We start from the raw sequence: 576,716 nt of genomic DNA, 5'->3' as shown, positions 1-576,716 counted from the left end.
AGACACACATAGTCTCAGCGCATGCGCGCAAAAACAGACACTTCTCAAGTGCTCAGGCGCACTTATAGGAGTATCCACAGCTCCACATTCAACACATCGCAAACTTTCGAGTGCCACACAGCAGACGGCGGACTCAGCCGAGCCGTATCCAAGTCTTTCCTCATTCAGGTGAGATCCCCACATGCCCCCTTCAGGACAAGCGACACCACTCCGTGGCTACTCCTTGTCCTCTCCTAAGCCATTATTTGCAAACTACTTGCGATCACACATCCCTGATTTAAACCCCCCCCTTCCTTTTTGTCATCCCCTTGTACCACAGGGCTTGAACTTGAGATTTGAACAAGGCAACCAGACACGCACGTGGATGCCAGAGAACTATATGCATTGACCACTCCTACAGAACACATTCTGAACAATGCACCCCCATCTACCACTGGAAGCACAGGAGTATCCACACAGCTTCCGGGGACAGGTCAGTGGCGAGACTGACAGGGCTCCCAGCCCTTCGCTACTTGTTTTTAACAGCACTCGCCGAGTGCATTCATTTTAACCTTCCCCCCGTGTACTGTGACCCTTATGGAAAACACTTGGTACCCTACTCTAAGTGGAGTCTCCTTTTCTTTCCTTTTCCCTCAGGGGGACCTGCACATATAAGGCCCCAGAAGAAGATTGAGAATTACTATCAATCGAAACGTCAGTGTTCCCCGTGGCTTCCCACTGCAAAACCACTACCAAGGAACACACTGAACTTTCTTTATTCTTTAAACAGACGTCGGACCAGTCTCTCCCGGTCTAGGACCAGCCTTGGCTGGCCATTATTATTAGAACTACTTCTACACAGAAGTGAAAATAACCCATCTAGATTACTTTATGCAAAGAATCCAATTGCAAATATATTATTGGACAGCATTGTAACTAAGAGGTTGTGTTTCGATATGAAGTAATATGACATATACCTCTAATATCTTCTTTTGTTAAACATAAGGAGTTTCTGTATACTTTTTATGCAGACCTGTGAAAAGTTGACTTAGAAAACTGTTTACCTCCTCTTTTGTTTATACAACACAGTTCTTTACCAGTTTTTGATTGAATCATGTAATGTTAAAATCTTGGTGCCTGACTGTGCTTTCCATGCTTTCTTCTTTTCCTATACATTTGAATCTAAATTTAATGTTTGTTTTTATAAAATTTACAAGAAAAAGCCATTTAAGAAATAAAAATAAGGCTACCACAAAAAACCAAACATTGCTAATGGTTGTTTTCTCACCCCATGTTCGGGATCCCTGTACCTTTGCATGGGGAACCTAGGAAGGTTGAATTATCCACTGCCTCAAATTGTGTGCAGCATAAAAAACACAGGGAGGACAGGACCACCCAATGTATACATACTTTGACCATTCAGCCTGCTATATCCTGTCCGAATTCAGGGCTGTCTCTCCAGTTATAAAAAAAAGCCATTTGGAAAAGGGACACAAAGTTTATGAGAGCAGCCAGGCGGAGGATCTCGGGACCGGAGTGCAATGCTCTGGTCCCGGCGGTAAGTGGAGGGGGTGGGGAGGGGAAGCAGGACATTTTGGGGTTGGGGCCACAGGGAGAGGCTCCCTCTTGCCTCCCTGCAATGGGAACAAAAACGCTACCCGGGGAAGGGCCTCAAGTGGCTGAGAAAGCAGGCGGTGATTGTGTAATCTCGCCCACTGTTCCAGCCGCCTGATTTGCTGAGCGCCCTTCCCCGGGTGCTAATACAGTATGTTTATTAATGAGAGCCTGCAATGCTCTAGGCATCTTGGCAAGTAAGACTGCATCATCGGCATAACACGGGACTGGGATGTGTGTGCCACCAATCATAGGGACGTCAACGAGAGCAGCCTTCAACTTAGCCTCTAGAACTTTAGTGTACAGGTTAAACAGGAGTGGTACCAAGAACCACCCCTGTTTCAAACCCCTACCTATCTGTAAATACTCTGCACCCTCTCTGACAGGTCCAAAACGGATAGCTACCCGAGTGTCAAGGTGCAAAAGCTCTATTACCGATAAAAGGTGTGGAGGTATCTTGATAATGCATGCGGTCTACCTGTGAGACGCTGTGCCCTATTTGAAAACAAAAAACATTTTTGGCACGTCTTGGCAGCACTGTACAGCTAGTCTCAACGAAGAGATTTTAAATTGTCGAAGAGTCATCTTCTTCAGGGCCAACATATTTCAAATAAGAAATCTTAAGAATTCTGTGTAGATTCTGGCTTTAGATATGCAATTGAATTGCAAACTGTTGTATTAGTGGTTTTAGAGAAATAACATGGATCAGTATGCAAAGAATTAGCAGCATGGGTTGCTTTAAAATCCTTTTAGGAGCTGCTAGACTGCTCTTTAACATCTTTGGTAGAAGTTAATGATAACATAGTAGATACCGCAGGGCATTTTCTTTCTCTTGAGAAAAGGAATGGTCTTGATACTTTTACATGTGCACCAGCTCCTTTTTGTGTTTTGGCTATTAGGTGGCGCTAAAAGCCAAAACTATTGTCATTAACATAAGAGCTTTTAATAGGGGCTTTGATTGTTGTAGGTTTGTAATGCTTTTCAATGCAGATGATATATGAGGATGGATTTATGTAGTTTGGCTATGTGTCCCATCCGTTTAACCCCCTTTGCTAAGTGAAATCTATAGGATTTCCCTCCTATTCCCAACCATTTTCCCTCCAACCACACCTCATTTTGAACTCTTTGGCTGAATTTGTATTGAGTGGTGAAGTTGTCAGTCATTTTTAGTTCCAAAATGGCCACCGCCATGTGTTAATGTTATAAAATAAGTTATTTGACTTGATTGATATTTTTTAAAAACAGTAACTGCAGCTTTTAAATTATTTTATATTTTGCAATGTATTTTGTATTAAAAATAATGAAGTTACTGTTATAGTTATGTTTTGATCTAAAATGTCTCTGAAAATGCCCATTTAGTGATCTGTGGGGGATGGTGTAGTGTGCAGTATGTTAGTGATGTTACTGTGATTTCACTGGGTCTGCAGAATGTGCTTTTTTCGGCAAGGTAGCCATTTTCTTTCATCTCATCATGGTGTACTGAGGACAGGGTGCCTGAGCCTGCAGAGTACCCGGGCCATGCCCTACTTTCATGGCTCATGAGACTGGTGGCATCTGTGAGAAAAAACGTGCCTTTCTATGTTTATAACACAACAGCTTAAAAGTTGTTAAACTGAAGGATATAATCGTTATTATTAAAGGCAAAAAGATCAGTCTCAAGTCAGGTTTTGGATGGCCACTGTGCTTAGTAAGATTTGCTCACTTTAAATTTAGCACTACATTTTTTTTCCCTTTCCATTCTCTGAATTTTAATAATCCCTTTAGGTTTGCTCACCCACAACTACAAGGTCCAGAATGCAAAGAGGCTCGCCAGCTCCAGTGTTTTTTTCTAGAGTATTGCGCTCAGTGGAACCGAGCTCGGGATTGAACAGGCATGAGTGGAGGGATGGGTGTTTGGCGCTGGGAATGCCGTCCCACCCACGCAGAACCCACAGGTGGGTCCACCATTGAAACGATGGGCCTCGGGTGGCCATCTGTTTGATTTGATGTCCATGGAGTGTTGGTGTGCACCAGTAGTCCACATTAAGGAGTGCTGGGTGATCACTGTTTCTTTTATTTTCTGATAGCTTGGTGGGCAATTTTGGCGGCTAATGTTAAATCTGCTCATTTTGTGGGGCTTTCAGATTGTCTTAGGAGCTCACTTTCCACTCCCCTCCTCAGTGGTGGACTGGGCAACAGGCAAAGCTGGTGATTTCCAGGTGGGCCCGGTGGGCCCATACCATACAATATGCCTTTTATTTGGGTAGCCTGGCTTTCTGCTGCTCTTGACCTCTCCACCAGTGACCCCATTCCCTTTCTTCTATCTCCCATCACTTTCCACAACCATTTGAAGCTTCCAGTATGTTATTCCTCACTCTTAAATATGTATGTCAGTCCTTCTGTTACATTTGACTACTTTAAAATCCCTGTATAAGAACAGATGTGCTTTACAATGAACTGCTCAGACACATTTTTCCAAATTGTCCTAGTTGGCAAACCACTGAAAGACTAGTGAGAGATGCACGGTTTGCTCGTTACATTCACTTGCACGGTGTAATAGAGGGCCATTTTGAAAAACATTTCCAGGGTCACTTTTGGTTCCCAGTCCACCTCTGCCCCTCCTTGTTTCTCGGCCTCATGCGCCGTGCCTTCGCCATCTGATGTGGCGGCCTCCCTTTCCCCACCCGTATCGTGCGATTTCTCTCCAATGTTTGGGAGTTGTGATTTTTCAGGCCTTTGAGTCGTATTTTGTCAACCTCCGCCTTACCTCTTCATGGTTCCCCTTTAATGTTACATTTGGGGTTATGGTGCAGATAATTTGCTATTCAGGAGGTCTATGCACCAGCAGACATGAATGGGGGAAAGCATTAATGCAGGCAACCTCACCCACCTTCTCATGAATATGGGAGAAGGTCTATGTGAAATATTTGGAGAACACCAGCAGGGAAATCTTGCATGTAACGTGGGGATTCCTTGTAAACTGCACCGGCAAACACAGGAGGGGGATGCATTGCATTTATTTAAAATGGAATGAAATGGCTGGATGCAGGTTGATGGCGGCCTCCGCGCCGCTTGTTCGATGCCAAGTTGGTTTGTCGGTATGGTGGCAGTAGTGCAGCGGGTACATTGCTGAGACAGGGTTTGTTGTTTATGGTGGCACCAGCGCCTTTGGTTATATATTACCTGGTGCACTGCTGGGTTGCAACGACTGGGCATTGCCAACTGGCAGTGGTCCCGCCGTTTACACCTGATTAAGGAAACTGCATTGGGGTGTAGGTGAGCGAAAGGGTGCTTTTGACCCGCCGGCAGCCAGAGGTGGGCGGCGATAGGCTTTAAATCATGGCATATTTCTCGGTATTTTATTTTTCCTGCACTTATCAGACCTACCCAGCCTGCTGCCTTAAACCCAGGCTGCACTCCCTCTGTTTGTTGCCTTTTTTATTCATTGATTTATTATTATTTATGTTTTTTTTCCTCCCTGCTCCGCACTCTCCTTTTGTTCCCCCTTCCATGCACTTCTCCCTCTCCCCCTCTACCATGCACTTGCGCGTTCTCAATGTCACTGGGTCTAGTAAGATCGTTGTTTTTGTTCCTCCCCTGTTCCCCCTCCCTTGCCTTGTCGCGCTCGGAAACACTTGTGTATGAGTGCGATAGAAATACAATATCAATATCAATATTAATGTCATTAGGGAGGGTCCTTTTAGGTTATGTGAGCAAGGCCTGTAACGGCACAAACCTCATAACCGAGTGCATTTGATGTACACCGTGGGAAGACTGTTTGAATGACTTGAAAGGGGCCAATGATAGCAGACTAACAGTATGCAGTGTGATAGGTCAGAGGTGATTTACCGGTGTATGTACATAAGGGCCATGTTAACTTCCTTGTTTAAAGGGGTGAGCTTGCAAGCCCCCACCTCTAACATTCTTCAACTACATTGCGAAGTAAAATAATGCAAGAACTTAACTGCTGGGCATCTCTTAAGTGGACGATCTTCTGGGGCACGCAGCTTGCATGCACCGCAACAATCTAAACAGTGAAAATCCAACACATAGACACAGATCCTCACTTGACCAGACTTCCTCCTGGATATTTCTACCCATCCCCTTCGTACGGTAGACCCTCAGAATCAGAGAACATGGGTGGAAGGATGGATCTGGGTTGCCGGGTGACACATCCCACCTGGCTTATGCGCGAACAAACCATGTAGGTGCCTGCTGATCAATCCCGCCTTTTGCAATTATTTATACCACCAACGTGGCATGCTATTTGGGCCGCCTACCCCAAAGTGGGACCAGATTTGATCTTTTCAGAGCCAGAACAGTACCCCGTTACTTCATTACTGGGCACACTAGAGAAAGCCCCCTAGAATTGGATTATTTTAGCCCAGGAAGGAGATTTTCTGGTGATCCCGGAGGTTATACCGTCAGCACAAGTTTGGGGAACATACGTGTTCCACTTCTCAGATCTGCAGCCTCACAATTTCCTAAAAGTTTGCGTCGGCGGTAAGATTGCCTGCCCCTTCTAGCACAAAAGGGCTTGTGTAGAGCTGTAATGCCTACAACCAGGCTCCGGAATCCACATGGCGGCTTAGATGAGATGCAGCTGTGGGGAAAAATAACTTTATTCACCTAAACAACTCGTCCCGTATGATAGTTTAGTTTAGTTTCTTTATTTGTATCGCGCACGGAACCCTCAGGTAACTGGGCACTTCAGCTTGTGCTGAGGTTACAGAATTATCAACACAAAGATTCACAGTAAATACAGGTAATTTAACAGGAAATACAGGTGATTTAGGATGCAGAGAAATACATGGACAGAATAAAACAACAGAGATAATTGCAGGATGATCCGAGGTTACAGAATGTGGTCAAGGAGGGGAGCAACAAGATGCAGTGTCAGGCAGGGAGGTTACATTGGGTGGGGTAGAGTCAATCGGGCTGAACCAGGGACTGAGCAAACGAGGAGCTTCCCTAAGAGCCAGCTCTTTACTTTAGCTCTGAAGGTCCAAAATGCAGGTTCCGTCCTGAGGCTAAGGGGATGGGCATTCCACTGTTTGGCAGCTAGAACGGGAAGCTGGCTCCTCCTGCTCTTTTCAGTAGGTATCTCGGCACGGCTAGACAATGCGAGTAGATTGTAGTTTATCTGGTAGGCTGCTGTATGTTGAATTTATCAGATAGGTATTTGGGGGCGGTGTTAGATAGACACTTGTGGGTGATGACAAGCATTCGGAGGGCGATTCTGTCCCGTACTGGGAGCCAGTGGGTGTCCTGTCTGAAACTAGTGATGTGCATGGATCTTGGTATACTTAGAGCTGCTCTTAAGGCATAATTTTGAAGGACCTGGAGTTTGTTGAGGTTCCCTTCGGAAGTGTCTAGGTAGAGAGTGTTGCAGTAGTCGATCTTGGATAACACTAGAGCCCTGGCTAGTGTGATGCAGTTACTGGGTAAAAGGAATTGCTTGCAGGCGTTAATTAGTTTCTTAGTGTAGAAGACGCAGTTGAGTTCACCTGCTTCTTGAGGGACAGTGTGGAGTCTAAGTAGACTCCCAAAGTTTTGATCTCTTTGGCCACATCGATTGGGTTTCCATCGATGGTGATGGAACATTGCAGGGGTCTAGTTTGTTCAGGCGGGCTTGGGAGCAGACGATCAAGAGCTGTTTTTTCGTTGTTGAGGCCAAGGCAGTGATCTGCCATCCACACCTGGATTTCCAGGTATATCTCGTTGATTCCTTTACAATCATCTTCATAGCTCCCTGAGAAGGTAATGAGAACCTGGGTGTCATCCACAAAGTTGGTGTATGTGACACCCAGGTTGTCAAGACGGTCAAAGAGGAGCTTGGTGAAGATGTTGTAAAGCGTTGGAGAAACGCACAAGCCTTGTGGTACGCCGCAATAGATGGGAATCGGGTCCGCTGAGGCAGAGGGTGCAAAGACCCTAGTGGTGCGGTTGGACAGGAAAGATTGTATCCAGGTAGAGGCACTGCCGGAGAAGGCAGCTGCTGCAGACAGGTGATCATTGAGGATTTGATGGTCGACAAGATCAAAAGCTGCTGAAAGGTCTAACAGCAGGAGTATGGCAAGCTTACCGTTGTCCTTAGCCTCATCCATTTGGATTTTGAGATCCAGGAGGGCTGTTTCCATTCCATGTCTGGGCCTGAAGCCATATTGTCTGAGGCCTAGTAAGTTGTGATGCTCCAGGTGTTTCTGGATTTGGAGGTAAGTCACTCTGTCTAAGATCTTTAGGATGTAAGGAACGGTGGTGATGGGCCTATAGTTTGTGGGAATGTTAGGCTCTAAGTTGTTTTTTTTTAAGATCGGCATGACCTAGGCTTCCTTGAGGTTGTTGGGTACCACGTTGGACTCAAAGGAGGAGTTGATTAGTGCTGAGATAAAAGGGCCCAGATCCTTTGCACCTTCCTGAATGACTGTAGCTGGGCAGAGATCACCTTGGCATTTGGAGGGTTTGAGACTTTTGATGATTTTTTCCACTTCTTTAGCTTCGAACGGTGAGAAGGAAAAAGGTGGGCAATTTGGGGTATTAGGCAGTGGGATGGCAGTGGAAGGGGTGGAATTCTTGGCCAGGCTGCTCTTTTTCTGCTCAATTTTGGATTGGAGTAGAGCAATTTTGTCTACAAGGGCTTTCTGGATGTTAGGACACCAGATCGTGTCTTTGGTGCAGGTTTCCGAACGTGGTGCTGGGGACTCTAGTTCCCTGAGAATATTAAAGAGATCTTTAGTCTTGGATTTGGCGTTTTGGATACAGTTGTCATAGGTTTCCTTTTTTGCACTAAGGATGTGTGACTTGACAAGTACCCTTGGCTGAGTTTCCCCTGTACCCACGTTCTCCTCACCTGAGCTTTCCGAGTCAATGGTTCCTTGCAGTCCTCGATGTGCCAGGTAGTCTCTCTCCTTTTTCTGGTGCGTGTGCTTGTCACGGGGAGAAGCCACTGTGGCCGCTGGGTGAGAACAGCGGCACAGTGACCTCCTTTCCGGGACCAAGCCAGAAAATGCAGGGAAAAACCCGCAAAGGGGAAAAAACCCTGATAAGAGGTGCCAAGGCTTGTCGGTGAGGGCCAGTTGTTCCCAGATGAAAAGAAGGAAGCGAAGGATCTCCAACAACTGACGGGGGCAGTAAATGTCCAAGTCCAACAATAGCTGTAGGCCTGAAGCGCAGGCGGAGAAGGCAGCGGCTGAGGAGGCTGCAGTGGAGGTCGGTAATGTTCCAGAAAGGCACTGCGGAGGAGCACGGAAGGAACCCTCACGCTGACAAGGTGAGGGAACAGGAGAAAATGTGGGAGAGAGAGAGAGAGAGAGAGAGAGAGAGAGAGAGAGAGAGAGAGAGAGAGAGAGAGAGAGAGAGAGAGAGCACGAGAGCCCGTCGGAGAAAAGGAGAAAAGCACAGCTAGGGCCGCCCAAGGACGGCGGCGAAGAAGAAAAGGAAACAAGTACGGTGTTCTGAAAAGCCGGAACCCCGGAGTAAAGTATCCAAGGGGAAAATCCCCTGAGAAATTCCAAAGCGAGGTGCAGAGGAAGAGCGAAGGACCCAGAGTCGAAAAGTAAACAACAGAGGAGGGTTGCAACGCAACGACCTGCCGGGAGGCGGGGATTTAAATACTCCCGGCAGCGTCGCGTCCCGCGTTCGGAGCTGCGGAGCGAAACACAGAAAAAGGACTAAAGTAATCCTCCTCTACGTCCTCTCGAACTCCAACGCGGAAGAAATCGCCAGTCGTGGTGATGACCGCGACTGCGAGTGACAGTATGCCCCCCCTTAGAGTGCAACCACCCGGGCTTACCCGGGTGCAAGCGATGGAACCTAGCCAACAGCTGAGGGGCATGGACTTGAGAAGCAGGCTCCCAGGAATCCTCCGATACCGGGTAGCCCTTCCATGACAGGAGGTATTCCAACCGGCCACGAAGAAATCTAGAATCGCGGATGGCAGAAACTTCGTATTCCTCCTGGTTGGCAGCAGTGACAGGAAGATTCCGGTTGAGAGGCCGGTGATGTGGATCAGAGTAGTAGGGTTTAAGAAGAGAGGTGTGAAAGACAGGGTGTATGCGTCTGAGAGATGGAGAGAGTATTAGACGGTAGGCAACAGGATTGACCTTGGAGAGGATGGGGAAAGGTCCCAAGAACCGCGGAGACAGTTTAGAAGGTCTTGTCCATCTGGGAAGGAATCTGGTAGACAACCACACCTTGTCCCCGGGTTTCCATGAAGGTGCTTCCCTGCGGTGTTTGTCGGCTTCAGTCTTATTCCGCTGTCTACAAACCTTCAAGCTTAGCAATGCACTGTCCCTGGCCTCCTTGACATCTCTTAGCACCTCTTCTGCAGTCGGAGAGTTAGAGAACCTGGGCACCTCGGGCATTAGATAACGCGGGTGAACACCGTAGGTACAAAAAAAAGGGGATAGGCCTGTGGCAGTGTGCCTGGAGTTGTTGTAGACGAATTCTGCAGTAGGGAGTAGAGAAACCCAATTATCTTGACGCTGGGATATAAAGCATCGCAAGTACTGCTCTAAGGTTGCATTGAGTCGCTCCGTTTGGCCGTTCGTCTGTGGGTGAAACCCAGAGGAAAGGGCCCTTTCCACTCCCAAACGAAAACACAAAGCTGTCCAGAATTTGGAAATGTACTGGCTTCCTCGATCGGATATTATTTTGTCGGGGAGGCCATGAAGCTTGAAGATATCTCGGGCAAACGTCTCTGCCATCTTGGTGGCAGAGGGAAGTCCAGGAAGAGGAGAAAAATGGGCTAACTTGCTTAGAGAGTCCACCGTAACCATGATACATTTGCATGACTCAGACTCAGGAAGCTCCACTATGAAGTCCGTGGAGATAAGTCCCCATGGGCGAGTTGGTATCTCCACTTGGGTGAGAAGTCCTAGGGGCTTCCCCGAGGCATATTTGATTCTGGCACAAGTTGGGCAGGTCTTTACGTAGTTGAACACGTCTCTCCTGATGTTGGGCCAAAGGAATGACCTTGAGATAAGTTCCATCGTACCATTTCCGCTTCTGTGTCCGCCTAGACGAGAGTCGTGACACCATTTAAGGATCTTCTGGCGCAACGACCCTTCAGGGATATACCACCTCTTCTTGTAGAAGACCCAACCGTCCTTGATTTGGAAAGGGGAATCAGCTGAAAAAGAGATATGAGGAGCCTCTTGCGCAACAGCTGCCTTGACCTCCTGAAGAAAAGAACCCACCAAGGCTAGGATCCGATTTCTGTGGAACATTGGCTCAGACTTGACAGCTACCGTTTCCAAGTGGGAATCCTTGCGAGACAAAGCATCAGCCAGACGGTTGAGAGACCCAGGGATGTACGTGATCTGGAAGTCGTACTGCGAAAACAGGTAGGCCCATCTGGCTTGTCTGGAGTTTGAACATTCCATGTCCTGTAAAGCCTTTAGGTTCTTGTGATCGGTGCGAATGAGGAACCGATGGCGGGCACCCATGAGAAGGTGCCTCCATTCCTCACACGCCAGTTTCATTGCTAACAATTCTTTCTCCAGAACCGAGTAGTTGAGTTGGCTGGGGGAAAGAGTCTTGGAGAGATAGGCAACCGGATGCTCCACATTGTTAAAGGACTGAAGCAACACTGCTCCGACAGCTATGGCAGAGGCGTCTGTCTCCAGAATAAATGGAAGAGATTGGTTGGGATGTTGCAGAATCGGGGCAGAGCAGAAGAGGGTTTTTAGATAACAGAAACGCTTTTCCGCCTCAGTAGACCAGGAAAAAGGATAGGCCGTCTTCTTGAGTAGGCGGGTGATGGGGTATACCACCTCCGAAAAGTTAGGAATGAATCTCCTGTAGTAATTCGAAAGACCCAGGAATCTCTGGATCTCCCGGACGGAGGTCGGGGCCGGCCAGTCAAGAATAACGTGTACCTTGTCAGGATCCATGGCTATCCCTCCTTCTGATAGAACATATCCCAGATAATGTACCGATGGTACAGCGAATCTGCATTTCTCCTCTTTGACCATTAGATTGTTCACCTTAAGACGCTCCAAAACTCGTCGTACTTGTGTGATGTGTTCTCTCATGTTAGGGGAAAAAACCAAGATATCATCTAAATAGATGATAACCGAGATAGAAAGCATGTCAGAGAACATCCGATCCATAAACCTCTGAAACACCGCTGGGGCGTTCACCAAACCGAACGGCATAACCTTATACTCAAATAGGCCCAGGGGAGTACGAAACGCGGTTTTCCATTCGTCACCCTTGGCAATCCGCAACAGATGGTATGCGTTGCGAAGATCCAGTTTGGTATATACTCGAGCACCTTGCACCGCCTCAATAATGTCCGTAATAAGGGGCATCGGATACCGGTCACGGACCGTCACTGTATTCAGGCCCCTGTAGTCAATGCAGGGTCTAAGATCGGTGGAATCTCTCTTTTTAATGAAAAACAAAGGGGCTCCTGCTGGAGACTTTGAAGGTTGAATGAGACCATTTTCCATGTTGGTATCCAAGTATCTCCGTAGGACTTGTCTCTCGGTTTGGGTGAGAGCGAACATCCTTCCAAACGGAACCAAGGCATTGGGCTCCAGATCAATAGTGCAGTCCTCTGGCCGATGGGGTGGAAGTCTGGCATGGAGGCACTCCTGAAATACCTCAGAGAAGCCAGAGCAGAAATTGGGTAAAGCATGGATACCAACTTGGTTGTTGGAAAACACCTTGACTGGCTGCAGATCAGCTCGACCTTCCAGTAAAAAACAGTTGGTTGCGCAATACGGGGAACTGAAACTTATTTGATTTTCCGTCCAGTTGATCAGAGGATTGTGTCGACGGAGCCAAGTAATGCCCAATATGATGGGGAAATGGGCGGCCCTGATAATATCAAAACTCATGACTTCCTTATGTTGGTTAATCGTCAAGGAGAGATCTTCGGTGGTATGGGTGATGGGACCTGAGGACAAAGGTGAACCGTCCACCCCTTCCACCTTCTGACCTTCTGCCCGGGGAATCCTACGGAGACCCACCTTGTCTGCCCACAGGGTGTCAACGAAGTTTCCTGCCGCGCCACAGTCTAATAGGGCCAGTGTCTCCACCTGATGTTTTCCGAGGTTGAGCTGTACTGGAATGACCATCAGTCTGGAGTCCTCCTTGGTTTCAGAGGAGGTCACTGACAGAGAGACATAGGGACGATGAAGATTGCTCAAAGACCCTCGGTCGCTTGTCCCTACTGACGCCGAGGGTAGTCGTTTCCCGACCTCTTATTGGACAGCTCTGAACAGTCTCTGAGAAAATGTTGATCTGATCCGCAGTAGGCACACAGTCCTTTCTCTCTTCTGCGACGTCTTTCAGCTGCAGACAAGGGCGCCCTGGTGGCACCGATCTGCATGGGTTCTTCAGTAACGATGTTAGTAGAGCGACTAGGGAGAACGGGTACAGAGGGGTCTGTGATATGGCCAGGAATCCTTTGCTTCCGACGTTCAACTCTTCTCTCTTGAAGGCGATACTCTATATGAAGTGCAGCAGAAAGTAGATCTGAGAAGGTAGGAGAACGAGGAGATATGGCCAGTTCGTCTTTAATTTCCTCCTTCAGTCCTCTTCTGAAAATGGCATATTGTGCTGTCTCGGGCCATCCTGCTCCGGCTGCTAATGTCTTGAAAGAGGAAATATATGATAAAACATCTAACGAGCCTTGCCGGACATCCAACAGATCTTCGCAGGCTGTGAAGGAGAGCTCGGGTCGTTCAAAGGCCTGTTTGAGAAGATTCTGAAACCCCGAATAGTCTTGCAAAATGGCGTTTCCACTAGTCACCAATGGGGTGGCCCAGGACAGAGCGTTTCCAGTCATGTTGGATATCAGGAAACCTACCCGGGCCTGATCCGTAGCAAAGGTACGAGGTCTGAACGTGAAATGAACCAGGCTTGCTTCAAGAAACTCCTTCACCTTCTTGGGGGAGCCATCAAACTTCCCAGAGGACAGCGCCATGGGTGGCAATTCCGAGGGAGTCGGTTCCCTAGCCGTAACCATTTGTTTAAGCAAAGCGTTTTCAGTCTTGACCCCTTGTAGCTCCTGGGACATAGCTTGAAAAGCCTTCCACAGCTCTTGGACCTGTTCCTCAGCTGACATCGTGATACTCTTTGGCGTTGCAATCTGTGACTTGACAAGTACCCTTGGCTGAGTTTCCCCTGTACCCACGTTCTCCTCACCTGAGCTTTCCGAGTCAATGGTTCCTTGCAGTCCTCGATGTGCCAGGTAGTCTCTCTCCTTTTTCTGGTGCATGTGCTTGTCACGGGGAGAAGCCACTGTGGCCGCTGGGTGAGAACAGCGGCACAGTGACCTCCTTTCCGGGACCAAGCCAGAAAATGCAGGGAAAAACCCGCAAAGGGGAAAAAACCCTGATAAGAGGTGCCAAGGCTTGTCGGTGAGGGCCAGTTGTTCCCAGATGAAAAGAAGGAAGCGAAGGATCTCCAACAACTGACGGGGGCAGTAAATGTCCAAGTCCAACAATAGCTGTAGGCCTGAAGCGCAGGCGGAGAAGGCAGCGGCTGAGGAGGCTGCAGTGGAGGTCGGTAATGTTCCAGAAAGGCACTGCGGAGGAGCACGGAAGGAACCCTCACGCTGACAAGGTGAGGGAACAGGAGAAAATGTGGGAGAGAGAGAGAGAGAGAGAAAGAGAGAGAGAGAGAGAGAGAGAGAGAGATCCGTAGCAAAGGTACGAGGTCTGAACGTGAAATGAACCAGGAGCACGGAAGGAACCCTCACGCTGACAAGGTGAGGGAACAGGAGAAAATGTGGGAGAGAGAGAGAGAGAGAGAGAGAGAGAGAGAGAGAGAGAGAGAGAGAGAGAGAGAGAGATCCGTAGCAAAGGTACGAGGTCTGAACGTGAAATGAACCAGGCTTGCTTCAAGAAACTCCTTCACCTTCTTGGGGGAGCCATCAAACTTCCCAGAGGACAGCGCCATGGGTGGCAATTCCGAGGGAGTCGGTTCCCTAGAGAGAGAGAGAGAGAGAGAGAGAGAGAGAGAAAGAGAGAGAACGAGAGCCCATCGGAGAAAAGGAGAAAAGCACAGCTAGGGCCGCCCAAGGACGGCGGCGAAGAAGAAAAGGAAACAAGTACGGTGTTCTGAAAAGCCGGAACCCCGGAGTAAAGTATCCAAGGGGAAAATCCCCTGAGAAATTCCAAAGCGAGGTGCAGAGGAAGAGCGAAGGACCCAGAGTCGAAAAGTAAACAACAGAGGAGGGTTGCAACGCAACGACCTGCCGGGAGGCGGGGATTTAAATACTCCCGGCAGCGTCGCATCCCGCGTTCGGAGCTGCGGAGCGAAACACAGAAAAAGGACTAAAGTAATCCTCCTCTACGTCCTCTCGAACTCCAACGCGGAAGAAATCGCCAGTCGTGGTGATGACCGCGACTGCGAGTGACAGGATGGCAGATTTGTATGATGCAGCTGCTGCGATGAAAAGGGCCTTGTTGGTTGGATTGGGTGATTTTCTCCAGCGGACTTCTGCTGCTCTTTTGGCATTCCAAAGGATTTTTAGATCAGGTGTAAACCATTTGTTGAGGTGGGCAATTGGTTTGGCTTTGGCTAGTTTGATGGGGGCAATGCTGTTCACAGCGGCCTTGAGAGTGTTATTATAAAGATGCACTAGCTTAGTTGTATCCAGGTCCTTAAAAATGGTTGGGTGGAGGACGTTCTGGATCAGGGGTCATAGGTTTTGAAGTGTTAGGTTACGGTTAGTCCTGGTGAGGACTTTTGAGGCACTGTGGGGGGTTGGGATGGTCGGTCCATTCCCTTGGATGATAAAGGAGATGACCATGCAGTGGGAGCATTTTGGAGGATGGTTATAGAGCAGTTGAGGTCTGCCAACCAATCCAAGGTTCTACCTTTATTGTGAGTTAGGGAGGTAACACAATGGTTAAAGCCAAGCTGGGAGATGGTGTTTTCCACAGGTGAGGTATTGGTGTTGTTAGGATCGGCGATACCTAGGTTTAAATCACCAAGAAGTATTGATTGTGAGCTGGGTTTGGTATTATTGGTCAGTAGGTCAGATATGTCTTCCTCAAAGGAGGAGATGTGACCTGGGGGACGGTAGATGAGATGGATGAGGATGGTTTGGGTTGCTGAGAGGGGGAGCTTGACTGAGAGTAGCTCCATTGATGTGGGGCTGGCAGTGTGGGAGGCTCTGAGGCTGAGGGATGTTTTAGCGATGAAGGCTACTCTGCCTCCTTTGCTATTCTCTCTGTCCTTCCTTATTATTGAGTAGCCATCTGGGATAGCTAATGTGAGGGCTGGGCCAGCCGCCTGATGCAGCCAGGTCTCAGTGATTGCCAGGAAGTGAAAGACATTGGTCGAAATTAGGTCTGCAATGTCTAAGGCATGGCCGACCACGGAGCAGGCATTAATGAGTGAGCCTCTAATGATGGGATGCTTATCTGAACTCGGAATTTCAGGAACATTGGGTGTGGAGGGTGTGAGAGGAGGTGTGCTCGTGGGATGATGCTTGGGCAGGCAAGGTTGTCGGGTTCTCCATTGGGGAGTCCTCCCTGGTGGGATCCGTGAGCTGAGTCTGTGGTTCCTTGCCTTCACTGGGCATGAGGTCCAGGGAGCAGGGGGGGCTGCAAAGCGGTTAATCCATTCAGTGGGGCTGAGGGGGGAACTCAAGGGAAGGTGAGTTTTGCAGTTGTTGCCAGTAGGGGGCTCAATGAATTTGTAGGAGGGTTGTATTGATGAGTCTGGGTGCAGTGGGAGGTGGGTGTCTGGAAGAGGGGGTGCATTGAGGAGAGAGAGGACAGAGGTCATGGTTAGTGTGTAGTACACCATAGTACAGGGGGGTTTGTGGTATGGGGATGGTCTGCAATCACTGTTGGGGCATGGGAACGTGGGGTAGTCAGAGGGGGTTGGGAGCACTCGTATTGTTAATGTTATAAGGGGACAGCATGAGGGTGGATTGAGGGTTCTGACTCCCAAGAGGAGATGTGTATTCATTAACCAGACAATGTTACATACGCCATGGGTGCAGCGGTTGGACACTGACTAGATGGCTTCGCTGAAAGTAATTAGTTGGAATGCCAGGAGGATTAACAATGAGATTAAGAGGTGTAGGATTCACTCGTCCCATGTCAGACACAAGGCAGACCTAGCCATCCTGCTGGAAACGCATCTGATTCGGCCAGATATGATTACGTTAGTTCTGCTGCACAATACAAATAAATAAAATAAAATAAAATAAACTAGGAAACAGAAGGGTCAGTTCATAGGCACCTCTTATTCGTCATATGCTTGAGGGGTACAGATATCTCTGAAACACTCAGCAGACTTGATAATAAGGCAGACAATGGTGGACCCTGATGGGAGATTTGTGGGGACATTGGGGAACTGGATCGGGCGACAACACATGCTCCTACACGGATCAGGCAGATTTTTTCAGAGCCATGAGTAGCTTAATAATTGAACATAGAAACCATTGGGTATTGTTGGTAGGGGATTTTAACTGTGTCCTGAGTAAAGATCTGGACACACAGAGTAAGAGTGATTGTTCTCTGGGACTAGTCTCCAGAACACTGGCTAAGGTAACACAGAGTTGCATTTTTGCATGTTTGGCGAGTGAAGCACGGTTTAGAAACGTCCTTTTAGTTTTTATTCGGAAGTGCATGGCTCATATTCTGGTAAAGATTATGCATTTGTAGGCAAGGAGGAAATGGTCGATATTGACTGCTAAAGCAGAGTTTTTGGATAGAACATTATCTGATCGTGCTCCCCTGTGCCGGGAGGAGGTTAGAAAGGATCAGATCCCCCTGATACCAATGTGGAGATGTAATAATAGTATGTTGGTGGATGTGGCATTCTGCTTCTCATTGGAGGAGGAGTTACAACAGTTAATGGAATGGAATTGGCTCATTGCAAGCTGTAGGTGCTCAGAATGGGAGGCCTTCAAGGTCTTCATTAGAGGACACTGCCCAAGTAGGGCTATGTAATGTTGTACCTGCATTGGTGGTTGTACTTTAATGGACGACGGCAGAGTTGGAGCAAAGGGAGGGGAGAGACTGCTCCTGATGTGGTAAGTGAGGCGAGCACGGAACTGATCGAGGCCCAAGACAGACTGGATATGTGTGACTGTGCTGGGTATGCAACACAATAACATGCAAAGGGTGATATGGCCGGTAAGGAGTTGACTTGGTTTGCTAGGAGGGAGCGTGGGGAACAATATTGTGATGGGATGAGGAATAGAAACAGCATCTTAGTCACTAACTTGGATGACATATGCAAGGCGTTTCAAGGTTATTATGCGTACCTGTATGCAAAAAGGGACGAAATGAAATGGATAGGGTAAACAAACAAGGATGGCTGATGGAAGCTGAATTGACTAGGCTGTCGAATGAGCAAAGCAAATCCCTGGGTGTGCCTATAATGTTTCATGATGTGGAATGCGCAATAGGCAATATCTAACGGGGTAAATCACCCGGGATTGATGGTTTGACTGTTGAGTTGATTAGTATGTAGAAGGAGCTCTGTCCCCCAAACCTCTGGAGGGTATCTAGAAGCTCAGAAATTAGGCAAGCTCCCAAAACTATGTTGGAAGTGCTAATAGTTGTGCTACCCCAAGCAGACAGAGACAGATGCAAGTCTGGGTCTCTAGACCACTCTCTATGATAAATCTTGATGTGAAAATACTGTGTTATGTTTTGACTGGTTGGTTGAGCCAGGTGATGTAAGTATTGGTCCATACAGATCAAACACGGTTTATTCCGGGAAGTAGCACCATGCATGATCTAAAGTCGCTTTTCCTAGTGCTGGATAGATATAACCATTCAAGGGATGGTATAGTCGTGGCAAGTTTGGCTTTTGATTTGATAAGCTGAGACCTTCAATGGATGGTTTTGGAAAAGATTGTTTTTTTCTAATACCAATTTATATGATGGGTCTGAATGTTGTATGAGGGTGCTCCATCTAGTATCAGGGTCAAAAAGTTGTACAGAGAGAAACTCACCAAGGTTGTCGGCTCTCGCCTTTCATTTTCGTACTGTTAATCGACCCTTTGGCTAGAGTGGTTGTGCAAGAGATATAAGGCAGAGGGCATAGCAATGGGAGGGATGAATCATTGCCTTTAGCTGTATGCAGACAATATATCACTGTATGTAAGAGTCCCAATTAACAATTTGGAGTGAATGCTGGAATTGGTGAGAGATTATGAAACACTATCGGGCCTGGAAATGAATCGCTATAACGCATAATGCAAGCGTATATTACACCGGTGGTGGTTGCTAAAATGTAGCAGGGCAATGATCCCAGCTGTTGGCGTTGCAGGAAGGAACGACGGGCATATATGCATATGTGGTGGGGTGTGACATGGTGTATTGTTTTTGGGAACACGTGATAGCGAAGATGTTTGAACTAACTGGGATACGGATACAGGCAACGGTGAAGCAATGTGTGATGGGTTTAATACTTGATAAGAAGGGGAGACGGAATAGGATGATCGGAAGAGTACTGTCACTGGGGTTGATAATAGCCAAACTCACTATAGCAATTTGATGGAAGACACCTGGAGAGCCCAAATGCCGAAGCTGGTTGAGAGATATTAAGAAATGGGTAAGAGTGAAGTAGATATTAAGGGTAAAGAGGGCTATCCTGGAAGAGATATCGAAGGTCAGATTTAAGGTCAGATTTAAGAACCTCATGAATTCACTGAGCAGAATAAACATTTGGGGGAAGGAGGGAAGGCACCTGTGGCAGACGAATAAGAGAAGTGGGAAGGTGGCCGGTTGTAACATGGGAGATGACAATAGAGCGCAGGAGCAGGGAGGCAAAGGGGGGAACAGGGTAACTAAAAGGGTCTATGAGCTCCTTCAAATAAGAGAAGCAAAAGGAATGGAACGTTTGTTAGAGGTTGGGACCTTTGGTTTTGGGGCAGCTGCCCTTGGATTTATGTTGAGATGGGAAATATCTCCTACTTCGGCACATGGTATAGCCACAAATGTATGTATTATTTCCGATATTTGTTATCTTGGACGTGTGGAACTGCATAACAATGCACGATTTAAGGTTAAACTATTATACATACATTTTTTTTAAAGTATCTTATGCAATCCACAGTAAAATCAACAACAAAAAAAGAAAAGGAGGTATATGGAGCATACAGTCTCGTGGCACTTTGTGCCCAGAGAGGCGATCTCGAGAGAATATGCAGAGCATGTGGTGCGGCGCGTGAAGTGCGCCAGACTGTGAGCAGAGCACGGAGAAAGAGGCCACTCAGCTCCACTCTCCAGAACATTAACAGACAAGGCACTTAGAGACATGTATTCAATACTAGTATACAGGCCCATGTATGAGGGCCAAAGTGCAGGTTTTCATTAACACAGTAGGACCACTATATATCCTAAGGAAACAGCTCTCTCTAGTGGTGACTACAGACAAAGCAATACAAATTGGCATTGCCAATATATATCCTAAGGCAACAGCTCCCTCTAGCGGTGACAACAGGCAAAGCCACTGCATCGGACAAACATACAGGGACAAACAGGCATCTGGCCTTTTATTATATTGTAGGATGTTGAATCTGTGTATTTTTTAATAAACAGAGTATAACATTTCAACAGTGTAGGCCCTTCATTTGAGTACCATCAGCCACTACAATCTACTCAATAGAATCTCTTGCTAGGTGTTAGGAAAGATTTCCCTTTACTGCAACTTTCCTTCCATTTTTATGGATCCCCCAAACCTTTTGCTTTTAAGTTCTATCCTGACCTGTACTTTTTACAGTTCAGTGAAGCCTTAAGCTTCACTGCACGGGGCCTCATTATGAGTATGAGGTTAAGTGATAAAATTGGAGGTAACCGAGTTACCTCCAATTTTACCACTACACCAAATTATGAGGTTTGACTTTGAGTGGAAGATTTACCTCCAGCAAAGCCCTGGAGGTAAATCTTGCCTCTCCATGCCAAAAAAATGGGAAAAATTGGCAGAATTCTGCCACAGTAATTCTGCAAAGAAAGCCTCATTGGGTCCAATGGACCCAAAATAAGTGGGGATTTACACCGATACCACCACTTGCAATCTGATCAAGTGGCGGTAATGGTAAATCCGTTTGGTGTTATTTCAGAGGATTTCCCTCTGAAATACCTCCAAACTCGTAATGAGGCCCACTGTCTTTTGCTCATCTGTCATGGGGAAACTGACATGTCCTTCCGGCTGATAGTGCTGGGAAACATTGTTTCCCTTAGTATTGTGACATTGTTACTAATAACTTGTTATCACTTATGGTAACCTTTCATCATTGTACAATGTATCCTACAAAGCAATGCAATGGGGTACACTTTTTGTTTTGCCCCAGGCTAACACTCAGAGTATTTTTGGTTACTCTAGGTGTGCTAAATGGACAAGCTGGTGGAAGCAGTGATTTTTTACCATTTTTTGGTGCTTTTCGTTTTAGCCTTACTGCGTTTACCGTGTTTGGCTAATAACTGTGGCTAATGTCCAAACATGGCCATGCCACATGGTATTTTGCTTGTCCTTTGGCCATCTTGTTCTTTAGCCTTCTTTCTGGCCTGTGAGGCAAGGACAATCCTTATATGGACTTCCAGTGCGCGGGAAAGCAGAATCTTTTGGCAGGCTACTGGAGGGCTGTGTGTGTTTGCTGGCAGGATGTGGACTGGAAATGCCTGGTCCCAATACACAAACTGGTTTCAATGTGTTTGAGTGTTAGGCATGAGTGTTCCCTCCAGTGATCCTGATTGGACCACTGCTGCGGTCTGTGTGTGGCTAGTCCTGCTATTGGCTATTGGACGTTTTGGCTCTTACCTGGCTTTTAGGATAAGAAGAGGACCCCTGAACCCATTCTTCAGAGATACTGGAGTAACCTGAAGGAGCCAAGACTCCTGTCCAGCTGTAAGACCAGTGAAGAGCCCGGAGACCCGATTGAAGGAGGCCTGGCGACCAACTTCTGCTGCTATCCTGTTGGAGCCCTGTCTTGCTATTGATCTTCAGCAGTCCTGCGAGTGGAGGGAACATCCATTCCTGACGTCTTCTCAGTACCCTGTTAAGAAGAGCCGTCGGAAGTGTCCCAGGACAACCCTGTGGCCGACCATCTCTGAGATTGGGATACTGTGCTGCCGACATCACCGTTCCGTGTTGAGGCCTGGAACTTGGTGGACCCTCAGCTTGTCCTACAAGACTTCCCCCAGCAACATGTCGGAGTCCTAGCGTCAAAGGGATCTGAGATAGGAAGGAAAGGCAGACCCCAACAAGTGAGACCCCTTGCGTCACTGTGCTGCAGTGACCACCGTCTGAAACAGCTTACGTGCGTCGAGTCCAGTACTGAGAGGGGTCCTGCATTGTGTTTTTCTACATTCTTCATCCGAGAGTCCTTGCACCAGAGAAAGACACCAAGTAGAGATCAGTTCGAACCTGCAAAACCTGCGAATCAAGGACTGAGGCTGGTGCTGGAAAAAACAACCTCAGGCCTTCTTCCATCGACCTGCCAAGTCCTGGGAAGAATCAAAGTATGGGGGGTAAGTTATAGTTGGTCTTACCTGCCCCTAAACTCCCTTTAAAAGTTTTCATAACTTTTATAAAACTTTTGCCGTACTTTGGCTTTGCCATTGCTTGCTCGCGCAAGCCTTCCAAAAGTTGGTGACTCTTCTATTAGTTAGAATACACTGTCCTCTAACCCTTGAAACTATTCACTAGACCCCAGAGACCCTACCTTCATGGTTTCTTGCATCACAAACTGTGCCGGAACTTTCCTGAACGTTTGGGCATAAGGCCCCAGACAATTTAGGGAAGGACTTTTGAAGTTAGGGTTAATTCTCTATGGACCTGTAGTACATTAAACTAATATGCACTTTCTTTTACAGGTGTTTAATGAGTTTAATTGTTGCTATGCCCTACACCAGTGGCTGTATATATGTAATCTATTATTAGTGTTGTGTGATACTTCTACCTGTTAGTAGTAATTTGTCATAGTGTTGTTTGGCTATGAATAAATAACTGTATTTGTATACATAATCTCCAAGTGTAATTTGTGATTCCCATTGTGTGTACTCATTGGGGACCCTCTGCAAGCTCACACCTCTCATCACTGCTACCTTGAACTGGTTTGGCTACTGTTTCCAGAGATGTCCCTGTCATAATATCGGTTGGCCTTCTATACATCTGCCTACCACCCCAGAGTATAGAAAATCGGTCCTAACACTAGGGCATGCCCATATCATCCAGTGCCGATAACTGCCCCAAGCTGTCATGTGGATCAGGAACCAGACCTGTAATCGTTGCCATTGCTGTTCCGCTACTAGAGGCGGGTTGCACAGTAGAGAGGGAAGATTTAGAGGTCCTGGCTGAGCAATTGAAGATGGAGCCAGCAGTGACCATCCTCCGCCGCTGCATTATCAGTACAGTTCTTTATTGCACCTCCGTCGCAGCGGGGGTATTCACAGCACTGCTGCGGTGTCAGTTACGCAGCATGTCCGAGGCGGGAAGGGTTGTGGAGCGGTGACTGTGCAGGCAGGCCTGGAGGAGGGAGGCGGAAATAGGGGAAGATGTGGGGAATTAAACTTCTGGGGGAGTGCCGGTGGGCAGGAGAGGGGGAGCACATAGGGGTGAAGGGGAGGAGAACAAAAAGGCAGTGAAGCAGGACTCCCCAAAATTTGAGAGAGGGACAGTGGCAGGGTTTGGAGGAGACCCGACCCTTCGAATAAAGAAAAAGGGGGCAGAAGCCGTAACAAAGAAGTGGCACTGGAAGAGCAGTGTGGTAAAGACCCACAAGTCGCTGGTAAAACATGGAAGCAGTGAGAGCTCTCATCCGCGAGCTTCATTGATGGATAAACCTGCTGCAGCTCTGTCAAAATATAAACTTAAAAATCATGTTTACCATTTCTAAATTCGGGTATATAAAGGAGTTTGTTTTGTGGTGCTAAAATCCAGCCTCTCCACAGTGGGAGCGTCCCAGAAGGCATTGGATCAGCAGTGTGGGTAATCCCTAGTAGACGATCGCTAGATGGCGCCATGAAATAAAGCACACGCTTAGGTTTGTGGGAAGTAATACAGGGTTCAGGGACGCCCAGGAAAAAGGAGTCACCGAAGTGGGAAACACCACCTCACACAACACAAAGCAAACTCAGGCAACCCCACTGTGACTCAAAGCCCGGCAATCAGTCACACCATGATTGCACTGCCCAGCAATAGACAAGGGTTGAAATACAGTGGGACTGACTGATTCTGTACCAGTCAAATACGGAGTTGTTTGCCTTACTCTGTTGGTAAAATATAGTGGCGTTGATTCTATCTGGTGGTGAAATACGGTGTGTTTGCCTTACACAGGCAGTGAAATACAGTGCCATTAACTCCCTACGGTGGTGTAATACAGTGGCATTAACTCTCTATGGTGGTGAAACACAGTGGCATTAACTCTATATGGTGGTGAAATACAGTGGCACTAACTCTCTATGGTGGTGAAAACAGTGGCATTAACTCTCTATGGTGGTGAAACACAGTGGCATTGACTCTCTATGGTGGTGAAAACAGTGGCATTAACTCTATGGTGCTGAAACACAGTGGCATTAACTCTCTATGGTGGTGCAATACAGTTAAATTAACTCTATGGTGGTGAAACACAATGGCATTGACTCTCTATGGTGGTGAAATACAGTGGCACTAACTCTCTATGGTGGTGAAAACAGTGGCATTAACTCTATATGGTGGTGAAATACAGTGGTGTGAACTCTATGGTGTTGCAATACAGTGGCATTAACTCTCTATGGTGGTGAAATACAGTAGTGTGAACTCTCTACGGTGGTGAAAACAGTGGCATTAACTCTCTATGGTGGTGCAATACAGTGAAATTAACTCTATGGTGGTGAAACACAGTGGCATTGACTCTCTATGGTGGTGCAAACAGTGGCATTAACTCTCTCTGGTGGTGAAACACAGTGGCATTAACTCATTATGGTGAAGAAATACAGTGGCATTAACTCTCTCTGGTGGTGAAACACTGTGGCATTAACTCTCTCTGGTGGTGAAATACAGTGGTGTGAACTCTATGGTGGTGAAATACAGTGGTGTTAATTGTCTATGGTGGTGAAATACAGTGGTGTGAACTCTCTCTGGTGGTGAAATACAGTGGCATTAACTATGGTGGGGAAATACAGTGGCATTAACTCTATATGGTGGGGAAATACAGTGGTGTTAATTCTCTATGGTGGTGAAATACAGTGGCATTAACTCTCTATGGTGGGGAAATACTGTGGTGGTAATTCTCTCTCATGGTGAAATACAGTGATGTGAAATCTCTCTGGTGGTGAAATACAGTGGCATTAACGCTCTATGGTGGAGAAACACAGTGGTGTGAACTCTCTCTGGTGGTGAAATGCAGTGGTGTGAACTTTCTCTGGTGGTGGAATACAGTGGCATTAACTCTCTTTGGTGGGGAAACACAGTGGTGTGAACGCTCTCTGGTGGTAAAGCACAGTGCCGCTATCTCTCTTTCACTTGATAAAGAGGCCCGAGTGCTCTTTAGGTCAAGAAGTCAGTGTGAAAAAAAAACAATTAACTGCTAAGTAGACAGACACCATTCAAAATGTATATATTCGTGGATTAAATAAGAAAATATGAAATATACATTGAAAAGGCTTCTATTCACGTTTGATGTGTTTCTAAAGAAGGAAGTATAACCCAGAACATGAATTGCTCAAAAGCTCAGAATTTGAGAGTTCAAATCATGTGTTGAAAAATCAAAGTTGAGATGTTATGGCAAACCTTTACTGTAGATTAAACAGGCAGGGTGGGCATTCCAGAATCACGGAGCTCACTGCCAAAAAAGATTCGTCCTACTTCCACACTCGCAGAAAGATGGCACGCGGCTTATCTTAGAAGCCACGGCTTTAACAAAAAAAATGTGTGAAATACAGTACGTTTTTGAAGAAATAGTGTAGAAGTGTTATGTCGTGTAAAGTGATCTTATATAGGACTACTTCTACCATTTTGACGGCCCATTGCCATATCCCCAAACCATTCCTTCAGTGATCTGACATGAGCTCAGGTACTAGGGTATAAGTATACTCTTCAGGGGAGGTGTGAGCTGGCATAGACACAAACCAGACAACGGTAGTACTGGGGTCTCGAAACACAAGAATGTCCAACCAACGCTCCATAAAAATAGGATACTTTAATTAAACTAAAAAAACAAAAACACTGTTCAGAGACACTCTAACCCACCCCTGAAAGGGAAAACACAGAGAATCCAAACTTTGGAATAAAGGGGTACTCTCCTTTTGAAGACCGGGTGTATGCAACAATTTCAGCATTATATTCACCAACGCGATGTGCTTAAAAAGGTAGGGAGTGGTATCTTAATAGTCATTATGGCCCGTTAAAGCAGGCCAATACCTTTAGTACTTGGTCTTGGGGCTTAACAGCATCGAGCCAGGCTTCTATGCACTTGAACTGGGTCTAGTCACCATTAAGACATTCCGAGTCAGTGGCCCGCAGTGGATTTGGGGTAACAAGACAGTCAAGTCAGTTCAAGACAGTACAGTGATACGATATGGTTCTGTAGTGGTGTGGTGATAGGCTAGAATCAGGCGAACTGCAGGCAGACAATGAGTGGGCTCGAAGAGGTCCAACAATGCAATGCTGTGTTTCAGTGGCAATCAGATCGAAGACTGCTGGAGCATAGGGAAGTGATGGGCTGAGCTACGGGCTCGATGGATGGACAGCAGATCGAACAATAAGTGAATGTTCAAGGCAGCTCTGGTTGCTTGTAGCAACTTGAAAAGTATTTTGAAGCGGTTGAGCCGACTCAAAAAGAAATTGAATCTGGGGACAAAGGGCCCAGATGTGTTTCTTGGATTCTGGGTTCTGGGGGGGGCTACGCCCAGAGTGTCTAAGGGCCAGGTAGGTCCTTTCTTCTGCACTTCCCTGTAGGAAGTTCTTCAAGAGTACTTGCAGGGCTCTGTCAACTCCGGTGAGCAGGTTCCTGGTCTCAGCTGCAGTAGGCCTGCTCCAGCCTTCGGGTCACCCCAATTATTCAGCTGGAATGGTCGAGAGAAAAGTGTTGCCCTTTTCTTGGAGGTTCGGAGGTCTCTGTAGTCACTTCTATGGCAGAGTCCTTTGGAGCAGACTGCACTTCCAACACATTTTCAAATGTCTTACCTCTTCTTCAGATGTCCAAAGATGATTGAACATGGGGGTCCCACCCCCTTAAATGGGCAATCTTTCACAGCAGATGGGATCACTGTTAGTCATCTGTAAGGGTTCCAATCCTAGCTGCTGTTTCAGAATCTTCTGCCTGGCGATTTCATACCCAGAGTGCTGTGTCTGCAGGAAGTGGGGAGGGGGTTACAGGAAGTTTGGAAGCCCTGGGCAAATCCAAGATGGTGGGACCTTCCTGTGGACCAATGCTTCTCTCCTTGCGACTATATCTCCACCCCACGCTCTGTTTGCTTACATCAAATTGTCTCTGTTCATTACCACCTCGGTGTGAGTTCCTTTGGCCTAGCACAGACTGGCCTTTGAAGAACTGAATCTCCTCTTGTTCCTGTCTTTCTGGAAGGTGACAACCCTTTCCTAGGTAAGAGAACGATTTCTGCTAGGGTCTTGCCCAAATGGTTGCTTTGTGTGAAACGCGGTCCCAGACAGTGAATACACAGGAGGACCTGACTATGATGGTCTCTAGAACCCAGGCTGATGATAAAATGACACCAAACTGTTTTGGCCTGATAGTTGTGGATTCCAAGCGTCCACCATGTCATAACCAGACATGGTTTATATTTATATTTGTCAAGTTCCACCAGGTTCTGGGAGACCACAATCATATGGTTTAATTTGGATTGGGATTGCCCCACGGGTAAAGCATGTCCTGCTGTTGGAGTTTTGTGCTCCAGCATTCTGTTGGCAGGAACACCCATTTCACTTTGCTCTGCCATGTGGCCGGGCTGCAAGAAAGCTGCCAAGGGAAGTGACATGCTAGCGATGCGTTTTTAAACAGCATGGAGCATTTTCCAAGGCCGATCTGCTTGCATCATTTTATTAATAAAAGCTCAGGTTACTCTGCCCTCACATATGGCATTCTGTCACAGTGAACAGGCTAGTGAGGGGAGCAAAGAATAAAGTCACATATAGCAAGGCCTAACATAGCAGAGCAAGGCATGACAAGACAAGACCTGCAAGGCATAACAAAGCTTTAGCAGTCTTAGCAAAGATTGAAAAGGCCTAAAAAGGCCAAAACAACCTGGTCTCCTCCTTGCACTCCTATCACTGACCAATGCAGGCAATTCCCATTTCACCTGCTCACTATTGCACTGCCAAACATGCCCCCTTCTCTTTCTCTCTCTCTTTCTCTCTCCCTCCCTCTCACACACACTCACACACAAACACTCTTGTTTAGTCTCTCAAATAGATGCATTGTACATGTGTCCAACAAAGATAAGTGAATTAGAAGATGAGGAGCAGGTGCAAGTGGCTCTATGTCACCTGGCCTAAGCCCCGCCCACCTGGCGCCTTCCTGGTTGCCGCTCTTTTTCCCCTACTTAAGGAGCCTCCCAGCCTCTTTTACTTTGCAGATGGGGAGCAGGTGCAGGTGGGTCTAGGTCACCAGGCCTAAGCCCTACCCACCTGGTGCCTTCCTGGTTTCTGCTCTTTTTCCCTACTTAGCAAGCCCCGCCCACCTGGTGCCTTCCTGGTTGCCGCTTTTTTTCCCTACTTAAGGAGCCCTCCAGCGTCTTTTCCTTTGCAGATGGGGAGCAGGTGCAAGTGGGTCTAGGTCCCTTGGCTAAGCCCCACCCACCTTCATAGACCTGCCTGGTGCCTTCCTTGTTGCCGTTTCTTTCCCTACTTAGCAAGCCCCGCCCACCTGGTGCCTTCCTAGTTGCCGCTTTTTCCCTACTTAAGGAGCCCTCCAGCCTCTTTTCCTTTGCAGATGGGGAGCAGCTTCAAGTGGGTCTAGGTCACCTGTTCTAAACCCCGCCCACCTGGTGCCTTCCTGGTTGCAGCTCGTTTTCCTGACTTAGCAAGCCCTGCCCACCTGCTGCCTTCCTGGTTGCCGCTCTTTTTCCCTACTTAAGGAGACCCACGGCCTCTTTTCCTTTGCAGATGGGGAGCAGGTGCAAGTGGGTCTAGGTCCCTTGGCCTAAGCCCCACCCACCTTCATAGACCTGCCTGGTGCCTTCCTTGTTGCCGTTTCTTTCCCTACTTAGCAAGCCCCGCCCACCTGGTGCCTTCCTAGTTGCCGCTTTTTCCCTACTTAAGGAGCCCTCCAGCCTCTTTTCCTTTGCAGATGGGGAGCAGCTTCAAGTGGGTCTAGGTCACCTGTTCTAAACCCCGCCCACCTGGTGCCTTCCTGGTTGCAGCTCGTTTTCCTGACTTAGCAAGCCCTGCCCACCTGCTGCCTTCCTGGTTGCCGCTCTTTTTCCCTACTTAAGGAGACCCACGGCCTCTTTTCCTTTGCAGATGGGGAGCAGGTGCAAGTGGGTCTAGGTCCCTTGGCCTAAGCCCCACCCACCTTCATAGACCTGCCTGGTGCCTTCCTTGTTGCCGTTTCTTTCCCTACTTAGCAAGCCCCGCCCACCTGGTGCCTTCCTAGTTGCCGCTTTTTCCCTACTTAAGGAGCCCTCCAGCCTCTTTTCCTTTGCAGATGGGGAGCAGCTTCAAGTGGGTCTAGGTCACCTGTCCTAAACCCCGCCCACCTGGTGCCTTCCTGGTTGCAGCTCGTTTTCCTGACTTAGCAAGCCCTGCCCACCTGCTGCCTTCCTGGTTGCCGCTCTTTTTCCCTACTTAAGGAGACCCACGGCCTCTTTTCCTTTGCAGATGGGGAGCAGGTGCAAGTGGGTCTAGGTCACCTGGCCTAAGCCCCACCCACCTTCTTAGACCTGCCTCTTCCTTTCTGCTCTTAACTCTTAGATCGAGGCCGTTTCTCGCCCAGGTGTCTGAAGTGAAGGGGAGACAAAGAAAAGGGCAATTCCTGTTTGGATCTGTTTGGACCAGGAGGACCCAAGGCCCGAACCCCGGCACAGACAGCAGGTAAGCATGCACCAACATGTGTTTACTACATCTGTCCCCACAGGCAATCCCCATCCCCTATCATCCCCCCGTGATTTTCTGTTGTGCCCCCCTTCTCACACACAGGTGTTGCTTGATTCTTCTATCCTGCTCCCCATGTCCCCCCTCCAGCCTACTTCTGCAGGAGTCTGTCCTGATACATTCTGGTTTCACCATCACCGTCTTGTGGCCAATGCTGGATTGTCTTTTATGGACTACAATGATTCACGGTGTGTCAACCTTTCTCAACTCTCATGCTGGACTTCCTTTGCATCTTGTACTCATGGTGGCCCTGAATCATGCTGTTCCCATCTTCAACTTGTATCCTGGCTTGCAACATTATGTGTTACTACTGACTTCTGCAATTGTATTCACTCTCCCCTCTTGCTTCTCCACTCTTTTTGACTGCTTACTCTCTGTTCTCTCCTCATCTCCCTTTCTCCCTTTTCCCATCTCCTCCCCTCCTCCCCTTACATTCTTCTATGCACTTAATCTATCAGAGTTATCCCTGGACCTAGTGTGATAGCAACCTCGCCTGTCTCCTTCGCCCCCCTTACTTGTTTTCCCCCCTCCAGCACTATCTTACATGTCGTCAGGCCTGGTACGATAGTCACTTGTTTGTTCCTCTCCTCCCTTTCTGCACCCCTCTGCCTCACCTTTTGTTTTTCTTTGGCTCTACCAGAAATGTTGTCAGGCCTAGTACGGTAGTTGCCTGTCTGTTTCCATTTCCTTCCCACTCTCCCCCTCCCTTCCTTATTTATGTCTTAGCTCTTGCAGTATCTGAAATGCTGTCAGGCCGAGTACGATAGTTAATTTCACATCCTTACTGTTCATGGCCTGTAAGAATGTAATTGTATTTTCCCTTGTTCCCTCCCTTGCCTTGAAGAGCTTTGAAACACATTGGGCCTCATTATGAGTTTGGCGGTAGCCATGCCTGTTTGACATGCATGGCTACTGCCAAACTCGCCACCGGCACTGGCACCCGCAAATGGATAATTACCGGGCCATTACAAGTATTGCGGCCTGGTAATTACCCATTCCCAGGGCAGAATAGGAATGGAGAGCATGGATGCCGGTGCATCCGCAGGATTTGCTCGCGGGTGCCGCACAGCCTGCCAGGTCAGACCTGGCGGGCTGTCAGGCACCCCGAGAAGAACTCATAGTTTGGCGGTACGGTGCCAACGGTGCCGGTGCTGTACCGGCACTGTTGGCACCGTACCGCCAAGCTTATAATGAGGCCCATTGTGTATAGGCGCTTATTAAAATAAACTATCATATCATATCATAAAACCTACTAAAAGCACACAGGGTCATGTATAGGAGACATACACTATTTAGTTCAGAGAAAGAGCTGGCTGGGTCATTACAATCCCAAGTACTCATGTTTGCCTTCCTTAGTAGACAGGTTGGCAGACTCAGATCCACCTCAAACCTTATTAACTTGCTCAGGTGCTGCACTGAGTGGACCCTGGGACTTTTGCCCATCAGTGAATGCCTTCCTGGTAGTTTGCCATATCAATTAGGAAACTTGACTAGGAATAAATGAAATTAGAAACGTATCATCGTTTTCAAAACCTAAATATAAGTTACTTATCTATGACTCTTCTTGCCTTGCACTTCAGTCATGTAACCTCGTTCATAGATCAAGTCTAATAATATTTATCGACCAGTCCTTCCTCCTATTCTGGCCAAAGACATGGGGCAATACTCACATTGAGCACCCCTCCTTATAACAGTACGCATGTCTAGAAACCGGAGGACAATTAATGTTACAATTGATACTTATCAGTCTAAGGTCATGAATATTTTCTGTACAAAATATAAGTTGTGAAAAGTCATCAAGTATGACCATTTTAGATATTGTGGTGTGAGGCTCAAAGCGATTCCTTTCATTTGGGTGCATTGTCGCTCAGAAAGACATTTTGTTGTATTTGAAGGCGTGGTTGAGAAGGAAGCCTCAGGCGGAGAGGGTTAAGGAAAACTGCATTGCATGCAGAATGCCACTAACATTGGCTAGTGATGTTTCCCCGCACTCACCTTTATGGAAAAATCCGCAGACCTTAATGCATGTTAAATCATTTGTGCAATTTATTTACTAAATATAGTCTTACAGACTGATGGAGGCACCAGTATCGTGGGATAATGACCCAGTCACAAGTAGTCACCTAGAGCTGTAAATCGGGGTAACGTTATTAGCCCAAGTGAAAACGCCCACCCCCAAGATCTACAAGGCTTCCACAATATATAAGTAATTAGCAGTATATGTATAGGAGAGAAAGTACAACATTATAGTTTAAAAATGTAAAGAATATGTTTCTCTTTATAAGGTAAGCTGTTTAATTGTAATCCTGCTTGAACTGGAACGGTTTCAAAATGACCATGTTTTGGTTATAATGTAAAAGTACGCTATTTCACTATATGAAAGCATTTTTCCATGTTTTAGCTTTCACCTTGCTGTGTTAAATGACATATTGCAGGTGCTGTGAAAATAAGATACACATGGCAATTGAATGTCTTTTTGATGAAATCTTGCTGTGAAATTGCATGGCTGTTACATGAGTATAGAGAAATGGTTTCTGCTGTATCACAGTCTGCTTCTGAAATTACAATTCTCAGAATACAGTCAATAATAGTAGTAATTGACTGCATTCCTGGCATTCTAATTGGTTGACAATTAACCAATCAATAATGACTTCCATGTGCTAAGGGTATTTCAGTTCAATCAGTTTTTCCAGTTGTTTACCCCATTCTGACCACCATACTCGGGCACCATTGGCAGAATCACACATGGTCCTTAAAACATTTCACTATTCATGTTTCAGGCCTTATACCTTCATCAGGATTTAATTATCTCATATTCAAAAAGAAACTATTCAAAATAAACATTTGTTAACAATGGTTTACTCCCCTAAGTGGAATTCTAGGATAAGTCCAACTTGTGATAAAAAGGGAAGTGTAACATTTGGCCATCCAGATGATCAGGACTACAACGCCCATCAGCCCTGGACAGTACAGTCATTAGTGTTGGATCATGGAAGTTGTAGTGCAAAACATCTGGAGAGCCGCATGTGCCAAACCTCTGCCTCAAAGCATTCTATTGATGTCAGGTTAAGTTATATTTAATTTCAAAGAGAAAAATCCACTAATTGATCTGATCACTTTGTACATCATTTTATATATTGTCAGCCTGTCTCACCCGTAAATTAGCTGATGATGGCGATGGGTTTTCTACTGCAATCACAGTAATCTGATGGAATCAGGAACTACTCTAGTTGTGCTATCAGCTGTGTGCTTACCTGAAGACCATTTTACGGCCCATAAATATGAATTACAATGTGACTGCTGCTCATGTGTCTCCAGAATGGAAGGATTACCTGGAAAAAAGCAGAATCTGTTTTTCTTTGTTGTGGCCACCGGAAGGCGTTACTTCACCAGCTCCGGAGAGTATACTAATGTTAGGAGCCTCCAAACGTGCACCCCAGGCCTGTGTGCAGTTTAAGAAACCAGCACCTCGAGAAGTTAGTTGAGGGGCATATGTAATACTGTGAAACATATAATCATGTATTACTAGGTGTTTTGTCTGAGTTTGTGGCAGAGGGCCTGTGTAACATCATTAATCCAAGATGGCCCGCTACAATTTATGATTCAGAATTTAATCTATAACTCCTTTCAGAGTGATCGTACAAAATATTTTCCAATGACCTATTTTATTCACGCTAAAAACTGAATGAAGAAGGTCCTTAAAAGAATTTGATATCTTTTATTGTTTAGAAGTTTCTGTTTGCAGTTGGGTTTTCATGATTTCTAAAACAAAATGTCCTTGTAATTTGTAATAGGTTCTGGTAATTTCAAGAACATTTTAACATTATTTAAATGCAGTTGAAGCATGGCATTTGAATCTATCTTCCAGTAAAATCATTTTTTTTCAAAATATCTATACCTCCTGATATTAAAAGTAATTTAAAAGTTAAAAAAAGAAAATGGAAAGCAGACTATTCCTTGTCTATCTTAAGTCAGCAAAGAAATAAATCTTCACTTGCTAATCCAAAATGTTATGAAAAGATTTTAGAGTGCATTAAGAAGGGAGCTTAGTGGAAAAATGATGACAACTTGAAAATAAGTGAACGATTAGGCAACTTAACACCTGAGGAACAGAACAATGATAAAGCATCATGGCATTCGGAATGCTACACGCAATTGTGAGGGGTCTGAAATGAAAGCTGGACACAAAGTTATCAAGTTTTTGGTTTAGGACTTTTATTCACATGAAAATGGGTTGGGAAAATGCCTCTCTGACCCTATTCTGAGTGGAGTTTCCCTACTTAAAATCAAAAACAAAGGATCAGTCAGCGTCAGGATGTTAGAAACTAAAAAGCCGCCATTGTGTCCAAAACGTCCTATCCTGATGCTCAAACTATAAACAAAACAAAAAAGTGAGTAAGGAAATGCCCTCAACCTGATATTGGCCATAAAAGTGTTCACAAAAGATAATCAAAACCTCTCCAATTAAAATGTTCTCCAACGTGGAAAAGACCTTGGATCCAGAGGGCTCCCTTCCCCTGTATTCTTAAATGGGATGGCAATGTCTCTTACTAACAGTTCCTTTGTGTCTCTCCTGGACTAACAAAACTCCTGTTGGGCAACAGGTTCTGCAACAGTCTTTCTTCAACACAAGTTTCTTCTTTGTCTAACAAACACTGTCTTTCTTTAACATATCTTTGTAGCTTTGCAAATCACTGAGTGTACTCCCCTGCCAGGATTCTTTATGCACTTCCAAATGCCTGGTGTATTCTCCTGCCAGGATTTCTCATGTGTAGTTTCTACTGCCTGGTATACTCCCCTGACAGACTTATGTGTTTTCCAAGTGTCTGGTATTCTTCTTTTACCAGGACTTATTGTGTGTATTTCAACCACTTGGAGGAGTGTGGAGCATTTTACATTCCCTCAAAGTTGGTCAGAGGAAAAATGGTCTATTGTGCTGCTGACAACATTGACTTCCTCGAGGATACTCAATATGGTAAAGGAACTGTGCACGGTGCAGTTAGGGTGGTCTATCATGAGAAGGAGGAGTAGGGAGAGGGAACCCCCGAACCCTTCTGCCCAGCCAGTCATCCCTGTTCAGTTGTTCTGTGTCCCTGTGGCTGAAATGGCTGGGCGGATACAGCAGTCCCTTTTTTACGCTGTCTGGGTGGAGTGTGCATTGTTGCTGTGCTCCACCTCCCCCAGCACATTACCACCTGGCAGCAGCGCTGGTCATTGGGCTGGATTTTCCCGGTTCCGAGATCCAGCAAAATGTCTCCCCGGATCTTGGTAAACCTTTTACACCCTTCCAGGGTTTTGATTTATTTGATTTGCTTTTGTTGCCATTGTCGGAATTTGAACACACAAGTCAAGAGTCTTACTCCCTAGAACACTTGAACGTCTTGTCAGGGTGCATGTGGTTGCACTTTGCAGAAAATTTTTACGAAAGCTTTGTAGGTTTAAAATGTGTGCATTTTATCCTTTCATCATAGGAAACAATCCTCTTCTTCTGGATTATTTTCTAGGTGTTAATAATTACATAATCTTCCGAAATGGAAATGTTTATTTATGGGGGGCTTTAGAAAAATACTCTGCGTTCCCCAACTCACCCCCTTCTCCAACCAACCCCTTTCGCCAACTAACCCCCCACACACCCTGCAGCCCCAATCCCCCCCACTTCATTGGTGTGGTCCTCCAGTTCAAAATTCCCATTTCCGGCACTGCCTGGCAGAATTAATATGTAATAAATTTCAAGATGTTGTGTATTGTACATCATGCATTTTCTGGTCAATCACACAATTTCATCAAAGTTAAACTTCGCTACGTTCCTGGGAGATATGATATGACATTTATAGCGCACCTATACACAAGTGTTTCAAGGTGGGACGAGGCAAGGAAGGGGGAACAAAGGGAGGACAAGACAACGATCTTACTGGGCCAAGTGACTTTGACATCGCGCAAGTGCAGGGGAGAAAGTGCAGATGCCTGCTTTCTACCTCCTCCATCTTACTTTTGGTACACATTTTTAAGTGGGTGAAATGGGGAGGCTGCTCGTTTGCAGTGCAGGCAGCACGGCTGTGGAACTCACTGCTTCCAAATATGCAGGGGATTGAGGGACATTTGCACGTCTGTCACAAAATAAAGATGTTTTGATTCCCCCCGTGAGTTGAGGGTTGGCGACGGGGGGTTTCTCTGATCTCTTTCTGCTCGTGTCCTCTTGGGCCCACTTGTTCCAGCACCATGATGCCTCTGTCAGAGGCGATGGCCCTCATTACGAGCATGGAGGTCTGGGAAGTACGGTACCAGTAAGCATGCCAGTACCGTACTTCCCGGTCTGCCATACTACTGGCTCTGCTCGCGGTAACCATTCAACCCGCAAGGTTTTTCTTGGTGGGTGTAATGGCACCCGCGAGCAGAGCACGTCGGATGCACCGGCAGATGCAGAGTTGTGCCGGTGCATCCGATGTCTCCATCCCCATTCAGCCCTATGGGGCAGAATGGGGATGAGGAGGCCCTTGATTCCGGCACCCGAAAATGGGCAAGTACCGGGTCTGCCTAACTCGGCATGACCCGGTTCTTGCCCATTCACGGGTGCTGGAAAACTGCAACTCCGGCGGCAGCCGTGCCAGTTTTAACGGCACGGCTACCGCCAGAGTTGTAATGAGGGCCGATATGTTTTGCGCTTAATAAGTGTTAGACCATAACCATATGGCCCATTCCTCGTTGTTTTTAAAATGCACTAATGCAATCTTGCACAATCAAGGACGTATTTTTCTGTATAGGAAACAAAACGATTTTTTACAAAAATAGAATATTATCATAATTTTTGTAATAGGTGGTTAATTATTGATTTCTATGGTTTCTACACTATGCACTTATTCGGTACTACAAACAATTAGGAGAAACAGCAGCTCAGCTTAGACAGGTATTCCTTTCTACAACACAGTGCATCATTCTGAATTTAGGAGGGGTCATTTGTGCAAATTACCAAAAACAATGTTCTTCCTCAGACTACTCAGCAAATGTTATGTGATATTTTTATAGTGCCTAACTTCCATTGTCATGGTCTTGAGGTGCCTTAAGTTGTGTCTGAGTTCTACAGACAGCAGTCAGAACATACATAATAAAAAACAATGGCCCTCATTACATCTTTGCCAAGTTTACCGGCACCGTTGTTTCTGGACCGGCAAAGTATAAATCTGCGGGCGGGTACCGTTCCGCCTGCCAGGTCTGCCCTCCCGCCCGCATACTTTCACAGAAGCACCAGAACTGATATTACCAGTGCTAGTGTTTTTCCGTGGTCCCCATTCCTACAGAGCCCTATGGGACTCTATGGGAATGGGGAAGAACATGTTACCGGCACCTAGCTCCTGGTCCGCTGGGATTTGTAATGTCCCGGTGTTACCGAGAAGCTAGGTGCCGGTAACTGTTTACAAGTCCAGTGGCAACCTGCCGGTTTTACTGGCACAGTTACCGCTGGACTTGTAATGAAGGCTAATATGTTGCATTATATGAGAAGTACATTCCAAGGTAATGAAACAGTAGAGTTTTCTGAATATAAAATAAACTGCACTTAAGACTTATTCAGAGTTCCATTAATAGCTGCTGTGTAGACAGCTTAATCAAACCATTTTTTTGATTATATCAATGTTTTATTATGCAAATATATAAACCATTGCCTGCCATGCAAATCCTTTGCCTGCCAATACTTGTTTCGAGCCCTGGCTCTTCACCAGGGTATTCTTATAGCCATTGATAATACACATTAAAAAAGTAATCAAAATGGAAAGGAAAAAAAAGTTAAAATCCAAAAGTAAGAATTTACAAATCATATCAGTTATTGCAGAGACGTTTCCGGGGAAAGCAGAACTACACATCCCAAAATGCACTGTAAACCCCCAAGAGTGTATAAGCAGCACCCAACTTGAAGGGAGCATGTTGGCGTGTTCACCACTTGAATCCACAACATCTTGGGAGAGGCTCACCCAAGCCCTATGATCTACTGTGCCCCAACACTATTTGTGGGTGCAGTGAAAAATTTCTTTTATCATTGATGAGGTATAAATCATGCAACAGCTAAACAATATGATGGAACATGAAAGGCACTCTCCCCAACCCCCACCAAATGCTTTCAGTGCACTGTGGGGAATCCCGTCCGCAGGGAGGCAAGGTAATAAAATGGCCGCCAGTAACCTGATAGCAGAGGAAGAGCTCCTGACTGAGAGGCAGCAGCATGTGGCATCCATTACAGAAGGCCTGCACTGGCACCTGTTACTTTTCTGTGAAACTCTGTCTGTCTTCCTCCCATAACTCTTAGCATGTAAATCTTCGCTTTCCTCCCCAGCGTGGGGGTTGGGGGGGGGGGGGGTGAATGGATGAATTACATTAGGCGTGCTGCTCTGTAAGGAGAAGGAGAGATGATGAGTAATTGTATATGTGAAGCCGGTAAGCCGAGGCAGACTCAGGCCTCTCAAGATTGACTTTGTAACAGGAATATTGGCCTCTCAGAAGCACTGTCAGATGTGTCAACTTGCCCCGTGTCACCAGGGTCACCTTTGTCCTGTGTTGACGTTTTTGTTTAGGTAATGTCACTGCATTTTGGGGCTTGGAGTACCATATTTCAAATTGAAAAGCAACACTACAAGTCCCAACATGCATAGCGCTGTGGCTAAACCAGTTTAGAATGAATGAAGGTACTCCAGATGGATGACACGGGGCTAGTTGGCAACTCAGCATTGGCCTGGCGAGAATTCTCCTAGTCAGAATTTCCAGTCATATTTGAGCCCCTAGGGCTGTTATACAAGTGGAAGGATTGTGGGGTTCTGAAGTGGAGGATACGTGCTGATGTTTCCCTTTCCTCCTCTTGTCAAAAATACATTCTTTGGCAAACTATGCCAGAAAGAAAGTTAAGGGATCAAAACAAAACATGAAATTCGAGGTTCCTGCATATTTTAAAATGTAGCTGTTTATAACGAAACATTTTATTTGGTCAGTGACAGTCAGCACAGAGCAGAGAAATGTGAGCTTTTGCACAGCACAGTTCCTGGAAATGTCAAGAGTGTTTGAATAACGCTTGCTTTAAAAAGTATAACATTAAAAGAGGTTACACCGACCTGACAAATCATAATAATTACCAACACAACTTTGGGCCTCGTTACGAGTGTTCTGGTAAAAATGTCCCAGAAAATGCCAGTAATACCGGATCTGGCAGTTTTACTGGACCGGCACACTTTGAGTTTGCTGGTAGGGACATTTAACTGCCGGCAGGCCTGACCGCCGGATGTTTGGGACCCTACCGGCAAAAAATGGTCCCAATCACCGTCACCGGTAGTACGATTGGGGCAAATCCATTCCATGGAGTCCGAATGGAAAATCACTGCCGTTGCCGGCACCAGGATATTGGGTGCCATGACGGTAAGGCGAGTTTGCCGGTTACCCGCTGGTGAGACGGCGGGTTACCGGCAAACTCGTAATGAGTCCCAAAATGCCAAGATGTAGCGCTGAAAATGAGCATTGATTTTACCTTCTCTGTGCTAAGTTACCTTCCTATGGGACATACTCAAGCATTTATCTATCCTAGACCCCTTTAGCTCTGAAGGTGCTTATCAACCAACTTGGCCACCACCTTCATCTTGTCAGCACCTGGAAAGAGGCCCCAACGCTTGCTCGTGCTCCTTCCTCTACTCCTCTCTATGCTCCCCTGCTCTCCACTCTTTGCGCTTGCCAGGATCTGGAATGCCCCCCAGGAGTTAGCTGTGAAGGACCCGGGCTCTTACCTCTCCTTTGTCCCCTACAGCCTCCCCCTCCCCCATATCAAGATCTGGAATGCAGCCTCTGGGCTTAGCTATAAATGACCCATTCACACCCTCTACTCCACGGTCTGTCCCCCGCCCTAAGATCAGGATCTGGAATGTGGCCACCAGGCCGGTCTTTGGACGTCCTGACCCTTTCCCATACTGCGCTCTCTCACTCCCCTGATTATGATCAGGGATGCAGCGCCCACTGCACACTTGCAGTGAGCAACCCTGACCGCTCCTCTACTCCTTTCCCATTACACTTGTATCTTCCTGCCAGGATCTATAAAGTGGTCTACAGGCTTCATTCTGAACGACCCTGACCTCACAGACATTTTTAGTTTGGACTATGAAGTGGTGCTTTTGCCACCAATAAGCCGAAACTATTGCATTAAAGTGCAGATAGGGAGAAATGGCATATGAGGAGGGACACACAGTTTAAAGGTCTTGTTTGGTTATCTGCCCACCCATTGATTGCCTATGGTCATGCTAATCCCTATGGGCATTCCCACCCAGTTCCTGCCACTTCCCGCCCAAAACACCTCCTTATGGGAACTCTTTGAGCTCGCTTTAATCAAGCCTTACCATCAAACTTTGCACTCAAAGTGCCTGCCAGTGTTTCTTCAAAGCTCTCTTCTGAGAGTTAATGGGGGTCATTAAAGGTTTGCGGGTACCTCGTTGGTAATTCTGATGGGATACCAGCAAACAGACCTACCATTACCAGCACCTGATATCACCAGGATTTTACAGGTGCCGGCAACAGCGGCCATTCCCCATTCCATGGAGTCCTGGACTCCATGGAATGGGGAATTGCTGGTATTGTAGTTTGGCGGTGCAGGAATAGTTGTGGTAACAGAATTACTAACAATTTTACCTTAGTATGAGACCGAATTACTTAATTTGAGCTGTAAACACGCTATATTAAACTTGTCTTAACTAGATCTGCTTTCAGGCACTTACTATAAGCACTATGCATGCCCTTCATTGAGGTCCTGTTAAAAAGCCAACAGTTCTGGCTTGTGTATAAGTATTAGGCATTTGCCAAGCTATTATTAGATGCACAGGTACTAGAACAATTTTGCACCTGTATTAGTGGCAAGGGCACTATTATCAGTCTCCCTGTTTACATGCACGATTAACTGGGCCCTGGAAATCCCCTGCCACAAGAACGGAAGACCCAGCCATAGAGCAAAGTTCACTGTCCTTATTAACAAATCAATGACCGGGATTGCAGCATGAACAATGCAACATTCTTCAAGCGCTCCCAATCTCAAGATGCCTGTCGTCCAGTTTTTTTAAGGTCTGATGTCACAAGAATGACGTTACTTCCCAAAAACGTAACAGGGGAAGGGATTGGTTAGCGAGGTAAACTACACATATTTTCTATAATGGCTCAGTGCGGCCATAGGGTAAGCCATATCTGGTGGTTCCTCCTGAAAGCACCTCTATGTGTTACAAATAAAAAGTTTCAGTTTAGCTTAAGGTGATTGGCCTATGCAACATAGTGTGATCTTAGCGTGGAAGGTGGTTAGAGATTGGGTAGAACGGGTCTTTTCAGCCTTGGAACTTTGGACAGTTACCAGGCCAAGTGCAAGTATTCAAGGTAGTGGGAACGTCCCTGAAAGGGCTGCATGTTCCCAACAAGTTACCATCTCCAATCTCCTAGGCCTTGAGACAGAACATTCGGCTTTGAACCTGTGTTACGTTTGTATCCTCCTGCCTTGGGATCGAGGGGAACAGACACTGCAGTCTGGCTCGAATGAATAGGCTCTATCTATCAAGTTCAGTTCACGTGTGTAAAGACCACAAAATGGATTTCTCCCTGCTTGCAATTATAGGGGGTTTCAGTTTGTGTTCTCTATAGTTGTCCTATCTCTTCTGTTAACTTGAAACCTTTCTCTTTCAGTGTCCTTGGCGAGGCTGTGCAAAGTGTTTGCACTGGAAACCTGGTCTGAATGCTTCAGCAGAATCAGCCTGTACGCCTTCTCTGTGTGCTGAAGTCCGTCCTGCTTTTCCCATTCACTCCCATGTCCCCATGGCTTCCATCTTTGTTTGCATAGCCATCCATGTTAGATGCGGTTAAGCACCAGAAAGCAGTTCATATGTATTCTCATGCTTCTTGCAATTTCCATGTGGCAAAAGAGTATATGTGTGTCAGTCCTCTAACTATTTGAGTCATAAGCATATTTCCTGTATCTATTAGCAATAAAGCTAAATGTCTATGTGCTTAATGTCTAGCGTATCTCCGTCATGATGTCAGTCGTGACATCATCAGCGTTCTTTGAGATTGCAATCAGTCAACTTGTTCAATTGATGACAGCTGTATCTCTTCAATACTGTCAATCGTGTATGGTCTGAAAGGTTGTCTGAGTGAATAGCACTTGTCGCACCTGTAATACATCAGTGACGGGGATGAATGGCCCAGAAGCCATGTACATCTCTCGTTTCTCTGTCTCCGGGCTGCGAGTGGGATTCGATATAATCACTGCATACTATTTTTACCTTGTCTTTATTAAAGAAACTAGCTGGTGCACCTGGCATTACCCGTGTCCTGATTGAGTGGTGTCTCATGTGCCCTGGTGGATGTTGCTCTTGTCCTCTTGTCGGCAAGACTTGCTTCAATTTGCTCTGGTGTCTCATGTGCCCTGGAGGATGTTGCTCTTGTCCTCATGTCAGCAAGTCATGCTGCAGTTTGCTCTGGCATCTCATTTGCCCTGGATAAAGTTGCTCTTGTCCTCCGGTTGGCAAGTAATGCTGCTGTTTGTTGTTGTGTTTCAGGAGCTCTTGATATTGATTTTCACTTTGCATTCGATGGAGCTTTTCCAAGTGATGTTCATTTTTTGTGCAGCATGTTTCAGTCACTTAAAGGAATGGTTTGGTCAAAAAATATTATTGTCCCTATGGGCCGACCATGTGCTTTTAATCATAATTTGATCGATCGTACAAACATTTCCTATGCACATTACCCGAGTTTTCGTCTGTTCAACACAAGCAAAATCAGGCAGCAGGGCACGGCCATTTTGTGATAATCCTATCACTTGCCACATCGCCCTGGGTGACCTGCGTTTGCGGCACTAAATCATATCCCCCGCCCCTGAGCTTGACATCACTAGACGCGTACCGCCCATTTCACAACGCCAAAGCATGTCTCGTGTCAACATTCTCTGTGCCTCAGCTAATGACGTGTCGCCATGGAAACGGCAGGAAGCCTCTTTCCTCGACAAGTATAAACAGAGTGTTTCACAACACACAACAGCAGATTTTCTTTTCCATTCCATTCGCTGTATTTCTTTGAGTATTCTGTGACTTGTTTCTGTGCTCTGGTCAGCTACCTTCGTTGCTTGTAGCCCGTGTGAACAGATACCAGTACGACCGCTATAAATTATTTTCGTTTCTTTACAATACAATGGCAACAATAATGCCCTACCTGTACGAGCCCGAGTATTCCGAGGAGGAATTACTGGAAAAAGCAAGCTCTGTAGACGATGGGGACTTGGACAACAGTTGGGCGGACGTTTCAACAGATGAAGAGCCTGGGCCTAGTCGCATGGACAGTGTTTCCACCTGGTGTACCTGCAATCGGTGCGCGCTAATGCCAACCGAGGTGGAGAACTGCTGCTGCCGAGAAAACTTTGGATGCTTGTCCTACATATAGCAAGGCGATCCACAGCCGCAATGCGTTACCGAGCTGCCAGACTTCACGGCAGTCTGTCTCACACGGTCCGGGTTGAGAATTTTGATGGTGCTTATGCATGAACTTCGTGCAACAGTTCGCCCTCGTAATCCAAGTGTAGTTTGGTTGTGATGTCAGTTAGGCTACTACTATTTCCCGGTTGTCCCCTATATTCTCGTAACTTCAAGATATCATTGTGTTATCTGTTTAGTGTTGCAATTCTATAGTAATAGTCGCATAAAAGTCGTTCAATATTGTGCAGTGTCTAGTTAGCATTTGTCCTGGCAAAAATGCCATTGCATACAAGAATTGTCATTGACAACCAAGGTTTAATACACTTATCTTGGTCATTTAAAAAACAGATTGGATCTTTCTCTTTCATAGGTGGTACCGGCTGGTGGCCTATCGTTCGTACACATGGTGGCTACATGGGAGGCTTGGACACCGCGTTCGACGAGTAATACCCGCCTGTGTCGTTGGCGCCATTAGACAAACTTTCCCCAGTGACAGTTGGTAGTACAGGGGATTTTCTCTCGCCGAGCTGCAACCAGACCTTTACAATGTGTAGTATTTTTGTGCCATCAAAATAAGAAACCAAATAAAACACAACATATTTTTTATCAATGGTTGTTTCAGTTTTTAAGTGAATCAAGTGTGTTTCCATTCAGCAGTGTTCCGGTGCCTTGTCTGCACGCCTCCCGGCCCATCCATCCCACCCCCCACTATCAAAGGCAGTTCGCACCAGTGGATGTGCGCTGCCATGCAGGGCTTTCAGGGGCGCAAACGGCCAAGGTGCCAAATAACATGTACACTTCAAAAGGTATCCCACGCCCAGTGGCCATTGCTCACATGGCCTCCTCAGACCCCGTGTCTCCAGGCAGGCCTCCTCTGAAGCAGACCGCGCCCCTGCAATCCACATAAGTGTGTCTCCATTCAGCAGTGTTTCGGTGCCTTGTCTGCACGCCTTCCGGCCCATCCATCCCATCCATCCCACCCCCCACTATCAAAGGCAGTTCGGACCAATGGATGTGCACTGTCATGGGGGGCTGTCAGGGGCGCAAACGGCCAAGGTGCCAAACAACATGTACACTTCAAAAGGTATCCCACGCCCAGGGGGCATTGCTCACATGGCCTCCTCAGACCCCTTGTCTCCAGGCAGGCCTCCCCTGAAGCAGTCCGCGCACCTGCAATCCTCATAAGCGTGTCTCCATTCAGCAGTATTCCAGTGCCTTGTCTGCACACCTCCCGGCCCCTCCATCCCACCCCCCACCATCAAAGGCAGTTCGCACCAGTAGATGTGCGCTGCCATGGGGGGCTGTCAGGGGCATAAACGGCCAAGATGCCAAACAACATGCACACTTCAAAAGGTATACCACGCCCATGGGCCATTGCTCACATGGCCTCCTCAGACCTGTGTCTCCAGGCAGGCCTCCCCTGAAGCAGACCGCACCCCTGCAATGTACATAATGCCATGACATATACACGTCATTCATTCACAAACACGCCCCTTTTTGTTATTCTTTATAAACCACTGGATATTTACCATGAGAACATCCTTGAGCACTGCAAGTCAACTCATGAACGTGCTACTCTATGACCACTTTGAGTGAACTCGTCAGTGTGCTACCTGTGAACATCTCCCTGTTCTCCTGCCACTAATTACTCTGCTTGCTGAATCCAACTGTTTGTTGGTCAAGGTAAGGACATGTATCCTAATCGTATCTCCTTAATTTGTAAATGTATATCTATTCCGAAGTATCTAACTTTGTAGTGCTATGTTAATTTGTATCATTGCTATTGACTTGAGTTTCTTTTGTTATGTTATCGGTATATCAATTGTTATCATTGTCAATTGGCATCGTATTGCATCCTTCGCGGACTGTGCCTATAGTATAAGCATGTTTCATTTTCGTGTATGATAGAACATTCAAGGGACGAGTAACATGTTCTGATTTTCAACACATCAATGAATCGCTTGTGAAATGTATCCTATAATAAAGCCACACACGCTGCACTGGTTTTGCTGTGGTGCCCAAAAGAAAGTACATGCTTATGCAAAATCATTTTCGAATAATGTTGGCCTTTATGTTGCAGAATTTACAACAATGCCTGCATGTTCTATTTTCGGTTGCCCTTCGAAGACCCATGACAAATCCGAAGGCATTACAATGCATGTATTCCCTAAAACTGTTGATCGAATAAGGGAATGGGTCAGATGCTGTGGATATCCACTGGAAGACCTTGAAAGTAGATTCAACCAAGTCTTGGAGGACAAGAGGGGTCATTGATACCGCATCTGCAGCCTGCACTTCTCACCGGATATGTACGACACATCCTTGTACACAAAGAGGAATCAACTGAGAACAACTCGGAAATTGCTCCCAAACGCTATTCCGACTTTACTCGTGAAAATGCTGCCACAGGTGAGTCACGTTTCCAGATTTAGCTTTACGCCTATATTTTCGGTGTAAATGCCACTTATAGTACTTTCAATATTTATGTGATTGAATAGCCGTTGAAATAATGACTTTTTTGCTAAACATCAGTCCTTGTTTTGTAGAACCCACTTAGAAAAATGATTTACGGGGATGGATATCTATGCTATATTATGCATTTCAATAAGTGTCATTTTCTCTTATTCAGTCTCCTTACATGCCATTTTGTAATGTTGGAATTTCTAAATAGAATAATACTTTCCCTTTACCACTCCATGACTATCCACCGAGTATGAAGGAACAAGATTCAACATCCATGCCTTGCCTGCAGTCGTCAACCATTTCGAGCGCGTATCAGGTAATCTTACCTAGCTATTCTGTTCCAGACTGGTTTTATGTACGGAATTCTAGATAATGTGATCATATTTTTGCAACGTATAATTGCATTACACAATGTTTCTTTACCACTTTACTGTTGATAAGTACCTATGTGTTCTTTCAAAATTGTGTGTCCCGTTTCCAATCTTTTCGACATCACTAATGAAAGTACTGTATTTCAGGGAAATGCTGAAGCGTCCACTACAATACGAACACCCCTCGTAGTAGATCTGTTGTCAGAGGTATGGGTCTTCATAGCTCAATAGGACGAGATAATCCGATCATATTTTCGCAACGTATCATTGCATTGCACAATGTTTCTTTGCCACTTTACTGTTGATATGTACCTTTGTCGTCTTTGTCCCGTTTCCAATCTTTTCGACCTTTCTAATGCAAGTACTGTGTTTCAGGGAGATGCTGAAGCATCCACTACAATCCGAACACCCCTTGTAGTAGATCCAGTGTCAGGTGTATGGGTCATCATAGCTCAATAGGACCAGATAATCTGATCATATTTTCGCAATGTATCATTGCATTGCACAATGTTTCTTTGCAGCTTTACTGTTGATATGTACCTTTGTCGTCTTTGGCCCGATCCAATCTTTTCGACCTTACTAATGCAAGTACTGTGTTTCAGGGAGATGCTGCAGCGTCCTCTACAATTACATTATCCATTGTGGGTGTTCTGGAACCAGACCATACTGTTGCTCCAGAGCCAGAGGTATGCGCACTGACAGTACCATCAAATAAAAGAAAGTCGTTCTAATTATATGTGTAATGCCCATGACTTATTTTAAATGGATACTATTTTTTGTAGGGATGTATACAAGATCCATATACTGAACCGGAGGAACGTGTATCAGAGTCGGTCCGCCAGTTTGCTGATGTTAGAGTAAAGAAGGTTTCAAAGAAAATAAATAAAAATAAGGTTAGTTATAAACACTTTCTATTGTTGGCAAAAGTTTTGTGCCAAGGCCTTCATTATATGCTTTTTTTAATGTCATGTGTACAACACTGTATGTTGGATTTACACTGAACATCCCCTTTCCTATCTGTCCTGTAGTTGCCCAATCGAGTACGGACTATGCAGGCACAGAAAGCGATACAAATGACAGATGCTGCTTGCCAAACTGTTTTCACCATGGAGGAACTATTCATTGAGGCGCGTCGTGTTCACACTCGAGATGCCTATGTCCAATGGCCAGAAAATGAATTTAATAAGACCGGCGATTCCAGCAAAGTGTTCTTGGACCATTGCTACAATGCGCCCGCTCCACCATAGGAAGGTGCAATTGAATTTATAGAAGATAGTTTTACATTACTCGATGAGCACTTGACACAATCGACACCCACCAAAAGAATGCCCCCCAAAAAACAGTCCACATTGATGTTTTCTCCTATCCATCGTCAAGTAACAGATGTTGAAATGACAGAAACTGAAGCATCAACACTATTGACTGATGAACAGACAAAGATATCGACTAGAGTATGTCCTGTTTTGCTGATATGTCCACCACGGGTCAGTCCGAAACAACAATGTTGCCTGATGACAGTATTATAAAAGAGGCCAAATACATAGTATTCAACAGCAGCTTGATGGAGATTATAAAGAAACTGAAATGTGTGCATTCAGTGGGAGGGGAAGCATGTGGAAAGCCATTGGTGAACGTGACTCGTCTAACACAAGCCAGTAACCTGAAAATACATGCCACCTGTGAAAAGTCACATAAAGCATTTTCATGGTCCGCTCAACCGATGCTGGAGAAACTGCCATCTGGCAATCTACTGTGTGCAGCAGCTTTACTTTTCAGTGGCTCTAGTTTCACAAATTTATCCAGTTTCTTTCAGTTTGTGGGACTCCATTTCATTTCCAAAACGCAATACTACAAATACCAACGTGATTATCCATTCCCTGCCATCAGTGATGCTTGGAAAATTGAACAATTGGCTATTGAAAGTACATTACCCGACAAACGGTCAGGCTAGCCGGCGATGGACAGTGTGACAGCCCCGGATTTTCTGCTAAGTACTGCACCTACCATCTTCAGGACATGGAAAGTAAGAAAATTGTGAGTTCGGTGGTCGTGCAGGTGTCCCAATGTAAATCCTCGGTGGCCATGGAGAAACGTGGTTTTATAAAATCACAGGAAGATCTACAATCGAGGGGAATGCAAATCGAACTCATAGCCACAGGCAGACACGTTTCAATAGCCAAGACAATGACAGAGCAGTATCCAAATATTAAACATCAGTTTGATGAATGGCATGTTGCCAAATCAATTAATAAAAAAATCTCGGCTGCAGGGAAAAAAAAGGTTTTGAAAGTATTTCACAATGGTCTCAATCTTTTAGTAACCATCTTTGGTGGAGCTCCAAAACATGTGATGGGTCTGTGGAAATTCTACTGGAAAATTGTGCTCACTGATGCACCACTGTTCCAACGTTCACCACTGGACAGGAAACCAACATTTCCACCAATGTGAACATGGCCCTTTGTCCCCAGAGCAGGCAAGGAAGAAGAAGTGGTTGATACCATCTTCAGCTCCACACAAAGCCCTTGAGAAGAGTGTGTTTGATAAAACTCTATCAAGAGATCTGAAGGTGCTCACAGAATTCTGTCACACAGGAGATTTGGAGGTGTTCCACAATATGTGCCTAAAGTACAGGCCAAAGAGATTGCATTTTGGCATCCAGGGGATGAAATGTAGGACTTTACTAGCGGTATTAGCGCATAACGAGAATGTGGGCCGTGAAACAATCTAGGACAGCTGGAAATTTAGGGATGCTTCGCTACAATATGGCCTTTACAAAAAGAAGCAAAAAATAGGTGGTCAAGCCAGTATATGATGAAATGGAATTTGATTTTGTGAAAGATCTCATTGTTAATGTCGTCGAGATGCATAGTCAAGGAATCGCGCACAAATCTGTTCAGAGCACACATACATTGCCACAAAACATTGCCAGTGTCCCATGTCCACCCAAAGCAGAGCTTGTTAAATTGTTCAAATCCAGGTTGAAATGATGACCGTCTGTTTTTATTTTTGCAAAAAATGTTTTTCTATAATCTGTATAAATAAAGTATGCATTTTGCCTTTTGAAATCTATCCTCTCAGTCATTTTCTTAAAAATATATTACATTTATTATGATTTGCTTTCACATTTCACAGTTTAGTTGAGATACTGTGGGACCTTCATTTTTCATGTTAATGAACAATGGGTAACAGTGTGTAAGAATATTTGGGTTTTGGCAATTGACTTGCAATGAAGTTCTGCAAAAAGCTGAATAATTGCTGGACCTACAAAAGGGATTAGACCTAGGCCACAAAACATTCTAGGCACGCAAGAAGTACTGACTGTGAAAACATGCCATGGGGTAGGAGGCCATGAGATAAGCAGAGGTGGCCCTATTGGCAAATTTCACCTACAGCTGAGCAGCGCCAAGAACAACGAGCAGACCCCTGTTACCTGAGCCCGTGTTTCAAAATTCATTTTCTCATGGATGCGTTGACACGGGATGTTGCAAAGCAAGAATGTATGTTCATTTTGAGTGACGGTCACCAGCTTTGAATTTCGGCTTGGGAGCTGTGAGGCCCCACGCGTCCCTCGCACAGTACAAGGTTCTATTGTTTTTTTACCTTGAGAGGCAGGGACCATTCCGAAAGGGATTGAATTGAAGGGGGGTGTAATAACGTATGATATGATAAGGTTGCCCATTCTGAAACTGCACCTAGTTACATATAAATTCAGTTTTTGAGAAAACATTGACACGAACGGAGGATTCTGCATCACGGTCTGCATTATGCCTAGAGAATGGAAATTGCGAATATAATGTGAGTTTCTCTTTAGACGATTTCATACCAGAACTAATTGAAATACAAATAGCTGACCGTTATTGATGGGTGACATTGTACTTGTTAGTTCTGTTTGGCATATTTCAATGAAGTGCTAGTAATTATATCTACCGGGCAACAGGCAGAGGCATAGACAGGGTAGAGCCTGAGGAGCAAGGCCCACCCAAAATTTCTAGACGTTCACTCAGCAGCACTGTGTAGGAATTTACAGATTTTATTTATGTCACTGTGGTGGGCCCAACTACATTAGATTGTGTTTGATACACAATTAGACAATCCTGGCCACACCTCTGGCAACAGGGGCAGGCCAGCATCGAGACGCATGTAGACCACCACTCGTTTCTCCCTGGCTCTACGCTAATAAATCATTACATTGTTTTTGCACCTCGAATTCTTACCCCAGTTTACGCATTACGGTTAGTGCTCAACATTCTCATTCGCACTATCCGCAAAGCAAATAGCAGTACTTTGATATTACACGTTGTATTCTCTCGGTTCACATTGTGTCACCTCTGCGCTAATAAAGGAAATTAATAATTGTAATAAAGATTGGCTACTGAGACACTTTTCAATTTTTATCTTTTACAAACAGGTACATCGTGCCGTTCTGCGATTGTCATCTATTCCAGACCCCGATCGATGGCTTCTTCAACTGCCAGCTGCAGCTACATGTCAATCGCTGGATCTACTTGACCGTATTTTAGGACAGCACACAAGGTCCAATCTGTCCGTACGCAGTACCAGCGGCCAGGAGCAACATAACAACCTTTACGGTGCTCTAGTGTCAAATTGAAGCACCAGCCTTGCAATTCACTGTGCGACCGAAGTGCTTTGATTACCCAAAACGAACACTCTGTGTACCCAAAAGGAACGAGTGGCTCACGATAAACATTTGCGGATTTATTAAACGAGGGCAAAGAAAAAAAGTTCTATTTTAATTGATTAGGTCATACGCAGATTGTTATCGAAACATTTAATGTGAAATAAATGTACTTTACCAATTGTACAGTCTTGTTGTTTCCTCTTAAAGTACAGTTTCATATTCCTAATTGTGACGCGCCGCGCTGTGAGATGATGTGTGTTGTTTTCCGGGTTCCGCGTCTAGTCGTCTAGGTGATGACTGGGCGGGTTTGGCCACGCTGCCCAGCAACGTCATGGAGAAGGGCAGGGAATATAAATGATTTGGTGATGTCAGGCTCAGGGGCGGGGGATATGATTTAGTGCCGCAAAATTAGGTCACTCAGGGAGATGCGGCAAGTGATAAGATTATCACAAGGTGGCCGCCCCCTGCTGCCTGATTTTGCTTGTGTTCAACAGACGAAAACTCGGGTAAGGTGCATAGGAAATGTTTGTACGATCGATCGAATTATGGTTAAAACCACATGGCCGAACCATAGAGACAATAATATTTCTGACTGAACCATTCCTTTAATGACTTCTGCACATTTCAGAAAATGTCCAAGAATGATTGATTGATTGTGCTCTCTTTTCATGAATTAACTTAACTAAACTGTAACCTTGCCATTTCCCATATTTGGAGTGGGGTGATAAAAACATTTTTTAAATATTTGTTTTAAATTCCCTTTAAAAATTATTTAATAAACATTTTCAAACTGTATACAGTAGTAATACATTTCAAAGAAATAACCAACACATCAAACGTTTTGCTTCAGACAGTTTTGCAAATGGTGCTTCCTTCTAGTACCTACTGTAGTGAATTGGGGTGACCACCAGTAAATGAGCGTGTCTACGGAGTGAACTTTTTGCATCCAAATATAGACAGCAGTTTTGCCTCAGACAAATGAGGAATCTATGCTACATTTTATTGCAGTGGGTTCAACGGTGTGGATTTGTATAGCCGGACAAACATACACACATCCCAAAACATCTTTGCATATAAGATTTTTGCATCCAAACATAGACTACGATCTTGCCCCAGACAAAAGAGGAATCCATGCAAAATGTTGTAGACGTGGGTTCCACAGTGTGGATTTGTATAGCCAGACAAACATACGCACACACATACATACATTCATATTTATATGTAAAGATAAGAACAAAGCCTATCTTTCCCTCTCTCTATGGGGTATTCCCTACCTACTTTACTAACTAAGGTGCTTGTCACTCATGAGTCAATGGGCCTCATTATGAGTATGGCGGTCCGGTAACAACGGTGCCGGTATCAGCACCGTTGTTACCAGACTGACATACTCTGAAATCTGCAAGCGGGTGCCTTTCTGCCGGGCGGAACGGCACCTGCTCGCAGACCTTGGTGGTAGCACCGGCACCGTTATTAACGGTGCCGGTGCTACCGTCCTCCCCATTCCCATAGAGTCCTATGGGAACTCGAATCGGAATGAGGAGTTTCATTTTCCGTTTTTACCCGCATGGCTACTGCCGGACTCATAATGAGGCCCATTGTCCAAAGCAATAAGTCCGATGTCCAAAACTAACATATCTGACCCTACCACTAGTTTAATCAACTAAGGTCAGGAGAATGACTCCCTTCTCCTGATGGTTGTGTTTTTACACCTTCCCTTCTTTTAGGGACATGGTTATTATGACATTTTCAAATAGTCTCTTGCTATCCTTTTTATCCTTTTGGGACTGATAGTCTTTCTCACCTCTTTTATGGGGGTTTTCTTTTCCTTCATTTGAATTGTTCATTCTGGATTACATGGTTCAAATATTATTGTCTAATGCCTTCTTTTTTGGTGCTTTTGTTTTCCGGATAATTATAATACAGCTTTTCCCCGTATAGACTACAAAATGTATCCTTGTTACTTCACTGGTTTTGAGTTCAGAGTTGTCTCTCTCTGTACTTTTACACTCTTTATTATTATTATTTTTTTTGAATTTGTTAATCTTATTTAAACCTTAAACATTGTTTCCTTACTCCATTAGTAAGGTCATTATTCCTTTCTTAAATCCTCTTCAAACGATAAGAACCAATCCAGTAGCATGTTCCCTCAATTCCCTTTGGTTCCATCGTTACCTTGTTCCAAGATTTGTTTTACCAAAGTAATTAATTGATTAATTACATAAGTCTACTCCTAGATTTGTCTCAAGGTCCGGACCCTTCTTCTTCCTGATTCAGATTGACAGGCCGATTCATGGAATAATTAGCGCGGCGCAAGTGGCCAAAAACGTGCGATTCGCAGTGGAATAGCGAAAATCGCAGGGCAAGTGCGAAAATCGCACGAAAAGCAGCGCACGTCGATTCATGGAAGTCCGTGCGCGAGAAAACCACCGGATGTGCGATAAAAAAGTGCGCGGCGCACGTTGGCGCACAGGCCATCAAACAGCGTGCGCCAGGTCACAGCGAAAATCGCACAGGCCACAGCGAAAATCGCACATAGCGCGGCGCACGCAACAAAAGAAGGCGGAACACGGGGCGTAACACTCGGAATGGGGAACAACTTGCCAAAATGTGGGCGTCACGGGGGAAGCACAGGGTACAAGTGCGCGGAACGCCCACACGCTCGCCTACAACACGCATTCATGGAATAGAATAGGGCAAAAAAGCGCACGCTCAAACCAGCGCACAGGCACAAACACGACCGCCACAAGAAAGCAGGCGGTAGCGTCTCTGCGCCTGGAAGAAATGTGCGCTAAAAGGTGCGCCAACAAAAAGCACCTATATACAGCCATGATGAATGCCCAATACTGTGGCCCTCCAGGACAAATGACGTGCAAAGGGGTACCCACAAACACAGACACGCGCTGACAGAAAAAAAACGTGTGCGTGTATACCGGGGTGCGCGGGAAGTCTCACACGCGAATTGGCCGGGTACGTGGATTACAGGGGTGCGTGGGTAGTACCACACGCGATTTGTCAGGGTACGTGGATTGCAGGGGTGCGCGGGAAGTTCCACACGCGATATGGCCGGGTACGTGGATTTCAGGGGTGCGCGGGAAGTTCCACACGCGATTAGGCAGGGTACGTGGATTTGAGGGGTGTGCGGGAAGTTCCACACGCGATTTGGCCGGGTACGTGGATTTCAGGGGTGCGCGGGAAGTTCCACACGCGATTAGGCAGGGTACGTGGATTGCAGGGGTGCGCGGGAAGTTCCACACGCGATTAGGCAGGGTACGTGGATTTCAGGGGTGCGCGGGAAGTTACACACGCGATTTGGCCGGGTACGTGGATTTCAGGGGTGCGCGGGAAGTTCCACACGCGATTAGTCAGGGTACGTGGATTACAGGGGTGCGCGGGAAGTTCCACACGTGATTTGGCCGGGTACGTGGATTTCAGGGGTGCGCGGGAAGTTACACACGCCATTAGGCAGGGTACGTGGATTGCAGGGGTGCGCGGGAAGTTCCACACGCGATTTGGCCGTGTACGTGGATTTCAGGGGTGCGTGGGAAGTACCACACGCGATTTGGCCGGGTACGTGGATTTCAGGGGTGCGCGGGAAGTACCACACGCGATTAGGCAGGGTACGTGGATTGCAGGGTGCGCGGGAAGTTCCACACGCGATTTGGCCGTGTACGTGGATTTCAGGGGTGCGCGGGAAGTACCACACGCGATTTGGCCGGGTACGTGGATTTCAGGGGTGCGCGGGAAGTACCACACGCGATTTGGCCGGGTACGTGGATTTCAGGGGTGCGCGGGAAGTTACACACGCGATTTGGCCGGGTACGTGGATTTCAGGGGTGCGCGGGAAGTTCCACATGCGATTAGGCAGGGTACGTGGATTGCAGGGGTGCGCGGGAAGTTACACACGCGATTTGGCTGTGTGCTCCCAGGTATTACCTGTACACCCTCCACGGCCCCTGCAGGCAGCACACACCACAGGGGACTACCCTGCACACCTGCTCATGTCACCCACCACCCCCACCCCCCAGCAGTGCAGGGGCATCCTCCACCAGGCCCCCACCCATGTCTCCCACCACCCCCACCCCCAGCCACCAGGGGCAGCCTCCACCAGGCCCCCACCCATGTCTCCCACCACCCCCACCCCCCAGCCACCAGGGGCACCCTCCACCAGGCCCCCACCCATGTCTCCCACCACCCCCACCCCCCAGCACTGTGGGGCACCTGCCAGCAGGCCCCCACCCATGTCACCCACCACCCCCACCCCCCAGCAGTGCAGGGGCATCCTCCACCAGGCCCCCACCCATGTCTCCCACCACCCCCACCCCCCAGCAGTGCAGGGGCATCCTCCACCAGGCCCCCACCCATGTCACCCACCACCCCCACCCCCCAGCCACCAGGGGCACCCTCCACCAGGCCCCCACCCATGTCACCCACCACCCCCACCCCCCAGCAGTGCAGGGGCATCCTCCACCAGGCCCCCACCCATGTCTCCCACCACCCCCAGCCACCAGGGGCAGCCTCCACCAGGCCCCCACCCATGTCACCCACCACCCCCACCCCCCAGCAGTGCAGGGGCATCCTCCACCAGGCCCCCACCCATGTCTCCCACCACCCCCACCCCCCAGCCACCAGGGGCAGCCTCCACCAGGCCCCCACCCATGTCTCCCACCACCCCCACCCCCCAGCAGTGCAGGGGCATCCTCCACCAGGCCCCCACCCATGTCACCCACCACCCCCACCCCCCAGCCACCAGGGGCAGCCTCCACCAGGCCCCCACCCATGTCTCCCACCACCCCCACCCCCCAGCACTGTGGGGCACCTGCCAGCAGGCCCCCACCCATGTCACCCACCACCCCCACCCCCCAGCAGTGCAGGGGCATCCTCCACCAGGCCCCCATCCATGTCACCCACCACCCCCACCCCCCAGCAGTGCAGGGGCATCCTCCTCCAGGCCCCCACCCATGTCTCCCACCACCCCCACCCCCCAGCCACCAGGGGCAGCCTCCACCAGGCCCCCACCCATGTCTCCCACCACCCCCACCCCCCAGCAGTGCAGGGGCATCCTCCACCAGGCCCCCACCCATGTCTCCCACCACCCCCACCCCCCAGCAGTGCAGGGGCATCCTCCACCAGGCCCCCACCCATGTCTCCCACCACCTCCACCCCCCAGCAGTGTAGGGGCATCCTCCACCAGGCCCCCACCCATGTCACCCACCACCCCCACCCCCCAGCTACCAGGGGCAGCCTCCACCAGGCCCCCACCCATGTCTCCCACCACCCCCACCCCCCAGCACTGTGGGGCACCTGCCAGCAGGCCCCCACCCATGTCACCCACCACCCCCACCCCCCAGCAGTGCAGGGGCATCCTCCACCAGGCCCCCACCCATGTCACCCACCACCCCCACCCCCCAGCAGTGCAGGGGCATCCTCCACCAGGCCCCCACCCATGTCTCCCACCACCCCCACCCCCCTGCCACCAGGGGCAGCCTCCACCAGGCCCCCACCCATGTCTCCCACCACCCCCACCCCCCAGCAGTGCAGGGGCATCCTCCACCAGGCCCCCACCCATGTCTCCCACCACCCCCACCCCCCAGCAGTGCAGGGGCATCCTCCACCAGGCCCCCACCCATGTCTCCCACCGCCCCCACCCCCCAGCAGTGCAGGGGCATCCTCCACCAGGCCCCCACCCATGTCACCCACCACCCCCACCCCCCAGCCACCAGGGGCAGCCTCCACCAGGCCCCCACCCATGTCTCCCACCACCCCCACCCCCCAGCACTGTGGGGCACCTGCCAGCAGGCCCCCACCCATGTCACCCACCACCCCCACCCCCCAGCAGTGCAGGGGCATCCTCCACCAGGCCCCCACCCATGTCACCCACCACCCCCATCCCCCAGCAGTGCAGGGGCATCCTCCACCAGGCCCCCACCCATGTCACCCACCACCCCCACCCCCCAGCCACCAGGGGCACCCTCCACCAGGCCCCCACCCATGTCTCCCACCACCCCCACCCCCCAGCACTGTGGGGCACCTGCCAGCAGGCCCCCACCCATGTCACCCACCACCCCCACCCCCCAGCAGTGCAGGGGCATCCTCCACCAGGCCCCCACCCATGTCTCCCACCACCCCCACCCCCCAGCAGTGCAGGGGCATCCTCCACCAGGCCCCCACCCATGTCACCCACCACCCCCACCCCCCAGCCACCAGGGGCACCCTCCACCAGGCCCCCACCCATGTCACCCACCACCCCCACCCCCCAGCAGTGCAGGGGCATCCTCCACCAGGCCCCCACCCATGTCTCCCACCACCCCCAGCCACCAGGGGCAGCCTCCACCAGGCCCCCACCCATGTCTCCCACCACCCCCACCCCCCAGCACTGTGGGGCACCTGCCAGCAGGCCCCCACCCATGTCACCCACCACCCCCACCCCCCAGCAGTGCAGGGGCATCCTCCACCAGGCCCCCACCCATGTCACCCACCACCCCCACCCCCCAGCAGTGCAGGGGCATCCTCCACCAGGCCCCCACCCATGTCTCCCACCACCCCCACCCCCCAGCCACCAGGGGCAGCCTCCACCAGGCCCCCACCCATGTCTCCCACCACCCCCACCCCCCAGCAGTGCAGGGGCATCCTCCACCAGGCCCCCACCCATGTCTCCCACCACCCCCACCCCCCAGCAGTGCAGGGGCATCCTCCACCAGGCCCCCACCCATGTCTCCCACCACCCCCACCCCCCAGCCACCAGGGGCAGCCTCCACCAGGCCCCCACCCATGTCACCCACCACCCCCACCCCCCAGCAGTGCAGGGGCACCCTCCACCAGGCCCCCACCCATGTCACCCACCACCCCCACCCCCCAGCAGTGCAGGGGCATCCTCCACCAGGCCCCCACCCATGTCACCCACCACCCCCACCCCCCAGCAGTGCAGGGGCATCCTCCACCAGGCCCCCACCCATGTCTCCCACCACCCCCACCCCCCAGCAGTGTAGGGGCATCCTCCACCAGGCCCCCACCCATGTCTCCCACCACCCCCACCCCCCAGCACTGTGGGGCACCTGCCAGCAGGCCCCCACCCATGTCACCCACCACCCCCACCCCCCAGCAGTGCAGGGGCAGCCTCCACCAGGCACCCACACATGTCCCCCTGCCCCCAGGTCCTGACGATACTCAAGCATGGCAGTAATGGGCAGCATACCCAGCACAAACACCCAGGCAAGGATTGCATCCACCCACATAGTGAATGCAATTACATGATACAACCCCAATGGCAAGTCTGTAAATGAACACATGTCCGTCACACACACATACACAATGGGTGCAAGTGAATGTCAAAACCCATATCATGACATGTATGAAACCAATGAGAAAATACCACAAGTGAAAGTTAAAAAAACATGTATTAAAGATGAAAAATAAGTAAACAAATCAAACATACAACAATAGGGATAACAAAATAAATGGTCCATGTCCGAGAACAAATGTAAAAATAAAAAAAACAAAGTAATCCAAAAACAAATGTTGTCCAAAGCAATATCATGTGGAAGGAAAATAATGAAAAACCATTTCCTCATGGTGAACACAATAATTAATAAAAATAATGTTTCTTCAAAAAGCAAACTATATACACGAATATTCCAGGGTCCATGAGCCCAACACCATAAATGAAACCTACTACTACCTAATGAAAATAATATATACAAAAAAGTGGCCATTGTCCGAGCGGTCCAAAAAAATAAAAATTAATAAAGGAAACCTAACACTAACTAACTAAATAACTATATACAAAGGCAGCGGGCAAGTCCTGCGGCTCACTCGGTGATGTTGCTGGCCAGGGCATCATCGAACTCCATGTCGATGTCCTGGAGGTGGGACTCTGTCCTGGCCCCGAGGTCTCGCAGGGATAACCCCATGTCCAGCTCAAACTCCCTGCGAGCTTCCTCGAGGCACTCAGCCCGCCTCAACGCCCGACGCATGGAGAACTCCGCCCTGACCATGGTGAGCCGCTCCTCTTCCGCCCGCTGCCGCTCCGAACCTATCCGCTGGACCAACTGCTCCCACACGGAAGACACCACCATCCCAGGGTTGCCCTGCCCTCCGGCCGATGCCTGCCCCTCTGATCTTGATGGCCCCGAGCCATGATGCCTCCCACGTCGAGCCTGCTGCTGCCTCCGACGCCACTGCCTCTGCCAGCACGACGGCATCCAGGCTGATGGAAACCACCGACGCCGTCGTGCACGTGCCCTGCCCGATGATGCTGTCACATCTTCCATCTGCTGGGGTGCAGTTGCTGTGTTGTCCACCCCTGCTGGACCTCCGACTCCCAACTGTGGCAGGGATGGGATCCCCACCGAGCTGGCTGCATTGGTCGGGGCAGGTCCACAGGGGGCCCTGGTGGCATCTGGGCCGGAAGACGGCAAGGAGAACGACTGGTGTATAGCCTGCACAGAGGAGGAGAGGGCCGTCAGATTGGCCAACACATGCAGGAAACCCCCGAACATGGCCGATCCCAATTGGGCCACGTCGGCACGGTGCACTTCGTGATGACGTGCGTGCTCCTCCTGGGAAGCACGCACGGCATCACGAATCACAGCCGTGCGCATCGCAACCCCAATCAGGACCTTCTCCACACGGCCAGGGGTTCCCACGTCCGCAGGTGGAGGGGAGTCAGGTGACATGGACATCCCCTCTACCTGCGGACGGGCCTGGGACGGGGCATCCCTGCTGGTGCATGGTGGTGCACTCACAGGGTCAGGGACAGCGACATGCACAGGCCCCTCCACGGTGACCTGTGCTGCCTCCTGCCCCTGGCCCTGGACTGCACCACTTGCACCAGCAGGGATGCCCCCACCAGGCCCCATGTGTGCCCCAGTGGCGGCCTCCTCCTCCTCTGTGCAAACCACCAACCTGGATGGCTCCTCACCGTCTCCCACCGTAGCAGGCCCCTGTGGGGGCTCACCCACCCCTTCCGCTGCAGCCGTGGGGGCATCCCCGCCGCCTTGCTCCACAGCGCCGTCTCCGCCCTCTTCTTCATTAGCCGCTGCGTAGAGGGAGACAAAGAACACAAGCATCCGAGCACTGTACAATGGTCCCCTAGACAGGAAGCAATAGCAGATGAGCACCACTGTCAAAGTACACTTCCATCATGTCCCTCCACAACACATGGGTCAGTCCAGGCAAAACACACACAGTAACAGGCATGGTGCATGCCATGGACATTTCCATGCATGTCCAATGGACTCTTGAAACATTCAATGATATGTAACTCACATGCATCATGGCTATCACATGCACACACTTCACCTCAGTCACATCCATCTGGCCCCAAACACACCAAACACAGCGGATACAAGGGTAATTTGGCTGCTTCACTGAATCTGTGCATTGTCACACACATGTGTCATGCATCCATGGCATGCACAAGTCACAGACACGCAGGTCAGGCACACAGACATGGCTACCATATATGTACCTGGCATCAGCACCCATCCCTCACCCCCACCCATGTCCAGGTACAGAGACTGGCATGCTCTCATGTTCAAAATCTGCATAGGGCTCCCCATGCGGCATTTGAACACATGCAACAACCATGTGGGTCACACATCACTGGTCGCACATGCATTACCATGATGTCCCTGCACACATACATGCATACATGGCCTATGGCACACATACAGGCAAGTATCATAGAACCAGCACACCGCAACATGCCCTCTCTCACACAGTAATGCTTGGACACTTACCGCTCAACTCCAGACGGGCCTCCCTCTCAAGGATCTGGGCGTGGAGCGCTGGGCGTACGCGTTCCAGGACCCTCATCTGGATGGAACTCATGCGGCCCCGGCCCCCCTCCACGAGGCGCCGGGCCTTCACAAGGGTCCTGGACCTCAAGTCCTCCCAGCGCTTCTTGATCTTCAGGACGTTGCGGGTTGCCACCCCCTCCGCGTTGATGGCAACCACACAGTCGGCCCAGATCCTCTCCCGTCCTTCCTTGCTGGCGCGGGACGATCCAAAGAGGGCATCATACTGCCCCAGGACATGCTCCACCAGGACACCAACTTCGGTGGCAGTGAAGCTGGTGCCCCTCTGCCCCTCTGGCCTAGGGTTGCCACTGGTGCCAGATGTGGAAGTGCCCGACATGGCAACCCCAGAGGCAGGTGTGGGTGGGCAACTGGGTCCTGGGGCTGGCTGTGGAGCGATGTTATCCCAGTCGGGAGTCTTCAGTTCCAGCAGGGGTGGACACAGCAACTGGACCCCTGCAGATGGCTGATGTGCAGGCACCAAATGGCAGGGCACGGTGGCAGCAGGCAGGCAGGCAGGCAGCAGCAGATGGCACGTGGGAGGCTGCTCGGGGCACTGGGGGGCAGTAACTCGGCCTTCTGGGCAGGAGCGTGGTCTTCCGTGTGTTTTCGCGTGGCCAGCTTGATACGGAGTGATTTGGCACGTGAAAATCCTGCACGTCAGCGTGAAATCCGAGGAAAGGCCCTTAGCGCGTAAGCGCGTCAGCACGCATACGCGATTCTATTGGACCAGAGTCCCTCAGCGCGTAAGCGCGTCTGTGACGTGACCCGCACGGGTGTTCCCCACTCAGCACGTGATGACGGAGCACACGTGGAAATACTGCACGTCAGAGTGTCATCGCGTGTAATTGGACAAAAGTGCGCGTACACGCGATTGGCCTATGTACGTGTATTTCATGGGTGCGCGGGCACTTACACACGCAGGTACGTCAGCGCACCTGTATCCCGTGGTGCGTGGGAATTTCCACATGCTATTGGACTGGGAACTGGATTCCAGGGGTGCGCGGGTCACACGCTCGCCTAGAACACGCGCAAAGCATAAATTTGCGCACTTTAACAATAACAAGCTCAGACGCCAGGATGAACATACCGTTCCTAGCAGCAGTGGCAGTGGGCTACCAAAAGAGGAGGAGGAGGATAGTCAGGGCCAGAATATTCACACCCAGAACCAGCCTTTTCGGGATGCCTGATGACCAGGTGTATGGGAGGTACAGGTTTCCACCACACATAATACTGGACCTGGTGAGTGAGTGGGAGGATGACCTCACATCACCCACCCTGTGCTCCCAAGCCCTCAGCCCCCTGGAGAAGGTCCTCAATGTACTGCACTTCTTAGCCACTGGATCATTTCAGCGGACAAGTGCCATAGTAGGTGGGGTGTCACAGGCCACCCAGTCACGCTGCCTACACCAGGTCTTGAACATCATCACTGCACGCCCATCATTCCGCAGGCACATATACCTGCCCAGAACACCTGCAGAAAGGCATGCTGCCGCCCTGGATTTTTACGGTGTGGCACGATTCCCCAAAGTGCTAGGTGCCATCGACTGCACCCATGTGGCTCTACGTCCCCCCAGGGCATCTGAGCACATCTATAGGAACCGCAAGCACTGGCATTCCATCAACGTGCAGGTAGCATGTAATGCCAAGGGAATCATCACCTCAGTATATGCCAACTATCCCGGGTCCACCCACGACAGCTTCATTTACCGAAGGTCCACCCTAAGCCGGGACCTAGAAGCTGGGCGGCATGGCGATACATGGCTGCTTGGTGAGTATGTATGCCACTGCACATGCATGCATGTTGGATACTGAGCAAGGTCACAACCCCACCAATGATACCAATCACCACCTCCACAGGGGACAGTGGCTACCCTCTCAGCCCCCACATGATGACGCCAATTTGGAACCCCACCACGCCACCCGAGGTAAGATATAACACAGCCCACATTACGACCCGGGGCATAGTGGAGCGCACATTCGGAGTGCTAAAGTCACGCTTTCGCTCCCTTGACCGTTCTGGCGGGCAGCTGTTATACGCTCCCCCAGTAGTGTGCAGGATCATAGTGGCAGCATGTGTCCTGCACAACGTTGCAACACGCCGGGGCCTGGCCGTGGACATGGTGGTGGCCCCACATCCCCAACCACATGCACAGCCGCTGCGCATGGGAGGGGAAAGGGCACGGGGGGAGGCAGCCCGTACACAGCTAGTGGCTAATTACTTCACATAGAAATCACACCCCTGTGGAGTGCACACTGCCCTGGCACATTCCATCTGACAATCAATGATGACTCAACCTGACACTGATCCTGAATGTCTGGAGAATGAACCGTGAATACCATATCAGCCTGAGATTGTTCACCTGGAAGTGTCACAATGTGTGCATCCCTACCCACACAGACACCACCAATGCAGTTTTGTGAAGTTACACATTCAAGCAGCTAAAATGAATACCCACTTGCAAAATGCAACAAGAGGACAGTGCCATGTCAGCCAACCCAACCCCAGCACCGCCACATGACACACCGTGCCATGTCATGCTATTTGCAGGTAAACAAAGTAATTCCCACAACATGACACTAGTGTCACTATGTACAGTGTCCCTATTAGAAACCTGCAACACCTGAAATGCTCACAGCAATGCCGGACCAACAACATACTTGAGCACGTACTACCATTAACATGACATCACAAATGTTACATATTAGTAGTCTCACCACCTGGAAATGCCTGCACTCCCACCACTACCAACTGTGCAGTGTTGGCGCCATGTAGAGTTGTAGGTGCACTGCTGCCAACATGGACCCCATCTCCAGACTAGAGGTCCTTGTGTAGACATGAGGAAGGGACCTGCAAATTGGGAGGTAGACACAGAAGATGAGTTACACATCAATGCAACATGCAGTGTACAACACAACAGCAATATGCACTAGGAATGTATACACAGTATTGACTACAGACTGCCCACACAGCTCATGGGAGTCCAACGTCACTGTGTAATTCACTGTCACTTGGGCACACCCTTTGCAAGCCCATGGAAACGGGAAGCAGGAGGGGTGTGTGTGACTCAAACCCAAGCATCTGAACCAAATACATTACAAGCCTGCATGTGCCCAGCCACAATGCAGCGTATGCCCACAGGAACCACGGAAGCCAACAAATCGTCCCAAAAAAATAGGGAATAAAATAAATAAAAATAAAAATAAAAATAAGAAACAATCAAAAATGGCCATTGATGGGCCCGGGGGGGTTGGGGAGGCCACCCAGGAGGTCCGAGGACAGGATGCACACCAGAACCCACCTGCGTGGATCCTGGGAAAATAAAACACCTCCATGGGCTCATGGCCCACACGGCTACCCTGTTGTGGGAGTATCACTGCTGTCGCTATTGTCACCCTGTGCAGCTGCATCCGGAGGTGGTTGCACTATGGGAGGCAGCCCACGCAAGGCCCTAGTCTGCTCCTCCATGGCTGCAAGCATGCGGGTGTGGTAGGTCTGGTTCTGGAGGATGAGTGTGCGGAGGTCCCCATGCAACAACTCACGGGATGCCCGGACCTCCGCCCTCGTTGCCTGCATCTCAGCTGAGAGCGTACGGGTGAGACGCTCCAGCTGCTGTTCTGTCCTTTGGTGTGTTGAAGCCTCAAGCTCAACAAGAGTCGTCCTGAGGTGAAGGAGCTCCTGCCTCAGGGCTTCCCTGTGGCCCTGGGACTCAATGGAGATGGCCTCCTGCAGCGTCGCCAGTGCCGCCCGCCTGTCCCTGTTGGACCCCAACATGTCCTCCCTGTGTGACTGGCAGATGGAGTCGGTTGCCTGCTCTAGTCGCTCCATCAGCCTTTCTGGGGGGACAATGGAAGTGGCCACCCTATCCATGGCCTGAGCCATCATCTCGGATGATGCAGCCTGTTGGGTTGCCATACCGTAAATGGATTGCTCCCATGCGGTATTGCCAGGTGGCGTACGGCCACCACGTCGGCGGGCACCACACCTGTCTGGGGCAAGGCGAACTGCGCCTTGCTGTGCCGGCACTGCCTGAGGCTGCAGGACTGCATTCCCCCTCTGATCTGCTGGCCCAGGAACAGGATCAGATGTCGCGGAGTGTGACCCTGCATCCGTAACCACCAAAGGCGTAGCTGCCAACACTGACATCCCCATGGAGGGTTCTGACCCTGGTGCAGGTGGGTGAGACAGAACAGAATCCCTCCCTGGAACACTCACCTGCGACGGCACGTAGGTCTCATCCGAATCAACACCTGAGTACAGCTCGGGGGAGGTGCAGCCAGAGACACCCCTTCAGAGCACGACCTGCAGCACTTGTGGGTTCTCCCCCACCACCACACCACGTCCCTCACTGGTGGTTGGTCGGCCCTCGGACCCCTCCTGGGTCTGCACCATCTCCACAACCCCAGCAGTATCAGGTGCGTCTTCCCCTGCAAAGACATGAAAACAAAGAAATGGAAACAGGCATTAGCACCATGGCACACAATGAGGGCTGAGAAGCAAGAGAACCAGTACTTGATTGACACATGTCCCACATGACTAAAACCCTCCCATGCATGCACCCTCACTGCGTATGAAGTGCAGGCAAATGGCACACACTGATGGCACCAAGATGGAAGATGAACACATTTTCTGCATGCTGCCTGGCAGTGGCATCACACATTGGCCTGTGATTGCCAGGTGAAACACACATGCCATCACACAGATGGCATGTACCATTGCTATTGAGTGAAGATGGAGAGGAGGGCAGCACCTATTCATTCAGTCCAGTTCCCGCATGTAATCGCTTTTCTAATTCTAACAGGTCAGATTTTTCACCTGGAGCTGCCAGTCTGAAATGGTCCAATTGCACAGGGACATGTGTGTACAAATGATATCCAGGTAACAAAGTCACTCCACTTTACCATAGCCATGTCAGACATGTGACTAGTGGACAGCGACATGCCTAGTAAAAGTGGGGGAATGCAAACAATCTGACTGAATGAACAGTGAAAAATAAGCATCTATGTTGTGTCAAGGTGACACTTCAAGGGCAACTGTCGTGCAGTTGGGCTAGATGTCTACTGTTGGCAGAAGGGATACTGCTATGGCCAAATGCAGCTGCGCAGGAAGTATTGCATGAAGCACATGGCTGACCCATACGACTCAGGCGCACACACTCTCACCTGGCACACAAACAGAAGCCCTCACACACACACCATGCACATGGATGACACACACATGCATGTGCACTCACCGGACAATGCCTCGTAATCAGCCAGATCTCCCACGCCTTGGATCTGTTCCTCCATGACGTAGGTCCCAGCGACTGACTCATGTGGAGTGAGTTCCATGTCTACTACTGGAGACCCACCTCCAGTCACTAGAGTTGCGGCATGACTTGAGGCCAGCTTACTCTTTGCCCTGCGCTTTAGGTCATTCCAGCGCTTATAGCAATCATTGGCTGTGCGCCTCACGATTCCAAGGGCACTTACGATGTCCGCAACGGTCTGCCAGTGTGCCTGGCGTTGTGCAGGTGTGGTCTTGGATCCTGCAACAATGACCATCTCGTTGTCATGTCCGGACACATACTCGACAAGTGCATTCAGTTCGTCATCCGTGAAGCTGGGCTTCCTGGACGGGCTGGACTGTGTAGCCGTGTCTGGGGCATCGGCCTGTGCCGGACGAGCACTCTTCCTCTTCCGCTTGGAAGGTGGTGGTGATCCTGAGTGTCCTGCGCCGCTCTGGACACTAGGTGCAGGAGCCCTGGTGGACTCTGTATCAGGAGTGTGGGATTGCACACTCAGCATGGGAGTTGGTGCAGGCATTGGCTCTAGTGTGATGGTGTCAGGGGGAATGTCAGCAGCATGGACTAGGACCGACACTGTCCTGGCTGGGTGTGTGAGGGCTGGGGTGGATGGAGCCGCAGCTGCCCCTGCAGCCTCTCCGCCCTGCCTCCTTGGTGCAGCAGATGACCTTGCTGGCCCAGATGCACGTGGCATGGTGACATCAACGTGCACCAGTGCACGTGTCATAGGCCTGCTGACCTGGAAGTCAGCCATGGAGTCAGCCAGATCTGGTGCCACAATGGGCTGGTCCAACAAGGGCTGAGCATGGATGGTGTCAGCCACATCAGCCTCAACGGGAGGGGGGGGGGATTATGGGTGCCCTTGACTGGTCCTCCACACATGGGGGGACAGGCTCACCCTGCAAGTAACGACCACGTCCCCTACCGGATCCACCACGGCCACCACTTGTGGCTCTTCCACCTTTGCCACCCTTACGGAATCCTCGCCTCCCAGCCATGGCACTGATGTAAATGTGCGTATGGGAGTGGCTGTAAACTATTGTCCTGGGCAATTGGGGGTCAAAGGGGTTGGGTACCAGATGGTAATTGTACCCTAGTGCTCTTGCAAGGCTGATTGTAACCCCTGGGGAAAGATGACGGGTCACGCTACGCACAGGAGCCCCAAAAAAGGGAGATGACGTGCACGCAACCCCTCCTAGACCACGTGTGCAGAAAGAAAAACCTGCACTACGCTGTGGCACCCAGTAACACAAGAATGAACGTATGCGTGTCACACGCAGCCTAGAATGACCTCTGAAGGGGTAGGCTACACACGGGGCAAGCACAGATGTTAGATACGTGCGTGACTCACCGTCTGCCTGGTAAACGAGCGTGTAAAAGGAGCACGTTTGGTTGGCAACACCCCCGCCAAAAGAAGATTTGTACGCTGTCTGAGGAGACAGGACAACAGTAGAAGGGAACACTGTTTGAGGGAACAGGCCCAGGTAAACCAGTAAAAGCGAAAAAAGAGAAAAAGCTGTCAGAGGTAACAGGGAATACGAACTTGAAACGCCGTGAAGTAAATCGCGTGTGAAACGACAAGAAGTACAGAATTCACCCACTCGCTCTCCACGAAAAGCACGTACAAGGAAAACGTGTTCTACACGTACCTTTTATACAGGCCCACACGTCCAGCGTCACTTACGCGGCGTGTACGCGCTAGGGCCATTTCCACCAATTACATGCTTTGTCACTTCTGCGTGTAGGGCCATTTCCACCAATCACACGCTTTGTCACTTCTGCGTGTAGGGCCATTTCCACCAATCACACGCTTTGTCACTTCTGCGTGTAGGGCCATTTCCACCAATCACACGCGATTACACTCTGACGTGCAGTCTTTCCACGTGTGCTCTGTCATCACGTGCTGTGTGGGAAACACCCGTGCGGGTCACGTCACAGACGCGCTTACGCGCTGAGGGCCTTTCCTCGGTTTTCACGCTCACGTGCAGGATTTTCACGTGCCAAATCACTCCGTACCAAGCTGGCCACGCGTACGCACACGGAATACCACGCTCCTGCCCGGAAGGCCGAACTACTGCCCCCCAGAGCCCCGAGCACGCTCCCACCTGCTGCTGCCTGACTGCCTGCTGCCCCTGCACTGCTGGGGGGTGGGGGTGGTGGGAGACATGGGTGGGGGCCTGGTGGAGGGTGCCCCTGGTGGCTGGGGGGTGGGGGTGATAGGGGACATGGATGGGGGCCTGGTGGAGGGTGCCCCTGCACTGCTGGGGGGTGGGGGTGGTGGGAGACATGGATGGGGGCCTGGTGGAGGGTGCCCCTGGTGGCGGGGGGGGTGGGGGTGATAGGGGACATGAGTGGGGGCCTGGTGGAGGCTGCCCCTGCACTGCTGGGGGGTGGGGGTGGTGGGAGACATGAGTGGGGGCCTGGTGGAGGGTGCCCCTGGTGGCTGGGGGGTGGGGGTGGTGGGAGACATGGGTGGGGGCCTGGTGGAGGGTGCCCCTGGATGCTGGGGGGTGGGGGTGGTGGGAGACATGGGTGGGGGCCTGGTGGAGGGTGCCCCTGGTGGCGGGGGGGTGGGGGTGATAGGGGACATGAGTGGGGGCCTGGTGGAGGCTGCCCCTGCACTGCTGGGGGGTGGGGGTGGTGGGAGACATGAGTGGGGGCCTGGTGGAGGGTGCCCCTGGTGGCTGGGGGGTGGGGGTGGTGGGAGACATGGGTGGGGGCCTGGTGGAGGGTGCCCCTGGATGCTGGGGGGTGGGGGTGGTGGGAGACATGGGTGGGGGCCTGGTGGAGGGTGCCCCTGGTGGCTGGGGGGTGGGGGTGATAGGGGACATGAGTGGGGGCCTGGTGGAGGGTGCCCCTGCACTGCTGGGGGGTGGGGGTGATAGGGGACATGGGTGGGGGCCTGGTGGAGGGTGCCCCTGGTGGCTGGGGGGTGGGGGTGGTGGGAGACATGGGTGGGGGCCTGGTGGAGGGTGCCCCTGGTGGCTGGGGGTGGGGGTGGTGGGAGACATGGGTGGGGGCCTGGTGGAGGGTGCCCCTGGTGGCTGGGGGGTGGGGGTGATAGGGGACATAAGTGGGGGCCTGGTGGAGGGTGCCCCTGCACTGCTGGGGGGTGGGGGTGATAGGGGACATGAGTGGGGGCCTGGTGGAGGATGCCCCTGCACTGCTGGGTGGTGGGAGACATGGATGGGGGCCTGGTGGAGGGTGCCCCTGGTGGCGGGGGGGGTGGGGGTGATAGGGGACATGAGTGGGGGCCTGGTGGAGGCTGCCCCTGCACTGCTGGGGGGTGGGGGTGGTGGGAGACATGAGTGGGGGCCTGGTGGAGGCTGCCCCTGCACTGCTGGGGGGTGGGGGTGGTGGGAGACATGAGTGGGGGCCTGGTGGAGGTTGCCCCTGGTGGCTGGGGGGTGGGGGTGGTGAGAGACATGGGTGGGGGCCTGGTGGAGGGTGCCCCTCGATGCTGGGGGGATGCTGGGGGGTGGGGGTGGTGGGAGACATGAGTGGGGGCCTGGTGGAGGCTGCCCCTGCACTGCTGGGGGGTGGGGGTGTTGGGAGGCATGGGTGGGGGCCTGGTGGAGGCTGCCCCTGCACTGCTGGGGGGTGGGGGTGCAGGGGGACATGAGCAGGTGTGCAGGGTAGTCCCCTGTTTTGTGGGCTGCCTGCAGGGGCCGTGGAGGGTGTACAGGGAACACCTGTGAGGACCCACCCAGCCTAATTGCGTGTGATAATTCCCGCACACCCCTGTAATACACGTACCTGGCCAAATCGCATGTGAGAATTCCCGCGCACCCCTGTAATACACGTACCCTGGCCAATCGCGTGTAGAACTTCCCACGCACCCCTGTAATACACGTACCAAGCCAAATCGCGTGTGATAATTCCCGCGCACCCCTGTAATACACGTACCTGGCCAAATCGCATGTGAGAATTCCCGCGCACCCCTGTAATACACGTACCCCGCCAAATCGCGTGTAGAACTTCCCGTGTACCCCTGTAATACACGTACCCAGCCAAATCGCGTGTGATAATTCCTGCGTACCCCTGTGATACACGTGCCCTGGCTAATCGCGTGTTAAACTTCACGCGTACCCCTATAATACACGTACCCTGGCCAATCGCGTATAGAACTTCCCGCGTACCCCTGTAATACACGTACCCTGGCTAATCGCGTGTATAAGTTCACGCGTACCCCTGATATGCACGTTACCCGCTTTGCGTACCTTGTTTGGCAGCCCTGTAGACTGGTCCAGGGTTAGCGCAGCCCTTTGCGATGATTTAGCGATTTTGATGGCTTTTCCTTGCGCGAGGGCGTTCTTGGGGGCGTTACTGGCGCTGCTGCAGGGTCGCTGCGATACTCTGCGCCACGGCTGGTTTGGGAGCCTAAAATCCATGAATACGCTGTGCGCGGAAATCGGTTTTAGCGCACGTGCCTGGCGCAGACAATCGCACGCGGACACTCTGCGCCAGCCGCTTGCGACACTTTTCACTAGTCTTCTTCCGTCTCCTCAGTAATATTCCGTATAGAGCTGCCCATATAGATCTCTCTTTTCCATTTTAATGCTGGGCAGACTAACATAACATGCCTGATCGTTTCCAGTTGGTCTTTAACCTTGCAGAACCTGCAATATGCTGCTGATTTTTCAATTTGCTTCCTTTTCCATTTTACTTCTCTGCAGTGCCAGATGTTAAGTCTGCAGCGCAGCAGCAGGTCCCGGTAATGCTTAGATGGAAATGTCCACAGGTACGGAGGTAGCATGTTCAAGCCTTTTTTTTCCCAGACAATGTTATAACATAGATTTCTCTTCGATCTTTGTTCCTGGGTTTCCTCCCGGATTATTCTTTAGGGTGTCTTCCAAGAGGTTTACTTGTTCCATGCAAGCTTTGCATCTTCCTTTCCAGTTATTAAGCATCTTATCTTCATTCACTGTATCCGTCTGTACTTGAATGTCAAATTGTTTTGGTGGTATGTCCAGAACGCACTTTCTATACAATGATAGAGATTTCCAGAGTGCGACTGAGGCCACCGATTGGAGTCTAAGCTCCATTCTTATGAGTTCCACTGGTAATGAAGTTGGTAGGCGCAAGATCTTACGCCAAAGGTATGCCTCGCAGAGATTCCAAACTTCCCATTTTAGGGCTAAGAGTACCTCAGCACCATAAGTGATGACCACCACCACTTTCTGCTTGAAAAAGGTTACAATCGGGACTAAAGAAAACTTCCCATATCTGCAATGTAGGCAAATCCCTTGATTTGTTAGGGCCACTAGTTTTCCCGGATCAGAGTATAATGTTCCTGTTCTTTGCAGTTTTTGTTAATCATTATCCCCAGGTACAGTGTCGTTTCCACTTCCTCCAATTTTTCATTTTTCCAATGACCATGTCACAGTTTTTCCTGCCAATTTTCTTCCCATGCCAGATTTCATGATTAAGAAATCATAGATTTCTTGACATTCATCTTCATGCTATTTTCTTTTAGATATTTATTGAAGGTCTCAATCCGTCTTTGTAGGCCTATTGGTGTTTGGTCTATAAATACCGTGTCATCGGCATATAGCATCCACGGTGTCTCTTTTCCATTTATTTTCAGCAGGAATGCACGAATCTTGTCTTGGGCAGTTTTCATATCGGCCATATATAGCACAAAGAGGAACGGAGCTACTGAACAGCCCTGTTTGATTCCTCTGGAGGTTCTGATCCTCCTAGAAATCCCCCCATTGCTTGTGATTTGAACCTTGATTGAAGTGTCAGTATATAGTGTTTTAATGGCTTCCAGTAAGTCCTTTGGGCAACCCCAGTTCTTCATTTTTGACCACAGACGTTCTCTATTGATTCCATCGAAGGCTTGCTCGAGGTCAATAAAAGCTAGGAAACGTTTTTTTTTCCCAGCTAATGTATTTGCCTTGAGCAGGTTAATCAGAAACAGATTCAAGGCGGTGCCAACTCCACTAACAAAGGCTGTCTGTCTTTCATCTAAGATTTTGGCCTGGGAAGCCCATTTTTTGAGGTCTCTTAGTAGAAGTGATGCAAATAGCTTGCCAATTGAATCTAGAAGCGCTATTGGCCTATAGTTCCTGGGGTTTTCCCGGTCCCCCTTCTTGTATATCGGTTCTATATAAGCCTCCGTCCGTGTGGCTGGGATTTGTTTTGTTTTCATGATTTGTTGAAATAGGGCATATATTAGATCAGTCCAGTTCTAACAATTTTCTTTCAACATTTTATTGGAGCTCCCATCTGGGCCAGCTGCTCTAGAGGTACTAAGTTTATTTATTAGGATTCGGATATCATCTTTATCAAAGTCCAGGGCCCAAGGGGTCCTATCGGGAGCCTCTTTTGTGATTTTTCCCTGGATTTCACCTTCATAGAGAGCACTGTAATGTTGGAACCATTTCTCTTCTGAGACTTGATTAATACCTATGTCCGGTCGATTGAGATCTCTGTCATTGAGTAAGTCCCATGTACCTCTTGCGTTGTTAGTAGATATTGCGGCTAGCATTTTTTCGGCATCCCTTTGCATTCTTAGGTAGCTAGTTTGTCGCAACCAGTTCTTATAGGTTTGTTGACTTTTCCTCAGGAGTTCATATCTTTCTGTACTGGTATTCTTTTTTATGAGTCTCTGGTCTGATCTATATTGTTTCCTCCTAGCCACTAGCTGTTCATCATAAGCATGTTTTTCTTTTTTCCAGAAGCCATTTGTAATCAACCAGCTCTTCATTTTTGGTTATAGCTTCTTTATATCCTTGTACTAGTTTTGGGATTGCCTGCGTTTTTATTCTCAAGCGATTTCTTCCCCATGAAACCTCAGTTTCCATTGATCTTTCGCTCTCTCTGTTAGTTCTTATTTCCCAGGCGAGTTTGATGGCTAACAGACAATGATCACTGCTTGTTTGTTTTACTATTGTAAAGGATTTTATCCTCTCCAACGTGTTCCCGCCAACAAAGCAGTAATCTAGGCATGCTCCTGATTTTCCACTGTGCCAAGTGTTAGCCCCCTGCAGATCTCCCTTTGTCTGTCCATTTAACATCTTCATCTTCATCTCACGGATTCTCATTTCCTTCATCCATGTTTTTTCTTTACCTAGTAGATGTTCTATTACTTTGATTTTACCATCTTTGTCCAGCAGTTTGATGTTTAAGTCTTTACACTCTTTATGTCTTTCGAAAGGGTTTACTTTCCCTTTTTACCAAGGTCATGATATTTTATTTCTATTTCTCTCATTGTTTGGGATTTCTATGCTTCTTTTTATCACATTGACACAGTACACCTTTATCAGCTTAGTTTTCCGAGTTTTGTCATTGGCACTGGTATGAGTTTCTCTGATGATATAAGAAGAGAGAGTCCCTGGAATGCCCCTCCTCGCCCCCATGGACATGACAGCCATGCACATGACAGCCCAAAGATTCAAGAATGCAAGATGCAACTCACTGTTTGGACAGCCCCCAGGAGGGCCAGTGACATTCACATATGTGAACAGATATTCACTCAGACAACCATTTAATCCTTATAAAGTCAACAGGCCTCATTACACGGTAGGCGGTAGCCATGACGCTATTAGCGCCATGGCTACCCCCTACCGCCGTCGGAGTCTGGGTAGGCGGTATGGGGACTTACTGGGTCATTCCGACCCTGGAGGACCCGGTAAATCCCCATGCCAATCACCATTCCCCTTTCCCATTTGAGCCCCCATAGGGCTCAATGGGAACGGGGAAGGAGCAAATAATGGTACCGCTATTAGCGGTACCGTTATTTTCTCTGAAGTCCCTCAGCGGGTCCTGTCCTTAACGTGTGGTCTGACCACACGTTAAGGACGGGACCCGCTGAGGGACCTCGTAGTAGGGCAGTAGGGGATTACCGGCACCGGTGCCCTTACCGGTGCCAGTAATCCCCTACCGCCTACCGTGTAATGAGGCCCAACATCTTTATGAATACAGGTGCTACAACACTGATCCTGGATCCAAACCCCTTACTGGATCAGATTGACTGAATACTGAACATCTATTGTGCTGACGTCATTAGTGACAACACGACATAGCAACGTTAGTCATGAAGCAAACTCGCACCCATGCACGAAGTTACACGGACACACATGTTCTCACACAAAGAACATGCTTACACAGTTCTGTAGATAGAGGAAAGATACATATAAATACTATTGAAAGCCTTTATTATTTTTCTCATTATCCAAATGCAAAAACGCGGAATGCAAGGCAAGGAAGAGATGCAGAGCAAGCTTCCAGCAGCTTATTGCATCTAACCATATGGAACCACAGCATCGTATAAGGATCTAGGAAGGACCACGATACTACCAACCTTTGAGAAGAATAGCACAATATAGACATATAGCAATTATAGCATAACCATAATAGAGTAACATGAAGCCACAGGCCTCAAAATGAAAAGTGAAGTAAAGCAGAATCAGGCTACAGGGAGCACCCGGCCAGGGTCACAGCAAAGGTCAGCGATGAGCAGAACCTTCCTGGGCCTCTGAGACAAGAAACCCTCATCAAAATACTAGTATAAATCCTCATAAATTGCTCACCAGAGAACTTGATTTTCCGGTCCTCGACCACGTGGTTCGTTCGAGCTAGACAATGGTCATTCATCCACGGTGGGAAGATGAGCAGTTTCCAGTGACACAGACATGATGAGAAACATGTATTCTTTAACAATGTTGCAACCCTGAGGGCACTCTGAAAGGCAAAGTGGTAATACTAACAGCTACACTGAAAACACTTAGGGCCTCATTACACGGAAGGCGGTAAACCATGATGCTATTAGCACAATGGTTACCGCTGGTACCATACCGGTACCACCATGGAGGAAAGGGGAATTACCACCCCATTCCAAGGTTGGTGGCGCGGTAATTCCCCCTTCCTCCATGGCCCTTCCCCATTCCCATTTTTGCCCCATAAGGCATAATGGGAATGGGGAAGGAGCTAATTACGGTACCGCAAATTGCAAATTGCGGTACCGTAATTATCACAAAGGTCCCTTTGCGGGTCCCAACTTTAACGGCTGGTCTACAACAGCCGTTAAAGTCGGGTCCCACAAAGGGACCTCGTAGTAAGGCGGTAAGGGTTTACCGGTACCAGTAAACCCTTACCGCCTACTGTGTAATGAGGCCCTCAGTCTTTCTTATCACCTTGAGAAGATGCACTGAGCACTAAGAATAGAACTGGGTCCCAGGCCTGGGGCGATCAGCTCCAGTGAATCAGGGAACACAAATCCAGGGCTGGGTGGCAGAGGGCATGGGCCAATGGCAATCCTTCAACTCTGCAACAATGTAATAGATAGTTTCTGGGCAAGGGGCAGGAAAGCCACATGACATGCACAGGCCAATAGAGTAACCCCTATAGGTGCCGTGTATTGGTACTACCACCCCAACTATTCAATCATGTACCCTCATAGGTTTTTGAGGAAGAGCCCCATGTTGTGACGTAGTATTTGAAGAATATTGTCCAGCATGGGCTTAGGAGCTGTGATTTCAGAAGATTCTCAATGTCCTGTATGATGCCTGTCTGCTTGTGTAATAAACGGCAGTTTCTAACTTGCCCTTGCCTCAGTCCTCCGTCTGTGTACTGGGGAAGGGTTAATTGGGGTCTTGGTGAGCGAACTGGGAGCTCGTAGTGTGAACCCCAGTCTCTCTGGTATACCTAAGCCATAAGTCCCCTTTGGCTTACCGTTCTCCCGATCTCCCCATTACCTTCAGCTTTGCAGGGAAATGTCTCCGGATTTAGTAGGTACTTGGGACCCTCTCCTTACTTCTCATTTCTGCTTGGTTTGCTTTCTGCGATGTCTGCTTCTTGCAGTTTCTCCCTCTGTTTCGGCTCCTCAATGCCGGTGCGGTTGCCTGGACCATTAATTGCGTCCTCCATCCGGTGATGTCGGCGGGTGGTGTCAGAGTAATTGAACAGCCAGCTTGCTCACCCCAATTGTTTCATGGTCAACCACCACCCAGCTTTCTGCTCCAGCTGTCTCAGCTTTGTACACCTCAGACTTCCAGCGTATCTCTCTCTCCCTTTCTTGAAGCAGTTCTGAATTGTGCATGCTTTGCGCTCTGCTTACCCTCCAGCTCCTTCAGGTGTTCTACTCACAGAGGGTCTCCCCTATGTGCGTCTGCCTTCCTCTCTCTCTCATTTTCGCTCCCTCTTGCTTTGCATGTCCTCTCTCTTCCATGTACTTGTCCCAGTTAATTGGAGACTTGGATTTAAAGAGCCAACTGTTCTTTCTTTCTGGTAACAGCATAACTTTACGTTCTCTACATTCTGATCTTGGAATGTGCAATTATTTTGTATATTGGCTCATTCCATATATGCCATCATGTTTAGGGCATCAGGGAGTTCCTCGCAGGATTGGGAGTCCCTGTGCCCAAAGGAGGGGTCTGTCCTGGTGAGGAACCACTTGCCTCAACCCCTAGGGAGGTTGTTGCGGAGCGCACTCACCTTGCTAGCTTCACACGGAGGGGCGGTGTCTAGAGGGCTGTGAATAATTCAAAAACCACTGACAAAGTTCTGGGAAACCTTCCGCACCATTGTTTTTCATCCTGACATGTGATTACAGAAGGGGACCAACCATATGCCAACCAGACAAGTGGTGGGAGGGACAGGAAATTAAAATGAAGGGTAAGGAGCGTGGGAGGAAGATGGTGGGGTGGGGAAGCAGCCATCAGGTTGCTCGGAACGCGGGCTGTGATTGTTAGATTCAGCCCGTGATCCAAGCAACCTGATTGGTTGCGTCCGCCGCCCCGAGTACTAAAGGTTCTTAAGTCCTGGAGGGGAGTGGGTGGTAGAACTGAAGAGCCAGAATTGCAGGCCTTTGGGGCCTTTTTCCCAGAATGCTTGTTGTGTAGAGTATCATGACCCTACTTTTTGGTTCATCTGGCTCCTATGGAAGGCTTTCAGGGCAGGTGTGGCTTGATCCTGTCGCTTTTGGGCGCAGCAAAGTGTGGCTGTGCTATTTTGTATCTTCTGAAGTTCCATGTGTTGATTTTATGGTGGCACTACATAAATGGGGTTACAACAGTCCAGTGGGGGTAGGAACAGGGCTTTGATTGATGAAGTCTTAATGAAGTTTTGATTGAAACATGTGCCCTTGTTTAATTGGTTGTCCATTTCCTTCATGACCTGGTATATTTGTTGGGGGAAAGGCTACATCAAAAACAAAGCAAATTCACTGATTCTTGAGGTTTTGTATTGGAGATTGGAGATCGCAAGCCACAAAAAGTAATTTCAGTGTTTTTATGTCCTTCAAACAGACACTACTCTATTATGGTGCCGTTGATGTATAGAAAGCTCTCTCCCAATCATAAATAATGAAAATATTCTACGGAAAATGAGATGTTGCTTCGATGCTCATCTCCCTTCTTCATTCAGATATGAATGTTCACATTATCCCGATGCATAGGTTCTAAAAAGTGGATTGCTTAATCAATTGTGTTACGTGGTCCATGTATGTGTTAAACTGCACACTGAGTCATGAGGAATTCCACATATTAGGGCTCATTACATGTTTGCCGGTCCGGAACTAAGGTGCCGGTAATGACGTGTACCGGCACCTTTTCAGACCGGCAAACTACAAGTCTACCGGTAGGCACTGACCTACCATCAGATAAATGCCTTCATCACCGGCACCGTTACTAATGATGCCGGTGATTTGGGCAACCTCATCCCATGGAGTCCTTTAGGACTCCATGGAATGGGGAGTTACTGGCATTTCCGCTTCCTGTAATATCCCAGTAACACGCTATATCGGGCGCCAGAGATGGTGGAGTTGTTCCCCGGTATCCCGCCGGAATTACCGGTGGGATACCAGTGAACTTGTAATGAACCCCTATGTCTTCTTAATTCTGGATTTAGATAAAGCTGTCCGCACCTCTTGGCTTCTGTCCTTGATAATGGCACAGATATATTTGAGGCCTGCGCAGGAGATATGCAACCAATAATGTAGGCATTTAAGCTACATATAGGAATAGGTCATGCCGTCTTTCTCTCTGGACTAGTGTCAGGCAGCGTTGGAAGGTCATCCAATTTCGAATGACTACTTTTGGGGTAGGGCAACATGATGCAGCCCACAGGGACCATATACACTATGACGAGCCCCCATTCTACGCAAGACAGATAATACTAGATTTCTTTAATCACCATTCTAAAGTGGAAACATTTTGCTTTGTCTTTAAAGCAGCTGGTATTCAAGCCAGAGAATATTTTTCCAGGAATGTAATAATCTCAGTTGCAATCTATTTTACTTGCTAAATATCGCTGTTTAAAATATATAAAACATTATTGCAAGCACTTATGGAAGATGCTGTCCATTTGTGAATCACTCCTTCTTCTAAAGACTGTCATTTAAATCGTACCATTTAAGAAACAATTTGTGTGTCAAATGTATTGTCTTATACTGATCTGATTGGGTATATTATTTCGACTACGGTAAGTAACACTGTTTTATTCTTTATGGTATGCTTCTTATTTTCCATGTCTGCATTCAACTGAAATTAAACAGAGATGGACTTACTGACCCAATGCCCATAATGTAATATTACAGTGATAAAACACTCAGCCATCTAAAAGCCTCCACAACCACCCATCAGCCAAGTTAGATCCTGTTGCAACATATCCTGACATAAGTATTCAACATACATATACAAATATACCAGAAATAGCTCCGCCAGGCATGTTTTTTTTTACCAAAACACAACCAAAGTTCATTGGTTTAAACTTGTGACTCTAGAATGAAACAGCCCATTGTACCTTAAGCGCTGCCATGCTTGGAAACCAATGTATTTCTTGGATTAGTTGAGCTTCATGTAATTGATGGCACTAAATAAGCATCCATTGTACAATACAAGTATTGTTGTGATCTTTGCCAACTCGAGTTGGCACGTCTGTATATAGCCCCGTTCCTTTGAAATGAGCCCTGGCACGAACAGTAATACCAATAACACATGCCCCTCCTAGAGCGGCGCCCACGCAAGATGAGAGAGAATTATGAATTGACCTACAAATCTATTTCCACACTCTCCGTACGAGCAGCGCAGTTGTATGGAAAACACAAACATTTGTGTTGGAACAGTCATCCGCCTTAGATCTGAAGTGTTGGTCAAATCTTCCCACGGAACCAGTTGAATCCCAGACTAATGAGTTGGAAGGAACTCAGTGTGTCATCTAGATCGTCACCGTTCTCTGCATTAGGACCATAGCTCCACTCCAGTACTCTATAATCCATCTAAGCTCTGTTGCAAGTGCTGGGGTGACGAGCTTCTTCCCGTCTCATTTTGGGGAAAAGGCTATATCAAAACCAAAGCAAATTCCCAGATTCTCTAGGTTGTGGAATGGAGATCTCAGATCTGTACGCGATAAAAAGTTATTGCTTTGCATTGTTTTCCTACACACAGGCACACCTCTATTTTGGTGCAGTTGAGGAATAGGAAGCTCTCTATCACTCATCAATAATGCAAATATTCTAGACAACATGGAATGTTGCTTAAATGGTCATCTCCCTTATTCATTCAGATATGGATTTTCATGTCATCCACAAGCATTTGGACTTGCCCGATCAATTACTTTAAGTGGCGCAAGAATGTGATCAACAGCAGCTGGGAGCACGTGGAGCCCTCAGGAATTCCACGTGTCATCTTCTTCATTCTAGACTTAGATAAAGCTGTCCGTACCTTGAAAAAGGCACAGATCCATTCCAGGGATTTGAAGGAGATACACAACCAATAATCTAGGTTTTCAGGCTACATGTAGCAACAGGTCAGGCCTTCTTTCTCTCTGGACTAGTATGATGCAGCGTTGGAAGGTCATCCAATCTATCATGACTACTCTTGAGGTAGGGCAACATGCTGCAGTCCACCAAGACCATATGCATTATGACAAGCTCCCATATTATGCAAGACAGATACCATTGGCTTTCTTGAGAAGCAAGTCAAAACGTTTTTAAAGCAGCTGGTATTTAAGCCAGACAATATTTTTCCAGGGAATTAACAATCCCATTTGCAGCAGGAAACCATGGGGGAAATCTATCTTGCTTGAGAAATGTCCCTGCTTAAAATATCTAAAACAGTGAGAGCACTTATGAAAGATGCTGTCCATTCGGGAATTGCTCTTAGTTCTGAAGACTCATTTAAATCGTGCAATTTAAGAAACAATTTTTGTTTCAACTGTATTTTTTTTGCACTGATCTGTTTGGGTATTTATTATATTACTATAAACAGCACCATGCTGGGAGGATAGCTCAGGGGCAAAGCTTGTTTTAGAAGCAGGGCAATACAGAGCAACACACATTCGAATCCCTTTTCCGCGCTTAGAGACTGGTCTCCGGTATTGAGCGTGTTATAAAAGATTAATTATTTTAACACAAACTTTAATTCTTCATTTTATTCATCTTTTCTTCCATGCCTGCATGCCACTGAAATTAAACAGAGATGAGTTTGCTGAGCAACACCTGCCCACAATGTAATATTAGAATGGTAACACACTCAGGCCTCTAAAAGCTTTCCCACCCCGCATCAGCCAAGCTAGTTCACTGTTGCAACAAATCCTGACATTAGTTTTCAAAATACATAAACAAATATGCCAAGAATAGCTCCATCAGGCATGTTTTATTTTACCCGCTCACAACCAAAGGTCATTGGTTTTAACTTGTGATTCTAGAATCAAACAGGCCATTGTACCTTAAGCGCTGTCATGGTTGGAAACCAGTGTATTTCTTGGCTTTGACAAGCTTCATGTAATTGATGGCACCAAAGAAAAATCCATTGTACAATATAAGTATTGTTGTGATCTTGGCCAACTCACGTTGGCGTGTCTATATATAGCCCTGTTCCTTTGAAAGTAGGACCGGTACTAACAGTAATACCAATAGCACACGGCACTCCTAGAATAGCGCCCACGCAAGATGAGAGAGAAACATGAATTGACCTACTCATCTATTTCCACACTCTCCGTACGAGCAGCGCAGGTGTACGGAAAACAGGAGCATCTGTGTTGGAACAGTCATCCGCCTTAGATCTAAAGAGTTGGTCAAATCTTCGCTCGGAACCAGTTGAATCCCAGCAAAATGAGTTTGAAGGAACTCAATGTCACCTGGTTCATCACCGTTCTCTGCATTATGACCATTGCTCCACTCCAGTACTATATAATGCATCGAGGCTCTGTTTGAAGCACTGGGGTGACAAGCTTTGCCCCATCTCATATGGGAGTCCACATGAGCAATCACCTGCTCGTATCTACCCTATATTTGTTTTTCTGTTTTGAAACATGTCTTATCCTCTCGTTTAACAGTCTATTTTGATTTTATTATTTTTCTACTAGATCCAAGCTTTCTGCTTAAATAAATAGTAACATTCCATTGGGTCTTCAGAACAGTCAACAAATATGCAAAGAATCTCCATTTAAATGTATTTATTAAAATGTATCCTGCAAATATTCATTATATTTTTTTCATGACAGGATAATCAACTGTTCCTATTTCACTGTCTGGATCCCAGATAACCAGTGGTCCCCCAAAAAGGTTTGATCTCTAAAGACTAGTTTCTGCAAGACAATATGACCTGTGACCATCTTTAGCTGTAAGCAGAGTCTCTAGTGTTCATAGCCTCCCTGCTGATTGTGATGAATCAGTAATAATCTTTCCCAGAAACCTGGTCTGGGACCATCCTCATGTGGCCAGGGAAAGGCAGACACTTCCTCATACCGACCCTGGGGGTGGTGTACTGCGGGAGGATCACTCGGGGGGGGGGGGGGTTGGATTGGGGAGGTAAACAGACCAGAAGTCTGGGAAGACACCCTGATTAACTCTCCCCATAATCCCACAAACCCCTTAACTGCCAGACTATTATGCAAGTCTATGCAAAAAGGATGAGCATACTTGTCCTTGGCACTTTGGTGACACAGGACCACTCCTTCAGTTAGTAACAGTCTTAGAATAGTGAAAAATAGATGTAAGCAGTATTTCCTTTCGAGTCAAAAGACTTTTCATTTACACGCAAGTGCTACATTTCACATTATTCAAGTAATACAAGTTCATTGAATAACTTCTACTCACTTTACTCATAAGCAAGTGAACATGGCACTGGATACTGGTGCTGAAAATGCTCCCGCAAGGCATTAGAATGCCAGGTTCACTCACCGGCTTCTTCAACACTTGCTCTGCAGGTCGCATTGCTTCTGCAACCTCTACCATGACTTCTGTTGCTTCTGGCTGCTTAAGGACCCACACTCTTCCTCCGTGAAGGTGTCTCCGGTCCGGCCACACGTTTCTACAGCCCCTCTCACTTCTGAGACTCACGGCTTGGTAGCTACGCCTCGCCTCAGTCTCGACACACAGGACGCAGCAACTACAGCAATCAGACTCAGTCAAAAGACAGCTCTCCTGCTCTCCTTCCACTGCGCAGCCTCTGCACGTCAGAGTTTGGGGGAACAGGACCCTCTCAGAACACGCAGGGGAAATCTGCTATTTCCACGTTCTGGGGTCCTTCTTGTTCTGCCACTTCTGCTTGGTTTGCCAGTCTTGTGCCTTCTTCCTTCTGCTACTACTGCTTGCATTATAGTCACAGTTCCAGCTCCCTCCTCTCCTTCCAAGTGCCTGTACCTGAGAGGGCCTTTTATGCTTCCCAGGTTCCTTCAGGTGTGGGCTGATGGACTCAATTGCCTGACTGCTACAACTGCATGGCTCATCAGCCATCTTCCTCATCCCAGTACTCATAGGACTATGGGCCATGTAGTCCCCTTCAACAAAGTTAGTTATTTCAAATTCTGCAGTTTGGCAAACACCCCTTAAGTGCCAAGGATGAGTATGTGTGTCATTTTTGCATACACTTGCATGATAGCCTGGCAGTTAAAGGGTGAACGCTACGAAGATCATTACTGAATACCTAACCTTGCTAAATCCATTGTTGAAAACTTTAATGTGTTGAAATAACATCAAGAAATAGTCACGTGTGCTTAATTGTGATTCTCAAAGGAGGGCTGAACTTTGTCCCTCACTTTACACGGTAATACAATTCAATACCAAACTTTAAAATCCTCAAACTCGGAATACAACATCAAGCGATGGTCGCATGTGCCTCATTGTGATTTCTGAAGACAGACTGCATTCTATATTTACAAGCCATACCTTTCACGAATAAGAATTTAAAGTGTATATATTACTGAAGCAGAGAACAAGCATTGCCCAAGCCCAGCAATACCAGCCTTTCTGGAAGTTAAAAAGCAATCTATCTGTACTGTGAAGTTACTAACAATTAATTGGCCTAAGATACAAGTGCGCACGCATTACCTGAAGCTAAGAGAGTGGCACCAAGGCTTTGGGGTAATTATTTGGGCTGATAGTTGGCAGAAAGGTACAGGTAAAGCTGGGGAAGGGAAAGCGACTGCTTGGAAAGATTATTTTGAAGTAGACACAAACTGTAGTGTCAAAGACTGTGGAAGACAGAGACAAGTGAGTCATAAAGGCAAACACAGGTTATTATTGTGGCAGACAGATGAGAAAGGCAAAGAGGCTACCCTTTTTGAAAAGAGATATTCAAAGGACGAGTGCCTTGCATACCAGGGGGTGTTGAAGTACTTTAAAGTATATCTTGTCGAAGCCTGTTCAGAAGTCCAAATCACTGAAGCTGTGATAGTAGTCCAAGGTATTACAGCGGTGGTGGAATATCTAGTTGTCAGTGGATGCAACATTGCATTAGTCTAAACAAGGTGGAGTACTGTGAGAGAAAGGTTACTGTTCCCATGGTCAATCAAGTAGAAGTGTGGCTGTTGAAGAGGAAGCAGCAGCCCAGAGAAGTCATGCTGACAAATATACCACTGTGAATGCTAAAGACTGTAAGTAAAGAATTCCTAACTGTTGATCAAGAACTGTATATTTTTAACATTGTAGATATTGTTTTTTCATTTGAACTGTAGCAAATCTTCTTGAGGAGGTGACGAAGCATCCTGGCCAGCATTACCATTGGTGCTATTTTTCTGGAAGTAGAAAGTGGATCTTTCAGACCGGAGATTTGTTGTCAGTGGAATTAACTTTTACGTTGACTTTGAAACATCAAAAACTGATTCAAGACATTTCTTTCTTTGGTTGAACATTTGCATAAGTGACTTTGAATCCCGAGGAAGGGGGAATTAGCTAGGATATTAGAAGTTCATTTAGAAACTGTGAATATTGTTCATGTCATGTGATATTGCTATATCTTTTCTTTGTATATTTGATGCTTATTGCAAGAGGTAGTTAGGTCAGGCAGGGAATTCCTCAGCCGAGTAGGGACAGTGAGGCATTTTTGAATATTATTTCAAGAATAAAATGGCATACTTTGATAAATCATAAAACGGTTGTCCGCCTCGTATTACTGATGCCCCACATGATGCTCTTCCACTGGTAGGGGATGGGAGTGAACCCGTCATGTCCTGGGTCTCAAGTCTGCACTGGATCCAGAGGGTTGCTCTGTAGTTGGTGCCATGTTGGTGCTGGCCTTAAACCAAAGGCCAGGAGCCACAGGTAGATAGCAGGCCACTCTAGGCTGTCTGTGGGTTTTCTTCTGGGTCTCTCGCTGCCTTCCTCTCTCAAGATCCTAGCTCTCCAACACAAGATGCCTTTCCTCCTCTCTGTCTCGCGAATCATGTTTCTATGGGTCTTTTTCATAGTGATTCACCCTCTTCTTTAAGCTGTTCTGGCTCCTGGCATACCCTCCGTAATTCCGTTCTGTGTTCGTTCCTCCACTGCCTTACTCACACCCCCGGTAAGCTTCTGTGATAAAATGACTGCTCCGCCCTGTAACCCTAGTTCTGCAAGAGTGCAAGGATGTGCAGTGGCTAAACCGCCAACTCAGCCCCACACAACTACTAAACCAACAGTGATCCTAATCATAAAGGTGCCTGACAGGTATACCTCCTTCATATCTTTTGGTAGCACAGGCTGAGGCTAAGCTATATTGTTCTGTGAGATAATACAGATGCAGCACAAACAATAATACTATGGTGATACATAAATAAAAGAATGTTCAATCAAGGTTCTAGAACAATAGACACTTTAATTTAAAAAAAAACTATCAGTACACACAACTAAATAAAACACTAAAGGCCTACCCTTGTAAAAGAAACCCAGAATACAGACTTTGAGAATAAAGGGCACTCTAGATTGTCTTTCAGTCTCAACAGCATTGATCAAGACTTTTTAGCATCGAACCGAGAGTTGGGGAGTTGTATTGCACTGGGCCTGTGTCAAAACGGGGAACGGTGGCACAGGGTCTGATGATGCAGTGCTGTTCTGCAGAATCCGTATAATTGCTTGTGGCTCCGGAATCAAGGATGGCCAAGGCTGTCCATGGTCTCCCTGATGAAAAGGAGAGTGTCATAGTAATCGTGAATGGTGAAAAACCACCAGACAGATTGAGGTCCTTTGGTATTGAACTCAACAAACGGACCCCGTCTAATACCGAGTTTTGATGCTTCCCTGCGGTTTGGTTGTTTTTGTGGGACAGGATCGAATATAATGATCTGAGGACCTGCAATAAAAACACAGGTTATTTTTTCTCCACTTCTCCAGTTCGCCAGGTGACAGAGGTCCCCGTACTGCTCCTATTTGCATAGGTTTGGGATCAGGACTCCCACCTGTCTCAGAGCACGGAGAAGCAGGAACCAATGGCATCCTCTCACCGTTCCTTTCAGCCCTTCTAGCATCAATTTGCAAGCCTAGGTCAAGGAGCTCTGGAAACGCTGTGGGTAACACTGGAACTGTGGCCAAGGTGTCCTTCGGGCAGTCTGACAAACCTTTGTAGAAAACAGCAGTCTTTTTGTCCTCCGGCCAAGTTGTCTCAGCCACCAGCTGATCAAATCTGGCCAGATAGGTCAATAACAGTGTATTCCCCTGTTGGAGGTTAAGCAGTTCGAGGTCGGTGGCCTGTGTTTTATATCTGGTATCAAACACACGGCCTAGGGCCGTCATCAAAGTGTTGCAGTCATATAACAGGACGCTATTCTCCTCCAACAAAGGATTGGCCCAGGCCGCAGCCATACCGCCTAGATATGACAAGACGAAGGCAGCTTTAGTGGTAGAATCTGGGAATGAAGCGTGCGGCATAAGAAATGCAGCCGGTATTGGTTGATAAAGGTTCTGAATTGTTTAGGATCCCCATTGAACCTCTCTAGGACTGTCAGAGGAAACTGTGTTGACATGAGTACCGGTACAGGATCTTGTCATGTCAAGGAATAACCAGAATCTGCGGCCACTGGGGCAGTTTAGAAGGTTTCTGATTCTGTCAAGGATCAAGGCCAATATGCCGTAGTGCAACAAAACTGACTACAGACCCGGAACACAGTTGCTGAAGAATTCTTCTTACAACTGTAACCCTCTGTTGTGCAGTAAAAGACAATCAGAAAGATCAAGTAGTTGGAAGATAGGACACAGACCCACGACACGCCAGCGGTGAAAACAAGAACAAAATATTAGTGATTGCAGGGAAGCATCTATGAATTCCCAACAGAGAACTATAGAAACAGATCCACCTCTTTGGGAAGAGGAGTGCACTTGTGGGAGGCCTGGTACTGTGGTGGATAGATGACAGGTGTCCTTTGAATACCCCCAACTGATGGTATCTGAAGGGAAAGGTAAACCCACTATGAGCTGAGGAATTAATGGTAATGCTTGATAACAGTACAAGCCCAAAGCCAGCCTTACCGGGGCAGGGTCCACTTGGAGGGAGAGTCCTGAGTTTGGCAGAGTCAAAGAAAAACGATGAAGCAAAATCCAGGAAGAAACCACCTATCTTGACAGTACGAGGATGCCTAAGGATGCAGCAAATAACAGGAGGCGTCTCTAGTTCAAGTGCTGCGGACGCGATCGTACACAATCCACAATGTTCTGATGGTATCTGGTATGCCACGTGCGTCTTAGAAAGGGGAATCCATGCGTAGACGGAACAGGGATCCAACAGTCAATGTAAGCAATCCGATTTCATTAACAAGTGGGCAAGAACAATGGCAAGACTTAAGCCAAGGGATTCCGCTTGGCGGTCCGTAGTCGGTAACGTGCAGGCAGATGAATGTTCAAAACTTGAGACAAAGCTGTCCGTGTGAAAAAGCGAAGTCGTATCTAGCAGGTAAGTAGCAGGACCAGGAATTAAGGGAAAGGTGTAATCCAGGTAATGAAGCAGGATCGAAGGTGCACCACAGAAGAAGAACGAGTGTACAACAATACGGGCCCAAGAGCTCTAATCAGAAGCACTGCGGCGTCTCAGGAGGCAGACTTTATATCCTTAAATGACGCACCATGGAGCGCCGTGGAATCACGTGACTTGTTAACGGGCGCGTCATTCTCCTTTGGTTGCTTGCAATGAACGGCTACACTCATCGCCATGGCAATCGCCATCGGTGAAGGAATGGAGTTGCCGTTCTGAACTTTGGAGGCATAGAAGAACGGGTGCATGGCACCTTATATGCTGGGAGCTTAAATGTCTTGGATGTCACAGTGATATCCCTCACTGTGTGTTTAGCAGAGCGATTAGCAGAGCATTTCCTGACACCCTGCCTGTTGATACAGGCCACCGTGGCAGTGTTATTCCGACTGAAGCAGGACTGACTTCCCCCTGAGCACTGAGGCAAAGGCCTGAAGGGCCCTGAAGGTCACTGAGAATTCCCTCCAGTTGGAGGACCTGACGGCTTCCTGGATGGACACAGCCCCTGGTGGGTCTGGCCCAAGAGCACCGCCCCCAACTGGTCTTGCTGGCATCTGTGGTCACAATGATCAGTGTCGGCTGCTGGAGGGGAAACCCTGGAAGGAGGTTGGGCAGGTGGAGCCACAACTGAACCTTTCCCCGAAGAGAAGGACCCACCGGCACTGGTGTAATCCTCCCTCCAGAACCTGTACAGGTGGAGTAGCAGTGCCCTCAAATACAGCCTGACCCAGGGGATAGGAAGACACAGCAGGCCATGTATCCATGCACCTGAAGGGAGTCCCTTGGTGGGGCCCGATTTAGCGACAGCAGAAGTTCCAAACTGTTCCGTAACCTGTGGGCCCTAATGATCCACAGCAAGACCCGACCTCTGCCCGTCCAGATCCATGCCCCAATGAACTGCAGGTTGCAGGATGGCCGCAACTGAGACTTTGACCAGTTGACAAGGAAGACCATAGTCTGCAGCGGGCTGCAAGTGTACTCGACATGCTGGATCAGCGGGTCCTCCGGTGGAGCCTTCAGGATCCAATCATCCAAATATGGGAGTACCTGAATTCCCTGCAGATGGAGAGCGTCAAAATTGGTCCCATCACCTTGGTAAATAATCACCGATTTCAGGTCGAAGGGCGGTGCCCTGAACTGGAAGTGCTGCTTGCCCACAGCAAACCTCAGAAACTGCTGATGGGGACTCCAGATTGGGACATGGAAAAGAAGCATCCTGTAGGTCTAGGGAAACGAGGAAATCCATGACCTGCGACAGGGGGATGACCTGCTGGAAACATTCCATCTTGAAGTGTTGAGCTGGAATAAAGTAGTTTAGGGATTTTAAGTCTATGATAAGCCTGTATGTCCATGACAGCCAAGGCACCAGGAACAGGATGGAGTACACCCGCTTAACTCATTCCGCTCAGAGAACTCTTCGGATGGCCTTCTTGCCACTCAGATCCTGGAGTGCCTGCTGCATGGCCAACTTCTTGAAGATGCTCCTAGGGAGAGTCGTTTGAAATGTGTCCGACGGGAGCGGCAGGGACATATACCTGATCCTGTAGCCCAAATGCACCATGCAGTTGGCCCAGTCATCGCCAGAAAGCTGGGTCCATTGGATCCAGAAGTGTCTCTGGCATCCCCAACAGGCTTGGCATCAGGATTTTTGTTGCCAGGCAGTGACGACCGGCTGTGGTGCCAATTTCGTCCCGTCACGGGCTACCCCTGAGTGCCAGATCTCACACTCTGTGATCTCATAGACTGTAGAGCCGGGAGGGAGGACCGGGCCTGATATTCTGAACTTTCTGCAGCTTCCCTGCATGCTTGTCTGCCCTAAAACCCAGTGAACCTTATCTTCAAGGGAATCTCCAAACAGCATGCAGCCCTCAAAAGGAATCTTCAAAGCTGTGTTCTTTTGGCGGGAGCCAGTCCTCCAATCCCGGACATGCAGGTGCCTCCGCCCGGTGATCACAGAGCCCATAGATAAAGCTGCTGCTTTCATCCCATCATAAGCAAGGTCAGACAAGAACTTCACTTGTGACCTCACAGCCTGTAGCAGTGGAATCGGATCCGAACCTTCATCGGCAGTTTTGATCGCTGACTTCAGTCCCTCCAGCATTCTCTCTGCAGTGTAGGAGGAGTAGGTGGCAGATCGAAGGGCCAGGTGTCCACCACTGTAAGCCTTCTTCACGGCAACATCCACCTTCTTTGCCGTGCGGTCCTTGATGGTGTCCACCGCCAACACAGAAGACCTCCCTACCAGGCTCAGGAGGATCTTCTCTACCTGGATGACATGTAGCATCAAATTCTCCTCCCCCTCAAAGGATACAGCGTTTCTCCAAGAATCTGGGCACCAACGTCTTGTCCAGCTTAGTCCATTACCTCCAAATGTATTTCTTCGTCTCTGTGAGGAGGGGGAGGCCCGTTTTCAGTGTGCGCTTAAATTGGGGCGGCGGGGTTCTTGTGAGGCCAGGGAGCACCGAAAGGTGGCTCATAGTCTGGAAAACCCATATGTTAGGTCAGCTGGATAAGGACAGTGGAAGTAGCAAGGTATTTCCCCTTGAAGTCCATTCTCCAAACAGAAGGTGAGTCAGCAGAGCTAGAGCAGAAGGACTCAGAGGACAAAGGGGGGGGACACACCTCCACTTCCGTGACCCCTCATGCTCTCATCCTTCAGGACTCTCCTGAAAATCTCCAATAGCCTGTCCTCTGAGACCTTATCCTTCCTCCTCCTCTTGGGTGGTCGAGGTTGAGAACAGGAGGAGGGCGAGGTAGACCTATGCTCCATGTGCCACCGCTTTTCAGGCCAAGCACTGCAGTGGAGAGGCACAGCAGGAAGGCGCCGTAACAGACTGATGCCATCTGCCAGCTTTAAAAATAAAAAGATGCACACCTGGTGAGCCAAAAGCACTTAAAGGAGTGTGTTTGCCTGTCTTCCGGTTCCGGCTGCCTGCCTTCCAGTCCCTCCCGAGCCACTCATTGATTGGCTGGGGCAGAGCAGGAAATCAGGCGTCCAGGACTGTAAGTCAGGCAGACGCGCTCCTGTAGAGCTGCCAGCACACCAGGAGTGCTTCTTTTTATTTTTCCCCCACCCCAGCCACTCATTGATTGGCTGGTGCAGGATTGTAAAACTTCCTGGAAGTGCTGGAGGTTCTGTGAAGCAACCGCAAATTTGAAAAGGTATGTTTTGTCCTGTGCTCCTATGTTCTGTTTTTCGTGCGCCCTGAGGCCAATGGGCATGTGGCATAAAATAAATAATTAAGTGAGACCCTTTTTTGCCCAGTAGTTCTTTTTCTTGCCCTTTCTCCCCATCTCGTTTAACCCCTTTTGTTGCCCCATCTGCCCCAGACTCGTTTTGCCCATTTTCTTGACCCCCAGTCCCACATAGCCCGTTATGTTGCCACTTAATCCTTTTAGCTACCCCAGGCCCGGTTTGCCCATTTTTGTGAACCCCAATCCCCTTACGCCTCCTTTGTTGCCCCTCAGCCCCTTTAGCCCTTTTTGTTACCTCCACGCGTTTAGCATCTTCTCTTGCCCCCCAATACCCTGACACAGGCCCCTACTCCATTGTTCACAGCCATTTCCCTGGTACAGCTCTTCTTTGGCCCAAAGAAGCAGGCCAGATCCCCAGACTTGGCCCTTCGTAGGAATTCCCTGGTCTCCCAGATCCACGCCTGTCCTGCAGAGAGCATCCGGCTCATGGTACAAATAGTGTGGCTGAAGTATTCTCCCTGGTCTTAAGGTGAGTAATCACGAAACGGGAACCACCCCAAACCAGGTACGTAGAAAAGGAATTCGTATTCATTATGTCTTAGTTACAGGTAAAGGTCACAAATGGAGGGGGGTAAAAGAGCATCCTTCTGACCCCTGTATATGGCCAACAGTGTCCCAAAAGTCACTTATAGAACTCTCATCACACAACCTTCCACATGTATCATACCATTCTACTTGAGTATTCGGGGGGGGGGGGGAGGGGCTGTTATGCCCAGCGAACAGGAGGCAGCTAGGTCAAAAAGAACAATGGAGAATGGAAGTATGGTGGGAGGCGGGACACCTCACGTATTAGTACTGGGCCGAGGAAGAGGGACGTGGAGGTAATGCATCTGACAGTAAACATTGGAATTGGTCAATTAAACTGGACACAATACAAAGAGACCAGTCACTGCAAATTACCAAATGTTATGATAGCTTTTCCAACATTCTAAGATGATGGCGAAAATGTGCAACACTACACGTATACAAAAGGAATTGGCACAAAGATTTATTCGGAAGCATATCGTTTCGCGCAAGAGGCCAAAGTGCTACAAGATAAACGCGCTTTTGAACAAACACAATAAACTAATCGGGAGCATTGAGTGGCTGTAAATCATTTACAGCCAGTGAAATCACGCAGGTAAGGTGAGTGCGCAACCCATTGTGTGCTATGGGTGTCGGAGATGGCAGGCACGTTGACTCCCACGCCGACGTGCGCACGTTTGCACGCAGAACGGTGCACGCGTGCACGTAAGCTGGCAGCGGCAGGTAGTAAGGCTCACTGCCTCTGTGCTCCAGTAAGAGGGAGCACCTGCTCAGGGCTGGCCCGGTCCGAGTCATTCTGCGAGGACCGCATTGTTTCGCTTTCTGAGCAGCGTCATACCCATCAAACACGTACAATAACATGATCAGTGCCAGGCTGGAGTGTTACCTCAATGCAGTACCATACTTGCCAACATTCTGTGACAAAAAGATGTAGGATTTTTCAAGTTTCAAAATAATACTTAGAATAACAATGACATCACAGGAAATTACAAAACATACATTGTTGGCTCCACTGAAGCATTCTAAAATGCACAGCTGAACAAACAGCAAAACATGGAAAGATGTTCAAATGTTTAAAATGTATAATTATGAATGGTAAGGTAACACCGAATTCAATTACCTAACTTCACAGAAAATAATCACACTGAGCTGGTAGACAACGTCTGCCACTGCTCTGTAGTAGCAGCCCAGGCAGTACATATTTATTCCTGCAGTGCAGGTTGAACACTGAACAACATGGAGACCGCTCCTCAGTCTGATATGCAGATGCTGTGTGATGGTGTTATGCTCTGCCACTTGCCTTCATTGGTGATTCACCTAAGGCCTGTCCCGGCCCAGAGTGCGGGGCAGAGTCATGTAGCTGTCAGGTCAGTGGATTGATCTGAGCCCATCATTCAAATGTATCACTTACCCGCCCACTGACAGACAGATTAATTGCCTTAGACCGCCCACTGCACAGACAGATTAATTGCCTTCGAGTCACATAAATTACCTGCCTCCGTAAAAAGCAGTAGGATCTGTCACCCAAATCTGAAGGCAGTAGGACTGCTTAACAAGCAGTAGCCCACTGCCTAAATCAGTAGGGTTGGCAAGTATGCAGTACTATGACATGCAGCAGTGTACACACTGCACATACACACTGCCAGAGATAAATGGTATTTGTACATGTGTATTGATTGGATGTTCTAAATGTATTACATACACATTCTGTAAACTAAATTGCACCAATGCATACTTGCCAACATTCTGTGACCAAAAAGATGTAGGATTTTTCAAGTTTCAAAAATAATACTTCGCATAGCAATTACATCACAGGAAAATACAAAACATACATTGTTGGCACCACTGGAGAATTCTAAAATACACAGGCCATCAAACAGCAGAACATAGAAAGATGTTCAAATGTTTACAATGTATAATTCTGAATGGTAAATTAACACTGAATTCAATTACCTAACTTGACAGAAGGTAATCGCACAGAGCTGGTGGGCAACGTTTACCAGTGCTCTGTAGCAGTAGCCTGGACAATACATATTTATTCCTGCAGGGCAACAGCAGGCGACATGGAGACTGATACCCTCCTCAGTCTGATATGCAGATGCTGTGTGATGGTGCTACGCTCTGCCACTTGCCTTCATTGGTGATTCACCTAAGGCCTGTCCCGCCCAGAGTGCAGGGCAGAGTCATGTAGCTGTCAGGTCACTGAATTGGTCTGAGCCTATCACTCAAAGTAATCACTTACCCAAATAACTAATGTGTTGCATGCTTTGTCCTGGGCCAGTCTCTAGCAGCCTGTTTTAGAGTCACATAAATGACCTGCCCCTGTAAAAAGCAGTAGGATCTGTCACACAAATTAACCCAGTAGCCTTCTGCCTAAATCAGCAGGGGCGGCAAGTATGTCAATGCACGTTCAGGAGATTTTTTGTAAATGGACCAGGGACACAACTAAACTGTAACTTGGGGGTATTAGGAATGGAGGAGGGGGGCAAGTGGTAGGGCAGGGCTACCTCCAGAGACTTTGTAAGGGTGGAGAGAAATTTTACTTGTATGGAACCCCATTTCTTTATTATTTGGGTATCTATTGAGCATGGACCTAGCTTCGGGAAGCAGCAGAGCACTGTTCAATCATAGAGGATGAACACAGTGAGGAAAGAAGAGAAAAAGAGAGCGGGAGCTAACGGGAGGGCGAGGATAGGCAATTGTCAGCAACAGATCTACAAGCAGCCAGGGGAGCAGACAGTGGGGAGCAAATCGCAGAATCTCAAGTGCAGTGGGGAGTAGAGGGTGTGGGGACATAGGTATTAAGGAGGAGCCATTCTTTGAAGAGGAAGGTCTTGAGCTCTTTCCTGAAATGTACAAGCAATGGGACAGGTTTGATGTTGCCAGGGAGGATGTTCCAGAGTCTTGGAGCGCAGACAGAGAAGGCCTGGCTTCTGTTTTTTTTTCTTTCCTGCACTGTCAGAGTTCAAGTCTGCATATTTCCTTAGCTCTGGTGGATCGCACGTCTCCGGTGCAACATAAGGCCCATTGGGTCAGTGATATGGCCCAAAAGCATGATATGTTTCAAATACCAAATGCACATTTTTTATTGTTACTGCCAGCATGGTGTTGCTGTGGTTGTGATGTGATTTATGGTTGGAGTTGGCATTTGGTAGTTCATGATGAATATCCAGCTGGATCGTACCATCATCCAATGTAAGACTGTGAGGCGCTACATTAGCAGTCTCTGTGAGGTGTCAGTGGGCAGACATGAGCGAGGTCCCAGGAAACTGACTAGGTACTGTTTTCCCCAGAATGTGTGTCACTGCATAGTGTCATATGACATAGCATCACCTAACAACACACCTCTATACACCAACAGCAAAACAACATAGGTTACACAATAGAATGCACACCAACTGGCGACAAATGTCTACACTACATTTCGCAAACACCACTTTAACCCACTACAGATACACTAACACAGCTCTCCACACTCCTTAAACACCACTCTGACAGAGTCAACAAAACAAACAATTTAGCAACCTGCAGCACATTTAATCACTGCTATAGGAAAGTCGAAAAATAGCTTAAACATACACAATACAGACAACCTTATCTTTTCAGATCTGCAGCACACAGCAACATTGCAAAAAAACATCCTTGGCCTGCCGTGTTAGTCCCCTATCCCACTGTGTACAGACCCTTAAGTGCCAAGGAACCGTGAAGGGGGGGGGTGCATTATGCAAGACTCAATATCATAGTATAGCTGGACATAGCAAAGAGCTTCACTCATTCTCATTTGGGATAGTACTTTGACTTAAGAGACTGGGGGAAAATGAATGCCAGTCTTCTATGCTATATTCTAATACAGTGACAGGCTGGTGATGCCATATTTCTTCCTGCCAAATTAAGTGATATGGTAACTGAGGGATGGTCACTGCAACACCAATGCAGATCTAGGTGGCCACAGGAAGGTGCTGGGGCACTGGTGGAGGAGCACAAGGAGCCATCATTTTGATCCCAAAATCATTCAATTACCCCCACTGTAAGTCAGTCTTTATTTTTATATAGTGTGAACTTAATCACTTCAAAGGACTTCACTTTCTGCGGGTAATTCACAGAGATATTACGCATTTTGTCTCAGTAAGGAACCCAGAATTGTAACCCCCTCTGTAAATTAGGCCCTTGACCACATACATTCAGAGCTCTACTTGGTACAGATATTTAAATTTGGGCTTTCACGGACCACAGTAATATTGTCTTATATATGTACTTGAAAAGCACACTCACCCCAAACTAAGGCAGCCTGGCAATATGTAAATACTTGAAGATACACGTTAAGCCACAGGGATATCTGAATGGAAAACTACAAGTCCTTTAATGTGAGATAATGATAGACTGGAAAACCTTCTATTGCACTGCACAGTGCTTTCAGCACTTTAAGAAACACAGGGGGTCCATTTAGTTAAAAATTCAAATTGCATGGAGGGCACCTGCTACTTTTGCCCTTACATGCAAACATGACCCCTGCATGCAATTTTAGTCATTTCTACTATGAAGTGCAAAACAAAGGTGTAAAGGCAGGCTTAATCTGTCCTAGCTTTTTGATTGAGTAAATGTTACTTGTTATTTTTGCAAAGGAGGCTTCATTTTAAATGGATTCCATTGGGATCTGCCTGTTTTTAACTGGGGTATACAAGCAGACAGATTACATAAGAATCCAAAGCATTTGGCTAGCATGAAAATGTCATGCTGGTGTAAATGCGTGTGACTTTGTATAACAGAAAGCATGGGGCTGGCAGAAAAGGCTTTTCCGTTCTGTGCCGCCCCCCCCCCCTACCATACAAAAGAATGCAAATAAAGTGTGGCGTAAAAGGCAGGTGTGACACCTTTACGTACACATTGTACACGTGCTGTTTATGCCACGTCCTAATAGACATGGTCACTGCTCTAAAAGAAATTTGGTAAGAAGGCCACGTGGTGTAGAGATTGTCACAACGTCCAGCTTGCTATGAACCATGATGTTTAGAACATTTACCAGCCACATAAAAGGATACCTTTTTTTGCATGTCAAGGTATAACCTAATATTCAAAAAAGCAATGCCAACAGTTTGGGGTTTGTGTAGGCATTGGAATGCATTTGCCAGGCACTGGCATAGTGTTATTAACTTGCCATCAATGCTAGCAGCAGCAAAATGGTGTGAGCACCTGGGTATATAATAGCAGTGCCTGGCGAATGCCAATGGCTGGCTTTGCCAATGCTCGTTTTTTAACAGGACTTCAGTGAAGGACATGCATAGTGCTTATAAATTGAGTGGCTGAAGGCAGACCTGTTTAAGACACACTACACCAGTAGCACATTTACAGCTTCAATGAAGTATTTCACTGTTAGAGGATTTCTTAGAAAAAACACTGGCAGGCACTTTGGACACACAGTTTGATGGTAAGGCGTGAAACATGTAACACAAAGAGATCCCAGGAGGATGTGTTTTGGGCAGGGAGGGGCAGGAAGTGGGTGGGAATGGCCATAGCAAAGCCATGGTCAGTCAATGGTTGGGTAAATAAAAAACACCTAAAAGCTTTGTGTCCCTCCTCATGTGCCATTTCTCCCTAGCTGTAGTCTAATGTTTTGTTCTACACACTTTAATTGTCTTGGAAGCGGACACGTGTTTGTTAAGTCATTGCAGCTTTATGGGGGTCTTTCAGTTGGAAATGCCCCTTTGCATTTCGACTGCCAATTGCCTAGCAATGAATGCCTATGAAAGGCACTGCTGATAACAAAAGCAAAGTATTAGCACAGACCCGACTGAGCTCATCTTCTGAATTTCGTGCTGCTCATGTGGCTTTGAAGGTCAGTGGGTCCCTTCAGGCCCAGAATTCTTTTTTGGGATGGGGGTAGGGGTGGAGCCTAATTATCCCAGTGGTGTTGTGCCCATTAAATGGACACACACATTATTGAAAGGAATCTGGTTCCCCTGTCCTGTGAGGGGATTACGTGCAAGGGGATTACGTGCAAACTGTGGGGGTAAATCGAATGTCGAATGTCCCTACCCTCTGGAGTTCCCCCAGTGACCCTTGGAGACAGTTACCTGGGTGCTGCTCAACGGTAGGCTCTATATGTGCTTTGCTCTCACTTCAATGTCATCTGTAGTGTGATAAAGGGACTTACCTGAGAACCTACCTGAGGCGCCACCTTCATGAATGCAGAATCCACGCTGCAAAGATACTTCACATCTCAGCGTGGCATGCACCTCTTTACCTGGAGGTGCTTCCGGCAGCTTTCTGGCTGCCTGTGGGAGAATCGCAGGGGCTGGCTGACATGAGGCAGGCTCGGCTCCCGGACATCCGCGGACGGGCCTTGGGAAAATAGCCGCTTGGAGCTGCCGTACCGGGATCCCTATGGAGGAACTCCAAGGGGCAGGGTTTGAGGGATAACACGTTTGAGCACCTCCACTTTTGGGCATATGTGGGAGATCTGGCTGGAGGGCACTGGTCTAAGGAAATACACACTTGCCTTTCCTTTAATGCTCATTCGGCGATTCCGTGGTGTCCACTTGCCTCGTTCAGTGGTCGAAGTGTACGAAAAGAAGTAGTGGAACTATGTTCCTTGCAGGCCTGCACCCACTCCCCACAAACCCCATTACCACATCCCCTCCCTCACACAATACACACCCCTAGACACTTGCACCTACTGTTTAAGGGAATGTTCAGTGCAGTGCACTGAAAGTGCAAGTTTCAACTTCTTCCTACACTTTTGTTTTAAAACAAAACCATTCTGGGACGGTTTCTTTTTAAAATAAAAGTATAGGAGCTGTAAAAGGTAATTAAAAAAAGTAGAGGAGCACCGCCCCCGACCGCTCCCGCTCACTTCGACCACTGGCCTCGTTGGGGTGCCAGAGGCTCAGCCAGGACTGGCCCCTTATCGCCTCCCTATCTGTCTCTTTCCACTGAGCTCAAGCCATGATATCACCAGTAGCATTGTGGGAGTGGTCTCCTTACATGCACTGACAAAGCGTGTCCCTGGCTCTCCATAGCCAGGAGACCCACTGTCACAGTCTTACCTACACCAGGAATCTTCATGGAAGACTACACCTTCTCGTCACCGCTCTGCACACACCACGACTGCCTACTCTTCCTAGAAGGGGGGGTTCCAAACTCCTTCTCAGATCCGTCCAGGCATGATGGGCTAGTTCCATCTTTTAGACCTAGTCTGGATGTTGTCTGGGCCATGGCAACCAGGTACGCCATTTAGAGGTTGCCAGGGGTCGCAACATCGACCCTTGAGGTCTCCCTTGCTACCCCTGTGGTCTCCCTTGCTACCCCTTAAATTAAATTGAGATTCCTGGGCTGTGCTAGCAGCCTGTGGCTCTTTGTTTTTGGAGTGGCTGGTTTTCTGACAGCTACAGCCATTAAGATAGCTCAGTGGGTTGAGCGCTCGCTGCTGCAATGTGTGTGGGATCTGCAGGTTGCAGGTTCGACTCCTGGCAAGGTCAACTCAGCCTTTCATCCTGCTGAGGTGGATAAATGAGTACCAACACAGGTTGGGTGATATTGTATGTATATTTGTTCTATATGTAGTGCTTAAGTGTAAGTGCTATACAATAACACATCATTACTGTTTGGCCTTGGACGTCTGCTTGCATTCACAGTCATTTGGTAACATGGGCCTATACGCACCGATATTAATGATACATATGGTGATCCATTCTTGTGTAAATGTATATCACTTTGCATTGATATCGTAACCATATTGTTCGTAGTGTACTCAGAAACAATGCTATGTGATGCCACTTCCTGTTTGGTCAAGGGGTGAAATGTCGTGTTCCATCGCTTCCCGTGATGTCACTTTGGGGTGGGGTCAAATGACATCACTTCATGTGATGTCATAAGAGGTCAAGGGTCGTATGATGCCACTTCCGCTACCCCTGGCATTTTGGTGAAATTACGTCCCTGATGGCAACACTTTCAGGATCTGCAGCAGTGCCCTTTTAGAACCATGCACTTGCAACCACACCCTGACCCTAATTTCTAGAACATGGCCTGGCCATCCATCCAAAACGTATACTCTGTGTTACATTAGATATACCTAGGGACTTGACTTTTAAAGGCCAGGTGAGGGGTTTATAATTTAGCACTTAATGCCCAGGATGTATAATAGCAAAAGAAAACTACATGCCCTAGAAAGCAATGTAAAAAAACAGGAGGGGAGGAGCATGTCCCATATGACATGAGGCATGTTGGCATCCCTGGATTTCAATGCAATCGGTATCTGATGCTAATATATAACATTACTGTTGGGTTTACATTAAAGATCTTTCCCTGATGAAGGGCCTTGTGGTCCGAAACACATTGACCATGTCTAAAGACATGTGCTAAGAATTCGCAGAAAATAAATGACATCATATGGTACCAGCTGTTTTGAGAATTTATAGGAATATTCGTAATGACCACCAGAAAATAATGAACCATATTATGATTGAACGACCTGATTAATGGATTATTTGCGCCGAAAAAACGGGATTTGTGCGCCATTCTACCCGCAAATCCCCATTTGTTAAACAGGGATTTGCGGGCAGAATGGCGCACAAATCCGTTTTTTTCAGTGCAAATAATCCATAAATCAGGGCGTAGGGTGTGCAGCCCTCACCAATGGCTATCTAGCCTTGGTTCTCTTCCCATGTGTTCTATTTCAGTGTCCAGTGCAGAGACGCTTTTTGAGGGTTTGTACCCCACCCACAATTTAGTAGCTGTACGCACGAATAATTACTTGAACACTGCACACGGTGTGCCCACTCACCAACTACTTAATACCTATCCCTGGTTTATGCCCTCCCAAGATGAATATCATGTTGGTACACCTGTTATATCGGGGCAACAATGTGTGCTTTTTTGGCAAAAATTAGCTTTTCCAGCTTTCTAGAATTGCCTCATTGTAGCACCAGCACTGTTCAAGAGCCATGTTTTCTGCCCCCTCTGCATGCTCCATCCCACCCAAAGGTCCCATGCCGTCCCTGGCGGATTAAGACATACTGGTGCCTCCAGGCATCAATATTATGGAGGCCACATTCCTGGCAGATTGTAATGTTTTTTTTTAAAATTATGATGTCATACTGAAACATTGCAAAAACAAAGAGGTGATGGCTGGAAGGTTTAGACTGAATCTTAACCACTGGCATTGCTCGGGGCAACCCTCCAGACCATCGTTCTTCGCCTGCCAAGCCATTACAGAAGGGGAAAGACCATATGCAAATCAGGCTTGGCCCCACCCCAAAAGGGGAAGTCCAGCCCGAACTGCTAGGTCACATCCCTTCTGCACGAGACCACAAGCATCCCCAAACATGTTTCACCCTTGTTGAGGCTCATCAGTGAGGAGTAGCTTGGGTCTCTAGGCCCAGCAGGCACGGGACCCACGTCTGGGCATACCCGTCCCACTCGGGGTGACAAAGCAAAAACAAAGAGGTGATGGCTGGAAGGTTTAGACTGAATCTTAACCACTGGCATTGCTCGGGGCAACCCTCCAGACCATCGTTCTTCGCCTGCCAAGCCATTATAGAAGGGGAAAGACCATATGCAAATCAGGCTTGGCCCCACCCCAAAAGGGGAAGTCCAGCCCGAACTGCTAGGTCACATCCCTTCTGCACGAGACCACAAGCATCCCCAAACATGTTTCACCCTTGTTGAGGCTCATTGTTAGGAAAGATTTCGTAATTGTAGGTAATTTTCCTTCCATGTGGCAACCCCTAAACTTTTTGCTGTTGTTTTTCACCTTGTTCTTGACTTTGCCAGAGAAGTGCAGCCTTCTGCCGCACTCCTCTGGGCTTTCGCTCCTTTCTTACGGGGAAACTGACATGCCCTTAAGACAGTCAGTACCGGGGAACGCTGTTTCCCGTAGTTTCTTCTATCATGTTGCGGCTTTCGCGCAACATGACACAAGAGGGCACTGTAAGCTAAGTTACAGCTCTCTTGGGTCTCTAGCCTTCTACAGGCCCTAGATACTCTTTTAGGATGGTATTTTGATCGGTGCAAGTCATTCAGGGACTGGAATGGTGGCAGCGATCGTTTTGTTTATTTTGAGCTCCTTTTGGCGTTCTGAGCACGTTTTTCGCACTGAACCCAAAATGGTGGCCTGGCTCCCAAAATGGCCAGACCACGAGGCTCCTTTGTCCTGTCCACTGACCGTCTTGCTCCCTTCACCTTCCCCAGGTCGAGCGACCCGGGGCCTTCCTTATTTGGGCATGTACTTTCCCGCGAAACGTGGTTGCTTTCGCGGGCTTCTACATGTCGTTTGTGTGCCTCCAGGGTGTGGGCTGGGATGTCTGGTCCCAATACACATCCTGGGTGCCAGAGAGTCTAGGGTGGTGTGAATGCCTGGGACCACCGTGGTCCGTGATTGGTCCACGTATGGTATGTGTGTTGATGAGCGGATCTCCCATTGGCTCCCCTCTGTTTTGGCGCGAAGGGAACCGTGGATAAGAGGGGGCTGGAAACACCACTACCATGTCGATCTCCTGAGTTCTCACGAACGAAGGAATACAGGAGCCAAGTATCCTGCAACCACGAGGCTGGACCGAGGAATCGCTGGTGACCCGCTGAAGGAATCCTCCTTTGCACTGCTATCGTCCTGTGAAACCCTTTCCTCCTTTGATCGAACCAGAAGGCCTGTACTGGTGCTTCGACCTTTGGAATAGCAGGAACAGCTATTCCCGGCGACTTCATCATCTCCTGCCAAGTAAGCCTTCGGAAGTGTCTCTGGGCCATCCAGTTGACTGACCAGCTTACAAGGGAGTCCTGCTATGTAACCGCCGCCAGGTTGTGTTGTATTCCGAGTCCTTGTCACTCTCCCACGCTTCGTACACTTGGCGTTCCCAAGTCTGAAGGGAGGAGTGTACATTTGGCTCGAATACACACGGCCGCTCCGTTGTCCTGCTGCGGCAACAAACTGTGCTGGTTTCGTCGATTGGGACGTCTTTTTGCTCTACACGACTACGAGGCGTTCCCTGCTCTTCTGAACCTGCCAGCTGCTGAAACTAACGTGGAGAAGCCTGGGTCTGCTTGCTTCGGGGACCGGTGAGTAGTTTAGCTAGGATCTAGTCGCCCTCCTGCAGTAGCCCATTGCTTTTCCCCGCTGTGTAAAAACAGCACCCTTTTGTCCGTACTCGCGCTCTGCTTCTGCTCGCTGTGGAGGCTGCGCTTGAGTCGCGGAACCTGTTCTCCCTCTGTTGTGCACTAACCCGAACTGCCTGACTACCTCCGAAGAGCTTCTCCTTTTGCCCGTTGGCACCGGCGTGGCAGGTACTTTGAGCACAAGGCTCCACTCTTCGCAGGGCTCGGACTTCCATCTAGTTAGGTGCCTCTGAAGGCGAACTGAGTCTAAAGCGTTATCGCACTGCCTGTTTTCCTTCCCTTTCAGGTGGACTACACATTTCGTGCTTATAACGCTAGCGACTGTTGTATTTGTATATATATTGTGTTGATATGGTATGTGTTGGTTTAGTATTGTGATATTGTGATTTTCTCGCTACGGTCATTGTTTTAAAGGCCTTAAAATAAATGTGTATATATTTTTGATATAACAACTGTTTAGAGTAGTTTCTAAGCGCTCTTGCTTTGTGTGCTCATTGCGGGCTTTCAGTCACCCTCACCCCTCTTGAGACCTAGTCTTGACCGCCGCGATCGCTACCTTGATTGGTCTGGCTTGTCCAGAGGTTACCCTGTTCCAAGTAATTAGGTTGGCCTTCTGAACTTCTGCGCCACCAGGACAGAGTTCAGAAATCCGTCTTAACAAATTGGTGTACAGCGGTGGGATACGACTGAAGGTATCCAGTGTTGCGCTCGAACTAAGGCATTTCAGGTTATTCCAACCAGTACACGTAGTGAATTGTTGTAGTATAACTTTAAAAAGGCCATAGTCCTATCAAACAGTATGGAAACAAATACCTTGTTAACTTTAAATGCTTCCAAATCAGAAACGCTGAAAAAGATGTGTGCGGAGAGAGGTGTTTCCTCTCAAGGCACAAAATTGGAAATGATCCAGAGAATCGTGGCGTGGCAAGAAGCGCAGCTTGACGCTATAACTTCTGAGGACAGTGCAGAAGGTGGTGGGGCTGCTCTCACTGGTAGAACCGACGGTTCTGCCGCTGCACTGATCCATCGCGACCACGAGGACAGGGAGGATGTGATGTCTAATGTTTCCTCTGCCAGTGTTGATGGGGAGGCTATGCTTGAATTCAAGAAGCAAGAGCTGCGGTTTAGGCAGCAGGAGCTTGAATTCAGCATAGCCAAACTAAAAATCGAACAGGCAGAAAAACAGAAAGACAGGGATCACCAGTTGGAACTGGCCAAGCTTCAGGTTGCAAATGGGTCACAGGGGCCTGGACATGGGTCTGGGGCTTCCTCTCATCCACGGTTTCCGAAAGATCTGCTCAGTGTGTATGAAGAAAGGAATGACATTATGGACTGGCTGAATGCGTTTGAGTATGCATGCGAAGTTCAAGAAGTTGACAATGCTGATAAGATTGCGTGGTTGCTCAGTAGACTGCCCCATTCTGGCTGTAGTGCCATTATGGAAATGTCGAAGGCTGAGCGAGCTGATTTCGCAATGTTAAAGCAAACTCTCATTTTAAAGTTTGGGAAGACTCCGGCCCAATATTTAAAGCGTTTTCGAGAGTATAAGAAAAAGGAAGGTGGTACTTGGGTATTTTATGTCGCTGAATCTTTGAAAAACTTAACTGGCTGGGTCGAAGGTTATAAGGTTTCTACCTTCGAAGGCATGATAAATCTTGTCATGCTGGAACATATTTTTGCTTCTTCTTGCCCTGAGCTTAAGCAGCATTTGGCCGATTCGAAGGAGATAGATCCTAAGAAGCTGGCCATTGCAGCAGACTTATGGGTGTCACATCGAGTGTCCCATAAGGACAAAACTCATCCTGGTAAGCAGGAGGAAGGGAAAAAGTCCAAAGATATGGAGGGTGGGGAATCTGCTAAATCTTCTTCCCATAAGGGCCACAAAAAGAAAAACAAGGGTAAGACACAAGAGAACTCACAGGGCAGTGGAGGTCCGCCTCCGAAACAGAACTCTGGTTACAATAAGCCTCCCTACGTAAACAGACCCACTGGGGCTTGTTTTTCTTGTGGAGCAACTGACCACGTGAAGGGGGATCCCCGTTGTAAGGTTAGACCTTTGGGGGTCCACTCCGCTAATCTGGCCTTCTCCTCCTACGAGGAAGAAGAGATTACAGGAGCATCCTTCTCCTCAGACTCATTTCCCAGCGGAATAGAGGCTGAGGTAGTTTTAGTGTCCCTGGGTTCCTGGGAGCCTAAAGTCGCAGAGGCTTATGCTAGGATTCCGGATAATACCAAGCACTACTTTAAAGACAGTGTGCTGATCAATGGAGTGGATACTCCAGCTCTTAGGGATAGTGGGTGCAGTCGCACTGTAGTGGATTCTACCTTGGTAGACTCAGAGGAAGTTGCCAGAGCTACTCTGATGCCCACTAAGTTGGCTGACGGCCCCCTCTGTATGTTTCCAGTAATACCTGTAAATCTTACTTTAAATGGTACAGCAGTCAGGATTCCAGTGAGCATTCAGAGAAACGTCCCGGGAAAGGTCTTGTTGGGTAATGATCTCAGAGCTTTAGGGCTCGTAGGAGACACTGCCGAAAGACCCTACACACGGTCTCAAGCACGGGCAGCATTGGCCAAGTCCAATACGCCGCCCCAGCCAAAGGGGAAACCCAAGGCGAAAGGAGTCTACAAGTCAAAACGAGGGAAAGAGAATATTCCCCCGAGCTCGCCTACCACTGCGGTGGAGGAAGTTGGTCAATCGCCCCGGCCTGACGAGGAGGTGGCGATGCCTGAAGTATTCGACCCCAACGATCATCCTGAACTAAAAGACTTGTTAGTTGAAGGAGGTCCTGATAGGGACAAATTCAGTAAAGGCCAACGTGAGTGCCCATCTCTGGAAGGCCTAAGGAGACAGGCCTGCTCCCAGCTTGAGGGTGAACCTCCTGGGAAGCATAGGATTTACCAGGAAGGTGGACTCCTGTATAGTGAGCCCACAGAGTCTACAGAAGGAGACCATAGGAGGTTGGTGGTTCCCCTTGCTGTTCGGCCCTTCCTCCTGCAGTTGGCGCATGAAGTTCCCCTTGCTGGTCACCTCGGTATGAGGAAGACCAAGCAAAGGTTATCCATGCACTTCTACTGGCCCAAGATGGGGGAGCAAGTAGAAAGTCACTGCAGGAGTTGTGCCGCCTGCCAGTTGTCTGGTAAGGTTGGCGCGACAATCCAAGCTCCGTTGGTACCGCTCCCAGTTGTGGGGGTACCATTTGAAAGGGTAGGGATCGACATCGTTGGTCCCCTTGACCCGCAAACATCCTCAGGCAATAAGTTTATCCTGGTGCTGGTCGACCATGCAACCCGGTATCCTGAGGCCGTCCCATTTACAACTGTAACTGCCAAGCCAGTTGCAGAAGCTTTACTCGGCATGTTTACTAGGGTTGGCTTCCCTAAAGAAGTTGTGCCGGATGATGGCCGCAACTTTATGTCGAAGTATAGGCAGGCTATGTGGATAGAATGTAGGGTCACCTACAGGTTCTCTTCTGCATACCACCCCCAGACCAATGGTCTGGGGGGCCGTTTTAACAGGACGTTAAAGAGCATGATTGGGGCTCTGGAGGAGCCTCAGAGAAGAAAATGGGATCTTCTTGTTTCATGCTTACTGTTTGCCTACCGAGAGGTACCACAGGAGGGTGTTGGCTTCAGCCCCTTCGAACTTCTGTTCGGTCATCCCGTACGGGGACCCTTAGCCATCGTCAAAGAGGGATGGGAGATGCCCACTCCCCCTGTTACTACCAATGTAGTTGATTATGTGCTAGGGCTCAGAAAACGGATGGTACTTCTGGTGGGCTTGGCTAGTGATAAATTGAAGGCAGGGCAAGCGCTGGTGAAACATTGGTACGACCAGAAAGCTTCCCTCATCAACTTTACACTTGGTCAGCAAGTCCTGATCATGAATCCCATAAGGCCTCGAGCTTTACAGGACAAATGGTCAGGCCCTTACCCAGTGGTGGAGCCCCTGGGTGAGGTTAGCTATTCAGTGAACCTTGGAAGGCCTGGACAGGCTCTAAAAGTGTTTCACGTGAATAGGCTGAAGGCTTTCGGCCCAAGCGTCGAAATCGCAGCACTGCTACTGGCTTCAGACGTTGCGGGAGAGGAGTCTGAACCTCTCCCCGACCTGTTCCCAAGCAGTCCTTCAGATAGCTCTTTTGAGGGTGTCCGAGTGGCCCCTCACCAAAATGGACAAGGCTCAGTGGTTTACCTTGGACATGAAGTAGGTGGAGGGAGGAGACAGCCTCTATCCAGTAAAGTACAAGCAGTACAAGACTGGCCTACCCGCACTACGCAAACCCAAGTGAGAGCCTTCTTAGGACTCACGGGGTATTACCGCAATTTTGTGGCAGACTATGGCACCATAGCTGCTCCTCTGACTGCCCTCACAACTCCGAAGAAACCCAAGAAGGTAACTTGGACCGACGAGTGTGAGAAGGCCTTCAATGGCTTAAAAGACTCCTTGTGCCAGGCCCCTGTCCTCAGGGCCCCGGATTATCAAAGACCTTTTATCGTGCAGACGGACGCCTCTGACACTGGGATAGGAGCTGTACTATCACAAGTAGATGAGAAGGGTAAGGAACACCCTATCAGTTTTATTAGTCGCCAGCTTAAGGACAGAGAGCTCAGATGGTCCACGGTAGAGAAAGAATGTTTCTCTGTTGTGTGGGCCCTAAGGAAGCTGAGGCCCTACTTCTAATGGGACCCACTTCACTGTGCAAACTGACCATAAGCCGTTAAAGTGGCTAATGAACATGAAGGGGGAGAATCCAAAGTTGCTTAGGTGGTCCATAAGTCTACAAGGCTTCGACTTCACTATTGAGCATAGGCCAGGTGTCCAACATAGCAATGCTGATGGGTTGTCCAGAATGTTTAACCGACCTGAACAAGAGACCCATCCAGGGGTGGATTAGTTCCCCCTGTCCATAGTCTGGGAGGGGCGAGTGTTAGGAAAGATTTCGTAATTGTAGGTAATTTTCCTTCCATGTGGCAACCCCTAAACTTTTTGCTGTTGTTTTTCACCTTGTTCTTGACTTTGCCAGAGAAGTGCAGCCTTCTGCCGCACTCCTCTGGGCTTTCGCTCCTTTCTTACGGGGAAACTGACATGCCCTTAAGACAGTCAGTACCGGGGAACGCTGTTTCCCGTAGTTTCTTCTATCATGTTGCGGCTTTCGCGCAACATGACACAAGAGGGCACTGTAAGCTAAGTTACAGCTCTCTTGGGTCTCTAGCCTTCTACAGGCCCTAGATACTCTTTTAGGATGGTATTTTGATCGGTGCAAGTCATTCAGGGACTGGAATGGTGGCAGCGATCGTTTTGTTTATTTTGAGCTCCTTTTGGCGTTCTGAGCACGTTTTTCGCACTGAACCCAAAATGGTGGCCTGGCTCCCAAAATGGCCAGACCACGAGGCTCCTTTGTCCTGTCCACTGACCGTCTTGCTCCCTTCACCTTCCCCAGGTCGAGCGACTCGGGGCCTTCCTTATTTGGGCATGTACTTTCCCGCGAAACGTGGTTGCTTTCGCGGGCTTCTACATGTCGTTTGTGTGCCTCCAGGGTGTGGGCTGGGATGTCTGGTCCCAATACACATCCTGGGTGCCAGAGAGTCTAGGGTGGTGTGAATGCCTGGGACCACCGTGGTCCGTGATTGGTCCACGTATGGTATGTGTGTTGATGAGCAGATCTCCCATTGGCTCCCCTCCGTTTTGGCGCGAAGGGAACCGTGGATAAGAGGGGGCTGGAAACACCACTACCATGTCGATCTCCTGAGTTCTCACGAACGAAGGAATACAGGAGCCAAGTATCCTGCAACCACGAGGCTGGACCGAGGAATCGCTGGTGACCCGCTGAAGGAATCCTCCTTTGCACTGCTGTCGTCCTGTGAAACCCTTTCCTCCTTTGATCGAACCAGAAGGCCTGTACTGGTGCTTCGACCTTTGGAATAGCAGGAACAGCTATTCCCGGCGACTTCATCATCTCCTGCCAAGTAAGCCTTCGGAAGTGTCTCTGGGCCATCCAGTTGACTGACCAGCTTACAAGGGAGTCCTGCTCTGTAACCGCCGCCAGGTTGTGTTGTATTCCGAGTCCTTGTCACTCTCCCACGCTTCGTACACTTGGCGTTCCCAAGTCTGAAGGGAGGAGTGTACATTTGGCTCGAATACACACGGCCGCTCCGTTGTCCTGCTGCGGCAACAAACTGTGCTGGTTTCGTCGATTGGGACGTCTTTTTGCTCTACACGACTACGAGGCGTTCCCTGCTCTTCTGAACCTGCCAGCTGCTGAAACTAACGTGGAGAAGCCTGGGTCTGCTTGCTTCGGGGACCGGTGAGTAGTTTAGCTAGGATCTGGTCGCCCTCCTGCAGTAGCCCATTGTTTTTCCCCGCTGTGTAAAAACAGCACCCTTTTGTCCGTACTCGCGCTCTGCTTCTGCTCGCTGTGGAGGCTGCGCTTGAGTCGCGGAACCTGTTCTCCCTCTGTTGTGCACTAACCCGAACTGCCTGACTTCCTCCGAAGAGCTTCTCCTTTTGCCCGTTGGCACCGGCGTGGCAGGTACTTTGAGCACAAGGCTCCACTCTTCGCAGGGCTCGGACTTCCATCTAGTTAGGTGCCTCTGAAGGCGAACTGAGTCTAAAGCGTTATCGCACTGCCTGTTTTCCTTCCCTTTCAGGTGGACTACACATTTCGTGCTTATAACGCTAGCGACTGTTGTATTTGTATATATATTGTGTTGATATGGTATGTGTTGGTTTAGTATTGTGATATTGTGATTTTCTCGCTACGGTCATTGTTTTAAAGGCCTTAAAATAAATGTGTATATATTTTTGATATAACAACTGTTTGGAGTAGTTTGTAAGCGCTCTTGCTTTGTGTGCTCATTGCGGGCTTTCAGTCACCCTCACCCCTCTTGAGACCTAGTCTTGACCGCCGCGATCGCTACCTTGATTGGTCTGGCTTGTCCAGAGGTTACCCTGTTCCAAGTAATTAGGTTGGCCTTCTGAACTTCTGCGCCACCAGGACAGAGTTCAGAAATCCGTCTTAACACTCATCAGTGAGGACTAGCTTGGGTCTCTAGGCCCAGCAGGCACAGGACCCACGTCTGGGCATACCCGTCCCACTCGGGGTGACAAAGCAAAAACAAAGAGGTGATGGCTGGAAGGTTTAGACTGAATCTTAACCACTGGCATTGCTCGGGGCAACCCTCCAGACCATCGTTCTTCGCCTGTCAAGCCATTACAGAAGGGGAAAGACCATATGCAAATCAGGCTTGGCCCCACCCCAAAAGGGGAAGTCCAGCCCGAACTGCTAGGTCACATCCCTTCTGCACGAGACCACAAGCATCCCCAAACATGTTTCACCCTTGTTGAGGCTCATCAGTGAGGAGTAGCTTGGGTCTCTAGGCCCAGCAGGCACGGGACCCACGTCTGGGCATACCCGTCCCACTCGGGGTGACAAAGCAAAAACAAAGAGGTGATGGCTGGAAGGTTTAGACTGAATCTTAACCACTGGCATTGCTCGGGGCAACCCTCCAGACCATCGTTCTTCGCCTGCCAAGCCATTACAGAAGGGGAAAGACCATATGCAAATCAGGCTTGGCCCCACCCCAAAAGGGGAAGTCCAGCCCGAACTGCTAGGTCACATCCCTTCTGCACGAGACCACAAGCATCCCCAAACATGTTTCACCCTTGTTGAGGCTCATCAGTGAGAAGTAGCTTGGGTCTCTAGGCCCAGCAGGCACGGGACCCACGTCTGGGCATACCCGTCCCACTCGGGGTGACAAAGCAAAAACAAAGAGGTGATGGCTGGAAGGTTTAGACTGAATCTTAACCACTGGCATTGCTCGGGGCAACCCTCCAGACCATCGTTCTTCGCCTGCCAAGCCATTACAGAAGGGGAAAGACCATATGCAAATCAGGCTTGGCCCACCCCAAAAGGGGAAGTCCAGCCCGAACTGCTAGGTCACATCCCTTCTGCACGAGACCACAAGCATCCCCAAACATGTTTCACCCTTGTTGAGGCTCATCAGTGAGGAGTAGCTTGGGTCTCTAGGCCCAGCAGGCACGGGACCCACGTCTGGGCATACCCGTCCCACTCGGGGTGACAAAGCAAAAACAAAGAGGTGATGGCTGGAAGGTTTAGACTGAATCTTAACCACTGGCATTGCTCGGGGCAACCCTCCAGACCATCGTTCTTTGCCTGCCAAGCCATTACAGAAGGGGAAAGACCATATGCAAATCAGGCTTGGCCCCACCCCAAAAGGGGAAGTCCAGCCCGAACTGCTAGGTCACATCCCTTCTGCACGAGACCACAAGCATCCCCAAACATGTTTCACCCTTGTTGAGGCTCATCAGTGAGGAGTAGCTTGGGTCTCTAGGCCCAGCAGGCACGGGACCCACGTCTGGGCATACCCATCCCACTCGGGGTGACAAAGCAAAAACAAAGAGGTGTTGGCTGGAAGGTTTAGACTGAATCTTAACCACTGGCATTGCTCGGGGCAACCCTCCAGACCATCGTTCTTCGCCTGCCAAGCCATTACAGAAGGGGAAAGACCATATGCAAATCAGGGTTGGCCCCACCCCAAAAGGGGAAGTCCAGCCCGAACTGCTAGGTCACATCCCTTCTGCACGAGACCACAAGCATCCCCAAACATGTTTCACCCTTGTTGAGGCTCATCAGTGAGGAGTAGCTTGGGTCTCTAGGCCCAGCAGGCACGGGACCCACGTCTGGGCATACCCGTCCCACTCGGGGTGACAAAGCAAAAACAAAGAGGTGATGGCTGGAAGGTTTAGACTGAATCTTAACCACTGGCATTGCTCGGGGCAACCCTCCAGACCATCGTTCTTCGCCTGCCAAGCCATTACAGAAGGGGAAAGACCATATGCAAATCAGGCTTGGCCCCACCCCAAAAGGGGAAGTCCAGCCCGAACTGCTAGGTCACATCCCTTCTGCACGAGACCACAAGCATCCCCAAACATGTTTCATCCTTGTTGAGGCTCATCAGTGAGGAGTAGAAACATTGTCCATGGAAAAACAGGATTTTTGTTACGTATGATTTATTTTTAATTTTCAAAACACACAAACACGTAGATTCATTGTGTATTCTAACAGTCAAAATAACCCCCTGAATAATGGCTTTAGAAAGTAGCTACTGTTGCCCATGTCCGTTACAATTGTAAACATGTGTTGTTGCTCTGCATTGTTGCAGCAGTGGCATTGCAGGGTGCACGGGCTCTCCATCATGAACCAGAGCTTTTGCAGGCTGCAGACGGCGCTGCTGCTGCAGCAATGCAAACTCACAAATAGGGGACATGGGTTGCCCCCTAAACGTGCAGACCCTGGGCACGTGCCTAATGTGGCAACTGCATAAACTCTCCCTGAACCTGGAATGCAAGTGCACATTCGAGGCCATTCCATTGAACAGGGCTGCGCGGGGGAGAGGTTGCACTCTCTTCTGCCCATGCCTTCGTGCCCCCCCTCCCCCCGCTAGCATCATTTAACCCTTCCTAGCCTGACAGATATTTTTAAGATGGGTCAGAAATATTTTGCCTCCAAAACAGGTCTTTTTGTAATCCATACTTCTCTGCACCAAGTCATTCATTCAAATGAAACATGCACTTTTATCTTTAAAGTGCCTCTCCAGGTCGCGCAGTAATGATAGTAGAGTGCCTTACTGAGGCACTGCTCTCCTGGGGATCTCCGTGAACACAAGGAAAAAAATACCGCGAATACTTTTTCCTCCAGAATTTAACACATAACAAAAATAAATGCGGGGTCCGCCCCGCAACCTCCCCCGCATCTCCCACCTTAATTAATAACCCAACCCCCATCTAAATTTGAGTTTTTATGTGTTAAAATTCGTGGAAGAAAATCCATGTTGTGGAAGTTGCAGTGTTTGTGTTCGATGTTTGTTTATTTATTTATTTATTTATTTATTTATTTATTTATTTATTTATTTAATGTAGCTATACCCTTTGCTCGTACCACTGATCCCAGCATATCCATAGAGCTGTGTGAGCGGAAGCAGGGGGTGCACTCAGATGTGTCCATAGCTTCCAGTTTTTTTGTTGGGGGGTCTTATTATACCCCCGGTTTTTGTTGGGAGAGTTTGTCTAGTTTTAGGGCGTAAACGTAGTAGGTAGCCTGCTTATCTGTAGGGCTGCTTATAATATGATCACTTTGTATGCTGCACACCGCCGTGGTGCACTGCATATGCGCTGGTGCCCCTCACGTCACTATTTGTGTAATCAGATCCAAAGTGCTCAGGATCACACAGGGTGTACACATATTGTTCGAAGAAGGACTGGAAATCATGAAGCCAGACCTCAATCACATAGAAGCCAGACTTCAATCACATAGCCACTGCCTCGTGCTGGGCGGCATCTGCAGGTAGTCTCCGTAGTTTTTTCGGTATCACTTTGCATTCGGGTACTTGTAGTTTCGTTCTTTTCTAGGAATTGCCCGACAAGCCATGCATGCAAAGCAGTTGGCTACGATGCGCAGGAATAGCTAGCGGAGGGTCTGGTGCAATTTGCCGGGTTCTTTTAAGCTACAAAAGTGAGTTGTTTTCCAGAGTGGCAGCTCAATCAAGCATACGCCCTACTGGAACATGTGCATGGCAATCCAGGGGTTAAGTGAACGCACTGATGTGGGGGCGGGAGAAACTGACCCCAACCTGTGGTCTTTGCATATTACTAAACTTCACACGGATGGCCCTGAAGAAGGTCTGTAATCTTCTGACCTCATGGCTGACCTTACGAAACCGTGTTCGAACAGAACTTCCACCTGCTACAGTAGGTGTTCGCCTGTGCTGCGGGGGCAGGGGAGAGTGGGGCGGGGGGATACACCCACGCGCTCAGCCTGGGACCAGGTGTTTTATCGTCTGATAGAGTTCAAAGCGCTGCACCTGGCACGCCCTCATAAAAAGCCCGTGGTGAAGACATACACAAAGCTACCGATAACACTCTGAAAGGGGGCTGCTCTTTTAAGCTGCCGACCAAGACACAATTGCAGGGTGTAAAGATTTCAGATGTGCTAAAAGGCTCTTCAAAAGACACGCCTGGCAGTTCAGACACTGATCAGAGAAGAGATTTCTGGAGGGCAAGAAGCCCCCCTGCCCGCTCCCAGGGCTTTTATAGCTACAGAAGAACTATTGGTAAAGTGCAGGCCTTAAAAAAAAATCCCCTTGTCGAAAAGGCTGATAGCTAATTACAATGTAAAACATGAGCCAGTCTGTGTTTTGAATTGAATTGAATTGAATTGATTGTTCATTTATATAGTGCCTATACACAATGTGTTTCAAAGTGCTTTTGGAACTGAGTCCTACCATAGCACCCGCATACGCTAAGTGGAATGTAGACATTCTATCAGTGATTAAAAAAACATGTTGACAGGGAAACAATATTCTTATTTTATCACTATCCAGCACTTTTGCCACCTATTCTACAACTAGACTTCGTTTACATAATGTTTCTGGTCTTGGAATATTTTGGGGAGGATGAGTGAGTAGTGGGAGACATTTTATTTTTTACTCCAACAAGTTTTTTTTCAAGAATACCACATAGAACCTATCGGAGAAGCCACTACCAAGCTGTCACCCACTCCCAAAACATCCTAAAACCGTGCCCTAAAACTCTGCCTGCAGTCATCTCCAACTAGTCCAGTCTAACCAGTGCCAGAGGCTACTATGCTCCAACCAGTGGCTCAACACCTTTGAGCTGACCGGGCTTCAGCCCTCTGAAATTCTGGGCTATGTTGACTCGACCTTGCTGAGCTACAGAGTCAGGACACTTGTTAAAGGCGCCTGGGCTTCGCTATTAACAAAGGCCCAGCAATTACTAAGGTAAAGCATTTAATTGTCAGAACTGCATTGATATGCAGACATTTTTAGGCAATTGAAATCGTGATGTGGGGTTACTACATGCATGCCAGGGGAGTCATTGGAAAGGTAGGGAGGGGACAGGAGACCGCAATTGTCACAGCAAGTAGGTGCTTCCAGACTTAAAGGAGAGAGTTAGCTGCTTGTAACATTGAAGCAGCACTAAAATAGACTCATTTGAATAAGTAAAGAAGCTAGATGCCCCACACAAAAGTACATTTGCCCCTCCCCCACGGTCTCTGAAGTTAGCGCCTCTCCCAACATTTGAAGGGTTAGCGCACCACCCCTCAAAATTTAGGTTTAGTTGCACCCCGGGCTCCAACCAAGCCTACCCAATGTCAGAGGCAATTAAGCCCAACTGATCAAGCATAGCTGTGTTCTATGGGATATTATCCGTGGAAAGAAAGAATTGCTGGGAGCATCCACTGTTTTCTCCCACTAATCAGCCTCAACAACATATTCTAGGACTAGCATAATTATACACACACTCTAGTCCTTCAATAAGTAGGGAAAGTGCTGGATAGTAGAAAAAAACATATTGTTTCTCTGTCACAGCTTTTGATCACATTTTGATCTGGGGAAGGTCCTGGTGGCATCTGTTTTTTGTGAAATAAGGCAGTACCTTTCCACATATCTGGATTCTTCTGTTTTTTGGGCACAGGATTCCCCCTGGCCCATCCGCTTTCTCCCCCGGAGGGGGTTTCCTCCCCATTAAAACATGTTTGCCAATGCCCTTAGTGATTATGCCACTTTTTTCTCACCGCAAGCCTGAAGGACTGCGCTGCACCTTGTAAGGACCGGATTGCTAATCACGAGTGAAAACTCAGATGGTTCTCAGGAGCCACCTTGGAGATATTCCTGCCCGCTCCTCTTGGGATGCCTTGCAGACCAGAAGGCAGAGTGGCAGATTGTGGGAAGAGGCGGTTCCGAAAGGTGTCAGCTGACCAATGGGTGTAAGTATGAGAACAGTAATTTGACAAACCTAGGGGAGAGGGAAGTGTTGTATATATGGTGGGGAGAAAGGGATAGATTATGAGAGGAAGTTTCCTCCCTGTGACTGGGGCTTTGCCAGGGTTATGGAAGGTGCCACCTTATGACGTAATACAGAAAAAATAAATGGAAAAAAACAGTAGAAGAGAAGTTTCCCTGTGCCGAGCGAGGCATAGAAGGAGGGCCACGCCCCGATGGTCCAATGGGGCAGTTATACGAAGAGATGTTTCCCTTGTCATGAGTAAGGCAAGATGATGGCTGTGCGGTTGAAATGTTTGATTATTGTGTTGTTATACGAGCGCATTCATATGTTGTATGTATATAGGGGTTGTTGGTGATGGTAGAGAGAGAGATGAGAAAGATTGGCAGGGGCGGAGCTGTTGGAGATAGGTTTTAAACAGAATTTGGAACATGGACCAAACGAGGTTGTTGTCCCAGGATAAGGGGCACCCAGATTGAAGCAAAGTGATGGAAAAGATTTTGATTTTGTGGCACGGAGATATAGCTGAAGAATGGGGAGCTCAAGGGTGTGAAGAAAGGTTGGTTTGATATTAGCACGGGGCCCAGGAGCACGTTGAGGTTTAGATTGGCCTTAAAGGGATGAGTTTGAAGTATGGGCGGTGACTGTGGTGCACGTTCCAATTGATGTTGGTGAAGCCAGAGAGGCTTGTGGGAAGGTTTTAGAAGCTTTTAAATTCCGAGAAAATATATAGATTGTTGCTAAGAGATTGTGAGAACAAAGTGAAGATATGTGATCCAACCACAGCAAGTGCAGACACAGACACAACAACTTCAGGCACAACCCAAAGCACTGATGCAGCAGAATCCCATGATTACATGGAATCCAAACACTGCAGTATAGACTTCTGCACCCAGAATAGGGAAAGTGATGGTAGTGGGAGGGGATCCTTTCACTGGGACAGGGATGAATCTATATCCACAGTAGGACGGCCCACAGACTGACTTGATATGTTCCATCCTATCTGCCACACCCGACCTGCAAAAGCAACCACAAAAATGGGCATAACTATAGGTGACAAAACATTCTCTTTTCTTGTAGATATGGGGGCCACCAGATCCTGCGTTTGGGAAGTGAGATACCCAATGTTAGGCATTCCCATGAATGGAATTCTGGGGCCACAAATCTGGTTCCATTTACTGATGAATCGCTCCTCACTGTTGGGGAACACGATCTTCTTACCCTGCCACTACTATATTCCCACCAGATGCCAGTGAACATAATGGGAAGGGATATGATAAGTAAGCTCAACATGACCATCTCATTTACTGAGCAGGGGATAATTTGCTCCACTTCAGGGATCAACTACATGAATGCACGAGAATTTGTTTTAGCATTCTGTGGTCAGACAGCAGAGAGGGTGATGCCTCTAAATCCTGAGGTGTTCCAGTATGGAGTGAATCTTATATTATCATGGCTCCCAGGGATACAAGGCAAGGTATTGCGATTACCCACAGACATTTGGTTCAGGGTAGAGATTCCCATGGATGAGGAAGAGAGACATGTGTTCGTACTAGAATTGGAAACTGTCATAATAAGGGATGACAGAGTAATTCCTCTATCTAAATCTTCCTGCCTCTACTCTCCGCCCTTTGCAACTCATCCAGAACAGGACTGCGAGACTTGTCCTTGGCCTCAAGCCCAGGGACCGTATCTCTCCAGGACTGAAATCACTACACTGGCTCCCAGTGGCTGCGAGGATTAAGTTTAAAACCCTCTGCATCATCCACAAGGCCTTCAGGGGCCTTGGGCCAAAATACCTTCAACTCTCACTTCCTAAATCTCTTCCTTCTCGAGCTCTTCGATCATCTGCCTCCAACTCCCTCAGGGTCAGTCGCTTCTCCAAGCAACGAGTTGGTGGTAGATCCCTTTCCTCGGCTGGGGCCTCCCTCTGGAACAGCCTTCCTGCCTCCCTGAAACTTGAGGAGAACCATCTCCGGTTCCGGAAGCACCTCAAAACCTTCCTCTTTGCCTCCGCTTTCTCTCCCTCTCTCCCCTGCTAAAAACACTGAACCTGCACTGAATCTGCTACTGGGCCACGCACCGATCTCATGTCCTGGCCCAGCCACTCTTCCCTGCACTGCCTACATGCACTATGGGACTATCTCTGTATCCTACAGCCCCTTTCTCCCGGCACTTACCTTGCACTTGCCGATAGCTGGCCCTATTATTTATCTTGTATTCTACTAACCATGTACTGCACTTTCCTTGCACTTGCCACCAGCTGACCCTATTATTTATCTTGTACTCTACTAACCATGTACTGCACTTTCCCCTCTCCCCTTCCCCTTGCACTTTTCCCAGTCCCCTCTACCCTTGCACTTGCGCGATCTGAATGACACCTGGCCTAGTAGGATCGTTGTCTGTCTCCCCTTGTTCCCCTCCCCCCTGCCTCATCGCGCCTTGAAACACTTGTGTATAGGCGCGTTACAAATGCCATATCATATCATATCATATCATATCATATCATATCATATCATGGGACTGATGATGAGGGAAAAGCATGGCAGTAATCACCCTATACGAGGGGCACAGACTGACTGACTTGACAGACAAAGAGTTGTTTTGAGACGACTATCCAGACAGTGACATGTTGTTTACTATAAGCATTACTTATTGGATGAGGATTGTGGACAGACGTGGACCCCTTGCTCACTGTCCTCAGAGAGGCACAGCTCCACCTCACTGATGATACCCAACAAGGCCATAGCATTTCGGTGCTGGACTGCCCTTGTGGGAGGGACAAAGACTGATATGAAAATGGATATTTCCCATCTGTGAAGGGTACAGTGAGGTAAAGTGTGGCTGCGGACTCTCAAATGGGTATCTTCCCAAAGAACAGGTCAATGGGCTGTGTTTGTTCTCGCAGAGGGGCGCCTATGGACTATTGTTTGATTATTTAAGGGACTTAGGTTTAGTCACCCTAAGTTTCCTGGGGTCATCCAGACATGGACCCCTTACTCACTGTGCTCAGAGAGGCACAGCTCCACCTCACTGATGAGCATGCTCCCCATTCCCATTGAGCCCTATGGGGGCTCGATTGGGAATGGGGATGTACTGGGTCCGGGTTCCTTGAATGAGGAATTACCGGGCCCTCCAAGGTTGGAATGGCCCGGTAATTCCTCATTTAAGAAACCCAGACCCGGTACCCGGTAAGGGGGTAGCCATGCCGCTAATAGCAGAATGGCTACCTCCTAACTCGTAATGACCCCTACTGTCTTTCTTTACATAAACAGCCAACGCGCACGCATGAATCGCATCTTCCATAAAAGACTTTCGCTGCAGAGTAAAAGGAGAGAGGAACTGTTTCGTCAAAACTAGAATATAAATATCCAATGTTGCCCTTTCAGCTTTTCATCTATGCCTTTCTTACATATGTAGCAAACCATTATCAAGCACTGAAGAAAAGCAAGGTACCCATTGCTGCCTTACTTAGAAATCACAAAACACAGTTCATTTACGAGTGCATTTTGTTAACGATTTTGATCCTGTTTTTTTGTAGAAGTTTTAGTATTCAGAAAAGAACGTTGAAAACGTAAAAGGGAAAAAAGAGGTAAAAATTATGATACACACTGCTGTAGATTTTGCTAAGCATAGAGTTATAGCATACAGGCAAAGAAATGTACATGCACACTTGCAACACAAGAATTATAGTTCTCTTAGCATTACGAAAAGCAGCAATGTATTATGAAGCTGAACCAGTTTATGCCAATATGACACCTGTTTCCTTAATAAATGAAATAATTACTCAACTCCTTACCAGAGCCAACCAAGAGATAAAGAAGCTCAAACAGAGCGTCACCAATAACTTTGAACATATAAATGCATACGTGACTAGTTACGCCCACTTCACCAATAACATGTGGTACCAGCACATGACCAGTGTGTTGAAAGAGGCTTCAGGTGAGAGCTGCTACATTTGTTCTCTCATTCCCAAGAATTATCATTGGCCCCAGGCCCTGGGACCATAACCCCCCAGCTCTAAAATCTCTCCACTGGCTCCCAGTTGTTGCAAGGATCAAATCAAGACCCTCTGCAACCACAAGGCTGTCTGGGGCCTGGGTCCATGCTACCTGTAACTCTCTCTTACTAAATTCTCTCCTTCCAGATCCCTTTGATCTTCTGCCTCCAACTCTCTGCTGATCAAACGGTAGAGTTTTCTCCTCAGCTGGCTCCCTCCTATAGAACAGTTTCCCTATTTCTCTCTGTCTTGAACTGGACCATCTCCAGTTCGCCAACAACTCAAGACCTTTCTCTTCTCCTCCTCCTTCCCCCTTCCTTTCCCCCTCCCGTGCTATCCATCCCCTCTGTCACTGAGATTGGTGGCCTGGTCCCTCAAGAGTCAAATAGGGTTCTGACCATCTGCCCAATTGCCCCCCGGCAACCCATGCACTACCCATGGGGCCCACACCCACCTGTTGGGTGGTGTTCACCTTCTCCCCACACATGCCTGTTGGGCGGTCAACCTCCCTCTTCCCCTGGGATGTCCCTGCCCATGCACTTACCTGTTGCCTCCGCAACGGGCACCTCTAGCACTTCCTCCCCTAAGGGACTCTAATAGCACTCACTCTCATCCCACGCCCCTCTTTTCTTTTCACTGCACTTGCACGCTCCAAATGTCACAAGTCCTAGTAGGACCGCTGTCTATTTCTATTTATTCATTGGTATTTCCATTGTTTGTTTTTTCTCCCTTGTCCCTCCCCCCACCATGCACCTTGTGGTGCTCTGAAACACTGTTTTGTTGTATAAGTGCCTTATAAATGTCCAATAATTAAATACATTCCCTATGCCATGAGCGCCACCAGGACTTTTTATAGCCACTGAAATCCCAGCAACTAGAGCGCAGTGCCTAATGCACCGGGTGCTGTGTACCACTAGGGGCCAATTTCAAGAGAAGTGGGTTACACTACGATGCATGTCACAAAAGACGTTTCCATATGAGAATAGCTATATAAAAATGCAGACAATGATAGAGGATTACTGTAGCACAGATAAAATGATACAATATATATTGGATGGCCCACACAGAGGGGAGGCTTGGATAGTAACACCAAAGGAGTTGCAATGCCCTAAACCCGGAAGAAGAGAGGTAGGGGGAATGCCTGGATGCTGGACGAGACCCCAACTATTAGTACATGGGTAGGAGAATAATAGGTTGAATGGCTGATGGAATGCTAAGCACAAGCATTCCTGACGTTCCAGTGGAAGTGGTAGAGCAAGGAAATGATGAGTGTCTCAAGGATTAGAAAGAATATACAAAGTTGCTCACATGGGTAGAAAACTAAGCAGTCCCTTTATTCATAACAACACCACTCAAGGATGCACCTCTATGTTATCAGAATGATGGTCCAGTAAAGGTTGGAGAAAACAGAGACTGCAAACACATCTTGAAGATATCTTGCATGAGAGTAGGAACAGCAGTACTAATGGACCACTATTGGGCCTGTGGTTCCAAAGCTCACATGCAGCTGCCCCCAAATTGGGGAGGAATATGTTCCCTGGTGCTAATGAACACACCAGCCTTAGTAGTGCCCTAGAAGGATATAAAGATAGATGGGTTACCGAAAATGGACGCAAGGAACTAAGAAAGAAAAGGTCCATGGAATTGACCAGAGTAAATAGAGGAAACAACATCTCCAAAAAGATGGAAAACGCACATGACGCGATACCAGCAGAATAGAGATGTTTTTTGCTGCCTCAGTTGTTCCTGCAATACAGACAAACGTGAATGCCAAGTGATTGCAGATTACGCTTTGGGAGTTGTTACTATCAACTCAAAGGTCAAGGGGTTCAATGCCATAAAAGAGGAGCTCTGAGCCGTGAGGCTCATGACTCTTCAAAATAGTTATGTTCTCGATCTTATAACAGCTATGGAGGGTGGTGTCTGCACAAAAATCATGCCGTCCTGCAGTACTTGCGCACGATGAGCATTACGGGACCCTCACAGAGCAATAATGTTGTTATCAGACATGCATAATAAAATGGAGGAAGAAACAAATGCAGTGGGAGCAGATGATGATTGGCTGGTGTATATCTTTTCCTGGAACTGTGAGAAACCAGTAGGTGTCTCACCCACTAGTTCCTGGGATCTGTCATTCAGGTGGCCAGGACATGGTCATCACTTTTGTATCCAGTTCCTGTGGGTGGACCAGTGCGGAGGATCACCTGATTGGGGGGTCTTCGGGGAGTGGGACACTGGATGGTGAGACACCAGTCCCTGTAAAACCTTTCCCCCTCCTACCTGGTAGGACATTTAGAAACTCTACCCCCCCGGCCCCCTTTCACAACACAAACACTTTCTCATGGACAACCCACTATAAGGGAAAACAGACTAACACCCGAGCCGTATACCTGACATGTCCCAATACTATGGTCAGGCGGGATCAGGCAATTATTGACAATCACTCACACCTGACTTCCATTACACTTCCCCACACAGATAAAAGGCGGAGCACGAGAGCACACTCTGAGCGAGGCAAAGCACACAAGGAAAGATGGCAAAACTGAAGGGGATCACAAGGAGGGAAATTCCCTTGACCTTTTCAACAAGGAACCATTACTTTCCAGAGACCTTGAGAATAGAAAGCGTAAGACCAGGAAAACAGGCTGAAGAACCTGCATTGTGTGTCGGAGATACCCGGGGTCCTCTCGCATCAGTAATCAAGATGGGGAGAATCACCAGCCTCTGTGTTACACTGTCTTTGGCTCCAAGAACAAAGCAGCATATGTAAAGTCAGCACAGCCGGTGAGTTGGGGAGACCAATACAAAGCCGATCTGTATTGAAGCCAAGGCTGCAAGCAGCAACATTGTATGTCAAGAGTTGGAATGACCATTGTTAAAACTTGTGTGATAAGAGACGCAATTGAAGTTAAACAGCTGATGAGTGATTGAACTTTAAAGCAAGCTACAATACCTTTGACAGAGGGGTCCTGCAGGCGATGGAGCAACTGGATGAGCTATAATCATGAAGGAGACAAATTATGTCATGGTTGAGGCCAGCACACGTGGGTGCATTAGACACGAAACACATACACATCCAACACTAAAATACACTAATACTAGGTCCAATTTCACTTAGACACGAAGAGCATGCTTGCATCCATTAGGTTAGGAAACGTATATGTTATGTTCTATGCTGAAATGCAAGAAACACAAGAATACACATAAAAGCTTGCTTAACGCAACTAAAATGAGTGGCAATGTAAACCAAGATGGGGGCACAGCCACACTTAGGTGAATCGGAGACTTCGGGAGCCCTAGGGCTGGCTTCGCCTTTCGGCTCAGCCGGACCCTCCTTTATGTTGGAGCCGGTGAGCAATCAGACTGCCGTAAGTGGGAAAGTGCCTTCTGCGCTAGCAAGCCCTTGGGATGTTGCATTGACAGCGTGGCGGCCATCTTTGGCTGCTAGCAGTGTTCTTCCTAGTGCAGTAGAATGTTAGGTGCAGGTGCCTGGGACTTCCTGGTGGTATGCTCTCCTGAGCAGGGGTCTTCAATACAGGGCAAGACAGAAGATTCTGGCCTTAGGTAGAGGGCTCCATTCAGTGCCGGCTTCGCCTTCTGGCTCGGCAGGACCTTCCTGTATTTTGGAGGCGGTGACCAATCGGAATGCAGCAAGTGGGAAGGTGGCTTCTGGGCTAGCAAGCCCTTGGAATGTTGCAGCGACATTGTGGCGGCCATCTTTGGCTGCAGGCATTGTTCTTTTGAATGCTGTGGAATATTAGGTGTGAGTTCCTGGGACTCCGTGGTGGTATGCTCTCCTGAGCAGGGGTCTTCAATACAGGGCAAGACAGAAGATTCTGGCCTTAAGTAGAGGACTTCAGTCAGGGCCGGCTTTTCCTTCTGGCTCGGCCGGACCCTCATGTATTTTGGAGCCGGTGCCCAATCGGCAGCAAGTGGGAAGGTGGCTTCTGGGCTAGCAATCCATTGGGATGTTGCATCGACAGCGTGGTGGCCATCTTTGGCTGCAGGCATTGTTCTTCTGAGTGCTGTGGAATATTAGGTGCGTGTGCCTGGGACTCCATGATGGTATGCTCTCCTGAACAGGGGTCTTCAATACAGGGCAAGACAGGAGATCCTGGCCTTAAGTAGAGGCCTTCAGTCTGGGCCAGCTTTTCCTTCCGGCTCGGCCAAACCCTCCTGTATTTTGGAGCCGGTGACCAATCGGAACGCAGCAAGTGGGAAGGTGGCGTCTGGGCTAGCAAGCCCATGGCATGTTGCATCGACAGCGTGGTGGCCATCTTTGGCTGCAGGCATTGTTCTTCCGAGTGCTGTGGAATATTAGGTGTGGGTGCCTGGGACTCCATGGTGGTATGCTCTCCTGAGCAGGGGTCTTCAATACAGGGCAAGACAGAAGATTCTGGCCTTAGGTAGAGGGCTCCATTCAGTGCCGGCTTCGCCTTCTGGCTCGGCAGGACCTTCCTGTATTTTGGAGGCGGTGACCAATCGGAATGCAGCAAGTGGGAAGGTGGCTTCTGGGCTAGCAAGCCCTTGGAATGTTGCAGCGACATTGTGGCGGCCATCTTTGGCTGCAGGCATTGTTCTTTTGAATGCTGTGGAATATTAGGTGTGAGTTCCTGGGACTCCGTGGTGGTATGCTCTCCTGAGCAGGGGTCTGTACTCGCATATGTTCACCAAGTGTTTGAAGCAATGAGGTTGACTTGGGCCGCAGCTGCGAAACAAAATCCTGCTGTGTCCATCATTCTATAAATGACTGAGTTTTAAGTTAATGAAGTTTGCATCTCACTCGCATGGGGTCTCTGCTGCAGTGTTGTGTCCCAATTAAGTTTTTCTCTTAGTGCGAATTCCCTTGTTCATTTTGTTTCCCTTCTTGTGGAATATGGTGGCCTGTGCTCCTTTCTGTAACCCACAGAGCTTGGAGGGTCGCAGCTCTTCCTTTTCTTGCCTATTTCACGCAACGTCAGAGGTTCCTTCAATTGCTTCCGAACAAGCAGAGGGGTAGCCATTTATGGGCAGCTGCTGTTTCCGGGTGGGAAGGACACCTTGAGCCACCTTGTTTCCAGTAGACTGAGGACAAGCTTCATCTGCCCTACTTCGGGGAGGAGGTTGGTGGGTCTACTGGGATTTTACTTGGTTTCTTTTGTCGGCCCTAGGGTGTTTAGTTGACTTTCTTCCTTGGTCATCTTGGTTCTTATTTACACACCTTGGTCTTGATGGCGACTGCAGGAGGCGAAGAAACATCTCTCTTCTCTTGTGCTTGTCCCCAATATTTATTTATGTATTTATTTATTTATTTTCCCCGTGCTGTTAATGTCCACAATTTATGAACAAAGCAAGGCATACTTTCTGTAATATGGGAAGGCGTCAATTAGAAGAAGCATCATTTTCCAAAGTACCGGTCCTATTGGTGCCAGAGACCCTGCAGGTGTTTGCGTCCTTCTTGTATCATACGTGGGACACTCCAGGGTTAAGTGGGCCAGATCTTCTCCTTCCCGCATTGCTGAATCACAGATGTTCCTGGGCTTTTTCCTCATTGAGTTTCTTGTTCAGTTGGGATGGTTTTGTTGGCTTTCGCCTCCCCAAATGATCCCCTTTTCTTTGGCTTCAGGGATATCAATGAGGAGTGGTTTTGGCTGAGGGTGTATTTCATACAGACATACTCAGGGAATGTTTTTTTGCTTGAACACATGTTCACCTTGCAATCTAGTTTCTAGTCTCATATCAACGAATGGTTCAATTTATCTCATATTTTGTTTTGTGTGAAAGTAGGCTCCTCTGACCAGACATACAGACTCTTCCACTGTGTTTAGCCTCTGTGCTTCTAGTAGAGTGTGCCACGTTCTCTCTGATACACCGGAGGCTGGTACGCCGACTCTCCATCTTCTATCAGACAGTTTTTCCCTGGCACCTGCTTGGTGGCAACGAATCTCAGGGCAGTTAGTGTGTCTATCTAGCCCACGTTCATCCCCAACCAAGCCTATCCCATGCAAACGCTTACTCCTGAAACAGTCAATGTGCCTGCACTCCTTGCATTCTGAACCAACCAGAAAAGTCCAGCTCGCTTCAGCGTACGTCGTTCTTATTGGCCAACAGGGCTATACTGTTGCAGTGGAAGCAGGGGGTGCCACCCACGCTTGAGAACTGGCTGGCCGCACAGGCATGGGCAAACAACAATGACGATCTCTACACCTCACTCCAACCTATCGGAAACTGCCCCAAGGGTATATGGGTGTACTATCTTGATTATCTGTTGCGACGCAGTGATGGGGAGGCCTGAAGCATGCATCTCTGAGTAAAAGAAAGGAGCGAGAGTGGTGTAGCAACATGTACATGCAATTGTGATTGCCCCGCTGATATGCACGTTAGTAATGGCTGACCCATCATCTAATGTTGTATGCGTGTACAGTGGTCCCCGACACTCCGTTTTACGTCTTTGCAACCTGGCCCTTGACAACAGGAACAGCTCTAGAAACTTTAGGTATATCCTAGCAAAAGGACTGAGAATTTTCACGTAAACATAACTATGTAATCAGAGGCCCTGAGCTTGCGGTGCACAGTGAATGATGCAACTCAATTATGAGGCCCAACAAGGCAGAAAACAGCAAGTGTGGGGCTGCAGGCAATGGGGGCTAGTTTTGTAGTCTGGGCATTAGGATGAAGACTTATTGGAATATTGTTGCTCCCATTTGGCACAAGCAAGACAAACAGCGATGGAATGCTGACCAATCGTATTGCCAATTACTACTAAGCCTTGGTTTCAGTCATTTGTACCACTCTTAAATGCTTTGCTAATTCATCAAAAGGGGATAAAGAGGGTGGGAGAGAGCACTCATTCCGATGGTACTTTGTAGGTTGCTGCCCTGTTTGGGGTGTTTGGGGGGGGGCTATGCCCTTTATTAATGCTGCTAGAGAAGGCCCAAACCTACCTCATGGACTCCTTGGAGACAGATACCACTGCTTCTAGATGCTCCAGGAAGACCTAGGCTCCCACAATATTCAGATAGGATCAGTAGAAAGTGATTGGTCCATGCTCTCCTGGGCGTTACCCATCACAAGCACCAGAATGGTCTCTGTGAAATAGGTAGGTTGCCCACAGCGATGCCACGGATTGTGATCAATTCCAAACCTTCGACCAATCACATTTTTGGGACTCAATTTTCATTAGCATCATGGAAGTGGTGGTATTTGAGTAGTAATTCCAACACTCCCCCCACTGAATATTCCATTATACTGGATAGGGCATGAATTTTGGAGATTGCCTACCCAGGCATAGTGCAAACTGCGTAAGAAAAGTAATGCCCCACCGTAATTACGATAACCTCATCCCCTACTTCCATGTTATTTCCTCTTACGGTGACCTTATTTCATTTCAGGGTTTTTAAATGTGTCTTGGACAGCCCCTGTAGCTATTCCCGAGACCAGAAGCTTTGCTGTTCCTTTCGGTGTCTACTTTGGCCACCGAGATGTGCTCAAATATTTACTTTGGGGGACTTTAGCTCACGTGTTAGTTTGTCTCTTCTCCCAGATGCATAATCGTTCCCTATTAAGCCCACTGCCTTCGCACTGCGCCGCGCCACACAGCAACTATGGCTCCTGGTTTTAAGTTGCCCAACTTTTCTTGCTTTTGTCTCAAGAATAGCAAAAATGCAGATTGGCCTTAAAGTGTTGCTAAAAACCCTCATCACTGCATTCATAAACTCCTCTTTCAGCTCTGGGATTGTCCCACATAACCTTAAGGATGCCTGTGTCATCCCACTTCTCAAAAAAACTTCCTTGGATGCTAACATAAACCACTAACTATAGGCCTATCACTACAGTGCCCTTCTTGTTAAAAGTTCTCAATCGAGCGGCCTACCTGCAGATCCAAGACTACCTAGAAACCAACAAACTCTTGAGACTTAGACAATCTGGGTTCCGCCCGCGTCATGGAACTGAAACGGCCTTGATTGATCTTAAAACTCAGAGGAATTCAAAGACAAAGGTCAACTAGCACTTCTGCTCCTACTTGACCTCTCTGCGGCATTCGACCTAGTCAATCACCAAATCCTCTGCCGACACCTCAAAACTACGGCCTATTTCTCAGACAGAGCCACAGCCTGGATTAGCTCCTTTTTGAACAACAGGTCCATGAGGGTCTTCTCTCTGTCCGCTTCTGCTGAACCGACCCCTGTCACATGTGGAGTACCGCAAGGATCGTGCGTTTCACCCACACTTTACAATGTGTTCACGAAGCCACTTTTCGATATATATTGGATAATCTGGGTGTCATCTACACTAACTATGTAGATGATACCCAGATACTCATACCCATTACTGGCAATCATACAGTTGACACACTCGCTGTTAATTCCATCTATCAAGTCATCCAAGCTTGGATGGTGCAACACAAACTCTGAATGACGAAAAGACAGAGATTCTCATCCTAGGCACCCAGCAAAGGCTCAACAAACTGGATCCTTCATTTAACTCTTTCGTCATTGATGGCAGCATCATTAAAGTTACTAAGGACACCAAAACCTTAGGCATCTACATCGACTCCACCCTGTCTCTCTCCAGACAAACTAATGCAGTTTCGTCCTCAGCAGCTTACACTTGCAAGCTCATCACTGCATGCCGCCCCTTCCTATCTCGAACCAACTGCACCACATTAGCCAGGACCCTGATAATGTCCAAAATAGATTATTGCAACACCCTCTATCTCGGCACCAACCATGGGAACCTCAACAAGCTACAGATTATTCAGAACAATTCTATCAGAGCTGCTCTAAATATACCCAGGAATCATCATATTTCTGACACGAGAAAAAGTCTCCACTGGTTATCAGTCTCACAACGAGTAGCCCTAAAAACTCTTGCTCTCACCCATAAATACATAGCCAACCAAGCACCACCCTACCTCGCCAACAGATTTACTATCCATCCCCCTAATAGACCCCTCAGAAGGGCTCAGTCTAATTGCTTAGCGATACCCCATTTCAACCTGCAGCGATCAGGGGGGTGTAGCTTCCCTGTCTTGGCAGCAAAATTATGGAACTCAATACCTAACCCCCTCAGAGCAGAACCATCCTTCCCAGCGTTCAAAAGACAAGCAAAAGCATGGTTGTCTAACCCCATCCACCCGTGATTTAGACTGATCTCCTCACCATCGTGCCCAGACCCACTGTCCTTGGCCTGCTATACACTCGTAAATTCCGATGTGTATTCATATGTAAATGCTCCCTGTATATTAACTGTAACTGCCTACTATGTCTGTATATAATCTGTAAATGCCCCTTTACATAGTGTACTTGCTGAATCTGTCTGTACATAATATGTGAATGCCTGTGTATATTAACTGTAAATGTATCTTCCTATTATGCCTGCATCCCAAATTATGCACCCGGACGCTCGTGGGCCAGGTGCGCTTTTGTCACTTTAACCTGCCTTCCCAAGGCTCAGTCTCTTCCCCTCCTCCTCCTCCTCACCTGTAGAGTCAGATTCCGAGCCAGTATGCAGCAAAGGTCTGTGGGCGCTGTAGTCCTTCTCCTTTTTTTTTCTTTGAAGAGATTGCCTCTCCAGAATTGAAGCCACAACTGAGGCTAATTGACAGCCTCCCTAGTGACCCCCTTCCGGAAGGACACTAGAATGGGGAAAAAGCACTTGCAGCATAAAAAACCCCCATATAGGCAATTCCGAGGTGTTCCAGCAGAGTGGTAGATGGGCTCCTATGGCGATGATCCCAGAAACAGGGAAGAGGTACGCCGAGCAGGCTGCCAAATAGTAAGGGGGAGCACGGCCTCTAATAAGCCCGGGTGGAGTTGGAGAAACCCAGCGGAGATAGGGCAGAGGAAGGGAAGCAGCAAGACAGGAGTGGAAAGCGAGGGAGCAGGAGGAAGAGCTGCAGAGAGGCAGGAGAGAGACTGGGGAGCAGAGGCTCCAACGGAAAAGGTAAGCGTACCGAGCTGGAACAGAGAAGGGCGAGAGTGGCGAAATGTAAAGGAAAAGGCGAAAAACGCCGAAAGAAGAGGAGAAAGACAACAAGGACAGAGGGTCCCTATCAAGGAACAAGCGAAAACTCACAGCGTTGTAACAGCCAAAGCGAAAGTAACCAACGTAGTTGCAATGCGACGTGGATCTGGATGGGCGTGTCTAAGTAGCGTCGGCGTGCGTGGAACACTAGACTGTTGCTAGGCTCAATAACCGTGGCGGCCAAATCAATGGCTACCCAGTCATGCTCTGGGCCACAGGCGCCACGGTAAGAGGCGCATTACAGTATACCTCCTACCAAACTGGCTTCCTCCTGGCTTCCCGGGGTGATCCCGGTGATATTTCTTCAGTGATGTCGGAGCCTAAATATGGGAGAGTGGTTCCCATGAGTCCTCAGATCTAGGGTACCCTTGCCAGTGAACCAAGTACTCCAAGCGGCCCGTCCATATCTTGAGCCACACAATTGAGCCACTTCATATTCTAGATCCGGAGGGCTGGGATTTTTAACAGGGTAGTAGGGAGAGCGCGAGGTAGATGAAGCCCCTTTGAGAAGTGAGGAATGAAATACCGGGTGAATGCACTGAAGACATTTTGGCAGTTTCAGGCGGAAGGCCACAGTATTGAGTTTGGCAGTTATGCGGTAGGGTCCGATGTATCTGGGTGAAAGCTTAGAAGGTCACACCCAACGGGGTAAGTATTTAGTAGATAGCCATACCCTGGAGCCCACCTTCCATTCAGGCACAACTAGGCGGTGACGATCCGCTTGATTCTTGTAGGGGATCCGACTGTCTAAGAGACTGAGCTTGGCCGTCTTATGTGCTTCTGATATTCTGGATAACATTTCCTCAATAGCCGGTAGTTTGGACTGAACTGGAAACAAAGGTAGTACTGAAAGAGGATGTTGTCCTTAGGTACAGTAAAAAGGATTAAGTCCAGTGGCGGAATGGCGGGAGTTGTTATAAGCGAATTCCGCAGTGGGTAATAAGGATACCCAGTTGTCTTGTTCACGGTTAGTATAGCACCGAAGATACTGTTCCAGTGTGGCGTTCAATCTCTCAGTTTGACAGTTGGTCTGGGGGTGAAACCCTGAAGACAAGGCTCTCTCGATAGCCAAGTTGGAACATAGTGATTTCCAAAAAGCAGAAGTATATTGACTTCCCCTATCCGAGGTAATCTTTTCCGGAAGTCCATGTATGCGGAATATGTCTTTAAGAAATACTTCGGACATGCCTGCGGCCGTAGGTATCCCAGGTAACGGTGAGAAGTAAGCCAATTTAATCAAGGTGTCGATAGTCACCATTATGCACGTGCAAGATTGCGACAGAGGTAAGTCAACAATAAAGTCAGTGGTAATATGGCTCCATGGTCGTGTGGCTGTTGTATCTTGCTTCAAGGGACCAATTGGCCGTGTGGTGGGATTCGTGCTTCTGGCACACACTGAACAAGATTGTACATAGTTCTTGACTTCCGCTGACATAGAGGGCCAGTAAAGCGACCGTCTGAGCAACTCAAGAGTTCCTGACTGTCCTCGATGCCCTGCTGACTGAGCGTCATGACGCCAAGACAGGGCCTGGGATCTGAGGGACCATCCAGGTAAATATAGACGGTCTTCATAGAAAAATAAACTATCCCGCTCTGTTAGTTTCTTGCCGACCTCCCTAGGTTCCCTGCCAACAGAACTTCCTTGACCTTGTGTAGAAAGGAAGAGAGGTACGCAATGATGGGATTCTGAGGAACAAAACGATCCGGAAGGGAAGGTGATGCAGGTTTCTGAACCGTCTTACGGGAAAAGGCGTCTGTCAGTGAGTTTTGTGAACCCGGAATGTAAGTAATCCTGAAATCGTATTGGGCAGAAAATGGGCCCACCGTGCCTGTCGGGAATTAACACAGTCCATCGACTGCAATACTTGAAGGCTCTTATGATCGGTTCGGATGGTGAAGGGATGTGACCCTCCTTGCAAGAGATGGCGCAATACCTCGCAAGCGAGCTTCATGGCTAAAAGGTCTCTCTCTAATACGGAATAGTTCTGTTGACTTTCGGAGAGAGTCCGAGAAAGATAAGCAATAGGATGCTCTTCTCCTTCAAACTCCTGCAACAAAACTGCCCCAAGGGCGGCAGCTGAGGCATCAGTCTCCAGTATGAAAGGCTTCATCTGATCCGGATGCTTCAGTATGGGAGCTGTACAAAACTATTTCTTCAGTCTGTTAAAACTTTCTTCGGCCTTCCGTTTCCAAAAAAAGGCATTGCAGATTTTTTTAACAACTGTGTTATAGGTTGAACCACCTCGGAAAAGGCAGGGATGAAGCCTCTATAAAAATTAGACAACCCCAAGAAACTTTGTACTTCTTTATCCGACATTGGAGCTGTCCAACCAAGGATGGCCTCGACCTTCTTCTCTTCCATTTGTATCCCCTTCTGTGAAAGCACATATCCTAAGTAGGGGACAGACTCTACCCTAAACAGACACTTTTCACGTTTGGCTAAGCGATGATGAGTCCTCAAACGATTCAAAACCTCTCTGAGATGAATGTCGTGCTCCTGCGGGTTCCGGGAAAAAAACAAAATATCATCCAGATAGACAATAACTGAAATAAACAAGAGATCTGAAAAGATCCGGTCCATAAATTGCTGAAAGATCGCAGTGGCATTGACTAGGCCAAAAGGCATCACACAGTATTCATATAGACCAAAGGACGTGCGGAAGGCCGTCTTCCATTCATCCCCTTCACAAATCCTTAGGAGATGGTAGGCGCTCCGGAGGTCCAGTTTGAAAAAATATTTGCCCCTTGTACTGCCTCCAGGATGTCGGAGATAAGCGGCATGGGATATTGATCCCGAATGGTGACCTTATTGAGGCCTCTAAAATCAATACAAGGCCGTAATTCTGAAGAATCCCTCTTTGGTATAAAAAATAGAGGGGCCCCAGCAGGGGACTTGGAAGGCCGGATGAGGCTGTTACTCATATTGTCATCCAGTTAAGAGCAAAGAGCCTCCTTTTCAACCTGTGATAAAGAGAACATCCGCCCAAAGGGAACCAACGCATTAGGAACCAATTCTATAGAGCAGTCCTCAGGCTGATGCAGAGGTAATTCTAAGGGGGCTTGGTCTGTGAAAACTGCATCGTTTTCGGCCAGGTAGAATGGCACCGCATGAACTCCAACCGTGGGGTCTGCATTGGGTAGAAGGATCTGTATTTCCTGGAAATTTGAATTTTGGAGACAGTTCTTCTTACAAAAGCAAGATTCAAAGGTCAGCTGGTTCGTAGACAAATCTATCCTAGGGTTGTGTCTACGAAGCCAAGAGATTCCCAATATTATGGGAAAGTGGGCAGCGTGGATGATGTCAAATCGCAGCACCGCTGAGTGTTGTAGGATAGTGGGCTGCAAATCCTCTGTGGTTTGCGTAATAGGCCCCAAACTAAGAGGACTACCATCCACCCCTTCAACCTTCTGATCTTCCTTGTGATCCAGCCTGTGAAGGCCCACCTGGTCGGCCCAAACAGTGTCCATGAAGTTTCCGGCCGCTCTGCAGTCCAGGAGCGCCAGAGCTTCTAGTTTTTGTGAGCCTGTCGCTAGTCTGACTTCAACCACCATGAGTCTGGAGTCCTCGGAAGAAGGAGAATGTCCAATGGAGAGAGAAACATAGGGACTTGAAGGAAACCCTCGGCTACTTGTCCTTTTAGGACCGAGGGTGCTCCTTTCGCGCACGTCTAGATGGAGGTTCTGTTCAATCTCTGATAAGATGAGCATCTGAACCACAATAGGCACAGAGGCCTTTTTCCCTCCGACGTCTCCGTTCTTCTGGTGTTAGAGGGGCTCGGGTGGTGCCAATCTGCATTGGCTCATCAGTCTTCTGCATTGTAGTGAGTGGAGGAGGGGGGTTCTCGCCCATTGAAGGGTAACCACGCAATCAACATCGTTTTTGTCTTCGTTCCTGGAGGCGGAATTCTATCTGTAGGGCAGCCGATACTAACTCCGAGAAAGAAGCAGGACGTGGTGCCCTAGCCAGCTCATCTTTAATCTCCTCCTTAAAACCCCACCGAAAAATCACATATTGGGCTTCTGAGGAAAGTCTCTTGAACGAAGTAACGTAAGAGACAACATCCATTTGTCCCTGTCGGGTATCAAGTAAGTTTTCGCAAGCAGTATATGTAATCTCTGGCCTCTCAAAGGTCTGTTTGAGTTGGGCCGTGAAAGCGCCAAAATCCTGCAACAAAGGAGTCAAGCCGGGCACTAGCGGAGTAGCCCAAGCCAGAGCATTACCGGTCATGTTTGAGACTAGATACCCTACTTTGGAGTGATCCGTGGTGAAGGTATTGGCACGAAACGCAAAATGCACTTGGCAGGCATCGAGAAATTCTTTTAAGTTCTTCGGGGCCCCCTCATATTTGCCAGTAGATAGAGCCATAGGGGGTAAATCAGATTGTCTTGGATCCCGAGTAGCCACCATCTGGCGAAGCACATTGTTTTCCGCCTTTATGTTCTACATTTCAATCGACATGTTTTGAACAGCAGCAACCAGCTCCTGAATTTGTTTGGGCGTGGCCATGTCTGTATTTTGGCATTGCAAACTGTCACTTTCACCTGCCTTCCCAAGGCTCCGTCTCTTCCCCTCCTCCTCCTCCTCACCTGTAGAGTCAGATTCCGAGCCGGAATGTAGCAAAGGTCTGTGGGCGCTGTAGACCTTCTCCTTTTTTTTTTCTTTGAAGAGATTGCCTCTCCCGAATTGATGCCACAATGGAGGCTAATTGACAGCCTCCCTAGTGACCCCCTTCCGGAAGGATACTAGAATGGGGGAAAAAGCACTTGCAGCATAAAAACCCCCCGTATAGGCAATTCCGAGGTGTTCCAGCAGAGTGGTAGATGGGCTCCTATGGCGATGATCCCAGAAACAGGGAAGAGGTATGCCGAGCAGACTGCCAAATAGTAAGGGGGAGCACGGCCCCTAATAAGCCCGGGTGGAGATGGAGAAACCCAGCGGAGACAGGGCAGAGGAAGGGAAGCAGCAAGTCAGGAGTGGAAAGCGAGGGAGCAGGAGGAAGAGCTGCAGAGAGGCAGGAGAGAGACTGGGGAGCAGAGGCTCCAACGGAAAAGGTAAGCGTACTGAGCTGGAACAGAGAAGGGTGAGCGGGGCGAAATGGAAAGGAAAAGGCGAAAAACGCTGAAAGAAGAGGAGAAAGACAACAAGGACAGAGGGTCCCTATCAAGGAACAAGCGAAAACTCACAGCGTTGTAATAGCCAAAGCGAAAGTAACCAACGTGGTTGCAACGCAGCACGGATCTGGGTGGATGTGTCTAAGTAGCATCGGCGTGCGTGGAACACTAGACTGCTGCTAGGCTCAATAACCATGGCAGCCAAATCAATGGCTACCCAGTCGTGCTCTGGGCCATAGGCGCCACTGTAAGAGGGGCATGACAGCTTTATAAATAAAATAAATACAAATACAAGAAGGATGTCACCTAGAAAAATATAAAATAGTGAACAGTGCACTGGCGCGCAGGCTAAACCAATGTGTTCCTTGGAGATGAGCCAGAACCGCTCAACCTGCTGAGTTGCCAAGACGGGCAAAAGTATATGTCTTTGTTTTGCGCAGGTCTGAGGCCATTCAAGTCTATGGAGGTTCATGGGGCTTGCCATGAGAGTGAACAGGCTGCGGGGTAGGTTACACCTGCCAAAGGTGTAGGTGAGAGGTATGGGATGAGCGTTGCAACACAGACATCCCCACTCATTTATTGGCTTTGTGAAGAACTCCCATTTTAATCAGGCAGAGTCACCTGTATTGTCTGGCCCATCATAATGCAAACAAAAATGCCCTATGCACCTTGCTAATACATTGGCTTCACTATACCATTTACCTCCCGCTAAGAGCACAACCCACTCCCATTGGCTACTCTGCACCTCCCTCCACAGACCCACCATTACCTTACTGGCTCTTCTGGCAATGTACTCTATGTCCACTCCTTCCTCGTGGACCTTGGGCCTCCTGTCCACTCCTTCCTCGTGGACCTCACTGAACATCTGTTGGAGAAGTGTCCCTTGAGCATCCTGTCCACTCCTTCTTCGTAGACCTCACTGATCTTTTGTCTGGAGAAGTGTCCATTGGGCATCCTGTTCACTCTTTCCTCGTTGACCTCACTGATCTTCTGTCTGGAGAAGTGTCTCTTGGGCGTCCTGTCCACTCCTTCCTCATGGACCTCACTGATCTTCTGCCTGGAGAAGTGTCCCTTGGGCGCCCTGTCCACCACTTCCTCGTGGACCTCACTGATCTTCTGTTTGGAGAAGTGTCCCTTTGGCATCCTGTCCACTCCTTCCTCGTGGACCTCACTGATCTTCTGTCTGGAGAAGTGTCTCTTGAGCATCCTGTCCACTCTTTCCTCGTGGACCTCACTGATCTTCTGTCTCGAGAAGTGTCCCTTGGGCATTCTGTCCACTCCTTCCACGTGGACCTCACTGATCTTCTGTCAGGAGACGTGTCCCTTGAGCATCCTGTCCACTCCTTCCTCGTGGACCTCACTGATCTTCTGTCAGGAGAAGTGTCCCTTGAGCATCCCGTCCACTCCTTCCTCGTGGACCTCACTGATCTTCTGTCTGGAGAAGTGTCCCTTGAGCATCCCGTCCACTCCTTTCTCATGGACCTCACTGATCTTCTGTCTGGAGAAGTGTCCCTTGGGCATCCCGTCCACTCCTTCCTCGTGGACCTCACTGCTCTTCTGTCTGGAGAAGTGTCCCTTGGGCATCCCGTCCACTCCTTCCTCGTGGACCTCACTGCTCTTCCGTCTCGAGAAGTGTCCCTTGAGCATCCTGTCCACTCCTTCCTCGTGGACCTCAGTGATCTGTCTGGAGAAGTGTCCCTTGAGCATCCTGTGCACTCCTTCCTCATGGACCTCACTGATCTTCTGTCTGGAGAAGTGTCCCTTGTGCATCCTGTCCACTCCTTCCTCGTGGACCTTGGGCATCCTGTCCACACCTTCCTCGTAGACCTCACTGATCTTCTGTCTGGAGAAGTGTCCCTTTGGCATCCTGTCCACTCCCTCCTTGTGGACCTCACTGATCTTCTGTCTGGAGAAGTGTCCCTTGGGCATCCTGTCCACTCCTTCCTCGTGGACCTTGGGCATCCTGTCCACTCCTTCCTCGTGGCCCTCACTGATCTTCTGTCTTGAGAAGTGTCCCTTGGGCATCCTGTCCACTCCTTCGTCGTGGACCTCACTGATCTTCTGTCTGGAGAAGTGTCCCTTGGGCATCCTCTCCACTCCTTCCTCATGGACCCCACTGATCTTCTGTCTGGGGAAGTGTCCCTTGGGCGTCCTGTCCACTCCTTCCTCATGGACCTCACTGATCTTCTGCCTGGAGAAGTGTCCCTTGGGCGCCCTGTCCACCACTTCCTCGTGGACCTCACAGATCTTCTGTTTGGAGAAGTGTCCCTTTGGCATCCTGTCCACTCCTTCCTCGTGGACCTCACTGATCTTCTGTCTGGAGAAGTGTCTCTTGAGCATCCTGTCCACTCTTTCCTCGTGGACCTCACTGATCTTCTGTCAGGAGAAGTGTCCCTTGAGCATCCCGTCCACTCCTTCCTCGTGGATCTCACTGATCTTCTGTCTGGAGAAGTGTCCCTTGGGCATCCCGTCCACTCCTTCCTCGTGGACCTCACTGCTCTTCTGTCTGGAGAAGTGTCCCTTGGGCATCCCGTCCACTCCTTTCTCGTGGACCTCACTGCTCTTCGGTCTCGAGAAGTGTCCCTTGAGCATCCTGTCCACTCCTTCCTCGTGGACCTCAGTGACCTGTCTGGAGAAGTGTCCCTTGAGCATCCTGTGCACTCCTTCCTCATGGACGTCACTGATCTTCTGTCTGGAGAAGTGTCCCTTGTGCATCCTGTCCACTCCTTCCTCGTGGACCTTGGGCATCCTGTCCACACCTTCCTCGTAGACCTCACTGATCTTTTGTCTGGAGAAGTGTCCCTTGGGCATCCTGTCCACTCCCTCCTTGTGGACCTCACTGATCTTCTGTCTGGAGAAGTGTCCCTTGGGCATCCTGTCCACTCCTTCCTCGTGGACCTCACTGATATTCTGTCTTGGGAAGTGTCCCTTGATCATCCTGTCCACTCCTTCTTCGTGGACCTTGGGCATCCTGTCCACTCCTTCCTCGTGGCCCTCACTGATCTTCTGTCTTGAGAAGTGTCCCTTGGGCATCCTGTCCACTCCTTCGTCGTGGACCTCACTGATCTTCTGTCTGGAGAAGTGTCCCTTGGGCATCCTCTCCACTCCTTCCTCGTGGACCCCACTGATCTTCTGGCTGGAGAAGTGTCCCTTGAGAATCCTGTCCACTCCTTCCTCGTGGACCTCACTGATCTTCCGTCTGGAGAAGTGTCCCTTGGGCATCCTGTCCACTCCTTCCTCGTGGACCTCAATGATCTTCTGTCTTGGGAAGTGTCCCTTGATCATCCTGTCCACTCCTTCCTCGTGGACCTTGGGCAGCCTGGCCCCTCCTTCCTCGTGGCCCTCACTGATCTTCTGTCTTCAGAAGTGTCCCTTGGGCATCCTGTGCACTCCTTCATCGTGGACCTCACTGATCTTCTGTCTGGAGAAGTGTCCCTTGGGCATCCTGTCCACACCTTCCTCGTAGACCCCACTGATCTTCTGTCTGGAGAAGTATCCCTTGAGAATCCTGTCCACTCCTTCCTCGTGGACCTCACTGATCTTCTGTCAGGAGAAGTGTCCCTTGGGCATCCTGTCCACTCTTTCCTCGTGGACCTCACTGATCTTCTGTCTGGAGAAGTGTCCCTTGATCATCCTGTCCACTCCTTCCTCATGGACCTCACTGATCTTCTGCCTGGAGAAGTGTCCCTTGGGCGCCCTGTCCACCACTTCCTCGTGGACCTCACAGATCTTCTGTTTGGAGGAGTGTCCCTTTGGCATCTTGTCCACTCCTTCCTCGTGGACCTCACTGATCTTCTGTCTGGAGAAGTGTCTCTTGAGCATCCTGTCCACTCTTTCCTCGTGGACCTCACTGATCTTCTGTCTCGAGAAGTGTCCCTTGGGCATTCTGTCCACTCCTTCCACGTGGACCTCACTGATCTTCTGTCAGGAGAAGTGTCCCTTGAGCATCCTGTCAACTCCTTCCTCGTGGACCTCACTGATCTTCTGTCAGGAGAAGTGTCCCTTGAGCATCCCGTCCACTCCTTCCTCGTGGACCTCACTGATCTTCTGTCTGGAGAAGTGTCCCTTGAGCATCCCGTCCACTCCTTCCTCGTGGACCTCACTGATCTTCTGTCTGGAGAAGTGTCCCTTGGGCATCCCGTCCACTCCTTCCTCGTGGACCTCACTGCTCTTCTGTCTGGAGAAGTGTCCCTTGGGCATCCCGTCCACTCCTTCCTCGTGGACCTCACTGCTCTTCCGTCTCGAGAAGTGTCCCTTGAGCATCCTGTCCACTCCTTCCTCGTGGACCTCAGTGATCTGTCTGGAGAAGTGTCCCTTGAGCATCCTGTGCACTCCTTCCTCATGGACCTCACTGATCTTCTGTCTGGAGAAGTGTCCCTTGGGCATCCTGTCCACTCCTTCCTCGTGGACCTCACTGATCTTCTGTCTTGGGAAGTGTCCCTTGATCATCCTGTCCACTCCTTCCTCGTGGACCTTGGGCATCCGGTCCACTCCTTCCTCGTGGCCCTCACTGATCTTCTGTCTTGAGAAGTGTCCCTTGGGCATCCTGTCCACTCCTTCGTCGTGGACCTTACTGATCTTCTGTCTGGAGAAGTGTCCCTTGGGCATCCTCTCCACTCCTTCCTCGTGGACCCCACTGATCTTCTGGCTGGAGAAGTGTCCCTTGAGAATCCTGTCCACTCCTTCCTCGTGGACCTCACTGATCTTCCGTCTGGAGAAGTGTCCCTTGGGCGTCCTGTCCACTCCTTCCTCATGGACCTCACTGATCTTCTGCCTGGAGAAGTGTCCCTTGGGCGCCCTGTCCACCACTTCCTCGTGGACCTCACTGATCTTCTGTTTGGAGAAGTGTCCCTTTGGCATCCTGTCCACTCCTTCCTCGTGGACCTCACTGATCTTCTGTCTGGAGAAGTGTCTCTTGAGCATCCTGTCCACTCTTTCCTCGTGGACCTCACTGATCTTCTGTCTCGAGAAGTGTCCCTTGGGCATTCTGTCCACTCCTTCCACGTGGACCTCACTGATCTTCTGTCAGGAGACGTGTCCCTTGAGCATCCTGTCCACTCCTTCCTCGTGGACCTCACTGATCTTCTGTCAGGAGAAGTGTCCCTTGAGCATCCCGTCCACTCCTTCCTCGTGGACCTCACTGATCTTCTGTCTGGAGAAGTGTCCCTTGAGCATCCCGTCCACTCCTTTCTCATGGACCTCACTGATCTTCTGTCTGGAGAAGTGTCCCTTGGGCATCCCGTCCACTCCTTCCTCGTGGACCTCACTGCTCTTCTGTCTGGAGAAGTGTCCCTTGGGCATCCCGTCCACTCCTTCCTCGTGGACCTCACTGCTCTTCCGTCTCGAGAAGTGTCCCTTGAGCATCCTGTCCACTCCTTCCTCGTGGACCTCAGTGATCTGTCTGGAGAAGTGTCCCTTGAGCATCCTGTGCACTCCTTCCTCATGGACCTCACTGATCTTCTGTCTGGAGAAGTGTCCCTTGTGCATCCTGTCCACTCCTTCCTCGTGGACCTTGGGCATCCTGTCCACACCTTCCTCGTAGACCTCACTGATCTTCTGTCTGGAGAAGTGTCCCTTTGGCATCCTGTCCACTCCCTCCTTGTGGACCTCACTGATCTTCTGTCTGGAGAAGTGTCCCTTGGGCATCCTGTCCACTCCTTCCTCGTGGACCTTGGGCATCCTGTCCACTCCTTCCTCGTGGCCCTCACTGATCTTCTGTCTTGAGAAGTGTCCCTTGGGCATCCTGTCCACTCCTTCGTCGTGGACCTCACTGATCTTCTGTCTGGAGAAGTGTCCCTTGGGCATCCTCTCCACTCCTTCCTCATGGACCCCACTGATCTTCTGTCTGGGGAAGTGTCCCTTGGGCGTCCTGTCCACTCCTTCCTCATGGACCTCACTGATCTTCTGCCTGGAGAAGTGTCCCTTGGGCGCCCTGTCCACCACTTCCTCGTGGACCTCACAGATCTTCTGTTTGGAGAAGTGTCCCTTTGGCATCCTGTCCACTCCTTCCTCGTGGACCTCACTGATCTTCTGTCTGGAGAAGTGTCTCTTGAGCATCCTGTCCACTCTTTCCTCGTGGACCTCACTGATCTTCTGTCAGGAGAAGTGTCCCTTGAGCATCCCGTCCACTCCTTCCTCGTGGATCTCACTGATCTTCTGTCTGGAGAAGTGTCCCTTGGGCATCCCGTCCACTCCTTCCTCGTGGACCTCACTGCTCTTCTGTCTGGAGAAGTGTCCCTTGGGCATCCCGTCCACTCCTTTCTCGTGGACCTCACTGCTCTTCGGTCTCGAGAAGTGTCCCTTGAGCATCCTGTCCACTCCTTCCTCGTGGACCTCAGTGACCTGTCTGGAGAAGTGTCCCTTGAGCATCCTGTGCACTCCTTCCTCATGGACGTCACTGATCTTCTGTCTGGAGAAGTGTCCCTTGTGCATCCTGTCCACTCCTTCCTCGTGGACCTTGGGCATCCTGTCCACACCTTCCTCGTAGACCTCACTGATCTTTTGTCTGGAGAAGTGTCCCTTGGGCATCCTGTCCACTCCCTCCTTGTGGACCTCACTGATCTTCTGTCTGGAGAAGTGTCCCTTGGGCATCCTGTCCACTCCTTCCTCGTGGACCTCACTGATATTCTGTCTTGGGAAGTGTCCCTTGATCATCCTGTCCACTCCTTCTTCGTGGACCTTGGGCATCCTGTCCACTCCTTCCTCGTGGCCCTCACTGATCTTCTGTCTTGAGAAGTGTCCCTTGGGCATCCTGTCCACTCCTTCGTCGTGGACCTCACTGATCTTCTGTCTGGAGAAGTGTCCCTTGGGCATCCTCTCCACTCCTTCCTCGTGGACCCCACTGATCTTCTGGCTGGAGAAGTGTCCCTTGAGAATCCTGTCCACTCCTTCCTCGTGGACCTCACTGATCTTCCGTCTGGAGAAGTGTCCCTTGGGCATCCTGTCCACTCCTTCCTCGTGGACCTCAATGATCTTCTGTCTTGGGAAGTGTCCCTTGATCATCCTGTCCACTCCTTCCTCGTGGACCTTGGGCAGCCTGGCCCCTCCTTCCTCGTGGCCCTCACTGATCTTCTGTCTTCAGAAGTGTCCCTTGGGCATCCTGTGCACTCCTTCATCGTGGACCTCACTGATCTTCTGTCTGGAGAAGTGTCCCTTGGGCATCCTGTCCACACCTTCCTCGTAGACCCCACTGATCTTCTGTCTGGAGAAGTATCCCTTGAGAATCCTGTCCACTCCTTCCTCGTGGACCTCACTGATCTTCTGTCAGGAGAAGTGTCCCTTGGGCATCCTGTCCACTCTTTCCTCGTGGACCTCACTGATCTTCTGTCTGGAGAAGTGTCCCTTGATCATCCTGTCCACTCCTTCCTCATGGACCTCACTGATCTTCTGCCTGGAGAAGTGTCCCTTGGGCGCCCTGTCCACCACTTCCTCGTGGACCTCACAGATCTTCTGTTTGGAGGAGTGTCCCTTTGGCATCTTGTCCACTCCTTCCTCGTGGACCTCACTGATCTTCTGTCTGGAGAAGTGTCTCTTGAGCATCCTGTCCACTCTTTCCTCGTGGACCTCACTGATCTTCTGTCTCGAGAAGTGTCCCTTGGGCATTCTGTCCACTCCTTCCACGTGGACCTCACTGATCTTCTGTCAGGAGAAGTGTCCCTTGAGCATCCTGTCAACTCCTTCCTCGTGGACCTCACTGATCTTCTGTCAGGAGAAGTGTCCCTTGAGCATCCCGTCCACTCCTTCCTCGTGGACCTCACTGATCTTCTGTCTGGAGAAGTGTCCCTTGAGCATCCCGTCCACTCCTTCCTCGTGGACCTCACTGATCTTCTGTCTGGAGAAGTGTCCCTTGGGCATCCCGTCCACTCCTTCCTCGTGGACCTCACTGCTCTTCTGTCTGGAGAAGTGTCCCTTGGGCATCCCGTCCACTCCTTCCTCGTGGACCTCACTGCTCTTCCGTCTCGAGAAGTGTCCCTTGAGCATCCTGTCCACTCCTTCCTCGTGGACCTCAGTGATCTGTCTGGAGAAGTGTCCCTTGAGCATCCTGTGCACTCCTTCCTCATGGACCTCACTGATCTTCTGTCTGGAGAAGTGTCCCTTGGGCATCCTGTCCACTCCTTCCTCGTGGACCTCACTGATCTTCTGTCTTGGGAAGTGTCCCTTGATCATCCTGTCCACTCCTTCCTCGTGGACCTTGGGCATCCTGTCCACTCCTTCCTCGTGGCCCTCACTGATCTTCTGTCTTGAGAAGTGTCCCTTGGGCATCCTGTCCACTCCTTCGTCGTGGACCTTACTGATCTTCTGTCTGGAGAAGTGTCCCTTGGGCATCCTCTCCACTCCTTCCTCGTGGACCCCACTGATCTTCTGGCTGGAGAAGTGTCCCTTGAGAATCCTGTCCACTCCTTCCTCGTGGACCTCACTGATCTTCCGTCTGGAGAAGTGTCCCTTGGGCAGCCTGTCCACTCCTTCCTCGTGGCCCTCACTGATCTTCTGTCTTGAGAAGTGTCCCTTGGGCATCCTGTCCACTCCTTCGTCGTGGACCTCACTGATCTTCTGTCTGGAGAAGTGTCCCTTGGGCATCCTGTCCACTCCTTCGTCGTGGACCTCACTGATCTTCTGTCTGGAGAAGTGTCCCTTGAGCATCCTGTCCACTCCTTCCTCGTGGACCTCAGTGATCTGTCTGGAGAAGTGTCCCTTGAGCATCCTGTGCACTCCTTCCTCATGGACCTCACTGATCTTCTGTCTGGAGAAGTGTCCCTTGGGCATCCTGTCCACTCCTTCCTCGCGGACCTCAATGATCTTCTGTCTTGGGAAGTGTCCCTTGATCATCCTGTCCACTCCTTCCTCGTGGACCTTGGGCATCCTGTCCACTCCTTCCTCGTGGACCCCACTGATTTTCTGGCTGGAGAAGTGTCCCTTGAGAATCCCGTCCACTCCTTCCTCGTGGACCTCACTGATCTTCCGCCTGGAGAAGTGTCCCTTGGGCATCCTGTCCACTCCTTCCTCGTGGACCTCACTGATCTTCTGGCTGGGGAAGTGCCCCTTGAGCATCCTGTTCACGCCTTCCTTGTGGACCTCAGTCCACCTTCAGACTTGTGGAACGCCTTAAGGAATATCTGACTGCTGTTCCAACTGGACCTTCTGCTATCATGCCAATCCGTCCGCCCGCCCGAAGTCAGGGGGGGATTTTTCCACTAGGCCTGTGGACCTTTCTGCAATGCTAACTCAATTAGATCAGTAAAGGTTGAGCCCAGCACATGCCTCTCTTCCAAAACCTGTTGTCTTGGCCTGTTAGCACCAAAGCCAGCTGGTGTCCCTACTACCTCCAGCCCGTTTCACAATGGAGCGTGTGCAGATCCACTGTCCATAATGCCCACTACTGCCACGCACGATGCCCATCATAAATGGCAGACCATCATGTCGGCTTCAAAAAAGGAAACAACATTATGATTCATGCAATTTCCAAAGACCCCCCCGCCACCCTCTTGGTTGCTTCTACCCTCTCCTTTATCAGCAATGCCACCTCCACCTACGTCATCCTCATCCTTGCCCTGTCGCTGCCACTATTCTAGTAGATTGCGTTCCATGGTCCAAGTGTTTAGCCTCCACTTCTGCCAAACAGATCCTCATTACTCCCAACACCTGACACCCCTCATGCCCCTCCATCCTGGCGAACATGCAAACCTTCTCCTCACTGTCAAGTTTTCCCTCAACATTCCCACTGGGCACACTCTTTCCATACCCACGCTGCTCATCCTTGCTTGTCACCTGAACCCTGCCTTTCTGGCCTGACCCTGAATTCGGGTCCTACAGATGTGCCACTTCCTCCACAGATGCAAGTCAGCTTTCTTCTGCCCAACATACCACTAACCAGTTTACAACACCATAAGGGCCCCAAAAAGCATCAACCTCAAAACTGCCCTAAAAATAACCATGTTGGTCCTCCTCACCAAACCCCACAGCCTTATGCGCCTCATGCACACAAGGCAAGTAGTAGCGGCATGATGTTAGCTTCCCTCCACCATTGAGGTTGTTGGCTTTTCTGAAAACATCATCCATACATTGCAATTCAATGATAAATGTTTTAATTCAGCCACCCCCTCTAGCATAATACATGTTTCTATTTCTATTGGCTATGTTTCCTTTTAGAAGTCATTTGTTGAGAGTAGCTACCACCACCTCATTGGCCACGTTGAGCACCACCCTTCTGTTTTCTCAACTCTTGCCCTGCAGACCTACCGCCACCAGTACTGGGAAAATTTCTAAGAATGCAATGCTGTGTCCCCCGCGCTAGCCAAGACCCGGCCACTTCTCTGCAAACCACTTGCCTAGCCATACACCCTAAAATTCACCCTGCTGTCGCAGCGTAGTACATAACCGCAGTGACTGTTCCTTGGGCAACCACAAATTACCCCATGACACCCTATAAGAATATAATGCTGGAGCCTCATTTGTAGGTGGGAAAAATCAAAGACAGAAGCAAGAGGTCAATTCATGTGCTGGGTCACTATACACCCCTGAGTATACAGAGGGGACTAAGGGCTGTCCTTGTACCCTGTTTGCACCCACAGTGCCCCCCCAGAAGTAATGTAAGGTGGCTTTGTATAGCCCCCGTCTGCCATGTTTGTTGGCCTCGCTGCACGCGGCTCTGTAAGGACAGGAGGAGGGGCTTGTCAGTAGGATAATGGAAGAGGCAGATGAGGAGACACGTGGTGTTGATGGGTACAGGTCAGAAGTGTCCAAGACCTGAGTGCCATTCTGTAGCTTTGGGGGTTGGTAGAGGCTCTTGGGAATAAGTCACCCAAAGGGATACACTATAGTGCTTTGGGTCTAGTTAACCACTTATGTGGGGGTGGGGAATAGGGGCAGGTTTGCTGTATGATAGAGCTAGGTAGTGGAGTTTATATACAGCTCCATTAATGTTCATGTGGTATGGGCTAGGCCTGCATGGCCGAGTGGGGGTGGAGGAGCTTTGTGTGTGTAGTGTAAGATGGTAGCAGAATTTACTGGGCGTGTCGGATAGTCAGGAAGAAAAGGGTAGTAGTCAAATGAGGGTGAAAGAGTGGTGGGGGAATGAATCCGGTAGCGAGGTAATAGCTGCCAACCAAGAAAATGACGGCGAGAAGGTTTTGGTGGACTTAGTTTGATTCCATATCGGATCTGTGAAGATGAAAATAATACAATCATATTTGGAACATTTTGAGAAATAAGAAGACCCTGCAATAGAAATGGCTCTTGAAACATAGGTTCTATGGGGGGAGGGGCGGGGGGCTTCTGTCTGATGAATGGATACAACAGCTTCTGACTGTGGAAGGTGAAACATCAGCAATCAGAACTGGGTCAAAGGAATCACCAAATCCCTCCTAGTGCTGTGCTTGAGTTTCCAGCCCTCTACCAATGCAGCCAGTATTCGAGACACCATTTTATCAGTCTCTGCCGTCATCCTTTTGCTTTCCCTCTTTCCTCGCACCTTATTCCGCTGAGGTTATTCGCACTCATGGAGACATGTCTGGTCACTCAGGGGCTTGGCTGAGGAGGACACAACATCTTCCCTGGCCTTTCACTTTGTTCTTCATTCACAATTCTTCAGTTAAGCGAGCAGGCCTTTGGATGTTCTGGGGTGTCCTGCATCTGACAGAAGGGTGACCTTTGGGCTTCTCACACATTGGTGCCACCGCCAACGGTTCTCCTAGTTCTAGATCATTAACAGCAGCATCTGCATATGAACTCATCTGATCAGTGGAGTAACTTTGCTGAAAATCTTGGGTGGGGCACATGCATCTAAAGGAAAGGGACTCCTGCCAAATCAGGGGGACAAAATTGTGTGCCATGAAATTTGGGAGGACAAACACCCTTGCCCCCCACCCCTAAAATTACACCCAGGCATAGATGTGTACCTGTTCCTACTTTAGGCAGAGATCTGTTCAAATTCAATATATTACGAATAATAAGGTTCTCATTTGAATGAGCTGTGACTGTTCTGCCTTTTATAATTATGATTTTTATTGAATTACTTTTAAACTTGCTTTACGATATCCTAGTCCGACGTTGCTTCTGCAGAGCAGAATCATGATTGGACACCATGGTAAGTCTACGTCTCCTGTGATATTTATATACTTTAAAATTCATTTTGTATTCCCGATCAGCCTTCTGAATGTCTTTGAGTCCTTTCAGGGCAATTGTAGTCAGATATTCCCATTGTACTTAAATGTGTCCTGCCAACATCACTTCTGAAAGGGAGCAGTACCATGGGAAATAATATGATCATTTCACAATTGTTTACAAATCGCTTGCTGGAATTATATGTATCCGCTGAGCTCACTGCATTGTTCTCTTGAGTGTATTTGTGAACCTTTTAGCCATCACATAGGCTATTGGTGGTCTATAGGTGTTACTGCGCTGTGATTGTGTAGAGGAGCAGGTAGATGCTGTATCACTAGTTCCTGCCCCCTCACCACCATCAAATCGGAACTGGAGAAGAAGAGCAGTAAGGGAGACCACCTGTATTGTTCCGATACTGCATCGAGTGCATGAGAGACGTTATGCACTCAGACAGCCATACAGAATGTATCCTTGCACTGAAAGTGAGGAAGGATGCCGCATGGAAGAATGTCAGCACACACCTATGGACATCATGGAACGTTAAAGTGAAGTCTGAGAGGGCAGAGTAATGTCATGAAGAAGATATATAAATCTATGCTGAAACGATATGAAAATGCTTAAGAGTGACAATGCAACTGAAGCAGCAAGGGGAACATGTATGTGAGCATATGGCCCTTTGGATATCGTGCATGCAATGGATGGGGAAGCAGAATAACTCTGTCACCAAATAACCGAACCAACTCAGGAAGATGGCAAAGTTTGCTGTTTTATTAACAATGAACTAAAACCGGGAGTGACACGGACACCAACGGACGTTCGCTCGAGCTCTCTGTGAATTTCACATAAAAACATCCTTTTATACAATAAATACGTCATTCGTGACGTCATATTATGTGGCAAATGAGAAAAACCTACGTGGGGTTGTGATAGGCTCAAGGGGAACATCTAAGTATACTTTCTATAAGGGGTGGGATTGTGATTTGCTATCTACTGTCAGGTGGACAACTTATGCCTACCTCTAAAATATGTAATCTTCAACACTATTAAGTACACAGTATATCATTGCTCTTCAAACTACACGGTCCTTCATTATACAGCACTCTATAATTGGTTGGTATGCTCGTGCCATGTCTGGAAAATTCGGTTCACTTAGCAGCACGTAAGCTCAGACCCAGGTGCCAGGACGTGGACTTGACTTTACCTCCCCACCAAATTAGCCCAACGACTCTCATCACCCCTGCCTTCTGCTATAAAGCTTGTCTTTGAACTTGGCCTTGCAAAGTATTCTTGTCTCTGGGAATATATGGGAGTGCGAGCATGCATTATCATTGTTATAAGACTCCAAGCTCAACTCTGTTTTCATCCTTGGCTCACATGACAGGAGATCATGATTTGGTCTATTTTGCAGGATTTAAATGTCTCAAATGAATAAAACTTGGCACGATTGCTGTTCTTTCTTTGCACCTTAACAAGGGATGATTCAGCTTCTCACGTTCACCGCCTTTGAGAATAGATAACCGCTCTCGGCTGGTTCAGCTTTGATACTAGGCCAAACAGCCTTGCCAGTCATTTCCACGATCTCAGCTAATTCTTGCTGCAATACAGTTCTCAGCCTTTCCTCTCCATGGTTCTGGGGTTACTAAATTCATGACACTGATGTCCAGTTTCTATACAATGACGGCTCTGCCTGCAGTATATTCACTACATATTGCCAGCGTCTAACATTACTTAATCTACTTGCGTTACCGCATCTGTACAGTTATTGAACGTCTTGCATTTTCTGCAGTGCTTCGCACACATGCAATCTTCTTTTCGCATATGAAAATGTACTTGATTCTTAACTTCATTATCAGCTCTTATGCGATCCATGCATTCTCTTCAGCCAGTATCCTCAGTGTGTCACGCTCGTCTCTTGTGACATCACAGGCATATCTTTCTCTCTTTTTCATATTCCTTCAGGGAGTTCCTCCCTCAGATTGTCGTCTCTTCGGGGTACATTTGATAGGGTTTTCTCTGAGGATATCTTCTTTCTAATATTCGCCGTGGTATGGTCACAACAGCTGGAGTCAAGCATGGCACAATTTCAGGTTTCCAACATTTAGGAGGGAGGGGGTGGGATTTCCTGCAGAGCCATGCAGCTGCTCCTCTACAACCTAAGGATAAAGTAATCATGAATACAAAGAAGATGAAGTCACTTACTTGTCAATAACTGTAAATATGCTGAAACGCAAGGTAGAAAGGAACATATAGAGGCTTGCTATAGAGGCATATATAATGTGGCAAGGATGGCCATGATAGGAAAATGGACGCTGGCTCAAGTCGAACTCAGCCAAGCTACCTCAGAAACAGACCAAGGTTGCAGAAACAGGAGAGCCTGGAAAGCTCTGTGTGCAGAACAACAGGAATGCTATGTTGGCCCTGGACCAAGGATGCTATTTTAAGGAATAATTGCAAGGCACAAAGGGAGCTAACCTAGATAAGCTATGAACAAAGGAGACATTCCTCTTAGATTAAATAAGACGAAAGCATCTGCAAAGTCTATACAAGGTAGAGTGAGCAAGTCTCTGGAGGCCAAGATGAGCAACACTACCCTGTATAACTTAATCAAATAACAGTAAATAAGAGGCTGACATTGACACCTTTGTGGTCTCTTCACATGTGACTCAGAAGTTGAATACAAGGGCTATTCATTAGAGCCTCAGACGAAGATAGTGGATTGCTCACACTCCCTTGAATGTTCCAGGGCAGTGAGCAGGCTGCAAGGTCAACTACAGATGGAATACATTTGGCTTATGGCCGACCAATGAGAGATGATGGACTAATTGGGAAAACGGGGAGTAGTCTGACGGGATTCAAACACCGAAGTTTTGTTTCACGTACGTACTGGTAAAGAGCTGAAAGTCCAAGTTTGGGATAGCATACAAAACAATTAGTGATTTTAAGGGGCAACCTAACATACAATTGTTGCACAGACCAATCTACTGCCATTTTGTTCGCTATAATCAGTACTATACATATTAAGAGGTAGTTCAAGGCGTGCCATACAGATAAGGGGTAGCCAATGATGCACTAATTTGTATATGTTCTATATGTAGATATGTTCTCTTAACCAATCCCTACCCTCAATAGGTTTTATAATTTGCCATGTAGAATGATGTCATAGATGTCGCATACTGGGGTATAAAACCTCTATGTAATTAAGCTGCGGTGTGAGTGTGCATGCATCAGTCCGATGCCTGTCAGTTCTCCCTGCTTTATTAAATACAAATAAAGTAGTACTTTGCATATTCCTTGAGTCTGTCTGATTATTTGGTCTGAGATCATTATTTGTAATTCCATCTAGCACACAAGACGCTTGAAGGTGCTAGAGCACAATTTAAATTGAGATATTTTAACATGTCCTGAATGTGCATGCACTGGGGTGTGGCTTTATGCTGTGGGCCCTCCCTGCCTTCCAGTTCATAGCCATTTTAGCCCCAACGCCCTGTATACCTCTGAGTCCAGGACATTGCTCCCATCTAACAGGAAAGTAAAATGGCCTCCGAAAGGATGCACCAGAACCTGATGGATTTGGGCTCCAGGGGCTGTGTGCTCGCGTTCGCATATGTGCTGTGTGACAGTGGTTTATATTTGGCAAGGTAGAAAATGTATGCATGCTATGTGTGTATGTAGCCGTCAAATGAGCTCCCCCACTTTGTGACTTCAGGAAGGGGGCCTTGCAAACTACCTTACCCTCTACTGGCCGTCCACTCCAACACACTCAAGCACTTCCAGCTGGGTGTGGCCCCACAGAACTGTGTGCATTAGAAAAGGGACTGGACATTGGACTCCTCCCAGCACTTGGGCGTCTACGTGACCTCTAGCACCAGTTAATTCACGCACCAGGTCTCAAATGTATTCATTATGTCTTCGCTTAATTTGATGTATCACTCTGCCCGGACACTGTTCCTTGAGGCTCCCCTTTTATGCGCTTCCCTACTTGATGCAACCCCTCCATGCTGAGAGCAGAGAACGATGCTGAAGCATTCGTGTCTGTTCTGTGGTCTGTTGCATCCACCTTGTGATACGCTGCAGCGTATCAGAGGGGTCCAGCCCCTGCAACCAGTGTGACAGCGCAACATATCAGTGGGAGCAGTCCTTGGTCGCTGCAACCAGTGTGACAGCGCAGGGTATCAGAGGGTTTAGGCCCTACAGCCAGTGTGACACTGCACAGTATCAGAGGGGCCAGGTCCCTGCAGCCAGTGTGACAGTGCAGGGTATCAGAGGATTTAGGCCCAACAGCCAGTGTGACACTGCACAGTATCAGAGGGGCCAGGTCCCTGCAACCAGTGTGACAGTGCAGAATATCAGAGGGGTTTGGCCCTACAACCAGTGTGACACTGCACAGTATCAGAGGGGCCAGGTCCCTGCAACCAGTGTGACAGTGCAGAGTATCAGAGGGGTTTGGCCCTACAGCCAGTGTGACACTGCACAGTATAAGAGGGGCCAGGTCCCTGCAACTAGTGTGACAGTGCAGGGTATCAGAGGGGTTTGGCACTAAAGCCAGTGTGACACTGCACAGTATCAGAGGGGCCAGGTCCTGCAACCAGTGTGACAGTGCTGGGTATAAGAGGGGTCTGGCCCTACAGACAGTGTGACACTGCACAGTATCAGAGGGGCCAGGTCCCTGCAACCAGTGTGACAGTGCAGGGTATAAGAGGGATTTGGCCCTAGAGCCAGAGTGACACTGCACAGTATCAGAGGGGCCATGTCCCTGCAGCCACAGTGACAGTGCAGGGTATTGGCGAGGTCCTGCAGTCAGTTGGACAGCACTGAGTATCAGAGAGGCCAGGTCCCACGCCTTATCGTCACCCTCCCCCCTTTTGCCGCCCCCCCCCGCCCTTCCCACTGCCTGCTTTGGAGGGACTATAACGCAGAAATATGTTGAAAGAAATCTGGGTTCAATAGTGCCTTCTACAGAATCATTTTACAAAGAAACTGTACCAGCATTAGATTGTACAGGCAGTGCGGAAAGGTCACTGTTACAATACCTCAGGGTCTGCTAAGCAAGGGTGATCCAGGGCCCCAACCATCCCCAGTCCCGCCATCAACCCCAGTCCCGCCATCAGGGCTGAGCCAGGGCCCCAGCCATCCCCAGTCCCGCTATCAGGGCTGAGCCAGCCCCATCCATCACCAGTCCCGCCATCAGGGCTGAGCCAAGGGCCCAACCATCCCCAGTCCCGCTATCAGGGCTGAGCCGGCCCCAACCATCCCCAGTCCCTCCACCAGGGCTGAGCCAGGGCCCCGACCATCCCCAGTCCCGCCACCGGGGCTGAGCCAGGGCTCCAACCATCCCCAGTCCCGCCATAGGGGCTGAGCCAGAGCCCCACCCATCCCCAGTCCCGCCATCGGGGCTGAGCCAGGGCCCCAACCATCCCCATTCCAGCCATCGGGGCTGAGCCAGGGCCCCAAACATCCCCAGTCCCGCCATCAGGGCTGAGCCACGGCCCCAACCATCCCCAGTCCCGCCATCAGGGCTGAGCCAGGGCCCCAACCATCCCCAGTCCAGCCATCAGGGCTGAGCCAGGGCCCCAACCATCCCCAGTCCCGCCATCAGGGCTGAGCCAAGGCCCCAACCATCCCCAGTCCCGCCATCAGGGCTGAGCCAAGGCCCCCCCCAGTCCCCACTCCAGCCATCAGGGCTGAGCCAGGGCCCCAACCATCCCCACACCAGCCGTCAGGGCTGAGCCAGGGCCACAACCATCCACAGTCCCGCCATCAGGGCTGAGCAAGGGCCCCAACCATCCCCAGTCCCCACTCCAGCCATCAGGGCTGAGCCAGGGCCCCAACCATCCCCAGTCCTGCCATCAGGGCGGAGCCAAGGCCCCAACCATCCCCAGTCCCGCCATCAGGGTTGTTTTGGGGTCTCCCTCAAAGAAAATGTCATAACATTCGGACTAACTGGGTTTTCTACAACCCGATTTCCCAAAAACATAGAAACACTGAGATTTTACAAGCAGTTCATATAACCTGAGTTTTTCAGTGGACAATTACTCCCGATAACTTTCCAAAATGTATTCAGCGTCTCCAGCCACTTCTACCATACCTTCCATTTCTTCTGCAATCTCGCCCCTCCAGGGTCCTCATTCTGCTTGGGATCTCACACTCCTCGCTAGCACAGTTCTTACAGGCTCGGATAGGAGAGCGGCACAGTTTTTGCAGGCTCTGGTAGGAGAGCCGCCGGAGCGGCACAGTTTTTGCAGGCTCTGGTAGGAGAGCCGCCGGTAGCGTTACAGAGCCCGTAGAGGTTCAGCCAGCAGACGCATTCCTTGGGTAACACAGTTCTAACAGGCTCGGACAGGATACCCTTACAGGTTCAGCCAGCAGAAGCATGCCTCGGGTAGGACATTTCTTGTAGGCTCGGGTAGGAGAGCTGCTGGTAGCTTTACTGGGCCCGTACAGGTTCAGCCAGCAGACGCATGTCTCGGGTAGCACAGTTCTTACAGGCTGGGATAGGAGACCTGCCAGTAGCGTTACAGAGCCCGTACAGGTTCAGCCAGCCAGCAGACGCATGCCTCGGGTAACACAGTTCAAACAGGCTCGGACAGGAGACCCTTACAGGTTCAGCCAGCAGAAGCATGCATCGGGTAACACAGTTCTGACAGGCTCTGGTAGGAGAGCTGCAGGTAGCTTTACTGAGCCGGTACAGGTTCAGCCAGCAGAGGCATACCTCGGGTAACACAGATTTTGCAGGCTCGGGTAGGAAAGCCACCGGTAGCGTTACAGAGCCCGTACAGGTTCAGCCAGCAGATGCATGCCTTGGGTAACACAGTTCTAACAGGCTCGGACAGGAGACCCCTACAGGTTCAGCCAGCAGAAGCATGCCTCGGGTAACACAGTTCTTACAGGCTCTGGTAGGAGAGCTGCCGGTAGCTTTACTGAGCCCGTACAGGTTCAGCCAGCAGACGCATGCCTTGGGTAGCACAGTTCTTGCAGGCTCGGGTAGGAGAGCCACTGGTAGCCTTACAGAGCCCGTACAGGTTCAGCCAGCAGAGGCATGCCTCGGGTAACACAGTTCTTGCAGGCTCGGGTAGGAGAGCCGCCGGTAGCATTACAGAGCCCGTACAGGTTCCGCTAGCAGAGGCATGCCTCGGGTAGCACAGTTCTTACAGGCTCGGATAGGAGAGCTGCACAGTTCTTGCAGGCTCGGGTAGGAGAGCCGCTGGTAGCGTTACAGAGCCCGTACAGGTTCAGCCAGCAGAGGCATGCCTCGGGTAACACAGTTCTTACAGGCTTGGGTAGGAGAGCTGCCGTTAGCTTTACAGAGCCCGTACAGGTTCTGCCAGCAGAGGCATGCCTCGGGTAGCACAGTTCTTAGAGGCTCGGGTAAGAGAGCTGCCGGTAGCATTACAGAGCCCGTACAGGTTCCGCCAGCAGAGGCATTCCTCTGGTAGCACAGTTCTTACAGGCTCGGATAGGAGAGCTGCACAGTTCTTGCAGGCTCAGGTAGGAGAGCTGCCGGTAGCGTTACAGAGCCCATACAGGTTCAGCCAGCAGAGGCATGCCTCGGGTAACACAGTTCTTACAGGCTCGGGTAGGAGAGCTGCCGTTAGCGTTACAGAGCCCGTACAGGTTCCGCCAGCAGAGGCATGCCTTGGGTAGCACAGTTCTTACAGGCTCAGGTAGGAGAGCTGCGGTTAGCGTTACAGAGCCCGTACAGGTTCAGCCATCAGATGCATGCCTCGGGTAGCACAGTTCTTGCAGGCTCGGGTAGGAGAGCCACTGGTAGCCTTACAGAGCACGTACAGGTTCAGCCAGCAGAGGCATGCCTCGGGTAACACAGTTCTTGCAGACTCAGGTAGGAGAGCTGCCGGTAGCATTACAGAGCCCATACAGGTTCCGCCAGCAGAGGCATGCCTCGGGTAGCACAGTTCTTACAGGCTCGGATAGGAGAGCTGCAGAGCCGCCAGTAGCGTTACAGAGCCCGTACAGGTTCAGCCAGCAGAGGCATGCCTCGGGTAACACAGTTCTTACAGGCTTGGGTAGCAGAGCTGCCGTTAGCTTTACAGAGCCCGTACAGGTTCTGCCAGCAGAGGCATGCCTCGGGTAGCACAGTTCTTAGAGGCTCGGGTAGGAGAGCTGCCGGTAGCGTTACAGAGCCCGTACAGGTTCCGCCAGTAGAGGCATGCCTCAGGTAGCACAGTTCTTACAGGCTCAGGTAGGAGAGCTGCCGGCAGCGTTACAGAGCCCGTACAGGTTCCGTCAGTAGAGGCATGCCTCGGGTAACACAGTTCTTACAGGCTCAGGTAGGGGAGCTGCCGGCAGCGTTAAAGAGCCCGTACAGGTTCAGCCAGCAGAGGCATGCCTCGGGTAACACAGTTCTTACAGGCTCAGCTAGGGGAGCTGCCGGCAGCGTTAAAGAGCCCGTACAGGTTCACCCAGCAGAGGCGTGCCTCGGGTAGCACATTTCTTACAGGTTCGGATAGGAGAGCTGCACAGTTCTTGCAGGCTCGGGTAGGAGAGCTGCCGGCAGCGTTACAGAGCCCGTACAGGTTCAGCCAGCAGAGGCATGCCTCGGGTAACACAGTTCTTACAGGCTCAGGTAGGGGAGCTGCCGGCAGCGTTAAAGAGCCCGTACAGGTTCAGCCAGCAGAGGCATGCCTCGGGTAACACAGTTCTTACAGGCTCAGGTGGGGAGCTGCCGGCAGCGTTAAAGAGCCCGTACAGGTTCAGCCAGCAGAGGCGTGCCTCGGGTAGCACATTTCTTACAGGTTCGGATAGGAGAGCTGCACAGTTCTTGCAGGCTCGGGTAGGAGAGCTGCGGTTAGCGTTACAGAGTACAGGTTCAGCCAGCAGACGCATGCCTGGATAACACAGTTCTTACAGGCTCAGGTAGCGGAGCTGCCGGCAGCGTTACAGAGCCCGTACAGGTTCAGCCAGCAGAGGCATGCCTCGGGTAGCAGCACAGTTCTTACAGGCTCAGGTAGGGGAGCTGCGGTTAGCGTTACAGAGCCCGTACAGGTTCAGCCAGCAGACGCATGCCTCGGGCTGTATCGCTCTTAAAAGCTCCGGTATTGAGCAGCACGGTTCTAGAGTGATACGGTCAGAACAGCTGAAAATATCGACTCTGAGGTTAACAAATCACCACCAAAGCAGCAGGAAAGTGACCTCCAAGACCCAATCAATTCATGCCACAGCATAAGCTACACGTGTCTTCAGATGTACTCGTTATGTCCCACGTTAGCTGCGTGACATTGTACAAAATCGCGCTCATCTCGTTCATTACGTTCAGTAAATAAGCTCATTTCTGTCCCCAAACCCCAGCTCGGCATTTTTCTTCAGGACTCCCTTTCATGGCTGCCCCACGGGGGCAGTGCAATCTCCCTTCCCCGTGTGCATCCCCCAAATGCTCCTGCATCATCCTTTATGCCCGGAACGGCTTCTTATGCCTCGGTTCATCTGATCATGCGTGTGCCCTTATCACGTGACAGCAACATGTTCAAAGGCTCATGCTTAGCCAGCACACACACGGACCACCATCATGTGCTAGGCACAGGTTCACCAGCCCAGTGTCAGCTTTATATGCCAATATACTGACACCCTATGCCAGGAAGCACTTCACATGCCACGACACGCATCACATCCCCAAGCCTCTTATTGCCAATTAACCACTTTAAATGCCAAGGTACAAGCATCAAATGTCCGGTTTCCACCATATGCCAGGTAGTAACATATTGCCTCCTAAGTAGTGCCATCATATGCCCAAACACCCCCGACCATAAAGACATTCTTTGTAATGCCATCATCTTGCCAGCTGTTCTCCTCTACGCACCAGATTATTGACGCGCAGAGGTTTTTCCATGCACCCCTGTATTGTAACTGACTGTGATGCTATGCACTTTTAATCTACCGACTTTTCATGTACCTACTCCCCTATCCTGTATATCATTAACTGTACTGTTATCATCATGCACCCTCTGCATGCCATTGCTAAACTTGTACTGGAAACGAACCGCACTTTAATTGTAACCTGCAAAAATGTGCGCCTAGATATCGTTGGATTAATAAGAGCGGCAAATAAATAAACTAAACTAAACTAAACACAGTCTGAGCCATAACATTATATGTCCGGGCTATTTCTCAAAGCACCAAACATTGGCAGATGGTGCCATTATGAACTCGGGCTAAACCTAATACATGCCACTTAGTTTCATACTTAAGTCCATGTTACTAACCCAACCAGAACATACCATGTAGAGGCTATTCCCCCTGAAACACACCTGCACTACACGCCAGAGTCAAAGCAGATCTTTGGAAGTTCAGATGAGCGTGCAAAGGCAGCGGTTCCACGCTGCTAACATCCCCTAGACCAGTGGTCTTCAAACTTTTTTGGCCTGGGCCCCCCCTGAGCCAAGTTTGGGCAGGCCGGGCCCCCCAAAAGTGCCAGATGGACAGTATGTAGAAATCGCTATGAACTTTTGCGTGCCGTCACCGCACCCTACTCCCAGTACAGACCCTGGGCTCTCCCCACCCTACTCCCACCACTATCCCAGTGCTGCCGCCCATCCTGCTCCCACCACCATAACACAAGCATACACACATCCATACACATTTAAATAAAAAATAAATCTCCATAAACGTACCTTCTGCAGTGGCCTGCGCGTGGTTGCTAAAATGCCCCGCTCCAGGTTGCTCTGCCCGTAGGTGCGAGGAGGCGCAGGAGCACCCCCTCGCACATACATACATGCAGTGCCCCAGACAGCATTTCCAATGAGCTATGCAAGGCTGGCGAAGCAAAACACCCCCAGCGTTGCATGGCTCAGTGATCATGTGCGGCTGGGGAAATGAACTGTCAAAGGCAAACAGTGTTTCCCTTTGACAGTTCAGCCGGCCCAGGAGCACTCCCTCAGCTGGAAAAAGCAGCTGAGGGAGTGCTCAGTGTTTCACTGGGCTGGCTCCTCGGCTCCTCCATAATGGGTGAGGTAGCCAGTGGGTGGACGCCCCCTCAGCCATTATGGATGAGTCGGCAGGCTTGGACTGGCTTATAGGGCAATAGGGCGATGACTGTACCAAAAATGCTAAATGCTAGTGTAGGCCAATCAAAATGGGCCACTTTTTTGGCCAATGTGGGCCAGTTTGAGGAGTTGCTTCACTGTGCAGCTAGTAGTTTTGACCATTGTTGCTGAATAAATGTTCTTTAAATATCACAATTTGTTTACATTTGAATAAAAAACAACCCCTTAGGTACTATTCAAACAGTCTGTGACTAAAGGACTGAATATCCATTTGCAACTGCTGGCCATTTTTTCATCGGTGCCTAAGACCGTTTTATGGTCCAGTCTGACCATGTGAGCTGCCCCCTCCCATTTCCTCCAATCTAAAAAAATAATAATGTATTTTTATTTTTATTTTTTTTACATTTCATGCCGGGCTCTGGCACCCCCCCCTAGGAGGAGGCCACGCCCCCTTGGGGGTGGCACGCCCCACAGTTTGAAGACCTCTGCCCTAGACTGACACAATTATGCACTTTCATAGAATGTCTGACTGCTTTGAAATGGACTTAGGTGGTGGTGTAAGCACCTGGCAAACCCCCCGTTAATAAATAAACAAGCACATACATCATATACTCATATATGCACACGCGCACGCACTAATCAATACAATCATATGTTCAGGTTACCACCCCTCCCTCTGACCATCAAATGCCAGGCTGTGCATTAATGCCCAGGTATTACACACACACACACCACACCTCCCACCCCCTTTCCTATACTCCTTTGAACAGCGACACACTGATAGCATACTCACATTCACTCTTGCTCACACATGCAGACACACACACACACCACACACCCTGGACTCCTTAGTGAACAGCGACACACTGGCAGCATACTCACATGAATTGACTCTTGCTCACACATGCAGACACACACACACACACACACCCTGGACTCCTTAGTGAACAGCGACACACTGACAGCATACTCACATGAATTGACTCTTGCTCACACATGCAGACACACACACACACACACCACACACCCTGGACTCCTTAGTGAACAGCAACACACTGACAGCATACTCACATCAATTGACTCTTGCTCACACATGCAGACACACACACACACACCACACACCCTGGACTCCTTAGTGAACAGCGACACACTGGCAGCATACTCACATGAATTGACTCTTGCTCACACATGCAGACACACACACACACCCTGGACTCCTTAGTGAACGGCGACACACTGACAGCATACTCACATCAATTGACTCTTGCTCACACATGCAGACACACACACACACACCACACACCCTGGACTCCTTAGTGAACAGCGACACACTGGCAGCATACTCACATAAATTAACGCTTGCTCACACATGCACACACACACACACACACACACACACACACACACCACACACACACACACACACACACACCCTGGACTCTTTTGTGACCAGCGACACAATGACAGCATACTCACATGAATTGACTCTTGCTCACACATGCAGACACACACAAACACACACACACACACACCCTGGACTCTTTTGTGACCAGCGAAACAGTGACAGCATACTCACATGAATTGACTCTTGCTCACACATGCAGACACACACACACACCACACACCATGGACTCCTTAGTGAACAGCGACACACTGACAGCATACTCACATGAATTGACTCTTGCTCACACATGCAGACACACACACACACCCTGGACTCTTTTGTGACCAGCGAAACAGTGACAGCATACTCACATGAATTGACTCTTGCTCACACATGCAGACACACACACACACCACACACCCTGGACTCCTTAGTGAACAGCGACACACTGACAGCATACTCACATGAATTGACTCTTGCTCACACATGCAGACACACACACACACCCTGGACTCTTTTGTGACCAGCAACACAATGACAGCATACTCACATGAATTGACTCTTGCTCACACATGCAGACACACACACACACACCACACACCCTGGACTCCTTAGTGAACAGCGACACACTGGCAGCATACTCACATAAATTAACGCTTGCTCACACATGCACACACACACACACACACACACACACACACACCACACACACACACACACACACACACCCTGGACTCTTTTGTGACCAGCGACACAATGACAGCATACTCACATGAATTGACTCTTGCTCACACATGCAGACACACACAAACACACACACACACACACCCTGGACTCTTTTGTGACCAGCGAAACAGTGACAGCATACTCACATGAATTGACTCTTGCTCACACATGCAGACACACACACACACCACACACCATGGACTCCTTAGTGAACAGCGACACACTGACAGCATACTCACATGAATTGACTCTTGCTCACACATGCAGACACACACACACACCCTGGACTCTTTTGTGACCAGCGAAACAGTGACAGCATACTCACATGAATTGACTCTTGCTCACACATGCAGACACACACACACACCACACACCCTGGACTCCTTAGTGAACAGCGACACACTGGCAGCATACTCACATGAATTGACTCTTGCTCACACATGCAGACACACACACACACCCTGGACTCTTTTGTGACCAGCAACACAATGACAGCATACTCACATGAATTGACTCTTGCTCACACATGCAGACACACACACACACACACACACACACACACACACACACACCCTGGACTCTTTTGTGACCAGCGACACACTGACAGCATACTCACATGAATTGACTCTTGCTCACACATGCAGACACACACAAACACACACACACACACACACCCTGGACTCTTTTGTGACCAGCGACACACTGACAGCATACTCACATGAATTGACTCTTGCTCACACATGCACACACACACACACACTGACTCAATTGTCCAGCACGTCCCCCCTCAGTTAACGACCCTCTGGTGTTAGGGCATACGGCTGGCACGTGGTCTTTCTGTGGTGGTGTGGTGCTTGGGGTGGATGTCTATTTCTTCTGCATACAATTTGCCACAGATTCATTTTGCCACCTTTACCTCTTCATCTTTACTTCTTTCATCTTTCACTTCTTACAACGTCCACTTTGTCTTTAAAGAAGACCCCTTGCAACGTCACTACTTGTGTTACCTTCACAACTTCTCTACTTTTGTGACCCATATTCTCCTCCAACCCCGACCTCGACCCCGACTGTAACCCTACAGCTACCCTCACCCATAGTCACCCCCTCCCTGACAATGCGAAGATGTAGGCGAAGTAAGAGCAAGGAGCACGTGTCTGGAGGAGCGAGTGTAGAAGAGGGAAGTGTCGGACATGTCTTCTGGGTGAAGTCAAGGGGATTACCAAATGGTATGTGTCAGGGCCCAAGTAGACGAGTGAGCGTTGTCGGTGACATCTCCTATTCTCTCCCTGGGGTGTCTCTCTCGTTGCCTGATCAGGCGCCCAGATGGAGTGCCCCACCTGCTTTATGTGTTTGGAATGTGAGTCATGCACCCTTGGTGCAATGTCTGAACTTACAGCAGAGTTGCCATTATGTTTCTGCAGAGCACTGCCCCCCACACAGGGTCCTGTGATATAATGCGTGCCAGGGTGCCAACAGGCAAGTATATTGGTGTGCAGCATGCCCGCACTCTACACGAAAGCAAACTCAGCCTCATGACTGCACTGAGACAGAGCCTGGCATCTGCGAGGGGTCCTGAATAAATGGGTGGGGCAGAGCCCCATTGCCCACTATGGACAGATCCTGCCTGCCAGAGGGTACAGCCAGTGTGGCAGAGGAGGATGGCTGCACTGTTCCCAACTTGTTCTTCTCCACTTCTGTGTTCCAGGTGTGGCAATAACAACTTTTTTTCTGTGACTCACTCAAACAACTTGGTGTGGGAAACATGCCCACGTGGCAAGAGGGTCAAGTACAATTCTAAATGTTAGAATTCATTTGGGGCTGAAAACCATTGCTAAATGGCTTCAAATGACGAGTATGTACGAGATGAGGGGCCCCGGGGGCCACAGGGGGGAACGCAAAGCATTTCCCCCGGGGTTATTTTGGGCGCTGCACACAGGCCAACGAGATGACCTGCACGTAGCGCGTCCGAAGGGTACTTAAGGGGGCAGGGAAGGTTCGGGAGCAGGCGACGGGCACGATTCCACATGAAAGCGCATGTTTTTTCACACGTTCTTACCTCTCCCTGGCACTGGAATAGTTTGGTAATCCCTAAACTAATAAACAGTGTATGAAACTGGCACACAATACTCCCAGTGCAGGGCCCAGAGGAGCATATGGCATTAACAGGTGAATAGTGACCTCACAGCTTGAGTTCTTCTTTATAATTGTGCCCTTTCGGTGCTACAGTATGTGAACAATGGCTCTTCCCATTCTGGTGGGAACCATGGCAGCGATGCCAGCTTTGTTATGCGGTGGCCAAGTGTCTTTGAGGAATGCCATTGTAACCTGTGCATTCCCTGCCAGGTAGCTGAAATGAATCCCCGCGGAATAACAGTGTCCATTAGCCCATAATTATGGAGGTGGTAGATTACCCATTGTCGCTCTCGATGTCTTGCGCCAAGCCGACGCCAGCTCTGGCAAGAGTGTTGGCGGTGCGCTATTGGCCTCTTCGTTTTCGTGCTATCAGCACAAACCGTGCACATCAGGTGCAGTTAACCGCGCAGTACACTGCTCAAACATGTCTCCGCACTTGTAGATATCACCATGGCTCGAGAGATAACTGGCCTAGCACGGGTGATGCTGTTGAACCACGCAACCGCGACTGGCATGGGAAGCCTAGGGAGTTAGGGAGTCTCTTCTCTTTGGCTGAACTCAAGCTGGGCCTCTTGGGGTTTGAGGGATACAGATTTCACCTTCAACCTGCTTCATTACCATGTCACACTCAACTGGCTGAGCTGAAGGTCTACAAACTCTACGCAATTCACAGAGCGTCAGGACAAAGTGCAGAAGATTTCAAAATTGTACGGCAAGAAAAAGGGAAGTGCTGCAGCACAAATCTGCAAGGTATGTGTTTTTTACGCGTAATTAGCACCTGGTCCATTATAAAACTCCTCTCACCTAAACAGATCGCTTGGAAGGCAGTCTATAATATTTGGTATTGACCTTGTTCCGAACGTTCTGATTTGAGCAGCCTAAATCATTCATTTTCCTTTCCATTTGGCAAACTCCAAGTGCTTATAGCCTTATGGACCTCGGGAAAGGTTGTGATGGTTTGTCCCTAATGTATAGCCATTGGCTTCGCCTTGAGCCATAACCCGCGGGTGGCCATTATCCAGCAATAATGACCCCTGGGCTCGGCCTATGCGGCTTAAATAGTATTGTAATAGGGACCTACAGGATTGAAAAGATGCTCTTACAGGACTAGTTTCTAGATTCAAATAATGTGTAGGTCTCTTGAGCATGCGAGATGTGAGTATCACATATCAGAAATTGACACGGATGACCTGGGAACATGACTTTGCATTCAGGTCTGCAGTCCTGCTGGTAGATTATGCAGGAGAACTTAAATAGCAGGTGTCCATTTCTCCAAGTGGCTCCACCTGCTTTCAGTCACATGACAAAAGGAAGATCTAACTGCAAGTGCTTCAAATGGAATCATACCAAAATGTCGCCCTCACAATTACGACGGCCGAAAATTGCGACCCCCCCCCACTTGTACCACATATATATGTGGGGGGGTATAGAATATAATATTAATATGGGGCGGGCTCCCCCGCATATATATGTTCTGTAAAGGGGTTTTAAAAAAAAGTCGGCATTTTCGGCCGTCGCAATAATCACATAGATCCCTTCAAATGAGTTTACAACTGCGACGTCTCTGAACCTGGACATGTTTATAAAAAGTCTGGAAATACTCGTTCCATATAAAGTCCCCAATAATGTATACATTTTATTAGTGAACAAACGTGTTATTAAAAATCAACAAGTCGTTCTTTTTAACCAAGAATAAACATTTCAAAATTGAAATAATTATGTCTTTTGCAACATAGCAGGTTTCTATAATCTGAGTTTATTTTATATGAGCATCTTCCTGCAATTAATCCTTTTTGTTATTGGTTCTTGCTGAGTCGCCTTCTATTACGCATGCTTGCCCGGCGGAAATATGGACACTATGCACCAAAAATCTTCAGTGGCAGCTCAGTAAACCCGAACATTCAAAATGTATTAGGGAAATGTTGTCTTTTTTCCCCCAAGTAAAAAACCCTGGGTTAAAAATGGTATACATCTAAGTAGCCAATGGGGTTTGGACTTTAGGCAACTGCCCAATCGAGTAATACATCGGTCGATTTTAAAAGATCGGGCTTGCCCCCTGACCATGATAGAATGCTTAGACACAGTGTGAAGCTCCTGTCATTGGAACCTCGAACTGCTGCTTGGCCGACCCCATTGGCTCAGAATGTGCGTATGCAAATACGGTCTCCTGAATACCGCAGGATCATTTTAATGGTGCGACTGAACGTATGGCCCCTGAGGGCCCGCGTGAGTTGGCTTGCAAAAACAAAGCTGCGTGTCTGTGATACTAAAAGCCTGCTCCATTTTATGCTGATTTGTGAAAATGCAATTGACATTCAGCCATTTTATTCAGCATAACATTAGAACCACTGCAGAGGCAATGATGCTCCTTTTATTTATGAACGATGTTAGTGTTTTAAGGGATATATGCAATGGTGTGAAAGCAGCATTTTTAAAGATTGGTAGACAGCTCTAATCATATATGGAGATTTTATAAATGTATATCTTGTTTTATGCTTTGGCGATCATGATTTTTAATATGTAATTTGAATGTTGTATTAATAATTCACTGTATTGCATTCATTTTTATTTATTTTAATTTTAAAATGATACAGTTTAATTATAAACTTTTCATTTATAGTGGCTTAACAAGATATGGTTTACTGTCAAGTTTCTAAATGTGTTAAACCCATGTGATAGTGTTGGTATCATAGTTCTTGCAGAGTTGTCCTAAGTTGTTCTCTTGTCCAATTCCAAGATGTTCTGGAGGAACTGGGTGATTGTGTAGATAAGCTTGTTGCTTTGACCATTCATTATCGCAGCCCATCTTGTTTCGGGGTCCATTCGTTGTGATGAGATTTGGAAGAGGGTCCCAAAGCGTGCTCTCTGAGTGAGGAGTTACGTGTAGTCCATCAGAAGGTGATGTAACATTTCTAGTATTTCGTGATCTTTACAGAAACAACAGTACTGCTTGGTGAATGGTATCAGTCTAGAGGTGGCCAGGTTGGCTCTGGTTGGTATTGTGTTCAATCGAATTTTCATATAGATTTTCCCTATCTTGATGTCTGGAAAAATTGTTAGGTATTTAGGTAGCTCATTGATCGTTCGGATATCTGTGGCGCAATGCAGGTTCAGCTGGTAGGTTTCCTTTTGCATGATGATCTTTATCCTATCGTTTCGCATTAGCTTGATTTTTGCGTTTTGGGGGCGCAGAGTTTACAATTCTTATTAGATGTCCTCATTTGCGAGTTCTCATAGCAAATTGTCTTTCCAAGCTTGTAAAACAGAGTTGTTCATTGTGTTTGGCTGAAATCTCAAGATTTGGATGGCGGGCGATTTTTGATCAGAAAGTGTCTTACAAAGTATGTCAAGTTGTTTCCACAGCACAATGGAGTCAAGGGACTGTGTTGCTATCTCATGTCTTATTCTCGGCAAAGGGTATGGTATGGGCATCTGAAGGACCTTGCGCCGAAAGATAGCTTTGAATTTTGTCCAGTTGATGTTTCTTGCGTTGAGCATTGCTTCGGTTCCATAGGCTACGGTTGGAAAGAACATTTGTCTATAGTAAGAGATGATGGGTTTTAATGAAAATGTACCGTATTTATGGTGTAGGACGCAACCTTGTCTTGCTAGTGAATGTGTTTTTTCCTCAATTTTGTCTAGCCATTGTGTTTCTGACTTGGATTGGTTAATGGGGATTCCCAGGTATTTGAACGTGGTAACAGCATCTAGGGGTTTGCCATCGAGCATCAGATTCAGTTGTTTTCCTTTCTTAAATGGTACCTTCGCCAGAGGCACTACCTTTGTTCTTTTGGTGTTAATGGAAAGTTCGTTCAATTCCATATATTTACCCAGTAAGTTAAGGCTGATTTGAAGTCCAGCTGTCATTTTGTCAAGGAGAATGATGTCATCTGCATACATCATGAGTGGAACGGGTGTAGAATTGATTTTAGGGAGGTTCCGAGAGGTGGTTTGAAGATGTTCCCCAATGTCTGTGGTGAACAGGTTGTAAAGCGTGGCAGCAAGTGGGCAACCCTGTTTTAGACCATTTGAAGTTTGAATAGTGGCGGTAGTTGCACCTTCTTTGGACAATCTAACTGTAATCGATCTGTTTGAGTAAAGCTGTTTGATGTGTTCGATAAAGTCCGTCAGGCAGTTGCATGTTTTTAGTTTGGTCCATAATTTCTGTCTTGAGATGGCATCGAAGGCCATATGGAGATCGATAAATGCAGCATATACAGTGGTGCTGGTTTTTATGGCTTCATGTTTGATCAAATTGATTAGAAGTAGATTGATATTTGTGCCGACATTTGCTGTGAAGCCTGTTTGCCTAATGGCAAAACGATTGGTGTCTGTTGCCCACTTGGTTCGTTTTTGCAGAAGCATTGAAGCAAATAGTTTCCCAAGGGGGTCGAGAAGGGCAATGGGACAAAAGCTTGCCGGGTCATCTCAAGATCCCTGTGTGTAGATGGGCACTATTGTAGCGGTCTGCCAAGAATGTGGGAGTTGATTTAGGTTATTGATCGGTCGGAGAAAGTTTCCCATAAGAGTTGCCCAGGATTGTGGTTCTTGCTTGATGGTTGCATTGGAAGTCCCATCAGGGCCCGGGCCTCGGGAAGCATTTAGCTTTTGTATCTTCTCGATGATACCTTGATTGTCCCAATTGACCTGCCATTTCGTTGTCCTGGTTATCTCAGCAGGTTTAGAATCTGAGGGCCGGGCTTTGTATATGTCAGAAAAGTAATGTATCCATCTTTGTTGTGTTACATTTGCAGTTAGTTTGTGCTGGACCTGGGAATTATTTTTCAGGAGGTTCCATAGGTCTCTCGGGTTGTGAGGTCTGTATGTTTTCAGAATTGATTCTGCATCGTGTTGTTGTAAGATCATTTGATGGGATTTCCTACAGTTTGAATACATTTGTTTGAGTTTTCTTGCTTTCGGGATATTGTCTTTGGTATTTACTTTTCTCAGCAGGCGCAGTGCTTTTTGAAGGATCGTTTTTCCCCCGCTAGTTCTTCGTTGTATGTGTGTTGCTGTTGCTTTCTGGCATTTGGGAGACTCTGTTTGTGAAAAGGAATGAGCATCCATTGATAGTTTAGTTTGTCTGCATCCTTCAAGCTAGATTGTTGGAAGCAGTTCGGAAGGGTGGACATTTCTTACTGAGTTATGTGTAATCTTGTAGCTGTACTGGTTAGGTCTAGTTGGGGTTGCGTTTGAGATTGTGTGTGTCGGGCCATTCCTTGACCTTGTATTATGAGCTGATTATGATCACTTTTCACAGATGGTAAGGTGTGCACTTTCTTTATGGATTCAGGTAGTTCTGTAGATAAGAAGATGAAATCGATTATGGCGCTTGAGTTTCCTCGTGACCAAGTTGGAATGATTTTGTTGCTGTCAACAGTGGCATGGTCAATTACGATGAGGTTGCGGATGTTTGTTTCTACAAGCCATCTCCTTGCACGTTTTGGGCTATCCTTTCGGTCGATAAGTTGGCCATCGGGACCATGAAGGTGACTATTAAGGTCTCTGCAGATGATACATTCCATTGACTGATATCTGATGGTTAAGTTATTAATCGTTGAAAGTACACCGTCAAGGAACGTGTCGTTATTTATGGCTGCTGGATTCAAGTAAAGATTCATGACTGAGATCAATCTGCCATGGGGTGACTGCTGGATAGTAGAGTTTGTCTGGATGCTTAGGGTGGTATTTTGAATCCAGGGATTGATGTTTTCTGAATCTATTATACTCCATTCGGGATTAATCTTGATCAGCGTGAGTAATCCTGAAGATGACCTGCCCTGGTGTCTTGCATTATATTGTCAATGGCGCTGCTAAATAAAATACATATCCTCTCTCTCTTGCTCAGTGTCCAAATGTTAGGTAAGCATTTTTATTTTCATAATTTGTCCTCAGTAGTTCTTTCGAGGTAATTGTCCAGATTTTAATATTTGTTGAGTTATGTGATTTATTATGATCAACTTAACTTATTTTTTTCCTTATACATCAGTTTTACCCTTTATTGATATGGTCAGCTTGATATCCTAAAATTGATTAGAAGCATCCGTACCATCCCGTCTGTGCGGATTTCAGCAAACATATTCATCGGCTTGGAAAAATTGGCAAAAGTCAAGAATGATCCCATCATTTCTTCCTTTGCAATGGCATTTTCTTTCCAGGTGAAATTTCTTATAGCTGACGTAAAATGGAGTGACTCGACCTACAGATAATCTTCAAAAAAAGGCCTTTGCTTCACGTATTACGAGCATGGCGGTAGCATAAAAAAATGGTGGTAACAGAGAATACATTTGACTGCTCTGCCATAGTGCAGGCAATGTGAGAACTCAAGGGAAATACCACCTACAGAAACCTGGAGGGATTTCCTACTGAGGAATTGTGGAGTTATCTCCAGCGGGTTTACAGCTGTTATTCCTCCAAAACCAATGGCGTGCTATGGGACTCCATAATGGGGAATTACCCGACCTCCCCCACATGTAATATGGTAATTTAAAGCCAAAACAACTGTCGGCAATGGTGAACCAGTTTGGAGATAATTTGTCGTAACGAGATCCATTTTCTCTGCTCAAAGACGTCCATGTCAGGGCTGGAGGTGACCGCTCTGGTGTACAGGCCAGGTCAATAGCTACCTCTTATTTCTTAATTTATTACACGCTTAATACCCAGAGGTTTCGAAGCCGGGATTGAACCTGTGTTGCTCCGTGTTGTCTTGCTTCCAAGGCAAGCACGTGGCCCCTGAGCTATCCTCCCAAGACTCTTAAGTGCAGGAAGCCTTTGGAAATGCCCCCCTGGAAATTGGCATGCACCATGGTGCTGGCAGCCTCTAACCAGTAGACGGAAAGAGGGAGGCGATGCATGCCAAGACTCCGTTGAGAGGATTCCAACTAGACCAGATATGAAGCAAGGAGATTTACTTGAGAACTGTTGGAGTTTACAACACCAAACGGCCATCACGGCTACTCTATCCAGTTAAAAGGATAGATGTTGTGATGGTATTTTCATGCAGCCACTCATTGTGAGAACAATCAAGTCACCCCTTTATCTTTCCCATGCTCCAATGGTCGCAAGCCATTTCTATATCCTATTATGCATGCGTTAGCATGTAGTGCGTAACCAACATTGCCACCCCCTCAGCCTGTTTGGCATCTGCGCCCAGATACAGGAATTCTTGTCCAGTTCCCTAGGGATGTGTGCTCTACAAAAGCCTTAAAACATAGACATTAAAAAAAATAAAGTGTTGCAGTGTACAACCATGAGCAGATTTTGATTCACTGAGAATTCAGTGTGTGGCATTCTCCTTGCAGTAATGCAAATGACCTGTGTGCCAGTACAAACCCATACAGTTTAAACATTTTCAGATTTATGCATGCCCAGAGGTTTCGCATATCTGACTCCATTTTCAGTGTGGGCTATTGGGTGTTGCTCCATGTCACCCATATGCTGAAACTATTTCAATGGAGTTCAGAAAGGACTACCTCCCTGTGGGCATTGGTTCATTATTTACCCACCCATTGACTGCCCATCGCCATGCTAATCCCTATAGCCATTCCCACCCACTACCTGCCAAACCCCCCTGAGATCTCCTTGTGTCCACTCTATCAGGCAGTAACATCAAACCCTATGGTATACAGGGCTTGCCAGTATTTGTAAGAAGTCTTCTGAGAGTTAATGTTTTGATTGTAGCTGAAAATGAGCTACTGGGGTAATATGAATGTCTTAACCAAGTGTGCTCTCATCCACGTGCTTTACAAGCAATATGTGTGCTCCGATATCAGTCCCTCACACCAAGCACTGTTAACTATAAGCATTTTCTAAACCAACAGCGTTGGCTTGCAAATGGGTATTAGCAAGACATTTGTGAGGCATTGACATCATGTGCCCAGTTGCTCACACAATTTTCCAGCAGTTGTCACCTTATGGTCAGTTAGAACAATGATGGCAGTGCCTGGCAAATGCTTGTCCTATACTTATACAAACACGAAGCTATTGGCTTTGATAATGCTTGTTCAGAGAGGCACAGGCGATGTGGATGGAATTCCTGGCTTGCAGTCACTTTAAACAAAACATCCAACTTCTAACGCCAGGATGTGGAGCCAAGAAGTTTCAGCACTTTGGCATCTTGGAATACTCGAGGATTTCGCCACCTGTTCAACGTCCCTTGGGTAAAAGACCTGGATCTAATTTTCCTACAAGAAACATGGTTAAGCGAAACACTGTTACTTGAAGGATTCAAAATTGCCTTCAACCCAGCGATATGCCAATCTAAGGGAAGACCTATGGCGGGCTTACTGACGGCTGTCAGAAAGGCATCGGGGTTCAGGATAATTGAATCAGCCAATGTGTCGCCTTATATTCAGTTAACCACAATATGTGGTCTTCAACGTGTGAATTGTAAGAACGATAAACTATGTATTATCAATGTCTATTGGAACTATCAAGCAAATGGAGAGAATGAGTTTGTAGACACAGTATTAGGAATGATTGACGAGCTATTTGAAAATCCTCAGCCGCCCGACCTGATCATATGTGTCGATTTAAATCTCATATGTCTAAATGAGAAAAGACACCTAGCTCCTAAAGCTTCACAATGGTGCATGGAAATGAAAGCTCGAGGAATGCACATGCTGAATGGAAATACAGTGGGAGATATTCCAGCTAAGCCCACCTGGAGAAGGTTAAAGCAAACCTCAATCCTAGACTATATATTTGTCAGCGAAAATATTCACAGGAGAGTTCTTCACTTAGATGTACTTGAAATGTCGCATAGCGATCATGAAATGGTACAGCTGACGTTTTAAAATCTGAACAAACATGCAAGTGTTTGCTGGCCTCATGTTGTCGGCACTGGGTCTAGTCGGATTCGCCTAAATCTACTGGATACTGAAGTGGAGGTGATAACAGCCAACTTCGTGAGAGACACCAAAGGTCTTGAATATCAGCATTTGTTGTCGAACTTCGCAGAACACAAACACAACTTACGTCACGGCGAACTAAGACCAAAACATAAATTCGATGTCTATGTTTTGCAACAGAAAAGACTCATGAGACAAGAAATAAGAAAGCTAAAGGGCCGATGAACAAAATCATAAAACAAAAAATGAGGAAACTGAAACAAAATTAGAAGAATTGGCTCAAGTCTCATGCAGCAATAATGTTGCAAAATGACGCCGAAAATATGTTAGTTAAAATGGAAGGAAAGAAATCGGCTCAATTTTGGCAATTGATCAATAGTAACCTAGTGCCTCAAAATGCCATCCAAGCAATTGCAGTGCCTGAAGATGCATGGGTAGAACACTACTCGGACCTGTTCACTAAAGGAGTCTCACTGACAAACTTTATCCTGCCAATTACAACAGAGTAGGACTTGGAGTTCGAGAGAATAGACATCCTCTTGATTATTAAAAGTCTACATAAATCCAGAGCCCCGGGGCCTGATGGCTTAACTAACTACACGCTTAAGCGTAATCCGGATTTATGGGCAGACTTCTGTGTCACTTTATTCAAGCGGATTGTCTTGGCCCGTGCAACCCCCTGTTCTTGGAAGAGTGCAGTTGTGGTGCCAATATTCAAGAAAGGAGAGCGCACGAATCCAAAAAAACTACAGACCTATAGCGCTCCTTGGTGTTCTGGGGAAAGTATATGCCACACTGCTCCAAAGAAAACTTTTGAAATGGGCTAAAGACTCTAACCATATAGACCCCAGGCAAGCAGGCTTTGTAAAGGGGGTAGGTTGTGGCTTAAATCTACTAATATTGAACATCTTGAAGATGGAGACCCTCAGACTTAACACCAAGCTATACCTAGCGATGATAGATCTTTCGCAAGCTTTTGACAGCATAAATAGGGAGCTGCTGTGGGAAAAATTAGTCAAATGGAACTGCCCAGCGAGTCTTGTTAGTGCAATCTGTGAATTGCACACGGAAACCTCCATCAGGATTCGGATTGATATGTCTGGTACGATGTCTGCAAAAATAAACACACACAAAGGCATAAAGCATGGGTGTCCTTTGGCCGCTACCATCTTTAACTTGTTCATATCAGACATACAGGAGATATTTTGTGGCGCTAACCTTGTATTGATTGACCAGACCCCAGTCGGGTTGCAACGCAAAATTACTTTATTAGAGGCATACATAACATCAAATGGATTGTCTATTAACACACAAAAAAGTGAAATTTTGATCCTGGAAAATCTACACGGTTCGTGTGCCAGGGGTAAGAAACCATCGTGGTATATCGCCAACGACAAGATACAGCTCGTTAAATATTCGACATACCTGGGTATGCAAATTAGTGCGAGCCGAAACAATGCTCCTTGGGCTGAAGTAGCTAAAAACAAGTGCCGTCAGTTGGCATCCCAAGCCTCCTTGATTAACAACAAATACAGAAAATTTTCACTAAAACCAATTATCCTGTTTTATAAACAGAAAGTGGTGCCGATTTTGATCTATGAAGGGGAAAACGCCTTTGGGACCTCGTGTGAACTCTGGAACACATTAGAAAACATCTTCTGGTCACGTGTGCTGAATTTGCCAAAAGGTACTTCAACCAATTGTATACGCTATGAACTGGGGTTGATTTCGATGCACGCTAGGGTTGCATGGGATCTCCTAAGTCTATATCGCAAAACAATAATGCTGGAGCCGGCTCCACAATGTGACATCTTGCACAGGCCGGTCTCGGAAAAAACAAACACCATTCTAGCAAAATGGAACCGGCTGTCGAAAGACTTACTTGAAGAAAATAACATTACTTGCGCTCTGTTATTGGACAATCCAGAAGCAGCTAAAAAAAAGCTGTGGAAACTGGATTGGATCCAAACCTGTGATCAAAGAGCGCGTTCTTCATCAATGGCTGAAGTCCCAGGTGAGGCAAAAATATTATCATCGTGCAAACTATCTAATGCGCCTCCCGAATCAGCATGCAAGAACGCTGTATATGCGTTTCAGACTAAATGTCTTCCAAACACGTGATCGTATTGGAATAAGGTCAAAACAAGTGACTTTTAATTTCAACTGTCGATTTTGTAATGAGGCCAAGGAAACCTTGAAACATCTGATCATGTCCTGCCAGACATTAGAGCAGCAAAGAGGTTGTTGGTTTGCCCATGTGATTAACCTGCACTGTACAAGGAGTTCTGAAGAGTGGTGGCAAGTTTTCTATGAAGGGCTTAACAGAGCTGTTTTATTTGCCCTAGTCAACTTTCTACAATTTTTAAAAACTCAGCTAGAAGTAGAGTCACAGGCATGTACGGCATGAGACGCAAGGAAGCCTGGTTGACTTGCTCTGACATCATTTACCATTGAGGAGGATGGAATTAAGGGGATGAGAACTTCCATGAGAAGGAGCTATATGAGAGAGACGCATGTGTTGGTTATACATGTTCTATGTCTTTTCTTTTTTTGTTGTCCTCTTGTCTGTTTTTTAAAGGTTGAACAAACCAATAAAAATATTAAAAAATAAAAAAAAAGATGGAATTCAAAATTGCATATGGGAGGCAGCATGAAACCTAAAGCGGGATGCTCAATGACATCAAACAGGGTTTGGCAACCTGGAGCTCTCCATGTGTTCTGGACTACGACTCCTATGATCCCTCACCATTGACTATGCTTGCTAATGGAAGTTGAAGGCAGAGGTGAATTTAGCACTCAGATGACAAAGGGTGAGTGGGCCCTGTTTTGTCCTAGTCTGACACCTTCCCAATCTCCTCACACCAGCCACAATACACAGGCCCTCATCCCTCCTTGCTGGCAGTCAGGCTCAGCTGAACAACAAAGAGCAGTCTTGGTGCTCTTCCCTGAGGCTCCAGAATACATACACAGAACAACAAAATTACAACACAGTTGGTCTGTTAGGCATACAAGGCACTTATATGTTCTAATTTTTCTTCTAGACCTATCCAGCAAAAGATATGCAGAACACCAATTTGCAAGCTATGGATGGACATGATCAGAAGCAACAACACAGTAAACAATATTACAACCTGTGGTATAATTCTTCAATACTCTAGGACACCATTGGTAAAGCCATTAAAATAACTTTTCACGTGTAAACCAAGAGAATAATCTGATGTACAATAAATACTCACTATTATTAATATGCAACAACTCAATAGTTGAGTAAATCATGAGGGTTTTCTTCATAGCAAAAATTGCAAACTAAATCACTTCTAGAGACACCCAATGTGAGCTGATCAGACACAGTGAGATTAAATGATTTGCCCAGGATTACACATTTCGTGAAAGTGGTGACATCAGTATTTGGATCAGGCTGCGATTTAAGCACTTGACTACATATCTTCCTAGTGATAGGTCATAAATATATTTTAAGGTTGGGTTTCAAAAAGCAAAATAATGTGTTTTTCTATCAATGCCTTGAAAAGTACACAAATCACATAAGAAACCAAACTGACATTATATACATTGTTATAGAAATTGGTCAAGCAAAAGGACACGTATAGCCTTATTTTTCACCACGCTGAATGCACGATCGCAGAAGCAGCCTGCAAAGGAATGTGGACCTAAAAGCAACATCATTTGGTTTAAAGAAAGGTATTCACAGTGAAGGACAATTCAACATAAGGTAATCTGCTTGAGGGTTTATAGTCATAATATCGAAAAAATAATGTCGAATTACAAAAATGTCGAAAAAAAAATGTCGAATTCAAAAATGTCGAAAACACATACATATAATAGAAAAAGTCATTAATTCGAAAATAAAATGTCGAAAAAAAATCGAAAAAACCAATGTTAAAATAACTATGTAAAATGTCACACATACTAACGTTTTTTATTGGGGGGGTCCCCCCCAAACCCCCCATGCCAAACCCCTACCCCAACCCTCCACTCCTCCCCATCCCCCCCAACACCCCCCATGGATATACCTTTAATTTTTTTTAAAAAGTATTTAATAAAACATTAATTAAATAATTAATTATTAAAAAACCCCATCCCAAACCCCTACCCCAACCCCCCCCTCCTCCCCATCCCCCCCACTCACCATGGATATACCTTTAACCATTTAAAAAATATATGTTTTATAAAATATAATTAATTAATTATTTATTTAAACATTAATTCGAAAAAAAATCGGAAAAAATTCGACATTTTTGTAATTCGACATTTTTATTTTCGACATTTTTTTTTCGACATTTTGACTTTCGATATTATTGTATTCGACATTATGACTGGACACCCTGCTTGAGCCTTATGTTACACAGCATGCAGCGTTATACTCCCCTCCCATTCATTATCACCCACCAATTGCACCTTCTAAGGGACAACAGTCCTTACACAGGCACCACTGTGTCTGGGTCATGTACCTAAAATCGGTTTATTGAAATGAGGTTGGCACAAAGCTGAACCTGGGGGTGCTGGGAGAGAAGTGGGGAAGGCGCTTTGCTTCTCTGTGCTTTTAACTGTCACACGAAAAGTGTGAGCTGGGAAGACTTTGGACAGCTGATCCTGCTTCTGAGGTGAAAAGTCAGGCCTTATTCCTGTCCCGAGCTGGCTGTGTGCGAGACACGGGGCACAGTCCTTGAAATTGTGACAGTTCCGCAAAATGCGGGATGGTTGGCCACCCTACAGACACACTCATCCCTGTTTCCCGACCTGGGGTTTCATCAGGCCTGTTTAGCTGCCATCTTGGAGTAAGTGTGTGGGGTAAGAACACCAGGGACATGCACAAAATGGTTCTGCATGCAATAGGAATTATCCTGTGATATCACCTCCTGTGATGTCCCCCCTCATTGCTCATTCCCTGGAACCCTATCATTTCCAACATTAGCTTCAGGCTTTCTCCTTCAACATTACCACAATCAACAGCAAAACTTGGCGAGGAGGCCCAGCCGTCTCTAGCTAGAGTCAGACCCAAAGCATGGGAAACTGTAAAAAAACACAGCTTTGAAAAAATGAAGCATTTCTCCCTAAAGTTCATCATTGAGCACCTCTGCCCACTCTAGGCTTTTCCTCCATGATCTGCCCACCTGGGGCCCTCTGTAGTTTTTGCCCACTGGGCTCTTTGTCTTAAATCTGCCACTAGTCGTAGGTAAAAAGAAAAATCTGGAGAGGCAAAGGTGGCAGGCCACTGACCTAGAACCTGAGCCAGGGGTGCTTAAGGTATGGTACCGAGCAAAGGTGGCAGGCCACTGACCTAGAACCTGAGCCAGGGGTGCATAAGGTATGGTACCGAGCAAAGGTGGCAGGCCACTGACCTAGAACCTGAGCCAGGGGTGCTTAAGGTATGGTACCGAGCAAAGGTGGCAGGCCACTGACCTAGAACCTGAGCCAGGGGTGCTTAAGGTATGGTACTGAGCAAAGGTGGCAGGCCACTGATCTAGAACCGGAGCCAGGGGTGCTTAAGGTATGGTACCGAGAACAAGATACCCCAAAATGCAAACATGATACTGGAAGAATGCATTTGAGGAGAAAAGCTGATCTATAACAAAAGATAATGCAAAACTTAATGCTGAAAGGAGCGAGCTCCTGACTTGAGTGTTTTTTCTAAAATAGGTGGCAAATGGGCCAGGGCAGTGAAGGATCAGGAAATGCAGAATACCAGACGGTACGAGGGTTTGGGGTGAGTAGAGAGGATTTTCGTAGGAGAGCAGAGCAGGAAAGATATATCATACTGCAAAAAGAAAGTACAATTTGTCAGAGGAAACGTGTGTAGCAGTCCTTGGATGCCGTGATGTTGTATGTGCTTATGGAGACCAGACTACCTCGGGTGCGTGCATTTGTCTTGCCCATAAGAGAAGCTTTGAAAATATGCTGACCTGTCTCTATGCTGGGCCGGCCACAAAAATGTCTGCGTGCACATCTGGGCCCTTGCACGCAACCTCCCGGGTTGATCCACAGCACTGTGCTGGCACGTGATGCATAGCAACACCAACCGCAGCAGCCCGCACCACATCAAAGTGTGCCTGGCAAGTCTGATTGGTCGCGCGGAATTCTCCTGTCACACCTGCACCCTGAGTTATGAGAACTGAGCTGTCTGCATGAAGAATGGGGCTTTGCAACGCCATTACATGACCAGATTCCTTTCATTCAGACATTTGCGCTTTGTGTGTCGTGTGCACTGTGCCGCGCGCCTGTGTGGGTGTTTTGCACACAGGAGCCTTCAGCCGTGGGAGTCATTTTTCAATCAGACAAAACAACAGTGAAATACTTCCAGCCAGAAAGAACCCCTTTAAGCAGCAATTTCATCTATCCAGGCCTGCCAGTGTTTACCACAGTGTTCATCCCTCACCATTGACTGCGCAGGCTAGGGCTGAGTGGTGCTAGAGTCCAAAGAGACTGGTGAGCCAAAGGCTGCGGACTCATCTGTGGTAGCCTGAGGTCTTGTACCAACTTGATGCATTAGCCCTGCCGGCACTCTTATTTAAACTCTGAACTCAGCATAGTGGGGGCAAAGAGTCCTTTGCTCTAGTATGCGCAGCTGAAAGGCCAGGAGCGCAGGGTCTGTTCATCTCTCACTCTGTGCCACCATGCGCGCATGCGTGAAACTGACATCCTCCACCCAGCTGGTGCCCTTGTCATTGTCTACATGACACAGAGATCCGCTAAAGCACGTGCCAGCTCTGCAGAGTAGTCGCCATGCGGATTTGAGGAAGAACAGCACTCCTAACTGGTGATGTCACTAGAAATCAGTATTTGGGTGGGCAACCCGGGGGCCACAAATGCAACATTGTGGGGCGGGGTGGTGGCACATCAAATAAGGGTTAACAGGCAAAACTGGTTTAAGTCAATCTGGTTAAAAAAAGTGTCATAAAGCATGTTCAGAGTAGGTTTAATGCAATAAAAGATTTGCATCAATAAACCCTAAAAAGTTAACTCATGTTCTACAGTTGTAAAAATATCCTTGCACTCACTCAGCAAGAGACTGCTTTCTTTTACCTCAAGCAGACATCACTCCCAGCACAGCTTCAAATAATGTATAGTTAGGGGTTGTATCTAGCAGAAGAGCTATCACTTCCAGCACAGCTTTAAATGATAGTCAAAAAACATTCTAACAGAAGAGACATCCCTGATCCCTCAGTTCCAAATGATTGTCAAGGACAGTCTGTTTAGTACATACAGGAGGAAAGGGAGGCAACTGCTCCAGTGGGTCTTTAGCAATGGTTGCAGGAATCTCACTCCCCCCTTTTAGAATATTTAACAGTGTCTGTCCGTACACCCAGAGCAGAATATGGGCCCAAACAAGCCCCATTCTGTTCTCCAGACCAAGAGGTCCCAAAACACAACTCTGAGCATGCAGAGAACAGAGTACTGTAGACTCACAATTTTGCTGCTGTTCAAACTGGTATATATGTCCTGCATTTTACAGACATCTCTTTAGTAGGGTGTATATTGTGACCAATCAAAACAGGCAAGCCCATTATTTGCTTAAAATGTTTTCTTAATGAATCAGTATAGGACAGGTTAAACATTTAAAATTGTGGACATTATGTTGTTCCCATAATGCTCTTTGCTTATATGCAAATCGCCAGGATTGAGTTCTATATAGAGTGACTGTTGCACAACCTGGCTGGGGTCCACGCCCCTTGGCCCTGCACCCCCTTTCCCAAAACCCGTCCCTCCTAAGAAGTGACAGTTCCCCCAATAAATGTTTTCCATTTCCAGCACTGTGAACATCCCATTGGCGGCTGGTGAATTTTGTAATTGAAGGGGCGTAAATATTTCCCCCAAATATGCCAGTGTGACGTAGCGTTGTGAGGGAGCCCGAACGAGGTGTTGGGGCCCCACCACAAGACATTTTTTTAAATGATGGCTTAAAATAGTGCATTTTACAGCACACTTTTTAGAAAAATTGGCCCACAATATATGACAGTATAAAACATGTTGACGCTGGCTACGCCCATACATTTCCATGCTGGCTGTACCAACATATGCCAGTATTCCCATATGAGCATATATTTATGTTTGCTTTACGCATAATTATACTATAAGAAGACATGTCCACGCTTGCTCTGCCAAAATATGGCAGTATCCCCACGTAAGAACATTTTCAAGTTGGCTTTGCCATTAAAAATGCCATGCCACTGTATGAAAATATACAAAGAGAAAAAAAGAGGATCCAATACGGAACCCTCCTGTCCCCTGCACTACTTTGAATTTGCGTCAATACGGCGCCTTAATAAACATTTAAATGGAGAGGGTAGATATACATTTGAGTAGATTTCAATAGGCAAGATAGTTTGCAATGGTTTAGTAATGACATCCAGATAACAAAGAAAACAAATTCTTTTATTCCAAAAGCAAAGGCCAGGGTAGGTTCAATTCATTTGATAGTGGCTGACGCGTTTTGAGAATTGTGTTCTCTTCATCAAGAGCCCAAAAGAAAGTGAACCATTCACTGAAAATCAAGAATAAACAAAAATACAGTCAGGTTTTTAAACTCGCCCATAATCTGCATTGTCAATATAGCGCTAATATTTAGCTAATATTTAGCTCATACATTGATGACATGGTGATAAAAAACAGCGACAGGGTATTCACATCTGTTTGGTAGAGCGAAAAAACAGTTCAAGGCGGTCCACATGGCCCAAAATACAATTCAATCATATCCAGAGCCACCAACACCCTAAACAAAGGATGGCTTGATGTAGGGTAAATAGTAGGCAAAAATAAATGTAGGCAATAAAGGAGGTGGTATACTGTAGATGAATGAAGAGCACTCACCAAGACTAGAAGAGTCCTCTGTACTAATGCGTGGGAAAAACCACTCTATATGTTTCGAAAGGTGTAGATGGATGATATTCCATCAGGGTCATCCAGCGTAAAGGAAGAAGTATGGTGGACTAAAGGGCATAAAAAAGTGCAGCAATTAAGTACGAGACGCCACACAGTGGCATATCGGTGGATAACAAGTACACAGACCAACACTCACCAATATGAGATGCCGGTCCGACTCTAGAAATGACCAAATGGTAAGCGGAATGAGACTTGACAGGCTGACAGCCAAAGTTCATGGAACCTTAACGAATAAATGGCAGAATCTGCAAAAAGTCCAAGGACGCTATATTTTAGAACACATAACTCATATGTAGTTGCATACCGGCGGTTAACAAGTGCACAGACCAACACTCACCAATATGAGATGCCGGTCCGTCTCTAGAAATGACCGAATGATATTCGGAATGAGGCTTGACAGGCTGACAGCCAGAGTTCATGGAACCTTAACGTACAGATAGCAGAATCTGCAAAAAGTCCAAAGACGCTATATTATAGAACACATAGCTCGTATGTAGTGAAAGCTATAAAAAAATACCGTAACTCGCCACATCTCAATAGTTAAACTTACTGCGCTCTGCATGTGGTGTGCCAATTGTCGCTATTCCGTTCAATGCGCATGGACTGAGAAGGGTCGCGTGCGTTCGTCTGAGCAAGATTTCCGAAAGCAGAGATTGTTGCTATGGGTGAGACGCTTCTAAGTAAGCGTAGGACCCTCGAGGAAAGCGTCGGTCAGGGAGGCCGGCGTGCGTCGAAATAGTCAACGGACTGACATGAGAATTGTAAATGAAACCTACTATTCAACTCAGCAGAGAAGGCGGCGGCCATTTTAAGAGGTGCTGGGTATCAATGTGCATGTAACAAAGGTAGCCACAGATTAGAGCTCCAATGGAGCGGCAAGTGGTCAGGTAAAGAGTAAGGGTAAACAAAATTAACCATGGAATCCAGCCATCTGGGATATGGTGTGGTGGCTCTGAATTTACAGCAATTGTGATGTATAAAGAATTTGTATATACATAGCAACTCATTCACATAACCTAGCGTTTAAAATATGTGTCATGTGGAAATGCTGTACTTTTGGAGATGTGTAATCACATAATTTTGTAGGGAGAGTCAATGACTGTATTCAAGTCTAAAAACTGGTTATGGAACCATATACAGAAATCCTACAGGTGCAAATTGAGCTAAAGTGTAATGAGAGGCAATAGTGAAGCATATCAGATAAAACATTTTAGAGAAAATTCGTAGTTAAGACCCTTGGGCAGTAGTGTATTGAGTGTGTGGATCCAATACTTCTCTCTACGGGAGAGTATAGAGGCATAGTCTCCACCCCTATAGGGTTTCTTAACTACTTCCATGATTTGGAATTTGAGTTGTGCAATCGTATGGTTGTTATCCATAAAGTGTCTGGAGAGAGGTGATTTGTTATTCTTGCACCTGATTTTCGATTTATGTTCTGTGAGACGTTCTTTGACGGGTCTTGTAGTTTGACCCACATATAGTTTCCCACATGGGCATTTAATTGCATAGATCACCCCAGATGACATACAAGTGGAATAGTGCCGTAGCTTGATCTGTTTTCCAGTATATGGGTGAATAATCTTGTCGCCTTTGATGACATTGTTGCAGTGAGAGCAACATAGACATGGGAAGGTACCCATTTTTTTAGTTTGTAAAACCATCTGTTTATCCTTAGGTGGTATTTCAGCCTTTACCAGAGTGTCCCTAAGATTCCTACCACGTCTGAAGGCAATCATGGGAGCTTTGCGGAAGAGTTCCTTGAGAGTCTGATCATTATGTAGAATGTTCCAATGTTTCCTGATAGACTTGCCTATCTGAAAGCTCTGTCTTGAAAATTTTGGTGATGTGTAGTAGTGGGGTTTCCTTAGAATTCATTTTAGGTACAAGCAGTTGTTCTTTATTGATCTGTCCAGATCTTTCCTTGGCTTCCTCTAAAATGGTATCAGGATAGCCCCTGGCTGTGAATTTCTCAAATAGTCTGTTGCTTTCGGTGTCTAAGCCTGGTGGATCAGAAACTATGCGTTTAAGTCTCAAAACTTGACTGTATGGTAGGCTTTTAAGCATAGATTTTGGGTGATGACTTGTGAAGTGTAATACATTGTTAGCATCAGTGGGTTTATGGAAGACCGTAGTCCAGATTCGATTTTCTTTAATCTCCATATCCACATCTAAGAAGTGTAAACGAGGTTCACCTATCGCCATGGTGAACTTGATGGTATCGTGAATGCTGTTCATATAGTTGAGGAAAGAATCCAGTTCTTCACGTGTCCCGCACCAGATGCCGAAAATGTCATCAATATAACGTTTCCAGAGTAGAATCTTATAAAACCATTCTGGAGGGTCCAGTACATATTGATGTTCAAATCTGTACATGAACGTGTTTGCATAGACAGGAGCCATAGATGAACCCATTGAGGTGCCAGTTGTCTGCAAGTAGAAATTGCCTTTTAATCTAAAGTAACTATTGAAAAGTATGATTTCCAAAAATTTCAAGATCAGGTTGTTGTTGGACATATTGTGGTCGCTGTTAGATATAAGCCATTGGACTGCCTGTAAGCCTTCGGAGTGAGGGATGGAGGTGTATAGACTACAAACGTCCATACTGAAAATTATGCACTCGGTGCTCAAGGCTGTGATATCGTTGCTACAGTTATGGAAGTCCGTAGTGTCTCTCAGGTAGGTAGGGGTTTCTTGAACCAATTTCTGGAGAGATTTATCAACAAAGACAGCAAGCGGGTCAAAGATACTGTCTGTACCCGCTACTATGGGTCTCAACGGAGGATTGGTGGGATTCTTATGGATTTTCAGGAGACCATAGAATACAGGGGTGATAGGGTGTTGATTTTATAGGAATTCTCCTGTCTTGACGTCAATCAGATTGAGGTCTAGTGCCTCTTCAATAGTGTTCTTGATGAGGATCTTGATTTTGTTGATGGGGTCTCCATCCAACTTAGAGTAGGTGTAAACATCATCTAGGAGTGTAAGGCATTTTGTGGTGTAATCCTTGTGTCCATTATTACAATTGCACCCCCTTTATCAGCAGGTTTGATGGTTAGCTCTTCATCTCTAGCTAGTGTTTCGATGTGTTCTAGTTGACACCATTTCACATTGCTGGGTGTTGTCTTATGGTAGTTAATCCTTTCCAGGTCTTTGGTTACCAACTTCTCAAATAAATTGAGCATGGAGTTTTGTGTGTAGGGGTCAAAGTGGCTCTTAGGACGGAATTCAAGAGTGTTAGTTTCAGGTGAAGGTTGTTCCACACCTGTATCCATGTCTGAGGTAAAGAAAAGTTTAAGCCTAAGCTTCCTCAGTAATCTGTGGAAGCACACTTTTTCTTCAAAAAGTGAAGTGTTGCTGGTTGGTACGAATGATAATCCACGGTTAAGCATATCCAATTGGCCACTCGTGAGGTTTTTGTTGGATAAATTCACCACTAGGTTTTCGGTCATTTGTTTTTTCTTTTGTTTTGACCCTTTGCCTCTCCTCGTTTTTCTTTTTGTTTGTCTCTTAATCCTAAAAAAGCACCACTTGTTGTTCCAGGACTTGGTGGTGTCGTAGGGGTTGTTAGGTTCGCAGCCGGTTGACCTGCAGAATCTGTGTCGATGTTGTCAGTTTCTTTGTTGGTGGGGCGTCCTCTCTCTTCCGGTTGGATAGGATCCCCAATGCTGCTGCTACTGCTATCACTGCCAGAGTTAGCTTTATTCTGGAAACGAGATTTGCGTTACTGGTCACGTTGATGGTAAAATTCTTGCCACGTATAGACTATGTCATTGAGATAATCAAAGGTGTCTCTTTTAAATTTCCTCAGTTTCCTTTGTTCAATATCTTGTTTGTAGCCCGTCAATTTTGAGTTGATGTCGGTAAGCAGTGTGGTGAGTTCTTCAGCTGTTTTGAACTCACTTAATTGTGTTTTTAAAGTGGTAATCTCTGTGTCAATAGATGTTAGGGATTTGGACAACTCTTCAATAGTCAGAAGTATAAGGTCCAGTGAGCATTTATTTAGGATTTGATCCCATTTTTCAATGAAAGATTTGCTTTCACTGCACAGAGTTGGACGTAAATAGACCCTTAGTCCACGGGGTATTTTCTGCGATTTGTAATATTCAACAAGGGTTGTCGCGTGTAATTTCTGTGAAATTTCACGTCGGATAAGTTTCTCCAACTGAAAGACTAGCCTCTCTGGATTAGCTCTACAGTGCAATGATTTCTCTGTATCTTTAATTAGGGACAGGATGCGTTTATCTTCAGACCAAACTGGCTGTATCAAAATGCTAGTCTAGCCATGTAATAACACTTATTAGCACTCTGGGCAGAAGAGCCAACCAATCATGTTGCTCGGAACGGGGGCTGAAACTACTAATCTCAGCCCGCGTGCCGAGCAGCCTGTCGGCTGTTTCCCCAACCCATATCACCATCTTGACCCCACCCTCCTTTCCCTTAAGATTTGTTTTAACTTTCCCCCTCCCCACACTTACCTTTTGTTTTTTGGTGGTGGCAGCAGGGTGCCGTTGCCTCTGCTACTGCCGCCATGCTCCCTCCAGGCCACCACGGAAATGGAAGAGGGGCTCCATAAGGAGCCCCGCCTTCCAGCTACATTGCGGCCATCTTAGGACTGTATTTTGTTCATCATCATACGCTCACTCACTCATTGCATATACGCATACATACACATATTTAAAGTAACATACCATCTGCCCAGGTCCTGATGTTTCCTCCCAGCACTCCAGCTCCTGCGTAGCATGAACAGGAACCAGGAAGCAAAGAGAGCTTCCTGGTACATGCATATGCGCGCAAGAGTCGGAGCGCTAATGTTGAAGTGGCCCGCTTCGTTTGTATGTGTGAGGAGGCTCAGGAGCGCCTCGCCACACATACAAACATGCAATTTCTCAGCCAGCATCCCCAATGGGCCATGCACATTTGGGGAAGCAACACGCCCCTGGCTTTGCATGGCTCATTGGACCTGCAAGGCTGGGGAACAGAACTGTCAAACGGAAACCAAGTATTCCTTTAACAGTTTAAGCTATCAGAGGAGTGCTCCCTTAGCTGCAAAAAGCAGCTGAGGAAGTGCTCAGTGTTTACTTTGGGTTGGCACCTTGGCCCCTCCATAACGGATGAGGGTGCCCACGGGTCAGCACTCCTCGCCCATTATGGAGAAGCCGCCACTGTTACACCGTCAGTGAATCTATGCACAGGGTCAGTGTGGCTGGAGATTAAATACTGTTGACTTTGAAGTCATATAGATGAACTGCATTGTTAATGCAGCGATTCTGATCACATGAACGGATCAAAAGACATGCCCTACAGTAGAAAGCTACCAGGGTAGCTCAGCAGGTGCAGTGACTGTAAATCATATGACATTTTGCCATTCCTTGTAAAAAAAACAAGTGCTATAAAATGTGTTCAGCTAGGGGATGGGTTGGGCCGGTAGCTTGCTAATATGCAGGGTGACGGTGGCTGAATTTCTGTACCCGTAGTGAAAATCAAAAGTTGGCACCTGTGATGCTGGAAATGCATCACAGGTCTCCTAATCCTTGTCCTACCATTTCGCTGTGTGTGTTTTCTCTATATTATATGCCACTGAGGTCCAGCCTGGACCTCTGGCATTGCAGCTCTTCATGTTTTCCTTTTGGTGAACAACACCCATGGGATACCCTTATGGCACCCATGGGGGGGTACACCCTTGTACCCCTTATGTGTGGTGTTGGGCACTTGTGTGCTGCCCACAGAGCAGGGTATGTGATGGTGGCAGCTACACGCTGACTTGCCATTGACTCTGAGTGTCTTACATTTTTCGGACACCCAGGCCCTGCCATAGGAATCAATGGATTCCTGTGGGAAGGCAAGATGGCCCTGTGGTCTATTGTTTTCTATTTCCATTTAACTTGTTTCCCAAAGTCCTGGGAAGCCCTGACCCTGTCCCTTCCTCCTGACAGGCTGTTGGGTGGAAATACCACATATGGCTCTGGGGCTGCCTCCTGTCAGGCTGACTGGAGCTTTCCAGGGGCTGTGTGATGTGGGTACACCCTAGGGGTGGGACCTGTATGAATGGAGTATGAAGTGAACTCACATTCTGTGTTGTTGGTGTCTGGTTTCTGTGTGTGTGAGACACAATGAATGAGACAGTCCTGACTGAAACTGACAGAAATGGAGTCTAGTGTGCTGAAAGTCTGGGTACTTACCCCAATCCACATTCTTTGTTATGGGTGTCTGGGTGGAGTGAATGGCTTGAATACCTGTGAGCCTGATTGGCTGCCTGACTGCATGAATGCCCTTGTGTGTGATTGGCTGACTGAGCCTGGCTCAGCCAGAGTGAATGGGGAACAGGTGTGTATATCTGGCGAACTTTCACTTCAATTTGTTCAGAAGCTGAAGTTGAAGCTGAAGCAAGAAGAAGTTGTTCCTTGAAGCCCAGCTGGAGGAGAAGTCTGCTGCTGTAATTTCTTCAAGTTATCCAAAAGCTGCCATGCTTTTCCAAGGACCGATCCAGAGAGAACCTGCAAAGGAGACCTCTCCCCGAGCTATGAGGGACCATTGTGCAACCTCCTGCTCTTAATCGAAGTACCCTTGAAGCCAGTCCTGTGTGCCTGCTGTCCGGAGAACGGGTCTTCATGAGTTCTGAAAAGAAATGCCTAGACATTGTGAGTCAGAGAAGCCCATTGGTGTCACCCAAGGTCTGGAGGTGTGTTTCGTGACTGCTGGAAGTCATTACTGTCTAACGCCCAGAAGTGGGGGTACCCTGGCATAGTGCTGCTGGACACCCGGAGCTGCAAAAGTTCCAAACTGCCTAAGTACATTTCAAAGGACATCCTTGCCATCATCACTGACTACTTTTTCCCACCGGAGAGAGTCCAGAGTCGCTGGATACAGAGGAAGGTCCACCAGTGAATTTCCCACCACAAGAAGCTAACAAAGATATCCTTAGGGTCCAGACTTAGTGAGGATCCGAAGTCAATTCCAGTGGTCAAGTCCAGGTGGCCAGAATCCATCCGGAGATCCGGCTGTGCTGCAGCACCAAACAACTAAAAGTCAGAAAACTGTGATATTCCAAAGCCCGCCACCAAAAGTGACCTACTCTCCCATCACTACCAGAAGTCATCGAAGAGTTCCAGGGGTCATACTCACAGCAAGTTTCATCTTCACAGGACTTCTACAGTCAGAGAAATCGTTGACCAAAGGAGGACACAGCGAAAAGTAAAACTGCTGCACTTCAAAAAGACTTTGGTTACATTTTTCTTGTGGACTCAGCATCTCATTGGCTCCGAGGACCTTCCTCAGAGGGAATCGTCGGGTGAAACTGAGAAACTCTGCCACTTCGCATGCGAAGCCACCAAAGGTACTGTGACGAGGAAGAGCATCTTCTAACCTCCGGAATGATCCATGGGTCCCAGATTCGTCTTGGATCCTGTTCTCCTGTGGCCTCTCAGGTTCTTTGGGGTGGAAGAACCTTTTAAAAGAAAGTAGAAGGTTACAGAACATTTTGGCACTGGGCTGTAAAAGACAAAATAAGTTACTCCCTAACATTTCCATTACAGGTTGCCCAGGCGGAGAGATTCTCACACAGAATTGCACATGTCTATTGAGTCTAAAGGAATCATTCTGCCACTGTTCATATCTAATCTGCCTTTCTTCCCTATTCTATGCTGATACACCCCACTTAAGAATTCACATGCCTATTTAAAACTGTCTGCAGTTAGTTGCACATTTGGAAAACAACAGTGTGCACAGTATGTTGGAAGCCTGCGTTTAACAGTGATGCCCCCCATCCCAGTGATAGTCATGGCCCATTGAAACCTGTGGTGTCCCTTTCAGGAAAGAAGAAAGAACACAGGCTGAGAAAAGATGGCCTGCAAAGGCATGAATTACAGCAGGGCAAAGGAGCACCTTTAAGGCTCCTGGAAAGAGTTCTTTGCCAGACGGGGGCAGGCCACCAATAAGGGGGTCAAAGCAGCCAATAGGGGTGGGGGGGGTAACTGCCCCCTTGTGCCCTCCTACAAGGACACCTATGCTCCCAACAACCCCTTATTATTTGTTTGCACTGGCCCAGAGGCGGGGCAGCGCCACGAACAAGAGATGCAAGAACTCTCGACTGAGTTTATGGATGAAGGATCCAGAATATGGTTGGTTATTTGACACTGGAAAGCAGGACTTACTGATAACAATTTCAGTTAACTATCTCTACATGGTTTCTAATAAATTCGGTGCCTCACAGCTGGGTGCCTGTACATCACATGCATGGCTATCAAGAAAGGTCCTGGCATGATTCTTATTTATCAGTTGAATTCCATTATTTAAACCCATATGCTTCCATATGGATATAGTAGAAACAGTATTTTTGTACAGCAATATCTCCCCTCAGATGACCTGGAACAACATGCAGTATTCCACCCCTGCCGTGACCAGCCTCTGATGTCTCTGTTTTTTTTTGCTTGAAGGCAGGGTCCTGTTCGAAATTGCACTTTACCATTTCCAAATTGTTTCTACTGGAGCCAGTTACTGGTATATGGGTTTTTGTATACCTCCTGAACAGCTTTAAATAGTGCTTTAGTGGTGTATTTTATCCATCTTGGAGCAGCACATAACCCTTCCCCTACTTGTCAATATGTCTGCAAACAGCACCATGAAAGCTCCACTCACTTCCTCGCTAACCTGTGATGACGCAGATGAGTACGTAATTACTACATTCGTTCCCGGCCCCACTCTATTACCATATTGGTGAGAGACGTTACAAACTGAGACAGCCATACCACCCCATAAATCTAGCGGTGGTTGACAATATGAGTTAAACTGAGCTCCATGAGGCAATAGGCTTAACCAGAGTGAATATGCATGCAATCTTCCATAAAGGATTAGTTAGATCATGCGACGCAAGTAAGGACTAAAAGTAGTTTGTAGAGTAAACAAATAGTGTGCAGTATAAATAGTGTAACATAGTATAAAAGGTACCAAGAAAGGGACTCACATCGATAGGGCAGTTGATTCATAGGTACGTATAATGCTGACTACACTGGCCGGGAAACCATCATATACAGGATGAATAGATGCAGCTATAGGTCACCAGTATGGAAACAGGAAGACAGCAGTGCAGCCATTTTCCTAACAAAGAGGGCGCAGGTCCCAGAATGACCAAGACCTCAGATCTCAAGATGCTGAATAAAAAATAAAACATGTGTATTGTATAAACTCGTGCAGAGCCCAGGCAGTAGCTCATGGCCAGAGCCAAGGTCAGGAACAAGCAAGGGAATCATAGATTAAAGGAATGCAGGCACGGGATAACGGTTCCCAAGACGAGAAGCGGTAGACTCCCAAGTTAATCCATTTTAATAAGAGCACAAACAACCACTGATGTCCAGGTGTAAGAGATCCGTAAACCAAAATACTTTATAGAAAGTAACTGACTAGCACCATAAGTGGCCACAAAGATCACAACATGCACATTAGAATTAGCTGAACACTCAATAAATAGGAGGAAATCCACTCTCAAACACAATCCCCTAACAGGTGATTCAGCTAGGGAAAACACTGGATATTCAGTACGAGCCAAACATAGATAAGATACTTGCAGAACTCCCTTAGCACGTACACAGACAGCAGACGGCATACAAGGCCGAGTACAAAGGATAGGAAAGGCCTCATTGCCTCGGGATGACTAGGGGTATTCTGCAATTGGAATTATGGCAGCCCATGGAAGTCTCTTCCCCCACTTATGTCTTGCTCACATCTTGATGCCTTGTCAAGGTGACCAATTTTGGTAAGCTAGATGCCAACCAATGACAAGTCTCCTTGCCACACTGCCTATGAGCGATAGCACCAACCAATTAACTGTCCCTGTAATGATGTAGTAGAAGTTGTATGAATCATGGGATGGGTCCAGGAGGAGCCATCAGATAGGTATCTACCAATAGAGTGGCTAACCCCTATATATCCTATACGTAGTTTGAGCCATTAATCAACCCCACTTCCCCGTAGATTTTCTAAACTGATAGTGTAAGGAAGTGACTGAGGTGATCGACAACATCAGAATCGACTCAAAAACAGAGTATGTGATTTTATGTGCAGACCTGAATGCGATTTTCACTCGAGATTTGGCCAGTCAGACTAAATACAAGCTGCCGTCTGAAGAGAGAGAAAAAGCCTGGATGACTGCCATGAATTCAAGACACTTCCATAACTTAGCTTGGCTTAAATCTTGGGAAAACATCATCCCTACTTGGGAACGCGAAAACTCCCAGGCCACACTCGATCATATCTTCATATCAACCAACCTATTGCCTCTGGTGGAATCATTTAAAGTCATTAGGACAAAAGAGAGTGCTCACAATTTACTTGCAATGACATGGTCAGCAGCTCATTACGAAAACAAACTTGCTCTACCTGCAATAGAACCAAATAGAAGCAAACACCCAGCGCACCAGATTGCGCTTCACTGACAAAGCATCAAGTTGATTACTGATAATTATGGTAAATTTGTGGAAGGAAACTTGACGGAGTACGAGAGACCGGACTACCTCCCATTTTTACTACAGTTTAGATCAGACCTCAAGAACAGCAAAGGCCAAATTTGTAAACACCGGCATATTTTCGACCAAGTCTTAGTGGACAGAAGAAAACTTCTGAGGAGAACCAAAAGAAGAGCAGCAACTGAAAAATCTGAATCGGCAAAAGCAGACTGCCTAGTGGAAATTAACTGCTATAAATCCTGGCTTATAAGTCGCAGGAGATCGATGTATCAAAACGATGCGGAAAAGATGCTCTGGACATCAAGTACTGAGAAATCAAGTGACTTCTGGCCCTTATTAAAACGGCAACGAATGACCGGGAAAGTGAACTGGCGAACTTTGTCTCAGAAGAAAATTGGACCAACTACTTCAGAACTATGTTCGCGGCTCCGAATGGTTTCCTTGAAAGCAAACCAGAAAAATCTAGTGACAAATGGATAAAGCTCTCGGACGAAGAAGACATTATCAACGTCATCAAACATCTTAAATCCTCGAGAGCCCCCGGTCCTGAAGGCCTAAGCAATATAGATCTTAAGCAATATCCGGAAGCATGGGCAAGATTCCTGAGGATCATATTCCAACACTGCGAAACACTCATAACTATACCAACAACATGGACTCACTCAATAATTGTTCCGCTGTTCAAACACGGTAACAGGGAAGATCCACAGAATTACAGGCCGATTGCCCTGTTGGGTATAATTGGCAAAATATTTGCGACACTATTGCTCAAACAGTTCCAATCTTGGGCAAAGGGCTCCCCAGCATTTGACCCTTTTCAGATGGGTTTCCTAAAGAATGGCGGTACTTCCGTAAACATCTTGCTGCTAAACCTAATTAAGGCAAAAGTAAAGCAAGGCGCTCCACCAGTCTTTCTGGCCTTCATCGACTTCTCACAAGCCTGCGATAAAGTGGACAGGACCTTACTTTGGGCCAAACTACACAAATGGAACTGCCCTAATGAACTGTTGAACCCCATCAAAGCATTACATACTAATAACAAACTGCGAGTTCGGCTAAACAATCAGGGAACCCTATCTAGTGAGATTCCAGCAGAACACGGGGTGAAACAAGGGTGCCCTTTAGCTCCAGCACTCTTTATCAGCTTTCTCAGAGACTTTAAAGATACTGAAAGCTTAGTTCGAGCATTTCCACCGAAAATAGGCAATACGAACACATCTCGCCTGCTATACGCGGATGACTTAATTTTGCTAGATCAGACAGAGGTTGGATTACAACACCAATTGACCAATTTGGAAAACTACATAAAATCCAATAACTTGGAAATCAACAAAACCAAAACAAAAATTCTGATCTTAACTAAAAATAAGTCTCTCAAGAAACGTCATAGAGGATGGTTCCTAGAAAATATCAAGATCGAAACAGTCGAATGTTACAAATATCTAGGGATAACTATAGACAATTCAATACAGGAGACAACTATGCAACTGACACTATGGGGCAAAACCAGGAATTTAGCAGCCCAGATGAGAGCGATCGACAAAAGATATGGGAAATTCTCTCTGGAGCCCGTAATCCAATTCTACAGAGGCAAAGTCGTCCGGCCCTAACATACAGAATAGGTGCAACTCTATCAATGCTGACCGCAATCTGGCCCAAACTCGAAGGCTTACTATGGCGTTCAGTTCTGGGTCTACCAAACTCAGCCGCAATTGCAAATATCAGACGCGAGTTAGGGCTGCAATCTCTGCTCGCAGCAGTTGACCAGACCGCAATGCAAATCTATAGAAAAATCATCATGCCGGAAACCCTTTCGATATTCAAATTGATAGCAGAAGAGCTTGCAATTGGCCATCTTAACATCTTTAAAAAATGGTCCCGAAAACAAAAAGCAAAATTAGATGAAATAGCCTGTACAGAAGAAGAACTGATCGGAAACCCCCAGAGAATAAAACGAAAAATGGACCTCATGGATTGGATTAATACAGTTGACAAGGCCCATGCAAACAAATTGACCGCTCATTTGCAACTTTTAATCAACTAAACGTACCATTGCCATACTGTTCTAAATTTCCTGAAAAAAAAAAATAATAATGCGGACACTCTTGAGAGCTCGTCTAAATTTAATGCCAACACGTGAAATCTTTAACATTAGACTACAGTTGTCGTCTATAGAATGCAGATTATGTAAATCAGTAAAGGAATCAGAAAACCTGAAGCATCTGCTGCTACACTGCGATGCGCTATGTCAAGAAAGAAGCTCCTATTTTTCGCCTCTTGGGATGACGGCCTCAGTCTTAGACGAAGACATCTGGTGGAATAGACTAATGTCGGGCGAAAAGACGAACTGGTCTATTGTGACATCAAATCTTCTGACAATTGCATTTCATAAAATGAAGGAAAGTGCAACATAAAGGAGGGAAGAAAGAAAGAAACAAATAGAATAATCACGTTCCTTTTCTCTTCATCTTCATCACTTCCTCATCACCATCTCCTCTTTCATCGCGTATACTTCTAACTATATGAAGATTAATTCCCAAATTCACAATTCACAACTCACAACACTTGTCTTTGTAAAAATCACAAGTTGATTATATGCAATAAAAAACATTTTTTTTTTAAAAGAGTGTAATGTGACATCATTGTTGATATCGTTTTGTACAAAACTTGCTTGCAGTCGTTCAAAATACGAGAACTTTGAGAATGAAATGCTTGTATGCTGTTCTGGCGTAAATTCGTTGTTTGATTAAAGCTGGGTTTTGACGTGCACCTGAGTCCTCCATCATTGCGCATTATTCTGACTAATTGTGTGATGCTGGGATCACCTTAACAAAGCACTATCTCACTTCCCCTCACTCCTCTTCACCCATGTTTCCCTCCTCTCCCTCTAGGTCTCACTCCCCATGCACCCCCTTTCCAATGTCTATAAAGAAGCCACTTCTAGTGGTGTTGCCAATGCTTGTTTCGTTTTTATCCAGCATTTCTAGAGGTGGTCACTGCTCTATGCACTCCCAATGTTGACACGTAAATGGACTGAGGTACAGAGAAGAAGGTGATTAGCCCAGGATTATAAAATGTTGGTAATGTGGGGACTCCAGCTTTCCTTTTTCCACATTATACACCTACACCCCACGTCAGTTCAATACAATCATTCCATGCATTCATCCAACTCCCACGGAAATTGCGATTGTAATATCAAGCAGACTTACCAAGCCTCCCACCCAAATGTGTGTGTGCATTGTGTAGAAATGATTGGCATAGCTTTGTTGAACCTGGGGGCAGGATGCAGCATCCTTTCAATGTTTTGTGTTGTCTTTTGGAGACCCATGCCATAGGGAATGTGTTGGACTTTTCTGTGACACAACTGGTGCTCTGAAGGGAACCTGACAATATATAAGGTTAGGCAAACCAAGCATGGTTCACGTTTAGAGAACAAAAGGACCACAATGGGGAACGCATATCTTCTTGGGTTAATGCAGTATAATAGGTGGATTAGAACATTAGAAATGCATCTGTGCTATTCTACAAAGTGGAATGTCAAAAGCACGGAAGAACACATGCTGCGAATTAAGATTTGAGAAGTTGATAAATGTAATGGGACAGTAAATACTTCCAGGTTTCCATAGAAAAGATGAACTGCTATATTTTCCAAAGGCAAGGAGGAAATGCATGTAAAAGGCGTGCTCTCGGGTTACAGTGCGCCAGACAGCTGTTAGCGGTCGCAGCTTCCCTGCATTGAATGTTGCTTCTTAGTCTGATGTTGGCAGGGTGAGAATGACCCTGCAGGGAAGCCTGGCATATAGACAGCAGGACTTGAAAGTAATAAAGAGATGAATGGGAGGCATCAGGGAGAAGGTACTAGCAGCGCCAGACGCCCTGTCAGATTTGGCACCCGACCATCAAAACAAAACACTGAGGGAACCGCTCCTCCTAAACCCCCCCGGCCACCCCCCCCCCCCCTTTGTGATGGCTATTGGTACTCCCAAGAAGGGAGCGAGACATAACCGGCCATCTCCTTGGGTTGCCATCTCACACTCCAACAATACCAGAAGTGGCAGTTGGCGAATCTATAAAGTGGACGGGTGCAAATGTTTTCCATGTATTGGCCTGAGCGCACCTCAATTCATCTAATACGTTTTGGCTGGTTCATCCCCGTTTTAGTTTTGACCATTAGGTGGTGCAAAAGCGCCATCTGCTCGTCGAAATTATAGGATTGGAGTACAGCTAGGAGGGAGATGTGATGTGTGGAGGGGCACACAGTCTGAGTCTTCTTTGGTTATTTACCCATTTGACTACCTATGATCATGCTTCTAAAAATCAGAAAGGAAATCAGAAAGGAATACAACCCAATTTTCAAACCTGAAGAGGGGCGGGAAGCGCCCGAAATACGTAGTTAGTGATAGGGTACTAGTCCCAGTAGCAGTCATTAACATTCAGTGACTTATTCCTGTTACAATATTGGGATTTTATGCAAATGGAAATCTGAAGTTATGTATTTTTACAACAAATGTACTGAGACCAAGAGAGATTGTCTCTTAGTGAAACCTTTTGTTAGAACATGGAATATTATGATTTGTAATGACGTGTATGTTGATGTATTAATACACTGGTATGATTTAACAAGAAAAAATATATAACAAATAATACTTTAATTCAAATGTTGGATCATTGTGTTGTTGAATGATTTAATGTGTCCTTCGGGCTTTGGAGAAAAATTGCAATTAAGTTGCTTATAGCTGTGCCCTGGTTTGTTCATCGTGGTTGTTTGTGGTGAATCCCTCAGTTTTCCATAACAATGCTAAGGCCAAACCCTCTGCCGAGGGTGAAGCATGGGTGGAGTGACTTGCTAGTTGGAATCTATGATTTCTGAATGGCGCTTTAGTGGGGGATTCCCCACCTAGGCCAACTTGGAGATCTGATAGGACCTTTACCCTCTTGGATTACATAGCAATTTCTCCTATATTGTTTGATATATGTGAAGAGATAAGAGTGGTGGACAATGATGAGAGTGACCATATTAAATTGTCAGATGTTTTGAAGGTCTATACACAAAGGGCTGATGTTCTCAGCGTGAGTGGTATTATAGTGAACTCTGATGGCAACCGGATTTCAAAATATGTGGGTAATTTGAATGGTTTTCATAAGCGAGTGCAACGGTTTCTTCAAACTCTATTGAAAGGGCAAAAGAATGCTCATTGGTCCCCCTGTACCTTTGATGCCTTCTTGGACAACTGCAAGAAGACATCATCAAGTGGGAACAAGTAAGGAGTAAAGATAGGAGTACAACCTATGACATGGTGATACAAATGAAAAAGAACGTGTTAAGAAGGGAAATCCGACACCTAAAAGGGGCAATTGGTAATGAGTGGTCTTATTTTACTAATATTAAGTGCCTCGGGCAGCGATTTAAAAACTGGCTGAGAAGTTATAAAGAATATATATATATATGTTTTGGTTGACTGAGTATGATCAACCTTTCACATTTTTACACATTTTTCCAAACTTCCTCACACATAATACATACATCATTAAAATGTACATAATTTCTTATTTACATGAATACATAAAAGCATATATAGCCCAGAAAAAGGGGTGGCAGGTGCTGGAAATAATTACAAAAAAAGATACCAGGAATTGTTGGGATATAATATACTCAATGAAAAAAACATGTCATGATTCCTGCCCCTCATGTCCCCAACCCTCCAAGATGTCAGGCTGGAGCCAGGCCACGATCACCTACATTCAAGGGCCTCTCCATCCCTCCAAAGACCCACTTGGAGTCAGACTTGGCGCTTGTGGCACCAGACTCACTCACTCCCATAGGATAACATTGGGGATTGGACTTGTAGTGCATTGATGGGGACAAGATGGATGCCCCCACATATTTTGGTTCCCAGAACTGCATGTGCAGTCTAGTCTTTTGGGTGTGGTTCAGTCCAGAGACACCTGGGATACCCAGAGACTATTTAAGCCACGCCCAGGCTGAGAAACATGCTTTGTGTTTTCTGCACCTGCAGCGTGACACTCACCGTGTTCGGATCGGTCTCCAGTAGGCCTGCATCTTTCTTCTGCGCTCAGCTCCTGCAAGAACAAGAACACCGTTAGGAACAGCCTTACCTTGCGGAGCTTCTGCCCATCATTCATCGCTTCTTCTGTTCTAAGGGCATCTTCGGCGGTGTCATTCCCATCCCGGCACGCCGCTTCCTAAGGAAAAGGGAAAAGAACAGAAAAAAGGCATTAGTAAGCATTCCGCAAATCTTCGCTTATTTTTAAAAGACTGTACAAGATTCAAACGCTTACCTGAATCCCAGCTGCTCTGGGAGAACTTTGTCCCCGGAACCTCTCATCCATCTGCAAGAGGGAAAAGACACTCCAGATTAGCGTGGAAACATCTAGAGGCGCCGCATACTGCGCTTACTCACCGCATTTCTTCTTCATAACCGGCATCCATGCTGAAAATGTTGCGGCACCTAAAAGACACAGAACTCAGTTCAATACAAATACGAAAGGGTCACATCGCGCATAGCGCTCTCACTCACCTTCAGCGCTACTCATCTCAGCAGCACGTCGCCATCCCCGGATGCCGGCCATCATCTAAGGAAGGAAAGGACTCATTATACTTACCTGTCGGACTCTTGCCAGTGAAATAACTAGGCAGCAACGAGCCTGCATCAATCAACGCGCCCCTGTGCTGAAAGCAGGACGGAGAGCACGCTTTCCAAGAAAACAAGGCCCAGTCTCCAGTCGAGTAGACTCCAGGGAAGGGTTCGAGGTCGTAAGAGGTCAGAAGAGGCTGAGTGACGTCCCCGTGGATACCAGGTGAGCGTTACAGAACACAAAGCCTCACATCAAAATCCATCTGGGCGTCATGGAAACGTCAGAAACCGACCAGTAAGCTCACATGTTGGGGCAGCTACGTTCCGAAGTACATGCAGCCAGGCAGGAGACCAACACCCTGAGGAGAGAGCTGATAGTAGCCAAAGAACGCACTGATGATTTAAGCCGGCAACTTCTCCAGTCACAAGCAGGGCATGCACCATTGCCGGGAAGCGTGCCCTCGATGCCAGCACCATCAGCCAATCCCGTTCAGATAACCATTCCTGGGGCAGTTCCCTTGGCCCCGCCCGAACGATTTACGGGGAATCCCAAGAGGTTTGCAACGTTCATGGACCAGTGCCGCCTGCACTTCCTTTGTAGACCATGGGCCTTTCCGAATGACCAATCACGGGTCGCTTTTGTGCTATCCTACCTGAGTGATAGCGCCACGGACTGGTCTGTACCCTTTGTGGCCCAAGACGAGCCTTTGCTGCATGACTTCAGGGGCTTTCAGCAGGAGATGGAAAAGCTGTTCGCCCGTCGTACTCATGGGCAGGCATTATACAGCGAACTTCTGTCCCTACGCCAAGGGAATCAAGACCTATTAACATACATAGCCACGTTCAATAGACTCATAGTTGAAGCAGAATGGCCAGTGGAGAAGAGAGCCACGTTATTTCATGAGGGGTTGCGGGGGGAGCTCAAGGATGTTCTCGCACAAGTAGTGAACCCCCCGAAAGACTGCTCAGAATTCATTGACCTTGTTGTTCAACTGGATCATAGGTTGCAGGACCGAAGAGCAGAGCGAACCAGACCGGACCCTCGCCCTAGGTATGTGCGATCAAAGTACAATATTGCTCGCTCAACGGACGTTTCAGGAGAACCAATGCAAATTGCGGGGGTCATATCCCCCTTGACTAAAGCGGAAAGGGATAAAAGGAGACAGCAGCAGTTATGTCTGTACTGTGAGGTCATTTCCTTAAAGAGTGCCCTGTGAAGCCACCGAGGAGGACGATAGGGGCCACGGACAAGGAAGATACCATCAAGGAATCGGAAAACTCATTGTTTGCCAGGTTTTGCACTTGTCGAGCAAAGAAAGTGAACTACAGACCTCCCATTTTGCACTATCTGTGGTCTTGATCAATCACCAACAACCATCTCGGATGCACGCAGTAAGAGCGTACATTGACAGTGGAGCCGTTGGGAATTACATTGACCAGGATCTTGCGGCAAAGATGGGTCTTCCGTTACACCCCAAATCAACCACTTACACTGTTACCACTGTTGACAGCACAGAAATAGCTTCTGGTCCAGTATCCCAATGCACTGCAGCTTTAACCCTTCTGTGCCAAGATGGACACCAAGAATCTATCGTTTTTGACCTCATTAAGGCACCACAGTTCCGGTTTATTTTGGGAATGCCATGGTTGGTAGCTCACAATCCTCGAATCGATTGGCGAGCAAAAGAATTGGCCTTTCCCGGGACTTGCGCCCACACATGTTATCGCCAAGAGAAACAACAAATAGACACCAGAACCTCTACGCTTGGGACTGTAGCAATCGGCACCCTATCAAGTGAATACCAGGACTTTCAAGATGTCTTTCAGAAAGAACAGGCTAATACCCTGCCAGCGCATAGACCATACGATTGCCAAATCGACCTGATACCCGGCGCACATATCCCTTGTGGGCGAATGTACGCACTCACTGAACCAGAAAACAAGCACCTGAAGGCCTATCTTGACCAATGGTATCCACAATGTAGAAACTGAGTTGGGAATCGAGACCTCGAATCTTCCCTATCGTTATATCACACTAGAATTCGAGTCATATCCATTCTGGTATTGCTTTTCTGTTGGGACTAATCCGTGGTTTTTAGATGGCTGAGATTTTTCCTTCAAGGTTACCACACAGTTTGAAATGTATTTACTGCGTTGTTTTCCAAATAAACAAGTCAATCTTTATTTTCGTTTTCTAGAATTTATAACTGGTTAAAAGTGTAGAGTATCAGACCTCAAACTTGACTAGTCAGGGATGGCTAGTCGTCATAGGTAACTCCTATTTGGTAAAGGGGATTTTGGAGATCTGTTTTGTGTATACAGAGGCTCCGTTCCCCTGTTGGTGAAAAAAAGAAATGAGGATGATGAGCCCTTATTAGTGTCGGGGTCAAAAGAGCAATCTGATGTAGGGATCTTCCTGATCCGTATTTTTCTACTCAGGTCGCATAAAAAGCCGACCGGTTTCAGTGGTATAGCGATGAGTGTCACCACTTTCTTCAGGGCTAGAGACTCGCACTTTTTGGTGTGCGGTCTGATTTCTTCTGGTAGGGTGAATCTTGAGTATTCAGAAATAAGAGGTTGAGAGCTGCTTTAATCCCATCTATTGGGGTCTCAGAGTCGAGCAGGATATAATTTGTGCTGTCCCGAGTATCGACACATTTGCTTGTGTACCTCCCATACGTTGGTAGTCCGCAGTCAGAGTTCCGCGGTCCGCATCTCTAACTTGACCAATACCTGGCCAACGGGTTCATCCATCCCTCGAAGTCTCCAGCAGCCAGTACTCTATTCTTCGTACCGAAAAAATCGTGCATCCCATCATGTCATTGCTAAGGAAAAGCAACAAAAAGTTCCAGTGGACAACAGAAGCCGAGGAAGCTTTCCAGGAACTTAAAGCAAGATTCACATCTGCCCCAATCTTACGCCACCCTCGCCCTGATCTCCCATACCTGGTGGAAAAGGATGCCTCAAGCATGGCTATGGGAGCCGCCCTCTCACAAAAGGACCCTGAAATGGGCCAGTTACACCCTGTTGCCTTCTGGTTGCGTAAATTCACACCCCCTGAACTCAATTAGGCTATTACAGAAAAAGAACTCCTGGCCATTAAGTCAGCCTTTAAGGCATGGTGGCACTACCTCTTGGCCGCAGACACACAATCACCGTAATAACTGACCACCGGAACCTCTAGTACCTAAAAACGGCAAAGGCCCAATCCTCACAACAACTATGTTGGGCTCTTTTTTTTTTTGCTGAATATGACTACGTGATTACATTTCGACCAGGGGTGAAAAACGGGAAGGCCAGTGCCCTTTCCCGTATGGGGGTGGAAGAGCAAGGGTATCAGATCCCTGACCCAATAGCAATCGTCCCGAGTGACAAGCTCCTAGGAATCACAGCAACCATAACTCAGAAAGAATTACATGAAGAAATCCAAAACCTGATGAGTCCAGAGCAATTACTAGCGTGGAGTGCACAAGGAGAACATTACATGATAAAAGGTCAGTTGCCCTACTTCAGGAATCGTTTATTCTTACCAAACCAAGAACTACGAGATCAAGTCATGTCCGGTTATCATGATTCCTTGATCGAGGGCCACCCCGGAATCGCTAAAACCCTAGCCAAGGTAAAACGAAATTATTGGTGGCCCATGTGGTGTAAAGACATTATCCAATTAATCCTATCTTGTGGAGTGCGTGCTCAAAACAAGTAATCCAAGCAGAAACCGGCTGGGCTATTACAACCATTGGAAATCCCACCAGCACCCTGGCACACGTTGTCCCTCGATTTTATTACTGACTTACCACCCAGTCAAGGGTTTAACACTATTCTTGTGGTCGTGGACCTATTTTCAAAAATGGCACATTTCATTCCTCTTAAAGGGCTCCCAAATGCTTCTTCTCTGGCAAAGGTATTTCTTGAAGGCATTGTACGGCTCCATGGGTTTCCTTCAGTTTTAGTCTCAGACCGAGGTACACATTTCGTATCGAACGTCTGGAGAAATGCTGCTCTATGGCCCAGATCGACATCTGGCTATCCACCAGTCACCATCCCCAAACGGATGGTCAAACTGAGAGGACAAATCAGACGCTCAAGCAATATCTGCGTTGCATGGTACACCAAGCTGAAGGAAGCTGGTTCAACCTATTATGGATAGCTGAATATGCTTATTATAATTCCCTACACACCAGCACTGGTGTGTAGGGAATTATTAAGGGCAGACACCCTTTTATACCATGTATCGCAGGCACCCACGTACTTCTGAGTTGGACGTTCCTACAACCCTGGAAATGCCAGCAGTCAAAACCTTGCACACAACCATTTCTCAAACCTTTAAAAAGGCAGTTGAACACCTACTTCAAGCTAAGAATCGGCAAAAGAAGTTTGCTGATCAACACCGAGCAAAGGCCCCCAACTACCAAGTGGGAGACAAAGTCTGGCTGGCGTCTAAACACGTGTCCATTAAAGGAACCCGAACTTTCCGTCCTCGATACCTGGGTCCATTCACCGTCACCTCTGTGATAAATCCTGTGGCGGTCAGACTAGCTTTGCCGTCCAACATGCAGATTCATCCTGTGTCCCACGTGTCTCTCATTAAACCTGTTCAACCTGGGACCCGGGTAGCAATGCCACCGCAGCCGGTAGTAGTTGCCGGGGAGACAGAATTCCAAATCAAGGACATCCTGGATTCAAAGTACGTCAGATCCAAATTATACTACTTAGTTGACTGGAAGGGGTATGGTCTACAAGATAGGACATGGGAGCCTTGTGAGTACATCCATGCACCTTGCTTGCTCAGACGATTTCATCAAAACCAACCAAACAAACCAGGACCAGACAGAAGAGCCACCTTGAGAGGGGCCTTAGGGGGGAGTGCTGTCATGATTCCTGCCCCTCATGTCCCCAGCCCTCCAAGATGTCAGGCTGGAGCCAGGCCACGATCACCTACATGGCCTCAAGGGTCTCACCATCCCTCCAAAGACCCACTTGGAGTCAGACTTGGTGCTTGTGGCACCAGACTCACTCACTCCCATAGGATGACATTGAGGATTGGACTTGTAGTGCATTGATGGGGACGAGATGGATGCCCCCACATATTTCGGTTCTCAGAACTGCATGTGCAGTCTAGTCTTTTGGGTGTGGTTCAGCCCAGAGACACGTGGGATACCCAGAGACTATTTAAGCCACACCCAGGCTGAAAAACATGCTTTGTGTTTTCTGCACCTGTAGCGTGACACTCACCGTGTTCGGATCGGTCTCCAGTAGGCCTGCATCTTTCTTCTGCGCTCAGCTCCTGCAAGAACAAGAACACTGTTAGGAACAGCCTTACCTTGCGGCGCTTCTGCCCATCATTCATCGCTTCTTCTGTTCTGCGGGCATCTTCGGCGGTGTCATTCCCATCCCGGCACGCCGCTTCCTAAGGAAAAGGGAAAAGAACAGAAAAAAGGCATTAGCAAGCATTCAGCAAATCTTTGCTTATTTTTAAAGACTGTACGAGCTTCAAACGCTTACCTGAATCCCAGCCGCTCTGGGGGAACTCTGTCTCTGGAACCTCGCATCCATCTGCAAGAGGGAAAAGACACTCCAGGTTAGCATGGAAACATCTAGAGGCGCTGCATACCACGCTTACTCACCGCATTTCTTCTTCATAACCGGCATCCACGCTGAAAACGTCGTAGCACCTAAAAGACACAGAAAAATAACTCAGTTCAATACAAATACGAAAGGGTCGCATCGCGCATAGCGCTCTCACTCACCTTCAGTGCTACTCATCTCAGCAGTACGTCGCCATCCCCGGATGCGGGCCATCATCTAAGGAAGGAAAGGACTCATTATACTTACCTGTCGGACTCTTGCCAGTGAAATAACTAGGCAGCAACAAGCCTGCATCAATCAACGCGCCCCTGCGCTGAAAGCAGGACGGAGAGCACGCTTTCCAAGAAAACAAGGCCCAGTCTCCAGTCGAGTAGACTCCAGGGAAGGGTTTGAGGGCGTAAGAGGTCAGAACAGGCTGAGTGACGTACCCGTGGATACCAGGTGAGCGTTACAAAACACAGAGTTACTTTAAGAGCAACTCGATCGCTGAGAAGGAGTGGATCCGTTATTTTGGAGACGTGCATAAGAAACTGGATAGCACAATATTGAGCATAATGTCTGACCATGAGTAAAAATTAAATATGGTAGTAGAAGATATTGAGATTTTGATTAAGAGGGCCTCAAACTCTAGAGCAGCGGGTCCAAATGGACTATCAAATGCACTCTTCAACTTAGCCCCAGAGATGTGGGCCAGAGTATTCTAAACATTATTTGAAACTGTGCTGTCAAATAGGGTGATACCCACCTCATAGCATATGGCCTTCATTATCCCAACATATAAGAAGGGGGATGGATTAAGTCCAGCGAATTATCGTCCGATATTGTTCATAGATAGTGATTGCAAGATATTTGCAGTGCTGGTCTTAAAAGATCTACAGAAATAGGCGGAAGATACAAGGCATCTCAAGAAATTTCAAACTGGTTTTCGTTGTGGCATGGCCACATATATTAATGGCCTCGTGGTGGGCTGGTTGAGAGAAAAGGCTCTAACTCCAGGAAATCTGTCTTTAAATTTGGCTGCAATTGATTTTACCCAAGCCTTTGACTACGGCAATCATAATTTACTGTGACAGAAGTTAAAGGAGTGGCATATCCCAGAGCATTTACTAGCAATACTGATGCCTATTTATGATCAGACTACACTGCAAGCAAGCTTGAATGGGTTGGGTGAAACAACGGAGTGCTTTCCAGCATATAGAGGCTTCTGCCATGGCTGTGTTTTAGCCACCCTCCTAGTCAACGTGTATCTGTCTGACTTGAGAGTAGAACTGTATTTGCACCTCCAAGAATACTAAGTCTAGTAATACCCTAACTGACATACGCAGATGATGTAGTGCTATTGGACAGGACACAGGTGGGTTTGTAGAAACAACTTTATTTGATTCTGTAATAGGTTTGGTTGAATGATCTCTGCATTAATAAAAAAAAAACAAGATTATGAGATTTACGCACAATAGGAAAGGGAAAATGGGTTTTAGATGGCATATGGGAGATCAAGAGCTGATCCCCTCTGCATCTGTGACCTATTTGGGATTTACCTTAAGTGTAGAGGATAACTGCGAGATTATGAGGAAATGTCTATTGAGGAAAGCAATCCAAGCAGGAGCTTGGATGAAAATAATTAGATATAAATACTGTAACTTCTCCATGCAACCCTTAATATATTTCTATAGAATGAAGGTTATACCTGGTTTCCTATATGGGGCACAGCTTAATGATAAATTACACTCGCTTTCATTCGATAAGATTGAATCTAGAGTATGGAAGCGGGCTTTGGGGCTGCCGGATTGTGTATGTATGGCCTCTCTAAGGCTTGAGTTAGGGATAACCTCACTCAAATGCTTGGTAGATTTAAGAATAGAAACATTATATAGAACATTTCTGGTGCCTTTAACTGATTCTCAGTATGTAGACTTTGCAAATATCCTGCAATCAGGAAGATATGAGGCTGCTAATAAGTTAAGGATGAAAGTTCAAGAAATTCTAATTGCAGTGGAATTATCTACTGATGACTTAGTGAGGTATCCCCAGGAAGTTAAGAAGGCCCTGTTGAGAATAGATTGGATTTCTACGATGACAGCTATGAGACAATATAAACTGTATAATAGTTTGTCTCCTCTGGATAAGCCACTAGAGAGACTGCCAAAATATTTAGGGACATTCCCAAACTGGTATTGGGCAATGCAATTTTAATGTTATCGCCTGAACCTTCTCCCGACAAATGGGATCCGCCAGACCAGAGCGCAAGATAAGGAGAAGGAATTAGGTTGTGCTTTAAGTAATGATGCAGCAGCGGTACAAAATAGGAAATATATTATATTGTTCTGTACAGCATTAACAGAAATCAGAACTCTATATACAGCTCGTTTTATTTATGATTTAGAAGCGTTAAATGTTGAGCAATATTTTATAAGAATCTCTAGTGGAGAGGAAACATTAGCTACGATTGCAGTGTTACATTTTTCACAAGAAGCAAATTTGATAAAGCCAAGTTAGTCCTATTTTATGACATTGTGAAATAATATGTATTTACACATTTTAAAATGGTGCCGTTTTTAGAGAATATTGAAAGTTACACTTGAATTTGATGATGAGATGAACCTTGATGTAAGGTTCTCTAGTTGGAAATTATGAATTATTTGTTTGTTGAAGATGATGAATTTGATACAGTTTCAGCTTGTGTAAATGTTGATTAATGTGATGAATTTGATACGTTTTTATGATGTTTGTATTGTATTTTGTAAGGTTGTCTTAGAACAACCAGGATCACAAATTTAAAAAAATAAAAATAAAAAATAAAAGAAATTAGTGGCTAGAGAGGCATTTTGGTGCAGCCAGTCTAGTCATTTCTTAGTTTGGCTTGACTTTTTTTAACTGGTCATCTCTGATAAAGGAGTGCTGCTAAGTGTAATTATCTGGCTAGACTGGCATTTGGTTGCTGCCAGTCAAGCCATTTCTTACTGCAGCATTTTATATTTTTCTGGGCATCTGTGATCAAAAACCCATGATAAATGTTATTGTTTCGACTGGCATTTTGGTGCAACCACTCTAGTTATGTCTAAATGTGGCCTGGCATGCTTTACTGTAATATGTTATTGCGTGTCTAGACTGGCCTACATTGTGCAGCAAGTTGGACGTGTTTTCATTGTGGCATGGCATTCTTAATAGCAAAGCATTATATTAATTAAAGCATTAAAGTTCCTGTACACTGTTGGTGACTTGGATGTATTGGAATTTTGGATTGGTGTTACCCTACAAAACAATTGCAAACGCTCTGGCCTTTTAGCCAATTATTCTCAGAAAGTTTGCATCAAAACACATATTTATATTGTTCTCCTAGTACAGTGTGTGGCGTACCCCTGCAGCAGTACATTCCTGTGTATTGCGCAAGTGTGATAATCTAGGCCGGCCCAGAGTGTACTGTGACCGTTATTTGTTGCTGAGTTGGGGGGTTCCCCTCAGCATGGCTCGCAGGGTTGCCCCCAAGGTTTGTGTGATGCCACTGATTACTACCCCATTTTAGTGGTACTTGATGTATTAATCGTAGATGGATCCAAGGTTAAACCAGCCTAGCAATGGGAACGGAACCTGTGAAGTGCAGGGTCCCGGTGCCCTGATGTCAAAGGCTAGTTCTTTACTCACATGCTATCCATCAGTAGGCGCCAAAAGTAAAAATACTTGAAATGTGACAGTTACCATTCCAAGGGCAGCTTAAACAATGGTTTGTCCCATAGCTCGCCATCTTCCGGAATGACCAGTGCTGGATCAAACCCTGTGGAGGCCCCTAGAATATCAAAGGTCATCCATTTCACAGCCTCCATTTCATGTCTCTATTATGCAATGGGGGTTTTAAGTGAATACAATATCCCTGCATGTCCCCGCACTATCCTCACTGTCTTCCCCGCTTCCACTCTGGGGGCCATCCCCCTGACCAAAGCCGGACGTTTTCGCGCACCTACTTTGCCGCAGTTCCTTTGTTGGCGTGCCTGGTTGGCCGTGGTCAGCAGTGTGCAGGGATCTGTTGACAAATAAAAGTACAACTGCCCTTGGTGATATCCAAATCCAGGACTCCTGCCTTCAAGGCCAGGCACTTAGCCGCAAGATCAAACAGAGCTTGTAACTTAGCAATGCACAGCGTTTATACTCACCCTGCAACCAGACATGTACACATATGTGTATAATTTCAGGGTAAGTATGAAAGTTGTGCTCTCCATCTAAAAGCCCTGTTTGTTCATGTGCCTAATTGCTGTGCCTTGGAGATTGGTGACCTGGATTCAAAAGCCACATAGTGGTGTTACAGTTTCTTTTTATATATGCCAGAATTATGCAACCCATTTGGCGCAAGTGCAATTTAGACAAAGCTACTAAATGTCAGCAGCTGTGCCTTAATCACTGTTGTGCTGAATGAGCCGTGCCAAATTGACTGTCATGCCACTGCGGCCACGCCGTAAGGAGCTCTGCGGCCACAGTGGTGCAGCAAAAATGTCTCCACCAAACCGCTTGTGCCAGAAAAGGTTGCACCACTCCCAGACAGTCAGCCCATTTTCCTTCCCCTCTCCCGCTCCCATTATCCTGGGGACATAAATGGTACCTCCACCATCCCTCTGCTGCTTCCTTTTACCCCCACACATGCCTTCCAGTCCCAGTCTGCTTTCCAACCCCTCCCGAACACACCTATCCTTGCTCCCCACTTCTACTTCTCCACTGGCCCGGCCCGTCCTGTCTTCTTTCGGTCTCCATGCATTACGCAAGGGACGTTTCACACTGGATTACGTGCAAAACTTCCTCTGTGCAAAACATGGAATGCGCCATACAAGCTTCCAACTCCCCAACAGCATAATACTGTGAAACGTGGCTTCCCTGTCACCAACGTTTGACCTCCTTCCAGAATGTAAAGAGATCAGCTAGCAATATTACCACATTATAAACAAAACAAAAATCATATAGTTATTTAAATTGGGGATGTTTTCCCTCCCACAGTGTTAAATTGGGGCAACAAATTGGGACCAGGCCCAAAAAAAAGAAGTAAACCAATTTTGTGAAACGTAATTTTGATCTTTTTGCTAAAAGCTGGTCCACTTTGGCGTACACGTTGGGAAAAACAAGTGCATTTTAAAGGATATTTTATGATTACATGTGATTTTACCGAATCTTCTTTTGCCGAAAACGGTAATACCGAAAAAATGTTACCGAAACGTTTTTCCTCCTCTGTACCCGTTTTACCCCTTTATCCCACTACCGAATAATAAATGTCAGTAAAATTGGTTCAGTATTACTGTCTTTAGCAAAAGAAGATTCGGTAACATCATTGCATAACTATTTTGTCAATAAATACTGACCAAATCTTGCAGTGGCATGGTACTCTAAGTTGTCAGACTGGCCCATGTTAGTCCACAAAACTGGACCATCCTTTGCACAATTGCTGCCCTCTGACCTCACAGTTCCACATAGTGTGGGGAAATGTATTATTTGCAACATTAACACAGTTAAAAAGAAGCCGTGTACCAGAGGGACAATTTCATGCAGCCTGTCGCTTGGTGAACGCATGCATTCCACCTGGTTACTGTGGGGTGAATTATCCCCTGGGTGCCAGAAATCAAGAGGTCAGAGTCAATTATGAGGGCTCACCAAAATGAAAGGCCTGCGCAGAAATAATGTCAGACATAAGGCTTAGTGAACCCGACTCAAAAGGAAAGAAAGTGGGCCTCAACTTCCAGAGGTTAAAATGAGCACAGTGCATTTCATGAAGGAACAAAAAGACACTTCGAGATGACGTGCTGACAAATCTATGTAGCGCTGCACTGATATTTCCAGAAACAGCAGTGCACAGAATATTAAAATGAAATGCCAGAATTGTGTTCAAGCCGTAGCATTGAAACAAAGTATTTTTTACTGTAAAATAAATAAAATGTAATTTCATTTTTTCCCTCATCTAGGTTAATAATATGTACAGCAAAATTCTTGCCAGACTTTCAAAAAGTGAATATGGTTTCTGCCGAGCACAAGCTCACAAAATGGACAATGTTAAAGGAACTTGCATAATTTTTAAACTGTTTATTTTATAAGATGGCATTTTAAATGCATTTAGGTACGAGTTACAAGCTGTTTGCTGCAAGGGCCAGGGATGTTGATTTCTTCAAATGTGAAACCAAGCGCTCTCCTACCCTGTTGCCTTGGAGAGAGGGGCCTGGCTGTCTTCATTGTCAGAGCCATTCCTTACAAATACAAGAAAATAATATGCTCTTAGATGGGAAACACGGCGTGGACCAGATAAGCCATGTCTGTTCTGCAGCCCTGGTGACCTATAGGTCACAAGTCCCATAAAAAGTGCATTAGTGAGGACATTAGACCCTGAAGGAGTAAGCTAATATCAACACAGATCCCTCTCCTGATGTCACATGCCTGAACAGGAGAACTGGAACTTATAAAAAGGTGGGGTCCAGAGCAAATGAGAAGTGGGACTGCCCATTGTTTAAAATGGGAGAAACGCAGTTTATCGTGTAAAAGGAGCCGTGTACATCGCACAACAGTAATTCCAGGCTTTTATTAAAGCTGACAGTCAACACCTTCTAACCAAACTAAAACGATTGAGGTGGGATAAACAGTTATAAATGAAAATATGATTTGGGCCTCCTCGTGATTTCCAGAGATGCGAAAAGTTGACAAAAACATGCCCATCATTTTTAGTATGGCGCCCATAAAAGCGGCACATTTTTCACTGAAATGGTTCCTGAGTAAATGAAGAAAAACTGTACCTCTGCACAGGAATGACGTACAGACCCCTGACTAGTCTCATCTGATGCACTTTAAAATATAGATGTCAGAAATGTTTTCATACATGTCAAGATGGGAAAATTAAGAGTACTTGGTTAGACTTTCAAGCCAAAAACATGACCAAGCCCACCTGTCAAAGTGAGATGATGAAGCTCTCTCCTCCCCTAGCCAGTCCAAAACACTCCCCCTTTCCCTTGTCATATCAGCACACAGGTGGGCGGGGGGTAGTGACACTCCACCAATCACTTTCACGGGAATCATGACAAGTTAGGGTTGTCATCTGCCCTATAACTAAGCCAGCTTGTCTCAGAGCTGGACTTCTGCAACTAATTCCAAGAGGTGACCTGCTGCCGAAATCTGGTGAGAACATCCCAGCAGAGAGAGGCCTAACCTTCCAGTGGAGCGAGGAGACATAGAAGCTGATTGGGACCCCTTGGAGGAAAGAGAGGAGACCCTTGACTGACCCCTGTGCTGTCCCAGCAGTGTGCTCTGATGCTCCCTGATGCCCAGTCCAGATCTCTGCTGTAAGTAGAAATACCCCAAGCCATAGATTGTATAAGTCCTACATATATTTTTCCGGCATTGTTTTAGTTATATCCCCATTGAAAAATCCCCTATTTTCCTGTGTAGATCCTTAGCATAGTAAGGCAATTTCGTTTTGCACAGCACAGTGGGAACAAAGGTGCAATTTCGTTTTGCAGAGCACCAGCAGTACTGAGTTTCCCACTTCAGGTTTAACATAAAGGGGTCAATGGAGGAATCTCAAATTAAATCAAAGTAAATCAATTAATTCCCCCATTAATTCACGGGATCTGTATTGTTGGAATTCGAAATCAAAAATCTTTTCCCAGTGTGTTGTGAGCCGGTATAGTCATAAAGATTTGCCAAAAGAAGTAATCCCAATATGCCCTGCTTCCATGTGTGTGCACAGAGTGTAAAAGGGAGATTCCTCCATTGACCCCTTTATGTTAAACCTGAAGTGGGAAACTCAGTAGTGCTGGTGCTCTGCAAAACGAAATTGCACCTTTGTTCCCACTGTGCTGTGCAAAACGAAATTGCCCCTGTGCACCCATTGTGCTCTGAAAAACGAATTTTCATTTGCATTTTCTTTCTCACATTGCATCTGTGATTCCATCCCAAAATTCAATTTTCCCATTTTGCTCTGAAAAACGAATTTTCTCATCTGCATTTTCTTTCTCACAACGCATCTGTGATTGATTCCAACCCAAAAACCGAGTTTCCCATTGTGTGCTGACTTATATACCAAAGCCCTGCCTGTACTTTTTAGATGTAGAAAAACAAATTACCCATGTTTTCCTATCCTTTCCCATTACAGCTGTGCTAAGCCATTTAAAACCGATTTTACCATTGTGCGCTGCAAAACATATTTTCCCATTACCTTTTTATCTCCCATATCTCTCATATTGTTTCTGTGAGTACTACTCCAAATCCGAGTTTCCCTTTGTGTTCCTGTTCCCTGCCACTGCCTTCCATTCAAAAGAGTCAATCCTAGTGGATGTTTGGAGGGTGAAGGTTGCTGGGAGAATAATTATAACCCTGTTTGAATTCATTTTCATGGTGTGCGTAGAACTGTTCTTTGCTGGTATTGCGTGGGTAATGTAAAAAGAAACAATTGTAACTGCATATTCTAGTGTCATATATGTGTTGGTACTTTACAAAAGGATATTTAGTTTTTGTGTTGTCATGGCCTTGGTGGTGGTTGTAATCTGATTGTCCCAATTTTATTTTAATTAATTAATTAATAAAGATATTCTGAATACACACCATCCTGGTTTCTAGTCCATTGTGGCACCAGGTATTTGTTGGGGTTGTGTGTGAGACGGGTTGAAGGCCTTCCCACATTGAACACTTTAAAAAAAAATCAAAGCGCTTTATTGTGCGCCTCATTCATTGTGGGGGAAGGAGCTCCCTGACTTGGGTGTGAATGTATAATAAACCACGACAAAACTGGGGACTCGTGCCGTGATTGTTGAAGTGTTTTCACTCGTGACAATGAAGTAGAGCAGACTATTCATTGAAGAATTGTTGCATTTAGTGGATGGAAAGTTGTGTTGAATTGTGAAGGCGCCATCCAAACCTGCACCCTGGGTTTCAGGGCGGTGTGGGTAGATAAATGTAATCATTGAGCTATCATTCTGAATACAAACTAAGCAGGAACAGGGTTGAGATTTAGCCCTTGTATAGAGAGCATAGTAAGTGCAGAACACATTTCATAATGAGCACCGTAGAAATCAATATGGCTAGGAAGCACCTTCTATCCAAATTGCTTAAGGGTGAATGGGTAGAAGGTTACCTCTGTAAATGTGGATATGTGGCAAGATAATGGTGTGTTACATCGGGCCCCGACAGACATTTATATGACACAGACCACCAGAGATGAGAAAATTAAAATGGCTGAGCTCACAGCATATAAGTACTTCCATATGATGATCATGGACGCAAGGTACCAGGAGAGTGTAGCCTCTGTGCAAAACCTGAGTTGTTGGATCAAGCACAGAGAGAGTTAAAGTAAGTAGAGGAAAAAGTACAACAGAGTAAACATCTGAATGAAAATGAGAAAACATGATTCAGCAGCTGAAAGATGAGTTGGTGGCACAGCAGCAAACAAAAGTAGAGCGAGAATCCCAATGTTCTGCACTGAGAGAGGAATGTCAAGAAGCTGTTGAGAACTTGAGAGAGAGTTAACACAAATTAAGTGAGCAAGTGGTGCACAATAGAGCCTGTTTAGAGGACATTTTTGCATTTCAAATGCAGATTAGGCAACTGAAAGATGAGAATAGCCAGTTGATTATTTAGGAGGTCAATTCCCAGGCGGAATTTGATCAGATGAGCCAAAATCTGAACGCTCTGAAACGACAGAGAGAACACCTCAGGGAAGAGAATAGCAAACTTTGTCAGGAAGTGTGTCAGTTAAAGACAGACATGGAGAAAATTAGTTATGTTCTCAGGAACTGACTGACACGAGAATAGAAAATGCAAAATTAATGGGACATGTGAGGCAAGCAGAATTGGACTTAGAGCAGGCAACACAGGCCAAACATGCACAAAGTGAGGAGATTAGTCTACTGCAAAAGAAGAGGTCTGAGTTAGCCCAGATAATACAGGACTCACAGAAGGAAAATGAGTCCCTTTGTGAGGAAAATAAGGGACTCAGTGGCCAAGTAGTGGCACAAAACAAAGTAATAGAAGCTACACAAGCCCTGATAGCAGAGCTCAAAACTAAGTCAAGAGATAGGGGCTGAGAAAGACTAATCTGAAAGTTTGGAGACGGAAATGGCTAGATATAAACAGGTTTTGAGCCACCCTGAACAGTTAGAGTATGAAAGGGCACCCTCCGACCATGGTGTGATGACCTCCTTACCAGGGGCCTCAAACCAACTCACCACAATATATGCACAGGGCGCTGCTAACTTCATCCCTGCCAGTTTACAAGAACAGGGAAACATGAGGCAGCTGGACTCAATCAGGCCTAATATAACTGAGCCAGAAGGCCAGTCCCTATCAGAAATTGATGGATATTCATCTTTATCCAGATTTAAAAATACCCTAGTAGATACTTCTGACCAGGAGCACACCTATGATGAGAGGATCAGGGAGTAAGACTGGCAAAAACATAAGCTACAAAGGGACTACCTGGTCCACTTTGCAGACATAGTAGAACCAGAGTCCAGGGCTCAAAAGAGTATTTTGAAAACATTCAGACATTCAGGGGGAATGGAGGGAATTCTCCAGCACACCCAGAAGAAGGGATTAGAAAGATAATTACCCCCCTGTGTGAAAGGTGGAGCTGAAGGGGAAGTGGCCCAGAGAGCCCACAGATCCCCAGGAGCGAAGAGACCAGACTCCGTAATTCTGGGAGGGATTGCCAGTCTCATGGAGGTAGGGAGCACCTAGAGGACAGGGAGTGGACCACCAATAGTAGCAGCTCTGAGACAGAGGAGTGGGCTCCGGTGTAGCGGAAAAAGAAGGCTGCCAAACAGAAGAGAGGTCTTGTAAAAGTCCCAATTCGGCAAATAAAAGCCATCAAAAGCTTTATGACACCATATCATAAGAATGCTAAATACTCAGACTGGGAGCATTTAGAATTGTATGACCAGATGATGACGTCATTTGGGATCCAAAATTATCACAATTCCATGGAGTTTGTCAAATGAACATTCTCCCCGCAATACTCCAACTTCTTTGCAGGGCTGGAGGATCAAGATCACCAAAGATGATGCACAAATAGGGCGGCCATCTTAAAGCCATTCTCTGTGCACAGGAACCCTCAGGAGGCCCGCAAAGTGGGCTACAGCCTACAACCTGCATTGTGGAGAAGACCAGGCACCTAGAGAGTTTGTGCAAGAACTGAAGCAGGCATTTGCCCAGACCTCTCGACGGGTGTGCACAGATAGCCAGGAGTTCATTAATACTTATTTCCATGCACTCCCTAAACATATAATGACCCTACTGGTTAGGGAATTCCATGAGTGCAGTACCCTGGATTGGGTGATAGAACAGGCTATCCGGATTTATGAAGTCTAAAAGCCAGCTGAGAACAAAAATAACCAGGAAAATTCCAAACCATCAACCACACCAGCTGACGCAAACGTGGCAGAGGTGAAGAATACCCCAATTTTTGGCCTAAAAATAAATCCTCCTCCCTCTAATAAGCAGAATGAGAGGCAGAGAAGGCCCTCTGATCCATCACAATTGGGTGGTAGCCAGGCAGGATACCCAACCAACTGTTTACCTGACCCTGCCACCTTAATCAGCCAGAGATAGAAGGGTAACAGACCCATCTTGTGGTATGTATGTACTCCCCCGGCACAAGGGGGGGGGTCTAGTTAGGTAAGTATTGCCCCAGGAAACCTCCCTCAAAATTTCCCTCAAAACTTCCCTCAGAACTTTCCTCAGGAGGGAAGAAATATTCCATCCTCCAAACCCCAATTTTCAGAACAATTTATTTATTTATTGAATTTGTTACACGCCCAAACCCGGGGGTATCACTGCGTAGGTTGCATAGAAGACTTATCTGGTTACCAATAATGTTACAGTAAGGACAGAAATGATTACAGAAAATGGAATGCATACATGGTTACACGTTATGTTGCATTGAACACAGACATTTCACAGCACACAGTAATGAGATGCATGAACAGAGTGGAGAGGGTCAAACTGGCTAAAGTAATAAGGTCATGGTTGGGATACTTCTAGTTAAAATTATTGAATAGCCAAGTTTTGATGAGCCTCTTAAAACGCTGATGAGACGGCTCATTTCTAATGTGCATGGGTTGGGAGTTCCAACTGATATGATATGGCATTTATAACGCGCCTATACCCAAGTGTTTCAAAGCACGAACAAGTGTTTCAAGGCGCGAACAAGTGTTTCAAATCTTAGGTGTAGCTACTGGGAAACTGGAACCCCCTGCCCTAGAGCTCTTGAACCTCGGAACAAACAGGTGGGTGCTAGATCCAGATCTAAGGGATCTAGTTGATCTTTTTTGGGTGACACAGTTTTTTAAGTAAGAAGGGGCCCCATTGGTAATACATTTATGAGCAGTGATGAGCATTTTAAATAAAATTCTCACTTGGATAGGGAGCCAGTGTACTTCTAATGTGAGAGATGTGATCATTTCTTTTAAGTCCAAAGGCTGCCCGGAGGGTTTTATTTTGTAACAGTTGCAGTTGAGCTAGCTTAGCATTTGTGGTTCCTAGTAGGAGGATGTTTCCATAGTCTATTTTGAAAGTATGAGTGCTCGAGCTAAGGTGAAGCAGTTCTGAGGCGTAAGGAATTGGTGGCTAAATGAGATGAGTTTGGCAGTGTAGGCAGTGAATGAGGATAGGGCACTAATGTGTTTAGTCATGGTGAGGTTAGTATCTAGATAGACGCCCAAGGTTTTAACCTGTTTGAGTACAGGGATGGACGTCCCATCAATGCTGATGGCCGAGTTGCCGGGATGTAGGGTTTTTAGTCGGGCAGGGGAACCTACAATGGGCATCTCTGTTTTTTCATCGTTATAACACAAGTGGGCCTCATTGCGAGGTTGGAGGTAGCCTTGCCAGCAAGGCTACCTCCAAACTCGCATCCCGGTCCGGCACCCGCGAATGGGCAATTACCGGGCTATTCCGGTGCAGCCGGACCCGGTAATTGCCCTTTCGTGGGTGCCGGGCCCGGTACATCCTCATTCCCATTTGAGCCCCATAGGACTCAATGGGAATGGGGAGGGTGGTAGCACCGGTACCATTAACAACGGTACCGGTGCTACCATCATGTTATGCTCACAGGTGCCGCTACGGCCACCAGGTCAGACCTGGTGGTTGCAAGGGCACCCGCAAGCAGAACTTCTAGTATGGCGGTACGGTAGCAACGATGCCGGTAGCGATATCGGCGCTGTTGTTGCCTTACTGCCATACTTGTAATGAGGCCCAAGCTATTGGTAGCTATCCAATTTTGTATGATGCCGTAGATTTGATTGATCGAGATGGAGTCTTGTTTGTGGTCTCCTGTGATGGGGATAAGGATCTGTGCATCATCTGCCAAGTTAGTGCAAATAACTCCCATGGAGTCAAGTGCTGCAAATAGAAACTTGGTATAGGCATTGTATAAGGTGGGGGATAGGCATGAACCTTGAGGGACCCCTATAGGTACTGTAATAAGGTCTGCGGCCTAATCGCCAATAAAAACGTTCAGATAAGAATGACTTGACCCATAAGGTGGCATCCGAGGTAAAGTTAAAGTTTTCTGCCAGAGCAAGGCATAACTTGTCATGGTCTACCAAGTCGAACGCGGCAGACAGGTTGAGTAGAAGGAGGATACCCATGTTACCCGAGTCTTGGAGGATATCCATCTGGATTTTAAGGTCTAGTAGTGCTGTTTCAGTGCTATGTTTGGGCCTGAAACCTGATTGTCTGGCTCCTAACAGGTGGTTAGTTTCTAGATACTCTTGGATTGAGCATAGGCTACTTTGGCCACTATTTTCAATAGGAAGGGGACAGTGGTAATGGGTCGGTAGTTAGTGGGGGTGGAGGAGACCAATGAAGGTTTCTTAAGAAGTGGGGTGACCCAAGCCGCTTTAATGCTGGAGGGGACAGAATTGGTAGTGAAAGAGGCATTCATAAAGTTGGTGATGATGGCTACTCAGGCAGGGGCACAAAGTTTACTAGTCGTGCAGGGAAGCTGTCACCTTTACAATTGGAGGGCTCGCTCTGCTCTCTCTCCCCACTTTCAGGACAATAGATCCCCAAATCAGGAAGAAGGGAGACCAAGGATGGAGGGTTATCAGGGAAAGCCTCAATACCTGAGCTACTCTGGAAAAAGGGACAGCTACCATTCTCGAGAGCAGCAAAGGTATGACTCCAGACCCCCATAGCAACCAGAAAGGATGTCTCAACTGGAGCGCCAGGTCCAAAATTTGACAAAAGTCCTGGGTCGCATGTTGAGGGCTCAGAAAAGCCCTCAAATGAACATGGCTGTCCAGAACAGCTCCACACCCGGGTCTGGTGCCCCAGAGCAATGACGGGGAGAAAACCCTGACAACGAACAGGTTCCAGAGGGGGAAACTTCCTTTCTCACCCGAGAAAAACCCCTAGAAACCTCTGCAGCTGAACACAAATCACGAACCCCCGAAAATCTGGAACCTATGGTACACAGGGTAAATAGGAGAAATCGAGAGCAAAAGATAACCCACTTTGTGGAGGAAGTCTACATCATCCTGTTTGAAGAGGAAGAATCCCTGGAGGATTCATGGAAGAAAGTCTTCTCTTTGAGTGATGTGGGGATCCCTCCCAAGGAAAAATGGGTCCCAAATAACCCTAACTTAGATTGGGTTAGTATGGCGACTGACCCAGAATCACCAATTCCTGAACCCCAACAATGAAACCTAGATAACTCTGAAAGCAATGAAGAATCCTCCACCCATACAGGTTCGGGTAACTGTCTGCAGGAAAAGGGGGACAGCAAGGAATCAGGGGAAAAAGTGGATTTCCCAATCCCATAGATATCTGGGTGCAAAATGTACTTTACAGATTCCCGGACTCCGACAAGGAAAATTGTCTAAGATCCCACAGTGTTGGAGTTCAAAATAAAAAAATGTACTTCCAAGCTGGCTGATAATTCACATTTTCTTTGACCCCTTGAAGAGAGAGAAGGGGTATTTTAAGTCTCCATCAAGGTACAGGGGCACACCGCTTCCTAGACAACTCCAAAAAACTTCTATGGAAATGATATTTCCGTCGAAGGGACTGCAGATCTGGACGACATAGGGTGAAACACCCAGTGATAGTCATCACGCCAGAGGTCACACCTTGTCTACTTGGGAACTACCTCCTCTGCAGGTTATCACCCCTGATTGACTGCGTGAACAAGGTCCTCTGGAGGAACAATCAAGTCGCCGACATCACTGTCATCTTGGTAGGAGAGCAGACTGGTGATGGGAACCCTTCTCCATTTTTGAAAATTAACGTCCCTCACAGTTTTAAGTGGCATTCCACACTGGAAGGGAATACTCTGAAATTGTATACCGATCCCCAATCTGAAGAAAACCCGAATCCCATGATAAAAGATGATGAAAAATCAGCTCCAAGCTTGACTGACATCCAGAAAAAGGGTGAACAGCTGTTTATCCCATGAGGATGTGGGGCCCTGTTCTCGCAAGAGTATGCCTGAATAATGGAAAAAGCTTAATCAGCGAAGAAACTCCCAGAAGATCAGCCCATTCCCACATTTAAGTTGATTGATAAGTTCGAAATGGGCCTGGAAACTCGATATTCCAAACATCTCCTGCTTCGCAGGTGCATGCTAAAACTTTCCATTGGTGACAAAAGCATAGAACATAATTGTTGTGTTGTGAGAGATGTCCCCTCCGCCTTTTACTTAGGCAGTGACATTCTCAATCGATTCACAATTAATTTGGACTTAATTAATTACGAAGCCTGGTCTTGACTGGGGGTAGCCCCATGAACTTTGACAACATGGAGAAAGCATTTCGGTCAGCTCAATTGCTGCCGTATGCGGTTGAAGTTCAGATGGGAGAAGAGAGCACCATCCCAGGACAGGTACTACAATTCACAATTCCCCTAAAAATTAAGCGTGGACAGAACCTCAAAAACAAGGACGTTTATATAAATTTGAATTATCACCTCCAACAGCAAGGTTTGCATTTGCATCCGACACCCCTAGTTGACCTAAAACACAACCCCATTTGAATATTGGTGGATAAAAGCGACCCTAGAAGTATCACTCTAGGCGCAGACACCTTAATTGGAATGGCGGTTGATGCCAAACATTATTCTATTGACTTAGGGAATGTGCTCATGGGACCTATTCCAAAAGACTGTTACAATTGTGACGACGATATCCCTACGGCAAAGATTTTCACCCGGCAAGGGGGGAATTTCTTCGTGTACTCCTCCTGCCCTTATGGTGGGGAGGAGGTAGCCTGTGACATCAGGAAGGATGAGGGGGTATTTCAAGTCAACAGTGATGACCTCCCATCCTTGAAACCTCATGTCCAGGCCAACACCATAACAAAAGATCTCTCCACTCAACTGGAGGATACTGCAGAAATTGCAAAACCCAGGGTATTTCCAGGCTTTAAGCAGATGGTTGGGGAACAAATCAACCCCACTGATGCCTGTGAGACCGAGGAGCAAAAGCACAAGCTGAAACAGGTGTTTTTGGATTTACAAGATATCTTTGCTGTGGACTCGTACAACTGTGGGCGCACAAAGATACATTCAACCTCCATACCAACAGACCCGGAGGTGGCTCCCGTATTAAAGAAGCAATACTGGTTGCCTCTCATGTCTATGGAGTCACTCACGGAGATTATAAAGAACTTAGAATCCCGTTGGATAATTCATCCAGTCCACAGTACCTTTTATAACCTGGTACTGGGGATACTTAAACCCAATGGCCAATGGAGACTGTGCTCAGACCTTAGGGAGTTAGATAAATGGGTCCACATGTCAAGATGGCCCCTTCCCTACATTGATCAGGGAATGGCCCAGATCCAAGGGTCAAAGGTCTATACTGACTTTGACCTGTCTAACGGTTACTGTACAGTACCCGTGAGAAGGGAAGACCAGTGCAAGCTTGGCTTTACCTTTTGGGGGGCAGCAATACACATGGACCCGAACTCCCTTTGGATACATAAACTCTGGCAATAAATGTAACATCTTCCTGCATAAGGCCATGCCCAACTTGGGTGAAAGGGGAAACCTAGCCTATGTAGACAATGTTATAATCAAAAGCCCAACTGTGTGGGAACATACAGTTGAAATACGCTATGTTCTAACCCAGTTGCAGAAAGCTGGATCAAAATTGTCCTTTCAGAAGGCACAGTGGTGTAAAACCCGAGTAAACTTCTTAGGGGATGAAATCACCCCTGAGGCTCTCAGTCCCAGGCAAAAAAAGGTGGAAGCATTACTGAAACTGAAAGACTCTACTACTCTGCATGAACTATGAAGCCGTTTTGGAATTCCTAATTATAGTAGGAAGTTCATACAGGACTACGCAGAGGTCACATGACCCTTGGTCCATTTCCTAAAGGCCGGGGTCAAGTGGGAGTGGGGTTCAGAGCAAGCTAAGGCAGTAAAATAAATCAAGAGAAGCCATTCCTAAACACCTTGTTTGGATTACCGATAAAACACAAGGAGTTCTTCTTGGAGACAGGGTTACTAAATACTAACAGCAGTATTACACTAAAAGCACGATAAATTCAACAAAGTCATCTCATATGCGAGCAAGACTTTGTCCTCTGTGGAGGAAAAATTCACTGATTGCGAACGCCTGTTCATCCAGGGGGAGCACATCATTGTCGAAACTCCTCACCAGCCTTGGCAATATCTCCAAAGTAACCAAATCCGAACAGGGAACGTAAGTAATTCCAGAATTACTTCCTGGATTATGTCCATGCAAGGCTTTCCTGTGGAGGTCAGACATGTCCAAAACAAGAAGAGCCCACAAGAGCAAGGTTTGGCTGACATGCATGACTGTGCTGAAGAAAACTGTCTCGAGGACGAAAGTCTAAAAATCAAAGACAACATGGAGACGTACCATACTTCCCTGCACAAAGTCTATGAGGAAGACACGTGCCAGGGCATACCCACAGTTTATGTGGATGGGTGCTCCTACCATGTTGCTAATCACGGGGAAAAGGAACCAGTTGCTGGAGTTGGGAATGCATGAGTGAATGATGCCCTAGAGCTGTCTGCCGGGTACAGGATCGGTCCCCGAAGCAGTCAGGTGGCAGAGTTGTTGGCGGTTCATCAAGCCATCCTCACTGCCGTGTAACACCAACTCCAAGAACTAGTCATAATCACTGATTCAGATTATGTCAGAAATGGGTTAGTAGAGCACCTGATTAATTGGAAAAATTGAGGCATGCTGTGTGAAAATAACACAGCACTCAAGCATGGGAAATGTATCCAAACCATTGATGATCTGGTCACCTTTAATGAGATGACCATCTACTGGATAAAGATCAAAGGTCACTCCAGGATAGAAGGACCAGACAAAACTAGAAATGACTTGGCTGACCAGTTGGCCAAAACCGGAGCCATCCCCAGGGATCTCATAGAAACCGAATCCCTGTTGGGGGAAATCCAGGTCGCTGCTGTCACCAGGTCCCAAAAACATGTCCAAAACGAACTCTCAACTGCCTACAGAGTAAAGAAACACCAGATGCTGATTTGATTACAGCACAAAAAGGGGACACGATTATTGGGAAATGTTATCAAGACATTGAAGAACCCCCCAATTTTCCTCTGACCGAAACCGATTACGTTGGGAAAGAGGATCTCAGAGTGTTGATGAAGTTTTCCAAAATGTTCTAAATCCAAGATGGTTTGTTGGTATGTAGATCCATCTCTGGATGTGACCATTGGTTGGTACCTACCTCATTCAGAAGCCTGATGTTAAGTCACACCCATGACGCAGTCACAGCCGGTCATAGGGGGTTCCATACAACTTTAGAAATCTTGCGATAGGTCGCATACTGGCCACACATGGGCCAGGACCTCAACCAATATTTGAAGGGGTGTCTTGTGTGTGCTCGGTTTCAGCCAAGTTCCCTTACACACCAAGCTCCCCTTCAGAAAAGGGGAAGGACACTGCCTTGGTTGGATTTGTAAGTAGATTTCATCGGGCCCGTGATTCGCTCCTCTAGAGGAAACCAGTGCATGTTGACCGTGACATGCTTGTTTACCAAGTGGGTTGAATGTCTCCCGGGCCCAAATTGCAAGACATAAACAGCTGCTTCTTTAATGATCAATCACATCTTCTCGCATTTTGGCCTTCCCCAAAGAATTCAGTTGGACCGAGGAAGTAATTTTACCAGTGAGGTGATGACGAAGATGCGGGTGATAATCGCAGTAAAGAGAAAACTCCACATTGCCTACCACCTAGCCTCGACTGGGGGAGTTGAGAGGTACAATAAAACTATTGTGGGCACCTTGAAAAAGTTTGCAGCGGACTCTGGGCCTAGTTGAGACATACGACAACCTCTTGTCCTGATGGCCATTAGGTCTATACCATCTTCTGCGACAAAAATGTCACCATTCTAGCTCATGACTGGTTGAAAAAATGGTGCTACCTCAGCATCTGCTCTACAGAACTCAAGAGCAGACCCTGATCAACGCATCCATGACCCACAAGTACATTGAGAACCTATGAAAACACCTTCAGTGCGCTTTTGCATACGCTCAGCGAAACTTGGAAAAGTCGGCAGAGGGGATGAAAACCCACTATGACTTAAAGACCACCAAGAAATAGTACCAAGTAGGAAACAAGGTCTACCTGTACAATTTCCAAAGGAACCAGACCAAAGAGAAAAAGTTCCTCCCCTCCTGGCCCAGCACTTTTGAACTTGTAGATAAAATCTCACCTGTCGTCCATAAGAGCTGCATCCCTAAAGGAGAACAAACGGAAGAGAAATGGGTTCATATTAATTAGTTGAAAAGCTGCCATCCCCGACTAAATTTGCAACTGATTTAAGAACCCAGTGAGGGTAGAGGCCCGGAACCATCTGAAGAATGAAGGTAAAGAATGGGAACCCGCATGTAGAAAATCCCTCATTTACAGGGAGTAGGACAACTTATACTCATTGTGAAGTTATTACAAACCATAATCATGTAGAAAAGTATTGTAATGTTATAAACTGTGATGTGTCTCTTATTCTGTTGCTGTCAATTCACCCGTTAATACCGAGGAAAACAGTACTGTATGAAATACTTAACTCCTCCTTTCTTCTTGGCAGATTAAATAACTCCTTGCCTCTACAGGCTAGAGGTGGTGCCACCGGAAAGTGAAAGGTCCAGGACCAAAAACCTAATGGAAAAAAAAATCTGAAAAGAGTGGAGTGCAGACCAGAGTGCCACTTCCTCAGGACCAGGAAACTAGCAGATGTGCTCTAAAGGAGTTCCCTGGAACAAACCCAGGCCACAAGGAAACGGACACCCCACTCTCCTTGCTCTTTGCTCTGTCTTATCCATCAAAGAGACTGGAGGGGGGATTCTGTGGAGTGAAATAGCCCCTGGGTGCCAGAAATCAAGAGGCCAGAATCAGTTATGAGGGCTCACCAAAATGAAAGGCCTGCACAGAAATAATGTCCAACATAAGGCCTTGTGAACCCGACTCAAAAGGAAAGAATGTGGGCCTCAACTTCCAGATGTTAAAATGAGCACATTACATTTCATGAAGGAACAAAAAGACATGTGGAGATGAGGTGCTGACAAATCTATGGAGAGCTGCACTGATATTTCCAGAAACAGCAGTGCACAGACTCTTAAAATGAAATGCCAGAATTGTGTTCAAGCCGTAGCAGTGAAACAAAGTATTTTTATTGTAAAATAAATAAAATGTCATTTCGTTTTTCCCTCATCTAGCTTAATAATATGTACAGCAAAATGCTTGCCAGAATTTCAAAAAGTGAATATGGTTTCTGCCAAGCACAAGATCACAAAATGGACAATGTTAAAGCAACTTACATAGTTTTGAAACTGTTTATTTTATAGGATTGCATTTTAAATGCATTTAGGTAGGAGTTACAGGCTGTTTGCTGCAAGGAAGAGGGATGTTGATTTCTTCAAATATGAAACCAAGCTCTCTCTTACCATGTTGCCCTGGAGACAGGGGCCTGGCTGTCTTAATTGTCAGAGCCATTCTTTAAAAATACAAGAAAAGAATATGGTCTTAGATGGGAAACAAAGTGTGGACCAGATAAGCCACGTCTGTTCTGCTGCCATGGTGACCTATAGGTCACAGGTCCCATAAAAGGTGCATCAGTGAGGCCATTAGACCCTGAAGGAGTAAGCTAATATAAACACAGATCCCTCTCTTGACGTCACATGCCTGAACAGGAGAACTGGAACATAAAAAGAAGGTGGGGGTAAGAGCAAATGAGTAATGGGACTGCCCATTGTTTAAAATAGGAGAAATGCAGTTTATCGTGTAAAAGGAACAGTGTACATCGCACAACAGTCATTCCAGACTTATGTTGAAGCTGGCAGTCAACCCCTTCTAACCATGCTAAAACGATTGTGGTGGGATAAACACAACTAAAGTTATAAATGAAAATATGATTTGGGCCTCCTCATGATTTCCAGAGATGCAAAAAGTTGATAAAAACATGCCCAACATTATTAGTATGACACCCGTAAAAGAGCCATATTTTTCACTGATATGGTTCCTCAGTAAATTAAGAAAAACCATACCTCTGCAGAGGAATGACATACAGACCCCTGACTAGTCTCATCTGATGCGCTTTAAAATGTAGATGTTGAAAATGTATTTACACATGTCAAGATGGGAAAATTAAGAGTGCTTGCCATAGGGTGAGACTTTCAAGCCAAAATCATGACTGAGCCCACCAGTCAAAGTGAGATGATGAAGCTCTCTCCTCCCCTAGCCAGTCCAAAGCACTTCCCCATTCCCTTATCATATCAGCACACAGGTGGGTGGGGGGTAGTGACTTTTTGCAATGGATCAACACCGAGGATAGCTTCCTTAAGTTCACCTCTAGCTACAGCTCTAGCACCTTGAACTTTTTAGACATTAGTATCTCAGTCGACGCAAACTCTAAAACATTGTTCGTAAGACCTTTTCACAAACCGACAGACAGGAACTCGTTATTGCATTATAACATCTTCCATTCAAAACATGTAAGAGATAATCTCCGACTGGGACAATTTCTGAGACTCAAACGCAACAGCACCAATAAAACCGACTTCGCTAAGGAAGCCAAGGCATTGGAAGAACGCCTAATTGACAGGGGGTATCCATACAGCATTACCAATAAAGCACTCAAAATAGCTAAAAATAACCATCGTGAATCTCTGTTGGAATATAAAGATCGGTCTCGAAAGACTGATACTCCACAACCTATTTTATTTGTCAACACATACAGCCAGACCTCGAATGCCATTTTGAAAAATTGGAAACTGTTGGAAAAAGGCATCAACACAGTCCTGAAACCTGTGATCGCTTTCAAACGGAGCAGGAATTTACAAGAACAACTAACTAGGAATAATATCTGGTTGAAGCCTCGCAAACAACCCACTTTGCCTGAACAATGGGGTCACTCCCCAGTTAGAGGCCATTTCCCATGTGGTAACTGTATTTACTGCCACCTGACTTCCAAGAGTACAGAGGTTGACTTAGGTCTACCTTCACCATGGCAACAGAAGGCACATACAAATTGTAATTCCTCAATGGTCATTTATGCTATATGGTGTCCGTGTAAGCTACTATGCATAGGAAAAACGGATAGGAAAATTAAGATTAGAATTGGGGAAGACAAGAGCTGTGTCAAGAATCACACAAGCAATGCCCCATTGGTGGATCACTGGATGGAAAAAAAGACATAGCCCCGAGGATCTCAAATGGACAGTACTGTACAAAATCAACCCAAGTATGGACAGTAACCAAGACAAAACTGCTCTTCTTGGCAAAGAACAAAGGTTAATTGTTTTGACTGAGAGTTCGGAAACAGGACTCAATGAGAAGATCGAGTGAACATCTTGAACTAATAAATATGGTTTGCCCTGATTGCTCATGTCTAATTGGACCCCCCCCTTTTTTATTTTTTATTTTTATTTTTATTTTTGTATCTCTTCGAGGGGAGCTAACCAAGTCACTATGGTAGACCAATAGGTATGTCGCATTTGCATCTCTACAAGGAATCCCACTATAACACCATGTTCGAGATATAACATTGCATCATTTCTATAGCAGCTGACTAGTAGGTGCACTACTAGACATTTAGGAGAACTGTACCTTTAAGGAGGTTTCTCGCAGCACACCCATCCAACAGTAATTTCCAACTCCACTAGCTCTAGTTTGTAACTATTTGTTCCTCCTGTCCTCGAAGAACGGTCTAGCTCCCGCTCCGCTACCACCTTCCGTGTCTTTCCTTAATTCAATGATAAAGAAGTGAATAGGTGGCGTCCCGATGCATGATTTTGCACCAACCAATCACTTGGCGTGCCGATTAACAAACACAGGTATATACTGGGGCTCTGCTGTCAGGTGACAGACAAGCGATGCACTTGCAGCAGCCCGGAGCCATAGTTACTTTCCCGCGTTTCCTTGTTTAAGGTAAGCCGTCATTTCGTTTGAGTGTTGTCCCGGTCGGTCTATCCTGACTCTCCCTCAGTGTACAGAGAGACATATGGCCTGATTTCTATCAGTCGCCTTTTGCAGAACAGGTACGGGTCCTTATTGCTCGTTTTCTGCTCTTTACTTCCCAGAACGGTGCTGTACCGGATGGATTCGGACCCACGCATGGGCGCTTCTCTGGCAACCTGCAACTTTCTCTCAGGTCCCGCCTGCTGCTCCTTAGTAACGGTTAATACACCGCTAACTCCATGCTTCAGGTATCTTTTCTGTTTACGAATTTCACTAACATTTCCCCTCCACCAGCTCACGGGGTGAACATGGGCAGCTTAGAGGGGTCTGATGATTCTCTCCTCTGTTTAGACCACTACTGGAAGAGGCCAGCTTGACGCAAGAAATTGGATACTTTTAACATCGTGCAGTCATCTACCTCTAGTCCTTACATACAGTATTTGAGACAGCTCGCAATAGAACCAGCACTTAGCGCGATGCGCAGACAGCAAGCTTAAGGCCTGTCGCCTTACGACTAGAGGTATGAATTATGTAGCTCCTTCTCATTTTTCCCTGTGTGGAGCAATTGAACTACCTGTTAACCATTCCTTCTCTAATGACACTATTGTTCGTGTTCTAGTCACGTGTGCTCTGCGATCGCAAAGTTCCTAGGCGATGATACACCCATCCCCGCAGTGATTTTGACAGACGCCTTTCAATTACAAACCTACTACCAGTTGATAACATCTCTGTGTACCCACATCATGTGTAAAGACTTCCCTACCTGTAGGTAAGCGTTTTTTCTTCAAATTTTTGTGAATGCTACACAGTGGGTCGTAACTGTGAGAACTAATTTATAACCAAACCCTAACTTTCACCTCTTTCTCTTTGTAATTTCCTTGAAGGGGAGACTCTCTCTACTACGCTACACCAATTGGGTTTTCCTCAATCTGGGACATAGTAGATTCAAATTATATGGATGTGAATTTAGCCATTCCGTGTTTACCCTCTGTGAACCCTGCTACTGTCTGTTTGTGTGTCTTGCAATAGGATTATGATTTGTTCTATTGGAGTGGCACCCAGTTTGATTTATACAATTGGATGTCTGCCTTTGTTCACTATGAGATCCTAATTTTGACATATGGTCATTTATGCAAATGTCTGTTTACCTTTGCAGGGGATGTCTGTTGCCTGTAGACCCCTAGGAGAACCAATGACGGGCTCTCCACCACTGGTCTGACACTAGATCTTTACAGTGCCAGTTTGTATCAAGATAAGTTGATTATCTGATTCATGTATTACTTCATCATGTTTATAATTTGAGTTGTGTCTCGTATACATTGTGCAGAACATATTTCTGTGGTATCTTTTATGTTCTTTTGTTAGTGCTCACTGTGGATTACATCTAGACCATGACGAATTTCCTATGAATTTTCTTTTTTCACTTGTGTAAGGAAAGAAACATGTTGGTTAATGAGGTTTACGAGTAAGAAGGAGTATGAGTGACTTCTGATTGTGTGATTGTAGTGTGTGACTGTGTTACATTGCTTGATTTTGCACAGCACTTGACACTTTAGGTGTGGTACCAGACATAATACCATCTCTCTTTGTTTTGGAACCCACCCGTCCATAACCCTATTTGTTCTCCCTGACGTACTGACGGACACACCATCTAGTAATGTTTTTTTATTATTTGTGTATATTGTGAGTTTATCGACCAATTTGTCTGGTCAGTATTTTCCATGTACCTTATTTATATGTTTTCAATAAAATGTTGTACTGTTTGATTCGTGGTTGTTGGTGTGTTTGAGGTTCTGGCCTGTGTTCAGGCACACAGCCCCTGCTCCAGGTAGTTTCTGCCCCCTGACACACTATTGTGCTTATTAAGGTGTTCTAAACCTTTGTTGAGGGATTGTCAGGTTTGGGCACGTATTATCCCTTTCACCTCTCTTTGTTTTCTTTGAGTCCAAAGCACTCCCCCATTCCCTTGTCCTATCAGCACACAGGTGGGAGGGGGGAAGTGACACTCCACCAATCCATTTGACAGGAATCATGACAAGTTAGTGATGTGATCTGCTGTATAACTAAGCCAGCTTGCCTCAGAGCTGGACTTCTGCCACTAATTCCAAGAGGGGACCTGCTACCGAAAACTGGCGAGAGCATCCCAGCAGAGAGAGGCCTAACCTTGCAGTGGAGCCAGGAGACATAGAATCTGATTGGGACCCCTTGGAGGAATGGGAGGAGATCCTAGACTGACATCAGTGCAGTCCCAGTGGTATGTTCTGATGCTCCTCGATGCCCAGTCCAGACCTCTGCTTTAAGTAGAAATACTCCAAGCCATAGATTGTATAAACCGTATATATATATATTTTCAGAATTGTTTTAGTTATTTCCCCATTGAAAAATCCACTATTTTCTGTGTAGATCCTTAGCATATTCATCAAAGTAAATCAATTAATTCCCCCATTAATTCACAGGATCTGTATTGTTCGCATTCTAAACCAACAATCTTTTTCCAGTGTGTTGTGAGCCGGTATAGTCATAAATATTTGCCAAAAGAAGTAATCCCAAAATGCCCTGCTTCCACGTGTGTGCGCAGAGTGTAAAAAGGAGATTCCTCCATTGATCCCCTTCATGTTAAACCTGAAGTGGGAAACTCAGTAGTGCTTGTGCTCTGAAAAATGAAATTACCCCTGTGTTCCCACTGTGCTGTGAAAAGCAAAATTGCCCCTGTTTACCCATTGTGCTCTGAAAAACGAATTTCCATTTGAATTTTCTTTCTCTCATTGCATCTGTGATTCCATCCCCAAAATCGATTTTCCCATTTTGCTCTGAGAAACAAATTTTCCCATCTGCATTTTCTTTCTCACAGTGCATCTGTGATTTCAACCCAAAAACCTATTTTTCCCATTGTGTGCTGATTTAAATCCCAAACCCCTGCCTGTCCTTTTTAGATGCAGAAAAATGAATTTCCCATTTTTTCCTATCCTCTCCCATTACAGCTGTGCTAAGTAATTTAAAACCGATTTTACCGTTGTGCTCTGCAAAACGAATTTTCCCATTACCTTCTGTCTCCCATATTGCTTCTGTGAGTACTACTCCAAATCTGAGTTTCCCCTTGTGTTCCCACTCCCTGCCACTGCCTTCCATTCAAAAGAGTCAAGCCTAGTGAATGTTTGGAGGGTGAGGGTTGCTGGGAGAATAAGTATAACCCTGTTTGAATTCATTTTCATTGTGTGCCTAGAACTGTTCTTTGCTGGTATTGGTTGGGTAATGTAAAAAGAAACTATTGTAACTGCATATTATAGTTGTAAAAGCAAGGAAATATCGAGGCTGAGTACCACAAAAGGAAATACACCAAACACGGGCTCTAAAGATTCACAGATCTTTATTCTTCTGTACAGTTACAAAGAAACAGAAATTCAGATAGCTATCTGGCTCTCAATACATCACAATGAGTATCAGCCCTTCAGAGTGAGGAGTGAGCGTGTAGGACATCTAAACATTTGCATATTTATACATTTCAATAATAATGTCCAGCCCCTCTATAGATTAATAATCTGTGGTCCAGAGTTTGTGCCAAGTTCACTTATGGCTCATACAATAATATGCACATGGATTACTTCGGTTTGCATTTTGAACAAGTTACAATGGCAAAGTGTATTCCTGGATTTAGCAGTAAGCCTTAGCACATATCCCTTCACAATGTAGTTCTGCCTGTGTCCACGCTAGACATTTACATTACATTGTCCTCGATGTGTGTTCGTGGATGAGGCTTGTTAGTGCAGACAATCCTTAGACCACAAGTCATGCTTGGGACAAGGTCTCATTACCTAGTCTAATCATTCGGCCCTCGGACAGTCTAACCATTAACTAGGCTCAAAGGTCAGGAAGGCTCAGTTACAAGTTGGAAACACAGTCCACCATTTTAGAACACAAACTCACATGTGAACAGAAATCAAAATGGCGGATGATCCTAAAATGGCGGCAAAGTCGACCTAAAATCAGCGACTGGGCTTAGGCCAATATATATTAGAAACAGGCACAATATGATTTCCCATTTAACAAACCCTCCTTTTGGCCTAAGCCAAGCGCTAAATGACTTTTTAGTCACTTTACGAATAACTCCACATCTCAATGTCCATACACCCTGAATCACAATCATCAGAGATATCGATCGCCATGAGGTCTATGACAGAAATTTCCGTCAACACAAAGTCATTGGTCATTCTTTGTGGTGCGCGTACCTTTTGTCCTAATGTTCCCATAGTCTGTGCACAACATCCTCCTAACACTGAACATATGACAGGAAGACATTGGATACAGCAACAGCAGAACAACAGAATACCCAGAATAATCAATAAGACTGAGAGTAGCTTCAATCCCCAAGATCGTCCCAGAACCAAGCGCTAAGATCCCAATTTCCCTCAGAAACGTGCACTTCTGAACTAAGGACGTGCAGATTTTGTATAGCCTTAAAGATGGTTGGGGAGATATCCGGTACGAAAACACAACAAGCGACACCCCACTAATTTACATACTCCACCACGCTCAGCCAGGATGAATTCTAATGCCATCCGGTTCTGTAGTGCCACTAACCTTATTGCTTTCTGTTCTAGAGTCATGTTAAAGGGTATGTCGGTGGTCCGGTTGATGGTCTTTTCCAGTACTCTCGCTAGTCTTCTGATATCCTCAGAGTTTAGTATTTGTACCAGAAAAGGTACAAAAGATTTCGCTACATCACTCAGAACTTGTGATGAAGTATCGCCATCCTCATCCCACCTTGGACGAGTTTAGAGATTTCTATGGTGCTTGCTATGAATACCCCTGGTAACAGAATTCCTAAATAACAGGTTCCCTGCCAATCCCTAGGTAGCCATGGGAAAGCTTCATTACCGCAAACGAAGTAGACAGGTTCGCCTACATACAAAGGTCTGTCCTCACTGGTCAAGTTCGCAACGTTGGTGCAGCCCTTGAAATCACCCATTGACTGAGTGCCATTCCTCTGTATGCAGAAAGAAACTGAATCGGGACTATGGTTTACAGTGTAGGAAGGTGGCGTGGCATCCCTTTTGCCTATAGGAGCCATCTTGAAAGAGATCAGAAAAGGTTGGGACAGTCTATCAGAAGGCCTACTGGAAGCAACATTAAGCTTGCTCCCATTTGCAAAAAGTGAGCATCCCAGGGGCGTTAGAACTCGTTTCTCAAATCCATTCAATTTCATTCCATCAAAGTTCCCCAAGATGCTATCATTCCATCGGCCAAAGAATAGTGCCCTTAAAGAAGTATTACATGCAGTAGTCAGAGGCAAAGGATGACTATACCAGCCCAACCCCTTGTCTCCATGTTGCGGTAAATGAGAGCAGACCCAGCAATTAGACCTGTTCAAAATGGCATGTGTTGCATTTATGATAATCAGTAGTGTGTTATTTTGGTAACTCTGTCTGTGTTGAGAGTCTCTAGGAGATAGAGTGTGCAGATGCACGAAAGGTGTAGAAACGGTGGATACATTTTCAGTGGGAAAAAGAGTTTCAAGAGGACGTACTTCTTCTAAACACCAAAATCCTAAGGCAATTACTATTGTGAATCCGGTTAACATGATTACAAGAAAACAATACGTTTTAAGAGACCATGTATTTGATTGTCCATTGCTTTGATTGGTCATACAGTCACTTATTTGTGCCGTCCTACTGAGAGCGATAACATGCATTGTTCCTTAAGATCGAAAAGCTCTGGAGTTCATTTGCTGGCGATCTCCTGATGGTGCGTTTTCTTAGTCCTTCCCTATCCCTAGCCAACAGCTTTTCTCTGTATGCAAAAGACAGGGCCAAAAGACAAGCCCTATGATGGTTTTCCCATTGGCACAGCCGAACCGTGCAGTAAGTTTAGCTCCGTGGACGCAGATTGTACCTTGTGACTCCTGGTACGATGTGATCTGCGAACAACGTGTCGTTGCTTCCTGATGGAAAATGTGGATTCACAACAGAACCTAACAGTGATGAAAAAGGATCTGTAGGAGAGTGTGGAGATGAAGCGGCTGTTTCCCCTGGCCCCACGGGCTCAGGGAGTGTCTCCAAGGCACTCTCAATACTGCTCAATGCTGAGTGATCGTTGAGAGCACTGCAGGTAAGATTTTCTGTATCTTCAGTATCATGTGGCAAAGGGAAGGGAATCCTCTTGACATGCGACGCGTGGATCCAATGCTTTCATCCAGTCACTCATACAGCGGTCTGTGTTGCCAGGAGGACCTGGTGAGGGCCCCTCCAACGCGGTGCGAGACAGGATGCTCTTTCAAATGTTTTTTAAGCACCCAGCTACCAGGTCGGATCCTGTGACCTGGCCCCTCGTATTTGATTGGGAGGGCTTCTCGCACCTGTTGATGAATCAAATACAGATTTTTAGTTAACCGGTCACAGTAGTCGGAAAGAAGTACATGTTCAATATCCCTCAGGGCCTTAGGCTTAGGCAAATTCCAAATGTTAGCTGGCCTACCCATAACCACTTCAAAAGGGGAGAGCCCAGTCCTAGTCTGTGGGGTTGTTCTCATCAACAGTAACATGATCGGTAAGGCATCCGGCCATTTCAATTTGGTGCCAGCACACGTTTTAGCGAGCTTGTTCTTCAAAATTCCATTGTGTCTCTCTACCAATCCAGCACTCTGAGCATGTCTAGCCAAATGGAACTGTTTATCGATCTGTAATCCTGCGCATATCTGCAGAATTACAGCAGCGATAAAATGTGGAACATTGTCCGACCAGATGACCCTTGGCAAACCAAACCTAGGAAAATATTCCTTAAGCATGGTTTTCGCCGTTGTCATTGCTGTAGCATCTTTCACAGGAAAGGCTTCAACCCATTTACTAAAGGCACAGATAACAACTAAGACGTACTTAAGATTATTACAATGCTCCATTTCAATAAAGTCAAAGTGTATAACTTCGAAGGGGACAGAAGGTGGACCAAAACTACCCCTTGGTGTCGATGTGCCCTTCCCCATATTGTGTTATAGACAGACCATACAATTCTGGACAAAACGGTCAGCAGTTTTCGAGATCTTATCGTTCACCCAGACATTTTCTAACATTTTGGAAACCTTCCTTGCAGAGATGTGGGTGGGCCCATGAGCCATTGTAACCATCATTGTAAAGTCTGCGTCTGGCAGCAATCATTTTCCCTCTAACCTATCCACCCAACACCCGTCATCATCCAACCTCGCCAAACCTTCAGCCCATTGCTTAGTTTCTTCTGACATGGCAACGGCTTGGATATTCTTTACAGATTCAATACCCTCATCCATGATAGATACATTTGTGGCTTCCCTTGCAGTGTACATTTCTGAATAGAGATCAGTGGCAGTTTGTTTGGCTATCTGGTGAGTGAAAGCGTTCCCTTTTCCTACATCATTTATGATTTTCTGATGCGCTGCGCATTTCATGATCGCTAACTGAATGGGGAGTGCAAGTGCTGAAAGTAACCGCACTATCAAGGAGCCATATTGGATCTTTGTTCCATGTGAGGTCAAGAAACCTTGTACTGCCCAAAGTCTACCGAAGTTGTGAACTACCCCAAAAGCATACTGACTATCAGTATATATATTTACTCTAAGTCCTTCGGAAAGTTCACAAGCTCGAGTGAATGCAATAATTTCTGCAGCCTGCGCGGAATTTTGCGTAATTCTCTTGGTTTCCACAATCGTGCTTAGTGTGGTGATGGCATAAGCACGCGTGGATATACCATCCGGAAGTTTGAAACAGGAGCCATCACAAAACAGCTCCCCTTGTGGGTTGTTCAAAGGAGTATCTTTCAGGTCGATCCTGCCTTTAGTCTCTTGCTCTGTGGTGTAGAGGCAGACATGTGACACTTCGTCACTGCAAGCAGTATCTTGCGGGAAAGGTAATAGTTCAGCCGGATTCAATACACAACACCTCTGAATTTTAATGTGCGGTGCAAACAAGATCAATTCGTATCTCGTTAATCATGCGGAGGTGAGGTGTTGCGTTTGTGTTCTGTTTAATATAACATCTACAGAGTGAGGTACCATCAGGGTTAAAGCATGGCCTAGGACCATACCCTCACTCTGTTTTACAGACGCAGCAACAGCAGCGACAGCTCTCAAATATCTTGGCAAAGCGCATGCAACAGGATCAAGGGCGGAAGTAAAGTAGCCGCACGGCCTATTCTTCCCTCCATGTTCCTGCGTTAATACAGCCAAAGCACATCCATTACGTTCATGCACATACAACTCCAAGGCCTTTTCATAATTTGGTGTGCCCAAAACTGGTGCTGAACACAGTGCAATCTTGAGCAGATCAAACGCTCTCTGGTGTTCCAAGTTCCACGGCAATGGCCAACAAATGGCCTTCTTTGTCAGAGCCAAGATTGGTTTAATCACTAGCGAAAAATTGGGGATCCACTCCCTACAGTAAGAAGTCATTCCTATCAAGACTCTGGCTTCCTTCTGTATATTTGGGACAAACATGCTAGAAATGATTTTAATCCGTTCAGGCGTCAACCTTATTCCCTCCTTTGACAGGAGATAGCCTAAATAGGCGACCTCCTGTCGACAATATTGAAACTTTTTAAGTGAAGCTTTATGTCCATGTTTTGCTAGGTGAATAAGCAACAACACGGTGCCCTCCTTACAGGCACTTTCTGAGTCAGCAGCTAAAAGAAGATCATCTACGTACTGAAGTAATGTACAAGTGGTAGGCAACTCGAATGTGTCAAGCTGCTCTTTCAAAGCCCTACTATAAATGCTCAGACTTTCCGTGTATCCTTGTGGCGCACGGGTGAATGTAAACGAGCGTCCCCCTAAGGTGAACGCGAACAGGTATCTGCTATCCTTGTGTATTAGAATGCTAAAGAAAGCATTCTTAAGGACTACAACACTAAAGTGAGTAGCAGAAGCAAGAATCATGGTTAGTATTGTTGTTACATCAGGCACAATAGGAAATTGTGGGGCAACAATTTTATTGATAGCACGCAAGTCAATGATAAAACGAAAAGGAATTGCATTATCGCCTTTCTTATACACAGGCAAAATCGGGGTATTGCACAAACTACCTGCAATTTCCTCAATTACCCCACAATGTACAAAATCGGAGACTATGCACTTCAAAGCTTGCTCCTCATCAACCAAAATCTTATACTGGGGAATACGTGGAAACTTTACTCCGTGTTTCAAAATGATTTTAACAGGCTCAATTTGTAGAACACCGACATCATTGTCGTCCATTGCCCATAAACACTCTAGAACATCACTAAATTCGGCGGCAAAGGTCTAGTCAGGAACTGAGAGACAGAAAGTTGCTGTGGTGAAATCGTCAAACGCACTCCATCCGAAGAACAATGAATTTCCGCATTTAATTCTTTTAACAGATTCAACCCCAACAAATTCTCTCCACAGTTCGTTGTCAAAAGAAACGGACAGTGATCCGTGAAAGGACCCAGTGTAATTGGTACCGGCAAAGAAACCGGACAAACTACTTTGGTACCAGAAACCCCTACTTAAACATTGCTTTGCCCTGACAGTGGAATGTTTGGAACCCGTGAATGGTCAATGGAACACTTCTGTGCTCCTGTATCTATCAAGAATAGATGTTTCATATTTCCCACTATCATTTCAACGTAGGGACCTTTCTGATTAACGGGAATAGGCGTAAGTTCCAAACCCTGCTTTGGGCAATCCTAGCAAAACAAAATGTCATCAAAAGGAAGGTCTTCAGAGAGATAAGCAGTAGGATGATCAAAAATGTTTCTATTATCCACACTCGGAGACTGATTATCCTGCAAAAAAGGTTGTGAATTCTGAGGAAACTGACTTCTACCAGGACCCTCTGCCCCAGGGCGGCCTCTGGATCGTCTACCCATGGTACTAAATGTGTTATTCGACCTCTGCTGGAGGATCGGGCGTTGTGCTCACCAATGTCCTTCTTGTCTGCAATAAGCACATTGGTCCGCGTGCACAGGACCCAACGGCACATTACCCTGTGGAGCATACTGTCCCCTAAATTGTGTATTACCCCCTCTCGGGCCTCTTACAATCTGTTGCAATAGAACTTTAGTCTTCAGGTCTCCCTTTCTCTTTTTGATTCTCTCTTTTTCATTATTGATCGGTTTTCATAGTACTGAGCCATATGCAACACTTCAGACTGAGACTTAGCTTGCCAAGCGCTCTCAGAAGTCATAATTTGCGACTGGATGTCAGGCAACAATCCATGCACAAATTTGTCTACAAATAGTCATTTTCCAGACTCTGTGCTCAAATCCTGTCCACTGAAATATGAAAACACTTGTTCAAACCGATTAAAGAATTCGGTAGCACCCTCAGACTTCCCTTGGACACAAGCAGTAAGCTTGTCCCAAATAATCCTTCTCTCAGGAATTATGGCTTTTAGTTTCGTCACTATTCTATCAGGCAAAGTCAGTATTACCTGTGGCGGTCTCTCACCAGCTGGTCTATCTCTATCTTGTCTCACCATATTATCCCATGTGTCCCCTAGCCCTGGAACATCATCTACAGTCCTAATCTGTTTCCACAAATCAATAGGTAGGAGCATGGGAAATAACAAATCTATATTGCTCAGAGTAAATACTGACGACTGCAAGACATATTCTATCTCTTTATAGAATCCTGTCGGATTCTTTCTAAAATCTGGAATGGATTGTTTGATGGTGTTCACTTCCTGTCTTGAGAACGGGACGTGAACAAACTGCGATACATAATGTGCAGGAATGTCATAAACAGCTGTACCCTGCTCCGGCATTAGCTGGAACCTCGACTTTTGGGACAAATGTCAGAGGAACCTCTCTCATAGGCAACTGAGAGATAGGAAACTCCAAACGCTTACTGAGCAATAGAGCTAAATCGAGCGCTAAGGCAGCTGAAGAAGTGTCAGATGAAAAAGCTCTCTTATAAATATTCAATAATTCTATGGGACAACAAATCTTTCTTTTTATACATTCATCCTGCAGGTATTATACCAGAACCTCTATCACTTTCCATTGCATTTCTGGCGTATACTGATTATGCGTGTCATATACTTCTACGGGAGATAGCGACATGTCTGAAATCCATCTAATCGCATCTTTTGTACAAATTCGTGTTTCCTCACTCATCGATTTTCAAAGAGGAAGGAACCGTTTCTGTACAAAAATAGCATTCAAACTATCACCATCAATTTCTTCATTCCGTAACCTTTCCAACTCCCTTCTATACTCAAAAACCCTCTCGACATGCTCATATACTTTCTCCGCAGTATCTCTTGAATATGCTAAAACATTCAGATCCCTCAACCCTTGTGGGAGACCTACATCATCTAGCTTGTTCCACATTACACATAAATGAATTCCCAACCCTTCGATAAAAACATTTTTCTCAGGAAAACATTCTAAATTAGAGAGTGTGGCAAAAACATCAGATTGTTCACCCCTCTCCATGCATTATCTAGCCCATGCAGTCAAATTACGCTTTCTCTCTTTAGACACAGTATTACGAGTTACAATCTTTGATTCCGCTCCCTTATCAACTACAAGCGGAACAGAATCACTCGGAAGAGGAAGTGTAGACGAATCTTGTACAATCGGCAACAAAGGTGCTATCACTGATGCAGAAGGCAAATTTACCAGACCCGTAACAGTAGGCAAAGGTGGAGGTGCAGGTGGAGGAGCAACGAGAGGAGGAGGAACAATAACTGGATGAAGAGGAACAATAGGAGGAGCGATAGGAGGAGCAGGAATTACCACAGGAGGAAGAGCGACAGCAGGAAGAGGTAAAGCAGCAGGAATAGGTACATACGGAGGTGGCGCAGTGGCACCAGGCCTTCGTTCATTTAGAAGTTTGTCAATTAATTCATCAGACACATGAAAGTCTTTAGACGGATACATTTTCTGAATACCAAGTTGAAAAGCCCTATCCATATTTCTAACTGAGTCAGACTGTTTACTTTGATCATACAACACCGCTTTTTCGGCGTTGGACATGTGACGGCGCGCATGTTTCTCTTTACTTTTCAGTTGCTGCATAGCTTCTTTCTTCCAACTTTGTAATACATCAAATGCTGCAGGTCTAGCCCCTAAATATTCTATACGAGGAATCTCAAAGCTACCATTAGTTGGCCACTGAAGTTCGGAAGCATGTCTAGTTTGTCTGTGCCAAATATCATTAAACACTATACTACCAATGCCATGCTTACAGTACATAGTACAAGCCGGCGACCCCTCCTGTGGCACCGGACGGCTAAATTCCAAAGATTGTCTGTCACTGCAGAATAATGCCCTGAAGCAGGCAGACAATTTCTCAGCCATATCAGATTCCTGGTGTTACCTGGTCAATAATTATACTCGCAAGAACAATGCGCCAAAACAATTTATCAGGATACTTAAGAATCGGGTCACAACTCACCTGATCAAAGGACAAAAGGAGGTCTGATCGGATAACTAAGGACAACAAAGGAACCACGTGGTTGGTGATTTCAGCAAAACTGCCCGCCTCGATATACGGACCCTCGTCAAGATGCCGTCTCGGACTGCGGGCTCACCATCCAGGGATCGGGTCGTGCAGTACTGTTGAGGTATCGCGCCTCATCCAAGAAAGGGGCCCCCTTTTTTCACCATTTGATCCCGGTCCGATAGCCGCGTCAACACTTCAACGAGATGGCATCAACCTTGAGGGTCCCTATTCGGGCGCCATCTGTAAAAGCAAGGAAATATCGAGGCTGAGTACCACAAAAGGAAATACACCAAACACGGGCTACAAAGATTCACAGATCTTTATTCTACTGTACAGTTACAAAGAAACAGAAATTCAGATAGCTATCTGGCTCTCAATACATCCCAATGAGTACCAGCCCTTCAGAGTGAGGAGTGAGAGTGCTGGACATCTAAACATTTGCATATTTATACATTTCAGTAATAATGTTCAGCCCCCTTAATAATCTGTGGTCTAGAGTTCACTTATGGCTCATACAATAATATGCACATGGATTACTTCAGTTTGCATTTTGAACAAGTTACAATGGCAAAGTGTATTCCTGGATTTAGCAGTAAGCCTTAGCACATATCCCTTCACAATGTAGTTCTGCCAGTGTCCACGCTCGACATTTACATTGCATTCTCCTCAATGTGTGTTCGTGGATGAGGCTTGTTAGTGCAGACAATCCTTAGACAACAAGTCATGCTTGGTACAAGGTCTCATTACCTAGTCTAAACATTCGACACTCGGACGGTCTAACCATTAACTAGGCACAAAGGTTGGAAAGGCTCGGTTACAAGTTGGAAACACAGTCCACCATTTTAGAACACAGACTCACATATGAACAGAAATCAAATTGGCGGATGATCCTAAAATGGCGGCGAAGTCAATCTAAAATCGAAACTTTGCAACACGGTTTTCTTAGGCAAATATATATTAGAAAGAGGCACAATATGATTTCCCATTTAACAAAGTGTCATCTCTGTGTTGGTGTCACGCCTGCGCCACGGGCGCATCCATTTACGCTCAATATGGACTATTTGTTTATCATTTATTTACAACAGACTCTTGGATCCATCTATATTTACTTTGGGAACTTTATTTCCCATTTGCGAGACTTTGGTGCTTTATTATTTTTTCCAACAAACTACGTATACCACAATGCACCTGGCTACAAGCATTGATTCCTGGCTGTTCCTATTGGTTATCAAAGGAACTACACCCCCCAGAAGCCCTAGGGACTTGCCCTGCTTTCAGCAGCCCAGGAACAGAAAGGGAGGTGGCCGATTGCCTGCAGGTGTGCTTAGCCAGGTGCAACCAATTAGCCTGCCTCTGTGCTGGGCTAGGCAGTATAAAGGCTGCTGCCTGCAGTGGCTCAGCCTCTTGCATCTGAGAGTCCTTCCTCCACCTTTCGCGTCTTTCTACGGATCTTTGTATGCTGTTTACCATCTCTCCTGTTTGGATCCTGCCTTGCAGCTTGCTACACCCTGCTGCCTACAGCCCTAGCCTTCTGGGCTCCCTGCCTCAGTCCAGCTCCTCTGGGCTTCCTGCCTTGCAGCTTGCTACACCCTGCTGCCTACAGCCCTAGCCTTCTGGGCTCCCTACCTCAGTCCAGCTCCTCTGGGCTTCCTGCCTTGCAGCCTGTTACACTTCGCTGCCTCCTGCCATTGCCTTCCAGGCTCCCTGCCTCACAGCCCTGCTCCTTTGGGCTCTCCACATTGCAGCTGATCACGCTCGGCTGCCTTCCAGCTTCCGCCCTTGCCCTGCCGGGCTCTCCACATTGCAGCCGATCACGCTCTGCTGCCTTCCAGCCTCCGCCCTTGCCCTGCGGGCTCTCTACATTTCAGCTGATCACGCTCTGCTGCTTTCCAGCCTCAGCCCTTGTCCTCTGGGCTCCCTGCTCTGCAGCCCGCCTCACTCCGGCTGCCTTCAGCCCTTGTCCTCTGGGCTCCCTGCTCTGCAGCCTGCCTCACTCCGGCTGCCTTCAGCCTTTGTCCTTTGGGCTCCCTGCTCTGCAGCCTACCTCACTCCGGTTGCCTACGGCCCTTGTCCTCTGGCCTTCCTACTTTGCAGCTTATCACGCTCCGCTGCCTACTACCTATCTTTTTCCGCTGGGTTCTCGGCCTAGCAGCCCGCTACAGTCCTCTGCTACCTTCTACGGTCAGCGGCCCTGCCCCTCAGGGCCCACTCCTTGCCGCCCGGCCATTCTGGGTTCCTTACCGTGCAGCCTGCTTTACTCTGCTGCCCTAAGCCCTTTTCATCTGGGCTCTCTAACTTACAGCCCTGCTCCTGTGGGCTTGCTCATTGCTTTCCTGCTCCTCTGAGCTCTCAACCTTGTTCCTTACTGTCCTCTGCTATCCTATCCTGTTACACGACTTTCCCTTCATTTCCTTCTGCTAGTTTGCTATCACCTCCTTTCCTGGATTTGTCTGTAGTATCTTCTCTTGTACTGTTTGTAGACCCTTTTGTACAGAGCTTGTCTGTTGGTTCCCATCAGTCAACCTCTGCCCCTTCCCTTGTTTCGTTTCTACATTACAAACACCCATAGCTGCTGTTCCAAGCCACGAGCAAACAGCGTGGGCCTCTGTTATAGAAAACTGTGTAGAAGGCTAGAGTATTTCCTAAGGTTCGTGGAATACTCCTTTCCTAGATCTGCATACACCCCAAGAGGGAATTCATTCTGTACCTTTTTCCCTTGCTACTCTGGCCTACTATTTGTTCTCTTTCCTCTCTGCTGTGTGTGTACTTATCTGTCCACTTTATTTTGGCACAACCACCCAAACCCTTTCTGGGTGTCTTGTGCTACTCTTAATAGAGTGCCATCCCTGACAGAATGCAAGAGCCAAACATTTCTTGTTCCATAGGCCGGAAAGGCCCACACAGACCAAAGATGCTTTCCTTTCGAGTTAAGAAACCTTTGCATAAACCTATGGTTTCCCTAAAGACAGCAAACAAGAACATTAGTCTAAAGGACAGTCTCGCCTTATTAAACAAAGATTTACAAGCACGGTACTATACTCACTGGCTAGCTGACCCTTCTTCCATGTAAAATTATTATGACATTTGCGACTATGATCCGCAGTCCTTATCTGTTGCAGAGCTACAGCAAGAAAATGAATTCTTACAGATCTTGTTAGACCAAACAGTGAAAAACTTTCCTGCGCCTTCTGACAAGCCTTCTAACACCGCAACAGCTAAGGATATATCACTCATTGTGGGAGACTCTAAACCAGAATACGCTGTTGCCAGAGTGATATGCGCAAGATCAGCTTGGCAAGCCCCCCAGAATGCTGGAAAACCTTATTTGACAGGACCAGGCAGTCATTATCCTGAGGTTTGTACATCTGGTCCTGGGTACAAAAGACCTATACTAACCATCAGTTGTCTAAATGCTTCCACAGTATCTACTAACCACAATAACCCTAAGGTCAGTCTTCCCATTGCTGCAACCGAATTTTCTACCACACCAGCTTCTGAAGCTTTAGATCAAACAAATGATACTTACCTGCTACAAGAACAACTCCTACGCCTTAAAAGAAAGACCGAAGACCTCTATGATGACTTTGTTTATTTGCATTATCAGAATCTTATGAAGGGACACAAGTTACCAGACCATCTGACACTATGTCCAACACCTGACATCTTATCTTTAGAGATCGACATGATAAGGCCTGGAATTGCCACGCAGAAAAGGATACATACTTATACCAAGCAGATGGAAGACCTAAATGTAGCATATGTATCCCTTCTAAAGACTGACACAGCTCTTTCATCTTCCAGCCACAGTAACTCAGGTTGTTGTACTGACAGAAAATAATTAACTCCTCCGGTGGTTCAAATCACTCACACAGCCATAACACCACAAAACAAGGGTGGTCTTCTAATTGGAGATCCCTCTGAGTCAAAGGATGGTTCCGCCCTCACCCTTGCCTATTGTCCAGTACTCACACTTACAACCTCTTCTGAAATGACAACGGCAGCTGAAGAGACTGGCGCAGTTCACACCGAGCATGCTGGGTTGGCAAGCGGGGCTTGCCAAAGTGTGGCTGTGCTATCAGACAACACTCTTGAGCAATCAACATCTTCAGTTTCTTCGATACCCCCTGAATCGCCAGTGGTTGTGGTACCCGATCTACCAGTAGTTGCAACACCTGAACTGTCTGTAGCTGCTACAGCACCCACACTTCCAACTGCTATTCATGATCCTCCTGCTGCTATGGCTCCTAAACTCCCTGCCACATTTGAGACACCTGAAGTCCCTGCTGCGAATCTTGAGGTTGCTATAGCTACTGTGATTCCTGAAGCTACCGCTATTTCTGATGCTCCCGATGCCCAGATTTCTACTTCCTTCGCAGCTGTGCTCGCTGCAGCAGAATCCTCTGCTACACAACCTGATCCCGCAGCACCTTCTCTTCCTGATCCCTCATCCGCCATGCTAACTGTTGCAAAGTCAGCAAAGGGTTTCCCTGTTAAGACTACTGTTCCAGTTGTTCCTGCTGGTGTATCTATAGCACTAAGACTGCCAGACTCTACTCTACCAGTCTCAGGTGCGTTCCAGCCTGCTGGTTCTCTCATGGCACCCACACACCCAGTTGCTACAGGCTTGATACTCTCTACAGCCATTCAAGATCTCACTGATGCTGTAACCTATGAACTGTCTACTAATCATGGGAAAACCACCGCTGTGACTCCTGAACTCACTGCGGCTCACCCTAACGTTGTCATTGCTGCTCCGGATGTCTTGGAAAACCTTCTTAAAGCTACCAACTCTGCTGTACCTATGGCTCCACTTTCCAGCACCATACTGTTGCCCGTCAAAGCAAAATCTATCATGGAGCCTGCAGCAGTTTTTCGCAGTTCCTCTCTTCATGCACACACAGTTGGGGTCTGTGTTCCAAAGACTTCGACTATTCTGATTTCTACATCAAAAGTTCAGAACATTGGTACTGTCTCTGTCATTCAAGACTCTCACCTTGCAACCCGTTTCTGGTGCTTCATGATGTGCCTTTTTGGATTAAGACTCTTGTATGGTGTGACAGACATTCTTCCTGTAGGTCGGTCTTCGGGGAGCCTGGAGAGGGGCCTGGAGAGGGGCATACTGTCACGCCTGCGCCACGGGTGCATCCATTTACGCTCAATATGGACTATTTGTTTATCATTTATTTACAACAGACTCTTGGATCCATCTATATTTACTTTGGGAACTTTATTTCCCATTTGCGAGACTTTGGTGCTTTATTATTTTTTCCAACAAACTACGTATACCACAATGCACCTGGCTACAAGCATCAATTCCTGGCTGTTCCTATTGGTTATCAAAGGAACTACACCCCCCAGAAGCCCTAGGACTTGCCCTGCTTCCACCAGCCCAGGAACAGAAAGGGAGGTGGCCGATTGCCTGCAGGTGTGCTTAGCCAGGTGCAACCAATTAGCCTGCCTCTGTGCTGGACTAGGCAGTATAAAGGCTCCTGCCTGCAGTGGCTCAGCCTCTTGCATCTGAGAGTCCTTCCTCCACCTTTTGCGTCTTTCTACGGATCTTTGTATGCTGTTTACCATCTCTCCTGCTTGGATCCTGCCTTGCAGCTTGCTACACCCTGCTGCCTACAGCCCTAGCCTTCTGGGCTCCCTGCCTCAGTCCAGCTCCTCTGGGCTTCCTGCCTTGCAGCTTGCTACACCCTGCTGCCTACAGCCCTAGCCTTCTGGGCTCCCTACCACAGTCCAGCTCCTCTGGGCTTCCTGCCTTGCAGCCTGTTACACTTCGCTGCCTCCTGCCATTGCCTTCCAGGCTCCCTGCCTCACAGCCCTGCTCCTTTGGGCTCTCCACATTGCAGCTGATCACGCTCTGCTGCCTTCCAGCTTCCGCCCTTGCCCTGCCGGGCTCTCCACATTGCAGCCGATCACGCTCTGCTGCCTTCCAGCCTCCGCCCTTGCCCTGCGGGCTCTCTACATTTCAGCTGATCACGCTCTGCTGCTTTCCAGCCTCAGCCCTTGTCCTCTGGGCTCCCTGCTCTGCAGCCTGCCTCACTCCGGCTGCCTTCAGCCTTTGTCCTTTGGGCTCCCTGCTCTGCAGCCTACCTCACTCCGGTTGCCTACGGCCCTTGTCCTCTGGCCTTCCTACTTTGCAGCTTATCACGCTCCGCTGCCTACTACCTATCTTTTTCCGCTGGGTTCTCGGCCTAGCAGCCCGCTACAGTCCTCTGCTACCTTCTACGGTCAGCGGCCCTGCCCCTCAGGGCCCACTCTTTGCCGCCCGGCCCTTCTGGGTTCCTTACCGTGCAGCCTGCTTTACTCTGCTGCCCTAAGCCCTTTTCATCTGGGCTCTCTAACTTACAGCCCTGCTCCTGTGGGCTTGCTCATTGCTTTCCTGCTCCTCTGAGCTCTCAACCTTGTTCCTTACTGTCCTCTGCTATCCTATCCTGTTACACGACTTTCCCTTCATTTCCTTCTGCTAGTTTGCTATCACCTCCTTTCCTGGATTTGTCTGTAGTATCTTCTCTTGTACTGTTTGTAGACCCTTTTGTACAGAGCTTGTCTGTTGGTTCCCATCAGTCAACCTCTGCCCCTTCCCTTGTTTCGTTTCTAGATTACAGACACCCATAGCTGCTGTTCCAAGCCATGAGCAAACAGCGTGGGCCTCTGTTATAGCAAACTGTGTAGAAGGCTAGAGTATTTCCTAAGGTTCGTGGAATACTCTTTTCCTAGATCTGCATACACCCCAAGAGGGAATTCATTCTGTACCTTTTTCCCTTGCTACTCTGGCCTACTCTTTGTTCTCTTTCCTCTCTGCTGTGTGTGTACTTATCTGTCCACTTTATTTTGGCACAACCACCCAAACCCTTTCTGGGTGTCTTGTGCTACTCTTAATAGAGTGCCATCCCTGACAGTTGGTACTTTACAAAAGCATATTTTGTTTTTGTGTTGCCAAGGCCTTGGTGGTGGATGCAATCTGTTTGTCCCAATTTGATTTAAATATATTAATTCATCAAGATATTCTGAATACACACCGTCCTGGTTCGTAGTCCATTGTGGCACCGGGTATTTGTTGGGCTTGTGTGTGAGCTGGGTTGGAGGCCTTCCCACATTTAACTCTTTAAAAAAACATCAAAGCCCTTTATTGTGCGCCACATTAATAGTGTGGGAAGGTGCTCCCTGACTTGGGTGTGACCGTATAATAAACCCTGACAAAACGCCAGGTTTTAGGATGTCCACTGCACCCATTGAGCCCAGGTGGACCTCGGGGACAATGCATTGATTGCAGTGAATGGAAAATCACCCTGCAGTATTGTTGAACCTCTCTGGGGGTCATTTTAATGCAAAGTTTGCACCTACGTGCTGTAGGGTCCCCTGCACGCAATTTTCAACTTTTTGTAGGTCAGAGTGCAAGAGTAAACCAAGGAGAAATCCGCTTCACTCTTTACTTTTACCTAAACGCTGCCTGTAAACTGCTTTGCAGGCTGCATTTACTAATGGATTCCAGTGGAATCCACCTGTTCATTAGTAGGTACTAATGCGTGTTGGATTCCAACAGAATCCATTTGGATTACGTTTGCATGAAAATCTTCTGCAGGCCTAAAATGAAGTGCTCACACAAGATGGAAGTGGAAAGCACGCCAGAGTAAGTTCCACTATATGCCCCTTTTCCACCCTCTGTATGTGAAGGTGTGAAAGCGTTACATCTTTCTTTTATGCTTTCATTTTATGTTCCAACCCATTTGAAAATGTCCCACTCTAGGGCTCATTTTGCTCCAGTTTGGAATTTGCACGGCAGGACTCCGTTACATGTAGACATACATGTAGGCGACTCCACGCTGCCAAATTTTGGTCATTTGCACAACAGAGTGAAAATGTGATGGGCAAAAGGCGGCATACACACAAGAACTCCACCTTTTGCCTGCACATTTGCACTCTGCCATGCAAATGATTAAACACTGCCTACCATGGCAGGCAGCGTTTTCAATAATAATAATAATTTAGCATTTATATAGTGCTACAAACCCTCAGGTATCTGAGCGCGGCTTATTATTACCCACAGTGTGTGGTGTTCATTTGTCGACCTCGGAAGGATGAAAGGCTGAGTTTGGCTCTGCCAGGATTCAAACCTGCATCAGCAAGCTCTGTACAGATGTCAAAGCGAGCGCTCTACTCACTGTGCTATCGGACCGGCTTGGATCCCTTTTGAGCTTGCCTGCTTTATGCTGGTGCATACAGCTGTCCGACTCCATAGGGATCCCCAGCATGTGCACCGGCATGAAAGGGCATATGAATTGGGGAGAGGAAGGGAGGCGGTGGAAACGCAAGTTGTATTCCGCCCCTATTCTGCACCACACAAATGAATGAAAATGGGGTGTGACATTAATGGAAAGCGTAGGCCTTTATGCCTTACATTAACGTTATGCCCCCATAGTAAATGGGCTCCTTTGAATTGGTGGCCCCGAAGGATCTGCTTTGTAAATTGGATGAAGAGTGCTGCTGTGTTGTGTCCAGGCCTGTCAGTGTACTATAGACCACAGCAGGTTAGAATTTGGTCTGACAGTGTCCATTTGTGTTCCACTGACAGGTGTGGGGAATTCTGAGATTCCCCACTCCTCTGTAATATACAATAGCATCTGTCAGCAGACGTTAACAGAAGCCATTGCGTAGAGTACCAGGTCTACGCTGAGGATACCCAGAAAATGGACCACCTGCATCGGGTTCCATGTAATTTCATCGCGGTATGTTTTTTCGCTGGGTTTTTTACTGCAGATTTTTTTTCAAAAAAACTCATCGAATTAACCCCTATCCCCTTTCATTTTTTTTATATTCCCGTACACCCACACCCAATTTATATAATTTTTTTAACCCCCCCCCCAAAAAAAATTGATGAGATTTTTCCGCAAAAAAATCACAGTAAAAAACCGAGTGAAAAAACATCCCGCAATGAAAGGACGTCGTGCCCTGCAGTGTGGGCGCAGGGAAGTGTTCTGTCCATGCCCACCCTTCAGACTCCAGGGAGACTGTGCACAACCGTCTAGTGCACATCCCACAATGGATAGAGACAGCCCTGGGGGGCCTTGAATGGATGAAAAAACAGATGTGTCAGTCATTGGATCTATTAAATTGCCCCGTCCTACATTCTTCATCCCAGGGCTCGTCTCTCTCGTTGATAAAGGCTTTCCTGTCACCACTATAAAAAACCTGGGGGAAATGTTGGATTGATTATATGCAGGTGGGGGAAGCACACGTGAACCACTTGATAAACACCTACTCCTATCACTTGCAACTGCTGAGAAATCTGGTAATCCTCCCCAAAAAACTATTGCAACAATCCCAAAGCTAAAAACATTGAATTAAAAAAATCAAAAGAATGCAGGATTTTTGCACTTATTTTTAAACAACAGGACTTTTGCACTTTTTTTAAACAAATAGGTGGGTGTGGGCTAAGGGTATATATAAAGGTTGGGGATGTTGGGAGGACCTGAGTGGGTGCACACCCTGCATTAAAAAAACTGAACAAATTGAAAAAAGGTTTTTGACATTTTAAAATGCAGTGTTTTGGGCCTCATGACTTTGTTTTTGTTATTGTTAGGGACTGCCTACAATCTTTCCTAACACTGGTGGCAGCGGAGGGATCTATTGTAGGGTTGTTACATTAAGTATTTGCTTTACTTTTGATCAACTAAAAACCTTCACAAGGCTTACCTCCACTAGAATAGCAATTGTAACATGCCAAATATGGATAACTTCAGTCAGGAAGCCCTGATTATTTTAACAGTAGAACAACTGAAAGAAATGTGTAAGATCAGGAATCGCCCAGTTAAAGGAAAGAAAAAATGAATTGATAGCAAGGTTGCTGAATCACCAAAGTTTGGGTAGTAGGCCTGTCACACCTACTAACCCAGGAAATGTGGAAACTGATGATGAGAATGATAATTCAGAGTCTAACTCTAATGTCTTAGAAGAGTCAGAGGTGGGAGAAGAGTACCAGGATAGGAGCCCCTATTTACTTCAGCAGGCCCTTTTGCCTCAACCTATGCCCATTGGGACCCCACAAGGTCCATCATTGAGTCCGAAATATGTGTTTCTTGAGGAAATGAGACTTGAATTGGAAATTAAAAGGTTGCAAGCTCAAGCTGAAGCCAAACATCAAGACATCAAACTCAGGGAATTGGAAATGCAACATGCTCTTGAAATTAAAAGATTGTCTCATGAAAATGTTTCCTTCCCAGAGTCCTCTAGGTCTTCCAGTCCCAAGAGGCCTGGCCTGCCTAAAGAAGCAGTGAGTATGCATGATGTGAAACTTGATATTTTGGATTGGTTGAGTGCTTTTGAATACAATCATGGGATTCACGGTCTCACATGGATTCAGTTGATTTCTTGGCTTTTGTCTAGGGTTTCCCAGGTTGCAACTGATGCTGTAATGGAGGTGGGTGAACTTGAAAGACTGGAGTATGAGAATGTGAAGCTGGCTTTGATAGCCAGATTTGGGATGACTCCTTCCCAGAACCTTAAGAGGGTTAGGACCCTCAAAAAGACTGATGGTAACCTTTACATGGGTGTGTGAATGTTTGAAAAACATTGATGGTTGGGTTAAGGGTTACAGAGTGAACTCCTCTGATGGAATGAGAAATCTATTTTTGTTAAGGTCTATTTTTGATGCCTGCTCTCCTGAGCTGAGACAGCACTTGGCTGACTCAAAAGAGATTGATCCCAAAACGTTAGCAGGAGCAGCTGACTCATGGGTAGCCAACAGAGCCACTCATAGGGAATCTGGAGCCACTCACAAAAAGGATGAGGGGAAGCAGCACCAAGATGAGAATAAAGATAGCTCTAATTCTAGCCAACCAGAAGAGGCCCCCAATCCACATAAGGGTAGATCCACTGGGAAGCCTGGTAGGTCTAGTGATCCCTCTGGTGCCCAACCAGAGGGAGGTCAGCAGAAACCCCCAATCCAGAGAGCATTTGGTAAATGCTATGTCTGTGGGTCTTAGGACCATCTGAAAGGAGTTCCCAGATGCAAGGGTAAACCTGCAGGGGTCAGCACTGCCTCCTTAGCCTTCATCCCTGAGGGAGAGGTACAAATGGCCAGTACCCACCTTCACCTACTGGCTGAAGAACCCGTTGGTGTCCAAGCCAGTATATCCTTAGAGTCCTTGGGTTTGTGTAAACATCAGAATATAGATGTTTATAGCTCCATTACAGAGAACTCCAAAGGGTATTATATGGACAGTGTTCTTGTAAATGGCCAGGAAACCCCTGCCATGAGAAACTCTGGGGCCAGCGGAACAGTTGTGGATCAAAGTTTTTTCAAGCCTGAGAATGTTGCTAAGGCACGCAAAGGTCACACTAGATTTGATGGAGGCCCTGTCCTAATGGTTCCAATTCTACCAGCTCTCATTCAGTGTAACAATATGACAGTGAGGATCCCTGACAGTATTCAGAATGAGCTGCCTGGGAGAGTCCTGTTGGGGAATGACTTAAAGACTTGAGGAGTAGTGTCCAGTACCCCCAGGCCTCCCAGTAGGAAGAAGCAAAACCAAATTGGCTAGAGAGGCAACCTTAAGAGACCGGTCTGAGCCTGTGGGACCCTCTAGAGAGAACCCCACTGTAGGTCCTTGTACTAGCAAGTTAACCTCTAACCAAGGCAAATCTAAGGCTGGAATATTAGGGAAATGGGATCCCAACCAATGCTCCATCATTACCACTCCAATTGGAGAGTCTTTGACCCACGCTGCTTCTGAGGATGATGTGTATAGACAAATTGGACCCCTCTCTAGGTCTGTGAGAATTGGTCATTCTCAAGGCTGGTGGAAAACCAGGAAAGATAGGTCAAAGGCTAAACACCTTGAGACTGTTGGATCTTCTGCTGAAGACTCCACTATACATCCTAGTATTAGGAGGGAAACATCTAAGCCAGGTAAAATAAGATCTAAGAGGAAGTGGAACCACGTACCCTGCTTGCCCACAACCCCTCCAACCAAGATACCTGAGACCCAACCTGCTCTTGTGAGAGAGGTGATGAGGAACCATGGAGGCCCTTCTAGGTCTAAGGGATTCCTTTCTAGGGACCCCTTGAAAAAGCCTATTGTAGGTTCAGAAGTTGTCACAACCTCTGAGGGACGGTTAACTCAGATCCCCTATACATTAAATAAGAAAGATGTAACCCCGAGTATGTGTAGGTCGCATAGCTTACAAATGAAAACACCTGATACAAAAGTGCCATAGCAAGGATTACAAAAGGTTGCTGGTGTCCTCAGCAGGCCATTTAACCGACTTGCAATAGGAGATCTATCTTGGTGAGGATTAGATCCTCCTGTCCCTTAGTCGGGGGGTGGGAGGGGCGAGTGTTAGGAGTATTTTCAGTTTAGTGCTGAATTCTTCCCCCCTTAAAAGCCCCCAGCTCTTTTGTTGAACTTTGGGACTTTGTACTTTTAATTCGGTGTTTTCTGTTTTTCCTTTTGACTTTGGAGTCTGCCAAACTCCATGGGCATCATCTTTACATTGTGTCACACAGCACCTTCAGTGCAGTGACACAGGGAAGTCTCTTAGACTTCCCAAAGGTTTAAATACTTTCTCTTGGTAAATCTACTGTTTCCAAGAGCAGTGAAGTGTAATTGACTGTACGTACATTTTGTAAGTTTCTAGAGCCAGCACACACGCTTACATGAGGGTGCTGGAGGGGTTACTTAGAATCCCCTTTGTCTAGTTTCTCATGTAACATTTTTATGTTACCCTTTCTACAATTAATGGCTGGTAGCAGTGGTTTACTTTTTCCTACCATGGTGTGTTTTTACCAGGGGCTGCAAAGGCAGCTGCAGTAAGACACCCATGCGTGCCCATTTTGTCAAAATGGCCCCAGTCTTCTTGTTGGAAAGGTCATTCTTGAAATTTACTCTGCCTGCCAAACCAGGTGGTTCCTTTGTTCGTTTTGTCATTGGCGGGATTCACTGGTGAAACCCACCTCTGGCTCCAGCGTGTCTAGCAGGGCAGGAAGCGAGGGAGGTGCCCAACTCCCTGTGCTTAGTTTCCTTGGTTACAGGAATGCACTGAAGGGTGATTGGCTGGAGGGCTGTCCTCAGAGGACAGCCACCCTGCTGTGTGATTGACAGCTAGGCTGCAAATAAATGGGAGAAACCTATATAAAAGGCGAGGCTTTTTGTTTGGAAGGCAGAGTCGACCACTGGATGAAGGAATCCGAAGAAGAACTTGGAAGAGACGCCTGCTGCAACTCCTGGACCGTTGGTTTGCCCGGTGAAGCCCTGCTGCAGTGCTAAAGCTCTGAATTCGCCTCGACTAGAGAAGACCTGCAAAGGACGACTTCTCCCCTGGAGTTGGTGGGACCAATCGACCCCAATACAAGCTCATCTGGAAATCCTCTTGGAGCTGGCTGTACTTCTATTGCTGCTGCAGAAACCGAAGTGCCAGGGGGAGGAACACCAGAATCAAGTGAGTGTCTTTAAGTCGGACCCGAGCTCCAGGAATATCCTCCGGACTCTCAGGAAGCAGGACTGACCAGGCCTGATCCACCTCAACAGAGTGCTGGACCCCAGATGTGAGGAAAGTCCATAGTGGTATCCGAGAACCGCAGTGGTGCTGTTTGCAAGAGACGTGAGGAGCTGAAACCGCAAAGTGCTGCTGATCTGAAGTTTGCCCATTGCTTCCGCCGACCTTCAATTTGTAGTGCATGAGTCCTCAGACGTCCTCCCTCTTGTCCCCATGAATGAGGCCCAGGAACAACAGGATCTGCAGACCTACACAGGAACAGAAGCCAGCTGGAACCAATTTCTTCTAACCAAAGGTACTGTAACACTAAGGGGAGTTCCCTCTTGTCGTGCAGCCTTGCTTGTTCTCACTTGAGACTTGTCTTGGTTGCTTTGCGGAGTTGCTTGCAGCTTTGCCCCTCACAAGCCTCCCAGCTCGTGTCCCTACAGTGATTCTATTTTTCTACAAAGACTTCTAAAACATTGTGCAAGACGTTTACTTACTTGCAAGAAGTGCTTCAGCTCACCTAGACTTTTGTTCAATTAACATTGGCTGGCCTGGCTCCCTGAAACATTCTTCTTCCCTCAGGCTTTGAACTTTACCTTTCCTCCAGGAAAGGGTTAATCTATTTTGCATTGGGGGTTCAAAAGTACTTACCTGATACAGAATATTTGTTTAACCTGTTTTATTCTTAACCCCTTTTCTTTGACACCAAACTCAGTATTGCTCCAAATGTGCCAGTGATATATTAATGTCCACAGTGTCCTAGGTCACCTCAGGGTGTAGGAAGAAACTGTGTGCCATTCCAAATGGGTACTTGCTGATGTAGAGAAACTAAGAGTGTGTCATTTTGGAGTGTATTTGTGTGTTACTATTATATTGCCTCTTCTGAAGAAGGCTTATTCAAACTGACTGTTAAATAAATTAATAATTGTTTAATCAAGAAACCTTGAGTGTAAGTGTTTATTTGGTGTAACGCTCACCTGATTCCCACGGAGGCGCGGGTCTTGGCAGGAAGCTGTCTGTGACTCGAAAAGTGATGTGCAGGACTCGATTGGCTTCTGGGGTCGAACCTCTTCGCACTGTGTGTCGGACTCGAAGAGTGAGGTTTCTGCAGGTGAAAGAATATGGGGGTTAATGGTCTGGGTTGTTGAATGTCCCTCTCTCTCTCTCTCTCTTCCCAGCTTTTTCGTAGAGCCCCCAGGTCAACGTGCTCACCTTATATAGGTGAATGCTGGGCTCTCCATCTGCGTCTGGTGCAGGGTGCCGTTGCCAGTTCCTTCACTGGTGAAAAACAAGCCTCTTGAATTCAGAGGATGGTTACCGTCGTTATCTGCACGAGCGGTGAGTTTCTGGACACCTTTTGTCTTTATAGTCTTTACATGCGTGGCACGTTTATATGCAGACTCTGTATAATGCCTTTCCCTTATGTATTGCAGGGCTCTTGAGATGAAAGATGAAGTGAAGCGCTTGGAAGTTCGTAAGTATGGCAAGCGCTCTAGCTGTCTCTTTCCTTGCAGCTTGGTTCGTGTTAAAGAGACGCCGGAGAATTCGCAGGCGTTTTATTGCGACGAGCGTGATGAACGTAAGTAAATACCTGCTTAATGTCTTTTCTTTTGCCTTTCAGATGTTGGGTTGCAGGGCCGGAGTCCGCGGAATGCCAGTAAGTTGTTAACGATACTTTGTCTTCTCAGGCGGCGATGCAGAACGAAGAAATCCGGAATTCACAGCGTGCCGGTAAGTATGGCAATGCTTTTGTTCTTGCAGGTGGAGATGCGGCGTGAAGAAACGGCTGCAGCCGATGGATCAGGTAAGTAAGCACTGCGTGTAAAGTTCGCCTTGCTAACCTGTTGTTTCTGTTCTTTGCAGGTGCTGATGATGTCTGGATACTGAAATGGTAAGTAGGATTCTTGCAGGTCCAGGATCGGAAGAAGAAAGGCCGGAGCAGACTCGGTGAGTGTTCTGCTGCAGATGCAGAATAACGCGAAGCACGCTTCATCTATCGGGTGTGGTTTAAATAGCCTTGGAGTAATGAGGCGTCTTCTTCCACGGCCCCGCCTAGGTAAGAAAAGAGTTCCAGTTTCCAGAAGAGTTCCAGTGCTGTATCCAGGGAGTGGAGCTGCCCCACCCAGGTAAGAAAGTAGTTCCTGTTCTCAGATGGTTTCTAAGTGGCTGGTAAGTAAGCAGCATGGTCTGCTGCAGGTAAGTCCACCCAAGCATCTTCACACCTATTATGAGCCCGGCGCTTCCAGTGCCGGGACCAATGGTTTTGATGAGCCTGGTGCCACCGGTGCCAGGACAAGGTCCAAAAGGTCCCAGTGGGGACCGGCTGGTGCTTAGGATTAGGGTTAGGGGCCTGCTTCCAAGGACGTTGGGCTGGTCCTGGCTCCTTGGAAGCAGTGATCATGACAGTACCCCCCCTCAAGGCCCCTCCTAAGCGTGTCTTCTCCGGGGGTTTTGGCTTGTCGGGGTGATTCAGATGGAATCTCTTGACCAGACGAGGTGCGTGGACATATTCTGAAGGTTCCCAAGACCTTTCCTGGGGGCCGTAACCTTTCCAATCAACCAGATAATATAACTTAGATTTGGAGATCTTGGAGTCTAGGATGTTCTTAACTTCGAATTCAAGTTCTCCATCTACTAAAACCGGTTCTGGGAATTCAGTCAATCGGGTTTCTGGTTGTACTGGTTTTAATAAGGAGACATGGAATACTGGGTGTATTTTCATATGCGTAGGTAACTCCAATTTGACAGCCACCGGATTAATTATGGCAGATATGAGATAGGGTCCAAGGTATCTCGGGATGAAGGTGCGGGGTTCCTTTAGCGGCAGGTGCTTAGTGGATAGCCAGACCTGATCTCCTACAGCGTAGTGAGGAGCCTCTTTACGGTGTCGATCTGCTCCTCTTTTGAATTGAGCTTTAGCTCTTTGCAGATGGGCCGAGGCTTCCTTAAAAGCACGGGTGATCTCCGAGTGCAAGTGATCCACAGCAGGTGCTTCGAATTCTTGGGGAGGATCCAGGTTAGAGGTTCTAGGATGGTGTCCGTATAGTAGGAAGAATGGAGTCTTCCCTGTTCCAGAATGAATCGAATTATTGTAAGCGTATTCAGCGATCCAAAGAATATCCTTCCAGGGGTTTTCAGTTTGTTGGAGCATGCAACGTAGATATTGCTCTAGAGTTTGATTTGTCCTTTCGGTTTGTCCGTCAGTTTGGGGATGGTGACTAGTTGAAAGTCTTACATCAATTTGGGCTAGACTACAGCAACTGCGCCAGAAGTGAGAGATGAATTGACTTCCCCTATCGGAGACTAAAACCGAGGGAAAACCGTGTAGCCGAACGATGTTTTCTAAGAATTCTCGGGCCAATACTGAGGCTGATGGTAGACCCTTCAGGGGAATGAAGTGAGCCATCTTGGAGAATAGATCCACGACTACTAAAATGGTAGTATACCCCGAGCATGGAGGTAAGTCCGTGATGAAATCCATGGACAGGGTATGCCATGGACAGGGAGGGATGTCTAGTGGCTGTAATAGGCCGGCTGGTTTCTCCTTCTGACTTTTATTCTGGGCACGCACACCACAGGAGATTACAAAGTCTCTAATATCCTTTTTCCATGACGGCCACCAGAAATGTCTTTTAATCTTTTCCTTGGTTTTGGTAATGCCAGGATGACCCTCCATTAGAGAGTCGTGATAACAGGAGATTACTTGTTTTTGTATTTTCTCACAGGGTAAATGCAATCGTCCTCGGAAATATGGTAGGTCTTGATCCACTGAGAATTCTTTCCCCTTTAATTGCCAATCTTGCAAATCGGCCGGAGTTAGGAGTGATTTAACCATGGTCTTGATGTGTTCAAAAGATTGAGCGCTGACCAAACCCAAAATTCTTTGTTCTGGGATTATGGGTATTGGTTCTGGATTGGTCAAATGTTCATCTACTCCCATCCGGGAGAGAGCATCTGCTTTTCCGTTCTTACTGCCTGGTCGATAAGTAATTATAAAGTCAAATTCTGCTAGAAACAGAGCCCAGCGAAGCTGTCTGGAAGACTGAGCTTTGGCTGTCTTTAGATATTGTAAATTGCGGTGATCAGTCATTACGGTGACTGTGTGTCTGGCTCCTAGAAGATAATGCCGCCAGGCTTTAAAGGCCGATCTGATAGCCAAAAGTTCCTTGTCTGTAATTGAATAGTTGATCTCGGGAGGCGAAAACTTGCGGGACCAAAAGGCAACAGGATGTAGTTGGTGTGTGACCGGATCTCTTTGTGATAAAACTGTCCCCATAGCAAGACTAGAAGCATCCGTTTCCACGATGTAGGGGAGTTCTGGGCGAGGATGTTTTAAAACAGGTGCAGAAATGAATTTAGCTTTTAAGTCCTGAAAAGCTTGTTCTGCTTCAGAAGACCACTCAAAACGTTTGTTCTTCTTCAACAGAGCGGTGATGGGCTGGACTATCCGAGAAAATTCAGGAATGAATCTGCGGTAAAAGTTAGCGAACCCTAACATGCTTTGAACTCCTTTTACAGAGGTTGGTGATGGCCACTTGATGATTGCATCAACTTTCTTTGAATCCATATGGACTCCGTTAGGTGACAATATGAATCCCAGGAACTCGACTTCCGTTACGTTGAAAACGCATTTCTCAAGCTTAGCAAAAAGATTATGTTGACGCAATCTCTCGAGAACCTTTTTAACGTGTCTCTGATGTTCCTCTTCAGATGATGAATAGACGAGGATGTCATCAATGTAGACAACAACACACACGTCTATGAGTTCTCTAAGGACATCGTTCATAAAATACTGGAAAGCAGCAGGAGCATTACACAGTCCAAAGGGCATCACTTGATACTCGAATAGCCCGTACTTGGTGCGGAAGGCCGTTTTCCATTCATCGCCCTCTTTTATCCGTACCAAGTGGTAGGCTCCTCTGAGATCCAACTTTGTGTATATACATGCATCTTTGACTTGATCCAGGAGTTCAGGGATCAAAGGTAACGGGTATCTGTTCTTAACGGTGATCTGATTCAGGGCGCGGTAATCTATGCAAGTCCTAAGGTCTCCTTCCTTTTTCGGAACGAAGAACAAAGCCGATGAAGCTGGAGATTTTGAAAGACGGATAAACTCGTTAGCTAGGTATTGGTCTAGGTATTGTCTGAGGTGAAGGTTCTCTGGCTCGGTGAGGGCATAAATCCTGCTGCAAGGAGGAGTTGTTCCAGGTATCAGATCTATTTGACAGTCGTAAGACCTATGAGGTGGCAGGGTGTTGGCTTGATCCTTCCGGAAGACGTCTTGGAATTCCTGGTATTCGGGAGGTAATTTGGGCACCTCCTCAGAAGAGATTGCCGCCAGTGAAACATCAGGCCGAGGATAACAAGTGGTAAAACACTCTGGAAACTGAACCGTCTTTGCTCGCCAATCGATCTGAGGATTGTGCTTCTCTAACCAAGGGATTCCCAGAATGATCTGGAACTGAGGGGCCTTGATTACATCGAACACGATTCTCTCCCGGTGTCCATCTTGGCTCAATAGCGTCACTTCTTGGGTGGCATGCGTTACTGGTCCGGAGGCTATCTCCGTGCCATCCACAGTAGTGATGACGTCTTTCACTGCCTTAGGGACAAGGGGTAGATTCATCCTTGATACCATTTCACGGTCCACATAGTTACCGATTGCTCCGCTGTCAATGTAAGCTTCAATTGCATGCAAACGATCCGGACGTTCAGGACTAATGAGGACCATGGGTATCACGAAATGCGAGGTCACGGGACAGATCTTAACGCTCGGCAAGAGGACCTCTACTCTTGTCGGGCGAGGTCGTTTCCCTGCTCAGAATTTGTGGTACAGGTATCCGCGGCTCCTACAGTCTTCTTAGCTGGTTTCACTGGACAGTCCCGAAGAAAGTGTCCTGAGTTTCCGCAATAGAGGCATAATTGCAGCTGCCTTCTTCTTTCCCGCTCTTTCTGGGTTAAAGGTCCTTTCATGCCCCCTATTTGCATGGGTTCCACAGTGTCAGCTCCCTTATTCGAGGTCTGTGGTTTAGAAAACACTCGGGTATCAAATCTGGAACGATCTGCCTTCCTGTTCTGTAGTCTATGGTCCAATTGGACAACTAAGTCAATATAGTCAGAACATTCTTGTGGAGGATTCACAACTTGCGCTAACACATCTTTGAGCTCTCCACGCAGGCCTCTGTAGAAAAGCGTTATTCTCTTGTCCTCGGGCCATTGTGTTTCCACTATGAGTCTATTGAAGGAGGCTATATAAGTCAAGAGGTCTTGATTACCCTGTCGTAATGAGAGAAGCTCATTGTCCAAGGCCTGCCCTTGTGCATGTCTTGCGAACAGTTTCTCCATGCTGGACTGGAAGGCCTGAAAATCATGTAAAACCGGATCATCCTGGGTGACTAAAGGGATCGACCAATCTGCAGCGCTGCCACTGAGATAAGGAAGCACGAAAGCCACCTTGGTCTGGTCTGTTGGGAATGCAGCTGGTCGACATAAGAAGTGTAGGCGGCACTGATTGATGAACACTGCAAATTTCTTTGGATCACCGGAAAAGCGTTCGGGCGGAGCCAAGGGAACATTACCGGGTAGATTGATTTGCACTGGATTTAAAGATGATGCAGAAGGATAACTTCCCCCTGGAACAGGCAAAGGTGTCTGTCCTGCCTGCGTCTGTAACAACTGCCTAGCAAGGTCCTCTGTTCGCTCCTTGGAAAGTATCAATTCTATTCTTAGAGAGTTCGTTTCCTGACGAGCTGCATGTACTTCTGCTCTTAATTCCCCGAGCAACTGGGCTAGTTGATCAGTGACTGAGGTTTCCATTGCGCCTGGGTAGGAGTTTTGTGGTGGGCTTCGCGTTCTGTAACGCTCACCTGATTCCCACGGAGGCGCGGGTCTTGGCAGGAAGCTGTCTGTGACTCGAAAAGTGATGTGCAGGACTCGATTGGCTTCTGGGGTCGAACCTCTTCGCACTGTGTGTCGGACTCGAAGAGTGAGGTTTCTGCAGGTGAAAGAATATGGGGGTTAATGGTCTGGGTTGTTGAATGTCCCTCTCTCTCTCTCCCTCTTCCCAGCTTTTTCGTAGAGCCCCCAGGTCAACGTGCTCACCTTATATAGGTGAATGCTGGGCTCTCCATCTGCGTCTGGTGCAGGGTGCCGTTGCCAGTTCCTTCACTGGTGAAACACAGGCCTCTTGAATTCAGAGGATGGTTACCGTCGTTATCTGCACGAGCGGTGAGTTTCTGGACACCTTTTGTCTTTATAGTCTTTACATGCGTGGCACGTTTATATGCAGACTCCGTATAATGCCTTTCCCTTATGTATTGCAGGGCTCTTGAGATGAAAGATGAAGTGAAGCGCTTGGAAGTTCGTAAGTATGGCAAGCGCTCTAGCTGTCTCTTTCCTTGCAGCTTGGTTCGTGTTAAAGAGACGCCGGAGAATTCGCAGGCGTTTTATTGCGACGAGCGTGATGAACGTAAGTAAATACCTGCTTAATGTCTTTTCTTTTGCCTTTCAGATGTTGGGTTGCAGGGCCGGAGTCCGCGGAATGCCAGTAAGTTGTTAACGATACTTTGTCTTCTCAGGCGGCGATGCAGAACGAAGAAATCCGGAATTCACAGCGTGCCGGTAACTATGGCAATGCTTTTGTTCTTGCAGGTGGAGATGCGGCGTGAAGAAACGGCCGCAGCCGATGGATCAGGTAAGTAAGCACTGCGTGTAAAGTTCGCCTTGCTAACCTGTTGTTTCTGTTCTTTGCAGGTGCTGATGATGTCTGGATACTGAAATGGTAAGTAGGATTCTTGCAGGTCCAGGATCGGAAGAAGAAAGGCCGGAGCAGACTCGGTGAGCGTTCTGCTGCAGATGCAGAATAACGCGAAGCACGCTTCATCTATCGGGTGTGGTTTAAATAGCCTTGGAGTAATGAGGCGTCTTCTTCCACGGCCCCGCCTAGGTAAGAAAAGAGTTCCAGTTTCCAGAAGAGATCCAGTGCTGTATCCAGGGAGTGGAGCTGCACCACCCAGGTAAGAAAGTAGTTCCTGTTCTCAGATGGTTTCTAAGTGGCTGGTAAGTAAGCAGCATGGTCTGCTGCAGGTAAATCCACCCAAGCATCTTCACACCTATTATGAGCCCGGCGCTTCCAGTGCCGGGACCAATGGTTTTGATGAGCCTGGTGCCACCGGTGCCAGGACAAGGTCCAAAAGGTCCCAGTGGGGACCGGCTGGTGCTTAGGATTAGGGTTAGGGGCCTGCTTCCAAGGACGTTGGACTGGTCCTGGCTCCTTGGAAGCAGTGATCATGACATTTGGATACTTGTCACTGTGAATCTCTGTGTAATAACCCTACAAATTCACATTCACTCCTCTTAAAATAAGCCTGGCTGTTCAGCCGCGCTACCAACCTGTGCAGTACAGACTTATACCAAAGGTTGGGTTACCTATTACCAGGAGGACATGGTTGGTGTAGTCTCCCAAAGGGTACTGCCCAAAATATTGCCTAACAGTTATTTCAACGTGGAACCAGAAATATTACTGCCATCATTAAGAGTCAGCACCACCTATCTCTAGTGAGGGCGGTGATCCTGCCCCAGATCGGCACAGCTTATGCTGGGCTCCCAATGAAAGTGCCATCATTAAGGGCCAGGACCACATATCTCCAGTGAGGGCGGTGATCCCGTCCCAGATCGGCACAGCTGATGCTGGGCTCCCAATGAAAGTGCCATCATTAAGAACCAGCACCACATATCTTTAGTGAGGGCGGTGATCCCGTCCCAGATCGGCACAGCTGATGCTGGGCTCCCAATGAAAGTGCCATCATTAAGAGCCAGCACCACATATCTTTAGTGAGGGCGGTTATCCTGCCCCAGATTGGCACAGTTTATGCTGGGCTCCCAATGAAAGTGCCATCATTAAGGGCCAGGACCACATATCTCCAGTGGGGATGGTGATCCCGTCCCAAAGCGGCACAGCTTATGCTGGGCTCCCAATGAAAGTGCCATCATTTAGAGCCAGCACCACATATCTCCAGTGAGGGCGGTGATCCCGTCCCAGATCGGCACAGCTGATGCTGGGCTCCCAATGAAAGTGCCATCATTAAGGGCCAGGACCACATATCTCCAGTGAGGGCGGTGATCCCGTCCCAAAGCGGCACAGCTTATGCTGGGCTCCCAATGAAAGTGCCATCATTTAGAGCCAGCACCACATATCTCTAGTGAGGGCGGTGATCCCGTCGCAGATCGGCATAGCTTATGCTGGGCTCCAAATGAAAGTGCCATCATTAAAAGCCAGCACCACATATCTTTAGTGAGGGCGTTGATCCTGCCCCAGATCGGCACAGCTTATGCTGGGTTCCCAATGAAAGTGCCATCATTAAGCGCCAGCACCACATATCTGCAGTGAGGGCGGTGATCCCGTCCCAGATCGGCACAGTTTATGCTAGGCTCCAAATGAAAGTGCCATCATTAAGAGCCAGCACCACATATCTTTAGTGAGGGTGGTGATCCCGCCCCTGATCGGCACAGCTGATGCTGGGCTCCCAATGAAAGTGCCATCATTAAGAGCCAGCACCACATATCTTTAGTGAGGACGGTGATCCCGTCCCTGATCGGCACAGCTGATGCTGGGCTCCCAATGAAAGTGCCATCATTAAGAGCCAGCACCACATATCTTTAGTGAGGGCAGTGATCCTGTCCCAAAGCGGAACAGCTTATGCTGGGCTCCCAATGAAAGTACTGCAACAGCTTAATTATCTACAAAATCAGGCACTGACCTCTGACCTCAAGCCTTACAGTTACAACTCTTCTTTTTGGTATATAGTGGTTACACCCAGCTAATTTAAATGGTGGTAGGTCTGGTCGAGTTGGTTAGATTGTGACATATATATGTAGGGTGAAGATGGAATGGATGGGTGGGGGCAGAGTGTGGGGGACGGGGGCATGGAGAGACACTTCTAAAATTAACTTGGTGGACCGTCAGCATCGTACATTAGCTGCTGACCCAAAGCAGGGAGGACTTTAAAGTCGTCTCTTTTGTGCATCTGGCTTTGCATAATGTAGGCTCTTTGCACCTGAAGGAGCTGTGGCCTTTGGGTGCCCGGTCAGATGGTGCCATCAGATTTGCCATCACCAGGTTTCAACTTTAGTGATTCGGTGCAGGGGCACGAGTTCTGCATCATAGAGCCTCACCCATCAAATAGAAAACGGGTTGATCCTCAGAAAGGCGTGCAAGGCCCGTCTGTCTGTGCCTGTCAGTCTCCCAAACCTACGCCTGTTCTCGTGGGTTCCATCATGGATTGCACCAAGGAAAGTATTCAGTAGCGCTCGCACCAGGGCCATTTTAAGCACTTTTGGGGCCCTGGGCACGGACATCTTTGGGGCCCCCTCCACCAAACCAAACGAATGAAGGGATCAAGAATAATGGTCGCAACTCCTGCCCCCACCCGTTATGCTGTCTCGCAGCATAATAAGCACATTTACTAACTTTAAGTCCCCTTACCTTCTTCATTCGTGCTCTAATCAGAATGATAAACAAGTAGCATTTGAAGACCAACATTAGCAGTCTGCGAATAGGTTACTTCTCTAGTGCATACAGGATAATTGTTATCAATAACATCCAGGAAGGTGTGAAGCCTGTAGTATTAATGCAGGACCGTATGTAAAAGGCACATGTCACCCATAATAGACAGAGAACTCACATTAGCTGCCTCACAGAATGCAAAAGTGCTCATGCATGAACAGAGGAAACCAATTGGAAGGAAGGAGAACGCTACACATACCGTAGCATGGATAGTGGATGCAGATTAGAAGCTACCAGACAGGTGTCTTTATCCAGACAGATTGAGATTAGAAATGGGATATGGTTTTCAAATAGTGTTGCCATTAGATATCAAAGGAACAAATGCCTATGGTTCGCAATATAAATATGCTCACTATTAAAGTGGAAGCAACCCTATAGCCAGTGAAACCATGAATAAGTCTTTTATGAAGATCATACCATGAGAAGGAAATCACTCTGAAAGGCTGACAATTTTGAAAGGTTTAGGGACTGGCAATATAAGATTAAATGAGATGTCCAGGATCACACATTGGTTAAGGGCTGAAGGGGTGAAGCTGGGATTTGTGCCAACACTGCAATTTCTGCATTTTAACACTTTCTTTTCCAGTACTTACCATTAACTAAAACAATCTCATTTTATAAAAACGGACTTGGAATGGACTCAAATCACATTACCAAACATGACCAATTTTAACAAAATATTATAGAAGGGTTCTATGCAAAATGGGAATGGTTCTAGCTTCATTCTCTCCATCATTGAGGGAAGTATATAAGTACCAGCATACCAATGAATGTGATTTAACAAATGTAATCTGGGTTTGTCTTTTGTATTTTAAAGCTTTAAATACTTCCAAAACAATGGCTTGTGACATTTTAATTTATAAACGTGCATAAAAACCTTTGACTTTTATCAAAAAGCTAACCGTTTTTTGTGTCAAACAAGCAGACCTTGAAATATGCTTGCCTTAGGTCCGCAACATCTGGTCCGCTCTCTTCTGTCTACCAACCCTTCCACTCAAATGGTCTACATAAGAAGAAATATCAAGTAATGGGCTAAACGATGCTAGAAGCATGCAAGAAGGCAAACCTCACAGAAGACAGCAAAGTAATGTAAGATACATTAGATGATTTGACCAGGATCACTGTATCGTCTGCTGGCAAAGCCAGGATACAAGCATGAACGCTTTCGTTCCATAGTCTTGAATTTGGATACTTATTCACCTCTTGGACTAACAGTTTATGCCATCGTTGGAGGCAATTGTCTAGGTTTTACAACACCTCATCTGAACAAACCAATTTCTAGACCTTCACCATACGGATGACAGTTCCGTTTTTATAGCATTCCCTATCTGGTACAGGTACAGTGCTGATACCAGCAGATGTTGTTCTGCAAAACCAAGTACATATGCAGGCAGTTATATAAACTTCAGACATAGGAAAAGCTCAGCCAGCCTTGCTGTAATATGATATTCTAATTTTGCATATGAACACATCTCTGCAATGGGTGCTTCACATACTGAGCTAACTTCTGAACTATTGTCACACTCAATTTATCAACATGCATTTCACTGTTGCCTATTGCACATGTTCAACATAATTCCCACAGGAAGGATGCTACAGAGTTGTGCCGTAAGGAACACACAAACTATGTATACCTTAGTGAACACAGAAAGCAATACATGATGAATTGATCAAGGCAGAATGTACTTGTCAAAAGAGAAAGGCAATGGGTTTAAGGACTGGCAGCACCCCATAAAATATCCTGATGTGTGCTATTTAAGACTGGTTAACAATGTAATCTTACTTCTTCAGATCAGGCAGCCTTTCTGGGGGCCCCCTCCAAGGTGGGGTCCTGGGAAAGTGCCATTTTTGCCCTCCCATAAAGACGTCTCTGGCTCGCACCAGAGCGACCCCAAAGCTATTAAGCTGTCATATACGCAAATACATGCACTAGCGCTCCGTCGTGACCTTCCTCATCACCCACCCACATGCCCGACCTCTTGGGCTGCTTATTGGATCCTAGACAGCCCACCTAATTCCTAATCGTAGCCGAATACACACAAGCATTCTAAGATTTTTATGAGAATTGTTCCCATACCAGGACTTCGGTCCCTGAGAGCGTTCCTACCACAAAGCACTTTGAGGCCATACAAATGGGAAAAGGCACTATATAAATGACAATTACTTCTACTACTAACTCGTCTATGGAACCATTCACTTCCTGTTTTAATTTTGTGTCCAAACACTAGTTTGCTCATGCCTTGATTTAGGAAAGTCCACCCTCGCTCCCCTGGGGGTTACCCTCCATGCTGTAGCCAGGCTGTTTGTTGGGACCAGGAAGGTCGACCGCATCATCCCCTATTTTGAAGAATCTCCACTAGCTCTCGTTAGTGGCCATGGTCCAATTGAACTTTGCATGATTAGCTTGTGCAGCTGTCTATCCACCACTCTTGGGTTATGTTGGGTTATGTAGCCAAGAGTTTTATTGATTGGAGGTCCCACGAGTTCGACAAATGGCAACTTCTTATCTGTCACAGAGTCTGTCTGAAGTTCCCTGCCCACTTCCTTGTGGAAAGATGATTTTCTCCTTGTCTTTTCTAAAGCCCTGATGATCTGACTATAGTCTCATGGCTTTGGATGAGTATTTTATTAGTTTTCTTGGCTTTTTATCATTTTCTATTTTCAGTTTTAATAATGTTTCGACGTATGATATTTTGTCGATGGATTTCTTTTTATTGATTTCATTTTTTATGTACCACAATATTTGTGAAGCACTCATTTGCATCCTTGTTGCGTCTTGTTTTCTCTATACACGGATTTGTAAATAATTAAATAAATAACATGTCATAAGATAAAATGCTGGTCTGATATCCCTATAACATAGTACTCCTCTCACATCACAGCACCTCACCCTGGACTCTCGTGGAATTGTAGGCGTCCTGGGCAAACTTCATGGAAAAGGACATGACCATAGCTGGACAAAAATAATCTCATCCGGCTGGGTCTAACCAATTCTCAAAATGCCAAACGTGTTATCTTCCAGGCACTGTTGCTTTCGGAGGAGAAACTGACAAGGAGGAGCACATATTTCACAGAATAATAGTTTGTGCTCTTGTATAGCGCTTCATGCCATATTCCTGGGGTGTGTTATAACTACCCCAATCAATAGCCTCGGTTAATGTAGCAGTCACCCCTGAGTCGGGGGGCATACACGGCCTGTAACAGCCCACCAACCCAAACCTAGGCAAACCCGAGCGAAGAATGGACCTCAGTGAGTGCTGTGGGCCATTACCAGTCATCTACACACCCCATGACGAGTGGGTGATAGCTATTCACACCCCGGGTTTCGCCGGGGTGCAGTTAGTTTATATTTTATTTTTTTCAGGTGATAGGCTCCAGGCATACTGCATGCACCAAATCCCCCAAAATAGAAAATAAAACAAGGAAAAAGGGACTTAGTCAGAGAGGTTCTCTGTTACCTCCCCATAATCAAGATGGCACCACGCAGGGAAGGGACTCGGGTGGCTGGAAAGAGTGGCGGTACACACTGTGTTCTTGTCCGCTCTTCCAGCTACCTGTTTGACTAAACGCTCTTCCCTGCATGCAAATAAACATTGGACATGCAGTCTGGCCCCATGTGAGTTGTGGGGTGCATTTACCAGCCGCAACAGAAATCCCCTGCATCACAAAACTGCATTTTCAGCAGTTACAAAAGAATGACTGCGCTTTGTCTAATGAGCACATATGGGGTGAGAGTTAAACACAGCCACCCCAAACAATGGCTGCATTTGGTGTTCATCACGTGAATTTGGAGAAAATAACTTTAAGGCAGAAGGGCCCTGCATTTCACTTCTGTCAGTGAAAAACTTCAAAGCTGCACCAGAAAAATGACCTGCATTCCGGATGACATCTCACTGGTGTCTCTTTTTGTTCCATTCATCACAGCCCGGCCTGTGTAACGTATTTGAATGCCATGAAATCAAACTAGCCCTGTAGAATGGCATTGTTTTCGTCAAATCAAGTCTATGAAGGGCAGAGAATCTCCATCAAATCTGCACAGCTCGGAGTTCATTTTGCAACAAACTAACACATGCAAGGAACTTCAAAGAAAATATTCTTTTCCTTGCTGTGTGTCAATTACCAAGAAGACTATTTGCAAGCATATTTCTGTGCTCAGATATTGACCTGATCTGTAAAAGCCTTTCAGAAAATGAATGCCAAAGAAACCGCATTTTGTGAAATGTACATGAGCTAAGAAGCACACTTGTTAACCCGCTTTTGCAAAGCAGTGAAATGACACTTTGAAAACTAAATGTGAAAGAATGCCATTATTGGTTTAAATGTATATTATATTTATTTACAAAAAGACTTGGTTTCTGTGAAAGAAAGAGAGAAAAATAAAAATAAAATGTTTGAAAACAGCAGAACCAGTTTGGCAAGGCAGGCACTTCAAAGGTACCAGCCCCCATGGGAAAGGAAGCCCCTTTACAAGTATGAAAGGGCCAAAGTGTGGAAATGTTCGACCTCGTCAGACTGGTCGGCATTTCTACAGCAAGGGACAATGGACCCCAAGGGGACTAGCCCTGTCACAGAAAGGTGCAATTTCCTTTGACCCCCTCCTCAGCTTCAACTGCCTAGGATCAAAGGACACCATGGTAACCCTGTTGTTCAGACTGACATTGTTCAGGGGGCAGGTTGGCTGCGAAGATTTGAAGAACTGCCCCTACAGTGACAAATGCCCTCCTTAGACTTTAAAGACCTTTTTATATTACGACATTTATTTCAATACCCGGAATAAGCAGTAATGTAATGTTATGACAGTTATCATGGGATTTTTAGACACACAGAATGAGGCTAGGTGTGTCTTTGTAGCCCATGCTGAACTAGAATGACAGAAAAATTGTATTTCGGTGTGAATCATAAATGGCGCAGACATAAACTTGAGGAAAATATGCCAAATGATAGTATGCATATATGGAACAATTTGTAGAATTTTAGGTGTTTGCTTCTTCTAAAAAACACGAAATTGGGCCTAAGCGCAAAGCAGCCGCGCACACAATTGGTGTTTGATCCGGCATATTCCTTGTGAAATATGGGAGCTGTCTCTCTGATTTTTGTGATGGTGATTATTGTAGATATAAAGTTATATTCTAGAACTCCTTTTTGTGGAAAAGTAGGCTTGTGGGACAAAAGAAGTCATAAAATGCATACACCTAAGGGGTGGTCACTTCCTTCAATCCAATCAGCTCGGAGGGAGGTGGCGACATTCATAGCCTGGCCTATCCTACCCAAGAGGTATGTCCAGATTAATTCCGCCCACATTCTAAAAATTCTCAGATGTCATCCTGGCTATGTAAGAGATAGACAAGGAGGCATAGGGATATTCAACATTCAAAATTCACCCTGCAAGATTCCAAGACTCCAGAACCAGATCCAGGCAGGAACACCTACCCAGAACCTCCTACTCAGAACCACCTAACCAGAACCAGATTCCTCCCCATAATTCAGGGAGAAAGGGGGAAAGACTGCTGACCCCTTGGGGAGAAACCAGCAACCAGACCCTTTGCCCAGCTGATGCCCCAATTTCCACAGTGACCAGACCCCTGTTGCCCAGCTGTACCCTAAAGGAGATCCCAGGCACTGCCCAGCGACCAGATCTTTGCCTCGCTGTCCAGAGGCCCAGTTAACTTCCAAATTACCCAACTGAAGTGCATTTTGTAAGTATCACCCTCCTCAGTACCAAAAAGCTGCCTACACCGCTCTGTTACCTTCTATTCTGTCCAAATCCGATAAAAATCCAATAAGAACCCTAGTAACTTCCCAAATTGTCAGCATCTTCTGTTTATCCTGTCCTTAGAAGAATCCGTACTAGTATATATGTGTTAGCATAACTCTTTTCAAATCATTTCAGCTATTTGTGTCCTTAATACCATTTTTGAGATAAATGAATTAATTTCCCTATAAGGAGGTGCGCGGCATGAGTTGTTTAACATTGCCAATTAACCCCCTTGCGTGCAGTGTCTTTCTTTAATAATCTAGCTATTAAAATATAGTCTCAGTAGAACCTGTCATTGTACAACCAAATCTGATTTTGCCTGTGTCATCGTTTTCCTTAGAAAACTCTGATTTACATTTCCTATAGAGAAACCCTACTGTCGCCCCATGAAGAGTCATCCTTGCACTTCATTATCCTATCTCCAATGTGCCTTTGCTCCCACTCATAAGAACCGATTTCCGATTTTGACTGTGAGCCTATTTTCATAGCTGTTTTCTTGTTTACAGTCTGTGTAGAAAGAGAAATTGCAATTCTGCCACGTGTGAATTCTGCTGCATTGTTTTCCTTCCCAAAGTCGCTTTTTCTCACCTGTGTTCACGTTGTTTAGTACCCTGCCCAGTAGCTTGTAAGCTTCCTTGCCTCCTTAGTACAGCCACCCAAATTCCTGCCCTGTTTCATCTACCACACATGCAAACTGACCTTTAAGTATCCAGTGAGCTCCAAGTATGCCATTTTGCTCCTTTTTCAAGATTTCCATTTCATTTTGGCCTCCTATTCTGGGATGGTAGGTCAAATTTCAAATGTTTGGGGGAGTGTTGCAGGGGGAGTGTATAACAGTTGTGCCATATTTAACCCTTTAAGTGCCAAGTGCGAGGTATCTCGTCCTTGGAAGTGCATACGCAGTGCCAAGGACTAGATAGCTCGTCCTTTTCGGCACTTTGTTTTGAGCGGTCCCTGCAAAGCAGGGATCGCTCAAAACTGTAATCCAACCCTCGGGCTATGTGAGGGGGAGGTCCCCCCTCACTGCCAGGGGGCTGCCAGGGGGCTGGATTACCTTCAGTTTCACGCCAGCGTGCCTAATAGATGGGGCAGTAGGGTTTGGGCACCCTGGGGGTAGATTGGCACACTAATGTGGCCATCTATGCCAAGCGAACTTGGGTGAACAAAAACAATAATACAAAATCGTAGGCTGCATTTTAGGGGGGGCTGAGGGGCACCCTAAATTGGCAGCGAATGATGTACTGCAACGGGGGTGGCCCTCATCCTCCCACCCCAAATGGAGGGCCCCACCTCATGCAACCCTCCCTGGGGGCAGATATCTGCTCCTAGGAAGGGGCATCTGACCCCTGGGAGGGATGCATGAGGTGGGGCCTCTCCTATCTGACGACCGGGAGGGTTGCATGATGTGGGGCCCTCCATTTGGGGTGGGGTTGGGGTGATGGCCACCCCCCATTGCAGTACATCATTCGCTGCCAATTTAGGGTGCCCCTCAGCCCCCCTAAAATGCAGCCTACAATTTTGTATTCTTTTTTTTGTTTACCCAATTTTGCTTGGTGCAGATGGCCACATTAGTGTGCCAATCTGCCCCCAGTGTGCCCAAACCCTAGTGCCCCATCTATTGGGGGTCCTGCCCCACCTTTTGTGGTGGCCCTCTCCCCCCCACCCCAAATGGCTGAGGGGGACACCTCATGCAGCCCTCCCTGAGCCTCCTAGGAAGGGCTGCATGATGTGCCCCCCCTCCGTTCGGGGTGGGTGAGGAGAGGGCCACCACAAATGATGGGACAGCCCCCCCAATAGATGGGGCAGTAGGGTTTGGGCACCCTGGGGGCAGATTGGCACACTAATGTGGCCATCTGCGCCAAGCAAAGTTGGGTAAACAAAGAAAATAATACAAAATCGTAGGCTGCTTTTTAGGGGGGGCTGAGGGGCAACCTACATTGCCGGCGAATGTTCTACTGTAACAGGGGGTGGCCCTCTCACCCCACCACCCCAAATGGAGGGCCCCACCTCATGCATCCCTCCCTGGTGTCAGAGAGGGGGGCCCACCTCATGCATCCCTCCCAGGGGTCAGATGCCCCTTCCTAGGAGCAGATATTTGCCCCCAGGGAGGGTTGCATGAGGTGGGGCCCTCCATTTGGGGTGGGGGGTGAGTGCCACCCCCCGTTGCAGTATAACATTCGCTGGTAATTTAGGGTGGCCCTCAGCCCCCCCTAAAAATCAGTCTACAATTTTGTATTATTTTCTTTGTTTACCCAACTTCGCTTTGTGCAGATAGGCACATTAGTGTGCCAATCTGCCCCCAGGGTGCCCAAACCCTACTGCCCCATGCATTGGGGGGCCTGTCCCCCTCCCACAAATGGATAGGGGGTGTACCTCACGCAGCCGTTTGTAGGAGGCCCAGGGAGGCCTGCATGAGGTGCCCCTGCCACCCATTTGGGGTGAGGGGGGAGAGGGCCCCCAAAAATGGTGAGACAGGCCCCCCAGTGGGTGGGGCAGTAAGGTTTGGGCAACCCGGGGCCAGATTGGCACACCAATGTGCCCCTCTGCACCAAGGCAAGTTTCGTAAACAAAGAAAAAAATGGAAAATGGTGGAATGCTTTTTAGGGGGGCTGTGGGGCACTCCAAAGGGTCTGGGAAGTTTCTAATGGGATGGGGCATTGACCCCCTCCCCCCCAGCCGCAATGGAGTGGGTGCCATGTCATGCATCCCTCCCTGGGACCAGATATCTGCTCCTAGGAACGGACGCCTGAGCCCAGGGAGGAGTGCAGGACAGCCCCCCTCATTATCTGCCCCTGGGGAGGGCTACATGAGATGGGCCGCCCCTCCAATTTGGCCATGTGTGGGTTCCCAAGGGTGTCCTCTTTTGGAAAATGTGTGGGGTTCCCTGTTTTCCTTGCTGGCTTCGACACCCTAGGCCCAAATCTGTAGGTTGCCCACATGAACAAAATGGGCAGTGGCGAAAGGCTTGGGGTTACCAGTGGGTTACCCGTTTCCTTTTGCGCTCCCCTGTAAAGACTGGAGGGGGGTGTCTGTACTTCCGCTCTCTATATGGTAGAGGAGAGGCACAGAGGACCCCAGCCAAGATTCTCTATTATTGGTAACGTAGTCGAGAAGGCCTAGCTTCTCAGGAGGTGATGCAGGCTGGTTCTTAAGTACAGTGTAGTCCCCAAACCCCCACGAAGGAATGTCCGCACACAGTATTACTGAAAACACAGTCTTTATATAATTAATATTCAAAGGTATGTACACAATCACAATAATGCACTTTGTACTCGGAAATCAACAATGATAAATATATACAATTCTAAAGTGGTACCACCAATGTTATCAAATCTCATTAAAGTGCATCAACTGTACGGTTAAAATGTCACACAGATCAATAACAAGGACACCAGCAATAGAGCTAGGAAGGAACGCAAGATGGTTGAAACAATAGGCAGAATACTGGCCTCTACCACTAGGCACAGTTCGGCGTGGAGATCCCCCCACCTGGGCAACCTGTAAAATAAAGATATATAGCACAAGCCCAGTCCATATATTGTTCAATAGTCTTATTCCCTCCTATAATGTTTTACCCCCCCCAATGTACCTGGTGGAGTAGAGTTCTTCGAAGACGCGTATAAGGATCCTTCTTGAGTGACTCCCTTTAAAGCTGGTGCCACGGATCGTCGAGAGGCGTCGAAGATGGTGAACTTGTCGTCGACAGCGGCGATGAGAAGTTCAAGGGTGCTGAGACCCCGATGTCGATCCAGGCGGTGCTCGTCAGCGACGTCCTGCAAGGATGAGGTGTGCGGGGCACCTCGGTGATGGATTGTTCAGGACCGCAAAGAGTTTCAGAAGAACTGTGGCCCAACAAGGGCGTCGAGTCGTCGAAGTCTTTGTGGCCTTCAGGTAGTGGGAAACCCACCGACGGATTCTCCTCGGCACGTTGGTCGTCCTCGACTTTCTCCGGCGGGACAAAGCGGTCGACATTGCGGACAAGGGAGTCCTTGGATTCAAATGTTCTTAGGCAAAGGAGCAGAAGGCTCCGTTCGTCAGCGGCACAGCATCAAGTGGTCCCCACGGCTGGGCAACACAACTTCGACGGGCCTCCAGCCGTTACACAATCCTGCGAACCCTGGTCGACGGCAATAGACTTCGACAGCGGCGAAGTCCGGGTGCTTTGCTTCATTCTCCTCAGCGGTCCCGTCTCGGGTCGGCAGCCTTTCGAGGGTCTGACTTCCAGGGAGCTTCGGCGAAGGTTAGCGGTGCTCGATGGTCCCTCAGAGCACGGGAAGAGGGCGACTTACCAGGCCCTTTCTCGGATCAGTCCTTGACGAGTTCGGCAGCTTTCAGATCAGGTCGAAGCGAATGCAACAGCAAGTCTTCGTCTTCCAGCTGGGCATCGAGGATCAGCAGTTCCAGTTACTCTTCAAGTGTAGACACAGCTTCTGAACAATTTCCAGTGATGAGAGGTCCCCAGATATACTATCTTGTCTCTCATCCACACTGCTGGGTCACTCTCAGCAGCCAATCATACAGAAGGGCATTCATGCCATCATCCTCCCTCTCAGACACTCACAACAAGGAATGTGGATTGGGACAAGTACCCAGCCATTCAACACTACACACTGCATTCAGGCCAGTTTCGGGCAGGGCTGTCACAGTCTTTGTCTCTTATACCAGAAACCAGACAGCCACAACAATAAGTGCATATTGGTCACACACTCCATTCACCCAGGTCCCACCCACAGGGCGTACCCACAACATACAGTCACTGGGAAGGCTCCAGTCCGTCTGGACTGGATTTCACAACAACACCATATATGGAACTTCCACCCAACAGCCAGTCAGGGGGAAGGGACAGAGTCAGGGCTTCCCAGGACTTTGGAAAAACAAGGTAACAGGTAATAGAAAGCAAGAGGCCACAGAGGCCATCTTGTTTTCTATCAGGAATCAACTGATTCCAATGGCAGGGCCGGGGTATCCCACAAATGGAGGATACTCAGTGCACCTGTCAAATTCAGCATGGAGCTGCCACCAGCCCATACCCTGCTCTGCGGGCCACACACAGGTGCCCAGAATCATACACTAGGGGCACAGGGTTGTACCCCCACCCATGGGTGCCGTAAGGGTATCCCACGGGTCTGTTCACCAAACCAAAAAAGAGAGAGCTGCACCGCAAGGAGTCCCACATGAACTCCTGCGCGGAAAACACGACAGAGCACACGATAAAAAGGCAGTAAAAGACAAGGATCCGGAGGCCCTGTCCCTCTGATGCAGTTCCAGCATCACAGTCGCCCCCCCCCAGACTGAGGTGGAGGGTGCCTAATCTCCCACGGGATAGACACCCTCATTCAGACGGTCAACATACCTTCTGGAAAGGCCATCTGCATTATCGTGACTCTTCCCTGGTCTGTGCTCTATGGTGAAGTCTAACCCTTGCAGGCTAATGGACCACCTGATCAGTTTCGGGTTTTCACCCTTCATCTGCATAAGCCCCTTCAAGGGCTTATGATCTGTTTGGACCTTGAATGTAGACCCCGTAAGGTAGGGCATAAAACACCTAAGGCTCCAAACTATACTGAAGCATTCCTTCTCAACAGTAGCCCACCTAAGTTCTCTACCCTTGAGTTGTCTACTGATGAAGATGATAGGATGTTCCCTCCCTTTGTCATCTAACTGGGACAAGACAGCTCCAATTCCGGTGTCGCAGGCATCCGTCTGGACAATAAAGGTTCGGCTGTTGTTAGGCGCACACAACACAGGTGCCCTAGACAGACTTTCTTTCAAGCCATCAAAGGCCCTCTGACAATCTTCCGTCCAATTAACATTCCTAGGTTGTTTGGGGGAAGTCAGAGCTGTCAGTGGTGCAGCTATGGTTCCATAGTCCGCCATGAAATTGCGATAATACCCATTGAGGCCCAAAAAGGCTCTCACCTGGGTTTGAGTAGTGGGAGTCTCCCAGTCCTGTACATCCTGTACCTTACTGGGGAGAGGTTGGATTTGACCCCCTCCTACCTCATGACCAGATATGTGACTTTCCCCTGAGCTATCTGGCACTTGGTGGCCTTGATAGTGAGGTTAGCCCTTTTCAAGGCCTGCAACGCCTTACCCAGATGTGTCAAATGCTCCTCCCAAGTGGAACTGTAGACGGCAATGTCGTCTAAATAAGCCACACAAAAGGCTTCCAGCCCACTGAGAGCATGATTGACCAATCTCTGGAAGGTGGCAGGGGCATTCTTCAACCCAAAAGGCATGACCCTAAACTGGTAGAGTCCCTCTGGTGTTGAGAACACCGTCTTTTCCTTGGCATGGTCCGTCAGAGCTATTTGCCAATAGCCTGAGGTGAGGTCAAAGGTGCTCACAAATTTGGCAGCACCTATGGTGTCCAGGAGCTCATCAGCCCGGGGCAATGGGTGCGCGTCAGTTTTGGTGACGGCATTGACTCCTCGGTAGTCCACACAGAACCTCCAATCCTTGGTACCTGCCTGGGAACTTGCTTTGGGGACAAGGACCACGGGACTGGACCAGGGACTGGTTGAGGGTTCAATAATACCCAGATCCAACATCTTGGTGACCTCAGCCTGGATGTGGTTCTTAACAGTGTCTGGTAGCTCCTGCTTTTGACAGGCACACTGTCACCAGTGTCAATCTCGTGCTTACACCACGGTGTAAGGCCTGGCGTCAGCGAAAACAGAGAGGCATACTGCTGGAGCAAAGTCCTGCAGGCCCTCTGCTGCTCTGTTGTCAAATCTGGAGAGAGATGCACTCCCTCCACTGAGCCATCCTGAGGGTTGCTATACAGCAAATCAGGAAGGGGCTCACTCTCATCCTCTTCTTGCTCTGAAGCTAGCAAGAGACATGAGACTTCTGCTCGCCTGTGGAAAGTGGAAATGCTTGAGGCGATTAACATGGAATACCTGAGGGGCTACCCCTGGGATTCCCATGTCAACCAGATAATTGACCTCGCCCATCTTGGAGATTATCCTGAAGGGCCCAGTCCATTTATCTGCCAATGCCCGAGGCTTGGTAGGCTCCATCACGAGGACCTCCTGTCCCGGAGTCCAATCCACTTGCGATGCTTTAAGGTCATGCCAGTATTTGTTCAATTCCTAGCTGGCCTTGAGATTCGCTGTTGCCTGACCCATCATCTGTATCATCCTCCGTCTGAGGCCTAACACATAGTCCCCCACTTGCTTGGCGGGACCTGGAGGGGTGGCTTCCAAAGCTTCTTGGATCAAGGCAAGGGGCCCCCTCACGCGATGTCCAAAGAGTAACTCAAAGGGGCTGAAACCAACATCCTCTTGAGGTACCTCTCTGTAAGCAAACAGCAGGCATGGCAGGAGGAGATCCCATTTCCACCTTAGGGGCACTTCCAAAGCACCTATCATGCCCTTGAGAGTTTTATTAAATCTCTCAACCAGACCATTGGTCTGGGGATGGTAAGAGGTGGAGAACTTGTAGGTTACTCTGCACTCTTTCCACATGGTCTTCATGTAACTAGACATAAAGTTGGATCCTCTGTCAGAGACAACCTCCTTAGGGAATCCAACACGGGTGAAAATGCCCAGGAGAGCCCTGGCAACCACCTTGGCAGTTACGGTCTGAAGGGGTATAGCCCCAGGGTACCTGGTGGCATGATCTACCAAAACCAGGATGAACCGATGTCCACCTGAAGTGGGAGGGTCCAGGGGACCGACAATGTCGATGCCCACCCTCTCAAATGGTGTGGCAACCACTGGCAATGGCTGCAGTGGGGCAATGACACTGCCTCCAGTCTTGCCAGACAACTGACAAGTTGGGCAGGTCCTGCAGTGGGACTCCACTTCTACTCCCATCCGAGGCCAGTAGAAATGGGCAGAGAGCCTCTGCTTAGTCTTCTTGGTACCAAGATGACCAGCTAAGGGCACCTCATGCGCCAACTGCAGTAGGAAGGGCCTGTAAACCTGGGGTACCACCAACCTCTTGAGGGCACCAGGTTCAGGCTTAATGGGCTCACTAACAAGGAGCTCACCCTCCCAATAAATCCGGAATGTCCTATGCACTTCTCCTTGTGCCTGGGACAGGGCCTGTTTCCTCAGACCCTAGAGAGAGTGGCACTCTCTCTGTCCTTTACAGAAGTCTGCCCGGGAGGGTCCCCCTTCAGCTAACAAGCATTGAAGATCGGGATGATCCTCCGGGTTGAGAACCTCTCCCATAGGAGAGTCTTCTGGCTCTTCTCCCACAGGAGTTGAGACGGGGTTTACCAATGGACCCTGCCCGTCCGGAGCATGGATCCCAATGGGTGCTGTAGGAACAGCAGGAAGAGAAGGAGCTCCCTCCACAGAGGTGGCCTTCTTGTTCTTCCTTCGTCTTGCCTTAGGCCGCGCCTTTGGCTCGGGTACCTGACTCACAGCCAGAACCGGGGTCACCTATGACGTAGTGACCGCAGCAGCAGTAATGGGAAGACCATCCGAGATCAATCCCAACTCTACTAGATCATTGCCTAACAGAATGTTAGCAGGGACATTGTCCTGAACCAGGACAGGAAGCTTTGCTGTCTTATCTCCAATTACGAGTGTGACTAAGGCTACAGGCGATAATTTGGGAGGCCCAGCAGATAACCCGGTGGTTCTCAGAGGAGCACATACATAGTCCTCTGGCTTGAGCAGAGTCCTGTCCACCACTGTCATGCTTGCCCCAGTGTCTCTCAATCCAGTATAAGGCTGGCCACTCAGGAGGACACTTCTCACAAATCTATGGGTGTTCTGTGGGATAGTCGCCAGTACTTCCGCGTACTGGTCCCAGGCCCCAAGAGACACTAAGGAAAACTCTACAGGAGCACTAAATGTGATCCCTGTAGAGGAGCGGAGGACAGTGGCCTCCACCTCAGACATGGGGTAAGGGTAGGTCAGGCTGACAGTCTGTACTCCAAGTGCCTTACTTCTACACTTGGAGTCACCCCTCTTGTGATCCAGAGCCCCACAATCCCAACAAGTGCCGGGAGTGCTGGGTACGGTACTGGAACCACTGGCAGCCTGCTTTGCAGCAGGTGGACCACTACTCTTATTCCCACCCACAGATGACTTATCCCCACTAGATTTTTGGGTCTTAGGAGAGGAGGGTTTAGGTTTACCCGACTGTGACTGCTTTTGGGACTCCTCAGCTTTCTGGGAAATGCATGGGGTTCCCTGTTTCCCTTGCTGGCTTCGACACCATAGGCCCAAATCTGTAGGTTGCCCACATGAACAAAATGGGCAGTGGCGAAAGGCTTGGGGTTCCCAGTGGGTTACCCTTTTCCTTTTGCGCCCCTGGTAGGTGCACCCACACATGTGAGGTACCGTTTTCATCGGGACACCTGTGGGAACGCGGGACAGTAGGCCATGTGTTGTTGGGGGCGTGTTTCGATGGGTGAGCCGAGCGAAATGTGCCGAAAATGCGTTTATTTTCCCACATTTCGGATTTTGCAGGGGTGTCTGGGTAATAAATTCTGGGGCGATTTGCGCAAATCATACTTCTGCGGATTCCCATGGGTGCCTTCTTTTCGGAAATGCATCGGGGTCCCTGCTTTTCTTGGTGGCTGCAACACCCCAGGCCTAAACCCTTTGGGGGGGGATAGCAGTGGTTTAGCCTTATTCCTTCGCGCCCAGATAGGTGCGCCCACACATGTGAGGTACCGTTTTCATGGGGCCACCTATGGGGACGTGGGACGGTAAGCCATGTGTTGTTGGGGGCGTGTCTCGATGGGTGAGCTGAGCGAAATGTGCGGAAAATGCGTTTTTTTCCCACATTTTGGAATTTGCGGGGGTGTCTGGGTAATAAATTCTGGGGCGATGTGCACAAATCATACCTCTGCGGATTCCCACAGGTGTCCTCTTTTCAGAAATGCATGGGGTTCCCTGTTTTCCTTGGTGGCTTGGACACCCGAGGCCCATATCTGTATGTTGTGCCGGTTGGCAGAGAGTCTGAAATTCCGGTCTGAAAACAGGCTTGGGGCTACTTGTGTTTTAGGCTTTCCCCTTGGCGTCCAGGTAGGTGCACCCACACATGTGAGGTACCGTTTTCATCGGGACACCTGTGGGAATGCGGGACGGTAGGCCATGCATTGTTGGGGGTGTGTTTCGATGGGTGAGCCAAGCGAATTGTGCGGAAAATGCGTTTTTTTCCTACATTTCAGACTTTGCGGGGGTTTCTGGGTAATAAATTCTGGGGCGATTTGGGCAAATCATGCCTCTGCGGATTCCCACGGGTGTCCTATTTTCGGAAATGGATGGGGTTCCATGTTTTCCTTGGTGGCTTGGACACCCAAGGCCAATATCTGTATGGTGTGCCGGTCGGCAGAGCGTCTCAAATTCAGATCTGAAAACAGACTTGGGGTTACTTGTGTTTTAGGCTTTCCCCTTGGTGGCCAGGTGGGTGCACCCACACATGTGAGGTACCGTTTTCATCGGGGGACCTGTGGGAACGCGGGAGGGTAAGCCATGTGTTTTTGGGGGCGTGTTTCGATGGGTGAGCCGAGCGAAATGTGCGGAAAATGCGTTTTTTCCCCACATTTCAGACTTTGCGGGGGTGTCTGGGTAATAAATTCTGGGGCGATTTGGGCAAATCATACCTCTGCGGATTCCCACGGGTGTCCTCTTTTCGGAAATGGATGGGGTTCCTGTTTTCCTTGGTGGCTTGGACACCCGAGGCCAATATCTGTATGTTGTGCCGGTCGGCAGAGCTTCTCAAATTCCTGTCTGAAAACAGACTTGGGATTACTTGTGTTTTAGGCTTTCCCATTGGCGGCCAGGTAGGTGCACCCACACATGTGAGGTACCGTTTTCATCGGGACACCTGTGGGAACGCGTGACGGTAGGCCATGTGTTGTTGGGGGCGTGTTTCGATGGGTGAGCCGAGCAAAATGTGCGGATAATGTGTTCTTTTCCCACTTTTCGGACTTTGCGCGGGTGTCTGGGTAATAAATTCTGGGGCGATTTGGGCAAATCATACCTCTGTGGATTCCCACGGGTGTCCTCTTTTCGGAAATGCATGGGGTTTCCTGTTTTCCTTGGTGGCTTGGACACCCGAGGCCCATATCTGTATGTTGTGCCGGTCGGCAGAGCGTCTCAAATTTCAGTCTGAAAACAGACTTGGGGTTACTTGTGTTTTAGACTTTCCCCTTGGCGGCCAGGTAGGTGAACCCACACATGTGAGGTACCGTTTTCATCGGGACACCTGTGGGAACGCGGGACGGTAGGCCATGTGTTTTTTGGGGTGTGTTTCGATGGGTGAGCCGAGCGAAATGTGCGGAAAATGCGTTTTTTTCCCCACATTTCGGACTTTGCGGGGGTGTCTGGGTAATAAATTCTGGGGCGATTTGGGCAAATCATACCTCTGCGGATTCCCACGGGTGTCCTCTTTTCGGAAATGGATGGGGTTCCTGTTTTCCTTGGTGGCTTGGACACCCGAGGCCAATATCTGTATGTTGTGCCGGTCGGCAGAGCTTCTCAAATTCCTGTCTGAAAACAGACTTGGGATTACTTGTGTTTTAGGCTTTCCCATTGGCGGCCAGGTAGGTGCACCCACACATGTGAGGTACCGTTTTCATCGGGACACCTGTGGGAACGCGTGACGGTAGGCCATGTGTTGTTGGGGGCGTGTTTCGATGGGTGAGCCGAGCAAAATGTGCGGATAATGTGTTTTTTTCCCACTTTTCGGACTTTGCGCGGGTGTCTGGGTAATAAATTCTGGGGCGATTTGGGCAAATCATACCTCTGTGGATTCCCACGGGTGTCCTCTTTTCGGAAATGCATGGGGTTTCCTGTTTTCCTTGGTGGCTTGGACACCCGAGGCCCATATCTGTATGTTGTGCCGGTCGGCAGAGCGTCTCAAATTTCGGTCTGAAAACAGACTTGGGGTTACTTGTGTTTTAGACTTTCCCCTTGGCGGCCAGGTAGGTGAACCCACACATGTGAGGTACCGTTTTCATCGGGACACCTGTGGGAACGCGGGACGGTAGGCCATGTGTTTTTTGGGGTGTGTTTCGATGGGTGAGCCGAGCGAAATGTGCGGAAAATGCGTTTTTTTCCCCACATTTCGGACTTTGCCAGGGTGTCTGGGTAATACATTCTGGGGCGATTTGGGCAAATCATACCTCTGCGGATTCCCACGGGTGTCTTCTTTTCGGAAATGCATGGGGTTCCCTGTTTATCTCAGTGGCTTGGACACCCGAGGCCCATATCTGTATGTTGTGCCGGTCGGCAGAGCGTCTCAAATTCCGGTCTGAAAACAGACTTGGGGTTACTTGTGTTTTAGGCTTTCCCCTTGGCGGCCAGGTAGGTGCACCCACACATGTGAAGTACCGTTTTCATCGGGACACCTGTGGGAATGCGGGACGGTAGGCCAAGTGTTGTGTTTGTGTGGTTTTCATAACGTTTTGACCAATTCGCTGGTGCCCTTTGTCACACAACCCTTTCATTTCCCAAATGTGCCCTACATTTAGTCGCTGCTTTAGGCACCATACACTTTTGTAACCTGCACAAGTCACCTACCCTTGAAAAGGTCTGCCTGTGCTCTTTCATAAAATGTATGCTTGCCATTCCTCACCACATTGGTTTTCCCGATTTACACATGCTAAGTGCGTCTGTTCAGGCCGTGAGTGTAAAACTCCTGTGTACCATGGCTCAGTGTTTGGCTTGTGGTATTGCTTGTTTTGTAAAACACTACAAAAAATGTGTGCTTTCCTAACTGCAAGAGTCGGGGGAATGTAGCGGAGCATTGCTTTTCTCAAAATTCATTGAAGCCATTGTCGTACCAAGCCAACCATGTCCAACACATACCTTATTTTTCAGTCATTTTCCCGCTTTTCCCCCAATCTATGGCATTTTCCCCTACCTAGTGTTTGCCTGACCTACGCAAATCACCCCTTCCTAAACTTGGAATTTTGTCTACTTTTCAGAAATATATGCCTTTCCGTCCTCCAATTCGGCTTTCCTACCCTTTTCTCCCATTCCGTCCATGCATGTCCAATTGGCAAAAATGGCCAAAATCGCCTACCTCTCACAAAACGGTTGATAACCACATCAAACTAATTTTTTGCCGTTTCCACCCAACCTCTTCTTGAAAGCCAGGAAATTGGGGAACTCAGCACAGCAAACCATTTGTTCCTAGCTCTTACAAGGAAAAAACCACAGGCTTCTTTGTACATCATTTTATTGGCATTTTTTGAAAAAACCCCAAATTTTCGCACTTTTTGCTTATTTTCTCTCACCCCCCTACAGCAACCTAGGATTCCTGGGTGGCGTTACGGCCGCCTACATGTGGAAAAAAAGGAGCCAAATTTGGCCGACATATCTCATGTAACAAATAAGTTACAAACCATTGAATGGCCACATAGCGAAATCACCAAAAAAGGCCCTGGCACTGGGGAGAAATACCCATGGCACTTAAAGGGTTAAGTGTGACAAAAAGTGATCTTGCTTACATATCCATTTAAAACTTATGTATCAAATGTCAGAAAGTTAAATTAATGGTATTGTAACATTTTGCTGTATATTATCGAAACCACTGGTGATTGCTGCCCTAAATTTGACTGTTTGCTTGTGCATTGAATTTTAAAAATAAATAAAGATTTCATTATTACACACCGGCCTGGTTCATGGTCCATTGCGACACGGGGTGTTTGTCAAGGGGGGTGTGAGATGGGTTGGGTGCCTTCTCAAAGCAGAATCTGAAATAAATAAACTTCATAGCATTTTTATTGTGAGCCACATCCCTTGCCAGTGGAAAGAGTCCTGGTTTGGAGTGTGCTGTGTCGTAAATTCCGCTACGGAGTGGTGAGCACTAAACCCCAGGGATATCCACTCAGACACGTGCCTCATTCATAAGGAGAGCATTGTTGAAGAGACATTTTGCATTATGGTGTAACTATCATTTTTACAGCCTCAATTCCCACTTTATCTGTGAGCGTCATTTACAAGTTTCTGGAATTCCAATTCCCAATTGGCTATCAGGCAGGTGCTTTTTAAAATATTTTCTTTATATTTCCCGATATATTCTACAAAAACTCACGCAAATAAAAAAGTGCTCCCAGTTTACAGGCAAATGGGAGGAAGGGAAAGAAGGACATTTGCCCCAGATCACAGGCCACATCAGAGGAGACACTGGGATGAGAAGCCAGGTTATGTTTTTCTATTGGATTTATAGCTCACACCATTGACATTTGCATGGCCTCCAGGTGCTCTGGTGAATCTGAATCTAAAAGAGAGGGTGAGGTTAGTGGGGAGGGAGAGAACATGCAAGATAGCTTTGTTGTGTTGGAGCACAGGGAGTGCCAGAACCCCGTGCTCTGTGTGTGAGCTGTTTCCAGCTGTTTTTTGTCCAGAGCAGACACATTTCTGTCCAGAAGGAAGCCACATTTGCCTGTGGTACTGCATTGGCCCAGTGTGTTGTATGCCAGTTGGTTGCAATGTTCTCTTTTGTTGTGTCTGCAGGGAGGTATTTTAAATTGATGTGTGTGAGTGGCTTAGCCAGTCTGCATATAGCGTGTTTGATCATTAAGGGTGCAAGGATTGGATTTAAGATTGAATTTAGAGCATCCATCCAAGGTGTAAGGAGCAGATTCAGTACAAATTGAACAGTTGATAGCAAGGGGCAGATTAAAGGGCGATAGTTAATACCAGGGAGCAAAGTCACACTATGAAACACATAGATAGGTGGCGACCATGGAGCAGACTTCTAATGGGACAAGGATGGCATAATCACAATAGGAGACACATTAGACTTAGAGTATATTTTAGGGACTTCATTATGGGGGGGATACCAGTGAGCAAAGTCACACGAGAGCCCACTCTAATAGAGGGATAACATTGAGCAAACTTACAGTTGTACACCACGTCGCATAATCACAATAGGGACCAATTTATAGTGGGACACCAGGGACACCAGGGAGCAGAAACATGCTCCTTTAATGTTTTGATTACATACATGTTTTGTATTTACTTTTCACACAAAGGGGAGGGTTACATACTGCATCCAATCAAAGTGTTTTATTCCATGAAGTTGACGTTGGACAAAACGTTTCATGCTGTCCTTTGTTTCTTCAGGGCCAAGTGCAGAATGAACGGGTGTGCAGCTCCCCCTTTTTAGTTTTGGCTCATAGGGGCATTAGCACCACCCGTGAGGCAAATCTCTAATGTCATGGGAGTTTTTTAAAAGGAGAAGACTGCCGGTGATGATAGATATGCAGCCGGCAGGTGTTGCATGGATATGTCCCCACCCAGCGCATGCCCATGTGGAGTCTAAAGGCAGTGACTTTTTATGCACGTATTCAGCCCACCCACACGCAGACCCGCCCCACCGCTGACTAGGACCCTCGTTACAGGGTATGCAGTGATTTGGTCGAACAAAAAACAACTAATGAAATGTTACCTAATAAAAAGAGGCCTAATACCAAAATATCTAAGTTTAGGAAAATAGATAAATTAGCTCCTGATGTAATACAAATATCTTAACCAAGTATGCTTTCAGCCACTTGATTTCAAAGACTGATTAGTTTCACCTAAAGCCTCCAGTGCTTTTTTTAATGGGGCATGCTGCATGCTATTTCTTAATTATTGAGCATGCAGGAATACCTCTGCAAACCAGGTTTATGTTATTTTCGACAACATGGCCATGGTACTTAACAACAGGCGAATTTATTCGAAACTATTATTCTATGAGTCAAACTGATTAACTTCTTTTTTACCTTGTTGTAAATCTTTTTTAGGTAAAGATTTTTAAAGTAGGAATTTGTTTGGTAATACCTTTGAAAAATTATTGCTGAATGACATTTTTATGGATTTGCAGCATTGTATTGTTGTAACTCGTTGTACAGCCCACAGATGCACTTGTTTGTCTAGTTTGCGCTTTATAAAAAATTATAAATAAAAGGTTTAATGTGCATATAGAATTTCTGCCTTTCTCTTTCGCTAAGAATTCTGTCTCTCAGTTTATAAAAAATAGAGTTCATTCAAGGACAGAGACAGCAACTTCAGAGCATCTCTGTAAAATGTTCATCGCCCAAACATCTACTCCCCTCAGAGGAAAACAAATCTAAACTAACCAAAATCTCTTCCCAATATAAAAATGAAATATGTCTAGCTACACGTAATTCCTACAATGAACACATCTCTAACGACAAGTCCAACAAGAAGGAATTATTTACCATATTAAAAGAATTAGAATCTCCCATCCCCACACCTGATATCTGCACCAAAAATAAAACATGGTGCTCAGATATTCAACAGGCACTCTCTAACAAAGTAACTACCCTCCAGAACAAAATAGCCACAAAAAAAGCCGCCCTTAACCAGCTACCACAACGGAACAATTCAGACCTCCCCACCAGTGAAACATCATCCAACGGCCCTGCCAGATTCCACTTTACTAAAACCTACATACTTGAGGTAGAAAAAGTCATTCTCTCACTTAAGCCTTCCAATTGCCAAGGTGACCTATGCCCAGCACAGATTATAAAAGATGCAGCAAGGGATCTTGCCCCTTTTATTTCTAAACTAATCAACAACTCGTTTTCATCTGGGACCATTCCCACTAAACTGAAGCAATCCTGGGTGCTCCCATTGTTAAAGAAGCAAATCCTAGATCCATTAATCCCCACCAATTACCGTCCCATCACGACGGTACCTTTCTTGCTCAAAATACTTAATAAGGTTGCTTATATTCAGATCCAAAAATACTTGGAACTCCATAAACTCCTAGGAGCAAGACAATCAGGATTCTGCCCCCAACATGGGATGGAAACCGCCCTCATTAACTTGAAAACTCAGGTTGATGAGCTAAGAGACAAAGGTAAAACAGCTCTCCTCTTACTGCTAGACCTCTCGGCCGCATTCGACCTTGTGTATCACAAGGTCTTATGTGACCACCTGGATTCGGCGGCCCACTGCTCCACATAGGCCATTAGATGGATTGAATCATTCTTGAGCTACAGAACCATGAGGGTCTTCTCCCCATCCGCAGCGGCTGGCTCTATTCCTATCACGTGCAGTGTCCCGCAGGGCTCTTGTATCCCCCCCACATTATACAACATATTCACCAAGCCCCTGTTCGATGATCTGGACCTTCTGAATATCACCTACACTAACTATGCAGATGATACTCAGATTCTCCTCCCACTTTCCGGGGATTACGACAAGGATTTGGCACTGGTCAATAGAGTGTATCTCATCATCCAGGCATGGATGGCCACCCACGGTCTATGCCTGAATGATGACAAGACTGAGCTTATCATCCTGGGCACTCACACTAATCCTAAAAAATTAGGCCAGGAATACCCATCATTCAACATTGATGGGAACCTCATTAAGGTGGCTAAGGAGGTACAGACTCTGACTGTTTTGGTCGAAATGGTGACAAGTGTTGTAGGCTGCACCTTTCATTCATTTTGCACTACAAGCCTGTCCGACGATTTGTAAATTTTATGCCACTCCAGAATATGAGGCTGGAGAGGTGTTTCTGAACTTTTTTATCCCTTATTCTATTGATGGAATATCTTTAGTCAGTCTCAGAGTTGACTTTTGGACTGTGCATGTAGATTCAGACTGGGGTCAGCATTAGGACCCTAACAAGGTATCCTTCTCCTCTATTTCTATGCCCCCCATTCCTCTGTCTTTCTCTCTTCTCTACTTGCCCTGTTCCCCCATACAATTGCTTCCTTTTTTTGGGGGGACGACTGCAATTTGTGTTCACCCTGCACCGCAGGGTGTTCATTTGGCTATCATGCCCTTTACCTGTATATATTCTATATTTACTGTCTGCTTTTATGCTGTTTTATTATGGATTCAGCACTATATGTTATGCAATTTAATATCTGTATAATAAAGATTATCTGATTTTATATTATCCTTGACCTGGCCTATCCCCTCATTGGGCTCTCAATTTGTTGGTTACTTATCTCGCTTGATCTTTCTAGCGATTTGCCCCACGTGACCCCCTCCTCCTTGTTTACATGCCCTCTCTTTCGACAAACAAGTGAAATCAATGGCCTCCGCCGCTGCCTACACTTGTAAGCTCATTAGGTCCAGCAAACCATTCTTATCAAATGATAACTGCATGATCCTGGCCAGAGCTTTAATACTCTCCAGGCTATATTACTGCAATGCCCTCTACATCGGAGACAATAAAGCTATTATTCAGAGGATACAAATCCTCCAAAACAACACCTTAAGAGCCGCACTAGGAGTGACCCGAAGATCACATATCTCAGCAACCAGGCGCCAAAACAACTGGCTCTCGACCCACAATAAAATCCTGCTAAAACCTGCATCCCTCACTCACAAAGCATTAAACAATGCTGCCCCTGGTTATCTCATGGACAGATTCCATAGAAGAACATCCACCAGACCAATGAGACTTGGCAACGCCAACTGTCTCACTATTCCCAGATTTAGGCTCACTAAGGCTGGCTGGTGGCAGTAGCTTAGCTTTCCTGTGAAAGCAGCCAAACTTTGGAACTCACTGCCACACCCTCTTAGAGAAGATCAACCTTACTTGACATTTAGACACAACTACATTCACTTACACAAATCAACGGATCAGTAGGCTTGACTGGTGTGCTATCTCCACCCTGGGACTGCTTCTGCACATCCCCTCAAATATTTCTTGACACATCCCGGCTCTATATTTGTATCTCACCTGTTTATAACCTCTATCTATGTTTTATTTTTGCCTGTATCTTTTATCTGTATATATGTTTTATTCTTGCCTGTATCTTGTATGTAACCTAAGCCTTGTACCTGCTTCAACTGCTGCGCCTTGACAGCCGTGGGTCTGGTGCGCATTAGAAATAACAAATTCACATTTATATAGCCCTCCGAACCCTCAGGCACCTGAGCAGTGCTTACTACTCACTGAGTATGGTGCTCATCTATTACCTCGGAATAATGGAAGACTAAGCTTGGCTCTGCCGAGATTCGAACCTGGGTCGGCAAGTTTTTCATGGCGATAAAGCGAGCTCTTTACTCATTGTGTTATCTGATCAGCTAATCAGCTCGGGTAACGTCTGGCTACATTTCCGGGATTGCTATGTTCATATTGCCATCCTGTTTAAGCTTTGCTGCTTGATTCAGCTGTGGTAGATGCACATATTAAATTGATTATTTTCCTTAGTTTTCAGAGTTCTAAATGTGTAGGTACATCTTTATTCCCCAGAAGGCAAAACCTTTAATTTTCTACGACTAGGATGCTTGGCACGTGATGCTCAATGCTGCAGCGTTGTCACCCTCGAGCCACTCCTGGTTTTTCAACCAACACCACTTTGCATTGTAGGACTTGTAGTTTAGTTGTCTTCATAGGTATATGCCTACTCCCAGCATTTTGATGGCAAAACAAAAGAGGACTGGTCCAAGGTGTCAAGTGACACAGGTCCACGGTGTCACATGACACAGGTCCACTTGCCATCCAGGGAGAATATGGAGAGCTGTAGTTTTTCGTTAGATTACCCCACGTGAATGCAGCACTGGGACTGGTTCAACGCGGTCATTCTCGTCTTTTATTTTGTTAATACGGCAGAGTCTGTTCCCCTTTTGCACCAGTCTGTATTCTGCTTACTTCTTTCACTTAATGTAACCAATGGATTATTTTGCGTGTGGCTTGAAAATTATCGCTCTTTGCAATCCTGACTCCTATCCACTCTGGCCTCCCACTTCTACCTTGCACCCTCTTACCTCTACCTCCAGACCCGCAGCCCCCTCCTGTCCTGCTCCACCGCTCCAGCAGCCGTTCTGCTTTCCATTCACGGTTCTTGCTGTCACTGAAACATGCCATGGTTTGGTGAACCACCTGTAACGCGTCTCGTGGGTAGGTTCTTTAAATGTTACTATTGGGTCATGCTATTGGGACAGCATGACTGCAATAAGAGAATATAGCATGTCCATTGATGTCAGATGTATAACTGTTTAATTACACATTTCACCCACTATTACAATGAGTATTCTGTGTTTCAGTTTATGAACAAATATATTCATAAAGTCCAGTGAACTTAAGAACACCAATGCGAACTGCAATTGAAGAGTTAACCATTCACACTTCCTTGCTTGTGCTTGTAGTTTCTGACTAAATATGTATTAGTTGCACATATAGACCATGTTGAACATTTACTCCAAACCTGAACTTAGAATTCTCCACTTCTATGTTTAATTTTGCAGACTTCTAAATATGTAGGTGCATTCATTTGTTTACCACAACGCGAAACCAACTTATTTTTTGCAGGACATCATTTGCAAGTTATCATGAAAGCCGACTTGCTGTGAACCAGTTCTGGTTTGTAAGACAACCACGCTTTGCATTCTGGGACTTGCAGTCCAGTTGTCCTCATGATAGGTAATGAGTGCCTACAGTAGGATAATGGATCTGTTCCAGAGGTCTATGTGAACCTGAAGCTCATATATGAATTCATTTGGCCTGAATAATAGGGGCTCGTGCACAACTAGGCTACTAAAAATCCAAATATTTTCAGAAAAAAACAATGTGCACAGGTAGCCTGATTTTGGAGTAATTGGGAAATCTTTTGGCTGCTACTATAATGTGTGTCATCACATCTGTTCCTTGCACTTAACTTCCGTTTAAAACAAGCAGTGGCAAGGGCAACTGTTCTGTCGCTTCTGTGGTCTTTAGACAGGCATTTGCTCAGGTACTCACAACTTTTTCCATCAGTTGACATTTTATGGGCAGGTAGTGCCCTAGAGCACTTCCTGATACATGCTGATTCCATTCCTATATATAAAGCTAAAACTGTTGGCTTTGCCAATGCTTGTTTTCTGGGTTTCCTGTCCCCCAAGCGTCTGCTACGGAACGTTTCAGAGCCCCGGCATACTATACTCAGCCTTTCCTCTCGCAGTGCAGGCAGCAAACATTCATGAATAGCTTCTAACTCTTCATATGTACACAAAATCAGAATTAATGGAAAAGGTAATGGCTGGATGTAAAGTCCCCAGTATTCCACAGTGCATTCTTTCAGGCAGTAATTACCATTACCCCTTGTGAAAATACGTGAGTATTTTAGTATCGGGAGGATAGCTCAGTGGCAACGTGCTCGCCTTCCAAACAAGACGGCACGCGCAACACAGGTTCGAGCCCCGGGTACGCGCTTAGAAGCCTCTGGGCGTTATAAATAACATATATCATATCCCACAGAATGATAGGTTTACCGCAGCCAGGGTGGCAACCTCATAGCAAACGTGCAGTATTTCATAAATACCTCTTACTGTCTGTCATAAATCGTGCATGTCATGTTTAGTACCATCTTCTACAATGCATTTCCATCTCTTTTTGAAGCATTAAAATGTATATGGAAAAGCAGCCGTGCATGAATGAAAATGCACAGAAGGATCCCTCATGACTCTTCTGTGCATTATGCAGCAAGGGCTGTCAATGTGGGCAACGCTGTGCATATTTCTATCCCATAAGAAAAGGGGAGGAAGGATAGCTCAGGGGCAACACGTTTGTCTCGGAAGCGAGACAATGCAGTGCAACACAGGTTCGAATCCTGATCCTGCACTTACAAATCTCTCTTAAGCAAGTTATAAATGAACAAAATAAAATGGGCAGAATGGATTCACTCAGTGCTCGAGTTAAGTCCTGTTTGGATATTGAAAGAACTTACCGAACTACTGAAAGAGTTCCCATGACACAGTTGAGACTTAAAATGCAGGAGTGGACGGATTCACTGCTATGTAATTCCGAGCAAACTGTTAAAGCGTTAGTAGCCACTGCATGCTAGTTTCAATATAGAGAACAACTAAAGATTTCCAATAGGTAATGCATGTTAACAAGGCAGAGCTATACCATAAAACTGCAATCTCCTTATTTTTGTAATGAAACTGCAGCATAATGACACCTGAATAAAAAAAAAAAAATCCATGACACACCTGCTGCCTGCTACAATATCCATCACACATTCAGTAAACGTGTCGGCTATTTTGAGAGAGGCTATTTTTTAACAATTGTTCTCAAACTAAAATGGAACAATCTCCATCAAGAACATGGTGTCTTCTAAAGGGAGGTGAAACACAATCTTCCCTTTGATCTACTGTGACTCGTTAGAGCCCATCACAGGCTGGACACAATGCACACCCATCTTACCTTTCTTTTGTGTCATAAGATACATCTTCCCTGCCCCTCTACCCAGTGTCCCATCCTTACACAACAAACAAGCTAGGAGCGGCTGATGATTAGGATGGATCCCTAGAGAGGAAACGTCAATATGGAAAAATCTATCAACAGAGGTGATGCCGGGCAGATCAAAGCAGGTGAATTCAAGAACAAAAAAGAGACAACAAAATATCCCAAGAATGTCCGCACTAGAAAAGGACAAGAAACCCGATCTCTAATGCGATGAGTGTTGAATACAGAACAGGAAAGGTTTGATGCTTTGAGACATGCAGACAAAGGCCTCTTAGTTCCTTTCAGAAGGGAATCTGACCATGAAATTGATCACAGTGGCCTTCGGCTTGGAGGCAAATGTGATGGCCATCTTGGAAAAGTCTGCTGTCCTAGAACGTCAAGATGATGACCATCTCATATTGAGATGATTCCCATAGGCCTCACCAAATGGGGGCTGCCTTTGGGAGGTCTGAGTGCTGTGCATGCTACAAATCACACAAGACTTGCATAGACTCCTTACAAAGGCCCGAATGGCCTGTCATCACTCTGGGGCTTTGTAGCCCCTTGAAAACCAGGAGGACCGTCATCTGAGTGAGAAGGTGGACAAGGCAGCTCAGCCCCTCCCCAACCCCCCCCCCCACACACAATAAAGACGTCTGTTATATATGTGCATTCATGTTGTATATTTCATGTTTACCAGCACTGTTCAATATCATAAGTATCAGATATGACAAATGCATCATCCAATCTCAATCAAGTCAACTGTAAATAACAAACATGCTTTGGGGCAGTTCACTGAACACATAAACACGTCATGGTCATTGCCACTTTTAAAGATGTATTTGTTTATCTAGTGGCTATTCTGTTTTCCAATGTAAGAACAACATGTTATTAGGCTACCTGGGTAACCTAGAACCTTCATAGGTTCATGTAAACATTGTATATACGTCTGCATTGCTGTTCAAGTGAAGATGCGTCTTGGACAGGAGGGCCTCCTTTATCATCACGATAAATACTTATAAGCAACGTACCTGACTTGCTGGTCCTCCCTTACCGCAGCGTCACTTTAATTTGTGTCTGTAGACCATCAGAGGGCCAACAAAACACTCGTGCTACCCTGGGCTTGCACCAGATCTGGAAATCTCAAGAAATCCTCAAACCAGGAATTTCATCTTGGGTCTTCTAAGGAAGAAGATATGAAAGAGGACTAAGGTGGACATGATTATATATCTAATTGGGGTTAATTCACTTATAACTCTCCTTTCAGTGTTTCAGTGGATCATTGAGGATATTAATTGTACTCCACATACCCAGAGATCTGAATGAATCGACAATTTCAAGCTGCAAATCTTGCTTGATTTTTCTGAAGTGACAGCGTTATTTCTAGCTGTCTGTGAACAAAATGTCTGGAACCCGTGAAACCTATTGCAGTTGACACCCAGCAACTTTTCCTCCACTTCTAAACTCTGTGTCAATGGGCTACGAGAAGCAGCTCCTCTCCCAGAGTGAGCTAAACAAACTATTCGTGTTAATCACTATTTAGCCCATAATTCAGTGAACCAAGTGAACTCAAGATGCTACTTAGTGAATCTTAATGAAGACGAGAAAGACGCACAGAAGATTTCCATTCTGGTTTCAATTAAGTAAATCTAAGCAGCTGTTTCGTCTTAACACCTGCAGCATCTTTGGGGGATCTTTTGGAAAGGGTAAACCAGCCTAAGAACTCCATCAGACTTCCACACGAGAACAATGTGCAGCATTAATAATAGTGTCAGGGCAGGTCATGGTTTGAATGTCGATGTAACCATGGGAAAATCAAGCTCAGCCAACAAACATGTTATCATTGACAATTTCACATCGCGCTCTTTGAGACCTCAAAAGTTGAAGAATGAAATCTCTGTTCCAGAAAATCCGTATATGTCAGAACTGGGACATCAGCTCATCCTCGTACCCGCAGCCATCTAACCACTAAACAATGTTGCTATGCCAAAGAACCCGATACCGAAAAATGGTTTATGGTCTATCCATCGAATCTTTTGCATCGAGGGACATGTCCATAACATTTTTTACAACGAAAAAATTTGCATCAAATGCATTTTTGTATGGGGCGGACCCCCAACCACCCGTTTCTACCCTTTAAAACCCACCCAAAAAAATGAATCCTTTTACCCTCAAAAACATGCATTCGATGCATATTTTGTCGTTGCAGACCCCTCGATGCAAATGTTTTCGATGGATAGACTTTCGATGGATATAGTAGTTACCCCGGAAAATCAGTCAATTGTTCATTGGTGAGTTTCTATTGTTCCATAGGTAGGCATTCTAAAAAAGAACGTTTAATCAAACATATTGGAGTTTGAAGAATTGCTAGAAAGGATGCAAGCCGCTTTCATGACAGTGTCAAGCCCATATTAACCAATCAGGGTAGTGTGCACTCCAAGCTCTTAATGCCTAAGTGTTCATGACAAATTTAGCCATGTCACCTGAATGTTCAGGGAGTTGCAAGGTTGCCCTGAGATCCACCGGACAGCTGCCTGTGAGGGTTGGGGTGGGCTTTCACATCTACACGGGTCAGAAGATGCTACTCCCTTTAAGAGAATTTGTATTGACCTTTGTAGAAGTAACGGGCTGGGTTTGTGTGTGCTATTCAGGAGAAACACCAATTCAAGTGGCCGTTTGATTGACCGCCAGCAGAAAGCGGAACGAGACTGAAGCAAAGAAAAGTAATCAGGAGGGTCTGATTCGTATGCTGGAGCAAGACATTGCCGTTCCGGCATTCCCAATGTGATCCAATTGGAAAGGGAAGAGAGTTTAGTGATGCTCGCCTCTGCAAACCGATCTATAGCCCCCAGTAGCGTTCCTCTGCAAATTATCCAATGTAGCTTCATGCTAGTGTGATCTTTGAGGTCTGTTGCACCTATGACTGAGTACTTGCGAATTGCTTTCACTAAGATATGTCTTCCAAAACAATATTGCCCGATAAGCAGAGCCGAGTCAGTATCAGAGGTTCTATTGGATATTCCGCACCGTGAAGGGTAAACACAAAAGACTCATTTATTTTGGGCGATTTTGTGCGGCCTTCAAAATGTGGAAGTATCACATCCTGGGGGGATTGACCTCCCCCACACCAGCCCCCTGAGACAGCGATCCCACCCTTAACCAGACTGGTGGGATTTCTTAGAAATCGGTGGGGTTGGATCACCACAAGCCTCTCTTTTTTCTTGCCCCCGCTGCCTCCCTTCCGGCCCAGTGCATTTCCCCTCAACCCCCTACACTGACAGACATTTCCCCTCTGCACCGCCCCTCCTCCCCACACACACACTCCCCTTCCTCCCCCACATGGACACACACACACAACATCCCTCAACCGGCTACGCCTGTCAGCCCCTGCACGCACTCCTGTGCAACAGGGATGTGAGAGATCGATTTAGGAAGATTTCAAATGGTTCTTTTTTCCTTTCTCAAAAGAAGGAAAATACATTTTCAACCAGGACAGTGTTAGAAGCTTTAATAAAACTCTTACAAAAGTAAAATATGTTGTTCCTTATTGTTAATGTTTTATCTTCTGCCAATTTCCTTGCCAAAGAGTCTTACCATCCATCTTATTGTTAACATTTGTGTGAGCATTTTTTTCCCCTTGGGTTTCCCTCTATTTCGTGACCAGCCTTAATCCATAAAACAGGAAGTGACATCAGAGGACGAGAGGAAGTGAAGGCTGCATATTCATTACAAAAGCACATGCTTGCATCATTTTTTGACTTTCCAAGAAGTTTGCATATTTTCCCTTTGATCAGCAGCGTCTGTTTTAATTGAGACAAAACAACTGCTGTTGACATGCCATCATATCTTGCGCCCAACCTCTGGCAACTAGCGCCCACGACTATTAGTAGGAAGGATACTCCCGAACCTCATTATTCCATTTATGGAAATGTCACCTCAAGCTGTTTGTAAATGGAGCAAGAAAGGTAGACGTCATCGAGATTAAGATTTGTAAGCCAATCAATTCCTTGTAAGATGTTTCTTAGTAGACACCAACATTCCAGAATCTTTGGAACACCACGTAAATTGCACTGTGACAATGATTACTAATGCTTACTCGATGACTTGCTCAATTGTCCCTAACAATCTTTTGCTCTATGACCTGTTCAGGGCTCTGTTGCTCCGGAGCTGTGCCTGCGCTAAACTAAATTACAAAAATAATAATAATAACATGCCCTTGTACTTTGAGCGTTAATTTAGGAATCTATTGGTGATTGGTAGGTTCACTGTCCATTTTAAGACCAGCCATGTGCCAAGATCAAAGTGTCTTGTAGTTTTGGGAGAACCTGGCGGGCGAGTTCAGCGGGTTTGCAGATGTCAGAGCTTGTGCGTTGCTTCGAGGACGCTGGATTGAAAAGCAAGGTATGGCAATTCCAAGGTGGTAGCAAGCGTTTGTTGAGGGGGGCTCAGATCAGGCCCTAAATTCAGATTTGTTTACATTTCTCTCATGTCTACCACACTTTGCAGTATTGCTCTCTTTCCTGTCAGATCAATGCATAGCCCTCTGAACAGGGTCACTGGGAGCACGAAAGGTGCATCACAGCTCTCCACGTTCTTTGCCACCACGGTTGCCACATTGTCGGTCTTCGCGTGGTCCCTGTTGCAATGGTCCTCAAAGTCATATCAAATTAACCTCTCTTCACTGGAGGTTTTTATTTCTTTGGCTTATTCCTCCAATCAGGCGTCCCACTTCTCTGGTACCTTTGCTTGTCTCCATCCTTATTCTAGAGGTGGCACAGTGGCCATCACAGAAGGGTAGCACATTTCTGAGCACCAAGAGGGATACAGGAAAAATGGAGCAGAGGGACCTTGAAGAAAGACAGAAATATGAGACAATATGGAAAGTGAATCTAATGACCTTTGCCTTTCTCCTTGTTGAGCTCTTGATCTCTCATGATCAAGCTCTAGTGAAGTCCGATAGTGCACTCTCTAGAACTCTACCTTAAAGTCTGGAGTTGTCTGTTGTAAGCAGTGACCCAACATAATTTGTACCCGGTGCTGGATGGCTAACATACATCAGGCAGCCAGAGTCTACAACATCTCCCGAAGAACGCTCGGTCTCCAATCCCTGAGGCTATGGCAATGGTAATGATTTAGAGAGAAAATGCAAGGACTGGTGGACTGGTGGTAGCACTTGTTTTTTCAATCTCCTTTTAGCATTGCACCTTGAGGATGAGAACCCAAGAGAATTGTACAATCTTGATTTTTAGTGAGAGTGAACTTTTCAGGTAGTAATTTTGAGGGTTTTTTCTATTTCGAAATAACAGGGGGAGATAATGCGTTGAAGATGTTCTAAGCAGACCCAGTGTTCATTTACTTTGCTAATTCATGTTAGCATGCCACGACCATGATACCATGGGAAGAGTGACGCCATGGGCAGTAAGGAGTCCATTAAACTAGACCTGTTGTGGGAGCTGTGGCCATTTGAGGAGGGCACTATGGGTCTGCCATCTTCCTGGGAAGGAGAAATATGTTTCTTCTCTCTGGGCATGTTATGTTTCAATGCCTCTTCCAAGCTGATCTGATTCCAAGCTAATCTGATTTCCCCCAGCCGGACATGCAGGCGGCATCAACTTGAACAGTGGATTTTATCTCTTTGCCGTAGGATGAACAAGCAGTGCCTCCATGCGTAGCAGGCTGCCTCTAACTGCAGTAACTAGAGGTGGCTGGTGTTACGTCCTGCCTGAGGCGCCGCGGGGCCCATGGACAGAACGTTCGAGGCCGCGGAGGTAGGCTTCTGCTGCGCAGCTCCGGCAGGAGCTAATGAGACACACACACATGTTGTTGCTTGCACGGCCCCGGAACTGCCTCCTCTTCGTGGGGGCGGGGCTTTTATTCAGATGCCCTGTGTCACCGCGTTGCGGGACGCAGGGCGGATACAACAGCTGGTTGGGTAGAATACTGCTTGAGTGTTACCCTCAGGACATGGTATCAGGCCGTCTTCCCACTTCATCACTCCATAAAGAACCCACACGGGCAAGGTGCTCTCTACCTCTGCAGGGCCATGAAAACCATCATAGTTGTGCCAAAGGGCCCAGGCCCAGGAGAGGTGGTGGTGCAGGAATCTCCTTACGAGGGTAAATAAGACAATTCCTTTGAAAACTAGAGTGACTTTTGGCTCAATGTCGGCGGATGCCATTTGTTCAATGCAGGGCATTCTTCGAACAGACTGTCATATCCTTAGACAAAAAATAGACAAACTTTTATATCCTTCATTTGAACAATATGGACTTGAGCACCTGATCCAATTATTTGTGACGGGAAAGTGCAGGCTTGGAAATTGCTATTCTGGAGATATGGAGCCATCTGGTCCTTCAACCAAAACTCTCCCTAATCTAGCACCAATCGCGTAGTAATGCATTATGCACAGTTAATTTAGTTTAGTTTACTAAAATGAACGTTCATCCTTTGAGTTAGTAGGAAAAGAAATTGCTTCAATGCAGTATTGCTACCATGCTGCTTTAAGAGCAGAAAAAAGCACTCTCGCAAAATGGCTGACACTTAATACTTTGGTGATGCAAGTCATGACAGGAAAAAGGTATACTATGGGAGTTGTAGTCCTTGATTTGGTTTCAATTTGTACTCCTTTCATGCAAAATAGTAAAGGACTCCATGCAGGCGATATCGGACTTCTTAAAAAGTTCAAAGCCACATTATTCACCTTTCTAAATTTGATGAATGACATGGCTAGACAAGCAAAGAATGAGGTCTGTGGTTTGAAAACGATGCTGGGGGACATAACAACTCAGGTGAATAAAAATGCTATGAGTAATGGGAGAAACAAGGGTTCAAAGTGCAACCCTGTTCAAAGTAAAGCCATTGAGAGGATACCCTCAAAAGAAAAGAAGATAGTAACCTCAATGTTGTGCACAAGGGTAAATGAGACCCAAGCTAGCAAGAGTGAACCAATACCCACATTCAGTTCTGGGAGAGAAGTGCATAATTATTGGGAACATATCAATATAGCGGAAAGGTCGCAAGGGAAGCGGCCTGAACCCTTTAACGTGGCCATAAATCTTCCACCAGTAGCAGCACCACTGGTGAGAATAATAGTGGGGGTAGACCCCTTACCTAATGAATCATTTGAAACCACAACAGGATTGATGAATAAAGCTGCCCAGTGGATAAATACGTGCCTACATGGGCCTCAAATCAATTCAGGATCTATAATAATGGCCAGAAGCGTAGATTGGGGGCACAAATAAATCTATTGATGATGAGTGTATTATTGTTTCTTCTGATTGCCCGCAAGTGGCATCATATGTATTAGGCTCTAACTTGATTTATGCTTCAAGAAGTTCCTCATACAGGATGGTCCCCTTGTCATATTTGTATCCTGATCCGGCCTTGGCTCTCCGACTTGGTGAGGGATCGGTTTAATACATATTCAAATAGGAAGGCACTGGATAGAGCTAACGAGGAGCAATTTATAAAGAGGAGAGCTGGCAAAGAACAGATGATGCAAAATAATACTCTTGTATCCAATAGATTTGACCCTCTATCGACAATAGAAGAACTAGATTGACCACAAACACATTCTGTTGCAATGGTTGAACCTGATACCCGAGCTGTGCTGTTAAACATTAGAGGGAGAGCCGGCAGTATCAAGGCTCCCGACACCAAAATCCACCCCAGGCCGGCAGTCAGGGCATGTGAGCACAATTGAATGCGTAGAAACAATGTTAATACTGTCATGGAATATAGCGAGTTCCGGAGGGAAACTAACTGATAATGCCGTAAAAGAGAAATTAAAAGGGTCTGTGATTATTCTCTTACAAGAGACATGGCAAGAAGAGGAGTTGGTTCTCAATAGTTATTTAGTTCATCAGGTAAAGGCAAAAAAATGGCTAAGTGGGAGGTATTCTGGAGGGCTGGCGATCCTGGTTAAGGGTTCACTTTTATGTGAGATCATTTAAGTAAGTGTGAAACAGGAAATGCCGATATAAGTTCTCAAACTGATCACATTAAAGGTGCTCCCAGTGTATATTATTAATATTTATAAAAGCCCCTCGGGGAAAGATGTTGTGTGACCTATTAAAGCCCTGAAAGAGGTGATTGATAGTTTACGTCAACAAACAAGATATAAAGATGTAATGATTGTGTGTGGTGGTGACCTTAATTTGAAAATGGGTAATGGCCCAATTGAAGGTCTTTTTGACCAAGAAGAAGATAGGGTACTAGTTGTTCCCCTGCCACAGATGATGGACAGGGAGATGTGTGGTGCTGGGCTTCGGTTTTGGCATTGGTTGATGGAAGTAGGCCTTTGATCAACCAATGGTAGATTTGAGGGAGATATTTCCGGTGCGATTACCTTTAGAAGTACGAGAGGAAGTTCATTCATAGACTACCTTCTGGTATCTATCCACATATGGAGCCTGGTAAAGAATTTTTGAGTAAGGTAAGAGTTATATAGTTATCATTATGCTCTCGACCTAGCTATAAAGTGGCCGGCCGCCAATCTAAAAAGTAACCATTTCAAACACATTACAGATATTGTTTGTGAAGGTAACATCACCAAAAGACTGAGATGAAACAATACAACAAAAGTTGTGTTGGAGAGAAACATTGTGAAGAATAATATGGCTCTCTTTGAGGTATTTTTGAGCCCCGATATTAACCCTGTGGTAACAGTCAAATCTTTATGCACCTGATGGGAAATATCCAAGATGGATTTATGGGGAGACATTTGTCTAAAGCGAAAAAGGGACCTCAGGTGGGATGGTTTGACCAAGATTGTAGACTGGCTAAAGAAAATGTATTAAGCCTACTCAAACATCTAGAGTCTCCCAAGAGGGCGATTGCTCGGGCTAGGGCCAACTAAAAAAACAGATTAGAAAATGCAAGGTTGAGTTGGACAATCAAGCATGGGATAGGCTCGAGATAGCGAGCAAAATTAATGATTCCTGAAATTTCTGGAAAGAAGTTAATGGATGCCCCCCATATATTGAGGAACTAATAGGGCATCCAAGACCAAATATGGGTAGACCACTATAGCAAAGTCTATCAAGCACAAGGAGGGGAGACTAATGTGGTGCCTGTTTCCCTGTTAAATTTGAGGCAAACTGATCATTTACATGGTGAAGTCTGTTTATCGCTTGAAGAGGTGATTAAAGCCATCCAAAATGCAAAACGTAGGCGTGCCCCTGGCAGTGATAGGATACCGGTTGAGTTTTATCAAGATAATAGTGAACTGTGGGGTCCAATTCTAACAATATTGTTTAATGTGATATTGTGCACAAATTCATACCAAGGGAATGGCGAAGAGCAATCATTGTCCCCATTTATAAGAAAGGTTGTAGAAAAAGCCCACACTCATATTGGCCAATATCCCTATTGAACACTCGCTTTGAAATGTTTGGGAAGTGTATACTCTCCAAATTGGAAGAGTGGGTCACAACCTGTACAATTCTATCCCCAATCCAATTGGGTTTCAGGCCTAAATTAGGGACAATGGAACAGTGTCTAAATTTGCATATGATCATTGCCTATTCCCTGAGCATTATACAAGAATAAATTTATATAGCATTTATGGACCTGAGCACTGCTTTCGACAAAGTCAATCAGAACAAATTATGGCATGTGCTCAGGTCATATAATTGGCCAGCTACTATCTTGGATATCTGGGAGGTTCAGCATAGGGATAATTAGGCCTGTCTTTGTTCTGGTAGTGAGGGACACTTGTTTCTCGATTAAGTCAGGGGTTAGACAGGTGTGTGTCTTGGCACGCCTGCACTTCTCCATGTATATTAATAAGCTCTTGGGAAACCTGTTAAAGTGTAATACTGATGTAGCTAGGCTGGGAAATATGCTGATCCCAGCTTTAATCCATCCCGACGATATAGTGCTCATTGCACGGACCGCAAGCGCATTGCAGACCTTGGTTAACACATTGCCTGCTTATATGAGGGATTTGGACATGCATGTTAATACTACTAAATCAGCTGTAATGGTATGTTTAGGGAATAAACGATTGTGTAAATTCCCCAAAATTTTGTGTGATGGGTTGGTGATCCCCAGAGTGAACCAATTTGACTACCTCAGGGTTCGTTTCAACAAGAAATTACTGGGAACGCACATATACAGAAACAGGTCAGAGTAATGAAACAATCTGTTGGTGGCATCTATAGATTTATGAAGCAGCACAAGCATCAAATGCTCTTTATCATGGAAAAGATCTTTAATGCTCGCATTACCGGGGCAATTAAATATGGTGCTGTGATCTGAGGGTATAGAGATAATGGCGTACTGTAAAAAGATGAAAATCGTTTTGTGAAATCGCTCTTGGGTTTACCCGTGTCAGCTCTAAATTTTGCAACACATGAAGAGATAGGCTTGTCGTTCCCTGAAGATCTACTGTTCTTGGAGCCTTGTATGTTATGGTTGTGTGTTTGGTCTAACCTCAAGGCAGGGTTTACACAGAAAATGATAAAGGATTTATTCTGAAAAAAAGGTGCCTATAAAATCGGAAGGCTAGAAAATGTAAAAAAATGTTGGGGAATGTGAATGCCAGCAGTATGATTACTAAACCCCTACTACTGGACAATGGTAAGTGTCGTCTCTTAAGGAAGAAACTTGTGGAGTGGGTAAATGATATGATATGATATGGCATTTGTAACGCACCTATACACAAGTGTTTCAAGGCGCGATGAGGCAGGGGGGGAACAGGGGGGAGACAGACAACGATCCTACTAGGCCAGGTGTCATTCAGATCGCGCAAGTGCAAGGGTAGAGGGGAAGGGAAAAGTGCAAGGGGAAAGGGAGAGGGGAAAGTGCAGTAAAGGGTTATAAGCAAAAAACATTATAAATAACAAGGGCCAGCTGGTGGCAAGTGCGAGGTAAGTGCAGACAAGTGCTAGGGAAGGGGGGCTGTAGGGATACAGACACAGTCCCTCAGTTTCAGGGGTTGCCCGGGAGGCAGTGCAGGGGAGAGTGGCTGGGCAGGGACCGAGAACGTGAGTGGCCCAGTTGCAGATTCAGTGCAGTTTCAGTAATTTTAGCAGGGGAGAGGGGGAGAGAAAGCGGAGGCAAAGAGGAAGGTTTTGAGGTGCTTCCGGAACCGGAGATGGTTCTCCTCAAGTTTCAAGGAGGCAGGAAGGCTGTTCCAGAGGGAGGCCCCTGCAGAGGAGAGAGATCTGCCCCCAACTCGTTGTTTGGAGAAGCGGCTGACCCTGAGGGAGTTGGAGGCGGATGAGCGAAGAGCTCGAGACGGAAGATATTTAGGAAGAGAGAGTTGAAGGTATTTTGGCCCAAGGCCCCAGACGGCCTTGTGGACAATGCAGAGGGTTTTGAACTTGATCCTCACAGTCACTGGGAGCCAGTGTAGTGATTTCAGTCCTGGAGAGATACGGGCCCTGGGCTTGAGGCCAAGGACAAGTCTCGCAGTCCTGTTCTGGATGAGTTGCAAAGGGCGGAGAGTAGAGGCGGGCAGATTTAGATAGAGGCTGTTACAGTAGTCCAACTTCGAGAGAACCAGGGCTCTAGAGACAGTGAGCTTCTGGGGGAAGGAGAGGAAAGGAAGGATACCTCTGAGGAGGTGTAGCTGGTAGTGTGACTTCTTAGAGATGTCGAATATGTGATATGTGAGGAGAGAAGGAGAGTGTAGAGTCGAAGATGACCCCAAGGTTTTTTGCCTTGCAGGTAGGAGCGGGAAGAGGGCCAAGAGAGGCCGGCCAGAGAGCTGCAGGGAAGGAGGGAGTGGGTGTGCCGATGAGTAGAATCTCAGTCTTACTGGCATCAAGGCCGAGGTTGTTGGCGGCATACCATTCCTGGATAGCAGAAAGACAGTTAGAGATGAGTGAAGGAGAAGAGGAGGCCGAGGGTAGCCTGAAGATGAGCCGGGTATCATCCGCATAGCACTGAAAGTTGGGGCAGAGAGTGGCGATGCGGTGGGCGAGAAGTGCCAGATACTGGTTGAAAAGCCAGGGAGAGACGTTAGATCCCTGGGGAACACCACAGGTAGAGAAAAAGATGTCAGAGAGGAAAGACCCCAGTTGGACCTGGGAGGGTCGATTGGAGAGGAAAGAGGTCAACCACGCCAGAGCCTGACCAGTGATACCCAGGTTATCACAGAGATGGTTGAGCAGGATGCTTTGGTTGACAGTATCAAAGGCAGAAGAGAGATCAAGCAAAATGAGAACACATGAAATGTTCGAGTCAAGGTTCAAGAGCAGGTCCTCACGGATGTTCAGGAGGGCAGTTTCCGTGCTTTTGGCAGCTCTGAAGCCAGACTGATGGTCATGGAGACTACCAACAGATTCAGCATGGTGATTAAGCTGGGAGATGGCCAGTTTCTCCAGGAGCTTGCCCAGGAAGGGAGTGATAGAGATTGGGCGATAGTTACCTGGGCAGGAAGGGTTGGAAGATGGTTTCTTAAGAAGGGGGTGCACAAGGGAGTGCTCGAGAGGGGCTGGGAAAACTCCGGAGGCGAAGGAGTGATTGCAGAAGTCAGCAAGGGCAGGAGCCAAGGAGTCGATGTGGTCCTTGATAGTTTTGGAGGAACAGGGGTGGATATGTTTTGACGAGACTTTCATAGATCGGACTTGTCTCGAAACCTCGTCAGCAGAGAAAAGGGGAAAGGCAGAGAAGGAGAGAGGAGGGGTGGCTGCAGAAGGGCCAGAGGAGGAGCAGGGAATAGACGAGGGGAGATGATAGGAGGAGAGTGAGGATAGGATGTCCTGAGTTTTACAAATGAAGTGAAAGGCCAGTGCCGTGCAGAGGGCCTGGGAAGGGACAGGAGAGGTAGAGACTGCAGCAGGGTTGGCAGATTTTAAAGAGTTCGGCCGAATTGTTAAATGCCGCAGAGATGCGGGCTTGGATAAGGGCTCTCTTTTTGGTGAGAACAGAGAGCCGGTATTGCCTTTGGAGCAGGCGGCAGGCCAGTTTGTCAGGGGATGAACATGAAGCACGCTATTTCCTGTCTGCCACCCTGCAATTGCGTTTAAGGGTGACGAGATCCGAGTCATACCAGGAGTTACATTTGGCTTTGGGCTTCAGGCGGATTCTCATGACAGGGGCAAGGATATCAAGAGTATCAGATATAGCAGAGTGGAGAGTGAAGAGGGCTGTACCAGGGTGGGAGTTAGCCGAAGGGGGAGGAGGGGGTGAGAAGGTGGCAGCAAAAGCCTCGACTGACACGCGCTTCATGGGTCGGCTGACCGCGAAGGAAGGTGGCAGTGATGAGGGTGGCTTTGCCTGAGGGGTAGGGAGGGTGAGGTGGGAGGAGAGGAGAAAGTGATCACTCCAGGAGAGAGGAGTGGAGAGAGGGACAGAGAGGGGAAGGTCAGAAGAGATCAGGGCATCAAGAGTGTGCCCTGCAGAATGAGTCGGCCCAGACGGGAGAATAGAGAGTGAGAGAGAGTCGCAGAGGTTGCGAAAGAGTCCAGAGGGTGGACAGGAGGGTTCATAGTCATTTTTTCGAATTCAAAAATGTCGAAAGTCATTTTTTCGAAAAAATAATGTCGCAAAAAAGTCGAATTTTTTTTAATATGTTTTTTATTCAAAATGGGGGGTTTCCCCCTCAAACCCTGTTTTTAAAAAAAAATGTACCCATTTTTTTTTTATTCCCGGACCCCAAAATAAATATATAATTTAAAAAAAAGGAATTCAACTTTTTTTTTTCGACATTATTTTTTCGAAAAAATTGTCTTTCGACATTTCTTTTTTGAAAAAATGACTGACCACCGGACAGGAGGCATCCAGGTGGATGTTGAAGTCTCCAAGAAAGAGGATTTGAGTCGTTGAGGACAGGAGTGAGGAAGAGAGGTCCTCCCACTCAGAGAGGAAGGAGGAAATTTGACCAGGTGGCCGATAGATAGTAGCCACGGTAAGGGAATGGCTAGGAGAGAGAGAGAGTCAGCAGACAAGACATTCAAACGAGGAGTAGGCCTGCGTGGGAGTAACCGTGGCAGGAATCCACTCAGGGAAGATGAGGGCCACACCCCCCCCAGCACGGTTGGGCCTGGGCACGGAGAGGATCTTGTAACCGCCAGGTAGGAGTGTGTCAAAGCTGGTGACAGAGCTGGCCGTGAACCATGTCTCAGTGAGACCAAGTATGTCGAGGTCCAGTTCCTCAAGAAGGCGGCAGATATCAGAGGAGTGTTTGACGGCAGAGCGAGAGTTAAGATTGGCAATGTGGAGAAGGTTGCCATCTTTGAAGGACTTCTGGGGAGGGGTACAGATCAGAGGTACACCCTGCGGAGGTGAAGAAGGAGCAAGAGAGGGGGCAGGGAGGGAGGGTAGAGGCAAGGTAGTCGCGGACAGAGGAGGGGGGACAGCAGGATAGGAAAGGAAGTTGATGAGACACAGGAAGCGTCTATCAAAGAGGTGAAGGTTGGCCTGAGGGCCTTGGACCAAGGCGGTCCCATTAGCGTAGACATTAATGATGGCCTTAGAGGAGTGGAAGGAGGCCAAGAGGACATCCCAACGGGTGCCACCATTAATGGGAGAAGAGGAGAAACGAGAGAGCACAGAGACCATGTGAAGGGTCCATAGGTCAGGTGAGGGCACGAAAAAGAGGATGTCAGTGAGAGTTTCCTTGGCGGAGGTACTAGTGTAGGTGTCAGCGATAGGGAGGCCTGGGTTGGAGACCAGGATGTACTTTTTAAACTTTTCCCTACCAGATTTAGTGAGGAGAGCAGGATTGTCAATGGAGAAGCAGTTAGAGAAGATAGGTGAGATAGAGAGCACCATAGAATAGGAGGGAGTGAGTGGGGGGGAGACAGGAGCAAGCACAAGCGGACAGGAAGAGAGTGGCAAGCCCTAGTTTACCACAATTACAGAACACAGTGAACACAGTAATGCGTGTCAGGTACACAATGGAGAGTCCACCTAAATCTGAAAAACCTGCGAGGGGTGAAAAACCCTGATGTCAGAGCTACTGAAACCAATGAACAGACAATTGATGAAAATATCGTCAAATACAGTTAAGGAATATCTTGTCTGGTCTAATTTCAAGTCCCAAAGGGCACCTATCACAAGGCTGTGCTTTGGGTGTATGGAGTTGGGCGAGGTGTTAAGTCGGAGACCGGGCTGTGATTTTCAATCTAAATGCCCCATGTGCCAAGTTTGGCATGAAGATCTAGCACACTTCTTATTTTTTTGTCCAACCTATTATGAGTCAACAAAAGTATTTGTTACCCCTGTTTGTAGGAAGAGGTTTCAATCAGCATAGGCTAGCACTTTACTACTTTTTGAATGTAGCCTCGCCAGCTTTAGCTTTGAATCTGTACCTAGTTGTAAGAAAAGTCTGGCGAATATGAGAAAGGAGACAAACGGAACGGCATGTAATCATAGGAAAAAGTGATGATACTAGATGAATCGGTTCTATACGGTCTAAGCTGGCTTAGGCGTATACACATTTTTATGAATGTTGAACTGTATTATATATGTGATTTTGTATATTAATTGATGCCCTATACCTCTAATGTTTGGAAAAAGTGTGTGTCTAATGGTTTTAGACAATTCTTAACAGTGTGACATTGTTTTATATATGTGACATTGTAAATTAATAATTTCCCTGTTTTTAATGTCTGGAATAGTTTGTGTCTAATGGTTGTGTATGATGCATCGTTTATGCATTTGTTGCCTAATCCGAAATAAATAAATTACTACTACTACTTTCTGCCATAGGAGAGTCAGTGCAAAGGTGAATAATTATTATTTGTTTAGTATTAACATTTTTGTTACATCCATGGCAACAAAATACTAAAAAGATCCAATTAAGACATGTGTATAATGAAAACAGCACCCTTCGCGCTAGCTTCTGTGCTGTGAGACCACTAAGGGGGTGATGGGTGCAGTATAAATACTCCTTAATATAAAATAAAATAATATAAAAAGACTCAGATATCCAGAGGAGACGCAGGAAGTAGAGGGAGTGATACAGCATTGCCTGTATTGTAAGACATGGTGTTTCGAGCAGAAAAAAACAAATAAGAAAGCTTTTAAGAGATCAGAGCAGAGGCACAAGCAGGTGTCTTATATATCAATCAAGGATTCGCAAACTTTGTCTCACAAGATGTTTTAGACTACAACTCCCATCAGCCATACCCAGCATAGTCAATGGTTCGGGATCACAGGGCTGTAGTCCAAAACAACTGGAGAGGCAAAGGTTGCAGCCTCCTACAGTAAATAGTAAGCAAACTGGAGAATGTACCAGTTGATGGGGATGGGGTGTAACAAGAAATAGGGATGAGCCAGAAAACCAGGAAAAGAGGGCAATATAGACGGTGTAATCAATAAATATACAGGGGCACTCAGTATAGGCAGGGGAGTTGCTATGCCTGGAAAAGACCCGGGGCTAAGCTGATGTCGGAACTGTTGGGACTGGGGGCTAGGTAGGCTTTTGGCTGTAGCTCCTGAGATTCTATCCGGGGCTACAACCAAAAGATCAGGGGCTATAGCCCCGTTAGCCCCCCCCCTAGCAACGCCCCTGAGTATAGGTACATCGTAAATGGAGGTGGTGAGGGTTCTGGGGAGGGGGGTGGGATAATGTGCTAGGATAATCCAGGAGACCAGTCAAGAAAGCAGAGGAGGAACTTGTGGGCAGCCTTAAGCCAAAGGATGTTGAGGCTGTTTTGATTTCTAGGGTTCAGGGTGTTCCATTGGTGGTGGGCGAGGAGGGAGAAGGAGCTTTCGCTAGAAGATACGACAAAGAAAATGTAATATTTAAAGAACACATAAGTATTCAAGTCTTTGTTGAAATGCAGTAAAAGTCGACATTTAGAGGATGTCCACATGCTTGCATATAGGGAGGTTAGCATGGAAATAGGCCTATATATTGAAGATAGGAATTTATCAGAGATAAAAAGATATTTTTGTTTTATTAATTTGTCAATAGTTCCAAATAACATTCCACATACATACATTATATAAAAAAACATATGATTATAAATCTTCGCAATAAAAAAAAAAAATCACAACTGAAATAATAACACGCACAGCAATTGGAGCATTTTAGTTAAAAAGAAATAGATAAAATACAGAGAGAGAACTATTCCAGCGTCCTTAATTTCTCTTCAATCACCCTCCAAAGACCATATAGGACAGGTAGATATATATAATATATAAATGGCTATTTATAATTACTTAATACCCAGAGGTTTCTAAGAGCGGACCCGGGGATTTAACCTGTGTTTCTTTGCATTGTCTTTCTTTTAAGGCGAGCGCTTTGCCCCTGAGCTATCCTCCCGGGACAAAGGTATCAGATGCATGTTCCCAGAATTAAGGCAGTATGCTCAGAAAGCATCATCTTGTATAGAGGCAACATTATGTGCAAGCCCCATCAGGCTGTGCATATACAACTGCGTTATTGATGCACATGAGGTCACCGAGTGTTGAGGCATTTCAGGGTTGTGAGGTGTGCAACAGAGACGGCAATAGCAGCCCTCTAGCGAGATCCCCAACGGAGGACCCCGGGTAGACATTGTTGGTAAATGATCAATTTGCAGTCATAGAACCTTCTCACCAGACCACAAGGACACTTTACCAAATAATGATGTGGTTTCATGAACGTAAAATTGAGCATACCGTGTCTAGGATAGCGTCTTAATGACTCTATATGGTTGCAGTTAGAGGCCCAATCACAGGCAACCAATTTACGCTCAAGCTCAGCCTTGAGAAGGCCACCATGATTATTCCAGTCAGGGGTCCAATCAATTTGTCTAAAAAAATCAAATACAGAATTGCCCCAAGTCCGAAGGTTACAGGTAGAATCCTCCCTCTTCATGCCAAACCCATCAGTGAGAGGAGCGGACAAGTTGGGGCCTTAATTGCCTTGATTAACAGTGCCCTTTTGTTCTCAAAACCAGTGTTTGGAGCGATCTGAGCATCAGCTCCAATCGTACCAGTTCAGCTGACCCTTCAGTACATTCAACCATTTGAAGTTAGTCATCCCTACCAACTCCAAATTTCATTATTAGCAAAGTAAGGAGTCTGGCTTGTTTCTTCTTCTCAAACATGATCTCTAAATATTTGCCTGAACCAAACTCCAAACCCAGATACTTGTATTCGAATACAATATCAGTAACACCAGGGGCAACATCAATGGACTTCTTTTCCTACTCAGGTGATCATAACACATACATTTTGTTTTATCTGTATTCAGCACCAGGTAGTTTTCCCTCACGTAATCTCACAGTGCCTTGGCTGCCCTATGTAGATGAACATAAGTATGGTCCAAAAGGATAATGTCGTCCACATAGGGCAGCCAACCCACATGTACACCATCTACTTTCGGGGGAGAATTCTTGGTCCTAGCCAAGTAACTCTGCAAATCAGCAAAGTACAAGTTGAATGGAAGCAGGGCAAGAACACAACCCTACTTTACGCCATGACTGGTGCCAACAGGGCCATGGCTGCCCTGCCACTCTCCAACTGCACACATACTGTGGTGGATTCATTCAGTTGCATAATTGCCTCAAGAAGCCACTCATCAATTCCATAACTCCTGAGCTTCTGCCATAGCCTCGCACGGTTAACAGTGTCGAAGGATGCTTTTAGATTGACGAATAATACATACAGAGCACTAGCGCCCTTCACAAATGAGTTCTGAATCAAAGTGTCCAACAGTAGCATATTATTTATCATGGAGGACCACTTCCTAAATCCAGTTTGAAAAGTGCCAGTATCTGTAGTGAATCAACCCAATTCCGCAGCTCCCTGTGCAGGAGAGACGAAAAGATCTTACTGGTCACATCCAGCATAGAAAGGAGACGATAGTTGTTAGGAACACTCCTACTCGCACGCTTGTGGACCAGAATAAGGATTGCTCGTTTCAAGGAACTAGGCACCGGACCCGTGCAGCAGATCTTGTCAAACAGGATAACCAAAATGGATACCCACAGCAACGGAGCTTGCTTCAAGACCAGATTTGCAAGGCCATTAGGGCCAGATACAATTGTTAAGGCATTTAATGATTGTTTCAATATCATTGTTTCCGTAGCTTCACTCAAAGGATAAACCAAAATGGGGTCGGCAAAAGTCAACTGCAGCCTTATTGATATAATATGATATGATATGATATGGCATTTGTAACGCGCCTATACACAAGTGTTTCAAGGCGTGACGAGGCAGGGAGGGGGGAACAAGGGGAAGACAGACAACGATCCTACAAGGCCAGGTGTCATTCAGACCGCGCAAGTGCAGGGGTAGGGGGAAGGGAAAAAGTGCAAGGGGAAGGGGGAGGGTGGGGGAGTGCAGTACAAATAAGTAGAATAGAAATAAAATAATAAATAAATAGGGCCAGCTGGTAGCAAGTGCAAGGTAAGTGCAGACAAGTGCTGGGGGTGGGGGGCTGTAGTGATACAGAGACAGTCCCGCAGTGCAGGGGTTGCCAGGGAGGCAGTGCAAGTGAAGAGTGACTGGGCCCAGGACCGAGGTCGGTGAGAGTGGCCCAGTTGCAGAATCAGTGCAGTTTTGGTGAAGAATGTAGCAGGGGAGAGGGAGAGAGAAAGCAGAAGTGAAGAGGAAGGTTTTGAGGTGCTTCCGGAACCGGAGATGGTTCTCCTCAAGTTTCAGAGAGGCAGGAAGGCTGTTCCAGAGGGAGGCCCCTGCCGCGGAGAGAGATCTACCCCCAGCTCGTTGCTTCGAGAAGCGGCTGACCCTGAGGGAGTTGGAGACGGATGCGCGTAGGGCTCGGGAAGGAAGATATTTAGGAAGAGAGAGTTGAAGGTATTTAGGCCCTAGGCCCCAGAAGGCCTTGTGGACAATGCAGAGGGTTTTGAACTTAATCCTCGCAGCCACTGGGAGCCAGTGTAGAGATTTCAGTCCTGGAGAGATACGGTCCCTGGGCTTGAGGCCAAGGACAAGTCTCGCAGTTCTGTTCTGGATGAGTTGCAGAGGGCGGAGAGTGGAGGCAGGCAGATTAAGATAGAGGCTGTTACAGTAGTCCAGCTTCGAGAGAACCAGGGCTCGGGAGACAGTGAGCTTCTGGGGGAAGGAGATGAAGGGAAGAATACCTCTGAGGAGGTGCAGCTGGTAATGTGACTTCTTAGAGACGTCAGATATATGAGGAGAGAAGGAGAGTATGGAGTCGAAGATGACCCTGAGATTTTTTGCCTTGCAGGTAGGAGCAGGAAGAGGGCCAAGTGAGGCCGGCCAGAGAGCTGCAGGGAAGGAGGGAGTGGGTGTGCCGATGAGTAGGATCTCAGTCTTACTAGCATTAAGGCAGAGGTCATTGGCAGCACATCATTCCTGGATAGCAGACAGACAGTCAGAGATGAGGGAGGGAGAGGAGGAGGCCGAGGGTAGCCTGAAAATGAGCTGGGTATCGTCCGCATAGCACTGAAAGTTGGGGCAGAGGGCGGCGATGCGGTGGGCATGGAGTGCCAGATACTGGTTGAACAGCCAGGGAGAGAGATTAGATCCCTGGGGAACGCCACAGGTGGAGAAAAAGATGTCAGAGAGGAAGGACCCAAGTTGGACCTGGGAGGGTCGATTGGAAAGGAAAGAGGTCAGCCATGCCAGAGCCTGACCAGTGATACCCAGGTTATCACGGAGACGGTTGAGCAGGATGGCATGGTTGACAGTGTCAAAGGCAGAAGAGAGATCGAGCAGAATGAGAACACATGGAGTGTTGGAGTCGAGGTTCAAGAGCAGGTCCTCACGGATGTTCAGGAGAGCAGTTTCCGTGCTTCTGGCCGCTCTGAAGCCAGATTGATGGTCATGGAGACTATCAACAGCATCAGCATGGAGGTTAAGCTGGGAGATGGCCAGTTTCTCCAGGAGCTTGCCCAGGAAGGGAGTGATGGAGATTGGGCGATAGTTAGCCGGACAGGAGGGGTCGGCAGAGGGTTTCTTAAGGAGAGGGTGCACAAGGGAGTGCTTGAGGGGGGATGGGAAGACTCCAGAGGCGAAGGAGTGGTTGCAAAAGTCAGCCAGGGCAGGAGCCAGGGAGTCGATGTGGTCCTTGATAGTTTTGGAGGAACAGGGGTGAATCTGTTTAGACGAGACTTTCATAGATCGGACTTGTCTGAAACCCTCGTCAGCAGAAAAAAGGGGAAAGGCAGAGAAGGAAGGAGGAGGGGTGGCTGCAGAAGGGCCAGAGGAAGAGCAAGGAAGAGAGGGGGGGAGGTGATAGGAGGAGAGTGAGGACAGGATGTCCTGAGTTTTAGAGATGAAGTGGGAGGCCAGTGCAGTGCAGAGGGCCTGGGAGGGGACAGGAGAGGTAGAGACTGCAGCAGGGTTGGCAAGCTCCTTGCAGATTTTAAAGAGTTCAGCCGAGTTGTTAGATGCTGCAGAGATGCGGGCTTGGATAAGGGCTCTCTTCTTGGTGAGAACTGAGAGACGGTATTGCCTTTGGAGCAGGCGGCAGGCCAGTTTGTCAGAGGATGAACATGAAGCACGCCATTTCTTCTCTGCCACCCTGCACTTGCGTTTTAGGGTGACGAGATCCGAATCATACCAGGAGTTACATTTGGCTTTGGGCTTCAGGCGGATTTTCATGACAGGGGCAAGGATATCAAGAGTATCAGATATAGCAGAGTGGAGCAAGGAGAGGGCTGTGTCAGGGTGGGAGTCAGCCGAAGGGGGAGAGGGGGGGCGAGAAGGTGGCAGCGAAAGCCGCAACTGACACGCGCTTCATGGGTCGGATGACCGAGAAGGTGGGTGGCAATGATGAGGGTGGCTTTGCCTGTGGGGTAGGGAGGGTGAGGTGGGAGGATAGGAGAAAGTGATCACTCCAGGAGAGAGGAGTGGAGAGAGGGACAGAGAGGGGAAGGTCAGAAGAGATCAGAGCATCAAGAGTGTGCCCTGCAGAATGAGTAGGCCCAGACGGGAGAATAGAGAGTGAGAGAGAGTCGCAGAGGTCACAAAAGAGTCCAGTGGGGGAACAAGAGGCATCTAGGTGGATGTTGAAGTCACCAAGAAAGAGGAGTTGAGTGGTAGAGGACAGGAGTGAGGAGGAGAGGTCAGCCAACTCAGAGAGGAAGGAGGAAATTTGACCAGGTGGCCGATAGATAGTAGCCACGGTAAGGGAATGGCTAGGAGAGAGAGAGAGTCGGCAGACAAGACATTCAAAAGAGGAGTAGGTCTGCGTAGGAGTGACAGTGGCAGGAATCCACTCAGGGAAGATAAGGGCAACACCCCCCCCTGCACGGTTGGGCCTGGGCACAGAGAGGATCTTGTAACCTTCAGGTAGGAGTGTGTCAAAGCTCGTGACAGAGCTGGCTGTGAACCATGTCTCAGTGAGACCGAGGACGTCAAGGTCCAGTTCCTCAAGAAGGCGACAGATATCGGAGGAATGCTTGATGGCAGAGCGAGAGTTAAGAGTGGCAAAGTGGAGAAGGTTGCCATCCTTGAAGGACTTCCGGGGAGGGGTACAGATCAGAGGTACGCCCTGCGGAGGTGTAGAAGAAGGAGGTGAAGAGGGAGTGCAAGAGGGGGCAGGGAGGGAGGGTAGAGGCAAGGTAGCTGAAGACAGGGGGGGACAGCAGGGGAGGAAAGGAAGTTGATGAGGCGAGGGAAGCGTCTATCAAAGAGGTGAAGGTTGGCCTGAGGGCCTTGGACCAAGACGGTCCCATTAGCGTAGACATTAATGATGGCCTTAGAGGAGCGGAAGGGGGCCAAGAGGACATCCAAACGGGTGCCACCATTAATGGGAGAAGAGGAAAAAGGGGAGAGCACAGAGACCATATGAAGGGTCCATAGGTGAGGTGAAGGCACGAAAAAGAGGATGTCAGTGAGAGTTTCCTTAGAGCAGGCACTAGTGTAGGTGTCAGCGATAGGGAGGCCTGGGTTGGAGACCAGGATGTCCTTTTTAAACTTTTTCCTACCAGATTTAGTGAGGAGAGCAGGATAGTCAATAGAGAAGCAGTTAGAGAAGATAGGCGAGATAGAGAGCACCATGGAGTGGGATGGGGGTGGATGGGGCGAAGACAGATGATGCGAGAGCCCACAGACAGGAGGGAACGGCAAGACAGGTTACCACATTTCAGAACAACAACAGTATTGTGTTTTAGGAACACAGTGGAGAGGCCACCTAAGTTTGAGAATCCTGCAAGGAGAGAAAAACCCTAGTTACCACAACTGTGGAACACAGTGAGGTGAAGACACCGTGCGAATGCAGTGGCCAGGCGTGGGTGGGGGTGGGCAGGAAGAAGGTGGAGAAGGGGAAATTTACTTGCGCCTTGCGTCCCCTGCGGACACCTGCAGACACACAGGGAGCCGCAACTGCAGGAGTCGCCCTTGGCCTTGGAGCCCTTAGCCGCAGGGGGCTGCCGGGCAGAGGGCTGCCCAGGAGCGGGGTGGTAATAGGAAGAGGGAGGAGAGGAAGAGGAGGGGGTGTGGGCGGGCAGGGAGGCGGGAGGGAGAGGAGGATCAGGAAGTGGGAGGGGAGAGCAGGCACAACAACGCGCTCGGAGCGCAAATGCAAAATTCTTTTTAAATAACACAGAAATCACTCACAGAGGCCCGCTAGGGCCAGGCAGGGCTTCCTGGCCTGCAGTTCCCTCTTGGCTACCGGCGACCGCTCTCCCTCGCTCAGCTCAACAAAGAAGCGAGCAGGGGGAGCGGGCGTCGAGTAGCCCAGAAGGGAGGCAGCCAGACAGCCAATCAGAGGGGGGGTGGGCGGGCAGGGAGGCGGGAGGGAGAGGAGGACCAGGAAGTGGGAGGGGAGGGGAGAGCAGGCACAACAACACGCTCGGAGCGCAAATGCAAAATTCTTTTTAAATAACACAGAAATCACTCACAGAGGCCCGCAAGGGCCAGGCAGGGCTTCCTGGCCTGCAGTTCCCTCTTGGCTACCGGCGACCGCTCTCCCTCGCTCAGCTCAACAAAGAAGCGAGCAGGGGGAGCGGGCGTCGAGTAGCCCAGAAGGAAGGCAGCCAGACAGCCAATCAGAGGAGGGGTGGGCGGGCAGGGAGGCGGGAGGGAGAGGAGGACCAGGAAGTGGGAGGGGAGGGGAGAGCAGGCACAACAACGCGCTCGGAGCGCAAATGCAAAATTCTTTTTTAAATAACACAGAAATCACTCACAGAGGCCCGCTAGGGCCAGGCAGGGCTTCCTGGCCTGCAGTTCCCTCTTGGATACCGGCGACCGCTCTCCCTCGCTCAGCTCAACAAAGAAGCGAGCAGGGGGAGCGGGCGTCGAGTAGCCCAGAAGGGAGGCAGCCAGACAGCCAATCAGAGGGGGGAGTGGGCGGGCAGGGAGGCGGGAGGGAGAGGAGGACCAGGAAGTGGGAGGGGAGGGGAGAGCAGGCACAACAACGCGCTCGGAGCGCAAATGCAAAATTCTTTTTAAATAACACAGAAATCACTCACAGAGGCCCGCTAGGGCCAGGCAGGGCTTCCTGGCCTGCAGTTCCCTCTTGGCTACCGGCGACCGCTCTCCCTCGCTCAGCTCAACAAAGAAGCGAGCAGTTAATTAACATTAACATTGGTTTGCAAATGCTCTAACCATTTGTTCACAGCTATAGGATTAACCACCTGGTAGGCTGGGTAAATATTGTAGCTACAAAGGACCTCCCAGGTCCACTTAGTGTTTCCCCCGGACAGAACCTGTATCATATGCTGCCTTTGGGAATTTCTTAGCGACACCTTGTGCCGCTTAACCCAATTGCCTTCCAAGCAGTCGAGCGACAGTGAGGGGATCTGTTTGTTCTCTAATTACCTGTGTCTCGCATCTAAGACGACTCCACAATCGATCTGTCAAAGAGCTTTTTCTCACTGACTGCTCCTTCCTTAAATATAACAGGATGGGTCACAGAAGCAGTTGATTTGGTGAGCCTGGTAATCAACAACTCAAATTAATCTATACTCAACCTCCCCAGAAAGGGAACCTCTAAATGTAGATTATCCGTTAAATACTTTTTTCAATGTTGCGGACTGTCCAACATATGCATGCGTCCCCTATTGACACTATCCCCAAATAAATGAAGGGTAGCTCCCACCAGTAGTCAATACAGTCATCAGAGCAAGCATCTCATGGTCACTATCCTTACCAAGGACAACTTCCAATATTCTAACAAAATTAGAAAAATCCTTTGAGCAGAAAAAAAACAGCAGCGCCTTTTTACTGCTACATTTCCAGGTATAATCTCCTTGAACATTGCCTGCTGTCTGACCATTTAACATGATCATTTCCCACTCAAAAAGGAAATTGGACCACCGTCTCCCTACTTGTTCACCTTAGAATGTTTCAGTACACTCTTTGCATTCAGCCATTTACTTGTTGTTCTTCAAATTTCAAGCAATATGCATTTAGATCACACGGCAACAATATGAAATCTGTGTCAGTGACATACCACTTGGCTATTATATCGATGATAGTAACAAAGATCTCTTCAGTCTACTCCCCCACACCTTCCTCCCTTTCCCCCTGCTCTTCAACCTATACCTGAGCCCCCTCCCTGCTCTCATTCACTCACATGACTTAACCTGCTACAACTACACAGACACCCAGATCATCTTCCAGATCCCTAAGACCTCTTCCAACCCCCCATCCCAACCTCACTTCATGCCGCCCAGAAATCGACCACTGTATGATGGCTAACCACCTTCTCCTCAACCCTGGAAAAACCGAAATCATGATCTGTGGGAAGATGGCCCTCTTCCCCCAACCTACCTGGGGCAGTCCTCCCTTGGCCCTCCTCCCGCCTCATCCAACTCAGAAAAGTACTTGGGATGTATCATGGACACAGATCTGAAAAATTCACAACACATCAACAGTGTGTCCAGATCAGGCTATCTGCACCTTGGCATTGTTATGTTATGTTATATGAATTTATAAAAGCGCACCTACGCCTGAAGGCATCTTGGCACTGAGCAGTAGGATGAGGAATACTAGAGCAAACAACGCACTCAGAAGAGGAAGGACGTAAGGGACCGCCGGAAAGCGAAATGGTTGGAGGTTGCACAAAGTGCCAAGGGTAGCTGATTCCACGCCTCAGCAGCCACCACCGAAAAGGCCCTGCCTCCCATCCGTGACCGACTAATACTGGATACAGAGAGCAGGAGGGCAGCCTGGAATCGAAGAGGGCAGGGACATAATGTACAATCTTCTCCTAAAGATATTCCGCTCCTCCCTTATTGAAAGCTTGATGAACCAGCCACATGGATTTAAACTGAATCTGTTTTTCAATGGGGAGCCAGGACAACTGTTTCAGGAGTGGAGGAATGTGTGTTCGTGCTGTGGGGAGTAGAACCACTCTGGCTGCCGCATTCTGGAGCATTTGAATGCGGTTTATCAGATAGCGAGGTTGGCCATAGTACAGTGAATTACAGTAATCAGCTGTACTAAGAACTAGAGCCGCTACCACATGGGCCATGAAAGTGACAAGGTAGGAAGGGGAGAACATTCCGCAGGGTGCGTAATTTAAAGTGACCAGATTTACAAACAGCACCAACCTGCTGTCCCATAGAAAGAGAAGATGAGAACCTTACCCCCAGATTCCTCACTGAAGAAGACGGAATAGGGAAAGGTCCAAGAGAGACAGGCCAGAAATCAGTAGTCCAAAAAGAGAGAGGGCACGTCATGCCAACCACTAAGACCTCAGTCTTACTGTCATTTAGTTTAAGTGAGTTTTTTTGCCATCCAGGCACCTAGGTCCTCAAGGCATTATCTGACGCATCTTCCCTTGCCTCTCTTTTACCCTCACAGAGTCACTGTAATCACAACTATCGTCCTCTCTCGCCTAGACTTCGCTAACTCCCTATACCTGGGTGCCCCTGCTTCCCGACTCATAAAACTTCAAATGGTCCAAAACACTGAATCTAGGCTCATCCTAGCCCTCGTCCCGAGAGAGCACATCACGCCTGCCCTCCGTGTCCTCCACTGGCTCCCTGTCAGGCGACGTTCCACATTCAAAGCTATGTGCATCACCCACCACGCTCTGTACAAAGGAGGCCCAGAATACAAGCTTACCTCGTACATTCCCACCAGAAACCTGAGATCAGGCACCGCACTCCTTTTAGTCACCCTCCCCCCTTCAAATTGAACAGAATAGGAGGGTCCTCTTCGCGAATAACCTCCGCATCCACCGCTTAAAAGATCAACGTGCCTTCCCGAAGGCCCTCAAGACCTGGCTCTTCCCCCTAGTGTCCAGATGCACCCTTTACCCTCTCATGCTATTGAACCCCCTGTCATTAGGCTGGGGGAGCATAGGGGCCCTCAAATGAAATACTGAGCAAGGAAAAGAGAGGTCTCCAGCAGAACAGGACAGGAACAACCTAAACAAGAAACTCTGGTAGGTCTCACACTCAATGTCAATGGAAGATAGCCATGGGCACGGCCACCCAACGGCATGCATTTGAAATTTCACGCTACTTGAAGACACATTGCACAACACCTCTGCCATTACAATGCAGCTAAATCCAACGACAGCAATTCGGTCTAGGTGGGCACATAATCAGTCTCCTGTACTCGCATACTCTCCCTATAACCTGACAGCACCCATCTACATGCCAGCACGACATGGGTCGCTTGTAGGGACTTGGCCACCCTACCTATGTTCCTATTGGCTAAAATGCATACACACATTCTATACTGCTCTGACAAACCTCCATCACCTTGGACTTCGGAACTCTGAGGGGGTTCACCTACAGCACTTTGAGGCTATACCAATGGTAAAAGGCAGTATACAACAGCCATATTACATTATATTACATTATACACTTGATACCCTGTTGAGAAGGTAGGACTACACCGAGGAACGACTTGTGCATATGATAGCCCTGTACAGATGATGGGTAATACAGAACCAGGGCATATACATATGATACGCCTGTGCAGAAGGTAGGCCCAGAGATCGGCTCAGGACATAGCGATGATAAGGCCAACACAGAAAATAGGCCCGGCACCGAAATATGCTAAAATCTGGGTGGGTTCCACATTTCTGAAGTTGATCAAATGAGTACCTATGAGTTGACTGCTAGTAGCACCAGTGCCTCATTTGTGTGAGTGTTTGCCAGGGCTCAGCCCTGGCACTTATTGTCTCAGACTCACTTTAATTATGAAGTGGTGATAGTCAGTGCATCCATCAACCACAATGAGCAGGTGCGAGCTGTAAGTGTAACCACAAATAAGGCAACACTGTGGGGAGCAGCTATGGGTGGTGGCAGCAGTGGTGGGGCACTGCCCACCCACAGTGTCACAGGAGTGCTAGACAATGTTTGGGCCCTGGCACTTACTTTTATTTTTACAAATTAAGCAGGAGTAGCACTCATCATTTACAGTACAAAAGGGTTGCACAGCTGTGATAGCAGGCTACATATGTATATATATATATATATATATATATATATATATATATATATATATATATATATATATATATATATATATATCACATTAATATAGAAAGCTCCTATAGGTACATTTTCTATTTTTATACTGGTTGTCCTGGAGAACATTTCAGCAATGAAAGGGACATGTTTGCTCGCAGTCGGTTCATCAAAGGATATGACTCGTGCATTAGGCTCCCTGACAGGGGTAACCTGACCTGCACAAGGGGGAGACGCATTACCTAAGAGCTATCCAGACTGTAGCAAACCGTGCACTGTGCTGCAGGACAATGGAGCCCTTGTGAAGGGGCCTTCTCGGAGCAGGGAAGCTCGGTGTCCCTGGTGCTTGAGAGCTGCTCTATTGATTCACGTGAAGGCTCCTGTGTAAACGCAGAGGCTGCCAGCAGATCCGTGTTGCACAATGAGTGACTCACAGCAAGGTGCGCTGTGCCCCGGGTGAGTAACAGCAGCCCCAGTGGGTGTGTTGGGCAGGAGTGCCCTGGCACAGCACATAATGCCCTTTGGTCAGGCTGAGAAAAGACATGCCGCAAGTCACTGGATTACTGGGCTCTGCTAGCAGTCCTGCCCTGTAGCTAGTCAGACAGCTTAGTGGGTTGACCTCACACTGCGGAGATGGTTGTGTATCGTGAAGACCTGCTCTGAAATATTGACACTAACACCCCTCTATCCTCCTTCTCCTTGACCTCTCCGCTGTCTTTGACACGGTTAACCACGACATCCTGATCACACGTCTCCATGAAACCCTGGGAATCACAGGTCAGGCTCTGGCCTGGTTAACCTCCTTCCTCTTCAACCGCCCATCCCAAGTGGAACCCAGAGCCTTTCACTCAACTATCACTCTCTCAACCTGTGGCATTCCCAAGCGATCTAATCTCTCCCCCTGGTTCTTCAACGTCCATATGGCTGCCTTGGCACATGTGATTGCCACTTTCACCTCTAACTTCCAGTGCTATGCAGATGACATGCAACTATCTTTCAGACTACCCTCAGCTGCCTCCTCCTCCTTGCTCATATCTGATTGTCTGTCCGCTGTTCAGTCTTGGTGGGCTACAAACGACCTCTGCCTCAACGCCACTAAGTCTGCGATTGTTCGCATTGGGACCCCTGCTCCCGGTTTCCCACTTTCGCTCTGGCCGGCCTCCCTTGGCCCTGCGCCCGCCCCCACCTGCAAAGCAAGAAACCTTGGGGTCATCTTTGCCTCCACTCTCTCCTTCTCCTCTCACATTTCAGACATCTCTAAAAAATCTTACGATCAGCTTCACATCCTCAGTGGTAATCTACCTTTTCTCACTTTCCCACAGAGGCTCACTGTCTCCACAGCCCAAGTTCTCTCCAGGCTGGACTATTACAACACTGGCCTCCAGCACCCCTTCCTGTCCTCTCTCGCACTTGCCACAGCGCCCTGCACCCCACCCACACTCAATGCAATTCGAAATTAATAGAAGAGAGTGGCTCTCTCTGCACTTACCCCAGTCTCAACCAATTGGGTGCACTTGATCATCCCCTTCCTTGCAACCCTCTGTGCACTTGCACGATATGTATGCACCACGCCTGAAGAATGTTTGTCTGTTCTTCCATGTCTTCACCCCTACATTGCACTGTTAAAACTACAGAATCGTGCTCAGGCCTTTTTGCTGTCTCCCAAACTGTTAAATGTATTTTTTACGCACTTACTCTGCCTGTGCAAACAATTATCGTCTCAGAATTTCAAGGGCTCTGACCGACTGTTTGTTTTTCCCCTTGTTCCCACCCTCCTTGAGCGCATTGAAACACTTGCCTGTGTGTAGGCACTATATAAATAAACACTACCATACCATCTTGCAGTTTGCATCTCGGCAGCTTTGAGTCAGCCCTTCTTCCCTCTTTTGCCAATACATGAGTATCAATGGCATAGCTGCCAACGGGGTCATATATGACATTCTCAGCTCATCCAGGCTTTTAGTGTACAAGTACTTTGCATGCAGTGACTTGTAGGCCAACACAGGTAATAGAAAAAGTGAAGCTATACACACAAGCATGGAAATCAAGCAAGCGAAAAAGAAAAGAAACGTGGTTCCTTGTTACCACACATGACTCAGAGGTGCTTGACAGCTATGTGCTGAGTTGTGTAATAATGACATCTCTATATCAAAATAACAGTGTATTTTTAGTTGTGCCTACTAGGTGGTACTACAGCACCACCTATAAGCCGAAAGTATTACATTGGAGTACAGCTAGAAGGGAGATGGGATCAGAGGAAGTGCACAGAGCTTGTGAGTGTTGTTTGTTTATGTACCCACCCACTGACTGCCCATTGCCATGCAACTTCCTATCGTCATGTACACCCACTCCCTGCCCAAAATGTCTGTGTGTTGTTGCACTGAAATCCTGTTCAAAACAACGTTAGCAAAGCCAATAGTTTTGCTTGTATATTTCTGTCATACCCACACAGGAGTAAATAGGAGATAAAGAACCTATTTAGGAAACAGGAAGTTACAGGGTTGTCCAACTCCAGGCCACGAGGGCCGGAATCCTGACGGTTTTCGAGGACATCACTCATTAATATTCATGAGAACAAATGTGCATACATTTGGTTTAATTGCATGCAAATTCATTTCATAAATATTTAATGAGGGGTATCCTGAGAATCTGACATATTTCCTGGCTCGCGGCCTGGTATTGGGCAATCCAGGTTTACAGTTTGGACACAGCACTAGTAGGGAAGGGGCCAACCCCAGTGTTATGAGTAGGGCATTTCAGAACTGTGGGTCCAGCTACAGAATACACTTGCCTATGTTTGTAATTGTAGACTCAAGCAAAGGGTGAGTACGTGAGCACGTGAGTGAGTGAGTGAGTGAGTGAGTGAGTGAGTGAGTGAGTATGAGTGAGTGAGTGAGTGAGTGAGTGAGTGAGTGAGTGAGTGAGTGAGTGAGTGAGTGAGTGGGTGAGTGAGAGCGAGCATTTTTAAGCACCTCAAAAAATGTTATTGCTGCTAGTGAATCATTTTAAGAATTGTCGGGCCGTAGCTGCGTTATTGCAAAAAGGCTCAATACAATTCTAAGTGGAAAATGTGGGTTTTGGGGCAGTTTATGAAATGCTGGAAGAGAAGGGCAACTAATTAAGGCAATAAGCAATTTGTATCATGCCCAGAAAAAAAGCCAATCCCTCCCCCCTTTACCATATCTGATTTAGTGGATTCAAAGGAGGTTTTTATTTCCAGATCCCAGTGTCCTCATAGGGAAGTAAGGGTTATGTTATGTTCCTGGGTTTTATACCATGCACCGTGGCCATTTGCATGGTCTACCGGGTGCTCCAGGGGATCTGAAAGGGGGGGAGGTGAGTTAGGATAGAGGGGAGGGAGGGGAAATGAAAGATAGTTGTGTTGCTGTACTGACACATGCAGCTTGGAAGCACCCTGGTGCTCTGTACAAATCATTCTCTATGTGGTCTGTTTCGAGGGCATGAAGGCATTTGCGTCCAGATGGGAGCCTTGTGTAACCATAGTGATAGGTGCATTGGCCGGGGCGGTGCTCTATAAGTTGGTTGTAAATGTGTAGAGTTCTCGTTCGATTTGTGTAGTGAAGGTTTTTCAATTGCTGTGTGTGGGTGACATAGTTGCTGTGTGTATAGTGTGTTGGTGATATTTATGCGGTAACCATCAATGCAGGGTGCTCTGGCCCCTTCCAATCAAAAGCGCCACACCATTATTCCTTTTTATGTTCAAGCCAGTCCTGTTTGTGATTCAGATGGAACCACATAGGACTGTCACCATGTGCCCCAGTTAGGCCAAGAAGCAGGTGGGTGTATAGAAAGAATGTATATTTATTACAGAATAGGAACATTTATATTTTTATGATCACAGATCACGCCTCCTCACTTCGTGGGCCAATTGTTTTTCTTTCCTAATAATTCTATTTTTTCACAACTTGAAAACACCACATGGTTCAGGATAAAACAGATCACAAACTCTTTAGCCCCACAACATGTACAGTCCAAACACTTTGCCTAGGGTTCATATATAATAACATGTAGCACCTTGAAACATGACGAGATCAGAAGCTTGACACTCTACTTTACATAAAGTCTAATTTAAATAATATGCAATACTTCTGTATTAGCTAAGCAGTTTCACACATGCAGCACTCTGTCTTTTTACTCTCCCTGAGCAAAATGCTAGCAGTTCTGTTTAACTTAATCACATGTAAAAGGAATTTTAACAGGAGCTGCACTCTTAGCAATGCTGGAAGTCTTATAGGACAACAAACAATTCATAACAAACACTTTTCATTTATATTTGAAACCACTTTTCTTTCGCCACTATGTTGTCAGGTTTCCTTCCCCTATTCAGACTATTTTCCCTTATTCAAGTTTCTTTCCCATTATTTCTCTTTTATTATCCTTTTTAGATTAGCCTTGTGTGGGTGGGAAGTTTTCTATTGTAGTTGGTTTGGCCTTAACTTCCTGATTCAAAATCCTGGTTCTGACCCAAGGCAAAATGGAGTTTCACAGTGACAGCTCTGATTGGTTGGAAAACACTGCTGAACAACAATGAACATTCTAAACTGTCACTCTTTGCCTTTCATCATCAATACCCCAGCTGAGAGGACGTGTTTAGTGGCTGCTCCTGCTTTAGACTTGGGCCTGGTGGATTTTATTCCTTCAGGCGTTAGCAGTTGAGCAGCTACTTTCTTGGGGGTTTCAGGAGAAGCTATCAGCTGTCAGGAATTCGTTTTGAAGAAAGGAAACTCTGAAGATCTTTAAGAAATTGTGCTGGAGATAAGTGACTTTTTTTAAACTGCAGCTCTGTTTATCTTAATGACATTTAAGTGAGAACTCGTAAAATTTAACCTTTGAATTTATATTTTTGAATCTTTGCGCGAGCAAGTGTTTTCCAGCGCGTGTGATTCGTAGCGCGAGAATTGGCTCGCTGCGTTAGAACTCTATAGCGCGTGTGTTTTCTTAGCGCGTGTGCTTCCCAGCGCGAGGATCTGTTTGCCGCGTGAGAACTCTATAGCGCGTGTGTTTTCTTAGCACGTGTGCTTCCCAGCGCGAGGATCTGTTTGCCGCGTGAGAACTCTATAGCGCGTGTGTTTTTCTTAGCGCGTGTGCTTCCAAGCGCGAGGATCTGTTTGCCGCGTGAGAACTTTATAGCGTGTGTGTTTTCTTAGCGCGTGTGCTTCCCAACGCGAGGATCTGTTTGCCGCGTGAGAACTCTATAGCGCGTGTGTTTTCAAGCGCGTGTGCTTCAGCGCGAGAACTCAATTGCGCATGTGGTTTCCTGCGCGTGTGTTTTAACGTGTGTACTCGACCGCGTGTGAACTCTTTTGCGCGTGAATTCTGTTTCGCGTGTTTTTACAAGTGCGTGTGTTTTTTCTGCGCGTGAACTTTCCTTACAGTGCGCGTGTTCTTCAACGCAGGAAGTTTTAAACGTGCAAATCTTCTGAATTGAGATTATCCGCGTGTGTCTTTTGCACGTGTTTCTTCAAGAATTCACAAACTTTATTGAATTGTAAAAAGTTTGAAAACAAAAGAAAAGTTTGAAAGAAAAAGAAAGAAAAGATAAAGACTATTTAACTGGACAACTAGTGAATTTTTGGAAAAAAGGCAAAGAGCAAAACCTTCCAGTTTGCTCTAATTAAGAAGTTGCTGTGAATTTCAAGAGTCTCAAGTAAGAGAGATTTTCAGCTTCTTTTCAAGCTTCTCTAAGAAATTTCAAGAGAAGAACCAGGTATGATTCTTAATTATTAGTTATGGATTTAAAGTCTTTCCACTCTTAAGGTTGAGTAAGTAATAAAAGGATTTGTATCTGCTTTTCTTATATCCTCTGCAGGTTCAGCTTTGGTTAGCCTTGACACAGTCAGCCTGGTGTTTTGTTATCCATTTCCCCCTTTCCCTTTGGGGTGTAGTTTGCAGAGCTGCATTGAAACCTAGTTCTGAGAATTACATTTCAGGGGGATTGTCGGGGGTTCAGCAGCTTCCGCGGACACATGACCTCTCAGCCTGACAGATGTAAGGCAAAATCTCTCTTCTCTCAGGAGCCACTTTCTCACTTTCAATAGAATGTGGGCTTCTAAATCAGTGACTCTGACAGTTCTGTCTTGCCACACAAAAACCCAGGTATTTAGTTGATCAGTTGGAACCATTCAGCTTTAAGGCAGTGTTCAGGGGAATGAGAAGCAGTAGGGAAATTAGTTTTTAATGCACTCCTCCCTTTAGAGAATGTCAGGGTTGGCAAAAATAAATAGGAGTACACAATTACTTTACAGACTATATTTTTATACACACTGCAAGCGATGCTGCTAAGTTCGAATTTCAACAAAATCACTGTGTGTAATTTGGCTAAGTGGGAATAATTCAATTATTGTTTGCTAAAAATACTATGGATCTAGTTTGTGTGCTCACCCAATCAATAATGGGACAACTATTGAATCAAACAGATCTCCAGAAGGCATGGTTTTGTTGGACACGTTTACTTACATAAATATCTCTGGGTTTGTGCTCAGGGAAAAGGACATCAAGCCTCGGTCATCTTTCAGGTATAGGACAGGCCCCATCAAAATCTAATGTCAGTCATGGATATTCTCCAGGCTCAAACCCTCTATTTTGCTTCTCGTTGGTCATAGGCCCCAGTCTCCGTCCCCTTTCCTGGTTTCATCCAGCAATCTAATCAGATGTTCCATCACAGGTAATTTCAGACAGTGTTCCTGATTTCCATTGTGTGTCTCCTTATAACACCCAAACAACACCCCCAGCATGTATAAAGTATGAGACAACAGCTTATTGGCTTTTGACAGGGATTGGACAACTATTTTCCATCCTCTTTCCAAGTCCAACCCTCTTCTCTTTGATTGGCCCCTTCATTTACCAAGGCCGAAATCAGGAGGGGCAGGTCCTCCAACTTGACATTTTCTACACATTTCAATTTTGCACTTAAAACTCTAACATGACAATATTTTCATCTTACAGTTAAGCATAACAATGTATATGCCTGAAATGGTCTGCTCATGCCAGACCTATTAAAATGAGTCCTGTCATTGCACAAAGTTGCAGGTTCTAACAGGGGTTTTTCTTGATTTATGCACAAATTATAACAGTTATCAACCCAACATTTTCTATACAGGTATCTAATTTAATAAGCTATCATCTCCCAAAATCTCTGCTTTGGGACATTTTCTGGGCAGTCATAACCAGATTTCAGGTTGTAACTCTTATTCCCATGGTTGAATTCTTATGAGAGTTAAATCAACAGATAGGCTTGGTCATCAGCCTCTTAATGATACTTGAACCATTACTGTGTGACGTATGGTTCCTGAGAAAATGAACACAATAGGATTGTCCATCTAATGGCAATCTCTAAACATATATTAGTAGTTGGATTTCAATTGCACATTAACCTTTTAACTGCCATGGGGTTTCCCCCCAGTGTCAAGGCCATTTTTGGTGATTCTGGTATTTTGCCTTCTAATGTTTTCTGTTTCATTAACCCCTTAAGTACCAAGGATGAGTTATCTCGTCCTTGGCAACCGGGAGGTAACCCCAAGGATGAGATGCCTCGCCCCTTGACACTTACGGGGTTAGGTTTCATTTCCCCGCTCCACATGAGATCTGGACATCTGTTGTCTTTGTTGGTGTTGCCTGCAAATAATCCATTAACCTTCTGAGAGCAGGCCTAACCCACCATAAATGCATTCTTGGTCACTGCTTTGGCTTCAAAAGATGTTTTAGATAGTGGGCAGGTCACTGTTTGAGTGTTCTGAACAGAAACTGAAACCATTTCTGTTGAACAGAAACTTATGCGAATTCTAGTGAACAGAAATGGATGCCTTGCATATTACAATTTTGTTTTACACTGGAGGCCGTTTAATACTTGACCTCCAATCACATGCAGTTTTCTTCTACACCATGACATCAATGTTCATCTTTAAATTATACTTTTTAAAAGAAATGTTATTAGGTGATTAACTTAATGTAAGCCTTTCACAATCACATTACATAATAAAACAACAAAAAGAAAGAAAAGAAAAAAGTAGAAAAAGACACATCACCACAACTAAAAGCAAAACAAATAACATTTTCCATCATTTCATCAACCCCCATCACTATTTGTTACTCCACCATTAATTCAAAAAGAAGAAATGTCTCCAGGAGTTGATACAGACAGTGACAGGGCCAATCCTTCCTGCCCCGCAAAATTAAATCCCGATCTTTGCCTGTTGCAGTTCAATTACTTCTTAGACTTTTACCAAATAATTAACCAAGGCAATAATCATGTATATCTGTTCCCCCTGCATAAAAATGAAGCATCACCTGTCAGGCGAAGCTGTCGTAAATTCTTCAAAAAAAGTTCCCAGGATCTGGGATCTAATGTCTGTTACAGCCTGGCAAAACAGTAGCAAATGTTCAAGGGTTTCTTTCTCAGTTTCCACATTACAAAACCTGAAACTTGCGTGCTTGTTGCTCCCTTTATTCCTTGTTGTTATAACCTTAAACGTTGGGTATAGGTTCAGTCTGAATCTCATAAACTGTGTTCCGTAGAAGCTACTAGGACACTTCAGCAAGTATTTTGGAAAAATGTTATCGGGCATACACACTGACACACAGTGAGAATACAGTTTGAACTGTTGGCTTTGCTCCTGCATCTCAATGCAGTCTTTTCTCCAGATCTTAATTTTCACTGACATCGATTTAGCCAGCAGATGCACTTCTGTAGTGTCCAGACTCATCAATGCCTTGCAACAAGTGCTCTATCATTCCAGCAAGGTTAGCTCGGTTTCACTGATGAGTGCTCCTTTCACTAAACCAAAGCCTCTAACCGGGCATGGCAACATGCACTTATGGTACAACGCTAAGTTTGTCCACATAACCGATGCAGAAAGAAGCCCACTTCCAACCTCAGCACTTGTATCGGAAACACAGTTTGGTAGCTTGAGGACCTTTTTCTAAAACATATTTTCTAGGGAGTTCCATACCTTGGGTGGAAGTTCAAAAAAAGCTTCTACGCTGTATGTAATTATCGGTACCACCATCATCCTATAAAAGTTTACCACCGGCACAAAAGAACATTTTCTGTACCTTCTCAAAAGTAGGCATCCCTGAGTTTCAAGGGCTTTTATTGTCATTCTCAACATGGCTTCTCGTGGGCCATCTCTCAAACCAATATTGGTGCACATCCCTAAGACTGTGATTGAGTCAACTCTAGTCAGCCTTTCATTATTAAGATACCTTATTTTTTATTAGATTTTCCCTTAGCTGACGGCAGGATCGAGATTTTTGATTATCCAGCGTTGTCATTTAGGCTATTTTCCAATACATAAACACAGAACCTTCAGTTGATGTTGGAGGCTAACAGGCATTTGGTCGATTAAGACTAAGCAGTCCGCATATAATAAATGGTCACAGTGAACTCAGTTGATGTTGGGTGGAAATCTCCTAGCTTTGCTCAAGGTTTCTGACGAATCAGAAATAAACAAGTTCAAACAAAGCAGGAGCGAGTGGACAGCCCTGTTATAGCCGCCTCTTTGTCATAATAGAGCGTGACAGCAATCCCCTCTGATCCAATTTTATTTGCAGTGTGGTCTCCCAACAGAGGTCTTTAATAGCTTCCAGGATGTCCCTTAGACAACTCCACCTATCAATTTTGATACAAATCAGACCTCGATCTATTAAATCAAAGGCCTAAGCCAAGTCAAGGAATGCTAGATATTTGGGCCAATAGTCCGCAATTTCAAATAATTGATGAAAAAGACATTCAGCGATGTACCCATCTCCTTGATTATTCCCGACTGGCATACATAAAAACAACCAGACTTTCTCACCCAATCCTCCAGCCCCTTCAGAACTAAGTAGTGGTTATGGTGTATAGTTGTACTGCGCAAACAGACTTGTAAATCATACTAGTCAATACTTTCTAAATAAGATTCCGATCTCATAGCAAGATCAAAAAATATAAGCATGAAACTATCCAGTATGTGAAGGGTGATTTATTCCAAGTACAGCCGACACGTGTTTCGACCTGCAGGTCCTTTTCAAGGCTGTTAGTGATAAGGTTGTGATACGTCAAACATCATCAATAAAGGATAAAATGTGTGTACAGTTGTTCACATGTGATGAGTCATATCCATCAAATCATAATCAAAACGATATTGATGTACAAGTGCAAGTAGTACAATTATTCAAGGCAGATATGCAAAAATGACATCAAAATCGGGTGTACATACCCATAACCAGGCAGGCACAATCATGGGGAGCGAGAGCAGAGGTGGAGAAATAAGACATGAGATTCCTTAGCACATGGTCACACTTCAATTGAAATTGTATTGTTGAGAATCTCAGTTTTTTAGAAACTGTAGAGATCATTTCTAATAATACGTAATGTTATGGCAATTCAATCCATAAGATTAGTTTGTCTGATGGATAGGTAAAGAGATGTCTATGTATTGAGGCATTGTTCAGGCCCATTACCAAGCAAGAATATACCTATTTGTGTGTGTTAGAGATCATGCAAGATGGAAATGATGGTAACTCATGCACGATGTACTGAGGGTTAATCCTAAACGTTTGAAAAATAAAATGAGGGAGAGTGTCCTCATTATACCTTAAAATTCTATATTCATCATATAATGTAGAGCAATAAGCACTGGGCTGATTATTTCTCAGTACTCTATTGGATGGATCTTACCCTAAATGGTTTTGTAAGGAAAATTCATGGATGAAGTAGATAGTTGGAGTTAGTGCAGACTGTTGCTTCTTAAGTAAATCCGAGGAAAAAGCCCACTTAAAGTGAGGCTCAAATGCCTATACAAATATATATATAGCAATATTTTAGTGCCCTGTTGGCATTGTGGGTCACAAATAAGCAGTAGAGCTGGATAGAAATGATGAAAAAATTATAAGGCTGTTGCCCAGTTCCCTCACCTTATGAAGAGTAAAATGCAGCACGCTGCCCTGTTTTTTCAGTAAGTCTCAAATACAAAAACAAGGTTCCAATACCTACAATTGCAAAAAATGGTGGGTAATCAGTTGTTCACACAGTTAGATCCACGGTGGAATAATCTCACAATTGTGACTGAAAAATGTGAAAAAAGTCTAAAAAACGTTTAAAAGATGGTCTTACCTTGCAATCTATTGTTGGGTTGAATCCCAGCTGAAAGTATACAAACGTAATGGCCTTGCTGGTATGAGCGAGTACTGGTTACAACTCGCCCACGCATCTGACGTCACGCTTAAAATGCGTGATGTCGCGTGCAGGTGCACTGGCGGTCAGTGGCGTCATGCGCAGACGCGTTGTTTACCGCTAATCTAATAGCAGAAATGGAGTATGAGATAAAATGTTGACAGGGAATTTTCTATGAAAGCCTAGTATGATAAAAAGATGTGAAGATATATTGGTATCTTCAGAGGTATGTCAGTATCCTGCTAGAATTTATGAAATCGAGTGAAGAGTGAATGGTCATTACATTGAAATTAGGTAAACAAGATGAAACTGGAAAAATGTTAATTAATGTAAATTCAGCTCGAGAGACCATGTTGGTCCCGTGCCAGACAAATGAGAGAACAATCTAGAGTCAGGGTGCTCATATAATATTGGAGCAGCAAAGTAATTGTATAATATGATTGATGCACTGACCCAAACATTGTGAATATAAACAATCTTGAGGAAGGGCGTACTAACAGTATGTATATTGTCAAACCATGGATATACAGTATTGGATCTGATGCAAGGTAATGAAGGCTCATGTCATGACTAATAAGATAGAAGATATGGTCGTAGCAGATAATGCATTGAACTCCAGCATTATAAGAACTACATGTGTCGCAAATAGACCCATGTCAATAGTTGGATGGATCTCAACAAGGCCAAACTACATCAATGGATTGCAAATGGTTCATGGTTCATTGTCAGGTCACACATGACCGATCCTAAATACAAGCCTAGATCATCAGAAAACATACATTTCATTGTCCGAGTTCGAACTATTTTGGATACATCATAAATTACATATAGTTTTGGCTTCCAGCTGTCTCAATTTAAGCATCAAATCTCCTCCTCTTTTCCCAATGGATGCCTTCTTTAGGCCAATAAATCTTATGTCATCACCTTTGTCCATCTGATGGTGTTCTTGCCAATGGGTAGCCAATGGCAATAAATGGTTCTGTTTCTTAAGGCTGCTAAGGTGTTCTCGAATCCGGATGCGTAGCTGTCTAATCATGCTGCCTACATAAACCTTCTGCAAACACACACTATTGCATAGACCACAAACTTTGTCCTGCAATTAATAAAATCAGTGATCATGGTTTTGATACCTAGCTGAGTCATAAATTCACTACAATCTGGGTATGCATGCTTGCATACAATGCAGGTACCACACTTGTGGAATCCCTTGGTTTTCTTCAACCATTCCGATCCTTTGGGTTTAGAATCGGCAATGTATGAGGGGCAGAGTCTATTTTCCAGAGTTGGTGCTCTTGTGTATACAAAGGATGCTGAGAAAAGGCACAATGTCTTTATTTAATTTCAAAAGATCCCAGTGTCGGCGTACAATGTTGTATAGCTTATGTGCATCAGTAGAATATCATGTGATGATATCTATGAACTTTCTTGGTGCTCGTGTCAATTTATTGACATTGTCCAGTGTGAGCATGTCTATTCTTGGCTTGCTGTCAGTTTTGGTGCATGCTTTGGCTATAGTGTTATCAGGGTAGCCTCTTTCTTTGAATCTTGTGTTGAATCTTTGCAACAATTAAACCAGGACAAAATATTCAAACAATTCAACTAAAGCAAATATTTTGTACAGTGCTAAGGAGCGCAATACTGTGGAGCAACAGTTAATCCTGGTTGATGATGTGTAAAATCCAGTGGGGAAAAATATATACCAAGGCAAACAATTCATCTAGAGCAGGCTGGTGGTACAGTGAGGCAACAGTTAATCAAGTGTGCTAATGCAAGAGTGTTTGAACATGAGTGTGCAAATGTGCATGTGTGCAGTTGTTGGGATATTTAACTAAGGTAATGGGGTTCTCCCTGAAAAACAGTTGAAAACCAAGTTCATGCCTAAAAGCCTTCGCCCTTTTGTTTTGCTGTAGTAAAGTGTGACGGGTATGCCCAGACATGGGTCCCGTGCCTTGTGGATCTAGAGACCCAAGCTACTCCTCACTCCTCACTGATGATGTTAGGGGGTGCTTGTGGTCTCGTGCTGAGGTAATATGACCAAGCAGTTTGGGCTGGACTGCCCCTTTTGGGGTGGGACCAAGCCTGATTTGATATGGTCTTTCCCCTTTTGTAATGGCTTGGCAGGCAAAGAACGATGGTTTGGGGGGTTGCCCAGAGCAATGGCAGAGGTTTTGATTAATTCTAAACCTTCCAGTCATCACCCTTTTGTTTTGCTATAGTCACCCCTATTGGGACAGGTATGCCAGACATGGGTCTTTTGCCTGCTGGGCCTAGAGACCCAAGCTACTCCTCGCTGATGAGGCCCAACAAGGCCGAAACATGTTTGGGGATGCTTGTGGTCTCGTGCAGAGGTGATGTCACCAAGCAGTTTGTGCTGGACTGACCCTTTTGGGGTGGGACCAAGTCTGATTTGCATATGGTCTTTCTCCTTTTGTGGCTTGGCAGGCAAAGAACAATGGTCTGGAGGGTTGCCCAGAGCAATGTCAGAGGTTATGATTTATTCTAAATCTTCCACCCATCAACACCCTTTTGTCTTGCTAGATGTTATAGAGCGTCATGGAGAGTGATGAGTCTTATGAAATCCCACGGCCCTGGACTCAGGATGAAAACCTACAAGCACCCAACACTGCCCTTTTTGTCTGCCTTTCTAAGATGGAGCCGATTTAGTTATGCGCAGAGCCAACCATCATAACAACACCTGAGAGAGAAGGAGACTATGGTGCACAGTATCAAAGGAAATGTACAGGTCCACCAAAACCACTATTGCTTCTTGGACGTTATCCTCCTCCCTCAAAACACCCTCTATTAGTATGATGTTGCCTGTCTCAGTACCACAGCGTAGAGAAATCCCTCAACTCTGACACCAGAAAAAATACAACCCACTGGGGAAAAAGGCCCAGCAAACCTCTTGTCATGTATAACAAAGTTTATCCTCATAAAATAAAAACAATTATGCGATAGCAAAGAACTCTGCTGCCACAGAGCACTCTGATGAAATTGGCATAAGCAGCAGATTATAAGGGCATGCAGCATCATCATGATGTCATTTGCATGGGTTATGAATCCACATAGCTGTTCGGAACGACCCTATACATAGACTACCTGCTCCATCAGGGATGCCAGGCCATTGGTCCCAGTTTCTCTCGCCCATCTTCTTCCACATGGGCTTCTTCTTCACACATCACAGGGCATCAATTTGTTCAATTGGCAATTAGAAATGCAGAAAGCATTGCTCCCTCTGTCTGTGGCCTAATGTGCACCTGGTACTGCAGACGTGGGCGTGGAGGCTACATTCAAGGTCACACAATCTTACAAACCCCAGTTCAATCCCAGACGCATCGGTGCCGTTCCTGTTCTTCTCACCCCAGGCTTACATTTGTTACTTTCCCTCCCTAGCACCTCGCAGTACAAATCACAGCAGCCCAGGACCTTCTTCTATGTTCTTTTGGATACATTAACAACCTAACAGCTTTATGGTCGTAGGTCTGGGACTGACCTGTACTCTGGAATGTTGGGCTCTTGGCACAGGGGCATCTGGATACTATATTTTAGAGTTTGGGATGGGGTAGGTCAGAGGCTCATATCCTCCTTCTTGTGAGATAGCTGCTTGCAGGAAGCTCTCAGCCCTCATGGCCTTGTAGAGCGCATTCCGTCTGAGTTACATCTGCTAATAGTATGAGACAATGAGAGGTTTATGAATCCCTGTGAATTTGGCCTTCTTCACTGCTGCCCAGGCTGTAACCAGCTCCTCGGTTCACACACACACATGTTTATGTTTCGCGCTTGGGCCTACTGCCCCTGCTGTAGCGCAATGGCAGGCCTCAATTTCAAGATGGCTGCTGATCTCCTAAAATGGTCTTCAATTCTCTATTAAAATCTACTCCCAGTTACATAATGATCTATTACATCGCAGCTTCTATTGAAACCCCCCACCCCTCTACAACCTTCTTGAGCCCCTACACCACACTGTTAGGCCTCTGCCGCATTCAGAACTTCTTGGGGGCCTGGGACAAACGTCCCTGCTTCGCAACAATGGTCCCGGCCAAAAGCCAGATTAAAGGGAGTGGAGGATACTGCTTAAACCCAGATGCTGTTGCATAACTTCAAAGACCCAGTTACAATTAAGCAATAAGCCCTGAGCCGCGGGGGCATTACCATAGTTACAGGCCCCATTACAGCGAAGACCTTAACGAAGGCCCCGGGGCATTACCTGACTCGGCAATACCCCCGTGGTGACGGGCTTATTGCTAATAGTACCCCTTTCCATGGTGCCCATCGGGAGCGGACATGCTGGGGACAGAAGTGTTCCCAGCACGTTCGTTCTTGAAAAAAGGACCCAAAAGAAGGTAAGTGGGGTTGGGACGGTGGGGAGGGGATTGTTTGGGGGGTGGGGGCAGAAAACACTTACCCTGTTCTGAGCCTCCTCATTGGCTGAGGGACTGCCAGACCACACCGCCGGGGATGTGAAGGAAGCATAAGCTTCGAGGGATTCTGCGAGAGCCAATCAGATTGTGTGTAACAATCTGTCTCTTGCCGGGTACTAATAATAGGAATACCACCTATGAGTGCAACATTGGCAGGTCATTGTGGCCCATAATGTCCTTCTTCAAATGTGGTTAGAGTCAGAACATGATCTGATTCTGAGTGTGCTCCCGGAGTTACTCGTGAGTTTGAATCCAAAGTAAAATAATCATTAGTCGATAAATGAACTTCAATCAAAACTGTGTTGTGGTCAATCCACGTTCATATTTGTAATGATTGAGGCATGAAGTGTGCCTGACTATTCAGTGCCAGAATTAAAGATGCCAATGCATTTCAGACCAAGTCCATCGATGGGGCTTTAATGCACTATTATTCAATTCCCAAAATCATCATCCTCATAACAACATATGTAATCACACACATATATATATATAAAAGCAAGCCAATCGTTGTGTAATTAGTTGTAAACAAATCACAATCCATATGATACAGAACAATAAAACAAAAAGAAGAAAATCAAAGGACAAAATTATTGCACATACCTATGGTCCACTGTTTGTGTAGAGGATCAAACGTGAATAAACAAAGATATAAACAAGACAAAAATGAGCATATAATTGTCCCTTGCTATTCATTTCCAGCTATTATAGGAAAAAATGTGAAAAGTTCTCAACTTAAATGCTGCCTCGAACCTTTGAGGAAAAGGTTTAAATTGGCTCATGCCAATTGAGCCTCCATAGAGATGACTCGTAAGTCGAACTGAGCCAAGTTGGTGATTGTCCCATTTGGCTTGACTCGACTTCACCCAATTTAAGCCATAGCTTACTATGGTTCGAATTGTGTTAAAATCTTTAAATCCATATGGACTATAAAAGTAAGGATGGGGTAGATCCTGGAAAAAAACTTTTTCGGCACACGTAATGGCACGCACTTGCACATCCCATCAGTTGCGCCAAAAAACTGTGTGACCTACTCTAAAAGGGCATCTCAATGTGTGTGTCATGGAAGTTCACATTCAGGTTCCCTTTTTCACCCCTGTGTGCATTTTCACCAATAAAGGGGAGCTTCTGTACATTTCATGGTGACTCCTGAATCCACAAATGGATTGCTCTTTGAAATGCACACAAAATGAACTCATTCCCCTGCACCTGTTTGGGAATGCAGAATAAATGACAGGGGCATTGCATCCTGTCATGCATTTTCTTTTGAATGGAACAGCAACGGTATGAACCACTGCTGTCCCACTTGCATTTCTATCCCTCAAACAGGGATAGGCATGCTTTGTTTTAACAATGATAGGCCCTTTAAAATCCCAATTGTAACATTTCCTTAGCCAACAGTAATACTGAATTTGAGGATAGTGGTTCAGTATCCCAGAGCTCAGTACTACCAAAGAGCTATAGTCGAGCCAAGTTGAACCATCAAATACAACTCCAAAAGGTTTGAATAGTTCGAGCCGAACCCCAGCCCCATAGTTTAAATAGGCTTGAATTTTTCTGAGCCGTTTTGCCCATCTCTAGTTTAGAAGCTGTCACTGAGTCTACAACGGCCTGGAGCTTGACATTTATTTTTGTTTGCACCTTTCACACACCCTTAGGCCTTGGGAACCCTTGGTCAGCCTCACCCCAGACTTCTGGCAGTGGCACAGGTCCATCGCCCACGATCACAAGGCTGGACATTCTCATTTATGAGAGGCCATCTTTGGAGGTCTCTGCCCCCCGCAGATCAGAGGAGCCGACGCCCACAGCTCATTCCAAAGAACATTTACGGCTTGCCTCCAGCCTAGTAAATCTAGACCCGCTGAGTGTCAGCTGTTCCCAGGGTCCATGCCACCCAGGCGGTTGTGTCGCACTGTGAACATGTAACACACATAACTGCTACCAGAGGAGAAAGTCAAGCAGCCGCAGGCTTGGAGCTGCAAACCCGATAGTTGAAGGTCACAAGTGAGATATGTTCAATCGACTTGTTTTGTTTCCTGTCGTCACATGGCGAGTCTACATAGAGCTGAACTTTAAGACACCAGTCTGGATTTCCAGGCGAATTACACAAGCTTCTGGGCAATTTTGCACCAGTGTTGGGCAATGGCTGGCAATGGCTGGTTGCTGCAAATGTTGTTGCAAAACTGCCCAGCACTGATGAAGAATTTCCCGGCATTGGAGGACACAATGTAATCTTGATTAGCACACAGGGCAGGAGGAGCAACCAATCAGGTAGCTTGGATTGCAGGCATAATCTGCCGATCCAAGCCTGCGTTCCATGAGACCTGATGGCTGCTTCCCCCTCCCGCCATCTTCCCCCCACCCTGCCTTCCCTTCAAATGTTCTGTCCCTCCCACCCCTACTTACCTGATTTCTTCAGCGGCGGCGCTTCACGCTGCTGCTACTGCTCCGAGGCCGCAATGGAAATAGAAGAGGGGCTCCGCATGGACCCCCCCTTCCAGATCCATCGCGGCCATCTTAATTAAGTATTTTGACAGGTTAATTCAATCAAAATACTTTTTTCTTAGCACCCGGGGTTTCCAGTTTACAAACCCGATTTGCTAAAAGCAATAATACCTGATCTGATGGGCCTAATCTGGTGGTAACGGTACCAGAGCCATTGGTAAGGCCCGAGTGCAGGGCCCCAAGCCGTTACCAACCGATCCAGCCAGCCAGATCGGTAATATTGCTAACTTAGGGTACACTGTGAATTCACCCAGCAAGGAAAGGAACTTAGGTGGGCATGGCAGTCACAGTCTTGGTGTGCCTAGCCTCCATCGTTTACGCGCATCTGGTAGTGGATCCATGGTGTGGTCGACATGAGGAGAGGAGACTGTGGTGTAAGGGGGAACCTCTGTTAATGTTAATGTTAAAGGACATTTGCACCGCGCACTATCACCAAAGGAGTGGTCCCCTGGTGCTCTGGCGGCTCTGAAAGAGGAGGGGAGGTTGAGTTAGTGGGAGGAAGCAGGAAAAGTGCAAGAGAGCAGTGATGTGCTGTTGGTGTCCTCAGCCCGGTGGGTCTGTTGGCTGGGCCTGGGGTGTTTGCGGCCAGTAGTTGTCGTGTACTCTTGTGCAAGACTATGTGTGTTTTTGTTTTGTTGTTGCAATGTAGTGAAGTTTGTGCGGTTTGTTGTGCTGTAGGTTTTGCTTGTGTTTGGTTTGGAGTTTGAGAGGTGTATGCAGAAAGGGAAATTGTTAGTAGGGTTGGTTAGTTTGCGTCTCTATCCTGAATTGAGGCGCTCGGCTTGCGTAGACTCCCCTGATACGGCTCTGTCCTGATCTGGGTCCGACTGGTATACAAGGTTCCTTACTCCTCTGGCCCCCACCTCTAACATGCTCTCTCATAGCTCCCCTTATCCTCCCTTCCTACTCCTGTGGCCAGTGCACCTGCCAATGTCAACCTCTCAGGTAGTGTGGTGATTGCCAATGTCTCGACAATTCCACACTACTGTGGTACCTGGCGGTAACTAAGGGGCGGGCGAAGGTGTTGGTGGGATTGTCTGGGATAGTTGACTCAGTCTCCGTGCGTGCCGCCTGTGTTCCAGTCTATCCGGTGTCACCCATCCAGGTGCTGTGGGAGCTACCCTCTCGGGTCGGGGATGTCCGTGTCCTTTCCGGCTTAGTCATCCTTTTTCCGGTTTTGGTTTCCAGATTTAGTCTGTGGTGTTGAAGAGCCAGGTTTTTGGTGATATTCCTGAATTTTAGGTGATCTTCAGTGTTTCTTATTTCTTTTGGGATGTTGTTCCAGGTTTTTTCGGCTAAGTGGTAGAAGGAGGTGCCTCCAAGTTTTTTCTTGAGGTATGGTTTGAGTTCCAGGCGGATTTCGTTGTTTGATCGGAGGGGTCTCGTTGGTTTGTAGACTGTTATTTTCTTTTGTAGGAATTCTGCTCCTTGTCCGCTGATTGCCCTGTGCGTTATGCACATTATTTTGAAGGTGATGCGTTGTTTTACTGGGAGCCAGTGTAGTGTTTTTAGGGCTGGAGTGATGTGGTCTCTTCTGGATAGTTTGAGGAGTAGTCTTGCTGCTCCATTTTGGATCTGTTGCAGTTTCTTCAGGAGGTAGTCTGGTATTCCGAGGTAGAGGCTGTTTGCATAGTCGATTTTTAACATGATTAGGGGGACGATAGTGAGTATTTTGTGCGTGAAGGAGAGGAAGGGATGAATTCTTCTTGCCGTGTAGAGGAGAAAAAAACATGTCTTCACTGTTGCATTTATTTGTGGTTCAAGGGTTAGGATGTTGTCCATTAGGACTCCCAGATGTTTTACTACCTTCGATGCTGTCGGTGTGTTTCCCATTTCTGTAGTCCATGGGATGGTGGTTTCGTTATCTTGGTCTTTGGATACGATCATGATTTCTGTCTTTCCTGGGTTGATTTTCAGGTTGTTGGCATCCATCAAGTTGAAGACTTCTTTTAGACAGTTGATTAGGGTTGAATGGTCGGCATCGGTGTCTTTGATTTTGTAGATGATCTGAGTGTCGTCTGCGTAGTTGTAACATGTAATGTTGTATTTTTTGAAGAATCTGATGACCGGGGTCTGATAGATGTTGAAATATAGTGGAGATAGAGAGGATCCTTGTGGCACTCCACAGTCGTTAACTCGTGGAGTGGATTTGAAAGGTTTGATCCATACTGTCTCTGTTCTGTCTGCTAGGAATTATTTGGTCCAGCGTAGTGCTCTGTCTGTTATGCCTATGTTTTCTAGTCTTTTGGTCAGGGTGTCCTGGCTAACTGTGTCAAAGGCTGCGGAGAGGTCAAGCAGAATAAGGGCTGAGGTAGTGTGTGAGTCTGCGTTAGTTTTGAGGTCGTCCCAGATGGTTAGTAGTGCTGTTTCCATTCCTCTCGCTGGTCTGAAACCGATTTGAGCTTGGTCCAGCAGGTGGTGTTTTTCTACGTGTTCTTGGGTTAGTTTATATACGTAGGTTTCTAGATGTTTTGCTGGGTAGGGGATGTTAGAGATCGGCCTGTAGTTGGAAAGGTCATCTACGTCACCACTTGTGTTTTTCAAGAGTGGCTTGATGTATGCTGATTTGAAGATCTTCGGTACAGTCCCTGTTGATAGTGATAGATTTAGAAGGTTTCTGTAATGTTCTGCTGGTGATCCTTGCGCGAGGATTGATTTGTAGATGTCTGGGGGACAGGGGTCCATGGGTGATCCCGCTTTCTTGCTTCGTTTTACAAGCATTGCGAATGCCTCTGCTGATATTTCAGGAAAGCTTTGGAGTTTGTGCTGTGGTTCCGTGTTAGTTTTGTTGGGTTGTATGTTGTGGTTGGTTGGTAGCTTTTGTATGGTTTGTCAGATGTCATTGATTTTTTTTTTTAAGTGGTCCGCCAGGTCGTTGCATAGTTTTTCTGATGGGGTTGGGGTGTTATCGCAGCCTAGTGGGTTTCTCATTTATTCAATGATGCTAAACATTTCTTTTTGTGTGTTGGTGGTATTGTTGATTCTGTCATCGTAATGTCTTCTCTTTGCCTTTTGAATTTCCTTCTTGTATGCATGGATTTGTTTCTGGTACAGTGTTTTTTTCCCTGGGTTGTATTCTTTCCTCCATTCCAATTCCATCTTTTTGTATTCCTTTTTCATGGCGTTTATTAGTGGGGTGAACCATTTTGCCATTGCTCTTTTTTTGATGGGGTGAACGGTTTTTCTGGGGCCATCTTGTCTATTGTATCTGCGATCCATTTGTGCAGTATCTCTGCTTTCCGTCTAGGTCAGCTAGCTCCAGTTCTGTAGTTGAGGGTTTCGTTAATTCCAGTTGTTCGAATAGGTTGCTTTCCAGTTTTTCCAGTTTCTTTTGGTGGTGGTTGTGAGTTTCGGATGTTGGATGTAGGCTTGGGTAGGCAGAGTGATCACGAATGGGATGATGAGATGGTCGCACCACAGTATTTGTAATGGAGGTGCCGTGGTGATGAGTTTTTCTTTGGTGAAAATTGCGTCTAGGGTGTGTCCTGCCGAGTGCGTTGCTCCTTTGACTAGTTGTCGTAGTTTCATGGTGTTGAGTTGTTCAATTAGTGAGTTTTGGGAGTTGGCGTGGCTGTCTTCAAACCAGATGTTGAAGTCCCCCAGGATGACTAGGTGTTCATGGTTGATGGCTAAGTTGGTGATGGCTTCTATGAAGTTATCGACGAATGTTGCATCATATGTCGGCGGTCTGTATACCAGGATGAATGTGATGTTGGTTTTTGGGCTCGCTGTTAGGTGTATTACCATGGTTTCGCAGTTGAGGATGTTGAGTGGTTCGTCAGTTTTTATTTTCAGGTGTTCTTTGAATGCTATAGCGATGCCTTCTCCTTTTTTGTTTTTTCTGTTTATTTGTAGGCATTTGAAATCGGTCGGAAGGCAGCTTTGGAGTGTGATTTTGTATTTGTCGTCCAGCCATGTTTCAGTGATGAACAGGATGACAATGCCATTGTCGTTGAGTAGGTCAAAAATCTCTGTGGAGTGTTTTGACATGGATCTTGCGTTTATTAGATTACAGTGAAGTTTGGAGGTGTTGTTTGGTTTGGGCTTTGCCGAGGTCGTCTTCTGCTTGGTGTTGAGGTTTCCTTCCTGGTCGGTCACTTGTTGGGCTGTGGGATTCGGGGTGTCAGCGTCTTCGAAGAGTTCTTCTAAGTTTTGTCTTGGGTTTTTTGTGTTTTCATCGGGTTCGTTTTCCGGGAGTTGTGGTTGTTGATCGGAAGTTCCTCTTGCTTTGGTGATGTAGGGGGTTATTGCGTCAGTCGTCTGTTTGTTGTTTGTGTTGTTCATCCTTCTTCTACTTGCTTGTGTTAGGTTGTTTGATGTTGCTGCTTCTAATGTTGGGTTGGATTGCTGTGGTGGCCAGTTGTCTGCGAGGTATGGAGTTAGGTAGAGGGATTTTTCTCTTCTCTCAGAGTTGCTTCGGTTTGTGCTATTGTTTGTGGGGGTCCAGTCTATGGTTGTTGTTCTAAGTTGCTGTTCTGGAGTGTTTGTTCTTTCATCTCTTCATCTCTTCCTTGGGATCGGTCGTTTGCGCGTCATTGTAAGATTGAGAGTTGTTTAGTCTTTGTTTTGTGACGTCTAGCTGGTCCTGCTCTGGATTTGTTGTCTTGTGGTCTTGTGGTGTAGTGGCGGGTGAGGGGGTGTCCACTACTAGTTTGGGCTCCGTCTGTAGGTGGTGTTCTGGCTGGAGTTGGCGACTCGTGCAGTCGCTGTCCTAGGGGAAGGGGGGTGGTAAGGGTTATTAAGTTGAGTGTTATCGGTGGCTCTCTTTACTGTCTGTCTCCCTGAGCGCAGTTCACTGTGGTGAGCAGACTGTGTGGGTTGGGAAGGGTATCTGTTGGTTGGAGGGTGGCTTGGACAGGCGCAGCTTGGGCTTTTGCCTTGTGATGCGAGGGGCCCTAGTCGGAGTGACCCACTGCCGTAATTCACTGGTGGCTTCTGTCTCACTTGAGAGTTAGCTAAATTTGCGAGTGAGCTAGATTTGAGAGTGAACTAAATTTGAGATACTTTAAAAAGGTAGCAGGTGCTCCTCTCCAGAAAGAACATGGCATGATAACCTGTTCTGAGATGAGAGTTTGCAGCACACGCTTTTTGCTCACTGTACCTTTCACAGATGGGAAATATCCATTTGCATATCAGTCTTTGTCCCGCCCACATGGGCAGTCCAGCACCGAAATGCTATGGCAATTCCTCTCTGAACAAGTGTACCACCAGCAACCCCATACACGTGTTTCAGCCTTGTTGGGCCTCATCAGTGAGGTGAAGCTGTGCCTCTTTAAGCACAGTGAGCAGGGAGTCCACGTCTGGTTGCCCCCAGGTAACTCAGGGTGACCAACCCCAAGTACCTTGCAAATATTTTTAAAAAGGCAGCAGGCGCTCCCCTCCAGAAAGAACACGGCATGACAACCTGTTCCGAGATGAGAGCTACAATGAGATGTGAAAGGTACAGTGAGAAAAAAGCGTGTGCTGCAAACTCTCATCTCAGAACAGGCCACCATGCCACGTCCTCTCTGGAGAGGAGCGCCCGCCACCCCTTCCAATAAATTTGAGATACCTATATAATGGGAGATAGGCTTATCTAATTTGAGACACCTGTACAGTGGGAGAGAGGTCTATCAATGCGGTTTGGAGATCAGACAGTGCAGTTTGGGCACAGAGGCCCTGCTAAGTTTGAGACACCTGTATAGTGGGAGAGAGGCCTATCAATGCGGTTTGGAGATCAGACAGTGCAATTTGGGCACAGGGGCCCTGCTAAGTTTGAGACACCTGTATAGTGGGATAGAGTCTGGATACCTCTGGAGTCCTTAAAGATGCGGAGCAGGTGTCTCCGGAGCATGCTGCCCCTCCCCCCTCATAGGCCTATCCCATTCGCGGCAGTGTGCATTTTAATGTGTAGATATTCCCAGTAGGTGGCAACTAAGGACAACAGAAAGAGCCTCTATATCTGCATTAAGAAAAACTTAAATCAGAAGAGGAGGAGGGAGGTAAGGAGCAGTGTATGAGCAAGACTCAGTGAAGAGTGTGGGCAGGACTAAGGGGTTGTAACATGGTTCTGGCACCAATCTTTGGAGAACAGTTAAGGTGACTGGTCGTATGCAGTGCAACCCAAGAACGGATCATGGGCAAAGAAAGGCAGTGAAGGAGAGGGTCAAGTGGGAGGTTGTCCTTACTTTGAGAATAGGGACATGTGACGGTTGGGCCCCCAGGGCAGACGGTTTTGTGTGGGGGCATCAGCTGGTTGTGGTCTTATACCCTTGTGTTCGCCTTGGAAGACACAAATGGTTGTGAGAAGATATTAAGAGTGAGGATGGGAATGACCCAGCCCCCACAGCAGTCAAAGAAAGGGTGAGGCTAGGAACAGCCCCCTCAGAGTTCGCCGAAGATGTTTTGGAAGTGAGGAGGAGCACATGTATCTCGGCGGACGGAGCTGGAAGCCTGGCATTTGTTTACCTTGGTCTTCAGGTATCATAGGACATAAAGGGAGCATGAGATGAATGTAGGGTGTTCGGTATTGGATAAGTTAGTGGGTGAATGGTATGCAATGGAGCAATGGGTAAGGCTGCTGCGGCAAGTGAGTTGGTTGAGCAGAAAATGAAATGCAAGGACTGTGCAGAGAGCAGGATAGTAAGCAAAGGTTGAGGAGGTAGATTACAGTGCCGTACTGAGGTCAATCTTGGGTAGGTTGCAGAAGCTCAGGATGAGGTGTTTGCTTTGATACCTGGGGTTGTTCTTCCGGACGGGGAAGGATGTATACTTTAGAGGTGGGCTGTAGAATAATTCGAGAGCCTTAAAAATGAACCAGCGACAGAAAGGAAGTTGAGCACTTTTTGACTGGAGGATGGAGATGTCTGTCAAGTTACAGCATGGCAGGCTTTGCAGAAAATTAAAATGCTTTGCAAGGGTGGTTTTTGAACATGTAGATGGTTTGCAGTTTACAGCTTTTCAGGTTCTGGCAGTGTTGCACAAATGGTTTCCAAGGTTGGGTTTGTTGGGGAGCGGGGAATTTGGCACACTCTCTTTCAGAATCCAAACATAAACAGAAGGGTTACGGGTACGATTGAAGAAGGAGATTAACGTATTGAGGAGGTGGGAGTCAAAGGAATATGAGGGTTATGTGCAAAGCACTGCTCCTGCCGACACACACTGATGCTCTTTTTTCACAACTCACCATGTCTCCACTACTTTTTTCTTCAAATAAACATCTTGTTTTCTTCAAAATATGTTCCAGAGTATGGTGGATTCAGTGAAAGAGATCTAGGTATTCAGCCGTTCTTTGGTAACATTTGTGGGTAACTAAGCAGTGAACAAGCCCCCAAGTACACAGCTGCTGTCAGTTATTAGGATACAGTGGTAAGGTTGTTGGGTTTGGTAGGGATGAGATACTACAAGCAACTGCCCATAATGGTCCAGCGGAGAGACGGGCCTATAATGCAGATACACCTGGGTGAAAGTGACTCGGTCAAAGAACCGCGCAACCAATTTTGTTGGTTACAAACAGTAAGCAATGGAAGAATTCATGACGCCGGGTCTAGATTTTCGATGGATTGAGTAGCTGCTGATGCACAGGGTAGCTCTTTTCGAGATTGTGAATCGTTATAAAAACAGGGAAGGGCCTTTGGAACAGATTATGAAAGTAGATGACGTGGAGGACCACTTTTGAGGAATGGTCGCCATTATGGGCCTGAAACACTTTCAAGTGGCCACTGGAAAAGTGGATATATCCTGGTGGAAATTGGTCAGACGGGTGGGCCAGTGACTTGGCCTGTTCTTTGCAAAAGAAGGTTTCGGCTTATTTTGAAAAATTGCAAGCAGGTTTTGGGATTCAGAAGAGATATTGCATGCAGTATGTCCCATTATGTGATGCAGCAAGTAAACAATGTTGGGAAATGCCTTAGGATCCGAAGGACGGTTCAGAGCTGCAAGTGCTGTTGGACCCAGGGAATGGTCCCAGGGGTAGGTTCCCGCTCTATAGGAAGGTCCTATGCAATGAGACGTTCCGAAGTTAAAGGATGTGTCGAAGTGGAGTTGCGATATAGTGATAGCGACGTACGATCGTAAAATGGAAGAGGGAACACACCCTATCAAAAAAGATAAGCAGAAATTGACAATTCAAAATGATTCAACAAACGGTCTACACCGAACGTGCCAATTGCCATTCATGATGCATAGGTTCTTCAATTCTAAGACAGCAACTTGTAGCGGGTCCTCCAGTGATATTGCTTCCTTTTTCCTTCTGGTTGGAGATTGCCCTGCAGTGCAACAGATCCGGACTAAAGTGACACATCTGGTTGTGGTGATCACTGGGAAAACTGCATGAGAAGGCCCTCATCCATGCCCCTTGGGTTGATGACGTGGAGCAGCGGTGAAAAAGCATTGACCAAATGTACACATTTGACGTCTATGCAGCTAAGAGATAGAATGATGTGGCTTGGAAATAAAGAAGAGGGCCATAGTCCCAGGATAGGACACTCATAGCGTGGTCTACGGCTGAACTAGCAGTTCTGGAGAGGTTGAGAATTGTATATGTGGGTTATAGGTGGGGTAATGATTAACAAATCATTGCAAACAAAGAGGAACACCCACCTGAAATGTAGACACTCCCTCGCCCCCCTTTTTCACCAGAGGAGCTGCAGGAGTTTTACCACAACCTTACTGCCTTGAAAAATGACCTGGAAGGTCGAAACGCGTGTCTTGCTCCCCCTTCTTCCCTTTCCTCCCTCTTTGTTTATACAGAAATCCAGATTCTTAGAGCTTTATTACAGAGAAATTCTCTGCTGACATGTTTTCAGTGTTTAGCGCGAATGTGGTTAGTCTCACACCAATTCTTATCAATAACCAGGGACAGTGGGGCACTGTCCCTAGTAGACCGCACCCACACGCAGCTGAACATGCAATATTCTAACCCATAAACGTGGTAGTCCTGCAGTTCTACTGCCCCCAATCACCAATTTGTACCATCAAAGGTGACTTAGTAAAAGACAACATGAATATTGCCTCATGTTAATTGGATTAGTAGTATCAAGATTACCAGCTGTAATTCTTAGGAATGCTTTGGAAGATATTGCTGTTAATGAGTTTTGATCAAAAAAGAAAAACAAAACAATAGCAAGAGCAATGGGAAATATACATAGGTAGTTTGGAGAGCATTCCTCACCAATAAAAGCGGGAGCAGGAGAGTGCAGAAAGTGGGCATGGACCAAGAGAGTTTATAAATGGGGAAGGACAAGAAGAGTGTGGAAATGGGTGGGAGCAGGGGAGCATGGAAAAGGTGAAGCGACAAGAAAAGTGTGCAATGGGAAGGACACAGGAGAGTATGGAAAGGAAGGCGGGACCAGGAGAGTGTGGAAAGTGACCAGAAGAGTTTGGAAAGAGGGGAAGAAATAGGAGAGTGTGGAAAGGGGGAGGGACTACGAGAGTGTAGAATGGTGGGAGGGACCCGGATAGTTTGGAAAGGGGAATTGGATCAGAAGAGAGTGTAAGGGGCATAGGTAAAAGAAGAGTGAGGATATGGTTCAGGGACCAGGAGAGTGTTAAAATGGGGGAGAGATCAGGAGAGTATGGAAAGCAGGGAAGAACCAGGTGAGTAAGGAAATGGGGGAGGGACCAGGAGAGTGTAGAATGGTGGGAGGGACCCGGATACTTTGGAAATGGGAATGTGATCAGAAGAGTGTGTAAGGGGGATAGGCACAAGAAGAGTGAGGATATTGTGCAAGGACCAGGAGAGTGTTAAAACGGGCGAGGGATCATGAGAGCATGGAAAGCAGGGAGGAACCAGGTGAGTGAGGAAATGGGGGAGGGACCAGGAGAGTGGGGAAAGCGAGGCGGGATCAAGAGTGCGTGTAAAGCATAGAGGGACCAGGAGACTGTGGAAACAGGGAAGTACCAGCAGAGTGTGGAATAGGTGGGCTACCAGTAAAGTGTGGATACTGGGAAGGAATACAAAGAGTGTAGAAAGAGGGGGGGCAGGAGCTTGTGGAAAGGTGAAGGAACCAGGAGAATGTGGAAACGGGGGCGTGCCAGAAACGTGTAGAAAGGGGAGAGGGACCGGGAGAGAGTAGAAAAAGGAATGAGATTAAAAGAGTGACAAAGTTAGTGAGGGGAAAGCAAAGCGTGGAAATGTGGAGAGACCATGGGAATGTGGAAAGGCGAGAGTGGCCAGGAAAGTGTCAAAAGTGAGGAGGGACCAGCAGAGTGTAGAAAGTTTGGCGGGCAAGAGGCTGTGGGAAGAGGGGAGGAGCCAGGAGAGTCTGGAAAGGGGGATGGGCTGATGAGATTGTGGAAAGGGGGAAGGGCTGACGAGAGTGTGGAAAGGGGGACGGGCTGACGAGAGTGTGGAAAAGGAGACGGGCCGACGAGAGTGTGGAAAGGGGGATGGGCTGACGAGAGTGTGGAAAGGGGGACGGGCCGACAAGAGTGTGGAAAGGGGGACGGGCCGACGAGAGTGTGGAAAGGGGGACGGGCCGACGAGAGTGTGGAAAGGGGGACGGGCCGACGAGAGTGTGGAAAGGAGGGAGGGACCAAGAGAGTGTGAATAAGGGTGGAGGGACCATGCAGTTTTTTTTAATCGGACCAGAACGAAAATTATTTTTAAAATGCCGTTTTTTTAACAAATTGGGACATAATGGTTTTGATTAAAAATGCACATTACCTTTGAGGTGAGTGTAAAGACTGGTAGGGGGTGTCTGTACTTCCGCTCTCTATATGGTAGAGGAGAGGCACAGCGGACCCCAGCCAAGATTCTCTATTCGGTAGCAATGGACGAGCAATCAAGGCCTAGCTTCTCAGGAGGTGATGCGGGCTGGTTCTTAAGTACAGTGTAGTCCCCGAACCCCCACAAAGGAATGTCCACACACTGTATTACTGAAAACACAGTCTTTATATAATTAATATTCAAAGGTATGTACACGATCACAATAACGCACTTTGTACTTGGAAGTCAATAATGATAAATATATACACGTCTAGAGTGGTACCACTAATGTTATCAAATCTCATTAAAGTGCATCAACTGTACGGTTAAAATGTCACATAGATCAATAACGAGTAAACCAGCAATAGAGATAGGCCGGAACGTAAGATGGTTGAAACAGTAGATAGAATGCTGACCCCTACCACTAGGCACAGTTCTGTGTGGAAATCCCCCCACCTGGGCAACCTGTAAATAAAGATATATAGCACAAGCCCAGTCCAAATGTTCAATCGTCTTACTTCTTCCTGTTAAGGTTTTACCCCCCCAATGTACCTGGTGGAGTAGAGTTCTCCGACGATGCGCCAACCGATCCTACTTGAGTGCCTCCCTTTCAGGCGGGAGCCACGGATCGTCGAGAGGTGTCGGGGAACTTGGCGTTCGTGTCAGGGAATCGACGGCCCTTCTGGAGTGCCCTCCCTTTAAGGCAGGAGTCACGGGTCGTCGAACGTCCGATGGTGAACAGGGTGAACTATGGCAGGGAAGTGGCAGCTTCGTTCCTAGCGGTGCTCGTCGACGACAGAGCGTTGGCGTCCTGCAAGGAAGAGGCGTGCGGGGCACCTCGGTGACAATAGTTCTGGACCGCAAAGAGATGATGAAGAACTGTGGCCCAGCAAGGGTGTCGAGTCGTCGGCGTCTCTGTGGTCTTTAGGTGGCGGGAAACCCACCGGTGTATACTCCTCGGCGCGTCGACGATCGGGCCTTCTCCAGCGGGAGACAAGCGGGTGACGATGCAGACGAGAGCGTCCGATGATCAATGAAGTTCTTAGGCAAACGGGAGCATGGCGGCTCCGGTCGGCGACGGCGGTCGTCGACAGTGGCGGACAACAGTCCGGGTGCTTCTCCTTGGAGTTCCGCAGCAGTCCCGTATCGGGTCGGCAGCCTGTCGAAGGTCTGTCTACCAGGGAGCGTTGGCAAAGATCAGCTGTGCACGATGGTCCCTCGTAGCTCGGGAAGAGGGCGCCTTACCAGGTCCTCTCTGGGTCAGTCCTTGGAGGTACAGCAGCTTTCAGATTGTGAAGTAGAGCAACAGCAATCCTTCTCGTCCAGCAGGGTTTCAAGGTCAAGCGTCAGTTAATCCAGTTACTCGCTGTAGTGGACTTCAGCTTCTGAACACGATTCCTAGCAGTGAGAGGTCCCCAGATATACTGTTGATCTCCCATTCATTCCGCTGGGTCACACTCAAGCATCCAATCACGACTACGGGCATTCATGCAGGCAGGCAGCCAATCAGGCACACGAGGTATTCAGGCCATTCACTTCTCTCCAGACACTCACAACAAGTTATGTCTATTGGGACAAGTACCGAGCCATTCAACACTCCAAGCTGCATTCATACCGGTTTCGGGCAGGGTTGTCTCAGTCACTGTGTCAACCACCAGATACTAGACACCTACAACGCAGAATGCATATTCGTCACACACTCTATTCACCCAGGTCCCACCCACAGGAGGTACCCACAACATACATCACCGGGAAGGCTCCAGCTAGTCTGACTGGGCCTTCACAACAACACCATATATGGCATTTCCACCCAACAGCCAGTCAGGGGGAAGGGACAGAGTCAGGGCTTCCCAGGACTTTGGGAAAACAAGGTAATGGGTAATAGAAAGCAAGAGGCCACCGGGGCCATCTTGTTTTCCATCAGGAATCAACTGATCCCAATGGCAGGGCCGGGGTATCCCAAAATGGAGGATACACAGTGGAGTGGAGCTGCCACCAGCCCATACCCTGCTCTGTGGGCCCCCCACAGGTGCCCAAAAACATACACTAGGGGCACTGGGTTTTACCCCCACCCATGGGTGCCATAAGGGTATCCCACGGGTCCGTTCACCAAACCAAAAGAAAGAGAGCTGCACCGCCAGGAGTCCCACATGAACTCCTGCGCGGAAAACACGACAGAACACACGATAAAAAGCAGTAAAGGACAAGGATACGGAGGCCCTGTCCCTCCGATGCATTTCCAGCATCACAGTGAGTAGCATATTTAGGCAGGAAGGTGAATACCCGTCCTTAATGGGAAACACGTTCTATCCGGCAGAGTTGTGACACTTGAATGACAATGTAGCAAAGGTTCAGTGAATGGCACATGAAGGAGGGGTGAGAGAGTCTAGTTGGTAAGAAGGATTGGGCCGGAAATCTCCAAAGGGGGGAGTGGCATTTCCTGTGTGGCGGATAAGGGCAGAACTTATTATTTTGACGATCTTCGTATGGCTGGCCATACATTTTATTCTGCAAAGTTAAGGAGGGATGGTTAGTTCTATCCGGGTACAGAGAGGTTTGCACAGGACAGGAAAAGCTGGAGGAGAGATAGTCCCGGGAGGATAGCTCAGCGGCAACGTGCACGCCTTGGGAGCGAGACGACATGAAGCAACACAGGTTCCATCCCCAGTCCGCGCTTAGAAACCTCTGGGTGTTTAAGCGCGTTATAAATATGCAACTAAGACACAAAAAAAACTATAACACAACAATTCCCGTAACAGCACCTCGATGCCCCTGGGCTGTGTGAGCGCTTTAAAAATGCTAAAAAACAGGTCCCTGAGGACCAGATACAGAAGGAATCCCTAGGTGATGATTTATAGCTACTGTGTGAAGGGGTAGATCACCATGAGGGCAGGAATATAGGGGTGGGTTTCGGCCTAGATTAAATTTACTGTTATGGCAGTAGTCAGTTAAGATGAGAAACCATGTTCGCATTGTATTCTTTCCAGACGGTTAAGTTGTCCATGGAGAGGCGGTCTAAGTAGTGGGGCCTGAAGGTAATACAGTTGGGCCACCGCAGTGATATTAACATCTATAAATGCCCACACAGCGCTGCTGTCCATGGTGCCTGCGTTGTCTTTCCAAAGGGATCCAGGCATGAGCCGGCTCTCCTCCTGGGGTTGTGGTGGATTCTGATATTTCTGGACAGCCCTGGGGAGTCTTATAATAATTTTGTATTTATATAGCGCTAAGAACACCCAGGCATCTCAGCACTGGCTATTATTACCCACGGTGTGTGGTGCTCATTTATCGACCTTAGAAGGATGAAAGGCTGAATTTGGCCCTGCCGGGATTCGAATCTGCCCTGCTGGGATTCGAACCTGCATCAGCAGGCTCTGCACGGATGCCAAGGCGAGCGCTTTACTTGCTGTGCTATTTGACCTGCTATTTATGTAGCTTAATCTTTGGGATACGGACACCCATTCTGTGAGACTTTAGTTCATCACCAAATAAACATTTTTGGTGACGTAAATCATTATTGGTTGCTTCAACGCGAGGATATTTGGGGGCTAAGGGTGGTGTTATGAGTAGTCATGGAATTGGGGTTCACAAAGCAATGCTTTCGGGAGTTTAGGGTTAAGATACTTCATGTTTATGAAAACCTCGCTGCTCAGAGTGGTCAGCCAGAGAGGTTATGTTAGGTTGTTGGTCATTTATTTTTTTATTTATTGAATTTGTAAGTAGCGCCCAGGCCCGGAGGTATCACGGCGCTAGAAGAGGGTACAGATCTTAAGCAGTTGAGGTGCTACCAGACATAGCAAAGGTCAGTCACAGGTATTAGTTGAATAGTATGCATTAAAGGTATTGAATAGCAGTGATTAATCTAGCAATATTACTGTGGCAGGATTGACTTGTTTTGACAAAGTTAATGAGGGATGGTTGCTTCTGTCTGGGCAGAGTTAGGCTTGTCGAGGCAGGAAGCGTAGAGAGAAGGAGGGTAGGATTAGATAAACGAGGTGGGCAGGACCGAAGGGCTCAGCTACAGAGGGAACGCCTGTGGACGGATATTTATAGTTATCCTTTGAAGTGGGAGGGCATACCAAGGGTGGGAATTTAGGGGAGTAGATTGGGTATATAATTCGTTGTAGCCTGTTAAGGCGGCAAGCCAGGTCAGCATTGCTTTGTACGTTTGCGGCCTCTTAGAGGAAAGTAACCTTTTACATACAATAAACGTGGCTGCGGTGCCTGCGTCATAGCTCCCAGCAGCTCCGTGAGGATTGCATTCACGGGTGCCCTGCGCGAGCCTTGCTTCCCGCTCTTGGCTGTCCTCATCACCGTGGCAACGGCAAGGAAATAGAAGTCAGTTCACATGCGTTGTAAAACCTTACAATTGCTCCTGCGATTAATTACGAGAATGCCATTTCCGCTGTGAGTCATTTGCCTTCGCAAAGGTGGGGAAGGGACGGGCTTCAAAAGTGAAAGGCACATGCTCTTGCCATCTTGAACATGTTACTGCACGGGAAGTTAATGCACAGGAACGTTATTCTGCCATGCATTCATGGGCAAGACCGTGGAGGACGACTGTCACCTGGAGCCATGGCACGGGCCTGCCCGGTCATTCAAATATGCAAGCGAGTATGTATTTCCGCACGTGGCTCGTGCAGCTCCCTTTCCTACCCAGAGTGCATTGCGCGTGGAGCTTTAACGTTAGCTTTCGTCCATAGTGCCTTTCTTTTCAAAGAGCTGGTAAGAAGTTCTCGCGAGAGCGGAAAGACAAGGTGCCCGCCAAAAGGAGAGTTTCAGGGACTTTCTAAAAACGCCTCTGCCTTTCTCAGGGTCTTCTATCTATAGGCACTGCTTGGAGGACCCCACCCCAAACCTCCAGGACACCACGGGGATTATTTAGAAAATGTTAGTAAAAGAAAAACATGGCATTTCAATCCTTTGACTGCTGACCCCTCTATCCCCAGGGGGCCTGACTGCTGTGACCATGTGAGAGCATGCAGGGCCGTCCTTAGCTCTGGCAGTGCCTGGGGAGAAACAATGTGGCGCTGTAGCAGCTGCGCCCTATTGAAATGGAAAGCACCCGCTCCCGTGCTGAAGCGGGGAGTTTATCACTTCACTAGAGCAGCGTTGCCACGCCAGCATGGGGTAGCTTTTCAAAGACTGCCCCTTGCTGATGCAGCAGCGGCGCCCTATGGAAATGGGAAGCACACTGCTCTCGTGCTGGAGCGGGGAGTTTATCACTTCACTAGAGCAGGGTTGCCACGCCAGCATGGGGTAGCTTTTCAAAGACTGCCCCTTGCTGATGCAGCAGCGGCGCCCTATGGAAATGGGAAGCACACTGCTCTCGTGCTGGAGCGGGGAGTTTATCACTTCACTAGAGCAGCGTTGCCACGCCAGCATGGGGTGGCTTTTCAAAGACTGCCCCTTGCTGATGCAGCAGCGGCGCCCTATGGAAATGGGAAGCACACTGCTCTCGTGCTGGAGCGGGGAGTTTATCACTTCACTAGAGCAGCGTTGCCACGCCAGCATGGGGTAGCTTTTCAAAGACTGCCCCTTGCTGATGCAGCAGCGGCGCCCTATGGAAATGGGAAGCACACTGCTCTCGTGCTGGAGCGGGGAGTTTATCACTTCACTAGAGCAGCGTTGCCACGCCAGCATGGGGTAGCTTTTCAAAGACTGCCCCTTGCTGATGCAGCAGCGGCGCCCTATGGAAATGGGAAGCACACTGCTCTCATGCTGGAGCGGGGAGTTTATCACTTCACTAGAGCAGCGTTGCCACGCCAGCATGGGGTAGCTTTTCAAAGACTGCCCCTTGCTGATGCAGCAGCGGCGCCCTATGGAAATGGGAAGCACACTGCTCTCGTGCTGGAGCGGGGAGTTTATCACTTCACTAGAGCAGCGTTGCCACGCCAGCATGGGGTAGCTTTTCAAAGACTGCCCCTTGCTGATGCAGCAGCGGCGCCCTATGGAAATGGGAAGCACACTGCTCTCGTGCTGGAGCGGGGAGTTTATCACTTCACTAGAGCAGCGTTGCCACGCCAGCATGGGGTAGCTTTTCAAAGACTGCCCCTTGCTGATGCAGCAGCGGCGCCCTATGGAAATGGGAAGCAAACTGCTCTCGTGCTGGAGCGGGGAGTTTATCACTTCACTAGAGCAGCGTTGCCACGCCAGCATGGGGTAGCTTTTCAAAGACTGCCCCTTGCTGATGCAGCAGCGGCGCCCTATGGAAATGGGAAGCACACTGCTCTCGTGCTGGAGCGGGGAGTTTATCACTTCACTAGAGCAGCGTTGCCACGCCAGCATGGGGTAGCTTTTCAAAGACTGCCCCTTGCTGATGCAGCAGCGGCGCCCTATGGAAATGGGAAGCACACTGCTCTCGTGCTGGAGCGGGGAGTTTATCACTTCACTAGAGCAGCGTTGCCACGCCAGCATGGGGTAGCTTTTCAAAGACTGCCCCTTGCTGATGCAGCAGCGGCGCCCTATGGAAATGGGAAGCACACTGCTCTCGTGCTGGAGCGGGGAGTTTATCCCTTCACTAGAGCAGCGTTGCCAGGCCAGCATGGGGTAGCTTTTCAAAGACTGCCCCTTGCTGATGCAGCAGCGGCGCCCTATGGAAATGGGAAGCACACTGCTCTCGTGCTGGAGCGGGGAGTTTATCACTTCACTAGAGCAGCGTTGCCAGGCCAGCATGGGGTAGCTTTTCAAAGACTGCCCCTTGCTGATGCAGCAGCGGCGCCCTATGGAAATGGGAAGCACACTGCTCTCGTGCTGGAGCGGGGAGTTTATCACTTCACTAGAGCAGCGTTGCCACGCCAGCATGGGGTAGCTTTTCAAAGACTGCCCCTTGCTGATGCAGCAGCGGCGCCCTATGGAAATGGGAAGCACACTGCTCTCGTGCTGGAGTGGGGAGTTTATCACTTCACTAGAGCAGGGTTGCCACGCCAGCATGGGGTAGCCTTTCAAAAACTGCCATTTGGTGATGTAGCAGCAGTGCCCTATGGAAATGGGAAGCACCCTGCTTTCGTGCTGGAATAGGGAGTTTATCACTTCACTAGAGCAGCGTTGCCACGCCAGCATGGGATAGCCTTTCAAAAACTGCCATTTGGTGATGTAGCAGCGGCGCCCTATGGAAATGGAAAGCATCCTGCTCTCGTGCTGGAGTGCCCAGCGCCAGCATGAGAACGGGGCGCATTTCATTATAATAGGGCACCTTTGCAACGCCAGCTCGTGGGAGCCCTTGAAAGACTCCCCTAACTGGTGTGGCAGGGGGTCTAATGTGGCACCCTGGGTGACTGCCTGGTTCGCCCATGCCTAAAGCTGGCTCTGAGGACATGCTGATCACCACTCCCACTCCTCCAATATATATGACATTATATATCTATATCTATAGTCACAGAAAAAACCTTACCTAAGACAGAGTTAAGGTGATCAGATTTAAAACAACGAAACCCCCAGAAAAAAAGCAGATGAGGGAAGTGATGATTGTAAAGACTGGAGGGGGGCGTCTGCACTCCTGCTCTCTATATGACGGAGTCGAAGCATAGAGTACCCCAGCCAAGATTCTCTATATGGTAATCGTAGACGAGCAATCAAGGCTTAAGCTCTCAGGAGGTGATGCAGGCTGGTTCTTAAGTACAGTGTATTCCCCAAGCCCCCCACAAAGGAATGTCCACACACTATGATAGTGAAAACACAGTATTTAAATAAATAAGGTTCAAGTTATGCACACAATCACAATAACACACTTTGTACTCTGGCAATACTATAATGGCAAATATAGACAGGTCTACATGGTACCACTCTTAACTATCGATTCCTTTAAAATGCGTCCATGGCTAACAGCCCCACAATAGCATACAAATCAGATTGTAAGATGAATCAACAATAGACCACAGAAAGAATGCAAGTTAAATCAAGCAATGGCAGAATACTGACTCACGTTACCTAGAGACAGTTCTGTGCGAGGATCCCACCCTACCTGGGCAACCTGTAAATAAAGTGTATTGACAAGCCCAGTCAGTTATGCTTAATATATTCTCGAGTACTTCTAAAAGATTTCACGAACCCAAAGTACCTGGTTTCAGGGACATCTTTGGTGAGTCATCGACGGGCCCTTCTTGAGACTGCTGCTCGCCTATGGAAAGGCTTTTGCAGGTTGACGTGGAATACCTGAGGGGCTACCCCTGGGAGCCACATGTCAACCAGATAATTGACCTCGCCCATCTTGGAGATGATCCTAAAGAGTCCAGTTCACTTATCTGCCAAAGCTCGAGGCTTGGTAGGCTCCATCACAAGGATCTCCTGTCCTGGAGTCCAATCCACTTGTGATGCTTTAAGGTCATGCCAGTATTTGTTCAATTCCTGGCTTGCCTTAGGGTTTGCTGTCACTTGACCCATCATCTGTGTCATCATCCGTCTGAGGCCTAACACATAGCCCCCCACTTGCTTGGCAGGACCTGGAGGGGTGGCTTCCAAACCTCCTTTGATCAAGGAAAGGGGCCCCCTTACGGGATGTCCAAAGAGTAACTCAAAGGGGCTGAAACCAACACCTGCTTAGGGTACCTCTCCATAAGCAAACAGCAGGCATGGCAGGAGGAGATCACATTTCCTCCTTAGGGGCTCTTCCAACACACCCAGAATGCATTTGAGAGTTCTATTAAACCTCTCAACCAGACCATTGGTGTGGAGGTGCTAAGAGGTGGAGAACTTGTAGGTTACCCCACACACTTTCCACACCGTTTTCATGTAACTCGACATGAAGTTGGATCCTCTGTCAGAGACAACCTCCTTAGGGAATCCAACATGGGTGAGGATGCCCAGGAGAGCCATGGCAACCACTTTGGCAGTAACAATCCGAAGGGGTATAGCCTCAGGTTACCTGGTGGCATGATCAACCAAGACTAGGATAAACCAATGTCCACCTGAAGTGGGAGGGTCAAGGGGACCGACGATGTCGATGCCCACCCTCTCAAATGGTTTGCCAACCACTGGCAACGGCTGCAGTGGGGCAATGACACTGCCTCCAGTCTTACCAGACAACTGACAAGTTGGGCAGGTCCTGCAGTGGGACTCCTCTTCTACTCCAATCCGGGGCCAGTAGAAATGGTCAGAGAGCCTCTGCTTAGTCTTCTTGGTACCAAGATGACCAGCCAATAGCAATTCATGCGCCAACTGCAGTAGGAAGGGCCTGTAAACCTGGGGTACCACCAACCTCTTGAGGACACCAGGTTCAGGCTTAGTGGGCTCACTGACAAGGAGCTCACCCTCACAATATATCCCGAATGTCCTAGGCACTTCTACCTGTGCCTGGGACAGGGCCTGTTTCCCCAGACCCTCGAGAGAGTGGCACTCTCTCTGTCCCTTACCGAAGTCTGCCCAGGAGGGTCCCCCTTCAGCCAACAGGCATTGAAGGCTGGGGTGGTCCTCCTGGTTGAGCACCTCTCCCGCAGGAGGGTCTTCTGCCTTGTCTCCCTCAGGAGTTGAGTTTGGGTTTACCACTGGACCCAGCCATCTGGAGCATGAATCCCAGTGGGTGCTGCTGAAGCAGCAGGGAGAGAAGGGCCCCCCTTCGCACAGGTGGCCTTCTTAATTTTCTGTCTTTGTGCCTTGGGTTTCACCGTCAGCGGGGGTACCGGACTTGCAGCCGGACCCAATGTGACCTGTGATCGGGTGACTGCCGCAGCAGCCATGGGTAGACCATCCGTGATCAGCCCCATTTCCACCAAATCATTTCCTAACAAAATGCTAGCAGGCACGTTGTCCTGAATCAGGACGGGAAGCTTTGCTGTTTTGTCTCCAATCGTAATGTTGACTAAAGCTTCAGGCGTTAATTTGGGAGGCCCACCAGCTAACCTCGTGCTTCTCAGAGGAGCACCTACATAGTCCTCTGGCTTGGGCATGGTCCTGTCCACCACTGTCATGCTTGCCCCAGTGTCTCTCAAACCAGTAGAAGGCTGGCTATTCAGGAGGACACTTCTCAAAAACCCACAGGTGTTCTGTGGGAATGTCTCCAGTACTTCTGTGTACTGGTCCCAGGCCCCAAGGGAAATCTCTACAGGAGCACCGAAGGTGATTCCTGTAGAGGAGGGGAGGACAGTGGCCTCCACCTCAGGCTTGGGGTAAGGGTAGGTCAGACTGACAGCCTGGACTCCAAGTGCCTTACCTTTACACTTGGGGTCACCCTTCTTGTGGTCCAGAGCCCCACAGTCCCAACAAGTGCCAGGAATGCGGGGTACGATACTGGTACCACTGGGAGCCTGCTTTGCAGCAGGTGGACCACTATTCTTACTCCCACCCACATAGGACTTATCCCCCCTAGATTTTTGGGTATTAGGAGAGGAAGGTTTTGGTTTACCCAACTGTGATTGCTTCTGGGACACCTCAGCCTTCTGAGAGGTCCCCTTTTCTTTGTCCTTGTCCTTCCCACTGAAGTCCACTTGTCAGCAATCCTGGCCAGCTTAAAGGGATCTAAAATGTTCTGGTCAGCAACATACTGACTCAGCTCTGGTGACCAGGCTTCAGAAAAATGCTCAAAAAACAAAAGGTGCGACAATTCAACAAACGTTTTCACCTTGTATCCATCAATCCACCCCATCATGTTCATATGTGCAGCACTCACCTAGTCAACCCAAGACACATTCTCACTTTTCTTAAATTCCCTGAACCTTTTAAGGTATTGGGTAGGTGTCTTGCCAAACTTGGCAATCAAAGCAGACTTCATGCACTCATACTGACCCCTTTCTTCCACAATCAGTTTCAGAATACAGTCATATCCAGTCTGAGGCACTCTGCTTAACAAACACGTAACAAACACTTAGCCCAATGTCTTTTATCAACATCATGGATCATGGATTCCACAAGCCATCTCAAACACTTTAATCCATTGGAGGATATCAGAACCCTCTGCATACACACCAACCAAATCTTTCATAAACTTGGTGGCTGGGGACCTGACACTCTCAACTGGTTTCACTGACGTCTCCACTCTAGATTTCTCTAGCTGGATTCGCTGACATTCAGTGTCCTTGTTCTTAAGTTCAAGACCCCTATCCTTTAGTTCCAGATTCCTGGCTTTAAGGATCACTTGCTGTGCCAACTCCTCTTAAGCTCAGCTTCTATTTCCAACTTTTTACATGCAAAGGCCAATTTCATCCTTAATAATTCAAGTTCCAAGGAATTCCCTGAAGAAACATTGATGGAATCGGAACAGAGGCCTCAGGAATGGTGGCGTTACCAGAATCAGATTCAACAACAGCCCCAGGGGCAGGGCCCTCATTGGTTACATCCCCCCCTTCAAGAGCTTCACAATCGGTTTGGTAGTCCACCAGGGCAGCTATCAGCTCAGCTCAAAGTCTAACTCCCTGGCTTCACAAGCACTCTGGAGAGCCTCTAAGCTCATCCGAGTCCATTTTTCATTCGCAATAGATTCCATTGCTTGTAATGTAGTTATCTTTGCACAATTAAACCTCAATTTAACAAAGTGTAGATATTTTGTAAGTGGCAAAGTTACACACTGATTCTTAAAACCATAAGCATCCTACCGCTGCCACCAGTGTAAAGACTGGAGGGGGCGTCTGCACTCCTGCTCTCTGCATGGCAGAGTCGAAGCACAGAGTATCCCAGCCAAGATTCTCTATGCGGTAGCTAAGGTCGAGCAATCAAGGCTTAGGCTCTCAGGAGGTGATGTGGGCTGGTTCTTAGGTACAGTGTAGTCCCCAAGAACCCACAAAGGAATGTCCACACACTATGTTACTGAAAACACAGTCTTTATATAAATAAGGATCAAGTTATGTTACACAATCGCAATAACACACTTTGTATTCTGGTAATACTATAATGGCAAATATATACAGGTATACGTGGCACCACTCTTAACTATCGATTCCTTTAAAATGCATCCACGGCTAACAGCCCCACAATAGCATACGAATCAGATTGCAAGATGAATCAACGATAGACCACAGAAAGAATGCAAGTTAAATCAAGCAATGGCAGAATACTGACTCATGTTACCTAGAGACAGTTCTGTGCGAGGATCCCCCCACCTGGGCAACCTCTAAATAAAGCGTATTGACAAGCCAAGTCCAATTATGCTCAATATAGTCTCGGGTCCTTCTAAAAGGTTGCATGAACCGAAAGTACCTGGTTTCGGGGACTTCTTCGGTGAGTCGTTGACAGGCCCTTCTTGAGTGCACTCCCTTCCAGGCAGGAGCCAAAGGTCATCGAGAGTCAGTGAAGAAAAGGGTGAACACTGTTGTTGCGGCAGCAGCTTCGGTTCTTGTGGTGCTCATTGACGATCGGTCAAATACGTCCTGCAAGCTGAGGCATGCGGTGCACCTCGACGATGAGTGTTCGTTGCCGCAAGGAGTCAAAGAAGAACTTTGGCCCAGCAAGGGCATTGAGTGGTTAGCGTCTCTTCGGTCTTCGGGTGGCGGGAAACCCACCGCCGGATTCTTCTTGGACGTCGGCGGCCTTGACTTTCTCTTGCAGGATGAAAGCAGTCGCCGAGGATGAGCAAGGGAGTCCTTGTTTCAATGTTCTTAGGGAAGGGATCACTGCGCTCCAGCCGTCGACGGCGGTCGTCGACGGTGGTGGACTTCAATGTCCGGGCGCTTCTCTTCATGATTCAGCGGGGGTCCCCATCTCCAGTCGGCAGCTTTCGAAGGTCTGGCATCCAGGGAGCTTCGGCAAAGATCAGCTGTTACACGATAGTCCCTCGTAGCTCGGGAAAAGGTCTCCTTGCCAGATCCTCTCTTGGATCAGTTCATTGACAGTCACGCAGCTTTCAGATTAGCGAAGGACAGCAGCAGTAGTTCTTCTTCATCCAGTGGGCTTCAAAGTTAAGCATCAAGTATCAACTTCAGCTTTTGAACGATTCCCATCAGTCAGAGGCCCCTAGATATACTGTTGATCTCCCATTCACTCTGCTGGGTCACACTCAGGCAACCAATCATTGAAAAGGGCATTCAGGCAGTCAGGCAGTCAATCAGGCTCAGAGTGCATTCAGGCCATTCTTCTCCAGCCAGACACTCACAACACAGAATGTGGATTCGGACAAGAACTCTGCCATTGAGCACTCCACACTGCATTCATACCAGCTTTGGGCAGGGCTGTCTCAGTCATTGTGTCAAACACCAGATACTAGACACCCATAACATGAAATGCGCATTTGTCACACAGTCCATTCACCAGGTCCCACCCCACTTTGCGTACCAACAACATGCAGTCATTGGGAAGGCTCCAGCCAGTGAGGCCTGGACTTCCCCCACTACCATACATGGAACTTCTACCCAAAAGCTAGTCAGGCGGAAGGGACAGAGTCAGGGCTCCCTGGGACTTCTGGAATACAAGGTAACAGACAATAGAAAGTAAGAGGCCACAGGGGCATCTTGTTTCCTATCAGGCATCCACTGATTCCAATGGCAGGGCCTGGGTATCCCAAAATGGAGGAAACCTGTAAAATTCATCAGCCCATACCCTGCTCTGTGGACCACACACAGGTGCCCAAAAACATACACTAGGAGTACAAGGTCGTACTGCCACCCATGGGTGCCATAAGGGTATCCCATGGGTCTGTTCAGCAAACCAAAAAGAGGAAGAGCCGCACCGCCAGGAGTCCCATATGAACTCCTGCACGGAAAACAAGATAAAACATACATGATACGGCAATAAGTGACACAGATATGGAGGCACTGTTCCTCCAATGCATTTGCAGGATCACAATGCGCATCTTAACTCAGTGTCCCCCTGCCCGGTGATGTCCCCCATGATCTAATTTTGTATGTCATTGTGAATCCCATCTGTTATATTTGTGTTCATGGGCTTAGCAACAGGGGGGTCGCCGAGTTAAGATCATTATCACAACTCACTCGCTGAATTTAAAGGGTTTTGTTATATGATAGTTTCTTTGGGGCCCACTAGCAGTAGCCACTGTACATGTTTGTGTTGTATAATATTTAACTGGGGTTTTGCGTACTCCATGGCAACCTGGGAATGTTATGGTAGAGCCCCCTGCTACAGGTTACTTCTCCACCAGCTCCAACTACTTCTCTCTCTTCCTTCATAGACTTAATAAAGTACTCAAAATACAACCACAATATGTCATGACATTGCCTTAATAGTTACAATATCATTTTCTTCTCAAAGACCCATTGCCCATTAGTTGTGATCCCTGCCGGGCCCACTCGTCATGGCCAAAGTCTCCCCATCCTTACAGGCACTCACCATGCGCCCCCCGCTTCTTTTCTTGGTGCCCCACTCCTCTCAAGTACCTGTTCATTAGCAATACAATTGCTATGTCTATAATTATTTATTTACACTCTAATCGTGATTTCCTTTCTATAAATTGAACTATGTAGTATAAGTAACTCATTTTTTGTATATTAACCAGACTTATAATGCACATGTGCACGTAATTTATTTTATGTGAGACTAGATAAAAGTACCTGAACTATGCATGGGTTCTGTAGACAGACATTATAACACTGAAAATCAATGATCCTTTAACTCATGTTCTGCCTCGCTTATCGCTTGATGTGCTTTGCACCTTGAAGTAAACAGCATTGGGAATGGGCGTGTGCGGCTGGCTGACAGACCTAGAGCGGAGGCAAGTGTTGGTGTGCTGCAGCATAGTGGGAGCTTCTGTGCGCTCTCCCCACCTGTCACCGGTGTGGAATTGTTTAAGGAACAACTAATAGATTGTCTGCTTTATATAAATAGAGATATTATAGAGATTATTTTTCATAAAACTTGAAAAATGTGTTCATGTAATGTTATTATGGTAAGGAGAATTGAACATTTAAATGTGATCATTGACTATTTTTATAATACTTACTATTAAACATGTTTCTACTTCTATCTATTCTTCAAAGTTTTTACTACTACTTCTACTTATTATATTCTCTTTGAAATACCTGAAATAGATTTAGCTGAATCAGCTACTTTTCCTGGAATGAAGTATCTTAATTGCTTACTAATATATGAAATTCAATGCGTTTGTATTACGTTACATATTTCTATTTTAAATTTGATAATATACGTACTACAAATGAATGCTCCACAGGTAATAATATGATACTTGTGTTTGACTGTATTGTTTCATGTCAAATTGTCATTGTTAATATATGATGTAATTATTGATATCATTAATGATGTCTTTAGTGATGTCATCAGTGATGTCATGTGTGATGCAATTAGTAATGTCACCAGTGATGTCATCAATGAAATCATCAACATTGTCATCTGTCATGTCATCACTGTGGTTATACGCTACGCAACCGAGGGCACAAAGTTAAGATGAGCTTGCTTCAAATGCGAGCAGTGAATTTCAAGGGGTTAGTTATGTTAAATCTGATCACCTTAACTCTCTCTTAACCAAGGTTTTTTCACAGAATTTTAAGGGTTTTGTTATACAATAGTTTCTTTGGGGCCCAGTAGCCATGTCCAGTGGCCATGACCCTCTGCCTTGGCTGCTTATCTTGTTGCACCAATACCTTTCTTCGGGTGCCACTAGCCATGGCTTTTGGCCGTGGCCACTGTACATGTTGCATCAATAAGTATCTTTAAGTGTCTTAAGTCAATGTTTGGTGCCCAAGTTGTTTCTTATTTGGTTCAAATCCACCCGGCAGTTTTTGCGCATTGGCTGTACCAAATTCTTACTTTTTCTTTATGATAAAATCAATGGCAGTAGGCAAAAAACTGCATTTTATTTTCTCACTTTCATAAAAACTTTTTTTTAACAAATCCTTCCCTAAATTTCCAGTCAGGTGTGGTGGCAGCGGGAGGAATGGGGTAGACAAACCATTTCTTTGGAAAATAGCCAAATCCACCCTGCAAGTCAAATGCTATTAGCAATAGAATTTTTGGATTTCCTTTGGCTCATAGGTATCACCTTAACAAAGTGAGAAACCTGAGGTTACTCTCACTCCTACTCCTCTTGGATCCTATGCGCAGGTGGCCAGGGAAGGGCCATCGCATTTGGATCCCGACCCTATGGGTGGAAAAGCGAGGGAGGAGCTCCTGTGTGGCGGGTCTCTGAGGAATGGGAGTAGGATCCTATTGGGCAAGACATGGAATTCCCCCTTTCCCTGTTGACGAACAACCTAACCCTTCCCTCGACCTTCATGGACTATTATAAGCCAGCTCCCCTCATTTTCCTACATGTGACACTTGACAGTACTAAGATGAGGAAGAGGAGACTGGGATTAATGCACACTGTGCCATGCCACCACTTTAGTACCAGGACGCGGAAGATGCCTGCTAAATGTAGTGAAGGTCAGGCATGTCCTCTTAATCATAGTTAGGCAAACAAAACTGGAAGTCCACACCTGCAACCTGTCAAAAGGTTGCAGGTGTATAAAGGGAGGGCAAAATGTGCAGCAAATGGAGAAACAGGGAGGCCTGTGGGAAGGAGATCAGCAGTGGACCCGTTTTCGGAATAGGCAGCCATGGTGGCACCTGTGGAGAAGCCAGGAAGACGGCCAGAAGTCCAGAAAGCCTATAAAGTCCAAAGCGAGTTGGGCCGTTAGGCTTTTGCAGGAGCAGGAGCCTCTCTGGTGAGAAACTAGCAGTTGGAGATGCGGGAGCACGGTAGAGAGTGAGACACTGTCTGCGTCCAGACAGAGGCAGTAGAGCAACCAGAGAGGCCAAGACAAGCCCCAAGTGCGAGCGGGGCTCGTAGCAGCTTTACCACCTACCTGCAAGGCTGGAAGAAAGCAGCAGGAGCCACCAGGGAACCATGCCAAAGTCTGGTGAGTGGCGGCAGAGGCACTCGGCAGCCAGGGGCATTCCTAGCGGGTGGCGAAGAGGTCATATTTTACCAAACTAAAGGAACCTTTGCAATTAAGCACCTTGAATATCTGGTGAATACAGAGCGGAATGAAATCTCGCAATTAAGCTTGTTGAATATAAAATTAAGTGAAGTTTTATGGGCAAAGCAAATAATAAAAGACAGCCAAAGGGAAAGTGTCCATATGACAACAACATATGAGAAAATGCACCAGTGTGAAAGAGTCCCAAAGAAAGGTGGGACAGGAGTAAGACCACCACAAAGTGAACTTTACAAACCAATGCAATGCGACAAGGCCAAAGACTGGCAAGAGGTGTGTGACATACTATGGCAGAGCCAAGAGGCTACCGAAGAGAAGCCAGAGAAGTGTAAATATTATCCATAAAGCCAAGAGGCCAACAAAGAGAGGGATCCTGGACGCGCGACCTGTTATGGGTGGAACGTGTGGTCTGACAACTGCACCTAGACCAGTGAGCCCTGATCTGTGAGAACCAAAAGACATTGTGGAATAAATCAAGAAGGGGAATTGCCAGTGAAAGGATGAAGCAATCCAGGAATATGGTCAAGTTGACCTTGAGTTGTGTTAAATCTTTTGTTTGAAAGATTGACATAAGTATAACTGACAGAGCTAAAGCCTTGGGGAAGGGAACCTCGAGGATGGGGTGGAACTGTATCACCTTGCATGGGAGAGAGGTAATTCTGAAACTTTTGCAGAACTTTCTTGAACTTGGGCAAGGGGAGCTGAAAAGGAAGCTGAGAGCTGGAAGAAGCTCAGAACCTTATCTTGATAACTATTTATTTGATTATTGACATCCCTACATGTTTTTCAGCTTTAGTTGTGAGGGCAAGCATAGGTTGTGGATACAGACAGACCTTTAAGTTGAATTCATTGACCCCATCTTTCCATAGTTTCGTTCAGGTAGGGAAAATCCACCTTAGCATAGGGCAAGTTAGGCCTTCTACCATCCTGACATTTACTTTAATAAATCAGTTTGTTTTGAACTTTGAATCTGTTTCAAAATGTTCAGCATAGTTCACAACATGCTACAAACCTGAAATTTGGCATGTGGGTAGGTTCCATGCTGTAGACAATGTAAAGAGTATAAAATATAAATATATACGTTTGTCTAATAATAATTTTTTTTATTCAGAATTACTGTGTGAAGAATAGGTACAGCTACGGATACAACTGCTAGTATATATATATATATATATATTGTAGTATCGGGAATGGTAAGAAGACATCTGGGTTCAGGTAAGGCACAGGAGACCAGTATATATAAAAGGAGTGAGTTTATTTATAAGTTACAGAGTTACAGGGCTAGTTATATAGAAAGGGGCAGGGAGCTAAACAGATGACATCCTTTCAGTAAGGTTCTCCCATCCTGTGTCCTCAACTGTAGTTCTTGGAACCTTCAGGTCCCATCACATTCCATATGACATAGCTGTGTTCTACCATCAGCAGCACTGTGTGCACCCAGTGCAAATAGATAAGTACAACACTACACATCTCCCTCTCTTCAATTGAACACCAAACAAAGTATCACAAACCAAGCATTAAAAGAGGCTCTCAAAATTACACACTCCTGCAATCCGTAAAACCATTACAACATTCACAACCAAGAAAGCGTATCCACATTCACGTAACTAACCATCAAAACAACCAAGTACACTAATCACCACCTGCCCGGGACTGCCACTCCCGGGCCTCACAACTGCCACTTGCGAGCACAATGTTCCTTGCCACACTCTCAACCATCGAAGCGTATCTCCTCCCACTCCACCTGCCACATGGAGACAAGGGTCTGCCACACCCAGCACTACCGCGTACTCACGCTCCCACCAGGAACTATCTAACTTTCATACAAATCATATATCCTTATCACAATTGCCTCACAACCATAACTCAACATCACCACCATTCCTCTCGGAAACACCTGTCATTTGCGCCATCAACTTCACATACACACCCTGCCATAAGAAACAATGAAAAGTGGGAAAATGCAGAAAAGAAAACTCACAAAACAAAGATCACATTAAAACAACGCAGCTGGAAAAGAACAGCGCGAGAAGAGAATACACCGCGACAGAGACTGATCAGATCAGAGTCCAAGTGCAAAAGATATTTGAAAAAAAAATAGTTTTGAATGCAGCCAAAAATTGAAAGCATCCAAGGTTTAAAAAAAAACATGTTAGGCCAAGGAAAATAAACCGGTAATATCTTCACATGCATGCCATATGTAATATGCCCAAAAATTGGTATACATACCATGCAACATTCATGTCACATTTAACCATAGGGCTATCTCCTTTAACATGGAGATCACTCAGCAATATCACTTATATATTTCATGACATCAGAACGATGCTGTGCCAAGAAAAAAAATATTATACTCTAACATGACAACAGAACAATGCTGTGCCACTTAAATTATACTTATTCCAATCCACATCTTGGATAATATATTATTAATGAACATATTTCCACTTGGAAATAACACGTTTAAAATATCAATATGCATTACAACCATATATGAAATACAGCATTTGAAAACCTGAAAATCCTATAATATTGTTAAACACTACACGCAGGAAAAAAAACATTTTTTTTTTTTGTGTTGTTTGTTGGTTAGATATAGTGTTAAGCATAAACCCGTACAACCACTCTTCCTCATAAAGTAAATGCAATCACCTATTACACTCAGTCACCCTTTCAATTATTAGCACTTACCAATACATACATTCATGGCACAATCCACAAAATAACAATACATCATGACAGTATTAGGAATTGCTTAAACCATCATAATAATATTAAAACCCATTAGAAATTAACATGCATTAAAATTCCACAAAAATGCAAAAATGTCCATGAATTGCACGAAGAAATATAACTGCAGCAAACACAACATGACCAACTGCTATATACCATGAAACACTTGTTGAATAGTCCATGAATTGCACGTTGAATGTGTAGACAAATGTAAGCTGACAATTATTCACGAAATACATGTAGACTATATTCCGTAAATGGAGAAAAACCATAAACAGTACCTTTATGTTCACCTCAAAACGAAACGGGAAGCATTGCTGGTGCCCTCCACGCTCCGTTTATTTATTACTGATGACATGGTAATATCCCACTGGAAACAATAATCATCATGGAATGTATATTTGGCACGGTAGCAGGTCTTATGTTCATTCCTTTTAATTCAACCTGCTTGCACATTGAAGAAATATAAAGCGCTCCGCACTGAAACGGCGACAACCTTTCCACAAATTAATTGACACGGAAACAAACACTCTGAAGAACACTGCAATTAAGATAACATTGCGTTGAGCTCTTCCTTAACACGCAGAGCTAACTGCAACCAACCCTAATATGAAACAGTTCACGTGGCAACTTCGTGGCCACACTTCAGAATGTGAAAAGGTGAAACAACACATCCACTCCTCCGAAGATGCAGCAAGAACCTTTCCATATGGAGGGAAAACATGATGACACTTGCCGTCAACTGTGTTTATGTCCACTTGAAATACTATACACAGAAGCATTGATGCAAAAGAGAAATCTTCCCTTCCGTGTATGTCACACGTTTAAGGCACGTACGCGTGTCCTTTCCTCTAATGTTTCCATTCTTATTAAGAATGCAGAGGACAACGCGGCGCTTGGAACGTTTCCGTAATAGCATTCAGGACTCCGCTTATACGTCCCGCACATTCGACCACGTCATCATTTGATTCAGGATACTGCAGAGCGCGGATCGATACGGCACATTACAGCGATGACACGGCCGCCGCTACACATTAAAACAGTCACTCCAATGACTCCTTATTACAGACATTGGACGGCGGGCATATGGCTACTACTAGCAGTAGAACACCCGCTGTTATTGAACACTCCCAGGCAGCTGTGTTTTATATTAAGCGCACCACCAGCCCTGTAACTTATGCATTGTGATTTACAGCCCAAAAGCACAGTACCTTAAAGCGTGGAAGTAAAAAAAACTTCACCAACAGACGCTGCATGTTGGCAGCCTGTAACAGCATTCACAGGACTGACTCCAAGCACAAATGATTTGTAAAGTCATCTCACATGGAAGCTGGCGCTGGGCTGTGCCACTGCTGGGCTCATCATAGACATCTCCCAAAAGCATTTCCATCATGTCAGGAGACAACAGAATCTCTTCAGTGGGTCCTTTTATCTCGGGATCAACAGGCAACATATATAAGTCCAACTGGAACCAGCAACCGCCTGTTAATCCCATCCTCGTCGCCATTTGTAGTATCGGGAATGGTAAGAAGACATCTGGGTTCAGGTAAGGCACAGGAGACCAGTATATATAAAAGGAGTGAGTTTATTTATAAGTTACAGAGTTACAGGGCTAGTTATATAGAAAGGGGCAGGGAGCTAAACAGATGACATCCTTTCAGTAAGGTTCTCCCATCCTGTGTCCTCAACTGTAGTTCTTGGAACCTTCAGGTCCCATCACATTCCATATGACATAGCTGTGTTCTACCATCAGCAGCACTGTGTGCACCCAGTGCAAATAGATAAGTACAACACTACATATATATATATATCTTTAGTGAAAAAACTTTGTTAAAGGGACGTTATGGTTAAGTTGCACTAATAAAAACCTATGAAATTCAATGAAAGAATGTTGTTAAAGGGACGTTATGATTAATTTGCGCTAATTAAAACCTATCAAATTCAGTGAAAAATCTTTGTTAAAGGGACGTTACAGTTACTTTGCACTAATAACAACCTATCCATATTATGGTAACAAGTAAAATCGAAAACCCCCTGAAATTCGCCAGTTATGGTAAGCTAAGCCACCATAACTCACGCCACCACTGTGCAGTGCTAAGACTAACACCCATGACATCAAAGATGACATCTCAAATATCATTGATGGCATCACTGATGACATCACATGTCTGGCTCCCTCTTTTTTTGTTCACTGACATATCTAGACCAGCTGGTTTTCTTCACTGACAGTCAGGAACTAAAAATTCAAAAGGTACTATATTTGTAGACCATACCCTTCTCATATGTTCTCATCATATGATACATATAAATAGGGGATGAAGCAAGCCTGAAACACAGCAATCATTTCTGTGCATGAAGATAATCATGCTGCAGACAATGCCTATGTTTCTACATGAGTATGTTCATGTACTGGAAAGAACTCTCTAATACAATGGTGTTTATAGCAATGTATTGCTTAATGAACTATGTATCTCATGATAGTTCTCCCAATGACCTCTGATAGTTTTCTGCCAGCATTATAATGACAATTTCTTGTGCAGGTTTTTCATGAAAATTAAATGCACTTGTGATGTCATCAGTGATGTCATCAATTACATTTGTGATGTCATCTTTGATATCATGGGTGTTAGTCTGAGCAGTACACAGTGGTGGCGTGAGTGTTTGCACTGAATTTGCTAGGTTTTTATTAGGACAACTGAACCATAACGTCCCTTTAACAATGTTTTTTAACTGAATTTGCTAGGTTTTTATTAGTGCAACTTAATCATAACATCCCTGTAACAAAGTTTTCCATTGAGTTTCATAGGTTTTTATTAGCGCAACTTAACCATAATGTCCCTTTAACAAAGTTTTTTAATTGAATTTCATAGGTATTTTTCGTAGGTTTTTATAAGTGCAACGTAAACATAACCTCCCTTTAACAAAGTTTTTTCACTGAATTTCATAGGTTTTTATCAGTGCAACTTAACCATAACGTCCCTTTGACAATGTTTTTTCACTGAATTTCATGGGTTTTTACCAGTGCATGCTATTTTCCCACAACTTGCTAATATCATAGTTACCCCAATATAGCAACGCTTTTGTCCAATTTACAAGGTTTCACCTTAAAACTCTACCATTTCCCACCTTCTAGCATTTTTAACACTTCTATACACTTTTTGCAACTTTTTCCACTGTTTTTGCATCCGTCGATGTCTACGACATCCAGTGTCATCACACACCTTTCCGGACAGTGCCACGTGACCATGCACTCGCACTCAGCATGATGACGTGTCTGCGAAGGCGTCTGCACTTCGCGATCTGGTCCATGTTTCAAGTACTGTTTGGAACTTCATTTTTCGACTGATCTAGGAACTTTGAAGCTCAAAATGTACCCTTGCATAGCTCCTACACCTATACCTACTCATTATCCATTTACAATCTAGTACAAAGCACATACTTGGAAGAATATTAGTAAAATGGCCATCTATCTTAAAAATGGCATCAACTATTGCCATCCCTCCTCCCCAAGAGCCACCAGCACCAGCTGGAAGATCTACACAACAACAAAAAAACGCAGTACTTCCAAAGACAATGAAGAGGACCAAGAAGATGAGGTAGAGGAAATGCCTACCTCTACGACACAGAGAGAACCATGGGTGTGGCAGCTCTTTACCACTGTTGGGAGTGTACGAAAGGCTGAAGCTACCAAAGTGAAATGCACTGAGTGCAACTTTGTACTCAGTCGCAGACTACCTGGACAGTACTCCTACGGGACCACCTCCATTCACCGCCACACCAAATACAACCACGCAATGCTCGCAGAAAGGTTGTTCCTTTCTCAGCAAGTAGTAGGCTGTCTTCCTCTACCTCATCTTCCTCAACCAATACTGTAACCACACAGCCTACTTCTGTGGGACACAAAATCCCACCAGCTACCTTGCAAGCAATAAAAGAGGCTGTTGATCCATATCTTTGGAAGACAACAGTCCTCTCTTTAGACTGCACCACACGATTCTGCAGGGGGAAGCAATTTCGACATGCATTTGAAGCTGTAATCAAGGAGCATGAGAAACACTGCCCACTACCTTAGAAGTAACACACGCGCAACATCTTCCCCTGTCCACCTGCCCCTTCATATTAGTGCTTGGTGCATTTTCACACATTTTCCTCATCACCTTACGTTCTAAAATCTCCTGCAAAAAAATGTTTTAAAACAACAAAAGAAAGGTTCATTTAGGAACCACCTTTCACAGTTAAACAATAGAACTAAAAAAAAAATCTTATAGACTCCATCTACTTTACATTTCTCTGTAAGTACATAGACCCAATATGTTCTTCCAACATTTCCATTAGCATTTTGTGTTATGGTAATGGAAATAATGTAACATTCATCCCCTGTTCCAGGGACCGGATCAAGGGATAACAGCCTAGCAGCCCAAGTTATCGGCCCAAGCGAAGTGTGTCTGTGTGCGCCCTGATGTCTGCGGGCTTCGGCGCATTATAAATAAATAAATAAATAACAAGGGCTCCGGCCCATTATCCTCCATTGCAGCCCCTGAAATGGGGGATAAAGGCCATTAGCACCCCTGGTTCCCAAAGTGGGAACCAGGGGTGCTAAAAAATAGATTTTTCTTCCTACGTCCCGCTGTAGGAAGGAAAATCCTTTTCGAAGATGGCCACCATGGCAAGAGAAGGCGGTGCTCCAAACAGAGCCCCTCTTCCCTTTCCATGGCAGCTTGCAGAACCCCATGACCATATTACCACGAGCGCATTTTTTTCCCTCTCAAACCTATTTTATCACATAGCCAGTATTAGGTGGACATGGCCACATTAACACGATTTTTCCGTCCCTCACGGTCATGGGCAGTAGCCAGATTGTCCGCATCATGACCTTATACCATGACCTGGACATTCTGGCCACTGCCTGTGGCCACAGGCTACACCTCAGTCACCAAAGGTATATCACTATTTTTTGGACCTACATTATGACACTTGTCAAAAAATAATACACAGGCACATTTGCAAAACCAAGGCTTTCAGGTCCTTGCCAATGCTCCTTACACGAGTTTGCTTGAAATCCACCCATGTTTATTTTTTTCAAAAGTGTCAAAATGTATGTACATACAATAGTCATATAACTTAGCTGCCACTTGACAAAATCCATCCAGTCTTTACACAACCATTGAAGGTTGGGTCTATAATCTTTCTCAAAACATTTGTCCACATTCGTCAAACGGCAACAAAGTTATAAGCCATCTAAAAATGTTCAGACCCCCCTCTAATTTCACCCCTCTTGAGAAAATCCCACCAAACTTTAGAAAAACATTTATATCTCGATATAAAATCTTTTTGCAAACGTTTTTATAGATTTGTATAATAGCACCACATTTATAAACCTTTACATTATTTTGGACCCCCCCTCTAATTTTGCCCCCCTTGACAGAATCCCACCAAACTTTCCAAACCATTTATATTTCGATCCAAAATCGTTTTGCCAACTGTTGTGCAGATCTGTCAAATGGCACCACATGTATAAGCCTTTGCAATATTTTGGGACCCCCCCTCTAATTTCGGCCCCTCTTGAGAAAATTTCACCAAACCATCACGGGGGGGAAGGAGGGAGAGGGGCACACACACAGCCATCACTGGGATACGGGGGTGAGGGGCACACACACAGCCATCATGTGGGGCAAGGAGTGTGGGGGGCGCACACACACAGCCATTAAGGGGGGCACCGGTGATGGGGGCTGGGGTGTGGGTATCCCAGGTGGAGGGGGCTGCCTGCAGGGTGGGGGCACATGTGATGGGGGCTGGGGTATCCCATGTGTAGGGGGCTGCCTGCAGGGTGGGGGCAAAGGTGATGGGGGCTTGGATAGGGATATCCCATGTGGAGAGGGCTCCCTGCAGGGTGGGGGCACGGCTGATGGAGTGGGGGTATCCCATGTGGAGAGGGCTGCCTGCAGGGTGGGGGCAGGGGTAATAGGGGCTGGGTTTTCCTTTGTGAAGGGGGCTGCCTGCAGGGTGGGGGCACAGGTAACGTGGTGCGGGTTTCCCATGTGGAGAGGGCTGCCTGCAGGGTCGGAGCATGGGTGATGGGGCTGGGGTTTGGGTGTCCCGTCTTGAGGGAGCTGCATGCCGCACTTTGCGAGGTGCAGATGCACAATTTGTCTGGGTTGCGGCCGGGGTTCGTGGGGTGTTTTTGCCCCATTACGCTTGGGTGCGGCCCGGAATTGCGAGGTGTTTTCGTGCGAGTACGCTGCGGTGCGGCAGGGTGTCACGTGGTGTTTTCGTGCGATTACGCTGGGGTCCGGCCGGGAATTGCGAGGTGTTTTCGCACAAGTATGCTGGGGTTGCGGCAGGGGATCCCGCAGTGTTTTCACGCGGTTACGCTGGGGTACGGCTGGGCACTGCAAGATGTTTTAGCGCGATTTGGCTTGGTTGCGCTAGGGGATTGCGCAATGTTTTCACGTGATTACGCCGATGTGCGGCCGGGAATTGCGAGGTGTTTTCATGTGATAATGCTGGGGTGCGGCAGGGGATCACACAGTGTTTTCATGCAATTACACTTGGGTGCGTCGGAGACTGCGAGGTGTTTTTGCGCGATTTGGCTGGGGTGCGGCAGGGGATCGCGCAGTGTTTTCACGGGATTACGCTGGGTGCGGGTGGGAATTGCGAGGTGTTTTTGCGCAAATACGAGGGGGTGCGGCAGGGGATCATGCAGTGTTTTCGTGCAATTACACTGGGGTGCAGCAGGGGATCCCACAGTGTTTTCACACGATGGGATGCAGCTGGGAATTGTGAGGTGTTTTCGCGTGACTATGCTGGTGTGTGGCAGCGTAATTTCACGCAATTACGCTGGGGTGCGGCTGGGGACTGTGAGGTGTTTTTGCGAAATTACGCTGGGGTGCGGCAGTGTTTTGCGTGGTGTTTTCATGCGATTACACTGGGGTGCAGCTGGGAATTGCAAGGTGTTTTCACACGATTATGCTGTGGTGCGTCCGGGGACTGTCAGGTGTTTTCGCGCGATTTGGCTGGGGTGCGGCAGGGCTTTCGGGATTAAAACCACACATTTTTTGGCTTCTCATGGCCATATCCCATCCCACAGTCATCCCCCTCACCTCCCCAGAGATTGTTTGTTGAGTTTGACAAGTGCAATGTTGCATTATTATTTTTTCTTTTCACTTCGGTGTCCGTGAATCCAACATGGCAGGCATTGTTTTCATGCGATTATGCTGGGGTGCGGTCAGGGACTGCAAGGTGTTTTAGTTTAATTTGGCTGGGGTGTGGCCAGGGAGTCACAGGGTATTTTTGCGCGATTACACTGGGGTGCGACTGTGAATTTGTGAGGTGTTTTCACGCGATTATGCTAGGGTGCGGCCGGGGACTGCAAGGTGTTTTCGCACTATTTGGTTGGACTGCGGCAAGACTTTTGGGGATTAAACGTGTTTTTTGGCTTCTCATGGCCATATCCCATCCAATCCTCATCACCCCACTTCCCCAGAGATTGTTTGTTGAGTTTGACAAGTGCAATGTTGCATTTTTTTAAAATCTTTTTTGCTGCAGTGTCTGCGAATCCAACATGGCAGGCGTTTCAGGAAAACAGAAGCATATCATGTTTTTCTCAATCCAATCAGCAGGCGCGCCATATGTCCGCCGACTTCATGTCGCAGGCTTGGCCAATTAGATGACAGTCCGGGGACCGAGCAGGGAAATGGGTCTGCGAAGCTGAGCCGAATATCACTTTTTATTTTACTTACGTTTAGCCGGTATTAAAGAAAACTACTGGACGAATTTACACCAAATGTACAAAAGCACGCTTTCGGGACCAAGCCGCCGCTGATGCCGTAAATTTGGTGAAATTCCATCCATCGGTTTGGGCTGTAGGCGTGAGCAAAGTTTTTTCCGATTATGTCTATGGAAATAAAAATGTGGGACCCCCGTATAACTTTGCTCCCCTTCACGAAACCTCACCAAACTTGGCAAATTCAGAGTGGGCCGTTTACTTTTTTTGATAAGTTTGGCGAGGATTCGTCCAGGGGGAGCGAAGTTATAAGCCACCCAAAAAGTGCTCTTCATATGGCTTTAGCAACTTAACCATAACAACTGGCCCGCTACCGCAGGCCTAGTAATATATATATATATTACCTGTAGTTATGGTTTAAGTTGCTCAACCCATAGGAAAATCACTTTTGGTTGGCTTATAAAGTCACTCACCCAGACGTATATGGCCCCGTCAGATTGATTCTGTTAAGTTTGGTGAGGTTTTATGTAGGGGGGGGAATTATAGGGAGTCCCAAAATGTGTGGTTTTTCCCATAGACGTAATGGAACAAAAATGTACTCCTGCCTACAGCTCAAACTGCTGGATGGATTTTCACCAAATTAGCGCCAGGATTGCCAGCTTCGTCCCAAAAGCGTGATAACTTGGTTCGATCCGCAGACTCACTTCCCTGTTCACTCCATGGACGGGCCTCTGATTGGTCCAGAGGATGGGGTGAGGTCCACGGACATTGGACACACACGCTGATTGGATTGTGAAAAGCATGAGGTGCATCATATTTTCTGAAATGCTGGCATGTTGTATTCGTGGACAGCGGCTGCTGTCCCCGGACAGCGCGCTGAGGAAAAAGTCTGGAAAACACATTTGGGGTTGTTCGGTGGTGGAAAGAGGGGCTGGGAAGGGTGACGTAGAGGGAAAAAAGATGATATGAGGCTATTTGTAGGTGGAAAAAGGGCATGCAGGTTTCATGGCAGTCCGCTGATACATCAGCATTCTGCGGATAACGCTGTGAACGGACGGCTTGAGAAACACATTTGGAGTTATTTGGAGGGTGAAAGAGGGTTTGAAAGGGGTAGTGGAACGAAGATGATATTGAGCTGTTTCTATAGGTGGAAGAAAGGGTTTGCAGATGCCGCCGAGGCAGGGGCCATTTTCAGTGTCTGTAGACACGGTTTGCATTGGAAGGGGGTTCTAGGCGAGTTTGGCTATTTCAATATCTATTGTTTGTACTTGTTATATGGTTTAATGATATTGTTGTGGTTGTGTGCAGTGCACAGATTCTTGGGGGCATGGCCATAGGCCATGGCCCCAAGAATCTGGGCACTGGCCACACACACTTTAATAATATGGGTACAGTAATGTAGTAGGAGTATACAGTACTTGTAATATTCTATTCTTTTCTAAAAAATTTGTACTAAGCGCTAACTCACCTGCAGGCCTCAGGGCGCCCACAGACAGTACAAACAAAAAACATAGAAAGAGCAGTGGATGGCCATGGGGTAACAGTCATGGGTTAAGAGGAAAAGTAAGAGGAGAGCAAGGCCTAAGTTCCTCCACCATCAAACAAATTAGTTTTTAGTGCTTTTTAAACTGGGCAAGCGAGGGAAGCTGCCTGATAGAGAGAGGTAGATCATTCCAGACCCCTGCGTCCCAGGCATTAAAGCTGGAATAATACAATTGAAGTGCAGTACAATTGTGGGTAGTGGCTATGCCTCCAGGAATCCGGCCACTGGCAACATACAGTATAGTAATATGTGTATAGTAAATATTGGTACTGCAGGGGGAGTATACAGTATTTGTAATATGGTGGCCTAATACAATTGAAGTGCAGTACAACTGAGGGTAGCGTTTATCAAATGTGTATTTGTTTGTTTGTAAACATAAGAAATAGGATTACATTTGGTAGGTTTGCTTGGTTGCAGATATTGATGAAGGAGCCATCTGTGGTTCTTTGTCTGTGAAAAGAAACAGTATAATACGTTAAGCAGGATAGTTTGAAAGTTTTATTGCATATAAATTCACATATTTATGTACTTTTAGGACCATTATAAACAGTACATTCTACGTACTATGTTTGGTACAACATTAGTGTGCTCTACACTATTGTACTGACATTAAATAATCATTGGGCCATTGGGAAAACAGGATAAAAAACCCTACTACCTTTATGTGAGTGTAAGTTTGACAGTATGTTTGTTTGAAGTCTGTTGTACTTAAGGGAATGATTAAAGTGCTTAGATACCTGTTGGTGTATTCTAAGTATATTTGATGTTAGAAGTGTTGTAGTAAGAAGAATTGTGATGGCGTATTTGAAGTGTGGTGCAATGAAGGGTATTTTTTAAAGTAGTTAGATACCTGTTGGCATATTCAAACTAGTTTGACTTTTGAAAGTAGTATTGTAGTATTATGGATGTAGTTAGATACCAGTTGGCGTATTCTAGATGTTGATAGTGCTACAGTGTAGTGACCAAATTTGGGTTTAAGGAATATTAAGTGGGCATTTGTTACGTTTGTTGGTAACATATGTTTTAGCGTAGCAGAAGTGTTATATTCAAACCAACCACTTGTTCATGTTACAGATGTCGGAAATGCGATTTTTCTTTACAATGTTAGGAATGCATTGAAAATGTTTCTGTAAGAAAATTGTAAGGAAAGATGTACAGTGTATAGTACAATTGTACATAAAAGCAAAAAAAGGGGAAAAAAGGTGCTTTCACCCTCTAGCCCGTTGAGTGGCTGCAACGTCATGGAACTGTGGCTGTGGAGACCACGGACAGTCGTGTTGTCCACAGACATCGGGGGATCAGCCAATTAGGTTTCTTGGGTGTGGTGTACATGAAGACAGGGTAGCAGGAGTTTTGTTTGCACGAGTTTTGAGAGCAGTGAAAATGGCTATGGATATGTCTTTGAGGAGGCAGAGTGTATGGATTTTGGGGAACTCTTGGATCCATTGGCTGGAGGGCATGCTGAGCACTGTGGAGTGGCTGGAAATCTTGGATTTTATGAATTTAAAGTGTTTTGGTATGGAGTGCGAGAAATGAAGTGGCCTGACTTACTTCTGTTTTGTACGAATATGGTTCACTTAAACATCTGGACATTATAGTTGTTCATTGTGGAGGGAACAATTTGGGGTATGTTACTGGGATCCATTGCAATTTGCAAAGAAGGATACATTTGGAAAGTTGATGGAAATGTTTCCAAATTCAAAAATCACGCGGCTGTGCTTGAAATAATTTTGTCCGCAAATGGAATAATCAAGGCACAATGTCAATAAAGCATTGTGTGATTTTTTTACGAGATGTTGGCATGACAGCTTTTCATAATGAGAACATTAAATTTGACATTGCCGCCAACATTTTTCAGAGAGATGGAGTCCATCTAACTGATGTGAGGAATCAGATTTTGCTGGAAAAAGTTCAAAATGCTTTGAAGTAGTTTTTGTGAACATATAAAATAAGATTGTAAGTATTTTATAGTAGTTGAAATAAAGAAAATGGAAAAACCGGAAACAAAATACACATTTATTGTGAAATTTCAAAGAAATAATTAAGTTCAGTAAAATGTTTTTAGTTCTGTTTATGTAAAAAAAAAAATGCAAAAAATGTAAAAGAAATATAAAAGCCAAAAACACAAAAAAGGTTATTTTAAGAGCCACCATTATTTACCGTAAAACTATAAAAATTATTTTAATTCTCCCGCCACATGCCTAGAACAGTTTCAGATGTCCACAGACTACCACCTTGTCCGCAGTCTATGAATGCTGCAAGGGGGCCTGTGACTTTTTTTTCTCACTTCTATTTTTTAACTGTGAAAGGTGGCTCCTAAAGGAAACGTTTATTTTGTGTTTTTTGGTTTTGAATTTTGTGTGTGGCTTTTTTTAGGCTTTTTTGCAGGAGAGGGAAGGTAAGGTGGGGAAGGGAGGGAAAAAGACAAAATTACAAAAATACAATTTACGGCTAAGGAGCAGCAGCCAAAACAGAGGCAGGACGCCAGTACGCACGACCCACACACAACGCGTTTCACACTCGACTGAGTGCTTGTTCACATGAAGAGAAGAAGGACTGAGGCACTTTTGTAGTTTAACAAATGCAGTCCTTTTGCTAGTTCACTGGTTCTGCAAGGGTGCCTAAACAAATGGAAAAAGCGGCTGCCATGATGTAATGGAATAGCACAGATAAGCAATATTATGGGCCAAGTGGCACAACAATAAAAAATGCATAAAAATACACGTCATGGCAGAATGACCATGGGGTCTAATCTGTAGCACGCCTTCCATATAAGGCAGGTCCATGATTCCAAGGTGCCAATGAATGTAGATAATAATATACATACATAATTATGATTAATGATGTATTAGCACAGTCAAATAAGCATTATATCCACCCACAATGAATAAAACCATTATATAAAATATAAGATAGAAATAAACACACCGTCTAGCAGCCACACTAAAAGATAAATGAAAGAGCATCATAGGACATAAGTATAAATTACTAATGCCGATGGAACCAGCATAATAAGATATTAAAAGCAGTTCTAGCAGCCAATTGATGTGCAAAAATGCAAAACGAAAGTGACAATGGCAATATGTGTAAACAATGCAAATAGCAACATTCGAAAGGAATGGAATAAAGTGCAAGTGCATGCAATTGGAGCAGCATAATAGTGCAGCGCAAGTGCGCTACAACGAGGTAGCAATATACAAATCTAAAACAATGCAAGAGACAACATAATGGCCCTATTAAAAATGGTAGTAAAATGCAAGTGCATAGCAGTATACTAATGTGCAAAATATACCAGGCCATTATTGCAGAGTCAGAAATTGCAACAATTGCAAGGTGTCGGCATCATTAAAAGAGACAAAAGCAACCTCGAAAAATGCAGCATACAAAAGCCGGAACGATAGCAAGAAACACACATAAAATTACATAGTACATGGCTATCCAGAAAAGAAGAAATTATGTGAAAGATGCCCATCGTCATAAAACTATAAAGGTGCTATGAAAAGACGGAATAAGTAGTATTAGCAAAAAGTGGGAACAATTGTCAATGCAAAAGTACAGATAGTAAGAGGGAAACGATTGTGCAACTACATCGAAGAGAAGGTGGAACCACAAAAATAAGAAAAGCAAAAGGACAACAAAAAATAATAGGAAAAAAAACGATAAAGAGCTCAAGTCCCGTCAAATCGTGCTGCAGCAAATAGACAAATAGACATACATAAGTCTAAGACAGTGAAAATAAAAAAAACACCAATAAAATGAGGTGTAAAATAATACAGTCAAACCAAGGATACAAAATATGGAGAGAAATGCCAGCTAGAGACACCTAAACCAAAAGAAAATCAAGATGAATCAACAAGAGGGAGGGCATAACAGAGAATGAAGATGTCAACCAGCCTTAAGTCCCAAGAAACGTATAAAGCTCCTCATCAACATTGTGTCCGTTAGGGAACTTGGTATCAAAGTCCAAAATAAAACGTGTCTCCAATTGTCTTAACTTTAAAAGACGGTCTCCACCCCTAAGATGAATGGGGATGTGTGCCACTGCAAAAAACGTAAGCAAATTAGAATCATTGGCATGTTCATGCACAAAGTGTTTAGCCATAGGGTACGCGGGATCTGAGTTTTTAATCACCCTGAGGTGCTGGAGAATCCTAAGTTTGAGCTTACATGTAGTGCTCCCGACTTACCACTTCATGCAGGGGCATACAAGAACATAGACAACATAAGTGGTGTCACAATTGATAGAGTAGTTGATAATTTGCTTACATTTGGTGACCGGATGCAAATAAAATTTGCAGGGAGTAGTGTGGGCACAGGCTTTACATTTGGTACATTTAGTAAAGCCAATGGAGGAGACCGCCAGCCAATTGGAAGAGGGAGGTCTTTTATCAATGGGTGACAAAAAACTGGAGACTAACTTGTCTCTGAGTGATGGTACTCTTTTATACGTAATAGTGGGGTGTTTGGAGAGTACAGGGCATAGATCCAAAATCAAAACACGCCAGTGTCGCTCAATAATCCTACGCACATTCTTAGAGGCATCATCGAAAGAGACAATAAGTCTGGGTTCATCATCTGTAGCAGTCTTGTGCGATTTAATGCCATACAATAGTTTATCCCTGCACAGTCCTCTGGCCTTGGTGTAGGCCATTTCGATGTTCCTTTTGGTATACCCTTGTTGCAGGAAATCGGTGGCAGCTCGAGCACAATGATAATCAAATGATACCAGGTCGGTGCAATTTCTGCGGTAACAAATAAATTCACCGTAAGGAATACTTCGTTTACATGGCCCTGGATGACAACTGGTAGCGTGCAAGGGTAAACCAGTATTGGAAGGTTTCCTGTGGAGAACTGTGTGGAAACCAGATGAAGGTTACCACAACATCAAGATAGATGACCTCAGTGGTACTGTGGCATTCAGTAAAATGTAAATTCACTGTATTAGTATTAATAGTTCTCACAAAAAGTTGCCAATCAGTTTCGGTCCCCTTCCATATTACAAAGACATCATCAATGTAGCGCCACCAGGCGACAATTTGGGTGGAAAAACTGGATGCAAGAAGATCATGTAAGAATGTAGCCTCCCACCATCCCATCGTAAGGTTGGCATATGATGGGGCAAAGGTACTGCCCATAGCAGTACCCCTGACTTGCCAGTAAAAAGTACCATCAAATAAAAAGACATTATTGGTGAGGCAAAAGAACAACATCTCCAAAATCATAGAACTGTGACTATGATAATTCAAGGAACGTGTCTCCAGAAAAAATTGACAAGCTCGCATTCCCACCTGATGATCAATAGATGTATACAATGATACAACATCGAGGGTGGCCAAAAGAAGACCCTCTTCCCAGGGAGTATCATTGATATGCTGTAAAAAATCCCTTGTGTCCTGCAAATAAGATGGCAAAACAGAAACAAAAGGAAACAACGTCTCATCAATAAATTGGGCCAAGTGCTCAAGAAGTGAACCACATAACGTGACAATAGGTCTCCCGGGTGAGTGGGTGAGAGATTTGTGTGTCTTTGGTAGAAAGTAATTGGTGGGAACAGTGTCATTGGAGGGTACAAGAAATGTAACTAGATCCTCCTCTAAGAGTCCATTATCAGCCCACTTGGTACAAAGATTATTTAATTCTGACTGTATATAATGAAAAGGATTTTTTAATAGCTTGACATAGCACAGTTGGTCCCTAAGTTGGCGATTGGCTTCAGAAACATAATGGACTCTGTCTTGAATCACTATATTCGACCCCTTGTCAGCCTGCTTAATGACAATATTGGGCAGGTTTTGTAATTCACCTATAGCCTTTAATTGTAATGCAGTGAGATTATATTTGCCTCTGTCAGTACTAGTCCGTAATTTACACATACACACATATATATATATATATATATATATATATATGCATATATATGTATACATATTCTATATACCGCATAATTAACCCTCTTATTGTCATTACGATGTATGTGTGCAAACACACACACACACGCCCACACACACATCCTAAGGACATTCAAAGGGTTTATTGGCTGGTAAAATTAGGTGGTACTTTCAAACAAGTGGTGTTTGACAGTCAAGGATTTAAAAGCTAAAGATAGAAATCTGTGCATGGGGTAAATTACTCATATTTACTCTACGCTGTATATTTCTTATATTAAAATCATCATTTGTATTTTATTTATCTGGGCTTTATAATGCTGCACATGCGAAAAGGCTTTAGAGCACAAGGGTATAACAGGATGGAGGGCAGAGGGTAAACAAGTACAATGGAGGTGTGGGAAGGAGAGTAAGAAAGGTACCCGAGCCACAAAACAGTCACATTTATGGAGAGAAAGTGCATTCTGTACAGATAGTGCACAGAATTGCCAAGTTCTCACATGTGCTAGGAGGAAGCCTGACTCATCTCCATCCTATGAAATGGCAATCATTGGTTCCTGTTACATTTGTGATGGATTCTATCAGGTGAGCTGCTCGTCTTTTGAGAAAATAATGTTTTTTAAGGTTTCCAGAATTTAATGTCTTGATTCGTGTGTTTCAGTTCTTCCTAGCGGTGGGTTGTTGCATAGTTATGAGACCATAAAAAGAAGTAAATTGCTACTAACTCATTGTTTCTTGCATTTACCCTTGCTGATCAAACCTTCAGTTCTTGAGAATAGTTTCCTGGCGGGTTGCTAGAGTAAAACTAGTGCACCAAAATATTTAGACCACTGCCCCAGAGTGCCTTTTGTGTAATGCAATGAAATCTCAAGTTAATTATGTGTGTTTACTTGACAGCCAATCTCCAATGGCAGCCAATAGAATGCGTTCTACGCCAGGCAGATGCGTTCACATTTGTGATTACTATGACGAATCGGTCGAATTCGTCCTTTCTGCCTTGATACACCCCCTTTCAGGCTATGGAGGTGAGCCCACTCAGCAAAAGCCTCCCATGGGGTTTTGGGAAACGCAGGGAACGCTCTGGGAGTGACTCCCCTTTAGGGGACAAGGAATTCCATCACAGTAGGAATGCCGTGTACACAAAGTACTGTAGGCATAAATGGGAATAAGAAATACTGACAATACATCTATGGGTTTGGCTCAAGATAAGGCTGACAATACATCTATGTGTTTGTTTCAAGGTAATACTGAACTTTACACCAGTTTGACAACCTGTGGTAAGCAATATGCCCCCTCTCGTTACAGGAGCAAGAGTAAAGGGCCACCGAGCCTTGAGTGGAGAAGGACAAACTCAATGCCGAGATGAGACTTACACATGAAAATATCGGTAAGGGGTGGAACCACGCAGACCAGCGGAGCCAGCTGCAGCACGTAAAGGCGTGGGCATTCCAGGGAGATGCCGTCCACCAGACAAGGAAAATAACAGGGCCTAAGAGTCAGAGGCCAGACAAAGTGAACTGTACCTGGAGACACGACCATGTATTGGACGTGGTAGGCCCAAAGTCTGCAAACGGATGCCAAGTCCAGGAATGAAGGGAGGACTAGTCCTCTGCTCTCAACTGTGAGAACGCTGAGAGGAGCAGAAAGCAAGCCCTGCAATTATCTAGTAAGGAAGAGCAGAAAACTGTAGAGAATGCCACAGTCTCTGATCAGATGAACCCTCACTGGAGAAAACCCTGCAACACAACAGGTATATGGGTTTCCCAGGTTGGAGGGAAGAGAGGAGAGGAAAGAACAAGTGGGGGCGAGGGAAGGACTACCTTAAACCCATACAAGGGTCACAGGGACCCAAGTAGAGAAAGGGCGTGAGATAAGGAGATGGTGTGTAGGAGCCAGAGAAACCTGAACAACAGATACCTCTAGAAGGGACATAGGGATGCACGAGAACTAAGCGAGCATGTCAGGGGTAACATGTGCCCCCAGAAGGGTGACACTGACCCACAAGAGCTAAGAGATACTGAAGAAGAAGAGAGAGGTCACAGGAACCTCAAGAAGGGTCATGGGGACCCACAAAATCTAAGATAATATAAACAAAGTGAAGAACAGATGCGAGGGGAGCACAAAGGCAACCAACAGTTGATTAACGTGAGGAGAGATCAACCAAGGTGGTGAAAAGGTATCAGGGAACTAGTCCTCCACCTAAAGAGTTTTGGACATTTTGTTTTTCCAGGAAATTGAGATGTTTTGTGTGAAGTTGGGGAAACTTTGAGGAACATTTCATAGATGGAGAAGAACCGTTTTCTTTGGGAAGACCTATTACTTACTTCTAACCATTGGATTCAGACCCAGGAGGGATTCCTAGGACAGCCAGAGTCACCTTTGCAGAGAACCAAGAGTGCAGGGCCCTCCACCTATTTCCTTTTCCGTTTTGCTAAGTGTTAAAGCCAGTGTAGTGAATAGGTTATGGATCGAGGACTACTTTCATTTTGACTGTAGACGAGCACCTTAGTTTAGTTTTGTCAGGATGGGAACTCCCTCTTAGTAGTAGGGTCACAGAGGTCTTTTCTTTTCATTTGAATTAAAAAATAACATAGAAACATGTCCTTTGGTCCAAGTCCGTCTTCTGGCTTGCCACAAGACCTGTGACCATGCGGGTACCTGAGTTCTGAAGGAGCTGCAGCATTTATTTGCAGAGGCTAGTTCAATAACTGTGGGAGATTCAAGACTCTAGTGAGATCCACCTTATGATTGTAATCTTTAACATATATATCTGACAGTTTGCTTTCTTGCAACCATGTTGAACTGTTGTAAGAAGGAGAGATCACAGCAATACATTAACACAGGACTTTGCGCTTAATCAGTTGGGGTGTGGTGGGCAGAAATATTCCATTGGGGAGGTGGGTATGCCTCTGATGGGACGTGACCAAAAATATTCCTACAGTTCTGTTGCAGGCGTAGGTATAGGCAGCTCCTTGACATCCACCAGTAAACCTTTTCAGTGTACGAAGGGATGGCCCATAGGCATGTGCTCTTTTGACAAGTTGTATTCTAACTTGTACAACATCAGTGTAGAATTGAAAGTGAAGATCAAATGATTTCATAAGGGATGCCAGGAGTCTTACATAAGCATGCAACATCCATGGGCAGATTGGGATCCTTGCGAGCTCCACAGGTTGGGTGTCATGTACTGTAATGGGAATGGGCAACCGTGGCAGTCAATGGTGTGCTTTGCAGAAAGGATTCGACACAGTAGAGCTTGCAGGTATCACAGTTCCTGCTGGAGCTGATAGCATAGGATAGGATAGAACAATCTGCAGCATTATAAGCTGCCGATAGTCCAAAGAGTGCGGCTAAGTGGTTTTCAGGATAGAACACTCTGCTGCATTATAAGCAGCCGATAGTGCAAAGAGTGCGGCCAAGTGGTTTTCATCTATGTGAGGCTTACCAATCATTTATTGAAAAGTAATTCAACCTCAATTTTCCTTACGGTTAAGCACGATTCAACGATGGTCATACTGATTTTAAGAGGAGGGGTTGTAGACACACATAATAAAAGCAAAGGCACAAATTGTCCAATCAACTTTAAATTCTCCACGGTAAGAAGCGCCCAAGCTAACCACAGAAGGAGTGGCTACAAAATTTTGGGAAACCAATCATAGAGGCAACAAGAATCACGTTTAACTGTAAGAAGAGTTCAGGTTAAAATACCTTTCAATACATTGTTGGTGAAACCTCACTCAGAGTTTTGTGTCCACATTTTGGAGTGAAATCTCAGGAAGGCTAAAAATAGAATGGAGACAGTCCAGAGATATTTATTCATGTTATTTATTTATTTCATTTATAAAGCGCACAAAGACCATATGCAGTTAGGCGCTGTTGCAGTCTTAAGAATATGGTTACAGATATATGGAGCAAGGTGTCAGGTTGCTCGAGTAAAATTTTACATAATATAAAATCCACATTTATATACCGTAATATATACAGGTTGCACAGAAGTAAAGGCCAGGGAATAGTCGGCTATTGTGGGAGGTCAGTCCTGAAGAATAGGGTTTTTAGGTGTCTTCTAAATGAAGGAAGGGCATTCCACAATTTGGGCGGTATAGTAGGGAAACTAGCGCCTCCAGCTTTCTGTGTTTTATATTTGGGAATGGTAAGGCGGTTAGTGCACGCGGAGCGGGTAGGTCTGTTGGATTGGACTTTGTGCATGAGGTTGTTGAGGTATGGGGTGCTTTGTTTGTGAAGCATTTAGGTGTGAGCGTCAGGATTTTGAAGTTAAGTCTGTCCTGGACAGGAAGCCAGTTCATGTTCCTCCTGATGGTAGAGATGTGCTCGTGCCTAGGAATGTTTAGGGCGGCTCTGATAGTATTGTTTTGGCCAACCTGTCATTTTTTGATGTTTCTTAAGCTGGCTCCTGCAAATAGTGAGTTGCAGATAAAAGAGAGAAAGGTACAGTGATGATGCAAGAGGTGCATTGGAAACCCCTCCACGAGCAATGCATGTACTTAAATCTAGACTTGTGTCACGACCTATAGCCCTGCCAGCAATGGGCTTAGGAGAGTTATCCTTAAAAACTGGCATATTCTTGCAACACAAGAATTTCACCCTAACAAAAAATCAAAAAATCTCAAACAATCGCTTGTGCACAAGTACGAACACACGTTGGTAAACCCTCAGCCATTCCAGCAATGTGGCTATGCCCCCTGTGACAACATACCATCGATGTGGAAACTGCACAGTGTGTACTGTTACAAAATATATGACGAATATCCAACTATATGACATACGCTGGGGATTGAAAGAATAAACGACATGTAAAACTATGTGGGCAATTTATGGCATACATTGCCCTTGTGATTTGATATGCATTGGCAAAACAGAGAGAGAGGTCAGACAAAGGATCTGTGAACACTGGTCAGGTCTGCAAAATGAAGTGCCAGATAAGCCCATAGTGGAAAACTTTATACAGAAAAAACACAAACACACTGGGCCTCATTACGAGTTTGGAGGTAGCCATGCCGTTTTTAGCGGCATGGCTACCCCCAAACCGGTTACCGCGTCCCGAAAATAGGGAATTACTGGGCCATACCGACTTTGGCGGGCCCGGTAATTCCCATTCTCAGGACCGGGAACCCGGTACATCCCCATGAATGGAGAGGATGCTAATAACAGGCCCATTAATGACACGCCCGTTGACAAGCACATTGTTCCAAGATGGTGCATGTCATGAACCCACCATGAGTGTACAGTCACCAATCTTTATAGAGGCTTTCCAGTCCACTGTAAGATGTCCGCGAGATATCCGCTTACCATAATTGCCGTGCGTGATACATCAAATGGCCGCGCCAAGCACAGTGGGCTATTTTCGAGATGTTGGACGAACCCCAACCCTCTCATCAGAAGACTCACTGCAACCATTGCAAACCCTTTCGACCGCTACCCCTGGCCCATCACGGTGAAGTCCCTGTGAAACAAGCCCTACTCTGACAAGTCCCCACACACCAAGAAGAATCCTAACCCACGACTACATACTTAACCCGTGAAGATGGAGTAATGAGGATTAATCCTCGGGATCCAAACATCACTGCTGATGGATAAAATCTATCAGCTAGAAGAACACAGACAGCCAGTAGAGGCTATAATAAATGCACTTACTGGCGTGTCGACGCGATCAATACCGCTGCGCTGCCAAACCCCAGAGTTTCATGCAGACGAGGCATCTAAACATAGGTAAGTCTGTGTTACGCCAATGCAACGTTCGAGTAATAATCAATCTTGCCCGTGGTTCACTGGAGCACCAAGAGTTTGGATCTTGTTTAGTAAAACTTTCACTAAGATGTCTTGTCGGGGTACGATGCACTAAATAGAGAGGGTTTGAGAAGACAGTACACCTTTTTCAGATAAGTAACCATGTTAAGCTAACAAGCTCTATCATGTTTTTACAGATATGAGCGTTTGAAGAAATGTATGGACTAATTAAAGAGAGTTTGAGAAGACAGTATTTGTTTTCAGATAAGCAATCATGTCAAGTAAACTAGCTTTATCATGTTTTCACAGATATGAGCGATGAAGAAATGTATTGCTCTCCCATCCATCTAAACTACAAAACAAACAGAATTCACAGTAAAGGTCTGTAAAACACCTGTTTATGTAATATTGTGCAATAATGTAGCCACTGCAGAATCAATGGGATAAATTAGTGCAAATATTGAGTTTGCAGTGTACTTTTTAGGTTTGAATAAACAAAAGAAGATATCAAGCATTAATCGCCAAAAGGGACCGAAGTAATGTTGAGTACCGAAATGATTATAGCCCCCGTCATCAACAACATAAGGTTATCTACAAAATGGAAAAACCAATAGAAGATGACGTAAACCCTAATCAAACTTAGTGTTTATTGTTTTAAATTATAAAGGAGTCCACAAATATGTGAGGGACAGCATGCGGATTGATGTCCGTTATGAACTTTGTATGTCCTGATGAAGGCCCATTAAACTGTCAGAAGAACAATGTTGGATGCCCGTATCTTATCTGAAGGGCCGAAACACAGCGTGTCGACCATTTTTCCTTTTGACCTAGATTTCCTGGTCATCATCCCATATTCAAATTGAAGCAATTGAGAGACAGATCAGTAGGCAGCCTCATGCTTTTTAATCTGGTGATGAGGCTTTGATTCACCAGCATGATGTAACTCAATTAAGTAAAGAACAAGCAATACAAGCTGGGACTATCTATCTCTCCCTTGGTGCTCAAATTTGACGAAAAAATGAAAAAATAGTAATTGCACTTTACTGGGCAAATGATACTAACCCCATTTTCACTATGCGCACATGTTTGCAGTGTTTTGCACAATGGCAGAGTTTGCACACTTTTGTAACAGTGCCTATTGAAAAATATTAATGCTATTACTAACAAATAAAATTGTATTTTTTTAAACTGTCCTTTATAGATTAGGCTGATGCTTTGAAAGTGTGTCTTTGCATCTCCACTTTTTCGCATGTTTGGCATGAGCTGGTGCAAAAGAGAGGGGTAGCTGGGTTTCACTTTATGTATTCCGTTTTCTTAAATCTAGACTGCCTGGAAAAGAGAACATTGGTTGAACATTGGGAGTTCCTCAGGAGTTTAATGGAGGATAGCTCAGGTCCAACGTGCTCGCCTTGGAAGCAAGACGACATGGAGCACTACAGGTTCGATCCCCGGGTCCGCGCAAAGAAACCTCTGAGTATTAAGTGCGTTATAAATAACCTATCATATCATATCAAGGTGAGCATATTGATGCAGAGATCTGAAGGTGGGAATGTTCCCGCCAGGATGTGGCTGTAGAACAGAAAAGCATGTGTCAGAACATAGTTGGGGAGGCTCAGGAGTAACACTAGGGAATTCTCCTTCATAGAAAGGGTAGATAGACTGTTGACGTCCAGCAGTACTGGTGTGGGCAGAATCAACGACAGGATTCAAATACGCCTGGAACTGATATGGAGTGATACTCTGCATCTATTAACTCTGCAGGGCAGGTGAAATCCGGTTTGCTTTGGCATATATGTGGTGGGTGTTCCTATTAAAGTCAAGAATGAATTTATGACTGTTGGTGAAGATGTTCCTGGGCAGGTGAGTGCATTGGTGTCTATGGAAGACATTGGGTGCATTGGTGGTGAAAATGGGGCCCAGTCAGTTGACAACCTCCAAATGTGATTGACTTGAGAGGTATGCATAAGATGAGAACAAATACAGAGCTAGAGACTCAGTAGAGTCTGTGGTACTATGGCAGGCAGGGAATGGGCAGGCTTGATGGGCCTGGTGGTCGTTGTCTACCCTCGTTATCTATCCTTATGGGGCAGTTACATCAAGTATCAAGTGTCAAGTGTCTGACCAGGATACATGTGATCCCAGCCAAAGGAATCTGTGATGAAAATGGGATCCCATTAAGGGATCCCTGACGAAAAGGCTTGAATAGAGGCGAGTTGCACCCAGGCAGAACCAGAGCACAGGCGTTGCTCCTATTTTGTGAACCACCATGAAGCAAGAGGCCTTAATTTGGTTCCATGTGTTAATATCCCCGAAAATATCACCATACAAAAATATTGTGATATTTTTGCAGCAATATTAAGGCATAGAACCTGCGGGGGACACCCCTGCAACCACTGCATTATTTTTAAAGGAGCGGCAGACACCCCCGCAAACCCAGCTCCCAAAAACCCCAAAGATTATCCCCCCAAAAATATTGCCTATGGCCATACCAGACAACCATATATACAGCAATATTTTTGGTGGGGATAATATGTAGTGATACCCTTAATTTCATTGCCTGTCAATGTACTCCTTTGGCCTTTCCCGTTTTACATATGGAAAATTGGGGGTGAGGGGAGCTTGGAAATCTACCCCCTTCCCTGTCAACCAGTCACATACAGCTCACACATCAGGTATTTGGAAAACAACATGTCATTCTGTTTGCAAAATGTCCATATAATTCGCCTAGGATGTCTATTCATTAGGAACCCAGTCTGTGCACTGACATCCTTACACTGAGACCTGGCTAAAACTTTGTAATTGGTAAACAAAACAGTTGCTCCATCACTTCGACCCCAGTGGAGTGACTTATGTTACAAGTATTCTATCATCAAATCCAAATCATGAGGTATATTTCGTACAAACATTTTAATGTTAGAGTGAGTTTTGTGAGAAATGAAATGAGCACCGAGCACAATGTGCACAATGAACTTAGCGATTCAAACATGCAGCCCTTTTATCAGCAACATAGTTGTGATACATAAAGAGGGTGGTCGGTCATAATTTCAAAAACAAAAGGTCGAATGACAATAATGTCGAAACAATAATGTCGAAAAATAAAAAAATCGATTTTTTTTTATTTATATTTTTTTGGGGGGTTTCATGAGAAAAAAAAAGATATAAAAAAAAGGAGGGGTTAGGTTTTTGCTTTCGAGATTATCACTATAAACCCATAAAGATATGTGGCCATTGTTATGTTCCCAAAATGCTCTTTGATTTTATGCAAAGCTGGCTGGAACCCTCACTCATCTTATATGTCCTAGTCCCCTTTCTCGCAGGGGCATTTCGAAAGAGTTCAATAGGAGTGTACCAGAATGCCCATTTAGGAAAGATAAGTATTTATATAGATATCCCAGGGTTTGATTATGTACTTTGCTCAGTATGATAAGTGTAACATTCTAATTATACCTAAAATATATACTGGAAGTGAGCATTAGAACTCAACATTGCACATTTTTAAAAAGAGTCAGTTTACAATTAAATAATTTCCTTTTTTCTTTTTTTTTATAACTACAATTGAAAAACACCACATTGCGCGCGTGCGTGTGCGTGTGCGTGTGCGTGAGTGAGAGAGAGAGAGAGAGAGAGAGAGAGAGAGAGAGAGAGAGATGCTGCGTGCAGCTGGTGTATTTGATCAATTCTTTTACTTAAGTTTCTGTAAAGTTTGCTTTCATATTGAATTTTACATTCCTCATAATGTTACCCACTATTGCATTTGGCTTTTCTGGGAAACTGGCACCTGAAATCAGTAATGAGGTCACACTGTAGCCTCCTCTGAAGACTGTGACCTCATTCTGAGTGCCAAATCATCATAGGCGATACCGTTTGTTCAGCTATGTTGACAGGTAATATACAACATTTTGAAATGGACATATCTTACAAAAATGAACATGGGGTCTTTCTTCCTCATAATGTTTTTATCTTCTGCTGCTTTCCCAACCAAAAATCATCCCCATGTATATTATATTGTTTACATCTTTGTAATCATTGTACTGCCTTCAATTCCTAAAACAGGAAGTGACATCAGAGGTGAAGAGGAAGTGCGACCCATTGCAAAGTGTAAAGTGAAATGTTTCATGTTCTTTTACTTCTTACTAACATTTCAGGTATCTAGCAAGCCTATCCCCCAGTAACAGTAGTATTAACAGTTGTCTTTGTAGTACTACCAATGTTACTAGTAGAAGTATTTCTAGTAAAGATCTATCAATATTGGCAGTAGTCAACTTAACAACACCAGGAGTAGGATTTCAAATACCATTCAGTACTACTGCCAGTTTTTGTAGTTGTAGAAGAAGTTGTACTGCTGGCAGCACTACTAGTATTATATGTAGTATTACTGGTAGCACTGATATTATTATGATTACTACCAGTGTAGGCTAAAGGGATAGGGGTTGAGGAGATTACTTAAATAGTTGGGAACTCCAAGCATTAAACAAAAGATCTGGGCCCCCAGTGGTGTTCCCAGTGATTTATGCAACATTGCCGTGATCTCTTAGCACCACTAATCTTACATTTGATCCAAGGTGTGTTTATTTCTTCCAATACTTGGAATTGTGCTCAGTTGTTCCCATATTCTAGAAGTGTCACTGTGGTGACCCCAGCTGTTAAAGACCTATAGCCTTGAATGACATGTCACTTAAGATTATGGGCAAGGTTTTACTACACAGATTGCAGGATTAGGGAGATGACAAAATTATTTTGTTAGATTTACAACTGGGTTTTTGCTTATCGATTTATTTATTTATTTATAGCATTTAGTACATGCCCAAACCCGGGGGTATCACGGCGTAGGTTACATAAGATTACTTGTCTGGATACAAAGGAGATTACAATGCAAGTAGGGTTAGTTACATCATTTGTTGTAATACAGTTCAGGAGAGAATAATCTATGGGCGTGACAGAGCAATGACTTTATTAGTTGTTGATCATAGACAAGTACCATGGGCTTCAAACTCCGATCTCTGTATCTGGCCTTCATGGATTTGTCTATGGCCCTGGACAAGATTAACAGAGAGACGCATTGGTTGGCTCTGTTGGATATGGTGTACAAGAGGGCGGAGTGACCTCTGACGGGCCCATAGGATCTGAGCTCACCCTCGAATACTTTAAGCTGCACCTTCAGGTGGATGGGGTGCAGGATTCTCTTACTCTAACACCAATCAATAAGGACAACTCAATGGTTTGGCAAAGGGGAGTCCGTTTAATGACAAGTACAAAAAACGGGGAAACATGGAAATCAACAGTGATGCGATAGTCCGTTCGCTGCAACTCCCAAAATCTTCATTCAGAAAGCGATATTATAGCAAAACTTCGTCATCATTGACGTGTAACACTCAAAAGTTTGTCCTACAATTCTATTGGTCGGAAAAAGGTAACTTAAGTATAGGTGTTATATCTGTATATGGTAATGGAGTATGAGGATTGGATAACTCTTATCGGGTGGGCGTCTACGCCCATCCTCTACATCACTTGTGCCAAACGTCACTAAAAGTACAATGTCTCATTGGTTCTACTAGCTATAGGACCCTAGATTATTTGGTCCATTTTGATTGGGTCAGTTACACCCCTAGGCATAAATCTTTGCGCTCGGCTGGTCACGTGTTAGTACACCGTGAATCTGCTTCTTTTCCCTTATATTTGTGCATTTAATTCTCATTTTCGGCCGCCACCTGCTTGGGCCTCCTTATCTCGACCTTCACGGGGCAGGCTGTTCATCTCTCAAATTTCGATTCTCCGAGGTTACTGTCCGCCTCCCTCACTTGGTTTGACCTCGACTTCCCAGGCACGAGCTGCCTCTTGCTGAGTTTCGATTCTGCTCTTTCTTCTGGCTTTGTGCTGGTATATGAATCCTGGGCTGTTTGACCCCTAGCAACCTGGGTTTAATTCTGCTATTGTATAAAGTGGACTCGCACTCATATAATGTGCTTTGTTGAGGTAGATATAAAGTTGGCGCTTGCCGCTCTATTCTTCTACTAAGCATAGCAAGCAGCACTGTTTTCTTAGCTTCTTGCGTTCCAAGCCTATTTACAGGCGTTAGCTAGTTGCATATTTTCATCCTGCTTTATAGTTAAGTTTCTTTATTATTTCGACATTGTCTCGTCTTCTAGGTCCATTACGTCATTATTCGTAACATTTCGTCTTTGTTTACCACCTTTTTGGTTTTCATTTCTTTCATCTGTGAGTCTGTCTGGGCCCTTGTGTTGTCACCATTCGCCTTCAATTAAGGCCCTTTGGGCAGTGGCATCGCCAGGAATCAAATTTAGGGGGGGCACAGAGGGGGCCAAAGACAAAAGTAAGGGGGCACAGACAAAAGTAGGGGGAGAACATGGTCACTGCTCGTTTTAGGTAGGGGGGTAAACGGGGGGGCACAGGGTTTCACAGGGGGGAGCCTGGCCCCCCCAGACCCCTCCCTAGCGACGCCACTACCTTTGGGTCTCTTCTGGGACAGTTTGTAAGTAGTCTTCATTTCGTGTCAACTGCTGGTGCGGTTGTCTCAATGGATACCATACTGCCCATGGTTGTCTGGTTATTGGCACTTCAATAGGCATTGCTCTTCTTATGGGCACTGGGCAGAGCCCTAGTGCAGCTCTCTGCTGGTTTATTTGCTCATCATACGTCACATATCTCAGTGTGTAAGTTCCTGGTACTTCGAAATGGGTGGCTGGAGTGCAGGCCATATCTGGGACCTCCTCTACAATGGGAATTGGTGTTACTTTACTGAGTGTAAGTAAGAGCCTACATACTGGTAAGAATGGCCTGAAACCACTGCCTTTCTCATTCAGTATGGAGTACGCCAAGGATGCGTTAGGGTACTGTTGCCTTTTAAGCTCTGCCTGAAAGGACTGGATGATTACCTTCTACTATCAACTCTTGCTGTTGCATATTTATCGGGTAGACACATTCCACTACTCACATATGGAGATGATGCAGTGTTAATAGGCAGAACGCCAATGTCCTTACAAAGTTTAATCAGTAGTTATAATGAATGTATGACTTCAAGTGGTATGTTTATAAAGGTTCATATATCACATGTAATGGCCCTTTTACGATAGACCCCGAGTGTACTATACTTTTCTGTCAATATCCGAGAGATGAGCCAAGAATACTCGTTGGATTATTTGAACACCGGATTTAGTTGTGGTCATTCCTGGAAGGCAAAGTTTTCTAAAGAAGCTCCCTTCAAGCAACGAGCGAATGCAGGTGTTTTGTGGTTTCCAGCTCATGGGAAGACAGTGGGGTGGAGTAGGGACAGTAGTGGCTTACCGGAATGCTTACTTCTTCTTCTTACTTGACTTTAGTATATTCCGTGCATGCTAACCAATGTTGCCACTGTTATGCGCCCCCCTTGCACCAAGTTGGCGACTACATGCAAATGCGGTCATATAACTGCCGGTGATGTCACTGGCCTAGATTTGGGCCCCCACCCGGGAAATTCAAGTAGGCTCCCCTGCTAATGGGCATTGTTATACCGGCTCATGCATAGTCTAGCTCGAGGTTCTGTGATCGGCCTCCATCAATCACCATTGTCCTAATCCATGGGCTATTGCCCCACCCCAACCTACTACACCCTAAAATAAGTTACTTGCTTCAGCCAAGCCCAATGTACGATTTGACCATCGTCTTTCTGCTCTGGAGAAACACCAATACTCTGTTTTCTGAAAGAGTAAGGCCTACAAAGACATTTTTTTTATTGTGTACATGGTTTAACAAAGAAACCTTACACATACATAAAACAAAAAAAAGCAAGACATTTATTTTTTCAATTATACACCATCAAGTAAATCAACATTAATTTCCAATTAAGAATTTCCGCTATACATCTGAAAGAGGCCAGAACCAAATAAACCTGGCTTCCATTTGAAACTTCACTCCAAAAATATTCCACTTCGTCAAACCTAAAATTACATTCAAATGTATTAAAATCTTTATATCTAATTGATAGAGTACAAGGATGGGCGTTAAAAGATGCTCCAGCGTCTCAAAGACAATATCCAATTCATGTTTTACACCCTTTTTATATAAATGCACAGTGCTTCGGTGAATACATTAACTTCCTATTACTTATATACAGTTCATGCCTGGGCCATGAGCCATTTAAGTGTTTGTTATCTGTTGATTTCTGCACCCATAGCACTTCAGGCACCGTTCAGATGTTGCACTCAGCCTAGGCTACTAAATGGTGAGCCGAATGTTACATCACAGAGGCTATTTCGCTCGCTCTGTCTGCGAACTGGTCGTTTAGGCGTGTGGAAGCTTAGTTTAAGCATGTTATGTCAATCCTTTCCCAATGTTGCCACTCGCCTGTTAGTTTCTCACACATGCTTTGCGCAAGATCATGCAAGTGGGAAGGAAATACTACACACCTTGCTGATACATAATAATTTAAAGGCAGTGCCACTTTACACATCACTTTTTTTTACTCTTCATATATGTATATTATATTTCTGATTTAAGAATCCTGGGAACACTGGGGCATTAAAGGTACCCTCTTTAATTATGCTTGTCTAGTTATGTGCCCTTTGAAGCATTCCTCTGAGTCTGGGTGGTGTTTTTTTCACATTGTATTCACTCCAGGTGCTTAAAGAGGTTAAGTGTTTATTGAGGTAGCCTCAGGCACTGTCTGTGGGCCTTAGGTGTGCGGCATCAGATCTTAGCATGAGGCAGGTGGGTTAACAGGGAGCACTTTGGCTAAAACAGGTGTGTCTGCCATCATCAATGGGTAAGAATGAACCTGAAAGTGACATAATTATAGCTCTTGCTTTTGAAGGAGTTTCTGCAGGTTTATGCCTGAAATGGGACCCCTTTGGATGTATGGCTGTGGGAATGAGACATACATCCCAAATGCAGCTCTACAGCACAATTATACAGTTACAATTGGCATCCTTCGTTATGCACCTGTGCAACAATTATAGAGCGGCCTAGCACTGCTGGCCTTTTTTAGTAAATACACCTTCGCCTGTTGCGAAGAACCATCGGACCTGGCGAGCCTATCAACACATTAATGTATTCATGCGATTGGATTTATTTTGTGCTTTCACCAAAGAGCTGTTAATGATAGCTGACAATAATGTTTTTTAAAAAGTACAATAAATTGGAGAAATGAAGCAAGAACAACACAACAGATCATTAAATCAGACAGCAGACGAATGTTAAGAATATTTAAGAAGCGGGGTTTCAGAAGAAAGCAGAGCGTGCCTGGAGAAAGGTCAGGGTGCACAGAGAGTGGATGTGAGCTCCAGCAGAAGACAAGGAGCGAAGGCGAGAGGAGGCGTACGGGGAGCAGGGGGAGCAAGCAAGAACTCAGAAGAGGGGCAGAGCAGGGGTGTTGAGGAGGAACTTAAGGAGTGATGCAAGAAATGAGAAAAAGAGGAGCAGGGAGGAGCTAGCAAGAACTCAGAAGAAGTGCAGAGCAGAGGATTCGAGGGGAAACTTAAGGAGTGATGCAAGAAGCGAGATAAGGCCTGGCAAGGCCAGGGAAGCGTGGATAGCATTCACCAAGAAAGCAGAGACGTTACAGGAAAGGGAATCCATGGAGGGTGGCAGGAGAAGAGACATGCGCAGTGAACGGATGACTAGTGGTGAGGGGGAAAGTAGCATTGTTAAATGATTGAAGTGGAGCCAAGACCTAGGCAGGAAGGCCAATGAAAGGCGAAGGTTTTGCAACGTTGGGGGTTGTGAATCTCAAAGCTTGGTAGACCTGTGCCAGACTTGTGCCGTTTGCTACCAACAGGCCTCTTTATGAGGGTACTGCCTTTTTCTCTAACAGAACTGTTGTAGGTCCAAACTTATGATAGAACAACAAATCCCACAGTGCAAAGCACTGTCGCAGAAAAGCGTAGGCTAGAAGAAGGCGACCCTCATGGCATGGGGCTAGTTGGCAGTTATGCATGACTAGTTCTGCCTCCTCCCCTATTGCCATTCCGTTACTGGTTTGCCAGCGCTTACCATGGCATTACCTCATGGCTATGTTTGCCGTTGGCATTTGTGTCTTGGCGTTTTCACTTTTTTAAATAAATAAACATGTTATGTGTTTGGGGTAGGGGATTAGGGAGTGGGTGGTGTTAGGATGTGCTGTAACATCCTGATCAGCAGCCCCTCCACATAGTTTGGTGGGAGGTGTGCCGTTGTGACCCTAAGGGGAAAGGAAGTGACGTTGGGTTAGGGAGGGGGACGGGGAAACAGTTTGTTCCGTGCATGTTTTGAAATAAAGAAGACGTGTTCCAGCAGTCTCGTGTCCTGCGTATCATTGTACGTGTGTGAGCGCCCGGCAAGGGCCTGTATGAGTCTCACATTGGCGACAAAGTCACAGAACACTGACCCGGTGTGCTAGGAGGTCGGTCGCCAGACAGCTAGAGCGCGTCGGCGCACCTCCCCGTGAGTGACACGGTAGGCGGCACGGACTTACAACGGCCTCCGACGTCCAGCAGCCCACTGCACACTGTCAGGACATCACGGCAGCGGTCCACGCCTTGCCGCGATATCTAGGACAGCACGGAGCGGAACGCACTGCAGTCAGCAGGCGGGACCCGGAGTACACAAGGAGGGGCACTCAGTGACCCACATTGAAGGCGTTGCCTGGAGCCCCCGAGGAAGCCCGGATAGAGGCAGCATCAGCCCACGCGGGAGGGGGAGCAACCAATAAGGAGCTACGTCAGTCGTGGGACTGCTTAAATAGCTCGCAGCCCCAAAGGCCTGAACCCACCCCCCACCAAACCAGCACGAGCCGCGGAAATAGGCAGCTGGGGGGGGGCAATATTACTGGGAACAAGGCACAACCTGGTCCACCATTGCAGGACCCACACAGAGAGAATCTAGCAGCCAACCCACTGAAGGGTAAACCATGGAACAACTACCCAAAAAGGCCCCTCATGTCACATCAAAAACAGCTGCACCATGTCAAGTCCGGTGGCATCCTCGGTCTCGGCAGCGCCCACAACATCCTCGTCAAGAACAGATGGAGGTGCTGATGCATATGCAAACCAGGCCATAGCAGCAGGAGGGACAACCCAAGCACTGGACATGCCCCAGCCATTCGACCTTAGTGACAACACCATCCTAAGCCCCTGCTGAGCCACATGGCTAAGGGACTTTAAATTCCATGTTGGGACCATAGGCCTTACGGATGATGACAGGCTAAAAAACTCACTGTCCGTGGTGGTAATGCCAGCAGTCAGACACATAGCAGGAGAGCTACTAAACCTGGACAATACCACCTACGGAGAGCTACATGGCAAGCTAACAGACTATTTTGCCCCGTACACCAACATCGATTATGAGCGACACATATTCCACACCACCAGACAGGAAAATGTTGAGTCCCTCGATAACTTTGTGATGCGTCTCTGCATCAAACTTAAGTACTGCGAGTTTCATCGATACTCCAACAAAGAAGCGTTGCGTTCACAAGTCATAAGGGGATGTATATCACAACCATTCAGGAAGCAATTACTACAAAAACGGAGAACACTCGAGGAAATACTGGCCCTAGCCAGGATGGAAGCAGCTGTAGCATCCCAGCTGAACAACCTCGGCAAAATAGCCTTACAACAACAGACACCACATCAGGACCAAATCAACAAATTGTCCACATTCGCGAACCAGGGCAACAAGCGATCAGAGGCCACCTGCTACAGATGCGGATATGAGTACCCGCACACAGGAGAATCCCCAGCAGCAGGCCAACAATGCGCCGCCTGTGGCGGGATGGACCACTTTAGGGCGGTATGCAAAAACGCCCGCACCTCCATGTCAAATAGACAGAGACCCCCAGAACAGAGGAGGAGTGCCCGCCACAGCCCGACAGACACGAGACCTGAAGATGACCCCAGAACACAACGCAGAGAAGGCAGAGAACACTGAAGCACTTATAACAGAGAGGACAGGCAACCAGCGGAAACATCGAGACGCAGCCAGAGAAGAAGATTTGTGAGATACATAGAGATGCAGTCACTCTCGACCAGTGACACCCCGTCATCCGAAGATGACCAGAGAAAGAAAGGATACGCCTGGGCCCTCAACGATAACAAAACTGCCACCCAACACAGCCCCATCCTCACGCTGCAAGTAAATGACACGCCTGTGAAGTTCCTCATAGACACAGGGGCCACTGTCAACATCATTAGTGAACAGGCGTACAACACTTTAACACTTCCGCCAAAAATACATAAAGCCACAGTGGACCTATACCCATACGGTGCAACCACACCTCTGCCGTGCAAAGGCACCATCACAGCGTGGTGCACGCACAAGTCCCATGCTGCAAAGATACCACTACACATACTCAAGACTGAGGCCAACAGTGGATGTATCCTGAGCTTCAAGACAGCTGGTGACATGGGCCTGGTGCACATCCTATACCAACTAATGGCCCACAAATACTTTGCGAAACCAGAAAATATCGAGAACACGTTCCTGAAGCTATTCAAAGGGCTAGGAAAGCTCAAAAACCGGAAAATCCACCTACACATCAACCCTGACATCCCACCAGTAGCGCAGCACTACAGGGGAATACCAGTGAACATACAGAGGCAGGTAGAAGACAAGTTAGAAAAACTCATCAAGGCACAAGTCATCGAGCCCAACACCGGACCAACCCCATGGGTATCACCAATAGTCCCTGTCCCCAAAAAGACCCCAGATGGATCAATTTGCCTGTGTGTTGACATGAGAAGGGCGAATGTAGCAATCGAAAGAGAGAGACATCAGGCGCCAAGGATCACGGATATGATCCACCTCCTCCATGGAGCCACAACATTCTCAAAACTGGACCTATCAAAGGGGTATCACCAAATAGAGATAAACCCCGAATCACATTACATCACACCTTTCGTGACCCACATGGGGCTCTTCCAATATAAGAGGCTCAGCTTCGGCATCTCATTGGCCGCAGAGATTTTCCAGGAGGAGATTCACCGGGTCATACGCCATGTGCCGAACTGCCTAAACTACTCAGACGACATGCTAGTGTTCAGGAAGACCAAGGAAGAGCACGACGTGGCCCTGCACCGAGTCTGCGCCGCACTGGAAGCAGCAGGCCTCACCCTCAACAGGGAAAAATGTGAATTCAACAAGAGGTCCCTGCGGTTCTTTGGGCACATCTTCTCGGAAAAAGGGATGCACCCAGATCCAGACAAAGTGGCCGCCCTCAACACGGCTTCGCCTCCCACGAACACGACAGAGCTAAGCTCTTTCCTTGGACTTGCCAGTTACTGCGCCAGGTACTTAAAAGACTACACCACAGTAAGCAACCCCCTGCGCCTACTCACTCGCAAGGACTAACCCTTTGAGTGGTCCAAAGACTGCCAACATGCGTTTGAAGCCATCCGCAACGCCATCACTAAAGCAGAAGACATGGCTTATTTTGACGCACAATGCAATACGGAACTGATCGTTGATGCCAGTCCTGTAGGGCTGGGTGCCATCCTCACACAAAAAGACCCAACAAATCCATCCGAGGTATTCATAGTGGCATATGCCAGCAGGAGTCACACCACCACCGAACAAGCATACTCCCAAGCGGTGAAGGAGAGTATGCTTGTTCGGCACATATGTATTAGTAGTAATTGACAAACATTCATGCTTCCCAGAAGCACAGCTGGTCGAAAGCAAAACCGCCACTTGCATCATTCCAGAACTGGACCGGGTGCTATCCGCATACGGGGTCCAGAGGATAATAAAATCAGACAATGGCCCACTATGTACCAGTCTGGATTCGCAGAACTTCGCAAAATATATGGGCTTCCGACACAGAAAAATGGCTCCCCGATGGGCGCAAGCGAACGGCATCGTTGAAAGGTTTATGGCCAGTATCAAACGGACACTGCAAATAGCCAACATACTGAACAAACCGTTTCAACAAGCACTCTACCAATTCCTAAGGGAGTATAGACACACCCCTCACAGCACTACGGGGACGTGTCCGGCTGACTTAATGTTCAGGAGACCAGTCAAGACAAGGCTACCAGAGGACCCACGACCAGAGTCCCCAACGCCGTTAGAGCAACAGGCCAGACGAAATGACACAGCAGGAAAAAGGAAAATGAAGGACACTGCAGATGGGAAAAGACAAGCTCAAAAGTCAACCCGGGAGCCAGAGGATCAAGTGATTGTGAAACAACAAAAAGGGCGAAAAGAGGACACCACCTTCGCACCCAAACTGCTCACCGTGACACAGAAGAAAGGCAGCATTATCACAGCCGAGGGAGAAGGTCACGCCACAACGACCCACAACGCATCCCACTTTAGGAGAGTGGCGGCTCCCCTAGAACTGGCCTGGAGAAGGGTAGAAGATGACGTGGAAGGAAGATGACAGGATGAACCATACCTGGGAGACAGTGAGGCGTCCGAAATCGAACAAGAGGAGACACTTTCACGGTCAGTCCCGTCCACCCCTCGTAGGCACAGAAGGCCACAGAGAAGCCGCATAAAACCCCAAAGACTCATTGAAGAGATGGGGTAAAGGACACCTTCTAGGTTACATGCTAAAAAGAGGGGAGATCCTGATCAGCAGCCCCTCCACATCGTTTGGTGGGAGGTCCGCCGTTGCAGCCCTAAGGGGAAAGGAAGTGACGTTGGGTTAGGGAGAGGGACGGGGAAACAGTTAGTTCCATGCATGTATTGTGTGAGCGCCCGGGAAGGGCCTGTATGAATCTCACAGGTGGCAAGGTGAGCTGTGGAGGTGGGGTAGAGAAGGGTTGGGGCTAACCTCGCCCCCCCATTAAAAAAAAAGAAAACAAGGTGAAATCGCCCGCGGTGAAACCACTGAGAAAATGCCAATGACAAAAATAACTGTGGGGAAAACACAGGAAACCATCAGCGGGGTCCAATGTATACTTTACGAAAACCTGTTGTGAAATGTGCACTAGTAGCACAGCACCTGAAACACAACATCCTCGATACACAGCACTAGTAGCACACCACCTGAAACCCGGTGAAACACAGCACCCTTAATACACAGCACGGGGTCCATAGCTGCCATGGAGCCCCATCCTGTGTACAGCACCTTCGGTCAGTGCTTTGCAAGATGGACTTGAAGTTTCGCTTTCCCCACAGGAATGGACTACCAGACGCAGCATGTTTTTGGTTACTTGCCTGAAGCTGTCATACTTCATATGCACCATTTAGCTGCACATGTTGCAAAGTACACCTACTAGGTGGCCTGTTCAGTGGTGGAAATGGAAAAAATGTGGTGGGGGATCCCACAACGGTCGGGGTGGTGGAGGAGTTGGGGGCGGTGCCAGAGGGGGCGTGGTCTAGAGGGGGCAGGGTTGGTAGTGGCCATCCAATCAAATGAATACTTAAAAAAAAGAAAGAAAAAAAAACACCCACGATGGCAGCATTGCCTTTTACCGCCGGCTTTGGTGTAATGCACAATGCTCGCTACATGTACAACTGATTCCTTTCAGTTGTACATGTAGCGAGCATTGTGCATTACACACCAGTGCCAAAGCCGGCGGTAAACGGCAATGCTGCTGTCGCAGGTGCTTTTTTTTTCCTTTTTCTTTTTTACAGCACGGTTCATGGCCTTGGGCGGCTAACTCTGGCCGGATCCTGAGACCCGGCTACACATCTGGTGCCGGATCTCGGAACCTCTGAGAGCCGGCCCAATGACCAGCACTGAGCCTGTTGGTATTTACTGATCGTCAATACTAGGGATCGAGATGGGCGTGGTCTACAGGGAATTCAGAAGACTTTCTGGCAAACGGGTTTCTGTGTTTCCCTCGCTGCTATTTTTGCCGTAGGCTTTTTACCTGTGATGTTTTCAACGCAGCCGTTTTTGCCATGTTTTTCATTTTTTTTATAATGGGGGTTTCTGCCGCTCCCCCCTCTAACCCACCCGCACACCTCACCCTGCAACCCACCCCATAATCCCCTACTCCAAACATACATGTTTTGTGTTTTTAAAACGCAATGAAAACAGCTGCAGTGAAAAATAGCCACGAGTAAAAAAAAGTAAGCGATCAGTGTGAATATTTACGCATTTTAAGCACAAGAAAATTGCCCGGTACAGAGCACATTAACACTGACAGATGAACATCACAATCAGGGATGTAATTTCATCAAAATCCCAGGGGTAACGGAAGTGACATCACATGTCCCTTGACCCCCTGATGACATCACAGGAAGTGATGTCACTTGCCCCTGCCCCCAAGTGACTACAAGGGAAGTGATGGCATATGACCTTTCACCCCGTGACAAAATAGAGAGTGACATCACATAGCATTGTTCCTCAGTACACTAAGAAAAATATGGTTACAATATCACTGTAATATGATATACATTTCATACAAGAATGTATCACCATATGTAGTGTTAATATCAGTGTGTATAGGCCCATATTACCTAATTACTGTGACTGTAAGCATTTGCACTTACCTTGATTTGCCTGCAGTTACGGTCATCTCGAGGTTCCGGACAAGGCAATACAAGCTGCTCCTGCTTGCTGTGGGTGTGCTCCGGCCATCCTGCTCCCAGTCCTGTGCCACAGGATGCAGAGGCCTGGGATAGAAGGAAATGGCAACGCATGGTCAGGGTGTACAATGACACTTAAACTAATGCAACGAGCACCTAACGAAAAAAGAGACAAAGCAGCATGCACCAAAAGTGACATAAAATCCTGACTATCTTTAATTCCCTTGGATTTGGTAAGGAAATTTGAAAAAACAACGCAGTCAAGAAAATATTAAGAGAATACAATGCACAAAGGCTGTCTCTCTGGGTTAGGTCTTCCCCCACCTGCATAGATAATTCCAACTACCTCTAGCGAAGAAAAGGAACGTAGAACAGGAAGCTATCAGATACACTTGGCCGAAGATCAAGGCTGATATTGTGAAAGGAATGGTTCGGTCAAAAATTTTTATTGTCCCTACGGGTCGGCCATGTGTTTTTAAGCCTAAGTCGCTCGATTTTAGAAAAATTTCCTATGTACCTTACATGTGTTTTCGTCCATTAAACGCACGCGAAAACAGGCAGTAGGGCGCTGCCATTTTGTGATAATCCTATCTCTTGCCGCATCGCCCTGGCTCACCTGCTTTTGCAGCACTAACTCATATCCCCCGCCCTTGAGCCTGACATTATCAAAACATTCATATTCCCCGCCTCTCTCCGTGACGTTACTGTGCTGCGTAGGCAAACGCGCCCAGTCATCTTCTACGCGACTTCACACAGAACCCGGAAACCAACACAGATCAACTCACAACACAGCGCGCCACAATTCGGAATATGAAACTGTACTTTCAAATCAAACAGCAACACGGTACATTTGGTAAAGTACATTTATTTAACATTAAATGTTTATAGAACATTCAGCAATTGGCATAGCAAATCGTAATGTCATTTTTTTTCTTTTCTCTCTATCCGCAAATCCTGTTCCGTTTTATCGTGAGTCACGCGCTGTTACTTTATGGTACACAGGGTGTTGGTTTTCGTTAAAAGAAGCACTTTGGTCGCACAGTGAACCACAAGGCTGTTCCATCAACTAGGCACTAGGCCAGCATAAAGGTTGATATGTTGCTTCTAGCCGCTAGTACCGCATAAAGGCATATGGGCCCTTGGCGATCGTCCCATAAAATCGTCAAAGTGGTGCAGTTGTTTACGATAAACTGCAGCTGGCGGTTGAAAAAACCATCTGCCGGGGTTTGAAACTGGTGGCAGTAGCAGTAGGGTAGGATATACCTGTTTTGAAAACATAAAAATTATAATTGGTCTCGCCAGCAGATCTTTATTAATATTATTCATTTTATTTATTATGGCCGATCTGAAACTATTTGCTTTCAAGGATAGTGCAATGGAGTATGTTCGGCTCTAAAAGCAATGCGAAAACTAATGAAATAAATCGAGGTTAACACATAATGAGAAACGACTTGTCTACATGCGTGTGGAATGTGGACCTGCATGCCCATGTGCCTGGTAAAAAGACGATCCCACAAACGTTTTACTTGCTCTTCATTCATTCATTCATTCATCCATTCATTAATTCTTCATTCCGGTATAAAAGCGTCTAAAGAGTTACTTACATTATATTTGCAATTTCCATTGTGTCTCTGCGTAATGCAGTCCGTAAATCCCACTGTGCTCTTGACAACGATTTTTCGTAAACTGAACTAACATGAAACTCGGTCTAGTTTCAGAATTTTCTGCTTTATCGTCTTTTACGTTATTGCACCCCTCCTTCCAATGAAGTCCTTTCGGCATGGTCCCTGTCTCTCAAGGTCAAAAAACAATAGAACCTTATACTGCCAGTGCGAGTTGTGGGCCTCTTCAGGCCGCCAGCTGAAAATCAAAGCCGCTGACCTTCACTCTAAATGAGCATACATTCTTACTTTGAAACATCCCGTGTAAAGCCATCTTTGAGAACTTGAATTTTCAAATCCATCTATGTACTAGGCCTCAATGTGCAAATGCGAACTGGCTTCTCTCCCATCTGCAACGGCTCGCTTGGCGCGTTCTGTGGCCCCCAATTATTTCCTCGTTGTCCGCGAGCTTTGCAGCCCTAGGGAACCATAACTATGGAGATATTGACTTTTTGGGGGAAGGTCAGGGAAAGTATAACGTACCCGAGGAGTTGTGTTGAAAGTGAGATTTATTGTTTGTTTTATTATTTGCAATACGCAAGCCTCCCCCCGGTTAACAGTGCGCAGCATTTACATGAGATTGCAAAACTTAGTTACAGCAACAAAAATATATACATACACATATTGACAAGGTCAGCGATATGAGGTGAATAGAGAGAGAAGTCAAAGATGACACCCAGGTTGTTCGCCACCCAGGATGGTGAAGGAAGGTGTTAGGGTTAGCATACTTTGTATGTACACTGTACAATAACATTTATTTACAAAAAGACAATCATATTACAATTATTTAAACCGGGATTTGTACTTCATAACCAGCTCTGCCTTGGGTGGACATGGCACAGTGGCAATGTTTGGTGGCAATGCATCAGTGCTCTGCACAGAAACGTTCAAAATTCCATATCTGTGCTTCTCGAGTACAGCAACAATAAGGCTTTTTACAAAGTCGAACTCCATTTCCTCATAGACTGGTTTGATCACCCATTGCTTACTTCTTTTAGAAAACACCTTAGTGTAGCGAGGCTTCCTTACATTACCCATAGTCCTAGATTGTTCACGGCAGAGAACATCGTTATGGGCCAAGACCGCAAGTAGAGTCCTATGTTTCATGCCCTGTATGCTGAAATGCAAGCGCTTTGGCCTGTACTTTAGGCACATATTGTGGAACACCTCCAAACCTCCTGTGTGACAGAATTCTGTCAGTCCTCTCAAATCTCTTGATAGAGTTTTATCGAAAACAATCTTCTCAATGGCTTTGTGTGATGGTGAAGATGGAATCAACCACTTCTTCTTCCTTGCCACCTCTGGGGACAAAGGGCCATGTTCACATTGGTGGAAATGTAGGTTTTCTGACCAGCGGCAAACTTTTGGGGCTCCACCAAAGATGGTTGCCGATTTACTGAGACCACTGTGAAATACTTTCCAAACCTTTTTTTTTTCCTGAAACCGAGATTTTCTTATTGATTGATTTAGAAAGATGCCATACATCAAATTGATGTTTAATATGTGGGAACTGCTCTCTCATTGTCTTGGCAATTGAAACGTGTCTGTCCGTGGCTATGAGGTCGATGTGCATTCCCCTCGATTGTAGATATTCCACTGATTTTATAAATCCTAGTTTCTCCATGGCCACTGAGGATGTACATTGTGTTACCTGCATGACCACCATACTCACAATTTTCTTACTATCCATATCCTGAAAGTGGTAGGTGCAGTACTTGGCAGAAAATCCAGGGCTGTCGCACTGTCAATCGCCGGCTATCCTGAATCGTTTCCCTTTGAATGTACTTGCTAGAGACAATTGTTCAATTTTCCAAGCATCACTAATGGCCGGGAACAGATAATCATGTGGGTATTTGTAGTACTGCGTTTTAGAAATGAAATGAAGTCCCACAAACTGAAAGAAAGACTCTAACTTCCTAAAATTGGAGCCACTAAAAAGTGATGCAGCTGCACACAGTAGATTGCCTGCTGGCAGTTTTCCCAGCATCAGTTGTGCAGACCATGAGAACGTATGATTTCATCTACAGGCGGCATGTATTTTGACGTTACTGCCTTGTTTTTGACGAGTCACATGAATCAATGGCTTCCCACATACTTTCCCTCTGACGGAATGCCCACTTTTCAGCATACTTATAATATCCATCAAACAACTGTTGAATACTATGTATTTGCCCTCTTTCATTACACTGTCATCCGGCATCACACTTGTTTCGGACTGCATCGTTGAGGACATATCAGCAGCATTGAAAGAAATATTGCCGATATCAGGTTCTGATGCATCGGGGAATGCTGCTGCTGGTTCATTCTCTGTCATTTCAACATCTGTTACTTCAACATTGATGGGAGAACACAACAACGTCGACAGCTTTTTTGGTGGCAATTGTTTGGCAGGTGTATATTGTGTGAATTGATCTGCGACTACTTCCGAGCCATCCTCAATACATTCAGTATCATCTTCTTGTGGTGGTGCAGTCGCACTGTAGCAATGGTCCATTACAACTTTACTGGATTCTCCGGACACATTCATTTCATGTTCTGGCCATTGGATATGAGCATCTCTAGTCTCAACACGCGGCGTCTGAATTAATAGTTCCTCCATAGTGTAAATGGTCTGGCAAGCAACATCTCTCATTCGCTTCACTATCTGTGTATGTATAGTTCGTATGCACACGGGTAACTAGAGGACAGATTGGAAAAGGGATGTTCAGTTTAAACACAAGATAAAGTATAGTACAATTGACTGGAAAAAACATAAAATAGTCCCCAGCACAAAGAAAGTCTGAACTGTTTGTAACTAACCTTATTTTTGTTTCTTTTCTTTGCAACTTTCTTGACTCGACCTTCAACATCTGCACGCTGTAGCTCCGATTCGTTTCCGCATCTCTTCCCTTCCTCTTGCTTTGCAACGACTATATTTTCTGTATCCGCATAGACAGCACGGAATGAGGCTCCATCGACTCCCTGAAACATAGTACTTTCATTACTATGTATCACAATATTGATAACATAAAACACACATGAGGACGAACACACAGGTAGATCTCAATAGCTCAACACGAATTAAACATTGTATAGAACAATCAAACGACAAGTATTCGAGCTCTGATGACCTAGTTCCATGGAACTGTCAGTATCCATACCTCTGGCTCTGCATGGACTGCCATGAATGATTGTATTGGAGAGGAGGCATCAGCAACTCCCTGAAACACAGTACTTGCGTTAGTATGGTTTTCAATATTGTAAACATAACACACACTTGGGGTCGACGGCACAGGTACATATAAAGAGATAACCACAAAGATGCATTGTCTAAAAGAATCAAGGAATATTTAAATATGATCAGATTTAATCGACTTATTTCTCCGATTTCTTTACATCTGTATCATCTAAATGGGATCTTGTGATTGTAGTGGAAGCTCCATCGTCTCCCTGAAACACAGTACTTGCGTTAATAGGGAAGAAAGTATAGCAAATGGAATCACGTTATATGATCACGCTCGATGGAGCTGTCAGTATCCATACCTCGTGCTGCTGAAGAATATCTATGGATGTTGTAAATGTGGTGCGCACTTCCGAAAGCTGTTGCGACAATTCGTATCCGCATGGTCCCGCTTCCACTTCCCCTGGAATTACTTGAATATCAGGCTCTGCATCAAGTGCGTGGGTTGACACTTCAACAACTGCCTGAAACATAGTATTTGCATTAGTAAGGATTACAATATTGAAAACACAACACACACTTGGGGTCGACCGCACAGGTACATATCAATGGCTAACCACGAATGAAACATGGTGTAGAACAATCAAACGACAAGTGTTCCAGTCTTGATGATCACGGTCAATGGATCTGTCAGTATCCATACCTCGTGCTGCTGAAGAACATCTAGGGCTGTTGTCAATGTGGCGGACGCTTCAGCATCTCCCTTAAAGACAGTACTTGCATTAGTATGGATAACACTAATTATAACTGAAAACAAACACCAGGGGACTATAACTAAGGTGTATATCAATTGGAAAGCACTAATCAAACCATTGGTAAAATAATCACACAATACATAAAAACTATTACTTGACATGCATAAAACAAGTCTGTAGCGGAATAGCCAAGTATGATTACCTGATACTCGCTAGAAGTGGTTGATAACTGCAGGCACGTCACGGATGTAGAATGTTCTTGCTTCAGATTCAGTGGATAGTCAAGCAGTTGTAAAGGTAAATTATTGTTTGATAATGAAATGCAAATATTAAAAAATTGCCATGTAAACCGACAGAATACTTGAGAATAATGCTATTGAAAATGCGCAATATAGCACAGTTCCCTGTGCCCATAAATAGATTTCCTTTGGGGGTTATAAAATCGAAAAATAATTTATTGATAAATGTCATTATTCAAAAAGCTATACACTCATATCAATATCGAAAGTATTACAAGGGACACAACACCTAAAATATCAATTAATCCATTCGGCCACCTACACACTACCGCAAGGCCTAAAGCTAAATCTGGACACTTGACTCACCAGTGGCGGAATGTGGACGAATAGAGTTGGAATAGCGTTTGCGAGCAATTTTCGTGTCGTTCGCATTTATTCTTCTTTGTTACCCAAGATGTGGCGTACATGTTCGAGGAAAAGTGCCGGCTGCAGATGCGGTATCGATCACCCCTCTTGTCCTCAAAGACTTGCTGGACTCTACTTACAAGCTCTTCCGGTGGATATCCCCAATGTCTGACCCATTCCCTTATTCGATCAACAGTTTTAGGGAATACATGCATTGTAGTGCCTTCAGATTTAGCATGGGTCTTCGAAGGGCAACCGCTAATCGAACAGGCAGGCATTGTTGAAAATTCTGAAAAGTAAATATCTAGATTATTATAAAACCTTGATGAATAAAAATGTCATAAAAAAGTAAATGAACCATACCATGTTCAATGCAAGGTTTGTTTTGGTCGCCGGAACTATACCAGTTCATCATGTGCGGCTCAGTATTTGCATAAATTACAGACATTTTTTAAATGATGTGACTAAACTCTGAACATGTGACTTGTCCCTTGGATGTTCTGTCTTGCACGAGAAGGAAACATGCTAACATTATAGACTGGACCCCCGAAGGATGCAATTCGATGACAATTGACGCAGATGAAAATAAATAGATCTATTGATAACATAACAATTGAAACTCAAGTCAATAGCAATGAGACCAATGACCATAGCACTATTGGGTACTGTAATCGCAAATAGATAGAAATGTAAAAATGACCGAAATATGACAAGGATACATGACCTTACCTTGACCAACAAAAAGTTGGATTCAGCAGGCCGAGCAGTATGTTTCAGGAGAACAGGTAGATGGCCACAGGCAGCACACTGACGAGTTTGCTCGAAGCGGTCACAGATAGCACGACGACGAGCAGATTAGCATAGATCTCAGTGCTTCTCAGGTAGAAGGTTCAGGAGTTGACTTGCAAAGCACAAAGATGTTCTCATGAGACATATCAAGTGGTTTATAAAGTATTAGAAACAGGGGTGTTTTGTGAATGAATGACGTGTGTATGTCGTGGTATTATGTGGTTTGCAGGGGGGCGGCCTGCCTCAGGGGAGGCCTGCCTGGAGACACGGGGTCTGAGGAGGCCATGTGAGCGATGTCCCCTGGGCGTGGGATACCTTTTGAAGTGTACATGCTGTTTGGCACCTTGGCTGTTTGCGCCCGTGACAGCCCCCCATGCCAGCGCTTATCCCCGGGTGCGAACCGCCTTTGATAAAGGGGGGTGGGATGGGTGGGCCTGGGGCGTGCAGATAAGGCACAGGAAGACTGCTGAATGGAGACACACTTATGTGGATTGCAGGGGGGTAGCCTGCCTCAGGGGAGGCCTGCCTGGAGACACGGGGTCTGAGGAGGCCATGTGAGCGATGGCCCCTGGGCGTGGGATAACTTTTGAAGTGTACATGCTGTTTGGCACCTTGGCCGTTTGTGCCCGTGACAGCCCCCCATGCCACCTCTCATCCCCGGGTGCGAACCGCCTTTGATAGGGGGGTTGAGATGGATGGGCCGGTGGGCGTGCAGGCAAGTGTGTGGGATCGAGGGGCCATCAGGCCCCTCTCATCCTTTACTTCTCAGTAGAAACTCGGACCAAGTGCCTCCAGTAGCAGGTTCGCCCCTTGCCCTTATGTGATGTTAACTTTGGTTGACATTCGGGTAGATGGGACCACTGAGCAGGACACGGGGCATCCATTTTTGTACCCCCTTTCCACTCCATCTTGGTGACCAGGCCTCACTGCGTAGAGCACATGGCCCCCACCCTCGTTCCCACTCTGACTGGAAAACTCCAGAGGTATTTTCAACAGCTAATAAATGTAACACATCACTTTTCCTCTGAGATCACTGTCCTGCATGTGAACCAGCCTGAGCTAAGCACATAGCTCGTTCATCTCCACAAACGTGTCCTTGCCCACGCTCCCTCGCCAGAGGAAACTTACTGCCATTCTGACCCTGTGTCCCTGCAAGGTATTCTCTTCATGTGCCAGACCACTGACCACGCCATGATGCCCACATAGCAGATCCCCAACTAACATTAGACCCCTACTGCAGTATATCGTTGCCTATCAATAACAAATGCCACATACCGGAGATTCTTGTGAGCACAGACCCACACTTCAAACAGTGTATTATAGTGGTCAAGACCCTTAACCTAAGTCCTGTATAATCCAATGTTAATTGATAGTATAGATACATGTGTGACTTTTATAGAGACATAACCGACTGAAAGACTTTGAACAAGTGTTATTTAGTGCATGCATTATTGAGAATATATTATGTTAGCTTAGATAGTGACCACCCTGCTTCACAGCAACCTGACCTTCACCCATTCGGAGCACAGATGTCTGACGTCCATCCTTGAATGGAGACACACTTGATTCATTTAAAAAATCGAAACAACCGTTGTTAAAATATATGTGGTATTTTATTTTGTATCTTATTTTGATGACACAAAAATACAAGACTTTACACATTGTACAGGTCAGGTTGCAGCACAGCGAGAGAAAATCCCCTGTGCTGACTGCTGTCACTTGGGAAAGTTTCTCTTATGGCACAAACGGCACAGGCGGGTATTACTCTTCGAGCGCGGTGTCCAAGCCTCCCATGAAGCCACCATGTAAAGGAACGATAGACCACCAGCCTGTACCACCTGTGAAAAGGAATGAAACAAACTGTTTTTAAATGACCAAGATAAGTTTAATAAACGTTTGTTGTCAATGACAATTCTTGTAACTAATGGCATTCTGCTCGGACAAATGCTATCTAGACACTGCACACTATTGAATGACTTTCATGCGTTACAATGATATGTATATGTAATTTTGGATATAGTAGAAGACCATGAAATAGGAGTGGCATGACAAGCAGAGTCTACTTACTCGTTACTCGGATTACGAGGACGAACAGTTGCGCGAAGTTCGTGCATAAGCACCATCATTATCCTCAACACGGACCGTGTGAGGCAGGCTCCCCTGAAGTCTGGCAGCTCGGTGATGCATTGCGGTCGTGGCTCGCCTTCTGAAATGTAGGCCACGCATCCCGAGTTTTCACAGCAGCAGCAGTTCTCGTCCTCGGTTGGCATTAGCTCGCAACTATTGCATGTACACCAGGTGGAAACACTGCCTATGCGACTAGGTCCAGGCTCTTCAGCTGTTGAATCGTCCTCCCAACTGCCGTCCGAAGACCCATCGTTTTCGCGTGTTTCCCTTTCCAGTAGTTCCTCCTCGGTGTATTCGGGCTCGTACATGTAGGGCATTATTGTAGCCATTGTGTGTTAAACAAACTAAAATAATTTATAGCGGTGGTACTGGTATCTGTTCACACGGGCTAAAAGCAACAAAGGTAGCTGACCAGAGAACAGAAACGAGTCACAGAATACTCAAAGTAACACAGAGAGAGGAATGGAATCGAAAATCTGCTGCTGTGTGTTGTGAAACGGTCTGTTTATACTTATTGAGGAAAGAGGCGTCCTGCCATTTCCATGGCAACACATCATTAGCTGAAGCGCAGCGAATGTTGACACGAGACGTGCTTTGGCGTTGTTAAATGGGCGGTACTCGTCTGCTGATGATAGGCTCAGGGGCGGGGGATATGATTTAGTGCCGCAAAAGCAGGTCAGCCAGGGCGATGCGGCAAGTGATAGGATTATCACAAAATGGCTGCGCCCTGCTGCCTGTTTTCGTGTGCGTTTAATGGACGAAAACTCGGGTAAGGTCCTTAGGAAATTTTTGTAAAATCAAGCGATTTAGGCTTAAAAACACATGGCCGACCCGTAGGGACAATAAAACATTTTGACCGAACCATTCCTTTAAGGCCGAGTTCGGTCTCAGTCGGTCTCCTCCACGCAACGCTGCCCTTATTTGGTCGATCGGACCCTTGCACCCTGCAGCGTGCCTGGGCTCCCTCCACCTGCCAGCACCTCAAAGGTAAGCCGTGCTGCACGATCCGCACAAGCATACCACTTCTGCTTTTCAATGTGACCTGCAGTCATCCGCCTCTCAGAGACCACTATTATACCCCTTCCGTCACCCACCCACTTCCTTATGCCTCTCCACACCACTCGAAGGGAGACGACAGCCCCGCCTGCAATCCGCAAGACCACGCCAAATTCAGAGTCTGCAACTACTTTACCCAACAAGCGCCTAAGCAAAGGCTTGGTAATGACAGCGTGCCACATAAGCATCTCCCTACTACTTCAGATCGCCAGCACCTCTACCTGCCCTCACCACCAATTGCAGGAATAGCCATCTGCGTACGAGAACCAAACGAGTGCCCATTGTACACACTCACCCCACTAATATCCCCAGAATAGAAGCGCAGTCACGCAGTCATGCCACGTGCACAGAACAACTGCGACACAACCTGCCACTCAACGCGAGTTTCTTTCTCAGATTGGCCAGCCACTTGCCACGAAGTACCTTGGGGCTCCACAAGCACTCGACTCATGCTCCCTGCGAAACAGACTCCGCTCACAACACCTTGGACTTCTGTACCTATACTCAACCTATAACACATTTGGTCACCACCAGCCCTGATCCAGCTGAGAGCCATACGCCACATGGGATTACTGGAGCCTGCCCTGTGCCTAGCCAGGGTATACACCCCAAATACTCTGCTGCACAGAATATGGTGCCTAATACTGTCATTACTAGCAGTGGACATGCAGAAAGCATGACTGATAACATGGCCACTGAGGTCCATGTCGTCTCGAAGGAACCACCAATCTATGTCCCTACTGCTAACCTTACAGCTGCCAATATTGCTTGCCCTATGACTGACAACATAATTGGAACACATGATAACAGCCCTGTGCTCACCCACACTGAGGCCAATGCTACCACCTACCATGTACCAAACTATTCTGCTTATATGAGTGATGACACTATGCCATTCACACAGCCACCAACACTACCCACATGATGCACACCACTATCGCACTCACGGAAACGTGGCTCCACACTGCCTCAGGCCTGCCCTATCTCTAGCTGTACCTGAAGGATAGACGATTCTTAGGAAGGATAGATTGAAGTCCAAAGGCGGCGGAGTAGCCAGCATAGCTAAAGATACTTTCAGCATCAGGACATTTGAAACATCCATTGAAATCTGCAACATCCTATCTGTGAAGCTGACCTCCTCCCCCATCACTACTCCTCCCCCATCACTACCATCACCATCCATGTAATTTACCGACCTCCAGGCCCCATTTTAACTTTTGAGGGAGACCTCCTCCAAACCATCAGTGATAACTTTAAACCCCAGTCTAAAATCATCCTTCTTGGAGACCTGGGCCTCAACGACCCTAACGACCTACAAGCCACCTCACTTGCTAACTCCCTAAATGGGCTGGGCTTCAGCCAGCGCGTTAATGCACCAACGCATGCTAAAGGCCACCCGCTGGACTGGATCACAGACATCAACTGCCCGGTCAGCATTAAATCTAACGCCCTCTCCCCATGGTCTGACCATCACATTATTGCCTTCACCTTCCCACTCTACCGCCACACCAAGCCCACCGCCATACCACTCCCCCCTCCTTGGCCCGTAGCTCCCACAAACTGACTAAAGAGTGAATCCTACCCCAACTCGGGACTCTTAAACAAGAGAACCTTTGTTCGCTGGACCCTGACACCCTAGCAGATTACTACGTCACAACGTTAACTACAGCAGTGGACATCATCCCCCCTCTCCTGTCTAAAAAAGCCAACCAGAAGGCCATATTAATGCGTGGTTCACCCCAGACCTCCTTGAACTCTGCTCCAGTACACGATTAGCTGAAACTAACTGGAGAAAGAACCCCTCAGACGCCCTTAGGCTAGCATTCTCAAGGGTTATCTAACCGTATAAATAAGCCATCATCCACGCCAAAGCCATGGCATTCAATACCAGATTAGCCAATGCCAAGTCTGACTCCAGAGAACTATTCACCATCCTCAAGGAATTAGAAGCCCCCATCACCTTACCTATCACTCAAGACAAGACCTGGTGTTAGATAATTCAGACTGTCCAAAAAAATCGACTCCCTACATATGAAAATTTGCAGCAAATGACTGACCTTCAAGCCCACAAAACTGACCACTTTTGACACCACCTCACCCAAGTCGAACAGTCTTAGCATCCCTCTGTTCTGCTTAAAAAATGTCACGGAACTAGAAACCCTGAACATCTTGAAAAACCTCAAGCCCTCTAGATACTAAGGTGATGTCTGCCCGGCACCACTCATCAAAGACTATGCATAAACACTAACTCCCTTCATCACTGCATTCATTAATGCCTCCTTTCAGGCAGTCACAGTGCCCTCAAGCCTCAAGGAAGCCTGGGTGCTACCCTTACTCAAAAAACCCACACTTGCACTTCCCTGCCCAACAACTATAAAATACATAAAATATCATATCATAACTTCAGGCAAATCACCACAGTCCCCTTTCTTCTAAAGATTTTAGATAGAGCAGCATATGTCCAAATCCAACGTCACCTGGAAGCAAATCAGATCCTAGGAACCTGACAGTCCGGATTCCACCCAGGCAATGGCACAGGGTCAGCACTCCTCGATCTTAAAAACCAGATCGATGAGATCAGGGACGAGGGGAAACCTGCCCTATTCCTCCTGGATCCCTGCTGCTTTCAACCTAGTCGACTACAAAATCATTTGCTACCATCTGACCACTTCGGCATCTTTCTCGCCTGAAGCTACGACATGGATCACCTTCTTCTTAGATGGCAAAGTAATGAGAGTCTTTTCGACAATGCAAGTGCCCCCCCTATGCCAATCAAATGCGGGGTCGCTCAAGGTTCCTGTGTGTCTCTGACACTCTACAACATATTCATGAAGCCCCTCTTCCACCTTCTGGACTCCCTTGCCATAGCCTACACCAACTATGCTGATGACACACAAATCCTCATTTCTCTCTCCAGTACCTATACCAAGGATGCTGACACCCTCAACAAAGTTTATGCAACCATCCAAGCCTGGATGGCAATGCACGGTCTATGCCTAAATGGCGAGAAGACCGAGCTCCTACTAGTCGGTCACACAACGGTATTAGAAAACTTGACGCTAGGTACGTAGCATTCAACATTGATGGTACCCTGATTACAGTTTCCCCTGCAGTGAAAACTCTAGGGGTCTACCTTGATGCCACCCTATCCCTGACCCGCCAAGTAAATGCTATCTCCTCTCAGCAGCCTACACTACCAAATTGATTAATGCTGCCAGACCTTTCCTTTCCACGGAAGGTTGCCCCACAATTGTCCGGCCAGTGTTAGGCACCAGACTGGATTACTGCAATGCCCTCTTCCTGGGCACCTCGGCACACAACATTCAAAAACTGCAGATGATCCAAAACACCTCACTGAGAGCTACATTGAACATTCTGAAATCTGATCACATCTCTGCTTCCCGCCCCGCAGAGCTGTCCATTGGCTTCCCATCCAAGAGAGGATCATGTTCAAAACCCTATAAATAGCACATAGGTGCTTATACAAATATGCCCCACCTTACTTGTCTTAGAAAATTGCCTACTAGAAAGCTATACTCCCACTGGCTAGTACAGCATAGAGTCAAACGGTCCAAAGCGGGAGGTTCCAGCTTTCAATCCATTGCATCCCAGCAATGGAATGACTTACCACCTGCACTGAGAACGGAAGAATCTTATTGGGCTTTCCGCGAAGTGCTCAAAACCTGGCTGTTTACTTAACCGCGCATGCTACACATGGATCTGCCCCCCCCCTACTACCTTCTTGGAAACACGCCACCACCCCATGAAGTCTGCCTGTCTTATTATCTAGAATGTAACTACAATCTGTCTGCACCATATTACCCAGTATGTAACCACAATCTGTATGCACCACCTATCAAATGCCAATTGGCCACATGTAACTGGTACCATATAACCGCTCCTCGATGCCGCCAGGGTTTTGTGCGCGTTAAAAATGAACGAATAAATAAATAAATAAATAAATAAATACATAAACTAATCCCATCAAACTCAGAAGAAGTAGGTCCCTATGCAGTTACTCCAGTAATGCATGCTGAAAGAGACACCAGAAAGAGTGACGGTTATAATGTTTGCCAGGCTTGTTCTTCCAATAGATGCATGATAACCAAACATTTAAATCTTCTAATAATAATGATGCAAAGATTATAGAGGACTCGTCAAGGAGGCTATGGGGCGGTAGTTAGCCATATTTGTGTGTTCACCCTTTAAAGATTGGATCAATAAAGGAGTAGTGCCACATGGGGCGGAAAACTCCCCTAGATCAACATTTTTGAAAATTGTTTAAATAAGATGTCTACCCACAAATTGGGGTACCTTTAAGGATCAAATTTGGTTACCCAGCTGGGTCAATTTACCTTGATCCTTTAGATTCTCTGATCTTATCTACAATGTCTAAACTCGAGGACTCACCCTACTATGGGCCCCATGAGTCTACATTAAATAGAGTCAGTGTAGTGACAGAATTACTAAATTTGTTCTTAAAATACTGCTTCCAAGTAGGTCTATCAATGACATTTTCCATACAGGTAGACCGATTTCAATGGATGCTGTTAAAAACAATACCACTGTGGGGTAATTTGAGTTGCAGCCTTCAACATGTAGCAGCTTTCATGAATAGCCAGCAGAATTTTGTGGCCTTTCAATCAAGTTTGATGTTGTTGTTTATAATGTTTTCCCCAAAGAAGATTAATTTCCATGGGTAGTATATCATCTAGATTTAGTGATCTCTATAATGCCATCTTTTTTAGAAACCATTGTCTTATTTACCTAGGATACATTTCATAACACGTAATGCCTGAACCGCTTGCCAGAGCTGCCGTGCCGTTAGTGATGATGCCGGTGTGGTTCCGGCTCCTCGGCTCGGTCATATCTGAGAGAGGAGAAGAGTCTGGAAACAATAAAAGCAGTTTCACTGCTTAGGTCCTTGCGCTCAGGGCTATTTTCTCTTGCACTACATGCAAGTGGTGGGCTCTGTCTGCTAGCTACTTCAGGATGGGGACGGTGCTGGGTGAAAAGAAAGCACTGACTTGTGCTTTCAAGAGTCCTGTAACTTTTTGTGGTTGCTAAGCAACCACTGAAAAGTTACACAACTCTTGAAACCACGAGACCCAGTGGTGCCGCCACCTGCAGTCCAGGCAGCCATGGAGCCTCTGTTCTTTTTTTTAATTATGTTTTGTTTAAAAAAAAAAATAGAGGTTGCAGAGTCTATGCCAGGGGTTACCCGGGAGACAGCAGGGATCTCAGGTCTCATCCCCAGCAACCTCCAAATGATGTCCTTGATCACAACCCACAGTATGATTGCTCTGCTGTTCTGGTGTGGACAAAAGAATGGTTCTGTGTGATCAGAAGTCTCTGTGAAGTTAGAACAGTTGAACCACTTCCACCCAGTTTCTCATCTGTCAATCTAACCAAAGTGCTTCCTTCTTATACATACTCTATACAACAAGGGTCCACTCACCTCCTTACACCAATGGTCCACTCACCTCCTCTGCTTCACTGAAAATAGTCCTCTATAGTGAATCCAGAAATGTCAAGAATGTCTCTGCTGCAATCATCAATTATCATCAATTGGTACCATGGGAGGTGCAAGCAGCCAATCTGGTTGCTCGGATTATGATAAGACCATGCTGTTGGCTGTATGCTTCCTCCACCCACATTCCACCTGCCTCCCACTGCCTTCTTACAATTGTTCTCATCTTTCCCCATTACAAAAGTACAACAGAAATGCCACCTATAAACTCTCTGAAGTATCCTCTTCTTGACTGCTCCTCGATATCTGCTTCACTCCACCATAACATTGGAAGAGGGTCTCTTTCTGGAGCCCCAGCCATCGTTTCCACGGTGACCATCTTAATTGTAGTTGTATTTCTTTTCAGGTGAAAAAAATGAGTCACAGCCTCCAGCTGCCCTCGCCCCCTCAAAATAAGGGCCTGAGAGATGGACCTATATAGCAATGTCATGTTGTGTGTTACGGCCTACAGTGTAATGAGTGATACTATGTGTCCCTGTATTTACTTTTAGACAGAACATATCCTCAGTCACAAAATGTCAGATTTCCAGTCAACAATCTATTTTTTTTTACTTTTCAAAGATTCATTCTAAAATGGCTCCCCACCGTAGTATGTCTGAGGGTTAATTTGGGGGCACATTTAAATATATATTCATTTGATCTAATGCTACTTTTCAAGGTGCAACACATGTTTATTTCATTGTTGCAAACATATGATTAATTAAAAACAATAATGAGCAACGCTTTTTTGAATAGCGCATCCAGTGAAGTGAGTAACTTGAAGGTGTTCCCAATTTTGTCAGGTAATCAAAATAAGGCATACAGAGATCCTTTGTCCAGGCTCATGCAATGTGTCCAAGTTGGGATGGTAGGGTTCCTGATGTCTCAGTCCGCAATGCATCAATTAGGCCCCATGACCTTCTGTCTCTAGTTCTGCATCAAAGTGCAATGCTTGTCACTGCCTTCCACAAGTTAAATTGGTCTTATATGTTAAGTAAAGCTGACTGGCAAAGCAAACGAATTCCATAGTAAACCAACCCGATGCTATACAACAAATCTCATGAACAGTCTAGGCAAAATAAGTATGTCTGACTTTCAAAAGAAGCACGCCCCAACAGGGTCTAGTTGCCACTAAGCAAGGACCAGTGGCTATTTACTGCTTTGGGTTTTAAAATTCTTAAGATTTCTTTGCCAACGGATGGCTATGTTTGCAGGGTCATGAACCAAAACAGGATCAGGTAGTGATCCAACCAAATCTGGGGTGGAAGCCTGATAGCCTGGATGCAAATCTTAGTAGCAAAAAGGATGGGGAATGGTGGCCATGCATGTGGGTCGGTTCCTGTATGCATGACTCAAACAAAAGAGCATTGCGTTGCTTCGGAAGTGCAAATCCATAGGCGTATCCAATTAAGGAACTCACCCCATCCAAAGAACCTTTTCTACTTTTAGAGCAGATGAGTCTGTCCAAGACCTGCTTTAACTGTGTTATTTTTAGAGATAGCTGTGTGAGCTTAGAGTTTCATAACAACGATTTCCAGGAACATTGGGGAATTAAGATGACTCAAAGGGAGGGAGGCGCACAAGAGGGGATTCGGGGCCCAACACACACACACTTGCCCCCTGTTATTTGCATATTTTAAGTAACTTTGGGTCTCACCCTAAGTTACTAGGGGAATCCAGACGTGGACCCCTTGCTCACTATTCTGAGAGAGGCACAGCTCCATCCTACTGATGAGGTCCAACCAGACCGAAACACGTATCTGCGGTTGCTGTTGGTACACTTGTTCAGAGGAGAATTGCCTAGCATTTTGGTGCTGGACTGCCCCAGGGCAGAACAAATGCTGATATGTTTGGGATATTTCTCCTCTGTGAAAGATAGTGAGCTAAAGACTCTGGGTAAGGCTCTCGTAACCAGGACTAATGTCTGACAGAGAGACTCCCAGGACCCCCCCTGTTAATCACACTGGGAAGGCCACTTACAGGCTAATGTTGACTACCTAAGCCGTTAGCCACCCCCTTGATACCCTTTTGCCAGGCACTGAGGAAGGGGAAGATATGTGATGAAGTCCTTTGTCATTTTTATAGTGGTGGTTGCTAAGGTGCTCACAGTGGATGGATGCCCCCATCTGCTATTCCATGCTGGGCCTAGGGGAGGTACTCGGGGGTTCCCATGAACCATGCAACCTTGCCCCAGTAATGTAGCAGGGTACTGTGCCCTGTATTTGACTTTTGGTGTCACTGCCGTTTTAATGAATTCTCAGGGCTACAGAGTTAGCCAGTATACCAGTGCTCCTTTGTACCATGTCCTTACTCTCTGTGTTTTTGACTCAAATACTCCTGCGAAAACTTGTGATGGAACAAATGCTCACATTTTTTACTATTATTTTTTCGTTATGAATTTTCATTTTATGTGCTCTATTCATGTTGTACTATGAAAATAATCAATGTATTCGAATACAATATAGCATGAGTCCTGATTTGGAAAAGGCGACATGAGCCGAAACACGTGTCATCACTAAGGGCAATTTATGATCAATTAAACTCACTTCTAAAAAATCAACTGGTGCATGTCTTACATCTAAACTGTTATTTCAGGTGGTTTTCTTGGCTTTTTAACCACTCTACTCAGTTAGGACGCGACAGCAACAGAGGAACTTGAAATTGTAACAAACTGTGTGGCAATATATTGATATCAAGTCAAGCAGGACAAGTGTCGCCTGACCGACCAGCCCCATAAAAGCCAACACCTAAATGTATCCTCCTTTGTACGGTGACACCCGCTTTACAGCATTGCAAGTCCAACAAAGGGTACGAAGCATTTACACAAATCAGGGAGTGTGGTGGCAGCCTTCCGGTAGCAGCACATGCAGAGCGGAGCAACGTCTGTCACTTCAGGAGAGAGTACAAGAGTGGTCAGCCAGTCACACCCAAAAACCACATAGGACATTCAAGATGGCGGACGAGTCTCAAATAGGCTTGGTCTATGGCACAGCGTATCATGACAGAGGTTCATTACTCAACCAACCCTCTAATGCCATTTTATGGAAGCTACACTAAACACACACTGGTGTCCCCTCTCCGCTATTGGGAGGCCCAGTGGGAGGGGCCAGACTCCTATAAGAGGAGCAGGATGTTTGAGCAGATGTGGGAGAAAGGAGTTGTGAATGAGGTGTGGAAAGAGTAGCTAGTAGAGAGAGGTGGCAGAGGAGAGGCAGAAGAAGGAGGTTGGAGAGAGAGGCAGAGAGGCTGAGAGAAGAGGGAGGAGTGGAGGGGTGGAGGAACATCACAGAGGTGGTTGGGAAGAACCTCAAAGGGGAGGATTAGTGGAGGGCCAGAGACAAGGTGAAGAGGTTACCAGGAGAGGAGACTGGAGAGAATTCTCAGGAGGAAGAGCAGGAGGCCAGAAGAAACATCAAAGCTCTGTGTTTGCACCTGCTTGCACCTCCCATGGTACTAATGTGTTAGGCCATCCGCTACTCTGCCCTGCTGCGACCCAATTTCTGGACTACTGTGCAGGGACACATGGGCCCTAGAGACCCAGGACAAAGAGTGTCCCCAGGATCCAGGACATAACCTAGAGGATCAGTGTGCAAGCCAAGGAGTCAAGAAAGAGATGCAGCAGACACTTCAAACTTCCGGGACTCTAAGTGTCTGTGAATCTACTCATGGAGGGGTTCCAGGCTGAGATTAACCAATTCAGACTTGAACTTCTGACCCCCTCCCTCTCAGAAAAGCCATCCTATTGTGGATGCTTTTACAGTGGAGACTTGACGTGGTGAAGGCAAGGACAAGATATCCTGTTGTTTTGGAAACTTGAATGCTACACTTTCTTAGTTTAGCCCCAACCTGTTACAAACCCTTACAGCACCTGCCTAAACCGCTCCTCTCCGTGTCTGCCTCTGGCAGATCCTGCTCTGTCCACCGAGAGCCCATATGGGTAACAAGGGTGAAGGGGTCATAGGACTGTGATCAGTGGGGGAAAATTATTAGCAAACTATATGTGCACAAGTAGACTGTGAAAAAGGGATGGGTTTAAGGGGAAGGCTAATATATAATTTAAGTTCTTTCTAAGAGGTCTGATACAGATTGCATGTGAGTGTGTGGAGTCTGGGAAGGTGACAACAGGAGGCCCCATGGCCGCCAAGTCCACTTAAACTCTGGCTGGTCGACAGCCAGAAAATTATCTTTGGATAGGTTCCTCCTGCTTTCAATGGGGTGATTTTTGGACGTCCTTTAGCTTTTGTGAGAACTGTTGCATAGTTGCCAACATGACCCATTCCAAGTGCTAGTCCAGTCCTGTTTTTTTCTTTGCATTCTGGGACTTGTAGTTCGAGGTTCATAATAGGAAAGGCGGAACTACAAGTCTCAGAATGCAAAGAAAAAACAGGACTGGATAAGCACATACAGACTGGAATGGGTCATGTTGACAACTATGCTGTTGGGGTGGAGCAGCATCAGTCTCTTGTCCCACCTCTGCCTATTAAGCATCTCAAAATGTAAAATATAATTGCTGTGCCTGTTGGACTGCATCACACCCACAGAAGGCTTGCTGTACATGACACATATGACCTCTCAAAGCCTGGGCCCTGCCTATGTCCTACCTTGGCTCCACACCCTCTGAGCGGGAAGCACCGCACTGTGTGTGTGGACCGTTCCCATGGTAACGAGGCCACCTCCACAGTTCCTCCAGGACGCCTTATCCGGCCACTCAGGAAGAATGGAATGCGGCAATGTTTACCTGCCTCCACATGAAAGGTGCTTGAGAAACATCTGCGTTATTTACGTGCTTGCTGGCCTAGCTGCGAACATTGCACAACCTGCAGTCAAAGCCAAGTGTGTCATTTGGAGTAAAATGACACAATTAAAACTGTCGTCGTGTTCACGAGCAGCGAAAGCAGGGTGAGAAGTGGACTAAGACAGTGGCGGAAATGGAAACCATTCACAGGAGGATCCCACAAGGACTGGTGGAGTTTGGAGGAGTGGGTGGAGTTCTGACGGGGCAGAGCTGGCAGCTGAAATGAAATGTTCAAAATAATAGCTTAAAAATGGGGCAATTTCTGTCATGCTGCTTCTTCCCAAACTCCACACTGTACATCAATTCCACTTGAAATCACTTCAATGGCAGTGGTGCATTCGAGTCTTCAGGCTATTGCCTGACACATAGATTGTTAAATCCAAGAAATGAATTTCAGTATTGCTGTGTTCTCCTGTAAATCTATACCCAAATCGTTGGCATTTATTTCTTGTCGAAAAGATTCTAATTGCTGTGGTGTTCCTTGCCATATAAACAAAACGTCAATGTACCTGGTCCATTTTACAACATGTAAGCTGAATGTCTCTGTAGTATAGATCCTAAGGTCTTCAAACATGCCCATTACTAAGTTCGCTAGGGCCGGTGCATATTTAACCCCCATAGCCACATCGCGTTTTTGTTTATAGAAATTGTTATTGAACATGAAAATGCTATTGTCTAGAGTGGCCATGAGCATTTCTTTAAGCATGCATTCCATGTTGTAAAATGGACCAGGTATACTGAAATTAATTTCTTGGATTTAACAATCTATGTGTCAGGCAATGGCCTGAAGACTGTAACATATCGCAAGAGCACTGAAGTAATCTCCACACTATATGCTGCTAGTTGTCACTATGCCCCTGTCATTCGTAACATCCCCAAGGGTGAATATATTAGAGCGAGAAGGAACTGCTGTGAACAAACAGATTTTGAGAAGGAATGTGAAATTCTGTCTACGAGATTCAAAGCTAGAGGTTATCCAGGAAAAAGCATAAAAACGGCATACCAAAAAGCGCATCAAATAACAAGATCACAAACTCTTTCACAACGTAACAGACCCATTCAAGACAAAGGGGTACAACTTATCACCACCTTCTGTACCAATAACCAGGTGATCAAAAGAACTCAGAAGACACTGGGGCCTGCTCAAATTGGACCCTCATATTGGACCACAAATACAAGAGTACCCTTCGATAGTGTATCGACGGGCAAGAACATTAAAACTGAGCCTTAGCCCATCATTACTACCTGACGAGAAAGAGGAGAAAACAGAAAACTGGTTACATCCTAAAGTAGGGTTCAGAAAATGTGGAACATGCACTATGTGCAAGCATGCAGTTTCCATGACTGATCACTTTGAGAATAAAGATGGCATCAAAATGAAAATAAGGGAGCAGATCAACTGTCGCACAAAATACGTGATCTATGCGATCATATGCATTTGCAGCAAAATCTATATAGGAAGCACGATCCGAGAAATACGCACAAGAATACGAGAGCATTTGGCAGTGATTGGAAGTCAAGATAAGAATCTGCCTTTGGCAGAACACTGGCAGAGCCTTCATCAGATGGATTGTAAGCAGAACATCACATTTATTGGTTTAAGAAAGGTGTCCTTGGGATGCCGAGGTGGAAATTAGGAACTAAGACTGCGACAAGAAGAAGCAAAGCTAATTAAGTATTTCAGATGTATCGAAACAGGTTTAAATACAGACAATGAGATGTCCAATTTTCTATAATAATAACATAAAAATGTGTGAACCAGAAAGGACTTATGCCAGAAAATGCAGAATCATGCCTTTGAAAATATTGAATTATATACTAATCTTTGTGGCTATATGTAAACAATTGCTCCATGTATCTATCGTTTGTACGAAATTGGCAATTATTTGGTTCTTCATGTATTTTCTGTACACACATATTCAAAACAAAAACAACACATATAGAGCTAATAGATCGCTATTTAAGAATTCACTTAATATAGCAGAAACTACAGTTCCCATAAGACTTTGGGAAAAGTAGATGCACGTGAATTTACCATATAAAAACTACATGTGGTTTAATAACAAAACAATGTTCAATTATGATAATGATAAAAAAAGTGTGTAAACTGAAAAGGACCCATGTCAGAAAACCCGTAACCATGCCATTGATAGTGTTGAACCATATACTGAACATTGTGTTTATATACAAACAACTGGCCCACGCATTTACCAGTTGCACCAAATTGGTAAGTAATGGGTTTTCCCTATACACCTGTCCACACAGATTCGCAATAACAATGCGTAAATTAAAATAAAAACAACACATACAGAGTTAAATGATCGTTTTTACCAAAAACTTACTAAATACAGCAGAAACTACAGCTCCCATGAGACTTTGGGAGAAGTAGATATAAGTGATTTCACCGTACACAAACAAGGATATTTTTGATTTCCCCACGAGCTAAGAACAAGGGCCCTGTTTCTCTTCTTTTAAAGCTAAAAGCACAATCATGCATTTAAGATTGCAGTATGGAATGAAACTTTGTGAAACCTCATGACACAGTTTAACAGAGGTAAAGTATCCCAATCTATGGCTGACGGCAAGGGGAAATGTGATTTCTTTTACCTTACTCTTCATGATGAAATCTTATGATGACAAATGTTTTGTTTTGCATTATGATATGTTTTAAATAATGCTTTTCAAATATATCTCTCTTTTTTTTTCTAAATAATCGTGAAAATTGAATTTATGTTGGCCTTTCACCAGCTTTTTACTGATTAGGTTTGAAAATAATTTGTAAAAGAAAAATTTCCCAGATTTGAGAAAGGCAATTTTAAAGTGCCGAAACACGTGTCATCAATATGGGCTGCAATCAAAAATAAATAAGGCTGAAAATGAACAAACAAAACTGATCTTGAAAAATATATTGTTGTGGCGCAGTAATGGATGTGTGTGGATTTCTATAGTTTCGTCATTGAATCATATTGTGCCCTTCAACGGCTTTGTATCATGGCACTGTCCTGCCGACTCTCACATCATATGTGTCTCATTTTTTAATCTTGTATCATGGCGGAGTGCATTCCATCTGTTGATGGCTCCTTAACATTGAATTTGTGCATGCTTTGCTTCTGCTCACCTTACTCACTGTCTCTCAGTCTTTCTTTCTTTCCCTTGCCTTACCTTCTCTCCTCTCCCCCATGTCCTCCCCATAAACTATGCACTTGCACTATCAGAAATGTCATCAGGCCTAGTACGATAGTCACTGTTTGCTCCTCTCCTTCCCTCCCATCTCGCTCCCTTCCCAACCTTTGTCAATGTCCATGCACCATCAGAAATGTCGTCAGGCCTAGTATGATAGTCATTGTATGTTCCCTCTCCTTGCACCCCCCTCCCTCATATCCCTCAATCTTTGTCAATCATCTTGCACTATCAGAAATGTCGGTAGGCCTAGTACGATTGCATATTACTCATTCTTAACGTCTCAAGACCTTGTAGAATGTTTTTGTATTTTCCCTTGCTCCCTCCCCTGCCTTGAAGCACTTTGAAACACATTGTGTGTAGGCGCTATACAAATAAACGATCATATCAAACTATCATATCACTAACAACACAAACAAACTTTTCAAGATCTGGGATCCTTCCCCCCACCCTCAAGCACTCCCTTGTGTATCTTCTGCTGACTCCTCCAATCTGGAAGACTACCGCCCCATCTCCATTACCCCCTTCCTGGGCAAACCCCTGGAGAAGCTGGCCTTCTCCCAGTTTATCCACCACACTAAATTTGTTGGTTGCTTTCACAACACCAGTCTGGCTTCAGAGCTGCCAGAGGCACGAAAACCGCTCTCCTGAACACCCGTGAAGACCTGCTCGACTCCAACTCTACCTACGTTCTCATCATTCTCTACCTTTCCTCTGCCTTTGATACAATCAATCATGCCACCCTGATAAAGCGCCTCAGGTTCAACTTGTCCCTTTTCTCTTCCCCATTTATCTTTCCACCTGTGGTGTCCCTCAGGGCTCTATCCTCTCTCCCTGGCTTTTCAATATTTACCTGGCCCCTCTAGCCCATTTGATCTCCACCTTCTCTCCTAGCTTCCAGTGTTATGCAGATAACACACAGCTCTCTTTCAAGCTCCCCTCCTCTGCCTCCTCCTCTTCCTTTCTCATTCCTGACTGCCTATATGCTATTCAGGCATGGTGCACTTCCAATGATCTCTGCCCTAATGCCAGTAAGACAGATATCATTCTCGTCGGGACCCCCGCTCCATCTTTCCCTTCCACTCTCTGGCCACCCTCCATGGGCGCCCTCCCCTAACCCTCCTGTGAGGCAAAAATATGTGGTGTCATCTTAGACTCCTCTCTCTCTGTCTCTCCTTACATCATGGACCTTGCCATGAAGGTTTAACAAGGGGGGTCCTGGGAGTCCCTCTGCCAGACATTAGTCCTGGTTACGAGAGACTTACCCAGAGTCTTTAGCTCACTATCTTTCACAGAGAAGAAATATCCCAATTATATCAGTCTTTGTCCTGCCCTGGGGCAGTCCAGCACCGATTCTCCTCTGAACAAGAGTACCAACAGAAACCCCAGACACGTGTTTCGGTCTGGTTGGACCTCATCAGTAGGGTGGATCTGTGCCTCTCTAATAATAGTGAGCAAGGGGTCCACGTCTGGATTCCCCTAGTAACTTAGGGTGAGACCCAAAGTTACTTAAATATGCAGATTTAACAAGGGGGGTCCTGGGAGTCCCTCTGCCAGACATTAGTCCTGGTTACGAGAGACTTACCCAGAGTCTTTAGCTCACTATCTTTCACAGAGAAGAAATATCCCAATTATATCAGTCTTTGTCCTGCCCTGGGGCAGTCCAGCACCGAAATGCGAGGCAATTCTCCTCTGAACAAGAGTACCAACAGAAACCCCAGACACGTGTTTCGGTCTGGTTGGACCTCATCAGTAGGGTGGATCTGTGCCTCTCTAAGAATAGTGAGCAACGGGTCCACGTCTGGATTCCCCTAGTAACTTAGGGTGAGACCCAAAGTTACTTAAATATGCAGATTTAACAAGAGGGGTCCTGGGAGTCCCTCTGCCAGACATTAGTCCTGGTTACGAGAGACTTACCCAGAGTCTTTAGCTCACTATCTTTCACAGAGAAGAAATATCCCAATTATATCAGTCTTTGTCCTGCCCTGGGGCAGTCCAGCACCGAAATGCGAGGCAATTCTCCTCTGAACAAGAGTACCAACAGAAACCCCAGACACGTGTTTCGGTCTGGTTGGACCTCATCAGTAGGGTGGATCTGTGCCTCTCTAAGAATAGTGAGCAAGGGGTCCACGTCTGGATTCCCCTAGTAACTTAGGGTGAGACCCAAAGTTACTTAAATATGCAGATTTAACAAGGGGGGTCCTGGGAGTCCCTCTGCCAGACATTAGTCCTGGTTACGAGAGACTTACCCAGAGTCTTTAGCTCACTATCTTTCACAGAAAAGAAATATCCCAATTATATCAGTCTTTGTCCTGCCCTGGGGCAGTCCAGCACCGAAATGCGAAGCAATTCTCCTCTGAACAAGAGTACCAACAGAAACCCCAGACACGTGTTTCGGTCTGGTTGGACCTCATCAGTAGGGTGGATCTGTGCCTCTCTAAGAATAGTGAGCAAGGGGTCCACGTCTGGATTCCCCTAGTAACTTAGGGTGAGACCCAAAGTTACTTAAATATGCAGATTTAACAAGGGGGGTCCTGGGAGTCTCTCTGCCAGACATTAGTCCTGGTTACGAGAGACTTACCCAGAGTCTTTAGCTCACTATCTTTCACAGAGAAGAAATATCCCAATTATATCAGTCTTTGTCCTGCCCTGGGGCAGTCCAGCACCGAAATGCGAGGCAATTCTTCTCTGAACAAGAGTACCAACAGAAACCCCAGACACGTGTTTCGGTCTGGTTGGACCTCATCAGTAGGGTGGATCTGTGCCTCTCTAAGAATAGTGAGCAAGGGGCTGGTTGGACCTCATCAGTAGGGTGGATCTGTGCCTCTCTAAGAATAGTGAGCAAGGGGTCCACGTCTGGATTCCCCTAGTAACTTAGGGTGAGACCCAAAGTTACTTAAATATGCAGATTTAACAAGGGGGGTCCTGGGAGTCCCTCTGCCAGACATTAGTCCTGGTTACGAGAGACTTACCTAGAGTCTTTAGCTCACTATCTTTCACAGAGAAGAAATATCCCAATTATATCAGTCTTTGTCCTGCCCTGGGGCAGTCCAGCACCGAAATGCGAGGCAATTCTCCTCTGAACAAGAGTACCAACAGAAACCCCAGACACGTGTTTCGGTCTGGTTGGACCTCATCAGTAGGGTGGATCTGTGCCTCTCTAAGAATAGTGAGCAAGGGGTCCACGTCTGGATTCCCCCAGTAACTTAGGGTGAGACCCAAAGTTACTTAAATATGCAGATTTAACAAGGGGGGTCCTGGGAGTCCCTCTGCCAGACATTAGTCCTGGTTACGAGAGACTTACCCAGAGTCTTTAGCTCACTATCTTTCACAGAGAAGAAATATCCCAATTATATCAGTCTTTGTCCTGCCCTGGGGCAGTCCAGCACCGAAATGCGAGGCAATTCTCCTCTGAACAAGAGTACCAACAGAAACCCCAGACACGTGTTTCGGTCTGGTTGGACCTCATCAGTAGGGTGGATCTGTGCCTCTCTAAGAATAGTGAGCAAGGGGTCCACGTCTGGATTCCCCTAGTAACTTAGGGTGAGACCCAAAGTTACTTAAATATGCAGATTTAACAAGGGGGGTCCTGGGAGTCCCTCTGCCAGACATTAGTCCTGGTTACGAGAGACTTACCCAGAGTCTTTAGCTCACTATCTTTCACAGAGAAGAAATATCCCAATTATATCAGTCTTTGTCCTGCCCTGGGGCAGTCCAGCACCGATTCTCCTCTGAACAAGAGTACCAACAGAAACCCCAGACACGTGTTTCGGTCTGGTTGGACCTCATCAGTAGGGTGGATCTGTGCCTCTCTAATAATAGTGAGCAAGGGGTCCACGTCTGGATTCCCCTAGTAACTTAGGGTGAGACCCAAAGTTACTTAAATATGCAGATTTAACAAGGGGGGTCCTGGGAGTCCCTCTGCCAGACATTAGTCCTGGTTACGAGAGACTTACCCAGAGTCTTTAGCTCACTATCTTTCACAGAGAAGAAATATCCCAATTATATCAGTCTTTGTCCTGCCCTGGGGCAGTCCAGCACCGAAATGCGAGGCAATTCTCCTCTGAACAAGAGTACCAACAGAAACCCCAGACACGTGTTTCGGTCTGGTTGGACCTCATCAGTAGGGTGGATCTGTGCCTCTCTAAGAATAGTGAGCAACGGGTCCACGTCTGGATTCCCCTAGTAACTTAGGGTGAGACCCAAAGTTACTTAAATATGCAGATTTAACAAGAGGGGTCCTGGGAGTCCCTCTGCCAGACATTAGTCCTGGTTACGAGAGACTTACCCAGAGTCTTTAGCTCACTATCTTTCACAGAGAAGAAATATCCCAATTATATCAGTCTTTGTCCTGCCCTGGGGCAGTCCAGCACCGAAATGCGAGGCAATTCTCCTCTGAACAAGAGTACCAACAGAAACCCCAGACACGTGTTTCGGTCTGGTTGGACCTCATCAGTAGGGTGGATCTGTGCCTCTCTAAGAATAGTGAGCAAGGGGTCCACGTCTGGATTCCCCTAGTAACTTAGGGTGAGACCCAAAGTTACTTAAATATGCAGATTTAACAAGGGGGGTCCTGGGAGTCCCTCTGCCAGACATTAGTCCTGGTTACGAGAGACTTACCCAGAGTCTTTAGCTCACTATCTTTCACAGAGAAGAAATATCCCAATTATATCAGTCTTTGTCCTGCCCTGGGGCAGTCCAGCACCGAAATGCGAGGCAATTCTCCTCTGAACAAGAGTACCAACAGAAACCCCAGACACGTGTTTCGGTCTGGTTGGACCTCATCAGTAGGGTGGATCTGTGCCTCTCTAAGAATAGTGAGCAAGGGGCTGGTTGGACCTCATCAGTAGGGTGGATCTGTGCCTCTCTAAGAATAGTGAGCAAGGGGTCCACGTCTGGATTCCCCTAGTAACTTAGGGTGAGACCCAAAGTTACTTAAATATGCAGATTTAACAAGGGGGGTCCTGGGAGTCCCTCTGCCAGACATTAGTCCTGGTTACGAGAGACTTACCTAGAGTCTTTAGCTCACTATCTTTCACAGAGAAGAAATATCCCAATTATATCAGTCTTTGTCCTGCCCTGGGGCAGTCCAGCACCGAAATGCGAGGCAATTCTCCTCTGAACAAGAGTACCAACAGAAACCCCAGACACGTGTTTCGGTCTGGTTGGACCTCATCAGTAGGGTGGATCTGTGCCTCTCTAAGAATAGTGAGCAAGGGGCTGGTTGGACCTCATCAGTAGGGTGGATCTGTGCCTCTCTAAGAATAGTGAGCAAGGGGTCCACGTCTGGATTCCCCTAGTAACTTAGGGTGAGACCCAAAGTTACTTAAATATGCAGATTTAACAAGGGGGGTCCTGGGAGTCCCTCTGCCAGACATTAGTCCTGGTTACGAGAGACTTACCTAGAGTCTTTAGCTCACTATCTTTCACAGAGAAGAAATATCCCAATTATATCAGTCTTTGTCCTGCCCTGGGGCAGTCCAGCACCGAAATGCGAGGCAATTCTCCTCTGAACAAGAGTACCAACAGAAACCCCAGACACGTGTTTCGGTCTGGTTGGACCTCATCAGTAGGGTGGATCTGTGCCTCTCTAAGAATAGTGAGCAAGGGGTCCACGTCTGGATTCCCCCAGTAACTTAGGGTGAGACCCAAAGTTACTTAAATATGCAGATTTAACAAGGGGGGTCCTGGGAGTCCCTCTGCCAGACATTAGTCCTGGTTACGAGAGACTTACCCAGAGTCTTTAGCTCACTATCTTTCACAGAGAAGAAATATCCCAATTATATCAGTCTTTGTCCTGCCCTGGGGCAGTCCAGCACCGAAATGCGAGGCAATTCTCCTCTGAACAAGAGTACCAACAGAAACCCCAGACACGTGTTTCGGTCTGGTTGGACCTCATCAGTAGGGTGGATCTGTGCCTCTCTAAGAATAGTGAGCAAGGGGTCCACGTCTGGATTCCCCTAGTAACTTAGGGTGAGACCCAAAGTTACTTAAATATGCAGATTTAACAAGGGGGGTCCTGGGAGTCCCTCTGCCAGACATTAGTCCTGGTTACGAGAGACTTACCCAGAGTCTTTAGCTCTCTATCTTTCACAGAGAAGAAATATCCCAATTATATCAGTCTTTGTCCTGCCCTGGGGCAGTCCAGCACCGAAATGCGAGGCAATTCTCCTCTGAACAAGAGTACCAACAGAAACCCCAGACACGTGTTTCGGTCTGGTTGGACCTCATCAGTAGGGTGGATCTGTGCCTCTCTAAGAATAGTGAGCAAGGGGTCCACGTCTGGATTCCCCTAGTAACTTAGGGTGAGACCCAAAGTTACTTAAATATGCAGATTTAACAAGGGGGGTCCTGGGAGTCCCTCTGCCAGACATGAGTCCTGGTTACGAGAGACTTACCCAGAGTCTTTAGCTCACTATCTTTCACAGAGAAGAAATATCCCAATTATATCAGTCTTTGTCCTGCCCTGGGGCAGTCCAGCACTGATTCTCCTCTGAACAAGAGTACCAACAGAAACCCCAGACACGTGTTTCGGTCTGGTTGGACCTCATCAGTAGGGTGGATCTGTGCCTCTCTAATAATAGTGAGCAAGGGGTCCACGTCTGGATTCCCCTAGTAACTTAGGGTGAGACCCAAAGTTACTTAAATATGCAGATTTAACAAGGGGGGTCCTGGGAGTCCCTCTGCCAGACATTAGTCCTGGTTACGAGAGACTTACCCAGAGTCTTTAGCTCACTATCTTTCACAGAGAAGAAATATCCCAATTATATCAGTCTTTGTCCTGCCCTGGGGCAGTCCAGCACCGAAATGCGAGGCAATTCTCCTCTGAACAAGAGTACCAACAGAAACCCCAGACACGTGTTTCGGTCTGGTTGGACCTCATCAGTAGGGTGGATCTGTGCCTCTCTAAGAATAGTGAGCAAGGGGTCCACGTCTGGATTCCCCTAGTAACTTAGGGTGAGACCCAAAGTTACTTAAATATGCAGATTTAACAAGGGGGGTCCTGGGAGTCCCTCTGCCAGACATTAGTCCTGGTTACGAGAGACTTACCCAGAGTCTTTAGCTCACTATCTTTCACAGAGAAGAAATATCCCAATTATATCAGTCTTTGTCCTGCCCTGGGGCAGTCCAGCACCGAAATGCGAGGCAATTCTCCTCTGAACAAGAGTACCAACAGAAACCCCAGACACGTGTTTCGGTCTGGTTGGACCTCATCAGTAGGGTGGATCTGTGCCTCTCTAAGAATAGTGAGCAAGGGGTCCACGTCTGGATTCCCCTAGTAACTTAGGGTGAGACCCAAAGTTACTTAAATATGCAGATTTAACAAGGGGGGTCCTGGGAGTCCCTCTGCCAGACATTAGTCCTGGTTACGAGAGACTTAACCAGAGTCTTTAGCTCACTATCTTTCACAGAGAAGAAATATCCCAATTATATCAGTCTTTGTCCTGCCCTGGGGCAGTCCAGCACCGATTCTCCTCTGAACAAGAGTACCAACAGAAACCCCAGACACGTGTTTCGGTCTGGTTGGACCTCATCAGTAGGGTGGATCTGTGCCTCTCTAATAATAGTGAGCAAGGGGTCCACGTCTGGATTCCCCTAGTAACTTAGGGTGAGACCCAAAGTTACTTAAATATGCAGATTTAACAAGGGGGGGTCCTGGGAGTCCCTCTGCCAGACATTAGTCCTGGTTACGAGAGACTTACCCAGAGTCTTTAGCTCACTATCTTTCACAGAGAAGAAATATCCCAATTATATCAGTCTTTGTCCTGCCCTGGGGCAGTCCAGCACCGAAATGCGAGGCAATTCTCCTCTGAACAAGAGTACCAACAGAAACCCCAGACACGTGTTTCGGTCTGGTTGGACCTCATCAGTAGGGTGGATCTGTGCCTCTCTAAGAATAGTGAGCAAGGGGTCCACGTCTGGATTCCCCCAGTAACTTAGGGTGAGACCCAAAGTTACTTAAATATGCAGATTTAACAAGGGGGATCCTGGGAGTCCCTCTGCCAGACATTAGTCCTGGTTACGAGAGACTTACCCAGAGTCTTTAGCTCACTATCTTTCACAGAGAAGAAATATCCCAATTATATCAGTCTTTGTCCTGCCCTGGGGCAGTCCAGCACCGAAATGCGAGGCAATTCTCCTCTGAACAAGAGTACCAACAGAAACCCCAGACACGTGTTTCGGTCTGGTTGGACCTCATCAGTAGGGTGGATCTGTGCCTCTCTAAGAATAGTGAGCAAGGGGTCCACGTCTGGATTCCCCTAGTAACTTAGGGTGAGACCCAAAGTTACTTAAATATGCAGATTTAACAAGGGGGGTCCTGGGAGTCCCTCTGCCAGACATTAGTCCTGGTTACGAGAGACTTACCCAGAGTCTTTAGCTCACTATCTTTCACAGAGAAGAAATATCCCAATTATATCAGTCTTTGTCCTGCCCTGGGGCAGTCCAGCACCGAAATGCGAGGCAATTCTCCTCTGAACAAGAGTACCAACAGAAACCCCAGACGCGTGTTTCGGTCTGGTTGGACCTCATCAGTAGGGTGGATCTGTGCCTCTCTAAGAATAGTGAGCAAGGGGTCCACGTCTGGATTCCCCTAGTAACTTAGGGTGAGACCCAAAGTTACTTAAATATGCAGATTTAACAAGGGGGGTCCTGGGAGTCCCTCTGCCAGACATTAGTCCTGGTTACGAGAGACTTACCCAGAGTCTTTAGCTCACTATCTTTCACAGAGAAGAAATATCCCAATTATATCAGTCTTTGTCCTGCCCTGGGGCAGTCCAGCACCGAAATGCGAGGCAATTCTCCTCTGAACAAGAGTACCAACAGAAACCCCAGACACGTGTTTCGGTCTGGTTGGACTTCATCAGTAGGGTGGATCTGTGCCTCTCTAAGAATAGTGAGCAAGGGGTCCACGTCTGGATTCCCCTAGTAACTTAGGGTGAGACCCAAAGTTACTTAAATATGCAGATTTAACAAGGGGGGTCCTGGGAGTCCCTCTGCCAGACATTAGTCCTGGTTACGAGAGACTTACCCAGAGTCTTTAGCTCACTATCTTTCACAGAGAAGAAATATCCCAATTATATCAGTCTTTGTCCTGCCCTGGGGCAGTCCAGCACCGAAATGCGAGGCAATTCTCCTCTGAACAAGAGTACCAACAGAAACCCCAGACACGTGTTTCGGTCTGGTTGGACCTCATCAGTAGGGTGGATCTGTGCCTCTCTAAGAATAGTGAGCAAGGGGTCCACGTCTGGATTCCCCTAGTAACTTAGGGTGAGACCCAAAGTTACTTAAATATGCAGATTTAACAAGGGGGGTCCTGGGAGTCCCTCTGCCAGACATTAGTCCTGGTTACGAGAGACTTACCCAGAGTCTTTAGCTCACTATCTTTCACAGAGAAGAAATATCCCAATTATATCAGTCTTTGTCCTGCCCTGGGGCAGTCCAGCACCGAAATGCGAGGCAATTCTCCTCTGAACAAGAGTACCAACAGAAACCCCAGACACGTGTTTCGGTCTGGTTGGACCTCATCAGTAGGGTGGATCTGTGCCTCTCTAAGAATAGTGAGCAAGGGGTCCACGTCTGGATTCCCCTAGTAACTTAGGGTGAGACCCAAAGTTACTTAAATATGCAGATTTAACAAGGGGGGTCCTGGGAGTCCCTCTGCCAGACATTAGTCCTGGTTACGAGAGACTTACCCAGAGTCTTTAGCTCACTATCTTTCACAGAGAAGAAATATCCCAATTCTATCAGTCTTTGTCCTGCCCTGGGGCAGTCCAGCACCGAAATGCGAGGCAATTCTCTGAACAAGAGTACCAACAGAAACCCCAGACACGTGTTTCGGTCTGGTTGGACCTCATCAGTAGGGTGGATCTGTGCCTCTCTAAGAATAGTGAGCAAGGGGTCCACGTCTGGATTCCCCTAGTAACTTAGGGTGAGACCCAAAGTTACTTAAATATGCAGATTTAACAAGGGGGGTCCTGGGAGTCCCTCTGCCAGACATTAGTCCTGGTTACGAGAGACTTACCCAGAGTCTTTAGCTCACTATCTTTCACAGAGAAGAAATATCCCAATTATATCAGTCTTTGTCCTGCCCTGGGGCAGACCAGCACCGAAATGCGAGGCAATTCTCCTCTGAACAAGAGTACCAACAGAAACCCCAGACACGTGTTTCGGTCTGGTTGGACCTCATCAGTAGGGTGGATCTGTGCCTCTCTAAGAATAGTGAGCAAGGGGTCCACGTCTGGATTCCCCTAGTAATTTAGGGTGAGACCCAAAGTTACTTAAATATGCAGATTTAACAAGGGGGGTCCTGGGAGTCCCTCTGCCAGACATTAGTCCTGGTTACGAGAGACTTACCCAGAGTCTTTAGCTCACTATCTTTCACAGAGAAGAAATATCCCAATTATATCAGTCTTTGTCCTGCCCTGGGGCAGTCCAGCACTGAAATGCGAGGCAATTCTCCTCTGAACAAGAGTACCAACAGAAACCCCAGACACGTGTTTCGGTCTGGTTGGACCTCATCAGTAGGGTGGATCTGTGCCTCTCTAAGAATAGTGAGCAAGGGGTCCACGTCTGGATTCCCCTAGTAACTTAGGGTGAGACCCAAAGTTACTTAAATATGCAGATTTAACAAGGGGGGTCCTGGGAGTCCCTCTGCCAGACATTAGTCCTGGTTACGAGAGACTTACCCAGAGTCTTTAGCTCACTATCTTTCACAGAGAAGAAATATCCCAATTATATCAGTCTTTGTCCTGCCCTGGGGCAGTCCAGCACCGAAATGCGAGGCAATTCTCCTCTGAACAAGAGTACCAACAGAAACCCCAGACATGTGTTTCGGTCTGGTTGGACCTCATCAGTAGGGTGGATCTGTGCCTCTCTAAGAATAGTGAGCAAGGGGTCCACGTCTGGATTCCCCTAGTAACTTAGGGTGAGACCCAAAGTTACTTAAATATGCAGATTTAACAAGGGGGGTCCTGGGAGTCCCTCTGCCAGACATTAGTCCTGGTTACGAGAGACTTACCCAGAGTCTTTAGCTCACTATCTTTCACAGAGAAGAAATATCCCAATTATATCAGTCTTTGTCCTGCCCTGGGGCAGTCCAGCACCGAAATGCGAGGCAATTCTCCTCTGAACAAGAGTACCAACAGAAACCCCAGACACGTGTTTCGGTCTAGTTGGACCTCATCAGTAGGGTGGATCTGTGCCTCTCTAAGAATAGTGAGCAAGGGGTCCACGTCTGGATTCCCCTAGTAACTTAGGGTGAGACCCAAAGTTACTTAAATATGCAGATTTAACAAGGGGGGTCCTGGGAGTCCCTCTGCCAGACATTAGTCCTGGTTACAAGAGACTTACCCAGAGTCTTTAGCTCACTATCTTTCACAGAGAAGAAATATCCCAATTATATCAGTCTTTGTCCTGCCCTGGGGCAGTCCAGCACCGAAATGCGAGGCAATTCTCCTCTGAACAAGAGTACCAACAGAAACCCCAGACAAGTGTTTCGGTCTGGTTGGACCTCATCAGTAGGGTGGATCTGTGCCTCTCTAAGAATAGTGAGCAAGGGGTCCACGTCTGGATTCCCCTAGTAACTTAGGGTGAGACCCAAAGTTACTTAAATATGCAGATTTAACAAGGGGGGTCCTGGGAGTCCCTCTGCCAGACATTAGTCCTGGTTACGAGACTTACCCAGAGTCTTTAGCTCACTATCTTTCACAGAGAAGAAATATCCCAATTATATCAGTCTTTGTCCTGCCCTGGGGCAGTCCAGCACCGAAATGCGAGGCAATTCTCCTCTGAACAAGAGTACCAACAGAAACCCCAGACAAGTGTTTCGGTCTGGTTGGACCTCATCAGTAGGGTGGATCTGTGCCTCTCTAAGAATAGTGAGCAAGGGGTCCACGTCTGGATTCCCCTAGTAACTTAGGGTGAGACCCAAAGTTACTTAAATATGCAGATTTAACAAGGGGGGTCCTGGGAGTCCCTCTGCCAGACATTAGTCCTGGTTACGAGACTTACCCAGAGTCTTTAGCTCACTATCTTTCACAGAGAAGAAATATCCCAAATATATCAGTCTTTGTCTTGCCCTGGGGCAGTCCAGCACCGAAATGCGAGGCAATTCTCCTCTGAACAAGAGTACCAACAGAAACCCCAGACACGTGTTTCGGTCTGGTTGGACCTCATCAGTAGGGTGGATCTGTGCCTCTCTAAGAATAGTGAGCAAGGGGGTCCACGTCTGGATTCCCCTAGTAACTTAGGGTGAGACCCAAAGTTACTTAAATATGCAGATTTAACAAGGGGGGTCCTGGGAGTCCCTCTGCCAGACATTAGTCCTGGTTACGAGAGACTTACCCAGAGTCTTTAGCTCACTATCTTTCACAGAGAAGAAATATCCCAATTATATCAGTCTTTGTCCTGCCCTGGGGCAGTCCAGCACTGAAATGCGAGGCAATTCTCCTCTGAACAAGAGTACCAACAGAAACCCCAGACACGTGTTTCGGTCTGGTTGGACCTCATCAGTAGGGTGGATCTGTGCCTCTCTAAGAATAGTGAGCAAGGGGTCCACGTCTGGATTCCCCTAGTAACTTAGGGTGAGACCCAAAGTTACTTAAATATGCAGATTTAACAAGGGGGGTCCTGGGAGTCCCTCTGCCAGACATTAGTCCTGGTTACGAGAGACCTACCCAAAGTCTTTAGCTCACTATCTTTCACAGAGAAGAAATATCCCAATTATATCAGTCTTTGTCCTGCCCTGGGGCAGTCCAGCACCGAAATGCGAGGCAATTCTCCTCTGAACAAGAGTACCAACAGAAACCCCAGACACGTGTTTCGGTCTGGTTGGACCTCATCAGTAGGGTGGATCTGTGCCTCTCTAAGAATAGTGAGCAAGGGGTCCACGTCTGGATTCCCCTAGTAACTTAGGGTGAGACCCAAAGTTACTTAAATATGCAGATTTAACAAGGGGGGTCCTGGGAGTCCCTCTGCCAGACATTAGTCCTGGTTATGAGAGACTTACCCAGAGTCTTTAGCTCACTATCTTTCACAGAGAAGAAATATCCCAATTATATCAGTCTTTGTCCTGCCCTGGGGCAGTCCAGCACCGAAATGCGAGGCAATTCTCCTCTGAACAAGAGTACCAACAGAAACCCCAGACACGTGTTTCGGTCTGGTTGGACCTCATCAGTAGGGTGGATCTGTGCCTCTCTAAGAATAGTGAGCAAGGGGTCCATGTCTGGATTCCCCTAGTAACTTAGGGTGAGACCCAAAGTTACTTAAATATGCAGATTTAACAAGGGGGGTCCTGGGAGTCCCTCTGCCAGACATTAGTCCTGGTTACGAGAGACTTACCCAGAGTCTTTAGCTCACTATCTTTCACAGAGAAGAAATATCCCAATTATATCAGTCTTTGTCCTGCCCTGGGGCAGTCCAGCACCGAAATGCGAGGCAATTCTCCATCCCAATTATATCAGTCTTTGTCCTGCCCTGGGGCAGTCCAGCACCGAAATGCGAGGCAATTCTCCTCTGAACAAGAGTACCAACAGAAACCCCAGACACGTGTTTCGGTCTGGTTGGACCTCATCAGTAGGGTGGATCTGTGCCTCTCTAAGAATAGTGAGCAACGGGTCCACGTCTGGATTCCCCTAGTAACTTAGGGTGAGACCCAAAGTTACTTAAATATGCAGATTTAACAAGGGGGGTCCTGGGAGTCCCTCTGCCAGACATTAGTCCTGGTTACGAGACTTACCCAGAGTCTTTAGCTCACTATCTTTCACAGAGAAGAAATATCCCAATTATATCAGTCTTTGTCCTGCCCTGGGGCAGTCCAGCACCGAAATGCGAGGCAATTCTCCTCTGAACAAGAGTACCAACAGAAACCCCAGACACGTGTTTCGGTCTGGTTGGACCTCATCAGTAGGGTGGATTTGTGCCTCTCTAAGAATAGTGAGCAAGGGGTCCACGTCTGGATTCCCCTAGTAACTTAGGGTGAGACCCAAAGTTACTTAAATATGCAGATTTAACAAGGGGGGTCCTGGGAGTCCCTCAGCCAGACATTAGTCCTGGTTACGAGAGACTTACCCAGAGTCTTTAGCTCCCTATCTTTCACAGAGAAGAAATATCCCAATTATATCAGTCTTTGTCCTGCCCTGGGGCAGTCCAGCACCGAAATGCGAGGCAATTCTCCTCTGAACAAGAGTACCAACAGAAACCCCAGACACGTGTTTCGGTCTGGTTGGACCTCATCAGTAGGGTGGATCTGTGCCTCTCTAAGAATAGTGAGCAAGGGGTCCACGTCTGGATTCCCCTAGTAACTTAGGGTGAGACCCAAAGTTACTTAAATATGCAGAAGGCCCACTTTCAGCTACATCTAAGTCTATCCCTAAATACCTCCATGCTATAGCCCTTCTGTCGTCTAGCTCCAACTCTCTGCAGATCAAACGTTTTTCTAAGCAGAGATTGGAGGGTAGATCTCTCCCCTCTGCAGGTGCTTTCCTCTGGAATGGCCTCCCTTCCCCTCTCAGACTTGAGCTGGATCTCATTAAGTTTCGGAAGCTCTTCAAGACTTTCCTTTTCTCCTCTTCCTCCCTGACTGGCGGCCTGGTTCTTCAGAGTCAAACAGGACACCAGGACACCCCCCGCTTGCCCAGTTTACCATGCCCTTGTCTCCCCCGGTCAATGACCCCCCCTGGTCAGTGAACCCCCCGTCCACATGCACATGCCCTCTCGGGTCCCCCACCCGCATGCACTTGGCTGGCTGGCCTGCATCCTGGGATCCATTCCAGCCACTTCTCTCGCACTTAGCTGTGGACCCTCTATCCTACACTCTCAGCCTTCCCCTGGACCATTCCACCTGGCCTCTCCTGGCACTCTCCTTTTCATGGGCCCTTCTGTCCTGCTCCTGCACTGCTCCACCCCTCTCCTATCCCCTTGCACTTCCTGTTACTGCACTGAATGTTGCACGGCCTATTAGGATTGCTTCTTGTTTGTCCTCCCTGTCCCCCTCCTTGCCATGTTACGCCTCAAAATACTTGTGTATATTGTCGCTTTACAAATGACCAATAAATAAATTAAAGAAACAAATATGATGCACATTTGGAAAACAATAGTATAGTGTGCCCAGCATGTAGAATGTGGTATCCAGTCAATATATCTAAAACATTTCAGAGTGGACCATAACACTGAAAAACACTGTAAACATTAATTAAATAAATAAAGGGTAGTGGGGTAAAGGGGTTAAAATGGGTCAGGATGGGGTTGGAGTGGCATTATAAGGATAAAAAAGCAGGGGGTTTGGGGCGAGGATTCTCCCAAATTTGTCAGCGATTACATTTAGCACTCTAATTGTGGTCGGTAAGATCACATATAACCGTAGAATGCCTGCTCTTAACAGTGATTGCCCCCACCCCAGTGATAGTCATGGCCCATTGATTCCCATGGTGTCCCTTTCATGACAGAAGAAAAAAAACAGGCTCAGCAAATAGAACATGCAAACGGGAGAATGACAGCTGGAGAAAGGAGCGCAGAGCAGATTAGATGACCAAGCTTCCCTCAGCGAAGCTGGGGGCTCCGTAAAGCCTTGTCAGGGCTGAGGCAGGCCAGGTCTGGGATCCGGCATCAGATGTTTCCCCAGATCTCAGAGCCGACCCATTGACCAGCGCTGAACTAAGGTGTGCAGTCTGTTTCACTATGCAAAGCAGGCATGCGCTCTCTCTCTCTCTCTCTCTCTCTCTGTCTCTCACTGTCTCTCACTGTCTCTCTGTCCCTGTGTCTCTCTCTCTCTCTCTCTCTCTCTCTCTCTCTGTCTCTCACTGTCTCTCTCTCTATCTCTCTCTGTCTCTGTCTCTCTCTGTCTCTCTCTGTCACTCTCTCTCTCTCTGCCCCTCTGTCCCTCTCTCTCTCTCTCTCTCTCTCTCTCTCTCTCTCTCTATTATGGCAGCACAGTTAAGGATACTAGGCACTTCACATAAGAAAATGAAAACATGCTTTCCTCTTTAACTTTTGTTCTCATCCATGAAAGTTCACCAAATATGACATGCAGCCAACTAATCTGGCCAAATCTGAACACACACAATTTTGATTGGGTAATAATAGTAATGTATGTAAATATGTCCTATGTAAAGATATTTAGATGAAAGCGCTATATAAAAACCAAATACTTATTATTATTACATTTGGTGACGTTTCAAAGACGTTTTCATGCCCCAAGGATTTCTCAAAAAAACATGCTCTTATGCATAGAAATGTTTATAGATGCTAAATAAAAGTTACAGTTTAGCCCAGCATATCTCGCAATTGTCCTCTTTGATTTTTGAGCTCTTAGCCACATTTTAAAGTAGTACATGTTGCACACATTTCACGAAACACAAAGATGATCTACCGCACTCAACATTTCATAGGGCCTCCGTCCAAACACAAGTTTCAGAAAGACAAAACAAAATGAAAAACAAACCACAATTGAAAAATATTCTGCATGAAATGAAAGATAATGGACAGCATAGCACACAGTGGGGCAGCCATATATGTGCTGTGGGGTCTGAGGGACATAGCGAAATAAAAACATATTGCACAATGAAAAATATTCAGTGAAGCACACAACCCACACAATTCCAGAAACTACTCAAGACTTTCCTCTTCTCCTCTTCCTTCTCTCTCCCTTTTCCCTGCTAACCCAGTTCTCTGTTTTTCCCTCTCTTTCTCCTCTTCCTTACAGCACGCTGACTGGCCGCCGAGTGTACCTCAGAGTCTCACTGGTCCCTGGCACCCTCGCCAGTCCTCTCCCGCACTTGCCTCAGGGCTCTACACCCACCCACAATCAATGCATTTCAGAAATTATCCGAAGAGAGTGGCTCTATCTGCACTTACCCCAGTCTCCACCGACCGGGAGCACTTGATCGTCCCCCTCCCTCTGACCTTCTGTGCACTTGCTCGATCCGTACGCACCGCGCCTGGAGGTCGTCTGTCTGTTCTCCCTTGTCTTCTCCCTTTAATTGCACTGTTAAAATTGCAGAATCGCTGTCAGGCCCTTTTTTCTGTCTCCCAAACCGTTAAATGTATTTGTACGCATTTACTCTGCCTGTGCAGACTATTATCATCTTAGAATTTCAAGTGCTCTGAGCGACTGTTTGTTTTTTCACAATGTTCCCACCCTCCTTTAGCGCTTTGAAACACTTTCCTGTGTATAGGCACTATACAAATAAACAATACCATACCATACCAAGGTGATTGGCCGCACCCAACATGCAGCGTGTGCTGTGGTGTCAGAGAAACACAATTTTAAAAAAAGTGCAACAAAATGAGAACAATCTGTCAGCATACCTCACAGATAAAATATACAGTTCTCTCTTAAATGCTAAGAAATCGGTGGTGAGTATTTCTTCAAAGTTAAGGTAACTACTTTTAAAAATTTAAAGTCTATAAATGTTGAGAATGCCAACGTTAAGGTTTAATGTCTTATGAAACACTAAACATAACATAACATAAAATAAAACCGACGTTGATGGACTCTGGGCTCACCATCACAACTGACAAATAAAAAATAAAATAAACACGTATGCACGTTTTTATGACAAACCCCAACAACAAACTAACCTACATTGTAAGCATACAATTCATTCTAAAAACACACACCACTACCACTGAAATAATTACCAGTAACGTGCCACCTTACACCTTAATTACCTCAAAACATGCACCCACACATACCAAAATAATCACCTCACAACACATTACAGCCATCTTCACACCAAATATCTAACACTGGGTAAATGCTTGTTTTTGTGCGCCCGTTGGTTTGTTGAGTGGAATGCGTAGGAGATTTTGGTTGGGTTGTCTGTTTTTTGTGCAGCTGTTGGGGCCCAGTGAGGATAGCAATTCTGTAGGATACCTTTCATAGAACAAGTGCTCGGACTGTGGTTTGGAAGTCGCCAGTCTTCCGCTCTACCTCTCCTGTTCTTAAGATGGCTGATCCCTATGGGGATATTTTCCAGGATGATCAGGATGAAGAATTGTCCTATGGCCCAGACCAGGATGATGCATCGCAAGTTCCTGCCTCCCAGGACCCAGACGCATGGATTAATACTGATGACCAGGGGGCTTGGCCCACTACCCCTGCTCACTAGGCTGAGCCCGACAATATCTTTCTAGACGCCATGCCTGTTAAACAGCCCAGGGAGGCTTCCCCTATTGACGACCAGCTGCTCTTTAATAACATTCTTAAAAAAGCAGCGGACCATTTTAAGATGATCACCCAAGAGGAGAGTGGTGCCTGATTCCCATCTGAGGTGCAAATAAGCAGGCATACATCATCAATACACAATCACCTATTCACGTATTGATACATTCACACATTACAACATCAACAACAATCCAGAAGAAAAGGTTTGTGCGGTAACTCAGCATAGCCCTCTGGGGTACTACCGTTTTCCATGATCTCTTTTTGCCCCTCGTGCCTTGTAGGAACAATGGATGCGGGCAAGCGCTTTATGAAGTCATGTAGAGAATTTAAGTGCAAACATAATGCCCCTTCTACTAAAGTTGTTCCAGTACATTTCTGTGTATATTATTACAGTAGGCCAATCACAGCTGTACTGAAAGTCTTTTCAATCAATATCACGTGTTCCGCTCCCCTTTTTCATTATCATTGTTATTATTATTATTATTATTATTATTATTATTATTGTTATTATGGTATTTATTGAGCCTTGACCCAGCTTCGACAAGCAACAGAGCGCTTTACAGAGGTATACACCAATACAGATACACAACCGAGCGCTTTACAGAGAAATACAACAGTACAGATGCATAATGGAGTGCTTTTCAGAGGTATCAACAGAACAGACATACAGCAGGGGTTGGGGGGTATGATACAGAAGGGCACAGACGAGGGGTGCAGCTGTACCTGGAAGAGGGGATGAGAGGGGCGGGCGGCGTCTACCTGACTGGCCCTCACCATTGCTTACCAGGAGCTAGCCTTCTACAGTTTACCCACCTGCGCCTCCTCATTTAAGGTCCCTCGCATCTACTTGCCCCGCCTCCTCCTGCAAAGGGTCTGCGGCAGGGGCGTTGCTAGGGGGGGGCTAAGGGGGCTATAGCCCCTGATCTTTTGGTTGTAGCCCCGGATAGAATCTCAGGAGCTACAGCCAAAAGATTAGCTAGCCCCCAGTCCCAACAGTTCCGACATCAGCCTAGCCCCGGGTCTTTTCCAGACCTAGCAACTCCCCTGGTCTGCGGACACTGTGCGGATGGCAGAATGTGGAGTCGGAATCCTGCCGTGCCGCTGTGGAAATGTGTGCTCCGGATTCCTCATTTTGCTCTATGTCCCGGGTCATGATTCTGTCTATTTGTTGCTGGGTAAGGATTCTACAGGTTGGTGAAAAGGCAGAATACCGGGCCTACAATGGCACCTATGAGCCAAAACTAATAGTGCCACAGAAGTGCCACCTGTGAGCCTACAATGTGCAGCCTAACGACATTGCAGAGCTTTTCTGCCTAATAATACTAGCCTTTTCCACATATTCTGCACTTAATAGTTAGCACTACCTATGAGCCAAAACTAAAAAGGACCCACAAGTTATGCATACACAATGCGAACATTATGCATATGTAGTGTGTCAGTTAGGTATATGCAAATGATAGTTTATGCATTGCATATATTATGCACACATAAGTCCACATGTTTAGGGTATCACTACATAATATTCACAACAAAAATATCGTCGTAGATATGGCCTTTTGGTTCAATATTTTTGTTGGGGATATTGTGTGGGAGCGGGGGTTGCGGGGGTGTCCCCCACACATTAAAAAATGATGTGGGGGTGGCGGGGTGTCCCCCGCAGGGTCCATGTGTGAATTTCGCCACAAAAATATGGTGATATTTTTGCATCGCGATATTTTCCCGGCGGAATTAACGCATGGAACCCATGTTTAGGTCCGAGTGTCCTATTGTTGTGAATACGTTGCATGTGTAAGTTCCAACAAGCTGAAGTCCCCCATGTCTTGGATATGATGCTTGATATGAATAGCATGAGCGGGGGCATAGCGAGCGGGAAGAGCTTTCCCGGTGCACAGAGATCACGGGGTGGGCACAGCTTCGTTTAGAAGAGTTTGGGACTTATAACCAGAGGGAGGAGATTTAGGATGTACACAGAGAGGGATTGAGGAGCTCTGTGCACAAGGACACGGGATGAGGAGCTTGGTGCACAAGGACACGGGATGAGGACCTCTGTGCATAAGGACACGGGGTGAGGAGCTCGGTGCACAAGGACACGGGATGAGGATCTCGGTGCACAAGGACACAGGATGAGGACCTCGGTGCACAAGGACACGGGGTGCAGAGCTCAGTGCACAAGGACAAGGGATGAGGAGCTTGGTGCACAAGGACATGGGGTGAGGAGCTCGGTGCACAAGGACACGGGATGAGGAGCTCTGTGCACAAGGAAATGGGATGAGGAGCTTGGTGCACAAGGACACGGGGTGAGGAGCTCAGTGCACAAGGACACGGGATGAGGAGCTCAGTGCACAAGGACACGGGATGAGGAGCTTGGTGCGCATACACAGAGGGGTAGGAGCCAGATCACATGGACTGATCATGTTGCACTTGGGACACAAATAGACATGGATCAGAAATGGGGCACGAGGACATAGTGCATAGAGCCTCATCAGATGGGCAGAGTATTATGTGCTAGGACACATAAACAGACACTGTGCAGAGCTTGGGCACAAGGGCAGAGTGCACGGAGACTCATCACGTGGACAGAGTATTATGTGCTAGGGCACGTGAACATCACACTGCAGAGCTTGGGCACATGGACAGAGTGCGAGTAGCTTGGTGCACATGGACAGAGTGCGTGGAACCTCATCACATGGACAGAGTATTATGCGCTAGGACACATAAACAGACACTGTGCATAGCTTGGGTACAAGAGTAACAAAAGGGACTGCTCAAAGAGTGTGGGAGGACTAGAGAGCTGCAAACCATTGAAACATAAGGGTGGCGTCCTACCACAACAACATTTTCTATACCTCTGTATTCATTTTTAATACAAAGGTTTAAACATTTAACAGACCAAGTCTTAATGGAGCTGTATATTCATGCTTAATAGAAATGAGAACAAGAAAACACATATACAGTGACTGCTAACATATTTATTTAGTTAATGCCCAGTCGCCTTGGGTGTAATTTCCCATAGTATATTTTAGTTTTTTTGGTTTTTTTGAAAAAACACCTGCCCAATAATTGGCAGACCTTTTATAAGAGAACAGAAAAAACAGAGAAAACAAACATAACACTTGGTTCAAATTCCTTATAGATGAACATAAAAGTGCTCATACACACACAAGAATCACTTGTTCAGCAATAAGTTCTGCCAGGGTTACCATTAACGATAATCACATTTAGATCATGTAACCCTCATGTATAGACAAAGTATTTAGATGTTTAAACAAGGATGTGGTAGTCAGAACACTTAGATGATAAGTTGGAAAACAATGAGCTGAGGTTAATCTTCACAGGTGCATCCTAGATATTGTTTCCAAGATATAATGGATACTGGGAGGTAACCAAGTCTTTGGTCACGTCTAGATGTGGATCAGATGGAGTAGCGGGACCGGGGTAATTAGCCCAACCAATGTGTTGTCCCGTGACGTTTCGGCATGGAGTAGAGTTTGGGCACATGGGCAGAGTGCAAGGAGCTTGGTTCACATGTACAGAGTGCACGGAGCCTCATCACATGGACAGAGTATTATGCGCTAGGACACATGAACAGACACTGTGCAGAGCTTAGGCATATGGGCAGAGTGCGAGGATCCATTTCACATGGACAGAGTATTATGCGCTAGGACACATGAACAGACATTGTGCAGACCCTGAGCCCATGGGCAGGGTGCGTGGATCCATTTCACATGGACAGAGTATTATGCGATAGGACACATGAACAGACACTGTGCAGAGCTTGGACGCATGGGCAGAGTGCAAGGAGCTTGGTGCACATGGACAGAGTGCGCAGAGGATCATCACATGGAAAGAATATTATGTGCTAGGACACAAGAACAGACACTGTGAAGAGCTTTGGCACATGGGCTGAGTGCAAGGAGCTGGGTGCACATGGACAGGGTGCATTGAGCCATATCCCATGGACAGAGTAATATGCTCTAGGACACAAGAACAGACACTGTGAACTCTTACTCCTAAGAGCCCTTTAAGACAAGGTAGCAATACTCAGAGGCGGGTGGGGATGCAGAAGTTACTCAAACATCATTAATCAAAACGACTCAGGAAGTTTGGCAAAGTGCGTTTCTGTTTTAATGTCAATTGTCTAAAACAGGGAGTACAAAGGGCATCATCCGACAACGCGCAGCTCGATCTCAAAACATTTCATAAAAAACAGTTCTTTTATAACAAAAATGTGTCACTGCTGATGTCATAATACCTGGCAAACGACACAATTTAGGAGTACCTGAGGTTGGCTCTCAGTGAACATCTACGTATACGTTCTATATAGCCACTGGTTATAATTGGGTAGATACCCAATTATAATTGGGCATCAAAACCCACCCCCCAATAACTGGTCAACATTGTCATCCCTAAATACACTACGATTAATTGGTTCTTCAACTATAGGGCTCTTCATTACACGGCCCACTATGATTGGTTTGGCACCCTTGTACCCCTCTAAACTATTCCACATGCTAGCAGCACACAGGCTACCATCCCAGGTGCATGGAAGCTCGGCGTGATCATGCCTCATCTCCAATTAACCCACTATCCATAAACACTCCTTCAGTCTATCAGACTAATAGGTTGTTTAACTTGGCCTTGTAACTGTTGACTTTGTCTGGGAAATAAAGGGAGTATATCTTCACTCTGTCTTCCAGTTTCGGCACAGCCTGATCCAAGCTATTTCGATCTCACCCATGTAACTTGACGACCACTCTTTTCAAGCCATTTGCAGCATTTAATCCTATTAAATGATGAACTGTAGAAACCTTTAATGTTTTTTCATGCTGCTTCAAACAGAAGAGTGTATCTTTCTCACATTCGTTGTAGCCTTCTTGACAAGCATCAGTTTCACTGTGGTCTCATTTTCTATGAAACTTGCCTCGCCATCAGTAATTTCCAACTGCGCCATTCATTTGAAAGTCCTTTCCTTGTTCATGAAGTTTTCAGGCCTGCTGAAGTGGGTTTGTGGTACATCCAGGTTATATACACTCCTATGTATATACATTGGCGCATCGCCGCAATCTAATTCACTACGTAGCAAGCCTCATGAATACTTTTCTCTACTTGCGTTTCAGCAACGGTACATGCGTAAACTGATTTACATGTTCTTCAGCGTTTCTGTAGCATGAGCATCTTCATCTCGAGCCTGAAATGTCACTCATCTCTACCATCTGTTCGTCAATTCTTAGAGAATACTGTTAGGTTTCTTCTCTTCATCCAACCTTTAGATTTGTCAACTCCTATTTCATGTGACGTCATCAGGCTTCGTTCTTTGATCAAATGCACATTTCTTCCGGTACTTCATCCAAAAGAATGCTATGTCGCTGGGCATTTAGGTAGGGTTTCCTCAAAGGATATATTGTCTCGAAGGTTCTTTGCGGTATTGGTATAATGACGGGACTGCACATGTCGTCATCTCTGGTTCCCAACAGATAGGTAACATAGGGGCGGAGCTTGGAGTGCACTAGGACATATGAACAGACACTGTGCAGAGCTTAGTGCACATGGACAGAGTGCCTGGAACTTCATCACATGTACGGAGTATTATGCGCTAGGATACATGAACAGACACTGGGCAGAATTTTGGGCACAAGGACAGAGTTGAGGAGCTTGGTGCACATGGACAGAGTGCGCAGAGCCTCATCACATGGACAGAGTATTATGCGCTAGGACACATGAACAGACACTGTGCAGAGCTTGGGCACATGGGGAGAGTGCAAGGAGCTTGGTGCACATGGACAGAGTGCTTTGAGCCTCACCACTTGTACAGAGTATTATGCACTAGGACACATGAACAGACACTGTGCAGACCCTGAGCACATGGGCAGAGTGCGAGGATCTTGGTGCACATGCACATAGCCTAATCACATGGACAGAGTATTATGCGCTAGGACACATGAGCAGATACTGTGCAGAGCTTGGGCACATGGGCAGAGTGCGAGGAGTTGGGTGCATATGAACAGAGTGCTTAGAGCCTCATCACATTTACAGAGTATTAAGCGCTAGGACACATGGACAGACACTGTGCAGAGCTTGGGCACATGGGAAGATTGCAAGGAGCTTTGGCACATTGGACAGAGTATGCGATGTTTGGTGCACATGGACAGGCACTGTGCATAGCTTGGGCACATAGAGAGAGTATGCGATGCTTGGTGCACATGGACAGGCACTGGGCAGAGCCTGAGCACATGGAGAGAGTATGAAGTGCTTGGTGCACATGGACAGGCACTGGGCAGAGCGTGGGCACATGAACAGAGTGGGACAGGTTTTATGCATGCAGATAGGATATGAGGAGTTTTGTGAACATGGACTGACTGTGAGGCGCTTTCGACAGTGCTTTGGAGCTAGTGAGAGGTACAGGGGATTGGGTGTTATGTTGTGGGCCATTAGTGGGGTGCTCACTGACTTTGGTATGGCCTCACACTACTGTCGGAGGCATGCCTGAGCAGCGCCGCATGGTTCTGGTAGAGCGTAGTGTAACATTGCATAGTGAATGGATGTGCATATAGTGCATCACAGGCTTTCAGTTGGAGTGAGTGGGAGGGAGTGCAGACCACATCACACCGATTGTGGCAGATGTCAAGGAGTGACCTCGTGGTGGGCCTAGGTTTACATTTCTACCTTGCCTGATCGATGACATAGCGCTTCAGGAAACAGTGCATCGAGATAATGCATCTTGTTTAATCGGGCCAGCAGGCCTGCAGGTGAAGATTATGTGACATTAATACTGTGAAGTGAAGATAATCAATGTGCAACATGTATGAAATGGGAAGCACGCATTGGAAGAAAACCTTGAAAATGGGGCAATTTGGTTGAGTTCCAAAAAGAGGACTTAGAGCGTCAAAGAATATATACATAAAGGGGGAAATAGGCAGCCAACAAGCAGATAGCTCGGAGAGTTAAGTGCTTGCCTCTGACATCTGGCAAGCACACAGTGCAAGTTTGACTCAGTCCTTCAGCCTTCTGAGGTTGGTAAATAAATTGGGTAATAATAGAATCTTTAATTGAAGTGCTTGAAAGCGTGAGGAATTGGGTGTGAAGTGCTATATCATATTTTGGGCTCTTCCTTATGGATAACATACTCTCAAATATGGGCAAACCCATAGAAAGCAGATTGGCACTCAGGAACAGGGTACTTCCTACCTGCACCCATCAACACCACAGGTTTTGCATCTACCTTTTCCTACTCTCCCACTAATAAGGCCCACCCCCCTTTTATCTTACAGAGCCAAGTGCAGCAAGGCCACCAATAGTGGCAGACTGGCGCTATACAAGACCACTTACATTAAATTGCATAATACCTATACAAAAGACAAAACCTTTGCCTTTGTCAGTACTTGTTTTCAACAGGACTTACGTGCAAAGAATAGGTGCAAGGGCGCACATCTGCCTTATTTTAATTACAACAGGAATTCATTTACATGCACAATTAAAGGCATAAACTCCCAGAAGTTTGCTGAAAAATAACACTGGCAGGTCCTATACAACACACACTTTGATGTTACTACATGATGTGCTATGCTTTACATGTATGTGCTCTTCACCATGCAGCCTCATTTATATGTTAGACTTTGATTTGTAAGTGAGAAATGGTCCTCATAGTGATATTTCAGGATACCGTTACCTTGTCATTCCTGCTGACATATTGTCATGTACGCATATCCTCAGATGCGACTGTGATTAGTCTACTGATTGTGTCTGAGGGTCCACCCATTGGGTGGACGTGCTTTGCAATGTGTCGTGGATGTGGCTGCAAAGTCTGCATGCTGACTTTGTGTTGTCATTGTGCTTTTGGTTTAGGTTTAGGTTTGTGCAAGGGAGATTGCAGGATCCCAACAGGTGCAGAATACTGGACTAGAATTCCCACTAGCCCATGGCCAGGCACACAGGACTCCTCAGGGCAGGGAAATGCTATTCAGGGACACCGTGCAGGGTCAGGGAGGGGCAGAGTACGTGGTTTTTCTCTAGGGCACCAGGAGTCTTGGAGCTTGGTGATGGCATGAAGGATAAGGCACTATTTTTCTCTATAGGTGGCAATGTATCTTTCCTTCAAAAAATGAACAATTTAAAATAAACATTATATACATTGTTTACTGTATTTTAAATCTGATAGAATGAGGCGCAAATCCTTACTCTCTTTCTCCAACCACATCTACCATGAGATAGGCAATTCATTCATTGTACCGACAGACCAAGGCATCTTATGCTAGAAGTTATCACTACATTTTTAATAGCGTTCAGGAGTACTTAAGTAAGAGCACATCTATCACAAAACAAATTCAAGAGATTCAGTCGACAAATGTTTCACCAGAAAAGAAGTTACACTATTTCGCTGCTTCCCTGCCTCTCTCAGGACCTTCATTGTATCTTCCCTTTTATATGCTCGACTTTAAACAATGTGTGAAGAAATTGCCCAGTGTTTAATTCCCCACAGGTACTACATAAGCTTGGCCAGTGATTGCCACTATAGTATTCTGCCCACGACTTTCTTGTAGGTGATTTCTCGATTGTGAACTAAAGTAAGAAGTGTCCTATTCGGCACAGCACTGGAAAGCACACATAAGGTTTCCTAAATACATTGTTTCACTGTCCTCCCAAAAGGAGCACGTGGATTCTGGAATCCACTGCCATGATCTCGTCACAGTCTGGGCATTTATTCCCAGTTGATCCCAATTGGATGTGTTTGTCCTTGCTCTATTTCCCCGGCACTGAGCTGCCTCCCACCCCAGCCACACTGACTGCCAGGAAATGTCTTGCTTCTCCATTGGCTAGTCTGCCTCTGATCACATCCTATATAGTCCCTGTTCTTCCTGTTGATCCCACTAAGAATGATCTTGCCTAGTTCAATGTTTTGCACCCTCAGCAGGGTCATTGGCATCTGCAAAAGACAGACTTCATGGCAACTTCAGGCGGACTTCATATTTTCACAACCTACTTTTGAAACGGATACTCCCTCAGAAGTGTCGGGTGCCCGCGGGGCATGGAAAGCAGCCCTTGTTTATCCGAAAGGTACCTCACCTTGATTCACGCTGGCACACCTTAAATCACTGAATCACCGCTCTTCCGGTAGGCAGCCCAAATTTGGAGACACTTCCAGAGAAAAGTTGGCATCTGGGATGAACACAAAAAACAGCACTTTGTACTTCCTGTGAAACCCGCCAACAAAATAAGCTGATCATTATCCGTCTCAAACTCCGGGCACAGTTGCCCTCTTGTTCTATCCTGTGTGTAGAACATGACTGAACATAAAACACTAATTAGCTTTTTTCATCCCAGTTGTATATTTTGCATTTTTATTGCCCTTGATTCTAATTTGCAAGTCCATTTAAATCCAGTTTGATTGTACATTTTGTATTTGAACAAAAGCGGATAACCATACCAGCTCTGTTCTTAATTTGCTTTCATATGTGCATGCAATATAATATCCTTTTTAAACACGTTTGCAGCTTCATTGCACTCTAAATATCCTGTCTTGTTATTCTCGAAATAAAAGGCACTCATTTTTTTTTTTATTTAGATTTCCTGGAAGCCGTAATGTCTTATTTGGGATTTGAACATGTGACTTAGGTTGCAGATGCAAATTTATGACTGGTGATTATATATGGAGCTCACTGCAACAGGCTTATAGCTTCACAGCACTGTAAATACCATGGGCCTCATTACGACTGTGCCGGTCTGGTAACAACAGTGTCTTATTATTGGCCAACTAAATGACACTCAATTTCTTTACTTGAGCAGGTTGACAAGGCTGCATTGGCTTTACTGGGATTTGAACCTGTAGCTTTTAATTTGAGCTTAGTAAAGGCACTTAAATCACCCCAGACCCTCACTCCATCCCCCAACCGCCCTCCCAATAAGCTTCTCCCATCCTTGCTCACGCCATCAATGCTTTGTGAAAATCCGTAGCTTCATTTGACTGCACAGCAGAACTCTACTGCATGCCTGGTATCAGGAATGCTGTCTAATGGCTACAGGGATAAGGATAGTTCTGTGGCCCACCCTATTCACCCTATCTACGGGTAAGAATGTGACAACTGGACCCACTGAGGATGGCGCAGTAACCTCTGAAAATCTTGGCTTCCTGTTGGTAATGCCAGAGCATCGAGCAGGTAGGCATGAAGGTTTGTTGCATAGCGCTTCACGCCATATTCAGCTATGTCAAAGGACTGTAAGAAAAGAGCAGATGGGAGAAGGGAGAAGAGGAGAGGGTATAGCTGGAAGAGAAATCAGCATGACAGTGAAAAGCACTACGTGGGTGGCTGCCAGGCACAGAGTAAGGCCGTCTGTTGGAGACCGGGCTGTGCCCAACAAAGCTGGGTGTCAGATTTGGGGGCGCAGTGGCCTGGTGTGCTGCAGGTTTAGCTCCAGAATTAGGGGCCCTGTTGTGCACAAGGGTAAATCACAGGCAGAGGGTTACTGGGCCGACCACTTGTGACTCACCCGCTGTTAAGCGTCACCCTCATTTGGAGGTTGCACCCAACATTTCTATCTAAACAACACAATATTCTGACTGTTCACCCCCAGATAAACCCTCGAGGCCCAATGACTTTCATTGAAAAGTGAAAGTTGAGAATGTATGCGTTCCCCAAAGGAGCAATCGCCCAACTTCCCCAAATCTAAGGTTATACTGAGCCGGGAAGTCCTGCGTGCCCCACAGCCAAAGGGGCACCACCAGCCCTCGCCACCATGGGACCTTCTTTCTCGTGGCATGTCCAGGGAGTGGTCTGGGGTGGCACATGCTACCCCTGGGATCTGAGTGGCCACCCCAGGTGCCACCCCATTCTCCTAAACTATGATCATTAAGTCTGTGCACTAGTACTTCATGCCACCCCTGCATGAGTCAGTGCCCCCACTTGGGCCACCCCAGTTGAAAGAGTCTGGGCACGCCACTGCTTCTTTCTACACAGTGTTTCCCGCTGAGGAGAGTGGGCACCGCAAGGCCGTCTTTGTTACGTGGCCTTATCTTCTACTGGTGACCCTGCCCTCAAACCCTGACCCACACTGTCTGGGCCCCCAGCTCATCAGGGTCAAGATTGCCCTGTCAAACTGGAAATTATATCGTGCCTTCTATTGCTATGAATATATGTATAGTGGCCTACGCCAAGCTGCTAACAAGCTACTTGTGAAGAAATTTGTGTTGCAAGGTCCTGACCCTAGAATCAATGTAAACCGCCATTTTAGGTTCTCTCTCCCTGTAAAGTCACCCTGTGAGTTAAAATGGTGGACGATGTCATTCAGAATAAAACACGGCCGTCATGACTTCTGTGTACAGCTAATATGTAACTTGCCCGCAGGCCACTTGTTAGGTTCATGAACTGAGACCTTGTCCTTTGCTGACCTGTGTGTAATGGATTACCTGTGTCAACGAAACTGATCTATGAACATATATTAACTGCAATGTCGTTTGAATAACTGAATGGGAACGCCTGTTTAACTACATTGTATAAACTATGTCCTAAGGCTTAATGTTAAACCTAGAGAATACACTGTTGCCATTTTGACTTGTTGATGTGTAAACCAAAGATGAACTAGATACATATAGACAAACAAATTAGAAGCGAACCTGGCATGAACCCTAGATCAGTAATGTATTTATGGAATAGTTAACCCGCAGTAGGGCTGGACAGCAGGCTGAAAATTGTATAAAAGCCTGACTGTTTCAATGAATATTCCCACTCACTGAGCACACAAACCACGCTGGAGTTGGCTGTGTTGTACTGAGGGCAGATAGCTATCTGATCTGTCTTTGACTTTTTGTAACTGTCTAGCATAAAATAAAGACCTTTGTATGTTCCTTTGTAACCTGTGTTTGGTGTATTTCCTTTTTGGGCTACCCAGCCTCATATTATTTCTTTGTTTTCACAGTTGGCACCCTGAATAGGGACCCTCAAGATTGATGCCGGATTGTTGAAGGTTGACGCACGCTTTCGGACTGGGATCGGACGGTGTGACATAAGGGGCCCCACTGAACGAGACGCGACACCTCAGCAGTGCTGCACGACCCGATCCTTGGACGATAAGCGTGTGGTCCGAGACGGCATCTTGACGAGGGTTCATTTGCCGAAATCACCAAACAGAAGGTAAAATTTGTTAGGTAAGTTCTTTGAAATCCGATCGGACCTCCTTAGGTTTGGTCAGGTGAGTCGTGACCGGATTCTTAATTTAATCCTGACATTTTGAATTTGGCGCATTGTATCTGCAGACACAATTATTGACCAGGTAACACCAAGAATTTGAGATATGCCTGGGAAATTGTCTACCTGCTTTAGGGCATTATTCCGCAGCGATAGAGAATCTTTGGAATTTAGCCATCCGGCACCACAGGAGGGGTCGCCGGCATGTACTATGTACTGTAAGCATGGCATTGAAAGTATAGTATTTAATGATATTTGGCATAGACAAACCAGACATGCCTCTGAACTTCAGTGGCCAATCAATGGTAGTTTTGAGATCCCTCGTATTGAATATTTGGAGTCAGTCTTGTTAAGGAAGAAGGCTAGAGCTGCAGCATTTGATGTTTTGCAGAATTGGAAAAGAGAAGCGTTGCTGGAGCTTAAGAGTAGGGAAAAACATGCACGCCGTCATAAAACGAACGCTGAAAAAGCATTGTTATATGACCAGGACAAACAGTCTGAGTCGGTTAAAAATATGGATAGGGCTTTCTCACTCGGTATTCAGAAAATCTATCCTTCTAAAGATCTTCATGTTTCTGATGAGTTTATTGACAAATTGCTAAATGAACGAAGGCCTGGTGCCTCTGCACCACCTCTGTATGTTCCTCTTCCCGCTGCTGTACCTCTTCCTGCTGTTATTCCTGCTCTTCCTGTTCAACCTGTTGTTCCTATTCCTCCGGTTGTTGTTCCTCCACCTGCTCCTCTGCCTCTTCCCATTGCACCGGTAATAGTACCTCCATTGAATTTGCCTGCACCCCCACCACTCCCAAGTAGTCCTGTACCGCTTGTAGTTGATCAGGGTGCGAGGTCGAGGGTTGTTACTCGTAATACTGTTCCTATAGAAAAGAAACAGAAGTTTGCATGGGCTAAGCATTGTATAGAGAGGGATGATCAATCTAATGTTTTTGAGACACTTTCTAATATGGATAATTTTCCTGAGAAAAATGTTTTCATTGAAGGTTTAGGGATTCATTTGTGTGTAATGTGGGAAGATTAAATAATGTAGATCTCCCACAAGGGTTAAGAGATTTAAACACTTTAGCATTTTCAAGAGACATTGTGGAGAAAGTAAATGAGCATGTTGAGAGGATATTTGAGTATAGAAAGGAGTTGGAAAGGTTACAGAATGAGGATGACGAATGGGAAAGTATGTATGTACAGAAACGGTTTCTTCTGTGTCGTAAATTGATATCTGCGGAAACGCGAATTTGTAAGAAAGACGCAATTAGTTGGATTTCAGACATATCGATAACTCCAGTTGAGGTATATGATACATACTGTCAATATGCGCTAGAAATGCAGAGGAAAGTGATACAGGTAATGGTAGAGTACCTGCAGGATGAGTGCGTAAAAAGGAAGATTAGTTGTCCCACAGAGTTATTGAGAATTTATAAGAGAGATGTTTCACTTGACACTTCTTTGACTGCTTTAGCGCTCGACTTGGCTTTGTTGCTTAGTAAGCGTTCGGAGTTGCCTACATCTCAGTTGCCTATGAGAGAGGTTCCTCCGACATTTGTCCCGAAGGTTGAGATTGCGGCTGATCCTGCACATAATATAGTCGCTGTGAACATCCCTGCTCATTATGTATCACAGTTTGTTCACGTCCCGTTTTCACGGCAGGAAGTGAACACCATTAGACAGTCTATTCCTGACATTAGAAAAAATCCAACAGGGTTCTAGAAAGGGATAGAGTCCATTTTGCAGTCCTCAGTGTTCACCCTAGGCGACATTGATTTGTTGTTTCCTGTACTCCTGCCCGTAGATGTGTGGAAACAGGTTAGAACTATAGACGACGTACCTGGGTTGGGAGATACGTGGGCTAACATAACTAGGCTTGATGGAGAAAGGCCAGCTGGAGCGAGACCACCTCAGGTGATACTCACTTTGCCTGACAGATTCGTTGCTAAAATAAAAAACATAATTCCCGAAAAGAGAATTATTTGGGACAAGCTTACGGCCTGTGTCCAAGGAAAGTCTGAGGGTGCTACCAAGTTCTTTAATCGGTTCGAACAAGAATTGTCAGATTTCAGTGGACAAGACTTAGGCACAGAGTCTGGGAAAAGATTATTTGTGGACAAATTTGTACGTTGATTGCTGCCTGACATCCAGTCGCAAATTATGTCTTCTGAGAGCGCTTGGCAGGCGAAGTCTCAATCAGAAGTACTGCACATGGCTCAGTACTACGAGAACCGTGTCAATAATGAAAAAGATAGAGTCGAGAAGAGAAAAGGTGATTTAAGGACTAAAGTATTGTTACAACAAATTGTTAAAGGCCCCAGAGGGGGTAGTTCGCAGATTAGAGGTCAGTATGTTCCACAAGGGAATGTGCCCTTGGGTCCCGTGAACATTAATCAGTGTGCCTATTGTCGCCAGGAGGGTCATTGGCGTGCACAATGCCCCGTCCTTCGACAGAGGTCGAATAACACATTTGGAAATATGGGTAGACGATCCAGAGGTCGCCCGGGTGTAGGGGGCCCTGGTAGAGGTCAGTTTTCACAGGATCCCGAGCAACCTTTTTCACAGGACAATCAGACTTCGAGTGTGGATACTAGAAACATATTTGATTATCCTTCTGCTGCAGATCTATCTGAGGAGCTTCCTTTCAATGATATTTTGTTTCGTTAGAATTGCCCAAAGCAGGGTTTGGAACCTACACCTATTCCCGTTAATCAGAAAGGTCCCTACGTTGAAATGGTGGTGGGAAATAGGAAACATCCTTTTTTGATAGACACTGGAGCACAGAAGTGTTCCATCGATCATTCCCGGGTTCCAAACATTCCACTGTCAGGGCAAACCAACGTTTCTGTAGGGTTTTCTGGCACACCAGTTGCCTGTCCAGTTTCTTCACGGGTACCTATCTCTTTGGGTCCCTTTACGGACCACTGTCCATTTTTTTTACTTCGAATTGTGGAGAGAATTTGTTGGGGTTAACTCTGTTGAAGGAATTAAATGCGGTAATTCATTGTTCTTCTGATGGAGTGCGTTTGACGATTTCACCACAGCAACTTTCTGTCTCGCAATTCTTGACTAGACCTTTGCCGCCTGAATTCAGTAATGTACCAGAGTGTTTGTGGGCAGTTGACGACAATGATGTCAGTGTTTTGCAGATTGAGCCTGTTAAAATAGTTTTGAAACATTGAATTAAGCTGCCTCGCATTCCACAGTATAAGATTTCAGTTGAGGGTGAGCAAGCCTTGAAATGCATTGTTTCCGATTTTGTGCATCGTGGGGTGATTGTGGAAATTTCAGGTAGTTTGTGCAATAGTCCGATTTTACCCGTGTACAATAAATGCAATAATGCAATTCCATTCCGTTTCATAATTGTTTTGCGTGCCGTTAATAAAGTCGTCACTCCGCAATTTCCAATTGTGCCTGATGTGACGACAATATTAACTATGATTCCAGCTACAGCTACTTACTTTAGTGTTGTGGACCTGAAGAATGCTTTCTTCAGTATTCCTATACACAAAGACAGTAGATACTTGTTCGCGTTCACCTTAGGGGGACGCTCGTTCACATTTACTTGTGCACCTCAAGGTTACACTGAGAGTCCTAGTATTTATAGTAGGGCTTCGAAAGAACAGCTTGATACCCTTGAATTGCTCCCTACTTGTACATTGCTTCAGTATGTTGATGATTTGCTTTTGGCTGCTGACTCCGAGAGCTCTTGTAAAGAGGGCACTGTGTTGTTGCTTATTTATCTAGCTAAACATGGTCACAAAGCTTTGCTTAAAAAGTTTCAATATTTTTTCCAGGAGGTCGCCTATTTAGGCTATCTCCTGTCAAAGGAGGGAAGAAGATTGAAACCTGAAAGGATAAAGTTAATTTCTGGCATGTCTGTCCCATATACACAGAAGGAAGTTAGAGCCTTGATAGGTATGGCTTCTTAGTGTAGGTTATGGATCCCAAACTTCTCACCAGTGATAAAACCGATGTTGGCCTTGACAAAGAAGGGCATTTCTTCGCCATTGCCATGGAACATGGAACACCAACAATCATTTGAGTTGCTCAAGACTGCATTATGCTCGGCACCAGTTTTGGGCACACCAAATTACGAAAAAGCCTTTGTGTTGTTTGTGCATGAATGTGATGGATGCGCTTTGGGGTGTCCAGTCAAATGGTCGAAAACAAATGATCGAATGACCATTTGATCGACAGTCAAATGATGGAGAAAAAAAGGTTTTTTAAAAATGTATTTATATATATTTGTTTAGTTTGGGTTGGTAAAAAAAATGTTTTTAATAAAGAAAACAGGGGGTTGGGGGAAGCCCCCATAAAAAAAAAATCATTTTACTGTCGATCAAAAGGCATTCGATTATTTTGTTTTCGACCATTTAACTGGCAACCGTGCTTTGGCTTAACGCAGGAACATGGAGGGAAGAATAGGCCATGCGGTTACTTTTCTTCCGCCCTTGATCCTGTAGCATGCGCTTTGCCAAGATGTTTGCGAGCTGTCGCTGCTGCTGCTGCGTCTGTAAGGCAGAGTGAGGGAATGGTCCTAGGCCATGATCTAACCCTGATGGTGCCTCACTCTGTAGATGTTCTACTGAACAGAACCCAAACGCAACACCTCACTTCCGCACGGTTGATGAGATATGAATTGATCTTGTTTGCTCCTCACATTCAATTTAAGAGGTGTTGTGTTCTTAATCCGGCTTAACTCCTACCTTTCCCGGAAGTTACTGTTTGCAGTGACGAAAAGTCACATGATTGTCTGTATGCTACTGAACAAGAAACAAAGGGTAGAATTGATCTAAAGGACACTCCTTTGGATAATGCACAAGGGGAGCTGTTTTGTGTTGGCTCCTGCTTCAAACTTCCGGATGGTACATCCACAGCTGCTTATTCAATCACCACATTGAGCACGGTTGTGGAGACCAAGAGAATCACGCATAACTCTGCGCAGGCCGCAGAGATTATAGCATTGACCCGAGATTGTGAACTTTCCAAAGGGCTTACAGTAAATATATATACCGATAGTCAGTATGCCTTTGGGGTGGTTCAGAACTTTGGGAGATTTTGGTCAGAGAGAGGGTTTTTAACTTCGCATGGCACCAAGATTCAACATGGCTCCCTGATAGTACAACTGCTCTCAGCGCTTGCGCTCCCTACTCAGTTAGAGGTCGTGAAATGTGCAGCACATCGAAAGATTGTAGATGATATTGGAAAAGGGAATGCTTTCGCTGATCAGATAGCTAGACAAACTGCCACTGATTTCTTCACGGAGATCTATGTTTCAAGGGAGACTGTAGATGCCTATGCAATGGATGAGGGTGTTGGGTCTGTACTGGATATCCAAGCTGATGCCACAATGGAAGAGTCTAAGAGGTGGGCTGAAGGCTTGGGGAAACTTGATGATGATGGGTGTTGGGTGGATACGGTCGAAGGGAAATGGTTGCTACCTGATGCCTATGTCATGATGATGGTTGTCATGGCACACGGCCCTACACATGTCTGTGCCCAGCAGGTTACGAAAATGTTAGAGAAAGTTTGGGCAAATGACAAGATTTCGAAAATTGCCCAAGCTATGTCCAGAACTGCATGATTTGCCTACAACACAATGTGGGAAAGGGGACAGCAACTCCAAGGGGAAGTTTTGGGCCACCCTCTGTCCATTTGAAGCCAATCACTTTGATTTTATTGAAATGGAACGGTGTAGCAATTCAAAATACGTCCTTGTGGTAATTTGTGCCTTTAGTAAATGGGTCGAGGCTTTCCCTGTCAAAGATGCTACAGCCATGACCACTGCGAAAACCATGTTAAAAGAGTACTTCCTGCAGTTCGGTTTGCCGAGAGTTAAATGGTCCACATTTTATCGCTGCTGTAATTCTACAGATATGTGCGGCATTGCAAAACGATTCCATTCGGCCAGACATGCTCAGAGCGCCGGACTAGTGGAAAGACACAATGGTATCATCAAGAACAAGCTCGCTAAAACGTGTGCTGGCACCAAATTAAAATGGCCGGACGCCTTACCGATCATGTTATTATCCATGTGTACAACCCCTCAAACTAAGACTGGGCTCTCTCCGTTTGAGGTGGTAATGGGGAGACCTGCCAATATCTGGAATCTTCCTAAATGCAAAGCTTTGAAGAATGTCGAAAATGTATTATTTTCAGATTATTGTAGCCAGTTGATTAAAAACCTGTATTTGATTTATCACCAGGTACGAGAAGCTTTACCTGTGCGATACGAGGGCCCGGGCCACAGCATACGGCCTGGGGATTGGGTGCTTGTCAAGGCTTTTGAGCGATCCACTTGCCTTGCACCTCGCTGGAAGGGCCCATTCCAAGTCCTGCTGGTCACCCAGACTGCAGCGAGGGTAGCAGGCCGACGTCACTGGATACACGCGTCACATCTGAAGAAACTTCCTCACCCAGTGCCATACGTTACAGATGAAACAGAACCCCTCGCTAACGCTGCAAACAACAATCCCAAAGCAGTAAAAAGCACCGAGAGTGTGTCAGAGAATCTCTCTGAGCCCATGAGGCTTGGGGAAGCCGCCATTTTGTCTCCACACTCTCCAAAAGTTTTGCTTCCAGAAATCGTTGCTTCAGGCTCTGCATCTGTATTTGCTCCTGATACGTTGCTTCCAACGGGAAGTGACGACACATTGTTTCCGGATCAATCAGTACCAGGAACAGCAAAGTACAATCTACGTCCAAGAAAATTAGACATACGGCACGGTTTTACTGTGCATCTGATAGACTTACGGCATGGTTCGGCTGTGCATTCGGAGAAGAAAAAGAGTCATCGAGGGCTTGCTTTTTGCCCAAATTTGAGAAAAGGGGATTCTGTTGGCTAGGGTTGTGGAAGGACTAAGAAGTTGCACGGCCAGGAGGTCGCCAGCCAAAAACAATGGGGTCTTGTCATTTGAAGATTGCAATGCCTGCTACCGCCACCGCTCGTTTTGGACTTGTAAATGATCATGTGACCAGCCAGGACAATGGACATAAAATGTGGGCCCTGAAAAAATGTATTGCTGTGTTTTTATGATAATATTTGGGTTTTTAATAGTCACTGTCTTAGGCCTGTGGTACTTCGAGGAAACGTATCCCTTAGAGTCCTTGTTACCGACTGAAAATGAACCCACTGTTCCTACACCTTTTGTACATTTGCATACTTTGTCTCCTAGAGATTTCCAGAATAGACAAAATATCATAATAATTATTTGCTACTTATCATGAATGCTACACATGCCATCTTTAATAGGTCCAACTGTTGGGTCTGCTCACATTTACCGCAACATGGGGATAAGCGGCTAGGTTGGTATATTCACCCTTTACCTTTGACAACTGCTTGTTATGCTTCTCTCAGAGCACTGTTCTTTGGCCGTTGGAACGATAGCATCTCGGGGAACTTTGATGGCACTAATTTGAATAGCTTTGAGAAACATGTTCTGACTCCCCTGGGATGCTCGCTTTTCGCAAATCGGAGTAAGCTCAACATTGCTTCTATTAGGCCTTCTGATAGACTGTCTCATCCTTTCCAATCTTTGATTTCCTTTAAAATGGCTCCGATAGGCAATAAGGACGCCATGCCTCCTTCCTACACTGTTAACCATAGCCCCAATTTAGTTTCTTTCTGCATACAGAGAAATGGCACTCGGTCAATGGGGGATTTTAAAGGTTGTGCCAACGTTGCAAATTTGACTGGGGAAGACAGACCTTTGTATGTAGGCGAACCTGTCTATTTCCTTTGCGTTAATGTAGCATTTCCATGGTTACCCAGGGATTGGCAGGGAACTTGTTATCTAGGAATCCTATTACCTGGGGAGTTCATAGCAAGCACTGTAGAAGTTTCAAAGGCTCGTTCACGGCGGGACAAGAATGGTGACACTCCGGCACAGGTTTTGGGAGATGTAGCAAAATCATTTCTTCCGTTCTTTGGGCAGATAGCGAATTCCGAAGACATCAGGAGACTAGCGAGAGTACTGGAGAGAACCATCAACCGGACCACAGATATACTCTTTAACATGAAATTAGAGCAGAAAGCGATCAGATTAGTAGCACTTCAGAACCGAATGGCATTAGATGTCGTTCTGGCTGAACGTGGTGGAGTATGTAAATTAGTAGGGTCCGCTTGCTGTGTTTTCGTACCAGATTCCTCCCCAACTATCTTCAAGGCAATACAGAATCTGCATGTCCTTAGTTCAGAAGTGCATGTTCCCGAGGGAAACTGGGATCTTAGCGCTTGGTTCTGGGACTTCTTGCGATCTTGGGGTTGGAAGGTGTTTTCAGTCTTGCTGATCATTTTGGGAGTTCTGTTGTTCCTTTGTTGTTGTATCCAATGTCTACCTAGTATATGTCCGATGCTAGGGGGATGCTGCGCTCAGGTGATAGGTGCGATAGGACATAAAGTGTATGCCCCGGATAAAACCTCCAAAGAATATGTACTGAAAGAGATTTTAATAAACAATCTGATGGCAATAGATATTTCTGACAGCGATTCAGGGTGTATGGATGATGATGCATGGAGTTATTTGCAAGGAGATCAGAAGTAGTTTAGCACTTGGCATAGGCCAAAAGGAGGGTTTGTCAAACTGGAAATTATATTGTGCTTTCTATTGCTTTGAATATATGTATATTGGCCTACGCCAAACTGTTAACAAGCTACTTGTGAAGAAATTTGTGTTGCAAGGTCCTGACCCTATAATCAATGTAAACCGCCATTTTAGGTTCTCTCTCCCTGTAAAGTCACCCTGTGAGTTAAAATGGTGGATGATATCATTCAGAATAGAACACGGCCGTCATGACCTCTGTGTACAGCTAATATGTAACATTCCTGCAGGCCACTTGTTAGGGTCATGAACTGAGACCTTGTCCTTTGCTGACCTGTGTGTAATGGATTACCTGTGTCAACGAAACTGTTCTATGAACATATATTAACTGCAATGTCATTTGAATAACTGAATGGGAACGCCTGTTTAACTACATTGTATAAACTATGTCCTAAGGTTTAATGTTAAACCTAGAGAATGCACTGTTGCCATTTTGACTTGTTGATGTGTAAACCAAAGATGAACTAGATACATATAGACGAACAAATTAGAAGCGAACCTGGCATGAACCATAGATCAGTAATGTATTTATGGAATAGTTAACCCGCAGTAGGGCTGGACAGCAGGCTGAAAATTGTATAAAAGCCTGACTGTTTCAATGAATATTCCCACTCACTGAGCACACCGAACCACGCTGGAGTTCGCTGTGTTGTACTGAGGGCCGATAGCTTTCTGATTTGTCTTTGACTTTTTGTAACTGTCTAGCATAAAATAAAGACCTTTGTAACCTGTGTTTGGTGTATTTCCTTTTTGGGCTACCCAGCCTCATATTATTTCTTTGTTTTCACACCCCAAGGGACAACATCCAGGCAACTATGGCCAGGCAGCCCTTTATGCTGCTGCTTACAAAGGGCATTGTTTTAAAAGTAAGGGTAGTTAGAGATTTTTTAATATATACATGCCTATGTTCACCACTTAAAAAAAAAAAACGAACAGAACACTGGTGCATTGGAGCAGCTTTGCTCCACTTACACCTAGGGGCAAAGCTGGAGACCAACGGAGAACCTGAAGAATAACAAAGCACGTGTACACCATCATTCATGTAGTCTGTGTATCTTTGTGTCTCCTGATATTGAGATAACGTAGTGTTTTGCATACTTTGAAGGACATGGCCCTTTTCCTTGTTCCCTTCCTTTCCTTGTTCCCTGCCCTCTCCACCCCCCGCAACCCGCACCGCAAACATATCTACTCCCTCCCATCATGGCAGGACCAAGGGCAATTCTTGGACTTCAGGGAGAGCAGGGGCGCATCAGAAAGGTGAGAGGCAGGGCAAGGGTTTGCTAATGAAATCGACGCAAATGCCAAAGAGCGTCGCCTTGCCTCCTGCCCCATTCCCCTTTGGTCATGGAGCCCAAGCACCAGGAAGTTCCTTCCCTCGCCAGGGTGTTAGGCTGGGGGTTTGTGATATGCAGTGGTCCCTCCCTGGCTTGGTGGCAGGTGCTAATGCTGAGAGGCCATTGTTAAAAAATAACGCTGGAGGAACTGCTGAGATGGATGGGCCCATCGTGGCCTGTGGAGGCGATGCCATAGCGACACCTGTATGGTGCCGTTGAGATGTACATCCATGGCGATGAGGATGTTCCCAAAGTGGGGGAAGTGGTGTTACCCCTGACCCAAATAGAGACACGTTAGGTTGTTGTTACAAACTTGTATGGGTTGGACACCTAAGGGGGAATAGATAAAGACAAATATATCAGCTATTGTTGCCAAAGAGGTTTATTTAATGCATGCTATGTGCTATATACTATATGTACTGTAAGGGTGCAGAAGGAGGAACCTAACACACAGGTGGCATAGCAATTCATATTGAGCCTCATTAGGAGGCTGGCTACCAGTAAGGTACCAGCACCGTTCATTCCGAGCCGCCACATTACAGGTTTCCTCTTGGGTGGCGGAATGCACGTCTGGTCCAGACCAGATGTCCATGCTGCCACCCACGAGCAAACCAGGATTCTAACAGCAGACCGTCATTAACAGGTCCATTGTTAGCATCCTCCCCATTCGCATTGAGCCCTGTGGGGGCTCAAATGGGAATGGGGATGTACTGGGTCCGGGTCCCGAGAATGGGAATTACCGGGCCCGCTAAAGTGGGCATGGCCCGGTAATTCCCTATTTTTGGGACCTGGACCCGGTTTTGGGGTAGCCATGCCGGTAAGAACGGCATGGCTACCTCCAAACTCATAATGAGGCCCATAGCCTAGCCAATAAAGAGAAAACATAACTTTCCCTATCTCCATGAGAGGTTTTCCCTGCCTGAACTAAAATACCAAAGGGGTCTGTCAGAACATCCTTGTAAACTAAAGAGTCCACCGTCGTGTGTCAATAGTTCTGATTCTGCCCCTTGCACTTATAACTAAACTAGAAGGTTGCGTCAATGTTCTTGGTCCAGGAGAATTACTCCTTCCTACTGGACTGGGTGGCACAGTTCAGGTTGCAAGTTCTTAACCAAGGGGACTGTCTCCCTTCCCCATGTCCCATTACTTCACACTTGATCCCAACACAGTATTTGTCTTGCCAGGCTATCTGCCTTCCACGGATCTCAATATTCCATTCTCAGTTCTCTCAATTGTCAAGAGAATGATCCCCTTCTCTTGACTGTGGCTTTTCTCCAACCTCGGGGAATGACTCCCTTTCCCAGGCTTCTTGGCTTTTCCCTTTGGATATAGCACTACCAGGAGAATGACTCTCTTCTCCATAATCTTGGTTTCACAGTCATGTTTCCCTCAGTGATACTTGGGGGGAATGACTCCATTACCTTGATGATCCTTGTTTCACTCATTTCCTTCTTTCTTAAAAGTTCATACACAACTATGATCCTTGACCCATGTTTCCCCAGTATAGCCCACCTAGACTCCTTGCTTGCCATGTATAGCCACGAGGAAGATGACATCTATCTTCCACTTTTTGGGTTGGCGTTTGTGTCCCAGACCCTCGTCTCTCTTCTCTCTGCGTCTCCCAGACTTGGTATACTCGCTTGCCAATTACTGTGACAAGGAAGATTCCTCGCTTCTTGATTTGGTTCCCAGACGCCAGTTTCTCTCACCCTTCGGTTCGGCCTACTTGGCTTGCTCTTTTGCCAAGTACTGCCATGAAGAAGATGCCTTCGATCTTCCCTTTCTTGATTTAGGTTCTAGATCCCTCTTCGCAATCCCCCCCAGCGTCTAGGTCTTTACATTCTTGGGCTCCTGGACGCTCTGCCGGTCCTCCGTGGGTGCTTGTTGTTGTAGGTCAGGCTGGGCAGGTGCTTCTCTGCTTACCTGGTCTGGCCCATGCATCTCCTTTCTGACAAGGGCTACCAACTTCCAGTTCTGCTATGTACAAGCCCCATGCCACCGGTTTCTTCGCTCCCTCGAGGTCGTATGACTTACTTCTTCTTTGCGACCTCTTCGAATCTCCCAGGCTGGGTGATCCTTCGCTCTAGTCTGCTGGTGTGGCTGTGGCTCTCCCGAACGCAGCTCCTTGGGCTTCAGGAAAACTTCATAACTTCTGCAAGTCCCTTGTCAGTTTTTATCTCTGTCTCACAACCACTCCTCTGAGGAAAGCTAGAATGGTCATTACAATTCTGCCAGGTGTTCCTCATGGCTTCATGCCAGTAATTACTGAGGTTATGGTAACAGTACAGTAGCACATAGAGGTGCTAAGAAGAGTAGAGGAAGAGGAGGGAAGACATGGGTATGAGTTAGGGTGAACAGTATTGTGCCGATTGTGTCCCAGATGGTCGTCCTTATCCCCAGAGGGGAGTCTCACCCCATGGGCTCCTCCCGCTGTGCAGCACCCACAGGCGGACTATCGGGAAGTGGCCTCATCTCCCTGGCCCCATGGGAAGGGTCTCTCCCCTGGATAGAAGTGACGACACCTAGCGATTCATCACAGTACATTAAGGCAGGCTGTACCATGTCTGATGGGTGGCTTTAGAATGTTGTGTGCAGCTGATCAATTGACTGGTCACCCCCAGATATAATGATTGGAGGAGTACCAAAGTGGAAAAAAAGAAAAGGAATCCTCTGTGTGTGGGGGAGGCTGCCTCAAGAAGCCCCCAGGGGCAATGGCTCAGCAAGTGCTAGTTTGTGCAGGGGAGTGGCTAGGATGAAGATGTGCTTGGGCAGAGCATGGAGGCTGGCAGGTACTAAGAATCCGGGCTGCGTCAGCCAGGTGCGGTCAAGGTGAGAAAATGCCTGAGGGGAATACCAACTCACCCCGACGCCAGACAGGGGGGGTGGTGCCATGGAGCAGTGACCCTAGCAAGGGTAATAGCCTGGGTCGTTGGAGCATGGCGGCCCCTGGGGAAGAAGGCAGTCCCAGGCTATGGAACATGATGGTCTGGGCAGGCAGTGCAGGAGACTTGGAGAGGTGCTTTGTCCAGGTGAGTCTGGGCTATACAACGTGCTCCATGCAGTGACCATAAAGAGCAGCTCAGGAAGGTGCAGCAGAGCCCACCCCAGGGCCAGACAGGGTGCACCTGGCAGGGCATTCACCATGGGGCATCACTACAGTCCGCTTGAGGAGCTAACAATTGCACCCGCCACACAAATGGGGAACGAGGCACCGGAGTGGGAGCCAACCTGGTAACTCCACATGTGCATATCTCAAACACAGGCAAAGAGCCACGGCTAGAGATTAAGGTTGGGACACTCAACTGATCACTGTAAAGGCACAATGGCAGGATACGGATGGCCCCGTCTAGAGACGGCAATAGGGCCTTTCAACCTTTTCAGTTGAAAGGTGCCTTGATCCTCAGGGGGGGCCAACAAAGGGCCCCTTTGTTGCCAGTCATCAGTCTTACAACACAGCAATATATTCCTTTCTTCATTACTTGCGTTCTGGGGCTTTAAATGAGCACTTTGCAGTGCTGGAATTATAAGATGCGTTTGCTGGAGCCCTTCTGGCCTTCACTTCCCTCGGGGCGTAGAGAAGTATTATCACCTTGTTGCCTTTTTAACACCGGTTTCTCCACATTAGTCACTTGGTGACAAATAAGGATTTTGAGCTTTTCAGTGGGAATTTAGTGTTTCAGCTCCCAGCTTGCTGACTTTCTCTTGAAAATCGGAGGCTATTAACCCGCTGGGTGTATTTTTTTCTCTCCATTATAATGTATGCACCGTACAGGTGCCTCAGACTGTTTTCCCCTCTAAGAAATAGTTGAGGGGTGATCATCGATCATATTGAAATAGGTCCCCAACCATCTTCATTCGGACCTGCCCCCATCCCTATCCTGCCCCCTGGAGAGGGAAATATCTTCCTGATGCTACAACACGTGATAAAATGAGCAGGTGAAAGCTTGCGCTATGTGCCTTGCAGCAATAGAGGCAACAAGGCGGTGCTGTGCTCTAAGGGGCTTATTTATGAATAGGACATCCTGAATGAAGGGCCATTTATTTATTTTATTTTATTGGTAATTTGTTAGGCGCTTATACAATTAGCAATACTTTTTCAAAGCGCCCACAGGGCAACCAGTCGGGACAGGGGAAGGTAGACGAAGAATACAACAAACATAAATAATAAATAATTGAATTAATAAAACAAACACATAATTGGAATAACAATGAGGTGAGACGAACCTACTATGCCTTGTGAGTGTTCAGAACGTGCAAGTGCAGAGGGGACGGGGGAAGGGATAGGTGCTGTGGTGCACATGTAGAAGTGCTTGGGTGAAGTGCTTATAAGAGAAGAACATAAGTGAAACCTCCCATGGGGGGAGTGAGCCTAAGTAAGTGCAGTAAATATACAGCAGCTGGGATGAGAGATGTGGTGGGTTAGGGCCGCAAGGATACATAAAGGCCCTGCACATCAGTCTTGCTACTGTATGATTAGCAGGGAAGAGAGGAGGAGAAGGAAGAGGTTAAGAGAAAGGTCTTGGCTTTTTCGGAACTTAAGGAGGTCCTTGTCAAGACACAGAGGGACAGGGAGGCTATTCTACAGGAGGGAGCACGCCGAGGAAAGTGATCGACCGCCAGATCTCTGCTTTGCAAAGTGCATACCATGCAGGGAGTTGGTGCCGGAGGAATGCAGGAGTTTAGAAGGGGAGTACATGGTCAGGAAGCATTGAAGATAGAGTGCTCCCTGGCCCCAGATAGCCCCATCAGGCACTAACCATGTTCATGCTCTGACCAGAGTAGCCTTGTCTGTCTGCAGCAGCCCTTAGCTATAATTGTATATGCACAGGCTTATGGAACGATTGTGTCTGCTTCTGTTGGGCTTCCGATGGGTGTCATGTGGCGTTACCTTTAACTAGGAGATGATGTGCAGGAGAGGCACTTGTAAAATACTAGACCTGATGTCAGCCCGATGTGGCTATACTTTTGGTGGGATTAAAGAAATGTGCACAGAGATGGGAACGAGGTGTGTGAGGTGGTCTGCTGTGGGCCCTGCATGGAGATTGGTTTCCCCTAAGAGCTATCCGCTAGCTCCAAGTCTAGGGCTGAGCCGCAGAGGATTAAATGTATAAATGGAGATTGGTTTCCCCTAAGAGCTATCCGCTAGCTCCAAGTCTAGGACTGAGCCAGAGAGAGGATGAAATGTATACACAGAGATTGGTTTCCCCTAAGAGATTATCCGCTAGCTCCAAGACTAAGGCTGAGCCAGAGAGAGGGTGAAATGTACACATGGAGATTGGGTTACCCTAAGAGCTATCCGCTAGCTCCAAGTCTAGGGCTGAGCCAGAGAGAGGATGAAATGTATACACAGAGATTCGTTTCCCCTAAGAGCAATCCGCTAGCTCCAAGTCTAGGGCAGAGCCAGAGAGAGGATGAAATGTATACATGGAGATTGGTTTCCCCTAAGAGCTATCCGCTAGCTCCAAGTCTAGGACTGAGCCAGAGAGAGGATGAAATGTATACACAGAGATTGGTTTCCCCTAAGAGATTATCCGCTAGCTCCAAGACTAAGGCTGAGCCAGAGAGAGGGTGAAATGTACACATGGAGATTGGGTTACCCTAAGAGCTATCCGCTAGCTCCAAGTCTAGGGCTGAGCCAGAGAGAGGATGAAATGTATACATGGAGATTGGTTTCCCCTAAAAGCTATCCGCTAGCTCCAAGTCTAGGGCAGAGCCAGAGAGAGGATGAAATGTATACATGGAGATTGGTTTCCCCTAAGAGCTATCCGCTAGCTCCAAGTCTAGGACTGAGACACAGAGAGGATGAAATGTATACACGGAGATTCGTTTCCCCTAAAACCTATCCGCTAGGTCCAAGTCTAGGGCTGAGCCGCAGAGGATTAAATGTATAAATGGAGATTGGTTTCCCCTAAGAGCTATCCGCTAGCTCCAAGTCTAGGACTGAGCCAGAGAGAGGATGAAATGTATACACAGAGATTGGTTTCCCCTAAGAGCTATCCGCTAGCTCCAAGTCTAGGGCTGAGCCAGAGAGAGGATGAAATGTATACATGGAGATTGGGTTCCCCTAAGAGCTATCCGCTAGCTCCAAGTCTAGGGCTGAGCCAGAGAGAGGATGAAATGTATACACAGAGATTGGTTTCCCCTAAGAGCTATCCGCTAGCTCCAAGTCTAGGGCTGAGCCGCAGGGAGGATAAAATGTATACACAGAGATTGGTTTCCCCTAAGAGCTATCCGCTAGCTCCAAGTCTGGGGCTGAGCCGCAGAGAGGATGACATGTATACACGGAGATTGGTTTCCCCTAAGAGCTATCCGCTAGCTCCAAGTCTAGGACTGAGCCTCAGAGAGGATGAAATGTATACATGGAGATTAGTTTCCCCTAAGAGCTATCCGCTAGCTCCAAGTCTGGGGCTGAGCCGCAGAGAGGATGACATGTATACATTGAGATTAGGTTCCCCTAAGAGCTATCCGCTAGCTCCAAGTCTAGGGCTGACCCGCAGAGAGGATGACATGTATACATGGAGATTGGTTTCCCCTAAGAGCTATCCGCTAGCTCCAAGTTGAGCTATCCGCTAGCTCCAAGTTGAGGGCTGAGCCGCAGGGAGGATAAAATGTATACACAGAGATTGGTTTCCCCTAAGAGCTATCCGCTAGCTCCAAGTCTGGGGCTGAGCCGCAGAGAGGATGACATGTATACATGGAGATTGGTTTCCCCTAAGAGTTATCCGCTAGCTCCAGGTCTAGGCCTGAGCCGCAGAGAGGATGACATGTATACATGGAGATTGGTTTCCCCTAAGAGCTATCCGCTAGCTCCAAGTCTAGGACTGAGCCTCAGAGAGGATGAAATGTATACATGGAGATTGGTTTCCCCTAAGAGCTATCCGCTAGCTCCAAGTCTGGGGCTGAGCCGCAGAGAGGATGACATGTATACATTGAGATTAGGTTCCCCTAAGAGCTATCCGCTAGCTCCAAGTCTAGGGCTGACCCGCAGAGAGGATGACATGTATACATGGAGATTGGTTTCCCCTAAGAGCTATCCGCTAGCTCCAAGTTGAGCTATCCGCTAGCTCCAAGTTGAGGGCTGAGCCGCAGGGAGGATAAAATGTATACACAGAGATTGGTTTCCCCTAAGAGCTATCCGCTAGCTCCAAGTCTGGGGCTGAGCCGCAGATAGGATGACATGTATACATGGAGATTGGTTTCCCCTAAGAGCTATCCGCTAGCTCCAAGTCTAGGGCTGACCCGCAGAGAGGATGAAATGTATACACAGAGATTGGTTTCCCCTAACAGCTATACGCTAGCCCCAAGTCTAGCGCTGAGCCGCAGAGAGGGTGAAATGTATACATGGAGATTGGTTTCCCCATAGAGCTATCCGCTAGCTCCAAGTCTAGGACTGAGCCTCAGAGAGGATGAAATGTATACATGGAGATTGGTTTCCCCTAACAGCTATCCGCTAGCTCCAAGTCTGGGGCTGAGCCGCAGAGAGGATGACATGTATACATGGAGATTGGTTTCCCCTAAGAGCTATCCGCTAGCTCCAAGTCTAGGGCTGACCCGCAGAGAGGATGAAATGTATACACAGAGATTGGTTTCCCCTAACAGCTATCCGCTAGCTCCAAGTCTAGGGCTGAGCTGCAGAGAGGATGACATGTATACATGGAAATTGGTTTCCCCTAAGAGCTATCCGCTAGCTCCAAGTCTAGTGCTGAGCCACAGAGAGGATGAAATGTATACATGGAGATTGGTTTTCCCTAAGAGCTATCCGCTAGCTCCAAGTCTATGGCGGAGCCGCAGAGAGGATGAAATGTATACACGGAGATTGGTTTCCCCTAAGACCTATCCGCTAGGTCCAAGTCTAGGGCTGAGCTGCAGAGGATTAAATGTATAAATGGAGATTGGTTTCCCCTAAGAGCTATCCGCTAGCTCCAAGTCTAGGACTGAGCCAGAGAGAGGATGAAATGTACACACAGAGATTGGTTTCCCCTAAGAGCTATCCGCTAGCTCCAAGTCTAGGGCTGAGCCAGAGAGAGGATGAAATGTATACATGGAGATTGGGTTCCCCTAAGAGCTACCCACTAGCTCCAAGTCTAGGGCTGAGCCAGAGAGAGGATGAAATGTATACACAGAGATTGGTTGCCCTAAGAGCTATCCGCTAGCTCCAAGTCTAGGGCTGAGCCAGAGAGAGGATGAAATGTATACATGGAGATTGGTTTCCCCTAAGAGCTATCCGCTAGCTCCAAGTCTAGGGCTGAGCCAGAGAGAGGATGAAATGTATACATGGAGATTGGGTTCCCCTAAGAGCTACCCGCTAGCTCCAAGTCTAGGGCTGAGCCAGAGAGAGGATGAAATGTATACACAGAGATTGGTTGCCCTAAGAGCTATCCGCTAGCTCCAAGTCTAGGGCTGAGCCAGAGAGAGGATGAAATGTATACATGGAGATTGGTTTCCCCTAAGAGCTATCCGCTAGCTCCAAGTCTAGGGCGGAGCCGGCGAGAGGATGAAATGTATACATGGAGATTGGTTTCCCCTAAGAGCTATCCGCTAGCTCCAAGTCTATGTAACGCTCACCTGTCAATCTGCGGGAACGCCAGAAGAACTCCCTGGAACTTCAGTAAATCACTATCCCTGTAGAAAGGATGACAAGAAAAACAACCCTCCTTAATAATGTTCCTACCCTATTCTGAAATAACTCCCCAGTACTGAAAAAGGAATAATAACCAACTACAGGAAAAGCTCACCTAAGGTTCTTTTTTAGTGAGCCCTCCATCCTGCATTCATACAGGGGCGCATGTCCTGAAGAAACGGTGTAGTCTGGATGCCAATAGAATTCTTATATAATGGAATAAAGGCGACTAAGTGGCAAGGAGAAAATAATTCCTATTTAGTCATAACCAATATGAGTGTAGCTGTGAAAAGGAAGTACAAAAGCTATGATGGTTCCTAAAAATATAAAAAACTGTGTAAGCCTTATAATTTCAAACTGGAGAGCTATAGTGAAATTTCAGATGACACTCTGTTCCGTATAAGTGGTGTAGCGCTGTTCAATAGGGAACTAACTAAACAACTACCAGCAGAGTGTAATGCGGAGTGAGATGAAAACCCTTCTTGCACTATAGCGAGTCACAAGAAGTAAATGAATGTTGAAGCTAGCTACACAGCTTGGCTAAATTTACAGGCAGTGTGCCGGCAACCTGGCACAGCAAATGAGTTTCAAACATTGGCGCGCGGAACAATGCGAATAAGCATAAACACAAAATGCGAAATGCACAGTAACTAATCCGTTGCTAAAACACTTGCAATGAAAAACAACAAACACTGGTAACCCACGGGAAACCTTGAAAACAGGTACTTGCGTGTGTGTAAGGTGTACTCCTCACGGAACTCTGACAGGAAAACTCCGGACTAGAACTAAGGACACGGCAACTAGGGGACAACAACTAATAATGGAAACTACTGTCTGTGAGCAGAGGAGGAGACTATTGGACAGAACGAAAGAATTCTGACTGAAAATTGGGAGGGCAGGGAAACTCTGGCTGGAATTCTACGGAGACCGCGGTGAGCGTCCGTACTGCAAGGCAGTCAGCAACGCGAAGCGCGAGTCTCCTCAGAAAATGAGTACTTGTAACAGAGGTCGCAAAAGACTAGACCTACAGATTAGTTCCTGGTTGACACCACTAGGTGGCCATTTTGGAATACCAATTTCCCCATGACTTACTATATGGATCTGAATGGGAACAATACCTTCGCTCAAATGACAGAGCAATAATAACCTACGGATACATGAGCTTAATCAGGGAACTCGTTGGGAAACCATGACAGTCTAGGACTGAGCCTCAGAGAGGATGAAATGTATACATGGAGATTGGTTTCCCCTAAGAGCTATCCGCTAGCTCCAAGTCTGGGGCTGAGCCGCAGAGAGGATGACATGTATACATGGTGATTAGTTTCCCCTAAGAGCTATCCGCTAGCTCCAGGTCTAGGGCTGACCCACAGAGAGGATGACATGTATACACAGAGATTGGTTTCCCCTAACAGCTATCCGCTAGCTCCAAGTCTAGGGCTAACCTGCAGAGAGGATGACATGTATACATGGAGATTGGTTTCCCCTAAGAGCTATCCGCTAGCTCCAAGTTGAGGGCTGAGCCGCAGGGTGGATAAAATGTAAACACAGAGATTGGTTTCCCCTAAGAGCTATCCGCTAGCTCCAAGTCTGGGGCTGAGCCGCAGAGAGGATGACATGTATACATGGAGATTGGTTTCCCCTAAGAGCTATCTGCTAGCTCCAAGTCTAGGGCTGACCCGCAGAGAGGATGAAATGTATACACAGAGATTGGTTTCCCCTAACAGCTATACGCTAGCTCCAAGTCTGGGGCTGAGCTGCAGAGAGAATGACATGTATACATGGAAATTGGTTTCCCCTAAGAGCTATCCGCTATCTCCAAGTCTAGGGCTGAGCCACAGAGAGGATGAAATGTATACATGGAAATTTGTTTTCCCTAAGAGCTATCCGCTAGCTCCAAGTCTAGGGCGGAGCCGCAGAGAGGATGAAATTTATACATGGAGATTGGTTTCCCCTAAGAGCTATCCGCTAGCTCCAAGTCTGGGGCTGAGCTGCAGAGAGGATAACATGTATACATGGAGATTGGCTTCCCCTAAGAGCTATCCGCTATCTCCAAGTCTAGGGCGGAGCCGCAGAGAGGATGAAATTTATACATGGAGATTGGTTTCCCCTAAGAGCTATATGCTAGCTCCAAGTCTAGGGCGGAGCCGCAGAGAGGATGAAATGTATTCATGGAGATTGGTTTCCCCTAAGAGCTATCCGCTAGCTCCAAGTCTACGGCTGAGTCGCAGAGAGGATGAAATGTATACTTGGAAATTGGTTTCCCCTAAGAGCTATCTGCTATCTCCAAGTCTAGGGCGGAGCCGCAGAGAGGATGAAATGTATACATGGAGATTGGTCTCCGCTAAGAGCTATCCGCTAGCTCCAAGTCTAGGGCTGAGCCGCAGAGAGGATAAAATGAATACATGGAGATTGGTTTCCTCTAAGAGCTATACGCTAGCTCCAAGTCTAGGGCTGAGCCGCAGAGAGGATGAAATGTATACACAGAGATTGGTTTCCCCTAAGAGCAATCCGCCAGCTCCAAGTCTAGGGCTGAGACACAGAGAGGATGAAATGTATACATGGAGATTGGTTTCCCCTAGGAGCTATCCGCTAGCTCCAAGTCTAGGGCTGAACCGCAGAGAGGATGAAATGAATACATGGAGATTGGTTTCCTCTAAGAGCTATCCGCTAGCTCCAAGTCTAGGGCGGTGCCGCAGAGAGGATGAAATGTATACATGGAGATTGATTTTCCCTAAGAGCTATCCGCTAGCTCCAAGTCTAGGGCTGAGCCGCAGAGAGGATGAAATTAATACATGGAGATTGGGTTCCCCTAAGAGCTATCCGCTAGCTCCAAGTCTAGGGCTGACCCGCAGAGAGGATGAAATGAATACATGGAGATTGGTTTCCTCTGAGAGATATCCGCTAGCTCCAAGTCTAGGACTGAGCCAGAGAGAGGATGAAATGTAAAGAATGGGGCCTGCAGTGGATGCTCACTCTTTTATCTGACCACCTTGAGGGAAGGACTGGCAGTCTAGGAAAGGTTCCAATGGGTGAGTCCACATTGGGGCCTGGAAAGTGAGTAGAAGGTTTGTAGAGTTTCTGTAAGTGACTGTTAATGATTCTGCAAATAGGGTTTCATGGGGAGGGCAAAATACTACTCATACCTCATGTCTTCGTTTGATAAGAACTCAGGGCATACCCCATCTCCTGTTACATGTCATCTCAGTAACGCAGGTGGCCAGCACTCTTCCTTCCACAGCTGATCTCGGGTAGGGATTAGTGGTACCTCATTGGCTCAGAGGTAGGTGCTTAATGCTGCCAGGCCAGGCAAACCAATAACCTGGGCTTCACCCTGCTTAGAAAGCAACACAAATTCATGATATAAAAAGCAATTTAAAAAGGGACAGAAAACACATTTTATACACAATGGGAAATATTACAATCCAGGAACATCTGGGTCATTGGAATAAGAAAGCATTGATCATGCACAGAAATGCTCCGCTGCGGAACAACAGGCATCAGGCGCAATCTGGCCTGCAGGGCAAGGCCCACCAGGATGGTCCAACACACTAGTATGGCCTGTGTTGTAGGCCAATGTGCCCGTTTGAATGGTTGGTGCAGTCTACAGCTGGTAGTTTCGACCACTGTTACTGACCCAGTGTATTTTAAATTGCACGTTTTTCTTACACACATTTTACCCAAAATGTGCCCCCGTGTACTACACATACATGGGGCACAAGTTGGACCCAGTTCTTACTTGGGTCCTTCCTGTCATCTATCTTCCTCTGTACCTGTGGTGTCCCCAGGGGTCTAACCTCTCGCCCTGGCTTTTCAACCAATGCCTGGAAACCCTCGCCCACTGCATTGCCATGTTCTGCTCAAATTTCCATTGCTACGCTGATGACACTCAACTCATTTTCGGGCTGCCATCGGCCACCTCCTCTCCCTCTCTCATCTTCAACTGCCTAACTGCCCTTCAAGATTGGTGTGCCGCCAATGATCTTTGCCTGAATGCCAGCAAGATAGAGATCCTCCTCATCGGCACACCTTCATCATCCTCTCCTCTCACTCTCTGGCCGGCCTCCCTTGGCCCTCCTCATACCCCAACCTGCGAGGCTAAGAACCTTGGGGTCATCTTCGACTCCACACTTTCCTTCTCGGCCCACACCTCTGAGGTCTCAAAAAAGTCAAACCTCCTACTGCACCTCCTCAGAGGCACTCTGCCTTTCCTCTCATGCCCCCAGAAGCTCACTGTCTCCCAAGCGCTGGTTCTCTCTAGATTGGACTATTGTAACAGCCTCTTTCTAAATCTACCTGCCTCTACTCTCCGCCCTCTGCAACTAATCCAGAACAGGACTGCGAGACTTGTCCTGGGCCTCAAGCTCTGGGATCGTATCCCTCCATTGACTCCCAGTGGATGCAAGGATAACATTCAAAACCCTCTGCATTGTCCCAAAAGGCTTTCTGGGGCCTGGGTCCAAAATACCTTCAGCTATCCCTCTGAAAATACCTCCCCTCTCGAGCTCTTCGCTCCTCTGCCTCTAACTCTGTCAGTGTCAGTCGTTTTCCAAACGACGAGCTGGGGGTAGATATCTGTCTTCGGCTGGGGCCTCCCTCTGGAACAGCCTCCCTGCCACTGTAAAACTTGAGGAGAACCATCTCCGGTTCCGGAAGCACCTGAAGACCCTGCTCTTTGCCTCTGCCTTTGCTCCCCCTCTCCCCTGCTGATCTGCTCTCTCTTGGCACTGTGCACCTGGCCACCCTCTGTCCTCTGTCCTCTGGGCCCAGGTACCTGCTCACCCTGCCACCCTCCTGCACTGCCTCCCGGCCACCCCTTGCACTGGGGACTGTATCTGTACCCACACAGTGCCACCACCCCCTTTTTTTTCCTGCACTTATCAGACTTCACCCAGTCTGCTGCCGTAAATACAGCACTTGCCACTCACTGGCTGCAGTACCTCTGTTTATTACCTCTATTATCTATTTATTTTTATTTATTTATTTTTATTTATTATTATTTATCTTTTCTCCTCTGCTCCACACTTTCCACTCTCCCCCTTCCATGCACTTTTCCTCTTTCCCTCTCCCCTGCACTTGCACATTCTAAATGTCACTGGGCCTAGTAAGATCGTTGTTTTGTTTCCAAACTGTTCCCCTCCTTTGCCTGGTCGCGCTCTGAAACACTTGTGTACGAACGCAATTCAAATAAAATACCAATATCAATCAATATGGGACTGTGATTTGCAATTGTACGCCTCATTTGCATCCATGGCCAAATTGTACTTGCCGTTGATCCAAAAGGCGACTCTGTTTCCTGTACATTGGGACTGTAGAGAATACCTGAGATGCGCGGGAGTAATCAAGGGCACCTGTGGCCGGGGGGTGAAGCTCTCCCCGCGTATGACTCAGAATAGCAACAATGATAGTTCTCCGGTTGAAGCACGTGACTAGCGTAGCCCTAATTAAAAAGAACAATGTACCAATGTTCTAATCCTTGGGATGCGGTAGGTTGGCCTCCGCGTGGAAATGATTGGTTGTTTTGAGCATTTGCAATGCAAAGAGTCCTCCTTCTTTATGTGGAAATCATCCAGGCTGGTCAGAATACATATGTGGCAAACCAGGGCGGTTATATTCACACAGCAGGCCTGTTCCACACAAGCTCTATTGCTGGCTTCAGAGGAGCGCCCAGAAAAATTATTGGTATCAGGTGCTTAAGGCCAGTGTGTTCAATTGACCTTAACATAGACTACAACTCCCAGAGTGCATTTGTTAAACTGAAGCTCAGGTATCGGGTGTGTAAATCCAATTTTTCAAGTGATGTGACCCCATATTACAAATTCCAGAATGCATTAGCGTATTCAATGAAACTCCAAACTGGAAAATTAGTGTTCCAGTGACATGGGGCCTCATTACGAGTCATGCCGGTAAGGGAAAAATGATGCCGCTAACGGTTTAACGTTCCGTAGCATTCTGACCCGCAAACCTGGTATGAACGGCACCGTTAATTACGGTGCCGCTAATAGCGGCATAGGCGCGTACACGCGCCTCTTCAGGTAGTAAATACCGGCATGCCGGTAATAGGGGGCAATCACAACCCACGCAAACATGCAAATACCGGCATCGCGAACACGGTAACAATGGGCTGCATGATGCCGGAAAAACAGGCATCGCGGACCACCCGCAAACAGCAACCAAGATACAAGGCAGCTGCCACAGGTGCACACAATCCCCACAGGTGGAGTCAAAGGAGGCTGCGCCAGTATGAACTGAGCACACCCACACACCACAACCCCCCTGTAACGCTCACCTGATTCCCACGGAGGCGCCGATCTGTTCTGGACTGCTATGACCTCTTCTAAGGTGATGCGCAGGACTCGGAAGACGGACTGGACCGGACCCCCAAACCTCGCCTGTCTGGCCCGTAGAAGAATCCTTCTGTAGATGGAAAAGGGGATTAACTGTCTGCTGGATAATGTGTTGGATTCCCCCTCTCACACTCCTCGAGCCCCCTCCGCGATTCCCCGTAGAGTCTCACCTTAGAGTCTGAAAGGACGAGCTCTCCATCCTGCTTCCGATGCAGGGGCGCGTTGATTACCAGTTACTTCACTGGATCTCGGGTTTGGTGAGTATTCAACTCTGCTTGACTTTTCCGAAATGAGGCCATAAGTATTCAGTTGCAAAAGTTCAAGCCTTAATTGTCTATTGTCCTTTTCTCTATTTCAGATGTAGGATGAAGAATCCGCGTAGAGGAATGGATTCGCCGAAGGTAACTCTGGTGAGTATTTTTGATGGATGGTTCCCTTAGTGATCTTGCTTTCACCCACTAATGCGTGTGTCTTTTTCCCCCTTAGGGGCCGGGGTACGGAAGTCCCAAAGAAGCGGCGCCGACCCGAGGTGAGGAAAGATTGTCCCAACAATAATCAGGTAAGTCTTAAGATGGAAGAATCAGGCCTTCCTCGATCTGTTCCTTCGCTCACCTTTGTTTTGTCTCTTTTTCCCCTTAGGGGCCGGGGTACGGCAGTGCCAAAGAAGCGGCGCCGACCCGAGGTGTGGAAAGATTGTCCCAACAAAAATCAGGTAAGTCTTAAGGTGGAAGAATCAGGCCTTCCTCAATCTGTTCCTTCGCTCACCTTTGTTTTGTCTCTTTTTCTCCTTAGGCGCTGAAAGGCGACGGATGGTGCCAATGGTGGCTGAAGAGCCCGAGGGCGCCTCGTGAAGGTGAGTGGAATGCGGCGCTGCAGCGAGCGATGCAATGCGCTTCTAAAAATAATGTCTTTTCTCAGGATCGTCGGAGTGATGGTTCCGGACTCCGGATGGAGGTAGGTAAAGTTCAATTATTCACCTTTCTCTCCTTTCCTTCCTTTTCAGGTGTTCCAGGTTGCAGGCGGGCGTGGCTGGAGCCAGGATGCAGGAGCAGACACGGTGAGCGTCCAGCTGCTAGATGCAGAACAACGCGAAGCGTGAGCTGCTGTCTGGGCGTGGTTTAAATAGTCCCCAAAGTAGTTCCAGGTAAGTATTCTTCCTCAGCCACGCCCGAGTGGTAAAATAGTCCCATAGGTAAAATAGTCCCTTTCAGACCTCAAGGAGGTCTGGATCCGGCAGCATGGTCTGCATCAGGTAAGTCCATCCAAGCACTCCCATAATGAGCCTGGCGCCTATGGTGCCAGGACTGATGCCTTCTATGAGCCTGGCGCCTAAGGCGCCAGGACAATGTCCAAAGAGCCCCTATAAGGGGTTGCTGGGTCCCTCCCTGGGGACATGATGTCTGCTTACGGGGACGCTGGCCCTGATCTGGCTTCCCAGCAGTAGGCATCATGATCCCCCCCCCCACAGGTGTAGGCAATGCAGAGTGGGCCAGTACAAAAGGAGCACACCCACACACCACAACCCCCCCCCCCACAGGTGTAGGCAATGCAGAGTGGGCCAGTACAAAAGGAGCATACCCACACACCACACCCCTTCCTACACCAAAATGCTACCACTAGCATTTGCAATCATGGCGCAGGAGGACATGCCTATACTGCTACAACTACAGCAACAACAACAACAACAACAACAACAACAACAACAACAACAACAACAGCAGCAAGAACAGGCAGCACAGAGGAGATGCAGGAGGAGAAGGAGGGTGAGACAGGCCCAGCAATTACCACCAGCGCAGCCACCAGCGCCTCGTAGGCAGCCACCAATCCCTCGCACCAGACCCAGCCCATTCAACCTAACCCCTGGGCAGATCCACACCCTGTACCGGTTGGACCGTGACACCATCACCACCATAGTGGACATGATACAGAACGACATTGCCAGCCACATACAAATACGCACTGCCATCCCCCCCACTACTGAAGGTGGTGTCTGTGCTACACTTCCTGGCCACAGGCACCTACCAACAAACAGTGGGCCAGCTGCATGGCATTTCACAACCACTATTCTCACGCATGCTGAACCAAGTGCTGGATGCCCTCCTGAAGCACGCAAGCACCCACATATCCCTACCACGGACTGGCCAGGAGATAGCCGAAACCAAAGTAGGCTTCCATGCACTGGCAGGCATGCCCAATTGTGTCGGTGCCATCGACTGCACCCATGTGGAATTGGTAGTCCCCCATGCCACAGAGGCGGTGTACCGCAATCGCAAGCAATACCACTCCATCAATGGTCAAATGGTATGTGACTCCAGCAAGATCATCACCCATTGCTGCGCCCGATTTCCTGGATCCACACATGATGCCATGGTACTGCGCAACTCCACGCTACCCTGTCACATGGAGCGACATGCTGGACCACGTGCCTGGCTGCTCGGCGAGTTGCACAACAGGCCCATGGCCATGCTATGGGGTACTCATGTGTGTGGATGCAGAAGGGTGGGGATAGTACACCTGGGTGGGAAAGGGCGGGGGATAGTTTACCAGGCCGGGAAAGGGGGGGTTACAAGTACACCTGGGTGGCAATAGCCAGTGAGTGTAGAATGAATGCAGAGCTAAACACTCCTCACCTGACACAGCCAAACTGAAAATGACACATCACTGGGCCACATATCACAAATGATGCAAATGGATGACAACAAGTAAGAGGCACAACCAGGGCACCATGGTGATGGCAAGCAATGCATGACTGAATAGGATGGCAACTGTGCCAATACGGCCAGTGTGACCATGCATAGCAAAGAGTATACTGCATGAATTGGAGGCTAAACATTGTCGCACTTCCACAGCACATCTGCCTCAGCATGCATGCTTACACCCTGCATCATCTATTCAACCCCATCCAGTGTTCCACACCTCTTTACAGTATACATTCCATATAGGTGACTATTTGGTACACGTACAGGGACATGTGCATGCTCACACCTAATAGCTGCTGCCATGACCATGCTCCCTGAAGGTGTCAGTTCAGAGTGACACACACCTATTTGTATCTGCTTGCAGGTGATGGAGGATATCCCTTGAGGCCGTGGCTACTTACCCCTGTGCGGAACCCGCAGAACAGCCATGAAGAGGAGTACAATCGTGTGCACACTCAAACCCGTGTTGGGATTGAGCAGACCTTTGGCCTGTTGAAGGCGCGGTTCCGCTGCCTAAGCAGGTCTGGTGGGGCACTCGTGTATAGGCCTGAGAAGGTGGCAAAGATCACCATGGCCGTGTCATGCTGCACAACATGTGCGTCTGAAGGAATGTACCACTGCCACCTGACATTGACATGCATGGCCCGGGTGAAGATGAAGGGGATGGAGACGGAGGCGAAGGATCCCCCCTGCCAGTACATGATGCACGGGACGGCAATGCTGTATGCCAAGCACTAATTGATGAATACTTTTAAGACACAGGGACCATGAATGACTTTTGTCAGTCAGGCACTGGGCCAATGTGAACATGCACAAAGGGAATGTTGTAATTTGGACACTGAACACCGTAACACATTAAATGGATGCACACCAAAAATAACAATGTCCAGCCAGGGATTGTTCTCCAGAAAACTTGTGTATCATATGAAAGTGCAAAACTGTGCCCACTCCCCCCTCCCACAATCCCAAAACTAACTCCCTCACCCACCCCACAGATCCCAAATGTCCCCATGTGCACAACAAACAGTGTTGCATTCACCAATGTTACTCCTCACATTTTTTCCATTTTTCAGAAAGTCACTTTTTGGCGACTTTTGGGTCTGGGGGTTCCATGGCCATGCGCCGTGCGCTCCTGCGCGTTAAGCGCACAGGGCTAAATTGAACAGAGGTGGAAGGTGTTGACGTGGTGGATGTGTCAATTGTCAATCCCCTTGCAGACCCATAGTGTGGCTGCTGCACTTGCCTGATGTTGGCTAGTAGGGCCTCGGTCAGTGACCCCATGCACTGCCTGAATGCAGACGTGGATGCCTCCACGGCAGCTGTATTTGCAACAATGGCCGTGGCTATGGCCTTCATGGCCTCATTACCGGCAACAACCTGTTGCCGCATAATCTGCAGCATCTCGTCTTGGCAGGCCTCCACCCTTGACAGACGGACCTCAAAGGTGGTTTCTGTCGCAGGTTTACCAGTGGCAGGTGGGGTGGAGGAAGGCAGGGTGGTTGAAGGCAGGATGGTTGAAGGCAGGGTGGTGGAAGGCAGGGTGGTGGAAGGCAGGGTGGTGGAAGGCAGTGTGGTGGAAGGCAGGGTGGTGGAAGGCTGGGTGGTGGCAGGCACCTGCGTGGGGCCCTCGTCCTGGGCACTGTCATCTGCGAAAATGCCGATGTCCGATTCTCCTAGGTCAGAGTCATGGAGACATGGGTCATCCAGGCTCTCTGTCTCCACAGGGGGTGAGGGGGTGCCAATGGGTGTTGGGCTGGGCAATCCCAAAGATTCTTCGGCCTCTTTCGACCACCTCTGTCGACACGACGTCCGTGGTGGCCGGTGGTCAGCTGGCACTATCGCAGCAGGTGCACCCTGCAGAGATGATGCCTTGTGTGGCACACTGGGAGTGGTCGCAGGCAATTTTTCAGAGGAGGGGGTTGCGGTGGCCCTGGTCCCCTTGCATGCATTGGATGTGCTTGCCCCCCTGTCCTGGGTTCCACCTTCCTCATCGGTGCCTGGGGGATAGAAGAGATGCAGGTCATCAGTGAGATTGCCAAATGGCAGCTGTGATTTTTTGCAGTGTAATATCTTGATACATTCAGGCATGATTTAATTTCTGTTGTGTGGCATTTTGTGTACTGAGGGGACATGTTGGCAATGATTGCATGGCTGGTGGCAATGGATTGTCTAGGTGTGGGGGGTACATGGGCATGGATGGGCATGTTGGACCTCTGTTGGGTTTACATATTTCATGCAGCATGCATGTGGTGCAGGGGGTGGCAATCAGTATTCTGTTGGTGAGTTGATGTTGCCTTGGGTAAAGGAATTGCCTTGTCTAATCGGACTCCCACCTCACTTGTGTCACATCATGTTTTGTTATTGGTGGATGTGATGGTTCACTCACCTTCCTCTGTTGTGGTAGCTGCCCCGAACTCCTGCTCTCCGATTCCCTCTATGGATTCTGGGTCGATGAATCCACTTGCAATCTCCTCCCATGCGGTGAGCTTAACAGGGGAGTGTGTGCCACCGCCTGTCGCCACTGCAGCCCTCCGGTTCTCCGCAAGGATCTTCCGGACACGGAGGCGGAGGTCGTCCCAGCACTTTCTGCAACCCCGGACACTCCTTGGGGTGCTCCCCACTGCTGTTACCCTCTGCGCAACCTCCTGCCACACCTGTTTTTTAAGCGTTTGGGCCGCATGCTTCAGGTCCGTGCTTCGGATTACGTCAGCATGCTGTTGTAGGGTGTCCGCTAGCATTGTCAATTCACCATCTGAAAAGCGCTGCTTCCTCTTCCTTTGTGAGCTTTTTCCGGTGGCCTTTGACATCCTGGTTGTGTTTTGGCACTCAACAACACGGGTGTAGTGGTAGTAATGGAGGATGGCAATGGATTGTGTTTTTAAAGATGGCCGCCAGCCCATTTCCCGTTCCTGCGCGATGACGTAATTTCCGGGTCCGTTTTTTGAGAACACGGTAATAACATGCCGGTATTACCGTGCTGGTATTTACGGGTTAGTGTGAGGCGGTAGCGCAATGGGCGGGCCCCGCGATGCCGGTATAGGGGGCTTGGAGGCCCTTTACCGGCATGGCGGTATTGCCACTACCGGCATGGGGGAACGCGCGTGCTCGCGCACTTGTGATGACCCGCTATTAGCGGGTTCATACGTGCACGGACATGCTCATTCCAGCATGCCGGTAATGAACCCGGTTTTACCGGGCAACTCGTAATGAGGCAAAAAAGAGAAAGCAATCCGTGAGGGATAGCCGCGTCCCCTGCACACTGTCTAACAGGCCGAACGGCCTAATGGAGTTGATAATCCGAAGATTATTTTGAAAGTTTATGAATTTCTTTATATTCAAAATACAGAAGATTTAGGAAAAACACATTCAATAGACAATTAGTGATCATCAACAGTAAATTCTGTTATTTATTTGTGTTTTCAAGTGCCCAACGCGTTTCGAGTCGAAAAAACTCTTCATCAGGGGCGACATATTCATCAAACAATTTCTATAAAAGGAAAATTATATACAATATATTAGTGCTTTAGATAGACTTAATGGTGAACAAAATCTAACAACAAAATCACATTTGTTATGAAGACAGTAATTAGCTTAAACATTTTAGCTGTATTGGTGGGTAACACATTCTATTGAAAAAAAGCCCAACATTACCCTAGTCTTTCCACATTCACCAAGTTAGTGTGATTATGCCACATATGTGTCTATATAGAAAATAGGTAGCTGCCCCTATATTTTGCCTTTGGCGCAGTGAATTTTGGGGGGATAATTTATTACTAAGGAGTGCAAATTATTGTGCTGCATTGATGCAAAATGACCTCTTACCTTGAGTTATGCTAATAACCAGCAAGGACTCAGAGGGTAGACGATTGTGTATTGTCCACTAGGCTCACGGTAACTAGTTCTTTTAAATCTGTGACCAATGGGGACCGATGGCAGAAGCGAATCTCTCAAGCCTAGAGAGAAGGAAAGATATTTTATAACAATGTATGTGAAAAGCTTTCTAAAAGAAAAAAATAGGCTTAGAGCCCAAAGTTAAGTGCGTTTACTAAGTAGTTTTAAAGTCCGGTCTAAATACTCACTTCGATTCACACCAGCAATCTAGGAGGAGTTCAGGAGCCGTAGAAAACGGCAGTTGAATGAGCCTCTCTCACATTTTGCGTGTTTTTATATTGTTAAGTGTTATGACGTCACTCGCGCATGCGTTGGCGGCGTCACGCTTACGCATGACGTCACCCGCGCATGCGCGGAGTGATGTAAACAATCCCCCATGTTGTGTATGAATTAAAATGCAGCATTCTACCATAGGCGATCCATATGCGGAAGCAACGATATCGATTTTTAATTATATGGCGTTACTTAGTAAAAAGTGATGGCCGTAGATGTGTATTTCTAATCTAAAATTTGAAATAGCGGTAATCCGTGAACCTCGATATGGGCAAAAGTGGGTCAAACGGGCTAATGATTAGGCTTTTGTACTAGGGCAACTGAAGAGAGTAGGTTGCTCTCTGAATTGTGATGTTATGTAATTATAATTTGTGTATATATCATCAACAATACTGTCGTGGAAACTTTGTTTAACACATTTAGCATTTTTCAGACCCTTATAAACGTTTCTTAGTTAATCAGTGGAGCATAAGGAAAACACACATTTCAATCACAATGACATAGCAGAATCCAAAAAAGGATAAGGTTTTGAATGTAAAGAATTAAACCGAAAATAGCTTCTAAAAGACATGTCATTGGTTCGGAAAGTTATATCTAGTGTAAGGTTGACCTATGTGAGTGAGACTAAGATGGCTACCTCCTTGTAGTGGGAGTTCATAGGAATGGCCCTAGAAAATAGTCCTCATTAATTCCCAGGGGTGTCATAGCGTCCAATTTGTTGATCCAGAAGAGTTCTCTTTGTGCAAGCTTTTTAGGAAGATTTCCACCTGTACTTGATGGTCGTAGGACCTCCAAAACCACAAATCTCAACTGTGAGATATTGTGTTTTTTCTCTTCAAAATGTCTATAGACTGGGGATTTGCAATTTTTGGTCCTGATGCAGGATTTATGCTCCGTCCATCGGTCTTTAACTTTCCTGTTTGTTCTCCCCACGTAGTATATACCGCATGGGCAACGTATAGCATAAATTACATTCTTGGTATCACATGTTGCAAATTGTTTTAACGAGATTTTCTTGCCGTTGTAGGGGTGTCTGATATGGTCTCCTTTTATTACATTATTGCAATGTTGGCAATGTAGACATGCAAACGTACCAAGTTTTTGTTTACTGAGAGTTGTCTGTGATGGTTGTTTTGGTTTCTCTGCCTTAATCAGTTGATCTTTCAAATTTCGCCCTCTTTTGTAAGCCATCATAGGTGGATCCGGGAAAAGCTGAGCAAGCGTATTGTCTGATTTAATAATGTCCCAGTTTTTGTGTATAATTCTTTTGATCTGATAGCTTTGGCTTGAGTATTTAAGTGTATGGATTAATCCCTTCTCGTTCTTCTTTGGATGGCCTTCCAATAGTGCATTTCTTTCCTGGGTTTCTGTGCGTATTATGGCTCTTTCTACCACTTCCGATGGGAATCCTCTATCCAAAAATCTTTGTTTCATAGTGTTATATTCTCCCTGGAGTGTATCTGTTTCTGAGGTGATTCTTTTGAGCCGTAATAATTGGCTGTAGGGTAAATTGTCTTTCAAATGCTTTGGATGGTGGCTTGTGTGGTGAAGACAACTATTCACATCCGTCGGTTTTCTGTATAATTTAGTTTTAAGTGAAGTCCCTGTTATTTCAACAGTGACGTCAAGAAAGTTCACATGTGGTTTGCCGATATCCATAGTGAAACCTATTCTTGTATTACAGGTATTTAGAAATTTCCAAAACTCTTGTAGTTCTGTTTCTGTGCCTTTCCATATCCCGAAGACGTCATCTATATACCTCTGCCAGCATTTGATCTTATTCGTCCAGGTTGGATTGTCCAATACATAATGTTTTTCAAAATGATACATGAAGATATTGGCGTAAGATGGGGCCACGGAGGACCCCATTGAGGTACCAGAAATTTGTAGGTAGAACTGCCCATTGTGTCGAAAATAGTTATTGTAGAGTATGATGTTAATTAACTCCAGTGCCAGAATCTTGTGGATTTTTACTTGTCTATTGGATAATAAAAACCATTCTAGAGCTTCAATTCCCTCGGAGTGTGGAATAGAGGTGTATAGACTGTTCACGTCCATGGTGAATAGTATCAGGTTGTCTTCTGTTAGTTGTAATGTTTGTAAAATTTTCAAAAAATGAGTTGTATCCTTAAGATAAGTCGATGTTGCTTGGACCAATGGTTGTAGGGCTGTATCTAGATAGATAGCAAGAGGTTGAAATATACTTTCTGTCCCGGCCACAATTGGACGAAATGGTGGATCTCGAAGGTTTTTGTGTATTTTCGGCAGTCCATAAAAGACCGGTGTTATGGGATATTTCTGTATCAAAAAGTCAGCTGTTTTATCTGTTATCCAGTCCATCATGAGAGCCTTCTCCACAGTTGTATTGATAATGTTAGTTATCCCAAGTATTGGGTCACTATCCAGTGGTGTGTAGGTCCTAGTATCTTGTAAAAGTTTGGAACAGCCTAAATCATAGAGGGTTGTATCCATTAGTACCAGAGCTCCGCCTTTGTCTGCTTGTTTGAGAGTCAAGCTGCTGTCCTCTGCCAGTTGTTTAATTAGTTTCAGTTGGTGCTTGCGGATGTTCTGTTTTTTAGGCTGGGTGTACTTCAATCTTTTAAGGTCTTTTATGGTTTTTTGTTTAAATAGATGAATCAATGGGTGATTGACCTGCGGGTAGAAGTTGCTTTTATTTTTCATTTCTAGGTATTTTGATTTTGTTCTGGTTTGCATGTTATCCTCAATGTTATTAAAAAAGACCTTTAATTCCATCTTCCTTATAAGTTTAAAGAGGTTGACTTCTTCTTCGAAGAACGTAGTGGAGTTAGTTGGTATAAATGAAATACCCAAATTGAGTGTATCTATTTGGGCCGAGGTAAGAGGTTTGGAAGAGATGTTAATCACCAAATTATTCTTTATTTCTTTTTCTGGCGGGGTTTTCTTTTGTCCTCTTCTGGTTTTCCGTCGCCTAAAAAAGGAATCTGTGGAGTGACTACTGTGGATCCACTGGTTGTAGCTTCAGATAAAATATTAGAAGCTGTTGTAGCACTTGGTATTTCTTCGAGTTCCCCACTAGTTACCTCGCTGCTTTCTGTATGTTCTTCTACTGCTGCTGGTTGCCTAGGTGGTCTTCTTGGTACTGGTCGGCTGTTTGTGTAAAATTCTTGCCAAGAGTAAACGATGTCCCGAGCGTAATCCAAAGTATCCCTACGGAATTTTCTAATTTTACGCTGTTCTATGTCCTGTTTGTAAGATTCAAGTTTACTGTGGGTATCTTCCAGAATCTGTTTGAGTTCTGTGTCTGTTTTTAGTTTGGAAAGCTGTGTAGAAATATCTTCAATTTCCTGTTGCAATGATGTCACTGATTTTGAGAGTTCTTCAATGGTGAGTAAGATGAGGTCCAAGGAACATTTATTCAGAATGTGCTCCCATCTATTAACAAAGTCTTTGTTCTCTTTGCAGAGGGTGGGTCTGAGATAAATTCTGAGACCCCTCGGGATCCGTTTAGCTCGATAATACTGAGCGAGTGTTGAAGCGTGTAATTTCTGTGAGATTTCACGTCTGATAAGGCGCTCTAATTTCTGTATAAGTCGCTCTGGATTGTTGTCAGATGGTGTAGATGTGCCGGTATCTTTGATAAGTCCAAGGATCCTTGCGGCTTCTTCAGGTGTGAAAGCTAACGTAGTAGCTGCTTTATCTGTTAGCGAGCTAATACTCGAAAATGACATTTTCTGTGTAAGGGTGCTAGTGTATTATGTAGATACCAACTCTCCAAATGAGGAGACAAACAAATGAATGAACACAAACTGGTAAATACACTTGCACACCAAATTAATAACAATTCAAATTTGTAAAATGAGGACTGTTCCAAATAATGATTACAGAGTTCAAGGTGCAGGGGAGAAAATACACAGCCTTGGTATCTAGGCTGGAAACATATGCAAAAAAGAGAAAGCAATCCGTGAGGGATAGCCGCGTCCCCTGCACACTGTCTAACAGGCCGAACGGCCTAATGGAGTTGATAATCCGAAGATTATTTTGAAAGTTTATGAATTTCTTTATATTCAAAATACAGAAGATTTAGGAAAAACACATTCAATAGACAATTAGTGATCATCAACAGTAAATTCTGTTATTTATTTGTGTTTTCAAGTGCCCAACGCGTTTCGAGTCGAAAAAACTCTTCATCAGGGGCGACATATTCATCAAACAATTTCTATAAAAGGAAAATTATATACAATATATTAGTGCTTTAGATAGACTTAATGGTGAACAAAATCTAACAACAAAATCACATTTGTTATGAAGACAGTAATTAGCTTAAACATTTTAGCTGTATTGGTGGGTAACACATTCTATTGAAAAAAAGCCCAACATTACCCTAGTCTTTCCACATTCACCAAGTTAGTGTGATTATGCCACATATGTGTCTATATAGAAAATAGGTAGCTGCCCCTATATTTTGCCTTTGGCGCAGTGAATTTTGGGGGGATAATTTATTACTAAGGAGTGCAAATTATTGTGCTGCATTGATGCAAAATGACCTCTTACCTTGAGTTATGCTAATAACCAGCAAGGACTCAGAGGGCAGACGATTGTGTATTGTCCACTAGGCTCACGGTAACTAGTTCTTTTAAATCTGTGACCAATGGGGACCGATGGCAGAAGCGAATCTCTCAAGCCTAGAGAGAAGGAAAGATATTTTATAACAATGTATGTGAAAAGCTTTCTAAAAGAAAAAAATAGGCTTAGAGCCCAAAGTTAAGTGCGTTTACTAAGTAGTTTTAAAGTCCGGTCTAAATACTCACTTCGATTCACACCAGCAATCTAGGAGGAGTTCAGGAGCCGTAGAAAACGGCAGTTGAATGAGCCTCTCTCACATTTTGCGTGTTTTTATATTGTTAAGTGTTATGACGTCACTCGCGCATGCGTTGGCGGCGTCACGCTTACGCATGACGTCACCCGCGCATGCGCGGAGTGATGTAAACAATCCCCCATGTTGTGTATGAATTAAAATGCAGCATTCTACCATAGGCGATCCATATGCGGAAGCAACGATATCGATTTTTAATTATATGGCGTTACTTAGTAAAAAGTGATGGCCGTAGATGTGTATTTCTAATCTAAAATTTGAAATAGCGGTAATCCGTGAACCTCGATATGGGCAAAAGTGGGTCAAACGGGCTAATGATTAGGCTTTTGTACTAGGGCAACTGAAGAGAGTAGGTTGCTCTCTGAATTGTGATGTTATGTAATTATAATTTGTGTATATATCATCAACAATACTGTCGTGGAAACTTTGTTTAACACATTTAGCATTTTTCAGACCCTTATAAACGTTTCTTAGTTAATCAGTGGAGCATAAGGAAAACACACATTTCAATCACAATGACATAGCAGAATCCAAAAAAGGATAAGGTTTTGAATGTAAAGAATTAAACCGAAAATAGCTTCTAAAAGACATGTCATTGGTTCGGAAAGTTATATCTAGTGTAAGGTTGACCTATGTGAGTGAGACTAAGATGGCTACCTCCTTGTAGTGGGAGTTCATAGGAATGGCCCTAGAAAATAGTCCTCATTAATTCCCAGGGGTGTCATAGCGTCCAATTTGTTGATCCAGAAGAGTTCTCTTTGTGCAAGCTTTTTAGGAAGATTTCCACATCTACTTGATGGTCGTAGGACCTCCAAAACCACAAATCTCAACTGTGAGATATTGTGTTTTTTCTCTTCAAAATTTTAGATTAGAAATACACATCTACGGCCATCACTTTTTACTAAGTAACGCCATATAATTAAAAATCGATATCGTTGCTTCCGCATATGGATCGCCTATGGTAGAATGCTGCATTTTAATTCATACACAACATGGGGGATTGTTTACATCACTCCGCGCATGCGCGGGTGACGTCATGCGTAAGCGTGACGCCGCCAACGCATGCGCGAGTGACGTCATAACACTTAACAATATAAAAACACGCAAAATGTGAGAGAGGCTCATTCAACTGCCGTTTTCTACGGCTCCTGAACTCCTCCTAGATTGCTGGTGTGAATCGAAGTGAGTATTTAGACCGGACTTTAAAACTACTTAGTAAACGCACTTAACTTTGGGCTCTAAGCCTATTTTTTTCTTTTAGAAAGCTTTTCACATACATTGTTATAAAATATCTTTCCTTCTCTCTAGGCTTGAGAGATTCGCTTCTGCCATCGGTCCCCATTGGTCACAGATTTAAAAGAACTAGTTACCGTGAGCCTAGTGGACAATACACAATCGTCTACCCTCTGAGTCCTTGCTGGTTATTAGCATAACTCAAGGTAAGAGGTCATTTTGCATCAATGCAGCACAATAATTTGCACTCCTTAGTAATAAATTATCCCCCCAAAATTCACTGCGCCAAAGGCAAAATATAGGGGCAGCTACCTATTTTCTATATAGACACATATGTGGCATAATCACACTAACTTGGTGAATGTGGAAAGACTAGGGTAATGTTGGGCTTTTTTTCAATAGAATGTGTTACCCACCAATACAGCTAAAATGTTTAAGCTAATTACTGTCTTCATAACAAATGTGATTTTGTTGTTAGATTTTGTTCACCATTAAGTCTATCTAAAGCACTAATATATTGTATATAATTTTCCTTTTATAGAAATTGTTTGATGAATATGTCGCCCCTGATGAAGAGTTTTTTCGACTCGAAACGCGTTGGGCACTTGAAAACACAAATAAATAACAGAATTTACTGTTGATGATCACTAATTGTCTATTGAATGTGTTTTTCCTAAATCTTCTGTATTTTGAATATAAAGAAATTCATAAACTTTCAAAATAATCTTCGGATTATCAACTCCATTAGGCCGTTCGGCCTGTTAGACAGTGTGCAGGGGACGCGGCTATCCCTCACGGATTGCTTTCTCTTTTTTGCATATGTTTCCAGCCTAGATACCAAGGCTGTGTATTTTCTCCCCTGCACCTTGAACTCTGTAATCATTATTTGGAACAGTCCTCATTTTACAAATTTGAATTGTTATTAATTTGGTGTGCAAGTGTATTTACCAGTTTGTGTTCATTCATTTGTTTGTCTCCTCATTTGGAGAGTTGGTATCTACATAATACACTAGCACCCTTACACAGAAAATGTCATTTTCGAGTATTAGCTCGCTAACAGATAAAGCAGCTACTACGTTAGCTTTCACACCTGAAGAAGCCGCAAGGATCCTTGGACTTATCAAAGATACCGGCACATCTACACCATCTGACAACAATCCAGAGCGACTTATACAGAAATTAGAGCGCCTTATCAGACGTGAAATCTCACAGAAATTACACGCTTCAACACTCGCTCAGTATTATCGAGCTAAACGGATCCCGAGGGGTCTCAGAATTTATCTCAGACCCACCCTCTGCAAAGAGAACAAAGACTTTGTTAATAGATGGGAGCACATTCTGAAAAAATGTTCCTTGGACCTCATCTTACTCACCATTGAAGAACTCTCAAAATCAGTGACATCATTGCAACAGGAAATTGAAGATATTTCTACACAGCTTTCCAAACTAAAAACAGACACAGAACTCAAACAGATTCTGGAAGATACCAACAGTAAACTTGAATCTTACAAACAGGACATAGAACAGCGTAAAATTAGAAAATTCCGTAGGGATACTTTGGATTACGCTCGGGACATCGTTTACTCTTGGCAAGAATTTTACACAAACAGCCGACCAGTACCAAGAAGACCACCTAGGCAACCAGCAGCAGTAGAAGAACATACAGAAAGCAGCGAGGTAACTAGTGGGGAACTCGAAGAAATACCAAGTGCTACAACAGCTTCTAATATTTTATCTGAAGCTACAACCAGTGGATCCACAGTAGTCACTCCACAGATTCCTTTTTTAGGCGACGGAAAACCAGAAGCGGACAAAAGAAAACCCCGCCAGAAAAAGAAATAAAGAATAATTTGGTGATTAACATCTCTTCCAAACCTCTTACCTCGGCCCAAATAGATACACTCAATTTGGGTATTTCATTTATACCAACTAACTCCACTACGTTCTTCGAAGAAGAAGTCAACCTCTTTAAACTTATAAGGAAGATGGAATTAAAGGTCTTTTTTAATAACATTGAGGATAACATGCAAACCAGAACAAAATCAAAATACCTAGAAATGAAAAATAAAAGCAACTTCTACCCGCAGGTCAATCACCCATTGATTCATCTATTTAAACAAAAAACCATAAAAGACCTTAAAAGATTGAAGTACACCCAGCCTAAAAAACAGAACATCCGCAAGCACCAACTGAAACTAATTAAACAACTGGCAGAGGACAGCAGCTTGACTCTCAAACAAGCAGACAAAGGCGGAGCTCTGGTACTAATGGATACAACCCTCTATGATTTAGGCTGTTCCAAACTTTTACAAGATACTAGGACCTACACACCACTGGATAGTGACCCAATACTTGGGATAACTAACATTATCAATACAACTGTGGAGAAGGCTCTCATGATGGACTGGATAACAGATAAAACAGCTGACTTTTTGATACAGAAATATCCCATAACACCGGTCTTTTATGGACTGCCGAAAATACACAAAAACCTTCGAGATCCACCATTTCGTCCAATTGTGGCCGGGACAGAAAGTATATTTCAACCTCTTGCTATCTATCTAGATACAGCCCTACAACCATTGGTCCAAGCAACATCGACTTATCTTAAGGATACAACTCATTTTTTGAAAATTTTACAAACATTACAACTAACAGAAGACAACCTGATACTATTCACCATGGACGTGAACAGTCTATACACCTCTATTCCACACTCCGAGGGAATTGAAGCTCTAGAATGGTTTTTATTATCCAATAGACAAGTAAAAATCCACACGATTCTGGCACTGGAGTTAATTAACATCATACTCTACAATAACTATTTTCGACACAATGGGCAGTTCTACCTACAAATTTCTGGTACCTCAATGGGGTCCTCCGTGGCCCCATCTTACGCCAATATCTTCATGTATCATTTTGAAAAACATTATGTATTGGACAATCCAACCTGGACGAATAAGATCAAATGCTGGCAGAGGTATATAGATGACGTCTTCGGGATATGGAAAGGCACAGAAACAGAACTACAAGAGTTTTGGAAATTTCTAAATACCTGTAATACAAGAATAGGTTTCACTATGGATATCGGCAAACCACATGTGAACTTTCTTGACGTCACTGTTGAAATAACAGGGACTTCACTTAAAACTAAATTATACAGAAAACCGACGGATGTGAATAGTTGTCTTCACCACACAAGCCACCATCCAAAGCATTTGAAAGACAATTTACCCTACAGCCAATTATTACGGCTCAAAAGAATCACCTCAGAAACAGATACACTCCAGGGAGAATATAACACTATGAAACAAAGATTTTTGGATAGAGGATTCCCATCGGAAGTGGTAGAAAGAGCCATAATACGCACAGAAACCCAGGAAAGAAATGCACTATTGGAAGGCCATCCAAAGAAGAACGAGAAGGGATTAATCCATACACTTAAATACTCAAGCCAAAGCTATCAGATCAAAAGAATTATACACAAAAACTGGGACATTATTAAATCAGACAATACGCTTGCTCAGCTTTTCCCGGATCCACCTATGATGGCTTACAAAAGAGGGCGAAATTTGAAAGATCAACTGATTAAGGCAGAGAAACCAAAACAACCATCACAGACAACTCTCAGTAAACAAAAACTTGGTACGTTTGCATGTCTACATTGCCAACATTGCAATAATGTAATAAAAGGAGACCATATCAGACACCCCTACAACGGCAAGAAAATCTCGTTAAAACAATTTGCAACATGTGATACCAAGAATGTAATTTATGCTATACGTTGCCCATGCGGTATATACTACGTGGGGAGAACAAACTGGAAAGTTAAAGACCGATGGACGGAGCATAAATCCTGCATCAGGACCAAAAATTGCAAATCCCCAGTCTATAGACATTTTGAAGAGAAAAAACACAATATCTCACAGTTGAGATTTGTGGTTTTGGAGGTCCTACGACCATCAAGTAGAGGTGGAAATCTTCCTAAAAAGCTTGCACAAAGAGAACTCTTCTGGATCAACAAATTGGACGCTATGACACCCCTGGGAATTAATGAGGACTATTTTCTAGGGCCATTCCTATGAACTCCCACTACAAGGAGGTAGCCATCTTAGTCTCACTCACATAGGTCAACCTTACACTAGATATAACTTTCCGAACCAATGACATGTCTTTTAGAAGCTATTTTCGGTTTAATTCTTTACATTCAAAACCTTATCCTTTTTTGGATTCTGCTATGTCATTGTGATTGAAATGTGTGTTTTCCTTATGCTCCACTGATTAACTAAGAAACGTTTATAAGGGTCTGAAAAATGCTAAATGTGTTAAACAAAGTTTCCACGACAGTATTGTTGATGATATATACACAAATTATAATTACATAACATCACAATTCAGAGAGCAACCTACTCTCTTCAGTTGCCCTAGTACAAAAGCCTAATCATTAGCCCGTTTGACCCACTTTTGCCCATATCGAGGTTCACGGATTACCGCTATTTCAAATTTTAGATTAGAAATACACATCTACGGCCATCACTTTTTACTAAGTAACGCCATATAATTAAAAATCGATATCGTTGTTTCCGCATATGGATCGCCTATGGTAGAATGCTGCATTTTAATTCATACACAACATGGGGGATTGTTTACATCACTCCGCGCATGCGCGGGTGACGTCATGCGTAAGCGTGACGCCGCCAACGCATGCGCGAGTGACGTCATAACACTTAACAATATAAAAACACGCAAAATGTGAGAGAGGCTCATTCAACTGCCGTTTTCTACGGCTCCTGAACTCCTCCTAGATGGCTGGTGTGAATCGAAGTGAGTATTTAGACCGGACTTTAAAACTACTTAATAAACGCACTTAACTTTGGGCTCTAAGCCTATTTTTTTCTTTTAGAAAGCTTTTCACATACATTGTTATAAAATATCTTTCCTTCTCTCTAGGCTTGAGAGATTCGCTTCTGCCATCGGTCCCCATTGGTCACAGATTTAAAAGAACTAGTTACCGTGAGCCTAGTGGACAATACACAATCGTCTACCCTCTGAGTCCTTGCTGGTTATTAGCATAACTCAAGGTAAGAGGTCATTTTGCATCAATGCAGCACAATAATTTGCACTCCTTAGTAATAAATTATCCCCCCAAAATTCACTGCGCCAAAGGCAAAATATAGGGGCAGCTACCTATTTTCTATATAGACACATATGTGGCATAATCACACTAACTTGGTGAATGTGGAAAGACTAGGGTAATGTTGGGCTTTTTTTCAATAGAATGTGTTACCCACCAATACAGCTAAAATGTTTAAGCTAATTACTGTCTTCATAACAAATGTGATTTTGTTGTTAGATTTTGTTCACCATTAAGTCTATCTAAAGCACTAATATATTGTATATAATTTTCCTTTTATAGAAATTGTTTGATGAATATGTCGCCCCTGATGAAGAGTTTTTTCGACTCGAAACGCGTTGGGCACTTGAAAACACAAATAAATAACAGAATTTACTGTTGATGATCACTAATTGTCTATTGAATGTGTTTTTCCTAAATCTTCTGTATTTTGAATATAAAGAAATTCATAAACTTTCAAAATAATCTTCGGATTATCAACTCCATTAGGCCGTTCGGCCTGTTAGACAGTGTGCAGGGGACGCGGCTATCCCTCACAGATTGCTTTCTCTTTTTTGCATATGTTTCCAGCCTAGATACCAAGGCTGTGTATTTTCTCCCCTGCACCTTGAACTCTGTAATCATTATTTGGAACAGTCCTCATTTTACAAATTTGAATTGTTATTAATTTGGTGTGCAAGTGTATTTACCAGTTTGTGTTCAACTCGTAATGAGGCCCATGGAGTCTACTGTTCACTCCAATACTAGGCCGGCCAGAATTTGCTAGTAAAGAAATTGAAAATAAACGTTTGGTGCACAAAATGCCGGTTTTGATACCGATTATTGCACTAATTGAAAATACTATGCCGAGATGGAACTTTACATTAGTTTTCAAATTCCCACACACTTCTTCATCACATGGCTCAGAGTGGAAGGATTAGTGAACGGAAAATCCAAGAGGACAGTGCATTCTCAAAGCAAAGGGGAAAAAGAGCATTTTAAACTTCATTGGCTGAAAGAACGGTATGCCTGGAATGCCGGTCGGGAATTGCTGTCTTATTTAAAGGATCATAAAAACTCCTGGAAGCACAGAACATATGTAACAATTTGGGAACAGTCCACATTTCCAGTTGAGAGTTGCATTTTAAGAAAACAAAACTTGTTCACTTTAACTGTTGAATGTACTATGCTTTCAACGTTAGGCACAGTCAGTCTTAATATTGGCCCCGGTAATTCCTTAAACATGTCTGAGGTTTATTTAAAAGACATATTGAAGTGAAAGTTTTAAAAACATGGGAAGCAGGTTCGTTATTGCATTTGCCTCACAGAGAGTGTTTTGCAGCCTTTAAGTTTTGTCTGGATTTTATAGAGATGTCAATGCAGCTGATAAGATTTCCTGGCTGGCATACTATGTGACACTACAAAATGTGCCCATGAACCTTAACTGGAGCATTCTCCAATGTTACCTGAATATGCCTCAAGCCTCCTAATGGTTTCTTGACTTGTATACATGGCAAATGCAAAATGAATTACCCATTGTTAAATGGTACAATATGCACTGTTATCTGTGTGCCTTGTGCTTAAATGCCCAAGATTTCCGTTGTCAGTGTCCTGCATTCTCACCTAGTAGGGATCCTAAACAGTAGTGTCCCCTGCTGGTGAGAGGTGGTACTGGAGGATTGCTTTCTGACTTTGTTGATGTGATTGCATTGCTTGGCCTGGGCTAAAAGTTGACCACACTGTGTCCTAAAACCTTTATCTATGTCCAGACCTCTGTCTTTTAGGTTAAGCATGTTTGGGTACTTGAGCTCCCATGTTCTTCTGTGTGTATTATTCCAGAGGTTTCCTTTTAAAACCATCACTGATAGATCCTGAAATGTGTGTGTATTCTGTTTGAAGTGTCGACAACGTTTTGCAGGCAATGTTTGCATTGGATGAGGTATTGTCACGCCGCTTCCTAGACCACGGACACACCTCCCCGCTCGCCCCTCCTTGCCTACCCATTCCCGCACTCCCCAACACTCGTGCACCGTGCCCCCCACTCACGTCGCACACATCAGGGCACGGCATGGCATGTATGGGGGAGCGGGTGTTTATCGCCCTTCACGGCGGTGGCAGATCAACTGGAAGCTCCGTCACTTCAGGAACTTGCGTCCTTTGCGGAGACCGGCGCTTCCCGGCGTTTCACGGATCACGTGACTTTGGTTGCCTAGCAGCATTGCAACGCTTTCGGGTCACGTCACACGTGACTATACGTGCGTCCCTTCCGAGGATAAAAGGAGTCGGTGAACCGAAGGCGTTGCTTCACAGCTGTTTAGTTTCGGATCACGTGACTTCTCTCTTTGTTCAAGGACCTGCTCTGATTCTGACCTCGGCTTGCTCCACGGACTCCTCTTGCTGAACCCTTCAAGTACTTTTGGATTTGCCTGTTACCGACTCACGCCTGCTCCACGGACTCCTCTTGCTGAACCCTTCAAGTACTTTTGGATTTGCCTGTTACCGACTCACGCCTGCTCCACGGACTCCTCTTGCTTAACCCTTCAAGTACTTTTGGATTTGCCTGTTACCGACTCACGCCTGCTCCACGGACTCCTCTTGCTTAACCCTTCAAGTACTTTTGGATTTGCCTGTTACCGACTCACGCCTGCTCCACGGACTCCTCTTGCTTAACCCTTCAAGTACTTTTGGATTTGCCTGTTACCGACTCACGCCTGCTCCACGGATTCCTCTTGCTTAAGCTCTTCATTGGCTAGGACCTTGGTCCTACAAATAGGTGGTTGCCTGTTCTACCCTACAGCACGTTTCCAGCCTAAGCTAGGAGACCCACGCCTTGACCCAAGTTCTCACAGGTATTCTGGTAGCTTTGGGGTTTATGTACATGTAGGTATTCGGGCCCTGTTTCATTGCTTAACCACTGTATCTTGCTTTGCAGCGCTCAAGGGGTTCTTCCGGCTGTTCCCGCGTCCTGGCTTTCCGGGCCTCCACCTGTGGCCTTAATATTCACACTGACCAGATAGCAAAATCGGTCAGGGTGTTTCTTGGGGACAGAGGGGTTGTCCATGCTCTACACGACCAACGAACTTCGTAACAGGTATACGACATTGGATGATCTGCAGTTGTATGTCGCATGGATCTGCATTGTTTGGTTAGGGGCGTTGTTTTGGCTGGTCCGGTGCCGATGTGTGGACAAGCTTTGCTTGTCCTGACTTTACATCCATATGTTTCAGGTCTCTTTTGTTCTTGATCCAGTGGAAACATACTTCTGGCCATAGACCATGCTAGGTTTTTGGACGCTTGTCTGCAATTAAGAGAACTTCTTTGAAAATATCTCTCAGCTCCTTAGCACTGTTAAATAGCACTGGCTGTATGTCCTTAACAAACCTATTTACCCGTCTTACTGCTGGATGCTAGGTGACAAGGTGACAAAAGGATTTGTTATGTATCCAGTGGTTGAAGTGTGTGGGAGCAGTTGGGAGCGGTGCCGGAATGGTTTCGTTTTAAAATAAAAGTGTAGGAAGAAGTTGAAACTTGCACTTTCAGTGCACTGCACTGAACGTTCCCATAAACAGCAGACACATGTGTTTGGGGGGTTGTATTGTGTGTGGGAGGGGGTGTGGTGATGGGGTTTGTAGGGAGCGGGGCAGGCCAGTAGAGAATATAGCTCCCTTACCTCTTTTCATACACAGTGACCACTGTCTGTATCGCAGCTGTCTCTCTAAGGGTGTCCACCTTCCGCACCTCAGACCAAGGACAGTCCCCATGGGAACCCCCACCCCCAGACCAGTCGGTAAAGAGGGGGCTGCACCTCAAAATAAAATTGCCGATGACAGGGGATGAGTTCTTAGATCACTAATGGACACAGACAACAGAGGGAATTCTATAGGGATCCCAATGGGGACTCCTCTTTATTTATAAAAAACAATTGTATACTTTTAACACCCTTTTCCCCTTGGATTCACTTGGAGTGAGTTCCATCTAAACGTGGACCTGATACATCAGCTGACCCTTCCTTTGTGGGGTCCTGCGGACTATTAGGATGACTCTGACTCAACAGATCCCTTACCTAACTCAGGTACCACCCACATGGAGTGTGAGGTCAGAGGATGGCCTCTGTGGATGATCTCATCTCACTAGGTGGCCTGAGCCAGTCCGCCACACTCTCCCGCAACCTCACGCCAGGGTACCTCCCCTCTACCCCCTTTCTCTTCTTAACATTCCTATATATACTTAATATCTTACCCCACTTCTTTAAGCCCTACTTAACATTCCCTCTAACACTTACCCCAAACTCTACGCTTCGCCCTACTTAACATGCTAAAAAACACTTAATAAATATATACATACAACTGCACATGCATACATATATTTACATACGACATAAAAAACAAACACTATGTCACAATAGGGTGAATGCTGCAGTCAGTCACCCCCTTCACAGTACCTTCCTGGGTGTGTTCATGTGGCGCTAGATCTGTGCTGGCTGCATGCAGGGCCGAAGGTAAGGCTGGATGGTGCAGGGCTGGACGGTGTTGTTGGTTGGAGGCTGACTGGGCTCTGTATCCTGTTATTAATGAGGTATGGGGCCTGTCCCCACTTTTCATTTTTCAATGGTGACCCGTCCGTCCATCAAGTGGGGTCACTCATTGTCGCCTCACAGCCCATGCTCTCTTAAAAGTCCTGGGTGGCCCCCTGTGCGAGTGCGGGTTTGCCCACATTCATAGCCACTCCCGCTGACTTTTAACCTCTTCTGGGTGAGCCTCTCGCCTGGCTGGGGGTCGCACACACATTCACTGCTGCACCCAAACCGGGTACTTAATCTTCAACGTTCCACCCTCCTGTGTGGAGTGGGCCTTGACATTCTCTGCTCTTCGCCTCCCAGCATGTGCGTAGCATACGCAGCCCGGGAGGACTTTTATGAAGGGCCCAATTCGCAGGCCATGAGGCAAGCCAACCGGAGCATGGCCGAGCAGCCTGGCCTGGGCTGCCCCACACATGGTGGCTGGGCTGTTCTTCTGTGGCCCACTGCCAGGCCAACATCCGCCATGGCCCATAGGGTGGACGATCTGACAGGGGGCACCGACTTCTGGTTTCCTTGGGGGGTTCCATAGCCCCCCAAAAATTAAGCCACATTGAAAGTATAGGGACTCTTATGCTGATGACATTTCCTGGTGCATGGGTGGCCCCACTTGATGAACGGACCACCGGCATATTCTGCACCCGTGCCCCTGACAGAAGTAGCTCGGCCCCATGCACCTCTCGGGGGACTCCCCACGTGCTGGCTGGTGCCATTCTCTGGATTTAGGCCTTTGGTGGACACTCAAGGCCGCAACCCCCGAGGTAGGTCCCTCTCTCTCCTCAAACAGTCTTTTTTCAACTGCCTTTTGTATTAAATTCTCTCTCTCTCTCTCTCTCTCTCTCTCTCTCTCTCTCTCTCTCTCTCTCTCTCTCTCTCTCTCTCTCTCTCTCTCTCTCTCTCTCTCTCTCTCTCTCTCTCTCTCTCTCTCTCTCTCTCTCTCTCTCTCTCTCTCTCTCTCTCTCTCTCTCTCTCTCTCTCTCTCTCTCTCTCTCTCTCTCTCTCTCTCTCTCTCTCTCTCTCTCTCTCTCTCTCTCTCTCTCTCTCTCTCTCTCTCTCTCTCTCTCTCTCTCTCTCTCTCTCTCTCTCTCTCTCTCTCTCTCTCTCTCTCTCTCTCTCTCTCTCTCTCTCTCTCTCTCTCTCTCCAAAGCCATAGGTGGATATATTGAATCCATCTTAAACCCTCCGGTGAGAGACACAGAAAACTTTGTACAGGACACAACACACCTACCTCGGAAAGATTCAAGAGCTAACTTAAGGACCACCAGACTCCTGGCCATGTTAGGGGTCACCTCAATTCCAACATTCCACATAAAAATTGAATGTCTGCATGTCGAAGATTCCTGCAAAATGTGAACACCAAGAGAGACACCCCAACCACGCCCATCACAGATCTCATGAGGTCCATACTCACCAACAACCATTATTGCTTCGATGGAAGACACTTCTTACAAAACACCGGAATGGCCACGTGCACAAAACGGTGCCTCAGTATGTTAACCTCTTCATGTCAAGAGTTCTTACGGGGTCATGACGGCCAGATACCAATCAGACAGAAAAGCTCCCCATCTCAAGAGACCAACACACTAGAATATGCAACATTTCCAGGCTGGAAACCAAAATGTGAGAGAGAGACAAAACTAGGAAACCAGTATTCTCCTTGCGGCATGAGTGAACTGAAGACTGCTCTTCAAATAGCACCTTCTTGGACACTCACTTCTGAATCAATGACGGCAGCCCTTTCCCCCAGTCCTACCTCTTACTTTCTTTTCTTTTAGCTCTGTACTCCCCTTTTAGGTTTTGGCTTTTAGGTGTCACAGTAGGTGCCGCATATAAGCCGAAACTATTGCCGTAGTAAGTGAAGATGAGAGCTGGCCTATGAGAGCGGGCACAGCCTGTGGGTGCTGTTTCGCTTTTCATCCACCTGTTGACCGCCCATGAGCATTCTAGTCCTAAGGCCATTCCAACCTACTACCTGCCCCTCTTTGCCCACAACACACACCCCCGGATGTCTTTCAGCTAACTTTGTTCTTTTAAGGGGGTGCCATTGGTATTAATAAGCAATATTCTGAAAGGTAATGGTTTAATTACAGATAGTAATCAGCTCCTGGTGTAGTAAAAGTGGCTTAACCAAATGTGCCATCAGACGCCTGATTTATAAACAGTATTTGTATCTTTCCATCTGTTCCTTGCACTGAATTCCTGTGAAAAACATTGACAAAGCAAACATATTTGACTCTTGTATATGCATTTGCCAGGGACTTCCATAATATGGCCAAGAAAGTACACCTTTTGTCAACTGTTGCAATTCTTACGGCCATGTGGTACCGTTATGGCAGTGCTTGGAACATGACGTTCCCATGCCTTCTAAAAGCCAAAACAGATGGTTTCGGCAGTGCTTGTTTTCCACAGCCCTCTATTGCTATCCTACTGGGTTTGAGCAATAGAAACCCAATATATACAGTACTTAGTTGTTTGACAAGGAAAGCATTTAACGAACCGTCTCCTGTGTTTACCTAGGGCGTTGCTGTTGGAATTCAGGTTATCAGCACACAGACCTTCACATTCTGCAAGCCCCACCCTGCTTCCTCCCCCGAATGCACAAAAACATTTTACAAGTGCCAGCCCAGATGTATGTGCTGTGGTTTATACAGGCCAAACGTGATAAGCCTGTATAAGAGATGAAGACCTAGCAGTATTATTATTATTATTATTATTATTATTATTATTAAATGTATAAAGCGCAAACTATCGCCTGAAAGCGTCTAGGCGCTGGGATGGAAAGCAGCTAGCAGCAACCAGTGCCAAAGGTTAACCTAAGAGGAAAAAAAGAAGCTGAACAGACGAGTCTTGCTAGAATATGCCAGGTTATTAGTCTTTTTATACTGCGCAAAGTCGCCGCCCTTCTGGTCTTAAAGAATCAACACCTTGTACAAAGGGTGGGTGTATCCGAAACGCGCTGAGAAGACAGTTATGATATTTTAATCGGATAACTGAAGTCTGGGATCAGTTAATTTAGAATGAGAAGATTTCGTTTTAAGAATCTAAGAAATTGAATGTTCTGCTTACTAAGAATATTTTTTCTTCGTACTGTTAAAAAAGTAATTACACTGGTTGCAATTTAATATTTAGATGGATATGTGCTTGAAATGTTATATGAATACAGTCAGTGGAATAACGTTATTATTTTGTAAAAATAAATGGGATTATTGCACAATAAAATATTGTTATATATTAATGGAAGGGTTTATTACCCGATAAGAGTGCGACTGGGATTCCCTTTGTGTTCTGGAAGGGGAATTGCTGTTGAATTGTGACCCTTTCCCCCGGATATGATATGATAGGTTATTTATATCGCGGTTAATACCCAGAGGTTTCTTAGTGCGTACCCGGTGATCGAACCTTTATTGCCCCGTTACACCTTGCTTCCAAGGCGAGCATGTTGCCCCTGAGCTATCCTCCCGAGACCCACCCTGGGTGTATATACATAGTGAACTACCTTGAAATTGTTATATTATAATGGCAATAAAGTGCTATATATTATGTTATTTGATATTTGTATAGCGCCTACTGCCTTATGGCTTTGAAGTGCTGTGATTGATGATGGCCCTTCAGAGGACCATACTCTGTGTCAACCTGAAAATAAAAAGGGCACTACATTGCATGCGAACAGGAATTAGGATTCAGTGACTATTCATTTCCTAGCAGAGATGTCTAGTTTAAAACAATATAACAAATCATGCAGTGCATTGTGTTCAAGCGCAGAGAGGACTGTTATGTCAGTGACTATGTGACAGCTTCATGGGACTCAGCTGTATTTTATGGGTTGGAGAGCAAGAGGGGGAATGGGTGTTATAAATGGTCTATCAACCCCTAGGGCAACTGTCTACAGTTGAGGGCTCTGCTATACTTTACAAGCAGAACACATGCAGTTACTTGCAAACTAAATGCGAAATTGTCAGATATGCAAAGATACATTCAACTCATATACTCATTATTATTATTATTATTATTATTATATTATTATTATTATTATTATTATTATTATTATTATTATTATTATTATTATTATTATTATATTTATTGAGCTTGGCCCTAGCTTCAAGAAGCAATGGAACACTTTACAGAGGTATACAACAGCACAGATGCATAACAGAGCACTTCTCAGCGGAAACACCAGAACAGATGCATAGCAGGGGTAAGATACAGAGGGGCACAGAGGAAGGGTACAGCTGTACTGGGTGGCGGCGAGTAGAGGGGTGGGTGGCGTCTAGCGAGTCAGGTGGGTGCGAGGGGTGACGTGATGGCCTAGGTGTTGAGGAGAAGATATTCCTTGAAGAGGTGGGTCTTGAGTTATTTTCTGAATGGTAGTAGCATGGGGGCGAGTGTGATGCTGACGGGTAGGAGGTTCTGTAGACTTGGGGTGTAGGCATGTAAGGATTGTTTTCTGGTCCTTTTCTTTTTGCAGCAGCGGATTTTAAGTCTGCCCATGTCCTGACCTCTGTTGGAGCTCTGTCTGTCGGAGATGCAGGGTTTCTCTGCGAGGTAGCAGGGTGACTTGAGGGTGACTGCCTTATAGATGATGCAGTAAGACTTGAAGATGATTTGTTCTGGCAGTGGAAGCCAGTGAAGGTCTATGAGGGTTGGGTGATGTGGTCATATCTGTGTACACCCTTTATGTGACCACTAATAGGACACTTCTCAGGGGTACAGGGGAGGGCGCTGGGAGGCCTTCGATGTGTGCATTCCCCCAATCCAGGTGGGTTAGGACGAGTACTTGAACGGTGGATCTAAAGCCGTCCAGGAGAGGAAGGGCTTGACCTCCTGCAGGAGGGAGAACTGATACCAAACTGTCTTTGTTTTCTTAGCTATGTGTGTCTTGAAGGAGAAGTGTTTGTCGATGTGGAACCCAAGGCACCTAGCACAGGAGGTGAGCTTGGGTGCGAAGCCCTCAGCATTTATGGTTGATAGCTAGGTCTGTATTTCTGGGTGTTTGGTGTTGTTGATGAGGAGTAGGAATTCGCTCCTGGAGTGGTTGAGCTTCAAGTATGCACTGGACATCCAAGACTGGATCAGCGCGAGGCAGCTTTTGAGCCTATGGATGTCCTTGATGAAGTCCATCTTGAGATATAGCGATGTGTCATCAGCGTATTGGTGGATGTGGATGTTGTGTGTGGCTAGGAGGGCTCTCAGCAGCTCCATGCATAGATTGAAGATCATTAGGGGGTGGATGGAACTGTCCAGGAATCAATAGGTGACATGTAGCATTGGCGATCCAGACGAGTCCATCTGTTTGTACAAACTGCTGGCGGTTGGTGAGGATAGGACTTGAACCACTGTAGGGCAAGTCTGCTGATCCCCATGTGCCACTGTAAGGTATCTGTAAGTGCCTGGTGGTTGTGTCGAAATGTTGAGTAGAACCAGGAGGCAGGGATGGCCTTCATCAAGGATACTGAGGGCATCTTCATCCACCTGTATGGTTGCTTTCTCCATGCTGCATCTGGGTCTGAACCCAGATTTGTAGGTTTGGAGGATATTGTTGGTATCGAGGTGTTGCTGCAATTGTGCGACTGCTGCTTTCTCAAGGATCTTAACTAGGAAGTGAAGATGGGTGATGGGGCAATTATTACCTAGGTTGTCGGGATCCAGAGCGTGTTTCTTTAGCAGAGGGATGATTTGTCCTGTTTTTAGGGTTGATCGGAAGGTGCCGTCAGTTAGTGAGCTGTTGACGATCTCCAGGTAGGGACGGAGAGCTACTGCAGGGAGGGTCTTGAGGATGGATGCTGGGAGGATGTCATCTGTATACAATTTGGCTTTGAAGGTTGCCAGGGTTTCTACCAGGTCCTCTGTGGACAGTGTCATGAATGTTGTCCAGGGTGTGAGATTTTCACAAGGAGGGACGTGAGGTGGGTCTGTGGATGCAGAGCTGGTGTCTATGTGCTGGCAAATCTTTCTGATTTTGTCGATGAAGAAGGTGTTGATGGCGGTGGATTTTTCGATGGAGTATGGTATGGCAGGGGTGGGTAGTGGGTTAACACAGTGCTTGACCACTTTGAAGAAGGCTTTGCTTTTGTTGTCGGCTTCATCTAAGGTGTGCTGATAATAGGAGGCATTGGCTATGTTAATTAGTTGCCGGCGGGTTGCTCAGAGTTCCTTTAGGAGCGCCAGGTGGGATGTGGTCCTGGAGTGGCACCAGGTTTTCTCTTGTTTACTGATGACTCTTTTGCTGAGGTTAAGTTCTTGCATGTACCAGGGTGCTGAAAGTTTCAGTTTGCAGGTGTGTTGTTTCAAATGAGTGTGTCGGTTGATGGAGCCTGAGAAGGTGGCATTGAGAGCTTCCACTAGAGGGTCGCAGTTCCGTTGGGGGGTGTTTGGTCCATGTATGGTGGAAGTTGGTGAGGTCTTCCATGAGGGCTTCCACCAAGAAGTTCTTGAAGGACCTGAAGATTTTTCTGATGGTTTTCTCCTGGGAGTGCCTGACTAGGGTGGTGTGCAGAATGTTGAAAGGCGCAGCTATGTGGTCAGGCCAATTAAGTGGGAGAGGAGAGCTGTAGTGGAGGGAATACAGTGCAGTGAGGATTAGGTCGAGGATTTTATCTTTCTCATGTGTTGGGTCTTTCGTGTGCTGTGTGAGGCTGACAGTGTCGAGAAGGCTGAGGAGAGCTTCCTCCTCGGTTTGGTGGCTTTGGTGCCTGGGAGCCTGAAGTCGCCCAGGAAGATGTTGTTGGCATGCATGAGGGACATGGTGGTGACCAGGGAGGTGAAGTCTCTGATAAAGACAGTGTTGGGTTTGGGTGATCTCTAGATATATGATATGATAGGTTACTTATAACGCGCTTCATACCCAGAGGTTTCTAAGCGCAGACCCATGGATCGAACCTGCCTTGCTCTGTGTCATCTTGCTTTCAAGGCGTGCATGTTGCCCCTGAGCTATCCTCTAGAGACAAGATGAGATGGAAAGTGACTGTGTCCGTCTGGGAGAGCAGTAAGTGGCAGGGGTGGACTTCAAAGGGTCCAATGTTGTTGACGTCAAGTCTGGTGCAGGGCCACAAGGTCCTGTGGATGACTGCGAGACCTCAGACTGCCTTGTTCGGCTGGTCTCTGTATTGGATGGTGTAGTTGTCAGGGACAAGGACGTCTAGGGTTTTGGTCGAGGTGGGTGTCAGCCAGGTCTCGTGATGAAGATGGTGTCAATGTCGTGTGTAGTGATGAGGTTGCTGATGTCTGCCGCATCGGTGATAGCTGAGTGGATGTTGGCGAGCATCAGCTTCCTTGTTGTGAATAGTGAGGGGGTGCTGATGGGCTTGGGGCTAATATAGGTGAGGTTGCTGCATTGCGGAGACCATACCTTAGAGGAGGGACAATGTTGTTGACATTGGCATTGCCTGGTGATGGTGGGGTTGGCCTCTGGGGACGGAGGGAGAAAACACATGTCACATGTGCTTACTTGTTGTCTGAGCAGGGGTTTGTGCCCTGGGTCCTGCCAGTCCGAACAGATCTAGACAATAATTGTCCTTTTAATCTGCCCATCACTTCAGATGAGAGACACCCTTGATCTAAGAGTTAAGAGCAGAAAGGTAGAGGCAGGGCTAAGAAGGCGGGTCGGGCTTAGACCATGTGACCTAAATCCAACCTGCACCTGCTCAACAAATGCAAAGGAATATAGACTGGAGGGCTGCTTAAGTAGGGAAAAGGGAAGAAAAACTGGAAGGTACCAAAAGTTTAAATTGATTGACAGGTGGGCGGGGTTTAGGCCACGTGACCTAGATCCACTTGCACCTGCTCACCAACTACAAAGGAAAAGAGGCCGGAGGGCTGCTTAAGTAGGGGAAAAGGGTGGCAAAACAGGAAGGCACCAACAGCTGAAAATGATTGACAGGTGGGCAGGGCTTAGGACACGGACCTAGATACAGTTGCACCTGCTCAAATGAAAAGGGGCCGGAGGCTGCTCAAGTGTAGAAAAAGGGCGACAAAACCGAAAGGCACCAACAGTTTAAAGATATTGACAGGTGGGCGGTGTCTAGGTCAGGTGACCTAGATCCACTTGCACCTGCTCACCAACTGCAAAGGAAAAGAGGCTGGAAGGCTACTTAAATAAGGAAAAGGGGTGGCAAAACAGGAAGACACCAACAGTTAAAAGATAAAAATCTTGGCGTGACACTTGCAGCCTCTCTATTCATGGCACCCCAAGTGGGCGCTGTGTGCAAGTCTGGACACTTCAAATTGCGTACTTTGTGCAAGGTGCTCCCTTTTGTTCTGAGAAAATACCACGCTCTCGTGGTAGATGCCTTAGTACTGAGCACCACAGACTATTGTAATTCCCTCTACTTGGGTCAATCAGGCTACCTTATTAACCGCCTCCACCTGCTGCAAAATGCTGCTGACCGCGCGGTCATTCGACCACCATTCCTAACCCACATGACCCCCGCTCCTCAGGCAGCTGCATTGGCTCCCTATCGAGAAACACATTCTCTTTAAATCTATGGTCATTGTGCACCGCGATTTTACAAACAGGGTGCAGAATATATTCAAACTAAATTCCCCTGCTCTGTGCCGGCTCGCCCTCTGTGCTCTCAGTCTGCTCTCCTGATTTTCATCCCTCGAGTCAGACTCTCTCGTACTGGCCGCTGCGCCTTCTCTGTTACTGCCACCAAAACCTGGAGCAGTCTCCCATTGTCGCTTCGTATGGTTGATAACCGTTTGTCCTTTCGCCATGCCCTAAAGACCTATCTTTATTAGGTCCTCCTAATGACTGCTGCTCCCTGCGTCACTTAGCGCCAAGATACCTTTGGGTGTACGTGCGCTTTAGAAATGAATATAACATAACATTGACAGGTGGGCGGGGCCTAGGGCTGGTGACCTAAATCCACTTGCACCTGCTCACTAACTGCAAAGGAAAAGAGGCTGGAGGGCTGCTCAAGTTGGGAAAAGGGAAGCAAAACTGGAAGGCACCAACAGTTGAAAGTGATTGACAGATGGGCTGGGCTTAGGCCATGTAACCCAGATCCAATCAGATTACTGCAGAACAGATTTTTGATATTGGCTACAAACATAATGACAGTAAAGTGCGGTTTGGGTGTGACCCTAGCACAGTTGTCTTCAAACATTTTATGCTGGGATAGCAGAATTAAAAATAAAAACGAATGAACCTGGACCCCACTTCCTGCAAGCAATGTAACTATTAATATGCAGGAATAAGAACCAGGGATGCCATTTGGGGGTCACTTCGAGGTCGCAAGTGCGACCTCTGAGGTCTCCCTTGCGACCTCTAAACAAATATATACATATATATTTTTATTTTTTATTTTTTTTTGTAATGCAATGCAAGCTCCTGGGCTGTGGCCAGCACAATGTGGCTCTTTACTTCTGGAGTGGCCGGCTTTCCTGTTCAGGCCTCTTTAAAAAAGAAGAAAAATAAGAACAGGAGTCTCACAAGTCTAACACTTTCAGCACTGACCCTAAAAGAAAGAATAGGAATCCCAAAAAATGTGTCTTTCTGGAATTCTATACAATAATTGCTAGACTCACTAAAGGTTTATTTCAGGCACACTTCAGGGGGTGAGTCGCTGATTTAGTCTGTTCTTAAACACCTCAACTCAGCCTTTCATCCTTCTGAGGTTGATAAATGGGTACCAACACAGGTTGGGTGATATTGGGTGTATATTTCTTCTATGTAAAGTGCTTAAGCGTAAGTGCTATATAATAACACATCATTATCATTGGGTCATGGACGTCTGCTTGCATTCACAGTAATTTGGTAATATGGACCCATACCCACTGTTCTTAACGATACATATGGCGATCCATTCTTGTATGAAATGTACATGACGTTATAGTGATACCGTAACCATATTTTTCGTAGTGTACAACGCAATGTGATGCCACTTCCTGTTTTTTCAACGGGTGAAGGGTCGTGTTCCATCCCTTCCCGCGATATCACTTCGGGGTGGGGTCAAATGACATCACTTCCTGTGATGTCATCAGGGGTCAAGGGTCGTGTAATGTCACTTCCGCTACCACTGGCATTTTGGTGAAATGACGTCCCTGATAAGAACTGGGCTCCTACAGGCTCAAGACATCTTCTACCAACAAGATGATTCGAAGACTTGGTCAGTGGAGTAACTTTGCTGAAAATGTTGGGGGGGACATGACATCTGAAGAAAACGTGCTCCAGCCAAATGAATGGGGAAACGTGGTGTGCCATGATAGTTGTGGGGGACAAACACCTCTGACCCCCTCAGAATTACACCCATGCACTTGGTGGTGGGCGGCACTGGTCGAGACACAGCTGTGGCGTGCCCAAACGTTACAGAAGAATGGTGTTGGTTGTGATGTCACATTGAACTTCAAATGATACTGTCAGCAGAGTCGAGGCCAGTCTGGAGACATGACATGAGCACGCGTTGGTCAGGATAATGGTTTGCAATTAACTGTTAATATAGCCTCACAATTAATGTCAAATATTGCAATGAGTGCCGTGAGTGAGATAGACGTTTTCCACGGGGAAGGAGAGAAATAAAAACAAAAAAGAGATTGTGCGGTGCATACACCACCAGTGCTTCCAACGTCCTCCCTCACATGTTGAGTGCAACATTCATCATTTTGGCCTCTTGGTTGGTGATTGACCCTGGAAGGGGTCTGCTATGAGTGTCTCCTGCCCCCGTACTGCTCCATGTGTGAAGGGCGTGGGTCAGACCCTGTCTCAGAGAGGCTTCTGACTCCGTTTGGCTAAATGTGGGGGTTGTTAGGGGCTGCGGTTCTGTCTCGAGTGGTCATGCTGCTGTTTTTGATACATGTTCTTAAAATGGTGGGCTGTGGTCAAGCATGCTGAGTGGTCGAGGTCAGAGGAGGTGCTAAGAAAGTGGTGCACATCACCACAGGAAGCGTTGCCGGTCACCTGGGGACGCTGACCATTCACTACTCTTTAACCCCTCACCACAAGCTGCAGCTACTACTTGGTTGGATCTCTTACTCCTCACAGCCTCTGTCAACCACCTGCGGCCACCCTCCTCATGGGTCTCTTACCTCTCAAGCCTTCTAGCGCTACTCATCGTTCTCGGTATCTTGCTCTACTTCGCGAGCAGTCGCCCTTTTACCCTGCCTTCATCTGTTCCTGTCTGGGTTTCTCTTTCTCCAGGTGTTGCTTACCCTCAGCCTCTCTCTCTCTAAATCTCCCTCCCACTCCTGTCTCTTTCTCTCACTCTTTGCTTCTGTCTTTGCCTCCCAACCTGCTGTCTGTCGCTACAAGTCTGTAGTAGTCTCTATATTTCTCTCGCCTTCTACACCTGCTCTCTCATACCCCATGTCTGTCTCTTCTCTTTTTTCTCTTACGCTCCCTCTCCCAACTTGTCATTCTCTGTTCTATATTCCTGCCTCTTTTCTTCTCTTTTGTTGTCACCACATCATTCCTGACCCGCTTCGCCTCCTTTCTTCTCTTAAACCATCGCTCTTTGCGATTCCCAATTCTCTCATTAGGTCTCACCGCTGCCTCTGTCGCTCCCGCATTGTCTCATGCCCGGAGCTTCTCGATCCTTCTATTTCAGCCCCTCCCACTGATGTAATTAGGCAAGCTAGTTACTTTTATTCTGGGCTGTGGGCTGGAATGCGCTCTTTCTGAGACACCGATTAACGGAGGGCACGGTTGGTTCAGGGGAAGTTTTTATTTCATCAGGAGTAGATGAATAGCTGCAATTAACACACTACCTTTTGGGCACGCGCTTTTGTAAAAAGAAATGGCTGTGTAAAATAGGTATTTCTCCACCAGCCCCTTCACCCCTCCTCTTTGGTTTGTGTGCAGCTTTTTTCACGGGGTGCTGCTAAACGCTTCGCCCCACCCTCCATAGACCTTATTGCACCCCCTTCTGTGCGCTGTCTCACTCCTCATGCAGCAATGGGTAATGTCTCCCTGTGCCCAGGCCACCACCTGAATAAATGTCTGTTTGGTTCCACCACCCAAGCCGTGGACCTGCTGAATGCTGCCGCCCCTTCCTCGCTCCCCCTTCTATTATGCCACTGTTGGGGGGCTTCTCCGCCTGTAGCCCTTTCCTCATGCCCACTTTTTCCTATGTGCGCAATGGACCCCTGCAACCATCATCTGTCTCCCCCTCCCTTCCGCCTCACCTCCACTCACTCAATCCCACCAGGACCAAGCCCTGGCCCTCCGTTCATGCTAATTCTGTCTTGCGAAACTTCTGTATTGCGTCAAAAATACAACTACGTTAGTTGTGCCACTCAGGCAAGATAATTTATTTTTGCATTTGTAGCAGCGCACTGAACCCTCAGGTATCTAGCTGCTAGTTACATTAGGGAAAGTGGGCGGGGTTGTACAGGTGACGGTAAACAGGGAGAGCAGGAGGCGTACGTTCAAGACGTTCAGCAGTGATAGTGTCTTGGCTCTGAGGAACTTAGGTGAAAAGCCACATTTTCAAGTTATCAAATTTCAGCAATGCACGAGGGGGTGGGCCGCGCCACTGAAAATGAATGTGACAAGAATTTAGATAACATCTATGGGCTCATATTCGAGTTCCTGAATAATTAGGCGGTGGGGACCTGTTCCGTTTACATTGTAGTGTAAACAGGTCCCCGCCAGCTAATTTTCCTCATTAGCACGCGGAGTGCAAAGGGGAGTATAAAAAGGTGGCGTACACGCTTGCAAGCTGCCCTTTTGCATTCTGCCTTGCAGAGTAAACTGTGCGCATGGCAGGCAGAGTGCGGAATGGAGTCCCGTGGATTCTGCTTGGTATAGCAAGTATATATGGGCTTGGAACTTTTTGTTAGGGCATACAGAGACGTCAGTACCATGACCACTTGCAACCAGTAGTAAATTCTCTGGCGCTGATTTTGCTCCAGGCGCTACACGAATTAAAAGTTCTCTCAGCTAAACATTCATTCTGATTCTGTTGGTTCTCCTCATGACCACCAGTCTGGCTTCAGGGCTGCCAGAAGCACGGAAACTGCTCTCCTGAACATCCGTGAAGATCTGCTCTCCAACCTTGACTCTAACATTCCCTCTGTCCTCATCCTACTCTATCTCTCTTCTGCATTCGACACGGTCAACCATATCACCCTGCTCAAACGTCACCATGATAACCTGGGTACACCGATCAAGCTCTGGCCTGGCTGACCTCTTTCCTCTCTGATCGACCCTCCCAGGTCCAACTTGGGTCCTTCCTATCATTTATCTCCCTCTGTACCTGTGGTTTTCCCAAGGACGGACTGGGCCATTAAATTATCTCAGGCACCAATGAAAAAGTGGCCCACAGTTGCCAATGGCTATTCCTTCCTTTTGTGACACTGTTTCAATAGTACCCAAGAGGGAGTTTGTTGATAAAATATGATGCAAATTGTGCCTTTTAAAGAATATTTATTCAGCAACACTGGCCAAAACTACTCGTATAGTGAAGTAACTAATCAAACTGGCCCCCATTGGCAGAAAAAGTGGCTCATTTTGACCCAAATAACTGGCCCACATTAGCATTTTTCAATTTTGGTTCGGCCACAAGCCTATTGCCCTATAGGCCAGTCCAGGCCTAGGTGGTCTCCAGGGATCTAACCTCTCGCCCTGACTTTTCAACCAATACCTGTCAACTCTTGCCCACTGCATTACCATTTTCTGCTCAAATTTCCAGTGCTACGCTAACAACACTCAACTCATCTTCAGGCTGCCCTCAGCCACCTCGTCTCCTTCCTTCATCTCCAATTGCCTAACTGCCATTCAAAATTGGTGTGCCGCTAACGATCTTTGTCTAACTGCCAACAAGACTCAGATCCTCCTCATTTGTACACCTCCGCCATACTTTCCACTCACTCTCTGGCCGGCCTCCCTTAGCCCTCCGCCTACCCCTACCTGCAAGGCTAAGAACCATGGGGTCATCTTTTACTCCACACTCTACTTCTCGGCACACATCCCGGACGTCTCTAAAAAGTCGAACTTCCTACTGCACCTCCTCAGAGGTACTCTGCCCTTCCTCTCATTCTGCCAGAAGCTCACTGTCTCCCAAGCTCTGGTTCTCTCTAGGTTGGACTATTGTAACAGCCTCTTTCTAAATCTACCTACCTCTACTCTCCGCCCTTTACAACTAATCCAGAACAGGACTGCTAGACTTGTCCTTGGCCTCAACCCCTGGGATCGTATCTCTCCATTGCTCCCAGTGGATGCAAGGATTACATTCAAAACCCTTTGCATTGTCCACAAGGCTTTCTGGAGCCTGGGTCCAAAATACCTTGAACTATCCCTCCGTAAATAACTCCCCCCTCGAGCTCTTCGCTCCTCTACCTCTTACTCCCTCAGAGTCAGTTGTTTTTCAAAGAAACGAGCTGGGGTTAGATCTCTGTCTTCAGCTGGGGCCTCCCTCTGGAACAGCCTCCTTGCCACTCTGAAACTTGAAGAGAACCATCTCCGTTTCCGGAAGCACCTCAAGACCTTGCTCTTTGCTTCAGCCTTTGCCACCCTTGTCCCCTGCTGATCTGTTTCTCTTTTGGCACCGTGCACCTAGTCACCCTCTGTCCTCCGGGCCCAGGCACCTGATCACCCTGCCACCCTCCTGCACTGCCTCCAGGCCACCATCTGCACTGGGGTCTGTATCTGTACCCATACAGTCCCCCACCCCCTGTCTTTTCATCTGCACTTATCCGACATACCCTGTCGGCTATGCTCAGCACTTGCTGGCTGCACTACCGCTGTTTATTGCCTTTATTATTTATTTATTTTATTGATTATTATTTATCTGTTTCTTTTTTGCTCCGCATTTTCCACTTCTCCCCCTTCCATGCAATTTTCCCCTTTTCCCTTTTCCATGCACTTGAACGTTCTCAATGTCACTGGGCCTAGTAAGATCGCTGTTTTGTTTTCCCCTGTTCCCCTCACTTGCCTTGTCGCACTCTGAAACACTTGTGCATGAGTGTGATATAAATAAAATATCAATTCAATTTAAAAAAGTGTGAAAGTCATGTGTAAGACTTTTACTCGTTCCATTCACATTCTGCCTCATTTCAAGTCATTTGTGTGGCAAAGAGGAGAGGCGGATCGTAAGTTATGTTTCCGCCATCCCCAACCTCTCTGCCATACAAATACTTCACAATCGTGTGTTGAATAGATATGGGTTACGCCGGCTTTTACACCAGCAAAAAGCAATTCTTTGTTCTCATACAGGTGACTAAGACCACCGCCATGAGTCCAAAGTAAAAAGTGCTGGTTATGGTTCAACGGGGGGAGACACCAATTGAAACAAGCATTGGCAGTGCCAACAGTTTTCTTTTGTAAGCAAAAGGCATTTGCCAGGCACTGCTGCAAAGGTATTCAGTGGCCATGATGGTAGCAGCTGCAAAATGATGCGACTACCAGGGCATATAGTAGCATTGTCTGGTAAATGCCTAATACACACAAGCCAACTATGCTGGGTTTTCCAATTATTGTTTTTAACAGGACTTCACAGAAGTGCACGCAGAGTGCTTATACATCGAGTGGCTGAAGGCAGACATGCTTAAGAATTTATTTTTACACTAGTAGTGCGTTTATAGCTCCAATTAATTCATTAACTCTCACAAGACTGTTTTTTCTCTTTAAAACGTTGGATTTCGAGCTCAAAGTTTGATCTTAAGGCTTGAAAAACCTAGGTCAGAGGATGTATTTTGGGCTCAGACGGGCAGAAAGTGGGTGGGAATGGCCATGGAGATTAACATGGCCATGGGCAGTCCTTGGGTGGGTAAATAAGCGAACAACACCTACAAGCTTTGCATCAACATCACATCACTGTTCTCTTGCACTTTTCCAGCTTATTCCCACTAACTCACCCCCCCTCTGCCCTTTTTCAGAGCCGCCAGAGCACCAGGAGACAACTCGAGTGGTGATAGTGCACGGTACAAATATCCTTTAACATTAACATTAATATCCTTCCCCAAATGCTGTTTCTCCCTAGCTCTACCCTAATGATATAGTTTCAGCGTATAGGTGGTGCACCAGCGCCACCTGATAGCCAAAACTAAAACACAGCTATCTCCAGACAATTGGTAGGACTTGGTTGCTGCTCCTGACCTCCCGGCCTGTAAGAGGCACCTGCCTCTGGGGAAATCTCAGGATTTGCCAATGGGTTGAGCTTCTCAATAGGACAATGGGTTCATGAGTGATTCCTAATTGATGACTCTTGGCTGAGGTCTGAGATGCAGTGGGAGGGCCAGGAATGATCAGGGTGCAGAGGCGGTGCATGGAGCAACACAGGATTAATGTATTATATGTTGGCATCTGCAAACGCTTCACACCAACCTCCTACAGTATGCGGAACATGGAAAAGGTGTGCCCCCTTCCAGCCAAGCACATTCTGACACAGCAGTAAACATCTGCCTCCTTATTACAGACATGATGTGTACATTAGGCATTATAATGCTTTAACCATTATTGTATGTGGACTGATGACTAATTAAAGATATTTGCCACCTAAATTGTACAGTAAATTGAATTGTAATTTAAATGCAGTATTTGTAAAGCAAATACTGAGTTGTTGTTCCTGAAGCATTTCTCCACTGAAGGTAACTGGACAGTCAATTGGATTGGCTCATTTAGTATCTATAATAATTGCAATTATAATAATGATGATTTAAATAGAACATAGCACAAGTACCATTTGGCACCAAAGGAATATATGGTGTTCACCCAATGTGGAGTGCTCATTTTCACTGAGCTCAGAGTGATGAAAAGCAGAGTCGATCCTGCCTGGATTCCCTATGCAGCCTTTCGATTACTCAAAGGTTTTCCATCAGTTGCTGAACCCTCTGAGCTATCTCACTGGCATGTCCGATCTCTGAAACACGAGTGGGCATCAAGGTCCATGCAGGGTGATATTAAGCACTTGTGGGGATCAGGCACAGATACCTTTGAGGCACCCCTCCGCCAAACCAAAGGAATGAAAGGATCCAGAATATCTGGTTGCGCCCTCCTTGACGCGATCACACAACATAGCTCAATATGCTGCCCAGCAGAAACCAAAACAAGCATGGGTACTCCCTTTCACTGCCCTTACCCTCTTCATTCTTGCTGTAATCAGAATGATAAACAAGTAGCATCTCAAGGCCAACATTAGCAGTCTACGGCGAGGTTACGGGTACTTCTGTTCTAGCAATTTGTGTTCTAGCATAGGTACAAGACACGTAGCATCCACATGGAACGTATACAGCCTGCGGTATTAATTGAGGACAGTATGAACAAGGTATACATGACCTAGAATAGACAGACCACTCACATTAGCTGCCTCACAGAATGCAAAAGTGTGAAAGCATGCAGACAGCAGACCAATTGAAAGCATGGAGAAAACTACACATACCTTAGCATGGACAGTGATGAAGATTAAGAGCCGGCAGGAAGGTGCCCTTATCCAGATGGACTGAGATTAGATGGGTTTCAAGTAGTGTTGCCATTAGAGAGCAAAGAAGCACGTGGCTGTGGTGTGCACTATACCAACGCTCACTATCATTATAGAGGAAGCAAAGCTGTAGCCAGTGAAACAATAAGTGAAGCTTTTATGAAGATCATACCCTGAGAACGAAATCACTCTGAAGGGTGAAGGTTAAGGTACTAGAAATGTTGACACGTTAGGCAATACGAGATTAAATGAGATGCCCAGGATTACACATTGGTTAAGCGGTGAAGCTGGGATTTTGCTCAATTTCAGCACTTTTTCTTTTCCAGTTCTTACCAAGAATTAAAATAAACTAATTTTATGGAACTGACTTAGAAAGTAGACAAATCACATAACCAAACATGACACATTAAATGTTATTGAAGTGTATTATGCAAAATGGGAATGATTCTAGCTTCATTGTCTCCATCATGAAGGGAAGTATATCATTACCAGCATTGTAATGAATGTGATTTAGTACATTTCATCTGGGTTTATCTTTTGTATTTTAAAGCATGAAATATGTTCAAAACGCAGGCTTGTGGATCTGTAAACGTGCAAAAAACCCTTTGAATTTTACAAAAAAGGAAAACGTTTTTGTGTCAAAGGAGCAGTAATTAGAATATGCTTGCGCGAGGCCTGCAATATCTGGTCTGCTCTCTTCTGTCTGGAATCCTTTCCACTCAAATGGCCTACATAAAAAGAAAGATCAGGTAATGGGCTAAACAATACCACCAGCATGTGAGAAGGCAAACCTTTCCACAGAATACAGCACAGTAATGTAAGTGATATAAGATGATTTGTCGAGGATCACTGTATCATCTGCTGGCAAAGCCAGGATACAAGCATGAATGCTTTGGTGCCACAGTCATGAATTTTGGCACCCAATCCCCTCTCGGATTAACAGGTTATGCTCATCATTGTAGGTGATTCCTAGGGTTTGAAACTCCCCATCTGGAGAAACCAATTTCTACTTCACCACATTGATGCTATGTTCGTTATTATAGTAACCACTATTTGGTGCAGGTATATTGCTAATAATAGCAACTGCTGTACTGCAAAACCAAGTACATATGCATGCAGGTTTATCCACTTCAGACATAGAAAAAGGCTAAGTTAGCCTGGCAGGAATGTGCTATGGTAGTCTTGCATATGACCATAGTAGTCTGAAAAGAGTGCCTAACACACCGAGCTAGCTTCTGAACCATTCATCGTGACACTGAAATTAATCAATATGCATTTCAACTTTGGCCATTGCACATGATCAATATAATTCCCATAGACAGCTGAGAATGCTACAGGAGTTGTGCCGTAGTGAACGTACAAACTATGTGCACCACAGTGAATACAGAACACATTACAGGCTGAATTGGTCAACAACAGACAGGCGATGGGTTTAGAGCCTCAGCAGTGCACCATAACATATCCTGCCGTGTGCTGTTTAAATCTGGTGAACCTGGGGAACTGACCTCTTTAGATAAGGCAGCCTTGTAGGGCACTCGCCCCGGTTTCCCCCTTTTGCGTTCCCATAATGAAGACTCTGGGTTCATTAAAGGACAAGTGGTCACTTTTCTACCCACTCCAAAGCTGTTGAAATGGTTATTGGTTTCATTTTGTGGAGTGTTAATAAAAGTGATTTGAGTGGATGAGGAATCGAGGGGAGGGGGTGCAGGCCCTAACAGTTACTAAGTTATATGTTGAGGGCAGAGACTGAGAAGAGTCTGGCAAGGCCTTGGAAGTGCGACTGTAGATTTACCCTTTGCAACTAAAGGAGAGGCCTAACAGATGCAGTGGGCCTTCCTTCTATTACCAAATACATCCGCCATGAAAGGGGGAAAATGTATGTAAAAAAGTGTATTCAATGTAATTAATGTTTAAATAGTTTCAAAAATCGTCTCAAAAAATTACTCAAATTTAAAAAATAAATCAAATTAGAGTAGGTGAGTCTGAATTCCACTCACTAGAAGATATCTCAGGTTGTTAAAGTGCCTGCTGCTTTGTATCAGGTAATAATGTCCCCATACATAATGTCTCTGGGAAAAGCCATTGGCGCCATTATATATGGTGACATTATGCATGGGGAGGGGTTACGGGGGTGTCCCGCGCATGTTCAATGTAATAATGGCTCTGCAAAAAGCGGCAACTTTTTTGTCAGGATACATTTTTGTAGGGACATTATTATATGGAACCTGCTGCTTGCACCCTGCAGGGCATTGTTCCCCTGCCACGGTACAATAGCTTAATGTTCTGACTCCAGCCATTTGCCTGTAGCAGACAGCACTCTAAACTACACGGCACCAACAACAACAACATGTAAACCGTCTCCTCATTGTTGCGGGGGGGGGGGCTCACTCAAATCCACGCACGCTTGCACACTCTCGCAGGCAATGACACGCGGGAGCCGGGTTAACTGCAACCTGCTTTATTCATACACCGGCGGGAACTGCCCGACCCTCTTCCCGTCCCACCCCTACCCCGTGACGTCCGATCCGGCACGTCATGTCCTTTGGGCCTTAACGAAGGCCCGCCCACATAACGTTGTGGACGATCTGACATCTCCCCCTTTTTTAACAAATGAGCCGCGCGGCTTTTCCTCTTACCCCATTTCCTCGATGAGTCGCATTGGCTTCATGCGGCTCCTCTGGGGTCGTGGTGCCCGGCTGGGGGTTGGTCGTTCCCTGTCGGGAGTTGTGAGGTGTGCCTCGCCTCCTGACTCTTCTCCATCTCGTTGGTACTCTTCTTCTTGTGGTCTGTCTTCATCACTGTCTCTGTCCATTGTCCATTGCCTTCCCTGCGTCGGTCTGACACGCTTGAAGTATGAGCTGTTCCTGGTCACCATGGAGCAGTCGTCCCTCTGTGCGGTGACCATGGTGCCCCGCTTGTGTGTTATGACGAGGGGGGTGGGTGCAAAGGTGGCTTCCTCCTTGCGGTTTTTGGGTTGCCTTAGCCATACATCGTCTCCTGGCTGCATCACACTTTCCCGAGCTCTTCTCTTCCTGTCCGTGATTTCTTTTGTTTTTGCTTTCCTCGCGGTGTCATTTGCTTTCGCTTCTTGTTCAACCAGCGTCAGTTCTTGTGGTCTGGGGTCCTCCGGCAGCCTCGTGGTGATCGGCCTCCGGAACATCAGATCAGCTGGGCACACTCCTGTCGTGCTGTGAGGTGTGTGCCTGTACTCCCGGAGTAGCTGGTTAAGAGCCTGCTCGAACGGCTTATTTTGAACATGGGCGATTTGTAGGGTTCTTTTTATGTTGGCCATGAATCTTTCGACCATGCCATTGGCCTGGGGCCATCGGGGTGTTATTCGTCGGTGTTGAAATCCCATGTACTTTGCAAATCTCTGGAAGTCCTGGCTTATGAATGTGGGGCCGTTGTCTGACTTTATGACTTTGGGGATCCCATATGCAGAGAGCATTCTGTCAAGTGCCAGGATGACGCTCGATGTGGCGCTGCTTTCCACTATCTGCGCGTCCGGATATCTTGAATGTTCATCTATGAGTACGACCACGTGAGTTCTGTTGCTCAGTGGACCAAATAGGTCTACCGGTAGCTCCTCCCATACTTTGTTCGGTAGCAGTGACGACTGTAAGGGGTTGGGGTGAGGCGGTGGCGCCACTTGTGCACAGATGTGGCAGTTCCCTACGATGGTATCAACCAGGTGGTCAAGGTGTGGGAACCAGGCTTTCTGGCGAAGGAGGCGCTTCGTGGCGATTACTCCTCTATGTCCTTCATGGGCTAGGTGCACTATCCTTTCTCGGAGAGTTCTTGGGATGACTACCTTGCAGCCCTTCAGGATCACATTGTCTTCTACTACCGTTAATTCCTCCTTTACCTGGTCCAAAGACTTGACGTCCTCGCGGGTCGTCTCTGATTCTCCTCTTGCCTGTTGTCTCATGAGGGTTGACTTGTCTGTCACCAGGCAGTGTCTCGCAATTCTAAGTGCTGGGTCAATCTCCGACTGTGCCGACAGTTCAGCCCATCCCACGGGCAGCGGTTGCAGGTGGTGAATTATGTAATTTATGTAAGCGTCCGCTATGAATGGTCGGGACGCGGTGGAGGGCAGAGGGTGCCTCGAGAGATAGTCTGCGGGGTTTTCCTCTTTCCCCGGGCGGTGAATTATTTGGAATCTGTAATCCTGCAGTCGCAGGCCCCATCTGGCGATCCTTGGTGGCATCCTAGCCTTTGGGCTCCCATAGATGGTGAGTAGCGCCTGATGGTCGGTGATGACGGTGAACTCCTTGCCAAACAGAAAGAGATGAAAGTACTCACACGCCCAGACTACCGCCAGGCTTTCTTTTTCTGCTTGTGAGTATGCCTGCTCTGTCCTGATCAGGCTCCGGCTGGCGTATGCCACCACGTGGGTGACGTGCGGTTCTCCAGGGTCTCTTTGTGTGAGAATGGCGCCGAGTCCCACGGGGCTGGTGTCTACGATCAGTTTGGTGGTGCGGTTGGCATCAAAGTATGCCATGTCCTCTGCTTGTGATATGGCTTTCCTTATGGCTTCAAATGCTTCTTGGCACTCCTTCCACCATATAAACGGCGTGTCCTTGCGAGTGAGCAAGCGTAACGGGTTGCTGACGGTGGCATAGTCTTTCAGATATCTGGAACAGTAGCTGGCGAGGCCGAGAAATGATCTCAGGTCCGTGGTGTTAAGTGGGGGCGTGGCCGAGCTGAGGGCTTCCACTTTCTCTGGATCGGGTCTCATGCCCTTGTCCGAGAAGACGTGTCCGAAGAATCGTAACAAACCTTTCGAGAATTCGCACTTCGTTTTATTCAATGTTAATCCTGCCTCCGTCAGTGCTTGGCAGACTCTGTGAAGCGCTATATCATGTTCTTCCTGCGATTTACCGTAGACTAGAACATCATCCGAGTAATTTAGACAGTTAGGGACGTGCCTGATTACTTTGTGGATTTCCTCCTGGAATATTTCAGCGGCAGAGGAAATGCCAAAACTGAGTCTTTTGTACTGGAACAAACCGAGATGGGTGACAAATGTAGTAATGTACCGGGATTCAGGCGCGATTTCGATTTGGTGGTAGCCTTTCGTGAGGTCGAGTTTTGAAAAGACCCTTGCGCCATGGAGCAAGTGAATCATGTCGGTGATTCGGGGCGCCTGATGCCTCTCTCTTTCTATGGCGGTGTTGGCCCTGCGCATGTCTACACACAAGCGTATGGATCCCTCAGGTGACTTCTTGGGGAGGGGGACGATGGGGGAGACCCAAGGTGTGGGCCCTGTTGCTGGTTCTATGACATTTAGTTTAATAAGTTTGTCCAGTTCTTCTTCCACCTGCCTTTGAATGTTGAATGGTATCCCCCGGTAGTGTTGGGCTACCGGCTTTACCTGAGGGTTTATGTGCAGGTGTACCTTCCTGTTTCGCAGTTTGCCGAGGCCGGCGAAAATTTTGGGGAATGATTGTTCAATAGTGTCCGGTTTGGCAAAGTACTTGTGTGCCATCAGTTGATATAGGATGTGTATGAGTCCAATGTCTACTGCGGTTTGGAAACTTAGGATGCATCCGCTGTTTGCTTCAGTTTTCAGTATGTATAGTGTAATTTTCGCGGTGCTGTTCTTTGTGTGTGCACCAAGCTTTGATCATTCCTTTGCACGGCAGGGGGGTCGTGGACCCGTAGGGGTATATGTCTACTGTGGCTTTCTTGATTTTTGGTTGAGGAACCAGTGATTGATATGCTCTTTCACTAATGATGTTGACCGTTGCTCCAGTGTCTATCAGGAATTTCTATGGGGTATCGTTTACCTGGAGTGTCAGTATAGGGCTATGTTGGGTGGCGGCCGTGTTGTCTTTCAGCGCCCATACGTATCCTTTCCTTCTTTGATCATCCTCAGATGATGGGGTGTCACTGCTGGTGGGGGAGCGGGTTTCAAAGTATCTTACGAATCTTCTTCTGTGCGAGCGTCTTGTGTCTTCCGATGATCGCTTGTCTTCACGAGTGTATCTGCTTTTGCGGTCACTGTCCTCTTTTCTGTAGTGTCTCCTTTCGCTGTCACCCATGGGTCTGGGTGGGCTCTGACGAGCGTAGCGACGCCTGTCTTGGTGTCGATGTTTGTTTGTCGTGTGTGTTGGCGCGTTCTTGCACATGGCCCTGTAATGATCCATTCCTCCACATGCGGCGCATTTTTGCCCTATGGCCGGGCATTCCCCTGTGTGCGGGTATTCGTATCTGCATTTGTAGCACGTGGCCTCTAGTGGTTTGTTTCCTTGAGGTGGGTGTGAGTGTAATTTGTTGACCGATTCGGTGGTTTCATGGGGTTGTTGTATGGATACCTTCCCCAGGCTGTCTAGTTGTGAGTCAACTGCTGCCTCCATGCGAGCTAGAGCTAGGATTTCTTCAAGGGATCTTTGTTTCTGTAGAAGTTGCTTGCGGAATGGTTGTGAGAGGCACCCTGCGATTACTTGTGATCTGAGTGCCTCTTCATTAGAGTATTTGTGAAATTCACAATGCTTCAGCTTGATGCGGAGGCGCATCACGAAGTTGTCTATTGACTCACCCTTTTCTTGCCTGGTTGTGTGGAACATGTGGCGTTCGTAGTCGACGTTCGTATGAGGTGCGAAGTATTCTGAGAGTTTGGCATGTAGTTCTCCGAATGTGACCATGTCCACATTTAGTAGTTCCCCTGCAATGTCTCTCACTGCTGGCCCCACTGCCATGAACAGTGTGTTTTTCAGTCTCATGTCATCAGTTAGCCCTATGGCACCCGTGTAAAACTTAAAGTCCCGGAGCCATATTGCCCATCTGGGTCCAAGGTTTGAGGTGTCACGAATTTCAAATGGATTTGGTATGTGCATGACTTGGGATGCACCTCCCGCAGTTTGAGTGCTGTCACGGGTTGCATCAATGTCTCCTGCTGCCGCTGGTGCCACCCCTCCCGAAGATGAGGCCGTGGTACTCGCCGTCTCCAACATGTTTGTCGATGTCGTGGGCCTGTGTGGTGGCGTGTCCCTGTGACGTTCGCGCAGCGTGTGCGGGGTGCCTGTTGCTCTGGGTGTATATTCCTACTCGATCACCCGTGGTGCAGGATGGCTCCGCTTTCCATATGCTGGATGGGGTGCAGCTTCTTCACCCACTCCAGCTCGCCTGTGGCCCAGCCTTTGATCCTGGAGGCCCGCGTCGTGCCACTACGTGAGGGAGCGAACGCTGCTTCCTTCACGTGCAGCGCCGCCCACGCCGTGTGGGGACAGGCGCTGTGTCTTCGGCCTTGCAAACGGCCCTGACCTTGCGCTGTGTGTGGCTGCTGGTGTCTCTCCTGGCGTAGGGGTGTGGGCCCAGTTCCCCCAGTCCCGTTGCCGTTGCCGCATCCGTTGTCACGCGGGAGGTGGGGCCGCACTTGTGCAGTTTTTTTCGTGACCGAGGTGCACCGACGCGCTTGACTGCCCGACAGCAGACCTCGTCACGGAGACAGCGGGGACTCGTGTCCGCTCGTCGCCAGTGTTGCTGGGGGGGCTCACTCAAATCCACGCACGCTTGCACACTCTCGCAGGCAATGACACGCGGGAGCCGGGTTAACTGCAACCTGCTTTATTCATACACCGGCGGGAACTGCCCGACCCTCTTCCCGTCCCACCCCTACCCCGTGGCGTCCCATCCAGCACGTCATGTCCTTTGGGCCTTAAAGAAGGCCCACCTACATAACGTTGTGGACGATCTGACACTCATAGGACAGAAAGTTGAAAGGCAGTAGGATTGTTCACTCACCTGGAGACTGGTCCTTGACAGAATCTCCCTATCCTTCCAACTCTCCTCTCGCCTCTGCAGGGATCCACCTCAATGCCTGGAGGCCAATTCTGTGAACCAACACCTCAATCCATAGCCTAAGCTCCATGGAAGGGGCGGCTCCATGTTTGACAGTTGGTGTGAGAGCGGGCGGGATGTAGATGGTGTGGTTGGTGTTCCCCCTCATGTCATCTTATATGTACAGGGCCACGAATAAACAGACCTGTGTGGGACAAGAAGGGTCCTTCCAACAGGCTGTAGCTTCTGTTACCACACCATATCAGATGGGGAAACGTATGTGTTTTATTAATTCTCTTTCTATCTGGTGATGCCTGAAGTGGGCAAAGGAATGGAACAGCTGTGCCTGGATGCAGGTTTCCTGCTTGGTTCCGAAAGGATATGGGCGCCATAAATTCTCAATCAAATATAACATGAGCCTTTGAACGCTGGCAGAGGCGCAGTTGGCATTGTCTAACAAGTGGGGCCTGAAGCTAATGCAGCTGGTCCCACTGCAGTGATATTAACATCTGTAAAGGCCCACACAGCAAATGTGTGTTGAAACATTTAACAATGGGCGACTTTTTTGACTCATGGGACCGCTGGATATAGGCGGTAGTCTGCATTTATATCCATCATTGTTATGTGGTCAACAGTTCCACTGGCATGGTTTTAGAAAAGCTGTCATGGCCTAAGCTGTCCAGCTTGGCTTTGTGGTGGGTGGGTTCCATCCGTCTGCCTTTCTCCTGATCGATCTTGTATGAACTGAAATGTACTATGCAATGATTCTACGAAATTGCATGTCCTGTAATGGGGTTAAAGGTTTCCTTCAGCCCCATTACTGGTCATCTGTGATTTCAGCATCCCGTGCTGTGTTTTATTCCCTTTGGTTTTAATTAACCCCTGTGCACAGTGCAACCCTAAAACAAAGCCTGCCCCAAACCTCCTATGTAAATATAGCTACTTCTGCACTATAATATTCTGGTTGCCCATAACCTAGTACTATCACCTCCTGGCACTATGTTACAAAGTTCTCCTCTCCCATTTCAAAAATGCAGGGATCCTTTGTCGAAAGACCCACACAACAGGTCCTTATCTGGGTTAGAGCGAAGCATAGACAGGTTCGGTGTCTCACCTGCGTCAACACACTGTTCACCAAACCTGATGTATATTGTGTATAGGTTTACCTAAGTCACGGGGCCAGTTTGGATGAGCAGTATAAATACTTTTTCCCCCCTTCCTCCTTGTTTGATGGAATGGGGTGGATTGGGCGCCTTGTGCCGCCTGGTGGGTTGCATAGCGGAGTGAAAACAGCCTGATCTCAACCATCAGCCGCCAGGGGCCTCAGGTCTTGGTTTGAGCCTATTTCCTTCCTTTTTCCATGGGACCATCAATGCCACCTGACATGACTGAGAGACACCTAGTGGTGAGGCAGCAGTACAAGATTCTATTTCTCAAGAGTGGCCTTGCATGATTGGCAGGCCAGCGAGGGGACCTTGGTCTCCCTTGCCATGGGTATGCCCACACATGTGAGGAAACGTCTATCATCATGAAAGGTCGCTCTTGTCATTCAGGTGTTGACCGCTTCATAGTTTAATCTGTATATTTCACTTGATGCTAAAGACGATGTTTAGACAGACACGCCTACCAATAAGATACATTGCAACACAGTGACACGCCTGTTATCATGCGCCTGTGTGCTTGAAGGCAATACCTTCACTTCTCATTAGCACTTAGTGGGGGGACAGTACTAAAATGCTCTTTGAGCCTGAACATGACTTTCTTGCAGTAGTGTGAGTCAAGTTCTCTGGGCAGGAACTCTAGCTCAATCTGAAGAAGAGAGCATCTCACTTTTAAGGCTGTCAGGATTTCAACATATGCGTGAATTTGCTCATCCCACACTTTTGTTCTGGAACTTCATTCACCTTTCACCTAGACTGTTCTTGACTGACCTGCACCGGGCCTCTAGGCTTCGCAGTCCCAGAATTACTATTCTGGAGCTGGGAACAATTAGAAGCATTCCCAGGCAAAAAAGCCACCACATTTCAAGGGGTGCTTGAGCACATCTCATGGCCATCACACAGCCAAACACTATGAGACATTAAGAACCTTTTTCTCTTTAGAAAATGTCTCTTCAAGACTGTCTAGCTGATTCAAATCATTTTAGAATATATCTTCCTTTCTGAAACCCTGACTTAACATCATCTATGTATACCCATGATAATACAAATCATACCTCTCCCTCTCCTCATCCTGGGCAATGGCCACCACATTTCGAGGGGTACTTGAGCACATCTCATGCTCATCACACAGCCAAGCACTATGAGACATTAAGGACCTATTGCTCTTTAAAAATGGTCTCACAAAAACGGTCTCCCTGATTCAAATGCCTGAAATACCTGAAACCCTTACTTAAACTCATCAACATATAAGCAAGCAAACCCAAAACATACCTTTCTTCTTCTGGGCTAACATCCCTCACATTTCTAGGGGCGCTTGAGCACATCTCATGTCCATCACACAGCCAACCACTACATGATATTATTTACACATTGTACTTTAAAAACTGTCTTACAAAGAAGGTCGCCCTGCTTCAAGTCATCTTAGAATATATCTTCATTTGTGAAACCCTGATTTAACATCATCTACATATTCCTAAACTGTCCCAAACATACCTCTCCCCCGCCTCATCCTCCCTTCCCTTTGTCCGTGGCACTTCCATCTTTTGTCCCCATCCTCTAATCTCCTCCCTATTCATTTTCCTCTGCAGACAAAGGTTTTGATCCCCTCTGTGGGGGCTCAATACAGCAAATTCCAGACAAACCACAATGGTGGTGATTTGTCACAGTCCAAAAGCTATTTAACATAACATCGCATGACATAACATCATGATATAACAAAACATAATGGAACATAATATTGTATATCGGAGAATCACAATGAGTTAAATATGAGAAGCGTGTTTGACTGGTTCTCACTTCTCTTTAAGGGACATCACAGTTCTTCAATGCATTGCCTACCTGCTTTCAGCCCCTGATGCCCCTATTATTGAGGCCAATCGTTCCTGTGCATACATGTGAGTCTGTATATTCTTACATGTTAGCTGTCAATGTGGATGAATCTTGGTAGGCATCCTAAATCAGCCTTGGTTTCTTGATTGACCACCGGGCCTTAGTTCAGTGCGCCACCTGCCAAACACAGGCTGCATAACTGAAATAAAGTTTTCTACATGGCAAATCCATGTTATTGCTCATCAGTCCAGCCTGGCAAAACAGAAATGAGCCAATTAGCAAAGCAGTTACTTATGCTGTATTGATGACCTTGGTTAGCCTTACCTGATGGCCAAGATAATAGGCCCAATCTGCGCGAGGGCCTTTAACGAGGATGCCGGGCTATTAAGGCCTAGTTTTATTATGATTATTATTCTTTATTCTCAGGGTATTTATTGAACGCGGAGCTAGCCCCGGGGAACACTGGAGCGCTTTACAGTATGACTCTCAAAACTCATCACTGTTGTTATTAGCACCTGGGATAAACAACCAGGATGGTAAGGACTGCTATTTTAGGTAAAAAAGTATCCATCAGCAAACATGCGACCTATATCTGCGCTAAAAGAAATACCTCTCCTCCACTTCCATGGTGGCAGCAACAGAGGAGCCGGTTTGGAGGGAGCGGATTTGAGGAGAGCGCGGTCGCAGAGCCAGAGTGCGGTCTAAAATGAGTGGGGTAATTAGGGCAGAGGTGTGTGACCAGCGAGAGCGGACAGAAGCAGTTCTCAGCTTGCTCAAAACTCAGGCTTGGACCATGAGGTAAAGCCAGAGTTCCTAGTAATCTGAGTACCTGTGGGTCCTGCCCCGGATGTAATGTGACTAAACCCGAATCACTCCCAAAGCGGGCTATTCGTTCATCGGTGAAATGACTACGAGTAACTCAGACTTGCTCCTGACCGAAAATCTAGAAAATATTCAATATCATTTCAGGGCATATATGTGTTGTAGCGGTCTGCATTGAGAAATACAGTCTATCAAAATACCACCTACTTCTGTCATTGAGAAGAAATACCCTAGTGAAGGTATAGGCAGTGATTGTACTACTCACTGCCGACAAGAAGTTCCAACATGTGTGTATGGTCCAGGGAATGCATGTTGTAAACTCGTACAAATGACTACCAGAGCCGCTGACCTCATCTCTTCCTCACGACAGATACAAAATCCACCATGTCAATGGACACGGTCAGGCATGTGTATTTTGCTGCAGCACTCTACGCCAAAGCGCTTAACAAAGACCAAAGCGGTGCATGCAGGTGTAAGAAAAATCAAGGAATTCATGAAGATTACAAACAGTCCTTGAGACAAGAATGGAACAAAGTATAAGAAGACAAAGATCGAAGATCAAGGGGAAGTTGGTTCCAGTAATGAGGGTCAGGCGGGCAAGAGCACACACCACTGTGGGCAGTCAGGACACATGAGCATGACTCAAGGCCAAGCGGGGTCGCACTCACTCCATCGCTCAACCTCAAGTCAACAAACACGAACCCCATCTGCACCAAGCGAACTCCCCCAGCCCCCGACTAGTATAGACAACTACGCTCGGGAATCTAAACCTTCCCTCCTTTGCATAAATGTGTCACCAACACCGCGTAGGAAACACTAACAACTTAGCGTCGACTCATGGGCCTATGCTTAGATCCTGTGACACGGCTCTGCAAAGTGACGCCAAAAACAGATGAAGCCACTTTTTAGGGAAGCTTTCATCCTAGAGGATGTTTGCATACAGAATGTGTAGGATTTTCCACGGAGTGCAATTTATACAGATATTAACATTCTGAGAATGACTGATGCAGGGGAATCAAGTTCCCATAGCCCTAGCAGTCACGCAATGTTGGGAAGTTATCCTGAACTTCTTGGACAATGGAAAGAATGTAATTTTCCCAAATAAAAGCAAGGATGGATATACGAGGACATTATAAAATGAGTACTGCCGTGGCAGGAGTAGGGATAATGTGAGAGAAGTAAGGTACTAGGCTTATCCTTTCTTTTCTGCATTGTTTATTTCCACTGAATGAAAGCTGATGATAACAAAATGAAATGTGCAATATGATTAAATGGAATTGAAATTTTAGAGAATTCAGATTTTGACATTGCTATGTATATATGGAATCTTGTTTCCTTTTTAATTCTTCTTAATATGTTATGTCATTTGTTTGTGGAAAGTTTATTACAAAACCACATCACAATAATAGAATAAAAACATTTGTCATTTCACCCAAATCATTGGGGTGGCAGAAATGTCATCAATGACCCTTAACTCAACGGCATAAGAGGAAGTGACGTTGCATGATTTGAGACCCCGTTTCATGGCTGCTGTGTCCCAAATGATGAGCCATGATATTTTATGTTTTACAAACTTTATTGAAAACTCGAGGGTTGCAGCCCAGTTCGGACTGTGACAAATATAGGCCCGGGCACAAGAGAAAGTGTCTCACATTCATAATTACATTTTTATTTAAAACGCCAATAAGACAAAGGCAAGATGGGGCATAAATAAGACAATGGAAACAGTACAAGGAGGAGACAGAGCAACACATGCCCCAATCAAGTTACTGCAGGTAGGATTACCGGAGGGTGAAGATGAGAAAACATAGGAAAGAAAAACATGCAGATAATCTATCCAGTAGGACGCTGCTGCAATACCAATAAGGCAAAACATTCACATGAAAGAAACTATTACAAAGCACATCTCCTGTAAGCACATTAGACATACACATCCAGGAGTCACATTTGCTATTAGCGATTGGTGATGTTTTTAGCAAATTTACTTTGCCATGAAGAGTTTTACTCCTGGGCATATATTTAAGGCCATAATTACCCTTTAAAACCTCATTCACCAGTAAATTCGATCAAACCTACTAGCTGCCAGCACTCCAGCTAATGACGTCATTTGGTGGTAGCCAGGGGCAGCTATCCCTGACTCCCCTTCTGCTATTCCTTGTCCTGTCCTTGCTACCCGTGGGCCACTGGACAAAGAGGCAGTGCCAAGAGCAGATATCTGTGTTGCACCTTTTTTCACCTGGAATCTAGATGTTAGCTGAAGAAATAACAGGGATGCAGGAAAAACCATGAAGCCACCATCACTAACAGGTTGGCAGTCCAATAGTGAAGAATGCCTGAACGGCTGGGTATAGAGGCGGGGCGGTCGGTGCAGCCCATACCTAGTACAGGAAGGGTATGGAGGCTAGGTCTAGCTAGTTGGGAATGGGTAAGAGCAGCCTGCAGTTCTCAGTGACAGCAGAGCATGAAAGCAAATGTCAGTGTTTCTCGTTGTCTGCTTTGCACAATCAGTGAGGCACTGGGCCTGTGGTGAGAGGGTTGTGCCCCAGTGCCTTCTGCCACCAATCCTGCCTGGGCACTGTGTGACCTCACCCAGATCTGCCAGACCTGCATTACAGGTACACTGTAGATAGACACAAGGTGAGAGAATGAAGTTGCCCTGCGCGTTTGAATTAAACCATCTGTTGCTTCCTCAAGCAAAATATATGTATATATATTTGCAAGGTTAGCTCACGAGTAACACACTTGTCTTGGGAACAAGAGGATGCAGTGCAACGTGGGTTCAGTTCATATTCCAGTGTTTAGAAGCTGGATGAGGCTGGCATTAAGCAAGATATAAAGGACCAAAGAAAATAATGAAATCGTCCTTTTCTAGGGGTGATGTCATGGAGCTGCTGCTGTTTACATTTTAAAATAAAAAAACCCTGCAATTACTGTGACCTGCAGCACATCCTTCCCCTCCATCTCCCATCACATCACATATATATATGTAACTGGTTGCATTGGTCCCAGCCACCTGCAAGCTTTTACAGCTATGGTTTTACATTGCCTAGTGTTTAGGAAGTACCTTTTTACTAATACATTAGGTGTCTTATTGCAATCTTATGACACATTGTTGCAAATTTATGTGAAGTATCTTGTATATGCCTTTAGCACCTTACTACACTGCAGTTTTGCACATATACAAAGTATTGTATAAATCAAGTATACTTCGAATTTAGCATGTCTGTCATAATGCTGATACATGTTTAGGTCGTAGCACTCTCAAGTAATCTTAAAATCTTTGCATTAGGCGCTTTATTTCTAGCACATAGCACTTTATAATGCTGCTAATTAGTATATATGCAATTCATCTAGCACTATGCTTAGATTTATATACATTGCACTTTATTGCTTATTTGCAGATTGACTATATAACATGTCTGAGATCCACAGTTCATGTATATTAGTGTGAACTGTGAGAGTGATACAATCTAATGTTAAAGCGCTTAGCACTTTATAAAGTGTTGCAGACTTGCACATGAACCATTGCATTAGACACCTTAGTGTGCCTTCATTTGGTTTCATACAGTTTGAAACTCTGCATATTCTCAGACGCTATGCATTTTACATCTTGCATGTAATTGTAAAACCATATGGGAGGGCAATGCGCGTGATAAAGCAACAGAGACTGTCATTCTGCCATAGTGCACGATCAGATAAAAAAAACGTACACAGTGGGCCTCATTACGAATGTGGCGGTAAGGCAACAACGGCGCAGGTAGTGCTACTGGCGCCGTTGTTGACTTACCGCCACATTATGAATTCTGGTCAGACCAGGCGTGCAAAGCGGCACCCGTGAGCAGAACGCGTGATTGCATCGGCACCGTGCAACCATGCTCCCCACCCCCATTCTGCCCTATTGGACAGAATGGGGATCGGGAGCCCGGCCATACCGGCACCCGCGAATGGGCAATTACCGGCCCATTCAACTCATAATAAGGGCACGGCTACCGCCAAACTCGTGTTGAGGCCCAATCAGTTTGAGATACGAAATGACCGATAATTGTAGACGATAAGCTATTTGAATTTATGGGCCATATATATTACATATTTTATGTTACAATGTTTGCCAGTAGGTCATGGATCACGCTGCCGCATACCAAGTCTCCGATTGCATTAATGCGCAGCGCTTTCCGTTTCATTGGCATTATGGATTGTTAGGTTATTGGGCAGACATTATAATTTGTATTTATTTAGCTATTATAAGATGTCTTATCTTCGCAGTCTGAACAATGCTTTCACCATAGAGACTATTGGCATCCTGTGTCTGCAATCATAGAGATCAGGTACCTTTTATTAGTCCTTCATTTGTGTTCTTTCCCTCTAACGTGATCAAGCGGTTTGTTTACTGCGAAACACGACGTTGCCTGATTTTTCTCTTTCCACTGCACATTTAATAAAATAAAGGATATTTCTTTTGTCGTGGAGAACGTGGTGCCTCTCTTTTGCAGTCCAGTGGATTCCATCGGTCTGCTGTTCTCCGGAGTGCAGGCGGTTTTACATTCTTTTGTTCGTGCTTTTTAAATTTATATATACATATGTACATAATATATACATTAATGAAGAATGCATGTAAACCACAAATAGAATATCACAATAAATTGTATTTTTGAATAATTGAAAGTATAAGTAATGCTTTGTTTATCCCATAGATATATAACACTCCAGGGATGTCAGTGCATTGGGGCCTGGGCATGCACACAGACACCATTCAACTAAAATCCAACATCTCCAATCAGCACCTTCTCTTCTAAAATTCTTCAAGGAGAACCCCAATGGGTGACAGATGTTGCAGCCAGAGTGCTGTAGAATATAAGAAATACATAAATATTACACTATTCGCAACATAGTTCAGATGAAAACAAGCAAAACCCAAACAAAGTGCAAAATAAGAAAGTTCAAGGAATTTTAAAATACAGCATTACGGACCAAACTTTTAAGAATTTTTGACACTTCAAATACTCTGGGATTACTCGTCATTCAGGGGGAAGAGCATTCCATCAATTCACCGCTGCGCCAGAGAAAGAATGATTCAGTGAACCTGAGCATTTAAATCTCCGTAGTTCGAGACTTGGAGAGTCCCGACTACAAAAGCCCTTGTCACCTCCAGAAATGTTTAGTTTATCAGAGAGCTAAGAAGAAGTCTGGCAGTAAATTGCTTTTTAAGTAATACAAATTAACTTGAAATGAATTCTAAACTCAAGTGGAAGTCAGTGCAGACTTTTTAAAATTGTGGCAATGTAGTCACATTTCTTTGCGCCATACACTAAGCAGGCAGCTACATTAAAAACGCTTTTAATGTGACCTGGGAAGATTTAGGGAGACCAACTTAAAGTCAATTTCCAAAAACAATGTGTGATAAGACTACGGATTGCACCACTAAGTGATAATGTACCTCAGAAAGAAAAGGATTTAGCGCTCTGAAAGACAACAGGTGATAGTTTGCTGATTTCACCAAAAAATGAATGTCTAGTACTAAAGAATGAAATTAAAATCAGTGATGTTACGGAGTTAGGGAAATTCCAAGGAAGCCCCTTGAAATGTTGCTTCAGAAAACCATATATATATATAAAACACACAGGTATGTTTCCCCACTCAGCTGATGCAATTCATCAGTGTTAGGTTGCCCTCTGCTGTCCAAATGGCAAAGTGCACCTCTCTGTGCCCTTCCACTTCAACAACAGCTATCATTTTAACAAACAGGATGATCATGGTTCTATGCAGTCACCATCACTTTCCACTATCGCAAACATTCAGAATAATTTGTGCTCTAGCACCTTGAAGCGTATTTTGTGCTAGATGGAATTACCAATGAAGATCTCATACCAAATAACCAGACAGAATCAAAGAATATTTATTCTCAATTTAGTAAAGCAGAGTCAACTGGTAGACATCGGACGGATGCTTGCACACTCACGAACAAACTTGATTGCACAGAGGTCTTATACCACAATATGCGTCATCTACGACGTCATCCTACTTGGCGAACCATTAAACTTATTAGCAGGAGGGATTGGTTAAGGGAACATTTCTACTTATAGAATGTATACTGGGTTAGTACTTCATTGGCTGTCTCTTATCTGTAAGACACACCTTGAACTACCTCTAAAACGTATAATACTGATTATAGCTAACAAAATGGAAGCGGATTGGTCTATGCAACATTGTACAGCAGATTTCCCCATAGACCCACTGATTGGTTGGCATTCCCACCCAACCTTGGACTTTCGGCTCGACTAGCAGCACGTAGAAACGAAACCAAGATGCTTGAATCATGTCAGATTATTCCCCACTTTCCCAATTAGTCCATCATCTCTCATCAGTCCAGCCACGAGCCAAAGTTTCTCATCTGTAGTTGACCTTGTAGTTTGCTCTCTGTTCTGGGACATTCAAGGGAGTATAAGCACATCACTATCTTCATCCGAGGCTTAATGAATAATCCTTGTTTTCAACTTGAGTCACATGTGAAGAGACCACGAATTTGTGCATTTCAGCCACTTATGTACTGCAATTTGATTTCATTATACTGAGTGTCATTGCTCTTATTGCTCTAGAGACTTGCTCACTGTAACTTGTATAGACTTTATACACTTTTAATTGCCCAATAATTGGCTCTTGCAGACGTTTTCCTCTTCTTTAATCTAAGAGAAATATATCTCGTCCATGGCTTATCCGTCTGCCTCCCTTCGTACTTTGCAGCTATTCCTTAAAGATAGCATCCTTGATCCCAAGCCAACATAGACTCTTCTTTGTTTTACACACAAAGCTGTTCTTCCAGCATCTCCTGACTCTGCAACCCTGATCTGTTTCTGAGGTAGTTGAATTGAATAGTAACATTGTGGCCGTCCTTGCCATGTTATATATTCTTCTATAGCAATTTCGTACATGTTTCTCTTATCGCTTCAATTACATCGTCACTCTTAAGTATTTTCATATAATTTCAGTATGTGCTCGTATAGCTTCTTTATGACACCACTCTGCCCTCACAACCAAACTACCTAGTGGTTCCATATATAAGTTAGAATGTTATTCTGACATCAAAAACCTATGGCTAACGGAATTATTATAGATGGTTTCAAAGTTAGAAACACTTGAATGTTAGAATGAGTGTTATGAAAAGTTAAATGTGCACCATGCCCAGTGGTTATTATATACTTGTTACAGTGGTGGTTCGGCGCAGTACAATAGCATAGTAACATAACCTAACTTACATAACATGACATAACATAAACCATGTAAGCTTTTTATCACAAACATGCTTGACAAATATGAAAATCTGTATTCATTCATATGTTCCAGTAATGCTCTTTGATGAACCCTCACTGGTGCTCTTTCTCCCCACCCCTTCCTCAAAGCGTAATCTGCAGGTGGTGTTTACTTTTTTCCAAGACAGAGTAACACTGAAGAGTAAAAGGCGATTTCCCTTAGTTTTATCGTCACTTTTGCACTATGCCTTGTGAATGTTTAAAGTTGCATGCAGGGGACTCAACAGCACATAATTGCTAACGCTTGCATTTGTGATTAAATGGCCTTCGCAGAATCATGTACCCATGCATGCCCATTAAATAAATATTGAAGTTCCCAACTATATATTATACACCAGATAATGTAAGGTAAGAAAAGCTAAGTTTTCTTGCATATTACCCTCCTGATAGATTCATGTTGGATTCACCCCTTGTGACCCTGTAGAAAAAAAGGGGTGTGGGTACTATTAGTGGAATAGTGGTGCAGGCAGAGGTGGAAAACTGGTGTTGATAAGAGCAGGTTTCAAAGCACCCGTTACCTGTGTGGCACTATGGGTCCTACCGGTTACAGATGGGAGGAGGTACCCAAGGGTGTTTTAGCTTCTAGTCCCAGGACTAGAAGGGTAGCCATGGATGCATTGGAGTGGCGTGGGCTGTCGATATGGTAGGGGCCTGCTTATGATGTGCTAGACTTTGTGGGCCATCTGACGGGGTACAACGTCCTTTCATCGCAGGATATTTTTTCGCTGTTTTTTACTGCAATTTTTTTTTTTAAACTCGAAAAATGGGGAGGTTGGGGGACCCCTCAAAAAATTTTTTAAAAAAATTCGGTGGGTTATTTCATAAAAGAAATCGCGGTAAATAAACCCGCGAAAAAACATCCCGCGATGAAGTGACATGGAACCCTGACGGGATGTGGATCTGGGGTAAAGTTTGAAAGATTTTAGCAGTGAGTGATTAGTGAGAAAGGAGTAGGTGGGAGGGATGAGTGAGATGAGGGACCAGTGATTTCTATAGATGCATTTGGGGTAGTATTTTTGTTTATGGAGACAGTGGTCTGATGTAGATTGTGTAAGTAGGAGGTGGGCATCTGAGCAATGCAGTCCTGGTTGGGATTGAGTTTCCTTAAGCTGGTTGTATAGCAAACTAGTCTCCTGTTGTCAAGATTCAGATTGCTTGACCGTATAAGTGCCTAGATCCTTTGTGACTTCCAATTAGGTTGACCTAGGCCTGTTGTTGTAAATCCGTTCCCCTTAGCTGAAGAGCCACTCCAAAGATTCTTGGAAAGGAGGCCATGGAGGTCTGTGCCATATCTCTAGAGCAGTGGACTTCAAACCTTTTTGGCCTGGGCCTCCATGGGCAAAATGTGGGCAGGCAGGGCTCCCCCAAAAATGCCAAATGGCCAGTAAGTCCAAATGACTATGTACTATTGTGCGCCATCGCTGCACCCCGCTGCCAGTATAGACCCTGGGTTCCCCCACCTGTTCCCATCACAGTCTCTGGGCTCCCTCATCCCAATCCTAGACCAGCCCTGAGTACTCCCCACCCCATCATAGTGCCTGGGCTCTCCCCCACCCTGATCCCACCAAAGTCCCTGGGATCTCCCCACCCTGCTCCCACCACTATACCATGGCACCCCCCACCCTGCTCCCAGCACAGTCCCAGTGGTCCCCACTGCCCCGCTCCTCCTCCCCCAATCCATGCATAGTCCCTGTGCTCCCCTTAACCCACACCCTGCATAATCCCAGGGCCCCCCATCCTCTCTAAAAACAACCGCACGGCTACCCCAACCTCTCCAAAACCCTGGTTCCATTTCTTTCCTGCTACTGCATCCAAACACCCTGGAATAACACTCTCTGGAAAGGGACAGAGAGCACGCTTATAGGGTGTCTATTTCCTGGGTCAGCCACTCCCACTGACCCTAAGCCTGACCCTCTCACATGTGCAGTGGGGCCATGTTAGGGTGGGATATGGACAAACGCGCATGTCCCATCCCGTGCCATCCTATCCCATGCTGGCTTTTTAATCCTCCCTTTTTAAAAAAAATAATAATTTCTGGGTCATAGGAGCTTTGAAACACTATTCAGTTGTATAAAGCGCTTAACACATGCTTAATAAATAAAATACATTTCAGGCTGGGGTCTTGCACCCCACAGTTTGAAGGCCTCTGCTCTAAAGTGTGAGGTAGAAGATCTGGATCTTAATAGAGCCTACAAACTCAAATTTCAGTTGAAAGATCCTTTGTGTGTATGTGGTAGGGGTCTTTTACTGTGCATAATAGCAAACATGAGACCAGCAATCCCCTTTTGGGGTCCTTCATAGGTTCCCTAAATTAGAAAAACATTGCAGGATTTAGACATTCTTGTCTTTTTGTTTTGGAAAGTAAAATTTCTCAAATGACAGCCAAAGTTAGATGCAGTTTTAAAAATATACAAAATAAGACAATTTTCTCTTAACACGCATTTCTCTTTGTATCAGGTTCACGTCTGGCTGGATCTTTCTGTAGCTTTAAAATGGTCTTTTTGTCATTAGCTCTAGTAACTTCCCTCATCAAGGCAGGGGTCCCCACATTGTTGGCATTCTAGTTCACTTGCTAGACCAGGGTTGGACCCCCCACTCTTAGTTGTCAGTGACTCTTCATCAGGTTCTGGAAGTCTGGGACCACAGTACCCAGCATGCAGTCTTCGACTGTCTATCCACAGCTTGTCATCATCAGCACCTTGTATTCAGTAAATGTTCACGTCACAATTAGAAATCAGGATTGATATGTATTTCTCTCCCAAAAGGTGCTCTAAGTTCTCCTCAGTTTTCTTGTCTTCATCTGTGCCACTACGCTGCTTTTTTAGAGGGTTGGAACCAGAACTCCCAGCATACAATTCGTGGATTCTCTGGTCTCAGTCAGTACCCTTGTGCTATGCTTTTGTAGCCTGAGAAGAACGTCTCCTAATGTCCAAGTATTCTTAGGTTCTCTGGTACCTAATAAAGTCTTCTTGGGTTCTCTGGTACCTAATAAAGTCTTCTTGGGTTCTGTGGTACCTAATAAAGTCTTCTTGGGTTATCTGGTACCTAATAAAGTCTTCTTGGGTTATCTGGTACCTAATAAAGTCTTCTTGGGTTATCTGGTACCTAATAAAGTCTTCTTGGGTTCTCTGGTACCTAATAAAGTCTTCTTGGGTTCTCTGGTACCTAATAAAGTCTTCTTGGGTTATCTGGTACCTAATAAAGTCTTCTTGGGTTCTCTGGTACCTAATAAAGTCTTCTTGGGTTCTCTGGTACCTAATAAAGTCTTCTTGGGTTATCTGGTACCTAATAAAGTCTTCTTGGGTTATCTGGTACCTAATAAAGTCTTCTTGGGTTCTCTGGTACCTAATAAAGTCTTCTTGGGTTATCTGGTACCTAATAAAGTCTTCTTGGGTTCTCTGGTACCTAATAAAGTCTTCTTGGGTTCTCTGGTACCTAATAAAGTCTTCTTGGGTGCTCTGGTACCTAATAAAGTCTTCTTGGGTACTCTGGTACCTAATAAAGTATTCTTGGGTTCTCTGGTACCTAATAAAGTCTTCTTGGGTTCTCTGGTACCTAATAAAGTCTTCTTGGGTTCTGTGGTACCTAATAAAGTCTTCTTGGGTTCTCTGGTGCTTATCAGCACCTCTGTTATAAGATTTCTTGGAGTTTAATAACCCCAACTCACAGTGTGCCAGTCTTCTCGGGTGCTTTCATTTCTTTAAGTGCCCCTATGCTGGGCTTTTTGAGTGTTAGGTTCACAGCTCACACAATGGCAAACTTTATGGTTCTGTGGGATTTGTCAGCAAGTCGGTACTTGGCGTTTTGAAGTGTTAGAAATACAATTCCCATAGTGCAATTCTTCTTTATGCCCTTTGTTTCCAGCAGTGCCTCTGTGCTAGGCGTTCAGGGTGTTGAAGCCGCAACTCTCACAATACAAATTAGCTTTAAGACTTGGCTTTGTCAACACCACTGTGCTAGGATGTTTGCACAACTTCCATGGTGCAATTCTTTTTTGGCCCCCATGGCTTTTTGGTGCCTGTGTGCTCGGTTTTTGGAGTGTTAGAACTTCAACTCACAGCACTGGCATTTGGCCAAACAGGTTTTACACTTTTATTTTGGATGGACCTGGGAAGTCATTTTGAAAGAAAAGAAACAGAGTTACTTTATTTGAAATGGTTTCACTCGCTCCATAATGCAAATGCAGTTTCTACATTAGCAGTGTCTAAACATATTTAGAATCTTTGCAAACACAAAGACTGGTGTCCCTAATTCCCTACACAGCATTTTGCAAAGACTAGGGTCATCGGTCAAGCAGGCCCTCGTGCCACGCAGTTGGGGAGACTTGTTCTGCTAACATTTTAATGAAAAACCTTCCTCTGGTGCAGAATTAAGGTATTTTCATCCCTTCCTCTCCTTACCTGTCTCTGGCTGGTGGCTGGATCGTAAAGCTGACCTCACCAATGGTCTAATTCCCAGGGTGCTCAGGACAATCTGTCTCTGGCTGGCCCAAAAATGTGGGAGTGTGTTCCAGAAATCATCTCCCAGATTTTTCTCAAACTGGGTTTACCTCAGCAGAAACTCTAACAACGGATGCTGTGAGATGCTTATCATGGAATACAAGACGATCCAAAATCGCTATGGTAGCTGCTAAAAAACGTTACATTTTTCAGAATGTCCATTTAATTTCTTTGCAGGAAACTATGTGTTTAGAGCGTGAATATTGAAGGCTTCTCTGGTAATCATCAAAAGGCCCTTAAACGGTCAAAGGGTCGGCCGTCAGGTGGTTTGATGGTTTTCTGTAGTGATGATATTTTTACGTCATCTACCCTCCTCTCGAATAAGGAAAATGGTATCTTGGTTGACCAATTGAAAATATGTAATGAGGAGTCGATTTCCAGTTGGATAATGTTATATCTTTACTGGAACCCGAAGGCCTCTCTGTTGGTTGAATTTCTGGGTTCCTTATCAGATTTTATGGTGGAGTTTACCTCTGAATTCCCAGATGACTATATGATTGTAATGGGGGATTTTAATGCCCAATGTGTTGATACGCAAAAGGACAATTTAACCGTTAAAAAAAAAGCTTTGATGGTTGTGAGTGGCGTAATCTTATGTCAACATAGGATCTATTTATGTTGAACTGGAATATTAGGGGGGATATTCCCAATAGACCAACCTGGCAGCAGGATTCCAAATGCTCCACTATTGATTACATCTTCCTGTGTAAATCCCTCTTTGACCACTGAATAGATTTCGAGATTACGCAGGGAAACTTTGACGACCATAATATGTTAGAAGTTACCATCAGCCTACCTTAAAAAAAGCAAGTCCCTTCGAAGAAATCTTAACTGTAAATAATTCAGGTAATCGTGTAGTTAGTTTTGAAGGAGGGGGTCACTCTCTTACTGGTCTGCTCCAGTCATCTTTCACTGACCTTTCTCCTATGCAACTTCAGAGGGCTTGTCAACCAGCAAGTTTCTCTGATTTTAGGTGGGATTTAAATCCGCCATTGCTGGGCCAAGGCAGGAGGATGAGGCCCACAAATTATCCCTTTGATCTCATAGTTTACCAAAGGAGCAAAATGATCAATAGGCACAAACCGTCTCCAAAAGAAAATATAGAGGATCCTATACTTTTGGAACATTAATTAAAAGCAGTTAATAACTCCCAAAGAAACTGGTATTCGGTCTTGGAAAGGTATGCGAGAATAAAGAAAAGGGGAGGAAATGTTAAGAGCCGTATGTGCCAAAAATTCTAGAAACTTTTGGTCGATAGTCAGATCAATTGGGGGGTCTCCCATGATCAGCAAGAAATGGTAATTCAGGAAGCCTCCTGGCTAGAACATGTTTCAGGCCTTTATGGCCTTCAAGGATGCCAGGCTCCCAAGGTAAATATGTAGCTCCCAGTGGTTCCTTAACTTCACGACTGAGGATATTGAACTATTGATAATAAAATCCTCGGCCTCTAGGGCAACTGGGCCCAATGGTCTGAGCATATGGTCTAAGTTTTTAAGATCCTGTTTGATAATGTTATTCTCACATGACTCCCCCAAGAGTCATGGAGAAGATCTATCGTCATTCCCATCTATAAAAAGGGAGATAGATCAAATCCATCTAACTATCAGCCTATTTCCATCTTAGATGCTGACAGGAAGAACTTCTCTGGTCTCATTCTATCTGAACTGGAGAACTAGGCAGAGGCAAAAGGTATAATCCTGAAACAGCAGACGGGCTTTAGGAGGGGGTTCTCTACTTCCTTAAATACATTCCTTCTGGGTTGCCTGTCCTCTGATTCTCTTGATAAGAATGGGTCTCCTCTGTTTGGGGCCTGGCTTGATCTTTTCAAGGCTTTTGACTCCATTAGTAGGAATAGATTGTGGTGAAAACTACAACGGTGGGGAATCCCGGAGTCATTACTTGCTATATTGGTGGAACTACATGAAGGCTCATCCTTAAGGGTGCAGCGATCCAGGCTGGGGGTTTCTCCCAATCTGTTTTGATCAATAAGGGGGTGCATCAAAGATGTCTTTTAACCCCTCTCCTTTTCAGCCTCTATCTTTCACATTTAGGGGAATGGCTGGAGTATGTGGGGTTGGCAGCCCCCAGACTGGGAACTGAAAAATGAACTGGGAACTGAAAGATATTGTCATGTTTGATCAAACCCAAGTTGACCTGCAGCGATTACTTGATGTCTTGGGGGTGTAAGCTAGAGCCAATGACTTACAAATAAATCCTGAAAAGTCAAAGATAGTGATCTTTAAGCATCCCCTCAGAAAAATTAAGGAAGTGACCTATTTAGGCTAAAAGAAATCGCTGCTTTTCCGGCTAGGCGTGAGCTTATCCTCAAAATTGATCTTAAGGTAGTTAACCCAGTTGCCCAGATGAAAAGGTTTTGTACATTTTCTCTCCTGCCTTTGGTAACATTTTATGTATGGAAGGTTGTGCCCGTTCTTCTTTTTGGCATGAAATGTAATCTGATGGCTTACCATTTGGACTGGTACAAGATTGAAAGCAAAATCTGGAAGAGGTCCCTGGTTCTTTCAGACTGTGTTCCGATTTCATGCCTAAGATTCGAACTTGGCCTTACCTCCCTGAAGAACTGGGTGGAGTGGAAATGGTTCTCATGCTATAGATTGATACTTGCTCCCTCAAAATCACCATTGTATGAGTCTTTAGATCTTACTATGAGGAAATCTGCCAACCTTTTATTAAACACCTTGAAAGAGCGGTGTGTTGACCTTCTTACTCTAAGCAACTTGGACTCTGTTACTCTTATTCAAAACCCAGGTAAAGCAAAGGAAAGTCTCCATCGAATGGACTGGATAAGAACTGTGAACAAAATGAGGTCGGCTTAGCTATCTTCATCCCCGCTTCTAATTGACAAACCGAGGCCTCCCCTCCCCCAATATCTTATGAAATCATCCAATCCACATAAGCGAATGAACTTTCTACGCCTTAGACTTAATTTGCTTCCAACTATGGAAATTCTTCATGTTTATTTTAAAAATCTCTATCCTTCTGATTTATGTGACAAATCTAGCGCTAAAGTAACTCAGTTGATCCGTAATTTATTGACAGAATGTACCGGGACCTGATCTGTCAGAGTTCAAAGACTTAAGCGTTTTGTGCACGATCCCAACTTTTTATCCTCTGAAATATTTTGGGACAGACTAATTTCTGTCAAAAAAAGGTTCCTCTCATTTGAAGTTGTCTTGATTTTAAAAGAAAAGAATTGAATTTGATAGACAATGGGGCTATTTTGAATGGGCTGCCAATGCTGTGAAAGTTCTTTGTTTTAGCTGCTGTTAATTTCTCTTATTTGCTCTTGTGTTCAAAGCCTAATTTTCTTCTATGTTTTTAAGTTTTTTATGTATTTACTCGATTTTTGGTCTTTTGTATACTGTGTAAAAAGTCATAGTTGTTTTTTTTTCTCTTTGGCTTGTGCACAATAAAAAAAATGTAAAAGAAAATTGCATGATTACAGAGCAGGAGGAGGGAGGAGCATAGTGAGGCTCCTGACCTCTTAACGTGCTGCTGCCACTGTCATCCAAGGGTGTCCTTCAAGAAAGCAGATAATTATTGCCAAGGTAAGTGTTTAAATGCTGTGTATGTGTGCACACATGTTTGTGCGATTGAATATGTGTGTTTGAGAGTATGTGTAAATGAGCGTGAACGGGTGTGTGAGTGAGTGAGTGAGTGAGTGAGTGAGTGAGTGAGTGAGTGAGTGAGTGAGAGAGTTTGTGTGTGGGAGTGAGTGTGCCTGATTGTAAGATTTCCCTGGGTAGCTGCAAGCTCCCACTCCCTTGTCACATGATTTACAGTGGAAAGTAGCCTGGAGAACACCATGGAAAGGGCATATATATCATGAAAATGGTTAACATTGGTGATACCGGCATATGTAATGTAATGTAATACAATTTATAAAGCTCAAAACCCACCGCCCAGAAGAATCTGGCGCTAGCAGAAACTAGTAAGGCAGAGAGAAAAAACCCTTCAGGAAACAGACCCTACTGAGCTCAGAACAAAAGTGTCTTAAGTGCTCTGCCGAATCGAAGATGGTCTGGAATCTCCCTTAGACAGCCTGGCAGGGAGTTCCATAGAGCAGGGGCGAGCATTGATTTTTCTCTGAAAGGCCTTCTCATTAATGCAAGATCTGCAGTGGCCCACCGTGATGACATTTTGTTATGTCTTAGATGATCTTGGGCCTGATGTTTAGTGCATTAGAGAAACTTGGTTTAACACCCACGCTGGGCCTGACATTATTAAAATGCTCCCTCCTCACAACGGTGTTATTCAGCTAGACCGACCCATCCCCAAAACAGAAGGTGTTCAAGAAATCCTTCAGTTGCAACTCACTTGTGAGTTACTTCTCAGCAAGAGTCAGGTCTCTCCTGAAAACAGTACATACTTTCTTATTACTTACCGCCCTCCTGGCTATGCTACCAACCAATTATTGGGTGACTTTGTGCAAACACTGGCTAATTTATCGTTAACTTATCCTAAAATAGTCATACTTGGCAATCTCCCCAATAACCCCCTTGATCTACAAGCTACTAAACTTGTTTGCTCACTAGCGGATATGGGCCTCATTCCGAGTTGGGCGGTAAGGGTTAACGGTCACCGGTAAGGAGACCGGTGCCATTAAACCCTTAACGCCCAATTCCGAGGTCTGACCACACATCCTTTGCGGGTCCCGCTAAGGGACCAGGACGCTAATAACGGGCCCGTAATTTACGGGCCCGTAATTAGCGCCTTCCCCATTCCCATTGAGCCCTATGGGGGCCTAAATGGGAATGGGGAATGGTTGGTTGAATGGGGATTTACCGGGTCCGCACAGGTCGGAATGTTCCGGTAAGTCCCCGTTCACCCAGACCGGACACGGACCCAGGTTAGGAGGCAGCCATGGCGCAAATAGCTCCATGGTTAGCTCCAAACTCGGAATGAGGCCCGATGACTTTCTTTTATGTAACCACAGCCCCACTCACTCGGGCGGTAGTCAGCGCAATCTTATCTTCTCTGATATTAATGAGCTTCAGTCCTCCCCCCCCGGCTGGTGCTTTGGTTGCACCATTACCTGCTTCCTTTTTCCCTTGCACACTCTAAAATTAGTCCAAAGTCCCAACTGAAATACCAGCGCTGCTGGTCCAATGTCCACCTTGAATCACTCCTTAATTCAATTGAAACTCTAACTCAACGATGCCTCAATGGTGTCAATAATGCTTTCAATGCCCTGATTGAGGCCTTGCAGTCAACTGCTGACACCCTGGCCCCCTCTAGGCTTTCTACCATTGGTACTCTCCTGAACAGAGACTGCCAAAACAAAAATGCTGACAAGCCGAACGGAAATAGCATAGTCTATTTGAATCTTCTGCGAAGCTGGACTATACACAAGCACGCAATACCTATCAGAGCTCTATAAAAAAGGCCAAAGCCTATTACATTGCAAACCATATTTTGAATGCATCCTGTTCCTCCAAAGAGCCGTCTCGGTTGGCTAAATAATTGACTACCCCTGTCTGTCCCCCCCACCTCCCCCTTTTGATTCTACACACACAAATCCACTGCAACCACATTCCTTCTTTCTTTAGGGAAGAAATCTGCACAAGTTTCAGTGGTCTGCAAATCAGGCTTTGCAAAGCTTAAAGTGCTCAAAAAATGTTCTTTCCTTTCTTCCGGTCGATCCAGATCAAGAATTGTGACTGCCTCCATTATGGGATCAATAGACTACTGTAATGGTATTTATCTCTGTCAACCTGAGGCCCTGCTCCAATGTCTTCAGATCCTTCTAAACTCAGCGGCTTGCCTTGTCCTGAATGCCCCCAGACTGGCTCGCTCTCACAACCTCCTTTGCCACCTTCAATGTCTCCCTGTTAGGAGCCATGTCAAATTTTAAATCCTGTGGATTGTTCACTGTGCCACCCACTACACCAGGGCTGAGTTTCTCCAATCCAGACTCACACCCTACCAACTAAGCAGACTCCTATGCTCGGCCAACCATCATTGATGGTCAGCCCTCGATTTCAGCTGGAGGAAGGTTGTTCTTTGTACTTGCCTCTACGCTGTGGAATGCCCTCCCTCTACAGATTCGTGTTATTTCTGATTTCACCTCTTTTCGAAAACAGCTTAAAACCTTTCTGTTTTAGTCCTTTACTCTGCAGCCCCCACTCTCCTCCTCAGCGCCTTGATGCCTTCTGGTCTTGCTGGCCTCTATAAATCCCGGTACAATCCAATACAATAAAAATACATAGGGCAGAGATAAAGATTAAAAAGCACAGGCGGCAAGTAAGAGCCCTGAGGCACCCCACACCGAATTTGCATTGGCTGTGGAGAGAATCCTGAAAGAGACACAGGGCCTCATTACGAGGTGGGTGGTAAGGGATTACTGGCACCGGTAGGGGCACCGGTGCCGGTAATCCCTTACCGCCCTACTGCGCGTTCCCTTTGCGGGTCCTTCCTTAACGCCTGTTTTTTTCAGGCGTTAAGGACGGGACCCGCAAAGGGACTCTAGAGCTAATAACGGTACTGCAATTTGCGGTACTGTTATTAGCGCCTTCCCCATTCCCATTGAGCCCTATGGCTCAGATGGGAATGGGGAATGGCCCTGGTGAATGGGGAATTACCGGTCCCGCCAACCTTGGAATGGACCGGTAATTGCTCCATTCACCAGGGCGGAGTCGGAACGAGTTTGGAGGTAGCCATGGCGCTAATAGTGCCATGGCTGCCTCCAACCTCGTGATGAGGCCCACAGTCTGCATACGATGCTTCAGAAAAGAGGAGAACCAGGCCAGGACTGAGCCCGTCAATCCCGCCTGTTCCAGGCGTCAGAGGGGGATATTTTGGGGTCAGTGAGCATGAAAACATTTCAAAGCGGCAATACTGTAGGCATATTTCAGGCAAAGAGAGAATTTAAAGGGCTCACATATTGATACTGGTTCGGTTGACAGCATGACAATGTTTTAAAGTAGCAATACTGATGACCTATTTTAGGCACAGAGAGAATGAAACTATTTTGGGCTGCAGGAGAACATGATAGGGGCAATGCTGCAATGGTGGCATATATTGGCACAGTCAGCATGGAACCATATTCTTACAGTAGCATTAGATGCATTATTATGCACATACAACATAAGTGGTTCTTTGTAATACTTACATATTGGCAGAGCGAGCCTGAAAGCATTTCTCACTGTGGCAATATTTGTATTATTCGGCACAGCCAACGTATGTCGTTACAGTGGCAATACTGGCATAGATTGGTAGCCATAGCATGGAAAAATCTTCTTACAGTGGCAGTAATGACGTTTTTGGGGATTGCCAACTTGAGTGTGTGCTTAAGGTAGCAATAGTAGCATAAGTAGTTTGAAAACTCTTCTTACAGTGGCCGTATTGGGATTATTTTATACACCAAACACAAAACATGAGTGTGTTCTTGCAGTGGCAACACTGACAGATCTTGTGGGCACATGCATAATAAGTAGGCCTGGGAAACCTTGCTCAAAAGAGATCTGTGGACTCTTATGATTCTCCCAGCATGTTTGCAGGCTTCCTTCACATTTTTATTTCAACCAAATGAATCTTCAGGGAACTTTGGAAGACCTTTGTGTAAGTTTCGTTGAAACTTCTGGGAAAACATATGCAAAATAACTCCAAAGGCTGCAGGAAGGGAGAGAAAGAGTTGGGGAAAGGAAAGAGCAAATTGAGCTCTATTCATCTGTCAAAAGTAATCCAGGTAGGAGAGTGCATTAAACCCTGCAATAAGATATCTTAGTAGGCGAAAGCACCTGCTGAAGAGGTCTATGTGAAGACTCCAGGTCTCAGGTTTGAATCTTGGTAAGAACACCTCAGCATTTCATTCTTCTGAAGTTGATCAAATAAAGTTGAAGGGGGCAGTTGTAAGATTTCATGTAGGACCAGCAGAGTCAGACACGCATCAGGTGTGCCTGTGTTTGCTTTTCATTGTTCGGAGGTTGAGATGTTAAGTATTATTGAGGTGTGATATAAGGGTATAGGGAATTAACAATGAACCTGAACCCCTGGAAAGTCTATAGTGCTGGGGAATAGCCAGCCATGCATTACGTATGCATGAACGTTCATCTGGCTGAGTTTCCAGGAGGACCACTGAGGTTAATTATTGTATAATATAGAGTCCCGGCCTGCAAGTCAATAAACTCGGAAAGACAAGTAAAGGCTGAGTCAGAGTCGATCACATGACATTTGATTGGATAGCATTGCAATGTTATGAGCTATAGAACTGGGCAAAAATACATACCTGTACAGTACGTTTTAAAAAAAGATTATTTTTAGTCAGCTAAACCCAAAGAGTTAATGTTTGTGCTTTAATAAAGAAACAGCCAGGTGAAACTCACTAGTCAATTAGACCCTTAGACGCTTCGTTTTTCTTGGGCCATCCCTGACAGGAAACCAGAGGCATTGCTAGGGGGGAGGCTAACAGGGCTATAGCCCCTGATCTTTTGGTTGTAGCCCCGGATAGAATCTCAGGAGCTACAGCCAAAAGGATAGCTAGCCCCCAGTCCCAACAGTTACAACATCAGCATAGGCCCAGGTCTTTTCCAGACCTAGCAACTCCCCTGCAGGAAACCCTCTGACGTTTTCCATTAAGTTTATCATTTGTTTACTTTGAACATGTGCTGGCAGGAAAGGGTATGGTCTCTTCCATCTACTGTTTTACAGTAATATTAGATTAGAATGAAATTATCATGAGTTTAACCCAAATCTGTCAGAAATGTGACGGGTTCCGTGAGTCCCAAATACAGTGAAAATTCAGGGCATTCCAGGTTCAATCAAATAGTCCTCACCCAGGCCTAATCATGAACTTCTGCTTGGAAGCGATGGCATATATTGTGGACACAGGCATCATGAAGTATATGTCTTAAGGTTAAAAAAAAATGTATAGGCTTTATTTAGTTATACTGTGGAAATCGATATAGTATTGTGACCCCAATCGCATTGTTTGAATATATGTTGGCCTACGCCAAGCCGCCAAAAAGAATACTATGTACATAGGTTCCGCGGCAAGGTCTTGACCTTAATGTATCGTGAAAGCCGCCATCTTGGATTTAGCCGCCATTTTAGGTACTCTTGCAGTGTGAAAGTCACCTCGAATCACAAAATGGAGGCCGAATGACATTTCGAGTAAGACTTCGGCTATGGTGACCTCCGCACACGTGAATGAATAATATGTCCAGAGGCTACCTGTTAGGGTCATGAACTAAGACCCTGTCTTCTGTTTAACCTAGGTGTAAATATGTAACTGTATCAGCGGAACTGATCTAATACATGGAAATTGCGTGTTCGACCTGGCTACGAACCCTAGCCGTTGTTCCAAGAATGGTTAACTTGCAAGAGGGCTGGCCAATGCAGCACAAAATGTATAAAAACCCGAGCATCCCGATGATCGGTCTCTCCCACTTTCAGTGCGAACCTAACGTTGAAGGTTCGTGTGTAAGTCAGAGGGCCGAATAGCTATTTGCATGTCAATTGACTTTGGTAACTTTGTAACTTTGAAATAAAGCGCTTTGTGTGTCCTTTGTAACCTGTGTTGGTGTGTTTCCTTTTGGGCTTCCCGGCCTCATATCAATTTCTCTGTTTCCACAATACAATAGCGATAACCTTTTGCCAGTATCAAAACAAACTTAAAAACATTCTTTCCATTGCGTTTCATTATATTCAAATGAACTGTTTCACTTTTAAGTTGCTTCTTTAATGTCCCCAAATATTTTTTAAAGTAGTTTTACCAATGCTATAGTGAGTCTTACAGTGGCAATTCTAGCATATGTTGTGGGCGCAGGCATCGTGTAAATGCATTGAAAAACGCTTCTATATACTGTTGGTGTCAAGGCATCTATTGAATTTTCTCATGTGTTCCCTGCAGAGCCGATTGTAAACTGTATGGCTTTTTGCGCAATTTTTTACAAAAATTATACTTTAATGTGCACCATTTAACCCATCATAGTAACGATTTCTTCAGGAGAACAACCTACCTGAACTCCTTTGATTTTCCTAGGCTCTGTAACTACTCTTGGTAGCTTATGCTCATTACTGGAATATATTCAATTCCTTACAGTTTAAAAATTACCCAGGTCCCACTGACTCCCAGAGTGCAATTCTTCTTTTTTTCTCTTGTCTTTGCCAGTGCCTTTTCACTAGGCATCTGGAGTGTTAGTCTGTCATGTTTGGTTCAGGGACGTCATTTCACCAAAACGCCAGGGGAAGCGCAAGTGACATCACATGACCCTTGACCCCTGATGGCATCACAGGAAGTAATGTCATTTGACCCAACCCCAAAGTGACATCACAGGAAGCGAAGGAACACAACCTTTCACCCCTTGATAAAACAGGAAGGGGCATCACATAGCATTGTTCCTACGTACACACGTACACAACAAAAAATATGGTTACGATATCACTATAATTTGATATACATTTCATACAAAAATTGATCACCATATGTATCATTAATATCAGTGTGCAATGGAGTAACTTTGCTGAAAATGTTGGGGGGGGACATGACATCTGAAGAAAAGGTGCCCCAGTCAAATGAATGTGGACAAAATGGTGTCCCATGAAAGTTGGGGGGGACAAACACCCCTGCCCCCCTAAAATTATGCCCATGTCAGTGTGTACAGGCCCCTATTACCAAATTACTGTGAATGCAAGAAGCCATCCAAGGCCAAATGATAATGATGTGTTATTATATAGCACTTATGATTAAGCGCTTTATATAGAACAAATATACATACAATATCACCCAACCAGTGTTGGTACTCATTTATCGACCTCAGAAGGATGAAAGCTGAGTTGAGGTGTTTAAGAACAGACTAAATCAGGGACTCACCCCCTGAAGTGTGCCTGAAATAAACCTTTAATGAGTCTATTAATTATTGTATAGAATTCCAGAAAGACACATTATTTCTTATTCTTATTCATTCTTATTTAGGGTCACTACTCAAAGTGTTACACTGGTGCAACCCCCTGTTTTTTTAAGAGGCCTGAACAAGAAAGCCAGCCACTCCAGAAACAAAGAGCCACATGGGTAGCAAGAGAGACCTCAGGGGTCGCAGTTGCGACCCCTGGCGACCCCCAAATGATGTCCCTGGTTTGGTTCTCCTGACTTTCTGTCAAGTTCTTGTTTCAATGTCTTCCTCCTCACCTCTCTCTCTTGGTCGCTTTGCCTTCATTCACCATTTCTTTGAGGCTTCTGGTTTCAGACTCTCTCTGTTTGTTACTTGCTCCGTGCCGGATGTGCTCTGGGATCGGTTTCTCTCCTCCGTCCCCAGCCCTTGCCGATGTTCACTATATTCTTAGGCTTGGGGGCTATTTTCCCTGCTACTCCTTGTTTGTTCTGTGTCTGTAAAGTTTTCTACAATCTGGTTTTCTCACTATGGTCTTGCTTCTCAGCTCATGCCTCGCTACTTCTCCCATTTCGGTCTGTGTCACTGAGGCTATTGGTGGTATGGACACCCTTGGTGGTTGACTCTCCATCGGCCTGCTTACCAACGGGTTGCTCTCTCAGCACCGGGATGGCGGTGGTTGCTCTTCGTGCCTCAGGCCTACTGTGCTCTCCCCACCATGAACTCATGACTTGCTGCGGCCTCGTTCGCTGATGCGCATCCCCCATACTACCACGGCTCTCTGCCACCACACTCTATGTTCTGGCCGTCTTCTGTTTCTTTGCCTCACTGGTCTTCCCATGGAGTCATTTGCCCATAAATATCAAAGGGGTACTTTTCTCTCCTGTACTTCGGTTGTTCTTTGCGCTAACATCATCCCATAATGCACCCTCTTGCTTTTCCTCAAAATGGAGGAGTCTTCACGTGCTGCAAAGGCCTCCCATGAGTTTACCATGACATCTGAACGCGCTCAGCGGTTTCACAACTAAGAGATAAGAATATGGTCAGCTAGCTGGGATGTCTCAACTAAAGGACCATAACATCCCAGATGGAAGATAAAATAGTGGAACTCCAAAAAATATTGATAGGTTTAAATCAACGTTATATAATAACAAATGTGACCATATGGTGAACACCGTAAACAACTAGCAGCGGTTATATAATAGGTAGTAGATAGTAGTCAGTATGAACTAGTTATGTACATGGGTAGGAACCAGTAGGTCATAGTAGATGGGTAGTAGCCTAGAAGATAGCAGTACATAGCAGTGGGCTCACTCAGAATGTTTACATTCAATATACAGATTATATCTAGCTGTCTGCATCAGGTGCCCAAACTACCGAGATATTTACTCAGATGCCAGATGCCAATCTATTAAACAAGTATATGTCTCATGATAGAATCATTTAAGATTGTGGGGTGCTCCATGCATGTAGAACCAAGGAAACCTTCAAGGCCACTAGAACAAATATAGTTGCTTGAACAATTGAAAAAACTATAAAATGGATGGTCAGAAAGTTTTCAAAAGCTGGCTTTTTTTCTCTCACTCCAGTGTGTCCATTTGTGTGTCAATCAATTCCGACCCGGAAGTGTCACTTTATGCTCCGTGTGGCAAGCGCCTAAACTTGCATCAGAAGATAAACAGTGCGATGGCGCGGTGCTTGGGGTGGACGCGGTGTCAGACTTTCTCGGCGTCCATCTTGGCCTGTTCGCAGACGACCGCCCTACTGCAAATGCATCTTCATTGTGTCCTGGTCGCGAGGCAGCGTCCATTTTCGCGCCTCTGGCTTCCGCTAGTTCGTGTGCTCTGCCCAGGTCTAGAATTTGCTGGAGGGTTAGGCCAGGCTCCCTCAACACCTGCCTCCGAAGTTTACCGGAGCTGCACCCTTGTAGCAGTTGGTTGCGGACCATCTCCTCTTCATCGGCCCATCTGCAAGAGGACGCCAGGTGTCTCAGGCGGGCGCAGAATTTGTCTAGGGGTTCATCGTCTAACTGCTTCTCAGCGCCCATGACGAATCTATCAAAGTCCACATTGGCCATGGGTAAGAAGTGGTCTTTGAGTGCCTGCTTGACGGCGTCGTAATTGACCACGGGGATGGTCAGGGAGTCATAGATCTTGTGGACTTCTGCGCCTGCTGAATAGATCATGGTCGCAATCTTTTCATCATCGTCGTCAACCCCTGCTGCCCTGAAGAACATGTCCAGTCTTTTGACCCACAGCAGCCACTTCGGTCCTAGCTTGGAAGGGGGCCCAGTGGCATCGAACTCCGGCATGGGGGCTAGGGAGCTGCGGGCTCTGCGGGGAACTGGGGCTGCGGCGCCCTCATCGTCTGCGCCGTCACCCATTTCTTCCTGCTAGGTACTCACAGGTGGTAGATATGGCCTTGTGGTAGTGGTGGGAGCGAAATCCCCTTCTTTCTTCTTGCTTGCCACAGCCTGGCACCAGCAAGGCTGTGGGGTTTCCAAATCTTCTTCTTTCTTCTTTATTACCACAGCCTTGCACCAGCAAGACTGTGGGGGTTCCAAAAATTGTTCGTGATTGTTTATCTTTATTTTTCCTGGCGCCGTCGGCGAGTGGCGCACGAGCACCCTGTTGGGCCGCAACCACGGTCGCCGCGCGTGACGGCGAGCGGATCAAAGGAAAACAAAATGGCCGCCGGTGCGTCGTCAGTACAAGACGCGGGCGGACTTAACTGACGTTTCGTGGCCGGGCACGGGAGTGGGCCGTGGCTCGTCCTCGTCGCCAGTGTGATGGTCGGAGGGCCCGTGGTGTCGGGGGGGCCCCTCCGGTGTATGCGGCTGCCGCGTAGCGACGCCGCGCAAGAACAGACACGGAGGCGTCTGCTCGTTCCGGCGCTCCGGCTCCAACTGCCGGGCGCCGCCTTTATTGTTAACTGCGCATGCGCCGGCTTGCAAGCCGCGCATGCGCCTGTTGTGTAATACGTACACAACACCAGTGCGCCGTGCAGTTTTGTGTTTTGTTAGTGTGCCGTGTTTATTCGGGACCTTTGGGAGTCTTCGTCTTTGCCTACACTGGCCATTGCGTCACAACCATTGCCCACGCCTCCCTCTGCCACATCTGCCTGACTAGTGTGATGGGGAGGCGTGAGGGAGTTCTCTGCGCACCGCCTGTGCCTGGGCATGCCTCAGTGAGCATTGGCACAGGTGGGCAAACTTCCTATAGCCGCTCCGTTCCGTTGAACTTCACATGACGAAGCTGATGTCGAAATGCCCTCGCGCCCAGCTCTGACGGAGCGGAGGCGCCAAGGTGACACATCCGGTTATCTTTTTTTGTTTTTTTGCAGTGGTGGGTTCCATGCCAAGCCAGGCTGCGAGTTCGGATCTGTAGACCCGAACAGACCTAACCCCACCTCAGCTCATTAAAAAATGTGGCAACCTTTCTGAATTGAACTACTTTGAAAAACATTGATCGAAAATGGGCAGAGAACGCTGATAGCTATGCCAAGCAAACCAAAACTTAAAGCTGTGGTCAGGCTCAGCCTGAAAACACACCCACCCGCCCTAAACTGTGGGAGCCAAGCACACCATTCCTTAAACTGGTGGTTAGGTTCAGCCTTAAAACACACCCTATCCTGTCACAGAGCGTGTGAGATGGATGAGCGTTCTTATCCAATGGCAACAAGCGACCCTGCCAACAAGAGAACACTTTTTTTAAAATTTAAAAACAAATGTTTTTTCAAGCTTATTATCCAAATAGGAACGTTATCAAACAAGTGAACAACAAACCCCGTGCACCTGTAGGCAATCAATGGTACACTCCATAATTAGATCAAACAAACAGGATATGACACAAATTTAAAAGTAGGACCACCACTCCCCCTCACGTACCCAGAACCAACAAAAAAACACCCCCCCCCCCGCCACCATTCTCCACTCTCGCCCATTTCCAGTGGGTTCCCACAGTATTTCGAACACGGCTCCTGCAAATGCATTGGTGGTTTGGACTGTAAATGCAAGCACGTTGATAATCAGGGAGTTGTTTTGGCTCTGATTGACACGACAGGCCTTTTCTGTGTACTCATTCCCCACCAGGCTCTGTGGCACAGTAGGTTAATGCACGTGGCAGGTACCTGAACGTTTGGGGGTGCGATTGCAGAGATCTGGCTTAAGCGATACTGCACAATTCTCAAACTATGACGATGTTCACTCGGCTTATAGTTGTTGCAGAGTGTGAAAATGTAATCATTCCCAACAGGCGCGCTGGGACTGTGTCAGTGATCACAATCGATTCCCCCATAACCAGGGTGGCTTATTCAAATTTAAAAAACAGAGTACCCAATTCCGGGAGGGTGTTACAGAGAGCCTAAATCCAGGATGTCTGGTCACCCTATCCACGATCGATCCAGGACAAAGAAAGATATAGCAGTTGGAGATGGTACGGGAGGGCCGGGGATGGGGAAAAAAAGGAGCAGGTGGCTGCGTGGAGCAGGTGAAAGGATTGGGCCATTGGCATGGACATTGATCAACCATTCAAAGAGTGAAGCCACAGTAACTCTGCATCCATTGCTGTGAGGCTAAGTCTAATCAGTTCAAGCTTTTCTTGAGCTCCTTCCCGAGTTGAGGATCGCTTTCCCAGGTTCGCCAGCTTGAGCCACTCACCCAGACGCAGACTTACCTGCGCCTTCCACAGTCTCACAATTATGCTTTTGGCGCAAGCTACTGCAGACAGTTTCCAGAGAGGCTCTGCATTCCCAATTATTATTATGATTATGATTATTATTATTATTATTATTATTATAATTGTTATTATGATATGTATTGAGCACAGACCTAGCTTCGAGAAACAATGGAGCGCTTTACAGAGGTATACAACAATAAAGATACATAACAGAGCGCTTTTCAGAGGTAACAACAGTGCAGATATACAGCGGGGGTAGTGTACAGATGGGCACAGAGGAGGGTACAGCTGTACCGGGTGGCGGGGAGGAGAGTGGCAGGTGGCGTCTGGCGAGTCAGGTGCCGCAGGGGCAACGTGATGGCCTAGGTGTTGAGGAGGAGAGATCCTTGAAGAGGTGGCTCTTGAGTTCTTTTCAGAATTGTAGAAGCGTGGGGGGCAAGGCTGATGCCGACACCCAAGGTTTATGATCCAGCGCATTGCCCCAGGGGTTGCATCGGAGGTTCCAGGTGCACATTTCCCCCCAAGAACCAGCCTAATTCTATCCTGCATGTCGCCCACCCAGAAGGTGGTTGGAAAACTTGCCGCTGGGATTTGTTGTGCGAGCAAATGCATTTGCATTGACGAAAAAAGCACAATGTGCATGTGTGCAAATTATAAACATTCCGCCAGAGAAAAATGCATACTCGGAAACTTGCGCTGCCTGAGCACAGACTGCACTGCGCTTGTGCAGTGTGCTGCAATGCATATGTGGAATTGAATTGGTAGTTGGCGATGTCTGTGCAAAATGGACCCGGCTGGAGGAGTAGCCGTTGAAGGGCAATAGCAAGAGGGCACATCAGGGTTAAGAGCGCTATATAAATAACCAAATACAATACAATACAATACAATATTCGGGTACAGCCGGAGGTGGCAGAGCGGGGTTGCTTTGTTGAGGCTGAGTGGCACTGTGCTTCAGTGTGGTTTGTGTGTTATGGAGAGCATCTTGAACTCAATGCACTGCTTTACTGGTGGCTAGTCAGTAACTTTAGGGCCTGGCTGAAGTCATCACAGAGGTTCACTTTGAATATGAGTCGAGCAGTGAAGCTCTATACAGGCCGAGCCTCCGCAACGGTTTATTTGGGAACCGGTTCAGCCAAATCTATCATGGCATTAGGTTATATCTATGCTACACAAACTGTCCTTGTCTTACTTTGTGGTGCGAAACACCTCAGCATTTCATTCCAGGTCTTCATTGGCTTGCGGCGAGATCCCACACACCTGAGCAGAAAAAAAGCATCTTATCCCACCCGCCTTGAAAGACAATGGCACAACCACCAAGGCTTTCATCATATGCATGACAGAAGAAGCAGACAAGCAATGACATTTTTTTTTTAAATATTATAATGTTTTTTGTGTAAGGTTTGTTTGGAAACAATTAACACAAATAATAAGAGCTGATTTTTTTTCACTCTACATACAATTTCTTTGAGTTAAATGTTAAAAAAGCAACAAACAAAGAAGAATAAAATGAGCAATGAAATAACTCCTTGCTGTATTGGGAGATTAATCTAGTGCAGTCATTGGATAAACTCTCCATCTGGAACGTAGGATCCGCCTGTATCCTCCACACTGGTGCGCATCTTTAATACATTTCCCGGGAAAGAGGGGAGGTCTCAACAGCAGATCCTCACCATTCATTCACCGGATCTAACCCTGTGATGGAGCCATGGAAACACCATGCAGTGGAGACCTTCCCTCTGTGCTTCAGTTGGAATGGCTGGGGATGTGGACGGAATCCCCTTCCGGAGTCCACTGGCATGCAAGAGATCTGTCAGGCAATGACCACCCAATGGCTCTAGCGTTTTTCTTTCCTGGAGCCTCACTGGGGCAAGGCCTGAATTAATTCTTCAGTGCAAGAGGACAGTGGAGGTGGAGCGGCTGAGACATGCATCCACCTCCTCTTGATGAGAAATGTGGAGGAATGGAGAAAGAAATAACGCTGTTACAATGATGCCAACCTACTATGGCTGTGTCTTTCAATTGCATCCCAGGATAACAAAGATACACTTTTCTCCATCCCTCCCTCCTCCTAGCCAGGCCCGACTCTGATTGAAGGGCTCGGTGCCAAAAGAGACAAATTGCTCGGACAAAAATCCACTCCAATAAAACGAAATTTTAAAGCCATAATATATCTGAATGAAAAGTCTCCATTAAATATTTGGCTTGGATCTATGTTATTTTAAGCTATCAGGACTTTTGTATCCCGGCTTCTGACGTTTGCATGGTTGGTAAGAAAGGGGGTGGGGTGGTTAGTGTGGTAGAGGGAGGAGAGAAAGCTTGTTAGAGATGTGAGTTAGATCACAGGCCGTACTCTGGGTATTGATAAGCGTCTATGTTTCAAAGCATGCGTGGGGGTGTGTGAGGGTTGCTGGGTGTGATCTCCTGCTGGCTGAGTTGCTTCATGCCAGATGCCATCCAGAGGCAATATCCGGGTCTGTGTGAGAGTGATTGTGGGGCAGCAGTTGACGTGTTAGTCACATTGTGGTGTGAGGTTCAATGAGAGGAGTGATGGATTGGGTGTGAGTAGGTACTTGTGATACGTCAAGAGTGCAGTGACCTGAGACTGAGGATGGGTGCCATAACCAAGTGTGTTAACGAAGAGGAATAGGAGCGTGATATTGCAAGGCTGAGAGTTAGGACATTGACCAAGTCCACATAGGGGACATTTCAAATGTATCAATGGAACAGAAAATGCCTTCTCATCATCTGATCAGACCTCCACATCATCAGATCAGGGCCCCGCATCACCAGGACAGACTTTCACCCGTGCAGTCGCTCCCAACTCCAGGCCCAGCTGCCAGATCAGTACAGGCTACCTTAATACCAGGAAAGGCGCCAACATCAGGGCAGTGTTAGGAAAGAATTCTCTTTACAGCACCTTTCCTTCCATTTCTATGGACCCCCAAACTTTTCACTTTTATTTTTGAATTCGACCTGCCCTTTGTGCAGTGCAGTCAAGACTTCAGCTTCACTACACTGGCTTTTGCTCATTTGTCCAGGAGAAACTGACATGTCCTTCAGGCTGTCAGTACTGGGAAACATTGTATCCCTTAGTCTTGTTATGTTGTTGCCACTTTTGGTGATTTGTTATCACTTTGGTTACTTCTTATCATTGTACTGTAAAAAGAGAAGCAAAATATCGAGGCTGAGTACCCCAAAAGGAAATACACCAAACACAGGTTTCAAAGGAACATACAAAGTACGTTTATTCTCTATCGAATACAATTACAAAACAGTGCAAAGTCAAATAGCTATCGGCCCGCAGTACAACACAACGAACTCCAGCGTGGCTCAGTGTGTTCAGTGAGAGACTGTACATTAGAATGCATTAGCTTTTTATACATTTTGTGAGTGCTATGGCCAACCTTCTTCGGGTTAATATTCTACTTTATACATCACCAATCCTAGGGTTCGTTGCCGAGTCTCAAATAACCGCATCTAACTGGTTTGTTCTTTATTACATGTAACAATAAGCGTATGCATTAACTGTGTATTCTAAGTTTCGTATTGCAGGTCTTCTTAAACATTAATACAACATAGTAAAACAGATGTTCTTTGTCTAATGTGTAAATACATTATCATAATATATACTTGTGGATTGGTTTCATTGCACGAGTAATCCTTTTACACATAGGTCAATGTAGGACAAGGTCTTAGTTCATGACCTCAACAAGTAGCCTGCAGGCAGATTACACATTAGCGATGTACAGAGGTCAAGACGGCCATGTTGTATTTTGCAATGACATCGTCCACCATTTTAGCTCACAGGGTGACTTTTCCACATAAATCCTAAAATGGCGGTTTGACCTAAAAATGGCGGCCTACATGGATTAAAGGTCAGGACCTTGCAACACAGATCTCGCAAGTGACTTTCGAGCGGCTTGGTGTAGGCAAATATAAATATATTTATTACAATAGGTGGCATGATATACTTTTTATTCCGACAAACCCTCCTTTTGGCCTATGCCAAGTGCTAAAAAACTATTTTGGGTCTCCTTACGAATAACTCCATGCATCAGTATCCATGTACCCTGAATCACTATCTGAAATATCTATTGCCATTAGGTATTTTACTAATATATCTTTTAACACATATTCTTTGAAGTTTTATCCGAGGCATACACCTCATGTCCTATCGAATTTATCGCTTGTGCACAACATCCCCCTAGCATCAAACACATACCAGGCAGACACTGAATACAGCAACAAAGGAACAACAGAACTCCTAAAATAGTTAATAAAACCGAAAGTACCTTCCAACCCCAAGATCGCAAAAGTCCCAAAACCAAGCGCTTAGATCCCAGTTTCCCTCGGGAACATGCACTTCAGAACCAAGGACGTGCAGATTTTGTATTGCCTTAAAGATAGTTGGGGAGGAATCTGGTACGAAAACACAGCAAGCGGACCACACTAATTTGCATACTCCACCTACGCTCAGCTAGAATGACATCTAATGCCATTCGATTTTGGAGTGCTACTAATCTTATTGCTTTCTGCTCTAATGTCATATTATAGAGTATATCTGTGGTCCGGTTGATGGTTCTCTCCTGTACTCTCGCTAGTCTCCTGATATCTTCTGAATTCGCTATCTTCCCCCAAAATGGCACAACTGATTTCGCTATGTCTCCTAATACTTGTGCCGGGGTATCACCATTCTCATCCCGCCGTGGACGAGCCTTCGAAACTTCTTTAGTACTCGCTATGAACACCCCAGGTAACAGGATCCCTAAATAACAGGTTCCCTGCCAATCCCTGGGCAACCATGGAAACGCTATATTACCGCAAACAAAATAGACAGGTTTGCCTACATACAAAGGTCTGTCTTCCCCAGTCAAATTTGCAACGTTGGCACAACCTTTAAAATTTCCCATTGACCGCGTGCCATTCCTATGTATGCAGAAAGAAACTGAATCGGGGCTATGGTTAACAGTGTAGGAAGGAGGCATTGCATCCTTATTGCCTATCGGAGCCATTTTAAAGGAAATTAAAGATTGAAAAGGACGAGACAGTCTATCAGAAGGCTTAATAGAAGCAACATTCAGTCTACTCCTATTTGCAAAAAGAGAGCATCCCAGGGGAGTCAAAACACGTTTCTCAAAACTATTCAAATTGGTGCCATCAAAGTTCCCTGAGATGCTATCATTCCATCGGCCAAAGAACAGTGCTCTAAGAGAAGCATAGCAAGCAGTTGTTAATGGTAAAGGATGAATATACCAACCTAGCCCCTTATCCCCGTGTTGCGATAAATGTGAACAGACCCAACAATTGGCTCTATTAAAAATGGCAGGCGTAGCGTTCATTATAAGTAACAGAGTATTATTATGATACTTTTGTCTGTGCTGGTAATCTCTAGGGGACAAAGTATGTGAATGCACAAAAGGTGTATGAACAGTGGGTACATTTACAGTCGGTAGCGAAAACTCTAAAGGATAAGCTTCTTCTAAATACCAAAGGCCTACAACAGTGCCTATTAAAAAAACAAATATTATTACAAAAATACAGCAGTACGTTTTCGGGGCCCAGGCATTTTGTCCATTGTCCCGGTTGGTCACCCCCTTATTTACAAGTCCAATACGAGCGGTAGCAGACATTGCAGTCTTCAAAACGGAAACCCCAATGTTTGTTGCTGGCAACCCCCCAGTCGCGTGATTTCTGTGTCCTTCCAAAACCCTAGCCAGCAGAATCCTCTTCCTCAAATTTGGGCAAAATTAAGCCCTTGATGATTCTTTTCCTTCCTTGAATGCACAGTCGAACCGTGCCGTATGTCTATTTTCTCGGACGCAAGTGATATCTGCTTTTTCCTGGTACTGATTGATCAGGAAGCAATGTGTCGTCACTTCACGTTGGAAGCAACGTATCCGGGACAAACGAAGGGGCTGCACTTGAAACAGCCGTTCCCGGGTGCAAAATCGGTGGAGAGTGTGGAAACAAAATGGCAGCTTCCCCAAGCCTCTCGGGCTTAGAGATATTCTCCGACACACTCTCGGTGCTGTTTACTGCTCTAGGATTGTTGGTTGCAGTATCAGCAAGGGGTTCTGCTTCTTCTGTAATGTGTGGCACAGGGTGAGGAAGTTTCTTGATGTGTGACGCGTGGATCCAATTCTTTCGGCCAGCTACCCGCACTGCTGTTTGGGTGACCAACAAGACATGGAACGGCCCACGCCAGCGAGGCGCGAGGCAGGAAGTGCGCTCAAATGACTTAGTGAGCATCCAGCTTCCAGGTCGTATGCCGTGGCCCGGGCTTTCGTACCGCACAGGCAAGGACTCTCGTACCTGGTGGTAAATCAAATACAAGTTTTTAGTCAATTGGCTACAATAATCTGAAAGTAATACATTTTCAAAATCTCTTAACTTTTGACATTTTGGCAAATTCCAGATATTGGCAGGTCTCCCCATTACCACCTCAAATGGAGAGAGCCCAGTCTTAGTTTGAGGGGTTGTACGCATGGCTAGTAACACGATCTGTAAGGCGTCTGGCCATTTTAGTTTGGTGCCGGCACACGTCTTAGCGAGTTTGTTCTTGATGATACCGTTGTGTCTTTCTACTAGTCCGGCGCTCTGAGGATGTCTGGCCGAATGGAACCGTTTGTCAAGTTGTAACGCTGTACATATCTGTCGGATTACAGCGGCGACAAAATGTGGACCATTGTCCGACCAGATAACTCTCGGCAAACCGAACCGGGGAAAATACTCCTTTAACATAGTTTTCGCAGTGGTCATAGCTGTGGCATCTTTAACAGGGAAAGCCTCAACCCACTTACTAAAGGCACAAATGACTACCAATACATATTTTAAATTATTGCATCGCTCCATTTCAATGAAATCAAAGTGAATTGCTTCAAATGGGACAGAGGATGGCCCAAAACTTCCCCTCGGGGTTGCTGTCCCCTTTCCCACATTATGTTGTAGGCAAATCATACAATTCTGGACATAGTGCTGAGCAATTTTTGACATTTTGTCATTTACCCACACTCTTTCTAACATTTTCGTCATCTGTTGAGCACACACATGCGTAGGACCGCGTGCCATTACAACCATCATAAGCACGTACGCATCGGGGAGTAACCATTTCCCATCCACCGTGTCCACCCATCACCCATCGTCATCAAGTTTTCCTAAGCCCTCAGCCCACCTCTTGCTTTCTTCTACTGTGGCATTGGCTTGGCTATCCCGTACAGACCCCACATCCTCATCCATCACATTAGCATTTTCAGTCTCCCTATATCTCCGTAAAGAGATCAGTGGCAGTTTGTCTAGCTATTTGATCAGTAAAAGCATTCCCATTTCCAATGTTACCTACAATCTTGCGTTGTGCTGCACATTTTACAACTGCTAACTGAGTAGGGAGCGCAAGTGCTGAGAGAAGTTGCACTATTAGGGTGCCATGTTGGATCTTGGTGCCATGCGAGGTTAGGAATCCTCTTTCTGACCAAAGTCTCCCAAAGTTGTGAACCACCCCAAAGGCATACTGACTATCAGTATATATATTCACTGCAAGCCCTTCAGAAAGTTCACAAGCTCGGGTTAAGGCTATAATCTCTGCGGCCTGCGCAGAATTATGCGTAATTCTCTTAGTTTCCACAACCGTGCTCAAGGTAGTGATTGCATAAGCGGCTGTGAATGTACCATCCAGAAGTTTAAAACAGGAGCCGTCACAAAACAACTCTCCTTGCGGATTATCCAAAGGGGTATCTTTCAAATCAATCCTGCCCTTTGTTTCTTGCTCGGTCATATTCAAACAATCATGTGAGTCTTCATCGCCGCAAGTAATATCTTGCGGGAAAGGTAGGAGTTCAGCCGGATTGAGAACACAACACCTCTTAATTTGAATGTGAGGGGCAAACAAGATCAATTCGTATCTCGTCAACCGTGCGGAAGTGAGGTGTTGCATTTGAGTTCGGTTCAATAGAACATCTACAGAGTGAGGCACCATCAGGGTCAAATCATGGCCTAGGACCATTCCCTGACTCTGCTTTACAGACTCAGCAGCAGCAGCGACAGCGCGCAAACATCTTGGCAAAGCGCATGCTACAGGGTCAAGGGCGGAGGAATAGTAACCACACGGTCTATTCTTCCCTCCATGCTCCTGCATTAATACAGCCAAAGCACATGCATCACGTTCATGCACAAACAATACGAAGGCCTTTTCATAGTTTGGTGTGCCCAAAACTGGTGCAGAGCATAGTGCAGTCTTAAGCAAGTCAAACGATTTCTGGTGTTCCGAAGTCCATTGCAACGGCGAAGAAAGGCCCTTCTTCGTCAAGGCCAACATCCGTTTTATCACTAGGGAAAAATTTGTGATCCGCAACCTACAGTAAGAAGCCATACCTTTCAAGGCCCTAACTTCCTTCTGCGTATTTGGGACAGACATGCCAGAAATGTGTTTTATTCTTTCAAGTGTCAATCTTCTTCCCTCCTTTGACAGGAGATAGCCTAAATAGGCGACCTCCTGGCAACAATATTGAAATTTCTTAAGCAAAGCTTTGTGGCCATGCTTAGCTAGATGAATAAGTAGTAACATGGTGCCCTCCTTACAGGCACTCTCAGAGTCTGCAGCCAGAAGCAAATCGTCAACCTACTGAAGCAAAGTACAAGTAGAGCGCAATTCAAGGGTATCAAGTTGTTCTTTCAAAGCCCTACTATAAATACTAGGACTCTCTGTGTACCCTTGAGGTGCACGAGTAAATGTAAACGAGCGTCCCCCTAAGATGAACGCGACCAATATCTACTATCCTTGTGTATAGTAATACTAAAGAATGCATTCTTTAGGTCTCCAACACTAAAGTAAGTAGCTGTAGGTGGAATCATGGTTAGGATCGTCATCACATCAGGCACAATTGGAAAATGCGGTGCCACAACTTTATTAATGGCACGTAAATCAATTATAAAATGAAATGGAATTACATTATCGCCTTTCTTGTACACTGGTAAAATCGGACTATTACACAAACTTCCTGAGATTTCTTCAATCACACCACGGTGCACAAAATCAGAAACAATACATTTTAAAGCTCGCTCGCCCTCAACCGAAATCTTATACTGAGGAATGCGTGGCAGCTCAATTTCATGTTTCAAAACTATCTTAACAGGCTCAATCTGCAAAACACCGACATCATTGTCGTCAACAGCCCATAGGCTCTCTGGTATATCAATGAATTCTGGAGGCAAAGGTCTAGTCAGAAATTGTGAGGCGGAAGATTGCTGTGGTGAAATTGTCAAGCGTACTCCATCAGAAGAACAATAAATCACTGCATTTAATTCTCTTAACAAGTTCAATCCCAGCAATTTTCCCCCGCAATCCGAGGTCAATAGAAAAGGACACTGGCCCGTAAAAGGACCCAAAGAAATAGGTACTGGTATAGAGTCCGGCCAAATAACTGGAGTACCGGAAAACCCTACAGAAACATTGGTTTGCCCCGACAGTGGAACGTTTGGAACCCGTGAACGATCAATGGAACACTTCTGCGCTCCAGTGTCTATCCAAAACTGATGTTTCCCATTTCCGACTATCATTTCAACGTAGGGACCTTTCTTATTGACGGGAATAGGTGTAGGTTCCAAACCCTGCTTTGGGCAATCCTAACGAAACAGAATATTGTCAAAAGGAAGCTCTTCAGATAAATATGCAGCGGAAGGATGATCGAATATGTTCCTAGTATCCACACTCGGAGTCTGATTGTCCTGTGAAAAAGGCTGTTGAGGGTCCTGTGTAAACTGACCTCTACCAGGGACCCCTATGCCCGGGCGACCTCTAGATCACCTACCCATATTATTATTCGACCTCTGTTAAAGGGCGGGGCATTGTGCTCGCCAATGACCCTCTCGTCGACAATAAGCACATTGATTAATATTCACAGGACCCAAGGGCACATTCCCCTGTGGGACATACTGACCTGTAACCTGAGAGTTACCCCCTCTGGGGCCTCTAACAATTTGCTTTGCTGCAATAGCACCTTTGTTTTTAAATCACCTTTCTGTTTTTCAATCCTATCTTTTTCATTGTTGACACGATTCTCATAATACTGAGCCATATGCAGTACTTCTGATTGCGATTTCGCCTGCCAAGCGCTCTTAGAGGACATAATCTGTGACTGGATGTCAGGCAGCAATCCACGTACAAATGTGTCCACAAATAACCTTTTCCCAGACTCTGTGCCTAAGTCTTGTCCACTGAAATCTGAAAATACCTTTTCGAACCGATTAAAGAACTCGGTAGCACCCTCAGACTTTCCTTGGACACAGTCCGTAAGCTTGTCCCATATAATTCTTTTTTCGGGAATTATGGTTTTTAATTTAGCAATGATTCTATCAGGCAAGGTTAATATCACCTGTTGTGGTCTTTCACCAGCTGGACTTTCCCCATCGAATCTAGTTAAATTCGCCCATGTATCTCCCAACCCGGGTACATCGTCAATAGTTCTAACTTGTTTCCACAAATCTACGGGCAGGAGTACTGGAAACAACAAATCGATGTCACCCAAGGTGAACACTGAGGATTGCAAAACATATTCCATCTCTTTATAGAACCCTGTCGGATTTTTCCTAATATCAGGAATAGACTGTCTAATGGTGTTCACTTCCTGTCGTGAAAACGGGACATGAACAAACTGTGATACATAATGTGTGGGAATGTACACAGCGGCTATACCTCGTGCAGCATAGGCCGCAACCTCAACCTTCGGGACAAATGTCGGAGGAACATCTCTCATAGGCAACTAAGATGTAGGCAACTCCGAACGCTTACTAAGCAACAGAGCCAAATCGAGCGCTAAAGCAGTCGAAGAAGTGTCAAACGAAAAAGCTCTCTTATAAATATTCAATAACTCTGTGGGACAACTAATCTTCCTCTTTACACATTTATCTTGCAGGTACTCTACCATTACCTGTATCATTTTTCTCTGCATTTCCAACGTATATTGACTATATGTGTCATATACCTCAACTGGAGTTATCGATATGTTTGAAATCCATCTAATCGCATCTTTCTTACAAATTCGCATTTCCACCGACATCGGTTTACAACACAGAAGGTACCGTTTCTATACATACATACTTTCCTCTTCATCATCCTCATTCTGTATCCTTTCTAACTCCTTTCTATATTCAAATAACCTTTCGACATGCTCATTTACCTTCTCCACAGTATCTCTGGAAAGTGCTAAAATTTTTAGATCCCTTAACTCTTGCGGAACATCCGTATTATTTAATCTTCCCCACATTATACATAACTGAATCCCCAAACCTTCAATAAAAACGTTTTTCTCAGGAAAATTATCCGTATTAGAAAGTGTGGAAAAAACACTAGCCTGATCATCCTTCTCCATACAATGTTTAGCCCATGCAATTAACTCATGTTTCTTCTCCGGTGGAACAGCACTGCGAGTTACAACCTTCGCGCCTGCACCATGATCAATTACAAGCGGCCCAAGACCACTTGGAAGAGAGGGGATAGGCAAATTCGATGGAGGCGCTATAACTGGTGCGACAGGAAGAGGCGGAGGAGCAGGTGGAAGGACAACAGTCAAAGGAATAGGAACAACAGGTTGAGCAGGAAGAGTAGGAATAACAGCAGGAAAAGGTACAGCAGCAGGAAGAGGGACATACGGAGGTGGCGCAGAGGCACCAGGCCTTAGTTCGTTTAATATTTTCTCAAGAAACTCATCAGAATCATGAAGATCTTTGGAAGGATAGATTTTCTGGATACCAAGTGAGAAAGCCCTTTCCATATTTTTAGCCGACTCAGACTGTTTATCCTGATCATATAATAATGCTTTTTCGGCAACCGTCTTATGACGCCGTGCATGTTTTTCTCTACTCTTAAGTTGTTGTAACGCTTCTTTTTTCCAATTCTGTAAAACATCAAATGCTGCAGGTCTAGCCTTTTTCTTTAACAATACTGACTCCAAATATTCAATGCGAGGGTTCTCGAAACTACCATTGATTGGCCACTGAAGTTCGGAGGCATGTCTGGTTTTTCTGTGCCAAATATCATTAAATACTATACTTCCAATGGTATGCTTACAGTACATAGTACATGCCGGCGACCCCTCCTGTGGTGCCAGACGGCTAAATTCCAAAGATTGTCTATCACTGCGGAATAATGCCCTAAAGCAGGTAGACAATTTCCCAGGCATATCTCAAATTCTTGGTGTTACATGGTCAATAATTGTGTCTGCAGATACAATGCGCCAAAATTCAAATTGCCAGGGTTACATTAAGAATTGGGGCACGACTCACCTGGCCAAACCTAAGGAGGACCGATCGGTACTTCTAAGAATCTTACCTAACTAATCTTACCTCGTGTATGGTGATTTTGGCAAATCTGCCCGCCTCGATAAGTGGACCCTCGTCAAGATGCCGTCTCAGACCACAGGCTAGTCGTCCAGGGATCTGATCATGCAGCGCTGCTGAGGTGTCGCGTCTCGTCCAGGGGCCCCTTACTTTTGTACAACGTCCGATCCCGGTCCGATAGCAAGTGTCAACCTTCAACAATCCGGCATCAATCTTGAGGGTCCCTATTCGGGCACCAACTGTAAAAAGAGAAACAAAATATCGAGGCTGTGTACCCCAAAAGGAAATACACCAAACACAGGTTTCAAAGGAACATACAAAGTACTTTTATTCTCTATCGAATACAATTACAAAACAGTGCAAAGTCAAATAGCTATCGGCCCTCAGTACAACACAACGAACTCCAGCGTGGTTCAGTGTGTTCAGTGAGAGACTGTACATTAGAATGCATTCGCCTTTTTTTACATTTTGTGAGTGCTATGGCCAACCTTCTTCGGGTTAATATTTTACTTTATACATCACCAATTCTAGGGTTTGTTGCCGAGTCTCAAATAACCGCATCTAAATGGTTTGTTCTTTATTACATGTAACAATAAGCGTATGCATTAACTGTGTATTCTAAGTTTCGTATTGCAGGTCTTCTTAAACATTAATACAATATAGTAAAACAGATGTTCTTTGTCTAGTGTGTAAATACATTATCATAATATATGCTCGTGGATTGGTTTCATTGCGCGAGTAATCCTTTTACACATAGGTCAATGTAGGACGAGGTCTTAGTTCATGACCTCAACAAGTAGCCTGCAGGCAGATTACACGTTAGCGATGTACAGCGGTCAAGACGGCCATGTTGTATTTTGCAATGACATCGTCCACCATTTTAGCTCACAGGGTGACTTTTCCACATAAATCCTAAAATGGCGGTTTGACCTAAAAATGGTGGCCTACATGGATTAAAGGTCAGGACCTTGCAACACAGATCTCGCAAGTGACTTTCGAGCAGCTTGGCGTAGGCCAAGATAAATATATTTATTACAATAGGAGGCATGATATACTTTTTATTCCGACAGTACAATGCATTTTACAATGGGGTACACTTTTTGTTTTGCCCTAGACTAACCCTCAGAGGATTTTTGGTTACTCTAGGTGTGCTAAAGGGACAAGCTGCTGGCAGCAGTTACTGTTTGCTATTTTTTGGTGTATTTCATTTTAGCATTACCGCGTTTACCGCATTTGGCTACTCACTGTGGCTAGTGGTCAAACATGGCCCCGCTAGACAGTTTTTCGCTTGTCCTTTGGCCATGTTGTCTTTTACACTTCTTCCTGGCCTGTGAGGCCACAAAAATCCTTATATGGACTGCCAGTGCCCGGGAAAGGGATGTACATGATTACACACGTTGCACGAGAAAATTACAAATTTGAAAATGTCGAATTAGAAAATCGCACCATGGTGTAATCACGCAGATTAGGTTTGCCCACATCCCCTTACCTGCTACACCCGCCCGCCCTACTTACCTTCTGGCAGCACACAAAGAAGAGTGCCACCAACTCCCCTGTCTCCCTGCAACGCCAGTTCACTTCACTTATGTGGATGGGAACTGGTGCTGGACTAGGTGTTGCGGTGCAGAGATTCCTTGAAGAGGTGGCTCTTGAGTTCTTTTCTGAATTGTAGGAGCGTGGGGGCGAGTCTGATACTGACATGGAGGAGCTTCCATAGTCTTTGGATGGAGGCAGAAAAGGCTTGTTGTCTGGTCCTTTCCTTTTTGCAGTGGGGGATTTTAAGTTGGCATGTGTCCTGGCTTCTGGTGGTGCGCTGTCCGCCGGAGATGCAGAATTTCTCAGTGAGTTAGCTGGGTGACTTGAGGGCGACTGCCTTATAGATGATACAGCAAGACCTGAAGGTGATTTGTGTGTGCAGTGGTAGCGAGTGAAGGTCTATGAGGGCCGAGGTGATGTGGTCGTATCTGCGTAGACCTTTGGTGAGGCATGCAGCTGCGTGTAGGACACTTCTCGGGGGCACAAGGGAGGGTGAATGGAGTTCATTACCCCATCCAGGTGGGATATGACCAGTGCTTGAACAGTGGATCTAAAGCTGTCCAGTGGGAGGAAGGGCTTGGCTTTCCATAGGAGGTACAGTTTATACCAAGCTGTCTGAGTTTTCTTAGCTATATGTGTCTTGAAGCAGAGGTGTTTGTCGATGTGGAACCCACAGGACATGGCGCATGAGGTGAGCTCGGTATGAAGCCCTCAGAGTTCATGGGTGTACGGTGTTCTTTGTAAGGAGTCGGAATTCGGTCTAGGAGGGTTGAGCTTCGAATATGTGCTGAACATCCACGACTGGATCAGCGAGAGGCAGGTTTTGAGCCTATGAATGTCTTTGGTGTAGTCGATCTTGAGGTATACCTGTGTGTCGTCAGCGTATTGGTAGATGTGGATGTTGTGTGTGACTAGGAGGGCTCCGAACAAAGGGACAAAGGCACGGTTTTGCTGGCGCAGTGTGGCGGTGAATGCTGTCGAACAGTGGATGGTGGTTCAAACAACAATGAGCGCCAAAGGGCAGTGCTGGTGGGTCCTGCTGGATCGCTCGGCAGCAAGGTACGCTCAAATCATGGTGCAGAGCGGGTCATTGTCGGTGACAGGGATCTCAGCTGTTCAGTCTTAGATGTGCTGGGAGTACCACTCCTGGATCTCAAGGGCTAATGTCAGTTTGTTCTCAGGCTCCCAACATGGGGGAGGCTGGCACACACCCTCAGGGAACCTGCAGCATGGTGAGGTCCTAGGTACAGGGTGGCTGGCCGAGAGGCAGTCTACTCATCCAGCAGCAGTGTTCACCACCAATGGGCTCTCGGGATGGTAATGGAGAAAGTCCTGATTCTCTCTCTGGAACCTCTGTCTTCACCTCACAACTGGAGGACTTTAGAAGATGGATTCAAGATGGCTCCATATGACTCAAAGAAGTAATGAGAGAATCCTTCTTTTAAAGGCAAACATCCCCAGGTGATTGAACTAAAGCTAGCCTGCTTTAGGGGTTCAAACCCTGCCCTTGAAATGAGTGGAATTTGCCCTTCTAATGTCACACCTAAAGTTCTTTTCTCCAGAGGAAGTGGATGGGACAGGAAAGGGAAAGAGAGGCAGAGAGACTCAAAATGGCAGGACCTTCCAGAAACTGTACAGACACCTCTCTGGATATCCCATCCCCTGACCCCCTTTCTTTCTCAATAGGATCGAAGGGCCTTTAGAAATGCAGCACCCTTCTGTGAGGCCTGGATCCTTGTGAATGGGTGTGCCTCTTGGTTTTGGCTCCCAGGCCAGCGTCCTGTGGAGTGGCTGTCCTGGGGGGAAAGGGTGTTACCTACTCTTACAAAGGAACAGAGAGAAACAAGCTCCCTAGTCTTGTCAGTGGACAGGGATGGGCCGTGTCTGGAAGGGATACACATAATCCTTACACAGCTGAACTGGGCCGAAGGCAGAACACTCACCTAACATTCTACAAGCAGGCACTCATGACCTTGCATACACATATATCCCATGGGTTTCCCATTAGCCTATGCTGTAAGGTTTGTATTACAGTCC

The sequence above is a fragment of the Ambystoma mexicanum genome, chromosome 12 (assembly GCF_040938575.1).
Source record: "Ambystoma mexicanum isolate Mex_15411 chromosome 12, UKY_AmexF1_1, whole genome shotgun sequence".
In the NCBI taxonomy this organism is placed as follows: domain Eukaryota; kingdom Metazoa; phylum Chordata; class Amphibia; order Caudata; family Ambystomatidae; genus Ambystoma; species Ambystoma mexicanum.
This window is presented reverse-complemented; position numbering follows the sequence as displayed.